The sequence below is a fragment of the Pan paniscus genome, chromosome 3 (assembly GCF_029289425.2).
Source record: "Pan paniscus chromosome 3, NHGRI_mPanPan1-v2.0_pri, whole genome shotgun sequence".
In the NCBI taxonomy this organism is placed as follows: Eukaryota; Metazoa; Chordata; class Mammalia; order Primates; family Hominidae; genus Pan; species Pan paniscus.
In genome coordinates this window covers 37,345,586-37,922,301 of record NC_073252.2, presented here as the reverse complement: position 1 = coordinate 37,922,301, position 576,716 = coordinate 37,345,586, and the positions used below count along the sequence as shown (strand labels likewise).

General features: G+C 40.0%; 3 protein-coding genes and 1 long non-coding RNA gene across 7 annotated transcripts; 2 read left to right on the top strand and 2 right to left on the bottom strand.

The window, feature by feature from the left end:
• Nucleotides 1–48,439: 48,439 nt before the first annotated feature.
• Nucleotides 48,440–122,434, top strand: RELL1 (RELT like 1). The gene is made up of 7 exons (XM_008957556.4): nt 48,440–48,677; nt 83,576–83,800; nt 85,641–85,712; nt 94,571–94,628; nt 97,959–98,195; nt 101,553–101,691; nt 119,749–122,434. The coding sequence occupies exons 1-6, from the start codon at nt 48,458–48,460 to the stop codon at nt 101,686–101,688; spliced, it is 948 nt and encodes a 315-aa protein (XP_008955804.2). The 5' UTR covers nt 48,440–48,457; the 3' UTR covers nt 101,689–101,691; nt 119,749–122,434.
• A 15,446-nt stretch (nt 122,435–137,880) lies between these two features.
• C3H4orf19 (chromosome 3 C4orf19 homolog) lies at nt 137,881–279,709 on the bottom strand. Of its 2 annotated transcripts, none has more exons than XM_034958435.3 (4): nt 279,371–279,709; nt 174,644–174,693; nt 144,100–144,153; nt 137,881–142,904 (listed from the first exon to the last, which is right to left on the bottom strand). In XM_034958435.3, exons 3-4 carry the CDS (start codon nt 144,129–144,131, stop codon nt 141,992–141,994), a joined length of 945 nt encoding a protein of 314 aa, XP_034814326.1. In that variant the 5' UTR covers nt 144,132–144,153; nt 174,644–174,693; nt 279,371–279,709; the 3' UTR covers nt 137,881–141,991. The 2 variants fall into 2 exon arrangements, with proteins under 2 accessions (XP_034814326.1, XP_008955803.1); XM_008957555.4 differs by lacking the exon at nt 279,371–279,709 and adding an exon at nt 279,167–279,343.
• LOC103783953 (uncharacterized) lies at nt 256,342–279,157 on the top strand. The gene is made up of 4 exons (XR_609528.3): nt 256,342–256,674; nt 276,415–276,572; nt 277,614–277,724; nt 278,110–279,157. It is a non-coding gene; the product is annotated as an uncharacterized LOC103783953 (long non-coding RNA).
• Nucleotides 279,710–283,735: 4,026 nt separating the features above from the next.
• Nucleotides 283,736–487,823, bottom strand: NWD2 (NACHT and WD repeat domain containing 2). 3 transcript variants are annotated; one of them, XM_003832152.5, is made up of 7 exons: nt 487,043–487,823; nt 405,871–405,959; nt 376,186–376,302; nt 302,415–302,618; nt 299,174–299,318; nt 293,808–294,397; nt 283,736–289,913 (listed from the first exon to the last, which is right to left on the bottom strand). In XM_003832152.5, the coding sequence occupies exons 1-7, from the start codon at nt 487,191–487,193 to the stop codon at nt 285,981–285,983; spliced, it is 5,229 nt and encodes a 1,742-aa protein (XP_003832200.3). In that variant the 5' UTR covers nt 487,194–487,823; the 3' UTR covers nt 283,736–285,980. The 3 variants fall into 3 exon arrangements, with proteins under 3 accessions (XP_003832200.3, XP_034814324.2, XP_034814325.2); XM_034958433.2 differs by having other exon boundaries at nt 486,579–487,185; XM_034958434.2 differs by having other exon boundaries at nt 376,200–376,302; nt 486,579–487,185.
• Nucleotides 487,824–576,716: the final 88,893 nt, after the last annotated feature.

Below are 576,716 nucleotides of genomic sequence, written 5' to 3'. Positions count from 1 at the left end.
CTGAGAGCTCTCCCTTCATGACCCAGTTACCGCTTAAATCTCCCACCTCCAAATACCATCACATCAGGATTAGAATTTCAACATATGAATATCGGGGAGACACAAATATTTAGTTTATTGCAAGAAGATAAGCATATATTGAGTTTGTACTTAAAATTAGAAATATTTTCAAATTTAAGAGAACCTCAGAAAAATGGAGGCCAAGAGAAAATAATGAATTATCAAAGTCACGCAAGTAGTTGTTGACAGATTGAGAATTCAAATTCTAAATTTTGTTTGAATTTCCTAAATCAGGAATAGACATGCTTGTTATTACTAATAGACGAATTATTAAATTGAAGCAACCAGATTTTAAACTGGAAGTGAGAAGAGTAACCCTCAGCATCCTGCCAAGTTATGGCTGGAATATCCTAGGAAAACATTGTGGTAATAAGATTTCAGTGGAGGTGGCGGGGTGCAGTGGCGCACACCTGTAATCCCAGCACTTTGGGAGGCCAAGGAGGGTGGATCACGAGGTCAGGAGATAGAGACAACTCTGGCTAACATGGTGAGACCCCGTCTCTACTAAAAATACAAAAAATTAGCCGGGCGTGGTGGCATGCGCCCGTAGTCCCAGCTACTCGGGAGGCTGAGACAGGAGAATGGCTTGAATCTGGGAGACGGAGGTTGCAGTGAGCCGAGGTGGTGCCACTGCACTCCAGCCTGGGTGACAGAGCAAGACTCTGTCAAAAAAAAAAAGAAAGAAAGAAAGAAAGAAGTTGTATATTCGTTTCTTAAAAATATCTTGAAGACACTGAAGACTCTAAAAGTAGAGTGCTATCCTTTTACATGTACATACTCACATATATTTATATATAATGGTTCTTTTAAGAAGAAATATCAGGCTGGGTGCCGTGGCTCATGCCTGTAATCCCAGCACTTTGGGAGGCTGAGGCCAAGGTGGGAGCATTGCTAGAGTCCAGGAGTTCAAGACCAGCCTGGGCAACATAGGGATTCTCTATCTCTAAAAATATAATAATAATAAAAATAAAGAAAGAAAAAGAGACTGCCATTCACCCTGTTGTTTTTCTTCTTTTTTGCAGACATCTCTTTCTTACCACTAGCTAGTTAGCTAGCTAGGGTATTTCTGCTGTGGTTTATTAAAAGATCCCATAGCTCCAAATGGTTAAGGTATTTCCCTGTCGGCCTACTGGACTCAGTGAGGGTAGAGGATAAAGGTCACGGATGTTTGACACTGCTGCCTCTGATCACCCTTGCCGCTCCTGGTTCTTTTTCAGGTGACTGTTTGTTGTTTACCCAAAGAAATCAGGAGACAGAGTAGGTCTGTGCAAATTATCATGACACTTGAGGACGAACTCAGCCCCTGCGTAACTTAGCACCATGCCGGAGAGATTAATTCAGCTGTCGGGAGCCTAGAGTTCAGTAGCAACCTTTTCCCTTAGTTTTGCTTTTTTATATTCTTTTGGCATGCATCAATTTCAGCTTGTTAAGCACCTGCCCTTTGTGCCCTGTTTTTTTATACTTTGTAATTTTTATGACAATTATAATTGAGCTTCATAAATTCTACTCCCTCAATCTTGTGGACTCCTGGACATTATCTCTCTGTTTAAGGTTGGATTGCTAGGAGCTTCTTCCACATAAATTTTTTACTTTAGGAGTTGTTTGAAATTTCTCTGGAAACCATGCACTGAGTGAGAATGAAGGCATTTAAGAACATCTGCCTAAATTGGCTATGGTAAGAGAGCTAATACATCCTAGTGGGCATGCTTGAAGAACAAAGTTGATTGCTGCTCAGCTAAGTATAGGAATTTGTTGTGTTGAGTGGACTATGCAGGCTGAGGACAAATACTGAATTGCTTGGAGATTTTTAGAAGCTGTATGTGTTGGAGTAGAAATGGAGGATTGAGAGACTCTAGTCAAAATAGAGAACAGAGACCTGCATGGGAGGACATAGAAGGGAGATACCAGAGAGAGTACAGAATGAATGTTGGAGTAGGAGTATGAGTAAGCTTAGCTGGAGGAGCTGGGAGGTTACCTTCTCTTTAACCTCCCCATAAACCCATAAAATCTATGGGCAAATTTGTAAACAAAATAACCTTTTCTTTTCAGAGCAGTTTTTGGCTTAAAGAAAAACTGTGAACATAGCACAGAGAGTTTCCATACATATCCTGTTTCCCCTATTAGCAACATCTTACAATTAGCCACAGTTAATGCACCAATATTAATACATCGTCATCAACCAAAGTCCATAGTTCATTTAGATTTCTTAGGGATGTGTGTGTGTGTGTGTATGTGTGTGTCCTTTCTCTGCTTCAGAATCCAATCCAGGGTACCACTTCACATTTATTTATCTGGAGATGGAGTCTCATTCTGTTGCCCAGGCTGGAGTGCAATGACACGATCTCGGCTCACTGCAACCTCCGCCTCCAAGGTTCAAGTGATTCCTGTGCCTCAGCCTCCCGAGTAGCTGGGATTACAGGCGCATGCCACCACACCTGGCTAACTTTTGTATTTTTAAGTAGAGACGGGGTTTCACCATGTTGGCCAGGCTGGTCTCGAGCTCCTGCCTTAAGTTGTCCACCTGCCTTGGCCTCCCAAAGTGCAGGGATTATAGGCCTGAGTCACCATGCCCAGCCTGGGATGCCACTTTACATGTAGTTGTCATGTGTCTTTGGGATCCTTTTGGCTATGACTTACCTTCTTTTTGATGACCTTGACAGTTTTAGGAGTACCTATCAAGTATCTTGTGGAATGTACCTCAGGTGGGATTTGTCTGATGTTTTTGCATGATTAGACTGGAGTTATGGGTATGGGTGAGGAAAATTACAAAGGTAAAGTGACATTCTCATCACATTATATGAAAGGTATCTACGTCAGCATGACTCGTTACTGTTGAAGTTGACCCTGATTGCTTGTTTGACAGGTTTCTCCACTGTAAAGTGATTTTTAGACCCTCTTTCCATACTGTTCTCTTTGAGAGAAAGTCATGATGTGCAGTCCACACTTAGGAATGGGGAGCTAGGTTCCACCTACTTGAGAGTGGAGTACCTGTATAAATTATTCTGATTTTACACAGGAGATTTATTTATTCTCCACCATTTTTCTATTTATTCAATCATTTATTTATTTATTCAATCATTTATTTATGTCAGTATAAACTCAGATATTTATTTCATACTTTGGGTTATAATCCAATATTACCTTATCGATCAAATTTCTCCAGCTTTGGCTCTTGGGCACTCTTTCATTTGGCTCTTGTGTCCATTTGACTGTGAACACCCCCTAATTGTGTGTGTGTGTTTAACACTTTCTTAGTCTCTGGCACTACAAGGTGCTCCAGGATCAATTTGTATATTTCCTGCCTCTGTCCTGGAATCAGCCATTTTTCCAAGGAGCCCTGAGTTCTTTGCTGGAGAGTGATATTAGAAACCACAGTCTGGTTACTAGCTGTGCTCATGGCTACTACGGTGTCATTACTTCTAGGCCCTTTCAGATGACAGATAAAGGATATATGTATATTAACCTGTATATACACACACATATATAAATATTCCTATATATAACCATCTGCTATAATTTGAATGTTTGTCCCCTCCAAAACTCACATTGAAATTTAATTGCCATTGTAACAGTATTAAGAGGTGAGATCTTTAAGAGGTGATTAGGCCACGAGGGCTCCACCATCATGGATGGGATTGGTACCATTATAAGAGGGTGAATTCTACCCTCTCTTGCCCTTATTCTTTGCCCTCTCACCTTCCTCCATGTGATGATGCAGCAAGAAGGCCCTTGCCAGATGCCAGCACCTTGATATTGGACTTCCTAGCCTCCAGAACTGTGAGTCGATAAATGTCTGTGCATTATAAATTTTCCAGACTTAGGTATTCTGTTATAGCAGCATGAAACAAACTAAGACACCATCTATATCTATATTAAGTTAAACTCAGTTTATACTTGATCTCTTGAACTCTGAACTATTAGCACATGGATGACTATAGCCTCCTCCCGTTGATTACCTGTAAATTCCCACTGTAACCATGAGAAATTATCCATTTCCTAAATTGTTTAATTTCAATTTACATGTATAGTGTATTGTTACATATATCTACGTTGTTAACCTGTACCTATGGGAAAATAACTTTTTCAACTACAGTGCTTATGTACGGTTTCCTTTGCCCTTAGTGTTACAGACTCTGCTCACATCCAAAGTTACTTGTGTCAGCACTTTTCTCCCCAACACCCTGCAGTGAAATTGTTTCACACTTTTGTAATATAGTTAGGTGGTTCTGTTGCAATCTGCATTCCAACTAAGGATCCCCCATCCTCTTAAATGATTCTTTAAAAATTTGCATGCAGAATGTTTACTCTTTGTGCTGTAAAGTTCTATGTGTTTTGACAAATGCATATTGTCATGTATCTACCATAACAGTATTATACAGAATAATTTCACTGCCCTAGAAAACCCTGTGCTTCATTTCTTCAACCCTCTACTCCCAACTCTTAGAAACCACTGCTCTTTTTTTCATAGCTATAGCTTTGCCTTTGAAGTTACACATCTGGCCAGAAGGTACAAGGAGAGATGTGTCAAAATGCTAAATGTGGCCTCAAGATGGATAGAGAGAGACACAGTAAGTGCCACTGGAAGCTCAGGGATAGATGGATCACTGCTGTAGTAATCGTGTTTGTGTGCAAAACCAGAGTTGAACCCACTTATTCTTGGATAGTAATTTTATTTCTCATTGATTCAAAAAAATTTTGTATTAAATACCTACCATGTGCTAGGTACTAAGAAGACAATGAAGAAAAAGCCAGGGTTCTTGTTATTTTAGAACCAACACTTTAATTTATAAGTGGTGAGAAGAAGATCAAGAAAAGTATTTTGTTTTTTCACCTAATTAAAAATATACCTAACATTTCCCTGAAGCTTTATGACTTATTTTATGCTTAGGACCATGAGAGAAGTTAAGAAATATCTTATAGAAATAATTATATATGAACACGAACTCAAGATTGGCATCTGTATTTAAAAAGCACTGACCTAGATACATCAGCCACTGTAAGGCTCAGCCCTGCCTTTGAAGCATCCTGACAGTTAGCCTTGGCCTACCTCTCCTGCCAGGCTATCCTGTATCCCCTTCCCATTTCCTGCTCTAATGACAACTCACCTGTCCCGAAGTCAAGCCACTACTGGGTAGAACACTTGTACAGTTCCAGAGCAATCCATGTCAGCCCTAGATCCCACCCAACAAGAGGAAAAACTCCCCTGAGATCAGCATCTCAACCTCAGAGCGCTCCTTACATTTTAGAGTCACCCTTGTGCTGTTTTCCCAGTGCTGCTTGAAGGGATACCGGGGAAGAGGAACAGAAAGAAACTCAGCCTACTTCAGGGGAAACAAAGATTTTTGCCAGCAGTCAGCTGAGGGCCATTAACCCAAGCTGGCTTTCCAGTTCTTTATCTACAAATTTCCATACCCCATTCTCCCTCTTGACCTCCTGACAGCAGAGTGTAGGTTGTGGGCCTGGCTGGGTAGCTAGAGTTTCACCACAAAGAGAAACTGTTTCACATTTCTTCACTGTGAGCATTCCATTGCCTGGAGCAAGAGGGCTCTCTCTTCAGCATTGTTTGTTCATGGATAAAGACCCCAGTGTGCAGCCCAGTCCACAGGGTCCAGTTTTTGAAAACTCTGCAATTACCGGTCCTTGCGGGGATTTGGCTGAGCTCCACAAAGGACAGCCCAGGTGGGACTAAATAATGGGTACTTTGTTCAATCATTTGCTGAACATTTCCTTAGAGGAAGAGGTAAGGCTGGTGGATGTTACAGTGAAGCAGACGGACACCTCCCCCGCCTCTGCCCCTTCCCCACCTCCCCCAGCACAGTATCTCTTCAAGGCTCATAAGACATGCATCTGGGCCAGGCGTGGAGGCTCACGCCTGTAATCCCAGCACTTTGGGAGGCCAAGGTGGGTGGATCACCTGAGGTCAGGAGTTCGAAACCAGCCTGGCCAAGATGGTGAAACCCTGTCTCTACTAAAAATACAAAAATTAGTGGTGGGTGGTGGCAGGTGCCTGTAATCCCAGCTACTTGGGAGGCTGAGGCAGGAGAATTGCTTGAAGCCAGGAGGTGGAGGTTGCAGTGAGCCAAGATCGTGCCACTCTGCTCCATCCTGGGCGACAAGAGCAAAACTCTGTTTAAAAAAAAACATGCATCCAAGTGTTGTTTTTCAAGTTGTTCCTTTCAGGTTGTTCTTTCCAGTGGAGTAGCAGTGGAGCCTAGAGGAGAAGAGCATGGATTCTGAAGTTTGGCTCTGCCTTTTAACAGCAGTGTGACCTTGACAAATTGTCACCCTTTTGTGCCTCAGTTTCGTCACCTATAAAATACAGACAATTCTAGCATCCCGTTGTAAGATTTGAGGAAGTGTTAAATAAATTTAGTCACATGAAGGCTTTAGGACACAATTACTACATGTAGTTACTGGTACCTAGTAAGCGCTAAAAAATGTTTATGGTTATTATTATTTAGAATTTACTATGTAACAGGCTAAATGCTTTCCATTCATTATGGAATTCAATGATGACACAACTTTGTGAGGTAGAGACCATTATTACTACTAATTTACAGATGGACAAAGAGAGACTTTGAGAGGTTAAGCAACTTGCCCAAGGGCACAGGAAGTGGCAGAACCAGGCAGGTGATTTTAAAATCCTTGCCCTCAACTATTTTACACAAGTAGATGTCCTTGTTTTGTGGAAACTAAAACTCTTTGATGTGGGCATTTCTATTAGAAAGTGTCATTGTGAGGCTCTCACACAACCCCAATACAACTGTCATCTGAGTTAGATACGATTTTAAGACATCACTGATGTTTTAAAGCATTCTGATCCTGGTGAGGCTCAAATGTGAAAAATAAATATGTATGCACAGTTGATAAAATTGGTAAAATAGGATAGTGTAATATAACTTTTCCAGAGTACATTCTGTGAGTCTGGTTGGAAGTTCTTTACACATTTTAATGTATTTAATCATCATAACACACTCAGGAGGTAAGAACTGTTATTATCTTTATCTTCTGTATGAGGAAACAGAGGCAAATGGAACAGAGGCAAAAGTTCAATGACTTGCTTAGGTCACAGAGCCAGCAGCAGGTTTAGAATCTGATCCTAACCTGTCTGGTTCCAAAGCCCATGCTTTTTGCCTCCATAACTTTATGGTTTGGCATCATAGACTTCAAGCATACAGAGATGCAGAGATCCTTGCAGGTGGAGAGAACATGAACAAAGTACTAGAAGCTAGAAGAGGATTCGTCCCAAAACAAGTGTTTCAGCTTGCCAAGGTGATAATAGGAGAAAAGTGAAAGAAAGATAGGGACCCAAATGGCAAATCAAGGACTCTAGATGGATCTAAGACTTGTAAAGCCTCTGGAATTTGGTTTACGTGTGTATGCGCGTGTGTGTGTGTGTGTGTGACTGTGCAATACATGTATGCACAGCAACACCAGTAACTAAAGCAATATTCTTACAGGGGACTTGGTGCATTTCTTAGAGATACAGCTAAGACAATACCATGAATATTATATTGATGCATTTAATTCAACAAAGATGCCTGTTTGACAGCCAGTGTATTATTTTGAATATTATTCTCACAGGGAGAAAAGGGGCAAGCAATCTTAAATGTTTATTAAATTTTCAGCTATCTTTGTTTGGAGATATTGTAGGCGTGAATTTCTATTTTACTTTTTTTGTCTTTTCCAAACCCAACATGTATTATTTTCACAATCATAAAAGTGAGGCTGTGCTGAATATTCAACCTTTATCTAGGCAATTACATATTCTATCTGGTTTGGAACATTTTATAAGGATCTTCAATTACATCATCATAAGTGACTTACATCTATTGATACAGCATCTTTCTTATAAGAAGCTTAGACATCATCGATTTAAACCGCATAAGAATCCTTGGAGACCATATTTTTGCCTAGCACTAAGAGCTACATAGAACAGAAGATAGAAAGGCTGGCAGATTTTCATTCTATTTGATAGACTGAAAAATGTGGCTCTGGGGATCAGCAGTGAATCATCCAGGGCTAAGTAGAAAGTACAAAAACTGGGATGAGGCCCAAGAAGCACCAACTTCTGGTTCAATAAGCAGATGTCTAGACATGGTGTGCAGAATGTCCACATCAGTGTAAAGTGATTACTCAGAGACAGCCAATCAACACATACTGACCCCATGTGCAGTATAATGTGTGAAATTTCACAGGGAAATGGTTGAAACGAATGCAAATGGAAGGAGTGGTTCAAAAATATTTTTCTGGCTTCTAGTGCATGACTACATTTATTTATTGAAAAAGATATCAATTTATTTGAGGTTACGACAGTGTAATCAAAGATCCTCATTGTGTCTAGGTTGAAATGTATTAATAAATAAGTATCTCCAACAAAGACATTTGTATTAATATTTTAAAATTCCTTATAATCTTGCCATTTTAAAAATAGATGAAACTAGATTTCCATTTATTATATAGCAAGAAAACTAAGAATTATTCATTGAATTCTTGACAATACTATTTTTTGTTTGATGATAATTATATTTGTTGTTACTCTCCAAATCCCTAGGAAATCTTTGTTTTACCAAGTTAAATAATTTATATTAGAATTTACCATGGAAAACTAGAGTATAATTGGGTAAAAATAATTTCCACATACTGTTTAATTTGAGAGAATAATATTCAAACAGATTCATCTGGTTCTGAACAAGTCTCCAATAAGCATTAACATTGTGATTTTCCTTATTTTGTAAAGCTTGGAAATGAGTCACTGCATTTCTACAATGTGAAATGTATGATGTGATCATAGTGTTTACAGATTTTTGTGGAGGCCTAGTTTTGTGCCTAAACTGAAATAATGCACATTTTTGGAGCACATAAACATATTATTATTAGTAACCTTGTAAAGTGCCCACAACCAGGCATTGTGGAGAATTCCCGAGCGCAAATTTGACTTATGTGTCCTTTTTTGACTCAGAGTACTTTCAGTGGGTCAGCATTTCCCCTTCATATTCAGTGGCATTCTCTCTATTAGTGTGACCTTGCTCCCAAAGGCCTTTCATATCAAATTCTACCAATTTTATGGTATAGTTGCAGATACTGGAACCAGGAACCACTACACCTCCAGAGGCACCAAAGGTCTCCTTGGTAACATTTGAATAGTACATTTTTAAGGAGTGTGATTTTTTGTTTGTTTGTTTGTTTGTTTGAGATGGAGTCTTGCTCTGTCACCCAGGCTGGAGTGCAGTGGCGTGATCTTGGCTCACTGCAACCTCTGCCTCTTGGGTTCAAGTAATTCTCCTGGCTCAGCCTCCTGAGTAGCTGGGATTACAGGTGCCCGGCAACACACCTGGCTAGTTTTTGTATTTTTAGTAGAGATGGGGTTTTGCCATATTGCCCAGGCTGGTCTCGAACTCCTGACCTCAGGTAATCCACCCGCCTCGGCCTCCCAAAGTGCTGGGATTACAGGTGTGAGCCACCACACCTGGCCTGTGGAGCATGCATTCTGAGAATAGGATATGAGTGAAACAAGCATCGGCACCTGGTGGGCATTGTGCCATACTCAGCATACCTACCCTGTAATAACTTTCACTGATGCAAAGGCAGAGTAACAACACTGCTAATCAGGCCTGATATAAGGATGGTGGGGCTGAACAATGATCCTAATTATGCTCTGTCACTAAAGTGGGGGAGCACAATATCTAGCATAGCCACTTTCTATTCTTATCACTTACCCAACTATGACATGTTTTGAATATTAGCTTTAGATTGATGTGGGAATGCACCCCTTCTTGCATTAGAACCATTCTTCATAATATGACTCCACATTCCACACACTGAGGCTCTATTATGACTAGAGTTTCAGATTGTTGGTGACTTAAGAATTTTGAGTCTCGAGAATGGGTGTGACCTATACTAAAAATCTCTGACCTTTAATATGAGCCTTTCTCTGAGACATAAAGCTTATTTCCCAGTGAAATGAAATGGCTTCTAACTTTTCAGAGTTGACAAGCAGAAATAACAAGAACAATCTGTCGTGGGAGCTGGAGACACCTTCACTCTGGAGGTCATGCAAGTAATCTTGTTACCAGTACATCACCACGATTTCAGATGCACTTCAAACACAAGACGCCTGCTACCTCTGAAACTGGCAGCAAAGGCCAATTTTTGATGGCAGAGTACCCAATGTATTATAATCTTAATCTATTCAAGTAATCTTTTTTTTATTTTTTGAGACGGAGTTTTGCTCTTGTTGCCCAGGCTGGAGTGCAATGGCGTGATCTCAGCTCACTGCAACCTCTGCCTCCAGGGTTCAAGCGATTCTCCTGCCTCTGCCTCCCAGGTAGCTGGGATTATACGCACCTACCACCATATTCAACTAATTTTAACCATTATAACCAACCCCTCCCTACTTCCCTTGAACTATGCTATGCTAGGGCTGTGGGAAAATATTCTTTCTTGACATAACTAGCTTAGTCTTCTCTGACTTTATATCAAGACGATTCTCTCTTCTATTCCCAGATATCAACTCTGATATAGATTCTTGGCTTTTATTTTCCCGTAGACCACTCTCCTGTTTTAGACACTAAAGGCTGCTTATTGGGTATGTTCATTGAGCATCCTGATTCTGTGATCATTGCAACAAAATGTCATTCAGTAATGAGTGCATTTATTAATTCCCAGGTAATACCCTTACCTCCCCACAATAAAACCTTTTTTTCTTTTTTCTTTTCTTTTTTTTTTTTTTTTTGAGACAGGATCTCTCTCTGTCACCCAGGCTGGAGTGCAGTGGTGCGATCCTGGCTCACTGCAGTCTCAACCTCCTGGGCTCAAGCAATCCCCTTGCCTCAGCCTCCCGAGTTGCTGCGACTACAGACATATGCCACCATGCTTGTTGTCCATGTTTACTGGAAGGTTAGGAAAACAACTCTTCCATGTTTACTGCCAGGTTAGGAAGATGGCAGCGGGTCATAAGTCCATCCAGGATAAGCCATGCGTGCCCGGATGCAGAACAGCACACGGTGTCATTAGTGGATATTTTAACTGCATGGCACTGTTTGCTTTCTAGCAGAGTCTTGTTTCTCACGGGGCACTGCTTTACTGGATGAACTGCTCCAACGTGAGTTTTGGTGTGGGCTTTTCAGAATATGGACATGGTCACTGCTTTCTGGGTCACGAGTCATGAGGTGTGTATCTTCCTCAATTCAGCCTTACCTCCAACATAGCATTGGAGAAGGCTAAGATCTGGCTCACAGTGTGAAAAAAGGAAAATCGTGATTGACTATGTGACCTTGAAATGTGATTGGGTAATGACTGCATTTATTAATTCAACAAGTATTTATTGAGCACCTTCATGTGCCAGTCACTAAGCCAGGCATCAGTGATACAATGATGAGCAAAAACCTACATCTCTGACCTCAAAGATCTTGCTGGCTCTGAGGTTGGTCATTAATCAAATAACTATACAAATAAGTGGAAACATTTAACTGTGGTAAATGCTAAGAGCCTTCTCTGGGTAAGTGACAATTAAGATGAATCCTGAAGAAAGGATGGAATTTGGCCAGGTGAAGAGAAGGGTAACAGACAATGGCAACTGCATGTTCGAAGGCCCTGTAGTAGGAGAATGCCAGGTATGACCTGAATGTGGTTGGTGGGGACCACGGTTCAAAATGACACTGGAGAGGTGGATAGGGGCCAAGTCATGCAGGGCCTTTTAGCCATGCTAAGAATTGGTATTTATCTGCAAAGCAATGGAAAATCATCAAAGTCTACTGGGGGATGGGAAGGGTGGTTAAGTGATCAGATTTGCATTTTTAATCAGATCACTCTGGTGGTAGTGTAGAGTAGAGGTAGGTGAGGGAGAAGATGTAAGTAGTCAGACCAGTCAGACCAGATCATTACAGTGAACCAGGTTAGAAATGAAGGTAGCTTGGACTATGAAGAAGGGTTCAGAGAGAAAAGGGTGGATGCCAGGCATATTTAGGACTCAGGGATGGTTTCAATATAAGAAATGGGCAAATTGAGTTTTCAAGGAAGAACGAAGAAAGACTATTTGGAGAGATCAAACTTATCTCTATGAATATTTTGTGTTCATCTTTTCAGGTCTCTTTGACACTAGAATTTTTGGTAGACTGTTTTTGTCTTGAAAACTTACAGGATAAATTTCCTGGGGAGAATGAATTTGACTAGAGTCAGGTGCAGTTGCTGATCATCGTGTTGAGGACACCAGCGCTTTGGTGAGGGTGGTTGACAGGGAAGGATAAATATATAGGTTAAACATAAACAGTCCCTACAGAAATTGGTGGTTGGCAACATGTCAATGACCCTCATCCAATTCTCACTCTAGAAACTGGTAAGCTTCCCCTGGTCCATGTGGCCATGAGTTCCTTTTAGTTGTGAAGGGGTGCTTTGCTTCTGAGCTGTGATCAAGAAACTCTTAATCAAACCAGTCCATCTGTGTTTGTGGCTTTCTCTAGTCAATTCTGTTTGGAGATTATCTGTCTAGGCATTTCCTGTAAAATGCACCATCTCAGGTAGTTTGGCTTGTTTTCTGAGGAAGGGTAACCCCGGAGAAGGCACCGGATTAACAGATAACACATTTATTATGGCCTGTTATTTTTTTTTATCACCTCAATCCCAGCCCTGGGGTGGATAAAACAGAACTCTTCCGTGTTTACTCTTCCTGGGGCCTCTAGCTAATAGTTCACTTGGGAATAAGACAGACTTGCTTGGCAGCTCTAACAAACCTGGACCTGAGAAGACAAAGTGGACAGGTTGCTTTTTCCATGTTTCTCCTTCTCCAGCTATGTAACAGCTCATAGAGGTTTTCAAACTCTCAGGAAATGCAAGGGCGATGGGTCCTTTGCTACACTTTGACACAATTGACTCCCTTTAGTTTTAATGAACAGCTGAGTTCATGATATCAAACATTTACTGCACATTTACTATATGCCAGGCACTGTGCTAAGTGATACACACGCATTGAAAACTTTTTTTTTTTTTTTGAAACAGAGTCTCGCTCTGTTGCCCAGGCTGGAGTGCAATGGTGTGATGTTGGCTCACTGCAAACTCCGCCTCCCAGGTTCAAGCAATTCTCTGCCTCAGCCTCCCAAGTAGCTGGGATTACAGGCATGCACCACCACGCCTGGCTAATTTTTGTATTTTTAGTAGAGACGGGGTTTCACCATCTTGGCCAGGCTGGTCTTGAACTCCTGACCTTGTGATTCAACCACCTTGGCCTCCCAAAGTGCTGGGATTACAGGCATGAGCCACCACACCTGGTTGAAGACATTTTATTGAGGTATAACAGGCAGTAAGGTACATAAATCTTTATAGTCCATTATAAATCTCAATAAATTTTTATATATGTATGCCCTTGGTAAACTCCACCCAGATCATGATATAGCACATTTCCAACACCCAATAAGCCTCCCTTATTCTCATTTCCCAGACAATACCCTTACCTCCCCACAGTAAAAACTTTTTTTCTTTTTTTTGAGACAGGGTCTCACTCTGTCACCTAGGCTGGAGTGCAGTGGCGCAATCATGGCTTACTGCAGTCTTGACCTCCTGGGCTCAAGCGATTTCCTTGCCTCAGCCTCCTGAATTGCTGGGACTACAGGGTTATGCCATCGTGCCTGGCTAATTTTTGCAAAAACTACAATTACTTTTGTACCAATCTGATACCTAGGGATGGAATTATATCACAGAATAGGTGTGGGTTTAGTGTACAATAGTAGATACTTCCAAGCAGTTCTCCGAAGTGGTTTTACCGGTTTAAGTATTTACTAGCAGCTTCCAAGATAATTCCAGTTGTTCCACATTATTACCAATGCTTGATATTATCAATGTTTAATTCTAGTCATTCTGGGGTATGTGTGGTTGTGTCATGTAGTTTTAATTTTCATTTCCACAATTACTAATAATGTTAAGCACTTTTTAATATACTTATTGGCCATTTGGAAATTCTTTTTTGTAGAGAGTCTTTTTGCTTATATTTTTTCTTTTTTAAACTTTTATTTTAGGTTCAGGAGTACATGTGCAGGTTTGTTGTACAGGTAAACTGCATTTCACAGGGGTTTAGCGTATAGATTATTTCATCCTTCAGGTAATAAACATAGTACCTGATATGTAGTTTCTCGATCCTCACCCTCCTCCCATTCTCCAGCCTCAAGTAGGCCCTGATATCTGCTGTTCCCTTTTTTGTGTCCACGTGTACTTAAGTAAGAACATGTCATATTTGGTTCTCTGTGTGAGTTTGCTTAGGATAATGGCCTCCAGCTCCATTCATGTTGTTGCAAAGGACATGATCTCATTCTTTTTTATGGTTGCATAGCATTCCATGATGTATATATACATTTTCTTTAGCCTACCATTGATGAGCATTTAGGTTGATTCTATGTATTTGCTATTGTGAATAGTGCTACGATGAACATAGTCATGTGTGTGTCTTTAAGGTAGAATGATTTGTATTCCTTTGGGCATATACTCTATAATGGGATTGCTGGGTCAAATGGTAATTCTGTTTTAAGTTCTCTGTTTTAGGTTTTTAAAAATGTTGTCTTTTTCTTATTTGTAGGAATGCTGGCTGCAATGCCAATAATTTATTGATGTATGATGAATCATCCCAAGATTTAGCAGCTGAAAACAACAACAATCATATTTTATTCTCTCTCATGAGTCCAAGGGTTTATTGGGCTCAGCTGGGTAGTTCTCACTTTGGGTCTCTTATTAGACTGCAGTCAGATGGTGACTGGGATTTCCTTTTTTTTTTTTTTGGTTTTGAGATGGAGTCTCGCTCTGTCGCCCAGGCTGGAGTGCAGTGGCGCAATCTCAGCTCACTGCAAGCTCCGCCTCCCGGGTTCATGCCATTCTCCTGCCTCAGCCTCCAGGGTAGCTGGGACTACAACCGCTCACCACCAAGCCCGGCTAATTTTTTTTTTTTTTAGTAGAGACGGGGTTTCACGGTGTTAGCCAGGATGGTCTTAATCTCCTGACCTCTTGATCTGCCTGCCTCGGTCTCCCAAAGTGCTGGGATTACAGGTGGGAGCCACCGTGCCCGGCCACGTTTTTTGACATCTCAATTTTTCCCAAGTCTGATACTTGGGCTCAAACAGCTGGGGACGAGAAGAGCTGGTGCTCCTAAGGAGTCTCTCTGTAACTCAATGCAGTCTTGCCCTCGTGGTGTCTCTAGCATTGAGCATCAGGGAAGCTGGGCTTCTTTCCTGGTGTCTTAGGGTTCCAAAAGGCATGTATCCTAAGAGAGTGATCCAGGTTGAATAAACTTTTATAATTTAGCCTTGGAAGTCATGTAGCATCACTTACACCATTCAATATTAGTCAAGGCAGTCACAAAGGCCCTCCCAGTTTTAAGAGAGAAAAACACAGACTTTACCTCTTGATGTAGGAGTGGAAACTATTTGGAAGACCATGTGGGACTAGACATATTGTTGTGGCCATTTTTTGAAAATATGATATACTACAGTATGCCCTCTGGGCACAACAATTTACATTCCTCTCATATGCAAGATATGCTTACCTCCTTCTCAAAGACCCCCTCAATGTCTCATCTTGTTATGACTAACTCAAGATCTCATTATCTAAATCTGGTCCAGATGTGGATAAGGCTCCTCAGCACCTCTTCTTGAATACCACTGTCCTCCATCTGAGCACCTGTGAACTAAAGTTGTCTGCCCCACACATTCCTAATGTATGAAACAGTCATAGACTGGTTGCAGTGAGAACTCCTGTTTAAAATGGGGGGAAGGTGGAGATACACAGTAGTCACTCGTCTGAAATCTAGCTGAGCACATGTAGGGCTCAGTTCTAATTCCCCGGAATGATTCTCTGTGGCTTTGGGTTCTGTCCTCTGGGCTCTTTGTTCCTTCTTCTGGATTATCATTCTAATTAATGCAGCAAGTGTTTGAGGCTGAGTAGTTTTCTCAACCTTCTTTCTGTCCATAGATGTTTGAAAGTCCCTAAACTTCTTTTCACTGTGTATTGGTCCATTTTAGTCCAAGCTGTTACAATTCCTTTAAAAAACTATGAATTTCTTACAGGTTAATTTAGAATCCACTACATTATGCCAAAAAAAAAAAAAAAAAAAACTCAAAAACTTCCAATTATTTTGAGATAAGGTCTCCTCTATTGTGGGCTTCCTGTAAGGCTGATATAATGCCTAGGCTCCCTATAAAACTGAACTCTTTATAGGGAAACTAAGATTCTGAGAATCCTTATTTCTTAATAGAGAGGATCTAAGAAACACAGTCTTAAGATCTTTAGAGGGCTATTTCTTAGTTTGAAAGGCAAAGACTACTGTGAAAAACTACTATGAGGTCTTAACAAAGGATTTTACTGGCCACCCTCAGTTTCATCTTAAGACTATTTTCATTATCATGCCCTGGATTTGATCTCTGCCTGAAGCCATTTCTTAATTTTAGCACTGTTTGCCATCTGGAGAGGCTGGAAATGAGGAGCGATTTTATTTTTGAGCCCAACAAGTCCCAGCTCCGTTATACTTAAGAGTTTATCCTTTTCTTTATATAGTTTCTTTTCTCCTCACCTGTTTTACTATATACAGTGAGAAGAAGCCACGTAGTACCTACAACACTGCCTGGAAATGTCCTTAGCTATATTACCTAGTTCATTATTTTCTATTTTCAGTGGAACCACAGGTGAGAGTGTTACTAAACTTTGCATCACTGCATAATAACAGACTCCTGTCCTCCAGCTGTCCCAAACATTTTCCTCACTTCTTACAAGCTTTTGCCAACAGCATACTCAAGACCCTTTAGACTTCTATAACAGTTCCTAGGCTCATTCAGCTTCTGCCCAACTCCACATCCCTAAGCCACTGTCACGTATTTTAGGTCTTGTTATGGCACACCCCACTTCTACATGCCAGACTTCCTGGTTCTTCATTGCTGAATAACACACTATCCCCCTCCCCATGTGGTAGTTTAGAATAATAACATTCATATATTTTGCTTATATGCATTTTGAGTAAGGCTTAACAGAGAAGGCTTTTTTCTCTCCCATATGGCATCAGCAGGGGTGACTCAACTACGGGCAGAAACAGTTGCTTCCAAGATGACTTGCTTACATGGCTGGAAAGTTGGAGCTCACTGTCAGCTGGGTAGAGCGATGGAGGTTGCCATTCCTATGCACATGGGCTTCTCCATATGGCTTATATTTCCTCACATTATTGTGGTTTGTTTCGAGGGTGAATGTCCCAAGAGAGGTAAAACTATGATCTTTTATTATCTAGCCCCAGAAGTCACACAGAATCTTGTCTGCCACACTTCATTAGTCAAAATAGTCACAGAGATCCATCTAGGTTCAAGGGAGGAACATAAACTGCACCTTTTTCTTTCTTTCTTTCTTTCTCTTTTTCTTTTTCTTTTCTTTTTTTTTTTTTGAGACGGAGTCTGGCTCTGTCGCCCAGGCTGGAGTGCAGTGGCACCATCTCGGCTCACTGCAAGCTCCGCCTCCCGGGTTCACGCCATTCTCCTGCCTCAGCCTCCTGAGTAGCTGGGACTACAGACGCCCGCCACCACAGCCGGCTAATTTTTTGTATTTTTAGTAGAGACGGGGTTTCACTGTCTTAGCCAGGGTGGTGTCGATCTCCTGACTTTGTGATCCACCCGCCTTGGCCTCCTAAAGTGCTGGGATTTCAGGCGTGAGCCACAGCACCCGGCCAAACTGCACCTTTTTCAAATCAGGCAGTGGCAAGGTTTTGAATGAGTACATGGATAGGAAATATTGTCACAACCATCTTTGGAAAATATAATACGTCAGGCTTTCTTTTCACACAGCTAATTATATTTTATAGTTAATAAAGTTCTTAATTTTAATGAAGTTCAAATTATTAATCTTTTCTTTTGCAGTTAGTTCTTTGTGTATGCTGTTTAAGAAAGCTGTGCCTACCTTAAAGTTACATTATCATACCTAATCCTCATCATCCTGTAAGGTAGGTACTCTTGGTATTATAGGTCTCAGTTTTGCTAGAAGAGGAAATTGAAGCACAGAGAAATTAAACACTTGATCAAGGCCTGACTCCAAGGTCTGTGTTTTTGCCTCTTACTGCACCCTGACTCCCTTGGTTTTTTAACCTTAGAGTGAACCCCAATTCCTGTTGGACCTATTCCTATGAGGCCTGGCATCCCTGGGACCATCTCAGAGCTGATTTTCCCTCTGAAAGCCTGTTTGTCTGTCTATATTTTCTTTCCACTCCTCTGGAAAAAATACCTGATGAAAAACAAACTCTTTCAAGTTTCTAGATGACCTTGTAAGAAGCCATAAAAGAGAAGGCAGCTTCTGAGATACAGATGACTCAAACTAGGTACAAACTCAAAGGGTTTTTGTTTTGCAATGTTGCTGTTGTTACTGTTTTTTGGTCTCCACACAGAAACATAGGGTAAGGAAAAGGGAACTCATGGTTATAGTCTAAATGGCCCTAAAAGTGGGTTCCATTTTTAGTATTGAGTATAAATAGCTACGCAGTTTTAAGCATAACCATTAACGTGACTGTAAAACTACCTGTTCCAGTACTCCACCAGGTTGTTGTGAGGATAAAATGAGCCAATGGGCAGAAGTCAACTCCAAGGGCATGACTGTAATAATGCTTCTTTCACCTTGCTAAAAACATCACAGCCCCGCCAGGAGGCAGGTCAGCAGACAGCGTGGAGAACAGAGCCATTTGCTAGCCAGGGCATAGATTAGGAAAACTTTGTGGTCCAAATAATGTCATCATCCATAAACACCTATATTTTTATCTAAATTGCATTGCCAGGCATTTGGAAACCTGACAATTTTTGCAGCTGTTCCTTTCCTCACATGAACGACTAGGTAATTTAAGTTGAATGACTCATTAGGAAAGGGAAGACGCAACTCAGGACTGTGCTGGTTCATTTCACAGTTTTTTTTGTTCATATAGATAAGAGGTGAGAAGTAGGATGGGGTTTTACAATTTGACTGCCTTTTGGCAGTTCAGAAAAATTTCAGTCCTGAATTATTTATGACATATAATGAGGCAAATAAGTTATTTTGGCTTCTTGATTTACTTAAAGTGACAACATAATACAATTATTGTATTTACTCTCTAGTTGCGAAATGGCAAACTTGAAAAGTTCCTGACATCAAAAGAAAGTATCAGCTCTAATCAAGGCCAAATTGAAAAGTGGCTCATAGTTATTGAGGGCTATGTGCCAGGCACTTTTCTAAGGGCTATACAGTATTAGCCCATTCAATTCTCATGGCAGCTCCATGTGCTAGATATGATAATTTCCCATATTCCATGGATATGGAAAATGAAGGCCACAGAGATGTGGAGATCCAGAATTTCCACCAGTGGAATTGGATGCCAGAGCCTACCGTTGGAATCTTATGTTATACCATCTCTCCAGAAAATATAGGATTAAATGCTAAAATAGGATTAAATGCTAAAACTGATATTAAAAAGTAAGCCTAGAGATGGCTTACTCATGGCTGAAAGAGTTAAATAGGAAAAAAAAACCCTCAGGTTCTAGAGCTGGGGAGGATGGATGGTTCTTAGTGTCCGAGAGGAAGGGTTGGAGAACCAATCACTTCTGCAAAGAGAGAAAAGCCAGTTCCAAATTTCTTCCAATCCAAAAGATGCTCTTTCCCCGCCCCAAATCAGGGTAGGTGTAATAAATTTCCTCCTGCTGACACTGCAAGAGCAAATCCAGTAAAGTGATTGTGGGAAAAGTGGTAGTTGTGCAAGCATTTCACAAGGATTGTTTTTCACTGGAGGATAACAATCCTCCTTAGGCATTCAGTCAGTGAAGATGTTGAGATACTTCAGATGGAGAGAAATTCTACACAATAACATTAAAAGCCGTGATACAAGGGTGTTACCACAGCAAGGCTAACAAGCTGGAACCTGAATGGCAATGGAAGCTGGAAAGGGAATAGCAAATGATATACACCAAAGCATTTGTTTAAAGGGGCATGAAGATAAACCTTCAACCACATCAGGTGAAAGATTTTTTCCATTCATTCGTGTGGAAAACTTGGAATGAACATCAGAACTGGACAGAACAGTAGTTATGGGGGATATATATGTAGTTCCATTAATATCCCCTCTGAGCACTTATTTCCTGCCAGACTTGCAACTGCCAGAATTTGCAACCCTTTTGCCTAAGCCCTAGGGCTTTCTTGGACATGCAAAGGTGCTAGAGAATTCACTGCAACCATCACTGCCCCACCACCTCTCTAATACAGCACATACCCATTGTCCAGTAGCCTCCAACCAATGGCTGGTAGGAGGTGGCAGATATGTATTCTAGCTCCCTTGCCTCTCACCAGGAAACTCAGATGTGCTCTTCACTGTCCCCCATAGGTCCCTGCAGGATTCATCTCTAGTTAGACCTAGTGGCAACTTGCTTGGAAATAGTCATTTATTGGTTTCCTATGTCACTTCCCTACTCCCCTATCGGCATTTCTTGGGATAACCTCCCCCATTAAGCCAGCTGTCTCTGTGTCTACTTAAATTAGGGCTTAGTAAATGATATGTAATTCTTATTCCATATTATGTGTTTAGTCCTAATTAGGTAGTCCAGGTGTTGTTCCTGCCAGCTAATACCTGAACTGAATGGACTGAACAAATGTCCTACCAATTCTTGCGCTTGGCATTGGGACAGGTCAGGTTGGTAAGCTGGTGTCTTCTGATACAGGCTGTTCTGTCTGGGTTGCCTCAGCTTACACAGCTAACCAAATGTTTCATAGCACTTAATTTAATTTTTCCCAATCATGAAGAAATGTTGCCAAAATTATTTAATCAGTTTGACTGTCAGCTCCAAGACAGCAAGAAACGTGTTCATCTTCTTCATAGCTATGATAGCCCAGTTACCAGAAAAGAAGGCCAGCACATATTTAAAATGTATTAATGAATGAATTTTAACAAAAGAGTAATTTTTAAATGGTACACTGGCAACCCATTTGATGTAATTTATTAAACTGAGCTTCTTAATAAAGAAGCCTGATAAAGATGTATGTTTATCAAAGACAATGTGTGTCATTAGACTAGGTAATATGTACGAAAGCTATTAGCAAGATATGAGAACCAAATATAAAATTTTAAGCCCCCCAACCAACTAATGGACTCCTCTCTTGGCAAAGGGCATTCCAAAGTAAACCTGAAAAATGAGTTGAGGTCATGGTAGGAAGGGGAGTTAGACATGCCCCATTATACTCACCTCCCTTTGGAATTCAAGCACAACTGACCACCAGAATTAACGTTGAAACAGAGATCTTAAGACTACAAAACAGACCTTTGTAGCAATAAGACACCAAATTCCAACCTGACTCTAGTAGAGCATCGCATGACAGATAGCAGGCTCTGAAAGAAATATTTTCCCCCAAAATATATTTATTTGACATATTTTGAAATGGTCCTGCAAATCTGTCTCTTATAGGGAAAATCTATAACTGTATCTTTTTTCTTTCTTTCTTTTTTTTTTTTTGAGACAGAGTCTCGCTCTGTCGCCTGGGCTGGAGTGCAGTGGCATGATCTCAGCTCACTGCAAGCTCCGCCTCCCAGGTTCATGCCATTCTCCTGCCTCAGCCTCCCGAGTAGCTGGGACTACAGGTGCACGCCACCATGCCCAGCTAATTTTTTTGTATTTTTAGTAGAGACAGGGTTTCACCGTGTTAGCGAGGCTGGTCTCGATCTCCTGACCTAGTGATCCCCCCGCCTTGGCTTCCCAAAGTGCTGGGATTACAAGGGTGAGCCACTACTCCCGGCCCTATAACTCTATCTATATCTATAGATTTAAATGTTTGAAAGATACTATTTCACACTACTTCTCTCCTGAATCAGGGAAAGGACCTGGAAAAGGAAGGGGATTCTGGCAACTTTTAGGTCTGATGAGAGCTCTGAAGCGTGCTACCTGGAGGCTTCATCTGTATGATAAAACCCTGGTCTCCACAACCCAGACACTTCTTTCTATTGAGTCCAGGTCTTTAGATAATAACTCTTTCAACCAAATGCCAATCAGAAAAATCTTTGAATCCACTTATGACCTGGATTCCCCCACCCCCCAATCTGCCACCAATTCAAGCTGTCCCACCTTTCTGGCTTGAACCAATGCACATCTTATATGTATCGATTAATTTTATGTCTCCCTAAAAAATGTATAAAACCACACTGTAGCCAGACCACCTTGGGTACATGTTTTCTGCACCTCCTGGGGCTGTGCCATGGTCCTCACCTTTGGCTCAGAAGAAATCTCTTCAAATATTTTACAGAGTTCACTCTTCATCAGCAGGTAGTCGGCAATTACTATTGTTGGAACTACAATTAATGAATATGTGCTAATTGCCATATCATGTGTGCTCTTTTGAAAGACAGCATAGGTTTTGGTGTGAGACAGACATGGGTTCAGATTTCAACCGTGCCGTTTGCTAGCTGTGTATCTTGAGCAAATTTTCTGGCATAACAGAGTCCCAGATTTCTCATCTGTAAATTGGTCAATGCTACATTTCATCAAATCAAGTACACCATTACTTATAACACAAACCATTATTTTATGCACCATGAAGAAGAAAAGGTGGCTAATTAAACTATGATAATATGCTTTCTTATCACATGCATTGTAAGAGATCCTTAATTCAGAAGTGTTAAAATATAAACAAATGTGTATCTTAGAGTCCATAGAACATAGAACAATAATTACCTTAATAGGTTATTCTTGTGTAGATTAAGATGGAAATAATGTATGTAAAGCATGTATAGAAAGTAACAAATATTACATTTCTTTTTCCTTTTATCTCCTTAGTTAAAAATTTAAATGTTTGAAAGACACTATTGTCACACTACTTAACCAAATAGATAAAAAGAAGTGTAAGAATACTATGAAAGTTGGTTGTTTGGAAAAGACAAAAGCTGTGCAAACAATTGAACCTTGAAGTGTAAGATAATTAATGAGGCAAAAACATAGGAGAAAAGAGCATTACACTCTTAAATGAGGAGAGAATCATACCTTAAACAGAATGAAAACAATGCAGATTAAAAAAGAAGAGTGCTTTTCAATTATGAAGACACTGGAAAATGAGCGAGTTGTTAAATAGAAACATCATACAGTTTAGGTTCCTGTACATTTTTCAGGAGTCTGAGCCAACTAATCGGAGCGGTGATGTAATGAAGAAAAGAAGAAAGATAAGGGAGTAAAATGTGAGAAGCATTCTCCTTAAAATCAGAATCAAAATAAAGATGCCACTGTTACTACTTTTAATCTACTCAACATTGTACTAGTGATCATAGCCAGAACAACACAGCAAAATTAGGTAAGCTATAAGGATTGGAAAAGAAAAAATAAAACTATAATTATTTGCAAGTAACATGATTAACTTTATAGAAATACAAATGACAACATAAAAATAAATTCTATTTCTATTCCAGCGACAGTTTAAAAAATAGTAAAAATACTTTTTTTTTTTTTTTTTTTTGGAGACAGAGTTTTACTCTGTCGCCCAGGCTGGAGTGCAGTGGCGCGATCTTGGCTCACTGCAACCTCTGCCTCCTGAGTTCAAGCAATTCTCCTGCCTCAGACTCTCGAGTAGCTGAAATTACAGGTATGCACCACCATGACCGGCTCATTTTTAAAATTTTTTATTTTTAGTAAAGATGGAGTTTCACCATGTTGGCCAGGCTGGTCTCGAACTCCTGGCCTCAAGTGATCTGCCTGCCTCGGCCTCCCAAAGTGCTGGGATTACAGGTATGAGCCACCCCACCTGGTGGTTAAAATACATTTTAAAAAAGAATTTACAATAGCCACAGAAAGAAAATTAAGGAACTTATGAATAAATCTAACAAAGCTGAGCAAACCCCTTAGAGATAAAAACTATAAAAACTGATTCAAAAAACCTAAAAGAAGACCTAAGTAAATGAGAGATTTATAATATTTGTGGAAAGGAACATATAATACTGTAAAGATTTCAGATTTCCCCACATTTGATCTGTATAAAACTCCAATTCCAATCAAAATTCCTATAGGCTTTTGACAAACATTGATAACCTTATCCTAAAACTTAAATGAATGAACAAATTTCCATGAATAGTTAAGATACTCTGGAAGAACAAAAAGTGTGGAAAATTTCTATCATAGATATGAAAACATATAAAGCTACAGTTATACAAGCATGTGGTGCTGGCACAAAAGAGATCAGTGGAACAGAACGGAAAGCTTGAGTACAGACAACACAAACATGGAAACTCGATATGTGGCTGTTGTAACAAGGAAGACAGATCAGTGGGCAAAAGGGTATTTCATCAATGGTACAATTGGTTTTTTAATGGGATAATTGTTTTATCATGTGGGAAAAAGTGAAAATTGAATCTCTTTCATAACAAACACAAAATCGGTTCCTGATACATTAGAGACCAAACTGTGAAAAGTAAAACTTAAAAAAAATTAGAAGAGAATATAAGAAAGTATCTTAATGATTTAGAATAGGAAAAATGTAAATAAGACACAAAATAAGATTAGTAAATAAGATACAAAAAACACACCTCAAAAACATAAGAAAAAAATCATGAATTGGTTGTAGTATAAAATTTTTCTTCAAGATACCAAGAAGCAAAAAGTAAAAAGAAAGATAGAAACTGAAAGAATATATTTGAAACACAAATGTATGTGACAAAGGATTAGCATTTAAATTAATAACAATGAACTCTTCTGAATAAACCTAAAAAGGACAAAATCTACGTATAAAATGGACAAAAGGGCCGGGTGCGGTGACTCATGCCTGTAATCCTAGCACTTTGGGAGGCTGAGATGGGCAGATCACCTGAGACCAGCAGTTCGAGACCAGCCTGGCCAACATGGCAAAACCCCATTTCTACAAAAAATACAAAAAAATTAGCTGGGCATGGTGGCATGTGCCTGTAATCCCAGGTACTTGGGAGGCTGAGGCAGGAGAATCACTTGAACCCAGGAGGCGGAGGTCTCAGTGAGCCGAGATCACACCACTGCATTCAGCCTGGCTGACAGAGTGAGACTCTGTCTCAATAAAATAATAAAATAAAATAAAATAAAATAAAATAGAATAAAATAAAATGGACAAAAGACTTGAAGAGGCATTTCAGAAGAAGAAATATATATGGCCAGTAAACATATGAAAAGATACTCAACCTCAATACTAGCCAAGGAAATACGATTTAAAACCACATTGGTGAATTGACTGTACGAATGATCCCAACTTTTCATACCTCCCTGTGCCTAAACTCTGGTAGTTCCTTCCTTCACTAACTGTAGACTTGACCAAATCCAACATGATAATAGCAAACTTATTGCAAGCAGATCTTGTACAAGCACTTTATATGTTTCTGCTCTTTCTTTTGCTCTTCTGCCTTAGAATGAGAACAAGTCTGTACTGTCTGTCCTACTGGAGAATGAGAGACCCATGGAACAGAGCTCAAACATGAGGCCATCCTAGACCAGCCAGCCCATTGCTAACCTGACAACTCTCTGTAAGTCATGAGCGGCTCAGGTGAGATCAGCAGAGCCTGGCCCAGATGAGCAGAACTGTGCATCATACCCCAGGCCAATGAGAAATATTAAATGGTTGTTTAAGCCACTAAGTTGTGGGGTAGTTAATATGTAACAGTGACTAACTGATACAGATACTATTTTACACCCACTAGACTGGCAAAATTAAGAAGTCTGACAACACCAAGAGTCAGTGAAGACATAAAACAGTGGAAACTCCTAACACACTTGTAGTACAAACTGACACAACCACTTAGGAAAATAATTTACCATTCACTACCTTATAAGATCAAAACGCCTCATGGCCTAGCAGTTTTATTCCTGTGTGTGTGTGTGGGCACATGTGTATCTTTAAAAATGCATATTCCGTAGCTCACACCTGTAATCCCAGCACTTTGGGAGGCTGAGGCGGGCAGGTCATGAGGTCAGCAGATGGAGACCATCCTGGCTAGCACGGTCAAACCCCATCTCCACTAAAAATACAAAAAAATTAGATGGGCATGGTGTGGGCACCTGTAGTCCCACCTACTCGGGAGGCTGAGGCAGGAGAATGGCGTGAACCCAGGAGGTGAAGCTCGCAGTGAGCCGATATCACGCCACTGCACTCCAGCCTGGGCGATAGACCGAGACTCCATCTCAAAATAAATAAATAAATAAATGCATATTCCACGTATATATGTATCTGTACATATATATGTATCTGTACATATACGTATCTGTACATATATAGGTGTACATATACTCATCTGTACATATATAGGTGTACATATACTCATCTGTACATATATAGGTGTACATATACTCATCTGTACATATATAGGTGTATATACGTATCTGTACATATATGGGTGTATATACATATCTGTACATATATGGGTGTATATACGTATCTGTACATATATGGGTGTATATACGTATCTGTACATATATGGGTGTATATACGTATCTGTACATATATGGGTGTATGTATCTGTACATGTGTGTATGTATTTGTACATATGTGTGTATATACGTATCTGTACATATGTGTATATACGTGTCTGTACATATATGTGTATACGTATCTGTACATATGTGTGTATGTATCTGTACATATGTGTATATGTATCTGTACACATATGTGTGCATATATGTATCTGTACACATATGTGTGCATATATGTACCTGTACACATATGTGTATATATGTATCTGTACATATGTGTGTGTATATATGTATATGTACGATGTGTGTATATATGTATATGTACTATATGTGTGTATATATGTATATGTACATATATGTGTGTATATATGTATATGTACATATAAGTGTGTATATATGTATATGTACATGTGTGTATATGTATATGTACATATGTGTGTATATGTATATGTACGTGTGTGTGTATGTATCTGTACATATATATGTGTGTGTATATATATATATGAATGCAGTGCTGCTGGACTCCTATTAACTTCAGTAGGGATGGCACCAGTTTTGAGAGGCTGAAGAAGAGACACGAAGCCAGTGAACAAGACATAAAGTTTTATGAGACTGGCAAACTGCCTACAGTGCTAATGAAGCACCTAGACATAGGGTTTTATTAGGGGGAACTTACATATAGGGATGGTCCAGTGGCATTGTGCTAGACAGAACTGCAACCACTTGTAAAAGCATGCAGTTTATAAAGTGTCTTAGCATCCTCCACGCCAGCAACCTCCACGTGGCAACCCCCACTTCTTCAGCTAAATTATCACTGTCAGGCACATCTGCCATACAGGGTATGTTTAAGTTATTGCTGTCAGGTGTACCTACCATACAACTGTTCATAACAACACTGTTTATAAAAGCAAAAAATGCACACAGTCCATGTGTCTCATATCATGAAGGATAAATAATTTGTAGTAGTTACATAAAATGGAATAGTGAAGGTGAATAAACTAAAGAAAAATGTTTCAATGCGGGTTAATCTTACAGACATAATGTTGAGTGAAAAAGCAAGTGGCAGAAGAATACAAGCAGTAGGATGCTATCTACATAAAGTTCAAAAGGTACAAAACTAAATATAGCATTTTAAAATACATGCAAATGTTGTAAAATTATAACAAAAATATTATCCACAAAATTCAGTGTGGTGAATACATTGGGAGAAGTTAGAGAGACTGCAAAAGTTTTGGTGGGCTGGACGCAGTGTCTCATGCCTGTAATCCCAGCACTTTGGGAAGCTGAATCAGGAGGAGTGCTTGAGGCCAGGAGTTTGAGACCAGCCTGGCCAACATAGTGAGACCCTGTCTCTATTTTTTTTAAAAAAAGGTTTGGAAATATTCTGCTTCTTCGGCTGGGTTAGTAGGTACACGTATATTCATTTTATTATTCTTTATCTTTTATATGCTATATATTCATACCAAAGAATCTGTTTATCTGTCTGAGGATGTATTCTTTTGAAATATTTTTTGAAAGCAAAAAGAAAGGGAGAGTTGGAAGCATACCTCTATTGCTGTGTCCTCATCATTGCTGTCAAGTATATAGGGTAGACTCCTGCGGATCTTGCTAACTCTCTATTTCTTTGATATTCTCACCAGAGAACGAGCATAGGCGCGTGCTTTTGTCCTGCTGTGGTTTTTTCCCCTCAAAATCAAGTGTCTAAAATCATTTTAAGCACATGAGCTTTTATTGTGACACTGTATGATGCTTTCTGAGCACATGAGTAGGGTGCTGTTTCCTGTACTGACACTGATGTGGAAAAATGGGTAATCACTTACTAGCTGGGAGGATGAATGTAAAGAGACAATGTGTATCACACACAGGAGAGGTACAGATCTCCCAAGTGTCCAGGTTACTTCCTGAGGTAGGGGAGTCCAGCTTTTTCAGAGGTTAAGGTTGCTTTTAACTTGCAATCTATTGATTGGTATCTATCCTAAGCCTTGGACTCTACAGGATAATTAGGGTACAAGCGCATATAAGTACATACCCAAGCTAATGGAAAACATATATCCACACAGAAACTTGTACACAAATGTTCATAGCAACATTATTCATAATAGCTAAAATATGGAAACAACATAAATGTCCATCAACTGATGAATAGACACAGAAAACATGGTATGTCCGTTCAGTCATAAAAAGAAATGAAGTACTGATACATGCTACAGCATGCAAGAACCTCGAAAACATTGTGCTGAGTGAAAGAAGCCAGATACAAAAGGCCACAAATTGATTCCATTTATATGAAGTGAATGTCCAGAATAGGAAAACTGATAGTAATAGAAAGTCGATTAGTGATTTCCAGGTGCTGAGGGGTGGGGGATGATGGGAATAAATGCTAATGAATGCAGACTTTCTTTTTGGGGTGATGAAAATGTTCTGGAATCAGATAGTAGTGATGGTTGCACAGTTTTGTGAATATGCTGAAAACCACTGAATTGTATACTTTAAAGATTTATGGTTTGTGAATTATACTTAAAAGAAAAAGCTAATATATTCAGTTAAAAGATAAGATAGTGGTTATTTATGACGGTGGAGCTGAGTGACTGGAATAGAGAAGGAAAGGACTTTGGAGTGCTAGACATGTTCTAGTTCTTGATCTGGGTGTTGGTTATACGGCTGTGTTCATTTTGAGTTTGAGCCGTGTACATAAGCTGCATTTTTGGATTTACATATTGTCACGGGTTCAACTGTGTTGCTCAAAAAGATATGTTCAAGTCCTAACCCCTAGTGCCTTAGAATGTGACCTTCTTTAGAAACGAGATCATTGCAGATATAATTAATTAAGATTAGATCACACTGGAGTAGGGTGGACCCTTAATTCAATTTGATCTGTCATCTTTATAAAAAGAGAAGAGACACTGACACACAAGGAGTACAGTCACATGAAGATGGAGGCAGAGTGGAGTTACACCACCCCAAGCCAAGGAACACCTGGGGCTGCCAGAACCTGGAAGAGGCTTGGAAGATTCTCCTAGAGAATTCAGAGGGAGCATGACCCTGCCAAGACCATGATTTTAGACTTCTATTCTCCAAAACTGTGATATAATAAATTTGTTTTAAGCTACCCAGTTTGTGGTATTTTGTTACAGCAACTCTAAGAAACTAAAACCGATTTTGGGCCAGGCATGGTGCCTCATGCCTGTAATCCCAGCACTTTGGGAGGCCGAGGCAGACAGATTACCTGAGTTCAGGAGTTCGAGACCAGCCTGGCCAACATGGTGAAACCTCATCTCTATAAAAAAATACAAAAATGAGCCGGATGTGGTGGTGGGTGCCTGTAATCCCAGCTACTCAGGAGGCTGAGGCACAAGGATCACTTGGACCCGGGAGGTGGAGGTTGCAGTGAGCCGTGATTGCGCCATTGCACTCTAGCTTGGGCAAGGGCGAAACTCCATCTCAAAAAATAAAAATAAAATAAAATAAAAGAGATTTTGGTACTGGGAAGTGGAGTGCTTCTGTAACAAATACATAAAAATGTGGAAGTAGCTTTAGAATTGGATAATTGGTAGAGGTCTCAAGAATTTTGAGATCCTTGATGCAAAGGAAATGTAGATCCCCTTGAAGAAATGGTGGGTAGAAATATGAGTGTTAAATATGCTTCTGGTAAGAACTTAGAAGGAAATGAACATGTTAGTAGATACTGGAGTAAAGGTGATCCTTCTTTTAAAATGGCAGAAAATGCATCTGAATTGGTTCTGCTATTGGGTGGACAGCAGAAGTTGTAGGGATGAATTTAGCTGAGGAGAGCTTAGGCTAAGGATATAGAGATGAATGCTCAATGCCTACCTAGAGAAGAAAAATAAGAGGGCAACTCTCATGTAATGAAAAGGGTACCGGACTTGCAGTCAAAAGAACTGGGTTCAGGCCAGGTATGGTGGCTCATGCCCGTAATCCCAGCACTTTGGGAAGCCGAAGTGGGTAAATCACTTGAGGTCAGGAGTTCAAGACCAGCCTGGCCAACATGGTGAAACCCTGTATTTACTAAAAATACAAAAATCAGCTGGGTGTGGTGGCATGAGCCTGTAATCCCAGCTACTTGGGAGGCTGAGGCAGGAGAATCGATTGAACCCAGGAGGTGGAGGTTGCAGTGAGCCGAGATTTTGCCACTGCACTACAACCTGGGTGACAGACTGAGACTCCATCTTAACATCTCAAAAAAAAAAAAAAAAAAAAAAAAAAAAAAAGAACTGGGTTCATATCCCACATCCAACTTCTTAGCTGTGAGACCCTGAACAAATATACTGTTTCTGATCATTACTTTCCTCGCCCACAATGAGGATGAAAACTTTCCTTGCCTTACTTTCCTCGCCCACGATGAGAATGAAAACTCTTTTCTCCTATGGTGATTGCAAAGATTAAATTCATTTATGCATCTATTAAATATTTATAGAACACCCGTTATGTATAGACCAGGCACTGCAGATGTAGCAAATAAGACAACACAGCCCATGGTCCTCAACCTCAAGGGATTTCTGGAAGACATATTGAATAAGAGGTGAGGAGTGTGATGAATGTTATTAAGTGAGACGTATGGAATGCAGCAGTCTGTGTGACAGAGGAGAGCATTAGTCAGGGGAAGTGACCTTTCTTCAGGGAGTTGGAAGATGGGTAAATGTCATCCTGTTGAAGACAAGGGAGGCAGGAGGCCGGGAGCGCCTTCCAAGTGGGAGAATGTAAGATGCTTCTGCAGCCTTTGCTGATGTTGGCTGACTCAGCAGTGAAGGAGTTGGTGAGGAGATCTGAACTAAATGTGAGTTAGGTAGGATCACATCTCAGAGACAGTTTTTTCCTGAAAATGTGCAACTTCTGAGTTTCTTCCCAAACATGAACCAAAACCCCATTTAACTTCTTTATAGATGTGAACTAAGAACTGCAAAGTAGGCTGCTTTTGTACTCCCCCCCACCCCGCCCCTCCTGCCCAGAATGTGGAACACTTAGGAATACTCTGGAGTAATATGTCTTTCAAATCTCTCTGGTGTTCTGAGTGCCATATTTCCATTATGTCTGAAACTACTTCACAAAATCTGAATAATATAATTAGTATTTGTCAAACATAATTTCTTAAGAGTCTTTAGATTCTTTGTGGTAATTAAAATCACTGCAATATCTGAAAAGGTATAAGATATCTAGGTTGTTGGATACTATTTGTATACTGCCATTCATCAAAGCCTATCATTAAGCTAAATAATGGGTAGGCGCTATAGCTAAAAAATTAACAAAATTAAAAAATTAAAACTGCAATTGCCATTATTAGGGAGAGTGTAGATTTTGCACTTAAATCAAAAATGCTTTTAAAAGTATTACTTGGTAAACCCCAGGTACAACCAAATATATTCTTTTTTTTTTGGCGGTGGGAGGGGTGGGGACAGGGTCTCAATCCATCACCCAGTCTGGAGTACAGTGGTGCTATCTAGGCTTACTGCAGCCTCAATTTACCAGGCTCAAGCAATCCTCCCACCTCAGCCTCCTGAGTAGATGGGACTACAGGTGCTCAACACACCTGGCCAACTTTTTGTATTTTTGGTAGAGACAGGGTTTCATCATGTTGCCCAGGTTGGTCTCGAACTCCTGGGCTCAAGTGAACTGCCTGCCTCGGCCTCCTAAAGTGTTGGGATTACAGGCGTGACCCACTGCGCCCAGCCTCAGATATATTCTGCTATTTTCCATTGTGCTGTCCCATGTGGCAGCCACTAGCCACATGTAGTTATTTACATTTAGATTTGAATTAATTAAAACTAAATAAAATGTAGCATTCAGTTCCTCATTCTCATGAGTCACATTTCAAATGTTCAATAGCCACGCATGGCTGGTGGCTACATATTAGCGCAGATAAGGAACATTTTGTCATCACAAAAAGTTCTTTAGCACAGAACTGCTTTAAAGGTCCAGCTAGTAGAAAGAGCTATGGTGCACCCTGGCTTAAGTTTTGATTGAAATGGGTTTTCCTTTATTCCAATTTCTGTCTAGGGGAGCACTAAGAGTATTTAAAACTACTTCTAGAAATATGTCTTTTAAAATGTAGGTATGCAGTTAATGAACAAGGCTGTTTCTCTTGGCATTAGTATAAGAATTAATACTGATGTCTGCTCTAAGAGAACGGTTCATGTTTTACAGTCATTAAAATCATGTTTTTGGAGACCATTTAATGACATGAGGAAGTGCTAATGCTATAATATTAGTTCAAAAAAAACCCCACAGACACAATAGGATACCAAAATATACTCAACATGGTACTTTTTTAGCAATTAACTTGTGGTGATTTTTCTATTTTTCTGTAATTTTTAAAAGAGCTTGTATTATTTAGTTAACAGAGGAAAAATATTTTTTAAAATGTAGATGTTTGAGGTTTGGAGGAGATAGATAAGTAAAATCCAAAGCACAAAACAGATCACTGGGGGGCCTCCTTTTCTGTTTTAATGGGTAACCAAAAGGTTGGTGGCATTAAAAGCACATGGGGCTGGGCGCAGTGGCGCACTCCTGTAATCCCAGCACTCTGGGAGGCCAAGGTGGGTGGATCACCTGAGGTCAGCGGTTCCAGACCAGCCTGACCAACATGGTGAAACCCTGTCTTTACTGAACACAAAAAATTAGCCGGGTGTGGTGGCGCATGGCTGTAATCCCAGCTACTTGGGAGGCTGAGGCACGAGAATCGCTTGAACCCGGGAGGTGGAGGTTGTGGTGAGCCAAGATAGTGTGCCATTGCACTCCAGCCTAGGCAACAAGAATGAAACTCCGTCTCAAAAAAAAAAAAAAAAAAAAAAAAAAAGCACTTGGTTGGCTAGCAGTTTCCATGAAGGACCTAATAAGTGTGATTCAGAAAATAAGTCTGTGGACTGGAGCTGTTGAAGAATGTGATACTAAAGCCAACCTCACTATATCAGGCCATCTGCAGACTGCAGTAAGGAACTAGGTTCAAACACAGAAAAATCAAAATGTCAGGGCATAAAAAGCAAGCTAGTTCAAAACCTCACAGCTTTATTGAATTAAAAACCAGCAAGTTATTTAAAAAGTCATTTTCTGTACTTAATTTTGATTATTTTAAAATTCACTATCTTAACTTTTTTACAGGTGATTTTGGACAATCTGATTTTTCACTTTTTCAAGCCTTTTCTTAACATTCAGACAGTACTTACCTATCATTGTGCAGATGAATCGGCCAAATTGAAATTACAGCAATTTTATAAATGAACTCTAATCTCACATACTCTGCATTTTAGATATATTTTAATGTACAGACACATATACAACTGGGTTTCTATAAAGACAAATTAAATATGTTCATGTATAAGTGCTTAAATATTAGCTTATTGTAATATATCAAACTACATAGTTCTGCTTAACCTTCTTTTCCATGACTATATTATATACATGGATGCTTTGTAGTTATCTACTGGGTCTGATAGTTCAGAATATTTTTAATTAAAGGTGGATTTAAAGGTTAAATTCCTAGTGAAAATTAGAATACTTATGAGGAAGACTGACAGTCAGTCAGTGAAGCACATTTCATCTGGCTGACAGCAGCAGTGTTGACTTTTGGGCAGCAGAGCTGGAGAAGGCACAATTTTATGCAGTGAAGGAGAAGTGTGGAAGGGTGAGGGATGGAGACACTTCTTGAGGGTAGGCAGGGAAAGGACTGGAAGAAAGTGAGTTAGACAATATGAAAAAGCACTAAAAGCAAATGTTATCCCTGTTGCAGTGTTGCCCAACACCCTGATGAATGCAAACCCCTGTCGCAATCCTAAAAATCATCTTGGCTTGGAGCATCTGTTAGACTGCATGGAAAGTGCTACAGACCAGACAAAGAGCCCTTACCATCCATTGAGAGCCTGCCAAGTCACCTTCAGGTCATCAGATGATCAAATAACTTAAAGTTTTCATTTGAATCTCCCGGTGGAGACAGTGTTTGGTGCATTTCACAATATTCTGCATTTTCCCACAATTTAGATACCAACTGCTTAAGAAAGGTCCAGGAACAGATTTCCCCAAGTGGCGTTTTCATCTACTGTTTTGTACCTTCATGGCCAGGACCAAACTCCTTATCACCTCTGACAGTCCTCAGCTACAGGAGCAAGAATTAAAACAAACTGCACTAAGTTTGCCAATGTCAATTTTGAATACACAGCTTTGCTGGGAAAATTGGAGCTTATCTTACTATTATGTTTCCAACTGAGATATTAAGTTAAGGCTCATTAGAGAAAGAGGCACCATTTGTTTGTTCTTTACTGCCCCGAGACTTGCCATAATGATCTTGGCTTAGATTGCCATTTAAATTCACATGGCTCATCGCAGGACTGTTGAACTTATTCATACCACAAAGGAAGTCGAAGACACTATGTCAACACATTTACTGAGGTTGGTCTAAAGGTAGCGAGTTATCTCAGCTGGTCACAGTTGGTTACGATTGCACTCCTTGTTCTACTCTTTCCTTACTTCTCACTACTGCACTTAACTAGTCTTACAAGAAAAAAAAAAAGGAAAGAAAAAAGAAAAAGTCCACACATTAACTGAGTGCGTAGTGAGTGCATAGCACTGTGTTCAATACCAGAAATACAGTGACAGATATAAACAGCTTCAACATTTGTAGGCTTATGATGTTTCTCCAATCAATAGGCTGACACGATACAGGGACCATCCTACTTTTTATCCCCTGGGAGAAAGAGAAGAGAGGAGAGAGGGTCTGGTCAGTGCACCTGTTCTGTATCTTGGTCCCCGCAGTAGTGATGATGACTGGACCTTTTGAAAGTTGGGGATGCTTTTCCAGGACTCCTGAGATCCCTGGCTGGTCTAGACTCTTAAGCATCACACTGGAGTTGCTCAGAGGTTATATTAATATATAGCTCTGAATTCATGCGTGTGCCCAGACTTTACTTCTAATGTAGGGCCCATGGGGCTGGATTCAAGAAGTTTGCAGTCTTATGCTGTCTTCAATAACCCTTCGAGAACTAGCTTTCTTTTACTAACCCTCCAAGAACCATTGTGTGGAGGCTGAGTTACCCTGCTGCACTGGTTCTGTATTGCTGCTGTAACAAATTACCACAACGTAGCATCTTAACACAAATGTATGATCTTACAGTTCTGTAGGATAGAAGCCTAAAACGAGTCTCCCTGGGCTAAAATCAAAGCATGACCAGGGTACTCTCCTGTCTGGAGGCTCTAGGAGAAAATCCTTTTTCTTTTTTTCTTTTTCTTTCCTTTTTTTTTTTTTTTTCTTTTTGAGACGGAGTCTCGCCCTGTCGCCCCAGGCCAGAATGCAGTGGCGTGATCTCGGCTCACTGCAAGCTCCGCCCCCTAGGTTCACGCCATTGTCCTGCCTCAGCCTCCCGAGTAGCTGGGACTACGGGCGCCTGCCACCACGCCCAGCTAATTTTTTTGTATTTTTAGTAGAGACGGGGTTTCACCGTGTTAGCCAGGCTGGTCTCGATCTCCTGACCTCGTGATCCGCCCGCCTCGGCCTCCCAAAGTGCTGGGATTATAGGCGTGAGCCACCGCACCTGGCCGAGAAAATCCAATTTCTTGTCCTTACAGTTTGCAGAGACCTTCTATCTTCCTGGACTCATGGTCCCTTCCCTCCATCTTCGATCACATCTCTGTGTCTTTCTTTCATATTCACATGCTCCTTTGACTGACTTTACTGTTCTGCCTCCCTCTTTTTTTTTTTTTTTTTTTTTTGAGACAGAGTCTCGCTCTTTCACCCAGGCTAACATATTCACAGGTTCCAGAGATTAGGACATGGGCATCTTTGGGGCCACTATGCTGCCTACCACGCCAACCCACATGCTTTCCTCCCTCAGGGTCATCTCCTCTCTGAAGCCCATTCCAGAGATTTTTTGGAGCAAAGAATGTTTCCTGTGGTGCAAGCGTGGAAGGGCTTATCTATGAGGCGGCCTGAAGGGGCAAGCAGTCCTTAGGAGAAAGAAGCTGGAGGTAGCACTGGGTGTCCACAGTCTGTAGAAGATGTGAAGAGCCAGCAGAGCAGATGTTCCTTCTCTCGTTTGTTTTGAGACGGAGTCTCACTCTGTCGCCCAGGCTGGAGGCAAGTGGCACTATCTCAGCTCACTGCAACCTCCGCCTCCTGGGTTCAAGCGATTCTTCTGCCTCAGCCCCCCGAGTAGCTGGGACTACCAGATGCATGCCGCCATGCCCAGCTAATTTTTGTATTTTTATTAGAGCTTGGGTTTCACCATATTGGCCAGGCTGGTCTCGAACTCCTGACCTTGTGATCCACCCACCTCGGCCTCCTGAAGTGTGGGATTACAGGCATAAGCCACTATGCCCAGCCTGTTCCTTCTCTTTAAAGAGAATAGAGGAAGGTAGATTTCCAGGGATAAAGGGGCAATGGGCAGGGGGAGGGCAGGGAAGATCTAGAGATGTCTCCAAAAAACCGTAAGAATTCTCAGGAGAAAAAAGTCTGCTTTTGGCTTGGTGCGATGGCTCATGCCTGTAAGCTGGGAGGCTGAGGTAGGAGGATCACTTGAGGTCAGGAGTTCGAGACCAGCATGGCCAATATGGTGAAAACCCATCTCTACTAAAAAAAGTACAAAAATCAGCCAGGTGTTGTGGCAGGCACCCGTAATCCCAGCTGCTTGGGAGGCTGAGGCATGAGAATCGCTTGAACCCGGCAGATGGAGGCTGCAGTGAGCTGAGATTGCACCATTGCACTCCAGCCTGGGTGACAGAATGAGACTCTGTCTCAAAAAAAAAAAAAAATTCTGCTTTTAACACATTCCAATACCATTTATCTCTGATGAGGGTACCAAAGTATAACTTTCTGTCTCTTTTTCTTTCTCTTTCCCCCACAACCCAAGCCTGTGAAGGTCAAACAAACAAAATCAAAACCAAAACTGGTTGGCAAGGTGGGGAATGAGGATAAGAAAAACCTGGCAGAAAAGGAGGAAAAAAGGCCGATTTCTTCAGGATAAAGACGGTGAGAAGAAGATTTATAGATTTGTTAGGGTGTGCCTGGTGGATTGACACCTGTGTGTTGGGGCGGAGGGAGTAGGATTGGGCAGAGGAGACAGTGAACTGGAATGCAGCTGTAACAGAGGCCTCAGCCTTTCCTATGAGACAGTTCTGCAACTGGGTGGCCCTTCTTAAGTTGTCTGACCTTGGAAGAGGGTGCTCAACACTTCCTCACGCCCATTAACCAGTCATTGGATGAGGGCTGTCCCTGGGGAAGAGGTATGACCTTGGCTGAGGCATTTTCTTTTACTAAGGGCAATTTCCAGAGAGCCACTCAACTGAGAACCATCAGGGCCAATCTCAGCAGCTGGGGGATGACTGGGACATCCCTGTGGGCGATGCACAATGGCATCCACTACACTGTGTGCTGGGACACAAGCAGCGGGGAGAGAGAGAGAGAGAGAGAGAGAGAGTTTTAAAGTATTGCAGGGGACTTGAGTTTCAATTAGTGTCTGGAGTAGTTTTATTACCTTAAAGATTTATTACCAGGAAAATTAAGGGACTTGCTCTAAACTTCATCCATGAGCAAGGAAGGAAATATCCCCACTGAATAAATTTATAGGTCTGTGCTATTAAATAGCTAGCTAGATAAAGTTACTTACATTCCTCAAGCCTTGGTTATAATTGCAGCAGTTTCCAGAGAAAGCAGCATCTGGGAAGGTTACCTTTGCATAGGAAAATTCCACAAGCGGTGTGATTATGCAAAGGGAGGCCTAGACAGGTAGCTCTAAATGTGTGTGTGTGTGTGTGTGTGTGTGTGTGTGTGTATGCATGTGCCTCGGATCCCTTTGGCAGTCAGTATAGCCTATGGAATCTCATCTCTGAATCATGTTTTCCTATGCATAAAATAAAATACATAGTATTACAAAGAAAACCAATTATATTTAAATAATGTCAGTTGAGTGCAGTGGCTCATGCCTCTAATCTCAGCACTTTGGGAGGCTAAGGCGGGCACACTGCTTGAGCCCAGGAGTTCAAGACCAGCCTAGGTAATAAAATGAGACCCTGTTTCTAAAAAAAAAACAAAAAAACAAAAGAAAACATAGCTGGGTGTGGTTGTGCGCACCTGTAGTCCTAGCTACATAGACATATGTCAGTGTCATAGATACTGCTAATGTTACTGAGGTTGTTGCCTACATTCATAGTTAAAGGAAATGCCAAACTTCATGTTGAAGTTATTGAAAATAAAGAGGTGATTTTTTTTTCTACTCAAGTCTACAACCCCCCTAAATTCAATTTGCAGACTCCCTGGGAGTCCACGGACTCCAGGTTAAAACTTTTGCAATCTGGAATAGGCTCAGCTGATCCTCTATATCACAATAAAGTAATAAAAATTTTCAGGGTCTTTTTTGGGGAAGGTGGGCTGATGGTGAGGCATGTTGAAGGTCTTAGAATTCTAAGAGAGAGAAAGAGAAAGAGAAAGAGGGGGGAGAGAGAGAGAGAGAGAGAAGCAGGGCTACAATAAAGAGATAAGTTAAGACCAGGGATCTATAGATGATATTGGCCAAATCATCAGGAAAAGTCTGTTACACACAGCTCCTTTTTGTCAGTATGTTGTAGCGGGGGAAGAAGGGGGCAACTGTACCTGTCTGGGGAGGGGCAACAAAGAGAAGTGCAGCCACCCATGTGAGGCCACAGTGGCTACCCCAGAACTACATCCAGAGAGCAGTTAGCAGCCAGTTGACCATGAATAAACAGCTGGCAGAGTGGGCTGAGTCATGGTGGCCAAGAGACCAACCTTCTTCAACCCAAATGTGTTAGAGGCAAGTGTCTGTTGCCTGAAAGGGAGAAGCTGGATCCTGCATGGACAGGAGCTACCCAGAGGCTAGACGCTGAGGTTACTTCTAGCTAAATAGATAAACGTGACCCTGTAGGCAACCAAGGGCTAGGGGCCAGGGAGGATGTAGCAAACGAGTGCCTACTGTAAGTAAGATCATAGGAGCATTCTGCCTTCTGCCATGGTTGTGGGATAAGAAGGGACAGTCACAGGTAGAGACATAGTATGGTAAAAAGAATGATAAATATCTCATTAGTAATTTTAATATTTTGATTACATGTTGACATGGTTTGGCTGTGCCCCCACCCAAATCTCAGCTTGAATTATATTACCCAGAATTCCCATGTGTCATGGGAGGGATCCAGGGGGAGGTAATTGAATCATGGGGACTGGTCTTTCCTGTGCTATTCTCACCATACTTAATAAGTCTCACGAGATCTGATGGGTTTATCAGGGGTTTCCACTTTTGCTTCTTCTTCATTCTCTTTTGCTGCAGCCATGTAAAAAGTGCCTTTTGCCCTCCACCATGGTTGTGAGACATTCCCCAGCCACATGGAACTGTAAGTCCAATTAAAACCTTTTCTTTTGTAAATTGCCCAGTCTTGGATATGTTTTTATCAGCAGCATGCAAATGGACTAATACACATATTGAAATGGTATTTTGGATATATAGGATTAAATGAAATCTATTATTATAACTAATTTCACCTGTTCTTATTTTTTAATGTGGCCACCAGAAAATTTGGAATCACTTACATGGTTGGCATTATATTCCTATTTGTAGAAATAACACATAGTTATTTCACCTACACGAAACTCATGCCATTAACTCATGTAACTCCTGTAGTTATAATCTGGCTTAGACTAGACAAACACTTTGTAAGCTTCTGTAGTTTTCTGAATGTTCCCTCTTTTCTTATTTTCTCTCTGGTTTTCGGGAAATCCTTTAATATAAAAGGGCCCATATGTTGTCCTCCTGGTGTCACAGTGGTGGGAACTGTGGGGATGTAATGGTCCATGCTAAACCCAGGATGGAATGAGAAGATTGTCCCCTATAAAGGGACAGATTTTGTAGTAGCAGGAACTAAGAAGCTATCCAAATAGACTAACTTGTTGGCAATGCTGAAAGGAAGAAGAGGAGAATTTGTGTTATTAACCTGCGCCTTGGCAACAGAATGGCTCATATGAGATTCTCAAGAGTTCCAAAGACATTGGCAGCAAGGACTAGGTTGAGAAAGGTTCAGCTCTCTCATACCCTCCTTCCCACTATCCCGATCTCACACCTCACAGACTACCAGACCCTCCAAATTCTCTCAGTAAATCAGTCATTTTGTGGCCTAACCAGCCTATCCTGAAGCTCAACACCTGAACCCCTTATCCTTCAAAACCACGAAATTCCTTGAAAAGCCTCTAGAATATCAGGCTCCTTCCTGGAAAAACCCTAACCATGGATCTATTTCCTAAACTGCCTTCTCCATTTCTACCTCTGAGTTTCCAGGTATGCGTACAGAGCATCACTCAATCCTGCAGATTGGCCCATGAAAAGTTCATGGGCTGCAGTCCCAGCTATACCCTCCGCGATGCACAGCAGTGCACATGCTGGACAGCCCTCCCATTCCCTTCAGTGATCATTCAAATCCTTACAACTCTCAGGGGCCCTGAGGATTGGCAAAAAGTGCCCCTTCCACCATTTAGTTTATTATGATATTGTGGCTCAATCTAGACAGCTCTGACCTTGCGGTAGGGGGAATTGGGAGGATTTCCAGGGTCCTTGTGGGAAGCTTCCTTGGCTGCACACACATTCTTACACACATTCTGTGCCCACATTGTAACAACCTGCCCCCCTCCCCAACGTTTGGTTTCCACAGTGTCAGTAGCTTGTATATACTGTGCTATCTGTACCCTCCTGCCACAGGGAAAAAGAAGCAAGGTTGGAGTCTGGTAGACATGAGTCAGACCTCTGAGTGTGGGAGCAGTAACTTCAGGGGATGCTTGGAGCATGATTCACACAGGACACATACTTTTTCCAAGTATATGCATGGCCTTATGTATATTGTGGGCTTATATTCAGGAGGAGTATATTTTCTGCTTTTCTGTGACCAGAGATTCTGGCCTTCACATTCTGGGATAAGTTAATATATGGCGCTCTTGTGCAGTACACAACCCAGACACCTTTACTGGGGGCCTTAACATAGTCACCTCAAAACCCCTGCACCATTCCCGTCTATTCCATTGTCAGAGGATGGCTGCCTTAGTCCATTTTCAGCTTCTATAACAGAATACCATAGAGTGGCTGATTTCTAAACAATAGAAATTTATTTGTCTCACAGTTCTGGAGACTGGGAAGTCCAAGAGCATGGCGCCAGCATCTGGTGAGGGCCTTCATGTTGCATTATCCCATGGCAGAAAGCAGAAGGTAAGTGAACACAGGAGACAGAGTGGAAACTGGGCAGAATTCATCCTTTTTATCTGGAACCCACTCCCTCAATAACTAACCCACTCCTGAGATAAAGGCCTTAATCTATTATTAAGGGCAGAGCCCTCACAATCTGATCACCTCTTAAAGGTCCCACTTCTTAATACCATCACAATGGCAACTAAATTTTAACATAAATTTTGGCTGGGACATTCAAATCATAGCAATGGTTTTGCCTCTATTAATGTGAACTTTCTCAACTTTCTGTTTCCCACCTACAAATCTATACCTGGGTGCCCTTCTTTTGCCTCTCCCTTCCATTTCAGAGCATCAAGTGTTTGTCTTTGTCTGAAGTCAACAACTCCTATGCTTTTGATCCTATCATTGAGTTCCTCTCAATCTTGCTACATTAGTTATTCTCCTTGTTCTGATTTCTTCACATATTTCTCTCCATGTGCTTTCCAATTGTCCCATAAAATTGACTTCAATCCATAAAAACCTTCTCTTGACTGCCAAGGTCCTCCGTATGACTTTTTCTCTGTTCTCTTTCAGCCAAGTTTCTGGAAAGAGAATTCTCTTTTCTCTTTTCTTTTCTTTTCTTTTTTTTTTTTTTTTTTTGAGACAAGGTCTCACTCTATCACCCAGGCTGGAGTGCAGTGGCATGAGCATGGCTCACTGCAGCCCCGACCTCCCTGGGCTCAGGCAATCCTCCCACCTCAGCCTCCTGAGTAGCTGGGAATACAGGTGTACACCACGATGCCCAGCTAATTTTTGTACTTTTTGTAGAGTTGGGGTTTCACCATGTTTCCCAGGCTGGTCTCAGACTCCTGGGCTCAAGTGATCCTCCCACCTTGGCCTTTCAGGTGGGCTCCATCTCTATCATGCAGCTTAATGTTCTTCCACAAGGGTCTTCAGGTAACTCCACATTGCCTGATTTGCTGGGTAACTTTTTGGTCCTTATTTTACTAAACTCCTCAATGCATCTGACATTGATGATCACTTCTTTCCCCAGAAAACTCTTGATAGATTCTACTGGCTTCCATGATACTTTTCTATATAGAACCTATCAGTCAGCAGAGGACCATGTCCGACATCCTTGTCTAGGGTGAACAGTTAAACTCAGAGTCCCTGGCTGGGCAGCCCCATATTCTCCTGAGTTGAGGGAAACCGATCTATAGCCAGTTTGTGGAAGTCATGCTGAGTGGGGTGTGGGTTGAGGCAGCCATGGGAGGTCTTGGCTTGAGGGCTTCAGGCCTGGCCTTCTTTATATCTGTGAGAGTGCTTTATCCTTATACTACATTTACTGTTAAGGTTTCTGTTGGTTGTGATCAAAAGGAGGCTTGTCTAAGACAAACACTATGCACTTAATAGTTTATCCTCTGAAATGTATACTTGTGGGTTTCACTGGTCCCAACCACACAGTTTCTTACTGTAATTCTCTCTTGCTCTTTACTGAGAACAACTGTATCAGTGTTATATGCACCTGATTTTGAGGCTGTGGTCGCAAATGGTCTGAATCACTTATTTGTAGTTTTTGGGAGACCATGTGCCCATGAAACATAACTCAATGTGGTGATCCAGGTAATTGGACAGAGATTAGGAACACCATTGCTATCGATTAGATTCCTCTGATTTTACTTTTTTGAAGCTTCTTTTTTTTTTTCAGATAGGGTCTTGCTATGTTGTCCAGGTTGGTTTCAGACTCCTGGCCTTAAGCTATCCTCCTGCCTTGGACTTCCAAAGTGCTGGGATTACAGGAGTGAGCCACTGCACCCGGCTGAGGCTTCCTAATTTATGATGGAATATATTTAATTGAACAATGGAAATTATTCTCATTATCCCTTAAAAAATCTATTTTGGCGATAAAATTATTTATTATAAAGTATGACAAATTCCTGGGCAATCGAAGCTCTCCATTCTCCTTTTGTCGACTGTTATGCTTGGCTGTGACCCACGGTTATTGCTGACCCATCCTCCTCTTTTCCTCATGCATATGTATGACTGTGCAGTCTGCAGTCTGTACCATGCAAATTCTTTTACTGTACATACATTCATACACATTTCTCATCTCTCCATCAATCCCAGTCCTTTAAGACCCAGCTCAAGATGCACCTCTTTCATGAAACCTTGCTGAAGAGCTTCCAGTACAATTCTTTTGATCTTCTTGGGATTTCTCCAGCTCAGTGGTTATCAACTGGGTGTGATTTTGTTCCCTAGAGTCATTTGGTAATATCTGGAGATATGTTTGGTTGTCACAGCTGGGGTGGGAGCTGCTGGCATGTAGTCAGTAAAGGTCAAGGATTGTAGCTAGACATCTTACAGTGCACACAACAGTCCCCCACAACAAAGAATTACTGGACCAACAATGTCCACAGTGTTGAGAAACCTTGCAGTCTAGCCTGACTTAGCACCCCTATCATTTGATTACTCATTATGGTATAGAATCTTAGGGCTGGATGGGAACCTTTAGAAATCATCCTATCATCCTTGTATTTTATAGGTTGGAAGACCAACCCAAAAGAAGCTGCAGAGAGTAGAGTGAGCGAATCTTTGGCAGGGCTGTGTCCCCTGACCCCTGGGCTGTTGGCCATTTATTTTTTATTTTTTTATTTTTTGAGATGGAGTCTTGCTCTGTTGCCCAGGCTGGAGTGCAGTGGCGTCATCTCGGCTCACTGCAAGCTCCGCCTCCCGGGTTCACGCCATTCTCCTGCCTCAGCCTCCCAAGTAGCTGGGACTACAGATGCCTGCCACCACGCCCGGCTAATTTTTTGTATTTTTAGTAGAGACGGGGTTTTACTGTGTTAGCCAGGATGGTCTCAATCTCCTGACCTCGTGATCCACCTGCCTCAGTCTCCCAAAGTGCTGGGATTACAGGCGTGAGCCACCGCACCTGGCCAGCCATTTCTGTTCACTTATGCAACAGTTCCCTTTCTCCCAGGCAGGCTTAAAACTTTAAAAGCAAAGTTAGAATCTTTTTCTTAAGCTTGTAGTGACTCTCCCCTCCAACCCCTCATGCTCAGCCCAGTACTACGAACACAGCACATATTTGTTGTCATATCAAAATAGCCCCAGATTGTGTAAAATATTTTATTCCCCTTCAGACATATTTTTTAAAAAGAAATGTAAGCTTATCTCCTGGATATAACCACTCAAAAGGAGAGATGAGTGCATCTAAATCACGAAAGAAATCCTACAGAGGCCTTCTGCGGAAGCATGTTCAACATTAATTAGAGTAAATACCAGCCAACTGAGGCTTATGCGTTTAAATGATGGTGATGAAAATCACCAGCTTAGCAGTTCAGAGGAAAACAGGAAAGGTTTCTACTAAGGGGAATGATTAACTGAATCCCTACAGAGAAACCGAAAACAATGAAAATCAGAAAGGACATCACATTGTATATGTTTGTAAATTTGATCCTATACACTCTGACTTTTAATCCACTCCCATCAATCAATAAATTATTCTCACTGAGGAAAAATATGTAAGCAATTGTTGAAACAGAGTTCAAAAAGGCTAGGTTAAACATGCAATGAAGGAATATGAGAACAATACTTTAGATTGCAAAAGAGGAGCTAGTTGACTAGAGTTCTGCATTTCAGAGGCAGAATAGTGCAAGAGGAGGTTGCAAATGTGGGCCCAAGGGAGCTGATCCTGGATTTGCATCCTGGTGGTGCCAGGGAGAGGCCATGTGACTCAGATAAATGCCCTAATCCCTCAGCTTTGAAGTGAGGAGTGTTAACAATGATTCCCTAAATATAAAATCATTGTGAGGAATTGATGAAAGAATACAAAAAGAGTTCCCACCATAGGATTGGGCTAAATCTAAGGGCAGAATGAGGATTATTGTTTTTAATTAATGACAGTTATTGTTTAGAATTATTAAAACTCTACTTTTGTTTCTGAAAAAATGGAAATACAACTTAGTTTTAAAATTTCCATTTTATGTCCTCTGAAGAAATATGACATTCCCTTCATAATAGAGAATAGAAGTTCCATTACATTGGGGTTCTTACTTTTAAAATAAAACAGTGGATTTTTAGATATACATATGTAGAAGCTATTTAAATTGTATGAATAAATCTGTAGGGTTAAGGATATGGAAAATAATTTAAGCTTGATTTTCTTTCTTTTCTCTCTCCTTCCCTTCTTCACTTTCCTCCGTCCCTCCCCCTCTCTTCCTCCTACCCTTCCTGCATTCCTTTAACAAGACATACAAATGCATGTATATGGGGTATGTGAAAGTAAGACATTTATAGAGAGTGTGTCAAGCAGGTGTTATGGAAAGTTCAGGAAGAGAAATTTCAGAGCCCTGGGTTTCAACCCTGGCTCATAGTAGATATGTCAGGCAGATCACTTAACCATCTCTCATCTGTAAAACAAAGGGCCTGGTAGATAATGGGTAAGGCTTAAGTACTAGATTTTTATATTTGAAGAGCCATAACAGATATACAATTCAAATGTGTTGTTAACAATGATCCCGTCTTTCTTTTTTTCTTTTTCTTTTTTTCTTTTGAGACGGAGTCTCGCTCTGTCGCCCAGGCTGCAGTGCAGTGGCACAATCTCGGCTCACTGCAAGTTCCGCCTCCCGGGTTCACGCCATTCTCCTGCCTCAGCCTCCCGAGTAGCTGGGACTACAGGCGCCCGCCACCACGCCTGGCTACTTTTTTGTATTTTTAGTACAGACGGGGTTTCACCGTGTTAACCAGGATGGTCTACGATCTCCTGACCTCGTGATCTGCCTGCTTTGGCCTCCCAAAGTGCTGGGATTACAGGCGTGAGCCACCGCGCCCGGCCAAAAACGATCCCGTCTTTTTAATAGTAAGTCCAATCTGTGGGAAAAGAGTGAAACATGATTCAATTTTGAAATGACATTTTACATTTTGATTAGATTTCTTGATTCAAGCATTTTGTTACATTCTAACTTACAAAACCAGAGCTGGCTTTATAAGTGTGTGACCTGTGCAACTGTGTGTTTAGGAGGGCTCCACAATCGATTTAACGTTGTGTTGTTGCCATCTTGAAATTCTTAATGATTTTTGAACAGAAGGCCCTGCCTTTTCATTTTGCATTGTGCCCTGCAAATTTTGTAGCTGGTTCTGGCTACAACTTCTAATTTATAGTTTAATTTCTAGGTCCGGGATTCTCTCCTGTTTTAGTTAGAAATCCACATGGATCGCTTTCCTCTGCACCCATTCTCAGTGTTTATGTTGATATAAAACTAGCAAAGGCTGCCTGCTAAGACTGCCAGACTGTAGGATGCGCTGCCAACTGAGCGCAGGACGCGCAGTGCCCTCCTTGGGCTTCAAAGGGCAGGGGCTCCATCCTTCAGCCTCAGCCATCTGTACTGTAGTGGCCTGAGCTTCTGTCACTGGCAATTCCCACATCAACGCAATGTTTGTAATAATAGTCCAGCAGACTGCGTGGAGGACTCGGTGAGAGAATAAATAGTCCTCTGAAAACTAGAGGTTATCAGTCACCTCAAGGATGATACCCATCCTGTGAAAACCCACGGCTCCCATGCACCCCCTCTTCTTGCTGGTGTTGAGTATTTGCTCAAGTCCTGCCCTGATTTCCTTCAAGCAAATGCTTGATGGCCCAGTAACAACAGTCTCTACAGGGCAGTAAAAAGGAACTATTCAGAGAGAGCCTCTGAGTCCTATTAATGCTTGTGAAGATGATTCAACTTCAGAAAACACTTCTGACCTCTTAGCGTGTGCTGTCTGTCCTCCATCCAGGCGCTGAGGGCACAGCAGCGAGCAAACACAATGACAATGAGATAATTACAATTCATCATGGTGGCCCAGACATCGTGGGTTTACTCCCTGGCCTCTAATAGTCACCTCGCAGAGCTGATGTGAGGATGTGAGGAGATAATAAGCGCCTGGGCATTGAAAGACCTACTTTGCGGGAGTATGCGCAAGGTGCAATACAAGCACACGATTTAAAAAAAAGGCAAGTTGTTCCTGAAAATGCATAGAGGTATTTTCCCCAATAGGAGCAGCTTAAATGCAAACAAACAGAGGAAGAAATTTAAGTTATTTATCTTTTCTGCTAATTTCCAAACAACAGAACGTGACATCCAGCACAGCGTCACTCCCTAGACCTGCAACCGAGGGGAATGCTAGTGTTTAGACATGCCAACAGCGAAAAAAGCCTGTGCTCACTCCAGTGCTGGCCGCTTCTGACTGTCCAGTGCTTCTCGGGGCGCGCTCCCTCTTTCTCTTCCCACGCCCGCCTAGTCCCAGCGACCGAGGGAGGTTGCACCCGGGCGACCCTCCCCCAGCCCCGGGCTCCCGCGTAATCCCAGCCCGGCTTGGAAAGGAAGCGGGCGTGGCAAGTAGAGGCAGGGCCGGGCCACGGTGGGCAGGGCACAAGGGCGGGGCTATAGCCTAACTGCGCCGCCAAGGCTGCTGCTGGGTTTGGAAAGGAAGCGGGAGCGGTAGGGAGAGGACGGGTCGGGCAGAGCTGTGGGAGGGGAAAAGGGCGGGGCCATGGATGGGCCACGTGCCTTCTTAGGTGGAGTCCGGGGCTCGGCAGGGAGAGGCGGGGCCAAGCTGAGGTGGGTGGAGAAAGAGGGCGTGTCCATGGCCTAGCTACGCCGCTGAGGCTGCTGCCGGGTTTGGAAAGGAAGCGGGAATGGCAGGGAGAGGCGGGATCAGGCTGAGGTGGGCGGGGAGTCGGCGGCGGAGCCACGAGTGGGCCTAGTCCCGGCTTAGATGGAGCCCGGGGCGCGCGGGGAGAGGCGGGACCTAGCCGAGGTGGGTGTGGCGTGGGGCGGGGCAATGGCGGGGCGGGGTTCGCCGCTCCCTGGGGCCCAGCCCAGCCACTCGATCAGCCCGCCGGCTCCGGAGCGGCACTGCCTTCCCGAGCGCGGGACGCGGCGCCCTGGGGGAGGAGGGCGAAGCGACGCGGCGATGGCTCCGCGGGCGCTCCCGGGGTCCGCCGTCCTAGCCGCTGCTGTCTTCGTGGGAGGCGCCGTGAGTTCGCCGCTGGTGGCTCCGGGTGAGTGTCCGGTCGGAGCCGGGGCGCCGGGTGCTGAGCCCGGTCCCGGGAGCGCGGAAGGAAGCGAGGGGTCGGGACGGCAGCCCCGCGGCGTCCCGAGGAGCCTGCTTTCTGGCACAGCCGCGGGATCCCGGCGCTGAACAACTGGCTGTCCCGCGGCGGTCCGGGCAGGGCGCGGTGCGTGGCAACGGCTCCCGTCCCTCCCCTCCCGCGGGCCCCGCTCCTGCCTTCCCTCCCTGGGGCCTCCTCCGAGGATCTGTGTTCCCCAGCCCTGGGCTGTGCGGGGCGTAGGGACCAGGCCTTCTTCGGGGGCGCTTCCTCCACGGCCGCTCGCCTCGGAACCCCGCGGACCCCTTTCCCGCCGCCCTTGTCCTCAAAGGCGCCGCGAGCGGAAGATCGTGACACAGAGCACCGGGTGCGCTGTCGGCGCCTCCTTCTCCCTTTTAAATACCTTAAAATATCCTAAAACCTGGAGGACTTTGAATCTCTTTCCACGTTTCCATTTATTTGGGTGGTTGATGGATTCTTGTAACAGGTCAAGGAGTCCACATTTCTTCCCATATATCCTGTATAAATCAGGCTCGGAAAAAGGGAAGGCGCGTTGGTAAACTTACATTTTTTTCTTCTTTTTGTTGATTCCTGTCGTCACGAAAGGAACCTTGTGTGGTCAGGGCAGGAAGCCACCAACAGAGATGCTAAAGTGTCACCAACGATGAAGCAGTTTTTAATTGAAATCAATCTTAAGAGGAGGTGTAAGTTTTATGGAAGTCCTATGTCACATCCTTGCTTTTATAATTACAGACACTAGGGATTCCTTACCACCGCTTCCCCTCTTAATTGCCACCTAACAGCTGCAGTTAAAAAAAAAAAAGCATACTTACTTGGCCATTTGGGGTTACTACAGCTGGGAATCTGACGTCAGCAAGCTCTTCCAAGCTTGATTTCAGGGGTGGTTCCTCCTCAGGCCCAAATAATAAGCAACTGGAAGCCTTTCAACAGTGACTGTCTCCTCCATAAACATCCATAAACTCTTCCTCCTGAGAACATTTCAGTCGCTTACAACTTTTACACTGACTTAGCAGTTTGGCCTTCACTTTTTCATAGAAACCAGAGCAGGTTGGAAGGGAAGGAGATGGATAATATTGTCTCCTGAGTCTTTTTAGCAGGCCCGTATTTCCGTTAGCCATCCACCTGGGGAAATGGCAGCTAGTGACATGTTTTACTGGATGGGACAATTTTTTTTTTCTTTTCCTTATTTTGATACAGGGGCTCATTCTGTCACCCAGACTGGAGTGCAGTGGCACGACCTCGGCTCACTGCAACCTCCAGCTCTCTGGTTCAAGTGATTCTCCTGCCTCAGCCTTCTGAGCAGCTGGGATTACAGGCATGTGCCACCATGCCCGGCTAATTTTTGTATTTTTAGTAGAGATGGGGTTTTGCCATATTGGCCAGGCTGGTCTCGAACTCCCGACCTCAAGTGATCCTCCTGCCTCGGCCTCCCAAAGTGCTGGTATTACAGGCATGAGCCACCATGCCCTGCTGGTTCATTTTGATTTTCATCCTGCGTTTGATTGCTGGGACACATAGGTGCATAATCAGGTTCCACTTGGATGTGAGGTTGGAGACATTCATTAGAGGGTTAGAGTCAGTTGCAACAGAATCTGGGGAAGAGTTTAATCTGGGAGTAAAATTATTAAAAATTCAGCACATGATGCATGTAATTAGCCATCATCAGCAGGAGAAATGCATCCCTAGAGTGGGTGTGTGTTTGGTTTGACCTCTGAGCAACACCCAGGTCTCAGGACTAGAATGTGACTGATGAAAGCTCTCATCTAATTGCATGACAGCCTTTGTTGTTGTTGTTGTTGTTGTTGTTTTTTGATGAAAAGAAAATTAATGCGGAAGAAGAAACAGGTGTCTAAAAAGGAAAGGATACAGAGCTCAAATTTGCCAGTATCTTGAGGCATGTGTAAAAAGAAGATGCTCTGACCAGCCAACATCTGATCCCCTTGCAACCAAAGATGGTGTTAATGTTTGTACCTTGAGCATAGGGAAGTAGAGGGAAAGGAATGGGAAATACTGTTGAGTGCCTGCTGTGTGCCAGGCTTTGGGTTGAGTACTTTATATGCATTTTTATTTTTATTTATTTTTTTCTTTTTGAGACGGAGTCTTGCTCTGTCGCCCAGGCTGGAGTGCAGTGGCGCGATCTCACTGCAAGCTCCGCCTCCCGGGTTCACGCCATTCTCCTGCCTCAGCCTCCAGAGTAGCTGGGACTACAGGCGCCCGCCACCATGCCTGGCTAATTTTTTATATTTTTAGTAGAGACGGGGTTTCACCGTGTTAGCCAGGATGGTCTCCATCTCCTGACCTCGTGATCCGCCCACCTTGGCCTCCCAAAGTGCTGGGATTACAGGCGTGAGCCACCGCGCCCGGCCGCATTTTTATTTGTTTATTTATTTTTATTTTTATTGTTTTTTGAGACAGAGTCTTGCTCTGACTCCCAGGCTGAGGTGCAGTGGTGCGATCTCGGCTCACTACAACCTCCACCTCCCGGGCTCAAGCAATTCTCCTGCCTCAGCCTCCCTAGTAGCTGGGATTATAGGCGCCCGCCACCATGCCTGGCAAATTTTTGTATTTTTTAGTAGAATCGGGGCTTCCCCATGTTGGCTATGCTGGTTTGTAACTCCTGACCTCAAGTGATCCGCCCTTCTCGACCTCCCAAAGTGCAGGGATTACAGGTGTGAGTCACCGCGCCCAGCCTTCATAGGCATTTTTAAACTCATTGCTCATAACCCTGTGAAATACTTCCAGTAAGGCAACTGAGGCAAGAGAGGTTAAACAACTGGCTGAACATCACATAGGTACTGTGCCAGTCAGCATTCAGAGAAGCAGAACCACTAGGAGGTGTCTGTGTATGTGTGTACCTTTATATGTATCTTTATCTGGGATAACCCAGCCTGCTTGATTCCAAAGTTCATTCCCTTTCCACTGTACCCCACTGCTCTGCAGAGGAAAAATAGAATATGAGTCAACCTCTGCAATCTCGCTGAGATTCTAAGATAGTTTAGAACGTCATAAAATTGTAAGCATGTGGTTATCAGAAGTTGTCAAGTAGAGAAAAGAAGGGCAGATAGCTTCACGGTGGGTAGTGACAATACCTTTTTCACTTCCTTCCTAGTAGAAGAATCTCATTAAACTTGTCTCTTAGCAGCAGCATTCGAAACTATATACCACAAGCACCCAAAGGGATGATTTTCCACATCTTGGCTTATTAATGTCCTTAAGTTCTCTGGTTACTCAACCTTCAGGTTTATTAGTTTCTCTCTCAGACAGTGGGCATAGCCCTCGAGTAAGGAGTGGGTGGAAGAGGTCCTGGGGCTGGTGAGATGAAAAATGCATTGTCCTTGGGCTGCGGGCTTCCCTCCAGCATTCTGACTCCTTTTTAGATACTAAAGATAAGCTTTATTAAATTCTGGGGTCTCTCTTAGCCAGGTAGCTGCGAAGCTGTACATCCACATAATATATAGTGTTTGGAAAGTTTTGAAAAAGCACACCTTGGAGCTTGGGAGTCCATATCTACATTTAATTTTAAAAGGAAATGAAAAATGTGAGAAGTCTCTGTCAATTCCCTGCCCCTACCCCCTCTAAAAAAGGAAATGAAATGAATCTATTTGGAAATTTGAAGAGTTGAATTTGAATGTGAGAGACCAAAGCCCCAAGTGAACAAACAACAGATTTTATTGTTTCTTTAAAAATGATTCTTTGGCCCTAATGTTGAAGTTTAATGACTTATTGAAACAATAGAGAAATGATTTAAAGCTGACAAAAAGAATAAATTAAATTGTCATTGGTATAAACTATTAGGTTGAGTGGTTCCTAATAATTTCGGACACTTAAGTGGTTGTAAAGATTTGGTGTGCTGCTGAAAGCGGGTATATTAATAATTCTGGTGTGATTTATAAAAACTAAAATCAGAATTTGGTGTTAGTACACTGTAGACACTTTACTCTTTTAGGAAAAAGGAGTTCAATTTTTATTATTACCTGGTTTGTGTGCAGGCGGTAGTCTAAGTACCTAGATCATTTCATTCTTACAATGAATTTCCTGTCAGTTATATACATAATTTTATTCCTGTGTTTGTAGATGAGGAAACTGAGCCTCAGAGAAGTTGAAAAAGTCACTCATGTGTAAGCTGGATTTTGTCATGGAGTCCATTGAGTCAGATCTGTTTGATTTTGAAGTCCATGCTAATTATTACTAAACTATTTTTTTGAGTAAGAAAATTCTTTTTATTCTAACATATTTATAAAGAATCAGTAAGTAACAAGGTCATGGGATGCTATGGTGGAAAGAGCACCAAGCCTTAAGTCAGGGCCTTGGACTTGAAGTCAAAAATCAGAAGGAAGCCGGGTGCAGTGGCTCACGCCTGTAATCCCAGCACTTTGGGAGGCCAAGGCGGGCAGATCACGAGGTCAGGAGTTCAAGACCAGCCTGGCCAATATGGTGAAACCCCGTTTCTACTAGAAATACAAAAATTAGTTAGGTGTGGTGGCACATGCCTGTAGTCCCAGCTACTGGGGAGGCTGAGGCAGGAGAATCACTCGAACCTGGGAGGCGGAGGTTGCAGTGAGCTGAGATCGTGCCACTGCACTCCAGCCTGGGTGACAGAGCGAGACTCCATCTCAAAAAAAAAAAAAAAAAAAATCAGAAGGAGACCCTGATGTCTGCAGCATATGGTTCTGTCCACCTCCATTTCCTCACCTGTAAAATGGGCATTGTGCCAACACCTGTCTATCTGTCCTACTGGCTGCTCTGTCTTACTGAGCTCTTGTCTCTGAAAGTTCTGGGTAAATGGCAAAGTGGCATATATCTTTTATCCTGTGTATCTTTAAAAAATATAGTATTTTTTCTCCAGAGTGCGCATTAGGCTTGATTTATATTACGTCATTTAAACTGTCAAATAAATGTGGACCACATATATTAAACAGTTTTTATTCTGGAGGTGGTGATAGCTTTGCAATGATAGGGATTTTTAAAAAGCCCAGAGTAACACCTCAGATTAGAGTTTGCTACTGTTGCATGGGAGTTAAGTAGCCAAGCCATCTTTTCTCATTTCCCTTTAGCTAAAATACAGTGCACTAGGTATTTTTGGAAAATTTCCCCAAAGATCTAAAGTTTGTGGGAGGAAGGAGCGAGAATCACCCTTGATTCCATTACTCCAAGGCACTAGCCATTGTTAGCATATTTCATTCTGGTCTTCTCTAATTGCATTTTTTTTTTTTTGAGATGGAATGTTGCTCTGTCATCCAGGCTGGAGTGCAGTGGCCCAATCTCAGCTCACTGCAAGCTCCGCCTCCAGGGTTCACGCCATTCTCCCGCCTCAGCCTCCCAAGTAGCTGGGACTACAGGTGCCCACCACCATGCTCGGCTAATTTTGTTTTTGTATTTTTAGTAAAGACAGTGTTTCACCGTGTTAGCCAGGATGGTCTCGATCTTCTGACCTCATGATCCGCCCGCCTCGGCCCCCCAAAGTGCTGGGATTACAGGCATGAGCCTGTAATTGCGTTCTTAACTCAGATAGGTTCTTTAATTGCATTTTTAACTCGGATAGGTTCATAATGCAATATAACTTTGTATCATGACTTTTTCAGTTTATGTTACACAGAAATGTTTCTCTATTTCCCTACACACCCAAAAAAGGGCTGCCTACTGTTCCACTATATGGATTCACTGTATTTTACTTTACTATGTACCTATTTGGGAGATTTCAGTAGCTCATTATTTTTAAGTGAGTTTTAAAACTCATTTCAGTGAATGCCTCTGTGCATGAAACTTTGCCTAAATATCAGAGGACTTCCACAGAAAATGGGTTCCTGAAAAGGCACTTTGAGGGTCAAAGATGTTCACATTTTTGAGGCAATTGATGACATCAGTGTTGATCTGAAGGTCATCCCAGGTTACATTCTCACAGCAATAGCCAAAAAGACTCAATTTCATATTCTTGTTATTTTCTCTGAAAAACATATTCGCTAATTTGTTAGGCAAAAATTGGTACCTTGATTGTTTTAATTTGTACATGGTTGGTAACTATCAGGTTGATTTTGTTTTCTTCTAGTTTTTGAGCCATTTGCAAGTGTGTAATCCTTTATGGACAATTCTGAAATGTAAAAAGCTCTGAAAACAAGTTTTTCTTTTAGGCTTTTGATACCCTCTGTAGGTTGTAAAACTTAACTTGAAGTAATGAGAGGTTTTTAATTTTTTTTTTGAGATGGAGTCTCTCTCTGTCTCCCAGGCTGGAGTGCAGTGGTGTGATCTCGGCTCACTGCAAGCTCCGCCTCCCGGGTTCAAGAGATTCTCCTGCCTCAGCCTCCCGAGTAGCTGGGATTACAGGCATGCACCACGCCCGGCTAATTTTTGTATTTTTAGTAGAGATGGGGTTTCACCATATTGGCCAGGCTGATCTGGAACTCTTGACCTCATGTGATCCACCCACCTCGGCCTCCCAAAGTGCTGGGATTATAGGGATGCACCATCACACCCAGCCTAATGTGAGGTTCTATGGTATATATTATTCTATCTTGACTATTTGCATGTTCTGCTGAATAATATTAATGAATTTGATTTGAGTGTTACAGGTTGTGCGCTAAATGCATTGCATTACCTTCCTAAAATCACAAGGTTTGAACTTTGAAGCACATCTGACTTCCAGGTTTTCAGATAATGGATTATGGTCCTGCATTTTCACTTCTGTGACTCATCTGTTAGTGTCTGTTGGGAGGCAAATATAAAACTGCTCAAAGTAGCAAAATTTCCAGTGGGGAAAATAAGTCCTCAAATGAGTGACACTTCAGAAAAAGAAGTACAACTTTGGTACTCTAGTGTGAAATCTAAGAAAATAAGGGTACCCCCCAAAAACTAAGATTTTGTTTATTCCAAGTGACTTTATGAATGGGTGCCAATTAGAATGGAAACTTGTTGGCTAGATGGAGAGTTTGGGCCAAATTTCTCCTCTGCTTTCTTTTGCCAGTTACTAACACAGTTCTCTTTGTAAGAGAAACTGAATCTACCCAAGGGACTTTCTGGAGGATGGATGGGTAGAGGGGCCAGACATCTTACCTTGAGGATCCTTTTGCCAAACCTGTTGAACTCAGAGGACCTGGTTTTCCATTCCCACCTGCAATACCCCAAGGCCCCCGGCTTCTTCTCTTTACTTGATAGCACTGTCCCAGGATCTCAAACAGAGAGAACCCCCCAGCCAGGTATCTCCCATTTCCCGTGCCAGCTGCCAGCCCTACCTGATCCTCCTCTCCCATTTTGTTTGTGCACTCTTGTGGATAACTGCATTCCAGCCACTAATAAAAGTGCCTGTTGTACAGAGAGAAAAAAAATCTTTAAATTACTTTCCTTATCTGTATTATAGAGAGAATATGGCTGAGCTGCCTCATAGCATTGTTGTGTCAGTTATGTAAGATAAAACTATTGAGTGCTTGGCACACAGTAAGTGATGAAAAAGTGTATTATTATTATTGCCTAGCCTAAACCAAATACCAACCTATCACAGCTAAAGAATGAGACAAAATTCCTAACCACTCCAGAATTTTCCTTTTTGGGCCTCTGCCATTACTTGAGGGGTTTCCTGTCACCTGTTGCTCCTGAGCCCTGGGTGCTGGTTGTGTAAAGGGCAGAGGGGGCTTTGAGGAGGGGATGTTGGGCAGTGCCCGAAGGAGTAGGGTCCGATGGGCTTGGCAGAGTTCTCTTGGGAGGCAGGGGATTTGTGGGGCAGAGCCATTAGCCACCAAAACTAAGCAAAGAAGGAAGGAAAGCATTACCTTTATAAGGTGATATAGTCTGTATATTTGTCCCTGCCCAAATTTCATGTTGAATGGTAATCCCCAGTATTAGAGGTGGGGCCTGGTGGAAGGTGATTGGATCATGGGGGTAGATTTCTCATGAATGATTTAGCATCATCATGAGAAGTGCTGCCCTCACAATAGTGAGCGAGTTCACAAGAGATCTGTTTGTTTAAAAGTGTGTGGTACCTCCCCCCAACTCTCTCTTGCTCCTGCTTCCGCCATGTGATGTGCCTGCTCCTCCGTTGCCTTCTGCCATGATTGGAAGCTTCTGAGGCCTCCCCAGAAGCAGATGCCACTATGCTTCCTATACAGCCTGCAGAACTGTGAGCCAATTAAACCTCTTTTTTTAAAAAAAAATTACTCAGTCTCAGGTATTTCTTTTTTGGGGGGACAAGGTCTTGTTCTGTTGCTCAGGCTGCTGGAGTGCAATGGTGTGATCTCGGCTCACTGCAACCTCTGCCTCCCGGGTTCAAGTGATTCTTCTGCCTCAGCCTCCTGAGTAGCTGGGATTACAGGCACCTGCCACCATGCTCGGCTAATTTTTGTATTTTTAAGTAGAGACTGGGTTTCACCATGTTGGCTAGGCTGGTCTGGAAATCCTGACCTCAGGTGATCCACCTGCCTTGGGCTCCCATAGTGTTGGGATTACAGGCGTGAGCCACCGTGCCCAGCCTCAGGTATTTCTTTATAGCAGTGCAAGAATGGCCTAATACGTAGGGTAGAACATGACATTTTCTTCTGGAAGAACTTTGGAAGATTCACCAATTGATTTATTCTTAGATAGCTGATCTATAGGTGTAGTCACAAAATTGTGACAGTTTTTCTTTAGTATTTGATGTAGATTTGATGATGACATGCTTTGTGATTATCCAGGGTTTGAGTGCTTATTGTTCATCTTCTCGTGGCTCTTTGATGAATGTTTCAATGAATGAGACTCTTAGGAGGAGGAAGCAGAGTCCTGTAGTATTAGGGCTGGAAGGGACCTTGACTGTGTCCTCCAAGCTTTTATTTAGCAGATGCAGAAACTGAGTTGGCACAGCCAGGACTTAAGTGAGTGTCTTTCCTCATTCCGGGACTCTTCCCATTCTGTTAGGCTGTCTATGGAAGTGGATCCTGCCTTGCTGCCTATGGCAGGTTTCCTTGATCTACATATGCCCTTGATCCTCATGCTCAAGGGCCTGGTTTCTCAGCTCCTTGGATGTAGGATGAGGAGGACTAGGAAGAACTTTGGCTAACTGACTCATGGGAGTAATTGTGTTATTCTTAGTCATATTTTAGATTCAGAAGGGACTTTGATGGTCATCTTGTAATTAACACCCTCTCTTTGCAGATGGGGAAACTAGCCCAGAAAGGTTCGGTGTCCTGTGGGAGTCAGGAGTGGCTGTAGCCCATAGCAGATGAGCAGACCTTTAGGTTTGGTGAGGGAGGGACTATGTGTATGTCTTGTTTGTCATTGTAGGCTCAGATCCAAGCACAGGACCCGGAATAGAGTAAATATTTAAATATTTAAATGAGGGAAGGAAGGAAGCCAGAGTTACAATTCAGGTGTTAGGACTCTTGGTCCAAAGCTTTTTCTTTATAATAAAGTGAAGAGTTACTGTTTCCAATATTCACCCACAAATCTTAGATGTAAGCCTCCCCACAGCCCTTCTCTTGCACTGGTGAGAGGCTGTCTTGTCTGCCAGCCTCTATGGGCCAAATTGCTCCAAAGGCAGAAAAATCTGGTCATGGAGGAAAAATGAATGATAATAACAAACAAGCAATACTGCCAAGAATGATAATAACAAACAATCAATACTACCTTATCAGGTGATATGGTGTGACATTGGTAGCGTTTTCAGTGCAAAGATTTTCAAAACCTAAATCTCTTCATGAAACTCTTCTCAAAGACAAACTAAACTCAGCTGTGTTTCTACAACCAGTACTTCAAATGCATCTGTTAATTGTATATGTATCATATTCCTGATTTTATAATACTTTGTACTATTCAAAACCAATTGTTTCATGGCTTCTTTGATTTACTTATTTATCCAACAGGTATTAACAAAGTACCTTACAGTGTGCAAGGCTCTGAGAATGAAGTGAGGTGAACAAAATAGACTCAGTACCTGCCTTTATGGAGCTAGTAGGTTATCAGGAAGGCAATTAAACAAGCAAAATGACATGCCCTGAGTACCTTGTCAAGGAAAGTATGACACAGGGCCAAAATACCTAACCTAGGGCTGGGGTTGGGACATGCATGGACAAACTAGACTCCAGTGCAGGTTGGGCAGGCTCTCTGGAGGAAATGAAAGTGAAATTTACAGCTGCAAAAACTGCAGGAGTTGGTCAGGTGGAAAGATCTTGTGGTCACCGAAGAGAGGAGGTAAGATCAAGCAAAGCAACAGCAGTGGTTCCCAAACTTGAGTGTTCAGAAGTCCAGCTGGAAGGCTGGTTAAAACAGATCTCTGAGCCCCACCTGAGAGTGCTGAGTCCATAGGACTGGGATGGGTCTGGAGATTTGCTTTTCAACTCTCATGTTTCCAGGTGATGCTGGCTAAGTATCAACTGTGAGCAGGGGAGTGAAAGAGATAAGAGTAGATGGAATCCCCTCTCCTCTTCTTGGGGCTGTATGTATCCTGTCCTCTGACCATCCTTCAAGTTGAGATCAAGGATAGCATTTCCAGGAAACATTTCCTAGGTATTCTCACTGCCTTTATTGCCTCCTGTGAATACACTGTCCACAAGTCTATGGATACATGTTGCATCTTTTCCATGTTATTTAGCCCTCAGTTACATGCAATTGTTTCCACCATGTTTGTTTTGTCTAACTAGAGCTTCTTGAGGCAGCTGAGCATATGAAATGTGTACAAAATATTTGATTGCCTGATCAAATTTAATTCTTGCAACTGCTGTGAGGAGCAGGTTGCATGTTATTCTCTGTTCTGTGGAGATGTGGAAACTGAGACTTACAGGGAATAACCAAGATGAAGAGAAGGGGAATTTCTTGCTCAAGTCAGAGGAGGGGAAGTCAACGTGAGGTGTGTGTTCATTGTTCTCAAATGTGCTTTGCGTTATGTGAAATTGCAGGTATTCCGTGCCCAGCACCACTAGTAGAAGGAAAGTTTTATATTTAATTTGTTTTTGAGCTTTTTCACTATAGGTTCATCTTCTTAAAGAGAATACAAAGGCATCTTATAAATTGAATGTAGATATTGTTTTTAGCAGATGATTATCTTAGGAATTCTACAGAAATTGTCCACTTGCAAAAGCAAGAGTAAATATTTGGAGGGGGTAATTCAGTTTACATGTCATTAGGCTTAGAAATGATTTTTATAAAATTTTGGCATGAGGGAGAAACAACATATCAATTTCAATTTCCTGAAAAGACACACATTGGACAATTATGCCATTACCAATCTTTGAGTGGCTAGATGGATTTTGCTGCATGGTTGAAGACTTACAAAGAGCCTGTACATAGCACATTCACAAGACAGGTAGGGTTAAAAACTAACTAAAAAGAATTCCTTTCGATACCAATAATCTGCCAAGCCTTCTTTCCCCATGCGTAGATGTAAACATTATCTGGTTTTCTCAGATTCCTGTAAGAGGTGGAAGTTTGAAGAATTCACTGGGCTTTTGTATCACAGTACAACTTGGGAACACTAATTTTCAAATGTTCTAACAGTTCTTCATAGCTGGAAGTCCCCAACACAATTATGTGAATTATCCACTTTATAAAAAACAGCAGCCTGGAATTTCCTGGCATTGGTGAAGTGGCAGATGGCTAATGAGCAGGCGTTTCTTCATTTTTCTTTGCAAGTTTGTTCTATATGCTTGTATGGCCTGAATGCTTTTACTGCTTCCTCAGTTCTTTCCATCCTCCTTCTAAAGGCAAAACACAGAACAACCACCAAAAGAAAAAGGGAAGCATTGGGTATTGTTTAAAGCTATGTGATAGAGCCAAGAAGCTGGGTTTTGAAGGTGAAACTCATTTCACAGTCGTGATTGTCAACTCAGCCCTTTTTAATAGTCATTGCAGGTAAAACTTGTAGATCATTCTTTACAGTGTGCAGTTAATTTAAAAATGAGGTTTCTCTTATTTGAGATATCGTCAGGTGCTATGTAGGTATGTAAAATGAATAACAAACTTCTTTTTTGTTCTCCACAAACTTGTGATTGAGAAGGGGGAGATAAGCTATGAATACAAATCACTGTAGTATAGTAGAGAATGTGTTTGGTGTAATCAGAGAACTACAGACAAAGTGCTGTGTGGGATCAAAGGGAGGGAGACTTTCCTTCTGATAAGGGCGATGGAAAAGACTTCATTCATAGCCTGAAACTTGGCATTTTCAGTGGACCTTAAAAGGGAGTGTATGGAATGGTGTGCTGAGCAAAGGAAACAGCGTGTGTGCAAAGGCATGGAGGTGGGAATAGAGAAGTTGATGCAGACTGGGTGTGGCAGAGACTCCTCAGTGGAAGTCATGTGAGATGAGGCTGCAGAGGGGAGACTGAGGCTAGGCGACAGAGCTCCTGAAACTGCACTTTACTGTGTAGTTGTGGAGGATAGGGGACAACAAGAGGCCCCCAGGCATTGCCATGTGATAGAAGAGCCCCAGAGGCTGAGCCGAAATCAGACAGGGCCCTGTGCTGTCAGCAGGGCAGTTCAGATTGCCATTCCCATTTCCTTATCTGCAGAAGTGTAGGTGGTAGGGAGGCAGAGGGTGAGCCATCAAACATAATACAGTCCTTTGTAAGTAACACAAATAGGATCTATGCAGCAGAATAGATTTAATGCAATCCATATGATATGCAGATAGAAACAATTTTTCAAAGTTTAAGGAGTGCTGAGAAATAAGAATCATGAAGTAAGTGCTAAATATATAGTTTTGGCCTAGTGTGGTGGCTCACGCCTGTAATCTCAGCACTTTGGGATTCTGAGGCAGGAGGATCACTTGAGGCCAGGAGTTCAGGACCAGCCCGAAAACCATAGCAAGACCCCGTCTCTACAAAAATAGGACAAAAATTAGCTGGGCATGGTGGCATGTGCCTTTCATCCCAGCTACTCAGGAGGTTGAGGCAGGAGGATCACTTAAGCCCAGAGGTGCAAGGCTGCAGTAAGCTTTGATAGTGCCACTGCACTCCAGCCTGGGCTACAGAGTGAGACCCTGTCTCAAAAAAAAAAAAAAGAAAAAAAAAGTATATAGTCTTGATGGCTTGGTGGTGTGAAAGCCAAGGAGTGTTCATTAATGGTTAAAGCTCGCTAATTATGTATTTTTCTTAAGTTAGAGTAAATACCTTGGAATTATACAAATCAGCTTGTCTATTGGATTCTTGATTACAGGCATAAGTCACCACACATGGTCCAGACTATTGAATTCTCAACCATTAAACATTTATATTTTGGAAGTATGTTGGTATATTTTCATTTTTTGGCCCTACTGTGGGTCTTGTCCTTGTTTACTTCTCCTTCCCAGTCTGGAGGACTGTCAGTGTTAAGGCAATCTCTAAATAAACCATTCATATCAGCATTGGGATGATTTGTAAATCCTGCTTGGCTAAGGGCTCCATCTCTGTCACTTCTGGTGAGTTTTCTCAGTCCCTTAATTTCTTATGATGTGATGAAATAGATTTGGGGGAAGGAAAACTAACCAGCTTCAAAGTAATTCAGTATACATCCAATGCCTACATATTATGGAAACAGTAGTTACACAAACTAAGTAGATCTGGTGGATCTTAGTTCCTGGGTGGGTGGGAGGGATAGGGATGGAGAAGACTTGAAGGAGGGAAAGAGAATTCTTTTGCATGAACCATATGGTAGTTGATCTGTTGCCGCCACAAACCTGTGATTGAGAAGGTTGATCTTTTCTACACTGGTTCAGTGCTGCATCTTGATATATTAGTGAGTAAAGACTCTTGACTTTGAGTCAATGTGGTGTAATACAAATGATATATTTGATCTTGTCCCTGATTCCTGGGACTCCTAAAAATAACCCTTGGGATTTCTTGAGTGATAGGAACATTTTTTGTTACTCATAATGAGCTCCTTTAGACCATACCTGAGTTTGTGCTAATGTGATCCTTGGACTCTTGGTGGGCCCCCAGGTAGCTTCGGGATGGGGACTAGTTGCCGGAGGAACCAACCATGTGATTACAGGGTTAGAACTTTTAGCTGCAATCCCTGATCTCTGGGAAGGGAAAGGGGCTGGAGATTGGGTTCACTCAACAACAGCCAGTGATTTTATCAGTCAAACCTGTGTGATAAAAACTTGGTTAAAACTGCAGCAAGGAGGCTAGGAGCTTCTGGGTTGGTGACATATGGATGTGTTGGGAGGACGGTGTGCCTGGAGGGGGCTTGGAAGTTCTGTTTTCGTGCCTGCTCCCCAACCATACCTTGCCCTATGAATCTCTACCATTTGGCTGTATCTGAGTTGTATGCTTCATAATAAAACTGTAATCATAAGTGTAGGGATTTTCTGAATTCTGTGAGTCATTGTTGCCCAAAAGAGTCCCGATCTAGACCCCAGAAGAGGGTTCTTGGACCTCGTGCAAGGAAGACTTCCGGGCAAGTCCGTAGAGTAAAGTGAAATCAAGGTTATTGGAAAGTAAAGGAATAAAGAATGGCTATTCCACAGGCAGAGCAGCGCCGAGGGCTGCTGGTTGGCTATTTTTATGGTTACTTCTTGATTATATGCCGAACAAGGGGTGGATTATTCATGAGTTTTCCAGGAAAAGGGTGAGCAATTCTCAGAACTGAGGCTTCCTACTTTTTTTAGACCATATAGGTAACTTCCCAACATTGCCATGGCATCTGTAAACTGTCATGGTGCTGGTGGGAGTGTTTCTTAGCATGCCAGTGTATTATAGTTAGCATATAATGAGCAGTAAGGATAACCAGAGGTCACTTTCATTGAGTCTTGATTTTGGTGGACTTTCACTGGCTTCTTTACCGCACCCTTTTATCAGCAAGGTCTTTGTGACTTGTATCTTAAGCTGATCTCCTATCTCATCCTGTGACTTAGAATGCCTAACCTCCTGGAATGCAACTCAGTAGGTCTCAGCCTCATTTTACCCAGCCCCTATTCAAGATGGAGTTACTCTGGTTCAAACGCCTCTGATAATTCTAGCAAAATGCCAAACTTATTGAGGGGGGTCATGGAAAGCCCCCAATTTGTAGTCCCTAGGCAGAAGTGCAGTTAACCTGGGGACCCCATTTGCGGCTGGCGTCTGAAGTGGGGTCAGTCTTGTGGGACTGAGCATTTAACCTGTGGAGTCTGCACTAAATGCCAGGTGGTATCAGAATTTAATTGAATTGTGGGACACCCAGTTGGTGTTGGAGAACTGGGTTTTGGAAAAATGGAACAGACAAGTCTTTCCTATTGGGAAAAACCAACTCATAATATGAAAACGTTGGGGCTGGAATAATCTCTCTGAAATTGCATAGTTTACTATTTAGAAGATAAAGGCTCAAAAGTGTTTTTAAAAGATTTAGTGGGGTGGCCGGTCGCGGTGGCTCATGCCTATTATCCCAGCACTTTGGGAGGTCGAGGCGGGCAGATCACGAGGTCAGGAGATAGAGACCATCTTGGCCAACATGGTGAAACCCTGTCTCTACTAAAAAAATACAAAAAATCAGCTGGGCATGGTGGCACGTGCCTGTAGTCCCAGCTACTTGGGAGGCTGAGACAGGAGAATCACTTGAACCTGGGAGGCAGAGGTTGCAGTGAGCAGAGATCACACCACTGCACTCCAGCCTGGGCCACAGAGTGAGACTCCATCTCAAAAAAAAAAAAAAAAAGTTTAGTGGGAAAGAAAAAAATTATCAGGCTGTTCTTTACTATTTATGTGTTTACATTGTGTTTTATAGTGTAATAAAGTAGAAGTTATACTACTATATGGTTTTCTTTGACTCTTGTTTCCTGTGGTTTTCACCAAAGATTTCATAGCACTGTCTCTGCCTCCAACCAATGGAAACATCTAAAATGTCAATATGATGGATTGTAGGTTTAGTAATCTCTTTACTAAGGGATTTCCAGTATCCTGGTTTACCGCTGTGTACACTATTAATATTACTCTGACACTACAGTGACAATTTCATATGGTTCAACCTTATAGTAATGATGGCTCCTCATTGACTGTTACTTACAGTTAAAAAAAAAAACTATCGATTATGATCAGGACATTTTAGAAACTGCAAAAAGTAGAGAAAGAGAAAAAAATGCCCCAGAGTTCCAGCAAGAAAACATAAATGTTAACTACACTTGGGAGGTATTTTTTTAAACAGGTTCCTTTTTTTCTATGCACACCTTCTCCCTTTTTTCAAAAACAGTTTGTGATTTTACTGTGAATAATTAAAATAAAAGAAAATGTGGAGAATGCTAAGACACAAAACACTAAAAAGAAAAAAAATGACATAATCTTACCACTTTGATAACATTTTGATGTCTTTTTTTCTTATAAAAACTGGGACCATTTAAGCTCTAAATACTGCTTTGTATGTGTTTTTATTTTTTTCACTTAACATTTTTCATTCACAATTGAGATCATTTTGGACAAAGTGGGTGATGACAAATCTGATCCCTTCATACAAAGTGTTTCTATTGTTTTAAGAGTCAAAAGGAAGTTTAGGATTTCTGAGAAGTAACCAACTGTTTCATCAGTGTTATATGTAGATCAGGGTAGCATTTTAATTTTGTATCTTACAAATGGCAGCAGAATTACTTTTTAACAATTAGCACTTGGTTAAAAAAAAAAGATAAATTGACTTGGAAAGAACGTAACTTTTAAATGTACCTTCTCTTCCTAATAACTGACTCACTAGGAAATGCCATTCTGTCGTTGTAGATTTATTGCTGTGTTACAGGGATAATGATTATCTGTAGGTTTTCTACCTTCTCTAACTCTACTACGTGAACCCTGTAGTATCTATAATAGAGATGAGCTATGGAGAATCCCATTCCATGGACTTTTACTGAATGTTGAAACTGTGAGCCCTCACATTTCAGCAGTAATGGAGCAGAGTGTGGAGTTCTGGAGCCAGGCTGCCTGGATTAAAGTCACCTTTGATACTTGCTACCTGTGTGACCTGGCATAGGTTACTTAACCTCTCTGTTCTGTAGTTTTACATCTTTAAATGGGGCTGGAAATAATAGAAGCTACCCCATAGAGTTATTGTAAGGATGAAATGAGTTAATATCTGAAAAATGCTTGAAATAGTAACTGTACACATTATACATCAATATGTGACTATTATTAATAGTATTTTTTTCTGTGTGTCTCACTGGTTGCTACTGGTTTTCAGAGTTCTTGTTTGGGTTTCATGCTAGTGACATTCATTTCTCCTCTTTAACATTGACTTCCCTACGTCTCGGGTTTTCCTGGTTACTTCTGTTTAATCTTTCCTTCGTTTGCCTTTTCTGAAGTGACCTTTATTTTCTTTCCTACTCCCTCCTTTACTTTGCCCTTTCTCTAACAGCAGTAGCGGGGACTTCACACCAGGGGACTTCAGCCGGGACAGATCCTTGGAGCTCAACATTTACTCACCTTCCTTTTCCAGTTCCTATGTTCTCAGAAGCCAGCCCACGTGCCTGTCTTGCAGGAACATTGCCCGACCTAACCTGTGACTAATTGGAAAACCCTCCGTTTAGGACTTTTGTAGTTCTCTGTTTAGTCATTATCTGCTTCCTGTTCCTGGAAGGAAGAGAAACACTGGCTTGCATGTGGGGATGTGGGTGCCTGCCTGGCCTTGTGGTACCACCTGAGCAGCGCTGTGTGGTCGCTGCTCACTCACCCCCAGGGCTTATCTTTTCTGCACCCCACATTTAACACTGCCCCTTCCAGCCCAGCTCATGTGATTCCTTGTCCTTTTCTGGATGTTTGATTTTATATCCCCAGCTGAGCTGTGAGCTTGGTGAGGATAGCAACTGCTTTGCTCTTATTACCACAGATAATAATAATCACAGCAATAATGGCCAGCATTTATCGAGTACTTAACTTGGATAAACCCTAGTAATCTCATATAAGGCTTAGAAACTATTATTATTTTATGGATGAGGAAACTGAGGCACAGAGATGCTAATTGACCTTGCCTGGGGCTTCACAGCTAGGAAACAAATTGAACACAGTGCAGCCAAGAAAAAAGCCAGTTTCTGCTTTTGCTTCCATGCTTCCTAGGGAGTAGTCTTGCTTCAGAGTTGGCCCTGCCTGCAACAGACCTTGGTTCAAATGTTGGCCCAGCCATTTCCCAGATGAGTGACTTCAGCTTCAATACTTTGTTCTTGATCATCTCCATTTCTAAGATGGGTTTAATATTAACACCTATCTCAGAGTTGTAGAGATAAGAAATGATAATGTAAGTAAAAATTCCAGTAAAGGTTAGTGGCTATTAGCAGTTGGTGGTAAAGTAGTTGAGCATCCTAGAGGCCCTGGATCTGGAAATCATAAACCGCCAACACTCCACAGGGGCGTCAGTCACCATCTCTCTTTCTCCCTCTGCCTGATCGGGTGCTGGGCCAGTCTTCCTTTCTGACGCCCTTGCTTCCCTTCAGCCAGCTCAGCACCACCCATTTTTTCCCCATGTGATTAGTTTATGTCCTATTCTGCAGGGTAGAAATGACTTGGCTGGACTTCCAACCCTGACAGGTGCCAGTTGTGCCCAGAAACCAGGGATCTAGCTCCCCAAGGGTTGGTTCCCTGCACCAGCTCTCTGTAAGCTTCAGGGAATTCACTGATTTCCTAAAGGAGCACCCCTTTGACCCCATTTCTTCCCGTTGCTGCTGGAGACAGGCTGAGATGGCGTGTTTCCTCCTATTTGATGGTTTTTTTCTGGCCCTTGCTACTTAGACTTCCTCCCATAGTTTAAATAATTTCTAACCTAGTTCTTGGTTGGCCTCTTGCAAGGAATATACATGAACAGTTCTGTTAGGACTCGCAGCCACGTGGAAATTGGGCAGTAGCCTTTGGTGAGGTTGTGTAAGCTCGGATTTAGTGTCCCCTTATGGATCTGGCAGTTGGGGATGAATTGGAGTCCTGTGAAAATCCAGTTGAGAGCTAGTTCCCCAAGCTGGGTTTAGGAATGTGCTGCTATTTATAGCCTTTCTTTTGGATCTTTGCAAACTGGAACCTTCTGTTGATTTTGATGAACGCAGGAGCATGCTGGTATATTTACATCCTTCAGAAAGGACTTACCCAACAAGGGGGTGAAGCAGTGGGGTGTATCAGTTGTCCAGCTCTGAAAAGAATCTACTTATTTATGTTTGTAAAAACCATTGGTATTTGGCAAATGGGGTGTAAGTACACTGGATATTCTGTTCTACCAAATAGGATCTTAACAAAACTGCTTATAAAGTTACTGTGAACTTGGGGACTTGATTGATTACCCAGGAGCCCTTCTGCAATGAGAGAATTTGCTTTCACATATAACATTGCTGCAGCAGATGTTTCAGGCACTCCTACTGTGTTGCAGGAACTGTGTTAGGGATTAGAGGTACAAACCTTCACTTCCCCACCTCCACTTAGGGAAAGAGGTGTTTGACTTCAGTCAGGGTTTTCCGGCGAGTTCTGTGTCCTGCTGGGATTCCTGCCTTTGACCGTGGTATGTCTGAGTGGTGCGCTGTTGTAGTGAGGTGGGTGGGGAAAATGTCCTCCTAAGCTTTGGTTCTTCTGCTTGGCTCATTTCTCTGCCTCGACCCAGTGATATCATGTAGGCCACTGATTTATTTACAGAATGATGATATTACCTAACTTCTTGGGATTAGGGATTTCAAATAAAAGAATGAATGTGAAAGTGCATTGAAAAGTGTGTTATTTGGGTGGGAACTTTTATATCTTGTACTGTGTGTCCCTATGTCATGTGTATGATTGAAAATTTTCTTTATTCCTCTCCTTTCTTTTTAAATATTTTTTCTGAAAGATTTTTAGATGCCATGTAATTAACATTGCTGGTACAAATTATGTTTGTGGCAACCACTGAATAATAGTTTTTGAGCAATAATGTGAACACATGCATCTGTGAATAAGGTGCTTTTCAATAGCTAGAGAAAGGTCTTTTACTTTTACCTTTATGATAGTTATAGAGGGAGATGAAGTAGATATACATGAGTGATTTTTTTTTTTTTTGAGATGGAGTCTCGCTCTGTCACAGTGATGGGATCTCAGCTCACTGCAAGCCCTGCCTCCCAGGTTCAACCCGGGTTCAAGCAATTCTCCTGCCCCAGCCTCCCAAGTAGCTGTGACTACAGGCACGTGCCACCATGCCCAGCTAATTTTTGTATTTTTAGTAGAGACGGGGTTTCACCATGTTGGCCAGGATGGTCTTGATCTCTTGACCTTGTGATCCACCTGCCTCAGCCTCCCAAAGTGCTGGGATTATAGGCATGAGCCACTGCGCCCGGTCGATCTTTTGTTTTTTGCAGTTAAAATTAATATTGGGAAATTTTGTGCTATCAAGATTTTTAAAAAATGAAGCCACTACAAATTTCATTCACCGACAGCTGACTTCAGTCTTTTTTTTATGAAGATGATTTTTACACCAGAAGAAGATATGTGCAAGTTCCAGTGTTAATCATATATCATAGGGTCGTTGGAGAGAGGCAGCTTCTTAGTGTTTAAGGGCCTTGGGTGGGTGAATGTTGACCTGTATGCAGCCCAGCTGTGTGGTTCATTGGTGACAGTTTAACAAAGCCACCTAAAGGCATGTGTCACTAGATAAAACCCAAGGCCACTGCCACTTACAGACACTGTTAAGCAACATGGCTAAGAGTGTGGGCCCCGGGATTCCATTGTCTGGGTTGGATCCTGTCCTCCTACACACCGAGGCTTGTTATTGAACCCGTGTGCCTCATTTTCCTCATCTGCGAATGGGGGTAATGAGAGATGCTTCCTTACAGATGCTGCGAGGGAAGAATGAGATTGCCCAGGAAGCATCCAGAACACTGCCTGACACCACTAACACCCCGTGTGAATGCTGCGATTGACAATTACTTCAAAGTAGCAACTCATTCTTTATGACGTACCACCTTTCAGAAATAATCTGAAGCAAATATTAGATTTCTGAAGCCCTGTTGCTTTAAGGTCACTTCAAACAAATGACTTCTTCAGAATTCCATTTCTTTCTTGAGTGGACATAATGTGTAATTTTAAAGGTTCGCAAGAGCCATTAGTCAGAGGCTCTCTCCATTCCTGTTGTGCAGCCACCCAGCCCCTTCCCAGGAGACAGACGGTGCTATCAGTAAATAAAGACTTTGGAAAAGTCCCCAAATGGACAGCACCAAAAATAGCAAAAGGAGGAGGGGCAGCGAAAGAGGGAGGGAGGGGCTGGAGAACAGGAAAAGAAGATGGGGAGAGAGTCAGCAGGGAGCCCTCCCAGTCCTTGAGCCCCACGGGTATTGCTTTTCCTCACGCCCCTCTCTGGGGACCCCACTGATGTGTGCAGCCATCAGCGAGGGTCTGTGGGAATCTCCTCAGTCTTCTGTCTTAGAGGCACAGTTGGTGGCTTCCTGGCCTGTATCCCAAAGCAAATAACTGGCAAGCTGACCTTGCTCCAGTCTGGGGTGAGGCCAGGTCAGATGAGCCTTCTGTTGTATCCTGAATGCAAACCATTGTTTGAGATACTCTGGAAGAGTCCAGAAGTTGAGGTCCTTGGCCTCTCAAGACACCGGGATCCTAGAGTTAATTTCCTCCCAAGACGGAGCTTTGGGCGAGGTGGGAGGTGGGGGAAGATGGGGGGATGGGGGTGGCTGTAGCTGTCATCTGTGTTGGAGTTCTGTGGCTTTAAGAAATAACTTCAAATGGTAAACCCGAGACAGTGTGGAGTAGGCTAGGGACTTTATCTGACTCTGCAAAGTTATTTTTCTCTCTTCAGTTCAAATTGAAGCCAGGGATGGTAATATTTAGATTTCATCTTTTTTTTTTTTTAAAGATGTTTCTTTATATTGACATCACTCAAGTTTCAGTCCTTTGTTCTGGTAGCAACCCGGGGTTCAGGAATGCTCTGAGTGCCCCAGCCTCCTGCCTGTCAAGAGTGTCCTGTTCCCTTTTTGTCCAGCCAAATTCAGTTATTCTGTTGAGGCTCAGCATAAAGTCCTTTTTCTTTCTGGATCATCTTTGTTACTTCCCTTCTTAATCTATGTGGTATTTAAGAAGAAAGCCCCAGCTTAAGGATAGGTTATGCCCCAAATACTACTTTTGAGTAAGTAGATTGTAAGTTGAAATGCATTTTCCCATTAAAAATGATAATTATCATTAGTAATGATAATTTTTCAAGGCATCTGTTAGCCAAATGCATCTGAAAATAAGGATTTATAGCTAGGCATTGCTGACGTCTGCACATTTTATTGGGGAAGTTGTCTGAGCTTCCATCTGTTCCCAGAGTGGTCTTTGCAACCCAGAATCAGACTCCAGGGCTCATGACTCATGGTAGCATTTCAGGAATTTTAACAAAATAAAGGTAATTGAGGGACTGTATGCAGCTGGGGTTGGGTGGGGTTTTGTTTCATGGGTGGGTGGACTTTGGCAGGTGGGTGCCATCTGGGTGTCCCCTCCCTGCCCAGTCACAGCTGCGTTTTCGGGGAAAGGTGGGGTTGTAGCAGCTGTTTGTCTAGGAATTGAGTGGAAGCTGGTAGCTGCCTCAAGTTTCACTACAGAGTTCAGCACTTATTTATATACTGACTTACAGTGTTCTCCAATTCTGTTTAAGCCCATTTGTTCTCTCTACAACATATTCTTGAGCTTGGGCAAATGCTGTGTCTTTATGATTGCCACTGTGGGTAGATGGTCTTAGAGACTGTGACTTTAGTTATCTCTGTAACCAAATAGGAATAATTTGGGGATGATTTTATTTTGTAGAATTTGCTTTGGTTTCTCTTCTTTTATTATTGTGGGCAATTGATTTAAACTGTATTTAAAGAATTAACTTGGCTAGGTGCGGTGGCTCACGCCTGTAATCCTAGCACTTTGAAAGGCCAAGGTGGGTGGATTGCCTGAGCTCAGGAATTCGAGACCAGCCTGGGCAACATGGTGAAACTCCGTCTCTACTAAAATACAAAAAATTAGCCAGGTGTGGCAGCGTGCGCCTATAATCCCAGATAGTCTGGAGGCTGAGGCAGGAGAATTGCTTCAACCTGGGAGGCAGAGGTTGCAGTGAGCTGAGATTGTGCTACTGCACTCCGGCTTGGGTGACAGAGTGACTCTGTCTCAAAAAACAAACAAACAAACAAACAGAATTAACTTAAAAGAGGCTGTTTTGCACTAGTAGTAAGCTGTTAGCTACTGACTAGATAATAGGTCCTAGCTCTACCAAAGTAGGACTGAGAGGCTACTAGGTGGACTAGTACACCTAGTAGGTGTAACTAGGTGGACTAGTTACAGATTCTGTCCTGAAACAAGATTTTTGTCCCAGGTTCTTACCAGTTTTTGTTTGTTTGTGGTTTTTTGTTTTTTGTTTTTTTTTGAGACAGAGTCTCACTCTGTCACCCAGGCTGGAGTGCAGTGGCACAGTCTCGGCTCACTGCAAGCTCTGCCTCCTGGGTTCACGCCGTTCTCCTGCCTCAGCCTCCCAAGTAGCTGGGACTACAGGAGCCCGCCACCATGCCTGGCTAATTTTTTATATTTTTAGTAGAGACGGGGTTTCACCGTGTTAGCTAGGATGGTCTTGATCTCCTGACCTTGTGATCTGCCCGCCTTGGCCTCCCAAAGTGCTGGGATTACAGGCGTGAGCCACCGTGCCCGGCCTCTTACCAGTTTTTAACCATGTGACCTTGAGCAAGTGCAGTACCCTGACCAATCTCCTTACTCTTAGAATTGTGACAGTCGGAAACCCTTCGGACTGGTAGTCTAAACTCTAAATAATGTGACTTCCCCCGAGCTTTGTGCTGACCAAAATCAAGATTAAGAATGGCTCTGATAGCAATTCTTCCTCTCCTTACTAGGAGAGTGTGTGTAAATAGCCACACATCAGGTCAGTGCAGGGTTTGCTACCAGATGAATTTGTCAGATTTGATGTTGCTGTCAAAGGAGTTATGAAAAAATTGGATTTGAGAGCTGTTGGGATTTGGCCTTGTGGACATGGAAGATGGGCTTGTGTCTTCATCTCCAGCAGTGTCAGCCCAGAGTGAATTGTGGATGAGGCTGCAGAAGGTTGGGGAATAGTGGAATTTTGAGAATCATGAAGAACTAGCTCCTGCTTGTAATTTTTTAGATGAGGAAACTGAGGCCCAGGGAGGTGAAGTGACTTGTTCAGTATCACACAGGTAGCTGGTGGCAATGGTGGATGAAGAAAAACCCCTTTAGAGAAATGAACATTTAGACATTTAGCCATCTTGGTAATCTAGACCAAAAAATAGACCCTTCTCAGATACTGTGATTTGAATGTTAGCTTAAAAATAAATAAATAAATATATAAATAAAAATGGGTGTGTGTGTGTGCTTAAAAACTATTTTCCAGCTAACCTTGATGTGGGTTATCCACTTATCAGCCAAGTTCCTTTCCCATCAAGAGTTTGTTGGTTCAGTTTGCCAGGAAACCCTAGCTTCTGAGAATGCGCACCCTTTCCTGGTAAGGAGAGGAGGAATTGCTATCAGAGCCATTCTTGATCTTGATCTTGGTCAGCACAAAGCTGCTTGGGAGAGATTAGGACGGCTGCCTTGTCTGGAGTCTGTGGTTGGATTTGAGAGCTGTTTGGATTTGGCCTTGTGGACATGGAGGATGGGCTCGTGTCTTCATCTCCAGCAGTGTCAGCCCAGAGTGAATGAGGCTGCAGAAGGTTGGGGAATAGTGGAATTCTGAGAACCATGAAGGACATCAGCTCCTGCTTCTAATTTTTCAGATGAGGAAACTGAGGCCCAGGGAGGTGAAGTGACTTGTTGAGTATCACAGAGGTAGCTGGTGGCAAAGGTGGATGAAGAAAAACCCCTTTTGAGAAATGAACATTTAGACATTTAGCCATCTTGGTAATCTAGACCAAAAAATGTTAGCAACCCTCAAGCCATGCCCACTGGGTGTGAGAAATGCCATTTCCCCGCCATTCTGTCTCGGCTCCTCTGACCATTGGGGTCAGTTGGAAATACAAGTATTACTTGGAAACAAGCTAGAAAATTGCTTTCGACTTTTTAGGTTGACTTCCAGCCATGCTTCATGCCTCCTCCTCAGTTCCCTGCTGTCTTTGATCTTTTTCATCTCACGTTTTCTTTTGTAATCTCAGCAGGATCTTGGCAAAACACACATACCTAGTGGGTCCTCAGAATACAGCAAATTTACCAAAGCTCACTGGGCCCAGGAAAAACCCAAAGAATTTTGACAAACACTGGCCTTTGTGTTGGACATTTTTTATTTGTGGTGCTGTGGAAGAGAATCACACTTACCAGCTAGAGCCAAGCTCTGCCTGTTTCAGTGGCTCTTGCTGTGTGCAAAAGACTCTCAAAATGAAGTGATGGGCTTGTTTTTGAAGAGCCAGCAAGGCTGTAGGGATCCCAGGTTATGACCTGCATAAGGCGAGCTGTGATTTGGGAGTTGGGAGGGAGATTGATTGGTGATAAGGGCAAATAGTAGAGTTTTTTGTTGTTTATCTGGTAAAACTGCTTTGGAGTCTGGTGGGAGCATTTTCAAAACTTATCCTACTTCTTGCTGTGCTAATTGGAATCCATGGTTTTGAAGTTTGTGGAGGCTTTATTCTAAACCAAGTTGTGAAATAGGAAAGAATAGGCCATCATTTAGCATTTTAACAGAAAAGTGGCTAAATGATGAAATATTGTTGAAAGAAAAATAATGAAAATGTACTTTAGGCATTGGTAGATGAACAGCACTCTCTCACAAGTCGTGTTTTACGTATGCAGACACTGAGAGTGAGATAAAGTGTGTTTGAGCACGCAGGATCCACACTGCCTGGTTTGAATCCAGGCACTGCCACTTGGTAGCCACGTGACCTTGACGTTGGGAATATTGCCTGACCTTTCTATGCTTCTGTTTCCCCATCTGTAATGTGAGGATAACACTGGTAACCATTTTACAGGTTTACTGTGAAGATTCAATGCTTAGCTTAGTGTTGGCTCATACATGCTCCATAGTTGTGGTGGTGGCTGTTGTTAGTATTGATAATGCTGTAATAAACTAGTGTGAATCAGATATCATCGATTCTGGAGCCATCTCACCCTAAACTGTTCTCTTTCGTACTCTAGCTCTGTCTGCTTTCCATTCTGATCCTGATTTGTTATTCTGCTTGGTTTCCAGCCTGCATGGCACGCCCTGAGTGGTCTCATACAGTTAGAGATTTGGGGTGCACATCTCAGCTGTGTCCTGAATGCCATTGTGCATTATTTTCACTGACACCTCCCTTCAGTCTCTCTGCTAAGCCTCCTGTCTGCTGAAGTCCCCTCTTCTGTCCTCACCCTCCTAGTTACCAACAGATGTCATTGCTTCCTCCCTGGCTGTTCCTTAGGCTGGCTTTGAACTCCTGGGCTCAAGTAATCCTCCTACCCAAGCTTCCCCAGTAGTTGGGACTGCAGGTGCATTTTACACTGGTTTGCCATTGCTTTTTATGTTTTGTGTGTGTGTGTGTGTGTGACAGGGTCTCACTGTGTCCCCCAGGCTGACCCACCCTCCCAGTAGAGTGGCACAATCATGGCCCACTGCAGCCTCCACCTCCTGGCCTCATTTGATCCTCCCATCTCAGCCACCCAAGTAGCTGGGACTACAGGTGTGCACAAGCACTCCTAGCTACCTTATTTTTTGGGGATTTTTTTGTAGAGATGAGGTTTCACAAAATGTGTAATCTCGCCTTGCCCTCCCAAAATCCTGGGATTTCAGGCGTAAGCCACCACACCAGGCCTTGCTTTTTATGTTAAAAGACAACAGAGGCACCTGTTCCCGCAAATTTGTTCCACCCACTATAAAGGAAGGCCTCAGGAAAAACTGTATCCTTTTCTATTCAGATATTTAACTCCCCTCCTTCATATGGAAATCATCTCAAGGCCATTGCTTCATACTCCCGCTCTGTCTCTCCCTTTTCTTCCTTCCCTTCTACATATAAATAGTTTGGTTTCATCCACTTAAAAAATAAACCCCAAACAAAAATTTCTTCCCTTCACCCTGAGGGTGAACTACCCTACCCTCCTTGCTTGCTCAGAAGGAGCTTCTGGAAGGAGCACAATGAGCTCAGTGTCTCTGTTCCTGAACCCAGAGAATCCAGCTTGCATCTTGCCATCCATTTCATTGGAAAACGGCTCCAGCAAGGCCACCAAAGAGCTTCTGTGGATTGTTTTTCTTTCTATTTTATTTTTGCCTGTTTATTTCCTTTTTTGTTTTACTTTATCTTTAGAATTTTTAAAGAACGTTTACTTCAGGAAACTACAGAGAAACAGGGAGCAAAATCCAAGAAGGGAAAGGTTAAAAAATCCCAAGCTGCTCCTAAATTAGAAACTGAAGGTTTCCCATGTGTTCTTAGGAATTTCTATGTGGCCTGATTTATCTGAGTTCTTCTCAAGCCTCTTTCTAAAGATTTCTCTTGGGTTGTGTCTTCATTTGTTTTCTGTTGCTATAACAGAATACCCAAGACTGGGTAATTTATAAAGAATAGAGGTTTATTTTGCTCACAGTTCTGGAGGATGGGAAGTCCAAGATTGGATAGCCATATCTGGTAAGGGCCTGTTGCTGCTTCATGACATCAGTGACAAAATGGAAGAAATCACATGGTGAGAGAGGAAGCAAGAAAGTGCCGAGGAAGCTGAACTCGCTTTTATAACAATCCAAACTCCCAATAACTAACCCCCTCCCATGAGAACTAACTCACTTCTGTGAGAACAACGTTAACTCCTTTATGAGCGTGGAGTCCCCAAGACCCAAGCACTTCTTAAAGGTCCCACTACAGCTCAACACTGTTACATTGGGTACCAAATTTCAACGTGTGTTTTGTAGGGGACAGATCATATTCAAACTATAGCAGGTTGTTTGTTTCTTTCTTTCTCTCTCTTTTTAAAAATTATGGTAAAAACACTTAACATGAGGTCTACTCTGTGAACAAATTTTTAAGTGCACAATACAGTATTGTCAGATCTCTAGAACTTATTAATCTCGTGTAACTGAAAATTTATATTTTGTACCTGTTGATCATCAACTATCCCTATCCCCTGCCTGCCCAGCCCCTGGCAAACACCATTCTACTCTCTGGTTTCTATGAGTTTGACTATTTTAGATACTATGGTATCTAAAATACCTAAAACAGAATTGTATAGTATTTGTCCTTTGGTGTCTGGCTTATTTCATTTAGCCGAATGTCCTCAGGGTTTACCCATGTTGTCACATTTGGCAGGATTTTCTTCTTTATAAAGCTGAATAATATTCCATTTTCATATGCCACAATTTCTTTATCCCTTTGTCTATCGATGGGAATTTTGGTGGCTTCCACATCTTGGCTGTTGTAACTAATGCTGCAGACAACATGGGAGTGCAGGTATCTCCTCAAGATCCTGATTTCAATTCTTTTTTTGGATATGTACCCAGAAGTGGGATTTCTAGATCACATGGTAGTTCTATTTTTAACCTTTTGAGAAGGCTTAATACTATCCAGCATAGCAGCGGCACCATTTTGCATTTCCTTCGTATTTTAGTTGTGCTCTCTGACAGCATCTGACCCAGCTGACCACTTACCTCTTCTGGAAACTCATTCCTTTCTGTCCTAGACTGGAGCTCTGGCTGTTCTTCCTCAGCTTCTGAGTGGAGCAGATCCAGTTGCTCAATGCCTATTTCCATCTGGATGTCACCTGCTTACCTCTATTTCTGCGTGTTCAAAACTGAACTGTGATGTTGTCCTCAAGATGCCAAGTGAATTCGTTTGCTAGAGCTGCCTCACAAAGTACCACAGACAGGGTGGCTTCAGCAACAGAGAAGTCCAAGAGGAATGTGTCAGCAAAGTTGCCTCCTTCTGAGGGCTATGAGAGAATCTATTTCATGCCTCTCTCCTGGGTTCTGGTGATTTGCTGGCAATCTTTGGTGTCCCTTAGCTTGTAGAAGAAGCATCATCCAGATCTCTGCCTTTTTCTTCACACAGTGTTTTCCCTCTGTCTTTCTCCACATTTCCCCTTTTCAGAAGGACACCAATCATATGGGACTAGGGTCCACCCTGATGACTTCATTTTAACTAGATGACCTGTATAAAGATCCTATCTCCAAATACATTCTGAGGTATTGGGGGTTAGGAGCTCAACATATAAATTTAGGAGGGGGTGACAAAATTCAAACCATAACACCAAGCAAACTTGCTTTTTTTATATATATATATTTCCCATCACAATGAATGGGTCCAATGTCCACTATGTTGCTCAAGCAGAAACTTGGATGTCATTTTTATTACATCACTTGCCCTTATATTAATTTGGGTTCAAGAAGTCACAGAACCAGGAGGCAAAATTTTGAAATAGGAATCCTAGCATCCGTCAGACCTCACAAAGGGGTTTGTGACTCTCAAATGACTGACAGTCTCTGCTCTACATACTTTTTAAAGTGTCTACCATCTTGGTACAAAAGTACCACATACTAATTTTAGAAAGTTATAGAAAAGTATAAAGATAAAATTAAATTTATTTCATTATTTTAGTACCGAGAATCACTTAGCATTTTGGTTTTGGCTTTACACCTTCATGCGTTTTTATTTTTTAAAAAAACCAGTTGGATCATATTGCATGTAAGGTTTTGAATCCAGCTTTTGAAATTCAATATTGGATCATAGTGTTTTCCCGTATCTTCACAAAAAATTTCATAGATCTTTAAATAGTGCATATTATTTCATCAAATGAAACTATGATTTAGATATGTTCTTATTATCTCATTGCAAATATGCAGGTGTTGCTATTTTTTGACTTTTATAAATAATGCAACAACCTTTGCTATTTGGACTAAGTAATTTGTTCGTGATTCAGACATGATTCAGCTAGGGGTGAAGGAGAAGAAGGGATACAGTGTTTCTCAGCAAATTATTAGTGTAAATTGAAGGAAAGCTAAACCTACTGAAGTTTATAAATGTTTTAGACTTTATGTATGAACAGTTACTTTGTTATTTAAAAGCTATTTTTCATTGAATTGTTAAGGTAGATCACAATATATTCTCCACTCTGCATCTTTCTTGTTAGCTATTCTTTATAATGCACAACAGGGCTGTCCAAAAAAACTTTCTGGGATGGTGGAAATGTTCATTATCTGGGCCATCCAGTATGGTAGCAGTTAGCCACACATGGCCACTGGGCACTTGAGATGTGGCTAATGCAACTGAGGAACTGAATTTTTAATTTTATTTAAATTCATTTGGCTTAAATTTGAATTTAAATAGCTACATGTGGCTAGTGGCTATCTTACTGAATAATGCAGGTCTTTTATGATTATGACTAAAATACAGTGCCCACCTTTTTGTAGACACTCTTCTGAATGCTTTATATATTAATATTGTTTAATCTTCACAGTGACACCATGCAGCAGGCTTCCAGTTACTATTGCTGTATGACAAATAACCCCAAAGCTTAGTGGGTGAAAACAACAATCATTTCTTTTGTTTAAGGATTTGTTATACAATTTGGGCAGGGTTCATCAGAGACAGCTCTGATGCCCCATGGAGCATCAGTTGGGACTATAGGATCTACTTTTATTATGGCTATTACTGGCTGATAAGTTGATGCCTGCTATTTTCTCTCCACAGGGAAGCTTAGGCTTCCTCACAGCATGGTGGCTGGGTTCCAAGAGCAAGTGCCCCAAGAAACAGGAAGTGGAAGTTGTCAGTTTCTTATTGCCTGAGGCTGGAAAGTGATAATGCATCATTCCCAACACATTCTGTGGGTCAGGGAGAGTAGAGTGTAAATGTAAGGGGACGAGATACAGACCTCACCTCTCAGTAGAAGCAGTATCAAATAATTTTGAAGCTGGAAACCAAAAAGTATCTGAGACGGGTCTCAGTCAATTTAGAAGTTTATTTTGCAAAGGTTAAGGACATGTCCAGAGAAAAGGATCTCAAATCCACAGGAACAATCTGTGGTTCATGCCATTTTCCTAAGATTTTGAGGGTTTCAATACTCAATACTTGTATTGAGTATTCAGTACTTGTATTGAGTATTCAATACTTGTATTGAATATTGAGTATTCAATACTTGTATTGAATATTGAGTATTCAATACTTGTATTGAATATTGAGTATTCAATACTTGTATTGAATATTGAGTATTCAATACTTGTATTGAATATTGAGTATTCAATACTTGTATTGAATATTGAGGTTTCAATACAAGGGGAAAGAGGGAGCAGATGTTCACATTACTGAATCTACCTGTTGCAAGGGAAAAGGAGCGGGCAGGGTAATAGTCAATTATGTCAGTCAGTCAGCACTTTACCTAAGATAAGGTGAGCATGGAGTAGCTACCTGTGCAGATACTTCACCTCTTATCAGTAGCTATCTGCCTAAGAACAAAAGGAAACGCAATTTCTTGAATGACTCAGCTTTCAGTTTAATTTTTTCCTTTTGGCATAGTAAATTGGGGTCTGAGATTAGATTTTTATTTCCCAGGGCCATCTTGTAAAATTATCACAGATTAGTCACACTCATTTTGATCCTTTGAACAGAGAGGAAACAGAGTACAGAACAGTTAAAATTACTCGCCTAAGGTGACATGTCTAGTATGTGGCCAATAACATGTCTGTTATTTCTGCCAGGTCTGAGCTTTTAATCTGAGTGCTATATTGCATCTCCTTGTAATTTATATGCTTCACTAATGTAGATTCATATCTTCAGTTTTTTCATGGCACGATAATTATGAAATTAAGTGAATGACACATGTTTGTAAGTCACAGAGCTCTGTAGATATTTAGTGTTTGTTAGGGGTTGCCACATGCCAAATTCACGATGAAGACACCTTCTCAATCACCTGATTCAGAGGGAGGTGTTTGACTCCAATTCTGAGCCCCTCTTTCATCCCTCTTTCCCATTGTCCCCCCAAAAAAGAATTTATTTTCACCCCCAGATTGAAACAGACAGTGATTCTGAGTAAAGCTCCTTGATCTCAGCATGCTGCCTACTTCACCTATTCTTGTTGCGTGGAATATGTGTTATATAAAGGAATTAATAAAGAAAACATTGTTTTAGGACCATAAAAGGGATTAAATAAATGTTTCTGGCTTTTACTGAAAATAAGGCATGAGGTTAAACCCTAACTTAGACGGTATATTGCATATATTTAGGGATGTATTTATTATATTGATTCTTCAGGGAGAAATCAGAAAACACAGGCTATTTCAAATTCTGGAGGTTGTCTGATAAAGTAATGAATGCAACCTCTTACAAACCTAAGAAACCAATTATTTCCTTTCATGTTCAAAGACAATGGATATTTCCATGCGAAAGAGAGGTAGCCTTTGTTCTATGGCCTCTGGTTTGCAAATAAAGCTTCTGTTTGATATTGTTTGTTTGCTGCTGTGATGAACCGTGCTCATTTCATACCAGGCATATTGTCCCCATTATAATCATTATGATGCAGGAGTTTTCTTCTGGGTCACTTTGTAAACTGGGGACCTCCTGGCTGGCGACGCTCTGCCCCAGCCTCGACGCCCTGCTTGGCCACGCTGGCGTGCTTCAGCTCGCCTGTGGTATAGCTTGTACCCACTTTCAGCAGTTCCCAAGCTCTTGTAGTGCACCCAAGAAGAATGAGGATACATGACACATTGAAGGGTGAGGAGGGCGGAGAAGAATTTTATTGAGCTATGAAAATGGCTTTCAGCAGAGAGGCAATGTGGGGCTCGGGGGAATGGTTCTACTTGAAGTTCCTCCCGTGTGGCTGGGTCTGGGGCCTTTTATGGACTCAGAATGGGGAGTGCGTGCTGATTGGTTTGTGAGGAAAGCACACCAAACAGGAAGACAAGTCCTCCATCTGGTCTGAGGATTTAACTTGTAGCTTGGCTTTCAAGCTTTAAACTTCTTCAGCATGGAGGTGGGGTTTCACCAGGGACCCAACCCTGTCTGCCTGGGCATTTGACTGCCTCCTGCCGCTCTCAATTACAATACGGATTCTTTTCTCACCAAAATTCTCTTGAGAAAGCTTATATTTAAATGTCTCTAGCTTTCCAATTTCTGGGTTTCTTGAGCAGTGTGTGTGAATCTCCCTTGATGTAGAAAACCTTATTTTATCCCTTCAGAGTCAGGATATTCCAAATACTGAAGCTTTGTTTCAGTCAAACCCCACAGTTTTCTTTGGTCCTCATCTACCTGACTCCCCTCTTCATTTCGTACTTCTCTCCTCATTTTTCCATGGCATGGTGCTCTGCTGATTCTTTTGCTACACGGTATGTTCTTCCTGAACTCCTGGCCTCAAGTGATCCGCCTGCCTTGGCCTCCCAAAGTGTTGGGATTATAGGTGTGCGCCACTGTGCCCGGCCTAAATATTAATAGTGGTAGCTAACACATTTATAGTGCTTACTGTGTGACAGGAACATATATAAGGCTAACTTTTTAATACTTTTTAATTTAATTAAAAAAAATTTTTTTTTTGAGACAGTCTTGCTCTGTCACCCAGGCTGAAGTACAGTGGTGCAATTCTTGGCTCACTGCAACCTCTGCCTCCCAGGCTCAAGTGATCCTCTCACCTCCGCCTCTCCAGTAGCTGGGACCACAGTTGTGTACCACAATGCCCAGCTAATTTTTGTATTTTTAGTGGAGGCGGGGTTTCACCATGTTGCCCAGGCTGGTCTTGAACTCCTGACCTCAAGTGATTCACCCCCTCCCCCCACCCCCTTCAGCCTGCCAAAGTATGTTCTTCCTGCGATCTCAGTTGGCCACATTGTATAATTGTGTGCTCCAGGCTCACTGCTTTCTGGAGTCCCTGTGGCACCCCTGCAGGCTAAGATATCAAACTGCCTCTCATATATATATTCATGTGATACTTTGACATGTCTAAAGGCAAAAACTTCCCCTTTTCTCCAAAAGATGCCCACTTCAAAGCTTCCCTATTCTTGAAGTCATAAAGTAGATCCCCACTGTTCTTTTCTCTTCTAGTGCCCCGTGTTTTCCTTCCACAGCATTTCTCACAATCTGGCACGATCTGCCCGTGTATACTTGTTTAATGGCTGTTTCTGATGCCATCGTGTACGAGCCTCAAGATGGCAGGGGCTACGTTACGTTGTTCATCACTCTATCCAGTTCCCACCCAGTGTGGTGCTTGTCACATAACTGGCATGCATTCAATGTTTATTGGGATTAGTGAACAAATAAACAAGTGCACTCACTTCCATTTTTATGTTTGCACCCCGGGCCAAGATCTTGATGCTATCCCTGACTTTTCCCTCTTCTTCATACTCTAGATCTGCTAATTTACTAAATCCTCATAGAATGTAAGCTGCATGAGGACAACAAATCTCCGCCTGTTTTGCTCAGTGTGATGAACCTGCATCACAAGTGCCTGGAATGGTGCCTGGCATGTGGGTGAATATTTGCTATGTTGCTTGCTAGTTTACATGTAATAATTTATTTCATCTTTATAACAATCCTAGAAGGGTGAGTAGGTAGTATTTGTATGCCCATTTCATAAGAAACCAAGGCATCAAGATGTTAAGTTCTTGTCCATTGTCACACAGCTTCTAAATGGTGGAGCTGGGAATTGAACTTGAGTGTTCTGAGGCCATGCTCTTAATCACTAAGAACTGTGCTATAATGTAATGTAGTGTTTATGTAATATTTATAATGTTACATGTAGTGTTTATGTGTTCATTCTGTGTTTGTAATGTTACATGTAATGTTTATGTGTTTACTCTGTGCTGGACACTTCATGACAACCCTGTATACTCATTCCACAATGAAGAAGAAACTGTCTTCAAAGGATGTTTTAAAAAATGACCCAGCATGGGACCCAGTTCATGAGTAGCAGAGTTAAACTCAGACTGTTTGAGCTCAAACCTGGGCTATCTTATGCCTGTGCAGCTGGACCCACCAGTCTGCATGGCCTGTGGTTTCGGGAGCAGACCCTGACTTACTGTGAACATTACCTGAGAGTCATTAGGTTTTTCTTGCCCTGGACAGATATCTAATGCAGCATGCATGTTTCTTCCTGTAGACAATGGGAGCAGCCGCACATTGCACTCCAGAACAGAGACGACCCCATCACCCAGCAACGATACTGGGAATGGACACCCAGAATATATTGCATACGCGCTTGTCCCTGTGTTCTTTATCATGGGTCTCTTTGGCGTCCTCATTTGCCACCTGCTTAAGAAGAAAGGCTATCGTTGTACAACAGAAGCAGAGCAAGATATCGAAGAGGAAAAGGTTGAAAAGATAGGTAAATAACCAGGGTTCTTTTTATTGGGGGTGAGGAGACAGTTTTTAAATATGAAACCAGTGATATATGCTTTCCATCTCTCTGAGGCAGAATGATCCATTTTAGTGGCAGGTGGTGCAGTGTAGTGTAAGTGCAGATTGTGCAGTAATCACACCTAGTTTGAAAACTTGCTTTCATTACTGAATACCTGCCAGATAGAGCACCCTTTCTTGCCCTGTGGCCTTAGACAAGTTATTGTGTGCTCTGAATCTCTGCCATGTATAATTTCACTTAAATGTATTTTTAATTAATTTAATCTTATTCATTTGACATTTTAATTTAATTTCAATGAGGAAAATAATCCTCACCTTTTGGGGTTTCTGTGAAATTTAGAGGAAAGATGCATTTGGTATTTGGAATATATGACTACTCATTAAATATTAATCCTTACTATTATTATGGAATCAGATTCGAATAAGAGTGAAGGAAAAATTAAAATAGGTCTCCCCATGTTTGTGGTGTTACTTTTGCTGGGGGAGTTCTATCTTAAATATTTGTGATTGGAATTTATGTTTATTAAGTAAACGATCGTGTGCACAGTGCAGAAAAAAGTATGACAAGAACTGGTGCCTTAGTACTAACTTCAGGCTGTCTCATCTGTTTCTCCTAATGTGGAGTCATAAGGTAGTGTTTAGAAAAACCTGGGAGATGAAATCCTGTTTTCGCCACTGATGTTTCTTTCCCATCATCTTTAGGGATGTTTCCTGACTTGGGCCTTGAGAGGTAGTAGGTGACTCCCCCTATTCCTTTCAGCCCTGCTAAGGGCAGTTTCTGCAGAAAGGTGACATTGGAGTAGGTCGCCCTTCAGGCAAAGCAGGGCTGGCTGAGGGGAGGTTCCTTGTTCCTTGCCAGCTTGCTGGACTGTTGGTTTTTCCCACCCCCACTGACCTTTGAGGCTGAGAAGGAACAGGATTGCATGATGAGTCATGTATGAGCCTGTGAGCAAACCAAAGCCAAGTGTTTGTCAACAGAAAGTGGAGCCTCCCCCTCTCCTCCTTCCCAGATGCTCTGTAGGTTGGCTTAGCAGCCAGCTTCTGAGCTGTCTAACCAAACATGCATGTTCACGTGGAGGAAAGCTGACCTTTGGATGGAGAAGGCATTGTCCAGGTAAATGAGTAGGACACTGCACACCTTGATGCATTCTCTGTGAACTAGGATGGAGCATTTCAACCCTTCCTCGTTCTTATTGAAACAAATTTTGCAGATTGGTTTCAGAGTGGTTTGCTTTTTTTCCCAAAGACCGTCATGTATGCTCCTGGTACAGAGTCCCCAAAGTAAACTGAGTTTGTGGACACATAACCAAGCCCTGAATGTAGGTAATTTGGAAGTGTATTTCAGAGGATACAGCAGTCTGATGAACATGGATGAATTATGATCTCATTTAAAAAGGAAATTAATATTGTAAATTGATATAGTAAATCTGCAATTAAAATAAAATCCAAGGAGAATCTTTTTCTTTTTTAATGAGCTTTCTTCCCATTTCTCATAAGGCTTTAAGAAAATGATGAGACAGAAATAATAATGAGGACTGGTACAAATGCATTTTCAAATTATTGTCTTGGAAAGTGAGTGAGTATTTGAACTTCAGAAGAGATAGATGGACAGCTTTGATACTTTCTCTTTATGCTTGTTATGCATTAGGAAGTTTGGGGCTGGAGGGAGAAAGCCTAGAATTGTAGCACCATGGGTGATCTCCTGAGGCTTCTGGAAACTGTTCAGTGAGGTCTTGGGTTCTAAGATTGATTGACTTGATGCTGGTGACCAATTGTAACCTGTTCTCCCCTCATCTTTTCTCTTTCAGAATTGAACGACAGTGTGAATGAAAACAGTGACACTGTTGGGCAAATCGTCCACTACATCATGAAAAATGAAGGTGTGAACATTTTAGTGTTCCAAAACAATTCAGTATTCCTATCCTTTATTAAAAACCTGCTTCGAAGAGTCAAGATTTATATAGACTCTCTTATTGACTTCACCTAAGCTTTCTAACACCTCAGCTTCCAGCATTATTCAGCTACGCAAGTTTCACATGAGTGAGTTTTCTAAGCGCGAGTTGGTCTAAGCGTTGCAGAGACCCAGCCCTGGAGTGCCGTCAGCTGGTGTTCAAATCCTGGCCTCACTGCTTACTGGTTGTGTGCAATTTGGGGAAACTACATTGCCTTGTTTCATGAGGTAGTTTCTTCCTGTAAAATGAGGATAATAATATTTACCTCAGCCTGGCACGGTGGCTCACATCTGTAATCCCAGCACTTTGGAAGGCTGAGGTGGGAGGATTACTTGAGGCCAGGAGTTCAAGACCAGCCTGGGCAAAATAGTGAGACCCCATCTCTTCAAAAAAAGTAAATAGCCAGGCATGGTGGCACATTCCTATGTTCCCAGCTACTTGGGAGGCTGACGTGGGAGGATCACTTGAGCTCAGGATTTCAAAGCTGCAGTGAGCTGTGATCACACCGCTGCACTCCAGCCTGGGTAACAGCGAGACTCTGTCAAAAAAAGAAATAATAAGAAACAATAATAATAATAATATTTACTTCACAGTGTTGTTGGGACATAGCACACATACAGTGCTCAGTATGGTAAGTACTCAAATATTGTCTGTTCCTTTTTCATGCACTTAAAAAAATTGTGGTAAAATACACATAAAATTTAGTACTGTTACCATTTTAAAGTGCACCCTTCAGTGGGATTAAGCACATTCACAGTGTTGTACATGCATCTCCACTGTCTAGTTCCAGAACTTTACATCTTCCCAAACTGAAGCTCTGGACACTTTAGGCAGCCACTCCCCATTCCCTCCTCCCCCGTCCACTGGCAGCTGCTGCTGTGCTTCTGTTTGTCTATTCTATGTCATCCTTTCTCCAGTGTTAACACTTTTACAAAGTTGAACTTTTATGAAATTTAGTATTTTTTCACCCTGAAATGTATTCTAAGTTATCATCTTAAATGGAAGATTAATTTAATCTTGAGTAAAGAAACTTTAGGGTCATTGTTCTGAGCACTGGTTATTCCCTCCATAGCACACCATGCCCTCAGTGATATTTGAGGTGTGTGGGATTCCTTGCCCACTTACTCAATAGCTGTGGATTCTCACACTTTGAATTCTCATTACAATTTAAAAGAAAATGTTTCCCCTGGGCTTTGTCTGTGCTTTAGCCAGCATGGGCTCGTGGACTGATAGAGCTCAGCCTGATAGAGCTGAGCCATTTGTCTAAAGGTTGAAATACACCACACTCATCAGTAAATACCTGCTCCTCTGCCCTCAGGCCCTGCCCTGGGCACCCCACACTCCCAGATCCTCACTACTCCACAAGAGCACCTGCCTGCCCAGCCTGTTTGTCAGTTTGACTCTCTTCAACGGTTTTTGACTTAGAGAAACAGCAGTTTCGTATGGTTGAGCATAATTTTCATTGCTGTTTTTAGAATGTGCTTTATGCTTTTGGCATAGATCTGGGTGCTTTATATACGTAATCTCATTTAATCTTCAAAACATCCCTATAAAGTTAGTTCAGTTACACCCATTTTACAGATAAAGAAAGAAGGTTCCAAATAATTAAATTCACATGGTTAGTGAGCAGCCCAGCTCTGTCTGTCTGGTTTCAAATTCAGCATCCTTTTCAACCACACGATATTGTCCCTCCTGTCTTCTAATATGCAGTTGTCAATTTCTGCAGTCTATAAAGTCAGACAACCAAACTTACTCGGATGATGTTTAAAATAACAAAAAAGACCAGAATACTTGGATTTTGATCTCTGTCTTCCAGAGATCTTCCTTCAGGGCACAGTAGTTGGTGATACTGTTCTTGAGTACTCAATCATGGATGTTTCTTTTATATGAAAAAAAAGTGCTTTTGAATTTGCCCAAGCAATGCATGACCATGTCCTTGGCCTAGAAGATGTACCCATTCTGGAAGTGTGCAGCGTAAGGCATGGATGACCCCCTCACTGCCTCTGTGCCTTTCACATTCCAGACTGCCTTTCGTGGCTGTGGGGAGCTTGCAGGCCTTTGGGACCCGGGCTTCTGAAAGCTGGAGCAGTTGCCAAATTTGTGATGATGCATGAAATGGGTTACTGGCAGTTGAATCAGTCGAAATAAGTAAACTGTGAGAACCTTGCCAGGGGCTGAAGTTCTCACGTATCGACGTCATAGCACTCATGAGGGTTTGCTATGTGCTGGGCCTGTTCTGTGGGCTTTCCAGGGATGCTGTGATCTCGACATTTTCTTCCCATGTTATAAACTGAAGCCCACCGTACTTAACTAAGTTGCCAGTGTTGCACCGCTGGAAAGTGGTGGAGCTGGGATTGGAACTCAGGTGTTCTGGTTCCATAGTCTGTTATTTTAACCACTTACTGTAGTACCTCTGTCCAGGTGGCATGAAAGAGGGATGGAAAACTTATTCCTTTCAAAGAGGGACAGTATATAGCTGGGGTAGTTTGTAGAAATCCTTAAGCATTAACTCAATAAATTCTTCAAAGTACCGGCCGGGCGTGCTGGCTCATGCCTGTAATCCCAGCACTTTGGGAGGCTGAGGTAGGAGGATCACTTGAGGTCAGGAGTTCGAGACCAGCCTGGCCAACGTGGTGAAACCCCGTCTCTACTAAAAATGTAAAAATTAGCTGGGCGTGGTGGTGCATGTCTGTAATCTACTTGGGAGGCTGAGGCAGGAGAATCACTTGAACCCGGGAGGCAGAGGCTGCAGTGAGCCAAGATTGCACTGTCACTGCACTCTAGCCTGGGCGACAGAGTGAGACTCTGTCTCAAAAATAAATAAATAAATAAAAATAAAAATAAAAGTACCAGATGACGTAGGCCCTGTTACCACCCTATTTGGAGATTAGGAAACAGCGACCCAGAGGATAAGACACTTGTTCAAAGCCACACAAGCAGGTATGGCAGGACGGTGCTGGCGGTAGGCACTTCTCTTAATTACAGCAGAGAGGGTGTTTGGGGTCCTTGGAGGAGGCGTATTATATAATTTCCTCACTTCCCACACTCATGGGCAAATAGGGCTGTTTTGTTTTTTTTTTCTTTTTCTTTTTAAATGATGTTGTTTTCCTTTTGGAAAGTAGCCTTTGTGTTTTTACTGTGCTTAGTACCAGTAGGTACCACTGAGCAGTCAATACCTGAGGTGCCATTTTTCTCCTCTCTCCTCTGCTCCCCAGTTCTCTTTGCCTCCTATCTTATTCTCAACCCCAGGTCCCCTCTTCTCCTGTCCACGCCTTCATCTGTGTACCTGCGGTTTCTCCAGGGGCCTGTGAGGACAGCTGGTGACTCCAGTCCTTTGCGCAGCCCTTGGTTCCCTGGGCCCTCAAGTAATACCTAATGTTGCTGCACACCCCTTTCCAGCTGTGGCCTCTTCAGCTTCCAGCCTGCACCAAAACCACAGCCTGGTGATAAGATGCAGCCTTGATCTCTTAGCAGTTTATAACCTAGCATGTTTGAGTTTGGCTTTGAGACTGAAATCCTCTATTTTGTGGACTAAATGCATTTTTAAAAATATTTTTGTCTCAATGATTAACATAACTTTGAAATTAGTACCAATTTGGACTTCTCTGTTGATATTTTCTGTCTTTGATAAATTGGAATTAATATTAATTTCGCTTTCTAGTTTTAAAAGTGATACGTGTACCATAACTTTTCCTTTACGTTAAAAAAGGAATAAAATTAAGCACAATCTCTCTATTACCCTTTTCCCACGTATGTTTAGGTTTTCTTTTCCTGGATTCATGCATCCGTAAACATTTGCAATCATGATATATGAATGGTTTCTGCTTCGCATTTTAAGTTTGGCAAATGGGGTGATATTTGCACTGTACTCATGGTAACATTCTTGTTTATGGTTTAAACACATTATGTCTTTAATGTTGGAAGTCAATTTTAATTTAGATAAATATCTCTTGAAGGATAGATTATCAGCTGACCTGCTGGGCAAACACACTTTGTTTGTTTGGTTGTCTCCATCCTCACACAACACTTCTGACAAAGATGTGAGTTTTTTCCATACTTTGCAGTTCTCCAAATCCCCGAACCCTGCAATTTAATACAGTTCTGACTCTGTCTACCTAGAGTTAGCGTCAGATCCCAAAAGACTGCCCCTACTTGGGATGCCAGTTGGAAGCCAGGGCTCTGGTACTTCTGACCTATAATCTTAAATGGCTGGGAGGAGGGATCCACAATCCCCTCCTCTGGTTCGATATTTTCCTAGAATGGGTTACAGGACTCAGGGAAACACTTTATTACATGTACTGGCTTGTTATAGAGGATGCAACTCACGAACAACAAAATAGAAGAGATGCATAGTATTGGGGTGGGGTGCAGAGCTTTCCTGCCCTCTCTGGGTGCACCACCCTCCCGGCACCTGCACCTGTTCAGCCACCTGGAAGCTATCAAATCTTGTTGTTCAAGAGTTTTTTTTGTCGAGTGTAATTTCCAGTCCCAGAACCCTGCCCCGTCCTCCCCTGCTCTGACTTTCCTGAGGTCCCTGGGTAGGGCTGAAAGTTCCAACCCTCTAATCGCTTGGTCTTAATGACGACTGGCTCCACCCTGAGACTGTCTAGGGGCCCCACCCCAAGTCACCGCATTAGTGTAAACTCAGGTGTGATCAAAAGGTGCTCATTATGAATAACAAAAGACACTCCTATCAGGAAATTCCAAGGCCTTTAGGAACTCTGTGACAGGAACCCAGGACAATGACCAAATCTGTTGCATATTATGCCACACCTGCACTCTGACTATTTTCCTAATCCAAAGGGTTGGATGTATGGCAGTGCTAGCTTTTAATTCATCTTTCTAAATAGAGCCGAACTGAATCGTGTCTGGGTGGTCGCTGGAGTTTTCTTGCGTTGTATGGATGTTTGGAAAGTATCTGGGAGTCTGTAGCTGAGTTCCTCTGCTAGGCCCTTGAACTGGCTGCTTAGTAAAAATTGCAGGGAGTACTACAGATAGTCCTCAAGTGCTTCTGGTTAGTGATTAGTACTTCTGATCCCTAGGCAAGAGATGCCTTTGTGAAGTTTTTGCCTTCAGGCTTTATTTATATTTTGCCAGAAAAGATTCCTTTATAAATGACTGTGAGTACTGAGTGGGTTCTGAAACTTTCTCTGTTGATTATGCAACACACCATGAACCATTATTCAACCTCTGTCCCTTTGGGTGGGGACTTGGACATTGAAGGGTAGGAAGGAGGATGTCAGGGTTAAAAGCACCCACCCTGGAGTCAGACAGACCAGGGTTTGTGTCCAAGCCTGTCACTCTCTAGCTGTGTGACTCCGGCCAGTCAGTTACGATCTTTAGGTCTTAGTCTGTATACTTGTAAAATGGGGGTGATAATTCTACCTACTGTTAAGGTCATCAGAAAAGTCCAACACGTAAGATCTGTAAAGCTTTCAGGCAGCGACTGGCACATGCCAGCCCTTACATTTTGGTGATGGCATTGTTAGTTTTTGCTTGGGAAATTTGCCTTAGGTGTGAGGAAAACTTTGAAGAGAATAGTGATGGGAGAGACAGCAGACATTTTTCTTGCCTGATTTTGGCTGTTTCATGCATATTATCAAGCAGGGATTCAGGGAGAAAAAGAGGTCTTTTCTGGAAAATGTCACCCATTGGAACATATTCCCTTTTCTTGAGGGAGTTTCCTTGCCCTGTGCCTAGCTCCTCCCATTTTGGGGAAGGCGGGGAAAGGAAGTGTAGTTGACAAAATGCCGGCAAGTGTGGAGAAAACCACCTAAGGCTTAGTGTAGCTGTGAGTAATATGCAAGGAGGAGGTACACCTTCAACAGAACTCAGAGTATTGCTCTTTTATGGTAACTTCACAACCAAATTAAGGCATGTGTTTCAGTCCTAACGGTGGTGTTATATTAGAAAGCCTTCTCGTCACTGGAAACCAAAAATGTTCCCAATAGACAGATTACTGAAGTTGACTCCCTGGAGGTTAGCTCAGAGGAGACAGGGATGCATGTGTGTACATGTGGGTATGTACCTGTACATGCATGCATGTGGGTGCGTGTGTGTGTGTCCCACATGCCACAGGGTGAGTCCTAGAGACTCACTCAGCAAACCAAGGGGATGTTTACTAATTATTCCTGAGAGATAAAGATGAGTTACAGGAATTCATGAATAACCGAGAAACACACATCTACAAAAAGCAAGCTTTAATAATGATTTTAATATATCTTATCTTCCTGGAATTATTTTGTAATTTGACCTTTCATTTTATAGGTGGTCATCATTTTACAGGTAATTGATTTTCTCAGGCAGTGATTTAAACGTTTGATTTTAAAAAGCTCACTCCTGTGTGTGCTGTTAGTGCTGTCCCTGTTTTAATACCTATTGGTGTTATTTTCCCTCTTTTTTATGTTTATAGTTTAGAAGTATGGTAAATGTTGGCAGAGTAAGTTTGGGCGGCAAATTACTTTATATAACCAGCCATCCATATCCATGAGATCTGTACCTATGGATTTAACCAATCAAGGATAAAATAAAATTAGAAAAAAAAAATGGATGGTTGCATCTTTCTGGACATCTGCAGACTTTTTTCTTGTCATTATTTCCCATATAAAACAGCATAACAACTATTTACATAGGATTTCCATTGTATTAGGTATTATAAGTAACCTAAAGATGACTTAAAGTGTATGGGGGAGGGGGAAATGTGTTTTATATCAGGAACGTGAGCATCTGTGGATTTTGGTGTCTGCACGGATCTGGGGAACATCCCCGCATGGATACTGAGGACTACTGTATTTCGTATACAATAAAATACAAAATTGTATATGGGATTGTATATCCAAACCTAGTATCTGAAACGACATTATTTTTCTGAATCCTCATTTATTAGCCAAAAGGGAAATTAACTGACATTACTGGATTATACTTGAATGTGTTTTACAGAGGGAACTGTCTTCTTTATTGTGCAGGAGAAATTACTATGGATCCGTTTTCATAATGTTTTTGTAATGACAGGAGGTCTTATTTAGATCAAAATTTGTGTTTGAAAATGCATTTGGATATCCACAGATAGTTGTGAAGGGTAAAGTATTTCTTTTGGCAAAAGATTAAGTGTTGTATTAATATTTCTTCAAAGAAAAAAGCAAAAACCCATATGTTCTCAAGGGTTGCAATGGGGCAATGTGTCCCTTAAGAAGATAAAAATTGGATCGGAGCCAAAAAAAAAAACTCACTCTCTTATATGTAAAGCACAGATATGTGTATAGTACATAACTGGATATATAATATGTCTGCCATATTGTACATTAATGGGAGAGTCATTAGGGTAAAATAGTTGAACAAGGCTCTTGGGTGGGGCAATAATGAAAGCCAGGCTGAGAAACACCACATTGTAAGCCCTTAACTGTTAACACTTACAGCAGCAGTTGGAGCTAGAATTAATATTCCTTCTCTAGAAAAGTCATTTGAATATTAAATATTAAAGGTTGGTGTTGGCTTACATGGTAAATAGTGATTTTTATTTGTTCTTTCCTCTCTAGAGAATTGTTGTGGTTAGTCATGAGAACAGTGCTTCAGAAATCAATTGAAAAGGTTACAAGCCAGTAATAACATTTGGCCTTGCCAATTAAATAGCCAAGGGAAACTTGAACATTCACTTCAGTCTTTTATCCTGGGGAGCGTGACCACTCTACAAGGAGGCAGAAAACACATGGCGTGTGGATGTGGATGTGGGTGTGGGTTGGGGGACTCAAGAAACTTAGATTAGGTTTTTTTTTTTTGCTTTTGTTGACAGCCTAGCTTCCCATCTACAAATTTAGATATTTTTTAGAAGTCTAATTTTTTAAAGTTAGCATATATTACATAACTTATATGTTGTGATCAATACTTGAATTTTTTTTTTTTTTTTTTTTGAGACAGAGTCTCGCTCCATCGCCCAGGCTGGAGTGCAGTGGCGTGATGTCTGCTCACTGTAAGCTCCGCCTCCTGGGTTCACGCCATTCTTCTGCCTTAGCCTCCCAGGTAGCTGGGACTACAGGTGCCTGCCACCACGCCCGGCTAATTTTTTGTATTTTTAGTACAGATGGGGTTTCACCGTGTTAGCCATGATGGTCTCGATCTCCTGACCTTGTGATCTGTCCACCTCAGCCTCCCGAAGTGCTGGGATTACAGGCGTGAGCCACAGCGCCTGGCCAATACTTGAAATTTTAAGATATCTGGCCAGTCAAGGGCTTATATGATCCTGAAGCTCATCTGGAAAATTAACCTTCTCTCATCCCTGAATCGATATGGGATAGAATTGATGCTACAGGAGGATTCAGAGTTTAGGGCTAATTATTTTGGCACATACAAGTTATTAGACTATAGGTCACTTATGAAATACATTTCACTATCATATTTTTCAAAGTATATTTATCAAAATTAGTTAACTGCAATGGAGCAGCGGCATATAAATGGTCCTTTAGTTTGGTGGAGTTGGTGTGGGGTGAGGGGGTGGTTTCTTCTACTTTATATTGCTATTGATGTGTAGGAAGCAATGCCTTATAGTAGATCTGCTCTCCTTGCCATAGATTCTCTGTCATTCTTACTAAGTTCCTGTGGGGTGAAGGTTATTGACAGATGGTGCCATGTTATGCAGTTATGTTGGGGGAGACCCTCCCTTCTCTAGGCCCCCAGGCCTTCATCTATGAACTGAAAGAATGGAATTAGATGTGTTTTCAACAGCTTTTCTGATGTGATTACTCATCTTATTCATTCTATTTTAATTCTCTAATTTTATTTTTATTCCTTAGCGAATGCTGATGTCTTAAAGGCGATGGTAGCAGATAACAGCCTGTATGATCCTGAAAGGTGAGTGCTCCTCCCCTCTTTCTTAGTGCGACATCTTTTCAGTTACTTGCTCAGATATGGCACCATCTGAAATGCTCTTCTGCTAGAGCAGGTTTCCCAACTTTGACACTATAGTTATTTTGGGGCCAGGTAGTTCTTTGCTGTGCGGAACTGTCCTGTGTATTGAGGATGTTTGATAGCATCCCTGGCCTTCACTCACAAGGTGTCAGAGCATCCCCTGCCCCCACCCTTCCAAGGTGTGACAACCCATAATGTCTCCACACATTGTCAATGTCCCGTAGCGGGGACAGTCACTCCTGGTTGAGAACTGCTGTGTTAGAGAATAGTGATGGGAAGAAGGAAGGCATAGAGGTTAAGGGCAAGAACATAGCCTTGGAATTGGGAGATGTGGTTGAGTCCTGCCTGTACCACAATATTAACTGTCTGCTCTTGAGGAAGTTAACTGACCACCCTGAGTTTAAGTTCCATCATCTATAAAATGGAGATCACCACAGTACCAGCTTTATAGGGTTGTTATAAGGAATACAGAGTACCTTAAGCATTGAAAGACCTCCACGAACAATGATGATTAAATGAACAAGCTGGTTTGGAGCTACCTGCTATGTTCTGTTTTTGTATTACTATTTTAGGTTATGGTTGTTGAGCAGCATATTCCTTCATAATTAATTACAGAGAACTGTATTTCCATAAAAGTATTATTTCTTCAACAAGGAGCATTTATTGGATGCCTACTGTGTGCTGGGTGCTGCTCTGGAGCTGGACATCCACAGACCCTTGCCATGGAGGAACACAGGATTGGAGATGTGTGTGTGAGGCCTCATGGTGGAGAGCCTGCGAATGCTGTAGGATGGGTGGAGACTGAAGGCTCTGGGGGACCCCGGGGGGCCAATGGGAATTCAGGAAGGTTCATGGAAGAGGTGCCATCTGAACCAGGCATGCAGGAGGTGGAGACAAGAGTCAGGGCTGGCTGTAGGAAGAAGGGCCAGAAGAAAAGTCACCACATCATGATAGCCTGGGACTCACCTGTGAAGGGTTCAGTCCAGGGTGGCCAGGCCAACTGACATGGCAAAGGGGCTGGATCTTTCTTCACTTGCTATGTGGGTTGTGCACTCAGCACACCTTAGATGTTTAACAGGTGTTTGTCAAACTGGCTACGTTAGATGTGTGTTTTAGAAAGGTAACTCAGAATGCAAGGAGTTGAGTTTAGGAGAGACGTAGAGTCATAGAGACAGAAGAGCTCTGATTTCTCCCACATTCCAGTCCTGGCCCCAGACGGCTGGTGTTCTGACCATCTTAGCTCAAGGTGTCTTTGTCTCAGTCATCTTTGGGCATCCTGTAGTGCCCATCAGTGGGTTTTGTACATAGCTGGTACTTGAGAAATGCTTGTTGAATGAATGTTGTTAAACTCTTGCATTCAGCTTTCTAATATGTGGTGCTAATTTAACATTATTTTACTCCAGGAAGGTACTGCTTTGTGTTTTTATTTTAACAGTTAGGAAGGCATCCCTAAAGAGCACCAGAAGACTTTTGGCTCAGTCATGTTTGAGGCGGTCTCCTCAACCGTAGGCTCTACTTCTTTTTTAAGTGTGTAGGTGGCCAGTTTGCATCACCGAAAAGGCTGGTTTCTGCCATCACAGCCTCCTGTGTGTCTCTGGGGCTCTTGCCACAGTCCAGGTGTCAGGCTGTGGGTGCCACGCCACCCCCAGTACTCCCACCTGCACCAGAGGGCTGATTCCTGCTCAGTTTGGCTCTGTTAGGTTAGAATTCCTCCTTTTCTGCTGGGCCAGAGCCTTCACACATGCTTTTTGAAAATAGCTCATATCTGGACTATGTATTTCTGCTTTTTTTTTTTTTTTTTGAGACAGAGTCTTGCTTTGTCACCCAGGCTGGAGTGCAGTGGCGCGATCTAGGCTCACTGCAAGCTCCGCCTCCTGGGTTCACGCCATTCTCCTGCCTCAGCCTCCCGAGTAGCTGGGACTACAGGCGCCCGCCACCACCCCCGGCTAATTTTTTGTATTTTTAGTAGAGACGGGGTTTCACTGTGTTAGCCAGGGTGGTCTCGATCTCCTGACCTCGTGATCTGCCCGCCTCGGCTTCCCAAAGTGCTGGGATTACAAGTGTGAGCCACCACGCCTGGCCATATTTCTGCTTTTTATATTTTGGATGGTCTAGCCAAATATATTCCAGATTATCAAAGTGGTCTCTGCTGTTTCTGAAGCACTATACTGTATAGCAAGGTGATTAATTGCATGGTTCCTGGAATTAAACTTTCTAGGTTTGGATCTCAGATCCAGCACTTATTTGCAGTGTGATCTTGGGCAAGTTACCTCAGTTCTCCCTGCCTCAATATCCTCATTGTTAAAAGGAAGAAATTAATAATACCTACATCATAAGATTTTATAAGGATTAATTCCATTAACATATACATATAAGATGCTTAGAATACTGTTAGCTATTTAATTATGACTGTTATCAACACCATCAACATCTGTTTTGAACATCACTTTTGATATCTTTGCCTAAAGGCTTTCCTCCTTTGATATAATGGAGATTTGATCAAATGTTTTCTCTAAGTTATCTGATAATTTGATGGAATTTGGGTTCTTCCCTTTTCCAGGGCATATATACTTAGAGAATCTCTTTGCTTAGAGTGATAGGCAGACACTCTGGTATGTGAGAAATTAGGATAATTGCATGAGAAAGGAGATCAGTGTTTTAGAAAGAAACATAATACTTTAAAGCCAGTGTATCACTATTAGAAGCAGTGGTTTATTCCCAGCTAATAAATTCCATTCTAGAAGTGATAAATCACATTTTTTTTTTCTTCTAGAGACAGGTCTCACTCTGTCATCCAGGCTGGAGTTCGGTGGTACAATCATAGCTACTGCAACCTTGAACTCCTGGGCTCAAGTGGTCCTCCCACCACTGCCTCCCAAGTAGCTGGGACTACAGGCATGCACCATCATGCCTGACTAATTTTTTCATTTTTTTTCAGAGACGAGGTCTCTCTATGTTGCTCAGGCTGGTCTCAAACTCCTGGCCACAAGCAATCCTCCCACTTTGGCCTCTCAAAATGCTGGGATTATAGGCATGAGCTGTGGTGCCTGACCGTGAATCATATTATTATTGCTTAAGATAAACTGTCATCGCATGGTCATGAGAACTGAGTACCTGCTGTCTGAGGTCTGTTCACAAAGTCCATTTGTACAATTGGAAGACGCTTTTTTTTTTCTTTCAATTTAAACTGCTTCTGTCATCACAGGGAGAGAGATCACCTTCGCTGGTATTTCCTTTAACCAGTTGCACTTTTTGTTTTCCTCCCCACCTTAGCCCCGTGACCCCCAGCACACCAGGGAGCCCGCCAGTGAGTCCTGGGCCTTTGTCACCAGGGGGGACGCCAGGGAAGCACGTCTGTGGCCATCATCTGCATACGGTGGGCGGTGTTGTCGAGAGGGATGTGTGTCATCGGTGTAGGCACAAGCGGTGGCACTTTATAAAGCCCACTAACAAGTCCAGAGAGAGCAGACCACGGCGCCAAGGCGAGGTCACGGTCCTTTCTGTTGGCAGGTAAGATCCCTTCAGATGCTTTTGGTTTGTGTGTGACATGGGTGCTCTGGTGTGTGGACTTCTGCTTACCTGTCAGATGTAGAATATGTTCTCTGTGCCTGTCTCAGGTTATATCTCTGGGCTTTTTAGATGTTTTCTGGTGTGAGTCCTAGATTTTTCCAACAACAGAAGAATCCTAAAAGGTGGCTATTGCTAGATCAGATGGTAAATGTATTAAGATAAATACCTACCTGCTCTAACAGATAAAGCCCAGATTTTCAACTGTATACAGAATAGACATTTATATTTCACTTATGGAATCCAGGGCAGGTATTGAGATATCGATGGGTGGCTCTTCAAGTACTTGTCCAGGGTTCCAGGCCCCCTTCGTTTGTGGCTCTGCCAGGTTTGCCAGCCAAAGGAGCAGGTCTGTGGAAGGTTGTTCACGAGGGGTTTTGAAAGAGCTAGGCCTGAGAGTGGCTCGTATCATTTTGACTCACACTCCACTGGCTGGAACTTGATCACCCAGCCAAGCTAACTTTCAGGGAACTGAGAAATAGCATCAAGCCATGTGCAAGGGAAGGGAGAAGACGTGGATCTGGTCCACAGCCCTCCAGTCTCTGTCTGTTAAGTTCCATGTGAATTGCTTTGACTGCTTTCTTTTAGTGGGTGGTGCTTTCCACTGTGTCTTGGCTTTCTTGGTCCTAGTACCTTTCACTTGTGACCCATATGTGAGGTGGAGATCTTGCATTTCAAGTGATGAATCCATTGGCCCTTACCTGAAGCATCTTTGCAGTGGGATGCTTTTGCAGTTCTGCTGTTAGATGCTGAGTCCCATGCAGGAACTGCATTACCAATGTTGCATTTGGAAAGACAGTGGGGAGTACTGGTAAGGAACACACATGCTGGAGTGAGACCAGGTGAGCACTGAGTGAAAGTCGACAGTGCTGCTTACATGATCCTTCTCTCTCAGTATACTGACAACTCCCCTGGGAAGAGTAGCCTGAACTCGTCACTTCTACCTCCTTCAAGTCCTGGCACCACTACTTACAAACTGTTACGTTGCTCCGTGCCTCAGTTTCCCCCTCTGTAAAGTGAGAAGGACAGTCACACTCACCTCATAGAGTTGCTGTGTGTAGACTAGGTGAGGTGACTCACATAAAGGTCTTAAACCAGCTTTGGGTACTTACGCACTCAAGAAATGTTGTCTGGTATTATTTTTATTTTAATTCAGTTGAGTTTCATCATGTGTTGCACAAGCATCATGGAGAAGACTGCAGGGCTGTTTGCCACTTACAGCAAAACAGCACAATTCATGACCACACTGTTTTATTAAGAAGCAGAGTCATGGGAATTTATGAATGCAAAGCAGTGAGAACCTGTAGCTTGTTTGGACAAAGCATGTTTTGTTGGCCTTAAAAAAAATCTGCTGAAATTTTCAACTCAGATTCAACATGCCTTTTTTTTTTTTTGAGATGGAGTCTCACTCTGTCACCCAAGCTGGAGTGCAGTGGTGTGAACTCGGCTCACTGCAGCCTCTGCCTCCTGGGCTCAAACGATTGTCGTGCCTCAGCCTCCCGAGTAGCTGGGACTACAGGTGCCCGCCACCATGCCTGGCTAATTTTTGTATTTTTAGGAGAGACGGGGTTTCACCAAGTTGGCCAGGCTGGTCTCGAACTCCTGACCTCAAGTGATCCGCCTGTCTTGGCCTCCCAAAGTGTTGGGATTACAGGTGTGAGCCACCGTGCCTGGCCAAACATGGCTTTTTAAAATGCCCCAAATCCAACTCTCTTTCTTGGATATTGGATACTAGGAGCGCTTAATGATTCCAGGCTGTTTTTCAGCATGTATTACTTAAGAGAGTCTTAGAGTTTGACAGAATAGATTTGTGTTTACAGTTTCCCTGTTCTTTCTTTCACTTCTTCAGAGCCTTCTCTTCAGGGTTGGTGATCTTATTCTGGACACAGAAGGAGAATTTATTTCAGATAATTTTTAAGGGAAATTAAGACCAGAACTAGAAAGAAACTGTTATGAAAGACTCTAGGATTTGGTGATGATATACTAGAAAAAACACTTAAAGTGAATACATTTATTTAACTCTTAATTCTTAATGAAAATCTCTTCCTTAACTTCCTTTAGTTTTTCCTTAATCTATAATGAAAATTAACCCATTTTTTTTTAAAGGCTTACTCTCAAACCCTAATGCTGATAAAATGTGTTGCTAGGGCTCTTCAGATTTTCTGCATATGTGTGAGAGCATGTGTGTGCGTGTGTGTGTGTGTGTGTGTGTGTTGAGATAGGACTGCCTGACAGTTGCATATTTTCGGAAGTTCGTCATCTTCTGGTAAACATTCTGGTTACGTCAGTCTAATTTGTAAACCAGTTGAGCGTTTAACCAGGTTTCTGTGGTTAAAAAAAACTGATGTAGGCCAGACATGGTGGCTCACGCCTATAATCCCAAAACTTTGGGAGGCTGAGGCAGGTGGATCACCTGAGGTTGGAGTTTGAGACTGGCCTGGCCAACATGGTGAAACTCCATCTCTACTAAAAATACAAAATTAGCCAGGCATGGTGGCACATGGCTGTAATCCCAGCTACTTGAGAGGCTGAGGCAGGAGAGTCGCTTAAACCCAGGAGGTGGAGGTTGCAGTGAGCCGAGATTGCACCACTGCACTCTAGTCTGGGCAGCAAGAGGGAAACTCCGTCTCAAAAACAAATAAACAAACAAAAAAACTGATCATTGTTAGAAACGACAACTCTGACGCTGTTTAATATTTGAGTCTCTGAGGTGTTTTTTTTTTTGTTTTGTTTTGTTTTCCTTATTGAGACAGGGTCTAGCTCTGTTGCCCAGGCTGGAGTACATGACGTGATCTCGGCTCACTGCAACCTCCAGCTCCTGGGCTCAAGTGATTCTCCTGCTTCAGCCTCCTGAGTAGCTGGGACTACAAGTGCACATCACCACGCCCAGCTAATTTTTGTAATTTCTGTAGAGACAGAGTTTTGCCATACACTCAGGCTGGTCTCAAATTCCTAGGTTCAAGCAATCCACCCACCTCAGCCTTCCAAAGTGCTTCTGGTATTGCAGGTATAAGCCACCATGCCTGGCCAATACCTGAGTTTTTAAATGCCTTTTGCATGCTCTGTAAAATATCCGGCTTAGTCTGTGATGTGGCTGAGTAGAAATCAGCTGGAAGGTTGGGCAGGGGCCAGGGGAATGTACTGGATAGGAATGCATGTTCGAATATGTTGTTTTTCATTTGTGTCCTAACTTTTGGCTGAGTTCATTTGAGATCCTCTGGGTGGATGATTTTTGCTTTATTCATAATTCTTGTTTATTAGAAAAGCAAACCCCATCACCTCTCCTCATTCCCCCCTCAGGTTTAGAGTTACAAAAGTGGAGCACAAGTCAAACCAGAAGGAACGGAGAAGCCTGATGTCTGTTAGTGGGGCTGAAACCGTCAATGGGGAGGTGCCGGCAACACCTGTGAAGAGAGAACGCAGTGGCACAGAGTAGCAGGTGAGCCGTGGTTTTGGTGACATTGGGGGCAGAGTGGTGCAGGGTGAGGAGAAGGTACTTGGAGTCTCCCAGGTGCTGTGGCAGCATAGGAATGGTATTTGACAGGGAAGTGGGAGAGCTTTTCTGGACCCAGGAAGACTGAAGGGGACTGAACATGATTACTTGTCTGCCTAGAGCTTCTTGTAAAGAAGTCACAAACTTAGTGCCTCCAGGGGCTTGATCTGTGTGATAATGAGGATAGAGGATTACTTGTGAGGCAATGTGGCATGGTGGGGATTGTGGCAAACTAGAATTCACATCACCCACCGTATAGGGCTTGCATTACCACGAGGCAGAAAGCACCTAGTGTTGCTGCATCTTCTTACTCAAAAAAAGACAAAATCCAGAATTCTAAAATGTAAAATCACTGATTTTCGATATTGGCAGCTTACTTTTTTTTTTTTAAACAACCATGCAGGCCAAATGACGTGTAATCTTGTCACCATTTCTAGGTAAACTGTGACTTGAAAAAGTCTGGAGCAAACAAACCAATGCTTTTTCCTTTTATTCTGTTGGAAACCAGTTTTCTTTGTGTCACAGTTCTGAAACCTCAGTACGACTGTTTCTCTTCCCACCAAATATTTTGAGGCAATTGAAAAGCCACAGTGATTTATTTCTTGATTTGGCAATTTTAATTTTGCAAGACACTGCTTAAAAAAAAAACAACACGCAGCTGGGCCTGGTGGCTCACGCCTGTAATCCCATGTAATCCCAGCACTTTGGGAGGCCGAGGCAGGCGGATCATGAGGTCAGGAGATCGAGACAATCCTGGCTAACATGGTGAAACCCCGTATCTACTAAAAAATACAAAAAAGTAGCCGGGCGTAGTGGTGGGCGCCTGTAGTCCCAGCTACTCAGGAGGCTGAGGCAGGAGAATGGCGTGAACCCGGGAGGCGGAGCTTGCAGTGAGCCGAGATCACGCCACTGCACTCCAGCCTGGGCGACAGAGCGAGACTCCGTCTCAAAAAAAAACAAAAAACAAAAAACAAAAACCACACACACACGCACCAGAACCCTGTGATAAATTGATAGTGGCTTAACTTTCATCTTAACTCCTTTATTTCTGTTCCGGCTTGAGTGGTATTTATCCTTTCCGTGTTTCTTATCCCTTGTAAAAGAGCAACGGTGACGATTTGGTAGGGATCATGCCCTAAGTGCTCCATGGAACCATCAGAGCCTGAACATGAAGGCAGAAGAGTTTACACTTACATAGGGAAGGGAGGGCGGACAATGGGGGAGAGGTCAGGCAGGGTCCTTGAAAGTACAGGGACACAGCAAAACTGACATGAACCCTGGAGTCAGACTGCCAGGTTCAAGCTCCAGTGTGCCACTCACTAACCCTGGGACCTGGGCAAGATACTTGAGCTTTCTACGCCTCACTGGAAATTGGAAGTGGTGCTCTTTGCCTCAGGGGCGGGAGTGAGATTTCCATGAAGTTGCACATGTGAAGGCAGGGCCTGGCACGTGGGAAATGCTCCGTCCATGCTACTGATTATTACCATGCGATTCATTCATTTTTGGTCGGTGTGGCTGAGTGGAGGAGAGATGTGGCTTTTGGGTGAAGCTTCTCTGATAATCTGCCGGGCTCAGAGGGTTGAAGGTGCTCTGGAAGCAATCTGGAACAACTCTGTGCGCCTAAATTTTCTGAGACATAGGGACTCTGATCATTTTCTAGTGTTAGTTAGCCCTCGCGGTTTTGCCTGTGGGGAGATCTGGCATCTCTTCCTGAGTTTAGGAGCAGAATAGGAGCCTTCTTAAAGAGAGAAACAGTACAGAAAAGTCTACCATTGGCTTCTCAGCCAGTTACTGGTGACCTTAGGGAAGGGAATCAAGAGGAATTTAAGAAGAGGATGATGAAGATGAGTAATAACAGCAGCTAACGTTAATTCAATATTCTAGTCTTCTAGGCATGGTACTGATGTGTTTCTCACATGTCATCATTATAAACCTCTCCGAATGGGGTTAGTACTATGATCATAGTTTTACAGATGAGGAAACTGATGAATGGGAAAGGTGAGTTACATGTTGAAGGTCATATAGCTGGAAAGAGGAGCATTCTGATTAAGGTCAGTGAAGGACTTGGCTATCTGGGAAGAGAAGCATCTGGCTATTCAAGTCTTAGGTGAGGAAGGCCCAGCCAGCTTAGCTGCAAAGAAAGTATGGGTCATAAGGATAGGCTGAGTATGAGTCATCAACTGGGCAGTGAGTTGAGAGATGGAGCCGATTGCACCAGAAGACCTGGCTTGCCCTCGATTAGGAACTGCAAGATGATCCTCTTATCAGACTCACCTCTCATTAGAGCTTGGCTAACTAGTGCCATGGCTGATTTTGGCCACCACTGCCCAGAGAGCGGTACTCTAGATCTGGGAAGGTTAAAGGAGTTAGGATTGCTCAGCTGGTTTTTTTGGCCCGAATCTGTCTGATTCTGATTATAGAAATTTGGTCCAAGCATCTGAAGTCCTGACCACATTTAACTGATTTACAATGAGATATTCTCTGCACAGCACACTGTTATTCAACAGGATTATATAAACAAGGATTGGATTTGATCAGAAGACATGGGTGCAAATCTGAGCTTCACAATTTGGACATTGTACTTAACTGCCCTACCCCTGGTTTCCTTGAACATGAAATAAGGTATTAAATTCATTGTTTTAATCCAAGAGCCAAGAGAAAGTCTGGAATGTAGTTGGCTCTCAGTAGAAGGTAGTCATATTGTGTTGTGCTGCTCAAATCACAGTGAGCACATGAGTGGCCTTCAAAGGGTGATGTGTTTTCCGAGCCTCCAACTGGTTGTAATTGATTTTCAAATTAAAAATTAATTTTTCGTTATGAAAAATTTTAAACTCAAAAGTAGAATAGTATCATGGGTGTCCATGATCCATGGAGTAAATTAATTATAATGCCTACAGTTTTTTGGGTATTCTGTACTTGGGCATGCTTTGAAAGGCACATTCCGTGTATTAACTAATTTCTGTAATCCTCACCACAGCAGTCTATAGGTGCTAGTTAGTACCCCATTTTGCAGATGAAGGTCTTAAGCACAGAGAGTTTAAACAACTTGTTTAGAGATACCAGCAAGAATGTGATAGAGTTAGACTTGAACCTGGGCAGCCTTGCTTCAGGTGTCACAGACTTCATTCAACTGGGTCCAGGACGAGCAGGTCCCATGAGTAGAGCCTGCTCAGATTGAGACCTGCTGGGTGGCCCTATCTGATTACCCCAATGAAGTATAGGCCCTGAAAAAGGAAGGAAGGGAATATTCATTGGTGTTTTAAAAATTATGTATTCATTAAAATTTTTCTTGCAGTTTTTTTTCTTTTCAAATCTCATCCCCCCCAAAAAAGTATGTTTGGGACATTTAACATGACTTGATTTTCCAACTAGAAAAATTCTGAAACTGTTACTTCTGGGCCAGACTCTCTGGTTCTAGACGAAGCCAGAAGATCTGCACTGGAATGCAGCTAGTGAAGCAGGAGAGGAGTGCTATGTGTCTCTTCTACAATCTGATACTGTCTTTAGAGTTGTATTTTTTCCTGAAAGAGGTTTTTGCTCAAATTTGGATTCTTAGCCAAACAATTTTACTGCAATGTTTTGTTTTATTGTAGAACAGACTCAAATATTCAAATACAAATGCCTATCCACTTATTGGTTAGGTTTCTTTTTTTATTTCTTTTGTTTAAGGTGTTTGTTACCAGAAACTAAACTTATATTCTAAATAGAATGTTATCAAGACTGTGGCAGGATTTCTCTCTCTCCCTTCTGGTTCCTTCTCCCTTTAAAACCCCAAATCTGATGTTGGGCATGGCCTCCCCGTTCTTCTCACCCTGCTTTGTTGGTCGGAGTTCTTATTTGTGGCTACATCTAACTTGCCCTCTTGCCCTCTGCCTGATTTATTTTGGCAATGCGGTTAAAATGGTGTCTTTTTTCTACAGAAAATGTGTTTTGGTTTCCCCTGAGAAGAATAAGCCTTTGTTCTTCAAAGTTAAATAAATCGAATTGCTTTCAGCCTCCAAATGCCACTGCCTTGTCTTCATTGTCACTGGTCTTTGGCTTTTTAAAAATGATCCTGTCCTAAGCATTCTGTGTCGCGTGTTTCTGAAGTCTGCCCTCTTTTGTTCCATTCGCTGATAGTGTCCTGTTGGAAACATTGATTTAGTAAGTTTACATAACCATACTTTAAAACTTTTTATTTAAAATTAATCAGATTTTAATGGACACATGAAAGTTGCATATATTTATCATGTGCAATGTAATGTTTTCAAATAAGTATACACTGCGATGGCTAAATTGAGCTAATGAACGTATGCATTGCCACACATACTTATAATTTTTTTGCGTGGTGAGAACACTCCAAATCTACTCTCTTAGCAATTTTTAAGAATATAATACATTGCTATTAACTGCAGTCACCATGTTGTACAATAGATCTCTTGAAATTATTTATCCCCTCTAAAATTGTGTCTTTTGACCAACCCCTCCCCCGCCCCTACCTCTAACCACCTTTTTTCTCTCTGCTTCTATGAGTTCAACTTTTTTAGATTCCACATGTAAGTGAGATGACATGGTATTTGTCGTTCTGTGCCTGGCTTATTTCACTCAATGTAATGTGCTCCAGGTTTATCCATTTTATCTTCAATGACAGGATTTCCTTCTTTTTTTTTGGCCGAACAGTGTTTCATTGTGTATCTATACTACATTTTATTCATTCATATGTTCAGGGACTCTTAGGAAGATTCCATATCTTGGCTATTGGGATAATGCAGCAGTGGACATGGTAGTACAGATATCTCTTTGACATACTGATTTCAGTACCTCTGGATATGTACTGAGAAGTGGGATTGTTGGATCATATGGTAGTTCTATTTTTAATTGGTTGTTTGTTTTCTGAGACAGAGTCTCACTCTCGCCCAGGTTGGAATGCAGTGGGACAATCTCGGCTCACTGCAGCCTCTGCCTCCCGGGTTCAGACGATTCTCCTGCCACAGCCTCCTGAGTAGCTGGGATTGCAGATGCAAGCCACCACACCTGGCTAACTTTTGTATTTTTAGGAGAGACAGGGTTTCATCATATTGGCCAGGCTGATCTTGAACTCCTGATCTCAAGTGATCCACCTGCCTCGGCCTCCCAAAGTGCTTGGATTACAGGTGCAAGCCACTGTGCCCGGCCTATTTTTAATTTTTTTTAGTGACCTGCATACTGTTTTCCATGATGACTGTAATAATGTATATTCCCACTAACAGTATGCAAGAATTTCTTTTTCTCCACATCCCCATCAGCACTTTTTTTTATAATTGTCATTCTAACAGGTGTGAGGTATTATCTCATTATAGTTTTAATTTATATTTCCATGATGATTAGTAATGTTGAGCCTTTTTTTCATATATCTGTTGGCCATTTGTAGGTCTTCTTTTGAGAAATTTCTATTTAGAATCTTTGCCCATTACAATTTTTTTAACATTTTATTTATTTTTATTGACAAAAATTATCTATATTTATTATGTACGACATGTTGTTTTGAAACATGCATACATTATGGAATGGCTAAATTGAGCTGATTGACATATGTATTACCTCATATATTTATCATTTTTTTGTGGTGAGGATATTTAAAATCTCTCTTAGCATTTTTCAAGAATACAATACATTGTTATTAACTGTAGCCACCATATTGTGCAATAGATTTCTGATACAGTCTTTAGAGTTGTAATTTTTCCTGAAAGAGGTTTTTGCTCAAATTTGGATTTGATGGCCTATTCCTCCTGTCTAATTGAAATTTTATGTCCTTTGACCATCATCTCCCCAACCCTCCCTTCCCATTTTGCCCCATTTTTAAATTGGGTTATTTGTTTTCTTGCTTTTGAGTTGTTTGTGTTTCTTATATATTTTGGATAGTAACCATTTATAAGATGTATGGTTTGCAAATATTTTCTCCCATTTTATAAGTTATCTCTTCACTCTGTTGATTGTTTGCTTTGCTCCGCAGAAGCTTTTTAGTTTGATGAAATCCCAATTGTCCATTTTTGTTGCCTGCGCTTTTGGGGTCTTATCAAAAAATCATTGTCCAGATCAGTGTCATGGAACTTTCCTCCTATGTGTTTTTCTAGTAGTATTGCAGTATTACAGTAGCATTTCTTTTATCAAAACAAAAATTCATAATATTAGACATCTGTTTTTATTTTTGTTTTATTCAGACTATTGTATTGATTTTTATTTTAGTAATTTATTTCAGTGATTAAAAGCTTGGTTTTAAACTCCTTATTTTTAATTGTGCCACTTAACTACCAATGGTTTTGGGCAAGTTACTTAATGTTTTCAAGCCCCGGTTATTTCATCTTTAAAATGAGATAGTTGCTGGACATACATGATACGATGTATGTGTAGTTCATAAGTCAATCCTTGGCACGGAGTATCTGCAAACATTCACTGCTGTTAACAATTGTCATGCCTGGTGGTCTTAATTATTTATTAGGTCATTTCTGAAGCATCAGCTTTTGGTACTGTGAATTCCTTTTTACATCTTAAGAACATTACAGCTTTGGACTCTCAGGACATCTCAGAAATAGATAGTATTTGTCAAGTCCCTTAGGAATTTGGGCCATTTTCTTGTTTGCATTAAGGAGGCCTTAGAAATAACCATTCCCGTCTGGGCACGGTGGCTCACGCCTGTAATCCCAGCACTGTGGGAGGCTGAGGCGGGCGGATCACGAGGTCAGGAGATCGAGACCATCCTGGCTAACACAATGAAACCCCGTCTCTACTAAAAAATACAAAAAAAAAAAAAAATTAGCCGGGCGTGGTGGCGGGCGCCTGTAGTCCCAGCTACTCTGGAGGCTGAGGCAGGAGAATGGCGTGAACCTGGGAGGTGGAGGTTGCAGTGAGCCGAGATTGCACACTGCACTCCAGCCTGGGTGACAGAGGGAGACTCTGCCTCAAAAAAAAAAAAAAAAAAAAAGAAAGAAAGAACCATTTCCTTCTTCCAAGAGGTGGAATTAAAATTACTAACAAGGAGATGGAAAAGTTTTGCTGACAAGTTCTTTTTATTATAAAGATCAGAGGGTGGGATAAATTGAAATGCTGGACAGAGACGTTTTCGGCCTAAGCGTGACTGCCGTGCCGGTGTTCTGCTTTGGAATAAAAGTCTCCTCTTTGTCAAGACTCTTTCATGGCTCAAACTCCCTCCTGAGCATCTGTGGCTGGTCACAAGGTGGCTCTTCTGACCTTCGGCCGCCTTCATGTTCTCCTCTAACAGTGAGGAAAGGCTCCTTGGCTCCTTTTTTTGGACTCTGTGACAGGAATTATAGTAGAAGCTCCTTGGGGACCCCCTTGGAAGTCGTACTGCTTGATTTGCAGTCCTCTCAATTGCTTTTCTTTTATTAACTCTCCAGGAAGCAGTTAATGATGAGAAACTGCAGGTACTACTAGTTAGTTTATTTTTTTCTCTCTAGCTGTAATTTTTTCAGGAAAAATGCATCTTTTTTAAAAAGCAAAAGGATCTCAGATTTGATGGGAGCCCTTTAACTTGATTCACTGGTCTTATGGGGCAACAGAATATAAAAAGAAACTGCACCTAAAGTAGGCATGGATTAGGCCACCTGGCTTGGTTTTCAGTTGCTAAACACATTTCTCAAAGGTAAAAGTAGTGCCGTGATGCCTGCCGTACTCCTGTGTGGGAGACTGAGCCCACTGAGTCCATCTGAAATGTGGAGGTGGAGGGAGGTGAGCATCTGCCCAGGCCCTGCTCTGTGAAGACTAGGTAGGTAGAACCGGCCAGATGAAGAGAAAAGCTGAGTGAAGGATGGGACTTTAGAAGCAATTTTAGGAGTTGTAGGTAATAATATCCTATTTTACAGATGAAGAGCCAGGCTTAGAGGGATTAATGTTCCCCATATCTCAGGGCTAGGTAGTGAGAGGGCTTGGATGGGAAGAAATTTATACTTGGGAGCTTACATGCTCAGTGGCCGTGGAGTGTGAGGGAGCTTTGCTTTTCTTGGCAAGAAAGCAAATCAACTGCCGTTTCTTCACATAGCTCAATAGCTCACGGAACTGATCATTCCAGCCTTTGGATGGCCTCCTTGGCGTCCGATGGGATCATCTGATGAGCAGCTGATGGATTTTAAGGCTCTGCCTGGATCAGGTCCAGGTGTGTGAGCCATTCAGTTTTCTTCCAGGTAGATGAAGGTCATAGACTTGCAGACTCCAGAGCAGCTGTGATTGCTAGTTCAGATCAATGGAGGTACAATTATATCTTTAAAAAGTATTTCTTGGCCGGGCGCGGTGGCTCACACCTGTAATCTCAGCACTTTGGGAGGCCAAGGTGGGCAGATCATGAGGTCAGGAGTTCGAGACCAGCCTGGACAACACGGTGAAACCCCATCTCTACTAAAAATACAAAAATTAGGTAGGCATGGTGGCGGGCACCTGTAGTCCCAGCTACTCGGGCGGCTGAGGCAGGAGAGTCACTTGAACCCGGGAGGCAGAGGTTGCTGTGAGCCGAGATCATGCCACTGCACTTCAGCTGGGGTGACAACAGCAAGACTCTGTCTCAGAAAAAAAAAAAAAAAAAAATGCATTACTTGAGACCCTACTATGTGCCAGGCAGTTTGCTGTGTTTAGGGATGTGGCAGTGTGTCAGACAGACAATGAAGACCATACTCTTACAGAGCTTCTATCCTAGTGCTTATACCAGACTTTTCTCCCCTGCACCTCCCAGTCCCCTTGTTTAGTGTGTGTTGTTACATGTGTTGTTCAAGATCATGCTGAGAGTTCATTACGGAGCCAGGACCTGGGCTTCCTTATAGCTCATTCCTTTACTGTCTCCAGTGTATTGGATATTACAAGTGTTTGAAATGGAATTTTTAAAAAAGAACTGAAATATAAGAAATGCATAGGATAAAATATTTAAACAGCCTAAAAGTCTGCAGGGTGAAAAATAAATCCCAAAAATAAATCTTTGCTCCATTTTTATCCTGCTAACCCCTTTGCGTGTATCATCTCTTAAACCTTTTCTCAAGAGGACACCACTGTGATCAGTGTTCACTATGTCCTTTCAGGATTATGCTGTGCATATACGTGCTTATGCAATATATCTGTGTATATAAAGCCCCTCCTTTTGCCCTTCTACAAATGAGAGTATAGATACTACACTTGTTCGTACCTTGCTTTTTATTGAAGTTAATGATTTTTAGGTTCTGTGGTTCCCTGACTGTTGAGATTTTGTCTTACTCACAGATGACTGAGGAAGAACCAGCTTTTACTCTCCCACATTGACTGAGCCATAAGGAGTGAAAATGGTAGACACAGTTAAAAAGCTATATGCCCTATTTGTCCTCAGTTGTTGGGAGTGGCTCCAGTACATTTATGGCCATGATCTGGGAGTTTTGAGCGGACCTAAAAACATGCTTTACTGTCATCAACTATGATGTTTTTTCTAAGTTATTCTTCCATGGCCTTGTTCTGTGCACAGGAGATACTAAAACATATTTATCAGTATTCCTAGAGTTTAGACAACATGGGGGACCAGGAATTTTTGATTTGTTTTGCTTTGAGTTGACACCAAAGCAAGCCATCTCCTCCTAACACATATCTCCCTGGGCAGGGGCCTGCCCCAGGGCCCCTTCCTATTGTTGACCAGGAGTTGACCCACTGAAGGAGAGCTTATCTGTTCTTCCTCTTTATCCCTATCACCTGTTTGACATCTGCTCTTTTCACTGCAGAAATTGAGCAGTGTTGGAGGCTAGAGACTTTGGAGGGCCTAAAGACAGACCCAAGGGGGCTTGAGGGAAGTGGAAAATGAAATGCTTTAGGAGACATTTTTACCTATAATTAGAAAGAAAATGGAATTAATGGTTATAATCAGGATTTTTATTTTTCTTTATTTTTTTCTTTATTTTATTATTATTATTATTTTTTGAGATAGAGTCTCGCTCTGTCCCCCAGGCTGGAGTGCAGTGGTGCGATCTTGGCTCACTGCAAGCTCTGCCTCCCAGGTTCACGCCATTCTCCTGTCTCAGCCTCCCGAGTAGCTAGGACTACAGGTGCCCACCACCACACCTGGCTGATTTTTTGTATTTTTAGTAGAGAAGAGGTTTTGCTACACTAGCCAGGATGGTCTTGATCTCCTGATCTTGTGATCTGCCTGCCTCGGCCTCCAAAAGTGCTGGGATTACAGGCGTAAGCCACCGTGCCTGGCCGATTTTTCTTAATTTGTGCCTTGAGACCTTGAGTTCTACTAACATTAAATAGCTTAAGTTAAAACAGTACCTATTTTCTGTAAGTAACAGGACATAGGATACCGTAGTGGTTCCACCATAGAGGTTCTGGAATCAGACTTCTTGCGCTCAAGATCTTGGCACTTTTTAGCTATCTAGCTTTGGGCAAATTACTTAGCCTCTGATGCCCCAGCTTCTCCATCTGTTAAGTGGGGATAATAATACTACTACTACTTCGTAGGGATACTGTTCCTTTGCCCTAAGTAAGTGCAAAATAGGTTAGGTGTTAAATTGCTATATCGGATCAGCCCTATTTAAACATGTAGCCAATAAAAGTGTTAAAATTAATGTTTTTGATATTTCTTGATTCTCTTGAAGCTCAGAGAGGCCAGGTTAGACATAACCTATAAAGTAATAGCAGTATTGTCCATCTGATATTCAAGTGGAGGCTTACTGAAGGCCAGTTAGCTGAGCTCTGTCTAGCTCACAAGCCAGTAGAGAGGCAATATCTAACTTGTTCCATTTTCCTTATTCGAAAGAGATGGTACTATTCAGAGTAATAAGTTATTCTGCCTGTAGCTTAGTGTAGACATTAAATCAGAAGTGTGTTGAGACTAGTAGGGAACTGCTGAATTGCATTTAAATAATTTCCAGTTGAATCCTTGCTTTTCCAGGTACAGAATAACTTTTGATGTCACTTACATTTTACTTGGAATAAGGTGCTCTGATTCTACCATCTCAAAGGCTGGTAAATCGCAAGTGTTCAGTTGCTGTCACTTGGGAAACCCATTGTTGCTAAATATATAAGTATGTTGAAATTGCTGTGAGAATATAACCTAGTAAAGAACAACCTTCAGACTTCCGATCTAAATCTAATGTCAGAAGATTCAAAACTAAGGAATGCAAAATTTCTCACTGGTATTATTCAACAAAGAAGATAATATAATTTGCAGGAATATACATTTCTGTCTATGCTAGTTAAAAAAAGTGATTTCTATTTTGAATGGAGAAAAACACCTAGAAACATTATTTTTCCTGAATTGACCCACATACATAGAAAGCTTCTCACTATTGATATTAAAAAATTAAGGTTTTAGTTATTAAGCCCCCTTCTTAAATTGGGGGTTATAATATGCAACTCATGGAAGATGTAGTAGTCAATAAACATAAAAAATGCCCAACTTTACTAATAATGAAATAAATCCAAACTGAGATCACTTTTTGCTTCTCTGATGACAAAGATGAATGTTAACACTAGCATGACCATATAACTCACATCCAAAATGAGGAGGTAGCTCACACCTGTAATCCCAGTGCTTTGGGAGGCTGAGGTGGGAGGATGGCTCGAGGCCAGGAGTTTGAGACCAGCCTGGGCAACATAGTGAGATCCTGTCTCTGCAAATTAAAAATTAAAAAATTAGCTGGGCATGTGGCATACACCTGTAGTCCCAGCTACTTGGGAGGCTGAGGTGGAAGGATTTCTTGAGCTCAGTAGTTGGAGGCTGTAGTGAGTCAGGATCATGCCACTACATTCCAGCCTGGGTGACAGAGAGAGACTCTACAGATAATAAAAGGGAACACTGTGAATGAATATTCTGGGTAAACATATATAAACCAAGACCTCCGAGGCAAACTGGTTCATGTGGTCACCTTGGTTAAAAGGGTGCAGGGGCTGGGTGCGGTGGCTCACGCCTGTAATCCCAGCACTTTGGGAGGCTGAAGCAGGTGGATCACGAGGTCAGTTCAAGACCACCCTGGCCAATATGGTGAAACCCCGACTCTATTAAAAATACAAAAATTAGCCAGGTGTGATGCCGCACGCCTGTAGTCCCAGCTGCTCGGGAGGCTAAGACAGGAGAATCGCTCGAACTTGGGAGGTGGAGGTTGCGGTGAGCCGAGATTGCGCCACTGCACTCCAGCCTGGGTGACAGAGTGAGGCTCCTTCTAAAAAAAAAAAAATGTGCCGCAGGGAGGTGGGTGCAGTGGCTCATGCCTGTGATCCCAGCACTTTGGGAGGCTGAGGCAGGCAGATCACCTGAGGTTGGGAATTCAAGACCAGCCTGACTAACATGGAGAAACCCCATCTCTATTAAAAATACAAAAATAGCTGGGGGTGGTGGCGCATGCCTGTAATCCCACCTACTCGGGATGCTGAGGCAGGAGAATCACTTGAATCCGGGAGGCGGAGGTTGCAGTGAGCCGAGATCACACCATTGCACTCCAGCCTGGGCAATGAGAGCGAAACTCCGTCTCAAAAAAAAAAAAAAAAAAAAAAGAAAATAAAATAAAAACAACCAACCAACCAAACAAAAATCAAGAGGGTGCAGGGAGATGGACATTATCCCACACCAAAGCAGGGAGGCTACAATGGTCTAGACCTTTGTGGTGACAATCTGGAACTGTAAAAACTTAAATATGTACTCTTTGACCAAATTATTCCAATTAATAAATATCATGCATAAATGCAAAGATAATGTCCAAAGTTGTTCACTTTAGCATTATTTACATAGTAGCAAGTACCTGGAAGCATCTTTAAATACATCTATCAGTGGGAGATTAAGTAAATGAATTGTGCCTTATGCATTTCATAAAGGCCTGCAAATGCCAAAGATTGAAGTAGATGCTGGGTGTGATAGCTCATACCTGTAATCCCAGCAGTTCGGGAGGCTGAGGCTGGAGGACTGCTTGAAGCCAGAAGTTTGAGATCAGCCTGGGCAACATAGTGACCCTGTCTCTACTTAAAAAAAAAAAAAAAAAAAAAAAAATTAAAAAATTAGCTAAGTATGGTGGCATGCACCTGTAGTCCCAGCTACATGGGAGGATAAAGTGGTGGCTTTAACTCCATGACTTAAGCCCAGGAGTTCCAGGTTCCAGTAAGCCATGATTGTGCCACTGTACTCCAGCCTGGGCAACAGAGTGAGACCCTGTCTCTTAAAAAAAAAGATTGAAGTAGAGTTATGTGTACAGACACAGAGCATCTACTGTATATTATTAGATGAAAAAAACAAGTTATAAAATATTCCAGTTGTGTTTAAAAATGATATGCAGCATGGCTCAGTTTTTCTTGTGTCGAAGCTGATTGTTTAAGCTTCCTCCCTGCATACACTAAGCTCCTTCAGGGCTTGGGCAGTGCCTTTGGATGGTGTCTTCTCATCCTTTGCCGAGACTTTAGGTGGCATCTTGTACATAGTTGGCCCTCAGTGATTCCTTAACAGGTGTGATAATATGGCATTCATCTCATCATTAAAAGAGCCCTCTGCAAATTAGTCGAATTCTAGTTCCCAACTACTTTGAAATACATTTAAAAACTGATTCTGTAATTTTAAAATTGAGTTACTGATTTTTTGTTTTGTTTTGTTTTGAGACGGAGTCTCACTCTGTCACACAGGCTGGAGTACAGTGGCGCAATCTCGGCTCACTGCAACCTCTGCTTCCCAGGTTCAAGCGGTTCTATTGCCTCAGCCTCCCAAGTAGCTGGGACTACAGGCATGCGCCATCATGCCCAGCTAATTTTTGTATTTTTAGTAGAGACGTGGTTTCACCACGTTGGCCAGGCTGGTCTCGAACTCCTGACCTCAAGTGATCTGCCCACCTTGGCCTCCCAAAGTGCCGGGATTATAGGCATGAGCTACCATGCCTGGCCAAGTTACTGAAGTTTTAAATTAATATCTCAGTCTTTAAATGATTTTGTCTTACTTGTTTTCGCCCCCATTTCTGAGATGTATTTTTTGACCTCCGCTGACTTTATAGTGTTGTGTTTGCAGGGTTTACCCTTTGGAAGCGGATTTAATTCTTGCTGTTTTTAATCAGTTGAAAAACATTAGTACTGGGTCTTACCTAAAAGCTTCAACCTTCATACGTGCATTAGAATCAGTGAAGCACCTTATAGGAAAGCAGAGTCCTGGACTGCAACCCCGTAGACTCTGATTTAGTAGGTCTCAGGGAGGGGCCCAAGGAATCTGAAGTTTTTGGTAATATTTAAGCCGATTCTAAAGCAGGTTCTGCTGATCATTCTGGGAAACACTGATTTTAAAAGATTGCATGGATTAGCCTAGATTAGCATGAATCTATTGGGTTTGTTAAACAAGAGCCTTTATTAAAATAAGAAGGTATCCATGTTAATTTATAAAATTTAACACACAGTTTAGACCAGAGCAAGATTTAAAGGACTATAAGCACTGAATACTCTGTGATGTGATTCCATTAATCTATATCTGCCAAGATGCCGATCTACGCAGGCAGTACCATTGCAGGACCATGGTGTCACATGCACGGCCATCATAACCTGCAAGTGTGTAACTGCAGAATGGTCAGTAGAGCCTGGAACAAGATAAATCTCTAACTAAGAAGTGTGAGCCTTAAAGGAGCACAGATTATTAGTGAATGATCACTTAAATGTAGCTCCGGGACTTCAGTGTTAATATTGCTGTCATGTAACTCTATAAACAACGTTCTCTATTTATTTTATTTAAAAGTGGTCAAGAAAATTATTAATCCGACTGTGTGGTTCCATAGCCTTGTCTTAGAATGAGATCAGAATTCAGTGTTGTGTAGGTGTACACTTTTGATCTTCCCAGGGACTGGGCCCCTTTAAAGTAGAGGTTTTTAGCATCACTTAACTGTTCATGCAACCACAGTGATTTCCCCTGAGAGAGACCCGGCAGCATTTCTAGTTTCTGCATTTCCTTTCTGTTGCCTGCCACACAGGTGGGAAGCAGAGAAGCGAGGGTACCAGAGGATTCCAGTGATGCTGTGGGTGTGTCCGGGGTGACCGGATAGCAGTGCAGCATGGAGGTAGCTTTGCGGTCTTCCAGGTCTTACTGCCTGGGATGGATTTCCTACTTTCCCGTTACTAATTGTGTGGCCTTTGGTAAATTATTGAACCTGGAAGCCTCAGTTTCCTCCTATGAAAATAGGAATCATTGACTCATGGAGTCATCGGGAAGATTGAGTTAATGACCCTAGAGTGCTTAGCATGACAGTACCTGGCACAGAGAAAGTGCTCTGCAAATGCCAGTGCTGTTATTATTAATCAGATAGACCTTTTCTTCCTTAACATCCTACACTTAGAGATTTTAGCATTTACTGTTCATTAATCCGCTTAGGTTCCTAGTTTCTTATAACATGTTTCTAATTTTTAAAGGGATCAATTTCTTTTTTTTTTCTAGAGAATCCTTTTTAACAAGGCATAGATATTTGTATGTGTATCCTAATCAGAGACATATGGCAGCTTCCGTGGACCCATAGTATAATGAGAGGATTATGGCTTTATCTTTATAAGATTATGTCATAAGCAATAAACTCTAAAGAAAAAGACAACCTCTTCCTTTGTTCCAGATAAATCTTCTGGGCGGTTCTTAATTTTTATCCATCAGTCTTGTTTTATAAGCAAAATGGTTACACTTTGGGATTTCTGAATTCTGTTTTCCATGTAATGGAACTTTGCTTAATTTTTTCCAGCTTGAGTACTCACTTGTGTAAACTGTAATCACAAAATTTCTCCCGAAGAGAGATAGGCCAGGCTTGCTCAGTGTGGTGTGGTCCCATGTGATGGCAACTGGGAACAGTGAGTGGGTGGGTGTTTCCTCTCTCACCCACTCCTGTTAGCCTTTCTGGTGTCTCTGTGCCCACCCACACATGATTTCTGACTGCTGCAGGACAATATGGAAGGCACCTTGTAACACTTTTATTATTGTTCTGGGTTAAAGAAATACCCGGAAGGTCATAGTGTTGTGCCAGTAATGTGCTACCTTCTAATAAATATGTGTTGGTAATTAGAGACCAGAACTGCAAGGGTTTTAATAAGATTAGCTTTCCCTTTTCTGCTTAGTTTCTGGTATTAGCAGTGAGGACTTTAAGCAGTGATTTGTATTTTTTACTTTCTCTCTCAAAGATATTACAGATAGTGCAGTTTTTATCAGCTGCAGAAGGCAGCTGTTGAAGAAAGCTAATGTGATTGTTGAGAGCAGAGAATTGGATGATGGTAATGACCAGAATAGTTAACCTTTCGGAGCATGCTGATTGCTTTTCCTCGTATTAAGCGTTGTGCATAGGATCATCTCATGTCAAATCCCCAGTAACCCTAGGAGAGAATGCTACAGAGACAGCCACGGTTCCATAGCTGGGCGTAGGGGTCTGGATTTGAATCCAGGCCCCTCCTTTTTAGCTTAGCCTGTATTCTTGCATGCCCAGTTCTTAAAGCCGGTCAAATCTGTGCAAAACACTCAAAATGAGGAGTGTTTCTAGGTTGCAGTGAAAACTGTTACTGTGATGAAACATTAGTTTCTAGGCCTGACATCCCCCACCTTTGACTTTGTTATTTTCCTTGATGCAAAAATGTCTAGTTCTAAGGGAGCACATAAAGAGGAGACATAAAAATAGTGGAATACCATACCTGTTTTCTAGATAATGGCCTAGTTTAAGGTTTTGCCTGGAAAATTCCCTCTCATTTTTTCCTTTTTTTTTTTTTTTTTTTTAGGGCCATTTTTATATGTCTCTACCTCTGGCCTTTCTACCTTTTTTCCCCCTCTGCTAGAATGTTTATATGAATTGACACCTACCTGAAAGTAGTTCCAGACTTGACTTTTTTCAGTTTTACAGTAAAAATCTGCAGTTCTTGTACAGTTTTGGCAATTCAGTGCAGGGTCTTACTTATTTCATTAGAATTAAAAACTTGATCCATGCTGTTTTATTGGACAATGTTTCCTTTTTAGCTAAGGGGATAAAGGTCCTTTACTTATCATCTCATTTGGGAAATAAATCTCTTTCTTTATGTCTGTCTCCCTCATTCTTCCTCTTGTGCTCTGTCTCTATTCTCTTTGAATATTATATTGAATATAATATTGAATATTATGGTTGACCAAATGAATATTATATTGAATATACCATTGAATATTATGGATGACCAAATGACAGAAGAGGATAACATAGATAATAATAAGGTACATATCTTGAAGGACAAGCTGTAAAATAAGTAAAAAGTATGTTCTTCAAAACACTTCTATCAACTTCATGCTATTTCTTCATATTTCTGCAAGCTGGGTCTATCTCTGGTTTTGTTTGGCATTTATAGGGTACACACGATTTTGGCAGATAGGAGAACGTTTCATTCCTTAACCTTGTGTGGGTTCACCTGCATGGTATGTGTATTTCAGCATACACGGGGAGCTCTATAATTTTAGTCCTGTCCTGGGTTATCCCAGTCTGTAAAACAGGAAAGTAAAAAGTCACAGAGCTGTTCATTAAATGAGATAGTTATAGAAAGTCATTTGAAAAGCAGGGAGCTGTTTTACAAGTATGGGCCTTTGTTTGTGATGTAAACGTAGACATTGACAAGGGCCAGTTGTTAGAATGACTTAAAAATACAATCCAGAACCCTGAAGGTACAATAAAGACCTAAGATGGAATATTTAATCATTGTGTTCTTACTTGAAATCCCAACCGTGCTGTCTTGGATGGTCAGTAGAGACTTCCAGTGAACTCGCTTTGGTGGGGCTTTAGAAAGACACCTATGGAAGGCACATCACATGGGAAAAGCAGGAGCAAGAGAGAGAAAGGGGGAGGGGCACATACGTTTAAACAGCCAAATCTCGAGAGAACTCTTGGAATTAATTATATTTTACTTAAATTTCTTTAGACTGAATTCTAGAAAAAAATGTACAGTGGTAGAAGGAATGGGGTGGGATGGGATGGGACAGGGTAAGAATAGATTATAATTCTTCTGTGTTTTTAAATATTCAGGCAGATTAATATGTGATATGATGTTTACCCTTGGTTAAAGATCTACGTTTTTTGTTTTCTCTTGCAGCAATGACTTGACTTGAAGAGCTCTAAGAGACTGAAAACTTATGTGAAGTTGCCTTGGGAATATTTTTATATATTTTATACAGTTTCTATCATGGAGTCAGCAGGCACGTGGAGAAAACCTAAAAGGGAATATTATTGCTGCGCCGTATACAGAATTCAGTTTGCTTTGAAACAAGTTTTGGTTGAAAGAGTCTGTTGAAAATTTTATTATACTTCCAGGGAAGGAAAGAGCTGTTTTTATCTTCTTAACCACTCCCAGCCTCTACTCTTCCCAGCCCCTAATCCCAGGCCTTGGTGTACACACTGTAGTTTTTCCATTATGATGAGTATGTGCAGTGATACTATTCATGTACAGTCTGAGCTTATGCTCAGGGGTGTGTGTGTGTATATGTGTATACATATGTGCACGTGAGTGTGTGTTTCTTTTTCCAGTTCCTGCATCCTATTTTGACACTGGTTGTAAGAAGATCTTGATACATACAGGTTAGCTGTTACAAAAGATAAAAGATGAATCTTCAGTGGTAAAAGCTCAGTGGAAATAATCTAGTTTAGCCCTGAGGAGTTGATTCCCCAAGGGACCATGGAGTCAGATGGGACCAGATGCTAGACTTTGGATTCCTTGACCACAACTTCAGCATTAACTCCTGCCACCACCATGTCACTCCACAGCACTTACACATTTTGAGAAGGTTTTTTTTTTTTTTTTTTTTTTTTGAGGCAGAGTCTTGCTGTGTCCCCTAGGCTGGAGTGCAGTGGCACAATCTCCACTCACCTCAATCTCCACCTCCCCAGGTTCAAGCGATTCTCCTGCCTCAGCCTCCCAAGTAGCTGGGATTACAGGCATGCACCACCACGCTCGACTAATTTTTGTATTTTTAGTAGAGACGGGGTATCACTATATTGGTCAGGCTGGTCTTGAACTCCTGACCTCAGGTGATCTACCCGCCTCGGCCTCCCAAAGTGCTGGGAATATAGGCGTGGGCCACTGCACCCGGGTTTTTTTTTTTTTTTTTTAACCTTTAGCTGAGCGATTCTTGGTTAATCCATTGAATAAAGGAGAAAATGGTTTAAAGTCACACACACACAAATTTGTTTGGACAACCCAAGGCCAAAACAAAAGAACCCTGCTTCTCTCTCTTTTTTTTTTTTTTTTTTGAGGCGGAGTCTCGCTCTGTCGCCCAGGCTGGAGTGCAGTGGCACGATCTCAGCTCACTGCAAGCTCCACCTTCTGAGTTCACGCCATTCTCCTGCCTCAGCCTCCTGAGTAGCTGGGACTACAGGTGCCCACCACCACGCTCAGCTTATTTTTTTTGTATTTTTAGGAGAGACGGGGTTTCACCGCATTAGCCAAGATGGTCTCGATCTCCTGACCTCGTGATCCACCCGCCTCGGCCTCCCAAAGTTCTGGGATTACAGGCGTGAGCCACTGCGCCCGGCCTAGAACCCTGCTTCTCATATAAGATGGGCCTGCACCTACCTCTGGCATGTTTTTCTTCGTGTATTTCCTGGTTTTCACCCTGTAACTAATGCTCATTATTTAAAACACTCCAGTTACTTTTTTAGGCCTGGCAAACTTTTTCTTTTTTTTTTTTTATAACTGTACATTTTACAAAACACCTGAAAGGACCCAGAGGCATAAATAGTATTACATGATTTATGGTAGCTCTGGGGTGAGCTGTGGGGGAGGCCAGTTACAAGGTCTCCAAGACCCGCCTCCATGTCAGTGTTGGGGGTGCCTTGAGCACTTCTTTTATTTCATATAGGAAAATGCACATCTTTCATTTGTCTCCCAAAAGATGATTTCCATAAAAATATACTTCAAAGTATTTACTGTACATAGACTTCAATGATTTTATTTCCAGCATCAAACTAAACATTTCTAACCTTTTAAATAAATGGGGAATTTAGTTTCATGAGAATTTTTACTGACAACTAATAAACACTGTATGTGTACACATTCATATACACTGTGGACTGGAGAAAGTCAGTATGGAAATAAATTTCACTGAGATCCAGAAAGTAGCAATATAGGACTTTTAGGGGTATGTATTAGTGTAAATAATATATGTGCAGTCTAGGCTAATCATTTTAATTAAAAACAAATAAGCATACTTTTTTGCTTTAAAAATATGCCCTCAAAATGGTGGGGGATAAAATGTAAGATATTCTTTAGCTTTAATTATTTTTCCATCTTATTCAAGTCAGAGCACTTTTTTTTAAATAGCAATACAACAGGCAAGAGAATACTCAAAAATATTTAAAACTGTATTGATACCAAGAGTATGTTTTAAATATTTTCTAATACTTGAGCGGTTTTTGTCTGGCAGGCTTCCAAATTTGCCAAAATTAAGCGTTCAGTATTTTCAACACATACGCTTTTTACTGGTTTATACTGAACTATCTGATGAGAATTCCTAAGTGTTCCCAAAGCAACTGATGTTTACAGGTCTTGTGTTTCTCCTCCTTCTTTCTAAGGATGAGGGAATCCACAACAGACTTTCTCTAGAAAACACTAATGATGGACAACTTTTTGGTGTCATCAATGAGTTGGCTACTACCTTGATGTAAAAATTTGTAAGGAAAATTTTCACCATTTCGAGTGTCAAGTGTATTTTTAACTGTCTGGTTTGTACTTTTATGACTTTTGTACTACCAAAGCGGAGTTAAAAATAAAAATGTTAAACGCAGTGTGTTGTCTTGTGAGTGATCCAATTATTGGCGCCTTGTACACTGGAAATACAGTCGTGGCAGTATAATTATTGAGCTTAATTTTTTACAGTGCTGAATTTCTTGTGTCTTGAAATATCAAGTGATCACTTGGCTGACTTTCCTCATGAGATTTCCCCTTCTGCAGTACCCCTTCCCCTAACACAGGCATACCTTGGAGATACTGTGGGTTCAGCCCCAGCCTACTGCAATAAAGCAAATATTGCAATCAAGCCAGCCACATGAGCTTTTTGGTTTCCCACTGCATATAAAAAAGTTATATTTATACTATACTATAGTCTATTAAGTATATGCAATAATATTCTGTCAAAAAACTTACATACCTTAATTTAAAATACTTTTTATTGCTAAAAAAAAATACGATAATCTGAGCCTTCAGCAAGTCATAATCTTTTTGCTGCTGCAGGATCTTGCCTCAATGTTGAAGGCTACTGACCAGGTTGGTGGTTACTGAAGGTTGGGGTGGCTGTGGCAATTTCTTAAAATAGCACAGTGATAAAGTTTGCTGCACTGATTGACCTCACCTTTCATGAAAGTTTTCTCTATAGCATGCAGTACTGTTTGATAGCATTTTATCACAGTAGAACATCTTTCAAAATTGGAGTCAATCATCTCAAAATCTGATGCTGCTTTATCAACTAAGTTTATGTATTATTATATTCTAAATCCTTTGCTGTCATTTCAACAGTGTTCACAGCATCTTCACCAGGAGTAGATGCCATCTCAGGAAACCACTTTCTTTCATCATCTGTTAAGCAATTCCTCATCTATTCAAGTTTTATCATGAGATGGCAGCAATTCAGTTCAATCTTCATGCTCACTTCTGATTCTAGTTCTGCTGCTGTTTCCACCACATCTGCAGTGACTTCCTCCACTGAAGTCTTGAACCCCTCCAAGTCATCTATGAGGGTTGGAATCAACTTCCAGACTCCTGTTAATGTCTCTATTTTTACCTCCTGTGAATCAAAAATGTTCTTAATGGCATCTAGAATGGTGAATTCCTTCCAGAAGATTTCAATTGACTTTACTGAGGTCCAATAGAGGAATCACTGTCTACGGCGGCTGTAGCCTTATGAAATGCCTTTCTTAAATAATTAGACTTGAAAGTGGGAATTAATCTATGGGCTGCAGAATGGATGTTGTGTTAGCAGGCATGAAAGCATTTCTCCCTTTGTACATCTCCATAAGAGCTCTTGGGTAACTGACCAGGTCCTTGTCAATGAGTTATTATTTTGAACGGAATCTTTTTTTCTGAGCAGTAGGTCTCAACAGTGGGCTTTAAATGTTCAGTAAACCATGCTGTCAACAGATGTGCTGTTATCTAGGCTGTTTACAGGCAGAGTCGATTTAGCATAATTCTTAAGGGCCTTATGATTTTCAAAATGGTAAATGAGCATTGGCTTCAACCTAAAGTTGACAGCTATGTTAGCCCCTAAAATGAGAGCCTGTGCTTTTGAGGTTTTGAAGCCAGGCATTGACTTCTCAACTATGAAAATCCTAGATGTCATCTCCTTCCAAATCTGTTTTTTCATTTAGCCACCTTCATCCATGATCTTAGCTAGATTTTCTGGATTATTTACTGCAGTTTCTAAATTAGCACTTGCTGCTTCACTTTGTACTTCTATATAATGGCAATGGTTTCTTTAGTTAATCCTTATGAACTGGCTGGGTGCAGTGGCTCATGCCTGTAATCCCAGCACTTTGGGAGGCTGAGGCGGGCTGATTGCTTGAGGTCAGGAGTTTGAGACCAACCTGGCCAACATGACGAAACCCTGTCTCCACTAAAAATACAAAAACTAGCCGGGCATAATGGTGCACACCTGTAATCTCAGCTACTCAGGAGGTTGCAGTAGAAGGATCACTTGAATCCGGGAGATAGAGATTGCAGTCACTGCACACCAGCCTGGGTGACAGAGCTAGACTCTGTCTCAAAAAAAAAAAAAAATTAAATTTAAAAATCTGATGAACCAACGTCTGCTGGCTTCCAACCTTTTTTCTGCAGCTTCCTCACTTCTTTCAGTCATTATAGAACTGAAGAGTTAGGACCTTGCTCTGTATTAGGCTTGGGCTTAAGGGAATGTTGTGGCTGGTTTGATTTTTTTATCCAGGCCACTGAATCTGTCTCCGTATCAGCAATAAGGCTGTTGCACTTTCTTATCATTCGTGTATTTGCTAGAGTAGCATTTTTAATTTTCTTCAAAACTTTTGCTTTGCTTTGCATTCACAACTTAACTATTTGGTACAGGAGGCCTAATTTTCTGCCTGTCTCGGCTTTTGACACGCCTTAATCATTTCTAGCTTTTTATTTAAGGTGAGATGCATGTGACCCTTCCTTTCACTTGAGCAGTGAGAAGCCATTGTAGGGTTACTAACTGGCCTAATTTTAATATTTTGTCTCAGGGAATAGGGAGGCTTGAGGAGAGGGAGAGAGACGGGAACGGCTGGTTGGTCGGGCAGTTGGAACACACATGCACAGCATGTACAGATTAAGTTCGTCATTTTATGTGGGCACAGTTCATGTCATCCCAAAACAATTACAATAGTAACATCAGAAATCACTGATCACGGATCACTATAATAGATATAATAATAATGGAAAAGTTTGAAATATTTCAAGAATTACCCATATGTGACACAGGGACATGAGTGAGCACATGCTGTTGGAAAGGTGGTGCCGATGGCTGGGCACAGTGGCTCACGCCTGTAATCCCTGCACTTTGGGAGGCCGAGGCAGGTGGATCACGAGGTCAGGAGACCGAGACCATCCTGGCCACCATGGTGAAACCTTGTCTTTACTAACATACAAAAAAAAAGAAAAAAATTAGCCGGGTGTGGTGGTGCGCGTCTATATCCCCAGCTACTTGGGAGGCTGAGGCAGGGGAATTGCTTGAACCTGGGAGGTGGAGGTTGCAGTGAGCTGAGATTGTGCCGCTGCACTCCTGCCTGGGCGACAGAGCAAGACTCCACCTCAAAAAAAAAAAAAAAAAAGAAAAGAAAAGTGCTGATGGACCTTCTCAACTTGCAGGGTTGCCACACACCTACGGTTCATTAAAAAACAAAACAAAAACAAACAAGAAAACCCTACAATATCTGCAAAGCACACTACAGCAAAGTGCAATAAAATGAGGCATGCCTGTTACTGCTTTTTAAATTTGAAGATAATTTTGGACTTGTAGAAGAGTTGCAAAAGCAGTACAGAGTTCATGTAAACCCTTCCCTCCATTTCCCCGTATGTTACCAATCTTAACTATAAAAAAGTGATCACAACTAAAAAACTAACAGTGGTACAGTACCATTCATTAAATCACAACGTTCTTTGGATTGCATCCATTGTCTCACTAATGTCCCCTTGCTGTTCCAGGATCACCCACTGCATTTAGTTGTTGGATCCTGTCCCCTCTGATCTGTGGTTGCCCTTTAGTCTTTTCTTGTGTTTCATGATCTTGACACTCGAATGTACTGATCAGTTCTTTTGTAGACTCTCCCTCAACCTAGGTGTTCCAGCTGATTCTTGTGATTTAGACGGAGGTTTTGTATAAGGGAAGGGACACCATACAGGTGATGTGCCCTTCCCATTGAATCGTGTCAGGAATGTGATGGTACGTATTACCCGTGATGTCAATCTTCATCATTGCCCAAGGTGGTGTCTGCCATGTTTCATTTTGGTAAAGTTACTATTTTCCCTTTGTAATTAATGAATATTAGATGGGAGATACTTAGAGATTAGGCCAATATCTTATTTCTGCTTAAACTTTCACACATTAATTTTACCATCTGTATGAGTTTTCTAGGGCTACCATAACAAATTACCAAAACCTGGGTGCCCCAGAACACAGAAGTGTATTCTTTCACAGTCTAAAAAGCCAGACCTTGAAGTCAACGTGTCTGCAGGGTTGATTCCTTCTGATATCTCTGGGGTATAATCTGGCCCATGCCTCCCTCCCAGCTTCTGATGGTTGCTGGCAATTCTGGCATTCTGTGTCTTCTTCCCTGTGTGAGGGAGTCCTCTGCTCTTATAAGGACACCAGGCATTGGGTTTAGGGTCCACCCTAATCCAGTATGACTTTATCTTAACTTGATTACATTTGCAGAGAACCCATTTCCCGATAAGGTCATATCCACAGGTCTCAGAAGGTAGGACTTCAACATCAACAGGTCTTGTCGGGGATATCATTCAACCCACCACACCAACCATCGGTGGATCCTGGCTGCAGCGGCTATGTCTGTGGTAGGAGCCCTTTCAGGTTGGTGCCCATGTCCCTTGATGCGGTTCCATCCTTTACTTTTCTCCTTCCTCCACCTATTACACACTCTTTCTTTCTTTCTCTTGTCTTCTTTCCTTTTTCTTTCTTTCCTTCTTTCTTTCTTTCTTCTTTCCCCTTCTTCTTTTTTCTTTTCTTTCTCTCTCTCCCTTCCTTCCTTCTCCTCCTCCTTCTCCTCCTCCTCCTTCTTGCCTTCCATCCTTCCCCTTTCTTGCATCTTTTTCCTTCCTTCCCTTTCTTCTTTTTCTTTCTTTCTCCTTCCTTCTCTTTCTCTTCCTCCTCCCTTCTTCTTCTACCCTCCCTTCCTTCTTCCCTTCCTTCCTCCCTCCCTCTCTCCTTCCCTTCCTCTTTCTCTCCTTCTCTCTCCCTCCCTCCCTTCCTTCCTCTTTCTTCCTTTCTTTCTCTTTCTTTCTTTCCTTCTTTCCTTTCTCTTTCTTTCTTTCCTTTCTCTTTCTTTTCTTTTCCTTCTTTCTTTCTCTCTCTTTCTTTCTTTCTCTTTCTTTCTCTCTCTCTCTCTTTCTTTCTTTATTCTTTTTCTTTCTTTCTTGACAAAGTCTCACTCTGTCGCCCAGGCCAGAGTGCAGTGGTACAACCTCGACTCGCTGCAACGTTTACCTCCCAGGCTCAAGTGGTTCTTCTGCCTCAGCCTCCTGAGTAGCTGGAATTACAAGCATACGCCACCACACCTGGCTACATTTTGTATTTTTAGTAGAGACAGGGTTTCACCATGTTGGCCAGGCTGGTTTTGAACTCCTGGCCTCAAGTGATCCACCTACCTCAGCCTTCCAAAGTGCTAGGATTACAGGTCCTTTCTTTTTTGAAAGCCCTTTATTACTTTCTGGCACCACAAGATGCTCCAGGTTCATCTTGTCTTGTATTTTCCTTGCCCCAGCCCTGAAATCAACCACTAACCCAAGGAGCCCTGGTTCCTTTTATTGGACAATGATGTTTAGAAATAAAGAGCACTAGGTGTCCTCATTGATGCTGGGATGTCACAGCTACTAGGCCCCCTGTACACACATATATACATACACACACACCAACCCATGCGGATACACACATCTTTATGTATTTTTTGTATCTATCTGTAAAACAAAAGCATGTGCCCACACTGCTACTTCTGACTCCAGGCTTGCTCCATAGTACTCGTTCTAAGCTTCCTGCTTTCCTTATTTGTAACTTTCTTCTCCAACAGTGAGGAAACCTGGCTCTTATTATCTATGATATTTTTACATGTTTATTCAACACTAGCATACATATTAAGTAGTTTGAAAATATATTACTGTGAGAAACACATTTTCCAACTGAAGTACTGTGTGTATGTGTGTGTCTCTGTGTGTGTGTCTGTGTGTGTGTGTCTCTGTGTGTATGTGTGTGTGTGTGTCTGTGTGTGTGTGTGTCTGTGTGTGTGTGTGGTTCTTTTTAGCCTTACAGTATTCTGTCAAAACTGTATTTGCCAAAGTTTCTTAAGTCAGCTCCTTTGTTCCCCACCCCCTTCTGCATGGTAATGTGACTCATTTGTAACACAGAATCATTTGTCACTATCTGCATTCCATCTCTCCTTCATGTCCTGGTTGAGATTTTTAAAATGTATAGACAGCAAACTTCACTCTGTGTGGTACCTCATAGGATTCTGATTTGGAGTGTGCGTGTGTGTGCGCGTGTGCATGTCCTTGAAAACAAGATGATCAATAACAGCTTATGCTGAGGAAGTGGAAAGGTTGATTTGGTCATTTGTGACCAAGTCACAACATGAGAACCAGAAACTCAGAATGTGTGCACTAGGATGGATGTTAGAATTCCTCCAATCCCCTGTTTTATAGTTGAAAGGGGTCACTTGGGGACGACGGGCTTAGTTTTTGGTTAATTGGCCTTTTTGATATCCCCTCTAGTACATGTGTAATGTAGAATGGGGCCGTTTGGTCACTAACTGGCTTTCATGTCTTTCTTGGCTCATTAGGGGAGTAGTGGGCAGCTGGCAATGTGGCACATATGACCCTTCTGTTCCCCATGGTGACGGACGCTAGCCTCACAACGCTGGCCCGGAACAATTGGTTCAGCAAGCTCCCCACCCTGGCAGTTCCAGCACTTTGGGAGGCCAAGGTGGCAGATTGCTTGAGCTCAGGAGTTTGAGACCAGCCTGGGCAACGTGAAAAAACCCTGTCTCTTTGAAAAATACAAAAGAAAGTAGCCGAGCATGATGGCCCGTGCCTGCAGTCCCAGCTACTTGGGAGGCTCAGGTGGGAGGATTGCTTAAGCCTGCGAGGTCAAGGCTCTGGCGAGCCATAATTGTGCCACTGCATTCAAGCCTAGGTGACAGAGTGAGACTCTGTCTCAAACAAACAAACAAACAAACAAACAAAAGCAACCAGCACTGCCTGTTTTCCCTCTGCACATTCCCTCCCTTTCCTCACACCAGGAAAGAAGACTACACAGCAGGAAATACAGTCTCCACCAGCCCCCTGGGTGAATTTGCCAGGGGGCCTGCCCATGGTCTTGAATGCTCCTGCACTTCTTTTTCAAATCTGTCTTCACATCCAGGCTTCCTCCACCCCAAAAGGCGGGGAACCCTTCCTTCTGTCTCACTGAGGACAGTAGAGTTGGGGGCTTGGAAATGGCGTCGCGCGATTTAGTGCATAGTATCACTGAGGGCTTGTTGTGTGGTCAAAGAGGACTATGTTTGGTATCTGAGGTTTGACTTGCCAGTTCTTAGATCCTCCGACCCTTTTGTCTGGGTGGGGCATGTTGGTTCTACCCAAGGATTCCCTCCTCTCATCTTCCCAGAACCATGCTGCAGGACTGTTCTCAGATCTCCCCAGGGTACCCTCACTGTAGCTCTAAACACCTAAAGGACAGCTGGGACTTCTTTGTCTTGGGCATTTTGTGGCGTGGCCAGGGGGTGGTGTGGCTGCCCACGCGGTTCAGCTGGTGTCCAGCTCTGCAGGTCCTCCCACAGAGCTGGCCCTTCGCTCCCTCTGCTGGCCGAATCGGAGAACTGCACGGCCGTTGGGGGTTGGTGCTGTATCTTCCTTCAAGCCCTGGTGTTGCAGAAAGTACTCGTGATTTTTTGCTGAATGAATAAATAAACAAAAGCCCACCTTTAAAAACGAAAGACTACCATTAGCTATTTTGTGAGAGTAAAGGTTCAAGTCTAGTTTTTTTCTAACCGATTTTCTGGCGCTGCCAGTTTGTCTTTATTGTTTTTCTCATCGGACGCTCCATTTTCTCACCTGGGAGCTTGTGTCACTGCAGGTGTTACCTGGATACTGGTGAGAATGATTCGGTTCCGTTTTGGAGGGAACCCCGCGCGCTGAATGCTGTCATGGAACTGGTGTGGTCTCAGAGAAGTAGGCACGACCTTTGCTGTTGCGTTTGAGCCCCACACTCACCACTGTGTGACATTGAGAAAGGTATCTTATCTTTCTGAGCCTCAATGCCATCTGTAAAATGACCTGTCTCACAGGAGTTTTAAGGATCAGAAAAATGCCTGCAAATCCTCTGTCTTCTCATCCACCCCTACCGAGGGCGCGACTGCTGTAAGCGGCATGTTTGGTAACTTGGTGAAGGGTCTACATGCGTCCATCCCCCACGGCTGATCAGAGTGGCTGTGACTGGTCCAGCACACACAACTTTGTCTGAGTCGAGTTGAGCCGGCCAGTTGCTTGCTGCGGAACTGAGCCACAGAGTTCCATAGCCTCATGGGGGGAAGCCCATGAGGGTTCCCATGGCTAAAGCTACAGCATTAGCCGCCAGAGCAATAAACCATTTTCTCCAGCAAATGGGCTGGAAAAAATGGTTTATTGCTCTGGTGGCTAAAGCTGTAGGCTAGGGGGCTGGTGAAGACCATATTTCCTGCTGTGTAGTCTTCTTTCCTGGTGTGATGAAAGGGAGGGAATGTGCAGAGGGAAGACAGGCAGTGCTGGTTGCTTTTTTTTTTTTTGGTTTGAGACAGAGTCTCACTCTGTCACCCAGGCTTGAATGCAGTGGCACAATCATGGCTCACCAGAGCCTCGACCTCCCAGGCTCAAGCAATCCTCCCACCTGAGCCTCCCAAGTAGCTGGGACTGCAGGCACAGGCCATCATGCTCAGCTACTTTATTTTGTATTTTTCAAAGAGACAGGTTTTTTTCACGTTGCCCAGGCTGGTCTCGAACTCCTGAGCTCAAACGATCTGCCCACCTCAGCCTCCCAAAGTGCTGGAACTACAGGCATGAGCCACTGTGCCCAGGCTGGTTGCTTTCAAGCCCCAGATTCAGTTGTCCCCAAGGCCTAGTTGCCCTTCTGAACTTTACGAACATTTCAAGGAAATTCTTTTGTTATCTAGTTTGGGTTTCTGTCATTTGCAACCAACCAACCAAACCAACAAAAAGAACTCATGACTAATGCAGTTATTTGCAGAAACGTAGCTATAGGAGGAGTTATAGAGCCACATGGAAAGTGAAGCTCTGGCATCCAGCCCTGCAGCTGAGACTTCCTAGAGCTGCCTTCACTCCATCGCCAGAAGGCCCGGCCATGGTGCGGTTTCTGTTGTGAAATGCTTTTGCAAACCCTTTTCCTTTTATTGCTTCAGGAGAATTTCCTTTCACCATCTTTCCTGGATTGGCACAGGGCTCATTCTTACAGCTCCCGATAAGAGCACAGATTTGGCATTCAGATGCCTTTGCTGCCTGTGACCTTAAACTCTTTGGACCCCGTCTTCTAACTACAGAATGAAGATAATATGTGCCTTTTAGGGTGGTTGTGAGGATCATATGAGCTCAGATGTGTAATGCACTTAGTACAGGCCAGGCACAGTCAGTGCTCACTCAGTGGTCTCTCAGATGAAATAGAACAATCTATTGGCCGCAGAGATGCCAAGTTCCAACCCTCTGTAGTGGAATAAATGATGGGGATTTTGCCTTTTGAGAGTTAGTTTTTGATGTTTCTGCCACAGCCATATTGTTTATAACATTCGAAGGTGGGCTGGGGGCGGAACCAGGTACAAGATGTAACTGCAAAGCCTATGGGGCCTGAGGTTCTCCTGATGGCAGGTCAACTGCCTTATTGGAAAGAATGACGTTCTTGCCTTGACTGATGTTGAATGAACCCAGATCTACCAGCTAAGGAGCATGGTCTCTTCCTCTGTTTGTTCAGGCTGAAATTTTATCTTAACCCTTTTATGACAAGATGTGCATGTAGCATAGGCATCTCAGTGAGTTTAAAAGTAACTCAATTTATTTTCATTCCTAAGTTAATCTAGCTGAGAAATCATAGACAAAATACTCTTGAAATCATAACATTATACCCAAATTGAAAAAATATAGGGGTTTACTTATTACAGATGAATATTAGTGTTGACCAAATCAAACAAAAACTACGCACGCACGCACACACACACACACACACACACAAATCCATACTAAATAAAACCCAAGCCAGACACAACCTCTCCAAAATAACCAATCAACCCTCCCAAATCTTCCATGGTTTCTGTTTTGTATTAAAAATGCATTTTATTTTATAACATCTTATTTGGGGCACGAGGAAAGATAAAAGAAAGGTCAATTTTAATGCTATAAATATTCACTTCAAATGCAATGTGACTTAAAGTTCAAAGGATAAATTCCCGTGTGTTCTACAATTGTTAAATGATGAAGATAATGAGAATAAAAATACACTAAAATTGAAGCGCCCCCAAGATGCATTTTTGCCTTTAGATGATTATTAATGATGTAGGTAGAACAGAACTTACCCAGTTTAGAAATTAGTATTATTAGAAGTGATTCATACAGCTTCGGTGGGTAGCAACAAAGATCTAGTTATTTAAAAAAGCGTTGAGTGTTACTCATAAAAGTGGGCCAGTGACCTTCGCTGGATAATAAAAGTACATCTAACTTTTTTTTTTTTTTTTTTTTTTTTGAGATGGAGTCTCGCTCTGTCACCCAGGCTGGAGTGCAGTGGCGCAATCTTGGCTCACTGCAACCTCCGCCCCCTGGATTCAAGCAATTCTCCTGCCTCAGCCTCCAGAGTAGCTGGGATTACAGGTGTGCACCACCACGCCTGGCTCATTTTTATATTTTTAGTAGAGACAGGGTTTTGCCACGTTGGCCAGGCTGGTCTTGAATTCCTGACATCAAGTGATGCGCCTGCCTCGGCCTCCCGGAGTGCTGGGTTTACAGGCGTGAGCCACTGTACTCGGACAAAATTACATCTAACATTTATTGTTTACTTTGTGCTGGGTACGTGCTAAGCACTTTTTATCTCATTTAAATCTCATTATGGCCGAGAGAGGGGCCTAGCCATCACCTCCACTATACAGATGATGAAACTGAGGAAAGGAATCTTAAGCTATGTAGGGGTGGTTCATGGGTGGGGACATATGGCCCCTGGATCTGCCTCATCCTTTGTAGGGAAAGGAAATTCATGGTCTTATGATTGCTGCAAAAATACCATTGACAGTAGACAGTCTCAGAGATTTTACAGATAAAGCTGAAGCTGTCCTCACAGGGTTAACAAGAATTCTGGATTAAGCATTAATCAGGCTGTACTTTGGCCCACTTCCTTGTCACCAAAAGTCCTGTAGTAGCACTAGATCCTGACCATCTGCATCCCCATTGTTCCTATAGATAGGATTTCTGACATTAGAATCATAAAGCTTTTGTTAGAATTGCTTAAGGTGTTTTTCCCCAAATTCCAGTGAAACAGCTGACAGCCAACCCACCCAGACAAATGGGATCAGCATGAGAATACAGTTTCTTCATCACCCTGTCCCATGACTTCACCCTGTACTCTTCGACCAATCAACTATCACCACACTTAGGCTTACTCCAAACCCTTTAAAATGGCTAGCCCCAAACTCCTCAGGGAGACAGATTTGAGGTTTCCTTCCATCTCCTCGTTCAGCGGCCCTCCCATTAAACCTCTTGCTCTGCTGCAACCCCGTGTCTCAGCTATTGACTTGCGGCACGTTGGGCAACAGACCTATTATGGTTACAAGGCCTTGACTAACTTTTCTATTCTTTATTACAATCTTCCTTAGAACCAGAACAAAACCCCCTTTTAATCCCAATTGACAATACATACAATTTTACATATACAAAATTGGGTTGTCTCACATTTTGATTCAGCCCTTATCTTTGTCTAATGGCAACATGGATGTTGCCACAGAGAGGCATATTATGTCACCTTTAAAAGCACCGGTTTGGGCCAGGCGCGGTGGCTCAGTGAGCCTGTAATCCTAGCACTTTGGGAGGGTGAGGTGGGTGGATTGCCTGAGCTCAGGAGTTCGAGACCGGCCTGGGCAACACGGTGAAACCTTGTCTCTACTAAAATACAAAAAACTAGCTGGGCATCGTGGTGCACGCTTGTAATTCCAGCTACTCAGGAGGCTGAGACAGGAGAATCGCTTGAAGCTGGGAGGCAGAGGTTATAGTGAGCTGAGATCACACCACTGTGCTCCAGCCTGGGTGACAGAGCAAGACTCCATCTCAAAAAAAAAAAAAAAAAGCACCGGTTTGTTGTTCAATCTGGGTTCAGTTGAGATTCTGCCACTGTCTGGTTGTGTGATTCTGGATGAGTTATTTAGCTGTTTGAGCCTCCATTTTCCCATGTGTGAAATGGGGACAATCATACCTACAGCTCACAGTGTCACGGTAGACTTCAGTGAGATGATTCACGTGCAGTACTTAGAACAAGGCTGACTGCATTTGGTGCTTAACACACAGCAGTACTGAAAATGTTAAGCTATAGTCATACCTATAAAAATACTAAAAACAACAACAAAATACCAAAACCCATAACTTGTTGGCTCCCAGACATTAATTACTGAATACAATTTCTACGTTAATATTTGGCAAATTATTTTGAAGTAGTGTCTTTGCAGATTTTTTCTCTATATATTTTTTTCCTATAAACTTTTTTTTTTTTTTTGAGACAGAGTTGCACTTTGTTTCCCAGAACAGAACATTCAAGGAAATTCTTTTGTTATCTAGTTTGGGTTTCTGTCATTTGCAGCCAACCAACCAAACCAACAAAAAGAACTCATGACTAATGCAGTTATTTGCAGAAAAGTAGCTATAGGAGGAGTTTTTTATATATATACATATATATATACACACACACACAATGATACATATAATATATATAACATATCATTTTATATATATGTATGTGTGTGTGTGTATATATATATATATATATATATATATACACATATATAGGCTGGAGTGCACCAGCACGATCTCGGCTCACTGCAACCTCTGCCTGCTGGGTTCAAGCAATTCTCCTGCCTCAGCCTCCCAAGTAGCTGGGATTACAGGCGAGCACCACCAGCCCTGGCTAATTTTTTAATTTTCAGTAGAGACAGGGTTTCGCCATTTTGGCCCGGCTGGTCTTGAACTCCTGACCTCAAGTGATCTGCCTGCCTCGGCCTCCCAAAGTGCTGGGATTACAGGCATGAGCCACAGCACCCGGCCCCTATAAATTTTAATTTAAAAACCACAACAGTCCTTGATGGTTTGTCACCCGGCTTATGGCTGATGCCATGAAAAACTTAGACCTTAGATCTTGTGTCTTCAGAAACTGGTAATTTAAAGCTTTTGTTTCCTTTCTAAGCATCAACATCTAAGACAGAGAGAGCAGCACGTCAGCCGATGAGTAGAGGCTATAGACCTTCTGTGGCCTGTGAACTCTTCCTGATTTATGTAAATTTTGAGGTTTACCTTTATCCATAGCTTTAGGAATATTTTGGAGAATGGAAAAGAATGAGTTGGACCTAGAAATGGATTTTTTTTTTTTGTGGGATTTTAAGTTGGTAATTTATGTCAAGAGAAATTGCATTGTTGTGCTTTCAAAGTAGCCAGATTCTGACTAAACAAGTATTCTAATTAGCCTGTTCCTCAATGGCCTCACTCATTTTAGTTTGGAATGTGTAGTTTTGATTAGGGAGATAAGTAAAATTCTTTGCCTGCCTTTTGGTCTCTAGGTCATATTTTACCTTAGTTCTGTATTAACTATTCCAAAATGCTTAAAGGCAGTAAATACAGAAGTCTCCTAGGAACAAGGCTCAGAGGGCAGCACAGGTGAGGAGGAAGAGTTGCAGGTCAGTGGTGTTGACGGTATTTGCAAGTGGGCTTGTATTATAAGTGCGTGGTTCACACTCATGTGTATGCTCTATGTGCTTTCAAAAATATTGGCCCGGGCTGGGTGCGGTGGCTCACGCCTGTAATCCCAGCACTTTGGGAGGTCAAGGTGGGCAGATCACCTGAGGTAGGGAGTTTGAGACCAGCCTGACCAACGTGGCAAAACCCTGTCTCCAGTAAAAACACAGAATTAGCTGGGCGTGGTGGCGCATGCCTGTAATCCCAGCTACTCGGGAGGCTGAGGCAGGAGAATCGCTTGAACCCAGGAGGTGGAGGTTGCAGTGAGCCAAGATCGTGCCATTGCACTCCAGCCTGGGCAACAAGAGTGAACCTCCATCTCAAAAAAAAAAAAAAAAAATTATATATATATATATATATATATATATATATGCCCAGTTTTGTCTATTTACAGAGAGCTTTTATATATACTAGTTCATTTGATCTTCTAAACCAGTGGTTTCCAAAGTAGGTTTCACATACCCCAGGGGTGTGAAAAAAAATATTAATGCTCTGATATGTTGTTACTTCATCTTAGTATTGCTAAATACTGTAAACCATATAACATATTAGAAGATAGTACGGTTGTAAAAGTGCTTATATTAAGGGTGTGTGCAGTACTTTTTACTGATAACTGGTGCAAGATAAAAAAAAGGTGTAGCAATCCCTGCTGGAGTCTTATGTGTTTCTCCAAGTGTGGAGAATTACTTACATAAACGATGTAGATGCCAGGACCCCACTCAAGACCTCCTAAGTCTGAATTCCTAGAGGTAGGTCCAGAAATCTGCCTTTTAAACAAGCACACCACATGCCTCAGGGGCACACTGAAGTTTGAGAATGTGCACTTTCAATTCTTAGAAATAGGAATGATCCCCATTTCACAGATGAGAAAAGTGAGGCTCAGAAACGTTAAGAAACTTAAAGTCAAAAGGTCACACAGCGAGCAAGAGGCACAGCCGGATTTCACCCCAGGTTTATTAGGATTAAAGAGGCACGTGTGTGGGAAGTACGAGGCACGTGTGTGGGAAGTACCAGGCACGTGTCACATGGGCAGGGCCTCTGAAGACCTGGAGGTCATGACGCATGGCTGCAGGTGTTACTGAAGAGTCAACCCTGGGCGCACCTTTTATCCCCCATCGCTAGGAGCCAAGAGAACAGTGAGATCTGGATGTCATTACACGAATATACACCCTTTTTTTCCTTCTCTTCCAGGATTTTAAAGATTGAGTTCAAAATCACTAAAAAATGAGGTCGGCCAAGCTCCCCATTGCTTGGCCCCAAACATTGGTTTTCTTAAAGTTTTTGTCTCAATTTGGGATTACTGTCCTTAGGGTAACGTGGACTCATTCTAGAGACCAAACCTTCAGCAGCTGCCCAAATTCTACTCTGTCCACTTTTCCACAGACCACCACAAGCCTCATTATTCAAATAGAGCAGGGTAGTCTGAGAGTGAAGGGCCTGAATAATAAATACAATTCCTAAACTCTCAAATTCCTATGGATTTGTGCTCCCACATCCTTTATTACACCATGTATACCTTTATTACACCATGTCACAATCCAGCACAATCCTGGCTACCTGCATGATATCTCCCCAACCAGACTGGGAAAAGATCACTAACTCCAGACTTCTTTTACGTATTCTTTCAATCAACAAATATGTATTGAGTTCCCCCCTTGTGCCGTACACTAACTTAGATCTCAGGCCAAACGCATTTGTTTAGTACAGACATTTCAGTTGAAAAAAGTTGCTAATAGTTGACTCCAAGTGACTAAATGTGCAGGTAAGCATCATCTATGATCAACACACTGACTTGCATAAAATGTTTCTTAAAGTGGCTGGGAGTGCTTCAGAAGTTAGCAGACCACTTAGGTGTGGTTTCTATAACCTGATACATACGAGAAACTTACAAATGTAGTAAATCTATAAATGAACGACTTATTGTTCTATTAGTTAACAGGGAAAGGATTTACCATGAAAAACAGATGTCAGCTTGTCTGTGTTTGTCACCAACTCCAAAATAGAGGCTTTAAAAATGCATGAGGTTTAATCTAGAGAAAAAAAATGAAACAAGACCAGAAAGCAATTAATTTCTACATTTTCATCATAAAGCCTGGTTGTGTGAAAAGCAGTGCCCTTGCTGAAGAGTTAAGTCCAAGTCCAGGAAAGGAGGCTATATCCTGTGCTGCAGTAGTGACTGTGCTCTCTCTGCTGCATGGTTGCACACAGATGACCAAACCAGGGAAGTCAGGAGATCTTTGCACTTGCATCTGGTGTCTCATTCATTCTTTCTAACGCCTCCTGCTTGGAGGTACGGATGGGAGAGGTAGGAAGAGAAGAGAATCAGAGAGACAGAGCGGGGCAGAGGGAGGAAAATGACGAATGGCCAGCACTTACTGAGCATGGACAGATGGGCATGTGCTATGTAAGAAACCTAAAATTCTCTTCGTTTTTTTGGGTATCTGGTTTTTCCAGTTATAACTATTCACTACATCTGCTTTGGCAATGAGGGGAAAAAATTTAATTTCATATTTATATGATAGTTCATTTTCCCCCAGTAAAAAGTTAAATCTAACTTCTTAGCTCAAGAAACCTATATGTAATATATACATAAAATAATCTTAATTCAAAATCAGGATTTAACATGGTAAATAGCCACGTGATGCAATTGCCTAAGGTTCATGGGGAACTGTGAAGTCTGCCCCTAATCACAGTTAGCGCCTTCCAATCAGAGTGCATTGTGCTTTCATATTGTCCACAATGTTTGAAAAGGTTGGCTATTTTCAACATCACTTTTCTGACAAGAGGTGGCACTAGGCTGCAGAAAGAAGACACTACACACATAAGCGTGCTCAGACAGCTCACTGTTAGACAACCTGGTAGATAAGGCTAAAAGCTGGAATTACTTTTCAACCTAAAGATTTTTTACTTTCATTTCCTTTGGGGGATCCTGGATACTGCAGTAAAGATGAAAGGGGCCAGAATTACTTTTAAAGAACTCTTGAAAGTATTGGCCATCTGTCGACCTTTTTGAAGCAGTTATTCATAAAAGAGAATCTTTAAAACTACAGAGCTGTCAGTTATGGTGAACTCTGCAGCTGTTCTAAGATGTAAAATTATATACATATATAAATGCGAAAGTGTGTGTCTGGGTAAGAGAAAGAGACTTGTCTGCCCTGATACCTTACCCTACCCCTTCCTTGTCTGAATTTCCTCTTTTCGTCTGGTTTGGAGTTATCAATGGGAAGTTGGAGCAGCGGTAGCTGTCCAGTCCTCCTTCCCCCGGACCAAAGGTGGAAGCCCCTTTGGTGTCACATTGAATGTACACACGATCTTCCAATCTTTTGAAACCAGCTGTATCCCAGGCTTTTGGGTTTTGAGACCTCCTGTGGCAGAGACTGTAAACTGACCACCTCGAAACTCATTGTCCATTTCCCCTTCTTAGTAACTGCATTCTGAGTTTATTTGGCAAAGCCACGCACACCACTAGCAAGACGATTTCCTAGTCTCTCTTGCAGCTAGATGTGGCCAAGTGACCAGATTTTGACCAAAGAGAGTAATGTGGAAGGGATGAATTATACTTCTGTGAGGTCCTTAATAGAGAGTGAGTGGGGTTTTTGTTCCTTTATTCTTTTTCCAACATGGAATGCAAATGTAATGACTGAAGCCACAGCAGCCATTATGGACTACAAAGTGATCTTGAGAAGGAAACCAAAATGATTGAAGCAGCATGGGTCATTCATATGCGGGTCATTGATACGTGGGTCATTGATATGTGGGTCATTGATATGTGGGTCATTGATACACGGGTCAGTGATACATTCTCTACCACCCTGGATCACTAACTCCAGACTTCTTTTACATAAGAGGTAAATAAGCCTCTATTTGTATAAAACACTCATCCCATACAACTGAACATAATCTCAACTGATACACTTAGGAAATCATTGAAGGAATAAGCATTCTGAAATATTAAGTATTTGGTGTACTAAATACAAAAGGAGACATACCTCTAATGCAATTAACCATGCCAAGACTTTATCTTTTTAAGGGCTCTGAGTGACCCTGTATATAGAGGTCACTTGCGATGGCTTGTCATCACAGTACCAAACAAACCCATAGGCTCATTAAGCATTTGTAAGGGTGCCGTCCTTAAAGGTGCTGGAAGGCTCAGAAATCATGTTTTATACTAAATAATTACCAAAATCAAATAATGACATTATACATACTTCCCAGTTTTAGAGTTTTCAGTTGTGGGGATGTAAAAATGTTTGTTAAAGGAATTGTTTTCAACTAGTAAAACATTTTTGAGTGCCTAGTGTGCCAAGCACTGTGCTAAACACTTACATCATCTCATTTAACCTTTACAAGCACATACAATTATTATTCTCACTTTACAGATGGGTAAAGGGATACATAACTTGTCCAAGGTCACATGGCAAAGCTGGAAATCAAATGAAGTTCAGTCAGATTTCAATTCTGTGTTACAAAACACCAAACTAAAGCATCTTCCATGTTTATTTTTTTTCTAGATAGTTTTGAGCATCCTTAATGCCTTTAAATTCTCCATTGAGTTATGTTAGAATGGTTGTCCTTGTTTCAATGAATGAGAAGGCTGAACTCCAGAGAGGGCTTGTTCATCTTTGAGGTAAGATCAGGACATTTAGTTATGGCATCAAGTTTGACAGAGAGAAAGCCAAAGCTATGGCTCTGCAAACCAGCTTGGTCCCTTCCTTGAGTATAATTTTGTAGTCTAGCTCTTTTTTTTTTTTTTTTCATAGAGATGGGGTCTCGCTAAATTGCCCAGGTTGGTCTTGAATTCCTGGCCTTGGCAATCCTCTCACCTCAGCCTTCCAAAGTGCTCAGATTACAGACATGAGCCACTGCGCCTAGCTTAGCTCTTTTTTTTTTTTTTTTTTTTTTTTTTTTTTGAGATGGAGTCTTGCACTGTCACCCAGGCTGGAGTGCAGTGGCACGATCTCGGCTCACTGCAACCTCCACCTCCCAGGTTCAAGCGATTCTCCTTGCCTCAGCCTCCCAAGTAGCTGGGATTACAGGCACCCGCCACCGTGCCCGGATAATTTTTTGTATTTTTAGTAGAGACAGGGTTTCACTATGTTGGCCAGGCTGATCTTGAACTCCTGACCTTGTGATCCACCCGCCTCGGCCTCCCAAAGTGCTGGGATTACAGGCATGAGCCACCACGCCCAGCCATCTAGATTAGTTCTTTACATTGAAAGTAACATCCAGGGTCACTGATATTCTGAGAAAATTAGAACCACCTTTGAGTTAAGACTTCTAGAAAGACACATACGTTGTTATATTTTAATTGGAATCAGACATTTAATGGCATAAAAACATTGCATATATGGCTTTGCTGTTCCGAATGTCATGAACTTAAAATCCAAATATGACATAAGCAGTTTTAAGACTTATTTTGGCCAGCCTCCCCAATCCCAAAGGAGATTTAAAAGTAATAATGTAAAAAAGTTAAGGTCAAGGTGTTTTAAAATCAACATCTCAGCTAATGACTAACCCTTTGTTTCCTGGGGACTTCTGCTCTACTGTGAAAACTGCTGAGCTTAACCCGCTGTTGAACAACTGGTTAGTTATTAGTTCCCTGGGTGATTGTCCCTGAAGTTAAGCCATGCTCTGGGGACACATGAGGCACTTTAATTGGGGTAGTTACTTTTTCCAGGTTGGGTACAATGTTTGGCTCTCAAAAGCAAGGTAAACAGTTTACAGTCAAAAGGAATGCTCTGTGATTGTGTGCCTTTGGGATCAAGGGTTGAGATCTTAGAGTATTCTCATAAACATCTGTACCAGGTGCTCAAAGATGTTTGAGGGTTGTCAAGCAAGATGTTCAACTTCTGCATTTTCTGTGGATATGGGCACAATGACCCACTCAGATTTTTCTCCTAGTGTCCTGAATGACAGCTCATCTACACAGAGTGAAACTCCAGATACGTGACAAGCAGCATGGGACAGATGCTGACAATCAGAACAGATGCTGGATGTAAACAACTGGTAAGGCTGCACTGGTGCATGCTGGCAGAATCACCTGCTCTGCATCCAGGGAGCAAATGCGTCTGCATGCTCAGCATGACACCAGCTTACCTCCCTGTGCAAATCCCCTCCCCTAATCAGTCTCATCCAAATCTTCTCCTGCAGTAGCAGCTTCTAAAGCCGCAAGGGCCTCCGCCACCGCTGCATCCTCATCCACAATCTCCCCATCCCCATCTCCATCGGAGCCATGGGTATCCTCCTGCCTGTTTCCTGAGTCAACCACAGGCATGGCATGAACAGGACTCTTCTCATTAAAGCAGATGCTTAGAACTTCTGTTTCCACATCCTCATTCAATGAATCCCAGCTTCTCCTCACAGAGAAGGGCGTATTCAAACCATGCTCCCCCACTGGGGGCTGAATTCCCTCTAGGGATTCATCCTCAGTATGGTTCTTGAAAACACAGTCCTTTTCATTATGATCAACGTTGTCTCCAGCTGGGCCCCAATGCTGAAGGTAATCTGGGGCTGGTATCTGGAAGACACGGTCTTGTACTTCCAAGGCAAAACTTTCTGCCTCAGAAGGAGCTCTGGAGTCTCCATTTCTCATGACTTGGGTCCCTTCTGAGGCCAGCAGCACACAGTCCTGTTTCCTGGTGCCCCCTCCTTCCAGGAAGGGTTGAGTTGGGGGAACAGTATTTGCAGTACTGGCCCAGGAGCCCCTGTCATCCTGGGCGGGGCTGGAATTCCCAGTGGGCTGTGGAGTGGCAGCAGGGCCGATGCCGTTGACACCGCAGGCATGGTGTTCCCCTCCAGCGTCCCCCTGTGGGAGCGGCCCTTGGTGAGGCCAGCAGGGCTCCCATGGATCAGCTGTCCTGCTGCTGCTCTCAGTCTTCTTTGAGCCCTGCCTCTGAGGGTCATTTTTCTGCACCAAGACTTCACTGCTCCATTTGCCTTTTAATTTATCAGTGTCATCTTCATCTAGCTTGCAGCTGTTGACTTCATTGACATAGCCAGGAGAGGGCACTTGAACTGGATCAAAGAGATAGCTTCAGGAAAGACAATGAAAACCAGTCAGGTCTGCTTCATCATTAATGCTTTTTACCACAGGCTCTGCTTCTTTCTACGATTCCTGCTAATTTAATTTCTGTGATTACTTTTCAACCTAGATAAGTATGTCTAAATCAAATAGATATAGTTGGTATAAAAATGTTTGGTGGCTCACGCCTGTAATCTCAGCAATTTGGGTGGCCAAGGCGGGAGGATCACTTGAGGTCAGGAGTTTGAGACCAGCCTGACCGACATGGTGAAACCCCATCTTTACTAAAAATACAAAAATTAGCTGGGTGTGGTGGTGGGCACCTGTAATCCCAGCCACTCGGGAGGCTGAGATAGGAGAATTGCTTGAACCTGGGAGGCGGAGGCTGCAGTGAGCTGAGATCACGCCCCGGCACTCCAGCCTGGATGACAGAGCGAGACAGTCTTGAAAAAGATAAACAAGGTTCTGCCTGAAATACTCTTAAGAAGAGAGCCAAAGGGAGGAAGGAGGGGTAAGGGGTGAAGTAAAATACAAAGTGGTTCATAGAATTTTAAAATAAAAAACAAATAAAACAAATGTCCACTAATAGTGCCATAAGGAGCATATCCTCTCAGTGGAATATTATGCAGTCACTAAAATGATAAATATGAAGTCTGTAGTCACAGGAATGATACTTACAATACATAGTTTTTGAATAGAGCCAAACATCACATTATGATTACAGTGGAATACAGCTTATTTAGATATAGGTCTAGAATAGAACTACGATTAAAAAGACAGTATATTTGTTAAGAAAGCAAGATCATCAGTTACTTTTTTTCCCTTTTTCTTAGTTAGAAGTTTATGTTCACGTTACTCACAATTTTCTGAAATGCAATGTGGACAAAATTAAAAGCACATATGTGATTGGGGTGATTTATTTTCAGCGATGCCATTTCAGGCATCCTCAGAAACCCAGACCAAATTCAGCCTCAGAAAATGATGGTGTTCCCAACATGCTTTGAGAAGTGAGCAAAAGAAGTTAAAAAAATCTGGGCACATGTTCTTTTAAATGATATTATAACAGTTCCAAACTCTTAATGTGTTGGCAATGTTGATCATGCCCCAAGCTGGATAAATGCACTGAATACACGCATGGTCTTTAAAAGTGACCCCAGGCTCATCACAAATTCCTCCATTTAGTAGTAGTATTTCTCCAGCTTTACCTTTGTATTATTTTACAGCACCTGCACCCCATCTGGATTGTTTTCTGTTACCACCTGGAAAAGAAAGCGTAGAAGGTAGAGAACACAGTGAGTGATATATTAGTAGGAATTAAGTTTGCCTTTTTTTTCCCCTAGAGACTCAAAATGTATTAAGAGAGCCACACATTTTGGCAAAAGGGTAACTACCACGTGGGTCAGAGAGGGTGCTGGTTACCAGGAATACCCCATTTCCATCACCGCTTCAGAGTTCTCAGACGTTCACTGACACTTGCCTCTGTGTCAGACCTTTCTCCCAACCCTGGGGTTATGTGTTTCATCCCCATTTTGCAGATGAGGAGAAGAAGGTGGAAGGATGCTAGACAGAGAAGGGACTTCTGCTTTTCTAATCTGTTACCTTCTACAGAGGACAGAGGAACCTCACCAGGGCACAGCCCACTGCACGCAGCAGCAGGAGGGGAAGGAGATTCTGACGGATTCCTTGCCAGGGCATTTGCTCCTCAAGAGTTAAAGGATGCCGGAATAAGCTGGCGGATCCATTGTGTCCCATGATTCAGGCCCTGAGGAGCGTGATAGCCCGAGTCATCGCACAAGCTTCAACCACACTAAATTGATTCTGTGTTGCTTTTCCTACCGCTGGGCCAATCTCAGCTATGATTTGTGGACCTGTCCTTTTGCAGCTCAAAGACATGCCCCCTTGGGCTTCCTGGCAGAAGGTGGACTCATTTCCCACCTGCCCACTGTTCCCTGACCCCTCCCCAAGCTGGGCTTTTCCCCATCATTTCCTTTGGAACAAAATCTTCTCTTCATATAAGACTGACCATGTTGGCCTCTTCCTTCCTCAGAACATCCTAAAAATGAGTATGGAAGCATCTCTTAGATATTATTCATTTCTAATATCTACAGCCTTTATTTATTATTATTTTTTTGAGACACAGTCTCACTCTGTCACCCAGGCTGGAGTGCAGTGGCACAATCTCGGCTCACTGCAACCTCTGCCTCCCAGGTTCAAGCCATTCTCCTGCCTCAGCCTCCCAAGTAGCTGGGTTTACAGGCGGGTGTCACCATGCCTGGCTAATCTTTGTATTTTTAGTAGAGACAGGGTTTTGCCACGTTGGCCATGCTGGTCTCAAACTCCTGACCTCAAGTGATCTGCCTGCCTTGGCCTCTCAAAGGTCTGGGATTACAGGCATGAGCCACTGTGCCGGGCCTACAGCCTTTAAAAAGACAAGCCAAAACAGAATCTGCATCCCCAGTCCCCCTGTCTCCATGAAGCACATGCACCAGAAAGAGAGATCATTCATTGCTGGCTGTGTCTCCGTCTCCCATGTTGTCCCTCCTTCCTTCTTTCAATCATAGATGAATTTCCAGGGATGTTGCTTCATAAGCTTTTGTCCACAGTGAACATGACTGGTGCTTTTTAAGAAGTATAGATTGGTTGCTTAGTTAAAAGGGACTAGATTTACATTAAAAAATAAAATCCACAAATAACTCCCTATGGTAGGCTGAAAAATGGCCCCCAAAGATATCCACATCCTAATCCCTGGAACCTATAAATAATACCTTATATGCCACCCCAGCCCCCAAATTAAAGGTATTTGCAGATGTGATTAAGTGTAGGATTTTCAGATGGTACAATTTGCCTAGTTTATCTGGGTGGACTCTAAATACAATTAAATAAATGCTTATGAGAGGGAGGTGGAGGGACATTTGATTATAGACAGAAGAGGAAGAGGCAATGTGACCAAAAAGGCAGAGATTGGAGCAAGGAGGTCACAAACCAAGAGCACTGGCAGCCCCCCAAGCTGGAAGAGGGAAGGAACAGATTCACCCCTGGAGCCTCTGGAAAGAATGTGGCCCCGGTGACACCTTGATCCCTGATACCCACCCCTGGATCAAGCCCACTGATACCAATTTCAGACTTCTGGTCTCTAGAACTGGGAGAGAATAAACTTCCATTGTTTTGTTTTGTTTTGTTTGTTTTTTTGAGACAGAGTCTCACTCTGTTGCCCAGGCTGGAGTGCAATGGCGCGATCTCAGCTCGCTGCAACCTCTGCCTCCCTGGTTCAAGTGATTCTCCTGCCTTAGCCTCCCCAGTAGCTGGGATTACAGGTGCCTGCCAACACGCCCAGCTAACTTTTATATTTTTAGTAGAGATGAGGTTTCACCATGCTGGCCAGGCTGGTCTTGAACTCCTGACCTCAGGTGATCCATCCACCTTGGCCTCTGAAAGTGCTGGGATTACAGGCGTGAGCCACCGTGCCCGGCTGCTTCCATTTTTTTAAACCTCTAAGTTCGTAGTAATTTGCTGCAGCAGCACAGAAAACTAGTAACATCCCCAAATCACTTCACGCTTGAGGACCAAACCCCTTGTCCTTCCAACTCTTCCTGGGAGGACTCATGGAATGTAGAAGAGTCCCTCGGGCCAGCCCTGCATCTCTTGCCACCCTTTCTTTCCTTACTGTGCTTCAGTTTTCTTCCTAGCATGTGTCACCACTGGACATTCTGTCATAGGTTTGTTTGTGACCCACCTTTTCCACCCTTCTTCAAGTCTAATCCTCAGCACTTAGGACAGCACCTGGTACAGAGCAGGCAGTCAATAAATGTGGAATGAATGAATGATTTAATGGCTATGGATTAAAAATGAGAGCACTATCAGTGAACCTGTTGTGTGTCTGCAACCAATCAAGACATTTCCAGTTTGTGCCAGCCGTGTCGCCCAGGTGTTACGAGGGTGGGCTCAGGAGACAGAAAACCCTGCTACTGTGGGACTTTGGGCCTCAGTCACTTGGTCTGTAGATGGGGATAATAATATTCCTACTATATAGTGTTGCTGGGGGTCATATGAGCAAACATTCATAATAAACATAGACCAGGGTGTCTTAACCACCCCATTTGGATACAGCATATTAAAACACACCCCCACCAAAAGAAAAAGATGGAGGTCTAGTATCCAAGAAAGATATAATCTAGTTGCCAGAACCTATGCATACAAACAAGAGTATTAACAATGTCAAGTAGGACTTGTTTCTGGAATAAGGGCTAAATGGTATATTTCTATCAACTGTGACACCAGTTGAAAGATAGAAAACCCCAAGTACAACAACAGTCCCATAGACAGAAAAATCGCTTTTGCTATGGAACTGTGTACACATGTGTAACATTGTACCTTTCAGAATACTCTTAAACTACCCCATTTCTAAAGCCCAGGGTTTTATTCCCAGCCTCTACTCCTCCTTTACTTTCCTTTTCTGCTGATAATTCATAGATGAGCTGGATAAATAGGACAGGCGAGAAGAAGCACGTGCACCTCCTCCCCTCCCTCAACACCTCTCCTCTCCCCTCCCCTTCCTCAACACCTCTCCTCTCCCCTCTCCTTCCTCAACACCTCTCCTCTCCCCTCCCCTCCCTCAACACCTCTCCTCTCCCCTCCCCTCCCTCAACACCTCTCCTCTCCCCTCCCCTCCCTCGATGTCTCTCCTCTCCCCTCCCCTCCCTCAACACCTTTCCTCTCCCCTCCCCTCCCTCAGCATCTCTCCTCTCCCCTCCCCTCCCTCAACATCTCTCCTCTCCCCTCCCCTCCCTCAACACCTTTCCTCTCCCCTCCCCTCCCTCAACATCTCTCCTCTCCCCTCCCCTCCCTCAACATCTCTCCTCTCCCCTCCCCTCCCTCAACACCTCTCCTCTCCCCTCCCCTCCCTCAACACCTCTCCTCTCCCCTCCCCTCCCTCAACACCTCTCCTCTCCCCTCCCCTCCCTCAATACCTCTCCTCTCCCCTCCCCTCCCTCAATACCTCTCCTCTACCCTCCCCTCTCCTCTCCCCTCCTCTTCCCTCCCCTCCTGACCCTCCCCCTCCACAATTCGCTCCGAAATCCTGACCCTTTTCATGCCTGCAGTACTTTGTTTATCCTGGACTCTTTAAAAGCAAACCAACCAACAAACAACAACTAGTCAGGAGGACAGGTAGTTTAAAAAAAAAAAAAAACAAGTCAAAGAAAAGGAGAAAAGAGCTTAGAAGTGTTTGAGAAACAAGGAAGGCAGACTGGATTGTAATAATGTAACTGAAGCAATCATAAAACATTACTCATTGAAACATCTCAGGTCAACTTTATGATGGTGAATTTAAGAGGTGTACAGGGGAAGGCGAAAGAAAGGAGGAAAGAAAAGAGGGAGGAAAGACGAAGGAAGGCAAGAAGGCGAGGAAAAGCAGGCAGGCACATCCAGAGTGACACCTTGCGCTCCCAGCTCCTCGGAGGCTGACCAAGATTGACCCTGGGGCACCCTCCATCCCCGCCTTCTGCTGCTATAGCCAAGACCACAGGAGCAGCCTGCACCGAATGAAGTGAGTGCTGCGATTTAACAGCCGCACTCGAAAACTGCCCCTTCCCTGCTTCTGAAGGAAATATACATCATTTGCGGCTTTTAGGCTCCCCTCCTTCCCCAGGAAAACCACAGGATCTATACTGTTCTTCTAAGCTGCGCAATTACAAAGGATGTTGTGGTGGTTTTCCTCTTTCAGAATCAGGTTTCCAGTTTGGGTCCTCCCCGGCTTGCCTCCCATTAGGGCACACCACATGGGTTTCCTATAGACCTGGTCCCATACCTGAGGGTCATGCTTCTGCGCCTCTCCGGAGCTTGGCGGGGACAGCCTCTTCCTGGTTAGAGGTTCTGTCCTCTCTCACCTCGCCCTGAGTTTTCCTTCCCCAGCAACATTCCTTCTCTAGATCAGACCGACAGGCTCTAATGTCCAAGGTTGTGTGACTGCTGACAAAAAGGGTGGGGACTAATGTACTCACACCCAACCCCTGCATGCCTGTGTCTACAATTATTCTTCCTTATATGATGTGTCATATCAAATTTAATTCATTTCTTTTTTCATATGTCACTCCCACTTCTACATCTTGCATTTAGCAAGGACTTCTCCTAAGCCCAGGGGCAACAAGGAAATGCTCCGGGTCTAGCATGTGACACACAGCAATGAAAAAAATATGCTCTTTTGATGTAAGATTGGGTTCAAAATGAGCAGTCTATCAGCTTTCTTCCTTGCCTCCCTTTTGGCAACAGCTAGCTTAAAGGTAAGAATTCAGTTGTTGGGTACCCTTTATTACTGAGCAAAATCAAAATTTGCTTCCTCTTTGGAGCATAAAAAAGCAACAGGCAACAAAGGGAAAATCCTTCACAACCACTGCTTAGTTTACACAGGGGAAAAACAAACACCATTAGGATGGCTGTGTTCACCCAATGCTGCTGCCGCCTGCTTCTGCAGCCCTGTGTTGGGGGCTGACTCTGTTTTGTGTTTAAACAAGGCCAGGCTATCATGAGGTCAGGAGATCGAGACCATCCTGGCTAATACGGTGAAACCCCGTCTCCACTAAAAATACAAAAAAATTAGCTGGGCGTGGTGGCGGGCGCCTGTAGTCCCAGCTACTCGGGAGGCTGAGGCAGGAGAATGGCGTGAACCCGGGAGGCGGAGCTTGCAGTGAGCCGAGATCACGCCACTGCACTCCAGCCTGGGCGACAGAGTGAGACTCCGTCTCAAAAAAAAAAAAAAAAAAAAAAACAACAAACAAACAATAAAGAAGGCCATGCTAATGCCATGTCAGTCATTGGTGAAGCCTCCTTGCTGGGAGGGTAGCAATGGAGGTGGGGGAAGGGCGAAGTCCAGGGAAGCCCAGGAGTTCTCCAGCCAGGCAGAGAAATTAACTGAGTATTCATTAGGAAGTCAAGGGCATATAGGAAAAGACTCAACCTTTAAATAGTGATAGCTTTGAAGAATGACAGGGACATTTTAAAAGGACACAGGAATCCACTTGTAGAAGTTTTACTGGCCAAATGTGGAACAACTGGAGTATTAAAATAATTACTAATCTACAGCATTTGTAGCCAATTGAATAAAACAAGGACTTATGAGTCCACACTAAGATACATAAAGAGAAAGGGAACACTCTACCTTACAAGTAGGAAACCAGCTAACAAACATACGAGAAATACTGGAACTAGAAAAATCATTTGATAGCCATCATAATAATAGAAAAACCATTTGATAGCCATCATAATAATAATTGATGTCAGTAAGAAGTATCAATGGATGGTAGGACTAGTGGGTGAAATTTTGAGGAGGACAGGATATTTAGTCTTAAAGTAGCTCTCCCCCATATGATTAAGGACAAAATAGTATCCTTACATTGGAGAAACCTGGCATACAGCGCCTTAACCAAGTAATCAAAGGTAATAGTGCCATAATGAGACTAATCAATGGCATGTGGCTCCTGATAGGCTGCACTGAGAACTTAGCCTCACTTCTGTGATTTCCTGACAAAAGAGCATACTCTGAGTTGAAACAACGAGGGATAGTCTGCAAAGCAACTGGCCTGTACTCTTAAAATAATGTAATGTTATGAAAAAGCAAAGAAAGACAGAAGAATGCTTCCAAATTCAAGGAGATTTAAGAGACATGACAACCGATGCACTGCATGTCCTTCTTGCTAAATGGTCGTTATTGACATAATTGGTAAAATCTGAATAAGGTCTGTAGATTAAGTAATCGTATTAAATTGATGTGAATTACCTGCTTTTGAACATTGTACTGGGGTTATGTAAGAGAATGCTCTTGGGGAAGGGCAGAACAAGATGGCCAGATAGAAGCCTCCACTGATGTTCACTTCATTGCCCCACAGGAACACCAAATTTAACAACTATCATCTACACAAACAAGCACCTTTATAAGAACCAAAAATCAGGCACACAATCAGTGTACCTGGTTTTAACTTCGTATTGCTGAAAGAGGCACTAAAGAGGGTAGTAGGAAAGACAACCTTGAACTGCCGATGCCCATTCCTTGGCAGTGGCTGCATGTCGTGGAGAGAGCATCTGTGTGTTTGGGGGAGGGAGAGTACAGTGATTTGGGGACTTTGCGTTTGAACTCAGTGCTGCCCTATCAGAGCAGAAAGCAAAACCAGGCTGAAATCAGCTAAGCCACGACCCCCCAGCCTACCCACACACAGAGGGAGCATTTGGACCAGATCTAGCCAGAGGGAAATTATATATTCCAGTTGTTGGAACTTGAGTTTTGGCAAGCCGCACCACCATGGACTAAAGTGCTCTGCAATCCTAATATACTTGAACGGTAGCCTAGGCCACAAGAACTGTGGTTCCTAGGCAAGATATCAGTGCTGTGCTGGGGCCAGAGCCAGTGGACCTGGGGGGGCACCTGATCTACTGAGACACCAGAGTGGCTAAGGGAGAACCTGTGTCACGTGTCCCAAAAACCCAGGCAGCACAGCTCACAGCAATGAAAGTGACCCCTTCCTTGTGCTTGAGGAAAAGACAGGGAAGAGTAAAGAGGACTTTGTCTTACACCATAGATACCAGTTCAGCCACATTAGGCTAGGGCACCAGGCAGAGTCATGAGGCCCCCATTCCAGGCCCCAGCTCCTAGATGACATTTATAGACACACCCTGGGCCAGAAGGGACTGCACTTCCTTGAAAGGAAGGACCAAGTCCTGGCAAGACCCATCACCTGCTGAGTGGAGAGCCCTTGGGCCCTGAATAACCAGCAGGAATACCCAGGTAGTACGCTGTGGGCCTTGGGTGAGACTCTGAGATGTGCTGGTTTCAGGTGAGACCCAGCACATTCCTAGCTGTGGTGGCTATGGGGAGAGACTACTTCTACTTGAGAAAAGCAGAGGGAAGAGTAAAGTGGACTTTGTCTTGCACTTTAGGTACCAGCTCAGCCACAGTGGGGTAGAGCACCAAGCGAGCTCTTGGAGTCCCCAATTCAAGGCCTTGGCTCTTGGATGGCATTTCTGGATTTGCACTTGACCACAGGCAAGTCCACTGCCCTTAAGGATGTGTCCTAGGCCTGGCAGAACTTACTATAAACTGTCTGAGGAGCCCTTGGGCCTTAAGTGAACATCGGCAGTAGCCTGGCAATACTCTCTGTGGGCCTGTGGTAGTAACGGTGATAGGGAGAGGATCCTTTGCCTGGGAAAAGGGGAGGGAAGAATGGAAATGGCCTTGTCTTATGGTTTGAGTGACAGCTCAGCCCCAGTAGAATAGAGCACCAGGTAGATCTCTAAGGATTTTGACTTCAGTCCCTAGTTCCCACCTAGGGCCTGGGGTATCTTGTCACCCTGAAGGGAAGGACACAAGCCTGGCTGGCTTCGCACCTGTTGATTGTAGAGCCTTAGGGCCTTGAGCAAACATTGGAGCAGCTAGATAGTGGTTACAGAGGGCCTTGGGTAAGATCCAGTGCTGTGTTGGCTTCAGGTCTGACCCAGCACAGTCCTAGTGATCATGGCCACAAGGGTGCTTGTGTTACCCTACCCCCAGCTTCAGGTGGCTCAGCACAGAGAGAGAAACTTTTGTTTGGGGAACAAGAGTCTGCCTGGTAATCCAGTGAACTCTTTCAGATCTTATCCAAGACCACCAAGGTGATACCTCTATGAGTCTGCAAGAACCATAGCATTACTGGGCTTGGGGTGCCTCTCATGTAGATATGGCTTAGATCACAACACACAAGTCCCTTCGAATACCTGAAAAGCCTTCCCAAGAACAGGTACAAACAAGCCCAAACTGGAAAGACTATGAGGAATACCTAATTGTTCAATGCCCAGACACCAATGAGCATCCACAAACATGAAGACCATCCAAAAAAAAAAAAAAATGACCTCACCGAAAGAACTAACTAAAGCTCCAGGGACCCATCCTAGAGAAACAGAGATATATGACTTTTCTGACAGAGAACTTAAAATAGCTGTATTAAGGAAACTCAAAGAAATTCAAGATACCACAGAGAAGGAATTCAAAATTCTATCAGATAAATTTAACAAAGAGATTGAAACAAAATAATCAAGCAGAAATTCTGGAGTTGAAAAATACAAGTGACATACTGAAGAATGCATCAGAGTCTCTTAACAGCAGAATTAATCAAACAGAATAAAGAATTAGTGACCTTGAAGACATGCTATTTAAAAATATATTCAGAGGATACAGAAGAAAAAAGAATAAAAAACAATGATGCACACCTACAAGATCTAGAAAATAGCCTCAAAAGGGCAAATCTAAGAGTTATTGGCCATTAGGAGAAGTAGAAAAAGAAATAGGGGTAGAAAGCTTATTCAAAGAGATAATAACAGAGAACTTCCCAAACCTAGAGAAATATATCAATATCCAAGCATAAGAAGTTTACAGAACACCAAGCAGATTTAACCCAAAGAAGACTACCTCAAGGCAATTAGTAATCAAACTCCCAAAGGTCAAGGATAAAGAAAGGATCCTGAAAGCAGCAGAGAAAAGAAACAAATAACATACAATGAAGCTCCAATACATCTGGCAGCAGACTTTTCAGTGGAAATCTTACAGTCCAGGAGAGATATGACATGTCAGTGGCATAACATATTTATAGTGCTGAAGGAAAACAACTTTTACACTGGAATAGTGTTTGTGGCAAAAATATTCTTCAAACATGAAGAAGTAAACTTTCCTAGACAAACAGAAGCTGAGAGATTTCATCAACACCAGTTCTATCTTACAAGAAATGCTAAAGGGAGTACTTCAATCAGAAAGAAAGGGATGTTAATGAGCAATGAGAAATAATCTAAAGGTACAAAACTCGTAATCATAAGCAAACAGATAAACACAGAATATTATAACATTGTAACTGTGGTATGTAAATGTCTCTTGAATAGAAAGACTAAAAGATGAACCAATCATAAATAATAACAAAAATTTTTCAAGACATAGACTGTACGATAATATGTAAATAGATACAACAAAAAGTTAAAAAGTGAGGGGATGAAGTTAGAGTCTTTGTTTTTTTGTTTTTGGTTTTTTTTCTTGTTGGTTTGTTTATGCAAGCAGTGCTAAGTTGTTATCAAATTAAAATAATGGCTATTTATTTATTTATTTTTTGAGACGGAGTTTTGCTCTGTTGCCCAGGCTGGAGTGCAATGGCGCAATCTCGGCTCACTGCAACCTCCGCCTCCCAGGTTCAAGCAATTCTCCTGCCTCAGCCTCCTGAATAGCTGGGATTATGGGTGCCTGGCTAATTTTTTTTGTATTTAGTAGAGATGGGGTTTCACCATGTTGGTCAGGCTGGTCTCAAACTCCTGACTTCAGGTGATCCACCTGCCTCTGTCTCCCAAAGAACTAGGATTACAGGCCACCACACCAGGCCAGAATAATGGGTTTTAGGATAGTATTTGCAGGCCTCATGGCAACCTCAAATTAAAAAAACATACAATGAATACACAAAAGTATTAAAATCAAGAAATTAAATTATATTACCAGAGAATATCACCTACACTAAAAGGAAGACAGAAAAGAAGAAATGAAGGAAAGGAAGACCACAAAACAACCAGAAAACAAATAAAATGGCAGGAGTAAGTCCTTACTTATTAATCATAACATCAAATGTAAATGGACTAAGCTGTCTACTCAAAAGACATAGAGTGGCTGAATAGATTTTTCAAAAGATCTAATGATCTGTTGCCTATTAGAAACACATTTCACCTATAAAGACACACATAGACTGAAAATAAAGACATAGAAAAAGATGCTCCATGCCAATGGAAACCAAAAAAGAGCAGGAATAACTATACTTATATCAGACAAAATAGATTTCAAGACAAAACCTTTAAGATGAGACAAAGAAGGTCATTACATAATGATGAAGGGTTCAATTCAGCAAGAGGATATAACAATTGTAAATATATATGCACCCAACACTGGAGCATTCAGATATATAAAGCAAATATTACTGGAGCGAAAGAGAGGGATAGACCCCAATACAACAATAGCTGGAGACTTCAACACCCCACTTTCAGCATTGGACAGATCTTCCACACAGAATATCAACAAAGAAACATTTCACTTAACTGTACTGTAGATCAAATGGACCTAATAGATATTTACACAACATTTCATCCAACTGCTGTGGAATGTACATTCTTTTCCTCAGCACATGGACTATTCTCAAGGATAGACCATATGTTAGGTCACAAAACAAGTCTTAAAACATTCAAAAAAATTGAAATGATATCAAACATCTTCTCTGACCACAATGGAGTAAAACTAGAAATCAATACCAAGAGGAATTTTGGAAACTATATGAACATATGGAAATTCAACAATAAGCTCTTAAATAAACACCGGGTCAATGAAGAGATTCAGAAGGAAACTGAAAAAAATTCTTGAAACACATGATCATGGAAACACGAGACCAAAATCTATGGGATCCAGCAAAAGCAGTACTTAGAGGGAAGTTTATCCCTATACATGCCTACATAAACAAAGAAAAACTTGGAATAAATAACCTAAAATGCACTTTAAAGAACTAGAGAAGCAACAGTAAACCAAACCCAGAATTAGTAGAAGAAAAGAAATAATAAAGATCACAGCAGAAATGAAGTTGAAATGAAGAAAACAATACAAAAGATCAACAAAAGATTGGTTTTTTTTGAAAAGATAACAAAACTGGCAAACCTTTAGCCAGACTAAGAAAAAAGAGAGAAGATCCAAATAAATAAAATCAGATGAAAAGGAAGACATTACGACTGATACTGCAGAAATTCAATAAATCATTAGTGGCTACTATGAACAATTATATGCCAATAAACTGGAAAATCTAGAAGACAGGGATAAATTCCTAGACACATACCACCTATCAAGATTGAAGATGAAGAAATCCAAAATTTGAACTGACCAATAACAAGATCAAAGTTGTAATAAAGTCTCCCAGCAAAGAAAAACTTGGGACCTGACAGCTTCACTGCTGAATTCTACCAAATATTTAAAGAAGAACTAATACCAATCCTACTCAAACTCTTCTCAAAAATAGAGGAGGAGGGAATATTTTCAAACTCATTCTATGAGGCTAGTATTACCCTGATACCAAAACCAGACAAAGACACATCAAAAAAAAGAAAACTACAGGCCAATATCCCTGATGAGTGTCAATGCAAAAATCCTAAATAAAATACTAGCAAACCAAATTCAACAACACATTAAAAAGATCATTCATTATGACCAAGTTGACCAAGTGGGATTTATCCCAGGGATGGAAGGATAGTTCAACATATGCAAATCAATGTGATATATCATATCAACAGAATGAAGAGCAAAAACCATATGATCATTTCAACTGATGCTGAAAAGGCATTTGAACATCCTTTCATGAAAACCCTAAAAACACTGGGTATAGTAGGGAACATACCTCGACATAATAAAAGCCATATATGACAGATCCATAGCTAGTATCATACTGAATGGGGAAAAACTGAAAGCCTTTTCTCTAAATCTAGAACATGATAAGGATGCCCATTTTTATCACAGTTATCCAACATAGTACTAGAAGTCCTAGCTAGAGCAATCAGAGAACATAAAGAAATAAGAAGCATGCAAATTGGAAAGGAAGAAGTCAAATTACCTTTGTCTGCTGATGATACAACCTTATATTTGGGAAAATCTAAAGACTCCACCAAAGAACTATTAGAACTGATAAGCAAATTAAGTAAAGTCACAGGATACAAAATCAACATACAAAAACCTGTAGCATTTCTATATGCCAAGAGCGAACAATCCAAAAAAGAAATCAAGAAAAAAATCACATTTCTAATAGATACAAATAAAATTAAATACCTAGGAATTAACCAAAAAAGTGAAAGATCTCTACTATGAAGACTATAAAATGTTGGTGAAAGAAATTAAAAAGGACACAAAAATTAGAAAGATATTTCATGATTATGGATTGGAAGAATCAATATCGTTAAAATGTCCATACTACCCAATACAATCTGTAGATCCCATGCAATCTCTATCAACATTTCTTCACAGAAATAGAAAAAACAATTCTAAAATGTATGTGGAACCACAAAAGACTCAGACTAGCCAAAGCCATCCTGAGCGAAAAAAACAAAATGGAAGAATCACATTACCTGACTTTAAATTACACTACAGAGATATAGTAATCAGTACAGCATGGTTTTGGCATAAAAACATAGACATATAGACCAATAGAAGACAGAACTCAGAAACAAATCAATACACTTATAGTGTTCTCATTTTCAACAAAGGAACCAAGAACATACACTGGGGAAAGGACAGTTTCCTCAGTAAATGGTGCTGGGAAAACTAGATATTCATATTGCAGAAGAATGAAACTGGATCCCTCTCTCTTGCTGTATATAAAAATCAAATCAAAATGGAATAAAGACATAAATCTAAGACCTCACACTATGAAACTACTACAAGAAGACAAGGGAAAATCTCCAGGACATTGGACTGATTAAAGATTTATTGAGTAATACCCAAGAAACAAAGGCACCCAAAGCAACAATGGACAACAAAGATCGTTAAAAAGCCTCTGCACAGCAAAGAAAACAATCAACAGAGTGAAGAGACAACCCACAGAATGGGAGAGAATATTTGCAAACTATCCATCTGACAAGAGATTAATAACCAAAATACGTAAGGAGCTTAACTCTACAGGAAAAAAAAATCTAAGAATCCAATTAAATATGGGCAAAATATCTGAATAGATACTTCTCAAAAGAAGACATACAAATAGCAAACAGTATAGGAAAAGGTGCTCAACATCAATGATCATCAGAGAAATGCAAATCAAAACTACAATGAGATATCATTTCAACCCTGTTAGAATGGCTTTTATCCAAAAGATGGGCTACAACAAATACTGGCGAGGATGTGAAGAAAAGAGAACCCTCATACACTGTTGGTGGGAATGTAAATTAGTACAACCACTATGGAGAACAGTTTTGAGGTTTCTCAGAAACTAAAAACAGAGCTACCATATGATCCAGCAATCCCATTGCTGAGTATATATCCATGAGAAAGGAAATCACTGTATTGAAGAGATACCTGCACTCCCATGTTTACTGCAGCACTATTGACAATAGCCAAGATTTGGAAGCAAGAGAAGAATGAATAAAGAAAATGTGGTATAGAGTTCTCACAATGGAGAACTATTCAGCCATGAAAAAGAATGAGCTCCTTTACTTTGCAACAACATGGACAGAACAGGAGGTTGTTATGTTAAGTGAAATAAGCCAGGCACAGAAAGACAAATTTCTCATGTTCTCACTTATCTGTGGGAGCCAAAAATTAAAACAATTGCACTTCAGGAAATAGAGAGTAGATAGATGGTTACCAGAAGCTGTTAAGGATAGTTAGGGGTGGGGGTGAAAGAGAAGTGGGGATGGCTAATGGGGGCAAAGCAAAAGTTACAAAGAAAGAATAAGGCCTGGTATTTGATAGTTTAACAGGTGACTACAGTCAATAAGTATTTAATTGTACATTTAAAAATAATTAAAGAATATCACTTGTTTGTTTATAACACAAAGGATAAATGCTTGAGGCAATGTGTATCCCATTTACCTGGATATGATTATTATGCATTGCAAGCCTGTATCAAAATATTTCACGTACCCCATAAATATATATACCATGTACCCACAAAAATTAAAAATAATTTTAAAAACTTAAAATAAAAATAAATGAAGTAAAATCTGCTTGAAAAATAAAAATTTCACTCTTAACATTGGCTTTAATGTGAAATGGGTTGGAATTATTCAAGAGACCAACTTAAAAAAAGAACCGTGTGGACCTGAACAAGTAGTATATGAAAGGGAAAGCCTTATATGTGAAAATATGTTCAACTTGATTAACAATCAAAGGTATGCTAAACAAAACATACATGTTTTTGCTTATCTAACTAGAAATGAGTTTTTTCTTTTTTTTTTTGAGATGGAGTCTTGCTCTGTCACCCAGGCTGGAGTACAGCGGCATGATCTTGGCTCACTGCTACCTCCGCCTCCTGGGTTCAAGCGATTCTCCTGTCTCAGCCTCCTGAGTAGCTGGGATTACAGGCGCGTGCCACCACACCCAGCAAATTTTTGTGTTTTTAGTAGAGATGGGGTTTCACCATCTTGGCCAGGCTGGTCTTGAACTCCTGACCTCGTGATCCACCCACCTTGGCCTCCCAAGGTGCTGGAATTATAGGCATGAGCCACTGCACCCAGACAAAAATGAGTTGTTAAAATGTATACTTGATGTCAGTGTAGGATGTAGGGAAATCTGCTAGTCATTTACTACTGGTAGGAGATGTTGAAAGCAAATTTGAGAATCTGTATTAACAGTGGAAACTATGCATAATCTCTGACTCAGCAATTCTACTTGTGACCCTAAGGATAAAATTAGTAGTATGCAAGAAGATTTGATAATAGCGAAAACTTGAAAAATAAATAACAATAAGGTAGCTCTTAAATATGGTATCTTTACTCAACAGAATACCCTGCAGCCATTAACAAGGTGCTGGAGAAAGAGGTTTGCATATGTGCAAAAAAGCCAGTTACAAAATGACTTGTATAATATAATCACAGTTTTGTGGAAATCTACACACCTGGAAAAGAATTGAGAGAGAAGGGTTAACAGTGGTTATCTCAGAGTGGGGTGGAGTAGACACAAGGCTAGCAGGATGGCATGCAGTTGAGAGTCAGGGGATGGGACAGACTTGGACGCATATCCTGACTCTGCCACTGTAGGAACTGCAGCAACTTGCTCACAGAGTCCTTATCTGTAAAATGGGGATAATGCTTCTTCTTAGGGTTTGTTAAAGGATGAATAGAGATGATGTTGATAAAATACATAGCACAATATCTGGTACAAATGAATACTAACTGACAGATTTGTAGATTTTTAAATCTGCAATTACCAATTTTCTACAATGAACACATTACTTTTGTAATGAAAGTCATTTCAAAAAATGCAAACACATACAGAATTCTGATTAATGATATACATGCTTAAGTGAAAGCAGAGAAGGGAAATACATGATGTCCACAACTTACTTTGAAATGCAGCAAAATATAAGATGGATTGGTGGTGGGTATACAGAAATTTACTACAAAATTCTTTCAACTTTGCTATATGTTTGAAAATACAATACAATGTTGGGAAGAAGGCAGAAAAAAAGAGAATGCCCTTGTTTTTAGGAAATACACAGTAAAGTAAAAGTTGAGCATCTGAAATCCAAAAATCCAAAATCCAAAATGCTCCCAAATTTGAAACTTTTGGAGCACCTACATGATACCACACTTGACCTCATGTGACAGGCCACAGTGAAAACGAAGTAAAAATTTTGTTTCATGCACAAATTATTAAAAATATAAAATTATCTTCAGGTATGTGTAAAAGGTATATATGAAACATTTGAATGTCATATTTAGACTCAGCTCCCATTCCCAAGATATTTCATGATATACATGCAAATATTCCAAAATTTAAAAAAAATCCAAACTCTAAAACATTTCTGTTCTCAAGCATTTTGGATAGAGGATAATCAACCTGATTTTAGAGCTAAAGGACCATGGTTTATATAACTGCTTAAAATGATTCAGAAAAAAGATTGTGTGTATATAAAGAGAGAGAGAACAACAAAGCAAATGTGGTAGATGTTCATGTTTAGGGACTCTGGGTAGAGGATTTATGGGGATTCTTTGCATTTTTCTTGCAACTTTTCTGTTAGTCTGAAATAATGTCAAAATAAAATGTTTTAAAAAGGTGTGAAGTTAAAAACAAACGTGTGAATCTAAGGTCAGTTCTTACTCTGCCTGTCACAACCTGGGCTGGGACTTGACACCTCCAGGAAATCAATGCTATTAAGATATTCCCTATATGGCCGTGTGTGGCGGCTCACGTCAGTAATCCCAGCACTTTGGGAGTCCGAGGTGGGAGGATCACTTGAGGTCAGAAGTTCAAGACCAGTCTGGCCAACATGGTGAAACCCTGTTTCTACTAAAAATACAAAATTTGTGAGGCTGAGGCGGGCAGATCACGAGGTCAGGAGATCGAGACCATCCTGGCTAAAACGGTGAAACCCCATCTGTACTAAAAATACAAAAAATTAGCCAGGCGTGGTGGCGGGCATCTGTAGTCCCAGCTACTTGGAAGGCTGAGGCAGGAGAATGTTGTGAACCCGGGAGGTGGAGCTTGCAGTGAGCTGAGATCACGCCATTGCACTCCAGCCTGGGCGACACAGCGAGACTCTGTCTCAAAAAATAAAAATAAAAATACAAAAATTAGCTGGGCACGGTGGCAGGCACCTGTAATCCCAGCCACTTGGGAGGGTGAGGCAGGAGAATCGTTTGAACCCGGGAGGTGGAGGTTGCAGTGAGCCAAGATTGTGCCACTGCACTCCAGCCTGGATGATAGAGTGAGATCTGTCTCAAAAAAAAAAAAAAAAAAAAGATAATAGTCTCTATAAATTAGACCATGGAGAGAGATCTTGGAAGGCAGCTCATCAAAAGTCTACCAACCTACACATCATCCTGTGTATATACTGAAGACCATATATAGTCCCAGGATGAGAACTCTAGAGGCAAATAAAGGGTATGGTTCCTGTCTTCAGGCTGTTGTTGCATCTTAGAGGGGGACTTTGGTGCTTGTCGGCTGTCTGCCTTCCCTACTACACATGAGCTCCCCACAGGCAATGCTTAATCCAACCAGCATCTAGCTTGCATGGGGCACTTCATTCTTATTATTTAAATGAAGGAATGGCTGCTGAATGACACGCGGGAATGAAGGCATGATGGGTATGAGATATGATAAACTATTCTAACAGAGGGTCTACACCCTTTTCCACAATCAAATCTCATACTACCCAGTGGTCCAAACTACAAGCCGGAGGCAGGAGCTCGGAGAAATGGGAGAGACTGTGGTTCCCCCTTCCCATCTTGGGAGACAGCAAAACCTCTATTATGCAATTCCAAGGGTCAAGGACGTCCGGCTCCAAGGGTTCTATTCAACAAACTTTTAAAGTGGCTGCTGGGAGGTGGTTTGCGTTTATAGAAGTTGGAGTATTTGGAAGGGAGGAGATACAATAGAATGGAACATGTAAATTTCCAACCATTTGCTAATGTTTAGAAAACACAGCTTGAGATTTCACATAACCTGGCCAGAAGGCGAAGCAGACAAATATTTAGTGAGCCGCTACTAGGGACTGAGGTCCTGACCCAAGAGGAATGAATAAAAATAACTACCAGGAGCTGTGCTGCCTTTATAGAAGAAACTAGAGACTGCTTGCCCAACATTATATACAGTACTGAATCTATAGTTGAAAAAGGACTAGAAGATAAACTCTTTGACAGCTCAATCTTTTTTTTTTTTTTTTTTTTTTTTTGGCAGAACCATTTCCTACTCTTTTGGGCAGTCTTTGAAAACTCACGGGACAAATTTTTCTGATGTGTTTACTTTTCTCCTACAGAGGCTAAGCTTCTGTTATTTTAGAGAACTTGAAAGATTATATGCAGACAGCCGGGCGCGGTGGCTCATGCCTGTAATCCCAGCACTTTGGGAGGCCGAGGTCGGCGGCTCACGAGGTCAGGAGATCGAGACCATCCTGGCTAACATGGTGAAACTCTGTCTCTACTAAAAATACAAAAAAAAAAAAAAAAAAAAAAATTAGCCAGGCGTGGTGGCGGGCGCCTGTAGTCCCAGCTACTCGGGAGGCTGAGGCAGGAGAATGGCGTGAACCCGGGAGACGGAGCTTGCAGTGAGTCGAGATCACGCCACTGCACGCCATCCTGGGTGACTGAGCGAGACTCCGTCTCAAAAAAAAAAAGGATTATATGCAGACTTTTGTTATCAGCACCATCAAATAGTCCATTTCATGCATTCTCAATAGCCAGTGTGCTGGGATAGAAGTGTTAGCATGGCCTAGCGCTGGCTTTGACGGGATATTTGCGTGCAGGCAAGTGCTCATGGGTTTTCTCCCTAGAAAAGGCTCCCTGGTCAAAACAGGTTTGGGAACAACAGAAATTAAAGATGAAGAAATTCATGGTTACGAGAAGGAACTGTTTCACTCTGTTTAACCCGATTATTTCCCTACATTATTGGGCTACAGAACTGTTTTTCTCATAACAAACTTATTAACAACCAACAGATCTCATGTTTTGTAGAATACTTCTGAAAAATCTGCTATCAAAATGACAGTCCTAATTATCACTGGAGTTGTACTCCTGAAACTAATTAAGCTATATGGCGTTTGGGTGAACTTAGCCAGGCAAAGTCTGTGCCCAGGTATAAGAAATCCACCTCCTCGGGGCCGGGCGTGGTGGCTCACGCCTGTAACCCCAGCGCGTTGGGAGGCCGAAGCAGGCAGATCACCTGAAGTCAGGAGTTCAAGACCAGCCTGGCTAACATGGTGAAACCCCATCTCTACCGAAAATACAAAAAATTAGCTGGGCATGGTGGCAGGTGCTTGTAATCCCAGCTACTCAAGAGGCTGAGGCAGGAGAATTGCTTGAACCTGGGAGGCGGAGGTTGCAGTGAGCCGAGATCTTGCCATTGCACTCCAGCCTGGGCAACAAGAGCAAAACTCCATCTCAAAATAAAATAAAAATAAAGAAATTCACTTCTTACCTCCTAGCCATAACGCCATCACCAATGGCATGGACATGGTGAAGTTGTTTAATCTCTCCCCCCCTTTTTTTTTGAGACAGGGTCTCACTCTGTCACCCAGGCTGGAGCACAGTGGCATCATCTCGGCTCACTGCAACCTCTGCCTCCCAGGCTCAAGCAATCCTCCCACCTCAGCCTCCTGAGTAGCTGCAACTACATGCACACGCCACCGTGTCCAGCTCTTTTTATTTATTAATTTTTTTGGTAGAGATGGGATTTTGTCTTGTTGCCCAGGCTGTAATCTCTTGAGTCCTCAGTTTCTTTATCTGCAAAACGAGTTTGTGAATCAAAGCTCTCTTTGAAATTTAACAATCTAAACGATAAAGTGGGAAAAAAGGGGAACTTCAACTCATTGACTTGATTTCCTTGTTGTTATCACATCAAATTCTGAGAATTATGCTGAAGGCATGCTTCAGTACTTCCGTGCTGCACGTGGGGCACCACGCCCAGTGGTTTGTGAACTAGCTCTTCGCAATACCGCCCTCTGGGTCCTACGTCCACACTCACCCCAGGCCATGATCTTGACTGAATGATAAAAGGCCAAGTTCTCTGTCTTATTCCCTGAACTCTGCAGCTCTTTTGGAAATGCCTCTTCAGCCTCTGCCAGGAGGAACTGTGAGATTGGGACAGAATGTGTGTAACAGCAAAGTCCCTGAGAGGGACGAGGCTCTCAGACCAGGGAGACTCCTGATGGAGAAAGTGACCCCCCTTCTCCACTGGGAATGGGCTGAGAGGTGCGTGCTGCCAGGCAGGAGGGCACAGTGGTTTTCAGAGCACTGGTGGCAACCCTGGGCCTCCTGGTGTTCCTGCATTTTAAAGAAAACTATGTAAAAAAATAAGTTCCCAGGAGCCAAAGAAATCAGCCTCTGAGGGTAGAATGTCTGGGTTGAAATTGGTGTTTCTCAGTGACAGGTGGCCCTGAACCCTCTGGAATCATACCACTAGAAGGGCTGCCTCTCTAGCCTTTACCAAGGCTGGCCTTGCCGGCCCTGTGCACCTGAGAGGTGCTTCCACTGTAGGAATGCTGAGGAACAGGCCAGGGCCTGGTCCTAGGACTTTCTTGCTGCTGGGTTCACAGGATCTTTGATATCCATGTTGAATGTGGAAACACATTCAATGTGGGTTTTTTTTGTTGTTATTACAACATAGTGATGATGTCACTCCTTTTGTCCCTCCTGTAGTCTTTGCGATAGCATATCACAGTCATTTTCATAGATTGAAAAACATTTCATGTGGCCCTTTATTCAAGATCTGATACTACTTTTTCCGCCCATCTAGTAATTAGCCTGCTATCCTTAAGACAGGTGTGTGACGAATGCTCACAGCTGCGTGCAACATCGCTGACTTCACGATGGCTCCACTGGGTCTTGGTATGCACCAGGCACTGTGCTAGGTTCTGGGGATATGATGGCACCCGGGTGCTCCCTGGGAGAGCGTATAGTCGTGTGTGTGTGTGTGTGTGAGAGAGAGAGAGAGAGATTGATTCTGGTGAAGCCAGATGGCATTTAGACGAACATTCAGAAAGATTGATCACACCACACCAGCAGTTCAGCAGAGTGGTTAAGTGAGTGACTTAGGATCAGAGTAGTCAGCAATTCCACCTCCACTGCTTACTAGCTTTGTGACTTCTAGCCAAGTTTCTTCCCCTCTGTGAGTTTCAGTGGCCTAATCTGCAACACGCGAATGATGATAGTTACAGTTTATGAGGATTGTTTTGAACACTAAGATAAGTATGCATAGCGCTTGCTATAATGTCTGGCATACAGCCAGTACTTAATCACAATAAGCAGTCAGCCACTGAGTGTTTTCTATGTGCCAAGGACTGTTTTGGGGACTTTCATCTTTCATATATTAACTCATTTCAACTTTAAAACAACCCTTTAAGGTGGGAACCAGTATATTATAGATAACTAAATGGGAGGTTATATAACTTGCTTGCCCAAGGTTGTAAAAGTTGAAAGTAGGATAGTGAAGGTATTATTAATGTTGTTATTGTTTTTATTATTATAATATTTCTAGCATCCATCCTAGTAAGTTTTTTTATTTTATTTTATTTTATTTTTTTGAGTCCGCTGGATTATGCAAGAAGCAGTTTGTGCTCCAATAGCTTTTGCAAGAGAGAACTGGATTCTCTAGATTTGGGCTGAATTTTATAGGTGCAATTGCATCAATTCACCAGCAGATGGCAGGATATAGCGGTTATTTTACTCATCTCAAGAGAAGGACTTGGTACAAGAAAGGCCTCAGGACCAGGCGCGGTGGCTCACACCTGTAATCCCAGCACTTTGGGAGGCCAAGGCGGGCGGATCACTTGAGGTCAGGAGTTCTAGAGCAGCCTGACCCAACATGGTGGAACCCTATCTCTACTAAAAATACAAATATTAGCTGGGTGTGGTGGTGCACCTGTAGTCCAACTACTTGGGAGGCTGAGGCAGGAGAATCACTTGAACCCAGGAGGCAGAGGTTGCAGTGAGCCAAGATTGTGCCATTGCACTCCAGCCTGGCCAATGGAGCAAGGCTCTGTCTCAAAAAATAAAATAAAAAGCCTCAGAAACAAAAATTATGGGCTGGGCATGGTAGCTCGTGCCTATAAGCCCAGCACTTTGGGAGGCCGATATGGGTGGGTCACTTGAGGTCGGGAGTTCGAGACCAGCCTGGCCAACATGGTGAAACCTTATCTCTTCTGAAAATGCAAAAATTAGCCAGGTGTGGTGATGTGCGCCTGTAATCCCAGCTACTCAGGAAGCTGAGGTGGGAGAATTACTTGAACCCGGGAGGTGGAGGTGGCAGTGAGCCAAGATCAGGCCACTGCACTCCAGCCTGGGTGATGGAGTAAGACTGTGTCTCAAAAAGCAAAAAAAAAAAAAAAAAGAACAAAAAAAGAAACAAAAATTATGGCCCAAGTAGTGTAGGTGATGTGCTATGCGGCAAGGTTATGAAGTAGGTGATGTGGTATTTTAGATGGTTACTGTATTAGTCAGGGTTCTCCAGAGGGACAGAACAGGATAGACATATATGTAAAGGGGAGTTAATATTAAGTGTTAACTCACACAATCACAAGGTCCCACAATAGCTCATCTGCAAGCTGAGGAGCAAGGAGAGCCAGTCCGAGTCCCAAAACTGAAGAACGTGGAGTCTGATGCTTGAGGCAGGAAGTGTCCAGCACGGGAGAAGGATGTAGGCTGGGAGGCTAGGCTAGTCTCACCTTTTGACGTTTTTTCTGCCTGCTTTATATTCGCTGGCAGCTGATTAAATGGTGCCTACCCAGATTAAGGGTGGGTCTGCCTTCCCCAGCCCACTGACTCAAATGTTAATCTCCTTTGGCAGCACCCTCACAGATACACCCAGGACCAACACTTTGCATCCTTCAATCCCATCAAGTTCACACTCAGTATTAACCATCACAGTTACTGTCACCTTTAAGCCTGATGAGACCAGGGCTTCCTCTAGCACTGGCTAGACATGGGGTTTATTCTGGTCTGGCCAAGCAATGGTGGGGTCAAACGGCTCCTGAAATTCTACAGAGGCCTCTTCACACAATCACTGCACATCAGAACTCCATCTGGGTTGGTCTCTGCCCACTGTACATTTGGACAATAACTCTGTGGAAGAGCCTGGGGGAGGAAGGTGTCTGTGGAATCAAGGGGGTCCTGTTCCTTCCCCACAGATTAGACCCAGTGCTGCTCCTCCTCCATGGCTGACCTTGCACTTCTCCCAGATCCAGAGGCTGCCCGTGTTGTGAGCCAATCTCAGAGCCCCCCCTTCTACATGAGGATACATGGCCATGAGCTGGGAGGGAAAGGTAAGCCACAAAATAAATATGGCCCCATGCGAAGGTTTTGGGGGGAGAAGCCCATTATTTGTTATATAAAATTAACTCAGAATATCATGGGTGAAAAGGCAACATTTGTGTGAATGACTAGAATGAAATGGAAGGCACACAGAGATGTCAAGTTCTGCCAGTAGCTTGTGGTCATCCTCTCCATACTCCCCAGCCTCCCAGATCCTCCTGTACCCTCGTGGGGACAGTTTAAGGAAACAGTTTGAGAAGCGATGTCCCTATTCTCTGGACTATAAATTCCTGGAAGTAGGCTCCTTTTTGGAGCAGACAAGATGTAGTTTGTTAATGAATAAAGACTATTGTGTGTGTGTGTGTGTGTGTGTGTGTGTGTGTGTGTGTGTGTGTGTGTATGGGGTGGAATCCTGTAGACAGATAGGAGCACAGGGCACTTGGTCGTGAGGAATCCACCTGGCTCTGAGTGGGGCCTGACAGCCTGTGTTTCTAACAAGCTCAGCATCAATCATTACTAAAGGATCTGCTGAAAAACGTCAGACACCGGGCTGGGCACAGTGGCTCGCACCTTTAATCCCAGCACTTTGGGAGGCCGAGGCAGGTGGATCACCTGAGGTCAGGAGTTCGAGACCAGCCTGGCCAACTTGGTGAAACCCCATCTGTACTAAAAATACAAAAATTAGCTGGTCATGGTGGCAGACACCTGTAATCTCAGCTACTTGGGAGGCTGAGGCAGGAGAATCACTTGAATCCAAGAGGCGGAGGTTACAGTGAGCCAAGATCGCGCCACTGCACTGCAGCCTGGGCAGTAAGAGTGAGACTCCATCTCAAAAAAAATAAATAAATAAAAAAGTCAGACACCCCTGGCATCAGTGCATGGTCACTTTCATTTTTATGGCTGCATTACCAGAAGTACTGGTCAGGGTCCTATGAGGATCACATGACTTAAACATGTGACAGGGCTGGCAATATGTGTCTTGCAAATAGTAGGTGCTTAGGAAATGTTGGCCATTTGCATGTTCATGGCAATTGTCTGCGAGAATATTCGTTTTTTTTCTTTCTTTTTTTTTTTTTTTTGAGACAGAGTCTCACTCTTGTCACCCAGGCTGGAGTGCAGTGGTGCCATCTTGGCTCACTGCAACCTCCGACTCCCGGGTCCAAGTGATTCTCCTGCCTCAGCCTCCTGAATAGCTGGGATTACAGGTGCCTGCCACCACGCCCAGCTAATTTTTTGTATTTTTAGTAGAGACAGGGTTTCACTATGTTGGCCAGGCGGGTCTCGACCTCCTGATCTCAGGTGATCCACCCGTCCCAGCCTCCCAAAGCGCTGGGATTACAGAGGTGAGCCACGGTCCCTGGCTGAGAATATTCTTTAACCATTGGGTGCTAGTTCCACTTAGACACTGTGTAGAAATGGGCAATGTTTTGACCAAATCTTCCCTGGAACCACATGGGACCTGGGGTGTGTCTCCATGACAGGGAATGTCTCTGATTTTGCTAAGTAGCTGTATCTGGGAGATGGCAGACATCTGGAAGAAACTTGAAGCATTTGGACAAAATTAAGTTCTAAAAATGCTGAGGAAGTTTTAGAGGTGGCCATGTGGAGAGGAGTTTATATAATATAGTCTGGTAAGGCTACAAATAGATTTTAAAGGAAGCACAGCTCAGGGCCACCTGCTTGGAATAAACTAGTTCAGGGTAATTCCCAGAATCTTACAGTACCCGCTGTGGACTGAATTGTGTCTTCCCCCAAATTCACATGTTGAAACCCTAACTCATTGTGAGTGTAATTAGAGATAGGGCTTTCTGGAGGTAATTAAGGTTAAATGAGGTCATCAGGGTGGGGTCCTAACATAAGAGGATTGGTGGCCTTATGAGAAGAGGAGAGAGAGCACTCCCTTCTGAGCAACCTCGGGAAGATTAGAAAAGGCTTGTGAGCGAAAGTGAATGGTGCTGGTGGGTCCAGAGCACACTGAGGAGAGGGCACGTGAGGACACAGTGAGAAGGCGGCATCTGCAAGCTGGAAAGAGCTCTCCCAGGAATCGAATTTGCCGACTTCTTGATCTTGGACCTCCCGGCCTCCAGGACTCTGAGAAAATAAATTTCTTTTGTTTAAGCCACCCAGTCTAGAGTATTTTGTTATGGTAGCCTTAGCAGAGTGATATAGGGCTCTGATTTGAAAGAATCTTAGAAGTTATCCCACCCAACTATTTTATTTTATAAATGTGCTTCTGGACTCAAGACTGGAAGCAAGAACTGGTCGGAAGACAAGAAAAAACCTATAATTTGTCCCCTAATTGTAGATGAACCTACGTGTGCAGAGTTGGAACCCAATATTCCTTTAAAGTACAGTAAAAATAGGTTTTGCACTTGGAAAGACTGAGCACGGTTTAGAGGCCTTAAACACCCCCCTACTAGGGGTAAGACACTCTGCTAATTGCTAAGACACTAAGAGGTAGAAGATCTCTGCTGTTTGTTAAATGACTCACCAACCATTCAGGCAACAGATATTTCCTGAGCACCTATTATGTGCCAAGTACCGAACTTGATTCCAGGGATGTAGAAAGAGTTTACTGTCCAGGAAAGGAGACAAGTATATAGATACATGACTAATATAGTGTCATAAGTACTAGATTCAAATATGTCATATAATATGCTATATAGGACAAGGAGCTCCGGAGTAACCGTAGGAAGATTAGAAAAGGCTTGTGGGCCAAGGTGGGCAGACAGTGGTTCTGGTAGATTTCCAGAGCACATTCCAGGAGAACTATGTGCACTCCCACTGCCCTGTCCTCAAACAGCATCATCTCTTTCGTACCTGGATTACTGACTGCAACATCACCTTACTATCACCTATACCTGCTAGTGTCTCTGGCTAACATATTTGCCACAAAGGAGTCACGATCTTTTTAGGCCATGAATCTGGATCATTATCACTTCCCCTGCCTAAAACTTTTCAGAGGTATCTCATGCTGTCAGGATATTTAGTAGCATGCAATAACGAAGATGATTAAAATATCAAATGTACATATTCCTTCTTATGTACCTGGTGTTCATCGACATGCTTTACATATACACTTGGTTCTCATTATTTGTGGATTCTGTATTTGTGAATTCACTGACTTACTAACGTTAATTTGTAACCCCCAAATCAATACTCATGGTGCTTGTGTGGCCATTCCCGGGCATGTGCAGAGTGGGCAAAATATTTTGAGTCATTAGATGCTTATGTTTCTAGCTGAGCTCAAACAAGATGGCACTGTGCCATGCTGTAAATGGGTATCTTCTCATGGACCCATTGTTTGCATTTTGTGCTTTTTGTTGGTGATGTCACTGTTAAAAATGGCCCCAGGCATAGTGCTGACGTGTTGTCTAGTGGTCCTAGGTGCAAGAATGCTGTGATGTGCCTTACAGAGAAAATGTGTGTGTTAGATGAGCTTTGTTCAGAAATGAGTCATAGTGCTGTTAGCCCTGAGCTCAATGTTAATGAATTAACAATACATATGCAAATAAAGTGCTTTAACAACTGAAACACACATAAAACAAGTTATATATTGATCAGTTGATGAAAATATTGTGACCAGAGGCTTGTAGGAACCTAACCCCATATTTCCCCTGAGAGCAATGGTGCAGTATTCACTAACTCCTTGTTTGAAGTGACTTTATAGAACATAACTACAGTGAATTATGATTGTCGACTGCAGTAACTCACTTAAAATTAATAAGAAACTTATACAATAATAGATGAAGTCTTTTCTATCTCATACACAGCTTTCTGGTGTATTGTCCCCCCTTTCTTTCCCTGGCCACATTGGCCTTCTTTCAAGTCTTTAAAATTTATGTTTTGCTCCTGATCTCAAGGACCTTGTCATAGACTATTTCCTTTGCCTTCTCACCCCACCCAATCTAAACCAGCCAGTTTTAAACCCTGTTATTCCACCTCATATCACCTTTCACTTTACATTCTTAGCACAACTTACAGTTTTATTTAATTCATTTTTTGACGTCTTTCCTGCCTTCTCAACTATTCAACTCATGAGGGTGGGGCCTGCGAGTTGCCTGCAAGTCTTAACTCTGCTTGTTTGCTCTTAGGCAGAGGAGGATGAGCATATGAGGAGGACTGGGAAGAATGCTCAGAGAGGAAGGAGGGAATTGGGCTTTATTATCAAGAAGCAGGAGAGGAGACAGTCTTCCATCAAAGAGTGTCAGGTGCCTCAGAGATAAGGAAAGGATGGAACAGTGCACCTGAATTTCATATCAAGGAGGTTGTTGGTGGGAAATGCAGGAAGGTTGTAGAGCAGTGGAGGTGCATGCTGGGCTGCAGCAGGTTAAGGAATGCATGGGGCATATGAAAAGGAGGAGAGAGAACTCTTAGGGAGCTTGGCTGAGATGGAAAAGATGAAGGGAACAGTCACAGTGAACAAAGATATAGGATTATAGGATGGTTTTGTAGCAGGTGAAAGATAAATACCTTTTATAAGCCAAGGAGGAAAAAGATAGTTGAAAGAAATTGAGAATAGTAGAAAGAATGGGGGAAAATCTAGGATCAAGTCAAGATCACTAGTGAAGAAATACACCTTAGAAAGATGTACAGATATACACTTTTCCCTTGGAGCCTAGAGGGAAAGAGGCAAGCGTGATTTTAAGTGGAGACAGTTCTAGATGCAGGGAGGGAAGCTGGAAGACTGTAAGCTGTGAGTTTCTTGATGTAGGGGGCAAGGTGTCTGCTGGAAGGGCTAGATGTGAAAGCTCAAAGTGACAAGGTTTGGAATGGTGTGTGGTGGAGGGGAAGAGCAACGACTGAAAGGCAGCTGAGCAGTGCTGAGGGTTGGCCTCAGCTGGCCACCAAAAATCTGAGTGATGCCAATGCATGTAGTTCTGGCATTCTTTCCCTCTCCCAGCAGCGCCCGGCAATCCAGGTAAAGGCCTATAGAATGTGGGTTACTACCCTGGTCCCAGGTTGAGGTATAAGGCAACAGGGCTTGGGTCTTGAGAGTGCTGGCAAGCATGGCTGAAGCAATGGACCTGGAGCCTGCACTAAAAGGTTAGGGCTGTGTGGCCAAGAGGTTGGCTAAGGAAGAAGAAAGAGTCCTGCAGGGTGAGGATCCTAATGAGGTTAGGGGGAACAAAAGCAAGACCGGTGACCTGGCATCCTTGAGCATGAGAATTTGGAGCCATAAGAGATGGTGGCATTGGCACATTAGTGTCTACAATGAAGGACATGGTCCAGGATGTGGCCATGGAAAGTGAAATGTAGTGGAAGTGAGGATGACTAGAGTGCAGAAAGTCAGAAAGGCTTTGGGCCTATGGTACTGAATGATCTAGAGCCACTGGGAAGTCCCCAGATAAAGGCAACAAGTAGGGAAAAGGACAGAATAGGCCAATGGCATGAACTTTAAAGGAAGATAAGGTTTGCAGATAGGAGGCAGCTTGACCATCTAGAATTTGCAAAGGGGAACAAGAATAATGCATGCACCACTTTCAGGAGACACAGAGTGAGGGGACCAGGCTGGTTCCACTGGAGTAAAAATATATAGAAGATTATAATGCAAGTTCGGACAAAGATGGAAATGGTAAAGGGCTTGGGAAGGAGACTCAGAGAGAAATAAAGAGAAGGAAGGTCTGTATTCACAGTACCTGGGTCCTAAACAGGAGAGTATACTGGAATCATCTCGAGGACTAGTCATTATCCTGGACCCTCTGATTTAGTGGGTCTGGGATGGGGCCTGAGAAACTGAATTTATTTTATCTTATTATTATTATACTTCAAGTTTTAGGGTACATGTGCACAATGTGCAGGTTAGTTACATATGTATACATGTGCCATGCTGGTGTGCTGCACCCATTAACTTGTCATTTAGCATTAGGTATATCTCCTAATGCTATCCCTTCCCCCTCCCCCCACCCCACAACAGTCCCCAGAGTGTGATGTTCCCCTTCCGGTGTCCATGTGTTCTCATTGTTCAATTCCCACCTATGAGTGAGAATATGCGGTGTTTGGTTTTTTGTTCTTGCGATAGTTTACTGAGAATGATGATTTCCAATTTCATCCATGTCCCTACAAAGGACATGAACGCATCTTTTTTATGGCTGCATAGTATTCCATGGTGTATATGTGCCACATTTTCTTAATCCAGTCTATCATTGTTGGACATTTGGGTTGGTTCCAAGTCTTTGCTATTGTGAATAGTGCCGCAATAAACATATGTGTGCATGTGTCTTTATAGCAGCATGATTTATAGTCCTTTGGGTATATACCCAGTAATGGGATGGCTGGGTCAAATGGTATTTCTAGTTCTAGATCCCTGAGGAATCGCCACACTGACTTCCACAATGGTGGAACTAGTTTACAGTCCCACCGACAGTGTAAAAGTGTTCCTATTTCTCCACATCCTCTCCAGCACCTGTTGTTTCCTGACTTTTTAATGATCACCATTCTAACTGGTGTGAGATGGTATCTCATTGTGATTTTGATTTGCATTTCTCTGATGGCCAGTGATGGTGAGCATTTTTTCATGTGTTTTTTGGCTGCATAAATGTCTTCTTTTGAGAAGTATCTGTTCATGTCCTTAGCCCACTTTTTGATGGGGTTGTTTGTTTTTTTCTTGTAAATTTGTTTGAGTTCATTGTAGATTCTGGATATTAGCCCTTTGTCAGATGAGTAGGTTTCGAAAATTTTCTCCCATTTTGTAGGTTGCCTGTTCACTCTGATGGTAGTTTCTTTTGCTGTGCAGAAGCTCTTTAGTTTAATTAGATCCCATTTGTCAATTTCATCTTTTGTTGCCATTGCTTTTGGTGTTTTAGACATGAAGTCCTTGCCCATACCTATGTCCTGAATGGTAATGCCTAGGTTTTCTTCCTGGGAGAAACTGAATTTCTAACAAGTACCCAGGTGAGGCTGATGCCGTAGGTCCCGGGACCACACGCTGAGAGCCACTGTTCTGAGGCATGGACATTACGGGAGAGGCTTGAAATTGCCTGGGGATGGGGGGATAGATTAACTGGAAATCTTTTCAGTGTGGAGACTTGGTTGAACCATGCATTATCACACTCGTTTTAGAATTGTATGTCCAAAAAACAAACGTAAAAAGGAAACAGCAATTCTACTCAAACCTGAGTGAGTCAGAAAGGAGGAGACTTTGGGGACTTCTGTGTCTACTGGCTTTAAGGTTTTAGGTAATAAAAACTGTAGTAGAAGACCAAATGATAGAAAATTTAACAGAAAGTGAAGAGAATAGATTTTCTCACCAAAGCATGGAAAGATAAAATAGCTTACCTGTTGTGGATATTGTCTGTTAGGTTTCTCTAGAAGTTTAACTTCTCTTCCTGCAACAACAAAAAAGTTGAACATTGAGATCTGTGGGTTGCCTTCTTTTCACAGTCAGGTATTATCGTGAGTGTGACTGCAGGAAGCATTTCCTAAGGGGCACTGGGCAGTAATGTGGGGAAGGAGTTCCTGGCTTGGAACAGTTTGCCCAGGAAGGCAAGGGGTTTCACATTTATCAGGCTGGGGTTTGCAGCCCAGCTCCTGACACTCAGCAATCAACACACAGTTAACCACAATTTCAGTCTGTAAAATAATATCATAGTGAGATTTAAATGGAACATCATATAAACTGTTGATCACACACTGGAAATGTTGGCGTTGTCCAATAACCAAAAGCCATCTACTATGGACTGAATTTCTGTGCCCCCTGCAAATTCATATGTTGAAACCAATCCCCAGTGTGATGGTATTAGGAGGCAGGGCCCTCTAGGGATAAAATCAGTGCCATTATTAAAGAGATCCCAGAGAGCTGCCTTGCCCCATCTGCCTTATGAAGTTATAGCGAACGATGGTTATCTATGAAGCAGGTCCTCACCAGACGCCAAATCTGCTGGCACCTTGATCTTGAACTTTCCAGCCTCCACAACTCTGAGAAATTTCTGTTGTTTATAAACCACCCACTTTCTGGTATTTTCTTATAGCAGTCTGAATGGACTAAGACATCCTAGTTGTTATTACTATTGATAAACATTACATGACAATGTGCCTCTTCTCTGATGGACAAAGTTTTGACTAAGCGAAAAATCCCACAAAAAAAACAACAACAAAAACAAGCAAAATCGAATGAATAAATGTGTGGTATTTCATAAAATACATGATTTAGAAAATATCTTTGTTTATGATGTATAGAACTTAAGAAAGTAAAACAAGTGTTCAGATTTGTATTCACTTCTCCATGATTATTAGAATAATTTACTACATATGGACACATCATTTTCAAGAAAGGCTCTTATTCCACTCCCAAGTAGACTGTATATCGAGATAATGAGCTCTGTCTTATGATATTTGAATGGTTTTACACCCTTTCAGTGATTTAATTTTATATTCTCGTCAGCGAAATCTTCTCACTTGGTTTTTTCCTTAAATTGTTCAGTAACTCCTTAAGCTCTGATACATTGCTCAAACATTGTCCCATGATTATTCTATTATTCTTATTTTTTATCACAGTATTCACAATTCATTTAAATATTACTTGATAAGGAAGCCATGAGAAACGCAAGTCCATGCCTGCAGGGAGATAACTCTCTAGCAGGGAAAAGCAAAGAGGCGAGAAGAGGTTACAATGAACTACAATACCATTCAGAGTACAAACAATGCCATCAAGGGGACACCAACAAAATCCTGAGGTGGTTCAGGTAGGGAAGAGAGTGTAACTGGGAGGCTTCCAGAAGCTGACAGTACCTGAGCCAGGCACTGAAACAGAGAGGAATCATATCGGATGAAAAACTAATAAAGGGGCTGGGCGTGGTCATGACTGTAATCCCAGCACTCAGCGGGGCTGAGACAGGTGGATCACCTGAGGTCAGGAGTTCGAGACCAGCCTGGCCAACATGGTGAAACCCCGTCTCTACTAAAAATACAAAAAATTAACCTGGTGTGGTGGCAGGTGCCTGTAATCCCAGCTACACAGGAGGCGGAGGCAGGAGAATCGCTTGAACCCCGGGGACAGAGGTTGCAGTGAGCCGAGATGGTGCCACTGCACTCCTGCCTGGGCAACAAGAGTGAAACTCTGTCTCAAAAAAACAAAAAAACAAAACAAAACAAAAAAAAAAGAAAAAGAAAATAAAAAAGAAAAACTAATAGTGACCAGGTGTGTCGGGAGGGCATTTTAGGCAAGGGGAATGTGACAGAGATGAGGCAGAAAGAATGGAGTATTATTTAGTCAACAAAGAATTCTGAATTCCTACTGTGTGACAAGCCCTATGCTATGCACAGGAAACTGCAGATTTTAGGTAACAAAAACTGTAGTGAAAGACTGTTAGAAAATTTAATGAAATGTGGAAAGAATAGGGTGGGATGCCAGGTGGTGCATCCTATAGAATAACAGCCTGATGGGAGCAGTAAATATTCTGGATTGCTTGATGTTTAAGGAGGAGACTCAGGGGGAACAAGGATTTCCATGGAGTGTTAAGAGTCACCCTAGGGAGTGAGATGTGAAGAGGGAAGAAGGCAGAACCATATGATTTGAACATCTACTTCTGTGGGGTGAAGGGTTCTGGGTGAAAGAGACAGACAAGCAGCAGTAGAAAAGTTTTGAGGTACAGGGCTCTACAGTGCCTCAGATGAAGAGAACAGCTACCAGCCCAACAGCATCAAATGCTGTGTAGAGGATCGAGACCATTTTAAAAACTGGATCTTTATCTTGACTTTGATTATACTGTATTCCCCGTAGAACAAATCCAAAATCCACCTCTTGAGCCACGCCCTTTGTCTCCTAAGCACCAGATCCATATTTTGCATGTGGATGATGCAGCATTTCTGAAGAGAAGACCTTAGCAGTCAGTTCCTCCACAGCCATTTTCGGAAAGATAAACAAACCAGAGGGCATGAATCTTAGTGACTTATCCAGGGCCATGCAAGGAATCGGTAGGGAGGAGCCAGGACTTGTTTCCTGGCCTCCTGTCTCAGAGTGTCCTCTATGAATTGATAACGTCACATAATTCTTGTTTTTGTTTTGAACAAAGTACCCAACTGTCTGTTAGAAGCTACTCTCAGATGTCTGCACACTTAGTAAGCTGTTACTGAGTGCCTAAGAAGTGCCATGTAGAGTGCTAAGCACTGAGAGTATGAAAGGGGAACAGAACGCCCTACTTGCCCTACCATGCAACTTACCAGGTGGTTGGTAGACAGATCAAAACCAGTGGTAAGTGCTTCCTAGGAAACCAACTGGATGTGGCAATTTGGAGTTATAGGTGAGAATTCACTTAGAGTGAGGGTTGGACCCTTTGAGAGGGTAGCATTTAAACTGGGATCTAAAAGATGAGATGGAGCCAGCTATGTAATGAAAAGCTCTCATTAAACCACTGCACTGTTAAAAGACCTTAAGTGGTTCTGTATTGCCTACCAAATCTTAAATATCCTCAGCTATGCATTCAAGGCCTTCTACAATACGACATCCATGGCCTTCCTAGTTTATCTGGGGAACTCCTCCAGCTACTTTCTATTTCCAGCCAAACTAGACTTTTCATTATTCTTTAATGCCAATGCTTCTATACCTTTGCACATATTATATTCCCCAATTGGCATACCTCCTTCCCAATCAATAGTTTGCAAAATTCTATTCATCCTTCAAAACTCATTTCACACACCACTTTCTCCAGGAAGACTTTGAAAAATTCCAAAATAAAGGCAATTACTCTATTTAAAATATTTCTAGGCCGGGTGTGGTGGCTCACGCCTATAATCCCAGCACTTTGGGAGGCTGAGGCGGGTGGATCACATGAGGTCAGAAGTTCGAGACTAGCCTGACCAACGTGGTGAAACCTTGTCTCTACTAAAAGTACAAAAATTAGCCAGGCGTGGTGGCACATGCCTGTAGTCCCAGCTACTCAGGAGGCTGAGGAGCAGAGTTGCTTGAACCTGGAGGTGGAGGGTGCAGTGAGCTGATGGCACCACTGCACTCCAGCTTGGGTGACAGAGCAAGACTGCCTCTAAATAAATAAATAAATAAATATTTCTAAAGGATCTTTAAGCTCTTTGTATTAGTCCATTTTCATACTGCTATGAAGAAATTCCTGAGACTGGGTAATTTATAAAGAAAAAGAGGTCTAATGGACTCACAGTTCCACGTGGCTGGCGAGGCCTCACAATCATGGCGGATGGTGAAGCAGATGCAAAGGCACATCTTACATGTCAGGAGGCAGGGCAGCATGTGCAGGGGAACTGCCCTTTATAAAACCATCAGATCTCATGAGATTTATTCAGTATCACGAGAATACCATGGGAAAAACCCGCCCCCATGATTCAATTACCTCCCACAACACGTGGGGATTATGGTAGCTACAATTCAAGATGAGATTTGGGTGGGGACACAGCCAAACTATATCACTGTATCAAGGTAGATAGCTCTGATCACTTTCCGTCTTGGATTATAGTACATAATTCATTTATACAATGTTCCCTCTATCAGACTATAAACCCTCAGTAGAGAAAGCCATGGTTTCATCAGTGTTTATCTGCACATTGTGTCCCTTGGCACAGTGACTTGCATATAGGTGGTACCTTGCATGTTTTAAAAAATTTGACTTAAAAATATCATTGGCAATGTAAAGATGCCTAATACCAATGCATAATATTATAACACAACAACGCTCACATTTTATCGATTCTAAGATGTATGTGTATTCATTTACCTTTTAACATATCTGGAATTGGAATGTATCTAGCAATCATTGGCACATCATGGTTACATTGGCAGCATTATTTTCTATCTTTGTGTTATATAAGATAATGGTACATGTTACAATCAATGGCATCTAATATTTAATGAAATGTGGCATTAATCCCATATTATAGTTTATTTCAGCAATATATTATGCAAAAATTTTACAAACAATACCCTATATCAAACAAGTGTCTACGTTGTGCACAGTTATACAAAGAAGTCCTTCTAAGATGAAACTAACAACATCCAGGGATAAAGTAAGAAGTTTATCAGCTCCAAGAACTATAAAGATCAGGTGTCAAAATAACAATAATCATGAAATAAGATGCATCAAAGAAGTTATAATTTTTCCCAGAATGACTTTTTGAAGTGATAAATCTTTTCAAAAATAAATATTTTTTGGTATACTGCTGGTGCCTGGAAAATATGTGTTTCTATACATGGATACAAGTATAAATAACTCATTTGTTGGGCAAGCTATTGCTTGTACATGGGGAAGACCTGATGCCTGGTACAGCCAGTCAGCACTAAGCGTTATGGGAGTTTGGGAGCAAATGTAATCCCACTGCAACGAAGCTGCCAGGAAAGGCTTTATGGAAAAATGAGGCCATGAGAGATAGGTAGAAATTAATTAGGCAGAGAGGACAGTTTTAGTAAAAGCAAAAAGGTAGAAAAGAACAGGACTTGTGTGAAAGACAATGGAGAGACCCATGTTGGATTTTGGGGTTACAAGATGGATATGGCCTATATGGCCAGGTTACTGAAAGTAGGTCCAGAAGACCAAATATGGCATGATAGGCAAACAAATTAGGTTCTGAAGTGGCGAATGACAAGATGGAAGCAATATATTACAAAGCATGACCTACCAGTGGTAAGCAGAGAAAATGAAAAGGGTTGAGTACAGAAAGACTTGCTAAGAGTTTACCCTTTCAATTTAATGATGAGATAAAAAAAAAGCCTGGCGTGTGGTGGCATCAAAGGGAATCCAGAGGAAGGAGCAAATTTGGAAGTGATTTTATTTCAAGACTTCTTGGATTTTTGAGTTAATTTCTACTGCCCCTGGTTTCTCTTAGCACATTGGTTTATATGTTTATTACACATAGTATTGTACAAGAGTTACATAGCCTCACTAGCTCCTTCCTTATGCATAAAATGACAATGATAATAGTACTGTAGCAGGATGAGCCACAGGCAAAACCTCTCAGACACCGAGCTGTAGAAGGAAGGGCTTTATTCAGCTGGGAGCATCGGCAAGCTACTGTCTTAAAATCTGAGCTCCCCAAGTGCACAATTTCTGTCCCTTTTAAGGGCTCACAACACTAAAGATTTTACATGAAAGGGTCATGATTGATTGAGCAATCTAGGGGATACATGATAGGGGTTTCATGCACTGGTAGTCAGAGTGAAACACAACACAACAGGCAGTTTCACAATGTTCTTCCATACAATGCCTGAAATCTATGGGTAACATTGGGTTCTAAGTCATGAGTTGATTTTTAACTACTAGGTTTAGGCCAGGCAGGCCCAAGTCTGGTTTTGGGCCTGGCCCCGGGCTGCCTGTCTTTGATTTCACTTCCTTGTTTTTTTTCTTAAGACAGGTACTGAGTATAAAACAATATAAAACAATATGAGAGGGTTTCTCTCTTCCCTCATTTCCCCCCTTTGAGACTCTCACTTTTTATTAGTGGGAGTTCTCACTCTTATTTTTGCTACTTATGTCTTTTTGTGCAATAGATTGATAGTGATTTATATAGTACACTTGTACTGAAGCATTTTGGTGAACTAAGGTAGCGATGAAGCTTTTTATCATTTGAAGAAGTACAGGTAGTAAACAAGGGAGCAGTAAGCAGGTTTCTATTACTATTATAACTCCTATTATAAGAGTTTTAAATTTTTCTAGTGCTGGGAACCACCTTCTAAACATGGCTTCAGGGTTGAATCCGTGCTACACTTTTACGGGCACATGTGCCAGTTTTGTCATATTTCTAACTATGTCTTTGAGTACTTGCCTTTGATTATCTATGTATAGACAGTAATTAGTAAGGTTAAATTTCTTATGGACCTCTCTTTCAGCTGCTAGCAAGTAGTTGAGAGCCAATCTATTTTGATAGATAGCATTTCTTATCTGAGGGTTTTTTTGCCGGGCCAGAATAGTCAAGGTTTGACTGGTTTTATTAGTGATGATTTCTAAAACAGCTTGCAACCATAAGATTCTGTTGAGCATGTAATTGGGGGTCCAGTATCCCCCCGAGCCATCTTGTGTCTAGCTGGCAGGCCTATAGTATTGTATAATTTTTTTAGGGGGCCATTTATCATCTTTTTAATTACCTATGGCTACGCTTCGTTTTTTGTGGGAAGCATAGACAGGGAAACCCAGGAATTTGCCTGCTTTTACGGGCAGTAAAAAGAAAGATGGTTTAATGGTGTCAATTACACAGCTACCTGTCCACTGATCAGGCAGCTTAGCATAGGCTCTATGTCCACATATCCAGTATAACCCACTGGGGGCAGTCCAGTCCCAGTGGACTTCTGGGTGGGCCCAGACAGTCTGCAACCTTGGAAATTTACTGAATGGATCTCTGTCTGTGTAACTGGAACTCTATCATGTAACTGTTTTTTTTTTTTATGGTACCATTATTACAGTTTTTGTCCTAGGCAACTAAATCATCCTGCAGAATGAGTGAATTTTTTCTTTTTCTAGATATGCAATATTGTCCAATAATTGAGGCCTTTAGAACCTAAAAATTGTCAGGGTGGTTCTTTTGGGCCGGTAATTCATCAGGAACTGGGTCTGTAGGAATTAATTCTCGGGATTCCCACGGCCATTGATCTCCTGTTACAGTTCCTCCACAAACATAACATGAAGTGACTTTTAGAGACTGGGCTACATGTTCGGCTAATTGCAAAAACAAATTTTTAGTCTTTCCTGGAATCTCAGGTACTGGCACATTTAGTTCATCATAGGAAGTCTGAAATACTGGTTCTGGAGAGCATCTTTGAACCTCTCCTTTTATTAAGATGTTTACACTAGGATCTAGTCCTTTTCCGTCAATGCCCAATGATACGTATTTTCCTTTATTTCATTTTGGGTCTGAGGGGTTTGTGATTACCAGTTCTAAAGGGTTGCAGCTCCCACTCATGCAGGAGGGGCTGCTTTTCCTTTCTGGAGCCAAACAGGACCTTTTTAATCCTGTTTCCAAGTAAGTCCAAATGACACAAGACCAGTATTGACACATCTCACATAAATATGATTCTTGACAGATATACTTAATTTTTTTTTTTTTTACTGTGTAACTTTTTTTTCCAGTCTAGAGAACTGCACCCTATTCCTTGCTGATTACTATTAATAGAAGCACAAGCATCAAATTTTAAGGTTACATGTTTGGGGACCCCTCTTTCTTCTGTTCTAGCTATTACTTTACTTGTGTCACCAGGAAAAGGACCAGTCCTTAGTCTTACTTCGAAGACTGTGATCATGGGAGGTTCAGAGGGGTCATAGCACACATCGGGCTGGTCACTTCCTGGATTACATACTTGGTACTGAGTGTTATTATACAAACAGGTTCCTTTTGGAGTTCCTAGGCATTCATAATAACTGTAAAACAATAGGACTGTAGCAATCTTTTGTCCTACCTCAGTGACTTGATGTATATACTGGGAACAGCCCTCAGTCTGAGGAAGGTCAGTTGAAGTCCTTACTGTACAAGTCTAAATTTTAAGGAAAATAAGTCCCACGATGAGTTTCCTCATGCTTCGGCCTGTGTGGACCAGTCAGCTTCTGGGTGTGACTGGAGCAGGGCTTGCTGTCTTCTTCAGAGTCACTTTGCAGGGGTTGGCGAAGCTGCTCCCATCCATGTACAGCCCCCAGTCTACTGATGTTTAAGGGTAGTCTCGGAGGTTGGGCCTACTAGAATAAACTGAGTCCAACACCTCTAAACAGTTATGTTTAACTGGGCTCTCTGATACCAGGAGTAAGATGGCGGGGTTAGGGTGTTGCAAACTTCAATGGTTATGCGGGGATTTTCACAGAGCAAGCTTTGGTATCTAGTTAGTCTAGCATTTATTAGCTAATGATGTCCTTTGGTATTTATTAAAGTCACCACAGCATGGGGGGACTTTATGTTTAGGTTTTGCCTAAGAGTTAGCTTATCTGCTTCTTGTGCTAACAGGGCCGTTGCTGCCAGGGACCTTAGACATGGGGGTCAGCCTTTGGAAACCCCATCTAGTTGTTTTTGAGAGATAGGCCACTGGTCTTGGCCAGGGCCCTACAGTCTGGGTTAAAACTCCAAATGCCATTTTTTTTTTCTTCTGGTTGATGAAATGCCAGGGTGAAAGGGATAGGCAATTGGACTAAAGTACAAGTGCCACTGCAGTTATTTGGCAGAGTGCCCAGTAAAGGTCCACCACAATACCACCACGCATCCGCTTGGGGATGAACAAGGGCTGACTGATTGATAAGCTCTTGAAAATTCTTAAGCTCATCGCATCACTTCAGGTCTCCAAGGAATGCTAAGTTTCCTCCCTGTGGTGAGAGACACGAAGTGAACTTAGTGTTGGGGCATGGAGGCTGGATGGCCCTCGGGGGCTGACCTGCAGGGACTTCGGGATATAGCAGAGAGAGCTTGGCATGACTTATTACTCCAGGCTGTAGAATCCTGGAAAAAAGCTACCATGCAGCCCATGCCTGGTCGACTGGAGGACCACCTTAGTGGAAGGGAGATAAACAGGGCCTCTGCCACGTGCACAAGCATCACAATTGCTTTTGTTTAACGTGCAGATGGAATATTTGATCCATTTCAACCAGACATTTGCATCTTGGTATGCTGTTTTAATTGCCAAAGTTTGTTTTAAGTCTTTAACTTTTATGATCCTCTAGTAAAATGAATGTTTCTTTTAGCACCTATTTTCATTAGTTTTTAGACCAAAGAAAGCTAAACACCATTTTATATTTAATGATGTTTCTTGTATGATTTTTATACCAGATAAACTAAATTTTACCTTTATATTAGTGTGTTATTAATGTTAAACTTAATTTTAATAAAACCTTGTAGACATATTTATCTAATTTTTCATGTTTGACCATAAGGTAAGATTTTATAGACTCTTTTTTTAACCTTTTATAATTTTTGTTAAAGAGCAGGTTGATGCTTTAAGAAAAACCTGTTGCATTTTTCCTTTAATGTCCAGTTCACAGAAAAACTGGATGATACCTTTTTAACTTTAGCTAATATGTTTATACACAGAATTTTCTTTACAATTAACATTTTAAAACTTGCTTAAACTTTTAAAACAATAACTTTTTTTAACCTTTTAATGTAGGTAAAAATCCACATTCTTATGCCTCCTTGTAATATTTTTACCAAAGATATATTTTACTTTATACACCTTGCACATAAACTGTTTCTTCAGTAGTACTCAGGAGGCCTTATTACTTTTAAATTATACAACATTTTTTGCACAAAAATTTTTTTATAACTTTTATTTCACGACTTTTGCAGACAATTTTTCAACGTGTCTCAACTTTCTGACTTATTACAAATATTTTTTTCTTTAAACAACCAGTTATTTCAGGACAAGAATTTACCATATAACACTCTTTTGATATAAATTCTGCCTCCCCCCCTTTTTTTTCTTTTTTTTTTTTTTTTTGAAGATAACCATTTTTTTTTTTTTTTAAAGAGAACTTTCTTTATGTCTTTGGACTAGACTGTGTAAGGCCACAAGATTAGAAGTTACCATAATACATGTTACACTGTTAACTTTTAGCAAACTTCACTTCTGTTGAAAACCTTGTAAGTTTGGGATTTCAATTATCCCTTGCTATTAATAAGACCTTGTTTAGTCTAAATTAACTTAGAATTGGTATAGATGGCCTCTTTTTCTCCCTGCTGGTCTTTCCTTGCCTCTGCCAGCCACTTATGCTGCTGTTCTCTTAACTACTGTTGGGTGGGGAAGGGGGTCTAAAACCAGGTGTAATTGTCTATGTACGGAAACTGGTTTGGGTGCCTTGGCTTACAGGTTACCTTGTGTCATACCTTTGAAACAAGGGACCTGTCCAGGCTTCCTTCTGGTGGCCAACCTACCTCTAATGCTGGCCAGTCTATTTCACACAAAGTTCTAAGTTTTTCTGGTGTCATGTAACACTATAATCTCCCTTAAATCCTTTCTTGAAATTTTTCAACATAGTTCCTAGTGGGGTGGGCTTATCTGTGCCTGACCTATGCTTCTTCGAGACAAACCACCACCCTCACACCACACGCACACCACAAAACAAAAAACAGTTAAAAAGGGCACACACACACTTTTGCAGTTCACACAAAACCAAAATCAGAGTATCCAGAAATCCAAGCCAGGTCAAAACCAAAACCAAAGTATCAAGCAATCTAAGTCAAGTCAAAAACAAAAACCAAATTGCCGGTACAGGCACACCGTGGGTGATCAGGCCATGCTTCCACTCGAATGGAGAAGGCAAGTTCCCAAGACCAGTCCTGTCAAGGAATTTAAACCAAGTCAAAACCAGAATCAAAGTGCCGATAAAGTCACGCCATGGGTGATCAGGCCACACTACCACTCAAATGGAGTGGGCAAGTTCCCAAGACCAGTCCTGTCAAGCAATTCAAACCAAGTCAAAACCAAAATCAACATCAAAGTGCCGATAAAGGCACGCCGTGGGTGATCAGGCCACGCTTCCACTCAAATGGAGTGGGCAAGTTCCAAAGACTGGTCTTACCTAGTTTCAGATGTCCGGACTCTAAATGTCAGTTCCTTCCTGGTGCTCAGCCACTGCAGGGGCCTGCTACATGCTGCTCTGGCGAGGCGTTCCACCGGGGCAATTGCCTACCTGGGAGCGGTCTTTGGATCGCGTCACTCAGGCTGGCTGGAGTCCCCTGCAGGGATGCTCCACAGGGCAGGCTTAGGCCGCCTAAGGGGCTGCCTTGGCCGGGCGTCTGTCAGTCACCTCGCTTCCCAGCCAGGGAACCAAGAAATGTAGCAGGATGAGCCGCAGGCAAAACCTCTCAGACACCAAGTTTTAGAAGGAAGGGCTTTATTCAGCTGGGAGCATCGGCAAGCTACTGTCTTAAAATCCGAGCTCCCTGAGTGCACAATTTCTGTCCCTTTTAAGGGCTTGCAACACTAAAGATTGTACATGAAAGGGTCGTGATTGCTTGAGCAATCTAGGGGACACGTGACAGGGGTTTCATGCACTGGTAGTCAGAGTGAAACAGAACAGAGCAGGGAGCTTCATAATGTTCTTCCATACAATGCCTGAAATCTATGGGTAACATTGGGTTCTAAGTCATGAGTTGACTTTCAACTACTAGGTTTAGGCCAGGCAGGCCCAGGCCTGGTTTTGGGCCTGGCGCCAGGCTGCCTGTCTTTGATTTCACTTCCTTGGTTTTTTTCTTAAAACAGGTACTGAGTATAAAACAATATAAAACAATATGAGAGGGTCTTTCTCTTCCCTCAGTACCTTTTTCAGACAGTAGTTAGGATTAAGTGAAAGAAGACAGTAAGGTATGGAGCACAGTTGGTACAAAGTATAATTTCAACAGTGTTGGCTGTTTCTTGATTCATCACTGTTATCGTCATCATCCCCATCCTCCTTCTCATCATCTATTAGTTTGCAGTTTTTCTCCCAGCCACTACAATGGAAGTTCCTTGAATCTAAGGATCAGATCTCATTATCTTTATTTCTTCAAAAAGAAATACAAAGTAGGACTTCTGTAAATATGTACTATATTTTAAGGGAAAAAGTTCCAGATTTCCATGGAAGAAGGAATTTGTATGATAAAAGAAGGAATTATTAGAATTATCCTTATTTTTGGAGGCTGACAGAATGGAAGAACAGTGGTTCCATAAATGAGACAGTTGGCAGGAGGACAATATACAGAGTTTCAGAGATCCTGAAGTCAGCAGTTAACCTACTGAGCTGAAACAATGAATGGGGGGATGACAACAGAAAGGTGATGGACAGGACAAATGCGTCCAACTACCTCCCTTTGAAACAAAGGCAGAAACCCAAAGTGAGAGAAATAGAGGAGGTAAAAACAGAAAGTAAAGTCACTGACCTCTTAAATCAGCACTCTGGAAAACAAAGGATTAGCCCAATTTAGAGGGTAGAATCCTTAAAGTCCCAAGGAAAGTAAGAGTGAATTATTGAGGACTAAAATAAGAATAGTTTGGTAGGTTTTTAAGAAGTCAGGTTACCAAATCTCTTCCTGCACTCCTTAGAGTGGTTTCTACTTTCCGTCTCAGCCAAAGAATGCAGGTTGAGTGTCAGGAAAGGGTGAAACAGGGTTTCTGGATTGGAAACAACAGTAGAGGACACACAGTGGAGGGCAGGGGTTTCATACCAAAAACAGGGGGATTGAGTGAACACATGCACAGGAAATGTTGGGGACTGCAGCCTGCTCCCCTCCTTGGTTCTGTGAGAATGCCTGGCAGCTACCCTCTACCAACAAAAGTCTCTACCATAAAGATAGAGATTAAAACCAAGCAACCTGGCCAGGTGCGGTGGCTCAGGCCTATAATCCCAGCACTTGGGGAGGCCAAGGTGCGTGGATCACTTGAGGTCAGGAGTTCGAGACCAGCCAGACCAACATGGAGAAACCCCATCTCTACTGAAAATACAAAAATTAGCCAGGTGTGGTGGCACATGCCTGTAATTCCAGCTACTTGGGAGGCTGAGGCAGGAGAATCACTTGAACCCGGGGGGCAGAGGTTGCGCCCCCAAGATCATACCATTGCACTCCAGCCTGGGCAACAACAGCAAAACTCCATCTCAAAAAAAACAAAAAAACAAAAAACAGAAAAAAAAAAACAAAAAATAACCAAGCAACCAACAAAAAGCACTTGGAGGAAACAAAGAATAGAAAAAAGAAAATCCAAAACAACAAACAAACAAAAAACCAACCCCCAAACCAAACCCTAAGCCACCGACAATAACATCCTCATCATGTTACTTGTTCCCCCAAACAGAAAGCTATGTTTTTTTTCAATCAGAGAACAAAAAAAAAAAGCTCCTTGAAATTAAAAGAGCAAAAATAACTATTTCAACAGAGGATCTAGAAGAAAAAGGTGAAGAAATCTCACATAAATTAGCAAAAGAGATAAAGTCATTTAAAATTGAATAAAAAAGATAAAAAAAAATTAGAAGACCAATCCAGGACATCCAGTATCCAAATAATAGGAATTGCAGGAAGAGAGAACAAACAAAAGAAGGGAAGGAATTCGTCACAAAATAATTTGAGAAAATTTTACATAATTGAAGGACATGAGTTTCTGGATTGAAAGGACTCACCAACTGCCCAGTGAAATGGTTAAAAATAGAATCAAAATCAATACACATCACTGAGATATTTCAGAAGTAGGATAAAAGTAAAGATCCAGTAGCCTCTCAGGGGAAAAAAAAACAAAAAAAAACCTCATTGATATACAAAGAGCTGGGCATCAGCATGATTTTGGACTTCTTAAACATATATACACACAAATAATTCTAAATCTGGCCAAACTACCAATTAAGTGAGAGGGTAGGATAAAGACATTTTCAGATATGAAAGGTCTCAAAACGTTTATCATCCATATATCTTTTCTCAGGCTATCAGAAGTTACTAGAAGATGTAAAAAACAAGTGAGGGAGTAAACCAAGAGGGAATGAAAAGGGATAGATAAAATAGGGCATTAAACACAGAAGAGAGGCAAAAGTATTACCAAGGATGATGGTGATGGGAGATCCCAGAATGCCTCCAGTGTATACAAGAGAGGGCACAGCTTGTTCAGACTGGAGAAGCTAAGAAGGCTCTAGCAGCCTTCTTTTTTTTTTTTTTTTTTGAGATGGAGTCTTGCTCTGTCGCCCAGGCTGGAGTGCAGTGGCGCTATCTCGGCTCACTGCAAGCTCCGCCTCCTGGGTTCATGCCATTCTCCTGCCTCAGCCTCCCAAGTAGCTGGTACTACAGGCGCCCGCCACCACGCCCGGCTAATTTTTTGTATTTTTTTTTTAGTAGAGACGGGTTTCACCGTGGTCTCAATCTCCTGACCTCGTGATCCGCCTGCCTCGGCCTCCCAAAGTGCTGGGATTACAGGCGTGAGCCACTGCGCCCAGCCAGGCAGCCTTCTTTCAAGAGATGAAATGAACAGAATAACTAAAGTGCCCCAAAGATAAAGATTTATACAACATGGAAATAATTTGAGGTTGAATCAGTGGTAGGTACACAGAACATTCAGTAAATGAGAAACAAGCCCTTTGCTACCTCCAGAAAAACGCTGTACAGAAAAGGAAATATAATGGTAATCCACTCCCTGGTTTAGCTTTCAATAGTATTTACACAGTTATAAAATTCCTCTAACCCAAATTAAAGGCAGGGGGTTCAGTGGAGAATGGTAGCATTCCTTATGTATGGTAGGGCTGAAGGTGGTAGATTCTTCCACTGTGGAAGACGATGCCTATTACGGAAAAAAACCCACCAAAGAAATAGTAATAGAAGTATGCATTTAGAGAGAAAGAGGCAAATACCAAAACACTCACTTAAAAGAGCGATTTCATTTGAGAAAAGAAAAATGTGCTTACAGGTGAGCAGACTGGGCTTGACCTGGAGATGTGGGGACCAGTCTAGTCATAAGAGAAAGTCATGAGAAAGAGTGAATTAGATGATAGCAAGCAGTAGGAATCTGGCTTCTGAATGAGCCAGTTCACATCCATTTATTTAACTTGCATTAATTGTTAAACATCTAGTGCTGCGGGCCAGACCATATGCTAGTAGGGATCACAGCCCAGATGAATAAGACATCAAGCTTATAATTTAGTGGGGTGGGTGCACCTAAGCAATTAGATGCAATGATATAATAGAGATTATAGGCAAAACACTATGAAAATGGAGTTGGGGTGGTGTCCTACAACCAATCTTTCTGAATATTCTGGAGCTGCACAGTCAAAATGGTAAATACTAACGACATACGGCTACCTAAATTACTTAAAATTAAATACATTAAAATTTCAGCTCCTTGGTTACACTAATGAGCCATACTTCAAGTGCTCAAAAGCGACATGTGGCTAGTGGCTATTGTATTGTACAGTATGGACACAGAACATGTTCCTCATTACAGAAAGTTCTATTGGATAATGCTGATCTACACGTTCTTAAATGGCGTTTTTTTACAGCATATTCAAGTACAACGTTAAACACCCGAAGGATAACATTCCGTGGTCTGTTAGCAAATAGATTCTTGCTTGATATTTATCCGTGCAATTTATCTGTACATGGAATGGAATTTTTACTTTGTAGAATGTTATTTTTCAAGTGGAGCCACCCCTGAACTAGGAGGGGGTATTTCTTCTCCTGATGCGGTTTGACCACCCACAGGTGTTGGGGACAAATGCTGCTGGTGACCAAAAGTCGGTGAGTCTTTGGGAAGACACTTTTGCATAGCGGTGCAGGGTAAATGCACCTGGTGGCAATAATTTAAGTATGCCCTTAGAATGACCCTGAATGACAGATGCACCTGAATGTGTGTTCTGAGCTAGGGAATCCAGGAGTGACCACCTCAGAGATTCCTTCCTTATCTATGATAAACATCTGAGACCCGGCCTGTCCAGTGGAAGATGCGCTGTACAGGGGATTGAGACCTGAATTTTGGGTTAAATGAAGGTTGCCAGGTGGAGGTTATTAAGGGGAGGGTAAGTGAAAATGCTGTATAGAGTGCATGCTGTTTGCAAGTTGCCTAGTCCGCTACCACTGGGCAATGTGGTTATATTGTCCAGCCTGCCGCCACTGGACTCTCTCCTCTGTGTGTAGGCCCCAAATAAGCCCCATGTCTCATTTCCTGGCTCTAGATGTCTTTTTCGGCCTCTTGAACTTGGTGCCTTCCCTATTGAGGTTAATAGGAGTTCAGCACAAGTGGAAAAGAGGGGTGAGCTCTAGAGCCAGAAACTCCTGAATTTGAATCGGCTCCACTACTTATAAGCTGTGTGGCCTCAAGAAAAATCTCAAAACCTCTCTGTTCCTTCGTTCCTTCACATGAGGTGTACACATAATGCATGAACCAGGAAAAGCTAGTGGCAGAAGCACAAAAATGGCAGCGGCCATGTGGCTAATTGTTATTAATGTGCAGCATTTGGTGAGTAGGCTGGCAGAGGGAGGCCCCTAAGAGGGGCTGGTAGAGGGCGGAGAGGGCAGACTCCCCTCCTCCTCGCTCATTTCTGCTCATCACCACCCTGTTAAAGGGTCTATCATTGTCCCAAGACTTAAGTACCTCTAATAGGAAGACTTTTTGTGCAAAGGGAAAGAGAAGAAGGCAAAAGGGCGCCAGCATTTACTGAAAGCCTGGACATGCCAGACCCACTTGTGGGTGCTTTATATTGTTCTATAAGTCCTCCCAACAAGGTTGGGGGTGGGGAGTTAAAGCAAGGGAGGAAGGGAGGGTTTGTGGGTGGTGGAAAAGGAAGCATGATGGGAGATAAATCCACTAGGATGGGCTGGGGTTAGGTGGGGAGAGGCCGTGAATACCATGCCAAATGCCTGACTCTGCGAGATTTCAGTTCATAATAATAACTGGTGGGAACATGCTGGACTCACTGGTGGGGAAAAATAGAGCTGGTCAAGGTGAACTCAGCCAGCCTGGGACTTCTCTGCAGACAGGTGTTTTTTACTTCAGAGTTTACACCACAGAGTGGACGGGCTGTTTGTGTTACCTTCTTTAACTTCCATGAAAGGAAAAAAAAAAAAAGGGTTTTTTTCCAAGTGGAGTTAAATTCTAAATATAATAAGCCTGAGTTGGCTCTAACACTGGTTGCAAGAATTAACTTTTCCTTGTAATCTGTAAATGCAGTCAGGTTTGTTTCCCATTTCTCTTTGATGGGTTCCCCCCAACTCCCACCCCCACCTCTACATGGGGCCAATATCTGAATAGAAAGCAAAGAGCTCAAGCTGGGCTCCTTTTTCTGAACAAGCTTTGCAAGCTTTGCAACATCTTCCTTGGATACGATTCAGCTGGGGGCCTTCCCTGTATCCCAAGAGGAATTCCTGTGTCCTCACACAGGGGCTCTTTGTTGTCAGAGGTTATGAGAAGTTAACCACGACTTTGCACAAGGAAATATCTTTTCATTGTGTGAAGTAATGATCAAAGAGGAATGTAATTTAAACCAAAGAAACAAAACCGTGATCTCCACAGAAAAAAGAAAAATCCTAGTTACTTCACTAAAGCACAATCATATTCGGGATAGAATGTAAGATTCACTCATTTATCGATTAATGGTAAAGCTTAGTCCTTAGTTTATGCCAAATTCTAAGTATTTTTTAAAGTACAAAAACTTTCTTTTTGCACTCGCTCTGCTCAGATCTGGTCTTTTCCAAATGCTTAAAGACATTTGTTCATTAAAAATGTTGTATATGTTTGCATATACATAATGTGATTTATACACTCTACATTAAAACATATATAATTACGCACGCATGCAGAAATACATATAAGCGCACAAAACTTGGAAAAAGAGAGGAAAAAAGGTCAACCATAATCAGTGCAGCTGAACCGTGTGTTATGTATGCAAATTTTTTCAAGGGTTTATGTCCATCTGCATACAAATTCTATACAATACACATACAACTTCGTGTCCCACTTCTTTTTCTTGTGTGGTTTTTAATTTTTATTTTTTTCACATTTAGTAACGGTAAGGTGTAGTATCTTATAAAATATTTAGGAGAGGCTTTTGAATGTTCTTATGATAAAGAAATGATAAATGCGTGCTGTTGCATATGCTAAATACCCTGTTTTGATCATTTTACAACATGTCCCATTTTTTTCACTTAGCATCACGTCTCTGGCCTTTTCCATGAAAATACATAATGTTCATAATAATTGTTTTAAATTCTTGCAAATTATTCCAAGAGTGATTGTCATGCCAATCCCCCATTAATTCCAGTGAGGATGGCAGCAGGTCCGAGGCTGAAGAAGAGACCTGGAGCCAGTGAATGCGACACAGGGTTTATGTTTATTCTTATTTTAGACGGAGTCTTGCTCTGTCGCCCAGGCTGGAGTGCAGTGGCATAATCTCAGCTCAATGCAACCTCTGCCTCCCAGGTTCAAGCCATTCTCCTGCCTCAGCCTCTGGAGTAGCTGGGATTACAGGTGTGCGCCACCACGTCTGGCTAATTTTTGTATTTTTAGTAGGGACGGGGTTTCGCCGTGTTGGCCAGGCTGGTCTCGAACTCCTGACCTCAGGTGATTCGCCCACCTTGGCCTCCCAAAGTGCTGGGATTACAGGTGTGAGCCACCGCGCCCGGCTGCCACAGGGTTTAGAGGGGAACTTACCTATCAGGACAGACCAGTGGCAGCAGGCTGAACAGGAGAACCACAGGACCAGTGGCAGCAGAACGCGATAACCACAGCCACTCAAGAGAAGCATGTCGTTTATATAACATTTTTCACGTAACATCCTCCTTTTAACAGCTTCTACTTAACCTTCATTTAACTGAAAACCAAGGGCCTTAATCCCACGTATGGTCTGTTTTTCACAGGATCGGCTGGGGGCTCAGATGTTCCTCATAGATAAGGAGTGAATCTCTGGCTTGGCCACTCCCAGATTCCTTAGCTTGGAACTCCAAACACACATTCAGGTGCGAGTGCTATGTGGGGTCATTCTTAGGGTATGCATAGATTATCATTGCGACATGCATCTACCCTACAGTGACCCCTGACAGTTAATTAACCATTCTCTCTAGAGTTTAACATTTTTGGAACTTAACATTTTTGGTAATATCACCCTCCTTGCAGCTTCCAAGTTCAGTGTCTACAGTGCTGACTATAACAGGCCATGATTTTAATGTGTGAGATGAATTTGATTTTATCTTTCCATTCTTTTCTATTTTTCTTTTGTGAAGTAAGTAACCTATGGGACCTGGCAGTTAGAAACTTAAACAGGAGATTAAGTTCCTCCATCATAAACCAGGAAATGATAATCTACAAGGCATCACTGCTATCAAATTCACACCTCCAGGGAAAGTGCAAGGAAAGTCTGTTCAGCAATTATTACCTGTCCCAGGCAGAAACCCTTCTTTTCCAAACAGTTAAAGACCCCACCTAACAGACTCCAGGGAATCAGAGCCAAATTCTTAACTCCTGTTAAGTTCATCATGTTCTCTCTCTTTGCAGCACAAGCTCTTCCCAGGTGGAGATGGCAAGGTGTGTCTCTTTTAGCATCAGGGGCCCAAGAATGATGACTGACAGTCATTCTGTGAATCTGTAGGTGCCCCAATGCCCTTTGGATTTTATCTTTTCTAGTTATAAAGTCCTTATTCTGTCTCAATTTTCTCACACATGTGGCAGAAGAGATTTGTCTGAGATGTACAAATGTCTTGCACATACATGTTTATTTACCAAGGACAGGTGAGGGTGGAATGAGGCAGAACCCAGGGCCAAGTCACTGCGGCTGTGGTGCTAACAGTTCACACATGCAGGAGGGCTCAGGGAGGTTATAACCATAAGACTCTTCACTGGATCCAGGCCCAGTTGTTACACTCAACAGATTTTCAAAACCAAGATTTGAGGCTCTGGTTCTGATGCATGGGTGTGCGTGTGTGTGTGACAGGGTTGTGGTGGTAATGATGATGGTGGTGATGGTGGTGACAGTGGAAGTGGTGGTGATGGTGATGACGGTGAAGATGGTGATGGTATCTGACACTTGAGCATTCACTATGTGTTTGATACTTTACACTCACTATCTTGTTCTTTTCCCAGCAACTCTGTGTGAAATAAGCATTCCAGTGTCCTAGCTTCGTTTTACGATAATGGAAATTGGTTTAGCAAGCCTAAATAACTTGCATAAGGTTATACAACTAATATATTTTGGAGAAAGAATTCAGAGTTTAAGCTTCTTCATTTATTATATATCATGGAGTCTTCAGTATGGTGGATGCATACAACAAAGCCTATCACTGCAGAGCTAGGCAGGGAATGTGAGACACAGGAAGTTGAATAACTTGGACTTCCTGTCAAAGAGAGAACTCAAATGTAGGCTCCTGACACTATCTCCAAATATATGCCCAGAGCCGCACTGACAGGACTGAAGAAAGGTAATGTTCTTCATGTATCTTTAAACCTCGGCCTCATTTTTTTTCTATAACAAATCACTTGCTGTTCCTTATGTTATTTCTAGACTAGGAAAATTCTACCACTTTTATGCATGTGTGTAATGTTGCAAATTTGTACATGTAAGCATTTAAAATATTCTTCAATGTTTATAATGCTGCTTTGTCATTATTTTACTACTTTAACATATTGACAGCCTCAAACACAAGCACAAAGAATCATCCAGGCCTCTTTTCAACCTCTGAGACACCTTGCTGATGTTCTAGTTGTTTTAGAAAAGCCAGATTCTAGGTACACCATACATGTAATGCAAAAGGAAATATTAGGGACAGATTTCTGTGCAATTATTTAAGGGAAATTCTGGAGGGCAGAACATACCTGTGTAGACACTGCACTCTTTGTGAGTCCTTAAGTATCTATATCTTATGAGCCTTAAGAACAATCTTATGGGTTACATATGTTACATTGGCACAGGTCAAGCAATCAATTACTGGAAAGATGTAATTATGGTGCCACTGGCCCTTCAGCTTCCGGGCCTGTCTTTTCTTATGGCAGGCAAGGGCCCTGCTGCCATGAGTCCGTCACTCTGCCCCAAAGCTGGCCAGCCATGCCACCAGTGACTAAGACTACATATATTACCAAAAAGAACCTTAACTGTCAGTTAAGTTGTCATCCCCTAAATCTTTCCCATTCTACATGAGGTTTGTAATGTATTTTGATATCCTGGTTAAGCTATCAGTTTTAGTAGAGAGCAACAGAGAGAACAAATACATGTCTACTGGAACACAACTAGGCCCATTCATTTATGCATTGTCTGTAGCTGCTTTTAAGCTACACAGCAGAGTCGAGTAGTTGCAATAGATACCATAACTGGCAAAGTCCAAAATATTTACTATCTGGTTCTCTACATAAAAAGTTTGCTGACTCCATCTCTACAGGATAAAGAAAGTACCTGATGAGAAACCTAGGCATGCTAGCAGTCACACGAGTGAGCTTGGAAGTGTACCTTTTCAGACCCGCCAAGAGACACCTGAGTGAGCTTGAAAGCAGATTCTCCATGCCCCAGTCCAGCCTGGAGATCACCGCAGCCCTGACTGACAGCTTGACTGACAGACCTTAAACCAGAGGCACCCCATTATCCTGCGCCCAGATTCCTGGCCTACAGAAACTGTCAGATAAAAAAAAATGTTGTTTTAAGCTGCTAAATATTGGGGTAATTTGTTATACAGTAATAGGTAACTAATAGAATTGCATCTCTTTAGTTGGACTTGCCCTTTCAAGGTGAGTGAAATTCTACCTTCTGGGTCAAAGTCCTAATAGGATCTTCTCTGTGAAAGCTTTTGGCCTGCTGTGCCCCTATCCCAAATAGAACCATCAAAGTGCTGTGCTAAGTGCTTACTCAGAGCCTATCCCCTGGCTATATGGCCAGTTATGTAGTTGTCTGTCTCTGTTTTGTACTCGTGTCACACCCAGTTTTGCAACCACAGAAGCTGATTCAGTGCCTATTAATGGAATAAATATTTATTGAGTGCTTACTATGTGCCAAGCACTTTATGTGCATGATCTCATTTAATCCTCACAACCACTTAGGAGGTACTATTTTGAAGCTCATTTAACAGAGGAGGAAGCAAGGTTAAACAAGTTAAGGAACTTGCTTTATATCCTCTAGCTAGCAACTGGTAGAGCCAAGATTTAAACCTATACTCTACTGCCTGGACCCAAAGGCCCAGGAAACACAGCTCCGGTCCCAGCGCTGCCATGTTGAATTGTGGACCCAGCAACATCGCTCACGCTGAGGATGTCAATTTCCTCATCCATAATGTGGTGGTGGTAATGCCCCTTTCCAAACTCTCAGGGTTACTGCGAGGAAAAGCACAGGTCATGAAATAGTGATTTTTAGTTCTTTGCAAATGTGGAATCAAAATGAGGTGATTTACTGATCTTCTCACCAGACACCTCTTGGTTGTGGGAGACCTGAATGAACAGAAATCCAGGTAGAGGTGGAGCGAGGTGGGGCTCTGGAAGCTGTCTACTTAAACCCCTTTCCCACTTCCTGCTCCTCCCTCCCTGGCTCTTAGGATCACTGTGGCCCCCCACTCCATCTGTAAATGGCCCCAAATTGTGGGCATATCCAACAAGGTGTGGATATAGAGAAAAAATATTCTGTTTTTTGAAACAGGGTCTCACTCTGTCACCCAGTTTGCAGTGCAGTGATGGGACCATAGCTCACTGTAACCCTGAACTCCTTGCTTTAAAGCAATCCTCCCACCTTGGCCTACCAAGCACTGGGATTACAGGTGTGAGCCACCATGCCCAGCCCTCGATTCTTTCAAAAACGCGTCACACTGTCACACTTTGGGAGTTTTTACTGGCCGTGTCCATGCACAGCCTTCTCTCCGGAAAGCCCTCCTTACAGCATCTGGCTGACTCTGACTTCCCACTCAGTGTTGGCCTCTTCCGGAAAGTACCCTGGATGCCTCTAGCTGGATTAGTTGTCCTAGTTCTGAACTCTCATGGCACTCTCTTGCACCTCTTAGACAAGAGTTGGAATTTGTTGCATTTGAATCCTCAGTACATAGAAGAGCACCTAGTATATGATAGGCATTCAATCAATTCTAGTTGAATAAAGGAAATAATTTTCATCCATTTCTAGGCTGTTCTATGCTAAATGTTGCTATAGCCTGAACACTAGTGTCCCTCCAAAATCCATATGTTGAAACATAAACCCACGTGTGGAAATGTTAAGAGGTGAGGCCCTTAGAAGTTGATTACATCACAAGGGCTCTGACTTCACAAATGGGATTAGTGTCCTTACAAAAGAGGTTGAAGGGAGCTGCCCTCCCCTTCTGCCCTGTAAGGACACAGTCACAAGGCACCATTTATGGGTGACAGCAAGCCCTCGCCAGACACCAAATCTGTGATGCCTTGATCTTGGACATCCCAGCATCCAGAATTATGTGAAATAAATTTCTATTATTTATAAATTGGCCAGTCTAAGGTATTTTGTTATAGCAACCCAAAAGGACTAAGACAAATGTAAATTCCATAAGGAAGCTATCATGTTTAACCCAGTAGCAAGCACATAGTGGGTACTCAATAATCAGCTAACTGACCCTAAATACATGGCCTCATACTATTAGATTCAAGACAGTCTGGTCAGATTAAAGGAAGCAGAGTCCAAGGTGTGGCTTTAAGGTTAAGAAAACGGTAACTCTAGTCAAGGCCCCAGCTGTGGCCAAGCCAGAATGGATTTACATGACTTTCCTGGACCCAGGTTCTTGTGGCTGACATTCCTGGGCTTCATGATGCTAAAATATTATGGTTCATCTTTCAGGAAAAGTATCAGCTATCTATTCTGATCAATGCCAATGACCTTGGATTTAAATTGTATCTTTCTTGGACCAGTGATTTTCAAAAAGAAAAACAAGATGATTATTTCTGTATGGATTACCTGTTTCATCTTGCTTCCTTAAATGCCACTGAAAAATCCAAACAGAAAAAAAGCATTGCTTTTCCCCCAAGCAACAGCAAAATTCCAGGAAGCCAAAAACTTTGATCGGGGTTTCCTTTCAGTGTCATTTACAATGAACTAGGTAAAATGGACATTCTAAGAAAATAAAGAACCTGGCATATTTTGAATCCCAAAACCAGAACAAAATTCTGCCTGATAATCACAAAGAAAATGTGCACTGTAAGCATTTCCCACCATTATTTGGCAATCCACTTACTTCCCTAAGGGAAACAAAGACTTTGCAAACATAGATTTGTCTTCCATTAGATGACTGTTCAAATATGAGTCAAATATAACTTGCTCAGGTATTATTTTTATCCCTCCCAGTTAGACACTCCAACTCCCACAAAAGGAAATCAGTTTTCCAGAAAATATTGGAAGGATCTTTGGTTGTTGTTTTTTTCATTCAATTTTTCTATTAACAAGTGTTAGAAATCTATAAGGGTCAGGTAGGAAGGAGGGCTGTTCTTGGAATTTTGCAGGTCAAAGAATGTTTGCTTATTTATAAGCGAAACTCAACAGAGCAGCCCCACCTTCTGCAATGTGGAATGTAATGCAGAAACATAGTTTGTGGAAACAATCCAAAACCAATTAAAGTAGACTTAAGTAACTGATCACATAAAGATATGCGTGACAATTCACAGATCACAAGAGTATTTCTAGAGAGTGGTACAGGGTAGAAGTAAAAGAACACCAGAAACTGATAAACTCTTAACCCCCCTTTAATTCACTCAACTAAATAAATATGAGACCAGCTTAAATTCCTAATTTTCAATCCTTAGTGTTTTCTTAGCTGGAAATATTAACATGTAAAGTGCATTAACTTACTGTTCTTTGGGGAAAAAAAATCCTACTGCTTAAGCCAAAGATAGTTGGAAATAGATACTATTTTTTAAAATAATTATACATATTTTATTAATGTTTTAATTTTTAAATTTCTATTTTTCCATAAGCTATTGGGTGTACAGGTGGTATCTGGTTACATACCAGATGATTTGTGAGATTTTTGGTGCACCCATCATCAAAGCAGTATACACTGCACCACATTTGTAGTCTTTTATCCCTCGCCCCCCTCCCACTGTTCCCCCCAAGTCCCCAAAGTGATGATTTGTGAGATTTTTGGTGCACCCATCATCAAAGCAGTATACATTGCACCACATTTGTAGTCTTTTATCCCTCGCCCCCCTCCCACTGTTCCCCCCAAGTCCCCAAAGTCCAGGAGATGGATTCTATAATCTTCTTTAGCAAAACATAGCACATACACACACTACAAAAATGCATGACATTTCATAGAAGCTTATCTTCAACTTGCTTTTGGGTAGTTTGAAGACTTCTTGACAGTATTCACTCCTGCTAGTGGACGAATGGGAAAAATATTGAAAGCAGTCAGCAAACTTTTTAGCTTCTCTTTTTAAACAACAGGATTAAAAGCTATGTTCCTATTCCAACTGTGTTCAAAATGGTGCCTTTGTTTTGGGGAAGGTATGATTTTACTCTGTGGTTCTGGCAGGTGCAAAGTTTGCAGACCAGTTATACCTTACAGCTAGTGGTCTGGCAAATGTTTTACAACTGGTTCTACAGGGGAAAAAAATGCTTACTGTAAATAAAGGATGTGTACCACATAGTTTACAAATAATAGTATTTTTAAAAATAATAAATTCCATTTAGATGACTGATTTCACAGAATGCTTTCAATGAGTTTTGCCAGCCTTTTCTATCCATAGTCAACCTATAGTTTCAACTGATGAGCAGGTATGGTTCCCACATGAATGTTGGTTCATATTTTTGTTTAACAATTTAGAAGAAAGTGAAACAAAGAACATATATGTTGGAATTACACTCATTTGTTAATGACATGAGCAAATTCTTTGGTGAATCAGATAATAGCTTTTGAATATTGGAAGAAAAATTTCCTTTTTCCCATGTAGCAGCTGTAGACTTAACACACTTTTAAGTTTAATTTGCATTAATAATTTCTTCATTCTTAATTGTAGACAAGCAACAAAATGATAAATCAAGCGTTGATTTATCGTATTTGCTGATTTCCATGGTGTAAATGCTCCTGCCATAGCTAATTTCAAGCTAGCAATGTTAAGTCACTGAACATAAAGTTGGAAAGGATGTATGGTAGCACCCCATTACATAGTATTTCCACAACACAGATATAATAGACGTCAATTACATCCAAAGCATGGACAATAGTAAAATATTTAGGAAGTGACGAGTGTTGAGTATTTCTTTACTTCATTCTTTTTTTTTTTTTTTTTTTTTTGAGACAGATCCTAGCTCTTTCGCCCAGGCCGGACTGCAGTGGCGATATCTTGGCTCACTGCAAGCTCTGCCTCCCGGGTTCACGTCATTCTCCTGCCTCAGCCTCCCGAGTAGCTGGGATCAGGCACCCACCACCATGCCCGGCTAATTTTTTGTATTTTTAGTAGAGATGGGGTTTCACCATGTTAGCCAGGATGGTCTCGATCTCCTGACCTCGTGATCCGCCCACCTCGGCCTCCCAAAGTGCTGGGATTACAGGCGTGAGTCACCGCGCCCGACCTACTTCATCCTTAATATGATTTATTTAATTATACTTTAATATATTTTAATTTTTAATATTATAAAAATCTCACAAAATTTCTGAAATTCCAAAATCCTGCAGCCAGTCCTGGCTGGCTCTGACAAAAGCTTTCTGGGTTCTGAGCTTGAAGGGCAAATGCATTTCCCAGACAATTTTCTCTCAGCCACATACCACTAACCTCCAATTAATAGTGACCCTAAGGCCCAAGTTCCCCTGCTATGAGTTAATCAGTCCAAAGGGTATGGGATGTCTGGTATGAAGTTTCCAGTGAGTATTAACATTTAGTAATAAGCATGTGGGAAAAAAATGTCTTTAGCATAGTCATGTGACTTTGAGGCAATCCTCAGTTTCCTTACCTGAGAAGGAAGGATGTAGAAGGGGAAGAATGTAGTTCTGAGGGATGCTATAAGGATTACAGACAATGCATATAAAGTTCCTAGGATAACGCCTCAGATAAAGTAGATGTCAATAATTCAATGTTTATCATTAAGACAGTAACAGGTCACTAAAGATTTCATTTCTGGACACATATATGTCAGTCAGGTGAGCTACTTCCTTTCCTTTAACAGAGAAACAGTTTTTTTTCCCCTTTTCTTTGCTTTTGAGACAGAGTCTCGTTCTGTCGCCCAGGCTGGAGTGCAGTGGCACTCTCTCGGCTCACTGCAACCTCTGCCTCCCAGGTTCAAACCATTCCCCTGCCTCAGCCTCCCAAGTAGCTGAGATTACAGGTGCCCACCACCACATCACACCCGGCTAATTTTTTGTATTTTTAGTGGAGACGGGGGGCTTCATAACGTTGGCCAGGCTGGTTTTGAACTCCTGACCTCAAGTGAACCACCCGCCTAGGTCTCCAAAAGTGCTGGGCTTACAGGCGTGAGCCACCGTATCTGACCTGAGAAATAATTTTCAAACGTGACTGACAGATGAGTGGGTTTGAGAAAAGCCCAGTGGCAATCATTCTTCTTTGAGTATTACCTGGCTCCCAAGCATTTTTTTTTTTTTTTTTTTTTTTTTGAGACATAGTTTCACTTTGTCATCCAGGCTGGAGTGCAGTGGCATGATCTCAGCTCACTGCAACCTCTGTCTTCTGGGTTCAAGCGATTCTTGTGCCTCAGCCTCACAAGTATCTGGAACTACAGGCATGTGCCACCATGCCTGGCTCATTTTTATATTCTTTTGGTAGAGACAGGGTTTCACCATGTTGGCCAGGCTGGTCACGAACTCCTGACCTCAAATGATTCGCCCGCCTTGGCCTCCCAAAGTCCTGAGATTACGGGTGTGAGCCACCATGCCCAACCGGCATTGCTATTTTCACCTCTTCTTGGAAAAACAACAACAACAAAAAAGTGAAGATAAATTTATAATAGAAAAGATCCAATGGGTAAATTCCAACAGTAAATGTTAGGAATCACAGGTTGTCTATTACGTGCTAGAAGTTAGGAAGACTCAGATGCCTTCTGTGTAATTAGCATGGGTAACAGATGCATCCTGTTTAGATGGAAGATAAAAAGTTTTAAAGAGTTTTTAGAACATTTATCATTACTTTTGGGATTCCAGGCCTCTTTTGATCCTTTACCTACCCCACTTATTTTTTTAAAGCAGACATTTAAAGAACAAAGCAAAACAACGCAAATACAAAAAGGCTTACATTATTTTTTAATATGTAAAATCGAGATAATAATACCTATCTCATAGGTTTGTTGTCTTAAAGGAACTAAAGGATTTAGTCCAGGAATGTGTCTAGCACACTGCCTGGGGTGAACACTGAATGACAGCATTGTAGGTAGCACGGTACTTTCTTCCATCCTTTTAAATCAACTCAAGGTTGGGGAAGGGGGCGGCTACAGACAAAAACACTGATGAAGGAGCCAGCTTCCCCCATCTTCTATGGGAGCAGGTAGCAGGCTGAACTAATTTGATATTTTCCCCTCCGGAATAGAGTATGTTCTTCCAAGAATAAAAAGAACAGCCCACCTGTGATAGTCACTAACCAGATAAAATCTTGAGGAAGAGATTCTAAGTCTCCAATTATCCTTTTATATACATTTATTCTTTATTTTGGATTCTAGGGACACCAAGGGTTAATTGATAAGTCATAGACAATTTCATCACATACTGAGTTGCAAGCACAGGTGGGATAATAGAGCCACTGGGAATTAGCCTAACCTTAAAATATAAGATATTTATAGCATCAATAGTACATAATCATATGATTGGGGAGAAAATACAAAGGAAGAAATACATATGAGTCTTAAAGCTAGAAATATTACAAGATTTACTGGCTTATAATTTGAAGTACCTAGATGTAGGATAAATATATTTATGCAATGTATTATTGAAGACAATTCAATATGTTTCCAGGGAAATTGCAGAATTTAGCCTAGAAACATTTTAAGGCATAAGGACTTTAGGTAACATATTGTTAAATTTAGCATAATTCCATTTAGAGAATTGAGTTCTAGCTGCTGTGTCATCATGCTTTATAAAACTTAAAGCTAGATTTCTGGCTGGAAAACATTCTAAATTGAAATAAAAGCACAAATATGATAAACCAAATATTGTTAAGTTGTTAAAGTTAAAATCTCTAACCATGAGTATTGAGCCAGATTACCTAAGTTGAATTTTCTGAAGTAATAGTATGGGTTTGTATATATGTACCAAGCTTAAGCTGGAAAAAAGCAGGAATTTTTCTCTGGTGGTAGAATTTACATAATGTACACTAGGAGAACTGTTCATGAGAAAAGTTCCTTAAACTATAATGTTTTTAATTTAAATACTCACTGCTATACAATTGTATGTGAATTTGGAAGGAATGCAAATTACATTTATGGGATCAGTCTTTCTACTTTAACCCTTGAACTCTTGCTACCGCAGACTATAGTTGGACGATTCCTGCCTAGGAGAACAATGCATCAATCAATATGGGTGTCCTCCTCTCTCTGGGCAATTGCAAAAGAGCTGGCTTTTTTTTTAGTTTTTAAAAAATTTTCAAGGATTTTTAAAACCCACCTAGTGCCAGGCATTTGTCCTCATCAGACTTAAACTGAAGCTCTTCTGTTAGTTCTTCTTTCTTTACCCCAAAGAGGTGCCCCAAAGGCTTGTCATCCCAAGGCTAAAATCCTAACAGTGTCTTAGAACTTCACACAGTTATGCAATCATTAAAAGCAAAACTGAAAACACAGCCCTGGGCCTTCTTGGGTGAGATGTGGCTGCAGGTTGGCTCTGTGGCTCACAGCTATTGCTTAACAAAACCAAACAGTGAGCACTAGATGTCGTGATTACATATTAAATAGTAGGAGCTGGATACCTTTCCTTGCCGAGGATGTGAATGACAACACAAAATCCCTGAGTCAAAGCTCTTCAGGGTCAAATATTACAATACTTTTCAACTATTAGTATTCAAGCAGTACTCAGAATAAAAACAAGCCCAGTGCTAACTTCCTGCTCCTGGAGTTGGTGCTCGAAATAATTAAATTCAGTGGAAATGGACAAACTCAATTTAAAAAATTTTGAAATGAAGCCAGATATCAGTATTTATGTTTGTACGGTCACACTACAAAGACACATTCTGAGAAAGGCAACATTAGGTGATTTTGTCCTGTGAACATCACAGAGTGTACTACCCAAATCTAGATGGTGTAGCCTTCCACACACCCAGACTGCCTGGTATAGCCTATTGCCCCTAGGATACACATCTGTATGGTGCGTTACTGTACTGAATACTTTAGGCAACTGTAACATAAAAGTATTTTTTTTTTTTTTTTTTTTTTGAGACGGAGTCTTGCTCTGTCGCCAGGCTGGAGTGCAGTGGTGCGATCTCGGCTCACTGCAAGCTCCGCCTCCTGGGTTCCTGCCATTCTCCTGCCTCAGCCTCCCAAGTAGCTGGGACTACAGGCGCCCACCACCACGCCCAGTTAATTTTTATTTTTTTTGTATTTTTTAGTAGAGACGGGGTTTCACCGTGTTAGCCAGGATGGTCTCAATCTCCTGACCTCATGATCTGCCCACCTCGGCCTCCCAAAGTGCTGGGATTACAGGCGTGAGCCACAACGCCTGGCTCATAAAAGTATTTATGCATCTAAACATAAATAGAGAAAAGGTAGAGTAAAAATGCGGTATAGAAGTTAAGAGATGGTTCACCTAGATAGGGCACTTACCATGAATGGAGCTTACAGGACTGAAGTTGCTCTGGGTGAGTCAGTGGGTGAGTTTGAGTGAATATGAAGCCTAGGCTATTACTGGACACTACTGGAGACTTTATAAACACTGCACACTTAGACTACATTTATTTTAAAATATTTTTCTTTCTTTGATAGCAAATTAACCTTAGCTGACTGTAACTTTTTTACTTTATAAACTTTTCAATTACTAAAACGTTTTGACTCTTTCGTAGTAACACTTAGCTTAAAACACAAATACATTGTGTGGCTGTATAAAATGATTTTCTTTCTTTATAGCCTTATTATATATACTTTTTCCTTTTTTAATTAAGATTTTTTTTAATTAAAAAAACCTTTTTGTTAAAAGGTAAGACATAAACTCACACATTAGCTTAGGCCTACGCACGGCCAGGATTGTCAGTATCACTCTCTCCCACCTCCACATCTTGTCCTATTGGAAGGTTTTCAGGTTCAATAACATGCATGGAGCTATCATCTTGTATGATAACAATGTCTTCTTCTGGAATACCTCCTGAAGGACCTGCCTGAGGCTGTTTGACAATCAACTTTTTTTTTTAAATAAGTGGAAGATGTACTCTCTCAAATAATAAAAAGTATAGCATAGTAAATACATAAACTTGTAACACAGACATTTATGATCATTGTCAAGTATGTACTACACATGATTGTATGTGCTATGCTCTTATAAGACCAGAAGTGCGGCAGGTATGTTTACAACAGCATCATCACAAACACGTGAGTAAGGTGGTGTGCTATGATGCCACTAGGCAGTAGTAATTTCTCAGCTCCAGTATAATTTTATGAGATCCCTGTCACATATACAGTCCATAGCTGACCAAAACATCGTTATGAGGTGCATGATTGTTTATTATGGTTCATACTTTATGCTTATCCCAATGAAGTTTAATAATTGTTAGAACAAAGCTGTGAATTGATAGGAGAAAAATCTACACAAAATATACCATTTCCATCACTCAAGTCAGCCAGGCAATTTCTTAAGGTTTGTAGTCCACTGAGGTACTTTAGAATCTGAAAGCAACTACAGAATCCTAAGGGCCAAGTGTTTGTAAGGTATTACTATGAATTTTAATAATTAAAAATGATTGATTCTAGACCTATATGTATCTAGCACTGTGCTAGCTATTGTAGAAGAATAAACAAGTATATAACTTTCTCTTTCCAAGAATTTCATAATCTGATTAAGAAGCCAAATCCAACACACGAAGCAATTAGATAACTAAAGCACAAAACAAGATGGTGCTGAATTCTAGTGCAATAGTAATTCAGTCTTCAGCTGAGCTCCCGCTACATCTAGTGTCTGGGCTAAGGATTTGCTTGTCTCCTTTGCTTTGACATGTATAATTTACTACATCATAAACAGTATGATACAAATGTAGATTTTTGTTTATTAAACCCTTGGGGTAGTCAGAAATATACACTTTAGGAGTGAACAGCTAGTATCTAATCAGGAAGGTCAGACATAGTACTGGTTAATAAATGCAACTCCACTGTCCATTGATTAAGATATGAATTAATGAATGGCAGAAATGAGTTTTCATTGATGAAATTAATGGCTTATTGATCAGAAAAATAAATTCTAAAAACAGACACTACTTATGAGATTCAAGGTATAAATAGGCTTCCCTGACCCTGTATGAACAGGGAATAGTCATCGAGTGAAGCCTTTGGTGTGCTGCCTGAGGCTGGATTGGTCCTGTGTCCTGCTGGTGGATTATATGATTTCTGGTGCCTGATGCTGAATTTAAGGGTAGTAGAATCCTATTGGGGAATATAGTTAAGCTGACTGCAATATATTTTCTGCAGAGTGGTGGTAGAAGAACCTAAAAGAATAAAGACTTGAGACTTCATGATGTTTACAGAACGGACTGATGAATTGCTTTGGGCCTCCTTGCTAATAAATACAGTTTAAAAGTATGTGTGCGGAGAATTTAGTCTGAAACTTGCTTTCATTATATCCTGGCAGGGACTACGTTGGAGAGTGGCTAATTCTCACCCACCTCATGCTTCCCTGTAGCTACTGTTATCTACACTTGATCCAATTTAGTTTGATTTTTAAATGGTGTAAAGACCTACTTTGAAGTTAAGTGCAATTTTGGCCCTCACACATCAGCTATGTAGCTGACCGTAAATCCTTTAGGTTCAATTTTTCCACACTAAATAAGGATAACAATACCTACTTACCGGGTTGCTATAAAAATGAAAAACAATTATGTACATAGCCCAGGTAGCCACTCCTTCATTTTTAGTTCTCCTCCTCTGCATTACTGACCCATTGATGTCCCTTTCCTATCCCAGAGGAAACATACACACGTTTGCAGGGTTGAAATAAAGAACTGCTTTCTCTCTACTTTTCAGTTTTAGTTTCTTCGGACTGCACAAGTTTTGGAATTGTCAATTCAGTGCCTAAAATAACTTCATTCTTAAATCTGGACACCCTGAATCGTCAGAGAAGCTGAAATCCTTTGGTTTTTCCCTTCCCTTCCCTTCCCTTCCCTTTTCTAGTACCCAGGGTCCTCCCAGAACCCACTGTGCGCATTACACTTCTTGAACTCTCCGTAAGTGATTACCGCTTTGGCCTTTCTCAACATCACCTCAGTTATTTGCTTTAGAGGCACTTGGGATGAGGGTGTCTATTTAACCTACACTTCATTTTAAAAGCACTGTCTTTACTAAGCAGTACACCATAAGAAACTATCACATAAGAAATTATCACCTAATAACCACTCTTGGTTATTAAGTGCCCCAAGTGGGCCCCAATAATTCCTGTCCTGTAGTATCAGATCCCTGTATAATCCCCTTCCCACAGTGAATCAGGGTTGCAGTGAGATGAATAGAATATGGCAGAGAGATGGAGTGATATTGTCAAGGCAGGTTAGGAAAGGCATTGCAGGTTCTGTTAAGGGTCTCTCCCGTTGCTCCCCCTGGGGGAAGCCAGCTGCCATGCTGTGGAGATGCATGAGGAGCCCTGTGGTGAGGCCCTGGTGGGGAGTATCCAACTTGAGTCACCTTGGAAGTATATCCTCAGCCCCAATCAAGCCTCCATGACTAAGGCCACAGTCTAATCTGACTGCAACCTTGTGAGAGTCCCCAAGCCACTAAGGCCCAACCAGGGCACTCCCAAATTCCTGATCCATACAAACTATCAATGCTGATACATGTTTACTATTGTTTTAAATCACTGAGTTTTGGGGTAACTTATTATATAGATTATACAGCAATAGATAACTAATACACTGAGAATGCAGTTCCTGTTCTTAAACGGCTTCATGATGGAGATAACATAATACAAAGTGTTTAAAAGAAAGAACCCACTTTATACTTCAATTGTTACTCTTGGACACTTTCTCTTCTTGAAATGTAAATGCCAATTTAGCTGTGAAAGAAGTGCTATGGACAGATTTGTATCTCTCCAATTCATATGATGAAGCCCTAACCCCAGTGTAATGGTATTAGGAGCTGAAGCCCTGGAGAGGTTTAGGTCATGACAGTGAAGTTCCCATGATGGATTAATGCCCTTATAGAAAGAAGAAGAGACACAAGATCATTTCTGCTCTCTCTGCTTGTATGCACCACAAAGGAAGGCCACGTGAGGACATAACTGGGAAGATGGCCCGCACTCTGATCTTGGATTTCAGCCTCCAGAACTGTGAGAAATGAATATCTGTGGTCTAAGCCACCTAGTCTATGGTAACTTGCTATAGCAGACTGAACAAACTAAGACAGGAATGTTATGTACATGTGTATATAACATACAGATGGTGTAATTTCTGATTACTTACAGAGGAAAAAACAGACAGCGTATAACCTTCCCTCTGGTTTATATGAAAACTGACTGGCAAACTGGAGGTGGAGCAAGATGGCAGAATAGGAGGCTCCACCAATCATCCCTCCCTACAGGGACACCAATTTAACAACTATTTACACAGAAAAAACACCATAAGAACCAAAAATCAGTGTGCCCTCATAGTACCTGGTTTTAACTTCCATTGCTGAAAGAGGCAATGAAGAAACAGGAAAAAAAAAAAAAGTCCTGAATCACCAACACCATCCTTCTGTCACTCCCCATAGCAATGGCAGCATGGTGCAGAGAGCGTCTCTGGGCACCTGGGGAGGGAGAACACAGCAATTGTGAGTCACTGAACTCAGTGCTGTTTTGTTAGGGCAGAAAGGAAAACAGGACCAAACTCAGCTGATAGTTTTTACCCACAGAGGGAGCATTTAAACCAGCCCTAGCCAGAGGGGAATTACTGACCCCTGTGGTCAGAACTTGAGTTCTCATAAACCTTGCCACTGAAGGCCAAAGTGCTCTGTGTCTCCCAGTCAACTTGAAAGGCAGGCTAGGCCATAAGGACTGCAACTCTTAGGCAAGTCCTAATGCTGAATTAGAGATGGAGGACTTGGGGGGCACCTGACATACTGAGACACCCGCTGGGGTGGCTAAGGGAGTGCTGGCATCACCCTTCCCCTAACTACAGGCTGCATGGCTCCTGGCTCCAAAACAGACTCTTTCCTTCTGCTTGAGGAGAGGAGAGAGAAGGGTTGAAAGGACTTAGTCTTGGATTTTGGATACCAGCTCAGCCACAGTATGATAGGGCAGCTGTCAGAGTCCTGAGGCCCCTGTTCCAGGTCCTTGCTCCCAGATGACATTTCTAGAGACATCCCAGGTCAGAAGGGAAACTGCTGACTTGAAGGAAAGGACCCACCCAGTCTTGGCAGCTTTCATCACCTGCTAACTGAAGAGCCCCTGGCCCCTGAATGATCAGTAGTGATACCCAGGTACTATGTTGAGGGCCTTGGGTGAGCCTCTGAGATTTGCTCGCTTCAGGTACTAGCATGGCCATAGAGGGTAGAGTACTCAGGAAGCTCTTGGGGTCCCAGATTCCAGGAATTGACTGTTAGATGGCATTTCTGATCCTGCCCGGGGCCATACCACAGTCCACTTTCCCGAAGGATGAGTTCCAGGACAGGTAGCATTCACCACAAGCTGACTTAAGAGCCCTTGGGTCTTAAGGAAACATGGGCGGTAGTCTGGCAGTACTCTTTGTGGTCTGAGATGGTGGTGGCTATGGGGTGAGGCTCCTCTGCCTTTGGAAAGGTGAGGGAAGAGTGGGAAGAACCACATCTTGTGGTCTAGGTGCCACCTCAGCCACAGTACAATAGAACACCAGGTAGATATCTAAGGCTTTTGACCCTAGTCCTTAACTTCCAGATGGCACCTTTGAACCCATCCAGGGCCTGAAAGACCTTGCTGCCCTGAACAAAAGGACACTGGCCTGACTGGCTTTGCCACCAGCTGATTGTAGAGCTCCAGGGCCTTGAGTGAACATATGCAGGAGCCAAGGCAATAGGCCTTGGGTGAGACCCAATGGAATCTTGGGATGAGATACCAATGGAATCCAAGAAAAGCAGGAGTCACTATACTCATACAAACAAACTAGAGTTTAAGACAAAAACTATAAGAAGAGACAAAGAAGGTCACTACATAAAGATAAGGGGGTCAATTTGATAACAGGATATAACAATTTTAAATATATATGCACCTAACACTGGGGTATCCAGATCTACAAAACAAATATTATTAGCGCTAAAGAGAAGAATAGGTCCCAATACAATAATAGCTGGAGACTTCAACATTCCGCTTTCAGCATTGGACAGATCTTTTAGACAGAAAATCAATAAAGAAATATCAGACTTATTCTGCACTCTAGACCAAATGGATCTAACAGATATTTACAGAACATTTCATCCAACAGCTTCAGAATACACATTATTTTCACCAGCACATGGATCATTCTTAAGGATAGACCATATGTTAGGTCACGAAACAAGTCTTAAAACATTTAAAAAAATAGAAATAATATCAAGCCTTCTGTGACCACAATAGAATAAAACTATAGAAATGAACAACAAGAGCAATTTTGGGAACTATACAGATACATGGAAATTAAACAATATGCTCCTGAATGACTAGTGGGTCAATGAAGTGATTCAGAAGAATATTGAAAAATTTCTTGAAACAAATGATAATGGAAGGGCAGTGAGGTCTCCCAGGCCCTGGGTGGGTTCAAAGGTGCCACCTGGGAGTTAAGGACTAGAATCAAAAGCCTTAGATGTCTACCTGGTGTTCTACTGCACTGTGGCTGAGGTGGCACCTAGACCACAAGAGACAAAAACCTATGGGATCCAGCAAAAGCAATACTAAGAGGGACGTTTATAGCTGTAAGTCCCTGCAGCAAAAAATGGAGAAACTTCAAATAAATAATCTAATGATACATCTTAAAAAGCTAGAAAAGCAAGAGCAAACCAAACCCAAAATTAGAAGAAGAAAATAAATAATAAAGATCAGAGGAGAAAAAAATGAAATTGAAATAAAAAAATACAAAATATCAATAAAACAAAAAGTTGGGTTTTTGAAAAGTTAAACAAAATTTGCAAACCTTTAGCCAGACTAACTATAAAAAAGAGAATACCCAAATAAATAAAATAAAAGAGAAAAAAGGGCTGGGCGCAGTGGCTCACGCCTGTAATCCCAGCACTTTGGGAGGCTGAGGCGGGCGGATTGCGAGGTCAGGAGATTGAGACCATCCTGGCTAATATGCTGAAATCCTGTCTCTACTAAAAATACAAAAAATTAGCCAGGCATGGTGGTGGGTGCCTGTAGTCCCAGCTACTCGGGAGGCTGAAGCAGGAGAATGGCGGGAACCCAGGATGCAGAGCTTGCAGTGAGCCGAGATCAGGCCATTGCACTCCAGCCTGGGCAACAGAGTGAGACTCCGTCTCAAAAAATAAAAAAATGAAAAAAAAATAAATGTTACAACTGATACTGTAAAAATTCAAAGGTTCATTAGTGGCTACTATGAGCAATTATATGTCAATCAATTGGAAAATTTGGAGGAAACAGATAAATTCCTAGACAAATATATGCAATCTACCAAGAGTGAACCATGAAGAAATCCAAAACCTGAACAGAACAATAACAAGTAACGAGATCAAAGTTGTAATAAAAAGTCTCCCAGCAAAGAAAAGCCAGGGACCTGATGGCTTCACTACTGTAATTCTACCAAATGTTTAAAGAAGAACTAATACCAACGCTACTCAAACTATTCCAAAAAATACAGAAGGGAATACTTCCAAACTCATCCTATGAGGCCAGTATTACCTTGATACCAAAACCAAAGACACATCAATAAAAAGAAAACTACAAGCCAATATCCGTGATAAATATTGAGGCAAAAATCCTCAACAAAATACTAGCAAACTGAATTCAACAATACCTTAGAAAGATCATTCATCATGATCACATGGCATTTATCCCTGGGATGCAAGGATGGTTCAACATATGCAAATCAACCAATGTGATACATCACATCAACAGAATGAAGGATAAAAACCATATGATCATGTCAATTGATACTGAAAAAGCATTTGATGAAATTCAACATCCTTAATGATGAAAATCCCTAAAAATACTGGAGGTAGAAGGATTATACCTCAATATAATAAAAGCCATACATGACAGACCCACAGCTAGTATCATATTGAATGGCGAAAAGTGAAAGCCTTTCTTCTAAGAACTGGAATACAACAAGGGTGCCCACTTTCACCACTTACTCAAAAAAGTACTGGAAGTCCTAGCTAGAGCCATTAAATAAGAGAAAGATATAAAGGGCATCCAAATTGGAATGTAAGAAGTCAAATTATCCTTGTTTGCAGATGTTGTGATGTTATATTTAGAAAAACCTAAGGACTCCACAAGGAAACTATCAGAACTGATAAATTCAGTAAAGTTGCAGCAGGATACAAAATCAGCATACAAAAATTAGTAACATTTTCATACGCCAACAGTGAACAATCTGAGAAAGAAATCAAAAAGTAATATTGTTTACAATAACTACAAAAACAAGTAAATGCCTAGGGATTAGCTTAACCAAAGAAGTGAAAGATCTCTCAAATGAAAGCTATAAAACATTGGTGAAAGAAATTGAAGAGTACATATAAAAAGGAAAGATATTCCATATTTGTGGATTGGAAGAATATTATTAAAATGTCCATACTACCCAAAGCAATCTACAGATTCAATGTAATCTGTATCGAAATACCAATGACATTCTTCACAGAAGCAGAAAAAAAAAATCCTAAAAATTTATATGGAACCACAAAAAGACCCAGAATAGCGAGAGCTATCCTAAGCAAAAAGAACAAACCTGGAGAAATCATATTCCCTGTCTTCAAGTTATACTACAGAGCCATAGTAACCAAAACATGACACTGGCATAAAAACAAACAGATAGACCAATGGATCAGAATCGAGAACCCAGAAACAAATCCACACACCTACAGTGAACTTATTTTTGACAAAGGTGCCAAGAACATACACTGGGGAAAAGACAGTCCCTTCAATAAATGGTCCTGGGAAGACAGGATATCCATATGCAGAAGAGTGAAACTAAATCCTTATCTCTTGCCATATACAAAAATCAATCAAAATGGATTAAGGACTTAAATCTAAGACCTCAAACTATGAAACTACTACAGGAAAACGTTGGGGAAAATTTTCAGCACATTGGTCTGGGCAAAAATGTTTTGAGCAATACTCCTAAGCACAGGCAACCAACACAAAAATGGACAAATTGGATCACATCAAGTTAAAATGCTCTGCACAGCAAAGGAAACAACGAACAAAGTGAAGACACAACCCACAGAATGGGAGAAAATATTTGCAAACTACCCATTTGACAAGGGATTCATAATCAGAATATATAAGGACCTCAAACAACTCTATAGGAAAAAATCTAATAATCTGATCAAAAATGGGCAAAAGATTTGAATAGACATTTCTCAAAAGAAGACATACATGTGGCAAATAGGCATATGAAGAGGTGCTTAACATCGCTGATCATCAGAGAAATGCAAATCAAAACTACAATGAGATACTATCTCACCCCAGTTAAAATGGCTTGTATACAAAAGACAGGCAATAAGAAATGCTGGTGTGGATGTTGAGAAAAGGGAACCTGCATACACTGTTGGTGGGAATGTAAATTAGTGCAACGACTATGGACAACGGTTTGGAGGTTCCTCAATGAACTACAAATTGAGCTACCATACGATCTAGCAATCCCACTGCTGGGTACATACCCAAAAGAAAGTAAATCAGTATATGAAGAGATATCTGCACCCCTGTTTGTTGCAGCACTGTTTACAATAACTAATATTTAGAAGCAACCTAAGTGGCCATCAATCTAAATTTCAACAGATGAATGGATAATGAAAATGTGGTACATATACACAAGGGAATACTATTCAGCCATAAAAGAATGAGATGCAGTAATCTGCAACAACTTAGATGGAACTGGAGATCGTTATGTTAAGTGAAATAAGCCAGGCACAGAAAGACAGACATCACACGTTCTCACTTATTTGTGGGATCTAAAAATCAAAACAATTGAACTCACAGACAGAGCGTAGAAGGATGGTTATCAGGGGCTGGGAAGGGTAGTTGGGGATGGAATGTGAGCGAGAGATGGGGATTGTTAATGGGTACAAAAAAATTAGAAAGTATGAATAAGACCTAATATTTGATAGCACAAGAGGGTGACTATAGTCAATAATAACTTAGTTGTACATTTTCAAATACTTTTAAAAATGTAATTGGATTGTTTGTAACTCAAAGGATAAATACTCGAGGGGATGGATATCCCATTCTCCATGATGTGCTTATTTCACATTGCATGCCTGTATCACAACATCTCATGTACCCCATAAATATCTGTACCCACAAAAAATTAAAAACAATTAAAAAAGAAAAGAAAACTGACTGGCAGACTCCAGTAACTATGTGAAGAATTGATTCAACCCATTAGGCACCCCAGGCTCAGGGCATGCCAGTGATGTCACCATTAGTGACTAATTCATTACACAAATAAAACATGGTAATTGCAGAAGAATTAGAAAACACAAATAAAACAAAAACATAATGAGAACCATTGAAACACAGTCCCCAATAATCTGTGGTTACCACTAGCATTTAGATTTCACTTAAAAATATACCGTATTTTCTGTGTCAAAAAAATATACACAGGTGCTCTCTCTCTATATATATATATTTATATATATTTATATTTATACATATTTATATATATATATTTATATATATATTTTTTGAGATGGAGTTTCACTCTTGTTGCCCATGCTGAAGTGCAGTGGCATGATCTCGGCTCACTGCAACCTCCGCCTCCCGGATTCAAGTGATTCTCCTGCCTCAGCCTCCTGAATAGCTGGGATTACAGGTGCCTGCCACCATGCCTGGCTAATTTTTTGTATTTTTAGTAGAGACAGGGTTTCATCATGTTGGCAGGCTGGTCTTGAACTCCTGACCACAGATGATCCACCTGCCTCCCAAAGTGCAGGGATTACAGGCGTGAGCCACAGCGCCTGGCCTACTGTATAATTTTTAATGGCTAGATTATAATTCTTAGAAATCTTGCATCATTTTTAAAGTGTGCTATTAAAAGTTTATGCCAGTGTATCATCTCACATGCAAACATATGTTTACTCATTTCCTGCAAGCAACACTGGGGATCAGAGTTCCTTAAAATAAGCGATTAATTTCTAAGAAGCCAAAATTTAATGATCTGTTAAGTATATCAACACATATTTGCTTTTAAAGAGGGGAAGGAATTTTAAATGCATGGAACTTTATAAATTGTTCATTTTACTGCAGCGTGTCACAAGAGTATTCATGTGTTTCTGGGCAATGTGACTTAGTCAAGAGAAAGCTATTTGAGCTCGTGGTGTGATTTAGGCCAGTGGGCTCCAAAACAGGGTGCTTGTACCTCTGGAACTTATTAAGATGAAACAGTGAGGGAGTGAGAGAGAAGGATTAGAACTCCTACTGATATCTGTTTACCTCATCTGTTAAAAATTTCTATTTGATGCATCATATTGTTTATAAAATATTATAGCAGTGTATGTGTATTATGCAAAGATACACATAGACATATACTCATGCCACATATTTTACTCATAGGTTGCACAAACTAAACACTTCGGAAAACATCGATTTCGGTCAGTACTATTCAAACCTGAATGGGTTCAGGAATCTCCTGGGGTATCTTGTTAAAATGCAGATTCTGACTTGTCAGGAGCTTTTCTACAAGCTCTCAGGTGATACCCAGACTATTGGTCCCCAGGACCCATTCAGAGGAACAAGATTTAGATCACTCTTCCTTTAGCCTTTACGGCGCCAGCCACTCGCTTGCTTAGAGATCTTGTCACAAAGATGATGACTTCAAGGAACTCTTAAATTCCATACCTAAATAGTTTGTATGAATAAGTAAAGAATGAATCAAGTTAAAGGATTGTGTTACAATCAGTTGGTTATGCACATTTTCTACAATTGACTTGAAAAAGGCATTTTATATATAAAAAAAGTATAGAGGTATCATGGTTTGCCATAATAATTAGAGGTTTTATTTTGGCCTAAGCAATGATGTATGTTAAGATTTTGACTCAGTTATAAAATGAACTCATCTGAGATTGCCAAACATTGCTCTTATAAACAGGTATTAGAAAGTAAAAGTGGCAAACTTCATTTTGCTCAGTTATTTTTACTTTAATCTTTCTGATCTATTTCAGTAATCCCTGTATTTATTTTCTTAAAGCATTCTGCCAGTGTAGAAGGGAAATTTTTTACTATTGTCTCAATTTACAATTGTACAGGACAGTGTTTTTCAAACTGAGGATGGGGAGCCACTAGATTGTTAACACAGTTCAGTGGTAATCATCAGCATAAAAAACAGTAGACTACAATATATCAGAATATACTGCTTGTCCCGTAGTATAGTACCAGTGTGGCATAGTGTAGTATGGTACAAGGTAAGCAGAGTGTGGCAAATTATATTTTCTATGAATACCCAAGATAATTTCTCCCATTCAATGTATTCTTCTTGCAATGTGATGTTGATGCTCTACCTATTGAGTGGGGGGTCTTTGTCTCTTCCCTGAAAACTTGGGTGGACCTTTGTGACTACTTCAACCAATAGAATATGGCTGACATGGGCTGCTGTAATAAAGTACCATAGATTGGGTAGCTTATAAACAACAGAAATGCATTTCTCACAATTCTGGAGGTTGGAAGTCTGAGATCAGGGTGCCAGTATGGTTGGGTTCTGAAACCCAAGGCCAGGTTTCAGACCACTGTCTTCTTATATCTTTATATGGCAGGAAGAGAGTGAGAAAGCTCTTTGGGATCCCTTTTATAAGAGCACTAGTACCATTCATGAGGGTTTTACTCTCATGACCTAATCACCTCCCTAAGGCCCTACCTCCTAAGACCATCACATTAAGGGTTAGGATTTCCACATACAAATTTTGGAGAGACATAAACATTCAGTCCATAACAATAGCAAAAGTGACATGAAGTGTTTTCTTAGGTTGGATCATAAAAAATGCCCATACTTCCACCTTCTCTTCTTAGAAGGTTTGCTTTTGAAACCAAGAAGTCCATGGAGAGGACCTTGACCCACAGCCCTGGCTTAGCTACCAAATGATAGCCAACATTAAACTGCCAGCAATGTAGATCAGCTATCTTGAGGATGGATCCTCCAGTCCCTGCTGAGCTGCCTCAGCTAATGCCAAGTGGGGTAGGAGAGATCAGATATCCTATCCCTACCACCTATAAGTCCTGCCTGAATCCCACATTTGTGAGCAATTTTTGTTTCGTTTTCAAGCAACCAAGTTTTCGGCTGGCTTAGTATGCAGCAATAGAAATCATACCATATAATTTTAAAATTTTGTTTCAGGAGTCTGTGGGGGGTGTAAGTGTGTGTACTTATAGTGTTGATATAAAATGTATTTCTTTTAATTTGTAGGTCTCAGTCAAAGTATGGGATTGGGAAAATCATGGAAAGAGAGGATTTCAGAATTGTTCTTTTATCCCTATCCAGTGAATGCTACTCTGCCACTAGATATAATCTTAAATCTTAAGATATATCATCTTAAAATAAATACCTTGAGTTAAAGTAGATATCTTTAGTTAGAAACTGCTATGGTTTGAATATTTGTCCTCACCAAAACTCATGTTGAAATGTAACTGACATTGTAACAGTATTAAGAGGTGGGCCTTTGAGAGGTGATTAGGCCAGGAGTGCTCCATCGTATGGGTAGGATTGGTGCTGTTATAAAATCTAATTTCTGTTTTACAACAAAGGTCACAGAGACTCTGAGAGATGACATTGGCATCTTATGCTCACCATTAGCTGGTCAGTGCTAGCACCTGGTTTCAAAATTAAGTCTAATTCTAAAGCCTGTTCTACTTAGCTGCTCCCAGGTGCTGAAAGAATTCAATATAAGTTTTGACTTTCCAGCCTCCTAAACCATAAGCCAATGAATTTCTGTTCATTATAAATTATGCAGTCTCAGGGTGTTCTGTTACAGCAGCACAAAATAAAGACAGAAACATTCTGTTTACTAGGATGTGTTGACTTTAGTGCTCAATATACCATTTTTCGATTATGAGGTTCTCAACTCTGAATGATCGCTAAATGGACTCTCCCATCTCCCTCCATCCTTTACTCCCTACAGATATGAATTATCACGACATTTTCCTCAAATATCACTCCTTATTTAGTCTCCACACAATTTCTGACCCTACCATTATATCAAAACTGTTTGTACAGAGTTAGTCTGTGATCTCAATCACCAAATCTAATGACTTGTTGTCTGTCCTCAACTTTTGTTATGGACTGAATGTTTATGTCCCTTCAAAGTTCATATGTTGCAGCCCTAACACCCAAGGCCTAACACCCAAATGGCTTTATTTGGAGATGGGCATTTTATGGAGATAATTAAGGTTAAATGAGGTTATAAGGGTGGGGCCCCAATCTGATAGGATTAGTGTCCTTGCAGGAAGAAACATCAGATGCACACAGCAAAGAAAGACCACATGAAGACATAGTAGAATATGCCATCTACAAGCCAGGAAGAGAATCCTCAGTAGAAACTAAACAATGTCAGAACCTGAGTCTTGGTCTTCTCACCTTCCCGAACAGTAAGAAAATTTATTCCCATTGTTTAAGCCACTCAGTCTGTGGTATTCTGTGATGGCAGCCCTAGCTGACTACATAACCTCCTTAAATTCTTTCAGCACCTAGGAGCTGCTAAGTAGAGCAGGCTTTGGAATTAGACTTAATTTTGAAATCAGTGCTAGCACTGACCGGCTAATAATAAGCATAAGGAGTTTAATCTCTTAGAGTCTCTGTGATCTTTGTTGTAAAATGGAAATGGGATTTCTTTCTTTCTTTTCTTTTTTTTTTTTTTTTTTGAGATGGCATTTCACTCTTTTTGCCCAGGCTGGAGTGCAATTGGCATGACCTTGGCTCACTGAAATCTCCGCCTCCCAGGTTCAAGTGATTCTCCTACCTCAGCCTCCTGAGTAGCTGGGATTACAGGCGTGTGCCACTACGCCCAGCTGATTTTGTATTTTTAGCAGAGATGGGGTTTTTCCATGTTGGTTAGGCTGGTCTCGAACTCCCGACCTCAGGTGATCTGCCGCTTCGGCCTCCCAAGGTGCTGGGATTACAGGCATGAGCCACCTCGTCCAGCAGGAAATGAGATTTATTTGTAATACAAAGTGCTGTGTTAGAAATCAGCACCTTTGGCCAGGTGCGGTGGCTCACGTCTGTAATCCCAGCACTTAGGAAGGCCGAGGCGGGTGGATCATGAGGTCAGGAGATTGAGACCATCCTGGCCAACATGGAGAAACCCCGTCTCTACTAAAAATATAAAAAAATTAGCTAGGCCTAGTGGCCCATGCCTGTAGTCCCAGCTATTGGGGAGGATGAGGTAGAATTGCTTGAACCCAGGAGGCGGAGGTTGCAGTGCACCAAGAACATGCTACTGCACTCCAGGCTGGCGACACCAGAGTGAGACTCAGTCTCAAAAAAAAAAAAAAAAAAAAAGAAATCAGCACTTTCTGGGTAAGGCAGCTACTGCCTCACAGGAAACATTTGGAAATGTGGGGACTTGATTTTTAGTGTCTCAGTGACAGGACACTAATGCCATTTAATGCTTATGTGCTAATCAAACTGTAATGCTTGGGGAGTGCTGGAGCAAGATGGATGAACAGAGGGTTCCCCTGGTCATCCCCTACAGGAACATCAAGTTTGACACTACCTATACAAAGGGAACACCATCATAGGAACCAAATACCAGATTAGTCCTGTGCCTGGTTTTGACTTCATGTCTCTGAAAGAGGCAGTGAAGAGGGTAGGAAAGAGTCTTGAATTGCTGACACCACCATTCCCCCATCCTTCAGCAGTGGCCACATGGTACCAAGAATCTGTGCACTTGAAAGAGGGAGGGCACAGTGATTGTGGGGCTTTGCACTGAACTCACTCCTGTCAGAGTGGAAATCAAAACCAGGCTGTACTCAGCTGATGCCCGGCTACAGAGGGAACATTTGGACTGGCCCTAGCCAGAGGGGAATTGCGCATCCCAGTGGTCAGAACTTGAGTTCCAGCAAGTCTTGCCACTGTGGCTGGGAGTGCTCTTGGGCGCTAGACTGCTTCTCTTTAGGAGCAGTAGGCCAGAACGACTGCAAGTGAAATGGGGTCCTCACGACTCTGACCAGTACCCTACCCAACTAGTGCTGAGCTGGGCTCTGAGCCAGTGGACTTGGGTGGCATGTGGCCTACTAGACACTAGCCAGGGTGGCTAAGGGAGTGCCTACATCATGCCCTCCTACCAACCCCAGGCAGCATAGCTTGCATCTTCAAAAGAGACCCTTGATTTCTGCTTGAGGAGAAGAGAGGGAAGAGTAAGGACAACTCTGTCTTGCATCTTGGATAGCAGCTCAGCCACAGTACGATAGGGTACTGGTCATAGTCATGAGGCTCCCATTCCGGGACCTAGCCCTTGGATGAAATTTCTAGACATACTCTGGGCCAGAAACGAACCTGCTACCTTGAAGGGAAGGACCCAGTTTAGGCAGGATCCATTACCTACTGACTAAAGAGCTCTTAGGCCTTGAAGAACCAGCAGTGGTACCCAGGTGGTATGCTGCAGGCCTTGGGTGAGACTCAGACATACTGGTATCAGGTGTAATGCAGCACATTCCTAGCAGTGGTGGCTTTGGGGAGAGACTCCTTCCACTTGAGAAAAGCAGAGGGAAAAGAAAAGTGGACTTTGTCACCTTAGGTACCATCTCTGTCACAGTGGGGTGGAATATCAAGTGGGCTCTTAGGGCCCCTGATTCCAGGCCTTGGCTCTTGAATGGCATTCTTGGACCTGCCCTGGGATAGAAAAAAGTCCGCTGCCCTGAAGGGTGAGTCCCAGGCTTGGCAGCACTCACCACAAGCTGACTGAAGAGCCCTTTGGCCTTAACTGAATACTGGTGGTAGTCTGGTAGTACTCCCTGTGGGTCTGTGGTGGTGGTGGCAATGGGGTGAGGCTCTTCTGCTTGTGAAAGGGGAGGGAAGAAGGGGAATGACTGTGTGACTTGGTTTGAGTGACAGCCCAGCCACAGTAGAATAGAATACCAGGTAGATCTCTAAGGTTTTTGACTCCAGTCCCAGGCTTCCAGATGGTAACTCTGGACCCACATTGTGCCTAGGGGAACTTGCCAACCTGAAAAGAAGGACATGAGCCCAACTGGTTTCATCACCTGTTGATTGTAGAGCCCTGGGGCCTTAAGCATATAGTAGCCTGGTAGTGGTTGCAGCAGGCCTTGGGTGAGAACCAGGGCTGTGCTGGCTTCAGGTCTGACCCAGTGCAGTCCTAGTGGTAGTGGCCACAGGGGGCACTGTGTCACACCATCTTCAGCTCCAGGTGGTTCAGCAGAGAGAGAAAAAGACTCCATTTGTTTGGGAGAAAGTAGGGGAGAGAACAAGAGTCTCTGCTTGGAAATGTGGAGAATTCTTCTGGATCTTATTCAGGGCCACCAAGGTGGTACCAGTACGAGTTTGGAAGAACCACAGTGATCCTGGGCTTGCAGTGCCCCTTAATGCAGATATGGATTAGGTCACGGCATCCAAATCTTTCTGAATACCTATAAAGCCTTCCCAAGGAGGATGGGTACAAAAAAGCCCCTATAGCAAAGACTATAATAAATACTTAACCCTTCCATGTCCAGACACCAATGAACTTCCATAAATATCAAGACCATCCAGGAAGACATGACCTCACCAAACTAGATAAGGAACGAGGAACCAATCCTGGAGAAATAGAGATATGTGGCCATTCACACAGAGAATTAAAAATAGCTGTTTTAAGGAAACTCAAAGAAATTCAAGATAATGCAGAGAAGGAATTCAGAATTCTATCAGATAAATTTAACAAAGAGATTAAAATAATTAAAAAGAAGCAAGTGGAAATTCTGTAGCTTAAAAATGCAACCCCTCTCCCTCTCCCTCTTCCCCTCCCCCTCCCTCTCCCCCTCCCACGGTCTCCCGCTCCCTCTCTCTCCACAGTCTCCCTCTGATGCGGAGCCGAAGCTGGACTGTACTGCCGCCATCTCGGCTCACTGCAACCTCCCTGCCTGATTCTCCTGCCTCAGCCTGCAGAGTGCCTGGGATTGCAGGTGCGTGCCGCCACGCCTGACTGGTTTTCGTATTTTTTTGGTGGAGACGGGGTTTCGCTGTGTTGGCCGGGCTGGGCTCCAGCTCCTAACCACGAGTGATCTGCCAGCCTCGGCCTCCCGAGGTGCCGGGATTGCAGACGGAGTCTCGTTCACTCAGTGCTCAATGTTGCCCAGGCTGGAGTGCAGTGGCGTGATCTCGGCTCGCTACAACCTCCACCTCCCAGCCGCCTGCTTTGGCCTCCCAAAGTGCCGAGATTGCAGCCTCTGCCCGGCCGCCACCCCGTCTGGGAAGTGAGGATCGTCTCTGCCTGGCCACCCATCATCTGGGATGTGAGGAGCCCCTCTGCCTGGCTGCCCAGTCTGGGAAGTGAGGAGCGCCTCTTCCCGGCCGCCATCCGGTCTAGGAAGTGAGGAGCGTCTCTGCCCAGCCGCCCATCATCTGAGATGTGGGGAGCGCCTCTGCCCCGCCGCCCCGTCTGGGATGTGAGGAGCGCCTCTGCCCTGGCGTGACCCCGTCTGGGAGGTGAGGAGCGTCTCTGCCCGGCCGCCCTGTCTGAGAAGTGAGGAGCCCCTCCGACCAGCAGCCGCCCTGTCCGGGAGGGAGGTGGGGGGCAGCCCCCGCCCGGCCAGCCACCCCGTCTGGGAGGTGGGGGGTGCCTCCGCCCCACCACCGCCCCGTCCGGGAGGTGGGGGGCGCCTCTGCCTGGCAGCCCCTTCTGGGAAGTGAGGAGCCCCTCTGCCTGGCCGCCACCCCGTCTGGGAGGTGTACCCAACAGCTCATTGAGAATGGGCCATGATGACGATGGCGGTTTTGTCTAATAGAAAAGGGGGAAATGTGGGGAAGAGATAGAGAAATCAGATTGTTGCTGTGTCTGTGTAGAAAGAAGTAGACATAGGAGACTCCATTTTGTTCTGTACTAAGAAAAATTCTTCTGCCTTGGGATGCTGTTAATCTATAACCTTACCCCCAACCCCCTGCTCTCTGAAACATGTGCTGTGTCCACTCAGGGTTAAATGGATTAAGGGCGGTGCAAGATGTGCTTTGTTAAACAGATGCTTGAAGGCAGCATGCTCGTTAAGAGTCATCACCACTCCCTAATCTCAAGTACCCAGGGACACAAACACTACGGAAGGCCGCAGGGTCCTCTGCCTAAGAAAACCAGAGACCCTTGTTCACTTGTTTATCTGCTGACCTTTCCACTATTGTCCTATGACCCTGCCAAATCCCCCTCTGCGAGAAACACCCAAGAATGATCAATAAATACTAAAAAAAAAAAAAAGATTCAGCAAAAAAAAAAAAAAAGAAGAGGGTGAGGAGAAAGAGATGAATGAAGCAAACACAATAATATTCACAATTGTTAAATCTAGATAATTATATGTCTGTGGATGTTTATTGTACTATTTGACATTTTTCGTAATAAAAAGTTTAAGAATAAAAAAAATGCAACCAACATACTGAAGAATGCATCATGGTCTTTTAATAGCAGAATTGGTCAAACAGATGAAAGAATTAGTGAGCTTGAAGACATGCTATTTGAAAATACACAGTCAAAGGAGACAAAAGAAAAAAGAATAAAGAATGAAGCATGCCTACGAGATCTAGAAAATAGCCTCAAAAGGGCAAATCTAAAAGTTATTGGTCTTAAAGAGGAGGTAGAGAAAGAGATAGGGGAGAAGAGTTATTCAAAGGGATAATAACTTCCTAAACCTAGAGATACTTATCAATATCCAAGTGGAAGAAGGTTATAGAATGCCAAGAAGACTTACCCCAAAGAATACTACCTCAAGGCATTTAATAACCAAACTCTCAAAGGATCTTTGGGAAGATCCTTCCCAAAGGTCAAGGATAAAAAAACAGATCCTGAAAGCAGCAAGAGAAAAGAAACAGAAACAAATAACATACAAAGGTGCTTCAATACATCTAGCAGTAGACTTTCAGAGGAAACTTCACAGGCTAGGAGAGAGGGCATGACATGTTTAAGGTGCTCAAGGAATAAAACTTTTATGCTGGAATAGTATATCCAGCAAAAATATCCTTCAAACATGAAGAAGAAATAAAATTACTTTCCCAGAAAAACAAAAGCTGAGGGATTTCATGAATACCAGACCTGTTCAACAAGAAAGGCTAAAGGGAGTATTTCAATCAGAAAGAAAAGGATGCTAATGAGCAATAATAAATCATCTGAAGGTATAAAACTAATTGGTAATCATAAGCACACAGAAAAATACAGAATATTATAAAACTGTAACTGTGGTGTATAAACTATGTTTTTTTAGACAGAAAGACTAAAAGATGAACCAATCAAAAATAGTAACTACAACAAATATTCAAGCCACAGACTGCACAATAAGATATAAGTAGAAAAAATGAAAAGTTAAAAAGTGGGGAACAAAGTTAAAGTATAGAGTTAGGGTTACTTTTCTTTTTGTTAGTTTGTTTAGGCTAGTGTTGTTATCAGCTTAAACTAATGGGTTATAAGACAGTATTTGCAAACCAGATGGTAACCTAAAGTCAAAAAACATACAATGGATACACAAAAAATAAAAATCAAGAAATAATGCCACCTGAGAAAATCAGCTTCACTAAATGGAAGACAGGAAGGAAGAAAAGAAGAAACAGCAGGCCATCAAACAACCAGAAAAGAAATAACAAAATGGCACAACTAAGTCCTTATCAATAATAACATTGGATATCAATGAACTAAACTCTCCAATCAAAAGACATTGATTGGCTAAATGGATAAAAACCAAGATCCAATTATCTGTTGCCTATAAGAAATACAATTCTTTTATAAAGACACAAATAGACTGAAAATAAAGGAATGGAAAAAGATATTTCATGTTAATGGAAACAAAAAAATAGCCAGAGTAGCTATACTCATAGCAGACAAAATAGATCTCAAGACAAAAATGATAAGAAGAGACAACAAAGGTCATTATGTAATAATAAAGGAGTTGACTCAGCAAGAGGATACAATAATTATAAATATATATGCACCTAGGACTGAAGCACCCAGATATATAAAGCAAATATTATTAGAGCTAAAGAGAGGGATAGACTCCAATACAATAATAACTGGGGACTTCAACCACCCACTTTCCACATTGGACAGATCTTCCACATAGAAAATCAATAAAGAAACATCAGGCTTTATCTGCACTATAGACCAAATGGAATCAATAGATATTTACAGAACATGTCACTGAATGGCTGCAGAATATACATTCTTTTCCTTAGCACAAGGATCATTCTCAAGGATAAACCATACGTTAGGTGACAAAATAGGTCTTAAAACATTCTAAATAATGGAAATAATATCAAGCATCTTCCCTAACCACAATTAAATAAAATTAGAAATAGGTAAAAAAAAAAAAAGGAATTTCGGAAACTATACAAACACATGGAAATTCAACAATACACTCCTGAATGACCAGTGTTTCAATGAAGTAATTCACAGAAGAAAATTGAAAACTTCTTGAAACAAATTATAATGGAAACACAACAGACCAAAAGCTATAGGATACAATGAAAGCAATACTTTGAGGAAAGTTTATAGCTATGAGTACCTACATCAACAAAAAAGAAAAACATCAAATAAATAAGCTAACAATATGTCTTAAAGAACTGGAAAAGCAAGAGCAAACCACCCCAAAATTAGAAGAAATAATAAAGATCAGACCAGAAATAAATGAAGTTGAAGTGAAAAAAATACAAAAGATAAACAAAACAAAAAGTTGATTTTTGAAAATTTAAACAAAATCGACAAACCTTTAGCCAGACTAAGAAAAGTAGGGAGAAGACCCAAATAAATAAAATTAAAGATGAAAAAGGAGACATTACAACTGTTACTGCAGAAATTCAAAGGATTATTAGTGGCTACTATTAGCAACTATATGCCAATGAATTAAAAAATCTAGAAGATATGGATAAATTCCTAGACTCATACAATCTACTAAGATTAAGCCATGAAGAAATCCAAAACCTGAACAGACCAATAACGATTAATGAGATCAAAGTTGTAATAAAAAGTATCCCAGGGCAGAAATGCCATGGACTTGATGGCTTTACTACTGTAATTGTACCAAACATTTAAAGAAGAACTAATAACAATCCTACTCAAACTATTCCAAAAAATAGTGGAGGAGGGAATACTTCTGATATGGTTTGGCTGTGTTCCCACCCAAATCTCATCTTTAATTCCCATGTGTTGTGGAAGGGACCCAGTGGGAGATAATTGAATCATGGGGGCAGGTCTTTCCCATGCTGTTCTCATGACAGTGAATAAGTCTCATGAGATCTGATGGTAATATAAGGGGGAGTTTCCCTGACCAAGCTCTCTCTTTGCCTCCCACCATCCATGTAAGACGTGACTTGCTCCTCCTTGCCTTCCACCATGATTGTGAGGCCTCCCCAGCCATGTGGAACTGTAAGCCTGATTAAACCTGTTTCTTTTGTAAATTGTCCAGTCTCAGGTATGTCTTTATCAGCAGCATGAAAATGGACTAATACAACTTCCAAATTCATTCTACAAGGCCAGTATTACTCTGATACCAAAACCAGACAAAGACACATCAAAAACAAAAAACAAAAAAAATGACAGGCCCATATCACTGATAAATATTGGTGCAAAAATCCTCAACAAAATACTAGCAAACCAAATTCAACAACACATTAAAAAGATCATTCTTCATGACCAAGTGTAATATATTCCAGGGATGCAAGGATGGTTTAAAATGTGCAAATTAACCAATGTGATACATCATATCAACAGAACGAAGGACAGATGTAATCATTTCAATTGGTGCCAAAAAAGCATTTAATAAAATTCAACATCCCTTAATGATGAAAACCCTTAAGAAACTGGGTATTGAAGGAATGTACTTCAGCATAATAAAAGCCATATACAACAGACCTACAGCTGGTATCATACTGAATGGGGAAAAACTGAAAGCCTTTCCTCTAAGATCTGGAACATGACAAGGATGCCCACTTTCACCACTATTGTTCAGCATAGTACTGCAAGTTCTAACCAGAGAAATTAGGCAAGATAAAGAAATAAAGGGCATCCAGATTTGAAAGGAAGAAGTCAAATTATCCTTATTTGAAGATAATATGATCTTATATTTGGAAAAATTTAAAGACTCCACCAAAAACTATTAGATCTGATAAACAAATTCAGTAAAGTTACAGGATACAAAATCAACATAAAAAATCAGTAGTATTTATGTGTGCCAACAGTGAACAATCTAAAAAAGAAATTAAGAAAGTAATCCTATTTACAACAGCTACACATAAAATAAAATACCTAGGAATTAGCCAAAGAAGTGAAAGAGCTCTACAATGAAAACTATAAAACATTGGTGAAAGAAATGGAAAACGACACACACAAAAAATGGAAAGGTATTCCATATTCATGGATTGAATCAATATTGATAAAATGTCCATACTACCCAATGCAATCTACAGATTCAATGCAATCCTTATCAAAATACCTATGATATTCTTCACAGAAATGGAAAAAAAAATTTTAAATTTATATGGGACCACAAAAGACCTAGAGTAGTCAAGGCTATCCTGAGCAAAAAAGAACAAAACTGGAGGAATCACATTCCCTAACTTCAAATTAAGCTATAGAGCTATAGTACAAAACAGCATGATAGTGGCATAAAATGAGACACATAGACCAGTGGATCAGAATAGAGAACCCAGAAATAAATCCATACATCTACATTGAACTCATTTTTGATAAAGTTGCCAAGAGTGTATCTTGGCAATGAATGGTACTTGGAAAACCGGATAGCCATAGGCAAAAGAATGAAACAAGACCCCTATCTCTTGCCATATACAAAAATCAAATCAAAATGGATCAAAGCCTTAAATCTAAGACCTCAAACTGTGAAACTACTATAAGAAAACATTGGGGAAACTCTCTAGGACATTGGACTGGACAAAGTAATACCTCAGAAGCACAGGCAAGCAAAGCAAAAATGGACAAATGGGATCACATTAAGTTAAAAAGCTTTTGCACAGCAAAGGAAATAATAAACAAAGGGAAGAGACAACCCACAGAATAGAATAACATATTTGCAAACTACCCCATCTGGCAAGGGATTAATAACCAGAAACTATAAGAAGCTGAAACAACTCCATAGGAAAAAAATAAATCTAAGAATTCGATTAAAAAATCGGCAAAAGATCTCAAACATTTCTCAAAAGAAGACATACAAATGAGAAACAGGTACATGAAAAGGTGCTCAACATCATTGATCATCAGAGAAATGCAAATCAAAAACACAATGAGATATCATCTCACCCCAGTTAGAATGGCTTTCATCAAAAAGAGGCAATAACAAATACTGGTGAGGATGTGGAGATCAGTATGCTGTTGGTAGGAATGTAAACTAGTACAACCACTATGAGGAACAGTTTGGAAGTTCCTCAACAAACTAAAAATAGGTGGTGTGTGTTGCTCCCAGAATCTGAGGATTCCCTGGCAGATGGTGGGGTAGCAGTGCTGGCTTGGGGTGAGATGGCTGACTTGATGCAGTCAGGTGGAACAGCTGTCACTGAGGGACTGGGATGATGGGCACACTCCTAACAGAGCTTCAGAGGGAAGGCACTGAGGGTGCCTGGAAGGAAGACACTGAAGCCAAGCTGAGGTGGGAGGAAGCTGAGAGTTCTGCCCAGGGTAACTGCTCACTGTGACTCCTTCCTGGCTTCCAGTGACTCTGGGGGAATGAGTGACTTGAACTGGCAAGGAGCAATCTGCTCTCACAATGGGCCTCTGGAATCCTGGCAGGAGGAGACCCCTTGGCCATCACAGACACTACAGTTGGCAGGGAGAGCTGCTAAGAGAAGTGGTAGGGGCAGCATACCAGCTATGCAGAGCCCAGAGTATTTGGTGTGGGAGCATCTGTAGTGGAGTATGGCCAGGGACGCCCATTCCCCAGGCTCAACTTGCTTCCATAGGAGACTTTAGCCCTAGGGAAACTGTTGGACCTGAACTCTTTAGGGTGGTCTTGCCCATCAGACAGGGCCAGTCCAACCTCAGCAACCCTTGGTCTCCTGGCCTCTCTTGGGGTCCCACCCTGGCCATAACTGCTTGCAATACAGCCCTGGGTGCCCTAGGGTGCCGCATCATAGCTCCTGTGTTGGTGGATCATACCTGACTGGTAGAGAGCTCCAGCAAGGAAGCACCCATGACTACACACCAGCCTGCCTACTCCCTCCTGCAGTTGCAGCATCTCCCTGGCCCATAGCCCCCTTACATTGCCGTGTCGGTACGTGAATATGAGGGTAGATTTTGCCTTTCTTGCCCTGCTAGCACCCATGTGCGCATGCACCCTGTGCTGCCTCTGTTGCTGGCAGAAGTGCACTCTGCCACCCCTCCCCTGCTGTATTGCCATTTCAGTTAGAGCCTTGGTGAGCACAGGGCCTGCCACCCCCACCCCCACCAGCACCCTGTGCCTGCATCAACACCACCACCAGAGTGAAACTAGACATGGAAAACACTGGAGACCTCCCAACTCTGAGTAGCCACAGAGGGCACACACAGACCTGCATCCACCAGCACCCCACCCACGTGCTAACACTACCACCAGCACAACTGTGTGCACAGTTGCCAACTGGGGGGCCTCCACCTTCCTGAGCCATGCTGCCTCTGCCACTGCTGTGAACACTTGCATGGAGGCAGGCCCCCGGCAACCGCTTGCACCTGCCATAGCGATGGGCATGCACCCCGTTGCACTGCCGCCATCCCTGATGCTGGCATGTGTGAATGAGGATGGAGCCTGCTGCCATCACCCTATGAAAGGCTTTGGCTGGCACCACCCATCAGAGTGTAGTGACTAGTGGTCCAAGCACACCTTGTCTCCCTCAGCCCAGTGGTTTCCTAATGTTGAGGAGCCAGAGAACAAAGTTGGGGTCTGATACGAGTCCCTTAGAGCATGCAGTCTAGGAGATGGGAACTGAGTGTTGGCCTCCTAAAACCTTCCAGAAATGAAACCAATTGACTAAACCTACCTTATACCACAGTCAAACCCTCAAGGTCATCAAAAACAGCAACTTCAAAGCTTGAGGGAACACCACCCCACAAAGATGAGAAAGAACCAGTGCAAGAACTCTGACAACTCAAAAAACCAGAGTGCCTTCTATCCTCCAAATGACCACATTACCTCTCCAGCAAGGATTCTGAACTGGGCTGAGATGGCTGAAATGACAGAAATAGAATTCAGGATATGGATAGGAATGAAGATCACTGAGATGCAGGAGTACATTGAAACCTTTTTCAGACAAGCAATGCTGAGGGAATTTGTTACCACCAGTCCTGCCTTACAAGAGTTCCTGAAGGAAATACTAAATATGTAAAGGAAAGACCATTACCAGCTACTACAGAAACACACTTCAGTACACAGACCAGTGACACTATAAAACCCCAACCTTTTTGGCACAAAGGACTGTTTTTGTGGAAGACAATTTTTCCACAACCAGGGGTGAGGGATGGTTTTGGGATGAAACTGTTCCACCTCACGTTATCAGGCATTAGTTAGATTCTCAAAAGGAGCACACAACCTAGATCCCTCGCATGTGTAGTTCACAATAAGGTTCACACTCTTATGAGAATCTGATGCCCCTGTTGATCTGACAGGAGGTGGAGCTCAGGTGGTAATGCTCGCTCACCTGCCCACCACTCACTTCCTGCTGTGTGGCCCGGTTCCTAACAGGCCATGGACCAGTTCTGATCCATGGCCTGTGGGTTGGGGACCCCTGCTATAAAGCAACCACACAAACAAGTCACATAATAACTGGCTGACATCATGATGACAGGATCAAATCCTCACATATGAATACTAATCTTGAATGTAAATGGGCTAAATGCGCCAATTAAAAGGCACAGAGTGGCAAGCTGGAGAAGGAAGCAAGACCCAGTGGTATACTGTCCTCAAGAGACCCATCTGACATGTAACGACACTCATAGGCTCAAAATAAAGGGATGGAGAAAAATCTACCAAGCAAATGGAAAACAGAAAAAAATTAGGGGTTGCAATCCTAATTTCAGGCCAAACAGATTTTAAAACAAGAAAGATTTAAAAAGACAAAGAAGGGCATTACATAATGGTAAAGGGTTCAATTCACCAAGAAACTATCCTAAATATATGGACACACAACATCGGAGAACCCAGATTCATAAAGCAAGTTCTTAAGGACATTCAAATAGACTTAGATTCCCACACAATAATACTGGGAGACTTCAATACCCCACTGACAGTATCAGACAGACCATCAAGGCAGAAAATTAACAAAGATAATTTGGGACCTGAACTCAGCACTGGATCAAATGGGCCTGACAAATATCTACAGAACTCTCCACCACCAAACAACAGAATATACATTCCTCTCATTGCCACATGGCACATACTCTAAAATCAATCACATAATCAGATATGAAACACCCTTCAGCAAGTGCAAAATAACTGAAGTCATAACAACTACTCTCTCAGACCATAACACAATAAAATTAGAGATCAAGACTGAGAAATTCACTCAAAATCATATAATTACATGGAAACTGAATAACCTGCTCCTGAAGGACTTTTGGGTAAGTAATGAAACTAAGGCAGAAATCAAGAAGCTCTTTGAAACTGATGAGAACAAAGATACAATGTACCAGAATCTCAGGCATACTGCTAAGGCAGTGTTAAGAGGGAAATTTACAGCACTAAACACTTACATCAAAAAGTTAGAAAGACTTGGCTGGGCATGGTGGCTCACACCTGTAATCCCAGCACTTTGGGAGGCTGAGGCGGACAGATCACGAGGTCAGCAGATCAAGACCATCCTGGCTAACACAGTGAAACCCTGTCTCTACTAAAAATGCAAAAAAAATTAGCCGGGCATGGTGGCGGGCGCCTATAGTCCCAGCTACTTGGGAGGCTGAGGCAGGAGAATGGCATGAACCCAGGAAGCGGAGCTTGCAGTGAGCCGAGATCGTGCCACTGGACTCAAGTCTGGGCGACAGAGAGAGACTCCATCTCAAAAAAAAAAAAAAAAAAAAAGGGTAGGAAGACCTCAGTTTAACAACTTAACATCACAACTGAAAGAACCAGAAAATCAAGAGCAAAGTAACCTCAAAGGTAGCAGAAGACAAGAAATAACCAAAATCAAAGCTGAACTGAAGAAGATTGAGACATGAAAAACCATTCAAAATGTCAATGAATCTAGAAGTGTGTTTTTTTGAAAAAAATAATAAAATACACAGACCAGTAGCTAGACTAAAAATGAAAAAAGAGAGAAGACACAAATATACATAAATAGAAATGACAGTGGGATATTACCACTGACCACACAGAAATAAAATAACCATCAGAGAATATTATGAACACCTCTATGTACACGAACTAGAAAATCTAAAAGAAATTGATAAATTCCTGGACACAGCCTCTCAAGACTGAACCAGGTAGAAATTGAATCCCTTAAAAGGCCAATGAGCTCCAAAACTGAATCCGAAATATATAGCCTACCAATGAGAAAAAGCCCAGGACCAGACAGATTCACAGACGAATTTTACGAGATGTACAAAGAAGAGCTGGTAGCATTCCTACTGAAACTATTCCAAAGGGACTCCTCCCTAATTCATTCTATGAGGCCAGCATCATCCTGCTACCAAAAGCTGGCAGAGGCTCAACAAAAAAAACTTCAGGCCAATATCTTTGGTAAACACTGGTGTAAAAATCCTCAACAAAATACTGGCAAACCCAATCCAGCAGCATAGCAAAAAGCTTATGCACCATGACCAAGTAGGCTTTATCCCTGGGATGCAAGGTTGGTTCAACATATGCAGTTCAATAAATGTGATTCATCACATAAACAGAACTAAAGACAAAAACCATATGATCCTCTCAATAGATGCTGAAATGGCTTTTGATAAAATTCAACGCCCCTTCATTTTAAAAACTCTCAATAAACTAGGCATTGAAGGAACATACTTCAAAATAATAAGAGCCATCTATTACAAATCCACAACCAACATTGTACCAAATGGGCAAAAGCTGGAAGCATTCCCCTTGGAAACTGGCACAAGACAAGGATGTCTTCTCTCACCACTCATATTCAACATAATATTGGAAATCCTGGCCAGAGCAATCAGGGAAGAGAGAAATAAAGAGTATCCAAATAGGAAGAAGGTCAAACTATCCCTGTTTGCAAATGGCATGCTTCTATATCTAGAAAACCCCACAGTCTCAGTCCAAAAGCTCCTTAAGCTGATAAACAACTTCAGCAAACTGTCAGGATACAAAATCAACAAACGATAGCTGCAAAAAATAAAATATTTAGGAATATACCTAACAAAGGAGTCAAAAGACATTTGTAAGGAAAACTACGAAACACTGCTGAAAGAAATCATAGACAACACAAACAAATGAAAACATATCCCGTGCTCATGGATGGATAGGATCAATATTATGGAAATGACCATACTGCCAAAAGCAATCTACAAATTCAATGCAATCCCCACCAAAATACCATCATCATTCTTCACAGAGTTAGAAAAAAACAATTCTAAAATTCATATGGAACCAAAAGAGATCCCACACAGCCAAAGCAAGACTAAGCAAAAATAACAAATCTGGAGGCATCACACTACTTGATTTGAAACTATAAGGCCATAGTCACCAAAACAGCATGGTACTGGTATAAAAATAGGCACCTAGACCAGTGGAACAGAATAGAGATCCCAGAAATAAACCCAAATACTTACAGCCAACTCATCTTTGACAAGGCAAACAAAAACATAAAATGGGGAAAGGACTCTCTTTCAACAAATGGTGCTTGGATAATTGGCTAGCCACATGTAGGAGGATGACACTGGATCCTCATCTCTAACCTTATACAAAAATCAACTCAAGATGGATGATGAAGGACTTAAACCTAAGACCTGAAACTATAAAAATTCTAGAACATAATATTGGAAAAACCCTTCTAGACATTGGCTTAGGCAAGGATTTCGTGACCAAAAACCCAAAAGCAAATGCAATAACAACAAAGATAAATAGCTGTGACCTAATTAAACTAAACAGCTTTTGCATGGCAAAAGGAACAGTCAGCAGAGTAAACAGACAACCCACAGAGTGGGAGAAAATCTTCACAATCTATATATCTGAAAAGGACTAACATCCAGAATCTACAGTGAACTCAAACAAATCAGTAAGAAAAAAACAAACAATCCCATCAAAAAGTGGGCTAAGGACATGAATAGACAATTCTCAAAAGAAGATATACAAATGGCCAACAAACACATGAAAAAATGCTCAACATCACTAATGATCAGGCAAATGCAAATCAAAGCCACAATGCGATACCACCTTACTCCTGCAAGAATGGCTACAATCAAAAAAATCAAAAACAGTAGATGTTGGCATGGATGCAGCGATCAGGGAACACCTCTACACTGCTGGTGGGAATGTAAACTAGTTTATTTGATCCAGCAATCCCACTACTGGGTATCTACCCAGTAGAAAAGAAGTCATTATTCGAAAAAGATACTTGCACACGCATGTTTATAGCAGCACAATTCACAATTGCAAAATCGTGGAACCAACCCAAATGCCCATCAATCAACGAGTGGATAAGGAAACTGTGGTATATATATATATGATGGAATAGTACCCAACCATAAAAAGGAATAAATTAACAGCATTTGTGATGACCTGGATGAGACTGGAGACTAGTATTCTAAGTGAAGTAACTCAGGAATGTAAAACCAAACATCATATGTTCTCAGTGATATGTGGGAGCTAAGCTATGAGGACCCAAAGGCATAAGAATGATACAATGGACTTTGGGGACTTGGAGGGAAGAGTGGGACAGAGTGAGGGATAAAAGATAATATTTGTGGTGCAGAGTATACTGCTCAGGTGATGGGTGCACCAGGATCTCACAAATCACCACTAAAGAACTTACTCATGTAACCAAATACCACTTGTACCCCAATAACTTATGGAAAAATAAAATAAAATAAATCACTAGTATTCCTATACACCAACAACCATCAAACCAAGAGCCAAATCAGAAATGAACTCCCATTCACAATGGCCACAAAAAGAATAAAATACCTAGGAATACAGATGATCAGGGAGGTGAAAGATCTCTACAATGAAAACTATAAAAAACTACTCAGAGAAATCAGAGATTACACAAACAAATGGAAAAACATTCCATGCTCATGGATAGGAAGAACCAATAAAATGGCCATACTGTCCAAAGCAATTTATAGATTCAATGCTATTCCTGTCAAACTACCAATGACATTCTTCACAGAACTAGAAAAAACTATTTTAAAATTCGTGTGGAACCCAAAAAGAGCCCAAATGGCCAAGGCAATCCTATGCAAAAAGAACAAACCTGGAGGAATCATGCTACCCAAAGTCAAACTCTACTAAAGGGCTACAATAACCAAAACAGCATGGTACTGGTACAAAAGCAGACACACAGACCAATGGAACAGAATACATAGCCCAGAAATAAGGCCATCCACCTACAACCATATGATCTTTGATAAAGCTGACAAAAACATGCAATGGGGAAAGGATTCCCTAGTCAATAAATGGTGATGGGAAAACTGGCTTGCCATATGCAGAAAATTCCTTATGCCACATACAAAAATCAACTCAAATGGGATTGAAGACTTAAATGTAAAACTCAAGACTATAAAAACCCTAAAGACAACCTAGGCAATATCATTTTGGACATAGGAACAGGAAAAGATTTTATAAGGAAGATGCCAAAAGTAATCGCAACAAAAGCAAAGGTTGACAAATGAAGTCTAATTAAACAAAAGAGCTTTTGCACAGCTAAAGAAACTATCAGCAGAGTAAGCAGACAATCTATAGAATGGTTGTCTATAGGTTATGGATTGTCTATAGAACACCAGGTAAAAAAAATTTTTTTGCCAACTATGCATCTGACAATGCATCTGACAAAGGTCTAACATTCAGCATCTATAAGGAACTTAAATCTACAAGAAAAAAAGAAAAATAAACAACCCCATTAAAAAGTTGGCAAAGGACATGAACAGACACTTTTTTTTTTCTTAAATTATACTTTAAGTTCTGGGATACATGTGCAGAATGTGCAGGTTTGTTACATAGGTATACACTTGCCATGGTGGTTTGCTGCACCCATCAACCCATCATCTACTTTAGATATTTCTCCTAATGCTATCCCTCCCCTTGCCCCCAACCCCGATAGGCCCGGTGTGTGATGTTCCCCTCCCTGTGTCCGTGTGTTCTAACTGTTGAACTCCCACTTATGAGTGAGAACATGTGGTGTTTGGTTTTCTGTTTCTGTGTTAGTTTGCTGAGAATGATGGTTTCCAGCTTCATCCATGTCCCTGCAAAGGACATGAACTCATCTTTTTTAGGGCTGCATAGTATTCCATGGTGTATATGTGCTATATTTTTTATCCAGTCTATCACTGATGGACATTTGGGTTGGTCCCAAGTCAGTGCAATAAACATATATGTGCATGTGTATTTATAGAATGATTTATAATCCTTTGGGTATATATATACCCAGTAACGGGATTGCTGGGTCAAATGCTATTTCTGGTTCTAGATCCTTGAGGAATCTCCATACTGTCTTCTACAATGGCTGAACTAATTTACACTCCCACCAACAGTGTAAAAGTGTTCCTATTTCTCCACATCCTCTCCAGCTTCTGTTATTTCCTGACTTTTTAAGAATGATCGCCATTCTAACTGGCGTGAGATGGTATCTCATTGTGATTTTGATTTGCATTTCTCTAATGACCAGTGACGATGAGCTTTTTTTCATATGTTTCTTGGCCGCGTGAATGTTCTCTTTTGAGAAGTGTCTGTTCATATCCTTTGCCCACTTTTTGATGGGGTTTTTTTTTCTTGTAAATTTGTTTAAGCTCTCTGTAGATTCTGGATATTAGCCCTTTGTCAGATCGATAGATTGCAAAAATTTTCTCCCATTCTGTAGGTTGCTGAACAGACACTTTTCAAAGAAGACATATGTTCACCCAACAAACATATGAAAAAAAGCCCAATATTACTGATCATTAAAGAAATGCAAATCAAAACCATAATGAGATACCATCTTGCACCAGTCAGAATGGCTATTATTAAAAGTCAAAAAAATGACAGGTGCTGGTGAGGTTGCGGAGAAAAGGGAAGGCTTATACACTGTTGATAGGAGTGTAAATTAGTTCAGCCATTGTGGAAAACAGTGTGGCAATTCCTCAAAGACCTAAAAACAGAACTACCAATCGACCCAGCAGTCCCATTACTGGGTATATACCCAAAGGAATATAAATCGTTCTATCATAAAGACATAGGCACACATATGTTCACTGCAGCACTGTTCATAATAGCAAAGACATGGAATCAACCTAAATGTCCATCAGTGGCAGACTGGATAAAGAAAATTGGTACATATACACTATGGAATATTATGCAAGTGTAAAAAGGAACAATATCATGTCCTTTGCAGGATCATGGAGCTGGAGGGCATCACCCTTAGCAAACTAACACAGGAACAGAAAACCAAATATTGCATGTTATCACTTATAAGTGGGAGCTAAATGATGAGAATGCATGGATACATAGAGAGCAAAAACAGACATGGAGGACTACTGGAAGGTGCAGGGTAGAAGGGAGGATCAGGAAAAATAACTAATGGGTACCAGGCTTAATATCTGGGTGACAAAATAATCTGTACAACAAACCCCCATGACACCACTTTACCTGCATATAACAAACCTCTACATGTACTTAAAATAAAAGTTAAACAAACAAACCTAAAAATAGAGCTACCGTGCAATCCAGCAATCCCACTGCTAGTTATATACCCCAAAGAAAGGAAATTAGGATATCAAAGAGATACCTAATTTCCCATGTTTATTGCAGCACTATTCACAACAGCTATGATTTGGAAGCGACCTAAGTTTCCATCAACAGATGAATGGATAAAGAAAATGTGGTACATAAACATAACAAAATACTATTCAGCCATAAAAGAATGAGATCCTGTCATTTGCAACAACAGGGATGGAACTGGAGATCATTATTTTAAGTGAAATAAGCCAGGCACAGAAAGACAAACTTCACATGTCGTCACCTATTTGTGGGAGCTAAAAATCTAAACTACTCATGGACACAGAGAGTAGAAGGATGGTTACCACAGGCTGAGAAGGGTAGTGGGGCCATGGAGGATGGGGAGGTGGGGGTGAGAATGGTTAATGGGTATGAAAAAATCATTAAAAAGAACAAATAAGACCTAGTATTCACTTTCCTGATATTATTGGCAGTTTCAAGAACAGTTTCTTTCATCTGTAAAAGTTCCTAAGCCATTTTATAAATGAAATATAGTCTCCTATTTAATCATTCATGCCATGATATCTGCTTCTCAGTAGAGTGGCAGGGAAAGGGGAGAGGGTTACAAATCCTCTATCACCTGCTGTGACTCCATGGATAAAGCAGATACCAATAAATGTTTGTGGAGTAAGCCTAACGTGATCATAAAACTAATACGTCATGAAGTGGGAATTAAGAAAAATTTGTGTTCACAAATGAATTAGCTTTTTATGATAATTTTTAAAAATATTATTAAATACTGTAATTCACCATGAATTAGAACAGATAATTACATGTTGTTGGACCTCTGTGTAGATATGTTGGTAAATACTGTCTTTATTTAAATGTGTCTTGGTGAAACACCAGGTAAAGACAGTGGATTGAACAGACTCAGCAAGTTTGGCCTCTTCCTGAATCTTATTAAAAGCAGAATAATTACAGATTTAAGGTATATACATACATACATATACATATATACACATAAATACATATATACATATATAGACGCATATACATATATATCTATACACATATACATACATACACACATACACACACACATATCAATAACTAGGAGAGATGACAGTAACAGCATTTTGGAAGCTAGGAAGTAGGCAGATGAGTGGTCACTCAGTGGACCTGAGAAAGCTGAACCAGGGCTGGCAGTGGCACCAATTTACAGCAGAGGGTCTTCAAAAGGCACTAGGATCGGTGGCAGCAGCAGGTACCTCAGGCAGAGTAGGAGGCTGAGGCCAAAATGAGGAGTGGCTGAACTGTGATTAAGAAGCAGCTGACATGCTTAGTCTTCCCTTACTGCAGTCACCTGGGGAAGTACACTTGCTCTACCTCAGCAGAAGTCTGGAAGTTTATCCTTTGGTGAGGGCCAAATCAGAAGGTTTCTGAATTGGGAGATGTACCAGGCATATCCAACGTGGGATACTATGTAAGATAGGAGGATTAAGTAAATATGCCCGAAGCATAGGGAGATTACCCGAGTCTCCTTTTCACCTTCATCCTTCACCTCCTGGCAGCAAGGTCCATACCTTCCAGGCAAGTGTTTGGAAGAGCTTTGTTACAGGATCCAACCAACTATGCAGAAGTACCTGAAGACACTGACATTGGAAGCTCCCTAACAACTGGCTCAGCCAGCTCATTCCAGTGAGAATCACCATCAGTGAGGCTGAGCACCTCCTCAGACCAGATGCCATGCTCCTGTCTCAGAAGATGTTCAGAATTTCAGTTTTAGTCCCTTGCTCTTATATATGAGCAGAACGCCAATGACTATCAGGTAGCCGGGGAAAGCCAAAAACAATCTGGAGGGACCAGAAACTATGGAGGTAAAAGAAAAATTTAAAGATGATTGTTAAAAAATTCAGTGGTGGCGCACACCTGTAATCCCAGCTACTTGGGAGGCTGAGGTAGGAGAATCACTTGAACCTGGGAGGCGGAGGTTGCAGTGAACCAAGATCACGCCACTGCACTCCAGCCTGGTAGAAAGAGCAAGACTCCACCTAAAGAAAAAAAAAAAAAGAAAAAATAATTCACAAAGATAAAAATATAGACCTCTGTCCATATTTGCTTAATGAAGCAAGAAAATAATGCTTCTACAAAAAGGCCATTCAGAGAATAAAAAAGGACCTCTTAGAAAGGAAAAACATGATAGCATTATATAAAAACCTCCATCAAAGGAATGTAAATTAAAATAAAGAAATTAGAGTGAAAAAACAAATAAATGGATAAGAGGACAGATAAAGGCAGATAATCCAATAATTCTAGAAGATCTAGAAAGTGAAATAAAACAAAATAAAAACCCACAGAAGAAAACATCAACAAAATAATTCAAGAAAATTCCCCCAAACTGGAGGGTAGATTTTCTAGATTCGAAGGACCACGGAATGCCCAGTAGATGGAAATAAACTCACACCAAGGGATATCATTGTGAAATTTTACAACATAGGATAAGATACCTGATAAGAATTGATAAGGTACCTGGTAGGAAACTGCTGGACTCACTGAACATCTTGAAAGAATATTAACAATTGGCAAATATTATTAATGAAAGCTAAATACATTAAAAAAATGCACAAGAAAAACAGATAAAACCATACAAACAAGTAAAAAAACTAACTCCAGGGATATTGTGTTCCCACAAAAATATAGTTGAGCATATGCCCCATTTCTGAATATCACATATAGTCATAATAATGTGAATAATGTAAATTGAATATTTTTCTAATTGAAATCGAGATATAATTATATCATGAGGATGGGAATTAACTGCCTGTGGTGTGGACAGAGAGAATAAAGAGCTAAGCCATCATCTTCCATAGCGGAAAGTCAATGTACAATATCCCAAGTAAAAAAATCAGGAGGAACACTTGACATTAAGGTGTCAGGAAGTAAATACCAGGCAAAGAGTGGAAAGTGGTTTGAGGAAGGTGGATTGGAAGTAGGCTGGCTGGCTGAGGACTGCTCTTTTCCTTAAGAAACCTTATGAAATCTGCAGGCTCTTTATATTCTAGTATATAACTTTGATAAAATTTAAAAAATGATTTAAAGTGTAATAGTATAAATAGAGCTAAAAAGTAAAGACTTTATCAAAATAGAATCTATGTGATTTTGGTAAACAATTTTGGGGGTACTCCCTTTCCCTTTTGATAAATAGAATTGTACTAATTTCTAATGTCCCTTGAACTCACATTTGTTTCTTGTATTTCTTTGTACATGTGTCTGTACTTTTGAACACAAACACACAGAAATCTGGTAACTGGGAGTAGAGTCCCCTGATTATTTTGATCATTAAAATTTGGTATGTATTATACACACACATGCAAAAACACAATCTGATCCCATCAAATGAAGGTGGCAAAGCCATCTCCTGATTTTTAGAGAAACAAAGGAGGCTGCATTTCTATCTTCCTCTGTCCAGGTGAGAGGAGAAGCCGGGAGAGACCAAAGTACCCTTCTGTTTAGACTCTTGTCTGTGACGTATGGTGATGCTGACCTAAAAGTTAATATTTACCCATCTCCATGAGTTAAGCTCTGCTTGAGAACCTGGCAGGGGACAAAGAAAGGAAACTACTACAAACGCGGGTAGACATTTGCATTAAAGTCAACGCTCTTCTTGGTAGCATTGGCCAAGTCACTCCTACACGTTTCTAGTACATGAAAAGGAAGAACATGAGTCTAGTCTTTTAAAAATACCAATATGAAAGTAGGGGAAGGGGTCTCTACATTTAAGAGAAAAATGCCGGGTTGATTAAGAATGCCGGGTTCAAACCTCCTGTTACTAACTTTACGACTTTGTGTAAGTCAGTTAATCTATTCCTATGGTTCCTCACCCATAAATTGGGGGATATTAATACCTATTCCATATGGTTGTTATGAGAATTATGCATTAACATACAGGAGAGCAATGAAAACTGAGTATACAGTGCTGAAAATTGAGTTTCAATTACCTTCTCTAAAAATAGATACAAAGAATATAATTTGATTCACAAGAATCTTAGATTGATTCATGACACTCTTTTTTTCTATCCTCTTTCTTTTCTTTTTTTTTTAAGTTATGTAATCTAGTGTTAAGAATGATAGGAGATCTAAGAGGAGACAATTTCTCATGACAAATTTGGTTCAGTCAATCTCAGAAGGTCAAAGAACATATTATGCGTTGGCTACAGCAATCCCATTTAGGACAATCTCAGGTTACACTCATTTGCACTAACATTTTGGATCTGACACTAAAGCTTTCCTTTGCTTGCCAGATTTATCCGTGCTGGAAAAACCCTGCTAGTGTCAAGTCAAGTAGTCTAATCGTTGGTTTAGGGAAACTTATTTATTTTTTGTCATCCCAGGTCTTCAACAACAACTGGCACACAGAGAAGGTGCTCAATAAATACTTTTTGCATTAAAGACAGAAAAATACATTGGTGTGCTCCTTACATAAGTTGCAGAACCATACCTCAGAGTCACCCACAATTCTCTCACCCAAAAATGTAACCTTATTTTTCTAATTTTTGTGTTTATGCTAAAACTTTTATAATTAAATGACTATATGAAGTGGAATGTTATATTATTGTACATGTAATTCACATTTGAAAAATTAATTAAGAAGACTATCATCCTAGGAATGTGCTATTTTAGGGTGGTGAGCTATCTATGGCTAAAATCTCCCCAAAAGCTAGGACAAAAAAACAGAGACATAACAATGATATAGAGCAAATCTTTCTCTCCTTCCCCCAAAATGAGACCATAGCATACATAAGAATTTAGTGTATGAAAAATTATAGAATTTCTTATACATGACTTTTATTTCCTTGTAGTAAGAGCACTTAACAGGAGATCTACATTCTTAAATTTTAAGTGCACAATACAGTATTGTTAACTACAGACATCATATTATACAGCAGATTTCTAGAACTTATTCATCTTGCATAATTGAAACTTTATACCCATTGAACAGCAATCCCCATTTCCTTCTTCCCCTAAGCCCCGGCAATCTTCCAGGACCTCTGCGTATACCAAAATCCATGCATACTCAATTATCACAGGTGGCCTGAGGAACCACTTAGGAAACCGCTTAGGAGAAGCTGGCCTTTGGTATATACGTGGGTTTCACATCCCAGTGACACTGTGTTTTTTAAATGGGTTTGGTTGAAAAAAACCCACTTATAAGTGGACCCATGCATTTGAACCTGTGTTGTTCAAGGGTCAACTGTAGGACTAAGGGAGGTTTACACTGGAAGAGTCAAGTTGTTAGGTTATGTTGATAGGAGATGGAAGAAAAGGTAGAGGTTAAAGACCGAGGAAAGCGGGGAGATAATCACTTGAAGAAGGTCTATCAGCAGGCCAGAGGTGATGGAACAGGATTTGTGAGCGTGGGAGGGGAGATAGGTGAGGAATAAGGTAGACTGATGCTGGTATCTTCATCCAGATTTCCCAGGTGCTCTGGCAGGAGAGTTCCCACACTGACTTAGATTCAGACAGTAGAATGCAAGAAGAGAAAGGTAGAAGGAAGTAAGGCAGAGGTTATACTCTGGCTACTTCTGCTGCTTCTGTTGGCAAGCCTATGTAGACCCACAGGTTTTTGTTAGCAGTGTTCCAATATCCAAGTGCTTTGTGGATGTCAAGAGGCAGAATGCAGGCCGTTTGGGTTTTTTTGTTGTTGTTGCCTACATGGATTTATCACATGGCATGACTATGGGGCCACCAGCTATCATGTGACAAGCTCGAGTTGCCTACAATGTTCCAAATCTTGATTCTCCCACTAATCCATATGCCAATGTGTCTTAATACACTGGTTTGAAACTAGTCTTTTAGGAAATACACTGCCTTTAAGCATATGGAAAATAAATACATTTTGGACCTAAAAATTAACTATTATTGTCTTGTTTTACTATTGCTGTGTGAAAAAAATATTCTGGACTTGAAAGGATTTAGAAATTGCTCTTCCATGAAAATTTAAGCCCAACAGGCCTGGATGTGAAGGCTATGGAACAACTCTATGACCTAGCAATTTTCCACTCCTAGATATTTACACAAAAGTGCACATAAAGACTGGTACAGGAGTCTTGATATTAGCTTTATTCATAAAAGCCCCAAACTGAAATAATCCAAATGTCCAACAATAGTAAAAAACACTGTGGTGTAGTCATACAATGAAATACTACTAAGCAATGAAAAAGAATGAGCAATAAAATATTATACTACTGAGCAATAAAAAAGAAAAAGAAGCATGCAACATCAACAAAACACAAAACCAGGCTGAGTAAAAGAAGCCTTACACAAAGGAGGACATATGTATATATGTAATCATAAAAATGTGTGATATAAATGTATGATTCATGAATATGAAGTTTTGAACAGGCTAAATTAATCTGTGGTGATTTTTAAAAATTAGAACAGTAATTGACTCCATGGGGCTGGGGACAAGGATTGATTGGAAACAGCAAGAGGGTTTTCCTGGGTAATGATAATGTTTTCTATATATCTTGATGGAAATTTGGGTTATACAGTTAAAACTCCCAAATAATACACTTAAATTTGTATATTTCACTGTATGTAAATTATACCAGGGTAGGATGAAGAAGGGAAAGAAGATAACCATAAAAAAAACTTATAGTTAATGCAATGCATATTGAAGTGCTGGGGTGAAATGAACTGATGTTTGCAACTTGCTCTGAAATACAGTTGAATAAAAAGATACATTACTTGATAGAGGGATGGTTAGATGGTTACATATGTGATCAGGCAAATATGAAAAATTTTAGTTGTAGATTTCAGGTGGTGAGTGTAGTTCATGTACAATTCTTTCAACTTTTCTGTAGCTTGAAAATGTTCATACAGAAAATAAGAGAGTGTGTGGGGGTCAATCTCTTTTTGCCTTTTTGAAGTATTTCCTTAACCTTTGGGCAAAGAAACCTACTTCAAAACAAGCAAAGCATTTCATGTGGTTCTTGGCCCATTTTAATAAATGGATCTTAAGATGTCACTCGTACCATCTCCACCCCAGTAATAACCACCATCAATCACTCCCAGTGTAGACATCACCATTTCTGGATCACGGTGGTGATTACTTTATACATGATATCTCTGTGTAGAGAAATTAGTAGCTTTCCTTATGGTTTAACAAAAAGCTCTAGGCTGAGTCACGTTTTCAGAACTTCCAGGCAGCCAGGAACTAGACCAAACAGGTGTCCAAGATGAAGATAATGTCTGTGACAGTAATTTTAGCAGACTGTATCATTCAAATATATTATGAAGGTATGGGACAATGTGCATGTGTGTGCATGTGTATGTTTTGGGGATGGTGAGCTGAAGCAAGAAGAAGGAAAATATATTCCAGAAAGAGGATAAACACTGAAAGTCCCAAAAAGGAACAGTAACTTCAATCTGATTTATATATGGAAAGAAATCTTATTCCTTCCTCCTTTTTTCTCTTTCTTAAGCTCATGTCTGATGCCATATGATACTATCACTTGGAAAGGGTTGACAATGGCTGCCCGAGTTTGGCAACGCTGGTTCTTTTGTGCTTTTCTTTTCTCAATAAACCTTTGACAAAGGCTCGGTGCTTGAAAGGCTGGGCTGTTTCTTGTTTGGTCTAAGTGTTTCTTGCTCGGCAGAATGATTAACTGTCTCTGAATGTCAATAAATAAGTGGTTTCAGTGAAGCTTTTTGAAATATATTTCCCTAAAGGCTGCTTGGTGGCAGGCCCAGGATTGACTTGGTTTTGTGTGAAACTAGGAAGTAAACAATGTAATTACCAGGCTGCCTAGTCCCCATGGCTCCTGATACCCACAAAGTCTCACATGTGAGAAGAGATCAGGGAAAAAAAATCTTCACCTAAAAGTAGGAGTTAGAGGCTTTGAATTTCAGCTTAGATGGATAAAATGACAAGGTGCTAAAGTGGCAGAAGTTGGATTTGAACTAAGATTTCAGGAGCAATGGTATAGACGTGGCAGCACTAGAAAGAACATATGAGTTTAATAAATATCTACTAGGAAAAAATAAGGCAATAAGTCTACCTTGAACAAAGACATATCCGTCTGAAATTAACTTATTCTGTGCTATGAATAGAGGCGATAATTCAAACCTGATTCATGATACGGTGCTTAACTACTGGCTATGTACAGGGGGAACCTGCCAGAGCTAGACTAGCTGTAATAACCCATGCCTAACAAGTTCAGGGAAATCTGCTCAGTTCCTTCTATTTTCATGGATCCCTGTCCTGCTATTAGGACAGGACAGTGAGCTTGTAGACAAGCCAGGTCAAACAATATCTTCTTGGGAAGTAGCTGACTGACATGCAAACTAAACATCTTTTGACCATTATGTTAGAATAAGACAGTGGACACATTTCATAAAATGACTCAATTGGTGGTATTCAGGTTCCAAAAAGCAGTATGCAGATTCTGAGGCTTAATAGGATTTAAGAGGAAAAAAAAAAATTCTGGCTCTTCCTGTCTTTGTTTGTGCTGCTACAACAGAATACCTGAGACTGGGTCATTTATAAAGACCAGAGATTTATTTCTTAAAGTTCTGGAGGCTGGGAAGTCAAGGTCAAGGGGCCCCCATCTGATGAGGGCCTTCTTGCTGTGTCATTCCATGGGGGAAGGTGGAAGGGCAAGAGAGCACCTGTGACAGAGAAGGGAAGGGAGCCAAACTCATCCCTTTATCAGAAATCCCAAGATAACAAACCCACTCCCAAGATAATGGCATTAATTCATTCATGAGGGCAGAGCTTTCATGACCTAATGACTTCCTAAAGGCCCCACCTCTCAACACTGTGGCTCTGGGGATTAAGTGTCTAACTCATGAACTTTGGGGGACACATGCAAACCATAGCACCTTCCTTAACATAAACAATACCTGATCAGAAAACAAGCAGGAAGTTTTCATTGGTTTGTTATTCATTTGGGACTTAACTCCAATAAAGATCATGTGATGATATTTAAAAGACTAGCTGAAACTAGAAACATAGGAAACCTGAAGTCAAAGTTCCAATCACTTTGGGGCTCGTGGAGAATACAGAATATAAAATAGCATGCAACATAATAAATAAAATATTCACTTCTTAGATTGAATTTATGAGTTGTGGATATAACACATCCATACTGTTTTGACTCTCTAACCACTTTTCTTAATCTGTTCAGGCTACTTTAACAAAATACCATAAACTGGGTGGCTGATGAACAAGACAAATTTATTCCTCACAGTTATGGAGGTTGGGAAGTCCAAGATCAAAGTATCAGCAGATCTGATGTCTGGTGAGCTCTTAATCTCTGGTTTACAGATGGTGCCTTCTCATTGTGTCCTCACATGGTGGAAGGGGCTAGCTAACTCTCTGAGGTCTCTTTTATGAGGTCATTTTTGCATTGCTATAAAGAAATACTGGAGTCTTGGTAATTTATACAGAAAAGAGATGTAATTAGCTCACAGTTCTGCAGGCTGTTAGAAGCATGGTTCCAGCATCTGCTTCTGGGGAGGGCCTCAGGAAGCTGATAATCATAAGGGAAGGCAAAGGGGAGCTGGCATATCATGATATGCTCCCCACAAAGGCCCTATCTCCTTGATATGGTTTGGCTGTGTCCTCACCCAAATCTCATCTTGAATTGTAGCTCCCATAATTCCCATGTGTTGTGGGAGGAACCCCGTGGGAGGTAATTGAATCATGGGGATGGTTTCCCCAATACTGTTCTCGTGGTAGTGAATAAGTCTCATGAGATCTGATGGTTTTATAAGGGGTTTCCCTTTTTGCTTGGTTCTCATTCTCTCTCTTTTCTGCCGTGTAAGATGTGCCTTTCACCTTCTGTCGTGATTGTGGAACCACAGCCATGTGGAACAGTGAGTCCATTAAACCTCTTTTTCTTTATAAATTACCCAGTCTCAAGTATATCTTTATCAGCAGCATGTAAATGAACTAATATACTCCCAATACCATCATCTTGTGGGTTAGGATTTCAACATATAAATTTCGGGCAGACACAGACATTCAGACCATACCATTACTTTACTAGTCAGCTGGTAATGGGATGAGTGAAGATCTTACTTTTATGTGAGAAGAGTGTTTCATTTTTGTTTTTAAAAGCAGAATGATCCATGAACATAATCCTCTCAGCCATCCTCCCAGGAAAAGAAACAGAGAAAAGTCAAATGACTTACATTCTGAGTGGAGGGTGGTGTAAGAATTTGAACTTTAGTTCCCATGCATCTCACAAACTGCTCACCTCCCAGCCCACATAGATGAGACCTGGCTCTGTGGATGCTGGACTTCTGGACTGCTGGCACAGGGAAGCAGAGCAGAGTGGTGTTCACCTGGACTTAGGTGCTCTTCTGCTTCAAGGTGAAATGCTGGTTTCATATCATTAGGAAAAAAAATCCAGAAGCACTACCTCTCTTCCACTAACACCTCCATCTTTGATATCTGGGTATAGGGGTGATCAGGAATACTGTTGGCTCCTTTTTCCTTATCCTTGTTGGTATGTTACAGGTTTACTAATAGTGAATCTAAGTAATAGAAATCTTGCTGTAGCATGTATTGGGACTCACCATGAAGAGTGCTGAGGATGGAGACATAAGATGACTCTTCATGACACTGGACCACCAGACCTTGCCTGTGGTGTAGGGTGTGGAGGAACAAAGATGGCACCGGCTCTAGAAAAGAGGTTTATGCCTCTAGGGTGGTGATGGGCTAAATGATGTCCCCAAAAAATTCATATGTTGCAGCCTTTATTAGTCCATTGTCACGCTGCTAATAAAGACATACCCGAGACTGGGTAATTTATAAAGAAAAGAGGTTTAATTGACTCACAGTTCAGCCTGTCTGGGAAGGCCTTGGGAAACTTACAATCATGAAAGAAGGGGAAGCAAACTTGTCCTTCTTCACATGGTGTCAGGAAGAAGAATGAGAGCCAAGTGAAGGGGGAAGCCCTTTATAAAACCAACAGATCTCATGAGAACTTACTCACTATCACAAGAATAGCATGGGGAAACTGCCCCCATGATTCAATTATCTCCCACTGGGCCCCTCCCATGACACATGGGGATTATGGGAACTACAATTCGAGATGAGATTTGGGTGGGGACACAGCCAAACCATATCATTCTTCCCCTGGCCCCTCCCAAATCTCATGTCCTCACATTTCAAAACACAATCATGCCTTTCCAATAGTCCCTCAAAGTCTTAACTCATTCCAGCTGAAGCAACAGTCTAAGCTGTATGTTGGCCCCTTTTAGCCGTGGCTGGAACTAAGCAGCTGAGATACAGGGCACCATGTCCTGAGGCTGCACAGAGCAGGTGAGCCTGGGCCCAGGTCTGGCCCATAAAAATAATTTTCCCTCCTACACCTTCAGGCCTATGATGGGAGGGGCTGCCATTAAGGTCTCTGACATGGCCTGCAGACATTGTCCTCATTGTCTTGGTGATTAACATTTGGCTCCTTATTATTTATGCAAATTTCTGCAGCTGGCTTGAATTTCTCCCCAGAAAAAGGGTTTTCTTTTCTATTGCATCACCAGGCTGCAAATTTTCCAAACTTTTATGCTCTGCTTTCTCTTGAATGCTTTCCTGCTTAGAATTTTCTTCTGCCAGATACTCTAAATTATCTCTTTCAAGTTCAAAGTTCCACAGGTCTCCAGGGCAGGGGCAAAATGCAACCAGTCTCTTTGCATAGCAAGAGTGACCTTTACTCCAGTTCCCAACAAGTTCTTCATCTCCATTGGAAACCACCTCGGCCTGGACTTTATTATCCATATCATTAACAGCATTTTGACCAAAGCCATTCAATAAATCTCTAGGAAGTTCCCAACTTTCCCACATTTTTCTATCTTCTCCTGAGCCCTCCAAACTGTTCCAACGTCTGTCTGTTACCCAGTTCCAAAGTTGCTTCCACATTTTTTAGTATCTTTACAGCAGTACCTCACTACCCCGTATCAATTTGCTGTATTAGTTTATTCTAACACTGCTAATAAAGACATACCAAAGACGGGTAATTTATAAAGAGAAAGAGATTTAATGGACTCACAGTTCAGCTTGGCTGGGGAAGCCTCCAGAAACGTACAATCATGGCAGAAAGGAAAGTAAACATTTCCTTCCTCACATGGCAGAAGGAAGGAGAATGAGAGCCAAGCAAAGGGGGAAACCCCTTATAAAACCATCAGATCTCATGAGAACTTACTCACTATCATGAGAATAGCATAAGGGAAACTGCCCCCATGATTAAATTACCTGCCACCGGGTCCTTTCCATGACACGTGGGGATTATGGGAACTACAATTCAAGATGACATTTGGGTGGCGACACAGCCAAACCATATCACAGCCCTAATCTGTAGCTCCTTAGAAAGTAACTGTATTTGAGGACAGAGCCTTCAAAGAGGAAATGAAAGTAAAACAAAGCCATTAGGATAGGTCTTAAACCAACCTGATATCTTTATAAAAAGAGGAGATTAGAACATGCAGACAACACACAGTATGAGGGATAACCATGTGAAGAGTCGGCAAAAGGGTGGCCATCTGCAAGCCAAGGAGAGAGGCCTCAGGAGAATCCAAACCTGCTGATACCTTGATCTTGGACTTCTTTTTTTTTTTTTTTTTTTTGGAGACAGGTCTTGCTCTGTTGCCTAGGCTGGAGTGCAGTGGTGAGATCTCGGCTCACTGCAGCCTTCACCTCCTGGGTTCAAGCGATTCTCCTGCGTCAGCCTCCCAAGTAGCTGGGACTACAGGTGCACGCCATCATGTCCAGCTAAGGTTTGTATTTTTTTTTTTTAGTAGAGACAGGGTTTCACAATGTTGGCCAGGATAGTCTTGATCTCTTGACCTCGTGATCCACCCGACCCTAGCCGACTAACACAGGGTTTCAAACAAAAATGTGAAAAAATTTGAAATTGTTTTAAATAAAAAAGCCCATCTTAGGCTAACTCAGTTGTCTCATGTATATTTTGAGGAAGTTAGTAATTGTTGCCAGAAAAAGAAAAGGGTAATCTAGGTTCAAATAATTTGGGGAAATGCTGGATTAGATAGCTAGCCAGGTTACTTTGCTGTAGGACTCCTCAGAGCCTTTAATGTGCTGACGTGCACATTATTAGCATGATTTATATGACCCGGTGTCATCCTTGACACCTCTGACAGAGCAGGAGCATCATCATCTTGGATAAGCCTCTTATTCTAAAGTTCACCTTAATAAAAAACTGCCTAAATCCAAAAGCCATCAGCCTAATGGCTAAGGTCAGCATGACCGTAAACCACAAATAACATTTCCAACCAGAAACATTCCGAACTCCTCCCTTCCCAGAGACATTCTAGCCCCGAGATAAAGCCCCCTTGGGGCGGGAAGATGCTAGCCTAAGATAACCCACCTCTGGGCTGGAAAGATGTCTGCCCCAAAATAATCCTCCCCACAGAGAGATTCCAACCCTGCCATGAACTTCTCCACACACAGAAACATTCCAAGCTTGTGACAAGCCCCCTCACCCTAAAACAAATATATACTCTTAGTCTGTAAGAGAAAGTGCTCCTGACCGCATTGGCTAGGAGCCCCTCTCAGTTTTTTTTGTTTGTTTGTTTTTTGTTTTTAATGGAGTCTCGCTTCTCTGCTCAGGCTGGAGTGCAGCGGAGCGATCTCAGCTGACTGCAATCTCCGCCTCCCTGGTTCAAGCAATTCTCCTGCTTCAGTCTCCCAGGTAACTGGGATCACAGGCACGTGCCAGCACACCCGGCTAATTTTTGCATTTTTAGTAGAGACGAGGTTTCACTATGTTGGTCAGGCTGGTCTCGAACTCCTGATCTCAAGTGATCCACCCGCCTTGGCCTCCCAAAGTGCTGGGATTACAGGCGTGAGCCATGGCACCTGGCCTCCTCTCAGGTTTTAACTAAAGAAAACCTGTCTTTAATTGCCAGCTGTGTTTCGTGTTTCTTTCCTCTTTAACTCTTACGACCTCCCTTTCCTCTTACTTTTCATTTCTAATGCACTGCCAATTTCTGATGACTTTCTCTTTTAAAGATTCCTTGAATCATTCAATTCTATCTGAATCCCCACTGAAACTTGAACTATAACATTGCCTAACACTTTTATTTTATAAATACTTCATGAATTAATTCACTTCTTTCTACCAAAATGACCAAATTGCCTATGTCTCTTGCTTAGTCTACTGCAAAACCTTTCTGACTGATCTGCCCATTGGATGCCTTCCAGTGAGTTCTCCACAGCACAAATGAAGTAATCTTGTTTAAGTTTAGGTCTGATTATATCAGCTTCTTGTTTTTAAAGATCTTTCAGTAGATTCCCTTTGCTTCCAGGATGAGAAGAAAAAATTTCTACCCGTTCCTTCAGGCTCTCATCTTGAACTATCTTCCTCTTTGGGCTCCAAATTCATAGGTCTTCTTGTAATCAACCTCACACTGTGTTGCTGCTGCCTGCCACCGAGCCTTTGCACATGCTGTGCCTCCTGCCTGGTTAGCGCCCACTGCCTCCCTCAGATAAATCTTCCTTTACTTTCCTTATTGGATCAAATCTTTCTACTATTGATTCATATTATACTTGTTACTACTGAAAATTTGCATTTGTGTGATTATTTCATTAATTCTTGAATCTAACTCTTCTAGACTAAAAACTCCACGTCTGTGGAATACTCATTAACTTATGAAAGTTTGGGGAGGGCCTATCTGAAACACAATGTGAAAAAATTTTACAAAAAAAAATAAAATGAGCAAGAGTAAAGAAAAAAGTTTTGGGTCCTTAGGAACATGTAGTTATTTGCTATAAATTAGCATCCTTTGAAATAAAGAACGCATCTGAAAAGCTGAATATAGAAGAGATATTAATATTGCATCTAAGTTCTGGAGATGAAATTAGATGTTTAATTTCTTAAAAATCTTTTGATTTTGAAAACTTTCAAACCCAGAAAAGACTTGAAAGACTAGTACCATGAACAGGCATATCCCATTAGTCAGCCTGTTAAATGTTTTGATGGTGCTCTGAAAATGCTGCTCTGTAGATATGACCTTTTCTGCTTTGCTGTAGACAGCGTAATTCTGATTTTAACTTGAGAAAGCCATAAGACTAAGTAATTAGACTACTAATGCCAATACTGAAGGAAGAAAGGCTACCTATGCCTATTGGCAAATAATTAATCAAGATATATTTAAGACTTGACTTAAGGTACTGTGGGGGATGACAAGATGTTTACGGGACATACTTAAAAATTTATAGCCATTTGAGAAAAGAAGACACCTTCCCATGAAAAAATAACCAGTGATAAAAGAAGTAACAAATATTGAGAGGGGGGAGGCAGAAAGTGGCCACAGAGTTAATGGGATGAGATTGCTTCTAGTTATTTGTCTTTGTAGAAATGGATTCCCTATGGACAACAGCACGTCTTGTTATCAATTTAATTTCCTTGACCAAAAGACCAACTCAGGAAAATAATTTTAAAAGGCATATTGTAAATAAGCATTTCCCCTGTGAACAAACAGAAGCGTAAAGAGTCTCTTTATCTGAGTTATATTTACATTATTTTAGTTCCTTGCTTGAAGGACGATCTAAAACAACGGGAAGTATTTGTTCCTTTAAGGGCCAACCTCTGTTTGGCGGACTTCAGCCAAATAATTAATCCATTTTTTTTTCTAACAAAGAATAGGCTACTATATTCACTTGTCACATCAAGTCAGACCTACATTAAGAGCCTTGGGAGAGTATGATTCCCAGTGAACTGGCTCCGGGCCTAGAGATCCGGGCAGCATTTCCCTTATCAGCCATTATTTTCAGAGGGCTGTGTCTAGGCTAGGGAAATTGGAACTAGATAAATAATAAAGAAGACCATAACCTGGTCCAAAGGTAACATAGGAAGAAAAACATTGTGTAAATTTTGGGGCAGCGTAGGGGAGATCACTAATGGCAGCACAAAGTAAGTGGCGGGGGGGGGGGGTGTTTTTAAAATAAAAATAAAAAAATTAGTACATTTGGGCATTCTCCAATCCATACAAGACTGGAAATCGCCTTTGGAAAGATGAGCTCTTCAGGTCCAAGTGATCATTTTAGAGACGATTTTGTGAAGATGCAGTTTTTGCATGTACTTGGTGTTAAGAACTCGGTTCTCTAAAACCTAAGTTCTAAAATCAGATTTTCCAACCTGAAAAGGAGCCAGGGAGGGATACTGCTCGCAGATCACAGGATAATTTATGTCTTTAATTTATGCTTTGAACTCATATTTTTTCTGGGTTTTTCCCAATCTGTACATATTTTAGAATTAGAAAAAAACCTAACTATTAAACAAAGACCAGGGTTGAAGTTTCTTGTTTTTACCCACAGGAAGACTGCTACTGTAGGCAAGGTAAATTCCCAAACAAAAGCTACTGGGAAGTCAAAGCCTAGGGATTGGTTGGCATATCTGTGATGGGGTAATTAACAGATGTCTATTGATCTCTTGTCTAAAAACTTTTAAGTTTAGAAGGTTACCGAAATTCCTTAGAAGTCTGCCACTTATTATTTTTAACAGCTATATTGAGATACAATTCATATGCCTTATAATTCACCCATTTAAATAAAGTATTTCAATTTTTTTTGCATATTCAGAGTTGTGCCACCGTTACCACAATAAATTTTAGCACATTTTTATCACTGCCAAAAGATATCCCATAGCCATCAACTTTAGCCATCTTGCCCAATCTCCTTGCTCTCCCCAGCCTTAGGCAATCACCAATCTACTTTCCGTCTCTGTATGACTAATCTTGACCTTGCATATAAATGGAATCATACAATATGCAGCCTTTTGTGTCTGGTTTCTTTCCCTTAGAATGATGTTTCCAAGGTTCATTCATGTTGTAGCATGTTATCAGTACTCTGTTCCTTTTTACGGCTGAACAATAGTCTACTCTATGGATGTATCACGTATTATTATCTACTCATCAGTCAGTGAACTTTAGGTTGTTTCTACTTTTGGGATATTATGAATAATGCTGCTGTAAACATTTGTGTACAAGTCTTTCTGTGACATAAACGTATGTTTTTTTCCTTGGATATTTACCTAGGAGAATTGATGAATACTGTAATTCTGTGTTTAAACTTTTAAGGAATTGCAAGACTGTTTCCCAACATGGATGCACCATATTACATTCCCACTAGCAGTGTATTAAGGTTGCATTTTCTCCACTTCCTTGCCAGCACTTGTTATTGTCCATCTGTCTGATTACAGCTATACCAGTGGGTGGCCGTCATGAAGTGGTACACCTGCTGTGGTACCTGCTGTAGGCAAGGTAATTTTCAAAAATTCATTATTTTTAACATGTTTTATTAAAAATTATTTTTAATACAGAACTCATAGAGGTTAACATACAAAATTTCTTCACATGTATATACTGATTTGATTCCTAGCTTCTAAACCAACAACGATCCCATCTATGTTTTAGCACAATGATTATTCCTGTTTTACAGACAAAGAAATGGAGGCTCACAGAGGTTAAGAAGTTGTAGGGCTGGGATTTGAACGCAGGGGTTCTAAAAGCACATGCTTTTAGCCACAGTGTTATCCTGTTTCAACAGCTACTAGGTGCCTGCATAAACATGAGCAGATAAGATGGGAGAATGAAGGTATTTGAAATATGTGGATTTAAAGCATCTAGTAATGATTATGAAGATGCTGAAGGGATATGGCTTTGGATTACAGCAATAGGCAAGATGTTATCTGTTAATAGACTAAAGAACAGAGAAGTGATTTCTGTGACTATAGAGCAATTTAAAGGAAGAGCTGAGATTAAACAGTCCCACATCTGCTTCACTGCTTTGGGTAAGTTATCATTTTTATCCTACCATTTGGAAAATGAGAACATTAGTGATGATAAATAGAACCAAACCATGTGCTAAATATATTTACCTTTTGGTCCTTACACTTGCAAGAACGAGACCAGTTTCTCTTGAATGATTGATCATATTATCCTAATACAGCTAGATACATTATTTTAGTTTTTGTGATTTTAGCAAAATCAAAATAGAGCCAGATACATTATTTTAGTTTTTGTGATTAAAATAATGCATTTTAAAATAAAATAATAATTATTTTAAATAATATATTTTAAAATAATTATTATTTTAAATAATATATTTTAAAATAATAATTTTAAATAATATATTTTAAAATAATTATTATTTTAAATAATATATTTTAAAATAATAATTATTTTAAATAATATATTTTAAAATAATAATTATTTTAAATAATATATTTTAAAATAATAATTATTTTAAATAATATATTTTAAAATAATAATTATTTTAAATAATATATTTTAAAATAATAATTATTTTAAATAATATATTTTAAAATAATAATTATTTTAAATAATATATTTTAAAATAATGTATTGTAAAATAAAATAATTATTTTAAATAATGTATTTTAAAATAAAATACATATTTTAGTTTTTTTCCTTTCTCTTCCTTGTAGTTGAAGAAAAATTATTTCACAAAAATAAAAATTATTTTGAATTTTGGCCACAGTAAAAAGCAGTTCTGGGAATTCAAATTCCTTATGCCCTAGTTAAACATTATTAGTCAAAAGCTACTGCTCACTAGAACCCCTTTCTAGAAATCTATCCTGTAATACTGCATATATAATTCTTACATCTTTATCTAGGATATTTCCAATTTTCAAATTTGTATATGTGACCTAATTAAACAAAATAGCTCAAGAGGACTGATATTCTAAATAACTAATTCATAAATGTTGCTAAAAGTGGTATAATTTTATAATTTCCTGAAGAGAAACTAGACAAAATTTCCTGTAACATTACAAATCTTAAAAGAAACAGGGTAGTTTTAAGTGTGACAGAGTTAATTCATAAATGAGATATATAGACTAGAATACTCATTTTAAAAAAATGTTTATTTTGAAGCAAAGGATCATTATCTCAATCTTTAGCTTGTACCCGGCAGCCTGTATTTAAAGGGTTTATTCTTCACGGTGATGGGGTGGGGTGGATGTAGCTAAGATAGCAGTTCCAGTTTTACCACTCTTATTAATTTTGTGCTGGGGTTGAAGTGCTCCACAGGAAAAAAAAGGAGCATTGTTTCTATGAACTGTATAAAGGGGAGGGAAGGAGGAAATGTTAGAAGGATGATTTCTCAATTTTATTTCTTAAAAGGCACTCTTGTGGTTGCATTTCCTCCAAACCCAACCTTTTGTGTTCAGTTTGATTAAAATGCATCCTTCTTGGTCTAACAGTATCTGGAAAACTCGAGAAGGCTTTTTCCTAAACCATCAGTAGGTCAAGCAAGAAAGTTAGCAGAGCTGATTCTGCTGATGTACCTTCCATAACTGACAGTATTCATCTTTGAAATGATTAAGCCCTGGTATTTTGACTGAAAATGTGAAGTCTTTTATAAGGAAATGAAAAAAATATAATTTTTTATAAACACCCTAAATTCTGAGTTTTTGCATACATGCCACTTGATCTTCATAATTATATCAGTAATACCACTGCATAAAAACATCAGTCAGAGGAAATCTAATTTAATGTGAAAATAGCTATTCTGAGGAGAGGTGGGAACACTGAAGAGGTTCTGGAGTTACACAGACCTTCGCTAAGTACCATCTCTGTCACTTACTAGCTTCAGCATCCTGAATGACTTAACTTCTCTGAGCCCAACCCTTTCAGTTAATGTGCACAAATCACCTAAAGTACCTAGTACATAGTAGGTGCTCAATGAATGTTAGCTATTCCTACCCTTTTGACAAAGAAACCATTAGCTAGTACCAAAATGATAATGGAGTCTTCCCTTTCCACTCATCCTAAAGCAGGTATTCGTGTCATTCCCTCTTTTATTTGGGCTTCATATTTATCAACTGAGTTTTTGAGTAGCTACAGTTGCCAGGTAGTAGGCACTGAGGGGGTCAAAGAGAGGCAACGTTGACAAGTGTCTTAGCCTGCTTTGTGCTGCTATAGCAAAATACCTGAGACTGAGTAATTTATAAATAACAGAGATTTATTACAGTCCTGAGGGTTGGGAAGTTCGAGGTCAGGGGGACTTTTATTTTATATGAGGTCCTTCCTGCTGCAACATCCCATGGCAGAAGGTAGAAAGGCAAGAGAGAAACCCGTGAGAAAGAAAGAAGGGAAGAGGGCCAGAACTCTTCCTTTTATCAGGAACCCACTCCCAAGGTAATGGCATTAATCCATTCATGATGGCAGGGCACTTGTGACCTAATCACCTCTTTAGGATCCCACCTCTCAAAACTGTTGCATTGAGGATTAAATTTCAAACACATGAAATTTGGGGGACACATTCAAACCATAGCAATGTCCAAGCCAGTCTTTGCCCTAGAAAGGAAAGAGCATTTGATGATGTCATCAGCTGAGATAATAGCAGAAAGGAGAGCACATCAGTGGGCTTGAAGGTGGAGCACCGATAGACTGCATTTCAGGTGAGTTGAGTTGGATGGGGTCTGGGGATATGCAAGCAGATATGCCCTACAGGAAGTAGTTTTTAATGGATCTGTAGCTGTGTAGGGGGGCAGGGCTGGAGAAAGGCATTTGGGTATCATGTATGTTTGAGCTATGAGTGGTGCATATATTCTGACACTGCCAGAGGTTGGTCAGGGAGCCTAGAAGACTGGGAAGAACTGTGGGGTGAGAAGAAAGACCAGGGACACACTACTGCTTGGGAATGGGAGATAGTAAGGAGATTTTCTGGGTGTCCCCTACAACCCTCAAAAACATTATCTGCAGGTACTTCGGTTTTTAAAATTAATATTAAAATAACAGATCCAAAAATGTATTTTTCTTGAATTGAGATCAACTATAAATCTTATATTCTATTTAACATTCTCTAAACTCTGTCAATCTTCTGAAGAGTGATCTTTTAACTTGGTTAAAGTAGTAGATATTAAACATTTCAATATAGCATTAAATACAGCAAAATTATCTTAACATTTTTAACTTAAAAATACAAAGTCTAAATCAATCATCCAATGACATATTTTAGATTAGAAATCACAAGGCTAATCATATTAACACATTATCTTAAACATAATGAATATCTAAAATATTAAAGACTTTTCCCCAAACTTATCTAAAAGTATAAATATTTTGATTTTATTTAGTCCATCATATTTACACTTAAATTTTAAGTTTTCCCATGGTTAGAACACTATATTATAAGGAAATAATTTTGCTTTCCCCCCAAATTTGGGGTTACCTTCTTAGTGCATTTTCACTAGCAAGTTAGCCTGGGATTTAGGATCTAATTTTCCCTATGTATACTTGCTTTAACGGAGACTCTATACTTTACGAAGGGTTCAGTCTTCTCATCTAAGTCCCCAAGATTTAAACTACTTGTTATCTAATTCTCAAGTCATCTTTGATTCTGTAACCTTCCACAGATTACCTTGCCAGTTGACCTGAATCAATGAATATGGCTACCATTTAATCCTACTCAGAATTCTTTGCACACTCTTCCTTGCAGACATAACTCATACATAGTATAGAACATACAACTGGATTCTGCATCATGAAAACCTCAGGGTCAAACTTGATAATAGATGATAGAAAAATAGGGACTGGTCATAGAAGTAGGAGAAGAATCAGGAATAAGAAATGTAATAGCATAAAAGCATCAAAGGAAAGGGAGAATTTCAAAAAGGAAGATATCCTCAAGATCAATAGCTTGAAATGTAGCAAGGAGGTTTTTAAATTAAAGGGGTGAAATATGACCATTAGAATTGATCAGTGATGTTTTCATGTCACGATGTGGACTAAAACCAAATAGCAATATGTTGAGTGAACTGGAATGGGAATTGCAGTTAAAGGCAGCAATTACTCAAGAACTCTTTAGGACATTTTATTTTATATTATTTTATTTTTAAATAAGGGAAACAGAGATGGGGCAGTAGCCAAAAGGCTCAAAGGAAGACATATTTATCTTGTAAGAAATAAATTTTTTCAACACCCCTTACCCCCACTTTTATTTGGTTAGAGTTGATAGATTCAGGACAAAGACAGAATTAATTGGTGAAGCAATATCCCAGAGGATGGAACATAAAAGTTAAGTCCACATGAAAAAGTTGGCCTTGAACAGGAAAAGGAACACCTTATCCTCTGAGAATGAAGAGAATGAGGAAAGGACTGATGCAGATGTAGATAAATTTGTGGACATGGGTGGGGCAGGAGGCTGAAGTCGCTCAAGCCTAACTGCATGACTGTCGCAAGTCCTAGCCAATGCCTTCCAGGGGCACACGCAGTATGCAGCTTCCCCATTTCCAAGAACTGAAAGAATGTGGACTAAGATGATGATAGCTCCAGGAACCAGCCCAGACGGAGCCACTGGAGAGCTTCCCCATAAGGTAGCCATACATATTAATCACAGATCAAATAAGAGAAGAAATCCTAGATCCTTCTATCCAACTCAGATTTCTCACTTAAAGAAAATGAGGCCAGAGGTTAAGACAGGCTCAAGGGCAGTTGCTAGCATCTCTTAAGCTAGAAACCAGGTTTCTTGCCCCCAGAATGAAGTCTCCCTTTATTTTTTAAAATTGTATATAGCCAATTTTCTCCACCTTTTCCCCTGGCCAACTTTTCTTCATTCTTCTACTTTTAGCACTTCACTTTCTCTGAAAAGCCTTCCTTGCCTTCTCCCTTCCCTCCCCTCTCCCATTTAAATCATTTAAACAGGATCCCATTTAAGGATATTATATACCTCTTTGATCTTTCCTTTGTTGTTCCACAATTTAAATTCTATTTTTATTTAAGGGTTATTTAATGTTCCTCTTTTCCAGTAGATATTATAGGGATTCTGTTCACTTCTGTATCCTGACCATCCCAGAGTATAATGCTTAGCTTGTAGTTAGTGCTCAATAAAATTACGTTTATATATGAAATTATATTCATTCTAGAATACATTTACATACTGTTAAAGCAAAATAAGCAGGGGGTCAAAAGACTGAGCTGTCTCTGTGCTTTGAATTCCTGTATAACAAACTGTAAGCTAATTTAGTATATAAACAAATGAAAACTTAACTTAGGAGAATATTTTTTGTAACAAATAGCTGGGTTTCAGCCAATCAGATGCAGCCAACTGACCAGACCATACTCAACTATGGCAAATACCTAGCCATAACCAATCAAGTTATTTCTGTATTTTACTTCCAAGTTTAGCCAATGTAAGCTCACTGCTCACTGTGGAGCAGAACTTGGAATCTCTTTTGGTTCTGAGTGCTACCCAATTCATGAATGGTTCTTTGCTCAAATAAACTGCAAAATTTAGTTAATGTTTTTCTTTTAGAAACATCAGGTACATGGTGTGGGAGTATAGAATTCAATAATTTTATTTGCAAATTAAAGTTCTCTGTGAAAAATATGCTGTGGGCTTTCAGGAAGGCTGACATACTTTCTTCCTAGTATATGGGAGATGTTCAATACATATTTGTTGAGTGAATAATAATTTCTGAACTATCGAAGTTTTAATTTATGGAAGAAAACCACACATAGCCACTCAAAATAATTTAAAGATCTTTTCTACATCTCAAAAAAAACTTCGTAGGTAAGCAAAATAAGATTCTTCAAACAATGTAATTTAGAATAAATATTAGGGTTCACCAAACTTTGAAAATAACTGGCTTACAATGAAAATATTAAGCATATAACTAAGGTAGCTCTTATGATAATTTATAACTAGAGAACCCAATGTTTAATTCCTAAAGTTTCACACTTTTGAAGCTTCTGAGACATCTTCTCTTAAACCCGACTTTCAGATATAAAATGAACTCACCAACTTTTGGTGCAGAAAATTCATGCATTTGCAAGTATTTAATAAGAAAAGCCATCACCAATGAAATGCCTACACCCTTTTCACAGGGAAGGTAATTTGCAAACACATGCATGAAGATTAGTACCATACAGTAGGCAAATATTTTTCCATGTCCCACCCAAAGCAAACAAATGAAAATAGAAACTTCAAGGACAATTATAAAATATCTTTAAATTTAAAGACACAGCACCCTCTTATCCTTTGGCTCCACCTGTACCTTTATCAGAAACACACATTTCTTAATCAGTCCCAACTGGGAATTTCTAGCAGGAAAACAGTCTCAGTTGATTGTGAGGTAATTGATTTTTTTCTTACATTTCTTTACTCTCAAAACTTTATGAATCAAAAAACAAATGGCTAGAAAGTACTAATTTGTTGGTTGTAGATATTAAGAAACATAAACAAGTTCCCTGGTAGTAGCTCTTAATTATATCTACAGATGCTACGTTCTAACTCTTTCATGGCAGTTTTAATTTGGGAGATGTTCAATACATATTTGTTGAGTGAATAATAATTTATCACTGAATCAGTGAATATCAAAATGTCCCAATGTTTATGCATACAAACTGTATCTCCCAAAGTGTCATAGTATTGGCATAAAAATGCTTTGCCTTACCCATTTGGAAGAGAATATGATCAGCGTTCTTGTGGCAAAGCAGATAATGGGTCTGTGTGCAGATATGGAAGGGTCAAGTTATGGAGAACATCAACCTTTGAGTTTCAGAGCAGACTGACTCAAATAGCTCATCCTGTTGTCCATCCAACATATTTTGCATTTCACTAGAAAATTCAGTAACTATATGTCATACCAAGAATAATATAAGTCCGATAGATTATTGCTTGGTCTGGGCATAGCTGAACGAAATGAGAAACATAAAATTTTCCAGGTACTTCTGAGGGTGCACATATACAGTCCAGGTCTGGGTTATATAGAGATAATACCAACTCTTTTAATAACCCTCCAGGGCACAACAGTCTTGTCATCTTGGAATTTTCTACGTGTCGTCTTGTAATTTTCTGATTCTAAGATCCACTGGGGTGTGGTTCAGTCACATTCCTCCCTGTTCTACTTGCAATGAGGGTCTACTGGCTGCTCTTCCACGCTTTCTATCCTTGACTACTACACAGTCTCTATGTGAAGTTGGTATTCAAGAAGCTTATTGAGAAATAAATTTCTGCATTTGCGAAAAGAACAATGTAAGCTTACTGAAAGGCAGACTTACAGCTGACTGAGGAGAAAATAATTAGTGCTTTAAATTTCTCCCTATATCACTTAGTCATTCATCGCTTAATAATGGGAATATGTTCCAAGAAATGTGTCGCTAGGTGATTTTGTTTTTGTGCAAACATCAGAGTGTACTTATACAAACCTAGATGGTAGAGCCTACTACACAGCTAGGCTAGATGGTACAACCTGCTGCTCCTAGGCTACAAATCTGTACCGCATGTGACTATACTACTGAATACTGTAGGCAATTGTAAACATATCTAAACATAGTAAATGTACAGTAAAAATACGGTATTATAATCTTAAGGGACCAACATTGTATAAGAGGTATATGACCCAAACGTTGTTATGAGGTACATGACTGTATATCAAAATCCTAGTTTAATACAATTTAAAGGAATATCACAGTTATGAGGCTTAACGTTTTTTCCGAATTTTAAGATAAAAAATATAAATGCATTACATGGATACTTAAATATTTAAGGCATTGTGAACCCGCACAGAATTAACTATTGGAAAAGAAAACTGGTTTGAAAGACTTTAGAACTGAATCTTACACAAACATATGTGTGTGTGTGGGTATACAGAGTCTAAAACATCAAGCAGATGGTAACGTAAATAATGGCAATGTTTAGGATATGGAAAATGTTCAGTTGAAATAAATTAATAAAACACTGGAAACAAACACACCAAATTTGCAAAATGGGAGGCAGAGAGCAGAATAGTTTCCTAGAGATAGCAGCTCATTTAGACGATGAACACCAGATGCCAAGTGGAGCTCAGTAGAGACAAAAGTGTCATGATTAGCTTCAGGGGAGGAGAAGAAAAGGACGAGGCACCAGAGGTGAGATCCTAACACAGCCCTTTGCAGGCTGGGGCAACTCCCTAATTGCCCCTGGGGAGCTACAAGGCAAGGGACAAAGTAGCCATCATTTCTCATTTCGGTCAAAGGAGGAGGTTTATATCACTGAACAGTGATTCAAAAGCCTCCATCTGGCTGAACCCCACAACATGAGGGGTTGACAATGTGAAACACTGCTCCACGTCCATAGTCAGGCCAGGGTTGGCTGTGTCACTGTGAGCTATGAAACAGTCCCTGAGACACACTCTGTGAAAGGACCTATGAGAATTGTAGGATGAGAAAGTGTTGAATATAGTTGTGGGAAATTACTGACATTATCAACAGATTAAAGTTGAACGGCCATGCCATTTCCTTCCGGAAGTTTAGGATATTGGTATTTTGTTGCAAGTAGGAAGGTACCTACTGACACGCCCTGAACCCAAAGTCCATTTCCCCAGCATAACCAATTAGGCAACTAACTTATTCCTACTGTATGTGTGAAAGACAGAGAGAGAACATGAGCGAGCTCCTGAGAGTGCTGTGTAAGTACAAACCACAAATGGGAGTCTTTCTTTTCCCCGAATTTTAGTGTTGCCTCAGATCTGAAATCTAACTGAAGCCTGTCAATTGTTGTACTGCATGCTTCACAATGCATGAACGTGATACTGGACACTGACTCTGAGTTCAAGCACAAATTTACTGGAGGAGAAAGACATATTTATTTATGAGGCCTTCCAAGTAAAGCCAAATTATTCACAGATACAGTGAGTGCTAGAGGAGACTTTGCTTGTAGGAGAAAGAATTCTAGACCACAAGCCAGTATATCCCTTGGTTCTAGTCTTGGTCTTGCTCTTAATTTAGGGTTATGTGACTTTGGCCACCCCATTAGTCCTTCTAGACCTCAGTTTCCTCATGTGTGAAATGAAGACGTAGAACTAAATGATCCCTAAAGCCCTTTTTGGCTCTAACAATCTAGAAGATATTCGGAAGAGGGAGCAATCATTTTAGGACAGAGGATCAGAAGATTCCATGATAGAAGAAGGGCAGTTTGCTCTTCTGCAATGTCTGCTTTCCCTGACTACAAAAGTAAACATGAGAGTTGCAAAAACTCGAGTACAGAAATGTCAAATATAGTTTGTAAATGCCCCTATAATCTTCACTGTTATTTGTTTAAAATTTATTCTTCCAGCTATTTTCTGTTAAGAGCTAATTATAATCATTCCTATTTTATTAAAATGAAACACTAAGTGCATTTTTCTTCAACAAGTTTTTAAAAACTTAAGACTATATCCTGAATATTTCTGTCATGTCATTACACATATATCTCATTTTTAAATCAGTGCAAAGTACTGCACTGTATCTACATATTGTACTTTTTTTGAGATGGAGTCTCACTGTGTCACCCAGGCTGGAGTGCAATGGCGTGATCTTGGCTCACTGCAACCTCCGCCTCCTGGGTTCAAGTGATTCTCCTGCCTCAGCCTCCCAAGTAGCTGGGATTACAGGTGCCCACCACCATGCCTAGCTAATTTTTGTATTTTTAGTAGAGATGGGGTTTCACCATGTTGATCAGGCTGGTCTTGAACTTCTGAACTCAGGTGATCTGCCCACTTTGGCCTCCCAAGTGCTGGGATTACAGGTATAAGCCAGCGTGCTCCACCTACATATTGTATATGTTAATGATATAGGGATTTTTTTCATCACAAACAATACTGCAAGAAAACTTGTATACCCAAGTCCTAATATTCAATCTTGACACCTCTTCCCTCACTTCCCATTTCCTATCCATTACCAGGTACTGGTGATCTTATTGACTATCCTAGGAACCCATCCACTTCTCACTCTATAATTGCCTCTACTTTATTCAAGAGGAGAATCAACATCTTCTTCTGCAATAGTCCCTTAATTGATCTCTTCTCTCCCAGTCTTGCCTTCTTCCTACACAGCAGCCAGGGATGCAAATCTTATTACTCCTCAGTTTAAAACCTTCAATAGCTTCTCACTGTTCTTAAAATAAAGACCACCAACTATAAGGTTGTATTGTCTGCAATTTGCTAATTTATGGTATGTCAGCGTAGACAGTTTGGAATTTATGTGTGCTTTTAATCTGTGCTTTAGGATGTAGATTAAATGAGTTGCCCCAACAGGAATATATATTCAGAAATGAAATATATTTCAGATATTATATTTCATTTATATTATATTTCATTAATATTTCAGATATATTTCAAAATATAAATATAATATTTCAGAAATGAAATATAATCAGAAGGCAGAGATGGCTTGTACAGGTATGCTAGCCTCATTATTTCCACTCAACACAAAGGACTTTATGAGTTTGCAAAATGGATGTTAGAAGTTATTTTTCCTTGGTGAAATCAGTTTTGTATGAGTGTGGACTGGCTAGAAATAGTGTAGTGAGAGGCACTCCCACTCTTGCATCAACAATGTAGATTACAGCAATCCAGTATCTTTTACCCTTCCTAATGTTCCTAGTGCTTGTTTCTGAGAAATGGCTCATTCAGTGGCTGGTTCAAAGCATTCTTGCTGCTTAAATTAAGCTCTTAGGTGACCTCAACTCTTCTTCTAGAAGAGTGTCACATTTGTCTTTCATGAACTTTCCATGAAGATACAGTTGGAGAAACCAAAAGAATAGAAGGAGGGGCTTCACCAAGCTTACAGGACAGGATGTATGATTGTTTTTATTCCTGCTTACTAATCAAACTTGGATTGTGAGGGTGAATCGAACCCGAGACCAAGTGTTGAGGCTGTGAGGATGGTTTCTTTATCCTCACCCACCTCCAAATTCTGGAGGTTTTAACATCCACTGAGAGGGACCTGGTAGATATGAAGGACCAGGTTAGCTGAGGTTGGTTTTTAGCATGTGGCCTGCAAGGCCTGCAGGGTGAAGCTACTGTCTACCTCTCTTGGTACTCCTCGTGCTCAAGACATTTCTCAGAACACCATCCCCCCAAGCCATATCAGCATGCCCTTCGCCCTCCCCTCTCTGGGGCTCCCTTTGCCGGGTAAGAGTCCACTCATCCTGTGGATCCCAGCTGGACATCCCTTCCTCAGGGAAGCCATCCACACCAGTATGGTTATTGCATCAATACCTGTCTCCCACCAAGATTGTGTCCAGGTCCATTTTGTTCACCTTTGTATCCTCACCACCTGGCACAGTGCTTGACCTCCGCAGATGCTTGTTCAATAAAAGGGTATTTAGGTTTTATTCTACACATTGATAGAAAAAAAAAAAGCTTTTTGTGGCACTAGGTTCACTAATTGGAATGGGCCCTCCAGTATAAGAACACTTTACAGTAATATTTTTTCAAAACTCCAATTCACAAAATGAAGAATGAAGAATGGAGAATATACTAAATATGAAAAGTGAGGCCACGGCCCTCTCTTTTAAATGCTATAAATGCCACCTTTGTTATTTTGAAAACTCTTCATGGAACTGAGAATCAAGAAAAGGTCACGTTCTTGAGCTTTAATTTCTCCATATTTTACAGTTTTCTTTAGTCTCCCTACTTATACTGTGATCATTTCAGCATGTAAATAAGTTCTGCTTTCTCTGTGAACTCCACTGTTGCTTCCTTTCCTCAAATTCAGTCCTTGGCATCCTCTCTGCCTCACACTAATACAAACATGGAATCAATTATAGGTTTTACCCTAACGAGTTCTTTACATGCTTGGGGTATATTTAGAAACATTTAAAACTATCCCTGGACAGATATTTAAGTAGACAATTTCATAATCTGGAAATTTACATCTCTAGTTAGAAATTCAGGGGAAATCCCAAGAGTTTAAGCTTGAAAGTTTCCTGCTATTTCGTGTGGCTTTTATATAAGGTCAAGACGAGGGGAGCTGGGAGAAGGTGTGTGTAGTTTGAGCCCCTCCCCCATTCTTTCTTTCCATCCTGTACCTCCCATTCTGCTCTAGTCCAGATGTATTTTACATTTGAGAAAATGGGAGGCCATAGAGGCTGAGACTCAGATTATTTAAACATTTACTAAGGGCGGGCTGTGCTAGGTAGACACACATTAGAGGAAGTAGTTAGCGTCCCAGTTTTACAGATGAGGAAACTGAAATCCAGGAATTTTAAGTATTCCTGAGGTCCCACAACAAATGGCAGAGCCAAAATTCAAACCCGATGAGAGTCCAGCCCTCATTACCGTCTCTTCTGGGGCAGCCAGGCCTGACTCCAAGTGGGCCATAGCTTCTCCTCTTTTGAGACTTACACAAGAAGTACAGTGGAACAAATGGCTTAGTGATGGAAGAAAATACAACCCCCAAACCCAGTTTCTTTCCAAAGGGCTCACTTAAACTGAATAGAGGGTAAGCACCTGCAGAGGTGAGTACTGATTTAATGCAAACAGATGTGCATATGATGCTGTCATCTGTGTTTGGGAGGATGAATCTCATAATTTCTGACTTATGGGCGCGGGTGTACTTGTGCCTCGCCTAGTCATACCTGCCATTAGGGGACCTGCGATGTGCTCCAGCCGTGGATTCTTGAGTTTGTGTTTATTAGCTTGTTTTGCTTGTTTGTCTAGTTAACTCTTAAAGGGCAATTGCCTGTCAAGGTTTGCAGTTTCAGTAATTTTATTCTCTAAAGCTATTTTAGTTTTTTTTTTTTTTGGTTATATAAAAGTAACACTTTTGCCCCATTAAATCTTTGAATCTAGGCAGATTCAAAGGCAGAGGGTATTAAGAAAACAACTCTCTAGCTCCCTCACCAGTGAGCTGTGACTTCTCTATCTGCCTTTGTTTTCAGGCTCACCTCCCCAGCGCCACAATTTAGCCCTGTGCTGCAGCACCAGGAAATACTTGTGTTTTATCTTCCAACAGAGAATGCATGGCATCAACAGTAGTGCCTGAACTCATTTTACAGCAGGGGGATCAGGCTTGGTGGGGCCTCTGCCTGGGCTGCAGTGGATCTCTTCCATTTTTACTATGTCCACCCCTAGAACACTTGGCTTCCTTTGCCAAAACCAAATCCTGGTGAGCATCATAAAACTTGTCTTGTCAAGTTTAAAAGAGAATGCAGATAAATTGTAACTCCAATCTTGACGGTCTAGCCAATTAACTCTGTTTTATGATTCTCTTTGGAAATGACTATAGCATTAAAGGCGTTTGTCACATGCCAGGTAGCCAGCAAACCAGGATTCAAACCCAGGTAATGGCGGCTTTAAAATGTGAACTCTTTCAGCTTCCCTACACTGCTCACCAGTGGCTGGGAGACGCTGCCACAGGGAAAGGAACAGCTCTGAAGTGGTTGAGTGAAAAAGCACAGGACAGGAAGGTTATAGACATGGGTCCCAGCCCTACAACAACCTCCAACTTATGGGAGATCCTTTACGAGGTCCCATTCTCTCTTTAGGCCTCAGTTTTCTTATCCATAAAATGAGGGGTTTGGACCACTGAAGACCCCTTCCAGGTCATGATTCTGTCATCTACGGACTTTTTTTTTTTTTTTTTTTTTTTTTGATACTGAGTCTCGCTCTGTCGCCTAGGCTGGAGTGCAGTCCAGGTTCATGCCATACCCCTGCCTCAGCCTCCCGAGTAGCTGGGACTACAGGCACCTGCCACCAAGCCCAGCTAATTTTTTGTATTTTTTTAGTAGAGATGGGGTTTCACTGTGTTAGCCAGGATGGTCTCGATCTCCTGACCTCATCTATGGACATTTTTAAAGCCTCAGCTTAGTTGCTTAAGAAATAGGCTTAAACATTGAGTTGAAAAAAAATCAAAATCTTTTCATCATTCAAAGAAACAAAGGAATGGACGGCAAAATTGCTCACATCATTTGAAATTTGAAGTGTGGTTTGTTGCCATTGGGATCAACATATGGATTCAATGAAATAAGAAAATCAGGCAGGGGAGGAAATCAGTTTTTAATGAGGCATTTTCAATTTTCCATGAAATAATTACTTCAAACCACCAATATAAACTTTGAAGCATCGTTCTGAATTTGGCACAGTGTATATGAAAAAAGTCAAACCAAAGTAAACCAAAGACTGATCAGTTTGATAATCTCCTCCAAAGACCAAATAGAAAACCTGCAAATTGCTTTAGTTGGACAGATAGTGAATTGTGCTTGGAGCCAGCAGGCCTGGGTTCAAGTTTTGGCTGAATCACATCTCCAAGTCTGTGTCCTTAACTATGAAATGATCATCATAATCCTACCTACATATATATCACAGGGTAGTTGGGAAGGCCTAATAAACAGAACTACATAAAGAACTATTTCATTACAAATAATTGCCTGCCAAAAAAATTTCCCCACTATTTACATGGACATACAGATTTGGAATTTAAATGTTTGAATTACCTCTTAGCAAAAGCTGAAAAACTGCTATAATGAAAAGGAATGGGGGAAGCTGCCTTTAAACAAACAACAAAACCACAATCACCAAAAAGTATCCTTCTTTTACAGTAGCAAAGAATTGCAAAGATAACATCCCAGCCTGAAGGTTGGGAAGCACAGTTCAGAACTTGACAGTCCAGAATCATGTTCACATTCTCTCTTTATTCCCTTAGAAGATCTGGCATCGAGTCCCATGGAAGGTGCTTTGAAATGCCTCCCAGATCGCATCCTTCTCCTCTATTTCCTCCATCTTTTCCTTGGTCTGAGTTCTCTTCACAGGACAGCTAAATGACAGCAAAGCCTAAGCAACAACCAGGGTCACTGCTGCCAGGCCAGCCTCAGTACTGCCCGATTAACCTTTCTAACAAGCAGACTTCATCAGGCTCCACAGCGATTCCATCAGCCTCACATGACTTCCTTTTACTGCCAAAAACGCACCCCTACTCTAGTCCAGCAATCCCTCCACTTGCTTTCATACCTGTGGCATTGATTCCAGCCCAGCGTCCAAGCTTTCACTGTTCTCCCTGCCTAGAAAGCTCCTCCACCCTCATGTAAAGGACCTCTTCAAGAAGAACTACAAACCACTGCTGAAGGAAATAAGAGAGGACACAAACAAACAGAAAAACATTCCATCCTCATGGATAGGAAGGATCAATATCTTGAAAATAGCCATACTGCCCAAAGTAATTTATAGATTCAATGCTATTCCCATCAAACCACCATTGACATTATTCACAAAATTAGAAAAAAAGCTAATTTAAAATTAATATGGAACAAAAAGAGAGTCCATACAGCCAAGACAATCCTCAGCAGGAAGAACAAAGGTGGAGGCATCACGCTACCTGACTTCAAATTATATTACAAGGCTACAGTAATCAACACAGCATGGTACTGGTACCAACACAGATATAGAGACCTCAGAAATAAGACCACACATCTACAACCATCTGATCTTCAACAAACCTGACAAAAACAAGCAATGGGGAAAGAATTCCCTATTTAATATGTGGTGCTGGGAAAACTGGCTAGCCATATGCAGAAAACTGAAACTGCACCCCTTCCTTAAACCACATAGAAAAATTAACTCAAGATGGATTAAAGACTTAAATGTAAAACCCAAAACCATAAAAACCCCAGAAGAGAATCTAGGCAATACCACTCAGGACATAGGCATGGGCAAAGATTTTATGATGAAATCGTCAAAAATAATTGCAACAAAAACCAAAATTGACAAATGGGATCTAATTAAACTAAAGAGCTTCTGCACAGCAAAAGAAACTATCATCAGAGTGAACAGGCAACCTATAGAATGGAGGAAAATTTTTGCAATCTACCCACCTGACAAAGGTCTAATTTCCAGAATTTATAAGGAACTTAAACAAATTTACAAGAAAAAGACCAAACAACTCCATCAAAAAGTGGGTAAAGGACATGAACAGACACTTCTCAAAAGAGGAGATTTATGTGACCAAAAAACATATAAAAAAAGCTCATCACTGATCATTAGACAAATGCAAATCAAAACCACAATGAGATTCCACATCATACCAGTCAGAATGGTGATTATTAAAAAGTCAAGGAACAGTAGATGCTGGCAAGGCTGTGGAGAAATAGGAACACTTTAACACTGGTGGTGGGAATGTAAATTAGTTCCACCATTGTGGAAGACAGTGTGGCAATTCCTCAAGGATCTAGAACCAGAAATACCATTCAACCCAGCAATCTCATTATTGGGTATATACCCAAAGGAATATAAATAATTCTATTATAAAGATACATGCACATGTATATTTATTGCGGCACTATTCACAATAGCAAAGACGTGGAATCAACCCAAATGTCCATCAGTGACAGTCTGGATAAAGAAAATGTGGCACATATACACCACAGAATACTATACAGCCATAAAAAGAAGCATGATCATGTCTTCTGTAGGGACATGGATAATGCTGGAAACCATCATCCTCAGCAAACTAACACGGGAGCAGAAAACCAAACACCACATGTTCTCACTCATAAGTGGGAGTTGAACAATGAGAACACATGAACACAGGGAGGGGAACAACACACACCGGGGCCGCAGGGAGGGCAGGGGGAGGAGAGTATCAGGATAAATAGCTAATGCATGCAGGACTTAATATCTAGGTGATGGGTTGACAGATGCAGCAAACCACCATGGCACATGTTTACCTATGTAACAAACCTGCGCGTTCTGCACATGTATCCTGGAACTTAAAAGAAAATAAAATTAAAAAAAAAAAACAAGCTAAAAAAAAAAAAAGAAAGAAAGCTCTTCCACCCTCCTTCACCTATCTTAATACAAGTCATTTCTCCAAGCTCCCTTTAGTGCAGGGCTCTGCATTTACTGTGGTTATGCAATCATCTGGGAGATCCTGTTAAAATGCAGGTTCTGATTCAGCAGACTGGAGGTGAAGTCAGGACTCTGCATTTCCAACAAGCTCCCAGATGGTTATGATGCTGCTGGTCCATGGACCTCACTTCGAGGACCAAAGCTTACTGGCTTATTGGAAAAAAATGGAAAAGGAATAGTTTTTTGAGATACATGGACATGGGTTTAAATGTCATCTTGATTAGGTTTTAGCTGTGTGACTAAGGGCAAATAACTTCCCTTGTATAATGGGAATATTACTTATTTTATGTAAATGACGTGAGGATCTTTTGAGATATTAACAGATACTATTCTAAATAGGGCTTTCTCTTGGCTCCCCTGAACTCATCACTTCATCCTCTATTAAGCTTCTCTGATTATCCAGTCTTACTTCTCTTTGCTTGGAATTTTATTGCTTAAATAACATGTGTGCACACTGCAACCATATATAAATGAGACCATATGTTCTTTGAGGGCATAATCATGTTTGATATTTCTCTTAACATATAAATCATGAAAAAGTTTTACTAAAGTTTGTTTTTTTTTTTCACACAAAACTCTGAGCCGTATAATACTTAGTAATACCACCACCCTTCACTGCAGCATTATGTAGGGAGGCAGAGCTCCGTCGTGGTACTGAGCACAGGCTTTGGAGTCAGACACACCCAAGTCCCAGTGTTGGATTCATCACTCACCATCTGTCCTGCCTAATCCAGACTAACATGTCTGGTTCTCAGTTTCTTCACCTGTAAAACAGGAATTTTGCCTTAACCTTCAGTGCTATTGTGAGAATTAAGTTAGACAAGTTACATAAGGTACAAGGTGTATATTATAAATTGTGAAAAAGGCCATGATTCTCCATCCCTCCCTGAATCCATGCCATTTTCTAATGTAACGTTGCAGTTCCTCCCATTAAAAAGTGGGGTCTATTTCTCCACCCCTTGAATCTGAGCTGGCTTCTCGAGTTGCTTTTGAAATAGACTGGAGTAGAAGTGAGTTGTGTCAGCTTGAATTTAGGCCTCAAGGGGCGTTGCTTCCATTCTCTCTTGCAACCAAGTTGAGCCAACATGTGATGAACCCAGGCTAGGCTGCTAAATCATGAAAGACGTGAGGCTCAGCTGCTCCCCACGTGACATGGCCGATGGTCCACCAATACTCAGAGGCAGAGCTGCCTTGGTGACCACAGATGCATGGAGGAAACTGGAAAAGACAGTAATTTGCCCACCCAAGCCCACCCAAACTGCTTATCTACAGAAGCACAAGCTCAATAAATGGTGGTTATTTTAAGCCATTAGTTTGGGGTGATTTGTTACACAGCAATAGATAACTGATACTGAATATATAAGTAATTTCTCAATAAACAGTGGCTATGTTTTGGACAATATTATACTTAATATAGAATGAGTTTTTCATAGTACTAACATTTGTGCTTTTTAGTCAGAAGTAGGAAGATGACTAAACCAGGAATTGGGACTCTGAGATTCCAGTCCCAGCAGTTTTTCCAATGGGCAGCTGTATGACTTTGGACAAATCATTTAACCTCTTTGAGACTCAGTTTCCTCATTTGTAAATTAAGGTGGTTAGACCAAGTAACTTTTAAGGTTCTTTTCCAGCTCTAAAAAGGATCAAGGGTCCTTTTTACCAAAAGGCAGTACTTCTTCCTTTCTAACAGATAGTTTTGAACACAATTTAATGTTTTTCTTGTAGACTTAGGGTTTAATCACAGACCACCTTCACTGTATTGTCTTTGCTGCCTAGCATTTGGCTGTAACCACATTTCATACTTATCACAAGAGCTGTACATTGAAACTATAAAGTAGATCTTGCTGTGGACCAGGAACCCAGGTAGCCAAGCTCATTAGGAATCAGAAATGAAATAATGCCAAATAAGTTCTAGTGGGAATCTTAAGTATGTGACTCTTAACAACAATTTGAAGGTGCAGGTGGACTTCTTTTATGCATTTCTAGGTTACAATACATATTCTGGAGGACTAAGGTTGTTGACAATCTGACCAAATAAAAGCAATACTATTTCACAGCTATACAGAATCAAATCTTTGTATTTATTGCATGTTAATAACCAAGATATATGATACTCAGTTATCAAATGAGGGAAAACAACACCAAAATCAAATTTCAAAACTCCTGTGTGTAGACATCTACTCTACAACTAGTGATCAAGTGAGTAAATTTAAAATATATCCAAATACACATTGTATTAAAAAGCTATGCATGTGGCAATGAGTCAATAACCAAGGTGACTTTTGTTTGTTCACAGGCATTATGTATAGCCTCTCACACGTCACTAATACTCTTACAAATATAATACAGTCCTCTCTGTGACATATAGCAGGCCATGTTGTGGTCAACTGAAAACAATAAAAAAGAAAGGCTGTTCTACTGTCCATTTCCACTAGTGTTAAACAATCAAATGTCAGGGTGTTTTTACTCCCAGAAGGAGTTAAGCTAAATCAGAGAATGTGTATATAATATGAGGGCAACAGTTTACTTCAGCTTTGCCTTCAGATGTAGATATTTAAGTCTGTAGAAAGAAACACTAGGTTGTTGAAAATGTGAAATATAATTGGCTATTTCTCAGAAACTTTTTTCTGTGATTAAAAACCATGAGGAGCTGTAGAGGAACTAGAATCCACATGAAGAACATTGCAATGAAACGTGGCTTACATTTATCTACCTGGAGAACATGTATTTTGAAATGACATGTAAATTGACGTCAGAGATTCAAGTCAATTAATGGGTTCTTACAGTTAAAATCTTAAATACCAGTACTTCTTTAACTATCTTTCGAATCAGTTCACTTCTCTCTCTCCTCTAATTTAAATTTTTGCCGCAGCTGCCTTTGGTCTTGGTTGTATCTTTCCTGTTTCATTCTCATTGCAGCCTGCATGAACTCTCTAAAATAGAGATCTGCTGTGCTTAAGATCCTTCAGTGGTTTCTCCCAAGATATTGGGATCTCTGAAGACAAGGACTGTGTCCCCAGAAACTCATCGACTATCTGGTGTCTCTGGGTCTACGCACATGATGTCTCCAAGGCCAGGTCAAGGTTTTATTAAATTTTGTAGAACCACTTGTACACTGAACAGAACAGAGTTCAGCACTTCTGATAAAGTTTGAGATACAATATTCCTTTTGTCATTTGTTAATATTCATTGCAGCTCAGGAACATCTTTTCTACAATGCCTGACAACACTGAGTCAGAGTTTTAATTTTCTGTTTCAGGACACATATTCATTGGCTTGGTGTTTTACGTATGTTTTAGGAAAGGATTATTTGATAATCTACAGTCCTGAAGATTTTAACTAACCTCTGTGGGATTATGATATTCTCGGGTGAAAAGGGTACAAGTAGATGAACGATTTCATTTTCAGTTTATTCTCTTAAATTGCAGTCAGAGTAAGAAAGGCTACAACTAGAGACGCAGGATGGCTCAATGGTTAAGAGCAGGCACTCGAGAAAGGCTACATCTGACCTGCACATAGGTGAAGACTCCAAGTCGGCTTCCCCTAGGATGACCCCTTTAACTCAACTCTTTTCTACACACCTACAAAGTCTCTCTGTAAGCATGTAATCTAATGACCAAAAAGAATGACCAAAAAGAAAATCTGCCTAATGACCAAGAAAGAAAAGCAGGACATAGGTACTAGTTACTATTTAACCAAGACTGTAAAAGATCCCAAGATTCAGGGTTATCAGAAAAATTGTGTAACTAGGGGAATGTGAAACACAGTCTAGGGAGAGGAAACCTAGCTACTGGGAGGCTGGTATTCAATTATTTGGAAACTGGTGTCTATTCCAAGAAGCACAGTGAATGGGCTTCCGGGCACCAAGAGCGGGCTGTTCTAGGAGGAAAGGGGCCGGCCCTACCTGTGCTCTGCCCTTGGGCTGCAAATGGATTCTGGCCGGAGCTTAGCCAGGTTGTATTTCCGGCTCAGAGAGGGTCTGGGTGGGACGTCAAGGGAATCATTCCATGTTTAGGATAATGGAACATGTTGAGTTGGTATGCAAGTTTTTGTCTTCAATCCCAGATATCCAAAAAGCTCTTTGAAACACAGGAAAGATTGGCCCTATTTCTCTTTAGGTATCATTATTTATCTAAATCTCCGGAGCCATTGAGGACCAAGATCATACTTGCTGAATAAATGCACGGAACAGGATCAGAGGATAGACACAGAATGGGCCAAGAAGAGAAGTAAGCCACACCTTCCCTTCCTGTCTCAGCATCTGTTCCATTTCTGCTCAGTGACCCAGGCAGCTTGCTGTTAGCTGACTCTTCACACTTTAGGGAAATACAAATAACTCCAGAACTTAACTTTACCTTTGAGCTTCAAATTGTTTCAATTATGTACCTTGTTTCAATTATCTGCCTCCTGACAGTGTTTCACAGCTGGGACCAGTAAGGTGGTCTATGATCTTTAACATCTGTCTTATCCTTCCTAAAATAGTATCAACTGAAGGATTAAATGGGGAAGGGGGAGGGGTAGGCAGCAAATATAGACTCTATTATGTTTAAAAGCAGTAACCCCTTTCCATTTCTTTCTCATTCAACTCTCAAATGCTTCTCTTCTTTTCTCCAGATATTATTCCTCATAAGAGCTTGCTTGATTGCAACCACCAAGGACATCCGCAAACCAGGGCAAGAAGGACCATCAGTAATTCTTTCCCATAAATAGTGACAGGAAGAAAATAAACGCCCTATTCTTCAATGATTTGAACCACCTCTGGAGCACGAACTTCCTCTAAATTCACAGGGCAAATATCCATCATGGGGCAGGTATCTATGCTGCCATGGAAAGTAACATAAAATGTACTAAGTCATCACAGGGAGTTTTAATTTTGTTTTTAAGGTCAATTGCCATGCTGGGGTAAAAAGCATTGATCCTTGCCTTTTATCACCGGAAAAATTCTTCACCAGTACTTTGTGAAAATCTCGCCTCATCAGGGCTGCCAAGGTCAATGCAACCTAAGTAACCAAGCTGGGAGATGCTTGCCTAATTATTAAATATTTAGCAAACAGTTTGTGACTATTTAACTGTTTGCACCTGGCACCCTCTTTTCACTACGTGAGGCCTCCTGGCACCCTGACCTCTTCCCCCACCCCTACCCACTGCCCAGGCCGCCAGCACCCCTGGGGGGCAAATACCGGGACCCAAGGGCATTTCAAAGAAACAGCAGAGGTCACATTCCATTTCCTTTTTATTAAAAAACATACTTAAAATGGGGGAGGAGGGCACAGATCTAAGGTAAAATCTCTTGCAGTTTTTTCAAGTTCGCATGCACCGTTGAAAGTTCATTAGTTAGGGATTTAAAAGCAAAAATGTTTCACACAACCAATTAAACGCCAAGCTTTACAAACGCCTTGGTCTTTGGTTTTGGGAATCTGTAAAAGTCCGCCTCCCCCCACCCGAGTTTTGCCTCTTTTAGAGCCCCTTTGTTGAATTACGTGACTTTTCCCGAAGTCATCAAACTTTGAATTGCGTCTCTAATTTTCTTTTTTTTCAGGGCAAAAGCAAATCAAGAAATTAAACTTAAAAGTAGGCGACTCGCAGAGAAGTGGGGGAAAGCTCGCCCCAAAGCCAAGTTCCGCAGGACTAAAGCCCTCTTTGCGCGCGCGGGGCGGGGGATTGTCCCTACCTGGGGCCAGACGGCGGCGGCGGCGGCGGGGTCCCGGCGCCCATGGCTTCGCCGGCCTCGGGCAGCCGCGCCGGGAAACGCTAGCGGCTCCGCGCTGCCCTGAGCCCGCCGAGCTCGCAGCGGCCGCCCCAGCGCTGTCATTGGGCCCGCGCGTCACGTGGCCCGGGCTGCGGGTGAGCCTTCCCGACACGCGTAACCCTTTACCTGCACGCCCCGAGGATGTGGCGGGGCTAGGGCTCGAAACCCTGGAGTACGATGTCCGACATCCCCGGGGCCGGGGTGGCAGTCCCGGGCGCACTGAAGCAGAAAATCCACGCGCTTGTTGGCCTCTGAGCACAAACGACCGCGCCAACCGCCTGCCATCACGGGAAACTCCGTGGTGCTTACTCCAATGTTGCGCTGGAGAGAAGGGAGCTTCCTATGATCAAGGGACTGGAGTACGGGGATACACAAAACAAATGCACCCGCTGGCAAATAGTTGTGTACTCCCAAACCCCGAGAACTTGGCATTTTTCAGTTTCCTCCTTATTTCTGGCATTCGCCGCCTAGACCTGCTGTGAGTTCCATGGCCAGCCCTGTATGAGCTACATGGACCTAGAAACAGCGGGGGCGCCACCACCACGATAAAAACCAGGGAAGTTGCACACACTCGCCTGCACCCTAAAGGCCCCAGTGGGAGTTCAATGAACTCCTGGTTCCCTGTCCCCTCCTCACCCACACCCCCACCATCCCTTTCTTTTCCTGAGGTCTTAGGACATTGGCCACAAGACTGCATCCAATCTACTGAGTTCCACATTCGTAGCTGTTACAATCCATATACCTAAGGCGGGTGGAGAACTGACTCTGCTTAAGGACTGGACATTCTTTTCACCTGTGCTCCAAAGCGAATGCTGGGCTTGCCAAAAAAAAGTGTTAAGCAACTGCGCCACCTAGCTTACCCTCTTCTCTCTTCTCTCTTCTTTTCAACTCATCCAGCAAGAGAATAAAATAGGATATTGGAGAGGCATCTGGACAGAGTATTATCTAAGGATGGACATAGTGTCCTTGGGTTTTCAATGTATCTACTTTAATGATTCCAGCCCCATTCACATGATATTTGCCAGGCTTTTGAAAATTCGAAGACTCCATTTTTTGAATTCTTCTAATTTTGCAGTGCTGGGATTGCACGCTGTAAAGTGGTAGATTTTTGCAGGAAGTTATATGTGGTTTTACATCCTTTGTCACAATGAACGGCACTCATGTCCAACTTATAGTCGACACTTAATTGTCTACAGGATATTGATACATTTATCAAGTAGGTTATCTGTCCAAAAAGGAGTTGGTATTTGTATTGGGTTTCATTTTATTTATTTATTTATTATTATTTGAGACAGGGTCTGGCTGTTGCACACAGGCTGGAGTGTGATGCGATCTCAGCTTACTGCAACCTCCTCCTCTGGGGATCAAGGGATCCTCCCACCTCAGCCTCTGTAGTGCCTGGGACTACAGGCTCATGCTACCATGCTCGGCTAATTTTTGTATTATTATTATTATTATTATTATTATTATTTTGTGGAGACTAGGGTGAGGGTGGGCTCTCCTTAACTTGCCCAGGCTGGTCTTGAACTCCTGAGGTTAAGCAATCCGCTCGCCTCGGCCTCCCAAAGTGTGGGATTGCAAGCTGAGCCACCGCGCGCCCCAGCCTGCCTTAGATTTTAAAGTGCAGTTCCTAGACTAATAGCATCGGCATAATCTGAGAGAATGTAGTAAAAATGCAAATTCTTGGGACCCACCCCAGACATATTGATTCAGAAATAGTTGGGGAGGGAGGGTGAAGAAATCTGTGTTTTAGCAAGTGGTACCTACTCCAGTTTGCGAACCGTTGCTCTGAATATGCACAAGTAGCTGGCGAAGTTCCCCTCATCTATTAAATAATAAGGGCTGGCATTCTATAAAACTAGAGGTGCTGCTTTTATTTGTATCCCTAGATTACCAGTTTTATGTAATCTGTCATGTTGATACACTGAAACTGAACCCTCCATGTGTCCATACAACGTGTAATCTGTACTTCTTGCAGATCTCTTGGAATGCCAAATTGAGATCTGAGGGGCCCTTGTAAAACATATGGAAGAAAAACCTATGGTTTCTTGATGCACACCACGGTGAAAACACCATGATTCACTTCATTTTTTAGGTGTGCCCATGTTTTCACTGACATGTAAATTGTTCCCAGCCAATGAGTCATGAAAGACAGGAAAGCTAATTTTTTTGAGTGGATTTATCAACATGGTTCCAAATTTGTGAAAGAGTTCTAAAAAACAAACAACATTAAAAACATTATGGTATCCGTTTATGTTATAGCCCAAAAAACTCCCCACACCATATTAGGCATTGCAGTAAGGGCTCCTTGCAATCCATTGCAATCTCCTTACTGAGAAAGAAAGAACTGAGTGGGTTTTTATTTGAGTTTTCTCCATGGGATAGATAGACTATTTCTAATGGGCTAGATGGATGTCTTACTTTTAAACTCTCTAGGTCCAAGTTTGTTTTGTGATTTTCCCCCGCTTTCATCCCCTGTTCACTTTACATTTGTAATTCTATCTACTCAATTCCAATTGGAACTGGAATTATTTGAGTTTTCCCTCCCCTTCATCAAACACCTCTATCCATTAAGCCCTGAAATAAATCTTGAATTGCCCCTACTCTAAGCAGGTTCTAAGATCAGGTTCTAACACTTTCTAACTGAGATCATGGCCATGGTCTTTACTGGTCTCCCAGCTTCTGATCTCTTCCATCTGAAAGCCATCTGACAAAGTAACTGCCCTTCCCCAAAACTTTTTTTCCCAGCTCCCTGTTGAAACCAGCGCAATTTTCCAACAAGCCAAATGCCCATAGCACTGAAGCTTGAGAAACTTACACCTGCTGCCTGTTGACCAATTCCTCTTCCTTAACCCTCCCTAATTCCTGTTTTCCTATAGGAGGTTACAGTGAGATGCTAGACACCTGCTGCCTATTGAGCAACTCCTCTTCCTTGCCCTGCCTGTTTTCTCCCCCCATATAAACCCCAACTTTAGCCAGGGGAGATTCAGATTTGAGTCTTGTCTCCTGTCTCTGGCTGATATCACCCATAATAAAGCCTTGTTCCCTGACAATACGCATTGCCTTAGTGATTGGCTTTCTGTGTAGTGAGCAACAGGACCTAGGCTGGGCCCCTGGCTTTCAGTGACTATTGACTACTGAATAAAGTCTAAAATCCCAACAGCATTTGAAGTCACCTGAAATATGCTTCAATGCCCATTTTTGCTCATGCAGCTTCCTTTACCTGAAATGTCTCTCTGACATTGACAGCTAAGTCCTAATTATTCTTCTAGCCTCAGCTCTATCTCCTCTGGGCCAACCTTTTCGATATTCAGGTAGCGTTAATTGCTCCTCTGTAGTGTATCCTCAGCACCTGGCTCTCACTCTTACTAACTTTGAAATCAGTCTCATCTGGTTTAGCTGTGTCTCTTCTAGACTGTAGGGTTCTGGATGGCAGGAGTCATGCGTGACTTTTCAAATCATTCCAGGATCTAGCATAATGCCTTGGGCATAGCAAGCATACAGTGTTGACTGTTGTGTTCTTGACTCTAGGAAAGAAGATATTTAAACAAACTCTATTTATTTGAAATGCTTTTTTGCAAATATTTATTAACTTCCTTACATTTTCTTTGAGAACTAAAAGGAGAGGGGTTTAGCCTTTTCAACCTAAAGATATTACCCTTTGTAAGTAATGGAATTGTTTTCAGTGGTGGTAAATTTTGAACACGTTAGTCTCAGCCATGTGATGCAGGCAATAAACCAGAATAATTTATTTTCGTAACACATTAAAGTTTCTCTGAGAACAATTATTTCATGACAACTAGATACTAGCTTTCAGATTATTTCCTATGTATCATCACTTAAGCTCACCAATACTCCTCTGTTTCTGTTTTTTAAAAATATTTTTTGGTGCGTGTGTGGATTCTCAGATCCAAGAGGCAAGAGATGGAAGAAAGGGCATGTGGGAAGGCTCCCCTTGGTCCTGCTCGTTCACGCAAAGGGAATTTATGAGAGAGACAACTCCTCAGTCATCATCCTTCTTCTCTTTCCTCCCCATCCTTCTATTAATGAATTCATCAACTATTTCTGTATACCTGAAAAACCTGAGAGTTTGCAGCAAATTTCAGTGATCTTCAGAGCTAGCCCAGTCTCCCACCTGCAAGTTAGAAAACACCTTGCAGGTCATTATTGATCTCTAAGTGCCTACTAGATACTAAATGCTCTGTTTTGATGTACTTTGAGAAAGTTAAGGAAAAAGACACTGAGAGTGCACTGAAATCTTGTTCAGCTATTCTCCCTGGACCCCTGTTTCTAGGTTTCTTTACCTATACATTTGGAATGCTAACAGTACCTACTTCACAGGGCTGTTGTGAAGTTTAAATGGCTTAGTACATGCAAAGCTCCAAGTACAGTGCCTGGTGCAACATAAGCAGTAAGCATGAACAGTTATTATTATTACTGAAGGTCTCTAATCACATCTGCCAAAAATGAGGGAGAAAAACAGCACACCAATCTAAGTAGTTTATCTTTTATTCATACAAATAATACATACACAAGACTGTATATTGTTTGAAGACTGAAATAATTTTCTAGTGTAACAACTCTGTAACAAAATTTAACTAAATGTAACATTTATGAAAATATAAATCTCTGATTGGGTAATTCTTCCCAACGATACAAAGTTTACATAAAAACATTCAATATGAGCTATCAGTTGCAAACAAGTTAGGAAAAATCATTCAAGTCACTTGTATACTCTATTGGCTTTTACATAGAACATTCACATACTACATTTAATCCATCTAGGCATTTAATTCTTAGAAATGTGTGGCATGGAGGTTCAACTGATAATGACAGGAATGAGAATGTGTTGCCTAAAGAGCTCAAAAGCATAGACTCATAATCAACTCCAGGTGATCTGTATGTGGTTTGCCGTCTCTGGGCTACCACCTCCCTGGCTAGTAGCTAAACCATAAGTAACATACTGAAAAACATCTTTCACTATGGACCTGGGTATTTTTATCTGAATCACATCTTTGAACGCTTACATGTTAAACTGCTTTCCAAGGGGAAATACAATTGACCTGGATTCTCTATGGGTTACATGAATTTATTTTTCCTATTAGCATCAATAATCATGATGTTGCTGAAGTTTTTCTTATACTGCTTCCCAATGTCCCTATGAGGGCTACAGCAGAAACTATCACTATCTTTATTTTGCACTTCACAAAAACAACACACTGATGAAGTTAAAGACCTGTCTAGGAATACACAATGAGTTTATGGCAGAGCTGGGCCTAGAGCAAATCAATTCCTTGTGCATTATTCTAGTAAAGTGTTACTTCTCTACTTTCTAAGAAAACTAAACTCAACCAAAAGTGTGGATACCTTTTGAAAAGTTATCCAAGGACATGCCGTAAGGAGGATATGGAAGAAAGAACAATCATCTTCACCTTTTGAGATGCAATGTTTTCTTTTAAACAGGTGAATTAATTTTAAAAAATATTTAATACCATTCCACAGCTTCTGCTTTGAAATGGATAGGACTATAAAAGGCTCAGAAGAGTCCTCAATCAGGAAGAGTAACAGATAAAGAAGCATACAGATGGTGTGTAGAAGTAAGAAAGTGATTACAAACAAGGACAATAAAGAACTTCTGGACACCCTTAAGATTTATGGAATATTTTAGCACAAAGACAGGCATATTCAGTTTATCCCAGAGTATTTGGTCATCTATCTGCATTTTACACAGGAAAGAGAAGGAATGTGAGTAAGGCAAACGTCATCAGTATCTCAGAGATGGCATGTTGAGAAAGCTTGCTTTCTATGAAGACTAACTGCAGGAATTTAGGGAATATTTATGCTTCCATACAACTGACCAAATAGTACAGATTTCTGTTAGTACAATGATGGAAATGGACAGGTGTTTTGACCAGATTTGTAATGCCCTTCCTGTAATCTTCTTTACACCCAGCACAAATATGCATTTCAAAAAGATGCGAAAAGATTGTTGTTTCTTATTAAATGTGTTCTTTTGCAACCCAGGAAATAGTTTAAAAATCATATATTCTGTTATACAGAAACCCTCGCATGCAATTGTTGCAACTGTCTTTTAATAAAGACTGACTCTCCATGTTCAGTAGCCCTATGATAGTGGTAGTTAGTTCTTGTCCCAGTCCAGTCCACAGTCTCATGTTTCAGGTCATATCTCTCGGGAAACTGGGAATACACTTGGGTATTTTTGTTACATATTTTGCACCTTTAGACCGTTCACTGCAGACTAGGTGTACACAGTTGTCAGGACTGTAAAATGTAAAGAGAGATTAAGGCTGTGTTTACTTATCACACAATCATTTGAAGTCAAGCAGCTCTTTGTCTTCATGATTTCAGCTGATTTTTGTAGAACTAATTCCCATCCAAATGATCTGTATATAACTCTAGCGTCTCTCTTCTTAACCAGTGGGATGTATTATGCTGCCTCACCACACAGCTAATTTAAAAACTTTTAGCCTCTGCCTTTCAGATGAAGTAACCATTTAAATACTACTACTAGAAATTCTGACATTCTGGATACACTTTGACAAAAAGACCACACCCAAGACTAACCTATTTGTCCATTTCATGAACATCTTAATAAAACACTGGAATTCCAGCATCGCTCCTGCCTTTTAATAAATGAATAGTTTATCATTTGGGGCACATCTTTTTCCCTTCTGTACGTGGATCACATATTTCTGCTTAGCTGGAAAACATTTTGTCAGTTATCAGGGGCATAGCTGTGGCCCCTGGCTTCTAGGGCCGAGCATACCCGCTCATAACAAGAGTTGTGTTTCTTGGAGGGTGTTGCTTCATTGGACTCAGTAGAGTCACTAACTGTGATGGGGCTGTCTCTTGCAAAGACCTCAGTGGACTCTCTCCATAAGCAATCCACAGATATTTTAAAACAATAACTGTTACACTTTGGCCTGGAGGTGTGTGTTGCATTGTTGAAAATTTGTCTGCTATTTGAAGTGGCAATTTTGATTTTCAGTGCAGCATCTACACGGTCTACTACCGTGTAGATCCCTATACTCCCATCATCAAAGCCCACAATGATGTTCAGGTGCCTCTGGGAGAGTGCAAGGAAAGTTGGTGTTTTGTAAAGGGAACAAGCACCGATATTTTTGCCATCTGCCAGTCTCATTACAATTAAACTGAATATTGCACCATTTTCATCCTCCTCCTCCCCATTTCGGAAACAAATGTATACCAGGTAGCGACCATCCCGAGACAACCTCTGCCGCCAGATGATCCCAGAGGCGTGAACCACCCGCAATTTACCACTGTATAAATCTAGCACATTGATGTTTTCATCTCCCCTGGATATAATGCCTAGCTTTCCATTGGGAGAAATTTCAAAGTCCTCCAGATTTTTCAAGAAGTTGTTTGGAAGTTGCACGCGCCGACAGATCACTTCATCTGTCAGACTCCAGATGTTCACAGTCTCGGCCGATGTGATAAACACGATGATATCAGGACAGTCAGGGATTAATTTAAAATTCACGATGGTGGTCCCATCTTCACAGCAAAATTTCTTGGTGATACTTCCTGTCCAAAGACTGACTGCTAACACTTTGCTTTTAGTCATTCCCACCACGAAGGTATTTGCGGAGGTAATAAAGGCATTCTGCAAAGTGGTCAGAATGTTGCAGACCCTGTGGCCTGTGGCGAGCCTCCAAACCCTGGAGGCATTTTCCTCACAGAGCGAGACCACAAACTGGTCATTGTGTGTAATCAGCAGCTGAGATATTCTCTGCCCGTTAATTCGAAAAAGGTTTTCACCACTGCTGGTGTGCCAGACATACTGGCTGCTTTTGTCATCTGATGTCACCATTATATCTCCAGTGGATGTTAACACACAGTGTTCAACTATTCCTTCATGCTTGAATACTGCTTCGATGAAGCCACTGCTGAAGTTCCACTTATGAACACAATCGGATCCATCCAGGGAGTAAATGATTTCCCCTCTAGAAGGCAACAACAGACTTTGGATGGGTTTTCCAGTCTTATCTATGTTGGACATAGCTGTGATTATATCTATGTCCCAAATGGAAAGAACACCACTGGTTGATAAAGACAGTAGCATATTGTGGTGACTGGATTTCACTAACTTAACAATGGAACCTGAGATTTCCTGCAAGCTTGCCATACACTGTCCTGTGTCCCGCCTCCAAAAAAACACAGCTGAGGTATTTTCCATGGTGGCGATGATACAATCTCCATTTTTAGACAGCACGGCAGATATAAAGCGTTCGTTGTGCTTGGCTCTGAACTTTTCAGCCACCTTCCACAGACCAGTATCTAAGAGCTCAATGCTGAGGGCTTTACAGATCAGAACTGCACTTTGGTCTTCTGAAAGCTCAATGCTGACCACCTCACTGTCTTCTCTTCGGCAATCAAAGTCATCAGTCAGCTGGGGGCTGGAAATGTCCTCAGTATTCCAAACAGAAAGACTTCCTTCACTGTCTACCATGACCATTTCCTGAGCTGTGTCCAAGATAAGAAGAAACTTCACAAATCCACCTGAAAATTCTGATGTCACTGTACATAACTTTTCTCCACTCCCTAAATGAAATATGGTGGTTGTGTTCAGGTATTGGCCGCAGAAAGCATACAGACCATCCAGGGAGCACTGGACGCACGTCACTTCATACCAGCAGTGGAACTGGTAAAGCGGCCATCCGTACAGCAGATCGATGACAGTGACATCTTTGCTGGCTTCGAGCCATGCAAGGGCGTGGTTGGCGGACAGTGTAAATCCATTGATGTAGGTGGCGCTGCTTCCATGCTTGGTCCCCTTGATTTCTACTTCAGACAGGAGACAAGAATTGACATTGTCATAAATCAACAAGGTGTTATTTGTTGTAGCCACCACAAGGTACTTTTCATCACTGGTGAGTTTCATGCCCAGGATGACAGACTGGGCTGTGGTGATTTGCCTGAGTAGCTGTCGAGTCTCTACATCCCAGGTGCTGATGGAACCATTTTCTAAAGCTGTGAGGACAGTGCTGGGGTTACAGGTAGGCAGGATCTCTGTGACATGCAGGTGACTGGATGATAAGGGAAGACGCTCTGGGCTATATGTCACATCCATGGATGAATGCAGTGGTACAATGGAGCAATATTTGGGCCCATCTTTATCACACTCTAAAAGAAGATGTCTAAGTTTGGGCAGGGAGCTTACAACAGGCAGCAGTCTTTGCTGAAGCTCTGCTGAAAGGGAGCCGGGAAATGCAATGACCTTGTTTTTGATGCTGCGGAGGGTGTTGGCCAGGAACTTCAGCTCCTTCTCTTGCGAGTAGTTGTAAGCCAGCTCAATGTCTGAAAGCACTTTGTCAAACTGGCCAATTTTGATCATGGTATAAAGCCAGCTGAAGTTCATGATGATGCCGTAAAGCAGGTCATCGGTTTTTCCACACCTCGTCAAGTGGTACAACAGCTCAGACATTTTCCGATGATTGACGAAAAAGATGTCAGGTTCCAGGGGATTACACTGGAAAACCCAGGGCTGGTCTGGAGCCTGCCTGTCAAAGGAAGCCTGTTCCATGAAGTGCTTTTCTTCCTCCAGCAAACTTCTGTTCTCCAAGTCAAGGCAGCCATTCAAGTAGGGGTCCTCGAGGCAGAAGGCTTTCCTCCTGCCCCCTGACCAAACCCCCAGAAAATAATCTGCTAGGATGGTGTGCATTTCACGCAGGTCATTGTCATCCTGCAGATATAGCTTCTGGGCTATGAGCTGCAGGTGTCTGTTGGCCCAGACTAGGAGTGTGACATTTTTCACATGTCTTTCTATTAGGTATCCACTGAGACCCTCCTTGAGCCTTGCAATGTACAAGTAAGGTACTCTCAGGGGATTGCTGGGTCTGGTGTTTTCTTTGAGCTCACTCATTACACTGTTGTCTAGGGCTAACACATCCTCCAGTTCCATTTCACTCAGGCCCATTTTGGCCATGGTGATGTAACCAAGAGCCCTAGAGACCAGTTTCTGACCACACTTCTTCTCCAAGGACCAGAATAACTGCTCTATACTTTCATGAACGGTGACAGAGAGGGAGGATTCATCGACGTCTTTGTGAGATCTCCAGTGTCTCACCTCCCTGAAGGTCAGGTTCACAAACATTGGCAGTGTGCACTTGGATAATGCGTTGTTCACATAAATCTGCTGGCCTGATGTGACCTTCCTTTTGACGCGCAGCAGCTGGTGTTTGAGGACCTGGCTGCACATCTTCCTGTCTCGGGGAATCAGCTCGATGTAGTTGTCTTCTTCATGGATAAGGCACCTTAGTTTCTGCAAGATCCCATGTTTGTTGGGCAGCGTGGAAAGGACTATCCGGACAAAGCGGGGCAGGTGAGCTGGGAGCCACCAAAGCTTCCTGGCATCATCATTCTCTGAGAGCTGCTCTAGTGCATCGAATATTATGACTAGAGGTCTCTGCAGTGAAGACTCATTCAAAAGATTTATAAATAAGTCACAGAGGTCATGGATCTTCTTAGGGTAGCTTTGAACCAGACACCGGTAGTTAACTGCCAATTGTTCACAAACACTTAGAAGGAGAGTCCTAAGGTCAGAGCTCATGTCTGTCATTCCTAGAAATCTCACGATGACTACTGGGTCAGATTCTGGTCCTGTGTCCTCATGTAGCCAGCCATAAGCCTGAAACACAAAAGTGGAGTTTAGAATGGTAATATGTGTTCACATGGTCATATGTGATAACATTGCCTCTCTCCAGAGCTCAGACTTCTGGTCACCTCTGCTGTGCAGGAAATAGCTTAGGACCAAAAATTGGAAAAACCCTCTGAGAAGGCCAAAGAACGGCCATGAAGCTTCTGTACCAAAATCTACAGGTGAGACCCTCAGGATTACCCTTACTGAGTGTACTAAAGTAGCAATAATAGTATTTTTCACTCATTCGGCAATATTTAGCTTGTATTCCAGAAGATACAAGGTGTTTCATGAATTATAAATATAGATATCTAGTATGGTCAGCTTTGTATCACTGAATGAATACCCATTTCCTGGTGCAGTTGTTGGCACACAGTAGGTCCTTTGTAAGTGTTTAATGAATGGATAAGTAATGATTTACATATTATATTAAGTTAAATATATGTATTAATTGAGAGCATATAATGTCATATATGGCTGACCAAATTTCCAATTAATTAGAAAGCAATAAAAATATTCAGTACTGAAATTACTTTGAATATAATCTTTTATGATTTAGAGATAATTTTATGGTGTTATAGGGTCATAATTTTGATTATTATTTATCTGTTATAAAATCCACAGAATGGTGGTTAAAAGAGCTTTGTTAAACGTTGTGCTTTGTAACAGATAGTTGATTTTATATACATGCAGCCATCAGTCCTCACATTATCTCTCTGAAGGGTAGATGAGATTACAGTGTCATTTAATAGGAGAGGAAACTGAGGCCCAAGCTGGATAAATGACTGCTCAGAGTTAAATGGTCACCAAGAGACAAAGCTGGAGTAGAAGTCATACCTGACTTTTCATTCTTTCATTTTTTAAATACTCTGTGGTGTTAAAGGATAAAATATGTGAGGAGCCCACTAAGTTTAGTCTTTCTGTTTTGAAAGGTCAGTATAAGAAGAAATATGCCCAAGGCATAAAATACTCCAATGAGTATTTTTAGGAAAATAAAGTCTTTCAGTTATCCTTGGAATTTACCAAGGATATGCCTGAGATAAGGAAGAGTGATTTTACACATTAGGAGGTAAGTTTGTGAACTTTGCTTCCTCAGAAGAGATAGTTCAGGTTAAGGCATGAATAAAATTAGAAAGATTTATGGAGGTCAGTTTTATAAGGAGCTGTTGAGGAAAATAAACATTTTGTTGCTGTTGTTTAGCCTCAACCTTTGAAGCTGATTTCAAGGAAGATAATCTTGTCATTCAACAACTATCCTTTGGTGGTAAATCTGAAAACACCGGTTTGTTTCTACATTGATTGCTTATGATAACTATAGGCATCCTCCTCCGTCCTCCCAGTCACATGTTGCTGAACATGTGATGTCTGTAGAGAGCAGCCCTACCATCACGAGCTCATGGTCATGGAAATGCTGGGTGACACGTGAGATAAAAATGAGATATCTATCTGCATCCTCAAAGGGACATGAGGTCACAGGACAGAACAGGTTGTTGTTGACGGTGAGTCAGACATTCCCCAGGAGAAAGGTAAGTGAAGCGCAGGCAGAGGACCTAAAAAGAGGCACAGTTTCTTGGAGGACCCGACTCCTGGATAGTCAATAGACAGACTCAGGCTATTGGACAAAATATCCAGAAGAGCAAGAGCTCAGAAAGCTATTCCTTAAACTGACCAACTCTGAACAGTTGCCACACTCTGCCTCACTGGGACTGCTTATCTGTGCAGGGAATCAGCACATCCCACATAAGTCTTGACCTCTTGTGCTAGAGCATGTGGAGGTGCATCACATGAACCTCTGACTTAGTCAAATTGAACGATATTTGTTTCCTCCAGCAGCCTGTATGCTCCTTTCCTCCACAAGGAAAAGGGCCCTAGGGTGATTACAAAATGGCATATGTGAATGTTTACTCATTTGGTTTCAGTTCTCAGGTGCCCCTCATGGTGTTACTATCTTGCTTACTTGGAATAATTCTAAAGTTTGAAGATACACATACAAATTCCTGTTCAAAGGCACATAAACATATGCATACACAATTTATGCAATGCAATGTGGACCCTAAATATAAACCTGCTACTTCATCTGGTGCTTAATTAAAGAAAAAGCTATATCTTCTAACACAAGCAGAAAACCCAGCTGGGCTTGATAGATTAAGAAAAAGCAAATTAGACTTCCTATGGACTTTTCAAAGGTAAATGGAATATACCTGATTTCACCTATGGGCTTACTTTGGAACCTAATCCTCACATACAGTGCAATGCAACTGTCTCTGTTCTTGTCTTCAAGAGGACCAATTTGAGATTATGTAGCACATGACAGGTTATGAGAATATTCGTGAACTTAAAGAAAGTTCTGTTCTTAAGAGAGTCACCATGGGAACAATAACACAGAGCTTCAGAATTAACACCATAATAAAATAAACCACCACACTTTGACACTAAGGGAAGAGGAGGTTAAAAATAATGGAACTAGTTTCATCCTGTTTAGGCTGAAGAGCCAACTCAGCAGATACCACATTCCAAAGTGAGGTTCCAGACCATCATGCAGGACTTGAAAGGGAGGTTCTGAAAACCAGTTTTGCTACTGTTAATAGATTACCCACTGCTAGTCTGAAAAAGAAGACTGGAGAGGCAGGGAAAAATGGTGGGGATCAGGGTGCTGCGGGTTGTTTCTCTCACCTCCCCCTCCCTAGAAGGAGGTCAGAGAGATGCCTGTCCTTGACTTCCAGCCAAGAGGAAGGGACTTTAGTGGACCACCTATAGAATGCCCCCTACAGCCTGGGGATACAGGCATCTGGTACCTAGTGACATCTGGAAACCATGAAGGCTGAGTGACTGAGGCTGCCTAGCTGCTGTGATGGAGAAGTGAGACAGAGCTACAGGGCTGGGACTGGCCCAGAGGTCTAGAGTTCCTCAGGGCAAAACAATACCTGAGTGTTTCCCATGTGCTACATGTGGACGGCAGGCTACAGTGAGCTGACGAGGGTTTCTGTTTGCTTTTCGCAGGTCCTGTCTAAGGAGTGTGCTGGGATGTAGACAGGATCTTAGCAGAAAGGTACTGGAAGCACATTGCTGGATGTCTAGGCGCTGAGGAAGTAACCAGCTAGAAAAAAGATGCATTCCCCTGTGTCTAGGCAACTGTAGGTAAGAGATGCTCAGGGAAGATAGGGCAGAGGTACAGGAGGGGAAGGACCTCCAGGAAGCCATGAAAAGGCCTCCAAAGAGATGGGAGGCAGCTTTAAACATGTGCTAAGAACAGAGAGTTCACAGTCCAGTTCAGAACAGCACTGGTTATGTAATAACTTTCTGGCCACCTTACCTTTCCCATATCCCCTAAACTGTGACTTTATAGGAATCATAAATGTCATTGGGATTAGGAAAGGAGAGAAAGAAGTGCCACGTGGAAAAAGAAAGAAGATCCCCATTTCCCACTGTAGGTGCCTTGTTTATGAGAGGCCCCAGATGGGGAAGAAAGGTGTAGACTGATATTTTCATTTTTACCTTAGCCTGGACATACTCATTACTGAACTGAGACTGATTTAGCAGACAGGAGTGACCAGAGGGCTTGTCCTTGTCTGAAAGGGATGAGAACAGTTATTGAGATTGGCCTGGGTTTTCTTCCAAATGGGGGGAGGGATGGGAACTAGCCCACAACATGAGTCTGAACAGTGAAAGAAAAAAATAAACTTGCTTTCCAGTTGTACCCCATGAATTTTGCTCTCTCAATATAACTGTTATACCAGCAAAAAAGAAGCACTGAAGTATTCACTCCTAAAAGACCAACTATAATTCACATAGTAAACTCAGAAAGTAGAAATGAATTTGATTAATTTACCATTTTCCAAAAGTACAAGTTTTTACAAATATACATGGGAAAGAATAGGCTTTTACCTTCTTTGCTACTTCAGCTAGCAGAAGGGTCTTCCCAGTGCATGGCCCACCATATATAATAAGAGGGTTGATGTGTCCAGCTTTGCTTGGAAGAATGTAGTTATGCACTATGTTTAGAGATTCACATTTGTACTCATAGAAGGAGGCGTATGTTTTACATAATGATGAATGTTGAAGGATTTCGTCATAGAGTGTATCAGTTTCAGTGTCAAAATTCTGTTGTATCGTTGCCTGAATTATATCAATCATGTCCTCATAAAATTGTTTACCAAGTCCTTCGATGTAATGATTTTCTATGTCTTGGGAGTAGCCTAGTTTCATGTCACAATGAGTAACAGATGTGTACACTCTCAGATTAGATGATGCAACAATAGTAGGAATAAATTCATCCCTGAGTTTTATCAGCTTCTCTTGGGCTTCTGGGTCCCGAATAATCCTCGGTTCTGTTCCAGTTATATCCATGTATTTTCCCATCTCTGGGATTTTCACAAAGCGCTCAATGTTAGCAATTTTCCTAATGTAGCAAACACACTTCTTTAGAAATGCCGGAGTTTGTTTTCCCAGAGCAAAGTCAAACTCATCCTCTATAGCTGAAAGAAAATATAAGAAGGAGTTTATTGCTTAGAACAAAGGAGCAACACACCCACATTCCCAATAGTCAACACTTAGTCATTAGTGGTAAATTATTTTGCTTATGGTTTGTAGCGAAGTAATCTTTAGAATAATTTCTTGATTTCCTATTTGTCTTTTCCTAATAAGCCAGCAACCCGGGAGAACAGGTTTTACATAAAATTATCTAATTTTCTCCCCAAGTTTAGGAAGAGGTTGGACATAAGCATAATAAAGAAAGCATATCAAAGTTATAGTGGATATTTCTAATATCCACTATTTCTAATTGCTGCTCAGTTTTCCTCTCAGACTTCAGAGGTTCTAAGAGGGAACAGCAGGGACCCATCTGGGCCAGGAAAGAAAGAGGAGGAGGCTGAAGGATGTAACTAGTTAACCGTTTCTTGTCAGTCTTTCCTTAACAAAGTGACCTCACCATTTTGTTTGAGGTATATTGAGTCCTAGTCAGATATGATCAAATATCAATACAAAAGCAAAATTTTATTTTATTTTTTTTGTTTAGACGGAGTCTCGCTCTGTCGCCTAGGCTGGAGTGCAGTGGCGCAATCTCGGCTCACTGCAAGCTCCGCCTCCTGGGTTCACACCATTCTCCTGCCTCAGCCTCCGAAGTAGCTGGGACTACAGGCACCCGCCACCATGCCCGGCTAATTTTTTGTATTTTTAGTAGAGATGGGGTTTCACCGTGTTAGCCAGGATGGTCTCTTTCTCCTGACCTTGTGATCCACCTGCCTCAGCCTCCCAAAGTGCTGGGATTACAGGTGTGAGCCACCACGCCCAGCCCAAAAGCACATTTTAAGGCAAAATATAATTATATTCTGATGACTGATCAATCTGGGTGATCTATGTCACTGTTATAATATCCATCAGAACAAGTACAGAAAAAGTGACTTAGTATATAACTTCATTTCTTCTAACATATACCGTATTATGGCTTACAATACATATGCTTGCACACAAGTACATATATATTATAAATAATTTGTGTCCCCATAAGAAAATTTTAAACTGGGTCAGTAGTAATGAAAACATCATTGTGCAGGGAAAAATTAAAAATATGTAAAATAAGCTAATGGAAATGAATGACAAAGCAAGTATTCTTAAAATTGGCTGCTCTTCCTTTCTTCCTCCTTCCCCATCCCTTTCCTTCATGTAATTGCTCTTCATTGAACACCTTTTATATTCCAGGCATGATGACAGCCGCTTAGGATACAATGGTGAGAGAAAACAGAACATTGAGAAAAATAATCCATTATGGAGCCCTATAAAAACTGAATGTTTGTGTCTCCCAGAAATTTATATGTTGAAACCTGATTAGGTTTCAGTGTGATAGTGTTAGGAGGTGGGGCGTTTGGGTGATTAGTTCATGAGGGCAGAGCCTTTATGAATGAAAGTCGTGTTCATATAAAAGAGATCTCAGAGAGTTCCCTTGCCCTCCTGCCCTGTGAGGACACAGCAAGAAGACCGCCATCTGTGAGCGGGAAGTTGGCCCTCATCAGGCACAGAATCTGCAGGTGCTTTAATCTCAGATTGTGAATTTCTGTCAGGGAGGCTCTGAATACACAGGGCTGGTCTGGCTATAAATTGAAAAAAATTATATGCTGGTCATAACTCCAATGTCAAGCAAAATCTAGAATATATATACATATATTCTGTAATGTAACTATTAAGAAGGGTGAGAATTTTATTTAAAAATGGTTCCTTTCGGTGGAACTCTTGTGATAATATTTTTTCAGTAATGAGAGCCTTTCAATGGAAATTTTCAACCCAAATGAAAAAGATATTTTCATAGCTACCAGTGTCTAGTAAGCTGTGTCATGAGCATCAGTACATTTTACAAAGGGTTTTAATTGAGCAAGCTGGTTAAGGAAGCCAGTTAAAGGAGCTTATAAACATATGTCTACTATTCTTTTTAAGGAAGAGTAAGAACTTGTTATAATGTAGATAAGGGAAGATGCCAGAAATCTGGACATCATGAGCTACTACAGAAAGCAGCCTTGGACCCATCTCTTTTCTAGTCATCTGTGTAAAATGCTAGCAGGTTGGATTAACAGCTTGCTACATTCTGAGAGCATCATGAAGAGAAAGGAAGCGGTCAAACTGTAGTATCTATATATAATGCATTATAATCAGAGATATGCTCTGCCACCTTTGACTCCCAGAAAGCAATTCAACTATAACTTGACATTGTTATCACATTTATGAAAAGAGTGTATCAAGCAGAAGTGTTGATCACAAATGGAGCAAAAAACGAAATACAGATAAACTAATTTGGCAGAGCCCATCTAAGCTTGGCTCAGGGGGGATAAATGCTGTACACAGAATGCCTGGTATGGTATAGACTTAAATATACCTAAATAAATGAGAGCTATGATACAAAGGCAACTCTACAGAGTTATTTTTAGAGGCGAAGTGCATGCTTATGATTTTATGGGAATTTTATTCACAGTTTCTGATGCCTATCTATAAATATTATAAATTTTAGAATTTTAGGGCATTATTAGAATATTATATTTATTTTCTGTTTTTGCATGTTCCTTAATGTCCTGAAATTTAACCAGTGAGAGCATCCACTGAAGGTAATGGTGGAAATAGGTTTCCAGTCCTGGTAACTATTATCCTTGAGGAATTAATTTCTTTACGATTCCCAAGGCCACTGAGTTTTGATGTTCTCAGAAGGGCACCATTTTAGAGTCTAATTTATTTCTTGTCCTCTCCTGTTGTTTAAAAAGGTGAAACTAGAAGTGTGAAAAATTACATTCAAACATAAACAATACACCTTTAACAGGTTCTATCCAGTATTCTTATTTCAAGATTTCTAAAAATATAATATATACTATATCCGTTTGAAAGAGTTGGCACGTCAGCAATTTTGATTGTGCAGACATGATCTTAAAAGGAGTTTGAACGTAAAATAAGTAAAATTGTCATGAGCATGTATATCTTCAGGAGATATAACCCCAAGCAGAAAACACTCCACTTGTAGTGGCTCACATGAAATTTCTCATCTTCACATGGCTATCTATGTGGACACAGTTCTTCACTGTGTGGGGAAAGCTAGGACAAGTGTTTGCCAGTGAAATAACCAAACACTGGAGCTGTGCGATTGTAAATAAGAGGATGACTTCCCCAGACTGGTGTTTTTTACATAAATAATAGGAAAGCTTCACTCTAGGTACTTTTTTCTAAGACAGCTCTTGAAGGAACAGGGTTGTTCTGTCTTTGATAAAGGTGAAGAGCCTGAGCCTCAAAGGTGGATCTAAAGGTTCCAAAGGAACAAGGATATACCCTGATCTATATATTTAAATATAGTACTTATTCCTGACGATTGTGGTATTTTCAGGAAGACTTTAAATAAGACCTAATTTTTAAAAGCAGCTTCCTTCTGGAATTTGTCAAAATGGTTTGTAACTTCTCTGAGCTTCACCCACATGGATCCAGTGAGAATGATTACCAAGTGCCTTTTAGGTTTTCACGAATGCTTTGCCGCACCATTTCAAAACCAATCTGAAAACGCAGCTATTATAGTTTTTCCCTTTATAAATTTTTACTATCAACTTTCAAAATAAATGCTACACATCTGACTACTTTTACTAGTTGTGTTTGTTCCCTGGAAACTATGACTGACATATTCCTTCAGTTCTGTAATTTCCTGAGCAACTTCTAATGATAAAGCTTCCTTTCCATGGCTGAGAAAGGCCAACAGGTGAGCCTCTGTACGCAGAATGCTTGGTATGGTATAGACTGAAGTATACCTGAATAACTGGGTGGGTTTTTACTTTAATGTTAAATTTGAGCCTACCAAATAGCTGGAGAGGTTTTTATTTTAATGCTAAATTAGATCCTACCAAATCCCTTGTGCCACACCCTCTGATGGCTTCCCATCTCGCCCAGAATAAAACACAAGGTTCCTATTACGGCCTGTGCCCAACTTCTGTCCTCATCTCTCCCTCTCTGTAAAAGTTAAAAAAAAAAAGAAAAAAAAAAGTAAAGCTATCTTTTATTTTTCCTGCTCCTGGAATTAGCTAAGCACGTTCCTGTCTCAGAAATCTTAAATCTGTTGCTCCCTCTGCTGGGAATTCTCTACCTTAGATGCATATGGCACTGTCAGTTCTGATTTTCTTCCGTAATTCAGGTCCAAAGTCATCTCCTTTTTGCCCACCTCATCTAAATCTGGATCCCCACATCCTTTATCAGTCACTATTATCCTATGACTGTGCTTTATTTTACTCCTAATACTTACCAATCACTTTTGATACGATCTTGTTCATTTATTTGATTACTTGGCTATCATTTATGAATATATATTTTATGAATATTTTTCCTCCCTCTAAAAAAATAAGTTGCAGGAGGCCTGAGACCTTGTGTTTTTACTCAGTGTTGTCTCCCCAGTGCTTGGCATGTAGGAACTCAATAGATCCATTAATATTTGCTGGATAAGCAGGTGAGTGATGAATGAACAGCTCAACTGAGAAATCATGGCAGAATATGGTCAATTATATCCGGGGCCACCTCTGGCTTCTTTTAAAATCACATTTTCTAGAGAAGCCTTAGAGTTAAGGGAAGGCTTTTCTATAATTAAAACAAAAGAACATTTGCTTCTCCAGAACATGGGAACATTTAGAAAAATTAAATTTCACCAGGCAGTAAATGAGATTAAATTTGCAGGGCATTAAAGGGAAGCAGTAGATGTACCTATTAATGATACATTTCTTATTTTACTGAAGGTATGGGAAAATTACCTGAGAACAGGTACCTCTTAGCCTGGCTGTGTTTCATTTTACCCTTTTCGTGTAACAGCTTTACAGCAGCCTTAAATATCTTCTTGATCTCATCTGATATCTCTTGCCATGTCTTCTCATTTTCAGCATTGGTAGAAGGCTGCATCTATAGAAATGTAAAAGGGAGAAATTAGTCTTATAATCATCAAAGAAAAATAATATTTAAGAACAAGAAAATTTCTATTATTTGAAGGCCTACTATGTGCCAATACTATGATAGGTGCTTTACAGACAGTGTCTAATTTAATCTCAATAACCCTGAAAGTTAGAAATTATTTCTGTGTTGCATGTGAACTTGACCAAGTTACACAAGGGTGTGATCCAAATACAATGTGTTTGTCGGACTTTCTTATATACCATGCTTTTCCCTTTTGAGTTTTGATACAAATGCCATAAGAAAATAATCTCTGGTGTCCTCCAAAGGGGAGAGAAAGTTAAAGGGGAGGTGCTCTTATGTTATATCTAATTGTCTTTATTTGTTTTAACTTCATTTGTTTTGATGGTCCACTGGGAGATAAAATGGGAGGACTGCCTACCAATAAAGTAACATTTATATAGTCTTGATAATCTTATTCACACATTCATTTATTCAGTAATAATTTATGCAGAAATATCATGTGGGGTTTTAGGAATAATCTCAATTTCCCTAGTGGATCATAAAGATAAATGAAGAAACAATTAAAGCAAATTAAATAGTAACATATGAGAAAATCCCCCAGATCATGGTAGAAACTGGTTTCTTGGGGTATCAGGTTCTTTGCTATCTATATTTACTCCTGGCATCTTTAACTGGGAAATGGTTTGGGTTTACCCCAATATTCTCACCCAGAGAAGCAATATTGTTACAGATAATTACTTTGAATAATATATGTGAGGGAGAAGAAGAAAAATCAAGGATTCTGATATGATTTCCCATTGCACAGAGAAAATGTGTTATGTTGGATACCAGAATGACAAATACACAGATCCCGAAGTGGAGAACTGCGGATAACCCACAGCTGTCCTCTTGGAACTGCCTGGGTGCTGACTGAATCAAGGACATTCTCTTTGGCAGAGGGTTGGATATCCATGCCTTCTTTGCAATCTCCCTAAATATTCTACTCAATGAACAGGTCCACCTTTCCCCTCTTCCTTTTTCATTTGCTTTTAAAGGACCTATCATAAACTTGGGAGCCAAGTTGGAAAGTAGATAATAACGTTTCCATCATGCTCAAGCATGAATCAGTCTCATTCCATCACTCTCTATAAGATGCGTGAATATAAATGAACTGTTTAAGATGTTAAAGAAAAAATATTAAGTTAAAATTTAAAAAGAGACTATAAATAATAGCTAGGTAGATTTTACAAAGGCCTTCCTCCCACAGAAAACAAATGCACACATGAACCTTTCACAAAATAAAAACTGTAACTGTCAAACTTGAAAACTCAATGTATAGACAGAGTGAATACAGCTGAAGAAAAAAATTGGTGAACTGGAAAAATAATCTGAAGCTATCTTCTGGAAAGCAGCACAGAGATAAGAGAATTGATCATGTGAAACTGATCATGATTATGATGATGATATGATTATGATCAGTTTCACGTGATCAATTTTCTTGATTTTTTTTTTCTTCTTCACCCTCACATGTATTATTCAAAGTAATTATCTGTATGAATATTGTTTCTCTGGGTGGGAATATTGGGGTAAACCTAACTGATCATGTGGAATGATCTATTTTCATTGATTATGTGAAAGAGAATTAGAAGCTGTAGAGGACAGATTGAGATGGCTGAAGGCAAATGTAATTAAGGAGCACAAGGAAAGAACAGAGGGAACAGAGGAGAGGCATTGTTTGATGAGATGATGACTGAGAATTTTCTAGAATTAAGAGACTATATGAATTCACAGATACAGTAAGCATGACATATACCAATCAGAACAAATAGACACAGTATAGAAAACTGGGCAAAACAATAATTTTTCAGAGAAGCAAACAAAGGGAGCTTCATTAATGGAACTTTAACCAATTAATATTAAGAATTAATAATAAATTATTTCATTAAATTATTGTTTAATAATACCAATATTAATAAGTAAAAATCAGTATCACTAGTAAACCTTCATTGATGGAACTTATAAAGGGTATACTTCAGGAGGAAGGAAAATTAGCCTAGAAGGAAAGTCAGAGATGCTAAATGGAAAGGTGAGTGACAATTTATAGTTTCTTAGCTTTGGATTTAGTTTTTTTCATTAAATTTTAAAGGTGCACAATGTGATGTTTTGATCTATGTATATACTGTGAAATGGTGACCACAATCAAGCTAACTAACAAATCCACTACCTCACATAATTTCCTTTGTTTTGGTGGGTGGTAAGAACACTGGAGATCTGCTCTCTCAGCCAATTTCAGGTTTATAATTAACTATAGACACCATGAAAGTTTGTGCCCTTTGACCAACATCTCTCTATTTCCTCTAAATCCCAGACCTTTGTAAATACACTTCTACTCTCTGTTACCATGAACTCAACGTTTTTAGATTCCACATGTAAGTGATATCATATGGTATTTGTCTTTCTGGGCCTGGCTTAATTCACTTAGCATAATGTCCTCCAGATTCATCCATGTTGCTGTAAATGGTAGGATTGCTTTCTTTTAAAAAGACTGAATAATATCACAGTATGTGTGTATATAAATGTTCCTTAATTTCCTTCTACATTTTCTTTATCTTTTCATTTGCTGACAGACACTTAGACTGTTTCCATATCTTGGCTATTGTGAACAATTCTGCAATGAACCTGGGAGTGTGGATATCTCTTCAAGACAGTGATTTTATTGCCTTTGGATATATACCCAGAAGTGGGTAGTTCTATTTTTAATTTTTTGAGGAACTGCTATACTGTTTCCCAGAGAGGCTGCCCGAATGTACAGTCCCACCAACAGTGTAACAGGGTTCCTTTTTCTTCGCATCCTCTCCAACTCCTATTATCTTTTGACTTTTTGATGGCCATCCTAACGGGTGTAAAGTGATATGGCATTGTGGTTTCATTTGTGTTTGCCTAAGGATCAGTGTGGATTTAGTTGTTAAAAGGAAAACCTGGGGCCTAGGGCAGAGTAACTTTCTGTCTACTCTGCCTTTTCTGTGCAGCACCACCCCGGATGACGTAAATGGTAACAAATGTAGTAATGGACAGATCCATAGGCTGGAGGGAAAGGCAGCTTACTGCATTTCTATTGCTTCTCAGCATTTCTGACTTGGGTCTGAGGTAATAGGCTGCTGGCACCGAGTTCTCATCTCGACAGTACCACTCCTCCAGCAACTTGGTCTCCAGCTTTGCCTCTATGGCGGCATCCAAAATCATTTCAAACTCTGAGGCTTCAACTTCTCCAGGGATTCGGATATTCCCATATTTTTCACCTAATAGTCCCTGTGTATCAACAAGAAAGTTCAATTTAGTGTATCACCAAGAAAGTTCATTTTAGTATTCACATCACATGGTCACTGAATAAATATTAATCAATAGATAACAAGATACATTGCTCCATCAGTTTTCTCTTTTGGTCACAGTGGATAGTTGATTTCCTAAGTAAAATTAGATCAACTATATTACAACAAATTATTTAGAGGCTGAGAAATGAGACTGCATATCACATCAGATGAATTCAAAATAAAGAGTTTTTGCAGCCAATTTACTTTCTCAAAGTTTACATAATACAACAAAAGCTGATCTACTCTGAGATTTGTTTGTTCATATCAAAGAAAAACGATGTGCTAGACCTTAAAAATGTCAAACATGTAAAGCCTCAAACCAAAGAACTGCTCTGTCAAGAACTGATAGCATAATTCTAAGCTTCAGATTCACACTGCTACAATAAAAAGAAGTATGACATCACTGAATGTGATACTACTAGTAACCCCACTGGCAACTGAAAAAAAAATTCAAAATTAAACAAGAGAGCATTTTCTCTCTATTAAATTGGCAAAAGAAACCTCTCACAGAAAAACAATGAACAAATATGTACTCAGCCTTATGTCAAGGTGTGAGAAAATAACCATAGAGTGCTGATGGGCGTGTAAAATGATCTAGCATTTGAAGCCTAATCAGGCAATATGTATTCAGAGCCCTAAAAATCTATATAACTTTTTACTTGGCATTTTTTTCTTCTGGGAATTTGTCTTTAGAAAATAATTAAGGATGCAAATCAGGACTTACAAGAATATTTATGCTGAATTAGTTTCTTTGAAAGAATTGTGTAATAACCTAAATGTTCATTCAAAGGATGTACTAAATTGTATCATACAACTATATTGACTTAGAAAGATGTATACAAGTATATGTTAAGTGAAAAGGGTAAGTTATAAAATGGTATACATAAGATGATTCCAGGCTGAGTGCGATGGCTCTTGCCTGTAATCCCAGCACTTTGGGAGGCTGAGGCGGGTGGATCACTTGAGGCCAGGAGCTCGAGACCAGCCTGTCCAACATGATGAAACCCCGTCTCTACCGAAAAGTATAAAAATTAGCCAGGCATGGTGGCATGTGACTGTAATCTCAGCTACTTGGGAGGCTGAGGGACAAGAATTGCTTGAACCCAGAAGAGGGAGGTTTCAGTGAGCCAAGATTGCGCCACTGCACTCCAGCCTGGTCAACAGAATGAGACTCTGTCTCAAAAAAATAAAAGATGATTCCAGTGATTTTGATATTTATATATAGAGAGAAGAGAGAGAATATTACGTACATATGTTAGAAAGAATATCATGCATATATGTATACACAAACATACCTAAGAAACATTTTATAAAAATACAAAGCAAGGTTATTAAGGGCTATCTTTGGGTGGTTTTAAATTTACATAGGTCATTTAATAAGTTTATTATTTTTTATTAAAAACCTTTTTTTGGTATACATATGTATTATTTTGTAGTGAGAAAACCAGCAGGTATTTAAACATTTTAAATTTGGTGGTGTAGGCTGGGCCTGGTGGCTCACACTTGTGATCCCAGCACTTTGGGAGGCCAAGGTGGGCAGATCACCTCAGGTCAGGAGTTTGAGATCAGCCTGGCCAACATGGTTAAACCCCGTCTCTACTAAAAATACAAAAACTAGCCGGGCATGGTGGTGTGTGCCTGTAATCCCAGGTACTGGGGAGGCTGAGGCAGGAGAATCGCTTTAACCTGGAAGGCAGAAGTTGCAGTGAGCCAAGATCATGCCATTGCACTCCAGCCTGGGCAACATAGTGAGACTCCATCTTAAAAAAAATTAGTGGTACTGCCTATTTGCTTTGTGGAGCAACACTTTCAAGGTTGCTGAGAGTGTCTGCTTATGCCAGTGGTTCTCACAATGTGGACCTGGAACCAGCAGCATCTGCAACACCTGGGAACATGTAAATTCTCAAGCCTCATCCCAGAGCTACTAAAAAATAAACTCTGGTTACAGAGCTGAGCAATTTATGCTTTAGCAAGTCCTCCAGGTGGCTGAACTTCTGGTTTAAGCTAGTAAAACTATTAGCTTATATAGCACTTGGTATTTCAATTAATCTTCATCTTATCTAGCAGAAATAAGGAGGGAACACAAAGGACCTCTTACATAAGCCTACAGTAACCAAAGCAATTTGTCTGCTTTATTGTATCCATGAGACACTTTCTGTTCAATCTGGGGGCATTTTTCTTCTTTCCTCTTGTTGATTAGCATTTTAGCATAAACATCAAGCTGTGTTTATCCACTGGAAGGTGAATTTCAGGTTTGGTTTCCCTAGGGGGCATTTCTGACTACTTCTACTGCCTATCCAGTATTCACAGTATTCTTTTCATCTGATACAGGCAGCTGAAAGAGTAAGAGAAGTCCTTGGTAGATCTGTGTCCACGTAAATTCATGACCTAAATTCTACAACACAATGGTAAGCTCTCTGAGGGAGAGACCAGAGCTGTTTATTCCTAGCTCACAGAAATGATTAAAACACATGTTTGTTGACTAAATGAATGAACCAAGACAGAGAAAGAAATCATTAAAGTTTGTTCTGCTCTTCTCTGAAGCTTCTTTCTGTAGTCAAATAAAATAGTTCAGCTCTCAATAGGTAGAGTAACAATTTGGGAAGGTACCAGTTTTGTCAGCAATACTCATTTCAGCTGTATTCCTTAAGCAGGTACTGTATAAACATATCCCTGGTTGGACCATGTCCTCTCTCTCTCCTTAGCACATAAGCCATCTCATATAACTGGTTTACTGAAGGTGACTGTGGGTAACTGAATTCACTTCCTCAAAGCTCAAGCCTCCTCAGTACTGGCCTCAATGACCAGAAAGGAAGTAGATCTAACCTAGCTGTTCTTTTTGGCTGCAAAAGTCCCTTTGGAAGGGGCTAGAATGGAGGGATGCCACATTATTGGTATCTATTATTTCAGCGTGGTATATGAGGGTTCTACAGAGGGTGTGCTAATCCCAACCCACTGTATTAGCCTGAAGGCCAATTAAGAGCACTTCTATTTTAATCTACATTGGGCCAATCTTGATAACAGGTTTATGTAACACAAATGATGTATCTCAAGTTGTTTCCCAACTTCTAATGGTTCCCTCTTCCAAAATCTCTTTTGCTAAACAAATAGGCATAACCTTTTATTTTATCACACACACAGAGGAACATTATCTCTTTTAGGGTAACCAACCTGGTGATTATCCCATTATCTTGCCTAATTCTGGACACTCAGCACTCTTAGTCAGGGTTGTGTGCCACTAAGAATGAGGTTTTAATGCTCGGATGTGCCATCGAACAGACCCACATGGGCAAAACAGGGAATAAGAGAATGTCTAAGCAGTAGGCATTGGTAGAATTCAAGAAAGTATACAGATGGAGTTTGGTCATTGGTGGAGGACCAGGTAGACAGGCAGCACATTAAATATGGGATTTAGTAATTGACACCACTCCATCTAGTAGCCAATTAGGTCTTGGAATATCATGGACTAGCTACTACAATCCAAGGCAAGACCAGCTGGGTTTTGGGCATGAAGCAGGGAAGAGGACAAAATAGAGAGAACAGAAACAAGATCTTGTCCCTGGACAGCACCATCATGATTGCACAGCAACGTACTGTTGGTTCTTCAACTTCTTTCTGCTCTAAACAAGGCTGGTCTTAGAGACTAGGATTCAGTCAAATCTATGGATTGGTTTCTAAAATATGCTCCACAGATCATCTACTGGATGATATGCTCCCTGGATCTCCCAGGGTACTTGCTAAAATGTAGGTTGCTAGGTCCATTCTCAGATGGAAAGAACATTGTGAGCGAAGATCCAAGGAAACTGCATTTTAAAATGAGGTTCCAAAGGAATTCAGAATTTGAGAGCCATTGCTATGGGCAATGCATATGTGGTCTCATGAGGAATGGTTAGCAAGTACTGAAGGGGCAGAGCCTGGACCACAGAGGATCATTTCAAAAATCAAGAGCTATTTAAAAATAATAATTTCTTTCAGTTGAGCACCTGGCACCAAATACTGTAATTATTTAATCGATATAGTAAGGCAGAATGTTCCTTAAAGATTACTAAAGAAGAAAAAATATCCTCATCCCATTCAAATAACAAATACATATTGAGTGCCTACTATATATAAAGTGGTAATACAGAACTTCAGAAAAGTAATAATATGCTATAGGCTTAAAGTTACTTATTGGATTGTTCTCCCTTACTCTCTTCCTTCTCTCTATTGATTCTTCCTTTAGGTGGAATGCTCATAAATCATGAATCAGTTAATTTTTAGGAGTCTAAGACAGGATTCTACCTCAGTCTTATCTTGCTATTTGAGAAACAGCAAAAGTGAATTTTGCTTCCACATTTTTCAGTAAGATATTTTTGGTTTGTGTATGTGTGTGTAGTTACAGTTCTAAGATAACACACAAATATTTACAAATAAGGCAATGCACAAATATTTTACCAGGACCAGAGTCAATTTAGAGAAGGGGGCAGTCCAACTCAGTTGCAAAGTCCAGCTCATACGGTCAATGGACCAGAGCAGGGGTGGAGATGGAAGACCAAGTTCAAGAGGCTAGCAGCTAAACTCTAGGCAGCAAGATGGATTCCACTGTTTTGTTTCCTAATTAGACTATTCCTTAGCTCTGCAGCCATGGGGAGTATCCATGAATGACTTTAGGGCAGCCACAGCAGCTATGAGCAAGAAGGCATCCTTTGCTGTTCACTGGCAATAGAGTATTCATTCCAGCCACTGAAAGAGAAACAGATTTTCCACATCCTTCTGACCCCAATTCTCAAAGAGCTTGCTTTTTGCTTAGTTAAACCAACTTTGCCAGTTTGTAGGGAAACACTTGGTGCAGAGATGAGAGACTACATTGAATTTTGCATTGAAGTCCACTTTTATGAGTTACACTGTTGATCCATCTGCCTATGACCCTAGACAGAAGAAATTGCATATGACTGAAAGAATTTTCTTTTTATTGAATAGTTTAAACATTCTGTCAATACATAGGTGAAAATAAACACATGGGATTTTGCCTGTCTGTAGAAATCTATAGTCACCTCTCTCCCATCCACCTTACCAAATGTGGAAACACATTTAAATTGGCCTATTCTTAAACACTGAAGACACATAATATCAGCTAGGCAGAAAGCAACAATACAACACTCAAATATAATCTGGGGAGTTAAGTCCAAAAGGCTGAAAAATCTAAGAAAAATTTATCAGACTTTTATGTAGTTTCTGCATGTATAATTCTAGAATAACAAACACTTCCTGATGTTTTGGAATTGGATACAGGTGGTGTTTGTACAACACTGTAAATGTAGTAAATGTCACTGAATTGTTCACTTTAAAATGGTTAATTTTATGTTGTATGAACTTCACCACAATTAAAAAATACTTTCCAAACTATTGAGCTCTTTAGAACTAGGAACTTAAATGTAAAAAGACTCTCTACTTTTTAAAATCTCATTTTCCTTCTTTATATGCTGATATAGCAACATCTTTGAAAGCCACTGCTTTCAAAGGCTTAGAGATAACATTTTACCTCCTCTCAATTGATTTTTTTTCTTTTCCATTGGGCAAATATTGATTTCTCTCCACTCTGCTCTTCATGTGCAGTTAGCTCTGCTGCAACTGAGAATCTTTGGGGTCTGAGTCTATGGCATGCAGTTTGTATTGTACCAAATAGAACAGAGGAATAAGTATTCTTGAAGGTGTTGATGAGCTCAGTGTGTCTTTGACTTTACTCTGTGATGGGATGTCAGGAAAGACAGGTGAGGATAGAGTATTTGGGGTTATGGATGCCATGCTTTGCTGGGCGTGAGGCAGCTGCTCCCTGGACTGCTGTTTATGAGCCATTGCTCATGGGAGAGCTGTAAAGGAAAAGAGATCTCCACTCATCCTCCTCCACAAACTGGTGCTGGAACAAGCTGAAGCACATACTCTTTAAATGCCCTATTCTCCCAACCTAATCACTGGAGCAAGGCAGGTGGGTCTGTTTTTCTCTTTCTATAAGCTTCTATTTATTAAAATAAAATTTTATGATTTTATGCATAATTTTCCTTCATATATGATTCATTTGACACTCAAGAATCTGTGAAGTAGGGAGAGACACTAAGGCTCCCAGACCTCAGCAGGCTTGCCCAAGGCCATGTTTCCCAGAAGACAGGGTAGTACCAGCAACTGAATATGGGGCTTTAAATTCAATAACCCCATTCTTTCTACTTCATCAAGTTATTGTGCTACTTCCTCTTCTGAGAGTATCTTAGAGTAGCTCATTTGATTGTGATAGCTCTTGTAGGCAGTACCCTTGGCAGGGCTACCATGTATGAATGTGCACGCTGTGTACTGCACAACTCCATGGGGCACTGTTCACAATGACTATGGCATGTTCAATGTTATAGCCTTGGGTATTGGTATTCTTTCTACCTGATTTATTCTTTTGGGTGGGAGGACAATGGTGGTTGTGATGTATTCCCTGGAGCTCATGGCCAATGTTAAGAACTCTACTGTGGAGTGAGACCACCCGAACCCCGCCAAAGAGCCAGCAACACCTTATTCACAACTTAACATTATTTTCTCAATGATTTGGAAGTCAAGAAGCACCTATACATCTATTTGAATTTGTAATACAAACATAAGATACTTTATTTAGAAGTAAATTACAACTCAATTACTCAAACTTTAAGTTTCTTGTGTCACAAGTAGAAATGGGAAATGGAGAAATGGGGATGTGATGGTTAATTCTATGTGTCAACATGACTGGACCACAGGATGCCCAGATATTTGACTTAACATTATTTCTGGTTAGGTATGCGATGTTGTTTCTGGATGATATTAGCACTTGAATTGGTAGACTGAGTAAAGCAGATGGCCCTTCCCAACTGGGTGTGCACCATGCAATCCATTGAGGGCCTGAATAGAACAAAAAGACAGAGTAAAGGAGAATTTGTTCTCTCTGCCTGACTGTTGAGCTGAGATATTGATCTTCTGCTCTTGGACCGGGACTTATTCCATTGGCACTCCTGTTTCTTTGGCCTTTGCACTTGGACTGGAATTTATACCACCAGCTTCCCTAGGCCTCCAGCCTGCAGATGGCAGATCATGGGGCTTGTCAGACTCCATAGTTGCACGGCCAATGCCTTATAATAAGTCATCTATATATATTTGATTGATTTTGTTTCTCTGGAGAACTCTAATACAGGGGGAGATGGGAAAATGATAATAAATTGCAAAATAATAATGACAAGGGACTAAAACATTCCCTGTTAAAATAATGTCCACATTAAAGATAATCTAGATAAGGTCTTTAAGAAAGGTCATATTTTTGGCACCAACAGACATGAAGGTAATATTTTTGGAAAACTGTTAATTTCTTAGTTATTACAGATACACGCTTGTATGCAGGGTTGCCAAGAAGGAATGTTAGCAGATATATCTAGCACATTAAGTATTTTCATTCCAAAACATTCAATTATCCAGATATCCATGATGGTTCTGATGGCTGATAATAATTTGATATTTACTGGCATCTCTCTATGGGCAAAAAAAAAAAAAATCAATTTCCTACAATGTGTACACAGTGAGCCTGTGTTTCACATATTACGAATATGAGTCTCTGAAATAGGATATATTGACAAAGGGATACATTCATGGGTACAAATACTTAATCTAATCTGCAGATAAAGAAAGAATATTTCGAGGTTAGTAGAAGGCAAGGCATTAGGAGTGACGTAAGCAGATTGTTTTGTCTCTCTGAGTTTCAGCTTTCATATTTGTTAACAGAGATAAAACTGTTCCCTTGTATATTTATCTGGCCACATATCTCCTCTGGTGCATCATGAGAATCAAACAGGTGAGAGTGAAAGCACTCTGAAATGTAAAGCACTTGGCAATACATAAAGTATCACTATATAAACATAGTTTATAGAGAAACACATATATATGGCATACTAATACATATATACACAGAATAGAAACAAATGCTGAGAGGCACAGCTGGACAGATAGAATAATGAAGTATTTCTGACTGGAAAGACAAATAGAGGCTAGAAGGGAGGAAAAAAATGCAGAAGTAGTTGTTTACAGGTGGTATGAAGGTAAAAAAATGTGTGGTCAGATAAGTACAAACTTATCAATGTTCCAGGGGTGGAGAAAAAGAGCTTTAAAATAATTATGCTGGGTTAACTGCACTAGCTAGCTGGAACCACGGCAACAGATGTACAGAGTCACCTTTATAGAGAACAGGCAGTACTTTAAGGGCAGGCGGCAACCCACATGTAAAACAGAAGTTTCAGAAATGAAGCTGTTTGTATTATAATCAGTGTGTTCATAGCTATGTTTGCAGGAATTGAGTTACTTAAATTCAGTTTCTCTATAAAGAAAGGCCAGTATTGCTATGGACTAACTTGTGTCTCCTCAAAATTCGTATGTTGAAGCCCTAACTACCCATGTGACTGCATTGAAAATGGGGCTTTCAAGGAGATGATTAAGGTTAAATAAACTCATAAGAATGGAACCCTGAACTAATAGAACTGGTGCCCTTATTGGAAGAGAGACACCAGAGCTCTGTCTGTCTAGTAAGGACACAGTGAGAAGATGGCCCTTATTCTAGTCTGAAAGACAGCTCTCACTGGAACCTGACCATGCTGGCACCCTAATCTTAAACTTCCAGTTCCCAGACTGTGAAAAAAAAAATTCTGTTGTTTAATCTACACGTCTACAGTATTTGTCCTTGTGGCCTGAACTGATTAATACAAGCATACAGATGAACAAAATGAATGTGATTTTGTCAACATAAGGTCTGCTGTGTTTGGCAGTGATCGTAAAATGAGGCGGTCAAGTCATAGATTAGATAATTTAACAATTTCATCTAACATATAGCAGAATAACTAAACTGATGCTTCAATCACATTTCTTTGAGAGCTAACAATTCTCAGCTTTCTCAAAATCACATTATAGTTTTACCTTTCTTGAAACCGACATTTGTGGTTTAATTATAGTTATTAAATTTACACACATAAACTCACTGCTGAACTCCTTATATTAATAATAATTCTGCTTTTTACTTATTGCAAGATGCTTTTGCCTGTAAGGAAGTTTCATTACTTGGAAAACACTGAACACAACCACTATTCTTTAGAAATATCAGAACAAAGGGAACAGCCATAAGGGTGAAAGAGCTGCATAACAGAGTCACATGGAATGGAGCCATTCTGGAGTTTGCTGTTAACTTACATTACTTCCAAAGTACAGATTACAACCCTAATCCTGGCAGTTGTCTTACAAAATTGAGAACTGTGAAATGTGTAAGGATTACTGGAATTCTAAAATGCTAGAGAAAGAATTCATTGGGAAAACGAATACAAAAGGAGCCGAGTTTTCAGAGGGGTAGTGGAGACACAGTTTTGGACATATTAAAAGTGAGATGTCAAATTAGCCGGGCGTGGTGGTGGGCACCTGTAATTCCAGCTACTCCAGAGGCTGAGGCAGGAGAATGGCGTGAACTCGGGAGGCAGAACTTGCAGTGAGCCGAAAAAAAGTGAGATGTCTGTGTTATTCAAGTGGCGCTGTCCATGAAGAATTAGATATGTGGATCTGTGGGCCGAAAGATTAAGCTGGCTGGAATAGTAGTCCTGGCGGTTATCAAGGATTCATTCAATAAATTCTTATTGAGTACTTAACCTTTTAGGGTGATCAACTCTTTCTGTGTGCTCAGGACTGTCCTAGTTTGAACACTCAAACCGCCCAGGAACCGCCCCTGCCCCAGTCCCAAATAAGCCAGGACAGTTGGTCATGCTAAGACAGTCATGCTCCCTGCTCCTTTTGTGCCTTTTTTCTTCCTTTTTATTTTTTTGTTTTTGAGACAGAGTCTAATTCTATCGCCAGGCTGGACTGGCAGTGGTGCGATCTCAGCTCACTGCAACCTCCACCTTCTGGGTTCAAGCGATTCTCCTGTCTCAGCCTCCTGAGTAGCTGGGACTACAGGTGCACACCACCACACCAGCTAATATCTGACTGCTAGGAGAGCAGTCAGATACCTGTATGGATTAGATAGTTTGAGGGGCAATTACAGAGTGGAAAGAGGGTGGAGCTGAGGATCACCAACCTTTAGCTAGGCTACAGAAGCAGAGGGAGGAAGAATGGAAAAGTGTCACTGAAGTCAACAGAGAAGAGAATAATACTCAAGACATTTATACAGAGCTGTTATAGAGCAATAGAACAATGGACAAAGGACATGAACAGGTAATTCATATATGCAAAAAGATAAATGTAAGTATGAAAAATAATAACGCTCACCCTATTAACAATCATAGAACTGCAAATGAAAGCACAAATGTGATAAGATCTTTTTGCTTATCAAACTGATAGAGGAAAATAATGAGCATACCCATGGTTTCTAGGCAACTAGGAAACAGGCACTCTCAGACAGAGTGCCAATAAAAATGAGTATAACATTTTGAAGATGTAGTTTGGCAGTAGATATAAAATTTCGCTTTTAGAAATTCATCCTATTTGCAGAAAGATTTGTGTGCAAAGGAGTTCAACAATTTTTAGCTTATATCTTGGCCTTATTCTATAAGAGATGTTTGATTTACCAGTGTTAATATAAACAAGAAAACTGAGAGTAAAATTTCCCAAGATGATGAATTCCTATAATGTGTGGTACATAAGTCTGCTCTAAGTTTTCATTTTTCTAATTCTGAGAAACTAAAAAACAGAGAAATAAAGAATAAACAACCCAGTTTGACAGCTCAACATTTTGTCATATTTTCAAGTGGTTTTTAAAAAATTAGTAGACTATTGAGAAGTGTCTGTTTATATCCTTTGCCCACTTTTTCATGGGGTTGTTTATTTCTTGTACATTTGTTTAAGTTCCTTGTAGATTCTGGATATTAGCCCTTTGTCAGACGGATAGATTGCAAAAATTTTCTCCCATCCTGTAGGTTGTCTGTTTACTTTGATGATAGTTTCTTTTGCTGTGCAGAAGCTCTTTAGTTTAATTAGATTCCATTTGTCAATTTTGGCTTTTGTTGCCATTGCTCTTGGTTCTTTAGACATGAGGTCTTTGCCCATGCCTATGTCCTGAATGGTATTGCCCAGGTTTTATTCCAGGACTTTTATGGTCCTAGGTCTTATGTTTAAGTCTTTAATCCATCTTGAGTTAAATTTTGTATAAGGTGTAAGGAAGGGGTCCAGTTTCAGTTTTCTGCATATGGCTAGCCAGTTTTCCCAACACCATTTATTAAATAGGGAATATTTTATCCACTGCTTGTTTTTATCAGATTTGTCACAGATCAGATGGTTGTAGATGTGTGATGTTATTTCTGAGGCCTCTGTTCTGTTCTATTGGTCTATATATCTGTTTTGGTACAAGTACCATGCTGTTTTGATTACTGTAGCCTTGTAGTACAGTTTGAAGTCAGGTAGCATGATGCCTCCAGCTTTGTTCTTATGCAGCCAATGAAAAAAAAAGCTCATCATCACTGGCCATTAGAGAAATGCAAATCAAAACGACAATGAGATACCATCTTACACCAGTTAGAATAGTGATCATGGTGATCATTAAAAAGTCAGAAAACAACAGATGTTGGAGAGGATGTGGAGAAATAGGAACGCTTTTACACTGTTGGTGAGAATGTAAATTAATTCAACCGTTATGGAAGACAGTGTGGCAATTCCTCAAGGATCTAGAACCAGAAATACCATTTGACCCAGCAATCCCATTATGGGATTTATAACCCAAAGGGTTATAAATATATATATATATTTTTTTTTTTGGGAGAAAGATCACAGAATTTAAGTGCCATTTTCATGATATCAAGGATATTTACCATCAACATAGTTTATGAGTGTTGACACTGACCTTGAGCACCTGGCTAACACAGTGTTGGCTTTCTCCACTTTCAAGTTATTCCTCTCCCCTCATTTTCATACTGTACTCGTTAGAAGGAAATCATTATGTGTAGCCCACATTTAAAGGGTGAGAGTTATGCCCCCCTCTTTTAGAGGAGAGTAACTACATCATTACATAATCTATATAATTTGAAATTATTCTGCATAGAAGACTTGTCTCTTCTTCCCTATTTATTAATTTATTAAACAGTTTATTTATATTAGTATGGACTCATTGATATATATTCAGATTTTGGGTTATAATCCAATACTACTTTATTTTGTTGCTCAAGTTTTTCCAGCTTTGGCCATTGGGAGCTCTTTCGTTGGCTTCCTGGGCCCTTTGACTTACCACCCTTCCATCCTTTTTTTAAAGAACTCCTTACTTCCTGGTACTACAAGATACTCCAGTCCCAGAATAATCCATTTCTCTAAGGAGCCCTTATTCCTTTTATTAGAGAATATTATTAGAAATCAAGATCTGGGTGCTAGATGTTGTTGTTGCTACTTTGCTGTCATTTCTTTTAGGTCCCCTCTATTGACGGAGCAAATAATTATATGTGCATATACTAACCTCTGTATATACATATATCCATAAATATTTCTATCTCTGCTGTATATTAAATTATTAATCTTAATCTATATTAAGTTAAGCATGAGTTCTCCATAAGCAAATATCTCCAACTTTGACTCATTACCATGGATCATTCTAGCCTCCTCCTGTTGCTGATCTGTACATTCAACCCCAGTTGTGAGAAACCTGAATCCTGCCCTCTGCCAATTACTTAATTGTTCAATTCCAGGATACATGTATAGCTGTATGAGAATTGTTAGTCTCCTCCTTGTGGGAAATGATTTAATCAACAAAAGCACTGTATTTATTTACAGTTCCTTTTGGCTTCAGGCCTCCAGGCTCCCTTATTTCCAATAGATCTTTTTAAAGTAAAGGAAATATAACATAACATAAAGTTGAATTCCCTTTTGACCTGCAAATCCAGGCTGATTCTCCTCCTCCTTCCCAAGGTGCAACTATTTTTATACATTTGTTATATACCCCATTAGTCTATTAGCAAATTCCATATATATAAATATACCTCTATATGTTTTTTATTTTAAAATTTACATACATTATATGAGACATATTTTGTACTTTTAAAATTCATTTTTTTTGCAATGGCTCTATGTCAGTAAGTTTAAATCCAATCTATTCTTTTGTATAACTGTGATATTCCATCCCAAGAATGTGCCACATTTTCACCATCAATTTCTTTCCTGATGAATATTTAGATTCTCCCAATGTCTTTTTTGCTTTTATAAATATTACCATACTAATGATCCCATCATTAAGCCAGCAATTTTCTTTTTAAAAAAATTTTTAAGAGAAATATATTCTAAATTTTATTTATTTTTTAATTCGATAGGTTTTTGGGGAACAGGTGGTATTGGTTAAGTTCTGGTATTGGCATTGAATAAGTTCTTCAGTGGTGATTTCTGAGATTCCTGAACTCATCACCTGAGCAGTATACACTGTACCCAACATGTGGACTTTTATCCTTCATCCCCCTCCCACCCTTTCCCCCCAGTTCCCAAAGTCCATTGTATCATTCTTATGCCTTTGCAACCTCATAACTTAGCTCCCACTTATGAGAACATATGATGTTTGGTTTTCCATTTCTGAGTTACTTCACTTATGATAATGGTCTCCAATTCCACCCGGGTTGCTGCAAATACCATTATTTCATTCCTTTTTATAGCTGAGTAGTATTCTATTATATGTACATCTCACATTTTTATCCACTTGTTGATTGATGGGCATCTGGTCTGGTTCTATATTTTTGCAATTGCAAATTGTGCTGCTATAAATATGTGTGTGCAAGTATCTTTTTCATAGAATGTCTTCTTTCCCTCGGGTAGATACCCAAGAGTGGCATTGCTGGATCAAATGGTGGATCTACTTTTAGTTCCTTAGGGAATCTCCACACTGTTTTCCACAATGGTTGTACTAGTTTACATTCCCACCAGCAGTGTAAAAGTGTTCCCTTTTCACCACATCCACACCAACATCTATTATTTTTTGAGTTTTTGATTATGGCCATTCTTAAAGCCAGCAAATATTAAGGGCTTTATATCAGTGGAAATGATACCAATGTATATTTATATATTTTATGTACATATATAAAGGTATATAAATATATTTATTTAAAAAATATAACAAATATAAGTTCCATGCTCAGACCGATTTCTCACTCCACACTTAAAAGCCTGGACTCCAGTCCTGTTTTGGCACCTGTGGATCCTAGTTCTCACAGCTGCTGTCCAGCTGGCTCGGTCCCTACCCCGGCCTGGATACACTGCACAATGCCTGGCCCACAACAGGCTCTCACTTCTCCTGCTGCCTTGTGGGGGGCCAGCCCTAGTCAGTGCGTCTAAGGGTTCTTTCAAGGCTGCCTGTGTGTGTGCAGATCCTGCTGAGGCCTTTCAGCCATGCTTGGAATGCCTTACAAAACAGCTGAGTTGCCCATACATCCTGCTGATCCACTGCTCCAAGGGAAGTTTCTTCTTTTTAACTGAGGAATCAGCAGACAGGCCTGGGAGGAAGGTTGGCCTGTGCATCATGGGCCTGAGAACTTGACGGAGGGAAAGCTGGCTCAGTAAGTGTTAATTGTTTAAATGGTGACACCAGCGTCATTAATGGGTATCCATTATGAAGGCCTGGGCTTATGAAGTGTTCTCTTCAGTATGTGCCTAATCCTTAATTGGACTTTCGCATTTTTAGGTTTTGGATATTGAGTGTCTTTTGCCTATTTTTTTTTTTTTTTTAGACGGAGTCTTGCACTGTTGCCCAGGCTGGAGTGCAGTGGTGCGATCTCGGCTCACTGCAAGTTCCGCCTCGCAGGTTCACGCCATTTTCCTGCCTCAGCCTCCCGAGGAGCTGGGACTACAGGCACCTGCCACCACGCCCGGCTAATTTTTTGTATTTTTAGTAAAGGCAGGGTGTCACCGTGTTAGCCAGGATGGTTTTGATTTCCTGACCTGGTGATCCACCTGCCTCGGCCTCCCAAAGTGCTGGGATTACAGGCGTAAGCCACCGTGCCTGGCCTCTTTTGCCTATTTTAAAGTAATGATTTATCTACTTGGCATCACCAGCTTCTCCACATGAGAAGGGGGAATATGAACGAATTCTAGACCATTCACTCATTTGATCTTTAGAACCACATTGTGATGCACTACCTCCACTTTAAAGCCAAGAGATCTGAGAGTGAGAGAGGTCAAGTAACTTGCCGAGGAATCTGATCCCAGGTCTCCTCTAACTTCAAAGTCTATGCTATTTCTCCCATACATGCGTTCTTCAGGGAGATTTCCAAATAGCCCGTTTATCCCTTCAGATATCTTAAAAACTCTTTAAAACAAATTTCAATAGAAAACAAATGCCTAAATTGCCTTTTATACTTTCATTTCATCCCAATATATGTCTTAAATAAAGGACATTGAATGTAGTTTAACTTTTATTAATATGGATGCACCGACAGTGGTTCAGAGCAGAAGCTCTCTGCTCTGTGACCTCAGCCAAGTTACTTAACCCCTCTGTGCTCCAGTGTGCTCCCTTATCTGTAAAATATAGAATCCAACGATGTCAATTCCAGTGGATTTCCCTGTGGATTAACGGCATTAATATAAGTAAAGAAATTGGAAGGGTAACTGACACATAAATGCTCTATAAAGGCTTACAGTGTTATTACTGATGAATTAATCAATAATCCACCATTGTATAATGTGTTGATCCAATTCTTTTATACTTTTTTGGTTCTCCAAATGTCAGGCTATAAGATGTGATTTTTCCTGCTGTCACTGTACCCACTTCCAGCAGTCTTCCTTTACTAGATAAAATCTGGAATGAGAAACTAGGCAAGCCAGCTTTTATAGAAGTGTACATTAAATAAGTCTGAATGATATTAAACAAGGTAAGATTCATGGCTTTAGCAGAGTCTTGTTACAGCGACTTCTGGAGCATAAAGGTAATTTATCTTTGTTTATTTCTAGGTGTTGAGTTTTTTTTTTTCAGGGCTGGCTGAGGCCACTTAAAGCTGATCTCTAGATGAAGAGGGTGTACTTCTCTATAAGGTGAAGAAGTCTAGTGTAGGCAGTAGTAATTTTTAAAAAGAGCTTATTGTGAAAAATTTCATATATGCTCAAAAGTACAGATAATAGCATAACAAGCCCCCAGATACCTATTACCAGTTTTACCAACTATCAACATTTTGATAATCCTATTTCAGAATCCTATCGTTTGATCACAAAAATTCCTTCATCATGAATTTTTTAAATAAAAGTTTTAATGTAATCCTAACGATACTATTACATTCAGTAGAATTAAGGATAATTTCTTTTTTTCTTTTTTTTTATTATACTTTAAGTTCTAAGATACACGTGGAGAACGTGCAGTTTTGTTGCATAGGTATACACGTGCCATGGTGGTTTGCTGCACCTATCAACCCGTCACCTACATTAGGTATTTCTCCTAATGCTATCCCTCTCCTTGCCCCCCACCCCCTGACAGGCCCTGGTGTGTGATGTTCCCTTCTCTGTGTCCATGTGTTCTCATTGTTCAACTCCCACTTATAAGTGAGAACATGCGGTGTTTGGTTTTCTGTTCTTGTGATAGTATGCTGAGAATGATGGTTTCCAGCTTCATCCATGTCTCTGCAAAGGACATGGACTCATCCTTTTTTATGGCTGCATAGTATTCCATGGTGTATATGTACCACGTTTTCTTTATCCAGTCTATCATTGATGAACATTTGGGTTGATTCCAAGTCTTTGCTATTGCGAACCACACCGCAGTAAACATATGTGTGCATGTGTCTTTATAGTAGAATGATTTATAATCCTTTGGGTATATACCCAGTAATGGGATTGCTGGGTCAAATGGTATTTCTAGTTCTAGATCCTTGAGGAATTGCCACACTGTCTTCTACAATGATTGAACTAATTTACACTCTCACCAATAGTGTAAAAGCATTCCTATTTCTCCACATCCTCTCCAGCATCTGTTGTTTTCTGACTTTTTAATGATCACCATTCTAACTGGTGTGAGACAGTATCTCACTGTGGTTTTAATTTGCATTTCTCTAATGACCAGTGATGATGAGCATTTTTTCATATGTCTGTTGGCTGCATAAATGTCTTCTTTTGAGAAGTGTCTGTTCATATCCTTTGCCACTTTTTGATGGGGTTGTTTGCTTCTTTCTTGTACATTTGTTTAAGTTCTTTGTAGATTCTGGATGTCAGCCCTTTGTCAGATGGATAGATTGCAAAAATTTTCTCCCATTCCGTAGGCTGCCTGTTCACTCTGATAATAGTTTCTTTTGCTGTGCAGAAGCTCTTTAGTTTCATTAGATCCCATTTGTCAATTTTGGCTTTTCTTGCCATTGCTTTTGGTGTTTTAGACATGAAGTGTTTGCCCATGCCTGTGTCCTGAATGGTATTGCTCGGGTTTTCTTCTAGAATTTTTATGGTCCTAGGTCTTACGTTTAAGTCTTTGATCCATTTTTTGTATAAGGTGTAAGGAAGGGGTCCAGTTTCAGTTTTCTGCATATGGCTAGCCAGTTTTCCCAACACCATTCATTAAATAGGGAATGTTTTCCCCATTGCTTGTTTGTGTCAGGTTTGTCAAAGATCAGATGGTTGTAGATGTGTGGTGTTATTTCTGAGGCCTGTGTTCTGTTCTATTGGTCTATATATCTGTTTTGGTACCAGTAACATGCTGTTTTGGTTACTGTAGCCTTGTAGTATATTTTGAAGTCAGGTAGCATGATGTCTCCAGCTTTATTCTTCTTGCCCAGGATTGTGTTGGCTATTTGGGCTATTTTTTGGTTCCACATGAAGTTTAAAGTAGTTTTTTGTAATGCTGTGAAGAAAGTCCGTGGTAGCTTGACGGGGATAGCATTGTATCTATAAATTACTTTGGGTAGTATGGCCATTTTCACGATAATGATTCTTCCTATTCATGAGCATGGAATGTTTTTCCATTTGTTTGTGTCCTCTCTTATTTCCTTGAGCAGTGGTTTGTAGTTCTTCTTGAAGAGGTCCTTCACATCCCTTGTAAGTTGTATTCCTAGGTATTTTATTGTCTTAGTAGCAATTGTGAATGGGAGTTCACTCATGATTTGGCTGTTTGTCTGTTACTGGTGTATAGGAATGCTTGTGATTTTTGCACATTGATTTTATATCCTGAGACTTTGCTGAAGTTGCTTATCAGTTTAAGGAGATTTTGGGCTGAGATGATGGGGTTTTCTAAATATACAATCATGCCATCTGCAAACAGAGACAATTTGACTTCCTCTGTTCCTATTCGAATTCCCTTTATTTCTTTCTCTTGACTCATTGCCCTGGCCAGAACTTCCAATACTATGTTGAATAGGAGGGGTGAGAGAGGGCATCCTTGTCTTGTGCCCATTTTCAAAGGGAATGCTTCCAGTTTTTGCCCATTCAGTATGATATTGGCTGTGGGTTTGTCATAAATAGCTCTTATTATTTTGATATACGTTTCATTGATACCTAGTTTATTGAGAGTTGTTAGCATGAATGGGTGTTGAATTTTGTCAAAGGCCTTTTTTGCAACTATTGAGATAATCATGTGGTTTTTGTCATTTGTTCTGTTTATGTGATAGATTATGTTTATTGATTCACATATGTTGAACCAGCCTTGCATCCCAGGTATGAAGCTGACTTGATTGTGGTGGATAAGCTTTTTGATGTGCTGCTGGATTTGGTTTGCCAGTATTTTATTGAGGATTTTTGCATCGATGTTCATCAGAGATACTGGCCCTAAATTTTCTTTTTTTGTTGTGTCTCTGCCAGGTTTTGGTAAAAGGGTGATGCTGGCCTCATAAAATGAGTTAGGGAGGATTCCCTCTTTTTTGTTTGGAATAGTTTCAGAAGGAATGGTACCAGCTCCTCTTTGTATCTCTGGTAGAATTTGGCTGTGAATCTGTCTGGTCCTGGACTTTTTTTGGTTGGTAGGCTATTAATTACTGCCTCAATTTCAGAACTTGTTATTGGTTTATTCAGAGATTTGACTTCTTCTTGGCTTAGACTTGGGAGGGTATATGTGTCCAGGAATTTATCTATTTCTTCTAGATTTTCTAGTTTATTTGCATAGAGGTGTTTATAGTATTCTCTGACAGTAGTTTGTATTTCTGTGGGATCAGTGGTGATATCCCCTGTATCACTTTTTATTGTCTATTTGATTCTTTTCTCTTTCCTGCTTTATTAGTCTGGCTAGTGGTCTATTTTGTTGATCTTTTCAAAAAGCCAGCTCCTGGATTCATTAATTTTTTGAAAGTTTTTTTGTGTCTCTGTCTCCTTCAGTTCTGCTCTGATCTTAGTTATTTGTTGTCTTCTGCTAGCTTTTGAATTTGTTTGCTGTTGCTTCTCTAATTCTTTTAATTTTGATGTTAGGGTGTCAGTTTTAGATCTTTCCTGCTTTCTCTTGTGGGCATTTAGTGCTGTAAATTTCCCTCTACACACTGCTTTAAATGTGTCCCAGAGATTCTGGTATGTTGTGTCTTCATTCTCATTGATTTTAAAGAACACCTTTATTTCTGCCTTCTTTCATTATTTACCCAGTACTCATTCAGGAGCAGTTTGTTCAGTTTCCATGTAGTTGTGTGGTTTTGAGTGAGTTTTGTAATCCTGAGTTCTAATTTGATTACACTGTGGTCTGAGAGACAGTTTGTTGTGATTTCTGTTCTTTTGCATTTGCTGAGGAGTGTTTTACTTCCAATTATGTGGTCAGTTTTAGAATAAGTGTGATACGTGCTGAGAAGAATGTACATTCTGTTGATTTGGGGTGGAGAGTTCAGTAGATGTCTATTAGTTCCGCTTGGTCCAGAGCTGAGTTCAAGTCCTGAATATCCTTGTTAATTTTCTGTCTTGTTGATCTAATACTGACAGTGGGGTGTCAAAATCTCCCACTATTATTGTGTGGGAGTCTAAGTCTCTTTGTAGGTGTCTAAGAACTTGCTTTATGAATCTGGTGCTCCTGTGTTGGGTGCATATATATTTAGGATAGTTAGCTCTCCTTGCTGCATTGATCCTTTTACCATTATGTAATGGCTTTTTCTCTTTCATTCTTTGTTGGTTTAAAGTGTGTTTTATCACAGATTAGGATTGCAACTCCTGCTTTTTTTTTGCTTTCCATTTGCTTGGTAAATATTCCTCCATCTCTTTATTTTGAGCCTATGTGTGTCTTTGCATGTGAGATGGGTCTCCTGAACACAACACACTGATGGGTCTTGACTCTTTATCCAATTTGCCAGTCTGTGTCTTCTAACTGGGGCATTTAGCTGGTTTACCTTTAAGGGTAATATTATGTGTGAATTTGATCCCGTCACTATGATGCTAGCTGGTTGTTTTGCCCATTAGTTGATGCAGTTTCTTCACAGTGTCGATGTTCTTTACAATTTGGTGTGTTTTTGCAGTGGCTGGTACCAGTTGTTCCTTTCCATGTTTAGTGCTTCCTTCAGGAGCTCTTGTAAGGCAGGCCTGGTGGTGACAAAATATCTCAGCATTTGCTTGTGTGTAAAGGATTTTATTTCTCCTTTTCTTATGAAGCTTAGTTTGGCTGGATATGAAACTCTGGGTTGAAAATTCTTTTCTTTAAGAATGTTGAATATTGGCCCCTACTCTCTTCTGGCTTGTAGGGTTTCTGCAGAGAGATCTGCTGTTAGTCTGATGGGCTTCCCTTTGTGGCTAACCCGACCTTTCTCTCTGGCTGCCCTTAACATTTTTTCCTTCATTTCAACCTTGGTGAATCTGATGATTATGTGTCTTGGGGTTGCTCTTCTCGAGGAGTATCTTAGTGGTGTTCTCTGTATTTCCTGAATTTGAACGTTGGCCTGCCTTGCTACTTTGGGGAAGTTCTCCTGGATAATATCCTGAAAAGTGTTTTCCAACTTGGTTCCCTTCTCGTCACTTTCAGTTACACCAATCACACGTAGATTTGGTCTTTCCACATAGTCCCATATTTCTTGGAGTCTTTGTTCATTCCTTTTTATTTTTTTTCCATAATCTTGTCTTCATGCTTTATTTCATTAAGTTGATCTTCAATCTCTGATATCCTTTCTTCTGCTTGATTGATTCAGCTATTGATACTTGTGTATGCTTCACGAAGTTCTTGTGCTGTGTTTTTCAGATCCATCCGGTCATTTATGTTCTTCTCTAAACTGGTTATTCTAGTTAGCCATTCCTCTAACCTTTTTTCAAGGTTTTTAGCTTCCTTGTGATGGGTTAGAACATGCTCCTTTAGCTTGGTGGAGTTTGTTATTACCCACCTTCTGAATCCTACTTCTGTCAACTTGTCAAACTCATTCTCCATCCAGTTTTGCTCCCTTGCTGGCAAGGAGTTGTGATCCTTTGGAGGAGAAGAGGCATTCTGGTTTTTGGAATTTTCAGACTTTCTGCCCTGGTTTCTCCCCATCTTTGTGGATTTACCTACCTTTGGTCTTTGATGTTGGTGACCTTTGGATGGGGTCTTTGAGTGGACATGCTATTCCTGTTTGTTAGTTTTCCTTCTGACAGTCAGGCCCCTCTGCTGCCAGTATACTGGTGTTTGCTGGAGGTCCACTCCTGACCCCATTTGTCTGGGTATCACTAGTGGAGGCTGCAGAACAGCAAAGATTGCTGCCTCTTGTTTCCTCTGGAAGCTTTGTCCCAGAGGGGCACCTGCCAGATGCCAGCCAGAGCTCTCCTGTAGGAGGTGTCTGTCAGCCTCTACTGGGAGATGTCTCCCAGTCAGGATACACAGGGGTCAGGGACCCACTTGAGGAGGCAGTCTGACCCTTAGCAGAGCTCCAACGCTGTGCTGGGAGGTCTGCTGCTCTCTTCAGAGCCATCAGTTAGGGACGTTTAAGTCTGTTGAAGCTGCGCCCACAGCCCTGCCTTTCCCCTCATGCTCTGTCCCAGTGAGATGGGGGTTTTATCTGTAAGTCCCTGACTGGGTCTGCTGCCTTTTTTCAGAGATGCCCTGCCCAGAGAAGAAAAATCTGGCAGTCTGGCCATAGCAGCCTTGCTGAGCTGCAGTGGGCTCCACCCAGTTTGAACTTTCCAGCAGCTTTGTTTACACTGTGAGCATAAAACCACCTACTCAAGCCTCAGCAATGGCGGACGCCCCTCCCCCAAGCAAGCTTGAGTGTCCCAGGTCAATCTCAGACTGCTGCTGTGCTGGCAGCGAGAATTTCAAGCCAGTGGATCTTAGTTTGCTGGGCTCCGTGGGGGTGGGACCTGCCGAGCCAGACCACTTGGCTCCCTGGCTTCAGCACCCTTTTCCAGGGAGGTTATTGGTTTTGTCTTGCTGTGGTTCCAGGCACCACTGGGGTATGGAAAAAAAGAACTCCTGCAGCTAGTTCAGTGTCTGCCCAAATGGCTGCCCAGTTTTGTGCTTGAAACCCAGGGCCCTGATGGAGTAGACACTGGAGGGAATCTCCCGGTTTGCAGGTTGTGAAGACCATGGGACAAGTGCAGTATCTGTGCTGGAGTTCCTCAGGCTCAGTTCCTCATGGCTTCCCTTGGGTAGGGGAGAAAATTCCCTGACCCCTTGCACTTCCCGGGTGAGGCGACACCCCATCCTGCTTCTGCTCGCCCTCCATGGGCTGCACCCACTGTTCAACCAGTCCCAATGAGATCAACCAGGTACCTCAGTTGGAAATGCAGAAATCACCTGCCTTCTGTGTCGATCTCACTGGGAGCTGCAGACTGGAGCTGATCCTATTCCACCATCTTGCCCTATCAAGGATAATTTCTTAATTTAACTCCACACTTTGTCTACATTTAGATTTTCCCAGTTGCTTCAAAATTTCTTTTTGCAGCTGCCTTGAATTGAGATCCAGGTGAAGTCTATATATTGTCTTAAGTTTGTAGGCTGTTAGAAGGCATTTTATTCTATAATATCCCCACTCCCTCTCATATCACTGATTGGTTGGATAAGCAGGTTGTTTATCCTATCGACCAGTGGTTTTCAAAGTGTGGCCCCTGGATCAGTGGCATCAGTATCTCCTGGGAACTTGCCAGAAATGCAAATATTGTCCCATAGAATCACAAACTTTGGGAGTAGGGCCCAAGACATTTCTGTTTAACAAGCCCTCCAAGATCTCCTCCTTGGGTACTAACGTTGTTGAATATCTCACAGTGTAGATTTAGCTGGGTGCCACTCCTCCTGTTGTCATTTGCCTTCTTCAATTAGCTTCCCTATAAGTTGGTAGTTATATTTAGAGCCTTAGTTACGTTCAGGTTCATTTTTTTCTTTAAGTTCTGGGATACATGTGCAGAATGTGCAGGTTACATAGGTATACATGTGCCATGGTGGTTTGCTGCACCTATCAACCTGTCATCTAGGTTTTAAGTCCTGCATGCATTAGGTATTTGTTCTAATGCCCTCCTTCCCCTAGCCCCCCACCCTGCTGACAGGCCCCTCCCTGTGTCCATGTGTTCTCATTGTTCAACTCCGACTTATGAATGAGAACATGCAGTGTTTGGTTTTCTGTTCCTGTGTTAATTTGCTGAGAATGATGGCTTCCAGCCTCATCCACATCCCTGCAAAGGACATGAACTCATTTTTTCTTTTTTTCTTTGAGATGGAGTTTTGCTCTTGTTGCTCAGGCTGGAGTGCAATGGCATGATCTTGGCTCACTGCAACCCCTGCCTCCTGGGTTCAAGCAATTCTCCTGCCTCAGCCTCCCAAGCAGCTGGGATTATAGGTATGCGCCACCACGCCTGGCTACTTTTGTATTTTTAGTAGAGACGGGTTTTCCCATGTTGGTCAGGCTGGTCTCAAACTCATGACCTCAGGTAATCCACTCACCTCGGCCTCCCAAAGTGCTGGGATTACAGGTATGAGCCACCACACTCATTTTTTATGGCTGCATAGTATTCCATAGTGTACATGTGCCACATTTTCTTCATCCATTCTATCATTCATGGGCATTTGGGTTGGTTTCAAGTCTTTGCTATGGTAAATAATGCTGCAATAAACATACATGTGCATGTGTCTTTATAGTACAGTAGAATGATTTATAATCCTTTGGGTGTATACCTAGTAATGGGATTGCTGGGTCAAATGGCATTTCTGGTTCTAGATCCTTTTTTTAAGGCAAGAATTCTTGACAGATGGTGCTGTCCTTCCCACTGTATCAATTATGAAGCACAAAAGATCTGTGTGACTCACTGTTAGAAATTCTGAGACAGGCCAATGCTTGGGATGTGTTGGTCTGTTTCACTGGCTGTCTAGATCCATTCTTTCCTTTGGGATTGCAAGACAATGATTTTCTAATATCACTTACTCTGCATTTATTCATCATTTTCTACCGTTTTGTTTTGCAGTTGCTGCTGTTGCTTATTTTGGGACTATGACAACCTCCATGTTCAGAGTTAAAAGTGGCATGACTAACGTGACTTCTTGTTTATAAATTTTAAAAAATCTTCAGAGAATTTTTTCCTAACTCTTATGATAAACCCTGAACAGTTTAGAAACCACTTATTTAATTAGTGAAGAAATTACAATTTAACAGTTTCAATTCTGGGTTCTGGTTCTAAATCAATTGCTGTCTACCTGGGTGGCTATGCTAAGCCAAATTGCCTGATCAACAAAGATCTGTTAAGTACATCTAAATCCCCTGGTCCCCCTTTCTCTAAAATGACTGTAATATCACATATTTACCTGGCAAAGATGTTAAAATGTTCCAAGATAACCTATGTCAGAGCACTCTGGGTGAAATTATAAAAATGCGTCCCTTAGACCTGACTCTTTAATCTATGAAGTAGAGCAATGTTTTTCTTAAACATTTTTTGACTGAGACCTACAGCAAGGAAAACATTTTATATTAAGACTCTGTTCAAACAAACTCATGTTAGAAATGGAAAGTCTCAGTTGTCACCCCAGACCTATAGAATCAGAAATTCTGGGAGTGGATTCAGTAATTTGTTTCACCAAATAATTGTTAACTTTATTACATGCAATTTGCCCTGATGTTTTCTATTCTGTTCTATTCTATTCTATTCTATTCTATTCTATTCTATTCTATTCTATTCTATTCTATTCTATTCTATTACATTCAACTAAAAAATTGCTGATGGCAACCTACTAGACAGAATGATTTATTGATCTACTATTAGACTGCTACCCACATTTCAAAAATGTATAATCCTCCCAAGAAAACCTCTTCCCTTACATGGTTTTAGAGTCGCTCTCCACAAGATTGCTTCATTCTTATAATTTGTCTCCCTGCAGGCAAGTGCCCTGATCTCACACACAATTACCTACAAAGTCAAGATGATGCTGTCATAAAGATATAAAATGGGTTCCCAGAGGTGGGTGACATTGATTTGAACTACAGGAAAATCTTTACACTGAGGATATTCATTTATTTGTTCATTGTTTCATCATTTCAGTGAAGAGGAAGGTACGATGAATAGAAGACAAGATTATTGCCTGATATGGTTTGGATCTGTGTCCCTACACAAATCTCACGTTCAGTTTTAATCCTCAGTATTGGTGATGGGGCCTGGTGGGAGGTGATTGGATCAGAAAGGCGCTCTCTCATGAATGGTTTTACACCATCCCCTTTGGTGCTGCTGTCATGATAGTGAGTGAGTTCTCACCAGATCTGGTTGTTTATAAGTGTGTAGCACCTTCCCCTCTCTCTATTGCTACCGTTCCACCTTGTAAGACGTCTTGCTCCTCCTTCGCCTTCTGCCACAATTGTAAGTTCCCTGAGGCCTCTCCAGAAGCTGAGCGGATGTCACCATGCTTCCTGTACAGCCTGTGGAACCACGAGGCAGTTAACCTCTTTTCTTCATAAATTATCCAGTCTCAGGTACTTCTTTATAGCTGTGTGAGAACTGACTAATACATTGCCCTTCCTGAGGTTATAGGCTGGATCAGAAAGAGGGATATGGGGCAGGCAAGCAGTGGTGAAAGAACAAAAAGCATGGTATTGTCTGTAAGGGCTCACAGACTTCAGAGAAGATGGAACTAATCGGAAGGTTGACTGTGGATGGAGAAGAAAGCAAAACTCGAACTGGCCTCCACTGGATAAAAAGGATTTCACTGGGCATATTGGGATGAGGGTGGGAAAGGACCTTCTAGATGGGGTATGCAGCTAGGCAAATGCTCATAGTTATTAACAGGGAGGAGTGCTTTTCAGAGGCAATTAGAAGCCCGGCAATAATAACAACAGAGCTTTCATTTTTTATCAATAATCATATCACTTACTGAGTACTTCCTATGACATTGTAAGTTAGATACTGTTATTCCCAAGGTTGAGAAAGTCTAATTGGTCACACAGCAAGTATATGGCAAAATGGAGATGTAAACTCAGGTTTGCATAACTTTGAAGTTCAAAATCCTGTCTATTATTCTCTATAGCATGACTGGGATGAAGCTCACCCTAAGAGCCAGCATGTAATGGTATGTAATGATATTTAAGGGATGAGTGGTTCAAGTGGGGACTGGCTGAGGAATGTGGACCTAATTCTATAGGTCTCTCACTCCTATAATCTTGATGAACTACAAGATGCTAATTGTTTTGAAAAGGAAGTACTAAAGTTTGTCAGTGACAATTTAATTAGGGCTACTATCAGTATCATTCTTATGAGCTTTCATTTTGATGTACATTCCTGAATTGGACCTAAAAGTGGTTCAATTCCCACAAACTGCACATGACTTGAAGCCTATCTCTTTTATGCCATAGACTATAAAAATAGCTAAGTCTGCCCACAGAAATGTTTCACAAATGTGAACCCCATGTTTGCAGTGTATGTAATGCAGAAACAAGTAGAGTCACTTTTTTCTGCTATCAAAGATGATCTATGCATTATAGCTTTGTCCTAGAGAGGATCTGAGCTTTAAATCAGGTCTAATGATGCTTCATGCAAGTGAGAATGAGAGAAAGAAAAACGCAGGCAAAACTCATCTTTTTGTCAGGAACCCACTCCTCAGAAATCGTCTCCACTGGGGAAACTGGATCTGACTCCTAGGAGTTTGTTTCCCCCTGTACTAGGAGCACGAATGTTCTTATAGTTGGGTAGTTTCCCTGGGGCCCATAGATCTTTGCACATGTGGCTGCTTTAATTATTCTGGACCCTTCATGTTCACCTGAGCTAAATTAGGTATTCAAAAACCTATTACAACACTCTCTCTTATTGTTCCCTTGATCCATATCACTAGGTAAAAATGACCTTTTTAAAATTTGTTTTCTTGTTTATCATGTTTCTTTTCTTTTCCACTATAAACTACCAGAATGAAGGGTCCTTGTCTGTCTCACTCATCACTGTATTCTCATGCCTAGAACAGTGCCTGGTACATAATAAGGGCACAATAAATATTTGTTGGAAAAGAGAGGGTAGTTCCTGAGAGTGGCATGCTGTGGGCTTAGAAATCTTCTCCACACCCTTTCTTCTAGCAGACTTTGTTCTTGGTGACTCCACAAAAAGATTAGGAAGAAGTGAGCTGCCTAACTCTCTCTCTCTCTCAGGGAATTAATTATTAGGGTTGGTACCTCTTAGTAATCAGGAAATCCTTGAAGCATTCAAAGTACAGTCGTCTATGCTGTGAAAAACAGTGCATCAAACATAAAAACTAGTAGATTTTATATAACAAAAGCTGACAAAAGACAATAGTGATGGTTAAAATAACAAAATCTTAGACTTGGTAGAAAGTTTAGGGAGAATGTAGTTTCCTCATTTCAGAGATGAGGAAATTGAGTCTTCCCAAAGTTTTAAATGACATTACAGAACTCATGCAGCTGGGTTTGTGAACAGCCAGGGCTAGAACGTATTAGCATTTCTAATCTCAGCCTGATCTTTCTACTTTACACACATAAATGCCTTCTTCATATGAGAACTTCAAAATAATAATTCAATTCACCAATAGATAAAAATTCTAGATATGGGGGAAGTACATTACATTTAAATAATATTACAGAAGACAATGTCTGATGAAAGTGAATCCACATTGTCTTCTTCCCTATAATACCTCTGTGATTATCCATTTGGCTAACAGCACACAATGTAATTCAGTGCTTCAACATCTAATTTTCATAAATCACCATGTTTGTTGCTGGGAAAGATAAAAAGAAAAGGAAAAAGACGCTATTCCTGATCTCAGACACATAGAACTAACTACAATGGAAGGCAGTGCTATAATGAAAGCATAAAATAGGTGCTATTCTAGTGGGTTTTGTGCTGCTATAAAAGAATATCTGAGACTGAGACATTTATAAAGAAAATAAATTTATTTCTCACAGTTCTGGAGGCTGAGAAGTCCAAGGACGTGACAGCAACATCTCCTCAGCACCTGGTGTGGCCCTTCTTGCTGTGTCATAACATGGCATAAGGGTAAGTTAGCACACAGAACAGAGAGAGAAACTGAGGCTGAAGTCATCCTTTTTATTGGGAATCTACTCCTGAAATAACGAATCCACTCCTAAGGTAATGGTGCTAATCAATTTATGATTAATGAGTTAATCACCTCTTAAAAGTCCCAGCTCTTAATATCATCACAATGACAATTAAATTTCAGCATGAATTTGGGAGGGTCCACTCAAACCATAGCAGGTACACGGAAGTGGGTATCATTGATCTGCACTGGAACACAGAGGAAGGTTTTTCACTGAGGACGATTTCAACAAGAGGAGAAAAGACACTGCAGATGGGAAAATAACAAGGGCAGAAGTTCAGAGGTCTGAAAACGGGCATGGATGTTCAAAGAACCAGAAAGGTGTGCAGAAGATACTTGTTCTAGAAAAGAAAGTAGAAGGCCTCAAGGTGGATAGTAGAAGACCTTCAGGCTTATATTAAAGTTTTTTTCTAATTCTTTTTGGAGATCTCTGAGTTTTTGGGTAGGGGACTAACATAATCACACATGTATTTTAATGAAATAATTCTGGCATAAAATTCTGGGAAGAAAGCAGCTGCAGGTGGAGGGATCAATGAGGAGCCCAGGTGAGAGAAGATGAGGTTCTGAACCTGGGAAGTACCCAAAGCAATGGAATAGAGTCACAGATGGAAGACAATGTGTGAGTCTGTAAACCACACAGGGACAGAGAGGAATCAAAAGTACAAGAGACAAAGAGTTAACTGTCAGAGAAGATCCTGGGGCAGTGAAGATCAAGGTGGTATCTCTGGAGAGCAGTTTTTCTTGTTAAGCCAGTTGGCAAACTGGGCCAAATGGAGGTAGGAGATCTTCTCAGGTGGAGATGGGTAGGCACACCCAGGGGGCTCATGGAGGCTGTCCTCTGTTTCTCAATAAGAGGGAAATAAGATCTCTGGCCAAGGAGGAAAGAGAGCACAGATAAGTTTAGGGACTGGATAAGTGAAAAATGGCTATACAAAATTGACATTACAAGCTGTTCTAGGAGACATGGCCCTTAATTTAATCAGTAGTTTATTGACACTTACATTACCTATGTCTGCTTTTTAAAAACAAGTGTTATGATCACTTGTTCTGTTTGTGCCTTGTACAAAATGACTATACAACTTCAATAAATAGCACAGGTCACTGAAGAATGCTTAATAATCCTGCTTTCCAAGTGCTATGGTTTGGATATGGTTTGTTTGGCCCTGCCATGTCTTGCGTTGAAAGGTATTCCTTTATTGTAACACACATGGATTAAGATATCAAGTAAAGTCTGTTTCAGTTGACGTTTAAGCATAACGTAAGAACCACAACAAAACAATATAACTATTGTTCTTTAAGGAAAGACCATCTGGCTTTTCCAATCCTCATTTCAAGAAATGCAAATTGATTGACATGAAACCCACACACTTTCCATTTTGTTTGTAATGCATTAATGGTCACAGTAAAAGCAAAATACTCCATCATAGCTTCCATAAAATGTCTAGTTGTCAGTTACTCATCAAGAGCAGGCATATAGGGAAATTAGTCACAAAGCTGAACTGAAATGAAATGTTTGAGAATTCTTAGCTGGCTTTCTGAACATGGGCAAGAATCAGGTACATTTTTCTATTGAAAATGGTCCTTCTAAGTGAATTGATGATGAGAGGGAACTCTGTGTCACTCAAGGGAGGAAATACATGTCACCACTCCAATTTTCTGACTACAGATGGGCACTTCCTCTTCACTGCAGGCTGGTTAACAGCCACAGGCAAATGGAAAAATCCATGCTGAATGAGCCAGATGCCCTAAAACACAACTCACAAAGGTAATTTCTCTTTATTTTCCCACTGAAAGGATTGCTGGGGAAATTGACCTGTTAGCTCTGAGCTTCTTCATTACTTAAGATACACAGGACAGATAGCAACACACTTGGAGACTAATACTAGGAATATTAGAATGGGTGGGAAGGCAAACTAATGGTAAGGGATTTTAAAAGGGGCAATTTACCCATGTGTATCTGGTTTAGATTCTGTTGATTTCCAAAGTTGCTGAAGCTTCCAGTTTTGAGATGGTTGGGGATACAGAGTCTACAATCTTAACTCCAGTTACCTGCTACTTACTGATTTAGAAAATATGTGAGACAGAAAGGAAGTGTCTAAAAGTTTCAGAAAGGAAAACCTGGTCTAGTGATACTCGAACCTGAGCATGCATCAGAATCATGCATCTGGTGAGCTTGTTAGAACACCGGGCCTCTCCCTAGAATTTTTGATTCTTTAGTTCTGGGATGAGAACAGGCAATCTGCATTTCTAAGCAATTCCTAGGTGATATAGATGCCACTGGTATGGGACTGTACCTGAAGAAACAGCATAAAATTACAATCCCAAGTAAAAGCATAGAGTTTAGGCCTTAAAGAAACTTACAGAAATTAAGTTTGTTCTGGAGAAAGAGGATAAAAAAGAAAACCATGTTACCACCCCAAAAGATTGAGTCAGAGGTCACTTCACATCAACAATAGGCAGAATTGGAGAAAGAGGTCTTAAGTGGGAACGAGAGCTATTTTAAAACTAGGAATAAGGGAAATATTGGGCCGCCAGGTTAAATGAGGGATTTTTCAACTGAGTGATCTCAAAGAGAAATCCTTCATCATTTTAATTCAAAAGTAGTAACTTTAAGATATGTAGCTAATAAAACAAGGGCATTGGAAAGAAGCCAAAAAATTCTTTTAAAAATACTTATCTTAACCAAGGTGTCTGGAATTAAAAATAATATAAACTGGGGTTAAGCTGAATCCAGGCCTGTTCCTACTATATTCTTGGAGCCAGAAGATGGCCAGAGAGGCTTAAAAAGTGAGGTCCACTGCCTCAGTCACCCATGAAATGAAAATGTGATTGGCTCTGCTGGTGTGACAAACTCCTTATCTAGATTTTTCTTGAGGGACTTGGGTGGGAAAATTACAAAGCCATAAGCATTGACCTTCATATGTGGACCTCATCTGCAATGTCTCTAAATGCACAACTAAAGACACAAGCCGCCATTTAAAAAGAACATTAAATATGTTGCTTTCAAAATTCAGTATTATAAAATGTGTACCTTTCTTGATGAACTGTCATGCTTCGTTTTTATCATGTGATGAAAAATGTGAAATTTACTATGTTCCACTTTTTGTCATGGCAGCCAAGAAATCCCATGTTATGTCTTCTGTTCACATCTGGCGTTTTCCCTTGAAGGCATTTCTGATATAGTTGTTTCTCCCTAGCTCCTTATTTCTTAGCCAGCATTCATTTTTGTCTCTTTTAATGTGGAAAAAAAAAAGCAAAGGCAAAACTAAAAACTTACTGTTTCTTTTAATATAAGTTTCTGTTAAATTCTTTTTGGTATAGATATGATTATATATAGTGAGTTAAAAAAATATAACCCTGTTTAGTCACGAATACTTGCAAAGCACATGAGTCTGTTTATAAAGATAAGGCTGACCCTAAAGCAGGATATCCTTTTTAGGGGCCAAAGGTTGTGGCAAAGACCATAGGCTTTGAATGCAGACTTCTGGGATTTGAAACCTGTCCCTGCCATATTGGTTGGGTGACATGGTTTGCTGCACCTATCAACCCGGCATGTAGGTTTTAAACTCTGCATGCATTAGGTATTTGTCTTAATGCTCTCCCTCCCCTTTCTCCCCACTCCTCCGACAGGCCCCAGTGTGTGACGTTCCCCTCCCTGTGTCCATGTGCTCTCATTGTTTAGCTCCCACTTATGACTGAGAACATGCAGTGTTTGGTTTTCTATTCCTGTGTTGTTTTGCTGAGGATGATGGTTTCCAGCTTCATCCATGTCCGTGAAAAGGACATGAACTCATTCTTTTTTATGGCTGCATAGTATTCCACGGTGTATATGTGCCACATTTTGTTTATGACCCTGGATAAGTTATTTAACCCCTCTAGGCCTTGGGCCTTAGTAAAATGGCCTTAACTGAAGTACCAGCCTCCAAAGAATCTGGTGATGATTAACTGATGTTTGAATAGAGTGCTTTGAACAATGCCTGCCCATGGTAAGTATTTGGTAAATGTTATCTATTTTAATTCAAAGTAGTGGTGATGAAACTGTGCAACTCACTCAGTTGTGGAGTTAAATGGTGCTGCTTCAATGCATGTTTCTGGACAATGACAGATCTTTTTTCAATTTAGAGTTGATTTGGAAGATAGGCTTCCACCAAATGAGTGCTCACAATGAGACCCTTCTACAGCCATAGCATGGCCAATGCAGAACCCAGAGGCAGTGGACAGAGAGAATAACAGAAAGATGCAGTAGAGGAGGGAGGGAGAAAGAGAGAGAGAGAGAGGCTATTCCCAGGGTAACAAGTTGCTAGGGACAAACATTTGGCAAGGGGTGCTGGCGAGAAATTTCCTTCGTCAAGCAATTTCCTTCAACAATGTCTAATGAAAGTGATCTGTACTTACAATGAACCTGAGAACGTTGGGGAATTGGTAATAAGGGCTCTGAAGTCACCTTCACTCCAGAACGAGCTACTTTATGGGGGCTGGCAAGTCCGACTCTGCAGGGCAGGCTGGCGGCTGGAGAACCAAGGTGAGAGCTGGGGTTGCAGCTCAAGCCTGAAGGTAATATGCAGGCAGAATTCCTTCTTCCTGAGGGACCTCAGTCTTTATCTCTCAAGCCCTCTTCAACTGATTGGATGAGGCCCATCCACATGATGGAGGGTAATCTGCTTTACTCAAAGTCTACTGATTAAAATGTTAATCTCATCTAAAAAAGTACTTTCACAGAAAAATACAGACTGGTATTTGACCAAATACCTGGGTACTCTGGCCCGGTGAATTTGACACATAAAACTAACCCTCACAAGGACTTTCCCTAAACCTCAGGATTTTCATTAAAACCTGAAGGAAGGGCAATAGGCTATTGCAACACTGTAATGAGAAGCTCCTAGACACACCTGCTGGGCTGACTAAAAAGGGGCCACCCTATTCCTGAGACGCTCATCCCTATCACCAACTCCCAGGCTATCTCACTGAAGACTGGAGACTGGAAAGGGATTCATTCCAGGAAACCAGAGGAGTTGCTTTGCTTTTTTTTTTTTGCAACGGAGTTTCACTCTTGTCGCCCAGGCTGGAGTGCTATGGCACGATCTTGGCTCACTGCAACCTCCGCCTCCTGGGTTCAAGCAATTCTCCCACTTCAGCCTCCCGAGTAGCTGGGATTACAGGCATCCACCACCACACCCAGCTAATTTTTGTATTTTTAGTAGAGATGGGGTTTCACCATGTTGGCTAGGCTGGTCTCAAACTCCTGACCTCAGTTGATCCACCCGCCTCGGCCTCCCAAAGTGCTGGGATTACAGGGGTGAGCCACCGTGCCCAGCCTCGCTTTGCTTTTTACTTTCCTCAGATTGAGTTCCACTTCTCTCATCAAGGGAGGGAAGTTCCATCTGTAGAGACTGGGCAGATCACATTTGATTCCCTGACTGAGACCTGTTGAGCTGAAGAAGCTTACAGAATCCTCTCCAGTGAACACAGCAGGTGGAACACACTTAGAGATTTCTTGAGAGAACCTGAGATGTGGCTCCGGGAGCTTTGGAGGATTTGAAAATATGGAGACTGGTTCCTGCTTCCCTTGTAAAGAATAGTGACGGCAACCAACTATGGAGAGCTGCCCATGAAGTCAGGATAAGGTAGCCTGTGCTTCTAGAGATGGGCATGGTCAGGGGTAAGGAGGTGTGAGTTTCCTGAATTAGAAGGCATGACAGAGTCAGGTTCCAACCATCTTAAAGGGACTTCATCCAACAGGGCCACATGCCAGGGCGAGGATTCCACCAGTAAGAAGAAATAAGGTGGATTGCTGGGGTAGGAGTGGAACTGGGGTGGTAGCCCCAAGAAGACAATCAGATAATATCATTTGTGTCAGGATGGAGAGTTCCACTAAAAGCCTCCTCACAAATGAGCTCCATGAAAGAGCTCCCAGTATTTGTGCACCAGTCATGATGGCATGCAAGACGGCAGGCAGGGTTGGCCACATTTCTCTTAGTTTTTGCTCCTTGTCTTCTATTTCCCCTTCCCTTATATTGACCTGAAAAACTGAGAAATAGTACTTTGAGGTCCAGAAGGCTGGGAGTGGGATGAAGGAAGAAGAACAAAGAGGGCTGATCTGAGAATTGACAAGACCCCTTCCCCATAATGGATCTGAGAAATTGAACCAAGGAGAGGCAGATTCTTTTTTTTTTTTTTTTTTTTTTGAGACAGAGTTTCGCTCTTGTTGCCCAGGCTGGAGTGCAATGGCATGATCTCGGCTCACTGCAACCTCTGGGAGAGGCAGACCCTTTAAACTGGATGTGGGACTGACATTTTGATTTGGACTGGCTTGGACTTACTACTTGAAAGTGAGTCTTGATAGCATCTGTCTGAGATGTATTGCTTCCCCAGTGGGAAGGAATTCAGCAAAGCACATTTATAGGCAGTGATGCAAAAAACAAAACAAACCCTAAGTTCTCTGTTCCTTCTCCTATGTGTCCTCAATTGAGCTCAGCCCCTTCAGTATGCTGGTTGTACAAATTTAAGAAGACTTAGCCCTATCTGAGTTTAGCATGTGTCACCATTGTTCTGATTTATCATACACTTTGGAAGGCTGTGTGGCCCTCCACATGTCAGGGCACTATCTGTCTGTCAACTGAGGGCTAGGAGGAGGGTGAGGTCTCAGTTAAGAATTAACATAAAGGGGCCAGGCACACTGGCTCACGCTTGTAAGCCCAGGATTGGGGGGCGGGTGGGTCACTTGAGGTCAGGAGTTTGAGACCAGTCTGGCCAACATGGTGAAACCCTATCTCTACTAGAAAAAAAAAAATTAGCCGAGCATGGTGGTGTGCACCTGTAATCCCAGCTACTCGGGAGGCTGAGGCAGGGGAATCACTGGAACCCAGGAGGTGGAGGTTGCAGTGAGCCGAGATTGCACCACTGCACACTCCAGCCTGGGCAGTGGAGGGAGGCTCTGCCTCAAAAAACAAAACAAAACAAAACAAAACAAAAACCATAAAAGTTCACTATAGAGGAAAATAGGCCAATTTGTATTATATTCTGAGTAAATGAGACAGTCAGGGAGAAACAAATTTCCTATATACATGGATACGTCTCTACTGCAAACACTAGTTAGTAAGTTTCCTGTTCCTCTAGGGTTAGACTAGCTTTCAGGTAAGATAAATAAAAAATAAATTAGTGATGCTGCAGAGCACATATAACACTAGTGCCATGGCTTACACATAGCCCTTCTTTTAATTAACTGTTGGAGTGGGCAATCTACTCCTCTCACTTTATTATTGTGATTTGTGAGTCTTATCAGTAAGTACTTAAATGCCTATTTCTGGGGATCACTATCATTTACTGTGCTAGATACTATACAAAGCAATATAATTGATTTTTCAGTTTGTATTAATCAATAACTGTTATTTATGTCTAGCATCTGCTCTGAGCCATCCTGGCATGAACTAATTTCATTATCTCCCTTGCAAAACCTTGGTCTCACTCTATGGAGACTTCTAGACTAATCACGTGAAAACAACAAAGATGAATATATAAAGAAAATATGGCAAAGAAGAATCTTACGTTGAAAACAGATGCTAGACAAATAACAATGAGGTGAGATTATACATTTACTTAAGTGCTCAGTGTGGTTAAGGGATGGAAAATATTAGGCAGATGAGAGCCACAAAGATTTCCACATTCCCACTGCAGGTTTCTCTTCCCCAATTAATTTTCCATCTTTCTTAGAGGCTGTCTGAAAGAAACAACACTCATGTTTGCAGGTCCATCTTTGCCATTGGGGAACCGTTCTTTTCACAACTCTATGCCAAAGTCAAGAATTACCTTTCCAAAGATAGCCTTGTACTCCCAGCCTAGGGAGTAAAGGAATCAGACCAATTCAAGTGGCCCAGTGGAGCTGAGCCTTAAGAAGCAGAAAGTTCTGAGAGGAGAGAGGGATGTTAAGTTAACAGGAAATCTGCAGAAGTCCGTGTTACATCAGGAGCTGTGAAGAATATATATAGCAGAAGGGAAGTTAGGAAGCCAGTAACCCCAAGTTCAAGCCAACAGAGTGCTCACTGCTGCAGAGAATTCAGCTTTTCAATGTATTTGGAAAGAAAGATTAAAATAGTGGTCCCTACTAAGAGACGCAACGGCCCGTTAAGGAGTCTGTGGTAGTAGTTGCATCCATTTTGCATTTCCTAGTATGTCTGGACCATCTTCTTTGGAAACTTTCCAGTTGTACTTATATTGAGTAATTATGGATTTTCTCCACTCTTTATCACATGTTTTGACATTTCTTCTCATGACAACACATAGCCTAGGAAATAACAAAAGGTCTTGATTAAGAAAATGAAAACTACTAAAATTTCTTGAGAACCCCTTCCAAAAACTTAAGGGTCAATCATTTCTGTTGTAAAATTTCTGACAGAGAAAATATATAAAAGGCCCAACAAAATGATGATTATTCATAGCATGAAAGACAGTTTTCTCTGAATCCCATCTTTTATTTGATTCTGATCAAGGTCAGAGTTTCCCCCCCAACCCCCGGATGTTTCCTCCTAGCCTAAAGTGAACCCTTTGTTTTCTAAGAAAAGGGCCCAACATTCATGGCTTGGCCTCACTGCCTGCTCCCTTTCACTTCCTGAGGCGCCGTGGATCAGAGCCAATGCATTCAGAGAAGGGAACCAAATGACAGCCTGCTCCCAGGCACTGTTCACTTGAGTGTGGCTGGAAATGATTTTATGTCAGACCGAGATTTGGGTCAAGAGAATTTCTGAAGCGTCCACAACATTCACAGACATCCTAGGGTGAATAAGAGACTGCCATGGTCCTTGGAAATTCTCCAAAAGAGAGATCAGCTCCTCTAGTTTTAAGATGACTCTAGAAGGGTCAGAAAACTGGGACTGGTGGAGACAACGTTAAGGTGAATAAATTGCCAACTGCTGAGTCAGTCTTCACTCAGAGGCATTTATTGAGTGCCCTGCAGTGTGCAGAGCTCTGTAGGAGCAATTAGCAAGGGCCAAGCTCAAGCTAGCAAAATGAGTAACACAGTTCAGTGAGGTCCACTGCTGGTGACTCCCTGCCCACTCGCACTCATTTGATCCTAGTTTCGCTGACTGTACTCCAAAACATTCTTACATCATCTACACCAGTGATTCTCAATAGAGGTTGGAGGAGAATTTTGCTCCCCAGGAGACATTTTGGGCTGTCACAATCTGGGGTGGGGGCAGAGGGGCTGGTATTGGCATCTAGTGGGTAGACACCATGAGATGCTACTAAATATCCTACAATGTGCACAGCAGCCCCCGCCGCAGAGAATTATCTGGTCTAAGGTGTCAGTATAGCTGAGGCTGGGAAACCCGGATCTAAATGGTCTGCTTTAAGCTATTCAATGATCATGTTTTATCATCCACGTTCTAGTCTTCAGTTTTGATGGGAGCTTATCAGGCTCAAGCCTCTGTAATACACTCTCAGGTGTACGGATTTAAGAGTTTGCTTTTACCTTTATTCATGTTTTAATTAATTATTTTTTTTGAGATAGGGTCTCATTCTGTTGCCCAGGCTGGAGTGCAGTGGTGCAATCTCGGCTTACTACAACCTCTGCCTCCCAGGTTCAAGCAATCCTCCCACCTCAGCCTCCCAAGTAGCTGGGATTACAGGTGCTCCACCACGCCCAGCTAATTTTTTTGTATTTTTAGTAGAGACAGGGTTTCACCATGTTGGCCAGGCTGGTCTCGAACTCCTGATCTCAAGTAATCGACCCTCAGCCTCCCAAAGTGCTGGGATGACAGGCATGAGCCACTGTGCCCGGCCCATGTTTTAATTTATTAAACGACCATACTTAAGCTGATGAAGATATGTGCAGAATATAGTGATTCTTCATTATCTCTTAAATTTGGTAACAGCCTTTTATAGCTGGGGGAAGACAGTGGGGCAGGAGGGCACAGGACTTGTGGGGGCCGATGGGGTCACCCAGCGAGGTCTCCATGTCTCAGCTTCCTCATCTGGATGATGATGAGGATGGCTTTACCTGGAAGGTCTTTTGGGACTCTGACATTGTATCATTAAAAACTCCTAGTAAGAGAAACCCACATACCCATTTCACCCATGCATACATCTTGACCAAATATTTCTCTCTCTTTCCCCACATACCAGCATATCTTCTCAAAGATTCTCATTTTCCATGACAAAAGGTTTTTATTCTAATTTAAACAAGACAATTATTAACCTTATACCTTCAAGCCTTTACTTATCTCTAAATCCCTCCCTTTCTCCTCACTCAAAAAGCATCTTTTGGAAGCTTCCGCTGACCAAAATACACCCGCTGCTTCCTCCAGTTCATGCATGAGCGTTATCTGACCAGCTAGCTGCCTGCAGGCATGTCTACATGTAACACATATGATTATATTCTGGCTGATCTGTTTATGTCCTTTCTATCCTAAAAATCTATATGTGTCTTCTTTCTCAGCAGATAATAGAGTTCTTGAGTATGATATGTCATTTAATTCATCATACTTTACAAGCTGTGGAGTTTTTGATGAACAGCCGCAAGTGATTTCCTAGTTATTAGCAAGAGACAAGGAATCACCAACCCACAAACACATTTTCTGAGTGGAAAATAAACAGGTAAAATAATCGAACTGTACTCTGAGATGTAGGTGGTAAATGCACCCAAACTGGATGTTGGTGAAAAACAAAAAAATCAGTGAGGTAGATTGTGTTGAGACACAGAATCTAATTTTAATGAACTCTAAATGAACATTTAGCAGATAAATTCTGCAACTTTATTGAAATATAAAAAGCAAATTATAACTTGATTTGGTAAACAGACTAGACAGACATTAGATATTCTCCATTTTGTCTCCCTTTCCCTTTCTAAAAGTCTTCCAAAAATGAAATAAAATATTTGCCGAACGTCTTCCAGGCTCCAAAATATCTGTCAAGGTCCTTCATGAAGCTTCTCTGCTAATTACAGTATGACTTTTGGCAAGTCATTTAAACTCTCTGGATCTCAGTTCTCTCATGCACAAAACTAAGAGAGTCGATCATCTCACAGGTCTTTCCTGGCTCTAATTTTTGATGGATTTAAGGCAGTAAGTCTCAACTTCAGCTGCACAGATAATCGCCTGAGTAGGTTTTAAACATCATGATGCCCAGGTGACACTAGAGACCAAATAAATCAGAACCTCTGGAGGTGGGACAAAGCAATCGTATTTTCAAAGCTCCCCAGGTAATTCCAGTATTCACCCCTGATTTACTATAAACCAAATTTCTTAGACCAGTGACTTTCTGAATATTTTAAAAATAACTCACTGTCAAAAAAAAATTTCAGATTATGCCCAAGCTCACACGTGAATATAGTTTAATATTTCAGTAAAATCATTTCATGAAATGTAGCCGTCAAATTTTATAAAACATTTTATATGCACTCTGATATTTTCTACTGCATTTTATTCATATGTATGTACATATACTTAAATTTCAGTATAAAAACACTGCCGTAGCCAATTTGCCCACTAGATGGAACTGTTGCATTTAAAGAATGAAAGTGCAACTTCAGCTCTACAGAGCAAAACTAAAACAAAATGCATATGATTTGGCTGGGTGTGGTGGCTCACGCCTGTAATCCCAGCACCTTGGGAGGCTGAGGCGGGCGGATCACCTGAGGTCCAGAGTTCGAGACCAGCCTGGCCAACCATGACCAACATGGTGAAACCCCATCTCTACCAGAAATACAAAAATTAGCCAGGCATGGTGGTGGGGACTGTAATCCCAGCTACTCGCGAGGCTGAAGCAGGAGAATCTCTTGAACCCGGGAGGTAGAGGTTGCAGTGAGCCGAGATTGTGCCACTGCACTCCAGCCTGGGTGACAGGGCAAGACTCCATTGTGTAAAAAAAAATGCATATGATTTAATATTAATTTTACATCCAAAGTTATTTTATAAGAAAAGGAGCATAGCTGTTAGAAAAAATGTAAGTTATATTCACAGCAGCTGATGCTGATGAAGGGTGAGACCCCCATCTGCATTGGGTATTCACTCTGACACCTTCACCACCGCCACTACCACCTGTGAGGCAGGCATTAGATTCCTTTTCCAGCTGAGGAAACTGAGCGCCAGAGCGACTAACATGAAAAGCTCTCAGTCAACTGCAGCCATTGTCACTGTAGAGCCAGCAGAGGAGAAGAATGGATTCGAAAAGTGACAAAGAGGCAGAGGCAGAATTTAAGTCCAAAGGTGTTGGGCTCTTGCTTCTCGCTATGATAAACTGTAAAAGATTGAAAGTTTGTAATATTAATACACTGATTTTTTAAAATATTAATACACATTAAACCTGGACAAAAGAGGAGAAGATTGGATTTTCTTTTTCCCCATGAATCCAGGCTTCAAAGTGGGTACATTCAAAGGAAAGGAGAATTATCAGCACTGTGGGGAGAAACAGAGTGGCCTGAGGCAGGGGCTCTGACGAGAGGCCCCTGGGGCCAAGGAATGAGCTTTGGTTTTATTCAAAGGGTTCCCAGCATGAATAGCACATGGCAGGGCTTTCGCATTGCTAACTCCTTTGCTTCATTCCTCCCTTTGGGCAAATGTCTTCTCAGAGGGGTGTTTCTTGATCATCTGTCATTGCAGCCCCAGCCTCCATCCCTTCTCGTGGTTTTATTTTTTTCACCACCTTTTAGTATTAGCAGACATTATGTTAAATTCCTTTTTATTTATCAACTCTCCATGTTTCTGGAACTAGGCATAGACACCATCATAGAGGTTAAAAAGTCAGTAACCCATATCAGGAGCTGGAGGAGGGGCACTTGGGAGAGTTATTGCTTAACATGTACAGAGTGTCTGGGGTAATGGAAACGTTTTTGAAGCAACTGTTTTTGTGGTGATGGTTATGCAACATTGTGAATGTAATTAATGCCACTGACTTGTACTATGGTTAAAAATGGCAAATTTTATGATATATATATGATATATATTTATATATCATATATATTTATATATGATATATACGATATATATATTTCTATATGATATATATGATATATATATTTATATGATATATATGATATCTAACATAAATATATATTTTCCACAATAGAAATATATATTTCCCACAATATAAAAATATATATTTTCCACAATAGAAGTAAAACTCACTTAAAGAAGTCAGTATCCAAAATTCAAACCAGCAGAGCAACTTAAAAACTATAGCTGTCGGCTAGGCGCGGTGGCTCACGCCTGTAATCCCAGCACTTTGGGATGCTGAGGTGGGCAGATCATCTGAGGTCAGGAGTTTGAGACCAGCCTGGCCAACATGGTGAAACCCCATCTCTACTAAAAATACAAAAATTAGCCAGGCGTGGTGGCTTATGCCTGTAGTCCTGGCTACTTGGGAGGCTGAGGCAGGAGGGTAGCTTGAACCTGGGAGGCGGAGGTTGCAGGGACCTGAGGTTGCACTATTGCACTCCAGTCTGGGCAACAGAGACTCTGTCTTAAAAAAACAAAACAAAACACTATGCTGACTCCTTACTATGTAGCAAGCACTTTACATCTATTAACTAAGTGAATCCTCATCGCAAGCCCATATGGTACGATTATTAATAATATCAATCAGATACTATTATTGCTCCCATTTTACAGATGAGGAAACTAAAGCACAGATTGGTTCAGCAAGTTGCCCAAGGTCATTCAGCTCATAAGTACCAGAGGTAGGATTTGAACCTGGCACATAATCATTTAATAAATAGTTGTTATAAGAATAAATATTTCAAGGCCAAGGCAGGTGGATCACCTAGGGTCAGGAGCTCAAGACCAGCTTGGCCAACATGGTGAAACCCTATCTGTACAAAAATACAAAAATTAGCCAGGCATGATGGTGGGTGCCTGTAATCCCATCTACTCAGTAGGCTGAGGCGGGAGAATCGCTTGAACCTGGAAGACAGAGGTTGCAGTGAGCCAAGATCGCGCCATTGCACTCCAGCCTGGGTGACAGAGCGAGACTCCGTCTCAAAAAAAAAAAAAAAAGAATATTTCAAAGTGGTTACTCTGGCTGCTGGGTGGAGAACAGGCTGCGGGGATGAGAGGAGCTACGAGGAATCTCTAGGGGAGGCTACAGTAGAGGGTGAAAGATGGTGAAGATACAGGACATACAGACAAGCAGATGGCTCATATATATTTAAGAGAGGCTGACAACATGATATGTTGATGGAGTTGATTGCAGGAATGAACCAGGAAGCTTAGATCTAAGATTGCCACGTCCAATATGGTAGTCATTAGCCCCGAATGGCTACTAAGCATTTAAAATGTGGCTGGTTAAGAAATGAGATTATACTGTTGAGTATAAAATAATTCTGGATTTCAAAGACATTGCATGCAAAAGACTTAAAATATATCTTTAAAAAAATTGGTGTAGAAATGGCAATATTTTGGCTATGTTGGGTTAAATACATTATTAAATTAATTCCATTTGTTTTTAATTTTTTCTAGTAGTTTTCTAGTAGTCATATTTCAGGATGATATATGTGGCTCATCTTAATTTCCACTGGATGATGATGACCTAGGATAATGGCCTGGTTTATTGCTTGAATAATGTAGTTAACAGTGATTCATTTACTGAACTGATTGGGTAGGTTTGTTGGTCCATTCTGCATTGCTATCAAGGAATATCCGAAGCTGAGTAATTTATAAAGAGGTTTACTTGGCTCATAATTCTGCAGGTTGTACAAGAAGCATGGCACCAGCATCTGCTTCTGGTGAGGCCTCAGGGAGCTTTCAATTCTAGCAGAAGCCAAAGAGGAAACAGACATGACACACGGAAAGAGAGGGACCGAGAGAGAGGAGGGAGGTTCCAATCTCTTTCATGACCAGATCTTGTGTGAATCCATTACTGTGGGAATGGTACCAACTCATTCATGAGAGACCCACCCCATGAACACCTCCCACTAGGTCCCACCTTCAATATTGGTGATCACATTTCACCATGAGATTTGGAGGGGACAAATATGCAAACTGTATAAGTAGGGAAAAAGCAGGTTTACAAACAAATATAATACAAAAAATTCTGCTCTGGACATACAGACTTTGAGATGCTTGTGAGACATCCAAGCAGATATAGGGAGCCCAGAGCTCACAGCACAGGTCAGAGCTGGGACTGCATGTTCAGGGTGTGCAGTTGATCCTGAGTGCTAAGTTAGGATACAGGAGATCTTCTGGAAAGCCTGTATTTGCAGAGAGTACAGTAAGCACCCAGGACCTACCCTGGGACACTCCAACATTTAGGGCTTGGGTAGAAAAAGGATGCCAGAAAGTTCAGAAACCACACTACACTTCTATGTTCAATTTTCAAGCTAGGAAAAGACCTATAAATTCATGATGGTTTCATGTCAATTTAATTTTGTTTGGAATTTATGTGTGTGTGTGTGTGTACTGTAGTTTATTTCAATACACACTTAGGATTGCTTTTTTTATTCTTCTAGACAACATTAGCAGAGTTTAGCTGTAGAAATCCCTGGAAATCTTTCTTTATAGAGAAATAACAAAACTCAGTATGATGAACAAGTACCACAGATAAATCTCACAAAATCCCTAAATGTCCAAAATCAAGGGAATAAAGCCTCTTGAGCCCTCACATGACAACAGCTCTGTGGCAACCACCTTGGTAGTGTGGTGTGCTGAGGAAAGAACACATTTTCAGAGATTTAAAAAACTTTAATCTCCAAATTAAGTATTTCTTTATAGAACTCTGTTTTAGACAACAAAGAATGGTAACATAGTTAAGAGCTCAAACTCTGTGGTCAGGTACATCTGAGCTAATGAATATACTTAGAATTCCTGGCATGTGGTGAGCACTTGGTAGACATTATTATTGTTATTAATAATACCCCAAATCCATCCTTCCTCCCAGTTAATTTCTATCATACTAATAGGGATGTTTATATCATTAATAACATCTTGTCCAACCAGTTTCTGTGTTTCCCATCCTTGTTCTCATGAGGTAGCTTATGCTTTCCTGGTGGACATGGCCCCTCAGCCTGGTGTTAAGGTGGAACTTTTGTTGTGCTCCTGATGTTTCTATGTGAGGGGACCCTCACTGTAGTAACACTTTCCGGTTTTTCACCCCTCTTCAATCAGTCCTCACACAGTTGGCGAATGATTCTTTGGAGGCTCTGGGAGATGAAATTAGGCATCTCTTTTTGGTATCTACCTGTGGGCAGAGAGAACGCTGCTCTGTTCCTCTTGTGCAGCAAGTTTCACAGGATCAGGACCCTTTGTGGGAGTCCAGTTATAGGAGGGTATGTCAGGGTGGTGAAATTTTAGCAAACCCACTTGCCTGATGATTTCCAACAGCTAGATTCACAGAAAAGATGAATTTTTAAGTTGTCACCTGTCCAACTCCTATGCTTCTCAATTGGTTCAGAATTTAAGCAGGGGAAAGAAAGACGTAATATTTACTGATCCCTTAAATTCCCAATATCTGTTATTGGGAATTTGGAAAACCAAGAGTAGAGAGGCTTTTCCTGCAGTCAAGGCAGTTGGGGCTCTAGGGTCAGCTGGGATTGGTCATGTGTTTTAATCTTGGTAGCTGGCAGGTGTCTACATCATTCCATGAAGCTGGGTTCTACCACTGGCTTTTTAAGTTTTATTTTAAATTGACATAATAATTGTACATGGTTATGGGGTACAATATGATGTCTTGATACATATATACATTGTGTAATGATCAAATCAGGGTAATCAGCAACGTGTGCTAATTACCATTGGCTTTTAACTGGTGTGGCTGAGCAGAAGACTTCAGGCTTTAGCAAGTATGGGCCCTTTAGGATTCCAACCCTGACTTAGGGTGGCTCTATCCACAGATGAATGGCTATTTTTATGCATGCAAGAAGATATTTGTATGTAGGTAGGGCTGTAGTTGCTAGCGTTGGAAAGCAGTCAGAATGGAGGCCAAAACATGGAAAGTTCTTTGGGGTAAAAGTCTTTTAGATGTATCTGGAGGCTGAATGACTTTGTGCTGCTGTTTCTCAGCTCTGCCTGTTGGCCAGAACTTGCAAGAGAAGACATAGCTGAGCTCCATGTGCACTGTGAACACCAGCAGTTCTAGCATTAAATGACTAGTACCAGGCCCAAGGAGGCAGCATTATTTTGGCTGTCTCAGAATCCATGAACTACCTTCAGGGACAAAAGAGAGAATATGGCTTTTTGTCATTATGTGGCTTGCCAAAGGCTCTGAAGAGTCACCTAGAAAAAGTATTATATATTCAAAATAAACAGAATATGCCATCTTCTTGGGTTGAGGTAGAGAACAACTCAATAAAATTATTACAAACCCAAGGGCTTATCCCTAGGAAGCAGGGAATGAAGGAAGAACGCAAACGCTTTGAAGAATGTGCTGCAGTTTGACAATGGTATCAGGAGCAGTGGAAGATTGGAAACAAAATAAAGAAGGCAAACTGATTAAAAGCTAAAGAAAAGAAAGATTTTCCCTGAGGGAAAGGCTGACATCTTAGAAGACAGGCTAGATAGACATAAACTCTTTAAAAGCCAGAAGATGTGCCTAAGTCTGTCTGCTCCTAAAAAGGGAATCAGACGTGGGGAGGGAGAGCATCAGGATAAACAGCTAATGCATGTGAGGCTTAATACCTAGGTGATGGGTTGGTAGATGCAGCAAACCACCATGAGACATGTTTACCTATGTAACAAACCGGCACGTCCTGCAGGCTTTTATTTAACTATAAAAAATTAAATAAAAAAATAAAAAGGGGTGAATAAGAAAAGTGGAGAGATCTTTAATCTGTTACTAGATCAGAAAGGGTGACCTGAGCCCAGTGAAAACCAAAGACAGAGGGCAGGATCTCAGAAAACAACTTGGAATTACTCCTCTAGAGGGCGCAAAAACCCAGAAAACTTTTGCAAACTTACTAAAAACGTTCAGAGTCCAAAGTAAGAGCCATGGGGCACTCTCATCCTGATGACTGGGTTAGTGTACAAAGTAGTTACCTATGTGGGCAGGTGTGATATGAAAAGGCTGCGGAAAGCAGCATATAACACTCAAAGAATTCCTAGGTGAGTTTTCAGGTGATAGAGCCAGCGTAGGGGGCATGAAGGTGTTTTCTATGCCCTGAGGGACTTGCTTGAGAAACCTACGAGATCAGAACTCAAAGAGAAGACACAGACAAGATGAGACATATTCTATGTGAACAGACAGGCCAATAATAGAGCAGTTCAGGTTTAGGTTCTCTGCTAATCTGATGGGAGAATATTACCCAGGTGGGATTCTCCAATCTAGAGAAAGGCACAATTTATTTGAAAAGTAGGTGTCTCTGGCAAATCAAGAACATAATTTCATTATTTTTCACCACAGGAAAGCCCACATGATGAAATCTAAAGAGATATCTTAGAAAATCAAATTATTTTGGCTGTAAATCAAAGGGGGAGAGGGAGAAGGCCCTCAAATTTAGTAAACAGGGCTAGTCCCATATGTGTTAGATAAGGGAAGAAACCAAGTTAAGGTTAAATTGTCAGAAATTCTCGGGTCTTCCTAAAAGACTGCTACTGCAGAGAAAGATTACACAGAGAAATGCACCTTAGGCTTCAAATAATCAAAGTCTGAGGGAAGATAAGTGTTTTAAGGAGAATACAGCAGAAGAAATGGTTGTCAGCAGGCTCTTGAGACAACAACAGCACTTTCAGCTCAGGAGTTTTTTTCAGGCGGCCGGGTGCGGTGGCTCACATCAGTAACCCCACCACTTTGGGAGGTCGAGGTGGGTGGATTGCCTGAGCTTAGAAGTTCAAGACCAGCCTTGGCAACATGGTGAAACCCCATCTCCACTAAAAAAAGTCCAAAAATTAGCCAGGCCTGGTGGTGTGCGCCTGTAATCCCAGCTACTCGGGAGGCTGAGGCACAAGAATTGCTTGATCCTGGTGAGTGGAGGCTGCAGTGAGCCGTGATCACGCCATTGCACTCCAGCCTGGGTGACAGAGCCAGAGCCTGCCTCAATACATAAATAAATAAATATATAAAAAATAAAAATAAAATTTCAGGCAATTCTCCAGCTGGAACAAATTTGTTGATTCAGTGAAAATCATTCCTCACTGCAGCATTGGGAGGCTAGAAACCTGGGCTCACAGGGGAAAAGGGGAGAGAGAAGTGTGGAACATTACCACTGAGGAAACTCTCAAATAAAATTTGATGCTGAGGTTGCCACCATTCCAAATGTCGAAATTTGCAAGGCAGGAATGTGTCAATGTCATGTCTTGTGATGGAAGACAGTACACCTAGGGAAAAACATCCTCCTTAATATGGTAAACAGAGGGCCAAAATCAATCTCTTGATGGCAGCATTCTCTTAAATAAATCTAGGTTCACTGGAGTGCAGGTGTAGTGAACCTAAATAATCTAGGTTCACTGGTATGCAGGCGCAGACCCACTGACATCCTGGCAAGGTGGAAACCGGGACTTTCCTGATCTCTGTCTTTCACTTGCTACCACTGAAATCTCTGCTATGGTTTTTGGCAACACAAAGTGTGGATTTGCGAAATACAAGGATACCTGGACTAACTTGTTTAGGGCCTTGGGCTAACTTGTTCTCTACATTTCATGGGTGTTTGCTGTGTTTTTTTCTCTCTTGAGAAATGTAAAATTTTATTTGTGAGATGCTGGAGCAGTGACACGCATCCAGGAGAGGACAGTCCAAGCTTGCCCACAGTGTCACGAATGTCTCTGAATTAGACTGAACAGATAAAATATTCAGATCAATTTTGAAATTTAAAAAAATGTTATCCCACAAAAGCAAGAGAATTTTCTCTTCAACATCAATTATTTTGAAATGTGACTTAACTACTTCGTAGTTTAATTCTTTGGAACATTGATTTTTAAACTTTAATTTCTCCCTTTGTAATGAGATTTATATTCAAATATAGAACTGTTTATAGTATTTTCATTTCACTTCTGCAACAGATGGGCTGTCATTTCAGCTTGTTACAGAACCTCTGAAGTTTGAAATGTGGTTACAGGTAAATGGGGATGGGAAATAGAGTACAGATTGACTTTAGATGCAGAGTAGCTTTGGTATTAATTTCATAATTGTGTATTTCTGTCCTGTTTGGAGCTTTCAGAGGATAAAATAAACACAGCCAAGGGAGGATGCCCAAAGCAGCGGTAGTGGGCTCTGAGGGAGCGGCCTCATGGAGTTGGAGGCAGTCCTGCCCTGACAGATGTTAATCTCCTCGCACTCCAGGTGGCAGCCATACAGAGGGATAACCCAGAGTCTCAGTGGCTGATCCCAGTGACGCTGAGAGAAGACAAACCTGGGGATGTTAAATGGGATTCGATATCCCACTCCAGGTGTTTCTATTTGGAGGAGCTCCATTAGATTAACACCCGGGGCTCTTCTCCACCTTCACTCACTCCACCCAGGAGAGCAGGAGTCACTGATGGTGACGTGGGAAGAGGAAGTGGGATATGAGTGACTCGGCCCTCTCTACCTCACTCTGGGCTCTGTCTGCTCAAATCCATGCTAGCTGTGCTGGAGTTCAGCTCAAATCCTCCACAGGGCACATTTCAGGCTTCTTGGGGTGAGGCTAGGGCTTGGGGGGAGGGTTGAAGTGTTAGGATCACCAGTGGGTGGTTCATTCTGTCTCTTGAAAGATTATTTTGCTCGACATTAGGATCTAAGTCATTTCCTTCAATAGCTTTATCATAAAAAAGGTGAGATTTTAATCTCCATCTACCTGATTCCTGCAACCACCTTTCAACTGGTTCTGAATTTAAGCAGGAGAAAGAAGAGCATTTCCTGATTGGCTAAGTCCCTAACTCTTGGGCTCCATCAAGACTGGGGGGAACGTTTATCTTAAATAGTTTGTCAGAATCAATACAGAATGTGGACGAAGCCTCCGAATTCCACCTGCCTGCTCACATTCTAGCTTCATCACTTGCTAGCTGTGAGTACTTAAGAAATTAAAAAAACCTCTCAAAATAGCATTTGTAATATGAAAATAATGTAGTACTTACTTCACAGAAGTTTTGGTGAAACAAAATGAGATAATGTAGACTATTCATGAAATCCACTTTTTTTTTGGCTTGTGATTGCTTAGCATATAGTTCCTAATAATAACCATAGCTAGCATTTATTTAAGGCATACTATGGGTAAGACCCTGTGCTAAGTAACATAAACACAATATCCTATTTGATCTTCATAAAAATTGTATAGTAAGTTTTAATATTATTCAAACTTTATAAATGAAGGAATTAAAGCCTAGAGGGAGAAAAACATTTGTCCAAGGTCACACATTATATGATAGAACAGATATGTAAATACTGATGGTCTGATTTCAGAGTCCGTACTCTTAAACAGTCTCCCCCAAAATAACATCTGCCATTTATTGACTGTCTACTGCAGCACACATTAGGAGCTGTATCTCATGTAATTTCCCCAATCCTAGGTAGGTTAAGAGTCTGGACTTTATCGTCAAACAGATGTGGTTTTGAATTCCAACTACAATTTTCTAGCCTAGTAGCCCTGGAGAAGTTAATCTGAACGTTTATTTTTCATCTGTAAATTGGTATAACAATACCTGCAACTCACAGGGTTGCTGTAAGGATTACGTGAGAAAATGCTTAGTGCTTGACTCACTAGAAGCAATCGATGAAATGCATTAATTCTTATTCTCATTTTAGAGATGAACGTAGAACAAGTGGCGAAGCCAAGTTTAAATGCTTCTTGCCTTTACTTTTCGGTTTTTCCAGTAATTTCTGCTCTTTCCAGTGCTAATATATGTATATATATATATATATATATATCTGAAAGATAACACGGGGTAAAGCAGTGGGCTTCCAGTTGTATTCTATGGAGCCATTTAGGGCCTCTGGGGGTAGGATGGAAATAGGTACAGGTAGGAGAGAAGTCCAAGTGCCCATCCGTCCCCTACTAAGAACAGTTACACCTTCATTTGTAATAGAGTTTGATGCAGTTTTTATTTAATGAAAGTGTTCTTTGGCAAAACAAAAACAAAACCTCCCTGAGAGCCACAGGCTTTCAGTCAGGAGGCCTCGGGTTGGGACTACTTCATCATCTACTCATGTACGGTCTGGGTCAGTTCTGCTCCACAATTCCGTGTCTCAGTGAACCCACACCAACAAAAAGCATTATAAAATCTGAATACCTCCTGGAGGTATTTAGAGGATTAAATAATAAAACATATGTCATGTGCTTTTTGAAATACAATAGCATGACACAAAAGGGAATGTACCCTGAAACTAGACTATTAGGGTTTGAATTCCAGCTCCCCACTTACTGTGTGACTCTGGGAAAGTTACTCAACCTCTCTGTGTCCCTGTTTGTTCTGTGAAGTGCAGACAACAGTACCATCCTCATCATTCTGTTGGACGGACTAAATGGCTTAAGTCCTTCCAACAGAATTATGTTGGATGTGTTTGCTACATTTATTCTTAGTCTTAGATTTGACCGACTACATTGGCTCTGACCATCACAATTCTTCCTGTGAAAAGCCTGCAAAACAGACCAGAAAGTGTTATCCTTAGGTATAAAAACCACTGGATAAAGTTATGAACCCTGTCATGTGGTTTTCCACTGAATTACTAGACCACTAGAATGAAAGATTTTTGGGGGAGTTGAGTGGGGTAAGTGAGGAGTCCAGATTATCAAGGATTTGGCAAGTTTCAGATTTCCTTTCCACAATTAGCTTGAAAGTTGAGTTACAAAATGTGAACTGCAATTGTAAGTAGCTTTATAACCTCAACACAAATGAATTTGAGCAATTCCATTAGTTTTATAGTTTCTACTTGTAAAACTATCAAAACAAATGTTTGTTCCCAAAGCAGCTTTAAAACAACAAATAAATCCTTGTGAATTTCAGCAAAAAGCCTAATTCTTTAAACTTCTCCATTTTTAAAGAAATCCGTTGTTGAGCCCAGCATTACAGAAAAAGCCTAATTTTTTATTTTTATGATTTACAAAATTACATTTAGAGAGGACACATGGAGTGTATACAAAGAAACACTTTCACAAGAGTCACCAAATGACAAGTCCTTCTGGCTCAAAGGTCACTCAAATTAAGAAAAAAAATAAAAAACAAACCATTCAGGGAAACAAGGCAAAACACAAGTGCCAGCAGAATGGTGATTGTGTAACAAGTTGGGGAATTGTCCTAAGATCCTGGCAAAATTAGGTTAGAATTTGGCTGGCATTTGCCATTGTTACATGGGAAAATGGACTTCCTTCCGTTCTTGAAATTGTGGTCCATCATCCAAAATGGACAACAACTGACACCCTGTCACAATGTTCACTTTCTTAACCAAAAGTCTCTAATACTATGATTTTGGGGGGACTGTTTTTCATTTTCTCTTCGAGGAAGCTTAGATAATAAAATTGAACTTAAACTCGTCCATAAAGATGACTGTCATATTTCTTTTATTTCAATTCAGACATCAATATAGGAGAGCAGAATAAGGTTTTCCAAATCAAAGTCAGTTAATATTTTGTGAAGTGGTTGTTGGCAGGGACGTGGAGCAGACACAGGAACATAAGTTTGGGAGGGTGGGATATAGGTGGATGAAGGGCATAGAGAACCACAGAATATTTTCTTAATCATAATCAAAGTTAGGCTTAGAAATCTATTTTTTAATTATAAGAAGTTCTAACCTAAAATGTTTAATGATTAATTTTTAATTGACAAATAATAATTGTATACAATTACAGGGTACAACGTACTGTTTTGCTATATGTTTACAATGTAGAATGATTAAATGAGGCTAATTTAAAAAATCCATCACTTCACGTACTATTTTTTTTGTGGTGAAACATTTAAAAAATGTTTTAAAGTTATTTTAAGTTATTTAAACTTATAATACATTTAAATTAAACTTATATACTTTTAAGTTATTCACACTTATTTTAAATTATTAACTATTTTAAATTATTTTATTTTGAAGATGTCTTTCCTCCTGAACTTTTTTTTGAGATGGAGTTTCATTCTTGTTGCCCAGGCTGGAGTGCAATGGCGTGATCTCGGCTCACCGCAACCTCCGCCTCCTGGGTTCAAGCGATTCTCCTGCCTCAGCCTCCTGAGTAGCTAGGATTACAGGCATGTGCCACCACGCCCGGCTAATATTTTTTGTATTTTTAGTAGAGACGGGGTTTCTCCATGTTGGTCAGGCTGGTCTCAAACTCCCAACCTCAGGTGATCCACCAACCTTGGCCTCCCAAAGTGCTGGGATTACAGGTGTGAGCCACCACGCCCAGTCTCCTGAACTTTTATAACAACTTTGGTCTGACAGTGAAAATAATAAGAAAAAAATTACGTGGACATTTGCAGGTCTTCATAAAACCTTATGAGTGAATTTAATTTTTTGTTTTACTAAGCTAAACATTGAGTTATATTTTCAAAAAAAATTATCTTCTCTTTCATTGGAAAGAGAAGGAAGGAAGTGAGCACTTAATTTGCTGAGGCAATGCTGTGGGGTTGCTACATTTTTGCTCATCAAATCACATGGTGATTGGAGTGGTCCCTACTCTTGCATCTGCCATTGAGTTTGGCCTATATGTCACTGGCCTATAATTGAGTCTGTCCTAAAGAAAGTGGCCAGCAAACAGTTAAATCTCTAAAAGCTGCCTTTGAGAACCCAAATTTGAGTATTTCTAAGAATTCTGCAATAGGAAAATGATCAAATGTTTCAGAGGCTAGATGGAATCATGACATCTCATATCACAAAATGTTCTTTGAATTTGAGTAATTTTACACTCAGCCCAATACAGTAGATATGTATTCCTGATACATGAGGCTTTATGCTAGGTACTTGGGACAAAGGACAAAGATAAAAATTCCTCCTGAGAATTCACAATATATTGTGGGAGGATGACAAGCTCATGCAAAACTCTAATATAAGCATAAATAGAGGTCCATGTGACTGACATGAAAGCGTGGACCAATATTTTTAAAAGTCACCATGTTTTAGGCTATTTGTACACTAAACACTTTGCATATATTAATACCGACAATAAACATGAAGTATTAATATCAAGTAGTATTATCAATAAAGATGAGGAAATGGAGATTCAATGAGATTAAGGTTTGTAGGATCAGGATTAACCTAGATTTCTAGGAATGGCTGAAACTTTCCATGTCAGCCTTTGAGAACAATATGTCTAATATAACCATGTTCCACCTCCTACAAGCTGGAAGCATTCATCTTGCTCTAGAGCCTCTGACAAAAAAAGAGAGTCTGTGTTCTTAACCATTAGCTCTGTTGCTTTCTCTGAGGCAGGAATTAATAAAAAATTCCAATGGCTGATACATATATAAAAATATTTTTAAGTGTTATTGGTAGCCAAACAATGTGAAATAAATATGATATCCCTTCTTTCACCTATCTAATTTAATTTACAAGTGTTTTAAGTAGTGACACTATTCAGAGCTGATAATGTTGCTATGAGATGGACATTCTCATTTTCTCTGGGTAGAAACACATATTGCAAAATCCTTCCAGAAAACAAGTAGAGAATCAAGATGGTTCACAAGTATTCATAACTTTGACCTAGTAATTCTGCATCTTAGAGTTTACCTTCACAGAAAATATTAGGCAGTTTGATTTATATGAAAATGTTAAATTCACCAATATTTGTAATAAACACTTGATAATGACCTTCATGTCTAAAAAAAGGGAATGTTTAAATACATAACAGTTCATTCATTTGCTAGAATATCATACACTTATTAAAATCACGATTTCAAACCATATTATCATTGGAAAATACTTTATGATAAAATACTGGAAACAAGTTCTCTAAAGCCACAGTATAATGCAATGGTTTAAAAGTGAATTCCAGAGGCCAGGCGCGGTGGCTCACGCCTGTAATCCCAGCACTTTGGGAGGCCGAGGCGGGTGGATCACAAGGTCAGGAGATCGAGACCATCCTGGTTAACACGGTGAAACCCCGTCTCTACTAAAAATACATAAATTAGCCGGGCATGGTGGCAGGCACCTGTAGTCCTAACTACTTGGGAGGCTGAGGCAGGAGAATGGTGTGAACCCGGGAGGCGGAGCTTGCAGTGAGCCGAGATCGCGCCACTGCACTCCAGCCTGGGTGACAGAGCCAGACTCTGTCTCGGAAAAAAAAAAAAAAAGTGAATTCCAGAATAAGACCTCCTAAGTTTATACCTCACCTGTAACTGCTTGCTTGGCAACCTTGGGCAAGTTAATCTTTCTATGTGTCAGTCTCTTCATCAGGAAAAAAGAGGTTACAACAATAATGCCTATGGCAGAAGATTCTTAATGAAATTAAATAAAAACATACAGATAAGCACTTAGCACGGGGCCTGGCATATTTAAAATATTAGTGAAAATATTAATGGTGATAATTTTTGAATGATGAGATTATAGGCAATTGTTATATATTCTTTATAATCACTTGCACATCCAAATTCCTTTCAATAAACATTAATTTGACACTAGGCATGACTATAAAGATTACAAAGTTGGTTATATCAGGTTTGGGAGTCAGGGTCATGCTAGTTTAAAAAATGAGTAAGAGAACTTTTACACCTTTGCCTATCTTCACAATGGAACAATTTATTTGGCCATGGGAATACATTCTTTGAAAGCACAGAAGATTACACAGGTAGAACCACCTTGCCCATGTTTTGGAAGCAAAAGGAAGCTCATTTTCAGAAGTTATGCTGTGATCAATTTTGTTTGATGAATTTGGTTACAACTTTGTTACCAATTTATCCAGATTTTCTTGAAGCTACTTTGGTAATTAACATATCTCAGAAAAGCATTCATATCATTCAGTTGAGAAACTCTCAGCACAGAGTTTTACAGAGTATTTTCTCATAATTTAAAAAGTTTTCTTACTTGTAATGTTTATAAAATACTATATATGTAGCTTAGATGCATGCAGTCAGTGCTAAGTATTAGTATTGTTGCTGTTATTATTTCTATATCTGTGGCTAAATAACCTTATTCCTAATTTGCTTGTATATATTTCCATTAGATTCATCAAAACTTTGTTTTTGCTAGTAACAATCATTTGTCCAGACTTTTCTTCCAATTATTTTTGCTTTTGACCTTGATGTTTTCCTGTCTTCCCTGAAAATACCTGTAATTCTAGGATTAGATTTCCATTCTCTGTTGTCTCATTCCTTTTTCCATATCTTTCTGCATACCAAGAAACCATCTTATGTATATTTGTGTATTATCTGTATCACTGACCTGATTTTTATCGTGTTAGTTCTATTCTTTGTCTTCCCTGCAATCCACCTGTATTAGTCTGTTTTGCATTGCTATAAATGAATACCCGAGGCTAAGTAATTTGTAAAGAGGGCTTTTTTTGGCTCCTTGTTCTGCAGGCTGTACAACAAGCATGGCATCAGCATCTGCTTCTGGTCAGGACCTCAGGAAGCTTTTACTCATGGTGGAAGACAAAAGGGGAGCAGGTGTGTCATCACATGGAGACAGAGGGAGCAACAGAGGAGGAGGAGGTGCCAGGCTCTTTAAATCAGCTCTCACATGAACCAATAGGGCAAGAACTCACTGATTACTATGGGGAAAGCCCCAAGCCATTCATGAGGGATCTGCTCCCCTGACCCAAACACTTCCCACTGGGCCCCATCTCCAATACTGGGGATCACATTTCAACAGGATTCAGAGGGGACAAACATCCAAACTATATCACCACCCATCCCTACCATCTAGCTGTCTTTGTATATTGGTCTATTCTCTATGCACGGTTTTCAGTCTCGAGTCCTCTGCATGCTACTGAGATACCAACATGTTTTCTAAAGTGTTTTGTTTCTGATGGCAAACCATTTTCAGATACACTACCTTCTTAGTGCACCTTTCTTTATCTGTAAAACATTTTCTAAAAGTTTTCAAAATCCAAACTTGATGTTTGTAATATACAGGACGTCTGGCTTGCCCTTTTGTCCTGATCTCTGACCATTTAGTTGTTGGTCAGCTCTTCTTCTCCATCTGTTGCTGGAGAACAATATTTCATGTCCTTTCACCTAATTCAGAAAGCAGCATCTAATAGATATTTAGTAGATTGAATTGGGTCTTCTACTCATCACTGTTGCTAATTTTCTAAACATTTCCAGTGATGAGGCATATGAATATTTAGAATTCCCATAATGCAGTGCTATTAAGGTATTACAAACCAGTAATGGGTTATCAGTAATACCCAAGCCAAGTTACAATAAGCTACCAAACCTCTATTACATTCCTTGTTTATGGTGATCCGCAGCCCTTGAATTTGTACTGATTGAGCTTTGACAACCCTTTTAGAAAGCTGTACATATACAGCAATGAACAGCTGCCTGGTGTCCTTCTTGATACTGGTCTGGATATTTAGGCAAAGGGTGGATAATGGTAATGAGGTTAGAATGAAGCATCTCTTATCAAGTGGCAAGGAAAATATTAGAGAGAGAGTAGTTACGACCATGAACCTCACAGTCAGTGTGCCTGGCTTGAAATCCTAGCTGAGTGCCTGTTTCCTTATCTGCGAAATGGGACTAATATTAGCACCTACCTTATTAGTGCTGTTGTGAGGTTACATGAATTACTATATGCAAAATGCAGAATAGCACCTGGCACATGCATAATGCAAAGTAAATGTTTGCTATTATTGTGCACAGTTTGTGAATCTTATTTTAACTCCATATATCTTAAAAATAGCTGAATTTCCTCCTTGATTTAGTCTTGATTTTAGCATTGTGAATTTTCTTTGCGTTGTATCTTCACAGTTCAATACGAAGCTGGGAGAAGCAATACTGCATAGGACAGTCAGAGGGCACTCAAAATATGTCTGTATCCTTTAATTTACTTTCTCCCCAAGGATTAGAGAGATAATAGCTTTTATAGGAGACTAAGAAAAATGAACTAATAATTCCTACAAATGAACAGAGCTTTCTATGCTGCACAGCACACTGACACGTAGGTGTGACTTAAGATACGCGGCAGTAGATCTGGGAACCAAAGGGAAAGAATGACAAACATGGATTGGAACTGGGGTAAGGATGGAAGTCAAGAATGCTATCCTTTGACCTTGATATATATGAAAACAAATCATATTAAAACGTTGAGTTACTAGTAGCGGCCAATATTCCAAATGGAATTTGAGACCCGTTGGTCCAGATAACTTGTAGTTTGAAATGAACACATCTGCATTCAGGGAAAACAAAAGCTGAGTGAAGACAAATTGAAAAGCAACAGTATAGAGTAATTAATATGTAAATTCTAGCCCCAGACTACCTGAGTTCATGCCTTACATCGCTCCTTACTATACTAGCTGTGTGTCCTGGCAAGAATCAGAAATCTTTTATTCTTTTTCAGTTATTACCTCATTTGTACCATGGTTATAACAGTAGTAACTTTCTCATAAATTACTAGGAAGAATAAATGAATGAATCCACATAAAGTACTCGGAATACAGCTTAATTATTCCGTTTATGTTTTATATATTTATATAGATCCTTAACTCACCAAGTGTAAGAAGTCAGCCATTCAAAAAATAAGTGTGTTTAGTTTTAATATAGTGTTGAGGTAGAGACAAGTAAAATGAAATACAAATAAAAAGGTACTTAAATGTACAATAATTATTCAAAAAATTGATTTTATCTAACAATGATTTAAAGATTCCATTATAGCATATTTTCAACACACTATATAAAAATGATACTAATTGCCTTATTTAAATACACCATATTTCAAGAAACAGAAATGACTTCTTGATCTCCTAAAATTTATTTGCATTCCCTTTTTCACACTTTAGGAGTGTTTATACCATGAATACAGCTCTGCTTCACTCTAGAAAAAAATGTTAAAATATAAAAAGTTTGCCATTGTAAAGTTCATTTCTTGCATTAGAAAACTTTTAGGGAAAAGCGTTCTGCATTGCAGGGCAAAATTAGATAGAGCCTGAATACATATTTTAACATTTTCTCCAGGGGAATAAAAAAAGTAGAAGACATTAAGTTCAGTCCATTGGTCTGTGATATCAAAAAAGAGAATTGGGTGAAACACTTGGTTCCCTCAGGTAAATAAAAGCCAATTGTGTCAACAATAATTATTGATTACACATGATGAAGTAAGAACAAGGAAGCCTCTTGCCTCAATTTCCTAAGAAACTTCAACATATTTAATTCAAATAAGAGCAAAGTCATTTTCATATCACTGCTAAAAATTAGCAGGCACAGCTTTGTTTTCTGAACTTTACTAAAGAAACTGTTTAATAGATTTAGCCATCTAGTAAAAGCAAATTAGAAAACTGGTTATGATTAATAAGAAAGATGTACTTATTGCTTAACATATTGAACTTCTGGCTGGGTGTGGTGGCTCATGCCTGTAATCCCAGCACTTTGGGAGGCCAAGGAGGGTGGATCACCTGAGGTCAGGAGTTCGAGACCAGCCTGGCCAACATGGTGAACCCTGTCTCTACTAAAAATACAAAATTAGCTGGGCGTGGTGGTGCACACCTGTAGTCCCAGGTACTTGGGAGGCGGAGGCAGGGGAATTGCTTGAACACAGGAGGCAGAGATGGCAGTGAGCCGAGATTGCACCACTGCCCTCCAGCCTGGGCGACAGACTGAGACTCTGTCTCAAAAAAAAAAAAAAAAAAAAGAAAAAAAAAATTGAACTTCTTTGGCAAATAATTTGCCTTCTGTAAGTTTAACCTCCTGGTTTACTCCAGATTGGTTTAACGTGTGGGTGTATGTAAGCAGGTGTGGCGATCTGTGTGGGGGTACCAAGTCCCTAGATGTGCTTATACTGTATAAGCTCCCACATTAAAGACAGACTAAAAAGCCAACAACAACCAAATTTAGTCTGTAGGCTTGTTCTTTTCAGATAAGCAACAAAATGAGGCAAAATTAAGGCTAGCATTAATATTTTATAATCAACCTTTAGCCTCATCATTCCTCCTGTCTTGAAGAAATGAGGTACAGAGATAGATATGACAACTAATCTAGATTCTTTAAAAGCGTATCTCATCTGATACATTTTGGAGAAAGTTGAGTCCAGTACTTCACTGAGACTGCTATAGGCAATAAAGATACAATTTATTCCCTGCTGTTGGTTAATCAGGGTCACCTCCATATTTATAACTGATTCAAGCCGGAGACCAATTAACATCCATTTTCACAGGAACATCATTCAAACCCTCTTCCAAATGCTTACTCAGCTCCTTATTCCAAGGCTCAGTAAAAATCCACAAACATGCTCCCATTTTGGGGCAAGAAAATAATTTTACTCTTAAGGGAATGTACAGCGGTCAATCCATTTGTGTAAAGGGATAAATTTTAAGTTATATATAATATTGCTGGTGGCATATAAATATTCTAGTCCAGAAATATTAATCTTAAGTATAGGTTTGGAAATCCTTAAATACTCATTACTAAAAATACATATTTTTGTATAACAATAGGCAAGTGTAAATGCTGAACTAAGCAGAAATAAGCAGAAATTCCCTATTCTCCAGTCAAAATTAAACAGTTAAAACTATTATTTCTTCCATAATCAGAGATATCATGCATAAACAAGATAAAAATAATATATTTAAGTTGTCTCAAATTATTTGGTTCAGATCTGCAGAATAGTTGTGCAGGTAGTTTCCCAACTGTGGCAAAACTGGAAAGGAGTGAGGAGCAGTAATAATCCTACAATTCCATCTGCACATCCCGCACAGATGCTAAAGAACAGAACAGAAAGGAGTGAGGAACCTCTTGGTGCTTTGGGGGCTGCCATGTACAGCTGAGAATACAGAAAGGGCCATACAATGGAGAAGTCCCACAAGGCCATCCCATATCTGTGCATATTTCCAAACTGGGAAGAGAAGACCTGCTTTGACTGCCCACGTTCAGCACATTCTGTGCATATTTCCAAGCAGGGAAGAGAATATTTGACCTCCACTTTCAGTATTTCCTGTGCGCATTTGCAAGTTGGGAAGAAAATACCTACTTTGACCACCCCCCTACCTTTTGCATTTTCTTTGCATTTGACCTATTACATCACATATTTAGAAAATTACTCCTTCCTTGATTGTTTAAAGGACGAGAGTGAAAACCAATACAGGGAATGTTCATCGAATTTTGATGGTCCACACTGATTTTATGATTCAACTTGTTCTTTATTCACTCTTGGTTACCAATTTTACTCTCCTCTCATACCACCTAAGATGGAAAAGAATTATACAAAACCCTCATGTAAGTCAAATACCACATGTTCTCACTTATAAATGAGAGCTAAGTAATGTTTATCCACGGACATAGAGACAGGGAAGTGGGGGAGAAGGGTGAGGGATGAGGAATTATTTAATGAGTACACTATTCAGGTGATGGTCACATTAAAATCCCAGACTTCACCATTAGGCAGTATATCCATGTAACAAAACTGCACTTATATACCTTAAATTCATTAAAAGAAACCTCACACAGATTGTAAGAAACAGAAAATATTATTCATTCTGTCTGATTAATACATATTTTATTTCACCAAATAATTACCTTTCATAAATTTTGGATCATAAGTTTCTCCATAACATGTGTTTCAGTGTGTATATTTAAGTATCTATAATGGTGTGATGGAAGGAAGAGCTAATAGTCTGGGCATCAGCAGGTGACTAAGGTGACTTAGACTCATCCTTCTCCCTCAGCCCTCAAACAGTCAACAACTTCTTACCAATTCTGTCTCTGAAGTATCTCTAATCTATGCCCACCTTTCTATTTCACCCCCTTAGCTCATCAGGGTATCTTTCATCTGGATCATGACATTAGCTAGGTTGCTAGTTAGGTCTCTTGTTTCTAGCCTCTTGAACTCACTGCCTTTAGTTACAAATCTCAACAGGATGTCCTCCTCACTGCTAACAAGCTCAAGCGGAAATTTAACTTAGAAGGTCTGGCCTCAAATTACATTTTTTGCCTCATGTTCCACAATGCCCTGTCACTAACCCTATATTCTACCTTCATCCAGGAACTGCTGGTCTCTGGACAATCAAAGTACCCTCACCTCTCCTGCCCTAGATTTAGAGATGGAAAGCTCTTAGTCCTTCCAGCTCTTAGTGATTCCTTTTGTGACACACAGAATCAGAACAAACCAGTTTCCCCATTTTGCTTCCATAGCAGCTAATATTATATTATCTCACTTATCAAACAGTATCATATTTAACCGCACGCACACCTCTTTCTGTTTAAGTGGGTGCTTAAGAGGTCAAGGGTAGGATATGACTTACCATTAGCTCACAGAACTTAGCACAGTTTTACATATGATAGGCACTATAGAAACTTGCTTGTTGTGTTTTATTGGACAACAATGTAAAATACACATTCCTAGAAGCATTTTGAGACTTTAGGTTCATTGGATATAGCAGATCTGGACCTTGCATTGTAATTAGATGCTAGGTAAGTGCAAGGGGAGAAAAATTAAGAAATCTTTGTTTTTACAATTTGCACTTATGGCATTTTCAAGTGCAGGTTTTGGCAGCTTAGAGTTTCTCAGTCCAGGGAAATTAGATGAAAAAGTCCAAGTTTTGGCTGAAGCAATCTTACTAAAGCCTGCGGCAACACAGCTTCCTTCCCTACCAGAGAGAAGTATATCACACACTAGGCTAGCGATTATGTTATCTGAGTCATTCAACTGTATGTGAGAAAATGCCACCAAGAAAACTGGAACAGGACTTTATAGTTCAATCCCTCTACTTTGGTAGATAAAGAACAGACAGGGAGAAAAGGACTTGGGTTCTAGACTTCATTATAGCTTCCAGTTAAACCATTTAGGGTCTGCTGGTAGGAAGAATGTTGGCTTTGGAATTAAAGAGACTTAGACTGAAATCCTGGCTCTTATCCCTTACTAGTTAGACATCAGGCAAATTGCAGAAATCACCTAAGTCTCAGCATCCTCACTGATAGAGACGGAGAAATAACAGCCCCATGGGTTGGTATGAGAAAAAGAGGAAACGTGTTCAACACAATATCTACTGTATTTTACACATTCAGAAAATAAAAATTCCCTTCACTTCTTCGGGTTTCAATTTTACCTGTGTGTAATCAGGATTTTTAACTATTTAGTTACTAGATTATCTTAAGGCTCTTTCCAGCTCTGAAATCCTATCATCCGTTTATCCTTAGAGGAACAAATAGCACTGATAATTTGTAGAAGTGTTTTAAAAGCTGTTATACTCTGATGAATATTGCCCTTTTCTTCCAATTGCCTTGGGTCTAATTCTCCTTTTTTTTCTATCCTCTTGACAGATGGACACTTAAATCATTAATTTTCAAATTCTCATCTTTTCTAATTATATGAATTTCAAATTAAGGATTTCTATTTTTTCTAAGCATTGAAAAAATAGAAATCCATAATTTGAAATTTGTATCATTAGCTGAATCCACAAGTTTTGACATAGTTTTCATGTTAGTGCAGTTCAAAATATTTTTAGATTTCCCTTGTGATTTTTCTACTTTGACCCATAGTTTATTTAGAACGGTGTTAACTTTCACATATTTAGACATGTTTAGTCATCTTTCAGTTGTTTTTTAGTTTTTAATTCCACCGAGGTCAGAGCACAAGTTTAGTATGATTTCAACCCTTTGAAATTTGTTGAGATTTGTGTTGTTACCCATCATATGGATGGATCATCCTTTGCACTTTAGCAAATGTTCTGTGAATTGAAAAAAGGTATATTCTGCAGTTATTGAATGTGGCATTCTATAAATGTTAATTAGGTCATGTTATAAATCATGTTATTCAAATCTACATACTTACGGATTTGTTTTCTACTTCTCTTAGATACTGAAAGATGTTTGTAAATATCTCCAATTATGACTGTAGATTTGTCTATTTCTCCTTTTAGTCAAGATTTTTATATTTTGAAGCCATGTTATTAGGTGCATACAAATATAGAAATATTACATTTTTCTGTTGAATTGAACCTTTTATCATTATGAAACATCCTACTTTATCTTAACTTAAAACCTACTATATGATATTGATGTAATTTTCTTTTGGTTAGTCTTTCCATGGCATATATATCTATATCTAGATATATATACTTTTATCATTTTATTCTCAGCCAATTTATGCCCTTTCCTTTAGAGGGAACTCTTGAAAACCACATACAGTTGAACCTGTATTTAATAGGAAGATTTAGATTATTTACAGTGAATAAAATAGTTGTGTTATCTTTCTACTTGTTTCATCTATTCTTTAGTCTTCCTTTTAAAATTAGTCATATTTTCTTGATTCCTTGCATGTCTTGTAATTTTCATTGTATTCTGAACTTCATTTTTAAAATAATGGTTATTTAGGGGTTCCTTTCCTATGTTAGACTGATAAGGCAATGAGAGGCTTATCACATTCCCATTAGTAACTGAACTGGGCCGGGGCTCGGTTGCAGTTTTAGATTCTGCTTACTTTGAATTAAAATGCCTCAAAGGCAACACCAGTTAGATGTTTGTGCTACATTCTAGTGGACTTTGTCTCCTGTACACCAAGATATTATTGGAGACTTTATTCTGCCTTTCCATCCCAGCTTCCTAACCTCCCATGTTGCTCAATGTTCAGCATTGAGCATTCATGGAGAAAACTCCCAGTGATTTGGGGGTTCCTCTATCTGTAAAGCCAGCGTACCAAGAAACGACTCATTTCCTTCTGGAAATTGAGTGTGTCTAATCACATTTGTCTCCACAGCCCTACTGTCTTTTTAAAAACATGATGTTTACATTTTACCTTTTTAAAAAGTTGTTGCTGGCCTACTTAGAAGTCCTCTGGACTACAGCTATAAAAGTGAACATTTTTCTTTACCAATTAAATTATAAAGAGACTGAGTACTCTCCCGTCCACTTTTTCTCCGTAATTCTTTTTATCATAAAAAAATGCTTTCTTACACCAACTAAGCTTAAGCTATAGAAATAGCTTATATGTTAGTAAAAGTTTACTGTGGAAATACTTAATATATTAGCAATAATTATTTCAACGGCCCTCTTGGCTTTCACCAGACAACTAAATACTGTTGAGAAGAAAGCTAATTTTCCATGTTTGTCCATTCTAAAACTCTTTTGGTGATATCAAGTCACTAATTATTGAAACCTATTTCAGAGCTATGATAACTAGTTGATTTCAACTGGACAAACATTTTTATAAGTAAAGAAATATTTGTTTCTCTGGACTATATGAGCAAAATACCTGGAAAATCTGAGGCTTTAGATGTTTATTTAAATAAAATTTGTAAGAAAGATCTTTTTAAGCTAGACTGTTTAATTTAGATGACTTTCCAGTTCAAATCAATGACTGTTTTCTCATTTTAAAATACATTTTGGTTGGTAGAACTGTACTTATAAAGGTTAGAACTAAATAATACAAACCCCCCTGCACTTTAACATATGAATGAAAATTAAGTACTTATTTTAATTTTTCATGTGTGTATTTTGTTTTGTATACCTAAAATGATAAAGCAAACATACTGGAATATGGATAAATGTGAAACATTTTCCAAAGCTAACTGATTTAAAAAATACTGTAATTATTTCAAATGATTTAAGAAATCTCATCATATAGTTTTCTTTTACTAAAAATTACTTAAAGAAACTAAACTGTAAGGAGACATAATTTAACCTGAAGGAGAGTGGTGAGAAGGTGAGAAGGAACTGACCTATATGCTATAAGTTTGAGAGTAACTCAGTGATATACAAAAATAGAATGTTAGTCTTTGTCAGTCACAGCTACACACTTTGTCTTGTCTTTACTCTTCTGCCTAGTGAAAAAACAAACTTGCTGAATAACAACAGATTTCACAGTTCAATCCCTTAAGTTGTCATATTTTTGGTTTAAAATATGGCCCCGTTCAAAATGTAGCTCTCTGGGCTTCTTTCTTCTTACTTTGTGCATACTGGGCTTAGGGTCCACTGCCAGGAGCTGCCTGTGGTGGGTATGAGCATGACCCGTTCTCTGTTCCCTGCTAGCTGTGCCACTGATGGCAGTGTGTGTGTGTGTGTCTGTGTGTGTGTGTGTGTGTGTAAGTGGAGGTAGAAGTCTGCTCTGACATCTGCTTATACTCAAGCAACAATGGTGATATGCCCATTCTTTTGGTCTCTGCTGCTTCTTTACTCAATGCTGACAGATTGTGTTTGTTTATATATGTGTGTAATCTCACAGCCCCGATGAGGATGCTACATGGGTGTTGGTTCACTGAGAGCTCAGGGAGTTGACAAGGCATACTACTGCAGGCAAGATTCCTTTTGCCTGCTGTATGGGAACACCCCTCTAAATGCGAAGTCACAGAAGAACCTCTTACCTGCCTCCATCGGTGGTAATGGTGCTCCTCTCATCGCATGCGTGGTATCAGGCTTGGCTCTTCTAGGGTCACCTGCCAATGCTTCTCCTACAGCAAATTTCCACCTCATCCACACTACGGATTGAGGAACTGTAGTGAGATGCTATGAGCATCCTCCAGGGATGCCACACACATGGTGGAGTGGGGATGGATTCTCCAATACTGTAACTAAGCTTTTCAAACTCTAGTTGCTCAAGACAGCAGAGTGTAAGTTGTCTACTTTTGTTTGTTTGTTTTTGAGACAGAGTCTCGCTCTGTAGCCCAGGCTGGAATGCAGTGGTGTGATCTTGGCTCACTGCAACCTCCGCCTCCTGGATCCTGGTTCAAGCCATTCTCTTGCCTCAGCCTCCCGAGTAGCTGGGATTACAGGCATGCACCACCATTCCCAGATAATTTTTTTTTTTTTGTATTTTTAGTAGAAAAGGGGGTCTCATCATGTTGGCCAGGCTGGTCTTGAACTCCTGACCTCATGATCCACCCGCCTTGGCCTCCCAAAGTGCTGGGATTACAGGCCAGAGCCACTGCACCTGGCCGTCTGCTTTTTTATATGTAATTTCAACTTTTATTTTAGATTCAGGGCATACATGCGCAGGTTTGTTACCTGGCTGTATTGCATGATACTGAGGTTTGGGTTACGACTGATCCCATCACCCAGGTGCTCAGCATAGTACCCAATAGTTTTTCAACCCTTGCCCCCTCTCTCATTCTCTGTGCCACTGATGGCAGCATGTGTGTGTGGCTGAGTAGTCCCCAGTTTCTATTGTTGCCATCTTTATGTCCATGAGTACCCAATTTTTGGTTCCCACTTGTAAGTGAGAACATGTGGTATTTGGTTTTCTGTTCCTGAGTTAATCCACTTAGGAAAATGGCATCCAGCTTCATCCATGTTGCTACAAAGAACATAATTTCTTGCTTTTCTATGGCTGTGTAGTATTCCATGGTGTTTATGTACCATATTTTCTTTATCCAATCCACTAGACATGGACACCTAGATTCTTTGCTATTGTGCTGTGATGAACATGTGAGTACATGTGTCTTTTTGGTAGAAAGACTTATTTTCTTCTGGATATATACCCAGTCATGATATTGCTGAGTTGAATGGTAGTTCTAAGTTCTTTCAGAAATCTCCAAACTGCTTTTGACACAGTGGCTGAACTAATTTACATTTCCACCAACAATGTATAATCATTCCCTTTTCCCTACAGCCTCACCAGCATCTGTTGTTTTTTGAGTTTTCAATAATAGTCATCCCTACTAGTGTGAGATGATATCTCATTGTGGTTTTGATTTGCATTCCTCTGATGATTAGTGTTGATAAGCGTTTTTTCACACGTGTGTGGGACACCTGTATGTCTTCTTTTGAGAAGTGTCTGTTCATATCTTTTGCCCATTTTTAATGGTCTTTTTTGCTCCTTCCATTGTTTAAGTTCCTTACAGATTCTAGATATTAGACATTGGTCAGATGCATAGTTTTTGAACATCTTCTCCCATTCTGTACATTGTCTGTTCACTCTGCTGATAGTTTCTTTTGCTTCGCAGAAGCTGTTTAGTTTTATTAGGTACCACTTGTCAATTTTTGTTTTTGCTGCAGTTGTTTTTGAGGACTTACTAATAAATTATTTCCCAAGGCTGATGTCCAGAATGATATTTCCTAGGTTTTCTTCTGGGATTACTACAGTTTGAGGTCTTACATTTAAACCTTTAATCCATCTTAATTTTTGTGTATGGTGAAGGATAGGGGTCCAATTTCATTCTCCTCCATATGGCTAGACAGCTATCCCAATATAATTTATTAAACAGAAAATCTTTCCCCATTGCTTATTTGTGTCAACTTTGTCAAAGGTCAGATGGCTGTAGGTGTGCAGCTTTATTTCTGGGTTCTCCATTTTGTTCCATTTGTCTATGTGTCTGTTTTTGTACCAGCACCATGCTGTTTGGGTTACTGTAGCCTTATAGCATAGTTTGAAGTTGTGTAATGTGGTGATGCCTCCAGCTTTGTTCTTTTTGGTTAGCTTTGTTTTGGCTATTCACACTCTTTTTTGGTTCCATATAAATTTTAGAATAGTTTTTTCTAGTTCTGTGAAAAATGACGTTGGTAGTTTGATAGAAATAGCATTAAATATATAGATTGCTTTGGGCAGAATGAACACTTCAATGAATTGATTCTTCCAATCCAGAGCATGGAATGTTTTTCCATTTGTTTGCATCATCTGTGATTTCTTTTGGCAGTGTTTTGTAGTTCTCCTTGTAGATATCTTTCACTTCCTTGGTTAGATGTGGTCCTAGGTATTTTAATTTTTTTGTGGTTATTGTAAATAGAATTGCTTTCTTGATTTGGCTTTCAACTTGAATGTTATGGGCATATAGAAATGTTACTTATTTTTGTACATAGATTTTGTATCCTGAAACTGAAGTTGTTTATCAGTTATGGGAGCCCTTAGGAAGAGTCTTTATGATTTCCTAGGTATAGAATCACATCATACATGGAGAGAGACAGTTTCACTTCTTCTCTTATTTGGATGCCTTTTATTTCTTTCTCTTGCCTGATTTCTCTAGCTAGCACTTCCAGTACTGTGTTGAATAGGAGTGGTGAGAGTGGGTATTCTTATGTTCTTCCAGTCCTCAAGGGGAATGCTTCCAGTTCTTGCCCCTTCAGCATGATGTTGGTTGTGGGTTTGTCATAGATGGCTCTTATTATTTTGAGGTATATTCCTTTGATGCCTTATTTACTGAGGGTTATCAAGAAGGAATGTTTATCAAAAGCTTTTTCCATGTCTATGGAGATGATCATATGGTTTTTAACTCTGTTTATGTGGGTGTGTCACATTTATTGGTTTGCATATGTTGAACCAACCTTGCGTCCCAGAAATCAAATCTACTTGATTATGGTGACTTAACTTTTTGATGTGCTGTTGGATCTGGTTTGCTAGCATTTTGTTGAGGTTTTTTTGCATCTATGTTCACCAGGAATATTTGCCTGTAGTTTTCTTCTTTCATTGTGTTTTTGCCAGGTTTTGTCTTTTGCCAGGTATCAGGGTGATGCTGGTTTTTAAGAATGAGTTGGGGAGCAGTCCCTTCTCCTTAAGTTTTTGGAATAGTTTCACTATAAGAGGTATCAGCTCTGCTTTGCATATCTGGTGGAATTTGTCTGTGAATGAATCTGGTTCTGGGCTTTTTTTGGTTGGTAGGTTTATTACTGATTCAGTTTTGGACCTCAATACTGGTTGCTTAGGGTTTCAGTTTCTTCCTTGTTCAATATTGGGAGGTTGTGTTTCCAGGAATTTTTCCATTTCCTCTAGATTTTCTAGTTTGTGTGCATAGATGTGTTTATAATAGTCCCTGAGGATCTTTTGTATAGTCCCTGAGGATCTTTTGTATTTCTGTGGGATCAGTTATAACGTCACCTTTGTTGTTTCTGATTGAAGTCACCTACTTCTATCAACTCTGCCAAGAGGCAGGCCTGTATTCAGGGTCCAGGATCAATGCTCAAACTCTGTAAGCAATTCTTTTGGGTACTCCACATTTGGAGGGATGACAAGAAGAAAACCCCCTCTTCCCTATAAATATGCAGCATGGAGAAGGATGGGGATGAGATAATGAGAGAATTAGCATCACATGACCTCTGTTCTCTCCAAAAGGCCATATTCCTCTCCCTCTACAAAAGGATTTTCTATGGACTAGGGAATGCGACAAGTAGGTGGGGGAGATTTTGTTGACCTTTCCACACTTTGCAAAGCCTGCAGCAATTTTTTACACCTAAAAGGTGATGAAGATGATTTTGTTACTCAGCTGTGATTTGTCTCCCTGCTAGGGGCTGCCTTGGTCAGAATCCCTCCTTGGGGATAGGTAAAGCTTTTAGTCAGTAAATGTCAGCAAATTCATATCTAGAAAAACAAAATATATATGTACCATATGCATTTTACAAATATTACATTTTATTAATATACACATAAGAATGAATTAAAATCCTTTAACATTTGACTGAATGAAGCCTTGATACTTTTTACATTTAGATTATCAGCATTTTTAAAGGGAAAAATTATAATAGCACATAAATGCCTAATATAAATGAAAACTTTTTATTCTTATTTGAAAATAAATCACATTTTAAGTTATTTGGTCTAAAATTACTGGTTGTTAGCCTTTTATGGGTTTACAAAGAACTCATACATATATTATCACATTTGGTCCCCACAACAATCCTTTGAAATTGATTCAAAATTTACTTTTAGTTTATTGTTATTATTTTCCCATATTTATAGATGTGATCACTAAAGTACAATTAAGTTAGTGACTTGTTCCCTGAGAACCAGGGCTCTCGCTTGATTGTAAAATGAAAATTCTGGGCTCTTCCCACTGTACTTGCCTCTCTCTACACATGTATTCAAATGTTGTTCTCAGTAAGATGATGTATGCTTTACAATGTTTCCCAAGCTAGTCCTCTGAGAGCAGGACCAGACACATGTCCAGGCTCCCTCACTCTAGCACCTTCATCTCTTCATGGCCAAAAACGTGTGTAAAACAGCTGTCCAGAATTACAGCACAGCTTGCATGTCAGTGGAACCTCGGGCCATTATCTAAATGACAACTTATAGGAAATGAAGTCGAAAAAGGCCAAGCACGAACAATACTGAAGACTAAGTTCCCTTTGGGCCTCAATTCCCTGGGTGTTTAAAAGGAAAGCTTCATCTGGTCCTTAATTTATTTGGACCTAACATAAAGGCTAAAGACTGTGAAGGCTTTGAAGATATAAAAACTTTTTTTTTTTTTCTTTCAGCAGTGGTGAATTTCCTTGCCAAAGACTTCAGCATTAGGGGAAGTTTTATGCTAAGCTCTGCATCCCACAGGGGTCATCATGACTTCTAGAAATATCCACAAGGGAGCACCGGGCGAGGAAACTGGAGCTTAAAAGTAACACACACATGCCAGTTGTCACCATAGTTACAACAGGAAAGGCCCTAAGAGGAGTACTTTTTTTTTCTTTTTCTATAAGCTGTGAGATACAAGCCTTGTGTGATTTAGGATCGCTGGGGTGAATAATCCTAGCTCTATCTGCAGGGTTTTATCGTGGTTCCCCTGAGTTTAAACATGTAACAGGGGAGCAGAAGGAGGGATAAATGATTTGTTTATGCTCAATAAAGATGTTGCTGCTGTTCTATCAGCTAACCTTTGCTCTCATAACCTGCATAAACTTGCAAAGTCTTTATTTATTCTCCTACCAGCAAATTATTGGAATTCAGAGTCATGTCTAATTTTAGTTAGCTTAGGGATGGCACTCAACAGGGTTATAAAAGGGGGAGAACATCTCTCTCATTCCTGAATTTCCGAGGCTGGATTACAGTAAAGCTGTGGAGATCACAGTAATTGAGGTTTCCCAGGACACTCCCATAGTGGGTTATGCTTCCCAAATCTGGCTTTCTAAGCATAACGGAATCTGGCCTAACCTGTCTTCCAATATTTGAGTCTCTTCTATAGCACCCCTGTCAGAGTGGTTTGTGTTCTTCACTTTGATAAAAACTTTTTTGGTGATGCATCATTACAGTTTGAGCCAGGTGATTTCATCTTCAGACAGCTGTGATAGATAATAATATACAATAAGAAACAACGAACACTTTTTAATGGATTACTATGTGTGAAATACTATAAAACTGCCTGTAATTTCATTTGATTCTCAGAATGACCCGATGAGGTAGGTAACTATTATTATCACTTCCATTTTACAGACAAAAAACTAAGGCTTAGAATAGTGGAGCAACTCCTGCAGTGCCACACAGCTATGAAATATCAGGTCAGAACCCAGGGATACTGGATCCAAAAACCTGAGAGGAAGCTATATATCCTTTAACTTCTTCACCCAAAGCTGAAATCTGCTTCCTAGTTTTATCCTCCAATGACCCACAGAAAAGAATCTCTTCCGCTACTTGCTCTTCAGATATTTAACACAACTTTCAGGCCTTCTTTTGCATTCTTTTCAGGCCACAGGACACTGTTTTTCGGTGTTCGTTCCCCCAACCCCCCCAAACCACGTATTTTTCTCATTTGGCTTATTGCAGTAGCTCTCTAAAGGTCTTCCTGCTCTGTTCCCTATTCTTCACCCAGCAGCCAAGGCCATGCTTAAAATACAAGTCAAATCACTTTATTCCTCTGCTCAGAACACTTTGGCAGTTTTTCCTGTCACTCAAGGTAAAACCTTAAGTCAACTTGAAGATTACATAATTGAATTGTCTTACTGAAATTACCTTTCCAAAATCGATGGTTCCCAATTATGCTGAGCCATAACAATAGTCTTCTTACTCTTAAAAATAAAAATATTCTCTTAATCATAAAAGACGAAAAGGCCCCATGATGTGTTCCCCATATCCCATGCCCTCCTCCCTATTCATACTTGTTCTAGGCACAGAGGCCTGCTTGCTGTTTCCTGAACATGCCAACCCCTCTTCCTGGAATACCTGACTTGGAATATCCACACCTGGTTCTTTCCTGCCCCTCTTTCCATCTCCCCTTCAGAGTCACCTTATCAATGAGGCCTTCTCTGACTGTTTTATCTTAAGTAGCAAATCTCTCCCCTCGCTGGTATTCTCTCTTTTCTTTCATTTCTCTATTTTTCTCCATAGCACTTATCACCAACTGACTTACTGTTTATCTTACTTATTTGGGTTTTGCCTGCCCTCTCCCCCTTCCACCCACATTAGAATGTAAGCTCCGGGAAAGCAAAAAATTTTATCTTCTTAGTTCAATTCTAAGGTTGAATCCTAAGGAACTGGCCCACAAAATAACAATTTCGTATGGGTCAACCTACCACACCCCCAGCACTTAGGAGCAGCCCTTGGCACATGGTAGCACTCAAGTAGGTAGTGAGTAAACAACTTATCTATATATGGAATACTACAAATACTATATGATACAGACTTTATACACTTTACTAGCCTGGGTAAGAAATTTACCATCAGCTGGTCAGATTTGTGATATCATCTCTGTAGGTCTTCCTAATCCTATGCGGAGCCAAATATAGACGGATATGCAAATAAATATTAAGAACACTTTTGCTGATATATTGAATCTAGTTTTTAACAGTACGGTGTGATTTTTTTTCATAGCACTCACTGGTAATTTTAACACTCGTCTGTCAGTCTTAGAGCAACCTATGTTCAAAGGGGCAACTTCCCTTATCGATTGGTAGGATCTGTTTGAATTCAAGGTAAGTCTTTCTTAAGCTAAATTAAGGCAGTGATTTTTGCACAACCACCTGCCATAGAATGACCTATTTATCTTACTGCCACCGTGCTAACACAGAGGAGTGAGTATTCTTTAGACAATAATGATGAATTAATAATAATGTTCCACTTGGAATATCTCTGTCGATCTTTAGCTTATAATGAACATGTAGCTGAAAATCACTGTAGAAACAAACATTTTCACAGGGCACCATTTGCTGCTGGCAGATGAGACATAGTATATTTGATTTACTTTAACAATGTTTCAGCCATTTTGTTAAAAAATGCCAGAAATTCTAGTGTTAAGAACTAGAAGCACTATGATGGAATATATTATACAATAAGATAAGAAAACCTAGGATAATTATTGTAGGCCTGAGAGGGTAATCCTTATTGTTGATCACAAGGTATTGTAGAAATTGTTGTCAAACCCAAGTCAATCCCTTTGATTACCATTTCAAATTATTCACCGTTAATTTGCAGCACTTCTTATGGAAAGTTGAAGCTTTTTGTACTCATACATTGAGAGCCAGGAGACAGCTTAAAATGTTTAAATAGACATAAAAAAGTCTTTTTCCCCCTCATTTAAAAAACCCCTTATGAATCACAAATCAGCAATAATTCTCACATTCATCTAAAAGTTAATATAAAGCATTAGTTTTTTTATACCCACAACAAAACATGGACCTGCAGAAGTTTTCAAGCAATCCTCCAGCAGCTTCATGCGGGTCTTCTGGAGCTCTGGGCTGTCCCACTCATCTTCTTCCACTCCCCAGTACAGATCTATGACCTGGGGACAGATGGATGAAGAGCATTAGTTTACATGTGGGCTTTGTTCTTATTTACAATGTCAAGCTAATGTGACTTTTAACTTTTCTCTTTGCAGCATGTTTTCTCTTACAGAGGGGAAGTGATTTTTAAGATCCATTTAGAGAGATTTTTCATTCCATGATGGGTTGGGAATGAACCTTATAATTTCTTATTTTGTTTCTGATTATACTGCTGACATGGGCCCAGAGAAAATGAAATGCTAACTGTTGAAGGTTTTGGAGCATGGGCTTTTGTTGTCTTGAAATGGAAACAGAATTTTAAGGTTTGAAGCAGCTGGGATGATGTTACCATAATACTTGAGACAATTAAATCACCAAATGTATATAATGTTACCATAAGTATTAATTTGAGAAAAGAAACCATAATGAATATTACTATACACTGATTTCAAGTCAAACACCTACATTTCTTTTAAAAAAAAAGCCCTGTCATTATCACACTTTATCATATGAGGAGAGATATTTTGCTTATGTCTGTTTTATCTGTAAGCAGTTTGGCTTTCATCAATATATATCTGAAAAACATGTACTGGCAAAAAATGAAAGGTATGCCTTACAGAAAAGTGAGGATAATAGGATCCTCTATCTCCCTACTTCAAAGACTACTAAGGAAGATTCTGGCAGTCTATAACAAACTTTCAAAAGTTCACTCTTTGAAAAGTGCTATGGAGAGCATCATGGATTTCATTACCTTCACTCAGCTGCTGTCTGCATAAAGTAAATGTTCCCAGTTGTAGCTTTGAAAATTTCTTCTTTTCCTTTCCTTGCTTCCCACAAGCGGAAACAAGACCCTCCCTACTCTTTTCCTCCTGCTTGCACGGCATTTGGTGAGATGGAAGCTCACAGTATGAGTTTCCCCTTGTGGCCCCAGCAGATTCTGGAGACTTTGTGTGATTCCCATTTCTTGGCTATGGGCCCCGACAGATCTAGCTTGTTCCAGGTCTTTGTCTAAGTGCATTTGAGTGTTTTAGAAGGCTGATAAATAAATGACAGCTCTTTAAAAAATATTCTCATGGCCCATACCATGGGTTTTGTCATATATGAAAATATCAGCATTTTGATTTTGGGGGCTCTATGCTTTAATCTATCTTACAAAGTTTAATCACACAAGACGAAGAAAGACAACATCAAAGAAGGTAACTTCATTGTCCAATTTGAGAGCCTCTAGCTGGGGCTACTTAAAAGTAAATATAAATTAGTAAAAATTAAAAAATTCAGTTCCTCAAGTGCTCAGTAGCCCCATACTGGCTCTCATGTTGGACAGAGGAGATACAGAGTATTTCACATCATAATAAGTTCCATTGATCAGAGTTGTAAATTACTGAGCTTCAGAAGAGCACAGAAATCATCTAGTAATAAATGAATAAATAGGGCTATAAAATAGTCTAATTTGTTAAATAATGGACAGGCCATAATTTGCAAAGGGTCATGCTTCCAGAAAATGAAAAAGTAAAGAAAACATTTATGGCTTATCTGTTGTTAATCTTTCCAGGTGTTTTACATGCCACAGAGTACCTTTTGGTAAATTAATATCCTGCCACACTAGGATTTGTTTCTAATGTTTTAGAATACAAAAGATGAACTTTTCCATCTCACCACCCTTGGGAAGGATGTTCCCAGAGCTGCTGCAAATGCTGAGGAAGTGTCTCCCTCAGTGGAAGCAGAATCCCCTTCACATGCTACTCTGGCCTCCTGTCCTGAGAAGGACAATAATAGCCTTGGTTGAACAATGAGTTAAGAAAAGCTGGCAAGTAGACTGCCTCTCTAGGTTCCTCCTCTCTGGGCAGGGCATCTCTGAAAGACAGGCAGCAGCCCAGTCAGGGGCTTATAGATAAAACTCCCACCTCCCTGGGACAGAGTGCCTGGGGGAAGAGGCGGCAGTGGGCACAGCTTCGGCAGACTTAAACATTCCTGCCTATCGGCTCTGAAGACAGCAGTGGATCTCCCAGCACAGCTCTCAAGCTCTGCTAAGGGACAGACTGCCTCCTCAAGTGGGTCCCTGATCCCCCATGCCTCCTGATTGGGAGACAGCTCCCAGCATGGGTTGACAGACATCTCATACAGGAGAGCTCTGGCTGTCATCTGGTGGGTGCCCCCCTGGGATGAAGCTTCCAGAGGAAGGAACAGGCAGCAATCTTTGCTGTTCTGCAGCCTCCGCTGGTGACACCCAGGCAAACAGGGTCTGGAGTGGACCTCCAGCAAACTCCAGGAGACCTGCAGCAGAGGGTCCTGAGTGTTGGAAGGAAAACTAAGAAACAGAAAGGAATAGCATCAACATCAACAAAAAGGATGTCCACACACCCCATCCTAAGGTCACCAGCATCAAAGAACAAAAGTAGATAAAGCCACAAAGATGAGAAAAAACCAGCGCAAAAAGGCTGAAAATTCCAAAAACCGAATGCCTCTTCTCCTCCAAAGGATCACAACTTCTTGCCAGCAAGGGAACAAAACTGGGCGGAGAATGAGTTTGATGAATTGACAGAAGTAGGCTTCGGAAGATGGGTAATAACAAACTCCACCAAGCTAAAGGAGCATGTTCCAACCCAATGCAAAAAAGCTAAGAACCTTGATAAAAAGTTACAGGAACTGCTAACTAGAATAACCACTTTAGAGAAGAACATAAATGACCTGATGGAGCTGAAAAACATAGCATGAGAACTTCGTGAAGCATACACAAGTATCAATAGCTGAATCGATCAAGCAGAAGAAAGGATATCAGAGATTGAAGATCAACTTAATGAAATAAAGCATGAAGACAAGATTAGAGAAAAAAAAAATGAAAAGAAACAAACAAAGCTTCCAAGAAATATGGCACTATGTGAAAAGACCAAACCTAAGTTTGATTGGTGTATCTGAAAAGTGACAGGGAGAATAGAACAAAGTTGGAAAACACCCTTTAGGATATTATCCAGGAGAACTTCCCCAACCTAGTAAGACCGGCCAACATTCAAATTCAGGAAATCAGAGAATTGAGAAGAGAAACCCAAAGATACATAATCATCAGATTCACCAAGGTTGAAATGAAGGAAAAAATGTTAGGGGCAGCCATAGAGAAAGGTTGGGAAAGGGAAGCCCATTAGACAAACAGTAAATCTCTCTGTAGAAACACTACAAGCCAGAAGAGAGTGGCGGCCAATATTCAACATTCTTAAAGAAAGAATTTTCAACCCAGAATTTCATATCCAGCCAAACTAACCTTCAAAAGAAAGGAGAAATAAAATCCTTTACAAACAAGCAAATGCTGAGAGATTTTGTCACCATCAGGCCTGCCTTACAAGAGCCCCTGTAGGAAGCATTAAATATGGAAAGGAAAAACCAGTACAAGCCACTGTAAAAACATACCAAATTGTAAAGACGATTGACACTATGAAGAAACTACATCAACTAATGGGCAAAATAACCAGCTAGCATCATAATGATAGGATGAAATTCACACATAACAATATTAACCTTAAATACAAATGGGCTAAATGCCCCAATTAAAAGACACAGGCTGGCAAATTGGATAAGGAGTCAAGACCCATCAGTGTGCTGTATTCAGGAGACCCATCTCATGTGCAAAGATATAGATAGGCTCAAAATAAAGGGATGGAGGAATATTTACCAAGCAAATGGAAAGCAAAAAGTAAAACCAATCCTAGTCTCTGATAAAACAGAGTTTAAACCAACAAAGATCAAAATAGACAAAGAAGGGCATTACATAATGGTAAAGGGATCAATGCAACAAGAGCTAACTATCCTAAATATATATGCACCCAATACGGGAGCACCCAGATTCATAAAGCAAGTTCTCAGAGGCCTACAAAAGACTCAGACTCCCACATAATAATAGCAGGAGACTTCAACACCCCTCTGTCAATATTAGACAGATGAATGAGACAGAAAATTAGCAAGAATATTCAGGACTTGAACTCAGCTCTGGACCAGGGGATATGCACCCAATACAAGAGCACCAAGATTCATAAAGCAAGTTCTTAGAGGCCTACAAAGAGACTTAGACTCCCATATAATAATAGCGGGAGTCTTTAATATCCCTCTGTCAATATTAGACAGATGAACAAGACAGAAAATTAACAAGGATATTCAGGACTTGAACTCAGCTCTGGACCAGGGGACTTAATAGACACCTACAGAACCCTCCACCCCAAATCAACAGAATATACATTCTTCTCAGCACATCATCACACTTATTCTAAAATTGACCCCATAATTGGAAGTGAAACACTCCTCAGCAAATGCAAAAGAATGGAAATCATAACAAATAGTCTCTCAGACCACAGTGCAATCAAATTAGAACTCAGGATTATGAAACTCACTCAAAACCGCACAACTACATGGAAACTGAACAAACTGCTCCTGAATGACTACTAGGTAAATAATGAAATGAAGGCAGAAATAAAGATGTTCTTTGAAACCAATGAGAATGAAGACACAACATACCAGAATCTCTGGGACATAGCTAAAGCAGTGTTTAGAGGGAAATTTATAGCACTAAAATGCCCACAGGAGAAAGCAGGAAAGATCTAAAATCGACACCCTAACATCACAAGTAAAAGAACTAGAGAAGGAAGAGCAAACGAATTCTAAAGCTAGCAGAAGACAAGAAATAACTAAGATCAGAGCAGAACGGAAAGAGATAGAGACACGAATAACTCTTTAAAAAACCAATGAATCCAGGAGCTGTTTTTTTGAAAAGATTAACAAAATTGATAGACTGCTAGCCAGATTAATAAAGAAGAAAAGACAGAACCAAATAGATACAATAAAAAATGATAAAGGGGATATCACCATTGATCCCACAGAAATACAAACTACCATCAGAGAATACTATAAACACCTCTTTGCAAATAAATTAGAAAATCTAGAAGAAATGGATAAATTCCTGGACACATACAGCCTCCCAAGTCTAAACCAGGAAGAAGTTGAATCCCTCAATAGACCAATAACAAGTTCTGAAATTGAGGCAGTAATTAATAGCCTACGAGCCAAAAAAAGTCCAGGACCAGATGGATTCACAGCTGGATTCTACTGAGGGTACAAAGAGGAGCTGGCACCACTCCTTCTGAAACTATTCCAACAATAGAAAAAGAGGGAATCCTCCCTAACTTATTTTATAAGGCCAGCATCATTCTGATACCAAAACCTGGCAGAGACACAACAAAAAAAAGAAAATTTCATGCCAATATCCCTGACAAACATTGATGCAAAAATCCTCAATAAAATACTGGCAAACTGAATCCGGCAGCACATCAAAAAGCTTATCCACCAAGATCAAGTCAGCTTCATCCCTGGGATGCAAGGCTGGTTCAACATACACAAATCAATTTAATCTATCACCTAAACAGAACCAATGTCAAAAACCACATGATTATCTCAATACATGCAGAAAAGGCCTTCAATAAAATTCAACACCCCTTTATGCTAAAAACACTCAATAAACTAGATATTGATGGAATGTATCTCAAAATAATAACAGCTATTTATGACAAACCCACATTCAATATCATACTCAATGGGCAAAAACTGGAAACATTCTCTTTGAAAACTGGCGCAAGACGAGGTTGCTCTTTTTCATCACTCCTATTCAACATAGCATTTGAAGTTCTGGCCAGGGCAATCAGGCAAAAGAAAGCAATAAAGGGTATTCAGATAAGAAGAGAGGAGGTCCAATTGTCTCTCTTTGCAGATGACATGATTGTATATTTAGAAAACTCCACCGTCTCAGCCCAAAAACTCCTTAAGCTGATAAGCAACTTCAGCAAAGTCTCAGGATACAAAATCAATGTGCAAAAATCACAAGCATTCCTATACACCAATAACAGAGAAACAGAGAGCCAAATCATGAGTGAACTCCCATTCACAACAGCTACTAAGAGAATAAAATACCTAGAAATACAACTTACAAGAGATGTGAAGGGCCTCTTCAAGGAGAACTACAAAATACTGCTCAAGGAAGTAAGAGAGGGCACAAACAAATGGAAAACATCCCATGCTCATGGATAGGAAGAATCAATATCGTGAAAATAGCCATACTGTCCAAAGTAATTTATAGATTCAATGCTATCCCCATCAAGCTATCATTGACTTTCTTCACAGAATTAGGAAAAACTACTTTAAATTTCATATGCAACCAAAAAAAGAGCCCATATAGCCAAGACAATCCTAAGTAAAAATAACAAAGCTGGAGGCATTGCACTACCTGACTTCAAACTATACTACAAGGCTACAGTAATGAAAACAGCATGATACTGGTACCAAAACAGATATATAGACCAATGGAACAGGAAAGAGGCCTCAGAAATAATGCCACACATCTACAATCATCTGATCTTTGACAAACATGACAAAAACAAGCAATGGGGAAAGGATTCCCTATTTAATAAATGGTGTTGGGAAAACTGGCTAGCCATATGCAGAAAACTGAAACTGGATCCCTTCCTTATAACTTATATAAAAATTAACTCAAGATGTATTAAAGACTTAAATGTAAGACCTAAAACCATAAGAACTCTAGAATAAAACCTAGCCAATACCATTCAGGTCATAGGCAAGGGCAAGGACTTCATGACTAAAACACCAAAAGCAATGGCAACAAAAGCCAAAATTGACAAATGGGATCTAATTAAACTGAAGAGCTTCTGCACAGCAAAAGAAACTATCATCAGAGTGAACAGGCAACCTACAGAATAGGAGAAAGTTTTTGCAATCTATCCATCTGACAAAGGGCTAATATCCAGCATCCATAAGGAACTTAAACAAATTTACAAGAAAAAAAACAAACAACCCAATCAAAAAGTGGGCAAAGGATATGAACAGACAGTTTTCAAAAAAGAAGACATTTATGCAGCCCACAAACATGAAAAAACAGCTCATGATCACTGGTCATTAGAGAAGTGCAAATCAGAACCACAATGAGATACCATCTCATGCCAGTTAGAATGGTGATCATCAAAAACTCAGGAAACAACAGATGCTGGAGAGGATGTGGAGAAATCAGAACGCTTTTTCACTGTTGGTGGGAGTGTAAATTAGCTCGACCACTGTGGAAGACAGTGTGGCGATTCCTCAAGGATCTAGAAACAGAAATACCATTTGACCCAGCAATCCCATTACTGGGTATATAATCAAAGGATTATAAATCATTCTACTGTAAAAACACATGCACACATATGTTTATTGTGGTAGTATTCACAATAGCAAAGACTTGGAACCAACCCAGATGCCCATCAGTGATAGACTGGATAAAGAAAATGTGGCACATATACACCATGGAATACTATTCAGCCATAAAAAAGGATGAGTTCATGTCCTCTGCAGGGACATGGATGAAGCTGGAAACCATCATTCTCAGCAAACTTACACAGGAACAGAAAACCAAACACGACATGACTCACTCATAAGTGGGAGTTGAACAATGAGAACACATGCACACAGGGAGGGGAACATCACACACAGGGGCCTGTTGTGGGGTGGGGTACTAGGGGAGGGATAGCATTAGGAGAAATACCTAATGTAGATGACGGGTCGATGGGTGCAGCAAACCACCATGGCACATGTATACCTATGTAACAAACCTGCATGTTCTGCACATGGCACATGTATCTCAGAACTTAAAGTATATGTATGTGTGTGTGTGTGTGTGTGTGTGGATATATATATGAATTAACCACAGGCAAGGATCTTAAAATTCAACAAAAAAAAAAAAAAAAAAAAAAGAAAGAAAAAGGAAAAAGAAAAGTTGGCAAGTGTGAGAACGGATGGCTTCACTGGTTGGTCATGGCCTGGAATTCACTGGGCTTTACCCATGGGTGTGGTCACCATGTCAAGGTCAGTCCCCAAGGGTGGTAGGACCTCATGTCTTCTCTGCCAGTTTTTTGATCCATGCCTCTGGGACAGAAGGAGAGCAAGAATCAGGGCAGGTTCTTCTCTGTGATGTTTGTGTGGCTTGTCCGTGGAGGAGGTGATTTATGTGGGAAAACTAAATGGCTGAGGCCATTAGTATGTTAAAGAACTTGTTAAATGTTGAATGTTAATGAACTTGTTAACAGTTGAATATTAAAGAACTAGGCTTGTTTAGAGTTAGCCAACTGGAATCCAACTTACTCTTATTTTCTGGTTCTCTTCGGACTGGGTTGAGACCAGAGCACCACACAGCTTCTTAGTTCGAGATCCTTATGGGACTGCCACTAGGGATCATACTCCATTTTTGTATGATTTTAAAAAGCACTTGTTCCTCTAGTCACTTTACTTCTAGCTACCAGAAAATTGTGATAACATACTGAAATCATAATTGTTACAACATACTGAAATCATTAAATCATTGTAAGACCATATGCCAATAACTCATCAAAATAAATATACAAATCCACTGCAATGTGTATGGCACCCTTTAGTTGTGCCATGCACAAACCAAGAACTATACACATAATCTCGCCTTGATTCTTTCGGCTGACACCATTTGGATGCGGTTGAGGAAGGTCTTATTTAGAGCAAATAAAAAATGGTAAATATGAAGGTTAATTTAAGAAAAGCTATAAATATATACTTGCTCTTCTCTGATCTTCTTTAAATGTCATACAATTATATAAAGTAATAATTATAACAGTATGCCATTGAATTTGTAACATACCTAGCTGTAGCAGGGATAACAATAATAGCACAAAAGGGAGGAAAAGGAAATAGAGCAATATAGGAATAATCTTTCTACAGTTCACTAGAATTAAATTGGTATAAATTGTAAACAGATCAGATGGTTGTAGATGTGTGGCATTATTAAATTAAATTGGTATAAACTGTATAATTTTAATAAATTAAATTGGTATAAATTGTATAATTTAATTGGTATAAATTAAATTGGTATAAATTGTATAATTTAATTGGTATAAATTAAATTGGTATAAACTGTAAACAGATCAGATGGTTGTAGATGTGTGGAGACTTAAATATCCTACATTCAATAAAGGGAGGAACAACTGGTAAGAAGATATAAAATTAGAAGACTTGACAATACTATAAACAAATTAGAACATATGTCTATGAAATAATCTACCCAGAAACAGCAGAATTTATTTTTCTCAGGCACACATAGGACCTTCTCCAGGATGGAATACATATTAGTTCATAAAACAAGCCTCAATAAATCTAAATAAATTCATATCATACAAAGTATGTTCTCTGAATATGGTGGAATGAAATTATAAATCAATCATACAAAAAAATTTAGGAAATTTACAAATTTGTGGAAACTAATATACTCCTAAATAGTCAATGAGAAAGAAGTCAAAAGGGAAATAAAAGGGATACTTTGAGACGAATGAAAATAAAGGTACAACATACTAAAATTTATAGGATGCAGCTAAAGTAGTACTGAGAGGAAAATTTGTAGCTATAAACTATAAATGAACTAATCAATGAATTGGGTAAGGTTGTAGGATGCAAGATCAATATACAAAAACCTATTTCTATACACTAGCAATGAAAAAATCTGATGAAATTAAATAACAATTCAATTTAAAACAGCATCAGAAAGAAACAATTCAATTTAAAAGAGCACCAGAAAGAAACAATTTCATTCATAAGATCACTAAGAAAACTTAGGAATAAATTTAACAAAAGAAATGCAAGATTTATACTTTGAAAACTACAGAAAAATTGTTGAAAGAAATTAAAGAAGATGTAAATAAATGAAAGACATTCCATGTTCATAGATTAGGAGACTTAATATTGTTAGGATGGCAATACTCCCCAAATTAACCTACAGATTCAATCCAATCACTATAAATCCCCTAGTTGGTTTATTTGCAGAAATTGACAAGCTAATCCTAAAGTTCATATGGAAATTCAAAAAACCCAAGATGACCAAAACAATCTTACAAAAGAAGAATAAAGTTGAAGAACTCACACTTCTGGATTTCAAACTTACTACAAAACCACAATAATTAAGACAGTATAGTGCTGGCATAAGGATAGACATAGTAATCAATGGAATAAAATAGAGAATCCAGAAATAAATCTTCACACATAAGGTCAACTGATTTTCAATAAGGGTACTAAAACAATTCAATGTCACATCCATAACCTTTTCGACAAATGGTGTTGGGGCAACTGGATATTCACATGCGAAAGAATGAAGCTTAGCCCCTACCTCACACCATGTAAAATTAATTAACTCAACAGAGATCATAGGCATAAATTTGAGAGTCAAAACTATTAAACTCCTAAGGGAAAAACATAGAAGTAGTAGGTTTCTTTTTTTTGAGACAGAGTATCCCTCTGCTGCCCAGGCTGGAGTGCAGTGGCATGATTTCAGCTCACTACAACCTCTGCCTCCCAGGTTCAAGCGATTCTCCCTGCCTCAGCCTCCTGAGTAGCTAGGATTACAGGTGCCCGCCACCATGCCTGGCTAATTTATGTATTTTTAGTAGAGACGGGATTTTGCCATGTTGGCCATGCTGGCCTCTAACTCCTAACCTCAGGTGATCCACCTGCCTCGGCTTCTCAAAGTGCTGGGATTACAGGCATGAGCCACTGCACCAGGCCAGGAGTAAATCTTTGTGAGCTTGGATTCAACAATAGTTTATTGGATATGATGCTAAAAATACAAGCAACCAAATAAAAAATAAATTGAACCTACTTAAAATTTTTTTAAAATTATGATTTAAATGACAGTATCAAGAAGGTTAAAATAGTAAACACAAAATGAAAGAAAACATTTGCAGATCATAGTTGTATGGATTTTTTTGTCTAGAATATATAAAGAACTCCTACAACTCAGTAATAAAAGGACAAATAACTCACTTAAAAATGGGCAAACGATCTGAGTAGACATTTCTTCACAGAATATATACAAATTTCCAACATAAAAAGATGCTTAATATTATTAGTTATCAGTAAGTACAAATCAAAAGTATAATAACACTTCACAAGGTGGCTATAATAAAAAAAGACTGATAATTACAAGTGTTGGCAAGAATGTGGAGACACTGGAACCCTCATACATTGCTGATGGGAATACAAAATGGCTCAGCCACTTTGGAAACAGTCTGGCAGTTTCACAAATGGTTAAACAGAGACTTACCACATGACCTGATAATTCTACTACTAGGCATATACTTAACAGAAATGAAAACATATGTCCACATAAAAACTTGTACACGAGTGTTCATAGCAGCAGTATTCATAACAGCCCAAATACAGAAATATTGCAAATGTCCATCAAGTGATCAACAGATAAATAAATAAGACATAATCCATAGAATGGCATACTATTGAGGAATAATAAGTAATGCAGTGAAATACATTGCATGCTACCACATGGATGAACCTTGAAAGCATTAAGTAAAAGAATCCAGTCACAAAAGACCACATATTGTATGATTCCATTTACATGAAATGTGCAGAATAGGCAAATCCATAGAGACAAAAAGCAGATTAGCGGTTGCTTAGGGCTAGTGAGGAGGAGAATGGGGTGCTTGGGGAGTCATAGCTAGAGGGCACAGGGTTTCTTCTTGGAGTTATGAAAATGTTCTAAAATTGATTTTCCTAACTATTACACAATTGTGAATGTACTAAAAACCACTGAATCATACACTTCAAGTGGGTGAATTTTACATGTGAATTATATCTCAATAAAGCTATTTAAAAAATAATACCATACACACCTATTTGCATTGCAAATACAAAGAACTAACTACATGTGAACCAAATGATCAGGGTAAAAAATGTCATAACAGTGCTTTCATTATTTATTTTCCTTTATTTCAAAAGCCAAAGTATCACATCATTTATTTGCCACTGATGGAAGTCTTTTGTAATAGTTTTGCATCTGTTATTTCCTTATAGTTTGGCTACCAGTATTGCCCTCATCCAGGCCTTCATAGCTCCATGTCTTCTTACTTCAGTAACTTTGTTAAAAAATATTCTCCTGCCTCCAGCTTTTCTCCCTTAAATTGTTCTTTCCCATATGTCTTTATGGGAAAAAAATGATGAAAAAGATAAAAATCAAGCAACCGGGAAGACACTGAGGAAATAAATAAATGAAACAACCAACTCACGCAATACAAAACACCATTTTGGGCAGACAGCTATGCCATATATCTGCATGATCAATAACTGGCAAAAAACACTTGGAACATAAAGTGCTCAACAAGACAAGATTTATTACATACTTTAAAACATTAAGTTTAGCTTTTAGCCTAATGTCCAGGCACTGCAGTGTCTAGAATCTAATTTACTATTTATTGGAATACTAACTTGTTGACAGCACATTTTATGTGTCTTTACTTATTTCATCATTTCAGCATAAAACCTTAGGAAAGTAATTTGATATTACTTTTTTACTTAAAACCATCTCACTTGTTTTAAAAACTTCTTAGGGAAGCTAATTTATCATGCTTTTTATAATGTGCTAAATTGGTCTAAAAACAAAAAGCCAGCAAATAAAGCCCTAACAAATCTTACCCGTTGAAATCAAACACTGTTATTTAAATATCAAGATTACCTAACAATAAAGCAATCTGTAAAAAACAAATAATCCTAAATTTTTTCTAAAAAGAGAGAGTCAAATTTGAATTCATAATGGCCTCACACTATCATTTCTTCAGATAGGCTTAGATAATAACTTAAATGTCTTCCAAAATATTTTCTTTCCCAATTTTCCCACACCATAGAATAATATCTCAATGCAAAATGGAAATAAACTATAGAGATAATATGACTGATTTTTGAAAACAAATTCAGCACTGAAACGAAGGCTATTCTTCAAAGGTATTACAATGGAAGGCTACACATTTATTCCAATTATTGTACACAAAATAATCTTGTCGCTTTGTACTTGAATTTTGTTTTGATTAAAAATGGTATTTCTCCAGCCTTACTGGCCTTTACATATATAACACATAGCTTTTAAAAGACCTGTAGCTCTTTCAAGAAAATAAAATCTTTTCTAATTAATAAAAGGATTAACATCTGCTACCACTAAAAATATTCAAGAGTACAGAGCTGATTCAGAAAGCGTTGAACAGCAGGAAGATTGTTGTACTAAGGACATAGCTTTCTAAGGTCAATACAGTGGTGAAGATAGGACTCATTATAATTTGTTTTAGTATTTATGTCCCATTTCTAGAATGCTTATCTCACAGAAGGTAGTAAGCAGAGAAGTCTTAAAACTCAGATTAGCGTTGTCAGATACTATATACCAATGGTAAGTTATGGTTTATACATGTGGTATAAGCCATCCTCTGGGTAGAACGACTTGCCCCAGATGCAAATATCTCAAGGAAAATCCCAGGTCCTCATCTTCAATGGCTACATTTTACTAGAACTATTGTGAATACTGAGTTCAGGTCACTTGCAATTATTCTCTTGATTATGAGACATATGACGGATATATAGGAGGGCATGATTAAAACAGGCAACAAACAGGTCCTCAGTTAAGCCCAGAAAGGACTGACTGGACTGGTGTCATACACGATCACTAGAAAGAAGGAGACCAACAATATGAGGCTGGATGATGCTTCATCGAAAGCCTTCTGTAGACAACTAACTGCCTAGACCTGATGCCCCTGTGTCTTGAAAGATTTAGCCTCTGGACATTCCTAATATAACATGATAGTAAGGAAGAACTGAACCCTTGACCACGAACCAAGGAAGGACCTCTATCTATGAAGGCTTAATGAACATGGAGAAAGAGAGAAGGGACCAGGAGTTTTGAGGGGCAGAGAAGTAGTGGCAAGATGGAAGTTGTTGTGTGTCTGTGATAAGTTGGAAAAATTCACTGCATAAAGGAACTTGAACCAGGCTGCCAGTGGGGACCAGCTTCCTTCAGTGGCAGGACACCTGACCACAAACCATACACCTTTGTCAGTCTGTTCTGTGTTGCTATAAAGGAATACCTGAGACTGGGAAGTTTATAAAGAAAAGAGGCTTATTTGGCTCATGATTCCACAAGGCTGCACAAGCATGGCACCAGCATCTGCCTGGCTTCTGGTGGGGCATCAGGAAGCTTTTACTCATGGTGGAAGGCAAGAGGGAGCAAGTGAGTCACATAATGAGAGAGGGAGCAAGAGAGAGAAAGGAGGAGCTGCCAGACTCTTTAAATAACCAGATCTCCTGGTAACTGATAGAATGAAAACTCACTCATTATCATGGGGAGGGGCCGTTCAAGAAGGATTCGCCTCTGTGACCCAAACACCTCCCACCAGGCCCCATCCCCAATGTTGAGGATAACATTTCAACATGAGATTTGGAGGGGATAAACATCCAAACCATATCAGTGCCTGAGTGAAAAACCCAGAGTTTGTTCTATTCCTGTCACTGGGATTTTGGCAATCACTGTATCTGAGTGTCCTCTGAGTAGACACGTACCTGTATTATGACTTCAGCTCCCTAAAGTATCTCCCTGCTTAAATTCTTGCTCCCTCTCACCCATTAGCCACACTGCAGGCAGATGGATCCTTTTAAATATTCAAATCTGATTACCATAGCTAAGATTTCCTGTTACATAGTCAGAAGCTACATAGAGCCACTTATTTACTTCTTAAACTTATGAAATAGGTAAAACTATTAATAATATTCTGTTTTACGGATGAAAATCTGAGGAACGGAGAAGTTAAGTAACTTGTCCAAAGTCATACAGGAAACAAGTAGTAGGGGTGGAATTTGAACCTGGGCTCTTAATGCTATTTTACACCTTCCCTGCTTAAGCTTCGTATCATCCCAAAGATAGTGTCTAGAATCCATGACCTGATTTATGAGCTCCTCTGTGATCAGGTCCCCGCCTAACACTTCAATCTCATTTCATGTCATGTTTGCCTTCATTGTTCGTGCTCTGGCTATACATATATGCTCTCACACACGTGTACATGTACAACATGTATAATTATATAGCTTATATATTTACACATGCACATATATTTACATCTCTATGCAAATATAGATTCTTCTCTACTTACAGTGAGGTTACATCCTGATAAACCTGTTGTCAGTTGAAAGTATGATAAGTTGAAAATTCATTTAATACACTTAACCTACTGAACATCATAGCTTAGCCTAGTCTACCTTAAAGGTGCTCAGAACACTTATGTTAGACTACAGCTGGGAAAAAGCATTTAACACAAAGCCAATTTTATAACAAAGTGTTGAGTATCTCATGTAATTCAAAGAATACTGTATTGAAAGTGAAAAACAGAATGGTTGTACAGGTACTTGAAGTGCAGTTTCTACTGAATGTGTATCACTTTGAACCATTACAAAGTCAAGAAATCGTAAGTCAAACCATCGTCTGGTTGAGGACTGTCTGTATAAATTTCCACCAATGTGAGAACAAACGAGGCTGTATGGTATAGCGAGTAGGAGTATGGACATTCAGGCCAAACTACCTTGGTTCAAATTCTGATCCTGCCACTTATTTGCTTCAGGGTCAGAAGCAATTTACTTCCGTATTTCTAAGTTTCCTTACCTAATAAAATGAAGAAGGTAAGATTGATCTCCTAGACTCATGGCAAGGATTGAACAAGTTAATGTATACACAGCACTTAGAATAAGTGCCTGGCAGGTAGTAATTTCTATATACTGTTAGAATTTTCTCTCAGATTTGCCTGTGAAAGTATGTTCTCTCTGCCTAGAATATTCTTTTAACCTAGCCATCTCCCACTGCCTAACCTTGAGGATTCAGCTTAGACATCAATTCCTCCCCAGGCCTTCTTGATGCCTCCAGATGGGCTGAGCTTCTCCCCAGCCTTTACACATGCCCAGTGCACCCTGTATTTCCTGGGCTGCAAGCACCACCCTGGTCACTGTTGTTTACAACTGCGAGACTGTAAACTCCATGAGGGCAGGTACTCTGTTTTCAATATTATGGTATCATTGCACTCACAACTCTGCCTGGTACAGAGCAGAGGCTCAATAAATGTCTGAATAATAAATCAGGCTCAGGGGAGAAACTACCTTACTCTGCCCCTGGGGCTCTGGGGTAGATGTCAATGAGGAGGTAACACATGTATCTGGACTTGAAGGACAGGTACACGGGACACTGTCCTTCAGAGAGGTTAGGTGGGCCTGTTGATACACAGAACAGCTCTGCAAAGACAGAAATGTGACATGGTCTGCCCATGTAGAATTGGTAAGGTCACAGTATCATAAATGTGGAGACTTAAAACTTAAAGATCTGGTAGAAGGAATACTTATAGATAAGAAAACTGAGGTATGTTAATTTTTCAAGGGACTATATCTAATTATTGACAAAGGGGACCTCTTAAATGAGTGCTCTTTTTATTATATGAAGACTTATCAAAAGGTTTCCCTCTCTCCTATAATAAAATATGAGGATGGAAAGAAATTGGCCATTATCTTCAGTGAAAAAATAAAACAACCAGAAACAGAAATTCAAATACCACTTGTTCTAACTTACCAGTGGGAGCTAAATAATATGTACACATGGATATGGACTGTGGAATAATAGACACTGGAGACAGAATGGTGGGAGGATGGGAGGGTGAGAGGGAGTGAGAAATGAGAAATTACTTAATGGGTACAATATATACTATTTGGGTGATGGCTATGCTAAAAGCTCAGACTTTTTACAACTATTCAATATATCCATGCACTAAAACCATACTTGTACCCCTAGTTATACCAAGAAAGAAAAAGAAATAGCTGCCACGTGCTCAGAATTTGAGAAAGGCCTCATGGTGACTGTACTCAATGGGGACACGTAGTCCCCTGCAAATGGGCAACCCTCTCTTAATTCTGTTTATTGCAAGATCAATCCTCTTGGGTAATTTTCAGTGTTGGTGTAATCAGACAGCCACCATGTAGCAGAAATACATGCTCAGCAAAGTTTAGCTGCTCCAGTAAATTCTAGAGCCTCCCACAATGTCACTGCTGTATATTTAGGAGAAGCAATAGGTAGAAGATTGCCTATGAGTACAAAGTAAAGGAAGAACAATAATACTGCCTTGAGAAGTCTGGCATGAGAATTCCAGAAGAGCCATTCCAGGCAGCAGAAATGGTGAGCTGATATTTACAATTAAATTGGAGCAATGAAAGTCACTCATGACATAATGCTTTCCTTCCCTTTTGCCTCTTTGTCTCCCTTCCCCCTTTTTATAAGCTGCCTCACTCACATGGATGGGAGAAGGATGATGTAACATGCTTATAATACTTCTGGGAATGTCAACTTGGTAAGGTCGGTCCAGGCTTTGATGGACATGACTGAAATGTGAAGAGACCTAAACAGGTTGGAGCACTGGCCCTGTGAAATGATGTGTGACTCAACAAAGAGACATGCATTTCACTATTTCACTGCCAAAAGCAGCATCCATTTGATAAATAGAAAATGGAAAAGGGATGATCAGTTACTTGACAATGTGGAGAAAAGACCAAGGGTAGCACAACAAATCCTGTCAACTATAAAAGCCAGTTACGTATTTTGGTAACTTGTGGAGCAAGATGCATTTTGAGATTCTCAGGCAGGAAGACAGTTAAGAGACAGAGGAGAAAAAAACAAAAACACATGTCCAGAGAAGGAGATTGGGCTCAACAGAATAGTCGAGCTGTGGTGAGAGAAGAAACGGTGGAAGAAAGGTGTTACAACTGACAACAGACTTGCAGTGTGACAGTAAGTGATTGCCCAATTCAGAAATTATTAGTAAGGCCACGCTAATATAAGATCCACAAAATTTAACATACAATTTTGATGTGTTGGTTAAGTTAAAGATTTCTAGTTTCTTTATTTGCCTAAAACTAGTTGGCGATTCGTGCCCAATTCTTCATCCTCTGGTTAGCAGGATAAAGTGAACTTTTAGTTCTATTCCATTTAAACCAGAGTTCAAACTGTTGTTTTCAAGGAACTTTAGTTTTCAAGGAACTTTATTTTGTGCTCATCTGCTCTTGGATCAAGATGCCGAGCCTCTCAAAAAGGCTTGGTTTCCTCATTGCTTTGCTTCTTTTCCCTAAGAAGACATCTGAGCAACTTCATATCCTGAAGGGGAAAAATGGAGCTCTTGGGCCTAGTCCCCAGTGATGCCTACTGGCAATCACGGCTGGGTTTGGAGCACTGCCAATGACATGATCACACACAATTTATTTGTAAGGTAAAAATCCTGACTCTGACATTTAAAAAATGTGAAAATCCATGCATCTTAGACTCAATGAAATCTGGTAAATACTGTTCAAGGAATATTGTGTGAACAGCTGTGTATAGTTTGGACCAGAGCACATAAACACCACAGGTAGGGAAAGATCAGAAAAAGATTTCCATAGACATTCAGCTGTTAAGAAACAAAAGCTTGTGCAAAGACAGAGATTTTCAAAATGGAAAGAAAAGGCAAGCTTCGAAGAAACACTGTGGCAGATGAGTCAACCGGAACAGTGGCAGCTTGGATCTGGTTTTAAAGGATGAAAGAATGGACTAAGCCAAGAGTTGAAAGTCTTGAAGACAGGGAAGTAGTAGCACTTGAGAATTCAGAAAGGGAAAAGGAGGATGAGTTCTGTTTTAAACATATTAACATTCAAAAAAAAAGTCAGAGAATTGTCCTCACACAACTATGGAGGAGAGAGAGCTGGAGATGTTGATGCAAAGATTACTCATGTACAGAAGGCAGCTTAAGGAGAAGGTTATACTCTCATTGGGGGTTTAGGGAAGAAGAAAACCAGGTGGACGGGCATGGGCCTGTGCTGCCCAAGGAGACAAGGAGAGATGGAACCTTAGCAACGAAGAGCTGACATTTCCCAGACCAAAGGGGCTGCAGGAGACACCTCTGCCCAGGATAAGCATGCACCCCTTTGGTGCCTTCAGGTGGCATCCAATTGTTATCCTGAGACAGAAAGTAGGTGCGGGCAAGATCTTCCTGCTAGGGTGAGCTGTGAGTTTCTCTCACTTCCTTACACACCTAGGAAGCTGACACTTGCCTCTTAGAGGGAAGGAAAAGGGCTGGAACCAGCACATGGAGGAGTACCCACTCTGAGACCATGTTGTCACGCTTAGTTGCAAAGGCGTGTTTGGGCAATTTCTTTTGAAAGCTACACTTTACAAAATGTAACATATGACACCCACTAAGATGAGGACTGTTAATTTAAGATTCCGAAATAAAAGGGGTTAGAGTTTCCATCATGTGCCTCTCTTGATTTCAAATCAAGTCTCAAGATTAATACAGCAGGCAAATGCATCACTGACCATACGTTTTAGTCTGTTGCCTCATGTATAACAGTCACTTAGTCCTGGTTCTACAGCAGTTTTGAAAGTTGCATTAAGTATTTATTTCAGGTTATATACCCCCTATTAACACAATGCCCAAAAGCAGTCAGACAGTCAGATAGAAGAAAAAGTTACTCATTTGACAGGTGGACAATTTCTTGTTTTTTTTTTTTGTTTTTTTCTGTTTTTGAGATGGAGTTTCACTCTTTCGCCCAGGCTGGAGCGCAGTGGTGCGATCTCGATCTCGGCCCACTGCAACCTCTGCCTTCCAGTTTCAAGCGATTCTCCTGCCTCAGCCTCCCGAGTAGCTGGGATTACAGGTGCCCACCAGCACGCTTGGCTAATTTTTGTATTTTTAGTAGAGACGGGGTTTCACCATGTTGGCCAGGCTGGTCTCAAACTTCTGACCTCGTGATCCACCCGCCTTGGCCTCCCAGAGTGTTAGGATTACAGGCGTGAGCCATGGTGCCCAGCCAAACTTATTTTCTTTATAATCATTTTCTGGATTTTTAATTTTTATATATATTTTTACACATACAAATGAATTTCCATTCCCACTGGGGCTCCTCTAGTTAAGGCCCCCATGGCTCTCAGCTGGACTTCTGGCACCAGGCAGTCAGGCCACTATCCCATCAGGATGATCCCACCCAGACAGACCCCACTACTATCTAGAGCTTTGCTGTCCAGCCTGGGAGCTACTGGCCACATGCAGCTGGTCAAGCACCTGAAATTTGGCCAGTCCAAATTGCAATGTGCTCTGAGCGTAAAATACACTGAATTTTAAAAACTCAGGATAAAAACAAGAATGTAAAATGCCTCATTAATAATTTTCATATTGACCATGTATTAAAATGATGTTTTAGATATTATCTTAAAATATTAAAACTTTAAAAACCATGTCAGAGAAAGAATAACAAAGAATATCTAAGAAAAACCAGAAAGAATGAAAATATGAAATATTTGGAAATGACCTTCACAAAATATGCTCATTTGAAAAAAGATGACTATACTCTTCTTAAAGCTAAAAAGACTTGAGCATAAGCAGAAAAAAAAAATAGAAACATTTTTGGCAAACAAATTTTATGCTATTTTATGTTTCCTTTTACTTTTTAGAACATGGCTAGTTGGAAAATCTAACATTACTTATGTGGTTTGCATCTGTGACTCACACTATAGTTCTTTTACACAGTGATGGTATAGACTCTCAGCTTCTGGGTCTTAGTCATTTAATCAATACATTGAAATTGATCAACCACCATTTACTATGGATCTAGTATGAGCCACGTACTATATCAAAGCAGTCCCCAAAACTTTTTGGCACCAGGGACCAGTTTTGTGGAAGACAACTTTTCCACAGAGGTAGGGGCATGGTTTGGGGATGAAACTTTCACCTCAGATCATCAGGCATTTGATTCTCATAAGGAGTCCACAACCTAGATCCCTCGCAAGCACAGTTCACAATAGGGTTCATGTTCCTATGAGAATCTAATGCCACCGCTGATCTGACAGGAGGAACTCAGGTGGTAATGCTGCCTCACTGCTCACCTCCTGCCATGTGGCCCAGTTTCTAGCAGGCCACGGTCCAGGAGTTGGGGACCTCTGCTGTAACAGATTCTGGTAATATGAAGATATAAATAATGTGATTGCTAACTTCTAAGAGCTCCCAGTTAGTGGGGGAGGGACATTTAAAAATTAATTAAAACAAATAAGACATGCTAGTAAAGATTAGAAATAAAGTACTCTGGAATCTCATAGAAGGACTTCACTATATTTTAATGAATGAGGAGGAATTTTTCTACTCATTTGCCTGGGAGGCAATTTAAGCCCCCGCCCCCCACCCCCCAGTCAGAGGGCACAGTGGGTGAGAAAATGCAGGGCGGGAAAGGAAACACATGTGGTGAACCAAATGTAGTTCACAAAGGCTAGAACAGGCTGCCTGTGGGAGAGTCACAGATAAGACCTCGAGAGTAGGCAGGGGTAAAAAAGAACTTGCACATTGTGCCAAGAAGCATAGACTGTATCTTGTGGACAAGGGTCAGCTTGGTGTTTAAAAATACCACTGTAGCAACATTGTGGAGGATGAACCAGCTGGGTAAAGTAGATTAAGAGTTTGGTATTAGGGAGGAAAAGGCAGAGATGAAGGAAATGGGAACAGTCAGGGTACCCATGGCAACAGTCAAGGTAATGGTAATACAGATACGAACAAAAGGAACAGATTGGAGAAGTATTTAGGGAGCTAGAATTGGCAGATCTTTGGAATTTAATGGATGTCAGAGGTAAAGAAAAAGGAGGTTTATGAACTTTGTGACTAAGACCAATGTAAATACCAGGTGCCCACTAATGAAGTTGGCTATGAGAAGGTATTCTTAAAGAGTGATATAAAGCTCAGGGGCTGGACTCGGATGGAGATTTCTTTTGAAATGGAAGTGTCCTAAGTATTGAGATTAGCTAAACACCCCCTTTAGAGGTCCCTGTCCTAACTGGATTCAATCTTGGCTCAGTGTACCAGCGGCCCAGGTGGGACAGATTTATGAGTTCAGAGAGTAGAGGGGGAGATTATTTAGAAATCGGAAAAGATGTCTTGGGAAAACTAGGCCTTCAGCTAGATTGTGAAGGACAGGGTGTGGGGTGGCTAGGGGTGAAGAAAGGGTATGTCTGATAGGAAGCAAGCATTGAAATAGATATAGTGACTAGAATGTGAGAGTTAGGAATGAGCAATCAGGAAGATGTGCTCCAAGCACAGGCTGAGGATGGACTGGCATGGATTATTTACATGGGGAAGAGTTGAAAACGAAGCTGGAATTACATTAAAGAGAGATCCTATTGGCAGCAGAAAGCCATTAAAAACTTTTAAGAGAAGAAACTGCTAATATGGCATTTGTTGAATGTCTTGAGGTGGTCTTACTTGGGTTAAATCTGTTTGGTGTTCTATAATCTTGTACTTGAATACTGATCTTTCTATAGGTTTGGGAAGTTCTGTTATTATCCCTTTGAATACACTTTCTACCCCACTCTATCTCCTCTTTAACGCCAATAATTCTTAAAGTGGCCCTTTTGAGGCTATTTTCTAGATCTCGTAGGCATGCTTCATTCTTTATTCTTTTTTCTCCTCTGTGTATTTTCAAATAGCCTGTCTTCAAGTTCACTAATTCTTTCTTCTGCTTGATCAATTCTGCTGGTAAGAGACTCTGATACATTCCTCAGTATGTCAACTGCACTTTTCAACTCCAGAATTTCTGCTTTTTTCAAATTATACCAATTTATTTGTTAAGTTTATCTGATAGGATTCCATATTCCTTCTCTGTGTTATCTTGAACTTCTTTGAGTTTCCCCAAAATGGCTATTTTTAATTCACTGTTTGAAAGTTCACAATATCCCTGTCAGGATTGGTCCTTGGTGCCTTCCTGAACTCATTTGGGGAGATCATGTTTTCCTGGATGGTCTTGATATTTGTTGGTGTCTGGGTATTTAAGAGTTAGGTATTTATCGTAGTCTTCACAGTCTGAGCTTGTTAGTACCTGTCATTCTTGGGAAGGTTTTTTCAGGTATTCAAAGGGACTTGGGTTTGTGATCTAGGTTTTTGGTCACTGTAGCTGTAACTGTATTAGGGAATATTCCAAGCCCAGTAACATGTGGCTCTTCTGCCTTGGTGGTCTTGGATAAGCTCTAGAAGAATTCTCTGGATTACCAGGCAGAGATCTTGTTATCTTCCCTTACTTTCTCTCAAACAGAGTCCCTCTCTCTGTGCTGAGCTTCCTGGAGCTGGGGGAGGGGTGACACAAGCATCCTTATGACCACCACTGGGACTATGCTAGGTTAGACAGGAAGCCATCACAGCAGTGAGTCCCATCAAGGCCCTTGATAACCACTGCCTAGCTACTGCCTACTTTCACTCAAGGACTAAGGGCTTTACAGTCAGCAGGTGGTGATGCCAGCCAGGTTTGTGTCCTTCCCTTTAGGGCAGCAAGTTGTCCTCAGCCCTGGCAGGTTCAGAGACGCCCTTCATGAGCCAAGGCCTGGAGTTGGAAACCTCAGAAATCTACCTGATCTTCTATTCTACTGTGGCTGAGCTGATCCCTAAGCTACATGACAAAGTCCTTCCCACTCTTCCCTCCCTTTTCCACGAGCAGAGGAATCTTTTCCCATGGCCACCACTACCCCAAGCTCACAGCAAGTACTGCCTGGCTACTGCCAACATTCACTTGAGGTCCAAGGGCTCCTCGGTCAGCTTGTAGTGAATGCTGCCAGGTCTGAGATTCTCCCTTCAGGGCAATGGGCTCCCTGCTATCCAAGGGCAGGTCCAGAAATACCATCTGAGAACCAAGGCCTGGAACTGGGAACCCCAAGAGCCCGCTTGGTGCTCTACCCTACTGTAGCCGAGCTGGTACCTAAACCGCCAGATAAATTTCCCTTTATTCTTCCCTCTCCTTTTCTAAAGCAGGAATCTCTCCCTATAGCCACCACAGCTGGGAATGTGCTGGGTCATGCCCATAACCAGCACTTCTCTGAATGTCACCCAAGGCCCATGGCGAGTAATGCCTGGGTATTATTGCTGATTATTCAGAGCCCAGGATTGGTCCTTGGTGCCTTACTGAACTCATCTGGGGAGATCATGGCTCTTTAGTTAGCAAGTGATGAGTCCTGCTAGGACTGGGTCCTTTTTTTTTTTTTTTTTTTTTCAAGGCAGCAGGTTACCTTCTGGCCTAAGATATGTATAAAAATGTCATCTGGGAGCTAGGGCCTGGAATGGGGAACTCAGGACTCTGCCCAGTGCATTATCCTACTGTGGCTGAGCTGGTGTCCAAGTTGCCAAAGTCCTCTCTACTCTGTCCTTTCCATCACTCAAGTGGAAGGAAGGAGTGTCTCTCCCAGAGCCGCGAGCTGCACTGCCTGGGGTTGGGGGAGGGGTAGTGCAAACACTCCCTTGGCCATCCCAGCTGGTATCTTGCTAGTTCACATGCACCCCAAGTCCACTGGTGCCAAGCCCAGCCCAGCACCAGGACTTGCCTAGGAGTTGGAATCCCTGTGGCCTAGACTGCCTTTCAAGTTCATTCAGAACTCAAGAACACTTTAGCCCATGGTGGCACGGCTTGCTGAAACTCAGTTTCTGATCACTGGAAGGGGTGATTCCCTTCTGACTAGGCCTGGTCTAAATGGGCCTCAGTGGGCACTGGCTGATTTCTGCCCAATGTTGCTTTCTGCTGTGACAGGGGCAGTAAATTCTAATGCAAACTCCCACAATCACTGTACTCTCCCTTCACCAAGCACACAGATTCTTTCTCTGCACCATGTGGCTGCTGCTGGGAGTTGGGGGAGGGACGGCACTGGAAATTCAAGACTGTCTTTCCTACCCTCTTCAGTGCCTTTTCCAGTGATATGAAGTTAAAACCAGGTACTGGGATCACTCACCTGATTTTTGGTTCTTATGCTATTTTGTGTGGATAATTGTTTAGTTTGGTGTTCCTTCAGGAGGACAATCAGTGGAAGCTTCTATTTGGTCATCTTGCTCTATGTCCCTTCATTGACACAATATGACATTTACACAGGATGATTCTGGTGGTATTGTATAGAAATACTCAAGTAGGGTGATGGCGTAAGGCAGTTCTGCTGAACACACTTACTAAAACCCCACTAAATGCCAAACTCTGTTCCAGGCCTGGGGACTTAAAAACAAACAAGAACCAGTCTCTTCCTCAAGGACTTGCAATCTACTAGGGGTAAGCAGGAAAATAAATCAATTAGGATGTTTTTGTTCATCCCATTTTTGAAGCAGTGAGGGTTAGACCAGGACCTCGGCAATGGGGATGGAGAAGAGTTCCAAAAGCAAGAGTGGATGGTATCTCTGAGTATAATCAGAAGCTCTTTATTTATTTTATCTGTTTTGCACCACCTGCTTTCTCCCCAGTCTGTCTTTACTTTTTTCCAATTGATTCTCCTTGTTCTTATTTTCTATCCCCTTCTCTGTAGCTGGAGGCCCTTAGTAAATACCTGCAAATCAAATAACATATTATTTAAATACCATGTCTTTTCTTGATGCCCTGGGTGTTCTTTGCTAAGTGGGCTTGATGTTCTTTCCACTGAACTGTTTCCATCTCTGAGTAATCAACCTATATATGTACCCATCACGTATAGAATTAATTGAAGTTTACATAATCGGAGTCTAGTGTATTTTCATCAAATATCTTAGTTTAAATGAAAAACAAATAAGGAAAACACTACAAAATAGCCTGCCAAACAGGCACATAGATAAAAGGTATATGGACCTGCTTAAAATGCATATTAATTTAATTGATATTCTATTAATTTCTATTCTATTCATATTCTATTAATTTAATTGAATAAAGACTGAACTAAATGGATTACTATGTGCAGCTATTTGACTGGCCATTGGGATAAGTTGAATAAGACAATTCCAGGCCTGAGAACATTTGGCACTTATAGGCAGGTGATGAAAAGTTTACTTAACCAGATGACGTTTCATTATCTACACTGCTTACTTTAGTTCTTCCTGTTTGCACTATTTTCCTGCTTTGACCATTCCTTTGCATTGTATTCTACTCATAGAACCTGAGAAAACCTCTTAATGGTAAGTCATATCACCTCACTCTTTCCCTTCCAACTCAATAAAATTCTAAGTCCTTAATCTTGGCCCATGAGGTCTCATATAATCTTACTTTGATGGAATCTGTAATTATTTCCTTCACTCACACTTGGCTTCTTTACTGTTCTAATTTTTTTTTTTGAGACAGGGTCTCACTCTGTTGTCCAGACTGGAGTGTAGTAGTGTGATTGTTCCTAGAATATTCTAAACACACTTCTACCTCAGACCCTTTTCCTTGTTCCCTATGCCTGGATTCCTCCCCACAACTCCAGACATCCGCATGACTTGCTCCATCACTTTCTGCAGATCTCTGCTCAAATATTGCCTTATCACCGAGTCTTTCTCTGACTACCTGGCATGCCCTAACCCTACTTTCTGTGATTTTTAAAACCGAAGCATTTATTCAATAAAATGCATTTATTATCCCTGGAATCTACATTGTCTGCCTCTCCTAACAATGTTAGAAGCTCCTCAGAAGAGGGTCTGGTTGGTTTGCTCCTTTATTCCCAGCACTTAGAATGTTGGTTGCCATGTGGTCAGCACTCAAAAAATACTTCTTGAATGAACTGGATGGATTATTGGGAGTTATGCATTGAATTTCAGAGAAGCAAAGAGGAGGGTACATGGCCTATCTTGGGAGGTGTGGGAGGGATCAGAGAAGGCTTTCTTTTGCAAGTTATATCTGGGCTGGGTCTTCATTCATTCATTTTTTTTTTCATGTAACCATTCATTCAACAAATTCTCATAGCATTTTCCAATGTGCCAGGGACTATAGGACAAGGAATGCAGCTGTCTTGAAATTCCGTAAAAACAGACAAGCCTCTGCTTTTATGGAACTTATAATCTAGTGGGAGAAAGACAATAAGCAGGCCAATACATAAACAAACAAGAAAAAATATCTGATACTGGCACACACTATGCAAAGAACTAAAACAGTATGATGCAAAAGAGAGGTGGTTACTTTAGGATGGGTCACAAGAACAGCATCTCTAGAGGAGAAGAGGCATTCTGGTTTCTGGAATTTTCAGCCATAAAGACACATGCACATGTATGTTTGTTGCAGCACTATTCACAATAGCAAAGACTTGGAACCAACCCAAATGCCCATCAATGACAGACTGGATAAAGAAAACATGGCACATCTACACCATGGAATACTATGCAGCCATAAAAAAGATGGAGTTCATGTCCTCTGCAGGGACATGAATGAAGCTGGAAACCATCATTCTCAGCAAACTAACACAGGAACAGAAAACCAAACACCGTATGTTCTCACTCATAAGTGGGCGTTGAACAATGAGAACACATGGACACAGGGAGGGGAACATCACACACTGGGGCCTGCTGGGGGTGGGGGACTAGGGGAGTGATAGCATTAGGAGAAATAGCTAATGTAGATGATGGGTTGATGGGTGCAGCAAAACCACCATGGTACATGTATACCTATGTAACAAACCTGCATATTCTGCACACGTATACCAGAACTTAAGGTGTAATAATAATAATAAAAAGAAAAGCATCTCTAGGGGTGACATTTCAGTGGAGACCCGAGGGACAATAAGAAAGCAGCTGTGTGAAGATAAAGGCAGTGAGTATTCTGCAAGACAGAACAGCCAGAGTAAAATTCTCAAGTATGAATGGGCTTAAGGTGTTCAGGGATCCAAAAGAGGCCCACAGGACTGTGGGCCATTGAGCAAGGGGGCACAACATGAGGTTAGATAGGAAGAGTCTTAAGAATGAGTAGAATCCAGGAGGTGAAGCAGGGGAAGAACCAGACTGAAAAGCATTGTAGTTGAAGAGAATGGCATGAGCAAAGGCAAGCAAGCATGAAGTAGATTGGTATGTTTGAGTAAGTCTAGGAAACCATATGTTCTGGGTTCAGTGCACAACCAAAGATGGAGTCGGGGATACTGTGGGGGTAAACTGGCTGTTCATGAAGCTTCTGGCATCATACTTTTTGTTGAGTTGAGAGAAGAGAACTGCCTCTCTAAAAAATATATCCTTAGGGAGTGATATAATTAACCTACTATAAAAGACTACACTTAAAAGGTATATTCTTAGAAGATTCAGATATTATGGATGTGAACTCCTGCTAAGCCTAGAGCTTGGAAGCAAATGTAACCTTGCATATTTAATTTTATTCTAAACACAACCTCAGACATGTAAGCTGTTGCCATTCCTATTTTAGACACTGAACTGAAGGATAGGCAGGTTCAGTCACTCCCAGTACCCGTAGAGAACTGGGGGTCAATTTTACATCTTCCCTGCCCACTGCGGTGTACTCTGTGGTCCAACATCTCCTCAGCTGATTCAGTGCACCTGCCTAGAATAATCCTGTCAATTTATTCTATGGGCCTCACCTAGTACAGTTTTCCTTTGCCTGTATCTATCTTCTGTGCCTACCTCTAGTTCAGAAAGTATACTTTTTTTCTCTTTCTCCCTCAGCTAATCCTAGTCAATACCATGGTTTATAGAAGCTGTTCTATAGCTCACTGACTTCCTCTGTTGACAAAAATGATGCAAAAACAAACTTAAAGATGGGATTATATGCTTGGACACATTTCTTCCTCTATGGTAACTGAGTCCCCAAGGAGTGTCTAAGTCTTTGGGATTCTTGACAGATTGGAAATTATATAACAATTGGGACCCTATTATCAGTAAAACCAGATTCCTCAGAGAAGGTAGTGCTGAATTCATGACAAGGAATTTAATTTAGGTTCACAATTTGTCAAGTAAATGGTGACTTATGAGTGACGATTCAATGTGTGTGTCATCATGGCCTGGTGGCAACAGACATTATGCATTGAGATTGAAGCCATTTCGAGACTGTTACTTTATACAACATATTAGAAGGCATCAGGAGTATATCAAGATAAAATATTTATCTGGGAGGAAACAAAGGGTGAAATGTTCTTCCACTAACAATGGTGCATTTTGCACTTCTGCACCACAAACCTCTATTACATATTCATCACTTGACAATGTAAATGTGTAGTTTAGATAGCACTGGAGAGTTAGGATTTCCATCGTCAATGAGGCTAAAAAATTCTGACTAAATAATATTATCTGTTGCAGGAGCCATTTATTTTTTTCAACATTTGGATGCCCAAGATACATCCAATGTTTTCAAGCACTTTACCGTTAGATGGCACATTCAGTGGTGCATTAAAATGCAAGGATGTTCATGAACTTTAGCAATGATGTGTGCCATCGCTGTCTCTTGAAAGGCTGATATAATGTTTTGGGGGGAGTAAATGATGTAGCTCTGAAATGAATAGGAAAAACGATGTTCTACAATGTGAATAAAAAGTTAAAGGCAAGATAGAAGGCAAGGCCAGGCCTGGCTGATGAAAGGAAATAAGTTTGAAAAAAGTTGGTCCTCATTTTTAAGTGCAAAATATTTCTAGAAACCATAGCTTAAACTCAGGTGCTCAGCAACCTTCATCTCTTTGGTAATAGTGGAGACTGTCAAAAAAGCAAATAAATATGGTTCAAAGAAAAAGATGAGCCCATACCAGGAAGGGTCCAAGAAGCACAGCATAAAAGAACTAAACATAAAAAATGATGAAATACTTTATTTCCATTTGTCAGTGTTTCTTTTTACCCATGCTTGAAGAAATAAAATTTTTCAGGGCCTAAAACTTGTCTTTTACAACACTCAAGTTGTGACAAGAAACAAACACTAGTTATTTAACTGGACATAACTGTGAATGAAATTAACACTAGAATTACCTGAAATTCCAATCCATAGTTTTCTCTGCAGAATTCTCTCAGTTTAGGATATACATTTTCTCTTAGTGCCTGTCTTTCTGCTCCCGTATCTGTAGTAGAAAGACAAACACACAGGAAGTAAGTATGTCCACATATATGTTTCTGGCAAAAAAATGAAAACCTAAAAATAAATACTAACAGTAATACAATCAAGTTGAGGTGCTGGATTGTGAAATAACAGGATATTTGGCTGTTGGTGTAGACCTGCCCCCTAATTCCACAGAGATCCATCCATCAGGCACTCATGAGCAGCCCACAGGATGGACCACTTCTTGGTTCTGTGTATGCTGGCAGGACTGAGAATTTGCAGTTGATTCTTGATGCCCACATAGACCTTCACACTAAGCTCTTAAATAGTTATGACCACAATGTCTTTCGAAGAGGCAGAAGGACACTGGGTTATCAGGGTTTTAGCTCCACAAAATACAAGTTTTAGAACACACATACATATACACACGTTGATAAATTTAATTATTGATTTCCAAAAACATCCCAGACTACACCATTGCTACCTAAAGTATTCAGATATATTGTGACATTTTACAAAATTTGGCACAGTATGGAAACAAGCATGAAAACCTATCATAGCAGATCCACCCACTGTAGATTCAATTGGCCAGTGGTTTAATAAAGTAATGCCTCCCCACCCCAGGCTTAGGGACATTATATCAGAGATAGAAACTATTTTACATATGTCATACCATGTAAACCTTCTGAAATAAAAAATATTTTATTATCTCTTGTCATTAAGAAAATACAAGAAGAAACACAGAACCTGAAGCTCGAAGAATCACAAAACATGTATGCATTTAATGTCGAATGTTTTGCACAGAAAGGGATTCCAAAGTCACCTGTGCTGAACAATTCTGCATCGATGATGGCACTGTAAGATTCTAAGAGCAAACAGGCTGTTCCTTGCCCAGCTACCTTCAGTGAAACATGAATATAGTTTTCAAAAATTAGGTTAATGTGTAATCTTATGAAAAGTACCATTTGCTAAAAGTACCTCTATCCCAGCCATAACTATGAAACATCTGCATACCACATTTATAACAAAGATAACCGTTTAAAAGAATTTCCTTATTATTCTCAAACACATCTGTCCATGAAAATTTAACCATATGCTGTGTTGACCTACTCTATTTTCCTACTGTTCTCAAGCCTATTTTGAGAAGCAAATAACCAATCATGAAAGCCTGAAATGCAGCTGCAACCTGGCAGAGTGACAGGAACCAGTGTTTACACAGAAATCAAAGATTCAGAGAAATACAAGGTCTTCTGGATTGTCTGTGATCTAAACAAATAGGGTATTTTCCAGCCTTAGATTCAATATAGTTCTAAGTCCAAAGAGAAAAAGCGGGACACCCATCGGAGGAGCTGTACATGAAAGCGGGGCCCATGCGGTGTTATGGCACTGATGGAGGCAGTTATATTAAGCTTTCACATAATTTCTATAATCTTGAGATCAGAACACCCATCCTCCCTTGCTCCATTTTAAGAGCTGAAAATGCTAACTTCACAATAAAGCCGATAATATTCAATAAATCTCTCTAAAAGCCCTTAGATTTTCAAAACCCAAATAACAAAAAAGCCACTTTAAAAAGAAACAAATACTGGCAGATATAGAAGATAAAAATATATTCAAAAGGGTTAAGAAATTCTGAAAAAAATGGTATCTAAATCGTACATAAAATAATTATGTAATGATACAAGAAACATAAATTTATTGTTTCTTAAAAACATGTTAACTCATTTCTAGGTGCTGAGACTTGAATGCACCTAGGATAAGGTGCATAAGACTTGAATGCACTTATCCTCCTAGGAAGGAGGATAAGAGAAATTTAGTACCTAATTTTTTAAAATTTCAACTCTTATTTTAGACACAGGGGGTACATGTGCAGGTTTGTTACCTGGGTATACTGCATCCAGGTAGTGAGCATAGTACTTGATGGTTTTTAAACTCACACCCCTCTCCCTTCCTCTCGCCACTAGCTGTCCACAGTGTCTATTGTTCTCATGTTTATGTCCATGTGTGCTCAGTGTTTAGCTCCCATTTTCAAGTGAGAACATGCAGTATTTGGTTTTCTGTTCCTGCATTAATTAGTTTAGGACTATGGCCTCTAGCTGCATCCATGTTGCTGCAAAGGACATTGCATTTTTTTTTTTTTTGGCTGTGTAGTATTCCATGGTGTATATGTGCCACATTTTCATTATTTGATTCACCACTGATGGGCACCTAGGTTGATTCCATGTCTTTGCTATTGTGAACAGTGCAGCAATGAGCATACAAGTGCATGTGTCTTTTTGGTATAATGATCTATTTCTCTTTGGGTATACATCTAGTAATGGGATTGCTGGGTCGAATGGTAGCTCTATTTCAAGTTCTTTGAGAAATCTCTGAACTTTTCCACAGTGGCTGAGCTAATTTACAATTCCACCAACAGTGTATAAGCATTCCCTACTCTCTGCAGCCTTGCCAGCGCCTGCTGTTTTTGGACTTTTTAGTAGTAGCCATTCTGACTGGTATGAGAATGTATCTCATTGTGGTTTTGGTTTGCTTTTCTCTGATGATCAGTGATGATGAGTATTTTTTCATGTGTCTTGGCCACTTGCATGTCTTCTTTTAAGAAGTATCTGCTCATGTCTTTGTCTGTTTGTAATGGGGTTATTTGGTTTTTGCTTGATTTAAGTTTCTTATAGATTCTGGATATTAAATCCTTGTAGGATGCATAGTTTGTGAATATTTTCTTCCATTCTGTAGGTTGTCTGTTTACTCTGTTAATAGATTCTTTTGCTATAGCACCTAATTTCTAACATTTAATGACTGCTTCCTGCAGGCCAGTAGTGTGCTAAATACTTCTATTTGCATTTCCTTAGTCACTGCTGACCACAACCCTATGAAATAGGTAACATTATTACCATGTTTTTTAGGCAAAGAAACCAAAGGGCAGAGGGGTTAGAAAACTCGCTCAAGAGCATACAGCCACTAAATTAGAAAACCCAGAATTGAATCCAGAAACTCATACACCATAGTTTGCTCTAACCAAGGAAATACACAACTGTGAAAAGAATCAACCTTTGCAATGACCGATGGAATAAATGCATGAAATGACTAAGCTTTAGGACTTTACCTAAAGCTTATGAAATAAAAAAAATTGAATTATCTGTGATGGATTCTTTTCTTTCTATAATACACCCTCCAAGAGCCAACACATCAATAAGTTCTCTCATTCTACCACTAAACAAATCCTGAGTTAATCTACTTCTGTCCCTTCTGCTACCAGATGCAAGCCATACTCACCTCTCATCCAGATTCCATCTCCCTGTTTTCATACTTGCCCCTTGGTTCATTCTCCATGGAGCAACCAGACTGATTTTTCCAAAATGTAAATCAGATCACATCACTACTTTGTTTAAAACCCCTACCAGCTCTTCACGGACCTTTAAATGAAATGTACACTCCTTACGATGAGTGTTCTCTCTCTCCCCAAGCTCATCTCTTACCACTTTCCTGTTTATGTCCCTCCAGAAGCACTGGCTTTCACTTGATTCTTAGATTATATTCCCACTTGCAGACCTTTGCTTTAGCTATGAAGTCATCCTGGAATGCTTAGTCCTGTGATCATCTCATGGCACTTCTTGTTATTCAACTGGCAGCTTTAATGCCACCTCCTCAGAGAGGCCTTCTCTGAGCACTCCATCTACAGAAGTCACTGAATCACCTTCTACTACCTTAATTCCTTGAGGATTACTCATCATTGTTTATTTGTTTATTGTGTGCCTCCCTCACTAAAATTTAAGCTCAAAGGGAGTTGAAAGCTTCTTTTGTCTCACTCACGGCTGCATCTCTAATGATTGGAGTCTTGCTCAATTAATAAATGAGTGAATGAAAAAAGCCACACATGCGCCAGTGACAAAAATGAACTGACAGGCATGGTTTCCCTGCAATTGCCTCCAGAAACAGAAAGGCCTCCTCTATTGTAATTCATCATTCGATGGGTTTAATAAAAGCAAGATTCTGAAATCTTGGGAAACGGTGGTATTTAGATAGTTGGTGTCATGAGGTAAATGAATGAACTGAAATATTTCTTCTCTGGTTTCTGTGTTTGTGGCAGAATATGAACTCAGTTATTTTGAGCCTTTCTAAATATGTGAAGGAAGCATATACACATATCCAATGGGTTTTCTGTGCTCTTATTTATATTAAAAATTGACTTAGATTTTCCCGTATTTGTATTAATATATGATTGGCTCTGAAAATGAAAAAGTAATTAAGATAGGAATGGATTAATTATGATGAGTGACAGATAAGCTGGCTTAATTAAATAAAAAACTTGATTCATACCAACAGCAAATCTGGATGGTTCACAATTTAAAAAATTAGAATGTCATGGACAGGAAATATTAGTTCACAGAATCTCACACTTAAAAAGGGCCCTCTTTAAACCGTGTAAATCAAAGATGAGGTATGTCTTAATTTATGTTTTATACATAGTCATCGCAACTATTTGTATCTGCCCAGTTCCTTAATGCTTTGAAAAGGTGCATTAACACTTTGGCAGCACTAACTATTAGGTATTTAAGGAGCTGCTTTCTGAATGATTCCTTTGTGATTTCAGAGTTAATGAAGGTCTCTGTACAGTGTCTGAGTCACCTACAGGAAGTACATTAGTTGGGGGAGAATTAATAATCAATACCATTATCCTTATAATATCTTGATTTCACTTCAGCAAGGGTTTAGATTAATTCCAATTTTTTTATTGAAGATAAAAGAGTGCTGAAAGGATCGTGCTAGATTGGAGCTTCATACAGCTCTATCTTCAACAAACTAAAGGCATGGACTTTAGTCATTTTTTTCTTTCTCTTTTTTTTTGAGACACAGTTTCACTGTTTCCCAGGCTGAAAGTGCAGTGGCATGATCTCGGCTCACTGCAACCTCTACCTCCCAGGTTCAAGCAATTTTCATGCCTCAGCCTCCCTAGTAGCTGGGATTACAGGTGTGTGCCACCACACCTGGTTAACTTTTATATTATTAGTAGAGATGGGGTTTCACCATGTTGGCCAGCTGGTCTTGAACTGCTGACCTCATGTGATCCGCCCACCTTGGCCTCCCAAAATGCTGGGATTACATGCGTAAGCCAGTGCACCCAACCTAAACTCATTTTTCCCATGTTCTTTGCAGCTCAGAAAATCTGCTTAGAATCCACTATAGATCCTCTGCTAAAATTGTCCTGTTAGCATGGTTTCCAAGGTCTCTGTACATTTGCTTTTGCCTGGATTCTTTCTCTTTTCCTAGCCTCTTAGTTAATGATTCATATGGACAGCCTGTTCGACTTCTGGGGTTGTGTTTAGGCTAATTTCTTGTTTGGCAGCTCCCCAAGAGGCTGTCTCCTCTCTATGGCCCTCAGATAATTCCTCTGTACTCATCTAGCCTCCCACACTCTTCCTTATATCAATGTGAGCAAATCTTGTCAATTTTATGTCATAAACACTTTTTAAATTTGGCCACTATTTTCACTCACCTTCTCTCAACCCAAGAAGCAAAAAGTCTATTTGCTTGACCTGTTATCTGTCCCCGTCTCACAGAGCTGCCAGCAATAAATGCCAAGACAAAATGAAAACAAAAACTAATTTGATTATTAAAGACCTTGCTGGCATCTGGTGGTCCAGAGGATAAAGGCTAGAATGCTTAGCAAGTGTAAATATATCTTCTAGCTAAGTTCTATCTTCTACTGCTGATCACTATGTATCCTCTAAAATCTGAGTTTTCAGCCATTACTTGCTCCTGAACTTTGCCCTCACACAAACTGCTTTCCATGCTCAGAAGGTCCTATCAGATGAAAGATCTCTACAAGAAGAACTATAGAACACTGCTGAAGGAAATCACAGATGACACAAACAAATGGAAAAAACATCCCATGCTCATGGATTACAAGACACAATATCATTAAAATGACCATGCTGCCTAAAGCAATCTACAGATTCAATGCTATTCCTATCAAACTACCAATGTCATTTGTCACAGAACTATAAAAAACTATTCTAAAATTCATACAGAATCAGAAAAGGGACTGAATGGCCAAAGCAATCCTAAGCAAAAAACAACAAATTTGGAGGGATCACATTACCTGACTTCAAACTATACTATAAGGCTACAGTAACCCAAACAGCATGGTACTGATACAAAAACAGGCACATAGACCAACGTAACATAATAGAGAATGCAGAAATAAAGCTGCACAACTACAGCTATCTGATCTTCAACAAAGTTGACAAAAATAAGCAATGTGGGAAAGGACCCCCTATTCAATAAATGGTACCGGGATAGCTATCTAGCCATATGCAGAAGAATGAAACTGTACTCCTATCTTTCACTATATATAAAAATTGACTCATGATAGATTAAAGATTTAAATGTAAGATCGTTACCTGTAAGAACCCCAAAAGAAAACCTAAGAAAAACCATTCTGAACATTTGCATTGGGCAAGAATTTATTTAAGTCCTCAAAAGCAACTGCAACAAAAACAAAAATTGACAAGTGGGACCAATTAAATAAAAAAGCTTCTGCACAACAAAAGAAACTACCAGCAGTAATAAAGAGACAACCTGCAGAATGGGAGAAAATATTCACAAACTATGCATCTGACAAATGTCTAATATCCAGAATCTCTAAGAAGCTTAAACAAATCAACAAGCAAAAACCAAATGAACCTAGTAAAAAATGGGCAAAAGACATGAAGAGGTACTTCTCAAAAGACACACAAATGGCCAAACATGAAAAAATGTTCCATACATCACTGGTCACCAAGAAATGCAAATTAAAACCACAAAGATGCCATCTCATACCAGTCACGGTGGCTATTATTTAAAAGTCAAAAAACAACAGATGCTGGTAAAGCTGCAGTGAAAAGAGAATGCTTACCTACTGTTGGTGCGAATGTAAATTAGTTTATTCACTGTGGAAAGCAGTTTGGAGATTTCTCAAAAAATGTAAAACAGAGCTACCATTTGACCCAGCAATCCCATGACTGGGTACATATCCAAAAGAACATAAATCATTCTACCAAAAATACAGATGCATTTGCATTTTCATCACTGCACTATTCACAATAGCAAAGACATGGAATCAGCCTAGGTGCCCATCAATGGTGGGTTGGATAGAGAAAATGTGGTACATATACACCATGGAATACTATGCAGTTATAAAATATAATGAAATCATGTCCTTTGCAGCAACATGGATACAGCTGGATGCCATCATTCTAAGTGAATTAACATAGGAACATAATAAAAATATTATAATATTATTATAATTTTACATAATAAAAACCAAATAGCATATATTCTCACTTATAAGTGAGAGCTAAACACTGGTTACTAATGGATATAAAGATGGCAACAACAGAAATTGAGGACTTCTGTGGGGGAGGTAGGGAGGGTAGTAAGGGTTGCAAAACTAACTGTTGGGTACTGTGATCAGTACTAGGGTGATGGCATAAATAGTACCACAAACCTCAGCATCATGAAATATACCCAGGTAACAAACCTGCACATGTGTCCCCTGAATCTAAAATGAAAGCCGAAATTATTTTAAAAAATACCTTTTTTGTATACCTTGTTTGTATCCACTGTAGACTATGAATTCATGGAAGGCAAGACCTTCTCATACATCCTTACATCTTAGAAATTAGAGCAGATTGGCCAGGCGCAGTGGCTCATGCCTGTAATCCCAGCACTTTGGGAGGCCAAGGTCAGTGGATCGCCTGAGTCAGGAGTTCAAGACCAGCCTGGCCAACATGGTGAAACCCCATCTCTACTAAAAAAATACAAAAATTAGCCAGGTGTGGTGACAGGTGCCTGTAATCCCAGCTATTTGGAGGCTGAGGCAGGAGAATCACTTGAACTTGGGAGGTGGAGGTTGCAGTGAGCCAAGATCATGCCATTGCACTACAGGTTGGGTGACAGACAAGAGCGAGAGTTCGTCTCAAAAAAAAAGAAAAAAAAAAAAAAAGAAAGAAAAAAAAAGAAATTAGAGCAGCTCCCAGAACGTAATTAGTACTCAATAAATGAATGAGCAAATAGTTTGTATCATAATGAAAACATTAACTAAACCAAACTTAAAAAATTAACATGTCCTCCTAAAGCCAACATGAATCAAAATCCAATGTCACTTTCAAGTAATAGTTGACTATGTTGACAGCATTAACTATCATATGTGAGTCTTGAGGTGATGTTAAAAAATACTTGATGGAGTATGGCATTGTCAAGTGCTTAGTGGATTCTCTTCCCAATAAGCAATAATCAAACTTGACCAAATTGTCAAAATAACCATTTTAAAGATCTGTCAAACAGCCAAAGATCAAAGGCATGAAACAAATTGAGAAGTCATTATTCATGAATAATCACTGAACTTTGGGTAAGAGGAGTCTGTGGGGATTCTTGCCTTCTCCTATCCCTACTTAACTGAGACTTCACACCTTCACACCCCAGCTCAAAGAAAGTCAATCAACATCACTGCCAGAGAAGTTTAACTTGATTAGGAGCTGAACTTGTAAAAACTCCATGTCTACCAGTATTGTTAGTAGCAGTAGCGGTCTCAGAGGTAGACAAAAGGGTAAGTTCAGTGCCTCAGCTAGCATATGGCTTCATCGAAATGTAACAAGGAGATCAAGAAAATAAACAGTCATTGAGGGCCTGAATAAGCTCTCCACAAATTCCTGTGGTGGGAAGGCTACACACAAACTTAAGAAAGATTGAAAGCTGTTTACACATTCCTGGCTGACTTTGAAGCTGTTTACATGGGCAGCAGAAACAAGAAAAGGCCTGGTGGAGAAGCTATAATAGCTTTAAATACTGCCTACACTTTGAACATGTTCCCCAAATACAGATCCACAGTCGAATAAAAGCCTTACTGGTTTGAGGTATTTGAGAAGAAATTCTGAAAAATCATTGACAAATACTAAACTACACAGACAAATGGGTGACCCATAAGAAGTCAGGCTTAAAAACAGAAATGAAAAATTATAGTAATTAAATAACTGTGAAGAGACATCAACAGCACATATTGTGGGGAATAGATTTCACAGATTTAGTCCAGGTAAGTTACTAAACAAAAATAATTCAAAGAAACAAACTAAAAAACATCACTCAGAGGTGAAAAATCAGGACCTAGAATTGTTATATTACCTAAAATATCCAATTTTTAAGAAAGATTTATGAGAGGGATAAATAAACAGAAAAATGTGACACAGAAAAAATGTCAACGGAAATTGAGTGGGTTCAGATTTTAGATTTGGCTGATGAAAACCTGAAAGCAGCTATTATAATCAAGAAAATTAAGTTAACAATGTTTAAAGAATAAGGAAAATGAACCAAGCCCCAAGACACCTGTGGAAAACCATCATCCAAACTAATATCTATGTAAAGTGAGTCCCAGAAGGAGAAGATAAAGGGAAAGGAAGAAAATTTAAATAAATAATCATGAAAATGTTCCAAATATAAAGGAAGACATAAATCTACACATCCAAAGAAGTTCAAGAACCCAACTAGGATAAACACAAAGGATCTGCATTTAGACACATATAGTCAAACTGTTAAAACAAAAGATAAAGAGAAAATCTTGACACCAAGAGAAAAAAAATTATCACATACAAGGGAACAGCATTACAATTAATAGCTGACTTCTCATCAGAAGGAGTGGAAGCCAGAAGGCAATAGAACAACATAGTCTGAAAAAAGGTACTGAAAAAATGAGTCAACCAATAATTCTATATTCAACAAAACTATTTTTAAAAAAGCAAAATACTTACATTACCAAATTTGAAAAGGCTGAGAAAAGCTGATACTAGCAGATCTGCATTATAGACTATACTAAAGAAATTATTCTAAGCTTAAAGGAAATGACATTAGACATAAAGTATACTGGAAAAGGTAAATATGTAAGTATGTATAAAAGACTATATAAGTAGATCTTCTTCTTTCTACATTTAGTGATAAGACATAAGACTGTACCTTTGGATTTTAACATACACATAATACATATATGACAATAATAAAACAAAGGACAGAGAAGAAAAATAGAGCTGTACCAGTGCAAAGTATTTTTGCTTTAACAAAATTAAGTTAGTATTCATCTAAAGTGTGATAAATTAAGAATATTTTGTAATCCCCAGAGCACCAAGTAAGAATATAACCTGACAAATAAAGAAAACATAATTAAAATGATATACTAAAATATCTATTTAGCAAAGAAGAGAGTCAAGTGGGAACAAACGAAGAAAACCAACATGAGATATGTAGAAAATAGTAAAATGGCAGAAATGAATCCAAGCTATCAATAAATACTTCAAATAAAAATGGAATAAATATTCAAATGGAAAGAAGGAATTGCCAGGCTAGATAACAAAACAATATCCAACTAAATATAAAAGACACACTTTAGATCCAAAACCACAAATAGGTTGAAAGTAAAAGGATAGAAGATATGCAGTAAACCAAAATCAGATCAGACAAAATAGGTTTTAAGAAATACTACTAGAGGAAAAAAAACTATAACAATTATGAATGTGTACACACTCATAAACAGTACCCTAAAATATATAACGGAGAAGCTGGCAAAATTAAAAGAAGAAATAGATATTCCAAGAGCTGGTGACTCCAATCTTATTCTCAATAATTGATGAAATAACTAAATAGAAAATCAAAAGGAGGCAGAAGACTTGAACACCACTATCAAGCAGTTTAACCTGACATTTATAGAACAATCCACCCCCAAGAGAGCAGAATGCAATTCTTTACTGGTGCTCATGGAACATTTCCCATGATAGGTCATATGCTAGACTAGAAGCAAGTCTCATAAGTTTAATTGTAATGATAACATATATGATCTCCAACTACAACAAAATTAAGTTAGAAATCAACAACCTGCATTTTGGGAAGCTTCCAGATTTTTGGAAATTGAATAAGATACTTCTAATACACTAATATTCTAATATATTTCTAAATATTTGACATTATTACTCATGCATCAAAAATGCACAAAGGAAAACAAAATGTGTTGAAATAGATAAAATAAAAGCACACGTTAAAAGCTATCAAATGGAGCTAAAGCAGTGGTTAGAATGAAATTTATATCTTTGAACACCTGTAAAAGTAAAGGTTAAAATCAGTGAATCAAAATTCCACCTTAAGAAACTAGAAAATTTAAACAAACTGAACCCAAAACAAACTCAAGGAAGAAAATAAGGATTATAGTACAAATCAATGAAACAATAAAAGAAAACTGAGAGAAAAATTGCTAAAGTAAAAAGTTGGTTCCTTGAAAGATCAGTACAATTATCAACTGTCAGCTAGGTTGACCAAGACAGAAATGAAGGAAAACCACCAAAATCAGGAATGAAACAGGAGCCATCACTACTGATGCTACAGAAGTTAAAAAATTTAAGCGTATACTATACCTTATAGTGAACAACAACTTTATTTCTAATACATTAAAGAAATTAGATAAACAAATTTCTAGGAACACACATATTACTAAAACTGACTCAGGAAGAAAGATAATCTGAATATATCTGTAACAAGTAAAATCATTTAGTTATTAAAATCTTTCCATAAATAAAATCTCAGGCCCAGAGTATATAACTGGTAAATTATATAAAGACAAAATTAATCCTTTGCAAATCTTCCAGAAAATAGGGAATACTCAACTCATTCTGTAAGTCTATATTATCCTACACCCAAAACCAGACAGACATCAAAAGAAAAAAACACAAAACAAAAACTACCGACCAATATATCCATCATGAATATAGATGCAAAGTCCTTAACAAAATATTAGTAAACTAAGTCTAGCTGCATACACATTATAATCAAGTGGGATTTATTGCAGAAATGCAATGTTACTTTAATGTTTGTAAATCAATTAATAGAATATACCATATTAATAAAGAACATAACCACATGACTGCTCAATAGACGCAGAAAAAGCATTTGACAAAATCAAATACATATTCAGGATAAAAACTCAGCAATGGCCAGGCGCAGTGGCTCACGCCTGTAATCTCAGTACTTTGGGAGGCCGACGTGTGCAGATAATGAGGTCAGGAGATCGAGACCAGCCTGGCCAACATGGTGAAACCCTGTCTCTACTAAAATACAACAATTAGGAGGGCGTGTGGGCAGGTGCCTGTAATCCCAGCTACTCAGGAGGCTGAGGCAGCAGAATCACTTGAACCCGGGAGGCAGAGGTTGCAGTGAGCTGAGATCGCATCACTGCACTCCAGCCTGGGTGACAGAGTAAGTCTCCATCTCAGAAACAAACAAACAACAAACAAACAAACAAAAAACTCATCAACAAGGAATAGAAACGAACTTCCTCAACTTGATAAATAGCATCTTCAAAAATCCCTACAGCACTTTGGGAGGCCGAGGCGGGCGGATCACGAGGTCAGGAGATCGAGACCATCCTGGCTAACACAGTGAAACCCCGTCTCTACTAAAAATACAAAAAATTAGCCGGGCGTGGTAGCCGGCGCCTGTAGTCCCAGCTACTCGGGAGGCTGAGGCAGGAGAATGGCGTGAACCCGGGAGGCGGAGCTTGCAGTGAGCCAAGATCGCGCCACTGCACTCCAGCCTGGGCGACAGAGCGAGACTCCGTCTCAAAAAAAAAAAAAAATCCCTACAGCTAAAAACCCTTCAAAAAATTAATGAATCCAAGAGCTGGTTTTTTGAAAGGATCAACAAAATTGATAGACTGCTAGCAAGACTAATAAAGAAAAAAAGAGAGAAGAATCAAATAGACACAATAAAAAATGATAAAGGGGATATCACCACCGATCCCACAGAAATACAAACTACCATCAGAGAATACTACCAATAACTCCACGCAAATAAACTAGAAAATCTAGAAGAAATGGATAAATTCCTCGACACATACACCCTCCCAAGACCAAACCAGGAAGAAGTTGAATCTCTGAATAGACCAATAACAGGATCTGAAATTGTGGCAATAATCAACAGCTCACCAACCAAAAAGAGTCCAGGACCAGATGGATTCACAGCCGAATTCTACCAGAGGTACAAGGAGGAACTGGTACCATTCCTTCTGAAACTATTCAAATCAACAGAAAAAGAGGGAATCCTCCCTAACTCATTTTATGAGGCCAGCATCATCCTGATACCAAAGCCAGGCAGAGACAAAACCAAAAAAGAGAATTTTAGACCAATATCCTTGATGAACATTGATGCAAAAATCCTCAATAAAATATTGGCAAACCGAATCCAGCAGCACATCAAAAAGCTTATCCACCATGATCAAGTGGGCTTCATCCCTGGGATGCAAGGCTGGTTCAATATACACAAATTAATAAATGTAATCCAGCATATAAACAGAACCAAAGACAAAAACCACATGATTATCTCAATAGATGCGAAAAGGCCTTTGACAAAATTCAACAACCCTTCATGCTAAAAACTCTCAATAAGTTAGGTATTGATGGAACATATCTCAAAATAATAAGAGCTATCTATGACAAACCCATAGCCAATATCATACTGAATGGGCAAAAACTGGAAGCATTCCCTTTGAAAACTGGCACAAGACAGGGATGCCCTCTCTCACCACTCCTATTCAACATAGTGTTGGAAGTTCTGGCCAGGGCAATTAGGCAGAAGAAGGAAATAAAGGGTATTCAATTAGGAAAAGAGGAAGTCAAATTGTCCCTGTTTGCAGATGACATGATTGTATATCTAGAGAACCCCACTGTCTCAGCCCAAAATCTCCTTAAGCTGATAAGCAACTTCAGCAAAGTCTCACGATACAAAATCGATGTATAAAAATCACAAGCATTCTTATACACCAATAACAGACAAACAGAGAGCCAGATCATGAGTGAACTCCCATTCACAATTGCTTCAAAGAGAATAAAATACCTAGGAATCCAACTTACAAAGGATGTGAAGGACCTCTTCAAGGAGAACTACAAACCACTGCTCAATGAAATAAAAGAGGATACAAACAAATGGAAGAACATTCCATGCTCATGGGTAGGAAGAATCAATATCGTGAAAATGGCCATACTGCCCAAGGTAATTTATAAATTCAATGCCATCCTCATCAAGCTATCAATGACTTTCTTCACAGAATTGGAAAAAACTACTTTAAAGTTCATATGGAACCAAAAAAGAGCCCACATCGCCAAGTCAATCCTAAGCCAAAAGAACAAAGCTGGAGGCATCACGCTACCTGACTTCAAACTATACTACAAGGCTACGGTAACCAAAACAGCACGGTACTGGTACCAAAACAGAGATATAGATCAATGGAACAGAGCAGAGCCCTCAGAAATAACGCCGCATATCTACAACTATCTGATCTTTGACAAACCTGACAAAAACAAGCAATAGGGAAAGGATTCCCTATATAATAAATGGTGCTGGGAAAACTGGCTAGCCATATGTAGAATGCTGAAACTGGATCCCTTCCTTACACCTTATACAAAAATTAATTCAAGATGGATTAAAGACTTAAATGTTAGACCCAAAACCATAAAAACCCTAGAAGAAAACCTAGGCATTACCATTCAGGACATAGGCATGGGCAAGGACTTCATGTTTAAAACACCAAAAGCAATGGCAACAAAAGCCAAAATTGACAAATGGGATCTAATTAAACTAAAGAGCTTCTGCACAGCAAAAGAAACTACCATCAGAGTGAACAGGCAACCTACAAAATGGGAGAAAATTTTTGCAACCTACTCATCTGACAAAGGGCTAATATCCAGAATCTACAATGAACTCAAACAAATTTACAAGAAAAAAACAAACAACCCCATCAAAAAGTGGGCAAAGGATGTGAACAGACACTTCTCAAAAGAAGACATTTATGCAGCCAAAAGACACATGAAAAAATGCTCATCATCACTGGCCATCAGAGAAATGCAAATCAAAACCACAATGAGAAACCATCTCACACCAGTTAGAATGGCAATCATTAAAAAGTCAGGAAACAACAGGTGCTGGAGAGGATGTAGAGAAATAGGAACACTTTTACACTGTTGGTGGGACTGTAAACTACTAGTTCAACCATTATGGAAGTCAGTGTGGCGATTCCTCAGGGATCTAGAACTGGAAATACCATTTGACCCAGCCATCCCATTACTGGGTATATACCCAAAGGACTATAAATCACGCTACTATAAAGACACATGCACACGTATGTTTATTGCGGCACTATTCACAATAGCAAAGACTTGGAACCAACCCAAATGTCCAACAACGATAGACTGGATCAAGAAAATGTGGCACATATACACCATGGAATACTATGCAGCCATAAAAAATGATGAGTTCATGTCCTTTGTAGGGACATGGATGAAATTGGAAATCATCATTCTCAGTAAACTATAGCAAGGACAAAAAACCAAACACCGCAGGTTCTCACTCATAGGTGGGAATTGAACAATGAGAACACATGGACACAGGAAGGGGAACATCACACTCTGGGGACTGTTGTGGGGTGGGGGGAGGGGGGAGGGATAGCATTAGGAGATATACCTAATGCTAAATGACGAGTTAATGGGTGCAGCACACCAGCATGGCACATGTATACATATGTAACTAACCTGCACATTGTGCACTTGTACCCTAAAACTTAAAGTATAATAATAATTAAAAAAAAATCCCTACAGCTAGCACCATGCTTCAAGATATTAGGCAATGTTTTCCACCTACAACTAAGAACACCTCCTCAAAACTTCTATTCAATATTTTACAAGAGGTTCTGGTCAGTGCAATAAAGAAAACAAATTATTTTTTTTCTATCAATTTATCCAAATCTTAGAAGTTTCCAGTAAAAATTCACTGTGTTATTTCTACACCTGAATACATTTTAGGGAAAGAGGGGTAAGTTAGAAAAGATAATGGTGGATTTCTGTTTCTGGTACTACCAAGGTAAATAAATTTGCAAACATCACACTAAAAACAACGGAAATTTTGCATCAAATATTTAAAAATCTATCTTTTTAAATGTGTTGCATGGCTAGAATAAAACTAAATAACACACAGACAGGCCAAAGGCACAGTGAAAGCAGAAATCTTGGAAAATAAGAGATCTGAGGACAGCTTTAGATTATATTCTATTAAATCTTGGTGACTTTTAAGTATCATTTTGTCATTTGTGGGTACATGGTAGATTGGAGACAAAGTATAGGGCCCTACTCAATGTGATAATGGTATGGGATTTTTTTTCTAACAGGAAAAACATGCAAAACGTCATCACTCCAAAGAGGTGTATCTTCAGTGTGGCAGTGAACTAGAAATAAATCTTCACCAGCTAGAAAACTTGAAAGATGTTATCAAGATAGCTGAGTAGAAGGGCCTGCTTCCTTCACACAAAAAGGCTAAAGTGATAAGCAGATAACTACATGGTGAATTGCATGCCTAGGGAGAACAACAGAATACATGGGAGAATATGTGACAGAGGCATCCCTGAGGCATTGGAACTTGGGAAGGTAGCATAGAGAAGGAAGAGCCCTGGGATTGACTCAAAGCCAAGAGGCACTCTGCACTGTGAGAAAAGGCAGGAGATCCCTAGCAGTCCACATTCCCACCACAGACACCTGCAATTCTAGCTGCAAGGGAGCCCTACAGTATTCACAGGCTTTGAGACTAGTGTAGGGAGGGAACTCATGCTGAGTTCCCACCTCCTCCCAGCCATTCTCTGGAACCCAGACTACTGCATTATGGTGCCATTTTGAGAACAGAGCCACTGCTAAAATGTACCCTGTACAGGAGCCCCAAAGGGCCTGCTTCTCTGCATTTCTGAGCCCTTATCATTATCCAATCCAGAAGGCTACAGGGCTGTGATTCCAGTTGGACCCCGTGGTGTAGCTGTGAACTCAGCACCTGAGGCAATGCAGTGGCCTGTACCCAAGGGAACAGGTGATCTAGTATATCAGGGAGGCCATCTTCAAGACAGAGGGAGCCAAAGCATGTGCTCCCCAGAATTTGAGAGCTGACGGCCTAATGACCAGCAGAACTGCCACATGCTCATGTGCACTCCCCAAAGGCCCTAGGACTGGCCTGCCTGGGGCCTGCTGCCAGTGTCACTGGCAACACTGACTCCTGTAGTGGTGGAGCTGCTGCATTGCCTGCAGGGCCTTCTCCATCAGGAACTCAAGGACTGGCTACCCCAGGATGGGGGCCCAGGACTGGCCCACCAAGGGCCTGCCAATGCTGACAACTCTGCCCGCTTCAGCAGCAGAGCTCCTGTGCTCTCTCATGCAATCCCCCATCTGAGGGCCTGAGGACTGTCTTATCTGGTGTCTGCTGCCACTGATGGCCCTTCCCACTACAGAAGTGGAGCTGCCATGTGCCCCCATCAGGGGCCTAAGGACTGGCACATTTAGGGCCCAATACCATCAGTGAAACTACCTGTCTAGTGGGGAAGCCACAGTGTGCTTGCATTCCCCTTAGAAGCCTGAGTACCAGCTTGCTGGGGCCTTCCATTGCCTTTGACTTTGCCTACTCCAGTGTCAAGGCTACTGAGTGCCTGTACCCTCAACCAGGGGCCTGAGGACTGGCTCACCTGAGAATTGCTGCCACTGGTGACCTACCAATCTAGTAGTGAAACCACTGCATGTCCCCTCCCAAGGGGCCTAAGAACTACCCTGCTGCCCTGGGACTGCCACTGCCAGCAACCACACTCTCCAGCTGGGAAATAGAGCTATGTGCCTGTGCATGCTCCCCAGGGACCCAAGGTCTGGTTTACCTGGGGCCTGCTCCTGCCACTAATGGCTGCTGCCACTAATGACTGCCGCCCTGACCAGCATACCCCTCCAAGTGCTCCCAAACCAGGCTCTTGGGTAGCTCCAGGCCTCTCAGCAAAGCTGCCTCCACAAACACTCACAATCTAGGCTACTAAAGCACTCATAGGCACCACTGACACTGATTACAGCTGAAGAAACACATGGACACTACACTACTGTGCCCACCCAGAACCAAAGTCAAAGCACTCTATTCAATTAACACATCTGCCGGAAAAAGTCTTTCCCCATGAAAGCTATGCCATAAAATTAGAAGACATGACTGTTCTACCAGATGTGCAGATATTAACATAGGGATGTAAAAAACATGAAAAAGCAAGGAAAATTAACACCTCAAAAGGATCCAAATAATTTATTCATAATACATCCCAAGGCAAAGGAAATTGATGCAATACTTTTAAAGAAATTTAAAATAATGACCTTAGGGAACTCAGAAAGATATAAGAGAATACAGACAGATGATTCATCAAAATCAGAAAAACAATTCATAATCTGAATGAGAAATTTAATACATAGATATCACAAAAAAGGACCAAATTGGAAACTAAAAAAATCAATGAATACATTTTTTTAAAAAATCAAGAGCTTCAACAATAGACTAGATCATAAGAAGAAAAAATGTCTGAACTTGAAGACAGGTCTTTTGACAAAATCCAGTCAGACAAAAAGAAAATGAATAAAGAAAGCCTACGAGACTTACAGGATATAATTAAGTAAACAAATATTTGTATTATGGAATTTCCAGAAGAGGAAGAGATGGGAAAAGGAATAGAAAACCCATTTAATAAAGTAATTGCTAAAAACTTCCAAGTTTTGGGAAGAAATATGGATATTCAGATACAGGAAACTAAAAAGTCCCCAAATAGATTCAACCTCAAAGATTCTCTCTGAGAAACATTATAGTCAAAAGTCAAAGAGAAAATGAGAATTGTAAAAACTGCAAGAGAAAAGCATCAAGTCACATATAATGAAATCCCCTTCAGACTAATAGCATATTTCTCAGCAAAAACCTTACAGGCATGGAGAGAATGGGATGATATATTTAAAGTGCTGAAAGAAAAAAAACCCTGGCAGCCAAGATACATTACCTAACAAACTTATCCTTCAGAAATCAAGGAGAAACAATGTCTTTCCCAGACAAGCAAAACTGTGGGAATTTACCACTAGACCTACACTACAAGAAATACATGAGAGTCCTGTATCTGGAAGCAAAAGAATGATAACTACCATCATAAAAACATGTGAGAGAATAAAACTCACTGGTAGAGCAGATACATAAATAAAAAAGAAATAATTAAACTTTATCACTACAGAAAATCACCAAACTGCAGCCAACATTGGAGTTAAACTATACCCTAGACCAAATGGACCTAACAGACATTTACAGAACATTTCATCCTAAAGCTACAGAATACATATTCCTCTCATCAGTACATAGAACATTCTTTTTTTTTTTTTTTGATGGAGTCTCGCTCTGTCGCCTAGGCTGGAGTGCAGTGGCGCGATCTCGGCTCACTATAACCTCCACCTCCCAGGTTCAAGTGATTCTCCTGCCTCAGCCTTCCGAGTAGCTGTGAATACAGGCGTGTGCCACCACGCCTGGCTAATTTTTTGTATTTTTTTAGTAGAGACAGGGTTTCCCCATGTGAGCTAGGATGGTCTCACTCTCCTGACCGTGTGATCCGCCTGCTTTGGCCTCCAAATGTGCTGGGATTACAGGCATCAGCCACCACACCCGGCCCAGAACATTCTTTAGGATAGATCACATGGTAGGCTGCAAAACAAGTCTTAACAAATTTTAAAAAACTAAAATCATATCAAGTATCTTTTCATACTACAACAACATATAACTAGAAATCAACAACAAGAGAAACTGGAAATTGTACAAATACATGGAAATTAAACAACATGCTCCTGAATGGGTAAAGGAAGAAATTAGGAAAAAAATAAGAAAGTTTCTTCAAACAAATGAAAAATATCCTAACCTATGGGATAGAGAAAGGCAGTATTAAGTGAAGTTCATAGCAATAAATGCCTACATCAAAAAAGTAGAAATATTTCAAATAAACAACCTCATGTTGTGCCTCAAGCTATCAGAAAAGCAAGAACAAACAAAACCCCACATTAGAATAAGGGAAATAATAAAGATCAGAACTAAATGAAACAAAGACTTAAAGTACTAAAGATCAGTAAAAGAAAAAGTTGGTTTTTGGAAAAGATAAACGATACTGAGAAACCATTAGCTGTACTAAGAATAAAAAGAGAAGACTCAAAATCAGAAACAAAAAAGGAACCATTACAACTGATACCACAGACACAAAAAGGATCTTTACAGACTATTATGCATAATGCTACACAAACAAAATGGAAAATCTACAAAAAATGAATAAATTTCCAGACACATATAATTTACCAAAACTGAACCAAAAATAAACAGAAAACCTGAACTGACTAACAAATGATGAGGTTGAATCAGGAATAAGAAGTCTTTCAACAAAGAAAATCCTGGAACCAAATGGCTTCACTGATGAATTCTACTGAACCTTTAAAGGACTAACAACAATTCTTCTCAAACTTTTCCAAAAAACTGAAGAGAAAAAAATTCCTCCACATTAATTCTATTAATTAATTATTCTATTAATTCTATAAGAGTAGCATTACTCTGATATCAAAACAGCACAAAGACAGCCAAAAAAGAAAACTACAGACCAATAACCCTGATGAACACAGATGCAAAATCCCCAACAAAATACTAGCAAACGAAATCAAACAGCACATCAAAAAGATTCTATACCACAGTCAACTAGGATTTATCCCAAGGATGCAAGGATGTTTCAACACATGCATATCAATAAATGTGATACATTACATCAACAGATGAAAGACTAAAACCACAGGCCAAAGAAACATTTGCTAAAATTCAACATCTTGTATGATAAAACTCTCAATAAATTAGGTACAGAAAGAACGTACTTCAACGAAGAGATTTTCTGAAACTGGAAGTTATATTTAAAAGGGAAACAGAGAATAAAAGTTTGGAAAATTTGCAGCCCGACCATGTAGTAGAAAAGAAAGACCTATTTTCTGGAGAGGAATTCAAGGCTGCAGAAATCTGCATAAGTAAAAAGGAGCTGAATGTTAATAGCAAGACAATGGCAAAAATGCCTCCAGGGAATTTCAGGGACCTTGGCAGCAACCCTTCCCATCACAGGCCTGGAGACCTAGAAGGGAAAAATAGTTTCATGGCCTGAAACAGGTTCCCTGTGCTGTGTGCAGCTTAGGTACTTGGTGCCATGTGTCCCAACCATTGCAGCCATGGCTGAAAGGGGCCAACATAGAGCTCAGGCTGTGGCTTCACAGGGTGCAAACCCCAAGCATTGGCAACTTCCACATAGTGTTGAGCCTGTGAGTGCCCAGAAGTCAAGAACTGGGGTTTGAGAACCTCCACCTAGATTTCAGAGGATGTATGGAAATGCCTGGATATCCAGGAAGAAGTTTGCTGCAGGAGTGGGGCCCTCATGGAGAACCTCTACTAGGGCAGTGAGGAAGGGAAGTGTGGTATTGAAGCCCCCACACACTGTCCGTGCTGGGGCACTGCCTAGTGGAGCTGTGAGAAGAGAGCCACCATCCTCCAGCCCCCAGAATTGTAGACCCACCAACAGCTTATACTGGGCACCTGGAAATGCCACAGACACTCAACAGTAGCCCTTGAGAGCAGCCATGCAGAGCCACAGCGGTGGAACTGCCCAAGGCCTTGGGAGTCCACCCCTTGCATCGGTGTGGCCTGGGGTCAAAGAAGATTATTTTGGGGCTTTAAGATTTAATGACTGCCCTGCTGGGTTTCAGACTTGCATGAGGCCTGTAGCCCCTTTGTTTTGGCCAATTTCTCCCTTTTGGAATGGGAACATTTACCCAATGCCTGTACCCCCACTGTATCCCAGAAGCGACTAACTTGTTTTTTATTTTACAGGCTTATAGGTGGAAGAGACTTGCCTTGTCTCAGAATTTGTACTCAGACATTTGAATTAATGCTGAAATGAATAAAGACTTGGGGGCCTGCTGAGAAAGTATGATTGTATTTTGCAATGTGAGAAGGACATGAGATTTGGGAAGGACCGGGGTAGAATAATATGGTTTGGCTCTGTGTCTCCACCCAAATCTCATATCAAATTGTAATTGCTAGTATTGGAGGAGGGGCCTTGTGGAAGGTGATTGAATAATGGGGGCAAACTTCCCCCTTGCTGTTCTCATGATAGAGTTCTCATGAGATTTGGTTGTTTGAAAGTGTGTAGCACTTCTCTCTCTCTTCTTCCTTTTCCAGCCATGTATGAAGTGCCTGCTTTCCCTTCACCTTCCACCATGACTGTAAGTTTTCTGAGTCCTCCAAGCCATGCCTCCTGTACAGCCTACAGAACTGTGAACCACTTAAAACTTTTTCCTTTATAAATTACCCAGTCTCAGGTAGTTCTTTACAGCAATGCAAGAACAGACTAATACAGATGCCTACTTTCAGAACTCTTATTCAGCACAGAACTAAAAGTCCTAGTCAGAGGCATTAGACAAGATAAAAAATAAAAGGCATGCACATTGGAAAGTAAGAAATGAAACTGTCCCTGTTTACAGATGACATAGTCTTATATATAGAAAAACTAAAAGACAAAAAACTCTATTAAATAACTCTTAAAATTGATAAACCAATTTGGTAACATTGTAGGATACAAAATCAACATATAAAAATCAGTAGTGTTTCTACACACCAAAATGAACTAGCTGAAAAAGAAATCAATCGCATTTGTAATTGTAACAAAAAATAATAGAACACCTAGGAATTTAACCAAAAATGTGCAAGATCTCTACAATGAAAACTAGAAAACAATGATGAAAGAAATTGAAGAGGACATACAAAAATGAAAAAAAATCACGTTTTTGAATTGGAAGACTGTCAAAATTACTATACTACCTAATCTACAGATTCAATGTAATCTCTATCAAAATATCAATGACATTCTTCACAGAAATAAAAGAAATAACCCTAAAATTTATATGGAACCGTAACAAAAATCTCAAATAGCCAAAGCAACCCTGAACAAAAAGAGGAAAGCTGGACGCATCACACTACCTGAATTCAAATTATATACCACGAAGCTGTCGTAACCGAAACAGCATGATACTGGTATAAAAACAGAGAGATACACCGATGTAACAGAATTTCTGCTCCCAGAAATAAATCCATGTATTTACAGACAACTGTTTCTCAACAAAGGTGAACAGAACATACAATGGGGAAAGAACAGCCTCCTTCAAATAAATGGTATTGGGAAAAATGGATGTCCATATGCAGAAGACCAAACATTACACCCACATCTCTCACTATATACAAAAATCAACTCAAGATAGATTAAAATGTAAGACCTGAAACTATAAAACTACTAGAAGAAAACAAAAGGGAAATACTTAAGGACACTGATCTAAGCAAAGACTTTGTGGATATGACTTCTAAAGCACAGGTAACAAAGCAAAAATGACAAATGGATTAATATCAAACTATAAAGTGTCTTCACAGCACAAGAATAAATCAACAGAGTAAAGAGACTACCTGAAGAATCAGTGAAAATGTTTGTAAACTATTCATCCGACAAGAGATTAATATTTAGAATATACAAGGAACTCAACAGCCAAAACAACAAATAATCCAATTAAACAGTGGGCAAATGAGCTGAACAGACATTTCTCAAAAGAAGATATATAAATGGTCAACAGGTATATAAAAGATGTTTAACATCACTAATCATCAGGGAAATACAAATCAAAACCACAGTGAGACATTTATCTCACCCCAGTTAAAATGGCTATTATCAAAAAATACAAAAAATAAAAAAAATGCTGGTGAGAATGCAGAGAAAAAGAACTCTTGTACATTGTTTATGGGAATGTAAATTAGTGTAATCATTATGGAAAACAGTGTGGAGGTTTCTCAAAAAAACTGAAAATAGAACTAACATATAATCCAGCAATCCCACTACTGGGATTTATCCAAAGAAAAGGAAATCAGAATATCAGAGAGGTATCTGCACTTCCATGTTCACTGAAACATTATTCACAATACTCAAGATAAGGAATCAACTCAAGAGTCCATCAACAGATTAATGGATAAAGAAATTATGGTAAATATACTCAATAGAATACTATTTGGCCATCAAAATGAATAAAATTCTGTCATTCGTGGCAACATGAGTGAGCCTGGAGGACATTATAATAGGTGAGATAGGTCAGGCACAGAAGGATAAAGAATGCATGTTCACACTCACATGTTGGAGCTACAAAAGTTGAGCTCATACAAATAGAGAGTAGAATTGTGGATACTAGATTCTGGGAAGAGTCGATAGTAAGGGAATAAAGAGAGGCTGGTTAACAAACACGGAATTACAGCTAGATAGGATAATTTCTAGCATTTTATAGTACTTTAGGGAGACTATAGTTAACAATAATTTATTGTGTATTTTCAAGCAAGTTAGGAGAGGATTTTGATTATTCCCAACACAAAGAATTGTATTGGGATATGCTAATTACCTTGATTCAGTCATTACACTTTCTAACAATGTACTTTCTAACAATGCCTTGATCTATTCCAGCAAACGAAGTTCTTAAACTATACGCACACACATAAAAATCAAGACAACATATGTGAGATCCAGCTCAAACAAAAGAACCAGCTGAATCACATACAAAATTATCTGAAATACAAAATTATCTTAAATATAAAATAAGTACTTAATCTGTTTAAAGGAATAAAAGTAAGCATTGAATAAAAGAATACAAATAAGAAACCACAAAAGCCAATAATGCAGATTTGAAAAAGAAATTATTAAAACCTCTAGAAATAAAAAAAAACATTAAAATTAAAATTGAATGGAATGCTTAAATCACTGAAAAAAAGGGTAAAGAGCAAGACAGATTTGAATAAATTATACAGAATTCATCACACCAAGAGAAAGAAATGAAAAATATGAGTATATGAGATAGGCATAATATATGGAGACAATCTAATATACATCTTTTGAATTCCAGAAAAAAAATGGACAAAAGAGATAAGGTAGAGGCAGTATTTGAAGAAATGATGGCTAAATATTTCCCAGATTTGTTGAAAGATTCCAGTCTTCAGATTCAGGAAAGTCAACAAATTCCAGGCACAATGAATATAAAGCACTCCATATAAATACTGAAATTCCATTTCATAGCGAAAATGAAGAATACTAAAAACAACAGATCTTAGAAACAGCCAGAGAAAAAATACAGATTACCTACAACATGACAATTACATTTTCAGCTGACTTTGCAACAGCATTAGAAGCCAGAAAGACTATAGATTATCTTCATAACGCTGAGAGAAAAATCCGCTGTCTGGAATAACCAACAAAATTATGTGTCAAAAAAAGGTCAAAAGAGGACATTTTTAGAAAAACAAAAAGTGAGTTTACTGCACTCTTCCTTTAGAAGGTAGAAGAAAAATTGTCTCAAGTGCAATGTGTGAAATGCAAAAACTGGTAGTGTGCAAACCAACTGGTAAATACATAGCTAAGCCTAAGTATTAGCTGCATAAAATAATAATTTATGTCTTAAATAATATGTCCAATTTGTGGAGTTAAAAAGGACAGAAGTAAAATTCTAAATTCAGCATGTAAATCAGGAGTGATGAGAATTAAAACCTCCTAAATTCCTTATGTTTTTCAGAAAATAATATTTTGAGTATTTTTATTCTTTGTTGGGTGTGCTTATTAAAATTTCTAGGGTAGTCATTCAACTAGATATTAATGTTACAACCATGCATGCTATTGAAGAAACTTATATACTTTTTGTGCTTTATTATGACAAAACAAGATGTTTCTCTTTCTGAAATAGGTCATATTTTGTACAAAATAATATATAAGTAAATAAAGTTACTGCAAAATTGGTGACTTCAGAGTTTTCAGCTTCTTTTTTAATTTTGGGAAGAAAAAAGCCCCTTCAAAGTAGCATAATTCATCTGTAATTCTTTTTCATGTTAAAGTCTATTTAAAGAAAACCCCGTATGATCTATATGAGGCCTTTCAGATCTACTAATTCGAATCATATATAATTGGAACTTTACACTCCACTAGCATGAGTTCACTTACACAGTTCTTACAAGGGCTTGCCACGTTAAAATTTATTGATTGCTACAGCGTTGCTTCCAAAACAAAAGTGACACAAGGCACAGCCCTGCCCTCAGTCTCATGATATAATCGGGCAAGATGGCACTATTTCCAATAATGCATAGCAAGGTCTGAAACAGAGTATAAGCAAAGTGCTACTGAAGCACAGAGAGAGGAACAATTAGTTTTGTCTGATGATCAGGAAGAGTTTCTCAGAGAAGACTACAATTAAGCTGGAACTTGACATATAAATAAAACTTTCCCAGGTATGAAGGAGGAGATATCTTCTAGAAGACATAGCAGCATGAACAAAGCGGGAAGGCTTGAAAAGGACACGATGTATTTGAGGAAGTAGCACAGTTTGTTACAGTATAGTGTATGGGGGTTAAATTATAATTAGGCTATCAGTTTCACAAGTCTTTTGAGGTTTCTCTGTGTGCTGAAAATTTGGGGGTTTAACAGCAATTGTTTCTCATAATCAAATGGAAAAGAAAGCATATATACAGAAGAACATACAGAACAAAAGCAATTCATCATACATTTCAGTTTACAAGAAAAACATCTTTCATCAAGTGTCCAAAATGCAGCTGTCCTTTCATTGAGAGGGGATTACTTGTACCTGGTTCACCTGCCCACATTAGAGTAATTCACCAATCAGCAAGTCCTTCACTTACAGAGGCTCCACCCTGCACCCAACACTCTGCTAGGTGTTAAAGAATCAAAGGAAAGATTGCTGGGTCCCCATTGCAAAGGAACTTGCATTTTCGACAGGGTCAAAACTGAGATACCTGTAGAAAACAGAAAATTATTCAATATTAGACAGGATGGAGTACATTCTAGATACAAGACTGATTTTGAGATCCAAACTGGGGAAGATTTTAGGGAAGTTATTACTTGAAAATGAGTAGAATTCAGATATAGAGTACAGCAGAAGAGCTTTCTCAATGCAGAAAAAGACGTGGAGTTTATTACAGAAGGGGGTTGGGGACAGTGAGCGAAACTTCCTTGGAAAAGAGAAAAGTAAAGGGATGAAATTACTGATGGTCTTGAAAATGAGAAGTCTGAATTTGCCGAGGTGGGGCAGGGTGATGTCATGCTACAAGGGATCTTACAGAAAGGCACAGAGGGAAATGTTTTGTATTACAGATTTGAAAAAGAAGAAACTGGAATAGGGGGATTGCTTTGAACTAGCTGCAGTAATCCATATATGAGGTGAGGAGAACTTTACTGCAGTAGGAAAAGGAGGAATGCAAATGAGAGATTTGAAGAGAAATTGAGTGATAAATTAGATACACAGGAAAGAGACTCTGTAAGATGGCTGGTAATAGGAATTGAGTCTGAAGATTGTCTTGGTTAAATACAAAGTGTATGCCCTATGACTAGTTCACAAGCCATTATAAACCTCAGACAATGTCCATACAATCTATATCACCAAGATTAAATTAATATAAAGTACTTCACCCATAACTTTCCAGTAAAGCTTGGCTGTACTACCACTCTCATCATCATCATAACAGGGTGATTAACATTTTCTAATTTATAAAATAACTGTTTCCCTTGCAACTAATAGGTATTTTGTGAGGAAATAGTTTAAGGCTATATAGGCTGTTGCTCCTCGAACTTTCATTGATGATCCTTGTCTGAATAAATTATTATGGTTGTCAAATAATGATTTTCTGTTTCCATAGTTTCTTTTACATCTATCACTTAGCAAATAATGAAGAGCTCTCTTTTTTCCTATCCATCTGCCCATCCACTCACCTCTCTACCCTACCCATCTACCTACCTATCTACCAACTTCAGTAGAGATGCCTACATTAATTACAAAGGAAAAAATAGCAATTAATAAGCAAAAAGAAGTCTCTGACTGCTATCACATGGAAGCTGGCCTGGCTCTCGCACCTAGGTGACCGTGTTTAGCTGAATATAAATAATTGTATACCAGAACAAATATTAGACAAAGTCATTTTGTGATACTGATGAAATCAAATATAAGCAAGGCCACTCCATAATCAAACAGACATGGCAAAGACTTAGAATACTGCCCAAATCACAAACAAGGATCAAGCATGTGCCCTCTCATGGCACGAGTGATTGCTGCTGCCTTATCAGATATGGGCTCAGCTTTGCTCCATTCCTCTGACCCTCTTAGATAAAAATTATTAATATAACCAATCATGAAATTGTCCCTGTTTTCTGATAGCACCCAATCTAGAATGAAACCACACTTCCTTGAAACTTCCCCCAAATAATCACACATAAGTCTAAACCCAACAATAAGTACCTCCTTTCTGAGCATCTCTTACTGAGACGCCCACCAGTTCCCTGTGGCGTGTTGCAGTGGCCAAGAAACATCTTTGTTCAACCTAGGGGTGTTCCTGGGGGTCTCTAGCTGGAACATCAATGATTTTGTGGTAGAGAATCTTGGAAAAAACCCTCTCAGCTAAGTGTTCAGTTAGCATTACTAGAAATGGAACAAACCAACATCATGTTCCTCCTGATATGATGTACTCAGAACGCAGCACCACTCTTGTAATGTTCCTGCCAAAAACAGCATAATATAAACCTAATCATAAACAAACATCAAAGCACACTGAAGACATTCTACAAAATAACTGATGTATAGTCCTTAAAAACATCAATGTCAAGAAAGAAAAAGACAGACTGAGGAACTGTATTAAATTTACAATGGCTAGAGGAACATGACAGCTGAATGCAATACATGATCCAGTATTATTGGGACAACTGGTAGTTCCTAATAAATGTATAGATGGTAATACTGAATTCCTGTTCACTTCCTGATTTTGATATTTGTATTTTACTTATGTAAGAACATATACTTATTTTTAGAAAATATACATTGAAGCATTTAGCTGCAAAGGATATGAAGATATGTTAGAATTACATATAGTCAGTCTTCCATATCTGCAGGTTCCTTATTTACAGATTCAACCAATCACAGATAGAAAATATTTGGGAAAAAATACAATAAAAATAATACAAATAATACAGTATAACTATTTACACAGCATTTACATTGTATTAGGTAGTATAAGAAACCTAGAGATGATTTAAATTATATGGAAGAAGATGTGTAGGTTATATTCAAATATTATGCCATCTCATATAAGGGGGACTTGAGCATGTGCAAATTTTGGTGTCTGTGAGGGATCCCGGAACCAATCCCCCATGGATACAGAGGGACAACTGTATTCATAGATACTGTGTGTGATATACACACACACAGAGGAGTGGGGGATAAAGCAAATGTGGTAAAATGGGAACCTGGGTTAAGAGTGTACAGGAATTCTTTTTACTGTTCTGGAAACTTTTCTGTGAATCCCAAATTATAGTTGATTTTCATTATTTGCAGAACTTAAGTTCTATGAAGTTGCTGTGAACACTGGATTGTGAATACTGAACCATTACTCCTGGGAGAAATACAGGGCTAGGTTCCTGTGAGCCTTTGATCACATTTTCTTTGTTAATTTTTTATTTTAATAGCTTTTAGGGTACAAGTGGTTTTTTGTTACATGGGTGAATTATATACTGATGAAGTCTGAGACTTTTGGTGCATGAGTCACCCAAGTAGTATACATTGTACCTAATAGGTAGGCTTTTTTATCCCTAGGTCCCCATCCACTCTGGCTCCTGAGTCTGTAAGGTCTATTATATCACTCTGTATGCCTACATACTCATAGCTTAGTTCCCACCTATAAGTGGGAACATACGATCTTTGGGTTTCTACTCCTGTGTTACTTCACTTAGAATACTGGCCTCCAGCTCCAACCAAGTTGCTGCAAAAGACATTATTTCATTATTTTCTATGGGTGAGTGGTATTCTGTGGTGTATATATGCCACGTTTTCTTTATCCACTCATCAGCTGATGGGCACTTGGATTGGTTCCACATCTTCACAATTGTGAACTGTGCTGCCATCAATGTACATGATCACAATATTTGTATCGAGCAATCAATAACATAACCTTGTTTATGTGTGTTTCTGTTTAAAGGCACCTTATTTAATACATATTGTTGATTCATTAACATTGGCCAACGGCACTATAACTCATGCCTGAATGCAGCTTATCTAGCACGTGTATTTTCTCCCGAAGGCACCCCACAGCCTTAGGAACACTAGCACTTCAGCACTAAGCTTGGGGGCCATGTGAAATGGTGAAATCTATTTTTAAAAACAGAAAAGGAAGAACAATGTGGCATGAAATAGACTTAGGAAAGGGCACCTGTTTGTGGTATGAGAGCTGAAACAAGAAGCAGAGCATTGCCTTGTTCCACTCAGTTGGGAATGTGTGCATGTCAGGGGACTCAAATTTTACATTGCTCAGTGCATGTCTGTGAACAACCCTGAAGGCACCATGAGTATTGATTTTGGCTACAAATAAATTTTAGTAAGTGGACAAACGTACAAATGTTGAATCTGTGAATAATGGGGATTGACTGTACATCCAAATAAAACATTAAGGAAATATACTTTCAGCGTGAAGACTAGAAAAATGGTGGTACAGTAATGAATTATAGTCATTGGATAAGGGACTTGTCCTGAAAGGGAAAATGCTATTTAAGATATTATAGGTTGGGAAGCTTGTCACAGAAATGCCTTAGACACATTTGGAAACCCAGGAATTGATGAAGGCCAAGTCAGGGTAGGAGACGAAGTTATGGGAATCACTGGTAACCTAGTAGATAGATGATTCCACAAGGACAAACGAATAGCCAGATTCTGTGCCTAACCTATAAGACAAATGATGATTAAATACTTATAGGGAAGACAGACAGAATCAAGGCTAATGAATCAAGAATGGGCCAGAGTGAAACTTGCTTTGGTTTTGGCAAAGATTATTAAGATACACACATGCTGAGCTAAGGCGCAGCATGAGATAGGTGTCAATGAGATGATTTCAACTACAAATGAAGAAAAGTTAACTCTGTAAGATATTTCCACATAGAATGAGCTCCTTTAAAGAGATAGATTCACAACTATTGGAGGTGTTCAAACACAAAGTACACGATCATTTACTGAGATTGAAACATCTAAGGAATACTTTGATTGGATAATCTTCAAAAACTTTTCTGATTCTTGTGAAAAAATAAAAATAAAAACTTGGGACACCAACACACTCTGACAAAAAAAAAAAACTAAGCTGAAAGCTGAGTCATGCAAGAAGCTGCCTTACCTTTTCCTCTTAAGCAGAGAGCTATAGAGAAAAGGTCAATTATCTCCACAAGTAGCTGTTCTGTGTTCACCTTATTTTGTGCTCAGCACCAGATGAATACATAATCGACAATTCCCCTGCCTGCTCCTTTTCTCCTGCAACATGTGGATTCAGTAATGTGACCATACCCTCCCTCCTTTCCCTCTAGCCCACTATTCCACTTTAAATATTGAAGCCCTCAAACATCGAAGTCATCTTTGGAGAAGGGTGCAGACCACAGACTGTTTCTGTGGTTCTGTGTTTCTTTCAGACGTGATCTTTATTTTGGCAAAATAAACTCCTAATTGATTGAGATTCGTCTCAGATACATTTGGTTTAAACTCTAATATTCTATGACTAATTTTTGCTTACTCTTTGATGTCTTAATAAATGATTTCTGTGTATTTCATCAATCATGAAGCAAGTCTGACCTTATCCTTAAAAATAGTCAAATCTATCGAATTAAGGTTTTTTGTTTTCCAAAAAATTTTTGTTACAGACAAAACCATAGTCCATTTCACTGGAATATCTACAACATAGAGAAGGCGGAAGCTACATCTTCTTTGTCAATGTTTTCCACCTTTTCCCTTAGTTTGCTGCTGCTATCTTATTAATAAGCAGGAGGTGAGATGGACATTTGGGGTCTGCAATGTATCCTTCTTAGCTGCTCCTATGGCCTCTGGCAAGTCAGCATGTAGTCCTACAGGGGCGGGAAATGAGAACATGGGTGGGGCTTGAGGGTGTGGGGCATATAAAAGCAGACATTCCTGAGAATTCCACACTCACTTGTGGCCTTTGGTACTAAGGATTTCTCTGAAATAACCTACAATCAACTGCCAATTAGTGGCACATTAAAGATAAAAATGTCCAGACAGTAACCCTAATTCTCAAACGATGTGTACGTACTGTTTCAATGGTGTAGGGAAGGCCTGGGAACATTAGAGGCTGTTACAACAAGATTGGAAGCTCTCACATTTGTCTTATTGCATCAACTCTGTGGTTCCCTCCCATTATATTCCCTCATCTGACAACAAAGAAAGTCTTCCTTTCCAGAAAGGAGTAGAGGGGTGGGGACTTCCTGTGATTTGTGGAACACCTCTTGTCTGTCTTCTTACTATAGCCTATAGTGAGCCTTACCTATAACGCTTTAATTATGCTTTTTACTAGTTTAGAATAGAGAAGAATGTTCAGTGATAGGTCTCCTCTGAATTTTAAAGTCCAAATCTTTTTTTTTTTTTTTAAATGCAGTGTGTCCTGGGCTTAACATTTGTTAAGTACTACCCAGTACTACATAGCTTGCAATAGCTGGTAGGAATAACAATAGCTGAAGGCTTACTCCACATTATTAAGAAAACACTTTAAATCCTTAACGTCATTAGTAAACACATATATTCCTTCTTCGTATAACTTCCTTTCATTATACTGTCAACACAATCCTCTAAATACAAATGCCATCCACCATCTGGTTTCATAAAAACCAAAATGTATGAACCAATTATAAGGGAAAATTAATATACTGTATGTGGCTAGGGAAAAAGTTAATTAAACTATTTTGGCAACATATAAAATATCAAAGTGGCAAATATTAATATGTTATAGTTGATATTTATCAATGGATTCTGAAGACACAAAATAGGTATAAAATAATTTCCATAATAACTGCTTTTGGAAACAAGCATGGTTTTGATTTGCTTTATACCACTAATGAATTAAATTACTAGCAAATATGTTTGCAACTTGCCATGTACAAAGTACTGTCCTAGGAGATATGGAGGATATGAGTAATCTGCCCACCCCTGCAGCTAGGCAGGTTAACATCTAACTGGCAAATAGACAATGACACAAATACCTATAAATCAGGAGAGCACGTGATGCTAAAAGTTAAGTCTTAATGGAGAAAGAGAAAGTTGAAGAGGTTGAGATTGATTTTGACTAATTGATTCCATGTGGAAATTAAGGGTGAAAAAACAACAAATATTGGCTTATTTAAATAAAACATTTTGTTGAAAAAGAAAGTGGTAACATTAGTCCCAGTACCAGCCCGTTTACAATTGACTGGACATTGTCCAGTGGATGACACTTTCAAAAAATAGATTTAATCAGTTTAATAGGTATAGACATTTTACAGCAGAGGCCCCCAACCCCCAGGTCATGAACTGGTACTGGTCTGTGGCCTGTTAGGAACCAGGCTGCACAGCAGGAGGTGAGCAGTGGGCAAGCAGGCATTACAGCCTGAGCTCTACCTCCTATCAAATCAGTGGTGGCATTAGATTCTCAAAGAAGTGCGAACCCTATGGTGAACTGGGCATGTGCGGGATCCGGGATGCACACTCTTTAAGAGAACCTAATGCCTGATGATCTGAGGTGGAACAGTTCCATCCCAAATCCAACCCCCTGCACTCCCTGGTCCATGGAAAAGTTGTTGTCCATGAAACCAGTGGGGACCAATGCTTTAGAGAATGCAATTTTGATCTCCACATATGTCAGGATTCCACAATATCTTGATACCTGTTTGAATGGGATCCTGGGGCAGGAGGTGAGCTGGGTAAAATTCTTAGCCCATTCAGGCCGCTATAACACAATATCTTACGGTGGGGATATTTATAAGTAATAGAAACTTATTTCTCACAGTTCTGGAAACGGGGAAGTCCAAGATCAAGGCACTGAAGATTTGGTATCTGATGAGGTCACTCTCCACTTCATAGATGGTGCCTCCTGCTGCGTCCTCACATGAAGGGGCCCAAGGGGCTAGAGCAGTCCCTTCAACCTTTTTTTATAAGGTCACTAATCCCATTCATGAAGCCTCTGTTCTCATGACTTAATCACCCCCTCAAGGCCTCAGTTCTTAATACTATCACATTTTCAACATACAAATTTTGGGAGGTTGCATTCAGATCATAGCAAACTCATTGGTCCCAGTTTCCTGCATGGATCTTTGGAGCGCCTAGGAATTTGCCCTGACAACGGATCGCCTAAGGGAATGCACCTCACAAGTGGGGCCAAGGGGAGAAATGTACTGAGGCAAGGCCCTTGAAAATATGTGAGGATCATTAAGTCAGTTTTATTAACTTCCTAAAAAAACTTAATGATGTGTGGCCCTGTTCAGATAATTAACCCACTCAAAGTGATCTTCACTTCAGGAGCTTCCATATCTGAGTCAGCTTACATTCAGACAATATTTCTTATATTTTCAAAAAAATGACAGATTGCAGAGAAGAGTTTAAGGCATGGCCCATACCAAGGGTATATAATGGATGGTGCCTTAATTTTAATGTTTTGGGGTAAGTTTAAATATTTTGATTATCATACATTTATGGATGTATATAACTGGTCTTATTGAAAAGGTGAGTTATCTTAGTTATATATCATATGAAAAACACTGATACAGTTTTACACAGAAATAGCAAAACAAAAATTTTAGTAATGTTATCCTCTCTAATGCATTTATAAATAATATATTAATATTATTATCAGTGTGAACTTCTAAATACTACTGACAGTAAAGGCTACGAAGGTTTCCTTTTAATCCATTAAAATATATTTTCACTTTACTCTTTCCCAAAGTATCAATATTGAATGTTATAAAAATACTTTTAGCATTTGCTTTCAAATAAAATATTCAATACTCAATGCTTTCATGGAATATTTTCCCTTAAAAATCCATTATACTAAAAGTAAATATCTGTATGGAACCTACTAGACTGATGTAATTAAAATTAAATTTACAAAAAGGTAATGGAGATTATATCAGCAATAGCACGCAATTCAATGCAGCAGCTGAATCGCTGTAGATTTTTTTCCCTACATAATTTTATCTCGGATGAACAAAAAGGTTAAGTCCCACAGCAATCCTTAGATTAGGCTATTATTTTTGTTATGGCTACTTAGTCGTTTTATTACAAACTATTAAATAACGCAAGAAAATCAAACAGGTACAAAGGTAAGAAGTTGGCTACATTTATTTTTATACTGTTGATCTAACTACTCAGAGATGACCTGTTAGTGAGTGTGGTTATCACTGAATGTCCCGGGCTGATTTTAGACTTCTGAAGGAAAAGGTTGACTTCAGACCTTTGGTCAAAGGATTCCCATGATTCCTTTTAGGTTTGCTCTCAGGGGTTTAAGACTACATAGAGCTGCATACTTTAAGAAGTCCCATTAAACCAAAACCTTGTCATATCATTCCTTAATTCTAGGACTCCTTAACTCTACACCTCTCAGAACTGCTTCTTGCTGAAACAACTGTACAGCCAACTTCCAGTCAAACTCAGAAACTAATTTAAAAAGTCAGTAATTCATCTGCGGAGTGAAGAGCAAAAATGATGATGGCTCACCCTGCCAAATGCCCTTAGCCTCTCATGAGAAATGTCATAGGAACCTATCTGACTGAGCCCATTCCTTTCTGCAGCCTTCACCTTTTATTGCATCCCTCTTTGTTCTCTACATTCCATTTCCATTTTTCCAACATGCCATCTTTCTTCTTAGGTGGTTTCCACACGTCTGTGGTCTAACTACTGTATGTGCCTTTTACCAGTGCGTGCTCCTACTTGTCCTTTATAATTTGCTTAAAGGCAGTTTCTCTTGGAAGCCTTTCCTGACTGCCTATAACTTCCCAGAAGGACTAAGTTCTATCTGCTCAAATATACTCCCATAACACTCTGCACTTCTGTGATATCGTCACACTTACAATCAGTAAGGATTGCCCTCACCTCTAGACTGAAGTTCTTGAGGGCAGGAACCATGTCTATCTTGTTCAGGGCCATATCCCCACTGCCTGGCACACGGCTATCCACATAGTAGTGGCCCAATACATTTTTTAAAATATAATTAATGGTTAATAGTTATTGGTTTATGTGTCAGTCTCCCTTACTGATGCTTCTGCATGTTTTATCTATCTTGGTATTGTCTATGTTTATCCTAGAGCCTGGTACAGAGTAAGCCCTTTAATAAATGTTGGCTAAATTTATCTCTGAAATGGTGTGCACATCTAATTTCTTAAGGACAGTGCTGTGCGAAGACCCTTGAGGCCCTCCTTTCCCTTTTGCTTACTTTCAACTATGAGAAAGGGCTTAGAAGATGGCTGGATTGTTAGGCAAAAGGGCAAATAAGCCACCAGAAGAGAAGCGAAATAGCCTCAGAAAGTTAGACGGATGTGAAAATGAAAAATAGATTGTTCATTCGACCTTCCAGCAGGGTACCTAGGCATACAGTCAAATCTAACCAACAACTCTGGAAAAAAAAAAGCCTTTGCTGATAACTGGTTGCCTGAAACTAATCTGTTGGAAGAAAATCATAAGAGTAGTTGCCTCTAGGGGTGAGGAGTGGGACTCACTAGGAGGGGATATGAAGGAAATTTGGGGGATGAGAAAAATGTTCTATATTTAGCTAAAGGTTTGGGTTATATTGACATAGGCATTTGACAAAAATCATCTCATAGTACACTTAGGATTTGTACATTTCACTGTGTAAATTTTACCTCAAAAGACAAATGAAGAGAACCGTAAACAAATATTGAAGTGTATTTAATGATATGCATGCTAAAGTGTTAAGAGCAGAATACACTGATAATTGCCATTTACTGTGAAATACATATAATAAAAATAAAATATGAATGTAGAGATAAACACATGATATGGCAAGTATGTAAAATGTTAATTGTAGAATCTTGGGGGTAAGTATATAAGTGTTTACTGTACAATTCTTTCAACTTTCCTGTAATTTTGAAAGTTTTTATCATAAAATGTTGCCAAAAAATGGTTGGTTGGCCTCATGTGGTTGTGGGCACATTAGTATCCAAAAGCTAAGTACTGACTTGTCCCAAGGGAGTGCTTCAGCTATGAAAAGTCAGAAATTATATGAAAATTTCCAATTTATATCATCCCAAACTAGATTATCATTTGGGGTAGTAAAATTTGAATACTACAACCATGTTGGTGGTATTTGTTAAAAAATCCAACAATATTTAGGCACTAGCTTGAATTAGAGGTTAGGAGATTCATTATGAGAAGTCACTGACAATCTCAGGGATTAAAGAGAAACTGAGACAAAACTAAAACACTAGATGTAAACCATATGTGCAATTAACACAAATATAATATTTAAAATGTAAATAAAATATTTAAAATGTAAATATTAAAAATATTTTAAAAGTCAATTACTAGTATTTTATAGTTATAGTCAGTTATAGGCAATTTATAACTGTTGTTTCCCTAGAGCTCAGTTTTATTTAAATAATAACCGATTCATCCAGTATAATCATGTCCATTCCATTATGTTCCTAAAAGGATTTGGGTTCAGTTGATCTGGTTTTAAAAAAACAAAAACCAAAAAACAATGAACTACCCCCAAACTCAGATCTATTGTTTACCATTGTTTAATATATGCAAATGGGTAATTCACAACAACAATTTCTACTTTTCTACAAATTCTGCCACTGTGCATATGGACCCTGACAGAGGAGGCAGAAGAGATTCTGAAGCCTGAATTCTATCCCAGAAATGTAACCACTAGACTTCCATGGAAACAATAGTTTGCTGATTAGATTTCTGCACATGCTGTCCTGAGATATTAATACATAAATTAGGTTGACAATTAGAAGCACTATGAATAACATGTTCATTTTGACAGCTTGGCTGTTGTAATAAATTTAACAACTGTTTCTCCCTCTTGCTATATTCATTTTCACCTTGGGGTTAAGTGATACTGGCTAAAGGAATCCTGGAACAAGAGGCATTTGCAGAAGGCTAACGTGTGAAATTAATTTTCCTTGCCTTGGCTTTATCTTTGTTGACATAAAGGATCCACATAAAATATTTCGCACTAGAAAATACTCTATCTTCTTTGTACTGATTTTAAGTTTTACTTTTAAGTTCTGAGATACACGTGCAAAACGTGGAGGGTTGTTACATAGGTATATGTGTGCCATGGTGGTTTGCTGCACCTATTGACCCATCCTCTAAGTTCCCTCCCTTCAACCCCTAAGAGGCCCTGGTGTGTGTTGTTTCCCTCCCTGTGTCCATGTGTTCTCAATGTTCAACTCTCACTTATGAGTGAGAACATGTGGTGTTTCATTTTCTGTTCCTGTGCTTGTTTGCTGAGGATGATAGCTTCCAGTTTCATCCACGTCCCTGCAAAGGACATGATCTCATTCCTTTTTATGGCTGTGTAATATTCCATGGTCTATATGTACCACATTTTCTTTATCCAGTCTATCATTGATGGGCATTTGGGTTGGTTCCATGACTTTGCTATTGTAAACAGTGCTGCAATAAACATATGTGTGCATGTATCTTCATAGAATGACTTATATTCCTTTGGGAACAGGACCCATTAATGAAGCACTTTCACTGTCCCTTGGTGGAAGGGGTGTGCTTCACTAGGGGGAAATCCACTTGTCTGGGCTGCCCAGATTCCTCAGAACCATCAGGAGGAAAGGCTAACTCTGCTTGACTGCAAAGACTGCGGCCACCCCTCCCCCTAGGGGCTCATGCCCAGGGAGATTTGGTTTCTGTCCCTGAGTCTCTGGCTAGAGTTGTTGGCGTTCTTGGCAGGGAAGCCCTACCCAGTGTGGAAGGATGTGTCAGGGTCAGGTCTGAAGAGGTGCTCTGGCCACCGTATGCCACAGCTGTGTTGGGCTGTGGGGAACACTTCTTGGGGACCAAGCCATCCAGTCTCCCTGGCTCCAGCAGGGTAAAAGTGCAGCCTGGAGCTATAGAGATGGATGCCACCCTTCCCCAACCCAGGTTGCTTAGTATGTTAGGCAGTTATGAGTCCCAGTGCTGGCTGCTGCCCCCCGTCGCAAAAAGCTCAAAAGGCTTAGGCAGCAGGCAGCTACAGCTGTGGTGCTGGTTGCCCCTTTCCCTGGGAGCTCTGCAGGCTTAGGCAGATTCCAGCTGAGAGGCTGTTGAGAATCTGAGCAGCTCCAGGGTTGGGACCCTAGGCCCCGGTAGAGTGGGTTTGAGTGGGATCTTCGGATCCGTGTTGCACAGTTCCATGGAAAAAGCACAGTTTCCCTGGCTGGGTAGCACACTCACTCTGTGCCTCCCTTGGCTGGGGGTTGGGGCTCCCCTGCCCCATGTGGCTCTCAGGTGGGCCACAGCACCACATTGCTCTTCCTTCCTCTCCATGGATCACGTCAGTCACCTCGTCAGTTCTGATGAGAGAACCTGGATACCCTGATGACCGGTGAAGGATTCACACGCTAGTTATGGTTCTTTTAGATGGGAACCTCTGATTGCCACTGTTTCTAGTCGACCATCTTGGCCCCGCACCCCATGATTTTTTTTTCAATGTGATTAAACTAAGTTAAGATTTGTGAGAATACAAGCAGTAAAAATTCATATTCAACATTTATTAAGACCCTCCTTAGGAACTGCTCCAGGTACCTTCCCACACACTGGTTCACCAAACCTCATGAAAGCCCTGTGAAGAAGGTATCATGATCTCTATTTTACACATGAGGAAACTCACAGTTGCTAAGTAACTTGCTCAAGTGCACACAAGTTGGCTACTGGTCAGTTCATGGCTTAATCCAGGCTACACACTACAGGGCTTGTGTTCTTTCTACTGACCCCAACACTGATTTTTAACTTTTTGCTTTCTCTTCCCCATGCAATCATCTTTGCACATGCATATTTCAATGCAAATTGGACCTCCATTTGATTAACATATAAGTGAGTATCTTGTGAAGATACTTTCCAATTCAGGGTTCCAAGGGTCCTGTTCCCTGGAATGTAGCATGCATGGCAAGAAAGAGTTAATATATTTCTCCAAGCTAACTCAAGCATTAAGGAAAACTTGACCCAATAAGCACAAGTGTAATTTGGATGATATTTCAACTCTAGGATATTTTGGGAATTTCAGCGTCATTACTGTTACTGTTAACAGAAGTGCTAAGAAAGTAAGGATGAGTCTCTAAAGCTGATCCTAGTTAAAACACCGAAAATGATTAACTTACCCAATTATATTAGAAGTTATTTTTAAAGGTAGCAATAAAAGTCTATTTGAAAATAAACATTATGCCTCTTTAAGTGATACTCTGTGATGTTACATCCTACTTGTTCAGTCAACTAAACACAGAAAATTGTTCTCCTTGGATCTGCATTGGCAAGACGTTTAAATGCCTCAGGTGCACACGTATGGCCTAATGTCAGTTGATGTCATGATTCTAACACCAAGTTGCTTCAAAATTTTCACACATATCTGATGAGTCTTCAAAAATCAGACTGAAATTCTTTTCAGTATAAGTGACACTAAAGTAACTTTTCAAAATTCAATCATTTGAATGGAATAGTGATACTCCCTATTTAATGAGCACCACAGAATTTTCTACATATATACTTTTGATTTAAAAAATCAAGTTACTATAAACTTTTGCATAAAATGTTCAATGGAAGGAAGCTAAAATATATAGACATGTATTAGAACCCTAAATAAAGTAAAAATATATTAACCAAACCTAATTTAGAAAGTATTACCCAGCTCAAATGAAACCAAAAAGTGTATATGCTTTTCCAAAGAAATTAATTAAATGTTAAGGAATAGCATCCTTCATTTGGACAGCAGTTAATAAAATAAAATTTGTGAGAACAATCCCCAATCATTTTTCAGTTGATTCCTAGGTACTTATAAAAATTATCAACCAGGACTGCCCTATTGTCTTTTTCTATATTACTATAAATACATTATTATATTGTGTATTATTAGAAGGCCTTAGAGATCAGCCAACTTTAATATACGGGAGAAAATTTTAGAATAATTATTTACAAATATATTTTGGCAGCTGTAGTGTTTTCTCTAACAATTCCAAAGCTATGTAAAAATAACCAAATGTTACTGAATTACAGGGAACACATGTTAGAGATAATTTAGGAAAAAAATGAAAGAAAAGGACTATTCCTATAAAAGTTACATAGTGTGTTGGAAAGTTCACAGGAGTCGTATGAACTAAATTTGAGTTCTGCCAATAATTACTGTGACTTGACGTAGGCTTCAGTTCCTCACAGGTAAAATGAGGATGTGGGGAGTGAAAGGGGCTGGGTGTAGAAACGAGTGTTAACATTGTATGGTACTGACGGTCATTTACAGTTTCAAGATTAAAAAAAAACTCATCCCTACCTGTACTTACACATAGAAGTAAATATCTAGTTGTGAAGTGGGGCTGGAAGAAGCAATTCATGGGTAAAACAAATACCGAGGGTGTCATCCCTGAAGGCAGGTAGGCCAAGTACCCTACGGAGGCATCCCATCATTTCTGCCATCAGCCTTCTTTGACATCCCTCACCAGAGGACTCTAGCCATTGAAGGGACACAAGGAGAGTGCACAGCTGAAGAGGCACAAATGTGAAGCCTGGTTCTGGAGGAAAGTCAACTACAAGGGCTATCACAGCATCCCGAGAACTAGATACTCACTGTGTTTGGGCAGAGAGAACTACATGCACCTCATCTGTTCCACTCTTCCAAATTGAACAATGTCTTCTTTTCACTTCCTACTTTTAAGCAATTCATGCTAAAAAGGAAGTCTCCTGCAAATGGGCCATAGAAGAGCCACTAGATACATGGGGTCACCCTAGGCTGAAGGAGACACTGGAGATCCAGGGCTCTGTGGGGGACTCCAACAGGTACTGGAGGAGCCAAGGAATGAGGGTCCCTCAAGATGGGCTGTGGGGTCCTGAGGCTCATCGAATATTCTGGACTCTGGATGGGACAGTTCTATGGTCTGAATGTTTGTGCCCTTCCAAAATTCATATGTTCAAATCCTATCATTCATATGTTCAATTACTCTCACCTCAAGGTAATAGAGGGAGAGGCTTTTGGGAAGTAATTAAGTCATGAAAGTAGAGTTATCCTGGATTGGATTAGTGACCTTATAAAAGAGAGAGTTCTGTTGCTCCTCCTACCATGTGAGGATGCAACTACCATGTGCCACCTACGAACCAGAAAGCGAGCTCTCACCAGACCCCAAATCTGCTGGCACCTTGATATTTGATTTCCCAGTCTCGGCAACTGTGAGAAATACAATTTTGTAGCTTATGAGCCACCCAATATATGGTATTTTGTTATAACAGTCCAAACAGACTAAGATAAATGGTCTACACTGATTTATAACAATTCAGTACTAATGACCTTCCAGAGGATATTGTCAAATATTTTTAAAAAGGAATTTACATAAAATGTTTTCAGTATTTCAACTGCATAGAATGTATACAGTAAACAGATCAAGGGCCACCTCCTTAAGTGATGAGAAAACTGAAGCCCCAAGAGCTTAGGAAGCATTCCTCAGAATCCAGATTTCCTGACCTCACTCAAGAGCACGTACTACTACAGCACACAGAATGGCCCTAAATATACTCCCCAGAGATACTGGTTTTCTTAATTATCTTATACTCCTCAGATACTACTGAGATATCAAGAAAAATCTTGGTCAAATTATCTGAGCTCCCACTACTACATATAAATTTCTATGTGATCCTCATTAATAAAAGGTAAGTCCCATTTTTTTCAGAAATATAAGACTTACACACTGTGGGGTCTTACCCTGTTAAGAGTTAAATCACTGATACTAATGGTACAAGGCTTTTAGAAAGATGTAAAACTCCTAAGTTCAGGAGGTTCAGAATTTTAATAAACTGTAGTAATAAGTGTACATTTATAATTTATTGAAACATTGACCCCTATAATTATCATAAGACAGAACTAAAATCTCCCAGTGTCATTAAGAAGGCTTAGGTAACATATACAGACATACTGAATTTAAAAAATTAAAACAACATTAAAGAGAACGTAAGTGCTATCTTTCAGAAATTATTGTGTCTGTCAAAAAAGCTGGATGGTCCTCAGGGTAATTTTTTCCTAAAGCCATAATATATTGATTCTTATATCCCTCCATAGTTGGATAAAACAGATTGCTTTGTATTAAAATATTACCAATATGAATTCTGATAATTTACACATTTTTACTGGGAGAAGGCTTTTCTTTGGTTACAGAAGACTGGATTTAAGGTGAGTTCAGTAGAAATCATGGTGAGTTCAGTAGAAATGACAGCAATGTGCCACAGCTAATGGCTCAGAGCCTCATGTCAGACGGGACAGGGTGTGAGTCCCTGGTGCGACAACACACCAGCTTTATGACCTTGAGGACATACTAAAGTTTAAGCTTCAGTGTCCCCAGTAAGACAATAATTGTACTTTCCCAATAATCTGTAAATTACATAGTAATCATGCAAGGTCCTGGGTGTTATAAACAGTACCTGTTATAATTACATTATTTCCATCTATCAGTTGATTTGTTTCACACAACAATGCTAAAAATAAAAAAAAACTAAATACAACTTTGATGATTGTGGAAATGGGAGCATTGAGAGGTTAAATAACTTCTCCAAGGATACTCATGGTGTAGCTTTACTCACTATCTTCGGTAAATGTGTGTAACCAGAACCCAGCAAAGAGACACTAATGCCCCAAAACATAAGATAGAGGTAGGTTCTCGGAGCATGCCTAGCATAATAGCTGGAGCTAAATACCCATCAAATAAATACTGAATATGAGTGATGGAACTGTGGTTGACTATTTTTACAACTCAAATTGTGCAAGGATTCAGACTGACTGGAAGGTCAATGGATCTGATTTACTGAATTACTGTTTATTTAACAGGGAGACAGTTTACTATTTTTATACCTACAAACTCTATTTACTGTGCAAAAATAGTATCAGAGCAGACTAATAGTCTCAACATGCTTTTCTAAGCACTTAAATTACTTCAAGGCTGGGAAGTAAAGCAGGCTCAGGGGAAAAAAAACCCATTGTTATTCTGCATTTTTTTTTCCTACCTCAAGAATAAAATATAGCTATAATGCTATCAATTTATAAGCAGTTTCTTTTTCAATATAAATAGTGGAATGCACACCCTATTCTTAAGGTCTTGGGGTGTTTGATTTTTGTAGTGTTTTTCATTTTTAATAGCCTTTCATAGAAAGAGCTGTTGCTTTTTACATGAAATATGCTAGTGATTTAAAGTTGAGAGTCTATTGAGTTATATTACTGAACACTAAAGGTCTATGCATAATTGCTCTAAAATATTGGTTGATATAAGCAAAATTATACTGACTATAAAGAAGAGAAATCCTGAAGATTGTATATGTACAGAAGAGATGGACCTTTCTGTTTCTTCCTAGGGAATCATAAATATCATGAAGACTTTATGAAGCTATGTTTAGCCATACTTTCTAAATTTAGATACTAGAGTGTTACTGTTTGTGTACTGAATACAGATTAAATTATTTATAACTGTTATGTCCACAAATTTGTTTAAAATAATTTGATTGTAACCATGATTATCGAAATGTTAGATAAAAATATATAAGAAAATGAAATTTCTTTATATTGATCTCACCATTATCTTAATAACGTTAAGTTCCACACTACCTAGCTCAAATACCATCTCCATGACTTACTTATGGTGTGACCTTGAGCATGCTACTTAAAATTTACTGGACTTGGTTTTCTCATATATGAAATGGGGACGCGAACAGGACGAATCTCATAGGGTTAGTAAGAGAAAGAACGATTTAACACATATATAGTACTTAAGCGGAGAGATGGGTCCCAGTTCTCCTCCTCCTCCCCGTTGTCTGTCTTCTCTAGTTTTCCTTAATAGGTTCATAGAGACATGGCTTAAGGATCTCTTTCCTTTCATCCCATGAGGACTATGAGGGTTGGAATTGAGTCTTTATCTTACCTTTATATTACCTATTTTTAACAAAATATCTGATACATAGCAGCTTTTCAAAAAAAAATGTAGATTCTACTAAACTCCCCAACTGGCCCCAGGAACACTTTGTGTGGTTCAAAAGAGAGGGGACCACAAACTGTCACACGAGGACACCCACTGGGTGTTTACCAGAGAGGGGATGAGATCCTTCCTAGGAAAATCTGAACTGGAGTCCTGCAATTGACATGTATGCTTTCCTCTTTTGTGATCACATTTGATTTTGTTGTGGTTGTTTTTAACCATGTCCCCCTCTTGGACTGTCCCTCAGAAGCAGCATTCCAAACTAGCAACAAAGGTTAGCTTTCTTCCCTTTGCCCCTCCAGACCCACTCCCCACCCTCTCCACCTACTCTCTCCCACAGCCAGGAGGCTAATCTGTACAAAGGACACCAATGGGTTTCCTACTCCTCCAGCTTCCTGTGATGTATGCACCCTGTGAGCCACAGCACCAGGCCACAGGGAGAAAGGAGAGAGGTTATGGTCTTTATTCCCCAGGGTCTTAACCTGTAGGGACATCTCATATTTGCTATGCTATGTCCCCTTAGGGTGCTTTCTCTAATTCTGTAAATGCACTTTCTTCTGGGTCCTTTGGACCTGGGGCGGTAAAAATTCTATTATTGTTAGCCCCGGGGTGCTGTACTATCCCTTGCAATTTCTTTCTATTCCTCTCAGGGCTTTGCTGACAGTCCCCTTTCTTAAACCCTCTAGAGTTAACCTAGCTTGAGTGTACCATCTGCTTCCTGCAGGAACCTTGACTGACACAGTACAGAGGTCCTTAAATAATGTTGTTTCAATCAATGTCGCTTCCTTATAACATTGATGAGAAAAAAAATATTGATTCCCAGCAGGAGTCTGCACGTTCTCCCTATGTCTGTGTGGTTTTTCTCCCGGACATCCTGTGTCCCAAAGCTCTGCCCATTAGGTGAACTGGCATGTCCATGTGGTTCCAGTCTGAATGAGTGTGGGTGTGAGTCATCCTGCCATGGGATGACCTCCAGCAGGGCTGGTTCCCACCTTGTAACCTGAGCTGCCAGGATAGGTTCTGGCCACCCAAGATCCTGAACTAGAGTAAGTGAGTAAATAATGATCTTATTAGTCTTTCTTAAATATATGTATATCTCACATTTATTTCAATGTTTAATATTAGAAGTGTTTTGGTTTTTATTTAGAAGTTTGGTGATGTTTTTGTGGCCAGAAATATGTCATAGGAACTTAACTCTTACTTATATCAATTCGCCTATGGTAAAACAGTCTCATTATGTGTTCTCTCACTGAAGTTTCAGTTTCTGCGAATCTATTGATGACATTAGGGGAGGACTTTCTGTACTCTGGATATATAAAGGGAAAACTCTAAAAACAAGTGTCATGCTTTCTCTGGCTCTGCAGCCATTTAGCAACCACTTGTTCTCTTTTATGCCAGGTTGGGAATCAAAGGCTTTCCCCTCACTCTTGTCAATCTCTCTATGAATTACGAAATGATAAAGGAAGGCTTCTCTATTCATTCTTCTTCTCCTCTAGGGAATTCTCTTATGAGAAAAGATCTCTACCATAACTTAGGAATAATTTCCTACTTCTTGTTTTTATTTTTTATTTTTGGTTTAGTTTTATACTTTCCAGACGCATTTCATTTGATTATATTCTAGAGTTAATGTTTAGGCTTAGCTATAGGTGATAATATAATCTGCATGTAAAGTGATATCTTTTTCAAAAGGAATTTTGCTCTGCAATACCATAACTGATTTTTGCCAGGGAAGAATAAACTTAAAAACATGTCACTAAAAAGATATATAAAGTAAAATATTATTTTCAAGATAATGCAGATATAATGGAGATGCTTCTACTTTTGAGTACTTTTCACTGCATATTTCTTGCAATTCATTCTAGATGTTATAGTAATTTCAGAACACATTTGGAAAAATCAACTGATATTCACTTACAATGAACTTCGGTCTCTACATATGATTTTTGGAGATTTCACTATGGAATTATGGCAATGAACAGTAAATTACTATGTTAACTTTTTACTCTCCTACAGATCTAGTGTTACTGTTACGTAATACTTTTTTGTTGTTCCAAAACCAACCCTTCCATTTGGTGAGTAGGATGTTCCATTGAAGGCTCTATTCCTTCATTATCTGTTTATTTTGGCTTCCAAATGGACTAACATTTAAAATAAAAGCAAACAATTGAAATATGGAGCTAGAAATCTATAAAGCAAGGTGAATAAATAAAGGAACTTGCCACAGATAGACCTAAAACCAAAAAACTTCACAGCAAATTGTCTTTTCCATTTAAAAGTATGTGTTTTTTTTAATCAACCTTGTGTATTTCTCTATCTTATTTTATTCTTTCTTTGCATTCTGTCTTCCTTCTGTGGACATTATTCTTGATGTTGTACTAAAGAATCAAGTATAACAGAGGTGAATGCTTATATAATACTAAGTCAGTTTTGCACTGTCTTCTACAGGGGGTTGAGTATGCTGCACTTGGCAAAACTGTGTACCCTTCTCTTTTAAGGAAGGAGGTTTAAAAGGGTGAAGATTGAAATATGTTGAATCTTTGGTAGGAAAGTCAGAAATCGGGTTAAATATTTACCTTTTAGGTGTATGTGTTTTGGGAAACGGCCCATTTCTCTTTGGCTATGGCCTGGTCCAGTTCATCACACTGATAAATGGCCCAAGAAAATGGTGCTGGTTTCTATGAAGGTTCAGGGGCTGGTGGATTGATCAAAACCCTCACAAATGCAGCAATGCATTTCAAGATTGATTCAAGTACTGCTTTCCTGATATACCACTTTTCATTGATTTCTAGCTACATATCTCCTCACATTTGAAGAAAATGTGAAGAAAACTTACAATTAACGGTGTCTCACAATTGCTGTTGTCCAGTATGGTTGATATGAAGGTTCCACCAGGTTAGGGTAAGCCACGAGGCTGGCATTTTATCTGCGTAAATAAAGGGGCTCACCTGACTTGCAGTGGTGGATGATGTCCATTCCCAGTGACATGTTTCGTGAACATAATAATCTCAACAGTGGACAAGTAGTAAGTGCCAATTGTTCTTCTCACCCAAGGTTGTAGTCATGGTTGGAGAAATCATAATTATGTCTGAGAGCACATGCAGAGAGCACCAGAATACCAACTCAAGCTATTCAGACACTCCTAACTAAACCTAAGGTTATGTAAATGGACCTTAAAGGGCACAGATAAAAGTTAGAGCAAGATTTAAAACAGTCTGAGCCTTAAATACATTACCCACCCCATACACACAGTCATTGACAGAGGACTTACTCACAAGGTGGTTGAATATGACCTCTCACCACCAAACTACACAGACATATGAGATGACCCCTAGGAAAACTGACCTAAAAATTAAAGAAAATACTTACATCTTTGTCTCTGTCTATACATAAACTGAGCAAAGATATCAGTGGAATCATACTGCAGGGCAGACAGATTTCAAAGAAGTAGCTTAGGCAAGTTACTACACAATAAACAACAAAAGCAGAAAAAAAACAATAATCTTCAGGGAAAAATATAAAAATACAGAACTATTACAATATGTTAACTAGAATGACCAGTTTTCACAAAAAATTGTGAGATATGCAAAGAAACAGGAAAGTGTGACATATACTCAAGGAAAAAAGTAGTCAGTAGAAACTGTCTCTAATATCCTTGATATTAAAGACTTGAAAGAAGTTGTTATTAATGTAAAAAAAAGGAAACCATTTTTTAGAATGGCAAAGTATGTCAACAATAAATAGAGATAATCAAGAGGCAGCTGAGTTTTTTTTTTAATTTAGAGTTGAAAATTACAATAACTGAAATAAAAATTCCCCAGAAATCACAATAGCATACTTGAGATGACAGAATAAAAATAATCAGTGAAATTAAAGAAAATATTCAATCTGAAGAGCCAAGATTAAAGACAAATGAACCCAAGCATCAGGGACCTGTGGGACATCAAACATAGCAAACTATGTGGGAGTCCCAGAAGAAGAGAAAAAAAGGCAGGGATAGAAAATATTTTGAAGAAATAACAGCTAAAACGTTCCAAATTTGATGAAAAATTAATTTGTGTATTAAAGAAGCTCAATGAGACACAAATACAAAGAGATTCATACCGGGACATGTCATAGTAAAACTCTGGAAAGCCAAAGACAGAAAACTCTAAACACAAAGAAAAGCAAGACATCTCATACTGCAGAGGATCGGTACAATTAATGGCTGACTTTTTTTTTATTATTATTATACTTTAAGTTTTAGGGTACATGTGCACAATGTGCAGGTTTGTTACATATGTGCATGTGCCATGTTGGTGTGCTGCACCCATTAACTCGTCATTCAACACTAGGTATATCTTCTAATACTATCCCTCCCCCATCCCCCAACCCCACAACAGGCCCCGGTGTGTGATGTTCCCCTTCCTGTGTCCATGTGTTCTCATTGTTCAATTCCCACCTATGAGTGAGAACATGTGGTGTTTGGTTTTTTGTCCTTGAGATAGTTTGCTGAGAATGATGGTTTCCAGCTTCATCCATATCCCTACAAAGGACATGAACTCATCATTTTCTATGGCTGCATAGTATTCCATGGTGTATGTGCCACATTTTCTTAATCCAATCTATCATTGTTGGACATTTGGGTTGGTTCCAAGTCTTTGCTATTGTAAATAGTGCCGCGATAAACATACGTGTGCATGTGTCTTTATAGCAGCATGATTTATAATCCTCTGGTTATAAAGGATATAAAGGATTTATAATCCTTTATAGCAGCATGATTTATAACCCACTATTAGGATGGCTGGGTCAAATGGTATTTCTAGTTCTAGATCTCTGAGGAATCACCACACTGACTTCCACAATGGTTGAACTAGTTTATGTTCCCACCAACAGTGTAAAAGTGTTCCTATTTCTCCACATCCTCTCCAGCACCTGTTGTTTCCTGACTTTTTAATGATCGCCATTCTAACTGGTGTGAGAGGGTATCTCATTGTGGTTTTCATTTGCATTTCTCTGATGGCCAGTGATGATGAGCATTTTTTCACGTGTCTGTTGGCTGCATAAATGTCTTCTTTTGAGAAGTGTATCCTTTGCCCACTTTTTGATGGGGTTGTTTGTTTTTTTCTTGTAAAGTTGTTGGAGTTCATTGTAGATTCTGGATATTAGCCCTCTGTCAGATGAGTAGATTGCAAAAATTTTCTCCCATTCTGTAGGTTGCCTGTTCACTCCAATGGTAGTTTTTTTTTGCTATGCAGAAGCTCTTTAGTTTAATTAGATCCCATTTGTCAATGTTGGCTTTTGTTGCCATTGCTTTTGGTGTTTTAGACATGAAGTCCTTGCCCATGCCTATGTCCTGAATGGTATTGCCTAGGTTTTCTTCTAGGGTTTTTATGGTTTTAGGTCTAACATTTAAGTCTTTAATTCTCTAGAATTAATTTTTGTATAGGGTGTAAGGAAGGGATCCAGTTTCAGCTTTCTCCATACGGCTAGCCAGTTTTACCAGCACCATTTATTAAATAGGGAATCCTTTCCCCATTGCTTGTTTTTGTCAGGTTTGTCAAAGATCAGATAGTTGTAGATACGTGGCCTTACTTCTGAGGGCTCTGTTCTGTTCCATTGGTCTATATCTCTGTTTTGGTACCAGTACCATGCTGTTTTGGTACCAGGACCATGCTGTTTTGGTTACTGTAGCCTTGTAGTATAGTTTGAAGTCAGGTAGTGTGATGCCTCCAGCTTTGTTCTTTGGCTTAGGATTGACTTGGCGATGCGGGCTCTTTTTTGGTTCCACATGAACTTTAAAGTAGTTTTTTCCAATTCTGTGAAGAAAGTCATTGGTAGATTGATGGGGATGGCATTGAATCTATAAATTACCTTGGGCAGTATGGCCATTTTCACGATATTGATTCTTCCTACCCATGAGCATGGAGTGTTCTTCTATTTCTTTGTATCCTCTTTTATTTCATTGAGCAGTGGTTTGTAGTTCTCCTTGAAGAGGTCCTTCACATCCCTTGTAAGTTGGATTCCTAGGTATTTTATTCTCTTTGAAGCAATTGTGAATGGGAGTTCACTCATGATTTGGCTGTTTGTCTGTTATTGGTGTATAAGAATGCTTGTGATTTTTGCACATTGATTTTGTATCCTGAGACTTTGCTGAAGTTGCTTATCAGCTTAAGGAGATTTTGGGCTAAGACGATGGGGTTTTCTAGATATACAATCATGCCATTTACAAACAGGGACAATTTGACTTCCTCTTTTCCTAATTGAATACCCTTTATTTCCTTCTCCTGCCTGGTTGCCCTGGCCAGAACTTCCAACACTGTGTTGAATAGGAGTGGTGAGAGAGGGCATCCCTGTCTTGTGCCAGTTTTCAAAGGGAATGCTTCCAGTTTTTGTCCATTCAGTATGATATTGGCTGTGCGTTTGTCATAGATAGCTCTTATTATTTTGAGATATGTCCCATCAATACCTAATTTATTGAGAGTTTTTAGCATGAAGGGTTGTTGAATTTTGTCAAAGGCCTTTTCTGCATCTATTGAGATAATCATGTGGTTTTTGTCTTTGGTTCTGTTTATATGCTGGATTACGTTTATTGATTTGTGTATGTTGAACCAGCCTTGCATCCCAGGGATGAAGCCCACTTGATCATGGTGGATAAGCTTTTTGATGTGCTGCTGGATTCGGTTTGCCAGTATTTTATTGAGGATTTTTGCATCGATGTTCATCAGGGATATTGGTCTAAAATTCTCTTTTTTTGTTGTGTCTCTGCCAGTCTTTGGTATCAGGATGATGCTGGCCTCATAAAATGAATTAGGGAGGATTCTCTCTTTTTCTATTGATTGGAATAGTTTCAGAAGGAATGGTACCAGCTCCTTCTTGTACCTCTGGTAGAATTCGGCTGTGAATCTGTCTGGTCCTGGACTTTTTTTGGTTGGTAAGCTATTAATTATTGCCTCAATTTCAGAGCCTGTTATTGGTCTATTCAGAGATTCAACTTCTTCCTGGTTTGGTCTCGGGAGGGTGTATGTGTTGAGGAATTTATCCATTTCTTCTAAATTTTCTAGTTTATTTGCGCAGAGGTGTTTATAGTATTCTCTGATGGTAGTTTGTATTTCTGTGGGATGGGTGGTGATATCTCCTTTATCATTTTTTATTGCATCTATTTGATTCTTCTCTCTTTTCTTCTTTATTAGTCTTGCTAGCGGTCTATCAATTTTGTTGATCTTTTAAAAAAAACAGCTCCTAGATTCATTGATTTTTTGAAGGGTTTTTTGTGTCTCTATCTCCTTCAGTTCTGCTCTGATTTTAGTTATTTCTTGCCTTCTGCTAGCTTTTGAATGTGTTTGCTCTTGCTTCTCTAGTTCTTTTAATTGGGATGTTAGGGTGTCAATTTTAGATCTTTCCTGCTTTCTCTTGTGGGCATTTAGTGCTATAAATTTCCCTCTACACACTGCTTTAAATGTGTCCCAGAGATTCTGGTATGTTGTGTCTTTGTTCTCGTCAGTTTCAAAGAACGTCTTTATTTCTGCCTTCATTTCGTTATGTACCCAGTAGTCATTCAGGAGCAGGTTGTTCAGTTTCCATGTAGTTGAGCGGTTTTGAGTGAGTTTCTTAATCCTGAGTTTAGTTTGATTGCACTGTGGTCTAAGAGACAGTTTGTAATAATTTTTGTCCTTTTACGTTTGCTGAGGAGTGCTTTACTTCCAACTATGTGGTCGATTTTCGAATAGGTGTGGTGTAGTGCTAAGAAGAATGTATATTCTGTTGATTTTGGGTGGAGAGTTCTGTAGATGTCTATTAGGTCTGCTTGGTGCAGAGCTGAGTTTAATTCCTGGATATCCTTGTTAACTTTCTGTCTCATTGCTCTGTCTAATGTTAACAGTGGGGTGTTAAAGTCTCCCATTATTATTGTGTGGGAGTCTAAATCTCTTTGTAGGTCTCTAAGGACTTGCTTTATGAACCTGGGTGCTCCTGTATTGGGTGCACATATATTTAGGATAGTTAGCTCTTCTTGTTGAATTGATCCCTTTACCATTATGTAATGGCCTTCTTTGTCTCTTTTGATCTTTGTTGGTTTAAAATCTGTTTTATCAGAGCCTAGGATTGCAACCCCTGAAGGGCTGACTTCTTATCAGAAGCAATGAGGGCTAGAAGGCTGTGGAATGACATAATGAAAATGCAGAGGGCAATAAAAAAATCTGTTAAACTAGGAAAATTTATATCCAGCAAAAGTATCCCACAAAACAATGACAGCAAAATTCTACAGATAAATACTGAGAGAATTTGCTGCTAGTAGACCAGCCTTAAAACAAACACTACAGAGAGGCCTTCAGGATAAAATGAACTGACATGACAGTAACTTGAATCTATTGGGTGAACTGAAATACATGATCAACCAACTCAACCTAACTGACATTTAGAGAGCACATCACCTAATGTGTGGAGAATATACCTTCTCTTCAAACATGGAGCATTCTCTAGGAGATAACATATGCTCTGCCATAAATGCTTACATTAGAAAGGTGGTTTACACTCAATAATCTAAGTTCTTGCTGTAAGAAACAGAAAAAGAAGGGCAAATTAAACCCAGCACGAGTAGAATGCAGGAAACAAGAACAGAAAACAATGAAATAAAAGGCAAATAATAGAGAAAATATAAAAAATGGTTGTTTTAAAATAAGATTAATAAATAATATTTATATCATTTGAAAACCGATTAAGACAAAAGGAGAGAAAAATCAGTACCTGTATCAGTAATAGAGGGCATGCCACTAGGCATCCTATATATACCAATAAAATAAAAAACGAATATGCACAATTTTATGCTAACAATATCAACAATTTCAATGAAACAGACAATTTCCCTAAAAATATGAATATAACAGAACTGTTGCAAGATAAAACAGATAATCTGACTTGTACTATATCAAAGAAACTGAATTATAAATTCTCAAAGAAAACTGCAGCCCAGGTGGCTTCGATGGTATATTTTGTCAACTATTAATGAACAAATAATATTCATCTTACACAAACTATTTTTTTAAATAGAGGTGGTAGGAACACTTCTCAACTCATTGTATGAGGCTCTGGTACCAAATGCAGACAAACACATTATGAGAAAACTACAGAACAATATCCTTCCTGAGAAAACAAACAAAAAGATCCTTAAAATATTAGAAAATTAAACACAGCAATATATAAAAAGGTAATATTAATACATCATGACCAAGTTAGGTTATCTGAAGAAGAACAGGTTGCTTTAACATTTGAAAATCAACAATGTACTTCACTGCAGTAACAGAATCAAGGAATAAAAAACATATAATCATTTCCAATCACACAGAAAAGACCTGCAATACAATTCAAACCGATTCATAATCAAAGTCCTCAAAAAATTAGGAATATATGGGAACATTCTCAATCTGATAAATGGGCACTACAAAAAACCTACAGTTAACATGATTCCTTAGAGTAAAATACTGAACTGGGTAATTTGCTACTAGTAGACTTGCCTTACAACAAACACTATAGAGAATCCTTCAAGATGAAAGGAACTGACATGTCAGTGACTTGAATCTATCCGGTGAACTGAATAGCATGATAAACTCAACCAGAGATTGGAAACAGGAAAAAATGTCTGCCCATCACTTTTGTTTAACAACTTATTTTGGAGTAAAATAAGTGGATGTAATAAGGCAAGAAACAGAAATAAAATGTGTAAAGACCTAAAAGGCAAAAGTGAAACTCATTCTAGATGATATGGTTTTGTTTCTAGAAATACTGAGAAACTTACAAAAGAATTATTTGAACTCATAAGTGAATTTAGGAAAATCACAAGGTCTGTAAGGTCAATATAAACATCAACTCTATTTTTATATACTAGAAGTAAAAATTGATACAAGATAATTCCACTTGAAATAACATAAAAATTTTAAATACTTAGCAAATAATTTAACAAAAGATGTGCAAGATCTCTTTTCTGAAATCTACAATACACTGTTCAGATATCCACATTCATGTATTAAAAGGCTCAATATTATTTGGATATCAACTATTCCTAAATTCAACTTCAGATTTAATGGAATCCCAATCAAACTCCCAGCAGGCTGTTTTATAGAACTTGACAGATTTTAATATTTACATGGAAAATTAGAAGATCTTGGATAGCCAGAAGAATCCAGTGGGAAAAAATAGAGTGGATGGACTTACACTATCTAATCTCAAGACTTACTATAAAGCTACAGTAATCAAGGCAGTATGGTAATGGAGTAAGGATAGACCAATTGACCAATGGAACAAGACTGAGTCTAGAAATAGATTTCACACATATACAGTGAACTGATTTTCAACAAAGCTGTCAAAGCAATTCAATAGGGGAAAAGAAAGTCTTTTTAACAGATGGCACAAGGACAACCAGATAAATGTATAGAAAATGAATCTCAACCTTTTGTCTTATACCACATGCAAAAATCCACTCAAACTGGATTAAACCTAACAGCTGAAGTTATATAGTTTCTAGAAGAAAACATAAGAAAATAATTGCTACTTTGAAATAGGAAAAGATTTCTTTGCACTAAAAACCACTACATTTTGAAAAAATGATAAATTTGTCACCAAAATTAAAAACAACTTCTCAAAAAAGACATCATTTAGGAAATAAAAGGGATATGTACCAGACTGTGAGAAAATATTAGTATGTATATATGACAAATGACTCACACCCAGAATATATAACCAATCCTACCAATCAATAAAAAAAGACAAATGACCCAATTAAAAATGAGTCATGATTATTCCTAATGTGAATATCTGGATGTTTCAGTTGAAGGTGCTGTATTTGCTTGCTCCTCTCATTCCTCTCCGTGGGAGCCATGCACCCTAGCTGCTTGTCGTAGGCCATCTTCGGATATGAGAAGATATTGACTTGACTCTGGACAGGGAAGCTAACCAGACTGAACTGTTATCCTTTGGGAATACAGTATAAATGCTTTTTTCGAATAGAGAATAGCCTCACCACTTTGCAAACACATTATTACTGTTTGAATTTTAAATAGGATATAGTTATTCATTCAAAAATTAATTTTTAAATACCTCTGTGCCTGGATATACTATTTGATTTGGTGTACCTTGACTTATGCTAATAACTATTCCTGATATGATCATGGTTAACTTTATTCAAGTTGTATAGAATAACTTCTATTATTTTATAATATAGAATGGTTATTTTTTAAAAATGAGTCAAAGATTTGAACATACACCTCACAAGAAGATATATAAACAGCAAATAAGAACAAAAAGATGCCCAATTTCAGTACTCTTCAGAGAGAAGCAAATTAAAGCCTCAATGAGACATCACTTCATACTCACTAGAAGACCAACAACACCAAATAATATAAAATATCTGAATCTCACATATATTGCTGATGGGAGTGTAAAATGGTACAACCAGTTTCAGAAATTGACAGTTTATAAAATTAAACATCTAGCTACCCTTGGAGCTAGAAATTCCACTCATAGGTATTTAATTAACAAGTGAAAAAATATAGAGACTCTCTAAAAATGTTCATAACAGCTTAATTCATGAGAGCAAATACTGGAAACAACCTAAATGTCCATCAAAAAGATAACGTGTAAACAATGTGTGGTGTGTTCATAAAACAGAACAGCACAGTATTCACCAATAAAAACAAACAAATTATGGATAAGAATGAACTACTGATACACACCACAATAAATCTTCAAAACCTTATGCTGAGTGGCAGGACCCAATGTAAAAGGTACCTATGATTCCATTTCAATGAAGTTCTAAACCAAACAACTATCAATGGTGAGAGAAATCAGGAGTGGTGCTTTTATAGGTTGGAGAATGACAGGTGAAGAGCACATGGGTAGATCTCTGGCTTTATTAGGGTGTGGTTACACAAATGAATACATTGTCAAAACTCAAGTTGTACACTTAAGATGCATTTCATTGTATATAAATCTTATCTCATAAAAAGATTATAAGACTGTAAACTAAGCTTCCATTTTTTTACTTTAATATTTTAGACATCAGTTTTGCATTGCTCCCTAATTAAAAGTACAACCAACCATTTGGCAGCATGAGAGGAGACAAGCATCTGGATGTCCTGAATCAAGCCAAATGGTGACCGGCGTTATTTTCCATATGTTCCATTTTTATTTTAAAAACACTTATTTGTGATCATCGCATGATTATGTGTTCTTTAATGTAAACAAAACAGGCTATCATATTTAAGTCCTACAAAACCAGTGAGATAAGCAATAGCAATAAAAATAAATCTCGTAATGACAAAGAGATTCCTCAAGGACTAGGCTTAAAAATCACTGCTGTGGGAAATCTGAAGTTCCCTCTAACTGACCTTACTTGGCTAAAGATGGACTTTGATCAATTACTGGAAATAAGGCCTGGGAATTTATTTCCATTTGTCAAATAACCTTTGGCAATATTTAAATAATTTCAGATGCCTCTGGGCTATGCAGAGTGTTTGGGAGAATCCTGGCCCACTTACTTGCCTCTTATGCTTGATTTAATACATCTGCCTCGTAGCTTGTCCACCTGCTTCCAGTCCCACCCTATCAACTCATTATATATACAGCTGCCAGAATAATTTTCTTAAAACACTGATTTCCTCATGCCAACAGCCTGCTTTTTTTCTCTAATTATCACAAAATAGCTTTTTCAAGGCTCTTAGCAATTGCAAAATACATCATGAATGCCAATGAATGATCTTTCTACATAAAAGTACTATATTTCAGTTTACATTTATAATTGTCTTATCAACATTCAAAGTAGGTACTGTGATAACCGCATATTAACTAGATGCTTCCTGGCAAGGCACTGTCCATGGTGCTCAGAATCCATAGATGAATACAACAGAGTCCTGGTTCTTTCTTTATTAGTTAACAATGAATTTGGGAAACAAGATAAAGACATTAGACACAGAGAAGGAATAACGTAAAAGATCTATGATTAAAGGTTAATAGTCAAGCAGTAATTTCCCTAGAAGTTCATTCAGAATGGCTTCCAGTAGGAGGTAGATTTTAAACCAAAACCTTAAAAGTTCACAGGTTTTGATGAGCTGTGGACAAAGAGAATAACTCTCCAGGAGAGAGAATATAATACGGGCTTCATTTGGGGGAATGTGTAAAAACAGGATACAAGGAAGAAATCAATGGGCTAGTAGGATGACCCCAAATTTGTAGGTAGGTTTCTGGCAAATCAGGCCCTTGAGTTCAGACTTTATCCCACAGGTGGTGAGAGTAGTTTGATGTTTCTGGGCTGAGAAGAAAGCATGAAAATTGTCTTCCAAATACAAATCTATTTTCTTTGTACAGAGGATTGCTATAGGAAGCAAGACAAGCCACAGGAGCAGGTAAGAGTAATACCAGCATGAGAAAAGTGGGTAATGTATGAGGAATCAGTCAGTACTGGAGGCAGAACACAATGGTTTCATAACACTGGGGTCAAATGGCTTTCAGAGTTATAATCGCATATCTCTTAAATGTTCCATTTCTGTGTTTTTTACCCATCAACAGACATGAAGTCCTTGGAGGCAGAGCCCACTTATTATTAATTGTTGTAATTGTATCAATTATTGTTTAATTATGTTGTAATAATATTAATTCCTGGCATATAGTAAGTACTCACATTTTGTTTTGTCTTAAAGAACACATTAAGACCAAGAGGTACTTCAAAAACACCGGTCAAAGGATTTCTATTATTTCAAATTTACAGCCCATGACTTTCAGTAGATCTACATAGATTGTGACTAGATGCATCCGTGGGTGAGGTCCTCAATTCAAAGTCCACAGCTTTGTTATCAAAAATGTTACATTTGCTAAAGAGGCACATTTTAAAATGTAGGCATCCCTTTGCAGTAGGTACTAGGGTTCTTAGAAATTCTTAAAAACCATGGGCTCTGATGGGGTTGCTATGATCAGGGCTGGCCCTGTTTTCCTCTAATTCCTCCTCAGCACTCTCTTCTCTCATCTTGCTACCTCCCTCTTTGAAGCAGTAACATCTTATTATGAGTCACAGGCCTTAATATGCATAAATAATCATAGTAAACCACCAATAAGTAATTAAATGAATAAATGACAATGAATCTTTGCAAGATATGGAAAACTGCTATTCTGCAATGATAATTTTTAATTAGCATGAACATTAAATATTTATTATTTCTAGCCGTACAGTCATAGAAGAGGTTCCAGCACCAAAAGACCATTTGTACCTAGACTAGTTTTCTGTTTCTCCTTCTTCCCTTTATGACCACATGAGTTTTGTAATATGCTATTCTCTTTGCTATATGTCCTTTTTCTACGTAAATTCGACTCATCTTTCAAATCCCAATTTAAGCTGTAATATTTTCTCAAGTCATTAAACTCCATAGTGCACTTAATTTCTCTGAATTTTTAGCACCTATTTTAATTAAATTTGAGCTGCCTCGAGATATCTTTTGTGTTAAAGTATTTTCACCCCAATTCAACGCTTTTACTGTACTTTTACTATGAGTATTGCACAGAATAAGGTGCTGAGTGGGAGGGGTAGGGTGAAAATGAGAAAGACATAATCACTTGCTTTAAGAACTCAGTATGTCAGCAAGAAAAACAGGACAAAATAAAGGTGGTATAATTAATGATATAAATTAAGAAAAATAGAAACAAAGTATAATGGGGTTTGAGAAGTCACACTAAGTTGGTAGCGACAGTAAATAATTGCTTCCTGTTAAAAGATTATTTTCCACATTTCCTATCTCTAGCTTCAATACATGACCATCTCACCACAGTGATTGGTCTAAGGGTTGGACATGTGACCTCAGCCAAGCCAATCAGAGTCCTTTTCTCAGAATTTCTTTCAAACTCTAGCTGAAGGAGACGGTCTCTTTCTTTCTGGCTAAAAGTTGTAAAACTGTAAGCTTGAAGTAACCTGTAGCTACATCGACTACTGCCAAAGTTAGAAGAGCTGATCTGACAGAACTTGGTATGTATGCAGGGAGAAGTAAAAATAGTCCAGATCATGTTCAAGTTCCTGATCATAGCTGTTTCAAAGGCCAATTCCACCCCTGCTCTGTGTTTAAACAATTCAATTACTTGAGTTAACAGTGGCTCCAGATCTTGCTTAAATGTGTTTGTTGGGCTTCTGTCACCTGCAACCAAAATGTCTAGGCTAATTTGGGAAAATCAGAAATATTAAATGGAGAACACAGCATTTGAGATTGGCTTTGAAGGATGGATAAGAATCTGAAAAGTGAAGAGGTTACAAAAGAACTCACCAACGAAGACAGAGGGGAGGGAAAGGGCAGGACGGTAGCCAGAAGGAATGAATTTAGACATCTGGTAGGGAATGAAACTAAAGAGGAAGACTGTAGTGTTCTTAAAGAATCTTGAAATTTAGCCTGCAAATATTTTTCTTTTTTGTTTAAGGTAAGCTAAATAATGTGGTAAGCTAAGTAATGGCCCCCTGAAAGACGTGCACAGCCCATCTCTGGAAGCTGTGAATGTTACCTTATATGGCAAAGGGGACTGACTGCAGATGTGATTGAGCTAAGGATCTTGAAATGGGGAGACTATTTTGGATTATCTGGGAGGATCCAATATAATCACAAGGGTCCTTATAAGAGGGAGGCATAAGGATCAGCATAAGAGGAGGAAATATAACCACAAAAGCAGAATCAGAGAAGGAAATGTGGCAGTGGAAGCAGAGGTCACAGAGAGAGAGAGAGATGAGAGGGATGTCATGCTACTGGCACTGAAGATGGAGGAAGGGGCCATTAGCCAAGAAATGCACCTAGAGTCTAGAAGATGCAAAAGGCAAGGAGACAGGTTCTCTTCTAATACCTCCAGAGAGAATGCAGACTTGTCAATACTTTGACTTTAGACCAGTGAAACTGAATTCGGACTTCTGACCTCCAGAACTCAAGACAATAACTTTGTGCTAGCTTGTTATAGAAGCAATAGAAAACGAATACGAATGATTTTGTTCATTAATTTGCTTTTTAACTTTTCAGATGTCAATGTTAGTAACTATATTGTAAGCTCCTGAATGTCAATCCCATGTCTCATACTTCTGTGTGTCTTTACACAGAGACTGTGCAGTTAGATCCATTAAATCTTGTCTAATATACTGCAGTAAATATTAGAACTATATCATTTTATATCTGGATCTTGAGTTCCTTTTTTTCTTAAAGAATGATTCAGTATTATCATTAATATCACAAAGTATTCCTTTATTTTCTTTCACCTCCCTCACTTTTTGGGGAGTTTTTTACAATCAAGTCACAGTACAGGCTGGAGTTCAGCTTTAGATACATTTTTTATCTGATTTTAATATTGTTTCAATTTATGTCAATTTACACACTACATGGCTGGGACATTAGTTTCCTGGCTCATTCTACCCTATAGATTCTGCAGTAAACACCCTCTAGCATATGCTAATAGTGTAAATGTTATGGAAGAAAAGTTATGCCAGAAGCAGACTCTACATTTTACTTTTTATCTTGTACATGTCATTTTGATTAGACAATGGTATTATGTTGTGAAAATATTTTAAAAACACATATCCTTTATATAATCAGTTTTTTTACAACTAAAATGGAAAATTAAATGTTTACATAAACTATAACTGCATTAATAAAAAAGGGCTAGATTCTGTTTTGCTTCTGATTTTCTTACAGAATAAAGACTCATTTTTACATTTTACTTTTGAACTTTTGAAAATGTCTGGTTATATGTTAAGAACGTTTATTTTTCTTTGATTTTATGAAGCAGGGAATTTTATAGCGCTATTGCCTTAACAGCTTTCAAATACAGATTGAAATATCTGTTGGACATATGAGCACATCCAGATATAAATATATTCAACCTCCTTGGGCAAAAAATCTCCAGAACACCGAGTTTACTGGCTGCAAAACAAAATGACCTATTTAGGAAAAAGGTCAGCTGGTTACGAAAAAATTAAAAAGATAAGCAAAACAACTTCAGGAGGGAGGTAGAGGAACATCATTTTACTTACAGGAGAGAAATTACCAAAATCACCAAACGGAAAGTAAGCTCTTCTGAAATGTTAGGGATATATGAGTTTTATTCCAGTTATTTAACCTTCAGAAAAGCCACTCAAATTCTTCTTCCTATTATGTCAGAGAGGACTGATTAAAAAGAAAACCATTACATCTGAATTCAGCCAGGCACTAAATTAAGCTGACAGTTATCTGTTCAAATTGGGATTGGATAGACAGACTGAAGGATTCTGGGTCCAAAACTCTCCTTTGATTGAATGGGTTGGTCAGTCCAATCTGAAATGAATGGAGCAGCTACTGACTACCTTGTTGTCCCTCTCAGAAATCTCTATCTTAACAGGCATCACATACTATCCCAGTGCTCTCTTTAATTACCATCTTATTTAAGAGATGCCCAGAAAGTATTATTTAATCTCACTGTTCACAGGCATTGAATAAATGGTCTGAAATAAAGGCAATAGTCAACTGCTTCCAATGACCATCTAAAATTCTATTCCTAAAAAATCATTTCATTTCTTTTTTTAAAAAATAACTCAGGGCCAGTTCTAGTCTATCAGTAACTCTTGTATTTCAATAATTTCTGTTAAAATTTATAAGGACTGAATATTCTTCTCCTCCCCTCCCTCTTCTCTTTCTGGCACATGCTCACTTTACTAAATAATTCTACTTCTACTCTAAATCATCAAAACAACAATTAGCATTAATCTATCTGCTATGTGCCAGGCACAGTGCTAAATGCCTTCAATACATCATCTCACTAGACCTCATAAAACCTTAGAAGTCTAACACTATTATAAGCCCCATTTCAAAGATGAGGAAACCAAGGCTTAAAGAGGTTAAAGAAGAAGTCACCCTGCTACAAAGTGGCAGAGCCCTGATACTGGACCTAGCACTTTCTGATCCAGAGCCAAGACCCAAGCAATCTTTGCTCTACTGTTGACATACTGAAAGCTTGTATAACCCATGTTCCCTCAGCTGCCAAGCCAGACTGAGCAAGGGAAAGTGATGGACAGTTCTGGCCATACATTAATGTTCCTGGAATGAATAAAAAAATAGTCACTATGATTCTTGATCATCTTCGGTACCTGCTATGAAAATGAGGCTTTTGTGTCTTCCTTGTGGGCCATTACACTTTCCTGCTGCAATTACAGGTTCTAATAATATAAAATACCCTGGGATCTCAGCAGCTGTGAAAGCTGGACCATGCAGCTCCTGTTGTCCCTGGTGGGAGTGACATCACAGCGGCTGCAAAATGCCACAGGTGACATTCACCTAGGACTCTGCTGAGACTATAGCTACCATGAGACAGATACAGTAGCACTGGTGATCTCGGCTCCATGAACTTCATGATGGGCTCCCAAATGGTTGTTGCCTTCATTTCCCCTCTCAAATAATTTTTAGCAGGTTTTCTAGGAGCTTTGGTAGGAGGATGTGGCAGTGAATCCACCTGGGGCTATATCAAGAAGCACCCTGTGCCATCATGTTCTAGCATCCAGAGACCAAGCTAGACTCTACCCTCTGCAACCTCAGAGAGGATTTTCTGTCTTCCCAGGCCACATATGAACAGAAAACCTTTCCCTCTTATTATGAATCTTATTCTCAAGGGTTGGACCACTTTGCCACGTGCTCCTCTATAGATCCAGTACAATGTCTCTCATCCATTTCCATTTTAGTTCCGAGGTACCTGGGTAGTTGGGAAGATCAGCTTAGGTTCCACATTTCACTATCCTCCCAGAACACTGAATGAATTGCTGAATTTCTGGAGTGGGTAGGGAAACCCAGATCAGATTTAACACAGCTACTAGAAAAGGTACATCCCAGTGAATGCTGTCTTACTTTTTTTCCCAAGAATACCGGCCAATCATCACGGAAATGCAAATCAAAACTACAAGGAGATATCACCTCACAACTCTTAGGATGGCTATTATCAAAAAGACAAAAGGTAGTGTTGATGAAGGTGTGGAGAAAACAGAAGCTGTATACTGTTGGTGGGAATGTAAATTGACACAGCCACCATGGAATCTTCTCTTAGAATCATTTTCTAAAATGAATTGAATCAATGAGTGAATATGCTCCTTAAATGAATAGCGAAAATCCTTATGCTTTGTGGGTAAAGTTGACTTCTATGAGTTACAATGAGATAACATGCTGGCTCCACATGATCCAGCTTCCACGAGTTCCTTGATCTTATTTCTTATCATAGCTGATGCTCCATAGGCACACACAGGTACAGCTTCCTGGATGTTTGTAGATGGCATTTATTCGGGTTGGATGGTGTCTGCCACACAGGGGCATCACATTTTTTTGAAAATCACCCTTGTCTCCATCTACTTTCCAGTACAATGACCTTGCTCTTCCTTGAACACCCCAGTCATGCTCTGCCACAGGGCCTTTGCACTTGATGTTTCTTTGGGTGGAAATGTTTGTCCTCCATATATCTGATTGGTTCTGCCCTTTACTGTTACCATCTCTGTTCAAACAATATCTCATCAGACAGACCTTTTATGACCACCCGTTAACTGGGAGACAGAAACTGCCCATTATTCTTTCTCTTTATCTTGCTTTGTTTTTCTTCACAGTGGCTATCACCACCTTCCTCAAACTTTACAAATATTTTAATTGATTTTGTATATTTACATTATGGTCCCTCCATCAGAATGTGAGCACCATGAAAGTAGGGGCTATGTGTATGTTTATTTGATAATGTAATTATTTAAACATAGTTATTTAACATAGTTAAATTCTACATCTTCACGGCTTAGAAGAGTGTCTTGCATGTAGAAGTCCCTCAGTAAATACTTGTATGATTCTTGCGAATTTCATGGAAAATGGGTGTCTGTGAAGTAAGAAGTAATGCCTACCTTTATGGCTTGCAACTTACTTGTAATAGTAATTCTTCAAAAACACTTTTTAAAATGTTTATGATAAATACGGCCTCCTAAGATGTCAACCTTGACAGACAGCTGGAAATAAACATTCTGGTTTAACATAAACAGAATATAAATGTTTCCTAACTGTATCATCATGTTACATGTCCTTCCCTCTTCTATTGCGTGGGCAACAAAGATACCGCCAGCAGATGAGCCTTGGTTTAATGCACGCCAGCTGGTTGAGCCATGCCTGATGTGTCCTTCTTAACTAGCTGAGTCCTCAGCATCTCCTAGATAAGGAGAAAATGGAGCTACTAATTATAATGGTAATTAGTCCTAGTTAATGTTTAATGAAAGCTCATTGTGCCAAGCATGTGTTAAACACTCTACAAGCTTTACCCTCAGATGAATCCCAGGATATTTCCAATTTTAGAAATAAGGAAATTGATGACTGGATAAATTAAGTAACTTGTTTAAGGTCACTGAGTCAGAAAATGGCACACAGCAAGGTCTCAAACCCACTGCTTCCAACTCTACAGTCTGAATTTTCAACCTCTACTATTCAGAAGTCCCTGTATCATGTGTTGTATGTGGCTACATAATGGATTCTATTACACAATTCAGGATGAAGATCAGATCCCTTCTATCCAAGGGTTCACATTCTGTCTGCCTTATCCCAAACTCAATGATGTTTTTTAAAAATATCAATCTAATAGTCTCATCTGTAGGCCTAAGGAAGATGTCTTTTATGCCTATTTTACCCTACTCATACCTTCCAGTTTGAATAAGGAACAGTGGGGAAGGTATTTCTAAATCCTGGAGCTATTCCTCACAAACTTTGTTGTATTCCTTGTTCTACTATCCACATAATAAATAGTTTACATGTATGAATACACTGTAGTTTCAAAGCTGCTTTCCCCTCCATTATCATGATAAACTCTGTTACAGGAAGGACAGGTGGTATTTTTACTATTCTTCAGGCAATCGAGTAGATGCACTCACAAAGTTAGGAAGAAAGAGCTAGAGCCCACATTTTCCCTCCATAAAATAAACTGCCCAAATAACACTGTTGGGGAGTTTCAGAGAAGTGGAATAATGCAATACTGCAGCTCAAAGAGGCCCCAGAGAACCTGTTTGTCAACCACCTCATTCTACAGATGAGAAAAATGAGAGTCCCAGAGAGAATGCCCATGGTCACAGAGCTACTGTATAAACCAGAAGTAGAAGCCAAGATGTTTCAGTCCATTTCATGCCCTCTTCCCCTCATGTTATCTCAAGGACAAGAACGTCACACCTCATGCACACATGACACTATTGGAAAACAAGAACGCTCTCTAGTGAAAATGCTCCAATTGCTCCCTTCTAAATGGCTGCGACACAAGCCTGATGGTACATGATTTAAATGGAACACAAAATGAAACTGCCCATAAAAATAATGTTATAGAGAGTGGCAAGGTTCCTAACTTGTCCCCAAAGTCATAATGCAGCCAGACCATAGTACAAACAGTATTCGATTTCTCATTGCTCCTGCCAGAAAGGCATGGGAATTTAAAACTTCACTGCTGTTCTCTAGTTTCACGGAAATCTCATCTCTCTTCTTCCCTCAGTGGCTCCTTCCCTGGAGGGGAGGAAGACATCCTTCTCCTCCCACTCTCTGCCTTTTCTCCTGGCACTACGGTAGAACTTGGGGAGCAACATCCATGGATTGCGGCTGGTTGGGAGCTCTGGTCTCCAGGGGTGGGAACTCTAGGGCTGCATCTCTATAACCATCCCCGTGGGGATCCTGCTGTCCTCTAGGTGAGGCCCTGTCAAGCTGGGGTAAAGTCACAGGGTAGCGTCAGGCATAAAGTGGTTGGTATATTGACAGATGGTTACATCTACTGGCAGCAACAGGGACAGGGACATGAGAGGGATGAGATGTGTAACCTAAAGTGGGCCCTGCTGTCCCAGGTCCTGCAGGGATGTCCAGGACTCAGGTCACGAGGAAGACACTTCATGCCATGACCTCCTCTTCACTGTTTCTTAGGTATGTAAAAATTCAGCAAGTATTTACTGAGCACCTATTTTGTGTATTAAATGCTAATTATACTGTACCACAATATTGGCTTATAAGGCAGTTTAAGTCTTACATATTTGAAAAGTTTTAAGCAAACAGCAATGCTTTGCTTTTATATAGGGTTCACTGTATGTTTACTTCAGCAGAATTGAATCCACATAACTGCATAAGATATAAAACATAGAGTTGCATTTCTTTTCAACAGATGAGAAAACGGAGACTCAGGGTTCTAGAACCTGCCCCAGGTTACACAGCTCATAAACACTGGGCAGTGCATAATCTAGATTATGGTGCTAGGATTCTAACATGCTCTGGTATCAAATGAAACTCATGTCCTTGAAATCTGCACTGCCATCCCCCTTGCAGGTGCAGGTGCTAGCAGAGAGAAAATTTACACACCCATTTTGACGTCCGTGGAGTGTTAAGAGGGGACTCCCTGTGCTTACCCACCCACTGGAGCAGTCTCCACAGCATGGGTCTGCCTTGATCCTACTTGCGATATCAGCAAAAGTGAAATCCATCTTTTCCCTTGACATAGTTAAGACTAATTTTCCAAAAGAAAAATGGTAAGGGAAAACAAAACAATTATACAGTAAGCACAAGGGACAGAGAATGAGTTTCAAATATTTTTTAAAATCTCAGCAAAAGAACCAAAGCATTTGGCTGAGCCCCATATTTCCTCTTCTTCAGATAAGCACACTGGCTACATTCAGGAAACCAGGCTCCTTGCCTTCCTCCACCTGCTGACACTCAGGACTGTCTCACTGTCCTGGAGAGGCTGGACTGCCTCAGTTTCTAGCCCTTTTCAAATTCCAAACTTAATCACAAAACTCATTTCTGTTTCAAAACTCCTGGATGCCTGGGCCTTCTCCCTCATTCCATTTTACTCTGAGATCTGCAAGCTTGAATTAACAAATAAATGATTAACACTTTCTAGATTCAAGTCATCATCCACCTATGCCCAGCCCCGTTCACTGACTCACTCAAAAGACCCATCTCCTGCAACCACCTCCAACTCCAAACATCTGCACCTCTAGGAGCACAAATGCTCTTTAGTCACTATAATGTGAGCTTTCAATAACCATTACAAGAACACAATAAGAATGATCAAATTACAGTGAAAGTTGGTTGGGTCATTCAACAATAGTTAACTACTTGGAATTCAATAGTCTTTTAATCATGCAAGAGATTTGTACCAAAATCCTTCCTAGAGAATAGTGGCTGCTCATTTTTATCCAGTGTGGTATTTCCCACATAGATGTGGGAACCACAGGCTCTTTGGAACTATGAGCAAAACTATGCAAATCTGAACTTAAGCAAACTATTCATTATGGTCTAAAAGATTAACAGGATCAGAAAAATGATATATGAACTTTTATGCAGGTTTAAAGCAACATTAAAGGAATTCTTTGAGTGAAAGAAATAATTTTTTACTATAAGAATTTAGCACATCTGACATTAAATGGTGAAAGTGCAAACTTTTTATTATTTGAATGTCATTTTATTGAACTCTGTTGGCTACCTGTGGTTTCAAAAGAGTTGTCCTTTTTGGTAGGTAGCTTTTTGAAAAATCAGCTAGTTTCTGCTCTATTATTTAGAGATGTAACTTATTAACTTAATATTTTATAGTTTGGGCTGAATTCATGTAATTAAATCATCATTTTAAAAATCTGGTAAACAGCAGATCCCTTCTAGCTAAAAGCATATATGATCATATAGGTGGCATGATTTGAGAATAATGACCCATTTTGTGCTATAGTTTTTTTAAGAAGGAAGTTATTCAAGGAATTCTCATTTCCATAAAACTGTTATAACTCCATATTCTAGAGCTTTTAACAAATTCTGACCTATAATTTTTAAGTCCTTAGTATCTTTCAGGCATTGTTTTAGATGCCTAGGTGTAGCATTTCATTTCTTTCTCACCACTGCCTTGTGAGATAGGTATTATTGCTCCAATTTTTCAGTTGAGAAATGAGCCTAAGAAGACTAAGTGTCTTACCCAAGTCTGGGAAAATCTTGGGATTCAAACCTGAATCTAACTTTCAACTTCTTCATTCTTAGGACACATTATAATGTTTGTTTTCTTTTATTAATTTATGTATTGCTGCTTAACAAACCCAAATCAGTGGCTTAAAACAACAGTCATTCCTTTTAACCCTTGCACCTGCACCTTGGGCAGGTTTAGGTGAGAAGGCTGGTCTCCACACCACACGGCCACAGTCAGCTGGGGAAGCTCAACGGGGGTGAAGATCTACCTCCAAGATGGCTCATTCTCCTTGTTGGCCAGGTGGTGCTGGCTGTGGCCTCCTTTCCACAGGGTCCGTCCATGGGGCAGTGAGGTTCTAAAAATCAGTGTTTCAAAAGACAGAAAGTGGAAGTGGCCAATCTCTGAGTTCCTGGGCCCCAAATCTGGTACAGTGACACTTCTCCTATATTCTATTGGCCAAATCAGAGCCCAGATTCAAGGGGAGAAGTCATAGATCCCACCTCTTAATAAGAGAGCCCCAAATTTCTAGGGCCAGATTGCAAAACCCTAAATTTCCAGCATGTCAGTGATTTCACTAAATTGTGAAATCTCCCAATTTATGAATGCTCTTATCCTTTTTTGGGTAAAACCTCCAAATGGTAGCTTCTTAGAGGAGAGAGAGAGCTTTGGATCTTTCTTTTCCCTACATATTCTTATTGTTACTGAAATTGCTTCTGTAAATAGATTTAGACTTCTGAATTTTAAAACAAATGGGCTCGTAAAGGAATTTGTTATTTTCAAGTCTTCTTTTCAGTGTCGGTAGCAGATTATCTTTTTTTAAGCATTTGATAACTGTGGTTAACTTTCCTTATCACACAGTGACTTCAGTAGTTTCTGAATTCCATTTTAATTAGAGTCTTCTAGAACATCATCAATCGAGTGTGATCTCTTCTGAAGCTACTCTTTGCTTAGCAACAAACTCACATGCAGGTTCCACCTCATGTAAGTAGATTTTTCAGTCTATTTAACAGTTTCAACACATTCTTCTCCCTTTAGAAAGCTGTGATTTTACCAGTTCTGTCATCTGGGCAAGGGAATTTCTCACCAGTTATTTCTTGGGAAAAATTTTCTTATTTTCCTCTGACTTGTCTTCTCTGCTTTGCCCAAATAAAACAAAACAAAAGCCTTCTCTTGGTTGTTTACACTGCTCCATTCCTCTACCCCAAGTGTCCACAGTCACATATATACTGCACACATAAGGATACAGACCAGCCCTCATTCCACAGCAGACATTACTAATCACTGCTGTTTTCCACTGAGCCTGAATATGGCCCCACAGCTTTCTCTCTAATGTATTCCAAAAGCACTGCTACTGATTCAGAAATTAGACCTACCCGACTTCCAGGATATGTCCTATTCTTTTGGGAACATTTCTTTTCCAACTATGACAATTAAGTATTTCTCATCTTTCAAATATTTTTCAAAATCCCTTGTTCTAACTGAATAACCCTTCCTGGCTTCTGCATCCATCCTCTGACACACTGGGAACCACAGCTCGTGCCACCTGTAGTGGTGGCTGGTCCCACTCTCTGGGCTCAATAGTAACCTTAACCAGGAAATGTTTAGTATTATTTCTGTCCCAACCCTCTGGGACTCAGGGTCATATCACTCAGGCTGCAGTTCTGGCCTTGGGTTCTAATCCCAAGAGCAGATTTGTACATTGTCCCAGGGCCTCAGTCCTCCCTTATGATTAGGGGCTGGGATCCTATTGTTTTTGCCAGACACTTTCTGCTACCCTATTCTCCTTCACAAGTCCCCACTTCAGAAAGGGAACTTTGTGCCCAAGATATTCAGACTCTGTACCTGCCAAAACTCCTTCCATTTTTATCTAAATAAACCCTACTCTTCTGACACTCAGATAAATTAAACACATTTCAGCCCAGGCTTTGCTCACTCACTGGGTAACCCTTCAGATTCTATCAGGCTCCTTGGTATCAGATGCTTTCCCTTTCAAAAGCTGTGCCCTCCCTTGGATCTGGACTCACTCTTCTTACATATGGCAGGAGCAGTTCCCCACTGGCCACCCCTCTACAGTAGAAGGGTGATTTTTAGGTCTGATCCTTCTCAGTCTTTCCCTTTTGGCTAAATTTGAACAGCTCATGCCACACCGGGATATCAGATACAAGCTGATTCCAATTATTCCAATCAGCCTTTGAATGTAAACATCCCTTTCACAACGGCAGTGTCTGTAGTTTTTATAGTTGTTTGTCCTGCCTCTTAGATGTGTGAGTCTGAAGAATAAAGACAGCAGCACATACTGTCATTTTTACTCCCTTTCTAACTTTCCACACCAACCAATTAGGTGTTTGCTAGTGCACAGTGGGTATCTAATAAATACTGCAGTTGATGCTAAGAATAAAACCTGAAGGAGACATTCTGCGGCAAGAAACTCTTTGAATGACACTGTATGTAATAGATCAGATTAAATATTATGAAGGATACGCTTTCAATTTTGTGGTTTCATCCGAGTGAAATTCTGTAATACTCTAGGAATAAGACACCTGACATCTGTACTCTGCTCTTTGTTTTGAGTGTGCCATTTCACAGTCTTTGAAATATTTTGGATTGAAAATGAGATTTCAAGGAAGTATTTCATTAGAAGGGCGGTATTATTCTCTTTGAATTGCATCCAAGCTGCAGTTTTTCATCTTTTTTTATTAACTTTCTATCACATTACTCTTTTTTCTAATTATACATTAACCAACACACTTTAATGTGCAGAATGAATCCTGTTTGGTTTCAACAAAAATTGCAATGGAAGCTAAAGCTTTGAAGAAGTGATGCAAGAGTGTCTTTAAGTTAATATCACATTTCCTTCTATGCTGATTGCATATCTCAGTACCTACATATGCTTTTAAGCCACTGCTACAAGTTTTACATTTATTTAAATAACATGACCATTATGAGTAAAACTTAAAAAAAATTGAGTGGAACTTTAAGCTGCCTGGTTTATTATAGTTGCTTTATGTTTATAAACAGATTATTTTTAATGTCTGAATGCTGGTATTACAGATCTTCTGCAGCTGTTTTGGATAGGAATTCATCAATGCTTAGAGCTCAAAGGTGGTTGCTTTTTGACATTTTCCTACTGTATCAGTGAAATACATATTGCCAGGGATTTCTCAACAAAATGGAACTTTTAGTATTTCAACAAATGTCGATATGCCCAGCCTGATTTTTTTAAACTTTTAAGTTCAGGATACAAGTGCAGGTTTGTTACACAGGTAAACATGTGTCATGGGCGGTTGGTTGTACAGATTATTTCATTACCCAGCTATGAAGCATACTACCCATTAGTTATTTTTCCTGATCCTCTTCCTCCTCCCAGTCTCCACCCTCCAAAACGCCCCAGTGTGTGTTGTTGCCCTCTATGTGTCCACTTGTTCTTATCATTTAGCTCCCACTTATAAGTTAGAACATGTGGTATTTGGTTTTCTGTTACTGTGTTAGTTTGCTAAGGATGGATAAAAAAAAGAAGAACCTTAGGCTTACTTTATCAAAGCTAATTACTTCCTGTTACTCTGTAGAATCATCATTTGCCATTTTAAAAAGTGCTTGTGAGTTTTTACTTTTTTAATTTGCCCATTATCTATTGCTGCATATCAATCTACTTCAAAACTTAGTGGCTTTAAACAACTTATTTATAGAGAACTATGTGACTTTTTCCAAGGCCGTGCTAAGAACTTACCTTACGGATGTATTCTGATACTGAATATCTGAAACATGTGTACAGATACATGTATATCATTCCTGCTATTATCTTTAGTAGCTTGTACCTCATTGTCTTCTTTATATGAGATAATGGGCTGTGATGTAACGAGGACCTCCTGGACTCTCTTTACCTCATTTAACCTTCCCAGAATTGGAAAGCACAGGAAGAAGAAACCAGACAATCTCTGCCCATCTGCTCACTTCTATCCCTTGGGACCTGACCTGTTCCGGGGAGCATGGCTTCATTCTCTCCTCCAGGCTCCTTGTTTCTGGAGCAGGCCACAGGATGGAGGGTCTCTGGAGGTCTACCACCTCCAGTGAGTGGCTAGAAGAATATCTAATTCTGCTATTTAGTATTAGGATGCATGAAGGCATTCTCCATTATCTTTATCAGGAAAAATGGTGATATTTTGATCTTCTATCTGCAAACTCTTTAGTCTTTTTATCAGAAACTGATTTTCAGTTAGTTTAGAACTTGAGAGGGGAAGAAGGGTGCTATTTACTGAGTTATTCTCAGTCTTCAATAACACATAGTAATGATGACAATAATTATTAACACTTGTTGAGGACTTACTATCATACTTGCAATGCCACTGGATTATGCTCTTGTTATCTCACATAATCTAATTATAACAAAGGGAGGTCAAAGAAACTGCAAAACATAAGGGGGGGGTTGTGGTAATTTTTAAAGTCAGCTACTATTAATTCCTCCCTTCCCTGTATGCACATACCTCTTCTCACATTAATAAATGGGGTCTAATTCTCCCCACCTTGAATCTAGACTAGACTGATAACTTGCACTGATGACAGAATGCAGCAAAATAAACATTCTGGGACTTCCAAGCCCAGGCCTTAAGAGGATGGGCAGCTTCCATTTCCTTTCTCTGAGGAAGCCAATCCCCTATAAGGAATCTTGGGCTGGACTCCTGAAAGATGAGCGAAAAGCTGGAGACGGAGAGAATACCCTCATGGAGGAGAACTGGGTGCCAGACATGTAAATGAAGCCTGCTGGGACCTTCCAGCCCAGCCAAGTCTAGGCTTAGCTGAAAGCAGCTGAATGAGTAACTCAATTCAACACCCCATGGAACAGAAGAGCCACCCAGCCAAGCCTTGCCCAAAATACCAACCACAGAACTGTGAGAAAGAAATCATTGTTGTTTTAAGCCACTCAGGTTTGGGATGAGTAGATACATAGCAATAGATAACTGAAAGAGAAATAAAATAGAAACCTTCACACACCTTTTCAAATAGCAAATGGTATCATTGCTCTGATATACACTGCTTACAGAAGAATTTTAAAAGATCTATAAGCTGATTTTTTTAAACTGCAAAGTCATGTATATAGTTTACCTTTATAGTCCAAGTCATCCTTTCTTCCAAATGTCATTTTAAATGAGCCACCTTCAAGGGCAAACAATAACATCACCTCAAGACATCAGTTCCACTTCTATTCAAAATGATAAAAGCTTTCTGCTGAATGATAAAGACTATTTCTTTCTATTCCCTGTGGAGATCTCATCATCACTCTGCCTCATATTTGATTATCATGCAGAATAGTTTCCATACCCTGGCTCCATTCATTATCGGGAAAGCCAAACTAACCCCTCATTCTGACCCCCTCCACACCTCGAGTTGGTTTACATAACCCTCCTTGGTGCTCCTTTAATGCTCCGTTCATATCATTAGCACAGTGCTCGTCACATATGTATTATTTATGTAAATACCCTAAGAGCAGAGACCTAGTCTGTTTTGTTCACTTTTCTGTATGCTAAGCACCAGAACAGCACTCCATATAGAGTAGTTGCTTCGTGAATATTTACTACTTGAGTGAGTGAATGCATCTGCTTCCCCCTGGCTAGATACTACCTCTTGGTGTTGATTATTCATTATCTCTTCCCTCCATTATCTATCTCCTTAGTACTGTAGGGGCTGAAAGCCTGAAGTTCCTAGACTTGCTTGTTGCTAGGGTCCAAATGCAATTCTGGTTCTACCAAAGGGATGCACCTGCATAAGATATGGAGAACAAAGTTCCTTCACTAGCAGTCATAGTGGCTAACATGCAGGTTTCAACAAATGTGTTTCTGCAGAGGCTGAGCAGCTACCCAGTACTCAGGGGCAGCTGTGATACTGGCAATGGCTTCTACAGTTTTCTGCCCTCTGGGTGGCAGCTTTGACAATATGAACTAAACACCCAGTGGTACCCCTGACTTTTGCTCCTCCAACCCCTATAATGATTTTTGGAAGCACCTAATTCCATGAAAGATCTGGGGTAGTTTGTATTTTACTACAGTCATGTGCCACATAATGACATACCAGTTAAGAATAAACCACGTATATAACAGTGGTCCCATAAGATTATAATACTGTATTTTTACAGTACCTTTATTATGTTTATTTATTGAGATGGAGTCTCTGTCACCTAGGCTGGAGTGCAGTGGTGTGATCTCAGCTCACTGCTGCCTCTGCCTCCCAGGCTCAAGCATTTCTCCTGCCTCAGCCTCCCAAGTAGCTGGGATTACAGATGCCCACCACCATGCTCAGCTAATTTTTGTATTTTTAGTAGATACGGGGTTTCACCATGCTGGCCAGGCTGGTCTCGAATTCCTGACCTCAAGTGATCCGCCCACCCACCTTGGTATCCCAAAGTTCTGGGATTATAGGCGTGAGCCACTGCATCCAGCCAACAGTACCTTTACTATGTTTAGGTATGTCTAGATACACAAATACTTACCCTTCTGTTACAATTGCCTATTCAGTATTCAGTACAATAACATGCTATACAGGTTTGTAGACTAGGAGCAGTAGGCTTTACCATATGACCTACGTGTATAGTAAACGGTATCATCTAGGTTGGTGTGAGTACACTACGATGTTCATACAATGACAAAATTGACTACGGACACATTTCCCAGAACATATCCCTGTCATTAAGCAATGCATGACTGTAGTGAGTTCTAATTTATATGCCTCTATAGACTGCATTCCTTGAGGGCAGGATATATTTATATTTGCTTAAACATGCCTGCACAGTGTCTGGATCATGGTAGAATGTAATAAAGATAATAATGACAAAAATAGCAAACATGTATTTAATATTTACTACATGCCCAGAACTGTCCTAAGTGCCTACATCTATTAGCTTATGTAATCTACTCAATAACTCTGTGAGACAGGTGATATCATTGACTTCTTTTACAAATTGGGAAACTGAAAACAAGTTAAGCAACTTGCTCCCAAGAAATCACAGCATTAAATAGTGGATTGAGGATTTAAATGCAGGAAACCTGGCTCCCAAGTCTAGCTAAAAATATCTGTATCTAATAATTTCTCCACTTGAATAACGTCTGCTTCAGGACTTAGAAGATACAACCACTAAAATTTTAGAACTCATTTACTCTAAATGTCCTATGTGCATTTATCATAATATAGCAACTCAGTATATTCCCCTTGACAACTTAGGTTTTAAAGATGTTCTTGTATCAAAATGGCTGTGTGTGTGTGTGTGTATACACACACATATATGCTTTTTGCTGTATTTTTTCCACTACTCATAAAGACAATAAAAAGGGAGCCACAGAAATAATCAGGATAGTAGGAAAAGTAAGAAGAATAATGGTGAAGAATACTGATAGGTTTCATGTGAATTTCTTAATGCAGATATGTCTGCCTTTTGTGTGGGGAAGCAAGCTCAAACAATTGAGCACTAGTTGTAGCAAATGAACCCATGTACACATATAAAGGGAAAGCATGTCTCTTGCTGTTACTTCCACTGTAACGGAGAACAAACTTTGCTATGGAGACCCCAAAGGCACGAAGAGTCTGGGAAGATGCAAAGCCATGCAGACAAAAGAAAACCAAGTAGTAATGGTATGAACACCTGATCAACACTGTGGACAAGAGTTCATGACTCTCAATAATGACCAGCACAGAAATCTGAGTGGACAGAAAAATGCATTAAATGTTAAAATATATTTTTCTCCACTTCAGATATCTTTTTGCATGCAGGGGGCAATGCACTAGTGTAGGATGCTGTCAGTTACTCCTTAGGGGAGAAGTATCTTAATCTTATGGCTGCAGTTGGAAGGAAAATCTGACCACAATAGCCCAGCCTCTGCTTTCTTTCTCGTAAAATTGCCATTCTCCTCCACTCCTCCATGTGTTAAGGTTTAAAGGGATCTGCTCTGTCCACGAGCCAGGGAGAGTGGTCTGTGCTCTGCCCACTGCTGACAATGACTGGGAGTAAAGCCTGTCTAATTCTTGGGTTCAATATTGGGAAACTCCCTTGCCCAGAGTTAAAACCATATTCTCCAACAAAAGTCTGTATCTTTTACTTGCAATTCCAAAAATCTCCAAAGCCTTGAAAATAAAAGGTTTTCCCGGATCCATCTGGTAGCAAAACTTGAAGTAACCTGAGTCCTTGATGGCCAAACCTGACCTTGACTGACATGAAGCTACTTAAAATCTGTGTCACTCCACTTGGAGCTTTGCTATCTGATACAATAGCCACATGTGTCTATTTAAATTCAAATCCATTAAAATTGTATAAAATTAAAAATTCATATTCTTAGTCATACTAGCCACATTTCAAATGCTCAATAGCCCTATGTGGCTAGTGTTACCATATCAGATAGACATTTCCAGCATCACAGAAAGTTCTGTATAACACTGACTTAGAGTGAACTCATGTTTCCTTACACACCTATTCATATCCGACATGGGTTGTTACCCCAGAACTCACATATTAGAGAGTATATAAGTATTTTTCCTCAAAATCTGAAAAAAGAGATTCCAAAATCACATCTGGCCCAGATGATCACAGATAATGGATTGTGGACCTGCACTGTTTTCATCAGTAATAAAAGTGATATTTTGGTCTTCCTTCTGTGTTAAGACTGTACCTTCCTATAAATTGATAAAGAATCAAGGCAGAGAAGAGGAGGGCCTTTACACTCTAATAACAGGGAGAGAATCTTGCAGGTTCCTTTCATCTCCATATGCATGGGCTATTTAGGCTAATCACAGTAAAGGATTTTATGTGGGTTTTAAAATCATCTTTCCAAGGAGCTAAAAGTGCTGTTCTGGCAGAAGTACAGTAGCTAAATGACTAGAAAACTTCCAAGGATTGATGAAGATGTCACAGATGGAATTTCTATGTTGGGTGGGAGGTGGAACTAGATGAAGTCCAAGGCCCATCCACTTAAGAAAATCTGGGATAATGCTATCACCTCCCCCACATGGGTCCTTCTCCAGCATCTTCCATGAGGTGGGGACTAGTCAGAGGCAGATACACTTCTGGACAAGAATGTGTCAATTAGAGTCCAGCACATTTTGAAATTTCCTTGAATGCCTCGGACTACCTCTTGGTGGGAGCAAAGTGGGTCAGCATAGCCATGTTCCCTGCCAGCTGTTCATACTCTTTAAGTCTGACAGCCAGAAGATGCTGGACAGCGCTTATTCCCCCTATCTGGATTGTCTTGCCCACGTGGTGTGAGATATTTCACAGAGATCTGTCAAGAGCCTAGGCTGGACAAGAGAATATCAAGTGTTGTCAGGGTCCTATAGGCTCTACTCTTTCACTCTGCTATATGAATTCTGGCAAGTGGTATAATTTGATACAGCCTCAGTAATCTCATCCGTAGAATAGATGGAACACCCCTGGTCCACTACCCTCAGAGGGTTGTTTGAGGATAGAAATCAAAATGAAAATATTGAATGAACTAATATATGGGAAAGCAATTTTTTCATTCTAAAGAAATTCTACGGTTAGGTGCGGTGGCTCACACCTGTAATCCCAGCACTTTGGGAGGCTGAGGCAGGTGGATCACCTGAGGTCAGGAGTTTGAGACCAGCCTGGCTAACATGATGAAACCTCGTTGCTACTAAAAGTACAAAAATTAGCTGGGCGTAGTGGTGGGCACCTGTAATCCCAGCTACTCTGGAGGCTGAGGCAGGAGAAGAGCTTGGAGCCGGGAGGCGGAGGTTGCAGTGAGCCGAGATTGCGCCACTGCACTCCAGCCTGGGTGACAAGAGCGAGACTCTGTCTCAAAAAAAAAAAAAATTCTATTCATTCTATTATCTATTTCATTCTATTATCTTCGTTACCGATGGGGAAATTCCATGCAAGCCTTGCAAAGCACTACCTATTAAAACAATACTCCAAGCAAAATCCTTGCTGGGTTCTGAGTATTGCTGTGAGTTCAACACAAAGCAGCTTTTATTTAGAACATAAATTGGATTTCCGCTTGTAAAGGAAAGCATGAGATAATGTTCTTTGTCTTAATTTGACAGTAGAGAGGCTCTTCAGTATTGGCCAAGAATCTAATATTGGATCATACCAAAACACAGGCATTTGCTTTCTAAATTGCATCCATAAAGATCCCACGGTCAAGTGCTGCCTCTGACAGAGCATTTACTAAGATTTTAAGGCTTCACGTTCAGATCATTAAAAATGCCCATCTGTCTTTTTTATTTAATATGCCATCCGCTCTCCAATTTGGATAAAATCTGAGATCCTGCCCCTATTGAAACTTCCCAGGTAAGCTTCACATTTCTGTTTTGTTTGTTAAGATCCTTGTGGAAGCTGTCCAGCTCAAACCGTAGCCAAGGGGCATGACTGGCTCCTCCCTCCTGTTTGCTTTCCTAGGGTTAATCTGTGCTAAAGCTTTTATTTGAAGAAACTAGGAAATTTGAAGAATCATATGGACAGGCTTAAAAAAATGACATTAACCTTGAGTACTAACTCAATATTAAGCTGATAGTATAAATTCAGTAACGTTTTTATCTTAGAAATTGCAAATCTAGACAGCAAGAAAAAAATTACACATATTAGCAGAATTCTTCTTGTATTTTAGAAGCCGCAAGTTTAAAGAAAAAGAGTGATTTAGCTAGCTTCACATCAGCAGATTGAAACACATTTCACATGACTTTTTTAAAAGCTCAGAACTAAAAATGTCTAACATTTAAACATTTTCTAACATAATTCTCTCACTTAAAAATGTTCTAGCAATATTTTAAAGAAGTAACCCTCAACCCTTAAGTCGCGGATTGCCTTAAATAGGCTGAATATCTCCATTTTTTTTCCTTTAAATCCAGATATAGGTACAAATCCTAGACGACATCTTTGAGATAGAATGATTTTTTGAGTGTACCATATCATCCTAAAAGCCTCCTTAAGTTCTTTGAAAGTGAACTGTAAACTGATAAGAGGACAGTCGTGCCGTGCCCCAAGAGTATATCGTCTTTCTAATACTAATTAGTGCACGTTATCTTTTTGATTCTCTCCCCAACTCCTTCTCATAATGTAAGCTTTACCTCAGACTTCTGCTAGTGCTATTTTTTCCGAAACGGTAATTTTCTAGAAAGTTACTTTTGTTGGTCTTCTCCGAAAGCTTTTTCAAGAAACCAGAAGCTTGGGTTTTCAAATGAGAATTATATCCAATGATCGTTTGAATGTGGACTTTTCTCCTCGACTCTTTTCGACCCAAGGCTTGTTAGAGTGCAGAAAACGTTAATTCTCAAATCTTTCACCTCTGTCCGTCTCCTACAGACTCATAGCCAAACATTTTTTTTTCCTAGAAAAGAGCAATTCCTGCAGTTTTATCCTGCCCCAGTCAAATACATCTTACCTTCCCCAACCCCCCAATTACTGGGAATGAAATCTAACGTTGAGGACTAAGGACTGGAAGGTAGTGATGAGCCAGGATTTGACCGCCCAGCGTTCAACCTCTGTGGTTGTGAATGCAACAAGAAATCAACAAGTTTTCATGGAGTGCCTACCAGGTGCCTTAAGCAGGAACATGACTGAGTAGGCCAAGTTTTAGATACAGGAGACCAAGCCCTGTGACCCAACTGAGATGAGCCCATCCTGCGCGCCCCACCGCGAAGCCTGTTCCGGGACCCACAGAGGGTGTCCCCCTCGACCTCCGATTCACAGAAGTCTGCTTGGCCTCTGCAAAGGGCACCATCGCACCTGCAGGAGGAGAGTCTCAAGGAACTCACCTCGCCTCAGCTGGAAAAAGTGGCCAAGGAGGTAGCCCCGCACTCAGGAACCCGCCTCGGGGAGGAGAGCTACTGTTGTGTTTGCGGTCATCTCGGAGAAGAAACCGCTTAAAAAAAAAAAAAAAAAAAAAAAGGGCGGGGGAAAGGAGGTGGTGGCGGCGGCGGCGGCAGAATGGAGCTTCCAGAAGGGCCGGCTAATGCCTTGGATGTTTCTTGGATTGACCCAGGGGAATAACCCGGGGTGGAGAATGGGTGTCCTAATAGAAGTGTGCAGGCAAAACCGACCAGCGAGGGGAGAAAAAAAGTGATTCAAATTAAATTCCCACGCGCTCAGGGCGGCCACGGCTTTAGCTGGAGGAAGGGAGCGCAGGGCGCACCGGGCTGTGGGGCGGACACACACTCTCCGGCTCCCGCAGCGCTGACGGACAGAAGGACGGACGGGCAAACCCGAGCGAGGGACGTACCTTCAGGGTTGGCGCTGATGAAGACCCGGACGCTGCGGCCGGCGGGCACGAGGTGAGAGGGCAGGGCCGTGAGGTTCCCAGAGAAAGCCGCCCGCCGGAGCGCAGAGTCTCGGGGACAGGGCAGCTTGGTGCCCGCGCCGGCCGGCCACATCGCCCTCTGGGAGGAACAGCCACTGCCGCCGCCGCCACCTCCTGCTCCTCGGGTTCCTGCCCGCGGCTCCACGGAACGGCTCAGCAGGCGGTCGATCTCAGCAGGCGGCGCGGCTCAGAGCCGCTCCGAGCCCGAAGCGCCTTTGGCGAGCTCCGTGGCGCACAGCACCCGCCGGCGAGGAGAAGCCATACGGACCCTCGGGCTCCTGTCGCGGCGGTCTCCTGCCCTTCTGGGCCTCCGCCTTCGCCCGCTGCTAGGGCTCCGAGCAGCAGCCAGCTGGAGCGGGAGGTCAGTGTGGCGGCGGCTACGCGCGCAGCGCCCGTTTGCGCCGGGAAGCGCCGGCGGCCATCTCCCCGCCCGCGCCCGCCGTGGGAGGAGGGGGCCGCCAGGCGGCAGGGACCGTACGAGTGAGGAGAGCAGATGAAACTTTATGTACGAGAAGGCGTCCCGACTTTATCCGAGCCCGCCTCTCTCGGGCGCAGAAATAACTTGCGGCTTAGAGGACGGCCGGGGCTTGGGCGCGGGGACCTCGGGGGTGCGCAGGAGCCTCCCGGACTCTTCTGTGGACAGCCGAGGGCTCCTGTCTGCCTCCGTGGTGGAGGACAAGAAATCAATTAGCCTGAGATTTCTACTACGCCCCCTCCAACTCTCCTAAAGGTCACACAAGCCCTGAGAATTTTCGGGAATCCACACGTTCGGGCGTCAGTGCGTCTCTGCCCAAGTACAGGGAATCCAGCCTCAAAGTTCGACGCACACAACCCCAAGCCAGACCCGGAGAGTTTAAAGCATCAAGTCTCCAGATTGTCTCTGGCGTCCTGGAGGGACGATCGCTTCATCCCTATCTCTCCTGGCGCAGGTGGCAGCGTCCTGCCGCTCCGCTTGCTCCCCACGCGCGCTTGAGCGGGGTTTTTATAGCCAAGCTGCGCCGTTCACGTGCTCCTCGCCGCGTGGTCCCGGAACCTTTCTGGGAGCGGATCTCCGCGGGTAGTTCCTCCGAGGCCTCCAAGGTTCCTAGGGGCCTTTCTGCTCCCATCAAGGCGCACTCACCGGCTGTTCTGCTCGCCTGGCAGCTCCCGGGCCCGTCGGCCGCCAGGTTGCTAGAGCCCCGCGCGGCCGGGTGCGCACCTGGGCCGGGCGGGAGGGTGTGGGTTCTCTGGAGCGCCCCCCAGCACAACGTTACGCAAAGTGCAGGTGGCCGTGGATTGGGACCGGGGTGCGAGAAATCGGAGCTGGCTGTGGGCAGCAGCTTCTTGTGTGCGCTTCAGCCGCTCTTCAAAGTCAGTGCAACGCGTAGGTCAGCTCCACCTGAAGCTGATCCAGGGCGGCCACAGAGGACGCGGGGCCGTCCTCGGGTTCCGGGCTCAAGGTGGACGGCTCAGGGGTCCAGTCCACGTCCTAGGTGACATGAGACGCAGAGGGACCCAGATGTAAAATCGCCCTCTCCCTTCCACTCCACTGCACCCATGGAAATACTGCATAAGCCAGGACAGGAACGAAGACCTCGCAAAATAAAGTGTAATTGTGTTGGGGGCCAACGGCGCAGGGAGAAGGGAGTGTTTGTAGCCTTAATTGCAGTTTAGTCAATAAATCACTTATTCTGGGCTTCTGGGCAGGAACACCTGTCTTTTAGGGAAGAAGAACAGTTTTTCCAAATCTCTGAGATTGGGGAAGGGGTGGGCGGGCACAGGGTGAGGCAGTTCAGACGCAAGTGTTCTCTTCTTGCCTGGATGGTCCTAACCTAAGCAGCCCGGCCTCCTCTGGGCCTGCACTTCCTCTGGGGCCTGCTGGTGGCAGTGAAGTCCTATGCACTGCTGTTCATTTTTTTTACCCCACCCCAGCCCCAACACACACGTTCTGGGGTAACCTCTTTGGAAGAATTGGGTCTCTAGGTTTGTAAGGCTGCCTCTCCACTCCTGAGAACCAGGGGGCAGACAGCAGCAGTTCTTACTTTGTGATAATTTGATGCAACCCGTAAAGAAGGCTTGAACATACCCAGTTATTTAATTGATTCAATTTCTTCACTCCAGAGTCATTCTCGGGTGGAAATGTTCTCAGCAGGAAGGGGGTCCCTGAAAGAACCTCTATTGTCTCAAGAGGTATGGACTGAGAGCTGTGGAAAGGTCATGAATATGCGGTATTTATTGCATATCATCGTGTATGAATATACAGTATCTATTACTGGAGAAAAGAGCTAGGATCACTTTATGCCTGATCTCAATATTGTTTATAAAAGAGTGATTAGAAGTTGCCAGATTGTCAGGGACCTGCCTTCCTGCCTTTCTTTTTTCTCTTACTTCTTTGTTTGTTTCTCTCTTCTCAGAAATAGGATTAGTATTTGTGTCTTCTGACCTTTGCTTCAGATCTCAAAGTGTTGCATTTTCTTTGGATGACTTTGGGATTTTTGGCAGCCTCTATAACCTAATTAACTGTTCTAGACAGGCCGAAGTTTAGCATTTGCCAGTGTCACTGCAGACCAAGGCTGCAGAGGAGAGAGAATTTCACATTGTCTGTGGGCCATGCTGTAAAAGGCTCTTTGCACAACCAGCCTTGCCTCAGCTAGAGAGGCTGCTGTCTTTGGAGTATTCTACCTAAGAAGGATACCAATTACTCACCTCCCTCAAAACACACACACACACACACACACACACACACACACACACACACACGCATGTACATGCAAAAACAATCTTCTTCCACATTCTTCAGCTTGCAAGCATCTGACATCCTGACACCAGATATTGATTTCTTAGCACACAAATACCAATAAAGGAGGTGTCACCTATGGTGATAACACTTTATTATAAATTATTTAGATTTATTTCTTAACCTGAGGAACCAGAAAGAAAGAATGAGAGAGAGAGACAAATGAGAGGGAGAGGGCATAATTTTGGAAGGCTGACCCTGATTTTCAAGACAACTTTGTTTTTTTATATCCGATTAAAATATTTTCTAAATGTTTTCTTCTTGTCCATAAATACTGGGAGTTTTTGAACCATGACAGGAGCCGTGATACCTGGATCCTGGCTCTACCATTAACGAGTTATGTGACCTTGAACAAGTCATTTAACTTTTTTGAGGCTTGGTTTTCTTATGTGTAAAATGTAATAACATTTCTTATGTGTAAAACACTTTACACAAGAAAACCAAGGCTCAAAAAATGAAATGACTCAAACCAAGTCAAATGACTCAAAACCAAGACTCAAAACAAGTGAAATGACTTGTTAAAGGTCACATAACGAGTTAGTGGCAGAGCCAGGATCCAGGTATCACGGCTTCTGTTCCAGTGCTTGTTGCAACATACCACCTCTATTTTCTAATTTTGCTCAGGTCTGGCCCTTGAGGACATCTTTGTTAACCTGAACAATGGGTACTCAGGCCTGTGTTCACAGGTGTGGAAGGCTGGATATCATTTCTGCTTTCTAGATAGGAAAGAAGATCATTGTCTGCATGATCACACAGGACTAGACTCTTCCAGCTTCTAGGTTGTTGATCTGATGACAAACACTTCCAGATTCTGTGTTTCTTTTGGGTCCTGCTCTTTCTTCCTGAGACCACAGGTAAATCTGTACCATCCCAGACATGGGCTGGAGAATTTAAAGCATCTAGAAATGGGAAGGTGAAAGTACATGAGGAATGAGCCTGGGACCAAGACTGTGATCAAAAACAAGCATTCCCCTCTCCATCCTCTCACCCTACCACCAATTAGTAGGCTAGAGAGGTGCCTTATCCTTATAAAACAATGGGAGCTAGCTCTTTATAAAACAAGGGTGCCAAAGGTAAAATTACCACTAGCTTCATTCTACTCACTGAGCTAGAAGGAGCCTTGTGATCATGAAATGAAACCCCCTTTAATATGTAGATGATGCCCAAATTGTAATTTTATTAAATGAGTGGAAAGAAAATTACTTCCTAATAATACTGATATATGAGGATTTCCCATATTCTTGACCTGGTGTTAGGCTTTTAATAGGCATCTCATTTAATCACACTACATCCAGGGTCTGGGCCCAGCACCTCCTATCTCCAAGTCTGACATCCCTTCTTGGACACTACTGTTCCTGTATATCTTTTGTTATGTGCATTCATTACCTTTTGTAATGTATGTGCACTTTGCTTGCTCCGAAGTCTATGGTATGCACATGTACCTCACCTACTTCCCTTCACTGTGACGGCTGATGATTTTTTTCCCCCAGCTTCGTGGCTTTGTCACATGTCCAGTTCATTCCTCGTAGGTGCTGGAGGTAGTGATCAAAAGGCACAAAACTAGAGTCCCTGTGACTGACTGTGACCCAGCAGAAAGAGTGCCCATCACCCAACCTGTATTTGCCTGCAGGTGCATTCCCATGTGTGTACGTCAAATATCCTGGTCAGGAAACCTGTGGATCATTCTTCCATGAAATAAATTTGTTCTGTTATGGATAGAAGTGAAATAGAGCCCCTAGTGTCATGAAGAAGACCACATTAGCACATCATGCCACTCTTACTATTTTAGGGACTCCACCCAGTGAAGTCAGTGATGTGCTGTTCTTGCTTCCCTAGCTTGAAGAAGAGTATCAGACTTAATATTACATTCATACAGTGGCTCTGTGATTTGGGTGATAAATAATTGAATCTGCTTTGCTAATGTGAGAAATAGATTATTCAGGGTCACTCAAGCCAGGGTTCCACTTTTCAAAGTTCCAGGTGGTAAGCTAGATCATTAGGAACCCACTTATTTGTTTACAATATGGAAATTTTCAGTCTTTGTGAGAATTTGTCAGCATAACAATTTGCCAACAGAGATTGTTGATTCAGAGGTGTCTGTGGCATGATAGAATTCACAGCAGCACAGTTTTAAATAAAGTTACACCTTTCAGAAAGCGCTCTGATGTTTTCATGACTCAGAAATTCTAACTTTACCTCCACCCCCTTCCAAATCTGCGTAATGTATTTTTTGAGCAGCCTTCCTCTTACAACCTTCTAAACACATTGCTATGAGAGCACTATGCATGCCACACAAAGTAGAAGAAAGTTAAAGAAGTTTGAAGTAAAAGTTTGTAGATTATTTTGTATTTCTAAATTAAATATTTTATTTTCATTTTGTAATTGCCAAGGTTGTTTTTTTTTTTTCTCCTTCATGACAATCTCAAATACAGTACCTTACAAAACCCTCCTCTTGCTTGTTTCATCATCTGATACTTATTTGGAGAGTTGCTTTTTACAAAGCACTTTCATACATGTTAGCTCATTTACTTTTATTCTAACCTTCTAAAATAGGTTCTGCATTAACATTATTTCCCTCTCCTCTCCAATTTTTAATGTGAAGCTCAAGTGATTTTAGTGGCATGTTTAGGTTCACTCAGTTGCTGGATAGCAGAGCCAATGTCAAAACTAGATCTCTGAACGTGAAGCCGTAGATCATTTATAATATACCACGTGGCTGCCAACGTATAACAAGATCCATTTAGCCAAATTGATTAAACATCATTTGCACTTCTCTATAAAATTTATACTGGTGGGTAGGCAAACCAAATAATATAGTGTATAAAACACTCTACTTGGATGGCAATGTTAGCTACATTGCCTATTTACATTGACTCATATTTTTATTGAGCAGAAGCTAACTTCCACATCTTTTAATTCTGCTAACAACTCAGTTTTGTAGATAAGTATAAGAGGCTGAGACTTTAAATGACTTGTCCAAATTCAGATAGCTAATAAGTTGGCAAAGCTAGAATGTGAACCAGATTTATCTCACCCTTATGCTAGATGGAGTCTTTTCATCATGTAACACTAAATCCACATGAATAAGAAGGAAATCTTCCCTTTACACTACTCTATATTGACATGGCCCAAATATCTTAAATATATTGTCCAGGTCAATCATTGTTTTCTTATTTTTTAAGTGCTTGTACTTAGCTAGAATAGTATGAGGCTTGAATGTATTTTGAATCTGCTTTTCTTTTCAAAATACCTTAATGGGATAAAGTGTTTTTATTTGCATATTTTTGCAATTTGCATATTTTCTGCAAAAATTCAATATAGATGATGATTCTATAACAGTCTCTCTAAATATATTTATTTGGATTCTACTTTCTGAAAAACTACTATGAGTTTGCCATCTTCCTTTTCTCACCATTCTTATAGTTATGCTTTATGTTTATTATTTAATAAGATTTATTTCTCCACCAAATAAGAGTCTCCATCACAATCCTTTAGCCTGAATTAGTTATAGAGTTGCACTATGCATCTCCTTGGGTTACCCCTTGTAAATGTAAATTATCTTATCGCCTAAATTTAGAAAGCCATATGCAGAAATTGACAGGTCATTTACATTCAGTTCAAAGAAGAGGATAGGCAGCCAATTATATTGTGTTGAAGCCTTGAGAAACATTTTACAAATCAAATGATTCAAAAACAGGTTTTAAATTCCTAACTCCTGTCACTTCTTGATAAGTATGGGAAGATCATTCCGCTATCATTTGAAAGATTTAGAACAAACTTAAAATTTAGGGGACTGGCTTTATTCCTCTCCAAATAAATATAGTGTAGCTTTTTTATTATAAAAATGTATATTAATGTATCTTTTTATTTGCATATTTTATCATATATTTTTATTATAAAATATAATTGTATGTAACATTTTAAGAGATGCTGACCTATTTGATCTATAGATCCTGATCTATTCCTGCATTAGTCAAGATTTTTTAGTGGCAAATAACCAAAATCAACAAGTTTCTTTTCAGAACACAGGAGTTTATGCAGAACACATGGCCAGAAAGGAATTGAGTCTCAAGACAAATTGGAACCAGGAATAAGAAATGTCCTTGAGATAAATGGACATTATTTTACTGATTTTCCAGATCTCATCTCTGGTTCTTTCTAAGCAACAAGAACATCTCTTTCCCTTGCATCTCTCTTTTTCTCTTGTGTGAGCACAGGCATGCACACACACATACCCCCACATAACTTTCTTTGATAGTTAATACTCATGAGCCACATGGAAAGACTGATTCTTTTTTGAAATCCTTTTCAGGAACTAGGGAACAGCAAAGTAATTGAGTAAACATATTTGTGTTCATTTTAAGTTGATGCTTTCCTGTGGCTCTTTCCACTCTTCCAGGAAGTTAGCATACCCCAACACAAATACTAACGTAAAACTGTACTCACAGTTTACCTTTTGTTTTTCTCTGCTGTCAAAAAATAATTACTATGTACTTCATATTAGCAAGGACATCACTGGGTTTGTTCCTCCAAACGAATCTTTCTCTGGAAAGAATTTTGTAATTCTTTCTTTTTATTTAAATAAGTGATTTTTGGAAAATGATTTAAACACTACTTGCTCAGTTGTAAGATGCTCAGGGGAGTAAACTAAGTAGGAAGGAGTGAGTCAAATTAGAATTTTGCCACCTGTTATGGTTTGGCTGTGTCCCCTACCCAAATCTCATCTTGAATTGTAGCTCCCTTAATTCCCACATGTGGTGAGAGGGACGTGGTAGAAGGTAATTGAGTCATGGGGGAGGGTCTTTCCTGTGCTGTTCTTATGATAATGAATAAGTCTCATGAGATCAGATGGTTTTATAAGGGGGAGTTCCCCTGCACACATCCTTTTGACTGCTGCCATGTAAGACATGACTTTGCTCCTCCTTTGCCTTCCACCATGATTGTGAGGTCTCCCCAACTACCTAGAACTGTGAGTTCATTAAACCTTTTTTTCCTTATAAATTACCCAGTCTCAAGTATGTCTTCATTAGCAGTGTAAGGACAGACTAATACACAGTCTCCTCTGAATAATAGTGTTAATGAAGATATGACAATAAAATTTACTGAATATAATCTAATGTATGGCTCAACCATCCTTTGAAATCAAGTACTTCTTATATATACGATTTAGATAGAAAAATAAGGAATCACCCATGTGTCCTACACAAGGTTCTTAGCTGAAAACAACAGAACTGGTGCTGATTAACTTAAGCATATAAGCAATTTACTGGAAAATTATTAGATAGTAATGGTACTGTTGAGAGCTAGAGAACCAGGCTTGGAAAATGAGAGGAGACTGGAAGAGGTCAGCAGATTGGATCCACAGTCAAAATAAGCATCACAGAGACAGACATTTAGGGCAGCCTTGCTGTTGCTGCTGTCAAATCCTGAACACTGCACTGCACCCGTTACCACCAGTACCACCACTGGCATTATTGCCACTGAGTCCTAGACATTGCCATGCCTATTGCCCCACACAGTTCTTCACTCTGGCTTCTGGGGCCAGAGAACCTGGGAGAGTGAGTATCTGTCCTGGACAAAGATTCAGACTATGCAGGATGTATGAACACTGGAAGGGTTTTGGAGGTTAGATTGTCAAAATCCTCACACACCTTTCTCCAGAAAATGTATCGTACACTTCCTCTGGTCTTATTAATATATGGCTCAGAACATTTCAATGCCATGAACAAAAAATGAGTTGAATGCCTTTTGTATTCCTAGTAATGAAAGTAGAATAATAATGCCCGACCACTCCAAGACTCAGATGCCTGGCAAAGCTTACCTCTTCTGGACAACAACCAAGAGCAAGAAAGTGAGCTAAAAGGAATCGTCTAAGCAGCCAGACTCTATGTTACAATGTTCACATGATGACTCTCACTGTCTTGACTCATGGGAGATTCCCAGAGGCTCTCTGTCAGACTCTCTTTACACTTACTGTACACACAATTCAAACAAACTGGGTTTTCCCAGTTGGCAGAACCACAGCAGATTACAGACATCACATCAGAAGAAGAAGGGCTGCTATGAACAAACACACTGCTGGAAATGAGAAATCATTGCTCACAGCAAAGAGTCAGGAAGCAAATGACAGCAGAAGTGATGTGTATTCACACACACACACACACACACACATGCACACACACCGCATTCAGTGATCTAGAGATGACTTAATATTGGAATGATGCTACTCTATAAATCTCAAAATGGGAAAGATCAGGGATAAATAGACCCTGAAGTTGAGATAGGTAAATTTCAGCATATTGCAAGTACTTGGGGGCAATTTTCTGCAGCAAACAACCCAGATAGTTGAGACAGATGGACAAATGACACTTGTGCTATCCAGTAGTAAACACCTACTAAGTAGGTAGAAACCAACAGTAGGCAGAGATTCAAGTAGAGTCCTACCTCCAAGAAGAACATTGTAGAAGTATTTTGCTTAAGTGCCTAAAGTAGTGTTGGTGGTAGTACTGGCAGTAGTAGTAGTGCTAGCAGTAGTAACAATAAAGTAAACATTCACTGAGTGCCTTTCTGAGGCTAAATATGGTTCTGTGTGCTTTAGAGACATTAAGTCATTTGATTATAAACTTCCATCCCATGAAGGAAGCTACTATAATCATCCCTATGTTACAGATGAGGAGGAGGCTGAGGCTAGGTGCCATCAAAGTACTTTGCCGAGGTCATACAGTTACAATGTGGTGGGGCCTGGACTTTAATGCAGGCACTTTGTTTCCAGAATCTGGGTTTCAACCTTTAGGATATGCTCCATCTCTAGATGCTAGGTAGGATACCAATACAATTACCCAGGCAAAGGAGAGCTAGTTCAAGACAAGGAAACTAGAAGAAAACTCAGGTTGCAACATTTGTCTTAAAGAGATGTAAAGTGATATTCAATGAATGTTCAATTTGAGTCACGTTCATGATCTTATATGATCTTCCATATGCCAGAGTAAATTATTACTCACTGTACATATGAACAACCTGAGGTATACAGTAGTTAAATAATGTGTCCATACTCACAGACTTTGGAAGCAGTGAGGCTGGGATTCTACTTCCATGCCTGAGTGTATGCTTTAAATTCTGCTACAGGATACATTGCCTTGGAACAGTGCAAATGACAATTGCAGGAATGACCTATTAGAAAACTTGTCTATTCATATATTCTTCAATTTTATTTATTTGTTCATTTATTCATCAAAGATTAGTTGAACACTTCTTTGTTCCCAGCAAAAAACCATTTCCCAGGAGGTCCAGTCTAGTATGGGACTCCAAAAAGATAGTGCTTATGTGGGGCAAGACTACTAAAATGACCATCAATCAATTTAGAGGCTTCTTAAACACAAGTAATACCAACAAGATAAATACACAATAGAAAGGTCATTAGTTGACACTCTAGAAAAAAGGGCTGCATGGAAGTATAAGGTCACTGTGACATACCTTATAAGGACTGGGGAATAAAAGGGGTTTGGTGAACTTCACTCACTCATGGCAGGATGGGGGTTTTGGAGAAAATCAATAAATGTGATTTCTATACTGGCTCCAATACTTAATAATTATGGCCTTAGCCTAGTAAATCTCTTTCCCTTAGTCTCATTTTCCTCCTCTGTGAGATGGACACCAGGATGCCTACTTTGCTCTGGTGAATGGTAAGCATATTAGCAAAGTGCCTAGCACAGTGCCTAGTACCCAGCAAGTGTTACTACTGTTAGAAGGAACTAGATTCACAGTTACTCATTCAATAGGGGACGCTCGCAGCAAAACTATGTTAGATTTTTAAAACTTTATGTAGTGTGATTATCTTGTTTATATCCTTAAAGTCTAATAACAAACAAAATCAAACAGACCAGTCAATCCAAAGAAACTTCTTCTGAGGAATTTTGGAGCCTTGTGTCTTGTTTTTGTGTGGTTGTGTGCAAGGATTGCAAGATTATCAGCAGAAGCTGTGGTCATTGGGTTCCACTCCATAGTTGGTATAATTGATGTGAAAATCTAGGTAAGAAATAAGCTAGAGCCACATGAACAAGGCAGGAGAAGCATATTGAGTCCCTGGGACTCTGGCAAAGAAGAAAAGAAGATCACAGACCCCGGAAGGCAATCTTAAAATTTGAACGTGGAAAAATCATATTGTTCTTCATGTTGGGTTCCAAGGTGAAAATGGAGCCAGGAGCAAGGCTCATCATTAGATTTGTGCTTAACAGCTTGTCAGTATTATCTGGCTTAGAGTGAAAGCCTGGAGAAGTCTGGATAGGTAAGTTGTAGGTACTGTTGAGGCTTTAAATGTGAACACTGGAATGATCTGGGGATAGGAAGCACTAACTACTTTTTAGCTGTCATACCTGCTATTCCTCTCTAGGATTTTGCAAGACCTCCTATCTCTATCTCTATTTTCAATTTCCCCAGTACAGCTTTTACAAATATTCTGTTCCTAACTTGTATTTCCTGTCTTCTCTTCCACTCTTTATTTAAGAGTTTACTCTAAGTCAGGGTATAGAAATTCATATCCATACTGAATGACTTATCTTCCATTCTTCAAGGCTTATCCTCTCCAGGTCACTTTTCCAAAAGCCTTCTCTGATTTTCCCAATGAAATGGAATCCATCTCTATTTTTTTCCTAATATTTGCATTATTGATACATAGGCAAGGTTATGCTGCAATAACATCTAACTTCAAAATCTCTACAGCATTATACTTTAGGTTTTTTTGTTTTGTTTTGTTTGTTTGTTTTGTTTTGTTTTGTGACAGAGTTTCACTCTTGTTGCCCAGGCTGGAGTGCAATGGTGCCATCTCGGCTCACCGCAACCTCCGCCTCCCGAGTTCAAGCGATTATGCTGCCTGTGCCTCCCGAATAGCTGGGATTACAGGCATGCGCCACCACGCCTGGCTAATTTCCCTGTATTTTTTTTTAGTAGAGATGGGGTTTCACCATGTTGGCCAGGCTGATCTCGAACTCCTGACCTCCAGTGATATGCCCACCTTGGCCTCCCAAATTGTCAACATGACCTTTTATGTAGAAAATTCAAAGGACTCCACTAAAAAACTACTAGAGCTAGTAAATGAGTTTAGCAAGGTTGCAGGATACATGCTCAATATATGAAAATTAATTGCATTTCTATATACTAACAATGAAGAGTACACAAAATAAAATTTTATTTACAATACCATCCAAAAAATTAAAATACTTAGGAATAATCTTGGTAAAAGAAGTGAAAGACTTGTACACCAAAATCTACAAAACATTGTAGGAAAAAAATTAAAGCTTTAAATAAATGAAAAAAATAGCCTATGTTCGTGGGTTGGAAGACTCAATATGTTGTTACCGTGGCAATACTCACCAAATTGATTTACAGATTTAATGCAACCGCCATTGAAATTCCAGCTGGGCTTTTTTTTTTTTTCCAGAAATTAACAATCAGACTGTATAATTCATATGGAAATGCAAAAATCTAGAATGGCCAAATCAATCCTGAAAACAGAATGATAATGCTGGGAGAACTTCCACAACCAGGTTTCAAAATGTATTACAAATCTTCAATAATTAGTACAGTGTAGTATGGGCATAGGGACAGACATCTGGAGAATAGAATTGAAAAAATAAAATTGAAAGTTCAGAAGTAAAAGTCTTATGTTTATGGTCAATTGATTTTTACCAAAGCTGCCAAGATAATTCAATGAAAGAAAGAATAATCTTTTCAACAGATTGTTCTGGGACAACTGATATCAGCATGCAAAAGAATGAATTTGGACTCTACCTCATACCATACATAAACATATACTGGAAATGAGTCAGAGATCTAAATGTAAGAGCAAATACTATAAAACTATTACAAGAAGTCATAAGAGTAAATCTTTGTGACATTGAGTTAGGCAATGATTTCTTAGCTATACATCCCAAGCACAAGTGATGAAACATTGGAGAACAAGAGTGAAACATTGGAGTTCACCAAAATTAGAAACCTTTGTCTTGTCAACTTGTCATCAAGAAAGTGAAATGAAAAACCGAAGTCTTGACAAGGGACTTGCATCTAGAATATGTAACAAACTATTGAATATGTAACGAACTATTTCAATTCAATAGTAAGAAGACAAATAACCCAATTATAAAATGATCAAAGAATTTTAATAGACATTTCTCCAAAAAAGATTTACAAATTGTGAATAAGTACATGAAAGGATGCTCAACATGATTACTCATTAGGGAAATGCAAATTAAAACCACAGTAAGATGCCATTGCATCCTGCTTGAATGACTAGAATAAAAAAGTTGCACAATAACAATTGTTAAAATTTGTTGCTGATAATGTGAAGAAATTGGAAATTTCATACATTGTGACATTTATACATTGGGAATGTGAAATGGTACAGTCACTTTGGAAAACAGTTTGGTGGTTCCTCAAATTGTTAAACACAGCTACCATGTGATCCAGAAATTCTACTCATAGAGAAATTCTAAGAAAAATGAAAATTTACATTCACACAAAAGGTGTATACAAATGTTTACAACAGCATTGTTAACCAATGCCAAAAAGAGAAAATAATGCAAATATCCATCAAATGATAGATGGATTTCTAAAATGACATATACTGCAATGTAACAGTACTTAGCAATAAAGTATGATATATTACTGAGAGATGCTACAACATGGTGACCTCAAAAACATTATATTTCATGATAGAAGACAGTCACAAAGACCACATATTGAATAAGGTAATTTTTGTGAAATGTCCACAGTAGGTAAATTTATAGAGATGGAAATTAAATTAGTGATTTCCCACGACTGGAAGGATGAGAGAGAAATGAGGAACGGCCGCTGATGGATACAAGATTTCTTGTTGATGGAACCTCCTAAATAATGTTCCTCTGATGAAAATATTTTAAACTTAGATTTTGCTGATGGCTATAGAAGTTTGTAACATACTGAAACCACTGAACTGTACACTTCAGACAGGAAAAGTGTATTTTTTGTTGAGAATTTATGTTCATAAAAATCACAGTGATTCAATAAAGCAAAAATTTATTTTGTACTCATGATATGTATTCAATGAAGGTTTGGAGAGAGGCTTTGCTTATAGTGGACACTTTAAGACCATGGCTGATGGAAAGTCTACTTTATCATGTAATTCTATGATCACTAAGATAAAACAAAAGGAATGTGGCAAATTGCCTACTGACCCTTACGACTTAGACATAGAAGCCATACACATCACTTCAAGTCACGTTTCATTGGCCAAAATAAGTCACATGGTGACATACTTCAGAGAGAGCAGACAATTTCAATTCCACTGTATACCTGGGGAAGGGAAAGAACTGAATTATTTGTAGAGAGTCCTAATGAACCCTACAATGTCCTATCTTATTTCCTATATTTTAATTCCTGAGAACAATGACTCCATATTTCCTCACTGCAACATAAAACCACGTTTCCTTTCATTCTATTTATTTTCCTTTTTTTGTCATTTTGAAAAGATGGAGGTATTTAAAAGAGTAAGACTTAAAATAAAAAAATTACAAACATGCATGTCAGTCTACAATAGTGCTCTCCTTGCAGTAAATGTTTCATGCTTGTCAGCAAGTGAAACAAATGAACAAGAGAAATGGTCAAACAACAGTGCCCAGTAGTGAATGACTGAGAGCCCAATGTGTGAATCAAGGGTGAGTATTGCAGGAGTTCAGAAAAGAGGAGACCAAGGTGAGCTGGAGTGGCAGTGGCTGAGTAATCAGTGTTCCCACTCCATACCTCTTGTGTCAGTACAGATGGATCACTAAGAACTGCTGCAGTGACCCAGATGGATGGTGTTATCTGTGTCACGGTTTGTTTTCTTCCCAGATATGACTTGGGCAGAGCAAGCTTAATGAGGACGGAAAAGAATAAGATCCGGAATCACTCCACTTTTCTGAACCTTCGTTTGCAAATCAAGATTGTAAAGTGTAGCTGTATAACACCTTAAAGATCTGTGATAAAACATGCTATTAGTATTGTGGGCAGAATCCATTAGAGAGCAAAACAGGAGTTTATGGTTAGGAAGTTACTGAATATATCAAAGATTTAATAGCCAGTCTGGAGGTAAATCCTGTTTCTGCTGAATTCAGAGATTTCACAGAATGTTTCAAAGAAGACCCCCTTCTTTCCAACAATCTATCAGGCGGTAGAGTTATACATACACTTGAGTCTTTTTTTTTTTTTTTTTTTTTTTTTGAGACGGAGTCTCGCTCTGTCGCCCAGGCTGGAGTGCAGTGGCGCGATCTCAGCTCACTGCAAGCTCCGCCTCCTGGGTTCACGCCATTCTCCTTCCTCAGCCTCCCGAGTAGCTGGGACTACAGGGGCCTGCCACCACGCCCGGCTAATTTTTTGTATTTTTAGTAGGGACGGGGTTTCACCATGTTAGCCAGCATGGTCTCAATCTCCTGACCTCGTGATCCGCCAGCCTCGGCCTCCCAAAGTGCTGGGATTACAGGCGTGAGCCACCGTGCCCGGCCTTGAGTCATTTTTAAATTATGCAGAGGTTGTTAAACTGAAAGGAGGGTTGAGAGTGCTTTAAAGTTATGGCTAATTCTTTCATTGTATATGGGATTTCAAGCAAAAGTTTACTGCTGGCAGAAATCAAAATCTCTGTGTCCTTCATCTTCCTATTAGACATCTCTCCACTAATTTCAGTTCTTTCAGAAAATATATTTTCTTTCAAGAAGGCTTTTTATGAGTCCATTATCAGTTCTGGTTGTTACAATGATCAAATTAACTGGATAATGGCCACATCTCCACTACCTGGTTTGCAGACAACTGTAAACATGGAGAGAATGGTTAACCAATTCAAATAAAAGTATTACTAATTTTTTTATTCTTCAGTTTAAAAAAAATCTCAGTTAAAAGTATTTCTTTTCTTCTCCCACCAGAAGGGAACAGTAAGAATTTCAATTAAAAAGTCAGGAAAGAAAAAAAACACACACACACAACACTTACCACTAGTACATGTAAATCTTAGTTTAAGCTATTTTAAAATGAGAAAAAAATAACTAAGAGCTATGGGAGCAGATTTCATTTTTGAAAACTACTCTTATGATTATGGAGAGAATAGGGGAATAGAAGTGAGTTTGAAACAGGAATAGCAAACAAATCATAAATTAGAATTTATATTCCTATTTTAATAGTTACGGTATTTGGAAAAATATAGAATGTCTTCCAGGGGTGAAAAACAAGACCATTTCCTTATCAGAACCATTTGTTAGCTTTTTATTTACTGAAATTACACACTACTTGGCACAGAGGAGGTGCTTAATAAATGCTTCCCCAATGAATTGCCCACACTATGGCAAATGATCTCAAAATACATTCAGAATAGCAGATAGGCTGTTGCATCTAGCAATGACACATGTACCTGCAGTAACACCAAGAAAGCCATATGTGGAGCAGAACATTTTTAGTACTTCCCTAAGGGAACCACACCTACTGCTAATTCTGAAAAAGGAAAATAGCTTACAGCCTAAAGTTGCAAAGACAATAACGAATAATACTCCAGAAATATCCATATAGGACTTCCGATACATATTGATGTATGCTTAGACATTGATCTGTTCCCTATTTACTTGTTCTGTCAGAGGGGAAATGACAAAAGCAGCCCTGTGACACTTTGTACCTTTTGGATATACTGTTTATTTCAGCAAGAATTCCTTGAGCATCTTCTACCTTCTTTGTACTGTGAAGTGCACATGTCATCACAGGATAAAGAATATTGAAGTAGGACACTGAGGAAAAACAGAGAGAGGAAAAAAATGACATTAAAATTTTAGTCCTTAAAAAAATCAGGAGCAACATTGATATTTACTTCATACATCCTTATTTTTTAATTCTCTTACTCCCATCTGGCTCAATGACATGAAAATTATAGTAAGTGAAGTGAGCTCCCCATCTGTTAAAAATGTAGAATAAAACACTTAATCTGTGGGCAAGCACACAGAGTACCAAGAAATGTCTCAAACTGAAATGATAAGAGCAGGATCCTATAATTAGTTAAGTATAGCTGATATAGATCTCTGTAAGATCTCTGTTTTATGGATAGATAGGTTTGCAACTATTTCTATGGATCTAGTGCTATTTTCTGATCTCAAGTGAGATGAAACCCACTAGGCAACTTGTATGATGCTCACCAATTAGGGAGATAATTTGCCATGAATTGTAAGTAAATTATACAATAGATATCAGCTACGTATATGATATGGTTTGGCTGCGTCCCCACCAAAATCTCAACTTGAATTGTATCTCCCAGAATTCCCACATGTTGTGGGAGGGACCCAGGGGGAGGTAATTGAATCATGGGGGCCTGTCTTTCACATGCTGTTTTCGTGACAGTGAATAAGTCTCACGAGGTCTGATGGGTTTATCAGGAGTTTCTGCTTTCTCTTCTTCCTCATTTTCTCTTGATGCTGCCATGAAAGAAGTGCCTTTCACCTTCTGCTATGATTCTGAGGCCTCCCCAGCCATGTGGAACTATAAGTCCAATTAAACCTCTTTTCTTCCCGGTCTAGGGTATGTCTTTATCAGCAGCGTGAGTATATATGTTGCTCACCTTTCATTCCCTGCTGTCCCACTCCATGACTTCCATTCTCATGGTTGCAGGACTGGCTTCAGTTGCTATGTTCATAGAATATTAATCCACCACCTCTCCCATTGATAGTTCGAGTGGACTTTTCCAAGTCCTTTCCCTGGGAATTTGGGTGGCTGGACCTGTGACAGATAAATCCAGGAGGCATCAGTGGTCGTTTCTGACAAGTAGACCACAGAAGTAGAGGAAGCTGGTCTAGACAAAGAGTCAGAGTGGGGTTAAGAGCTACAGTATGCAGCAGAAGGAAAGAAAGAACTAGAAGGCAGGAAAGAAGAATGAGTGTGAGACAGGGAAAGAGATGTGACAGACACAAAAGAGTTGCAGCAGAAAAGGATCCAGAGAGAGCTCAAACCCCTAGGTCAACTGTTCTAACCTTTTCGTTCCATGGGAAACTCTTTTCCTCTGCAATGAAGTCTCCCATATTTGTCTAAGTACCTCAAATAGTTTCTGTTATTTGTAACCATGTCAATATTATATCTCCAAGCAGTCATTTTGTTATTTCTGGGTATTTATCTCCCTCTCTTCTCTCTTACTTGATCCAGGAGGGGATTTTTCCCTCCATCAGTCACACCAAGTAGAAACAATAATTCAAAGAGGTCTTGTACCTAACTTACAGATGAGAAGCATGCCTGAAGTTCCATTTCTCCTTTCCCTACAGTGGAGTGATTAGATAATGCTGCCCCTGGGGGAGGGGAGAGAAAAGGCAGAAAAGTCTAACAATCTCATAAGAGAGGAAGAATGGATTGGAAGGACAAAGGGGAGAACTTTCAGTCACAGAGCAGGGATTGCAGAGTGGAAGGATTGAGAGGTTGAGCACCTCCCTGCACACTCATTCATTACCTGCCATTCAATAGTCCTTGGCCCTGGTAAGTCCTCTGTTTAGATGGTAGGAGATTTGGACCTCTGTATGGGGTTAGGGGCATTAAGAGATATTTTGCTCCTCATCACATCACAAACTAAACAAGACCAGTGGGGTAGTTTCCCTATGAGTGGGCAGCGGAGGATCCACCATGACTGTTAACACAACTGCAAAGGCTTATAACTAATACAGATATCAAAACTCTATGTCCATTAGCAGAATGAAATGCAAGTGATTATCTAGATATTTCACATAATTAAATGGAAAGTAGATAGGACTGAAAACTAACACCACACTTATCATAACATTCAGGTCAAGGTCTATGATTAGAGATTCTCAGGGGATGCCTGTTTTCTGTTTGAGGACATGCTCACTGGAAGGTATACTTGAAGTAGAGTCAGTTTAGCTAAATGTCAAGAGGAAAGTCAATTAAAATAGGATTTTACTTGAGGGGAAAATGATGCCATCCTCTTTCAAACCTGTGGCTGAGGAAGCAAAGATAACTCAGACATCCCTGGGTTAATTGAAGCCCAAATGTGCCCCTCTTCCATTTGGATTAGCCTGGCTCTTGGGACTCTGTATTAACCAGAAGTATTAACAAGCATATGGATGTTAATCCTGCTGTCTTTGTGTCTCTAAGAAATAGATCTTTGATGAGACATGCCTGGCCCTGTCTGCTTTTCTCTGCTGTACTCATCCAGAAAGAAATGACAGCTGAGGTTAGGCCCTAGACAGACAGCAAGTCCACCAGCTTTTGCTATCAACCAATGGCCACCTTTGTCACCCCTTTGCTCACTTGACTGCTGGCCTATCTGATATCCCCAACCTTTCTTATCATTCTCCCTCTCTATTTCTTTCAAACTCCACAGACCTGCAGACTCTGATCACATGCTCAACTCCCAGGCTACTGATACTCAGCCTACACTAGCCATGGAGGATGTCATCTGTTTCAGGGGAAGTGGGAGGTCCCATCTGCTCAAACACATGACAGGGAACTCAATTAGGTCATGAGGAAGTGGGGCAAAGGGAAGCCTGGAATTAGGCAGAGGGTGGAAGGAATTGAGTCAGAAGTTCAAGAGTTTGGCACACGATATAAAAAGCTTGTTAATTGTCCAGGCACAATTCTAGGCACTAGAGATACAGAGATGAACATGAACCTCATGTTTTTAGTGAAGCAGACAAAAAATAAACAGCTTCAATAAATAGATGATTAAGATAATTTAGATATTAATAAGAACTATAATTTTAACAAGAGGGATGGTAGAAGGAGTTTTTCTCTTTTTTTGGGGGGAGAGTGTCCAATTTAGGGAGGGTGGTCAGGAAAGTCTCTCTGAGAAAGTGACAGTTGAGCTGAGACCTCAGTGATGAAAAGGGTTCAGTCATGCTGTGATTTGAGGGAAGAATATTTCAGGCAGAGAAAAGACCAAGTGAAGGAGCCCTGAATTTGGGACAAGCTTGCCCATGTTGCAGGTTCTGTAGGACTAAGAATCAACTAATGTGGGAAAGGGTGGTCTTAGATGCCTTGAAGGGAATCAAGGTAGGGACCGATTCTTGTAATTTCCTGCAGGCTCTGGTAGGGTGTTTAGGCAGTGATCAGAGAGATTTACGCCCAGAAACTGCGTTATCAACTTTATGTTATAAAAAGCAGGGTCCGGCTTGTGTGCAGCAATGAACTGTTGGCAGGCAATAGTGGAATCAGAGAGACTCCAGGCAGATTGATGGCTTAGACTAGAGCTGTTGAGTAATTTGCTCAAAGACAGTCAGCTAATAAATCAAGAACAAGTGGCAGAGGGTCAGTAAGAGTAGAGGAGCTAAAGAGAAATGCACTATTCCCTTTTGACCCTGTTATTCTCCCTGACCTAGATTGTCAGCCAATATTCTGAATCAGCCAGTATTCCAGCACTCCGGCCCTGCTGAGAAATCAAGGGAGTAGACATTTACCATTTTTTTCAGCAGTCTGGGACCTTTGAACATGCCTACTTTGGGAGTTCCCTATTTTAAATGTCTGTATATCCCAATGAACGATATTAGAATCTAATTTTTATAACCTTTTTGCCATATTAGCATAAGCACGTGATCTAGGTACTTTCAACCAGAGATGCTAACAAGTAATTCATAGATTTAGAAGGGAATGATGGGAAGAAGCAAGTGCAGAGAGAAACCCATTGTGGCAAGGACAGCTATAGAGATATGTGGCTTCCAGAAGCAGTGGAGGAGGTGGCTTTGCAGGTATGTCCAGGGCTCGGTATTGCCAATGCCAGATACAATGTGGGGCTTCTGTTGGAGACATGTTCCTGGGTACAGCGAACATTGTATTTGGCCACAAAACCTCCAAGCCTGGTTCTCCATCCTTCCAGAGATGATAAAATCTATCTAGTGTCCTCAATACATTTATTTTCTGCTTAAACCGATTGGTTCTTTTTGTTGACTTCTTCAGAACCATGGCTGATACCTCCATTTTCTGATGGAATGCAATTGCAGGGTTGAAGTCAGAGATGAGAGAATCCTAAGTAAATTTAAAGGCTATGGTTTCAGAAGACTCTCCCTTGCCCAGGCTTGCCTGCAGGTTCTACAAAATTTCCTTCTTTTCATTATAAACTAGAACCTGAGAGCTTATTAACATGCCTAATGTGCTTCTTATAGGAAAAGGCAAAGTGAAATTTGTCAGTGGGCTACAACTGGGCTGACATACCCTGCCTGTTACTAAAAGTGATTTTTCTTCAGGTGGATAAGGCAAAGTGAAACCCAAGAGCCATTGTTTGCAAAGCACCGAGTGAATTCAGAAGCCAAGTACTGAGTGAACGCAACCATTTGCAAAATAATTTCTTTCACAGAAATAATTCATTTCACAGAAATTATTTTGCAAATGGTTGTGTTCACTCAGAACTTGGCTTCTAACTGATGTTACCAGAGAATGTGAAGTTTCTGACTCATCAGCAATATTTGTAGGCACTTGTCCCACTACAATTGGAAATCACAAAAATGACTGAAAAAAAACACCCTTCCAACTAACTCTTATGAGGACTTCCTGCAAATAATAAGAATTTAAAATATGACACATGCTCCCAGTTCCCAGGGTTCAGAATAGCTGCCCACTTATAAATTATAAGGAAGAGAGAAGAAAATTGAGAAAAACTTTCAACAGGATTTAAGAATATGTCTTGTAATGTTAATTTTAATTGTTCATTTTTCCAAAATACATGTCTCTCAAGTTAAAACTGAAAATGTACCATAAATCTGAATCTCAAATGCAGTTCTCTGTTTTTAGGGGGTTGTTTTCTTCTTGGAGTCTAAGTTCATTCATGATGATGAGCTAAGGGCTCAGGACACAGATTCCCTCAGGCCACAAAAAGAGAAAGGAAATGCATTTCACTGACCACCATTAGCCAAAATCTTCCTCTCTGGTGCTATGTCTTTTTTTAATTAAAAATGTTTTTTTCTGGTGCTATTTCTAAGAAGTAGTATATACTGTAGTAAAAATGACCTGCTTAAAGTCTTTCAGAAATTGATGTCTATTTATTGCTGACAAGTATTTAGTTATATGTCTGACTCTATAATTATATTGTGAACAAGACTGAAGTCTCATCATTTTGTCTTCACTTTTCTAGTTCTTCTACCTCAGTTGTCTGCAGTGCTGTGCTGTGGGCACTGGCTTTGGTGACTCAACTGTCACTAGGATCAAACTTGTGATACCATCTTCCTAGGAGGAAAGGGCAAGGAGAAGGAAGATGCTTTGTATGCATGTGAACACCTCAATGTTGGATCCTCCATATATTTTCAAAGTGTACGTTTTCTCCATTTATGATATTCTTCCCAATGGATTCACTTATTTATTAATTGATTATTAATTAATTGATTCTAGAGAGGCTGTCAAAATGCTCTGGAGGCTTGCTTCATGGATTAGTAAAGGCTTTGCAAAGGCAATGCCTTTGAGAAAAGCCTTGAAGGGCAAGAAAAACTTCAAGGGAAGGAGATGGCCATTCTTGGATGAGCAAAGGTAAGGAAGTAGAAACATCAGTGGATTGTTGTGAACTTTAGATGTATGAGGTTTGTATTAGATATACGGCAAAATGTAGGAAAGGTGGATGGGACCAATCACAGCTGCCATGTGTTCGCTAAGGCCTCCCACAGACTAGGTATTCCATGAATCATGCTTTGCATAGGGGTTTGGACTTCGTTGCGAGGACAAGGAGGAGTCATTGAAAGTTACATTAAAAACATTTTTGGTGCTTCATTTAACATGGACAATATTCTAGGTATTTTTTTCCCTCTTTACAAACTCTATTTTCACCTTCACTACCTTTCTTACCCCACCTTTTCAAACACTGTCATTACATCTGAATCTGTAATCTGCCTTTTAGTGAAGTTTGGCTTTGCATCTATAATTCCCTTAGAGCTGTGTGCTGCCATTTACTTTTGTTGATATGTTGCTATTCCAAGATATTCTTGATCAAAAGATCATTTGCATGCAACCTCAGCATCATGCAATATACTTATGTAACAAACCTGCACATGTACCCCCTGAATCTAAAATACACGTTGACATTATAAAAGAAAAGAAAAAGATGGCGAGCTCCTTGAAGATGAGTTCAGGAGAAATTCTTCAGGTTACCTCTACGCAGTGAATATACTCTAATGTTTTTGACAAATGTCTTGGCTTACTTATCTGGACCCTTTTAGCTCAGAAAGATAGGACAGCAGGAAGTAGAACATAATTTCACTATCTGCTCTATGGCCAATCAGATAAGACATGCAAAGATAAGAATACTCAATGTGGCTTGGAGTGCTGATCACATGGTATAACTTAGAGTGCTATAAATTTTAGTTGAAATTTAGATAGGGTTTGATGGCAGATAAACTTCACGAACACAATTTATTCTTGGACCCATTTCCCCACTAATCCTCACTTCTATTCCACAAGCAGATCTTTCCAAACTAACAGCAGCTCAGTGTGGAACTGATCAGCATAGGTGTGGACTGAGTTACCTATTGCAGGGATTTATGTTATTAACATTGCTTCAGGTGTCAAATACTAAAATCATTTCTCAAGCTACTTTGGTCAGAATTTCTTATCCCAAGTTAAATTGGTGCACAGAATTTGAATATACAATTCTTAAGAGTTACAAAATAGAGGCATGATCATCGACTTTATCTTGTCATTTGAAACAAGATTGAAACTGATAAAAATCAGGTCATTAAAAATAATAATATTTATATGGAACTTTCCAATTTACTAAGAACTTTTATATATAGTTTTATTTTGTATTTTGTAATTACTCTGGTTGATTACATCAATTTCACAGCACAGGTGAAGAAATAGGCTCAGAGAGGTTAAGTGCCTTACCTGAGGTGAGCCAGCTTATTCTTATTTTGGGCACAACTAGGACTCAATCCCAGGTCTATGTATTCTGTATCTCTGTGTTTGTCAACCTGTAGTTTGTTTCATCAGTGTTAAGTTATTCATTTAGGCAACATGATAGGCTAATTTACATTATAAATAGATTTTGGTTTTTCTGCTTTGTGAAAGTTAGTACTATGTACAGGAAAAGAAAAGTCATGAAAGATAAAATATGGAAGGAAGGATGGATGAAAGAAGGAAGAAAGGGAACAACTTACAAAACAGATGGTGCCTTTTAAAGAGGAAGTGATTGTCTAGTCCCTCCCATTTGACTTCACAGTGTGACAGCGACCACTCCCAAGCCATTCTCACTTCACATAGATCAACTAAATAGAGAAGCTGATGCATTTCATCCACAGGCCAATATATTGAAAACCATCAGTGTTGTTTGCTTTGATTGTGTTGTTTTGTAGAGATGAGAGATGGTGATCGGTGAAATGAGAAGTTAATTGAAGTGGTTCTAGTACTATCCTTCTATTAAGCATAGATCCCAGAAGGACTCTCAGAGACCTCCCATGAGATAGCTGGCAGGGTGTCTGGGGGAGTATTCCACGTGGTGTGTACAGACCTATGAGTCTCCTGTTCCCTTTTAGCATTTATTGTATACCTGTGTGAAAACAAATCTAGTCATTTTTACAGATACACCAAAAAAAAAAAAAAACCACCTTTTTTTTTTTCTGAATGAAAGAAAAGATATGGAGCTAAATATGAGGCACTTAGTACCAATATACTGCCCGCTTTGGGATGTTAGAGGTCAGGCAGCCTGGGCACCGATCCCTGCTCTGCCTCTAACTAGCTTGGTGATCTGAATAACCGACTTAACTTCTAATTTTGCTTCCACAACTGAAAAATGAGAGTGACACTCTTTCATTAAACTAAGTACAGTAAATCAGGATTTGAAAGGATGATCAGAGAGTGCTACATATCTTTGCTCTGACCTCACATGAAGCCAAAATAGAAATGTGGATGAACTGGCACAAAGGAATAAGAAATGGAAATAACTCACACTGGGAATGTGGGTCAGAAAGAACCTCTGGCCTCTTAGATAATAATTTTCTGAGCTTCAGCTTCCTCATTTATGTAATGAAGACATGGGACTAGATAGCCTTTAACAGTGATTCCAGTTTTTCTTTTCAAAGTTAGACTTTATGGCATTAGCATTCCACTGGATTTGTGTACAATGGCAATCTCCTAGAAACCCTACAAAGCTGTGATCTAACATGATAGGTTTTGGAAACATATACAGGGAGATAAATTTTTTCCTGTGTGCCTATATATATATATATATACACACACATGAATGGGTTTATTTGCCTTTTAGCCTTTTTCATGTATATAAGTGATAAAAACACAAATTTTAGTCTTCACATAAAATGTTTGCCAGACATTTATTGTTTGGATAATTTAGTGCCCCATGACCCTGAGGTTATTAGCATAACTGAGAATTTGTGTTTGATTGCATTTTTTACAAGCACTTTAGGTTAGTATCTAGTTACATCTTCACTATTGTATGCCTATGATGTATAGATAAACTGCACTGATATTATATGCTTTTTCTCAAGACAATTTCAAAAGAAATTGCCCATGACAAGATAACATGTTTATTACAGAGTTTTATCCTATTTATCAGAGAGAGAAGGCATTCTATTTTTGGTAGTGAGCATCCCTCCCTTCCTCCGCTGCCAGAGACAAGAAAATGATTAATGAGTGAGTTCCACATTCCTGTCAGCAGGAATCCAGTCCATGTGTGGGGGAAGCCTAAATAATTGAAGGGAAGAGGTAACGGTGATAACATTAGTTATAACTAGTCAGAGAAGCTTTATTTCTGGGCATTCTGCCCAATTTAAAGGATCGTTTACACATTTCAGAGTGTGGTTTGCTTTGCTAATTGGTAAGCAAATCTTACCAGTCACAATCACAGCTCAGGGCTCCCAGAAAGGTTAAAGAGGGAGGCTGGAAAGAATTGCACATTCTCCTTATTCCTAAAAACTTCTGGGATAACAGTTGCAATAGAGGTTTTACCTAATGGGAGACCAACTACCACCACGTCCCAGATGGACACTCTATCTCATTTATCGGTTCTGGAGTGGAGAGTCACTTTAATCACAATAAAAACTATTGAATAGTTCCATATTTTGTGTTTATGTGGGATTCATTCACATCCTTTTTCCCTCTTTTTATAACAGATAAGAATATATTGAGTGGTTAGTGGAATTGGGGCAGTGGAGAAGACATATCTGAGAAAAAAAAAGCACTTCACTAACTGACTAAAGCACTTTAACAGAGCCTATTTATGCAATTGTATGAAACTGAAAACAGATTGACCTACAGCCTCAAAAGGAAAGGGGGCAAATTAATCTGTGCAAAGGCAGCATGAGAGGGAGAGGCAGAGTTATAACATCTAACAATTGGGAGATGGGCATTGGACAACTTGAGATGAAGGATCTGCCTTACAACAGCCTGAATGTGGTCCTGTCTCCAGGTTTTGGGTCTTGTCACCTACTTGGACATGTAGATAATAACCTTGCCTTTAACAGTAACTTGACATATGAAAGAGATAACTTGTACCCATTAACACACATACATACATTAACAACAACATAAGGAGATGTTGTGAGGATGTAAAAGTGGTTGGTGCCGGATTAAAGAAAGATGAAACCAAATGATACTATGTAAAGCAAAACCAACACCACCCAGGACACAACAATACATTACTGGCTGAATATCAAGGGAGTATGATACCATAAAAATCAGCAAAATAATGGTGGCTTCTTTGGAAAAACATCTTTGAATAGTAGCCCTCAGTCTCATACCATCTTTTAAGGAGGAATTATTTAGAGGATTTTGTAATTTTTGTAATCTAAAATTTACATGCTGGGTGTAACAATTTTAGTGAAAAATAGTCACCCTCTTTATAATAGATACCTAAAAATAGAAACTTTGCAAGAGGTTAATAATTCTAGAATATTTCATTAAAATCAAATTCGAATATAACATTGAATTGCACTGAAGATTAAAACATAAAATAAATAAATTCAGTGAATTAACAAAATGTAAAAAGTTGCTTTAAGATTGAGAATATTAACAAGGAGTCTGGCTTTTCAGTTTGAAAACCTAGAACTCATTTTAAGGTGCAAGAATCAATGTATTTGAGAAGGGAATACATTTTAGGTTTATTTCTTTATGTTTTATATCCTGTGTTACAATATTTTAAAAAACTCAAACCAACACAAAAGAAGCAGCTTGTAAAATGTTACACATACTGAGTGGTTTGGAAAGAACTCGCTTTTATTTTTGTTCCATTGTGTGAAGCAGGTATACTAATAACCAGTCCCAAGGGAGGACTCCCACTGTGTAAAGGATAGCAAAGATCATCACTATGCCAACTACCAGGAATAGGAGTTTGAACACATCCACCCACTGCATCCTGGCTACAGTTTTACCGATTGCCTTAGTCTGGTGAGACAGAATACACTCACATGTGACAAGTTACATGAAGCAGATTTATTACTTACAGAGAGGCAGCAAGGGACAAAAGAAACCTAGGGTCCATTATAAGCCAGTCTTTCAAGCTTCATGAAAGCTGCCAGAGGTGGATGGCATCTTGCCTTTATGTGCCCCATCTGTAGGACACCTGAGGGCCTCCAAAAGACAGCCCGCCCCAGGTTACATGCCTCAGGGGCAACAGGACTCAATGGATAAACTCTGCAGGACACACCATTCCCAAGGAAGGAAGGAACAAAGCTTGGGCTGTTTCTGGCTGTTTGTTCCTCCCTAACTCAAGATGTTACATTCTCCAGGAGGCACAGGAACAAGGCTTGGGCTGTTGCAGGCAGCTACTCTGTATCTCAGGATGTTTCATTTCCAGCACCTTCTACAGTTGTTCTGAGAACTAGAGGCAAGATGAAGAAAGGGGAGAAACTGGGTTGGCCAAAGCTATCTAGAGACCACTCAGTACAATGTAGAAGGAGATTTTAAAGTCCTGATTCAGCTTAAATACACAGAAGTTAATATTTATAAATGTAAGATTTAAATGAAAAAAATTAATTTAGCCCATGACCTCCCATTTTTGTCTGTTACTAGTATATTTCAAGTCAAAATATTTTTAGGTGTTCTCACTTTAGTTACTTGTTGCAGACCTAGCTGAAAACCATAATTAATATATCTAAAACTATGTGGTCCATCTCTAGGACCAAGCCAACCAGTATATCCCCAAATGGAGGGCAACTCTCTGCCCAGCCAATGGATCAGAGATGTCCTCCTAGAACAGAACTTTGGAAACATGCTTTACCTTTCCTGTTTGAGGACTATTTAACTTTAACCTACCCATAAAATTCTGAAGCAAGAAAATCTCCTTTGATTTGAAGCAAACAGTCTTCAAGGTGGAAACTGGTAGTTAAGGTACAAAGCAAGCATATAATTTGTTCTCTGTAGTTGGGTTCCTTCAACTTTAACTGGATATCCAGGTCAAGGTTTTCCTCAAATCCTGAGTTCCTGTTCTTTTTGTGATAAGCTTCAGAGGTCAACCCTCAAGTTTGATCAACATTGCTCTGTATATTGTCATTAGAACTTAACTTAGGGTCCTATTATATCCTGAAGTCAACCTAACACCTCTTTTCGCAATTATTTTTCCTTAGGCCTTACAAGCTAATTGTGTATCTTCTCTGCTCTTAAAGTAGTTGTGAACAAAGCAGGCTCTTAAAGGGATATACCTGTATCCAAGTCTGTCTCCATCACTTACAGTTGTAGGACTTTGGGAAAATTTATTTGTGTTTGAGATTCCTCATTGCTAGGGTAACTTACTAGCAATAACTTCCTTATTGCTAGTGTAACTTACAATGAGATTCCTCATTGTAAGTGTGAAGTAATACAACCACTTTGAAAAACAATTTGATATTGTCTTGTAAAGCTGTTGAATATTTGCATTCTCTATAACCCATCAGTTGCTTACCTATGTATACAGAGAGACACACATGAGAATCTTTATAAGTTTCACTTATGTGTGGATAACATGCTTTGGGATTTAAGATGGGCAAATATTTAGTATGTCTTCTAGCATCTCCTCTCCTAATCCTAAATACCCATGGCAGACATCACTAATAAATTCTAGTAGTCTTTCCTGCTGGGTCCAGGCTTAGCCTCACAATTTTTTTCAGCTTAGTCCTGCAGGCAGACACCACCAATCAACTGGAATCTTGAAAAGATACTTTTCTGCCTTCTTGGCCTCAGGACAGTTGGGTGAATTGGTATGAAGTGTATTTGGCAGTTTACTTAAGATGGTTTTGAATGTAGGTAATAATAAACATAATTTCAAAGGCTTATTTCCTCCTTCTTTTTGTATTATTTTATCCTCAAAGACAGGATAATTTCACTAGCACTACTTGCTAGTGGTATTTTTCTCTAGCCTTTTGGAGCTAAGTTATATAATGATTTTAGAATGACAAGTTGTGTTCCCATCTCTTAATATTTTTAACTTCTTGTCAATGTGCTCAGATTTATTTTGCTTTTATAATTCATATTGATTCATTACATAATGCTGCTAATTTTTAGCTGTCATTCAATTATTTTATGACATTTTCTTTTTAGATTATCAATACTACTTTCCTACAAATTGCTTTTTGCCTCCTTTGTATATAGCAACCAATGAAAAACAAAAGTCTCATAGGATACAGGAGATCTATACATCCTATAGATCTACTCATGATTTCCAAAATGAGACGAGAAATTGCCAAATCCATAAATTTCTTCTCCCCAAATCTTGATACATTATCCTGAACCAAAGCATATATTGCAGTTCTTTCCCATAAGTAAGTTTAGAAGGAGAAGCACTGAGTCACCAAGCAATAATTTTAAATGGTTAGGGCAAGGGGACAAGAAAAAAATATGGTTTCACATATAAAATGAGAATTCTTAATGTTTCCTGTGGCTGATGGGCTAGGCTTTTTATTTTGGGGGTTTAAGAGACCCTGGTTAATAAGAGATTACTATAGAAACAGTGTAGGTGGCAGAGTGTCAATTTAGTTGAAAGATCCTTTCCTGAAGAAGGAAAGAAAATCCCCAAATCTTTAGACTGACTTTGTCACCGAAGCAAAGTTTCTCAACAGATTTTCTTTCAATTAGAAGCAAGTTTAATACTTGGGAGACCAAGTGGGTTAAACTGATGCTCTTGGAGGCAGAGGCCGTCTACATTTCATCTCCAGAATAATTCACAGGCTGTGTTTGTTTCCAGGATGGTCTGGATCCAAGCTCTGACTGAACTGGATGAACTAAGGCAGCAGGTGAAGATGCCAATTAGAAGACCCTTCCTTGGAGATGCCTGCCCTTGCTTTTAGGAATCTGCTCTAGACTCCTCAATGCTGTTTCTTTTTAAAGTTGTATAGAGTATTTGACAATGAGATTCACACACTTTGAGAAGTTCTCTAGTACTTCTAGAAGCTGGGGGAAGAAGGAAAGCAGACTTAATTCCAGGGGACATTGCACAAGATTCTCAGAACTGTAGAGCTCAAGGGTTCTGGAAAACAAACTTCTTCTGGAATTAAAAAATTTGGAACAACATTTGAAATATTTGTAAAGATGGCAAGTTTTTCTTATCTTTTGATACTCATGCTAGTAGATCTGATCACACTTAATTTTAATAATGCTATGCTATTATAAATGTATAAAGGAATTTAAGGCATATGCTGGTGAGAAACTATAAGAGGAAGTAGCAATAACTTCATTTTACAAATGCTGAAATTGAAGTAAGTAAATTTTAATCATTATTCCAAAGTTAACACAACAGTGTAGGATCATAACCCAGGATTCCTGACTGTCAGATTCCTGGCTTACCTAACTGGATACCTGGTGTCATATCTCTCATAATCTTCTCTTTCTCTCTCTTAGTCTCTCTTTCTTCACACCTTTTTTCCCCCAACTCCTGTAAGAGGCAGGTTTGCATCATGGCTAACAGCGTGGACCTTGGGATGAGAAATACTGGCTCTTCCACTCTCTAGCAGTGTGCCTAAAGGTACCGTTTTTGATATTCTCTTGTTTCATGTTCCTCATCTATAAGAAGGGGCTGCTAATGGTACCTATTTTATATGGCTATTGTTGAAAACTAAATAGGCCATTACAGGTAAACTGTCTTGCCCAGAAGAAGGCCCTCAATACATGTTACATATTATCTATTCCCATAGCCTTTTCTATGAAGACTTCCTTGCTTTTCTTTCTCCTGCCCTCTTTTTATCCACAGTTACTATCAACTCTCTAATCTGTGTTTGTTCCCATTAGGTACCCCTCTTTCTGGATCTCCCCTGCAGAATTTTACCATAACCCGTGGTCTGTACTTGTTTGCCAATGAGCAGACAACTTCAGACAGAGAAGCTACAGGACAGATTGTGATGATAAGGAGATCCCCTAGAGCTCGAAGAGGAAGTGTTGGAAAGGACAGGATTGGAGGCAAGAAGGTTAGTAAAGAGGCAATGACAGCTGTGTGACAAGGGCCAGCTCTGGGAGAATGGCAGTGGGGATGGAGAACAGGACAACAGGAAAGGAGAAAAATGAGGAGGCAGAATCTACAGAATCTGGTTATCAAGGGTAGGAGAGAGGAAGAAGTTGAGGATGATGTCTGGGTTTCTGACTTAGTTGGGCCTGGACATAGAGATCTGAAGGTCAAAACTGTAGTGGGAACAATTGCAGGTAAGGGAATAGGGGAGACTGCCCAGGGGCAGTGGTGTGCAGAGGAATAAGATAAGAGGACCAAGGCAGATTTCTGAGAAGTTTCAACACTTAAGAGTTGGGCAGAGCAAGAACAGCATAAAGAAACTTGGAGGAGGAAAAGACTAAAGCAGAGAACGTGAGGTGAGATAGAGTAAGACCTGAGAGAGACCGCACTACAGAACTATAAGTTGTACTTTATTAAGGAGTTAGGTTTTACAAAGGTGTTAAGAAAACAAGAAATAAATATTCATTAAACATTTGCCGAGGCCCTAAATTTCTAAGCTTAGAAGTTCCCCCACCCCACCAATCACATTAGAATAGACAGCTTCATAGAAACATAAAGCTAAACATTTAAATATCAAATAAAGCAATCAAAACAAAAAGGCTAATATCAGATTGAGGATAAATGTTTGCGAATGTTTATGGTCAGGAAAATATCATCTTTAGAAAAAGAGCTTGTGCAAATTGTTAAGGAAAAATCGCTAAGAATGGGACAGATCAATAAGTAAAAAACTTGGGATAATTCACAAAGGGGCAAATATAACAAATAAGTACATGGGGAAAAGTTTACTGTCGCTAATAGCAAAGGCATCTATTTTAGAACAAAGAGGCACTACTTTCCTTTTAGTAGTTAGCAAAGAAATTCTTAAATAATAATACAACAATTCTAGCAAGTATTTGGTTGAACTAGTATTCCTAAGGATTGTTGGCACTCTATACTGGTATATACTTTTGGGAAAAATATTTGTTAGAATGAATCCGGAACCACAAATTGTTCTTGTACACAGTTTTGCTAATGTCTCCTGAAAATTCAAATGATAGCACGTGTATAAATATTTTTGTTAAATCACAGAATTATAAAAATTAGAATTTACCAACAAGACTGTTGCTAAATAACATACAGTGTGGCCTATTATAAGGCTACTATTTAAAAAAAGGTTACAAAGATTATATAAAAACCTCTTAAAATGGTGATATAGTATTTGTGAATTAAAAACAGGATATATAACTATATGTATGCTGAATATAACTACATAGACTATTAATATTACAAAACTAGAAAGAGTTATACTAACATGTTGACAATGGTTGTCTTCTTGTGGTTGGGCTGAGCATAATATTTCTTCTGTTTTCTATTATTCTGGCTCTCTTGTTAGATTGCCTATATAATTAAAATAAATATAATCACTGAATAGTTATTGGGCCTTTATTTATTTTTCTCATTTTCAGGCCAAATAAGACCAGTTTTTTTTTCCATTTTTGATGAGATATGTTTTCCTATCATTAAAACTGTCTTGGTGATCATTATCTGAAGGTTAAATACAATCAATTTGATGTTACTATTTATTATCAAATGACAGATTTCTTTAAAAGGTAACCCACTGATGATGATGACAATGATGGTGATGTTGATGATACTTATGATTATAATGATGATACAACAAACTTAGGTGAAAGTTTTAAAGTTTCAAAGCTTTTTTTTGCTTATCTAATTTGATCCTTGATATAATTTTATGAGATTCACCAAACTGCTGTCATTATGTATAGTGATGTGTTATTATTTATTCACTGTGTGCCTTTGGGCAAGCTAACCTCTGGATATAACACTATCTTCATCTAAAAATTAAAATAATAGTACATGCTTCAGTGATAAAATTAAGGTAAAGCACTAGGCATTGAGCCTGCAGATAGTAGGCACTCAGCATACATCAACTCCAATTCTCTGAATCAAAATACGGCCCTAATCAGGCAGTATCAGTCAGCCATGATGGATATAAACTGTGCTATTACAGCCTCAGATGGGAATGAGTGTTCAAATCTGGAGGCTTATTTTCAGAGTTCCTGGCCTGCCACCTTGTGTGTTCTCAGGGCTGCTCTTAGGAGTTTCGTGAAGTAGGTAAAGATGATCCACTATTGGGGAAAAAACTTTTCAAAGTTTGCAGAAATGTCAACCAAAAGCATTGGCAGATCCATTCTCTAAGTTAAGTTTTCCATCCTTTATTTTCCTTAAACCTTTGGCATTGGCTGTCTCTTGTCTATGCTGACATAATATGATATCCAATTTAGCACACCATTTTGTTTTTGGTATTTTGGATTTATGAAACAATATTTGACAGTCTTCCTCAAAGAGGTCTCTGGCTCCTGGGTGCTCTGCCTCCTAACCATGTGTGAAAACTATAGGTTTAGGTCAGTGTATTTGGAATGTGCAATATGTCTTAAGAAAGATTAAAGTTTTACAGCTGTGAAGATTACTTTCAAATACAAAATGTTGGACAGAGACATGGAAATACCTCTCGTTTAAAAATATATATACATCGGCAGCTTTTTGATGATTAGAAAAATCAACATTGCATCCTGAAAACTATAAAGTACTGTGTATATATGTGTGTGTATGTGTATGTGTGTGTGTGTATGTTTATGTGTGTGTGTGTGTGTGTGTGAGAGAGAGAGAGAGAGAGAGAAGAGAGAGAGAGAGAGAGAGAGAGAGAGAGAGTTTGGATATTTGTCCCTGCCCAAATCTCATGTTGAATTGCAATCCCCAAGGCTGGAGGTGAGGCCTGGTAGGAGGTGTTTTGATTATGTGGTCAGATTCCCCATGGCTTGGTGCTGTCTTCCTAATAGTAAGTTCTTTCCAGATTAGGTCATTTAAAAGTGTGTGGCACCTCCACTGCCACCCCCTCTGTCTCCCTCTTGATCCTATTTTCATCAAGTGACATGCCTGCTCCCACTTCAACTTTGGCCAGAATAAAAGCTTCCTGAGGCCTCCCCAGAAACAGATGCTGGCACTATGCTTGCTTCCTGTGCACTTGCAGAACCATGAGCTAATTAAACCTCTTTTCTTATAAATTCCCAGTCCGAAGTATTTCTTGATAGCAATGCAAGAACAGCCTAATACTGTATATATATGTGCATGTGTGTGTATGTGTGTGTGTGTGTGTGTGTATGGCTTAGTTACACTTTTTTGCTGATGTATCTATTATCTTTTTTTAGCTTCTGCATGTATGTGTTCCATCTCTTTAACTGAATTATAAATCCACCAAACATAGGGATTATAGCTGCCACCCACTGGGGGAACCTAGATGGTGCTCAGCAGTTTCCTGCACAAGTGTAAGCACCTGGAGAGGTAAAATTTGGTTTATGTATTAGTCTGTCCTCACATTGCTATAAATATACTACCAGAGACTGGATAATTTATAAAGGAAGGAGGTTTATTTGACTCACAGTTCTACATGGCTGAACTCACAGTTCTGCATGGCTCAGGAAACTTACAATCATGATGGGAGACAAGGGGGAAGCAAGGCACATCTTACATGGCAAGAAGGGAGAGAGTGAGCAGGGGAAACTGCCAGCTATAAAACCATCACATCTCGTGAGAACTCACTCACTATCATAAGAACAGCATAAGGGAAACTGCTGTATGATCCAATCACCTCCCACCAGGTCCCTCTCTTGACAGATGGGGATTACAATTCTAGATGAGATTTGGGTAGGGACACAGAGCCAAACCATATCAGTTTACTCTCTTGGCTTTACCACCTTTTGACTGTGAGAACAAGGAAAAGTTACTCAAGTTATTTTGCCTGAGTCTCAGTTTCTTTATGTACAAAATAGATCTAATAATACTAAACAGAGTTTCTGTAAAATTAAATGAGAGAAGGGTACCTGTCAGAAGGGAGTCACTCAGTACATTGATTTCTTTTCTTTCTTACTTTATAGACATTTGATGGGAAAAATATCTAATAATGGATTTATTGTACCTGAATAAAATGTACCATGTATTCATTCTATTACAATGGCAATAACTTCTTAGCAAATGTTGCACTACTGAATTGCTGCTGATACACTGAGCCTATATTTAATGAATCACAGTAGAGTTTACCCTTTGGCTTCACCAAAATTAAAGGCCTTTTTATCTCAGAGGTCTAAAATCAGGTACATATGTGCCTTGTGATTAATAACACATGCTCATTAGCAAACTCAAAGCCCAACTTGAGGGCTTGCTGTAGGTATTATAGGTGAAAGCTCTTGAGTGCATTACAAATGCCATGAGTCATTTAGTTAATCCTTTCATTGATAATGCTAAATTATTCTACACAATGAGGCATCTGTTCAGAATAAGAATATGATTCTGACATGGTCTGGACAATTGACCAGCTCTTCATGTCTAGACAGGGGCTGTTAGAGGGCACTAACAGACAGTGAGCCAAAACTTCCCTGACATCTAATTTATCAAAAGTTATTTTTACATGACATAATTCAGTATTCAGTTTTCCTTTATTGGGTGACGTATTTCCACTGGGATATCAGACTTCATCTTTTTCTCCTTTAAACACTTTAAGTCTGACTATTGACTTTGCATTATTTTATACCTGGTTCTTGGGTTGGCATAGTGTTGACTGAAAGGCCCCCTGTTCCCCAATTTTCCCTTCAGGTAAGTTTGAAATTACTGATATTCAAGGCAGGCCTTCAGATCAGTGTTTATGAAGTTGCTGATGTATGCCTGTTTTCATTCTCTTAAACTACCGTCATGGTAGTGTGGAGGTGGGGGGAGGGAGGAGAGTCCTGTTTATGACATTTTGAGACTGAGAATTCACATTTGACTATTTAAATTTGACTTTCCAAAAGCCCTAATAAAGCCTTCCAGTATTATTATTTCTCCAGCCAGTTTTCTCTAATAGTTCTAGAATATGAAGTCCACTAGAACACAGGTCTCACAAAGGCAGACATTTTTGTGTGTCTTTTGTTCACATGTGCAGAATAGTACCTGCCACATATTAGGTACTTGATGGATAATTGCTGAAGGAAAAGGGTCTAAAAATGAGAGAGAGGGGGGAGGATTCTTTAACAGGCTGTTTATTCCATTCTTATTTATCACTGCCCCCTTGCACTTCCCTTTACCCAGGGAATAGAGTTTTTAAAGGTGCCAGAGAGGGCACAAGACGATTTCTTCTTGTTTGTGGCTTGAAGGATGGATCTCCCTCTGCAGACAGTATGGTGATGTTACGGTTTGGCTGTGTCCCCACCCAAATCTCATCTTGAATTCTCACATGTTGTGGGAGGGATCTAGTGGGAGGTAATTGAATCATGAGGTGGGTCTTTCGCATGCTGTTCTCATGATAGTGAATAAGTCTCACAAGAGCTGATGGTTTTAAAAGGGGGAGTTTCCCTGCACAAGCTCTCTTCTCTTGTCTGCTGCCATGTGAGATGTGCCTTTACCTTCTGCCATGATTGTGAGGCCTTCCCAGCCACGTGGAACTGTAAATCCAATAAGCCTCTTTCTTTTTGTAAAGCATCCAGTGTCAGGTATGTCTTTATCAGCAGCGTGAAAATGGACTAATACAGATAAGTTGCAATAGCACAGAGATATTCACAGTCAGGCTTGTTTTTCATGTAATACTGAGAGGAAGGCTGTGAAGTCCTTCATTCTGAGGTGACCTTCAGAAGGGTCTTATCTCCTCCTCTGGATATCGCCTCATGTAAGAACTGATTATGAATACCCAGTTGTGGTGGTTTTCTTCTCTTCATCTGTCTGGGGCCTCTCCACACTTTTCTCACCTCTGGACCTCATTACCTTGATAGACAGCTTTTACATAGGACTGCAAATAATTTTTTCTCCAAAGATTTTCTCAGCCCTCATAGTTTAACATATATTTAACATAACTAAAAAAAGTCTCCCACATAAGATTCAATAGTGTACAAAAATGAAGGGTTCTTTATTCTGTTTCATTGGTCTACGCATCTGTTTTTATGGTATGGGATCTAAAAATCAATTGTACTCATGGAGATAGTGATTAGAAGGATCGTTACCAGAGAGAGGCTGCGAAGGGTAGTGGTGGGCTTTTTGGGGAGATGGAGATGGATAATGGGTACAAAAAAATAGAAAGAATCAATAAGACATACTATTTGATCACACAATAGGTTGACTATAGTCAATAATAACTTATTTGTACATTTTAAAAAGCTAAAAAAGTGTAATTGTGCATAACCCAAAGGATAAATGCTTGAGACTATGGATACCCCATTCTCCATAATGTGCTTATTTCACATTGCATGCATGTATCAAAACATCTCATCTACCCCACAAATATATACACCTACTGTGTACCCACAAAAATTAAAAAAAATTTTAAAAATAAAGGGAACATGATTTTCACTTTCAAGGGATTTATAAGATACTAGCCTTATTAAGTTTTTACTTGCCTAAATTTACCTAAATTTTTATAAATAATGATCTTATATCTGTAAACATAATCTCTCAAATACCTCCAAGCTGAAATTGGAGTCATTTTAAAGAACTGCATGGAGGAAAGATGAGGCTTCCAGTAAACTGAAAAATTTCTCCCCAAAGCCTTACTGCCATGTAGGGTAATCTTACCAAGAAATGTCTTTGAGGCATAGTTTCCTCATCCATGTAAAGAATACAATAATCTTGCTCAATAAAATTAGTTGAATGAATGAAGTATTTATTGTTCAAATGAGAATGAACATTAATGTATTAGTGACTCATCATATACTGTATGCTTTTATTCTGGGAAGAGGGTTGCAGAGTGAAGTGAGAGCTTATTCTGAGACAGAAGAGGTGGGTTCAGTCCTGATGAAGTTATTAATTCTGCAAGTGTGATGGGCACCTTTTGGCTTCTACCCAACCATCTATTACTCAGGACCATAACTTCCCTTTGGAAATTTAAAGTTCTCTTGTTTTAAAATAGGTGGTTTGGGTCAACCAATCTTAGTCCAGCATCAAAGATACTCCCATGGGGTTGTTGGGAAAACTAAACAAGTTACTATATACAAAGCAGTTAGAACAATGTCTGCCTGGCATTTAATAAGTATTGTTGTTAAACCTATATTTTATTTGTTTTAAAATAATTTCTATAAGACATTACAATAATACAAATCATTGGAATAAATGACATTATGGCATTTTATCATAAACTCTACAGCCTCTCTTCTCATTTATGAACTCATTCAACTAATTAGCCAATCAGTTTTTATGATGCAGCTGGTACATGCATTACTTTAGTTACAGCAGCATACAAAGGCAACAGCAGCATGGTTTATATCTCATGAATCTTAAAAGACACTTGTCTTATTCAGGATTTTCACTCACCTAAAGGGTTAGAAGTCAAGACTACCATATTTGCTGCAAATGAATTAAATGTATATTTTCATAGTGGGGAAATTGCCCATTTTTTAGCCTTTCATGATTTAATTGAGTACAACTAGATGATTTGATACCTGTATATTTTATGGGTTTTCTTCCTCTCTATTCCAGTGGCTATTATAGAGAGAGAAAGGAGGGAGTGAAATGGAGGTCTCATATATGGATTAAGTTGTTCAAAGGATCTTTTTAAGTTGAAGCACACAAGCAACACTGAATCCTACTGTTTTCAATTACATCACATGTTCTCACAAAAGCATTCCTTTGCTCCTGTGGAAAAAAATGTGTGTTTTTCATTTTATTTTATAGGAGCACATGTAAAAGCAATAGGGCATTTGGCTTTCCTAATCATAGCTGCACATTTGAAAGGGCCAGATTTTTGAAAGTGAAGGCTGTATCTATTTTCACACCTGAGTTATATCTCTTTTTTCATTGCTCTGTGTAATTTATTGGGGGAAATTCTAGTGATAACAGGCATATATAATTGCCCCATAATAGTGCTGAAATATGTTTTAAATGTATAACATGGGAGTTAGGAAACATACAAAGTTTGGAAAATCATGTTCTGTTGTTCTGGGAACCAGTATGTTGATATATGTTTCCTCTGCTTGGGAGGATCTCTCCCTCATTTCTTTTTCCTGGCTAGCTCCTACTCAATCCTTCAACATTCAGCTTGAACATCATGTTCCCTAATCTTTTCCCATTCTCTCTGCACTTCCTACTTTGAGGATACCATCCTCAGAGCTATACCTGTACTTTTTATGTACCGTTAAACATCATTTAACAAAGGGAATGCATTCTGGGAAATGCATTGGTAGGTTATGTTGTCATTGTGTGAAAATTGTAGAGTGTACTTACACAAACTTAGATAGAGCCTACTACACACCTAAGCTATATGGTAGAGCTTATTGCTCCTAAGCTACAAACCTATACAGGAAGCGACTGTACTGAATACTGTAGGCAAGTATAACACAATGGTTAAGTATGTATGTATATAAACCTATATGTTTTGGCTGTGTCCCCACCCAAATCTCATCTTGAATTCCCATGTGTTGTGGGAGGGACCTAGTGGGAGGTAATTGAATCATGGGGGCAAGTCTTTCTACACTGTTCTCATGAGGATGAATGAATCTCATGAGATCTTATGGTTTTAGAAACAGGACTTTCCCTGCATAAGCTCTCTTTTTGCCTGCTGCCATCCATGTAAGATGTGACTTGCTCCTCCTTGCCTTCCACCGTGATTGTGAGTCCTCCCCAGCCATGAGGAACTGTAAGTCCACTAAATCTCTTTCTTTTTTAAATTGCCCAGTCTCAGGTATGTCTTTATCAGCAGTCTGAGAGCCAACTAATACAGTAAATTGGTACCAGGAGTGGGGTGCTGCTGAAAAGATACCCAAAAATGTGGAAGCAACTTTGGAACTGGGTAACCGGCAGAGGTTGGAATAGTTTGTAGGGCTCAGAAGAAGACTGGAAGATGTGGGAAAGTTTGGAACTCCCCAGAGACTTGTTGAATGGCATTTCTCAAAATGCTGGTAGCAATATGGACAATGAAGTTCTGACTGAGGTAGTCTCAGATGGAGATGAGGCACTTGTTGGGAACTGGAGCAAAGGTAATTCTTGTTATGTTTTAGCAAAGAGACTTGTGGCATATTGCCCCTGCCCTAGAAATCTGTGGAAATTTGAACTTGAGAGAGATCATTTAGGGTGTCTGGCAGAATAAATTTCTAAGCAGCAAACCATTCAAAAAGTGACTTGAGTTCTGTTAAAGGCATTGAGTTTTATAAGCGAACCAGAGCACTGAAGTTTGGAAAATTTGCAGATTGACAATGTGATAGAAAAGAAAATCCCATTTTCTGAGGAGAAATTCAAGCCAACTGCAGAAATTTGCATAAGTAACGAGGAGCCAAATGTTAATCCCCAAGACAGTGGGGAAAATGTCTCCAGGGCATGTTAGAGGTCTTCGCGGCAGCCCCTCCCATCACAGCCCCAGAAGTCTAGGAGGAAATGGTGGTTTTGTGGGCCAGGCCCAGGGTCTCCATGCTTTGTGCAGTCTAGGGACTTGGTGCCCTGCATCCCAGCTGCTCCAGCCAGGACTAAAAGGGGCCAAGGTACAGCTCTGGCCATGGCTTCGGAGGGTGCAAGCCCCAAGCCTTGGCAGCTTCCATGTGGTATTGAGCCTGCAAGTGCACAGAAGTCAAGAATTGAGGTTTGGGAACTTATGCCTAGATTTCAGAGGATGTATGGAAACACATGGATGTCCAGGCAGAAGTTTGTTGCAGGGGTGGGGCTTTCATGGAGAGCCTCTACTAGGGCAGTGCAGAAGGGAAATGTGGGATTGGAGCCCCCACACAGAGTCCCTACTGGGGCACTGCCTAGTGGAGCTATGAGAAGAGGACCCCCATCTTCCAGATCCCAGAATAGTAGATCCACCTACATCTTGCATTGTGTGCCTGAAAAAGTCACAGACACTCAACACCAGCCTGTGAAAGCAGCCAGGAGGGAGGCTGTACCCTGCAAAGTCACAGGGGTGGAGCAGCACAATATGATGGGAACCCACTTCTTGTGTCAGTATAACCTGGATGTGAGACATGAAGTCAAAGGAGATCATTCTGGAGCTTTAAGATTTGACTGCCCTGCTGGATTTCAGACTTGCATGGGTCCTGTAGCCCCTTTGTTTTGGTCAATTTCTCCCATTCAGAATGGCTGTAGTTACCAAATACGTGTACCTCCATTGCATCTAGGAAGTACCTAGTTTGCTTTTGATTTCACAGGCTCATAGGTGGAAGGGATTTTCCTTGTATCAGATGAGACCTTGGACTGCGGACTTTCAAGTTAATGCTGAAACGAGTTAAGACTTTGGGGGACTGTTGGGAAAGCATGATTGGTTTTGAAATGTGAAGGCATGAGATTTGGGAGGGGAGGGGCCAGGGCAAAATGATATGGTTTGGCTGTGTTCCCACACAAATCTCATCTTGAATTCCCATGTGTTGTATGAGGGACCAGGTGGAAGATAAATGTGGGTGGTTTCCTCCATATTGTTCTTGTGGTAGTGAATAAGTCTCACGAGATCTGATGGTTTGATATGGGGAAGCTCATTTTGCTTGGCTCTCATTTTCTCTCTTTGCCTTCTGCCATCCATGTAAGATGAGACTTGCTCCTCCTTGCCTTCCACCATGATTGTGAGGCCTCCTCAGCCATGTGGAACTGTAAGTCCATTCAACCTCTTTCTTTTGTAAGTTGTCCAGTCTTGGGCATGTCTTTATCAACAGTGTGAGAACAGACCAATACAGTAAATATATCTAAACATAGAAAATGTACAGTAAAAATACAATATTATAATCTTATAGGACCACCATTGTATATGCAATCTGTTGTTGATGGAAATGTTATGATGTGGTGCATGACTGTATCACTATTATTGCTCTTGTCTCATTGCACTGTAGTTACTTGTTAATCAGTCTAAATTTGTTTCCAAGTTGCGTTCTAGAAGATGGAGTTGGTATCTCACTTATCATAATTGTAGATACTGTGCATAGTAAGTTGCCTCTTCCTAGATAAGTATTTGTGGAATGAATAAATAGTATCACCCTTCCATGACCTCATCAGGCTTTGAACTTACATGGAAATTAGACAGTATGTGTCAGGAGGGTCAGGGATGTTCATTTAGTTGTTTGGTGGATGGGCTGAATCCTTCTAATCTTTTTTGGGAAATCCATGATTCTGTGACACTGTCCCTAAGTCCAGAGCGGTGGATACATAATAAGCATTACAAAAGCAGAAGATATGTACTTTTTTTATAACATAAAGTTTTTATTATATAAACTATCTTTCTTAATGCTGTATTTGAAATTAGGTTTTGTGAATTATCAGCTCTTTAAAAACAATTTGCATTTAGGCACTGCTTGAAATGGTCCAATTTTCTTTATAATTACATAGTGACAGAAACTGTGGATGGTCTATCTCCAAACCTCCTTTTGTTACTGAAGGAATGTATCCATGTTACTGGTGGCAAATCCATACAAATCTGCAGTAATCTCACTACTTGTCTCCTCAGAAGAAAGAATTTGACTGAGGGGCATAAGGCAGAAGGAGAGACTGAGGCAAGTTTCAGAGCAGGAGTGAAAGTTTATTAAGAAAGCTTTAGCACAGTAAGGAAAGGAAGGAGAGAAAAGAAAAGAAAGGAAAGAAAAGAAAGAAAGTACAACTTGGAAGAGGGCCAAGTGAGCAACTTGAGAAACCAAGTGTACAGCTTGACTTCTTGACTTAGGTTTTACACATTGGCATACTTCCGGGATCTTGTGTTACTTCTCCTCACTCCTGAGATCTTACTGGGAAGCCGCTGATCAGTTTCAGGTATTTTCTATTAGGAGACTGCCTTTCTCTGGCACCAGCTGTGACCAATTATTACTTTAGAGAAACAGTTGACAACTGCCTGACCATCATCTGATGGTCACCAAACACTCCAAGTGTGTGTGTGTGTGTGTGCGTGTCTTTGTGTGTGTGTGTATGTGTATTTGTGTGTGGTGGGGGAAACCCTTTCCTGCCCTGCTTATACCTAACTAGCTACCCACTGTAACATTTTCCCATATCTTTCTCTGCCTTAGAGAGTAGGAAGCTGAAACATCTTCCTAGATTCCTCTGCACCTTGTGTTGACCACAGCACAGGTTTCTAGCTAATGAGATGAAGGCAAATTTTTCCAAAAAGGCCTTTGTTATGGACTGGATATTTTTGCATCCTCAAAATTCATATGTTGAAATCCTAACCTCCACTATTATAGTATTAGAAGGTGATGTTTTTGGGGAGGTAATGAGGGTGGAGCTCTCATGAATGGGATTGATGCCTTTATAAGAAGAAACACGAGAAAGATGATTTCTGTCTTGGCTATGTGAGGCTATGAGAAGACAGATGGCCATCTACTAACTAGGAAGAGTGTCCTCACTGGACACCAAATCTGCCAGCATCTTGATCTTGGACTTCCCAACCTCCGGAACTGTGAGAAATAAATGTTTGTTGTTTAAGCAACCCAGTCTATGGTATTCTTTTACAGTAGCATAAAAAACTGACAACTTTCTTTCCTAAAGTAAGGGACAAAGACTTGCCTCTTCTTCCTGCTTGGAACATGAATGCAATGCCTATAGGAGCAGAAGCCATTTGACACCACAAGGACTAAAACCATAGCCAGAAATGACAGAATAAGAAGATGGAAGGATTATGGAAGATACCACTGAGCCATCCAATTCTGGGTTGCCTTCATTAGGTCTTCTTATTATGCAAGCCTAATAGGCCTCTTACATGTATATGCCATTACAGTTGAGTTTTCTATTCCTATCAGCCAAATACAACTGAAACACCATGTACAATAAGATAGGCTGGTTCATACTGCAATATATGAATAACCTGGAAGTCTCAGCAGTTACACATAAAAAGAGTTTATTTCTTGTGGTAGGCCTGATGGGGTGTTAGGTCATTCTCTAAAATATACATGTGTTAGCTCAGCCTTCCAGGCTGCTGAGCTCTTATGGCAATTTTGTGTTAACACATGCTCCCATGATTGTCAAAGGAGAGGAAGGAAGCAGAGACAAAGATTAAAACAAGTGCAATTAAATACTCGGCCAGAAGTGACACACATCATTGGCCAAACCAAATCACCTGGCCAGGACTAACATCAAGAGTATAGAGAAGAACAATATCCCTGAACACCTGAAAGAGGAGCCTGAAAACATTGGTCAGCAACACTGATGTCTACTGAAGATATCAAACATCTTCATTGTCAGTTGAAAAGTAAAGGAATGATGTTACTGAAAAAATGCCATTCCTATCAAACTATTTGATACCAGTGACATTTCTCACAGAGTTAAAAAAGCTATTCTAAAATTCATATGGAACCAAAAAAGATCCCGAATAGTCAAAACAATCTTAAGCAAAAAGAACAAAGCTAGAAACATCACATTACCCAACTTCAAATTATGCTACAAGACTACAGTAACCCAAACAGCATGGTACTGATAGAAAAACAGACACATAGACCAATGGAACAGAATAAAGACCCCAGAACTGAACACCTACACTCATCTGATTTCGACAAAGTCAACAAAAACAAGCAGTAAGGCAAGGACTTCCTATTCAATAAATGGTACTAGGATAACTGGCTAGCCATATGCAGAAGATTGAAGCTGGATCTCTTCCTTTTACCATATACAAAAAGTATATGGATTAAAGACTTAAATGTAAAACTTAAAGCTATAAAAATCCTAGAAGAAAGCCTAGGAAGTACCATTCTGGACATAGACCCTGCAAAGATTTCATAATGAAGATGTCAGAAACAATTGCAACAAAAACAAAAATGGACAAATGGGGCCTAATTAAACTAGAGAGCTTCTGCACAGCAAAAGAAACTATCAACAGAGTAAACATACCACCTACAGAATGAGAGAAAATATTTGCTAACTATGCATCCAACAAAGACCTAATATTCCGAATCTATAAGGAACTTAAATAAATTAACAGGCAAAACATAACCCCATTAAAAAAGGGGCAAAGAACGGGAACAGACACTTCTCACAAGAAATACATGTGGCCAAAAAGCATATTAAAATACTCAACATTACTAATCATTAGAGAAATGCAAATCAAAAGTACAGTGAGATGCCATCTCACATCAGTCAGAATGGGTATAATTAAAAAGTCAAAGAATAACACATGCTGGCGAGGCTGCAGAGAAAAGGGAATACATGTACACTGCTGGTGGGAATTTAAATTTAGTTTAGCCACTGTGGAAAGCAGTTTTGTGATTTCTCAAAGAACTTGAAACAGAGCTACCATTCAACCCAACAATCCCATTATTGGATATATAACCCCCAAATTAGAAATCGTTCTATCATTTCTATCATGGCCAGGCGCAGTGGCTCACGCCTGTAATCCCAGCACTTTGGGAGGCCGAGGCGGGTGGATCACAAGGTCAGGAGATTGAGACCATCCTGGCTAACACGGCGAAACCCTGTCTCTACCAAAAATACCAAAAATTAGCCGGGCGTGGTGGCAGGCGCCTGTAGTCCCAGCTACTCGGGGAGAATGGCGTGAACCTGGGAGGCGGAGTTTGCACTGAGCAGAGATCGCACCACTGCACTCCAGCCTGGGCGACAGAGCCAGACTCCGTCTCAAAAAAAAAAAAAAAAATTGGTCTATCATTTAGACACATGCACACATATGTTCACTGCAGCACTATTCACAATAGCAAAGACATGGAATCAACCTAGACGCTCATCAATGGTAGACTGGATAAAGAAAATGTTGTACATATATACCATGGAATAACATTCAGCCATAAAAAGAATGAGATCATGTCCTTTGTGGCAACTCCAATGTAGCTGGAGGCCATTATCCTAAGCAAACTAACATGGTAAATACACAAAACCAAATACTGTGTGTTCTCCCTTATAAGTGGGAGCTAAACATTGAGCACACACGGGCTCAAAGAACATAGACATTGGGGCCCACTGGAGGTTGGAGGGTAGAAGGGTGAGAATTGAAAAACTACCTTTGGGGTATTATGCTTATTACCTGGGTGATGAAATAATCTGTATAACAAACCCCTGCAACATGCAATTTATCTATATAACAAACCTGCACATGTACCCCTGAACCTAAAATAAACGTGAAAAAAAATGATCAGGCAAAGATGTTAGGATAGTTTGATAAAATAATTGTGCAAAAAAAACCAAATTCCTAGTCCTAGTCTAGTCCTAGTCCAAATTCCTGTCCTAGTCTAGTCAATAATACAATCCCCTTATGTTTCCTACATGGTAATGGTTCAGAGAAGAGCTTTTGTCAGTAACTTTCATGGAAGCAAGTGGAATGGATGGAAAAGGGGCATGACACAGAGGAACTTGGAGACATTCTCATTCACCCACTGGTTATTTTCCATGGGTGCTCTGATTTTTCTCCTCCCAACTTAAAATCTGCTGTGATTTTAAAGATCAAATAGAAAGGAACGCCGCTGATCTGTAATTGCTCAGGACACTTCGCAGCTGCCCTCTCAGCAGGTCCTTCTGTGTAACTTGTTTTCTCATGATTGTAACTCCAGTAAAGTGATTTTTAAGACTGGGAGTTTGGTAAATAGAATTGAGTTGAATCGTGATTCAGAACACCAGGCTATCATGTGGACTCAATGCAGAAGTTGTCACATGCTACAGGGGAAATGACTCCAACTGTGGAAATATCAGCCAATAAAATGTGCTTTTCTATATATATAGTGCTCTTCTGGGTTATTATGGATATTCAATGAGAGTAATAAGGAAGTGAGGAGAAGTGTGGGGAAAAAGCAACTCTATCAGAGGGTTAGAGCTGCCGCTGAGTTTTGTATTGTAATGATTTTCACAGCTGGGGCTTCTGTTACAGCCCTGGTATTTTCTAGTTGGGTGGTCTTGTCACTTCCCCTTCCTAAGCCTCAGTTTCCTTATCTGTGCAGTGGGGTTGGGAGGGGATGACACCATCAATCTCACAAGATTTCTGCGATGGACAATTGCAAGAGATTCAGAATTTATCAGTGCTCACTCCTGTTCCTTTAGGTTTCTTCTTTCACAGCAGGGAGAATAATTGTGCGTAAGATGGTTTAGATTTTTCAGGATGAGAATAATTATTTTAAAATTCTTTTCTAAAAGTTCTTCTTTTAAGCTTTTATATTTCTTTAAATTATTTCAGACTTAAAGAGAAAACCCCACTTTCTTTCTTCTTAGATGTCTTTAGAAAACCATGTGATAAATATTAATATTTGAATTCATTTTTCTTCTGGGAGGATTTTGAATACCAGGTTAGAGTAAAGGGAGAAGGCATTCTGATTAAATTTCAGACTTGCTTCATCTATTGGAAGCATGGCTCAGTGGTGTCCAGAAACAGTCATGAGTTCAGCAGAAGGAAACACCAAAGAGATGCAGGTGAAAACTTTTGGCTAGGCTGGATGGATACCAGCAGTGATGATTCCCTGAAGACTTCAGATGAGGCTGTGATGGGTTATGACCACATCTGAATGCAGTAGCTTGTATCAAGCCATGCAGATTAGGTTCAGAAAATGTCCTTAAAGAAGGCAAGGGTGCAGAGAGAAAGAAGAGTTGGAGGATGATACAGGATGACAATAACAAAAATAATTACAGCTAAGAAATATTGACCTACAACAATGTGCTAATGATAATATGCTAATGGCTAACATTTATTTAGAACTTAGTATGGGTTGAGTGTCATTCTAAGGGGAGCTGATCATGTCCCAAAAAAGACAATCCCAAATATTGAAATCCCAAGAGATTAAAATCCTGAAAATGTAATTCTGAAAAAAATTACACATTATTTAGAAGATACTTATTTCTATTTTAAAAGGGCATTTATTTGAGCAACATATGAAAACATGAGAGAACATTTCATAGTCCATTTTACACAACAAAATAGTCAATAATAAATACATATTTTTAGAAGCATAAACAATCAGGTATATCAAGAAGAGTTACATAAGTATAACAGTTATGAGCAGATGAACCATATTCATAAAGAAATAGGTCAAAAAGGGAGATGTATAAATACATCTCACTATGGCTGGTGATTGTTTGCACCCATCTTTAGAAATGTGGTCATCTGAAATAGTAACACACAACCTAAATCTTTCGACAAGATTGATCAAAAACTGCGATAGGTCACCAACACATATGCAGTTGCCCAAACAGCCAAAATCTTGAGAAATTTTGTCTTTTGCAAATGCAGATGTACAAAAAAGACATCTCTTCACTTATTGAGGAAGTTTCAACATTTTTACATGCATGCACTATGCTTACACACAAAGGCAACATTGTGGTAATGCACTTTTGTGGAGTGAAATTTGCAAAAAATGCATGAAACAATTAGAACTCTCTTAAAATCTCTGCACAATTTATACCTCCAGTATTGGAAATGATGCAAAGACAAAATACATAGCCACTCCTAGCTCCTTAAAGCACAATTAATTTCCAGATAACAACCGTAACAAGGTAATAGTTCCTCCTGATCCCGGTTTTTGGGATATTAGACATTAGGGATTTTGATCTTTTAGGATTTCAACATTTGGGATTATGGTATTCAGGATTGCGTCTTTGGGGATTAAGATCCACACTCCATGCTAAGTGCTTTATCACTGCTGTCTCATACAGTCTTCAAAATAACCCATGTGACAGTTTTCTATCATTATCCTCACCTTACAGAAAGGAAGACTGCAGTTTCTAAAGTTTAAGTAACCTCTGCAAGAAAGTAAATAGTCAAGTCACAATTTGAACCCAGCTCTGCTTGATTATGAATTCTGTTTCTCCCCTTCTCCCCCAACTTTGCTGTAGCATCCCTATGTTAATGAGGTTGCAAAAGTCTTTTGACTCCTCAAAGAGAGATCAGACATGAGACAGCAAAGGAATAAAGCTGGAGCAGTTAAGGGAGGGGCATAGATATGGGAGAATTTAGATTATGTAAAATCAACTTGCTCTGAGGCTGCCTCTGGTTTAACCCATAAACATGGAGGCTTCTCTGGCCCTTTCTTGGTCCTAATTTCTTTGCCTCCTATTTGGCCATTCTGGTTGACCATGAATCTCACTCCCAGATACAACAGAACCAACTGAGACTCCATTCTGTTAGTTGACCAGAATGTGATTTAAAAAGTGATGAATACTGAGATCAGGAGTTCACCCTATTCAAGAAATATATTGTCAAAGTTGGCCCCTTCCATTCCTCTTGAAAGATAGGGTGCTAAGGGAAAACAGTTATAATGCCTTTAAGCTAGTACCCACTTCATTCAATGCCAGAGAAATCTCATAGACAGACAAAATTTCAGCAACCAAAAGTAGTTTCAAAGCAATCCAAGTCATTTATACATATTCTTATATTTCCTAAGCATCATGATTCTTAGAATCCCCACACAATTCTAAGTATCTCCAATTTCCTGTCGCAAGTACTGCTTTCATATCCTGCAGCTGTTCCTATGCCTCTTATTTTAAAACTCCTTTGAAAATTTCTCTTCTAGCCCAAGTCTACATGCTCTTGTCCTTTCTCTCTTAACCCTTGTTCTGTACCCTTTGACGGTGGAGAACCCAAAAAGAGTAAGAGAGTCAAGGCTGAATCTTGATTAGCAGTCTACATGAGGAAGAAGCCTGGGAAAACTCTTAACATTAATAACTTTTGTCCCATCACCACCGTAAAAGCATTTGTTGACCACCAGCACGTGAAGAGTTTGGAAGGGAGGGCTCAAAGTGGGTAGAGCCACTGCTTTCACATATGGTGTAGAAAGCATTGTGGTGGCACTAGGAGACCAGTTTGCCCTCTTTGAAATGCAAGTTCTCAGTTTCTGATTATCCAGAAAGTCATGAAAGGCTACTAGTTTAAATTTAATTTTGCACTGGAGAATGCTTTTAATGTAGGCAGTCTCATCAAGTCAGCCCTCAATCATGCTTAAATGCTTACTGAGGGACATGTTTGGCCTCTAGAAGGAATTCATACTCAGTAGTTTAGGAGAACCCCCAGTAAGATAAATGAAAGCATTTTTCTCTCACACAAAAAAATCAGATGTATTATTGCTTCAAGTCAAACACCTACAGTGTTTGTCTCATTTATCTCTGTAATTGTATCTCATTATGGTTCTTTTAACCCTAGCTCCACTGCAGTCTTGTTCAGTGCAGAAAGCAAATGTTTATTAATTTGAGGCCAGATGGAAAGCTTGATAAATTTTAGTATTATGCCCAAGAGAGTACTGTTTGAGAAATCTACCTGATGCTTAGCAAAATGAATGCACATTTTGATTGCAATATTTTTCTGGTCAGGTTTTGTGCATCATTTTTTGAACAGTAGTCAAGTTGCAAAAGTTGTAAGTCATCTAAACATTTTATGGTAGAAACTTGTAGATCATTTTAGAGCTATGCACACAATTTTAAAAAGGAGTATGATAACCGTATTTTAGAAAGAGAGACTTATTTATAGGAAGCCAGGTTTGTACTGCTGGAGTGGAAAATAAAGAAAATAAAGTTGACCTAGTTTACTCTTTCATCCATATAAAAAAGGGAGACACACAAGCTGACCCAGAGTTTAATGGTCCCATAAAATAATAAGATTTATATGTTGGCTGAGATACTGCGATCATAGATATGTCTGATTTTATAGAATAAGCTGCAGCAGCACTATTGGTAATAAAGGAAACCATAAATGACTAAAATACCAAAGTAACCAGAAACATCACTGTGACGAACATTCCAACAGTTTCCTAATAAAATCTTTTATCTTTGTGCATAACATGCCAGTAAAAAGGAGAAATTTGCATTTCGTGTTGGAAGCACCAACTGATCATTTATGTTCGGTGTCCATTTCTCTCCTTTTTCCTTTAGTAACAGCACCTTTCAGGGTTTGACTCGGCACATTGCTGACCTGTGCAGATGGAATTTCTGAGCCTCTTTTATGATTAGATAGGGCCATCTCACTGAATTCTGGGCAATGAGATGTGAACAGATGTGATATGTGCAACTGGCAAACAATGCCCTGTAAATGAAGATGCCTGCTTGCACTTTTCTTTGACTGTCTCTTGTTTGCTATATGCAGACATGATGACCAGAGTGACCATACACCTTAGAAGCAAAGATGTAGGCGGCATGTTGAGAATGGTGGAGCTTCCCTTCTACACCTTGACCATTCATTCCTGGGTTGTTGCATGAGAAAGAAAGAAATTTCTATCTTGTTAGGCCTATGTATTTTGTAACCCGTTTGTTATAATAGCTTGATTGTGCCATTTTTAATACAGAATTCGAATTGTTCTTGCTGATTCTTTTGGAGAAGGGTGTCAATGAGCAATAAAATCCCCTCTACAAAGGCAGGTGGATGAAAAAGGAATCTTCAAGTTAGTGTACTGTCCCTTCTAAGTCATAGTATTTAAAAAGTGCTGCAGAAGAGAAGAAAAAGTGCCGTGAATTCTATGTGAAATGTTGAGGAAAGCTTCAGAGAAAAAGTGGCATTTGCACTGAGGTTTCAGTGTCATGTTTATATTTGCCAGCTGGAGAAAATCTAAACAAAGACATGGAAACCTGTAGCTAAAAGTATAGAGTTTTTGGTGAGATTGTAAAAGGAATTTTATGATGCCATATTTGCAAGATTGCTGTACGCTTTGTTAAGGAGTTTGGATTTATTCCATACACAATGAAGAAGTGTCTAACAATTTAAATTGTGGAATTGAAAAGACCAAATCTGTGTTTAGAAAAAAATACTCTGGCAGCACGGGAGGAGACATTTGAAAAGAAGAGAAAGTGGAGGCAGGGAACCATGGCTTTCAAATTCCTGTCATTCATTTAATTTTTGTCAAGGCATCTATCTATCTATCTATCTATCTATCTATCTATCTATCTATCTATCTATCTTCTATCTATCTATCTATCTGTCTATCTATCTATCTTCTATCTATCTATCTATCTATCTACTTTACATTAAGTATATTTTTAAATTTGGACTCACTGTGTTATATTTTTAACACAGTAAAATACATATTTATTTTTAAAGAGTTTATCTATGTCCCTCTTTAAACTATCCAGTGTGTCTCCATGGTATGCATACCACGTTCAGGACAAATACTCAGCTGGTGCACACTACGATGGCTTCCCAGTTGTTCCAATATTGAGATACTACCCTACCAGTTGTTATATAGCTGCTGCCCTGAGCTCCTGAGTGTCACCCACTGCCACAGCTCTGGCTACCTGATGCACCCCTAGGAACCCAGGACCACCTCTTGATTTAGCATTTAGAAATCTCAGGGCTCTGACCTGCCCTACAGCTGGCTTCTGCTCTGATTGGTTAGCCTAGTCATAATTAGTTTTTATAGATTTTATATACTAATCTTGGAAGTACATTACAGATCATAGATTATTTTGGCTATAGCAGTAGTAGGAGGAAAGAAAAAGAGGGAACAAATTTTAGATACATTTTGAACATAAAATGTAGGGGATTGATAATTGATTGAATGTGGGAATGAAGAAGAGAGTTAAAAATTCTGGGATTTTAGTTTGTATAAGTAGATGGTTGGTGATATCATTAACTAGAAACGAGATATAGGGTACATATACTTGGAGAAGGAAGATAATATGCTTAGACATACTGAGATTGAGATGCCATTGCAACATCCACTTGGAGATGGTTCAAAATAGGTTGGATATGGTGGTGTGCTGGTAGATATTTAATCACTTATTCTCAAACAATAAAGAAGAAAGCTCTTTTTTTTCTGTAGCATTTGCTGATTTCCATGGAGCAGATACTCCCACCGTGTCCAAGTTTAATACCAATGTGATGTCAACAATGCAGAGTTGGGAAGAGATGGGCACAGTCTGCTCTTACAAGACCATTCCAGCACACTGTTGGTTGGATACACAGGTCTGGATCTCAGCATGAGGTCCGAAGATGATAGATCGATTTGGCAGGCAACAAGCTGTGTATTTTAAAACCGCTAAACTGTGTTGAGTTTTGCTTTTTGCTCCAGAACTTGGTCAACTAAAAAAAATATATATTCCATTTTGCTGCTAAAAGGCATATATATTGTGCAGATGTTGTATGCAGTGTCTATTTGATCAGGTTTTTTCATTCTGTACAAGTTTTCCACGTCCCTATTGAATTCTTTGTCTGCTCGTCTTATTAATTACTGAGAGATGCATATTAAAACTTCCTTTCGTTGTGGGTTTGTTTTAGTTGTATACATATTTGTGACCATGCTATTTTAAGTGAATAAAAAGTGAAGTATCTTTCAAGCAAATTGAAATTTCGATGATTGTAACATGCCCCTTTTTGTCTCTAGAAATGCATTTGTGTTAAAGTCCAATTTATATGATACTGACATGACTACTCCAGCTTTCTTTTACATGATATATTTTAACTTTTCTGTATTCTTAAGCTTTAGATATTTATGTTAAAAATAGCATATGTTATGTTTAAATAATTAAGCCTGGTAATTTTTGTATCTTAATTAGAGTGTTTACTTCATTTGCTTTTGAATAAGCCAGGGTCCAATCTAGAGACAGAAAGTGTGCAGTAAATTGAATAGTGAAGATTAAATATCAAGCATAAACTATTTATAGAGGATTAGCTACTAGGAGAGAATAAAAGAGAGTTCTAAAGCTTACCCTAGGGTCGAGGGAGAGAATCCAAGGAAGAACACATTTGGTAGACTGCATCCCTCTGCCCTTTGCCCCACCCAGACTAGAATTTAGTCTTGAAAAGCATATTGCTGCAGCCTACTGGCTGGTCATGAAAGTCTTTGGATCACCTTGGGTCTAAGCTGGTCCACAGTTGGTTAGTGGGCAGGATACCATGGACTGGGACTTCTAATAAGAAAAGATTAGCAAATACAAATAAACTCATTCATATTACAAGCAAAGGGAAAATATGAAAAACTACTATGTAGCAGTATTCTTTTATCTGCTGTTTTGCTTTCTGTGGTTTCAGTTAACTGTAATCAATTGTGGTTCAAAATACTAATGGAAAAAATCCAGAAATACACAATGTATAAGTTTCAAATTGTACACTCTTTGACTAGCATGATTAAATTTCATGCCTTTCTGCTCCATCTTGGCCTAAAAGTGAATCATCCCTTTGTCCAGTGTATCTATACTGTCTATACTATCTGCCTGTTAGTCACTTAGTAGCTGTCTTTGTTATCAGATTGACTGTCATGGTATCGCAGTGCTTCTGTTCAAGTAATCCTTGTTTTACCTAATAGTGGCTCCAAAGCGCAAAAGTACTGATGCATGCAATTTGGATATGCCAAAGAGAAGTCTTAAAGTGCTTACTTTAAGTGAAAATATGAAGGTTGTTGACTTAATAAGGAAAGAAAAAAATTGTATGCTAAGGTTGCTAAGATCAACAGTAAGAACAAATCTGTGAAATCGTGAAGAAGGAAATTCATCCTAGTTTTGCTGTTGCACCTTGATAGGGTTTGGCTGTGTCCCCACCCAAATGTCATCTTGAATTCCCACGTGTTGTGGGAGGGACCTGGTGGGAGGTAATTGAATCATGGGGGCAGGTCTTTTCTATGCTGTTCTCATGTTAATAAATAAGTCTCATGAGATCTGATGGTTCTGCAAGGGGGAGTTCCCCTGCATAAACTCTCTCTCTTTGCCTGCTGACACCCATGTAAGACGTGACTTGCTCCTCCTTGCCTTCTGCCATGATCATGAGGCCTCCCCAACCATGTGGATCTGTAAGTCCATTAAACCTCTTTCTTTTGTAAATTGCCCAGTCTCAGGTATGTTTTTATCAGCAGCATGAAAACAGACTAATGCACTGCAAAAATTCTAGCCATAGTGAGTGATAAGTGCTTAGTTAATAAGGAAAAGGAATTAAATTTGTGAGTGGAAGACATGAACAGAGACATATTCCAACCAGTGGCAATTGGATTTTCTACTATCTGTGGTTTTAGGCGTCCACTGGGGGTCTTGGCACATATCCCCGATGCATAAGGGGGACTACAGGAGTCTTCATTTCTGTAATTGCTCATGAGGCTGTAGTTAATATCTCTGGCTTCTTTCTTCTACTACCCACTACCTATTTCCCTTCCTCTTAGCCAGAACTTCAGCTGGCCAGGGTTCTTGGTCTCTAGTAGAGTGACCCAAATCTTCATTTTTGAAGGGTCTGAATGATCAATTGTCCGCCCTTTTTTATTTTATTTTATTTTTTTTAGCTTACTGTAGTTTTCCATTAACTTTCACTACTGGATGTAGAACTACTAAAAGGTGTCCTAGCAATGCCTGGGTTCTAGGTGTAGTCCACATTTTTTTTTGTTGTGTAGAAACAACAACCTGATTTCTGCTTGGAAATTAGAATCAATCACTCTAGGAGTAGAGTTAACTTTCCTGCCTATTTTGTCAGTAGCATAAAGAGTCCCAACAGCTAGGTAGTGGTCTCATCTAATTCATTCTGTAATTCCCTCGGTGGTAGTTCTGGTAGAAGCCTTACTGTCAGGAAAGGCAAATCTATTGCCACAATGTGTGTCTATTTCAGTGAGAATGAATCTGTGCCCCCTCCATGATGGAAGCAGTCCAATGTAATCAATCTGCTACTAGGTTGCTGGCTAGTCCTCCCCATCCCTGGCAATGCTACCATATTGGGGATTCAGTGTTGGTCACCAGTTTTGGCAGATTAGACAAGCATCAGTAGCATTAGCCAGGTCAGCCTTGCTTAACACAGGCATAACCTTCATCCCTGCCACCATGGCCACTTTGTTCCCGGGCCCATTGAGAAGGCACTGTGTCTTGGGAAAAAGGCTTACTCACACCCACTAAACACATCATTTCATCCACCTAATTAAGAGCCTACACTGCAGTAGGAACTCATTTGTGGACATTCACAAGGGGCACAAATATCCTCACAGTTTGTGTCCATTTTAACATTTCCATTCATATAGCTATTTCTCAGAATTCTTTGGCACCAGTTTTCCAATCTTATTCCTTCCAAATCTCTAAGCAGAAAAACTATCGTCAACTTTCCATGAATGATTTGTGGATCTGTATTTCTGGCCATCTCTCACTTCAGACAAAGTGGAATAATAACGTACTGCTTGAAGTTCTGCCCAAGGAGAGGATTTCCCTTCTCGCACTGCCTTTCAGGGTCACCCCTGAGGGGAAATACAGTGCTGTAGTTGTCCACTTTGTGGTGGTACCTAAATATTATATAGACAGATGCATTTGTAAAGCAGGCTCAACTTTTTTTTTTTTCTTTTTTTTTGAGACAGAATGTTGCTCTTGTTGCCCAGGCTGGAGTGTAATGGCACAATCTCGGCTCACTGCAACCTCCACCTCCCCGGTTCAAGTGCTTCTCCTGCCTCAGCCTCGCGAGTAGCTGGGATTACAGGTGCCCACCACCATGCCCAGCTAAGTTTTGTATTTTTAGTAGAGATGGGGTTTCGCCATGTTGAACCAGGCTGCTCTTGAACTTCTGAACTCAGGTGATCAGCCCGCCTCGGCCTCCCAAAGTGCTGGAATTACAGGCTTGAGCCATCACGCCCCGCCAGGCTCAACGTCTTCTTCAGTCGCGTAGTCATTAGTAGCTCCCCCTGGAGGCCAAAGGCATGAATTGAAGGAGAAGAGGCAAGAAAGGGACCAACTTGGAACGGGGGGCTATCCCTAATAATGAGGTTCAGTTGTGTTTAATGCGCTGTTTGTCTCATTCTTAATTGTAATTATTGTATTTTTAAGTTTTAGAATTCCTACATGATTCTTTTTCAAATTTCTGTCCATTTTCAGCATTACCTGTTCTCTGAGTTTTTATTTTCAATCTTCTCTTTATCTTAATGACTATTTTAAGCATGTCTATGTTTAAAGCCTATGCCTGATAGTTCCCAATAGCTGGAGTGTTTGTGGATCTGCCTCTGTTGGCTAATATTTCTGTTGTTTCTTATTTATATTGTTTTATTTCCTCATTCGTATGATTACCATGGACTGTGTGCTTAACATTATATTCAAAGACCAGTTTATATAAATAAGTTGAAACCTAGTAAAATGTGATCTTACATGAGAGGAATTTACATTTTCTTCTCTCAGTGCCTAGAAAACTGTCAGTCTGGAACTTAATCCAGTTTCAGTGATTTAGGTTTTCTAGGCCACCCAGCTGACACAAAGCTGGCATGCAGGCCAGGCAAGAAATGGCTTACTTCTGTTTCACCTTTGTTTCTAAATGCAACCATTAAGAGTCCAACCCAAAACCATATGGAAGTTATCAGATTCTTCCCAGAAACTTTTGTCCCTCTAGCCCTTGAGGCCACCTAAAAACTTGTTCAAGCTCTTTCAGATCTACCGTGCTGGCTATTCTGTATTTGCTCTTCCAGAGCCAGTTCCCACTTCTTTCCACTCTACCTTTTGTCCTGAAAAGTGGAAGCATCAGTGAGCTTCCTTTTCCTCTGGATTCTGGTTGGATTTGGCCAATGGGGGCACCATCAGCCAACAGAAGGATGGAGGGAATGTGAGAGCAGGGTTTATTCCATCAGCCCCTCTCAGCTGGCTCCTAAATTAGTAGTGGCTACATTTGACTAAAGCCCCAAACTCCTCCTAGGCAGCCCTTTCCCACAGCTCTCTCTCAGCTCTGTAACTCCTTCCTTTCCTTGCCCCTTTAGTGTTAAGGCTGGGAATGGCAACCAAACAACCTGTTGTTAGTTCTGAGGCATTTCCTCATCTCTCACTGTTTCTCTTAATCCTATCCACACACTTATGAATTGTACCTTCACTGATTGTTCCTCAATTATGTCACTTGAATGTGCCAGGTCTTTCTTGTCAGATCCTTTATTGATATAAGCCCCAAGTTTTGCACTCCTCTGTCTGGATTTCCATCTTCTTACAGTAATACTTGTTTAAATTGCTAGTGTGCCAATGTTCTCCAGCTGAAAATTTACATACCATTTTCCAGTTTTTCTAAGTACCTTATCAGTGGGATAACTAACATGTCATTACTTAATATACCATTATTGGAAGTAAAATTTCCCTCACTCTTGCTTTCCTTTATGCCTCAGCATATATGATTTTGTTTCTAAACAATCAATGCTAAATATTGTATATTTTACACAAATGAATGGAAGCATGCTGCATATAGGCTTCTGTGAATGTTCTTTTCTCATTCGATGTTGTTTTGGGGTCCTTCCATTCTGCTTTGCGCAGCTATAGTTAATTCATTGCTCTGTTTGACTATTCCAAATAACACCTACCTATCCACCTGTGGTTTATCATTCTTCATGTTCACTTTTCCTGGTTTCTCAGTTTAAATGCTCATGTTGGCTCTATGTTTTATCTTCTATCCTTTACCTAGCTCTGTTGTTTGACATGTTTGATAGTTGATTTGGTATAGTTTCCACAGCTATGCCTTTCATACCCCTTTGGGACTTGATGTATTTATTTCATGCATTACTTGGGTAAAATATTCCATCCCATCCCTCATCTCCTTATAACTTCCCTAAAGACCTTCTTATCTGGATTCTTTTTCTTTCATGTATTTAAATCAATAGTCACTTTCTCCCCGTTTTGATAGTCAAAAACTTCTTTAACCAAAACAAACAAACAAAAACAAAAAACAAACAAACAAACAAAAAAACGAAAAGACTTGATGTAATATAATTGTTTCTTGCTTTTATTTAGGGGAATTACTATGCTTTTCATTGGTAAAATGTAACATATTATAAAAGAGGAAGGACACATTGGTTTAGAACTAAGTGACCTTAATATTTGAAAGTTCATATGTATAGAACATGTGAAAAAAGGATTAATAATCCTTTTATAAAAGGATTAATCATGTGATGAATTTAAATTAACAAGCTTCCTTAGTGCATTTAACATTTAACTTGATTTATACAAATTCAATTTATACTGCTGGTCAGGAATAAATCTATTAAGTAAAGCAAGGTGCACCTGAAATTATATTTGGAAATACAGTCACTCTTTCCATAGCTTGCCCTTTATGTAATAACAAATAATACCAAACTCTTTCCGCCAGAAGGAAGTAATAAATTATTATGACTTTTAGATTGCAAGGATCTTTTGTGGAGAGGCAAAGATATACAGAGCTAAGAGAATTCAGAAAAAGCACAATGAAAACATAACTTTAATTTCTAAAAACTGCAGGTGTTAAATCTTAAGAAAGGATTATGTGGTATGGGTGTTGAGAGCCTCAAACTCCTGAATGGAAATACAGATCATGTCCTGACTGTTCATGTGTTGCTCTTGAGCATTTGCGCTTTATATCTCGTGTTTGGGTGGCACAAAGACTGTATTATAAACCATCAGTAGCCTAGCATCCCAGCTAAGCTTGGTTGCCAGCTGGGGTTTGTGAAGCAATGAGATAAAACTGATAAAAGATTTAAAAAAGAATATGTATTCAGTCTGAACTTTTAAAAGTATCAGTACAAACGTTTTAAAAAACTGATACTTTAAAAATATAAAATAATATCTAATCAAACAAATTTCTCCCTAATCAGTGTAATTTCTTGTCATAATTATTCTGTGAATTGTTCATATTATAGATAAATTTGCAAAACTGAATATAAATATAATTCTTGAAACAAAAGTTATATATAAGAATATCAACCCCAATTTGTTTTAAGGTATACTGAAAATTAAGATTGGATGGAGAGGGAATTTAAAGTAGGCAAAAGTCTCTAGGATATATGGTGGGTTGGGGAAAAAAAAAGCTATTTCATTTTCAGTGATATTGATCTTTGAATATCGACGAAAGAAAGTTTGGGAATAGTTTAATGGTAAAAATCTATAAGAAAAAACAACAACAACAGGATTTGAAACTTTTGAATGATTGGAGAGTAAAAAATCCTTTAGGAACTCCCCCAAATAGCAAAAAAGCCCAGAAAGTGAAAGCATAAAACGAGGTATCATAAGACCAAATAGTTCAATTATGACAATAATGCTAATGTGTTAAAATCTTGTTAAATGAAAAAACTACTGAGCCTCACTAGTTCAAAGAATGTGAGTAAAAATGTTATTATATTTTTACTTCCTGTTTTTAAAATCTGATTCAAAATAGGAAAAAGTTTTCCATTTATAACATATCTGAGGCCGGGTGTGGTGGCTCATGCCTGTAATCCCAGAACTTTGGGAGGCCGAGGCAGGTGGATCACTTGAGGTCAGGAGTTTGGGACCAGTCTGTCCAACATGGTGAAACCCTGTCTCTACTAAAAATACAAAAAATTAACGAGGTGTGGTGATGGGAGCCTGTAATCCCAGCTATTCGGGAGGCTGAGGCAGGAGAATCATTTGAACCCAGGAGGCAGAGGTTGCAAAGAGCCAAGATCGTGCCATTTCACTCCAGCCTGGGTGACAAGCACAAGGCTCCATCTCAAAAAAAATAGAAAAAGAAAAAGAAAAAGAAAATATCTGAAAAGTCAACTTAAAAACATGAACATATTTGATTATTTATATAAAATTATTCTATATTTCACCTTTCATTACAATAAAAATTTGACAAATTAAAAACTGAAATATCTATAATAAATATGAATGTTATAATTCCTAATATACAAAATTCTTGCAAATCAAGATTAAAATAAAAAGACCCTAAAAATTGGCAAAACGACATATCTGAAATACCAGTGGTGAATAACTGTAACAAAATGTATAATTCACTAATAATCACAGCAATGCATATGTAAATGAGTTATAAATTCTCATTTATCAAATTGGCAAAGATTCACCACGGTGCTGTTCAATGCTAATAAGGGTATGCACAGACTGATACTGTTCTCTGCTGATTGAAGCATTAACTGGTACACGCTTTTTAAAGCAGTTTGTCCATATGTATCAAGAAGAGTAAATTTTTCCATTTTTTACTCAGTAATTTCCCTTTTAGGAATCTATCACAAAGAAATAAGGAGAGGTACAGACAAAGGTAAATAAATAAGGGCATTTACTTTGGCACAAATTATTATAGCAAATATTGGACCTGGCCCTAATTTTTAAAAATCATGAGAGTGTGACACATAGATTACAGAATGTTATTAAAGGACTATAAGTCATTAAAATTATATTTCCAAATAATGATGTTCTGTAATGAAAAAAACAAGACACTGATCTTTCTGCAGTTTCCTTAGTATCTCTGGATATTTGTTTTTTCCTTTATTCTTTTATACATTTTCCCAAATTTCTTCAATGATCATATATTACTTCCACAATTACCAAAATTCTTATTTAAATAATGCTCAGTAGCTTCTGTGAGGGCTTTTGTCTCTGTTTACTGAAGTGATAACCCCAGAAAGTTAATGGAAATGTGGATATCACCATTATGCACAACCTTCCCATTCAACCTTGTCAAGTGGAGGATGTTAACTGGGTAATTGTATGGCTGACTTTCCTACTGTTCTGCTCACTGAGGTCAGGAGATGTAACTGAGGCAGTGGCATATAATCAAGGATGTTTAAACGCCAAACCAATCCAATTCTTTTCAATCTCATCTTATTACATTCCCCTTCCCACCAGTGTAAATATCAAAGTTTTGATATGCTATGCTAAGCTGCTTATGTAAGACTGATTCTGGTTGTCAGAAGTACTTGATCATAAAGTACTTGGGTTCTGAGTCTTTAAGGTATTCTTGAAGTTACAAATATAATCAAACTTGAATTATTTTGATGCTATGAGTCAGAGGAGACATCAGGGGTGAAAGGCAGAGCCTCCAGGGGTAGGGAGAGCAGCTCCAGTACATCATCTTCTCATTCACTTTGCTCAGCCCACTTGTCTTTTGAGAGTGTTGGGATACCTTGCAAGATCATCCTGTGAGGGAAGCTTTATCAAAATCTGTCGAACATCAGGTTGATTGTGTTTCGTTGAAATAAAAGTAGGCTTTGTTTAAATACTGTTTTCTCCAAAAATATTTTCTGTTGATTAGGTGATGCCTAATGATCAGTTTGACATGTTTTTCATATTCCAATCATGTGATTTTCGTAGGGAAAATCAGCCTTCAATGAGTAGTTCAATGAGTAGACAACTTGGATGAAATAAAAATTCTTTCTTCTACCTCCCTTCTTCCATTCCTACCTCGCTTCATTTACTCCTTCTTAACATTTTTCTTTTTGAGTCTGTGTTTGAGAAGCACTGTCCCCCTGCTTGGCAAAATTATACTCATTCTCCAAAGCAAAGACACTTCACTACTGGTTTTCTTGCCTCTCAGCCCCCTGGGAAGAATAAGAGCTTCTCCTTTTGTGCTCCGACAGGAATTTGGAAATGATACTGGGACATGCCTCACGTTTTATCAGAGCTGAGTTGGGTCTTTTCCACTAGACCGTGAGCAAGGATCACGTGTACTAAGTTTTATGTCCCGAAAGCTCAACCCAGTGACTGGCACAAAGCTGGTCCTTTATAAGTAGTGAGGGAGCTCTGTTTTTCTGGAGATGTTGTGCTTTTGAAAAAAATTGAGTCCTTTCTGTTATTTCACTTGTGGGAAAACTTCTGAGAAATGGAAGAACAAAAATATCCAAGAGTTCTGTAGTCTATTCCTTCTAGATATTTAAACAAGGACTAGAAATAACCAACGTCCCTAATAGAAAAAAAGACAGTAATAATTAGTTAAACAAAAACAAGTAATAAGGTTTAAAACTATGCATGGATTTCTTTGTTAGGTTTACTTTCCATTTTTATGAAAAAGATTTTAAAAATAATGTTAACTCTTTGGTAAGCCTTAAATTATAGCTGAGCTTCTTATGTAGAATCTCTCTTCTTGGAGAAAATATTTTTTCCTTACTTGGGCATCACATTTCCCTTAGGGAGAGTAAAGCGCATCCATGCAGTTATATCTTCTCTCCATGAATAGAAATAGAGAGGTACAAAAATATTTTGACAGGTATTCATTACTAGCCTGTAAAGGACGTGCACTGTTGGGAAATAATGTAAATAAAATTGGCTATGATTTTTAAAAGCTCTGTTTTTGCATATTTCCATAAATTTTATAACAAAAATAAAGTAGTAGGCTTTTGGAAAAATCTAGATATATTATTTATCAATTGAAAAAATCTTGTGGTAGGGCCAGATTATGAGGGAAAGCAACAGAGGTTAGTGACTAAGCCTGCAAAATTTATCTTAGCCAGGCAGCCTGCTGTAAGCCTGCCAATTGGTTAACACAGACATTTAAAGAAATTTGCTCTTGGTAAAAGACAGCAAAAGAATCTGCAGTGAATTTAACAATGCAAGGCATGGTGACCCCTTCTCTCCCAAGGAGCTGCTGAATGGAGAATGCTGTTTTTATGGAGGAACTAAGAAAGCATTGGCTAAAAGACAATTCTTGAAAAGTGAGGTTATTTTATCCATCCATTGATTGTGTTTTAAAACATACCTGTTATTTGATTAGGTGTGTTTAGTGCTGCATAAGAATCATATACTGTTACTATAGGACTCAAAGAACAGAAACAGGAAATAGAGACAATAACAATATTCCTTGGATATCAGGGTAGAGGTCATATCCCTTCTATAGCAATGATGAAGAAAAGATCAATTGTAGAAGCTGCAGAGACAGTCAGGTGGCTTGAAGACAGACAGTTATTACTTGTGTGGGAGGGGGTAATGCAGAGAAGAAAGGGACCCTGAATGGGAGCAAATCTCCAGCCTGAGCTCTTCCATACAAAGGGCAGAGTAATGATAGACTAATCAATTTTAGAGATAGTAAAAAACCTTTTATATAGAACATCACTCAATTGAATTTCCAGATAATTACTTCATGCCCCACCTTGTAGTGTACGTGCATGTAATTTTTCCTTCTTCATATAATATTTATCATAACTACAGCAAGATGATAATTTCGGTGGTTGGAGGCTCACCATCTCTCTCGAAAACTTAATTGGTTAAGGATTTGGCAGACTGTTCATTCCAAATATCCTGGGTTGCTGTAATTTTGTGGGCTTCCAGAGCATATTTGTCTCCCTTATTAAGAGATCTAGAAACTTGATGACCAATTTTTCCAGAGTTGAATTTACCCAAGGGATATTTATAGCGTTATTCTCAATCAAATGACAATGTATTTAAATTATTAAACAAACATTTGTAAAGTCCACTGGTCTAGTTGCTGAGATATAGCAAGGAATACAACACACAAAATCTCTGTCTTCATGGGTCTCATCTTTATTCCCTCATTGATACACTATTAATCACCATCTACCTATGAGAAACACCAAGACATAAGTTACTTAAGATCTCGAGTTAGAGTATTTTTGAACTGATCTGTTTCCTATAATATGGATTATTTTGTTTGTTTTTTGAAGAGTGAGTCAAGACAGAATATTAGTCCAGTAGCATGGTCTCAGGCTTCAGACTACTAGCATTCAAATCTCAATTCACTTCTTACTAGCTGTGTGATTTTGTGCAGCTTACTTAACTTTTCTGCACCTAAGTTCCTAACTGTAGAATGGGATGATGATAAATTTGTGTGACTAAATGGCTAATAAATGTTAGCCGGTATTATGATGACTGATCTTCTTATATATGAAGTTGTAAGAATTAAATGAGATTGAATATGAATCTCCAAAGAAACAGCAGAGTACTAGACATGTTATTTATATTACTCCTTCATTTAAAGATATTTAGTAAGTGCCATGAGCTAAGAGCAAGGTGGTGCTTGCATTCAATTAGCTCATGCTCTAATGGAGGATAAAAGGCACATAATAAGAAAATGTAAAGTATTGTGGTTCAAGAAATGTTACTATTGAGGCCAGGCGCGGTGTCTCATGCCTGAAATCCCAGCACTTTGGGAAGCCAAGGCAGGCTGATCACCTGAGGTCAGGAGGTCGAGACCAGCCAGACCAACATGGAGAAATCCCATCTCTACTTAAAATACAAAACTAGCCGGGCGCGGTGGTGCATGCCTGTAATCCCAGCTACTCGGGAGGCTGAGGCAGGAGAATCACTTGAACCCAGGAGACAGAGGTTATGATGAGCCAAGATCACACCATTGCACTCCAGCCTGGACAACAAATGCAAAACTCTGCCTCAAAAAAAAAAATGTTATTCAAATAACAGGATGAGAAAATTTTGAATAATACAAATAAAATAGATATTTAGACCTTTACAGCTCAGTAAAGGAGTGACAGGGCATTCTTAGATCATTTTATGCTGCTTATAGCAGAATACCAGAAACTGGATAATTTATAAAGAAGCAGAATTCAGTTTTTGCTGTTCTGAAGGCCAAGAAATCAAAGGTCAAGGGACCACTTCTGGTGAGGGCCTTCTTGCTGGTAGGGACTCTCTGCAGAGTTCTGAGGCAGTACAGAGCATCGCATAGCACAAGAGCTGAACATGCTCATGTCCTAGCTCAGATTTCTTGTTCTTTTTCTTATAAGGCTACCAGTAACACCTTTATGATAATGCATTAACCCATTAATTCATTAATCCATGAATGCATTAATTCATTCGTGAGAGCAGGGCCCTCATGACTCAATTACCTCTTAAAGGCCTTACCTCCCAATATTGCCACATTGGATTAAATTTCAACATGAGTTTTGGAAAGGACCAATATTCAAACCATAACAGGTACCCATAGCAATTATGTGAGAGAAAAGATTTGCAGACAAAGTGCTGGTGGCATTCAGGAAGCTGTTCCTTACAGCTAAGGGGACCAGGAAGGTTGTTGTTAGAAAACAGACATTTAAGTCCTGAAGGCTGCATAGTATTTTTAAAGTTTATTTTTTATTTAATTTTCTGTGTGCTCATATTTGAGAGAGAGGCTTAAAAAGCTGTTTGGACACTCTGGATGCATGGCCACAGCTTGTTGCCTGGTGAAATTCATTATAGGGTGATTGGGTGGGGAGTGATGAGTTCACTGGAGAGATTTCAAATAGCTGCAGGTTTTTTCTATTGTGCCAGTTAGTTTCACTAGAGAGAAATCCTCCAGTCACTACTTGCTTGGGGTATGAAAGCCTGACTTCCAGTGTTCTGGGAGCTGAGTGAACAGAGGTAGCTGGGACCATTCAGGAGAAGGTTTTCTCTGTCCCCCCGTTTTCAGTCTATGCCTTCTCCCTGCCCTCTGTTGTGCTTGGTTATTGCGTCTCTCTGGTTCAATGTGGAGAATAACCATGGGAGGCAGAAGTGGAGAAATGGTCCCCAAAGATTCCCATCCTCTGGTTATTCCATGAACAATAATCTAGGTACTCCTGTGCGGGGACTTTGCAGGTGGAATTAAAGATAGTAATCAGTTGGTTTTGAGAAAAAGAGATTATTCTGGATTATCTTGGTGGGCACAATGTAATCATATAAACCCTTAAGAACAGAAGAGAAATGAACAAGAGCACAAGAGGAAAGCAGAAGAGACAGAAGATACGCAGTGAAAGGGAAGTCAGAGAGATTTGAAGTGTAAGAAGTACTTGATGCTGTTGCTGGCTTGAAGATGAAGGCACCACTAAGGGCAGCTTTCAGGAGACAGTCAGCAAGAAAATGGGAACTCAGTCCTACAACTTGAGTGAGCTTAGAAGTGGGTTTTTCCCAGAGCCTCCTGATAAGAGTCTTGCCAGTAGACACTTTGATTTCAGCTTTATATAACCCAGAACAGAGAAAACAGTTGAGCAAACCTGGATTTATAACCAACAGAACTGTGAGGTAAAAACTAGGTGTTTTTTTTGGGGGGGCTAAATTTGTGGTATTTTGTCATGGCATCAATAGAAAATAAAACAGTAAGAAATTGCTCATGTCCTGCTAAACTAGGAAAAGGGTTGTATTAGTCTGTTCTCACGCTGCTAATAAAGACATACCTGAGACTGGGTAATTTATAAAGGAAAGAAGTTTAATGAAATAGAAGTTCCACATGGCTGTGGAGGCCTCACAATCATGGTGGAAGGTGAATGAGGAGGAAAGTCACGTCTTACATGGTGGCAGGCAAGAGAGCTTGTGTGAAGGAACTCCCATTTATAAAACCATCAGATCTTATGAGATTTATCCACTATCATGAGAACAGTATGAGAAAAACTGTCCCCATGATTCAGTTATCTCCTTTACACATCAGTTATGCCCTTTACACATAGGAGTTATTACAATTCAAGGTGAGATTTGGGTGGGGACACAGCCAAACCATATCAGGGGTATAATTTCCTGAGAAGTGGATGGTGAGGGGTGAAAGGATGGAATCTGATATTTATGTTCTTATTATACAGACTTTCAACTAATCCCCAAGGCTACAGTCCCACCTCTTACCCAGTCTTCAGAGGTACCCAGTATCTCCAATTTTCAAGCTTTTCTGGGGCTCTGCAGAGCAAACTGGCTTAGTTATAGTTGGCCTCCCTTTGGCAGACACATATTTTTTTCTTTCGAAAATCAGTCATCACTCACATCCCATTCCCACTTGCTATAAACTGAATATTTCTGTCCCAAATTCATATGTTGACATATAATCCCCAGGGTGATGATGTCAGGAGATGGATCTTCGGGAGGTGATTAGGTCATAAGAGTGGAGCCCTCATGAATAGGACTAGTGCTCTTATAAAAAAAGCCCCAGATAACTTCCTTCCCCTTCCACCATGAGGACACAGCATGAAGATTGGCCCTCTGTGAACCAGCAAGCAGGTCCTTATTAAACACCAAATTTTTGGGCACCTCGATCTTGGACTTCCTAGCCTCTAGAACTGTGAGAATACATTTCTGTTGCTTATAAGCCACTTTATGGTAGTTTTGTTACAGCAGTCCAAAAGGATTAAGACACCTCCTTTCCAATTTTGTTGGCTTTTCTCATCTGTCATTTCTTCTTTTCCAGTTCTCCCTGTACTTAAGAATTTATTTCTTTAAAAAAATTTCTATATTGTCATCTCAGTGACATTTTGGGAGATGAAGTTATGGTGGGGGTAAGTGCATGTCATCTTTATATGGAATTATAATAGTCTGTATAAATTATATGTAAGAAATTATTGTAATAGAATTATAAAAGGAAATGTTATAATAGAAAGATGTAGAAGAGAACAAAGTTATATAATATATAAGAAAGTTATAAAAGAGAACAAATATAAGCAGACATGAGGAAGGGAAATCTTGGATGCAAGCAGAAAGATTAAGTAGTTGATTTTGATTAGAGATGCCCTGAGAGTAGAAGAAAATAAGTTTGGAAAGGCTGTTGAAGATAAATCATTGAAGACTATGAAGGCCAGAAGTTAAGAAGCTTGGAATTGATTTTTGGTGCTGGGAAGCTTTCAAAATCTTTGAACAGAAATAATAAAAAAATTGCTTTAGAATTATTAATTTACCAGCCATATATAAAAGGATTAAAGTAGGAAGGACTTGGAGAGGGAGAGTAATGAATCAGAAGGCTCTGACAATTATCTGAGAGGGTGATGAGTTTGAACCTGTGCTGTCCCATATGGTAGCCACTTGCCACATTTGACTGTTGAGCATCTGAAACATGGCTGGAACAACTGAGGCACTGAATTTTAAATTTAGTTAAACTTAAATTTAAAAACTGCTATTCAGTTATTAGAATTTTTTTCGTATATAAGTGGAACAACGTGTATGTGAATCTTTTTTTAACTATAAATCTTATGAAATCTCAATGCAATGAATTTCCAGTGAAATTCATCTGAAGTCAAATATGTGGTAGGTGTAAAAATACACACCAAGTATTTATAATACATAGTTAAAAGTGTAAAGCACCTCATTAATACTATTTATATGATTATATTTTGTAATATTTTAGACATATTAGGTTAAATATTTATATTATTAAAATTAGTTTCAATTGGTTTTCAGAAACTTTTTATAATGTGGCTATTGGAAAGTTTAGAATTATATATGTGGTTTATATGATATTCCTGTTGGGCATGTCTGGTCTGAATAGTTTGTGGTAGTTTTCAAAAGAGAGAGTAAGCCTCATTATTAAGCACTATGGATGTAGAATAGAATAGATTGTTAGAACTTGGGTAAATTCAAGCAAAAGTAGTGGATGGGGCTCTGGCAACGTAGAAGGTGAAGAAACATGGTTGGGGCAGAAACATACTCTCCCATGAGGGAACTCAAGCTGCGGGAGGGGAGACTCATGCAGATGCCCTGGAGAGAGCTGTTGGCTGTTTGAGGCTTGTAGCCTTAGGGAAAACAATAGTATTACAACTGATATTAGAAATTGTGGCTATTGTTAGAGTATCCAAGCATAGGGACTGAGCCTAATAATGTGGAATCTAGATATGACAAGGGCAACGGTGGGTTCTGGCAGATATATCAATATGCAATAAAGGAACAGGGAAATAATGAGTCCCATGGAAGGAGCTGAGAAGACCCAAGCAATGTTATCAGAACCCATTTCACTGGGACTAAGGTATAGGACAGGTGTCAGTTCCACAAGGTAGGAGTATTAGAAAGAGGATAAGCGCTTTGACTTGACTAGTAGGTCACATGTATACTCAGGGATCAGCATTGCATAACTGAGTCCTAGGTCTAGTTGGCAAGAAAGAAATCTGAACACTTAGCAGTTATACCTGGATACTGACCCTGGGTGTAAAAAGAGTATGAATTTTGGCCGGGCGTGGTGGCTCGGGCCTATAATCCCAGCATTTTGGGAGGCTGAGGCGGGTGGATTACCTGAGGTCAGGAGTTTGAGACCAGCCTGGCCAACATGATGAAACCCCATCTCTACTAAAAATACAAAAATTAGCTGGGCATGGTGGCAGGCACCTGTAATTCCAGCTACTCAGGAGGCTGAGGCAGCAGAATCACTTGAACCTGGGAAGGCAGAGGTTGCAGTGAGCCAAGATCACACCATCGTACTCCAGCCTGGGCGATAACAATGAAACTGTCTCAAAAAAAAAAAGTATGAATTTTAAGACCCCACGTATTACAGAAGAAGAGTTAGCTGGAGACTTAACACACTTCTAAACTTTTGAGATTAACTACAAAATTGGCGAGGACATCTGTGGGTTCAGCAGTAAAAATATAGGCAGGACTAAAGAAGGCAGTAGAAAGTGGGGAAAGAAGCAATCACCATTTTGGATAAGAGGGAGCAGGGAGGAGAGAGGAGAAGATAATTATTATCTGGTTCATGCCAAAGCAGAAAATAATAACAAAGGGGTAGGATTGGTTTTGCCTGGGAAAACAAATGATTTTTATTTACCTTATATGGAATTTGCTTATATACATTTGAAATGTTGATGAGACATCAACCAGAACTAGAGTATGGAAAGGTTGTCAGGATTGGAGACTCAAATTTGAAAGTTTCCTCATCTGATAAATTATTTGCAATGAGATGGCCAAGTCTGGAGATAATGAAAGTATAGAAGCCAAGGACGAATTTCTTTGGGAACCCACCAGTCAGCAGGTGGGAGGATGCAAAATATGTGAAGTGTTTTACTATTTTTAAGAGCCTTTGCCTCCATTATGATCAGAATGCTAATCATTAATAAGTAATGAGATGTGACTGCCAAGTGATCAAAATGTTCATATTGGCACATCAATGAATTCTCTCTCTAATAATCAACAGAAAGCATTGACATTGATTTGGAATGTATAACTGGAAATATATGATGAGAGGAAAAAGAGTAAGATGGTTTTCAAGGTTGTTTTCACCAGGATTATGGGAGCCCAGTGAATTATAGTTTTCCAATGTATGGAAAAACTTTTAAAGCATTGGCATATGTTCTTTATGAGCTAGATATAGAAACTTCTTCCCAAGTCATGTTTTTGGAAGAACTAACAACATCTCCATCCAACTTGACTCTTTCTAGGTTCCAGAAGTGTTTCTCCTTTTTGTTTGTAATGACTTGCAACATCAGCTATCATTTCAACAGACTTTCATGGCATGTTATAAATTTATTTTACATTGATTATCTCTTTAGTTGGCATAAAGGAACTTCTTAACTTCACCAAAGCAAGTCATATTATGTGATGGTTACTGTTGGGAAGATTTCCTGTAAACATCTCATTTCGTTCTTGTTGTGGGGTAGGATTGGTGTTTATCAACTTCATTACAGAGGTATGTTGATTTGGCCAGGAGAGGTTATGTTATGCAGTGACATCAAAAGACAACATCAACAGACAACATCAAAATATCTATGGCTTACAAGAACAATGGCCCTCAAGGACAACATCCACCATGACACTGTTCCATATCACCTTCACTCTGGGACTCAGGCTGATGAATCATCCTATGCCCGGAACATTGTCAACTGTGGCAGAAGGAAAAGTGCATAGAGAAGCCCACACTGACTCTTGAAGTTTTCAGTGGAAAAATCATAACTCAAATGGTTTCATCTAGTTTCACTAGAGTGAGAATCTTTATATGGAGGAGGGCAGCAAATATTCATGAGTCTATCACAGATGTCCCTTTGGGATATCCTCACCCCTTTCTGTCTACTGAATCAGTTTGCTACTGTCCAAGACATTAGAGCCCAAGTACGATGTTTTGATTACACTTTTCAGTCAACAAAAGGATACTTTGATCCATTATATTGGACCAATATGATGTTTTGCCTAGGATTGAGATGATGGAGTTCCCTTCAGACCATAATTTGATGGAGAGGAGGAACATAGTTGAGGCAACAGAATGTCAACTGCCATGGACCTATGCTGATGCAAACTTTTCATCCTCCTTCCTGATGGTGTTGAAAATAATGCATTCACCAGATCAACTGGGACATAGTCAGACATCACATCCGGCACAGCTGATGTAATTAGGGCTACCATTTGGTTAAGTTTATGGTAATCACCAGCTATCCACTATGATCTCATGGGATTTTGCAGGGGCTATGCTGTGCATCCTTTAAAATTTTTGAGGGTGGTGCTACTCTCTGCTATCCTACCTGGTATCTGTGATTCCTTCTGATTTATAATCTTCACAGAGGAAAAAGGACTGTTTCAAAAGTTTGGCTATTCCTATCATAATGAATCTTACTACACAGATCAGGTATCTATTGGGAGAGTTGCTACATGTATCCACTCCGATATACTCAGGGACTAGAAAAATGGTAACAAAATAGATCCTTGGATTTATTAGACCTACTGTGATGTGGACCTGAGCTAGGACTCCATTTATACTCTGCCTCTATTTGCTTATTTTTTAACAGATGGGGCATAGTGATATTTTAGCTTGGTTGATGTCAATAACCACTCAGCTCCTGTATCCAGCAGTCTTCAAAAAAAAAAAAAAAAAAGGTTTTTCTTTCCCCTGTTTGGTTCATCTAGTTATCAACTATATAATAAACTGAGAGAAACTCTCTAAAAGAAAAAGGTACTTATTTGGGAATAGGATATTGCAATAGGAATACATGTGCCATAGTAAATTACATGTGTGCTCAGGGAAGTAAAGGATGACAAAGATCTTAAAGGAAAAATGAGGAGGATTATATACTTGTCTTGAAATTATTATTGTTGGCTACAGGATCAGGGATCAATAATGGCTGATGCCAGTCTGAGGTTAGACCGGCAGTTGCTGGGCAGATGTCCTTGCGGAAGAATTTTTGTGTGTGAGGTTGCAGTGACCTTCGTGCAAAGTTGTGTGTTTTGCAGTCTTTTGTGTTAGTTTTGTTATCAGGCATACAAACATATAAGCGTGAGAACCCTCTCTTTACTGCCTTTCCTCATCTCTATTTGTCGGAGTTTTTGTTGGTGTAGTTGTTTGTTTGTTTGTTTTAACACAAGTGCCTCCATTTGATTCTGACAACTTTAACATAGTAAATGTCTGTAGATTGCTTTGGGGAATGATTTTGAGAATCTTAATCATGTATACTTTCTATAGCATTGCGGAGTCTTTATTTAATGGGTTCCAGCTTCCCCTTTAGTTGATGGGTTTTGGAACTGAAAACTATCTCGTGTATGGTAGGTCTAAGAGAGATCATGGTTTTCCAGTGCAGCAGCTGCTCATCAGCTCTTGACCAATTTGTTCATGTAAGAAAGGCTATGCCCTTGTGGGCTGCCCAAGTCATCTTGCTCTTAGGAACAAAATGGTCTATTAGCCCCTTGTTGCCATCCTAGTTTCTGCCTGCTATAATAATTATTTCTATCTTTCATCTGATGATTAAAGATGATATCTGACCTCTGGAATTTTAGAGTATTATCATCCCCATTGCCTCATTGACGGTAGGAAGTGCCGTTTCATGGCAACATATCCTGCAATCCACCTTGGCTGAAGAGGACAGACATTACTGAGATTCTCAATAATGTCAGTGTTTGCCTCATTAAGGCATTCCTTATTGATTCAGCGAAGCAACTTTTTTTTTTTTTTTTTTTTACTTCTCCCTCAGGATCATACAGCTGATAAGTTCTCTGGTCTTACATAATAATACGTTCTTGTTTGCCCACTGCTCTGAACTCACTGACTCCTTCTTCAATATTCTGCCAATACAACTCTGGCACCTTCATGTCTAACAATCTGTAGGTAGCCATCCAAGCAACCAGTGCAGACTATCTTCAAGTGTTACCACCCCACAATTTATATGCTGAAGTAGTGGTTATCAGAACTGGGACTGTATCAGATTTCCCTGGAGGGCTTGTTAGAACACAAATGTCTGGGCACTACACCACAGTTTATGATTTAGTAGTTCTTAAATGAGGCCTGAAATTTAGCATTTCTAACAAGTACCCAGGTAATACTGCTGCTGCTTTTGGTCTAGGCACAATACCCTGAGGACCATTTGGCTAGACTGTGAGGTCATCATCCAGCCTTGTAATCTCTCTGTTGCCCAACGCGTTGTTAAATTTTGTCTTCTTCACATGTTTTGCAATGTTGGTGACACAGATGGGCAATGTTTTATAAAGCTCAGATGAACATATAAGCATGTTTTGGAATATATTTTTGTTTGCTCACTTACAACAGCACTACATTGATTCATAATATAGTAGTCCCCCCTTATCTGCAGTTTCACTTTCCATGGTTTTTAGTTACCTGATGTCAACCATGGTCTGAAAATAAGTGAGGACAGTGCAACAAGATATTTTTAGATAGATAGATAGATAGATAGATAGATACATAGATACATAGATAGATAGATGATAGACAGAAAGATAGATAGAGACCACATTCACATAACTTTTATTATAGTATATTATAGCTGTTCTGTTTTATTATAGTTATTGTTATTAATCTCTTTCCATGCCTAATTTATAAATTAATCTTTATCATAGGTACAGATATATATGCAAAAAATATAATATATATTTATTTCAGTACTATCAGTGGTTTGGGTAACTACTGAGCATTTTGGAACGCATCTCCCATGGGTAAGTGAGGACTGCTGTACTTACTTTAGGGTAAGTTATGATTCTTGTAATGACCCCCAAAATTTCTCAGTTCTTTTTTTCCTCAGGGTAGATGAATGATTGTGGCAAATGTTGTCCATTTCAATGAGGCCCAAGGTCTACTCTGATTGGACTCCAACTGGCTTCCACATTTAAGAGAGACTAGATCCTCAATAGATATTCTAGAAATTCATATTTTAAAAAGAATAAACCAGATAACATCTTACCATATCCTAAATTAATGTTTAGCTCTATATTGAATTTTAAATATAATATTTTAGTCACTGAATGAATTCCAAGATAATAAAATGAGCCAGAATAGTCTTAGAAGAAGACTGACAGTGAGCAATTTTCTGTCCAATGAATATTCAGATTAGGCTCCTCAACCCAGCTTAAATCTCTCTCGTCATAAGTCAGCTTGTCTAGGTACAGGCTACCAAAGATTAATCGTGAATTTTAGATGTTCAGCAAGCCATCAGATGGTGCTTAGATGTTTCCAAGGAAACAGCTTTGCTTATCAGCAGTTGTCTCCACAGAAAGACCAGCTTTAAATACACCATGTCCCGGATATAGAAGCAATCAGCTATCGTACTTGTACCACTTACAAGCCCACAAACCATATTTAAACTATACTATAGGCAAAAATAAAAGCATCTCGTGATCTTCTTCCTCAGAAATATAGGTACCATGAAATCTTATATAATTGAGATTCCTTCATTTTTAGTACAAATAAAGGACTTTTGCTTAAAATATTGAATAATGTGGCTTAGGCACAATAATTGAATTTTATTGATTTCTCCTGTGTTTTGGCATTATTTTAAGTAAGATTATTTTAAAATTTTATGCTTAGAACTTTAAGACATAATGTTTTAATCTGTATAGCTGATTCCACAAGTAAATTAATTGCAATTCTATAGCAAACTTGGGAGCACAGTGTAAATTTGGAGCATGATTCATAGAATATGAAATTTTAGTAAAATTTGAGAACCTGTGTGCCTATACAATGTTTAAAATTGCCCATGTGGAAGAATATTACATGTATTCAGAGGAGTGCTAACTGAATTAAATGCATACCTCTGACAGTGTGGAAATACTGTCATCATAGTCCCTCAAGTCTGCAGTAAGCATATTTACATGGCTTCAAGTCTACTAGCAGCCCCCTGCAAAGTTCCATGGGTGATCTGATTCTCTCTAAATCCACGTGGGCCTATATACATATCATTCCCACAGAGAAAATAGACTTGTAGAAAACGCACTTTAGCATTATTGATTACTTAATCTTTAAAATAGCCCCTTGTCTTAAGATTTTAAAACTTCACTTTTTCTTTGCCAAGGAATGTACTAATAAGCAAGATAAAAGGGCAGAGAAGCAAGCAGTGCCAGTTTGGGAAGGTGATTTTAGACTTAATTCATTTGCTTTCCAATTGGGCCTAATGTTGAACTAATGTACTTAATCTGCCTGGGTTGTAACAAGGAAAAATATGTATGAATTTATATTTATAATTTTGAGGAGTTTGCAAAATCATTTGAAAGTTAAACTTGTTGATATATGAGACACAGAACAATGAATGAGTATATAAACAAAAGCTACACTGCTTCCTTTATAATCAGAGAAGGCTTCGTGAAAGGACAGAGACCAGGTTGGGCCTTGAAAAAATATAGGATATTTTTAGTATGTATGTCTACTAATAGGAGTTATCAAAAATGCAAGACTTACAAGAGTGATCCTAATACCTCTTTAATAATAGATGTTTCTTCAAGACATTTATCAAGAAGAAATAACTGGAAAGGTGAGCAAAGATGCGTGTATATGTTTGTTCATAATACCTTTGTTTATACCCACTTAAATGAGGCTCATTAGGGAATTTATAATTAAATTATAATATCAGCATTCAATTGGAATATTGAAGGATGAGGTAGACCTTTATTTTTATGTATTGAGTGTAAATAGCAAGTTACAGAGGAGTAAGATGCCTTCACTAGTGTTTTTACGCTCTTTCAAAGCTGTACTTTGATATTGTGAATACTTTTTCTTTATAGTAATAATAACTACTACTGCCATTACTACCCCTACGACTCTTCCAGGCTTCCTATATTGCAAGCATTGTATATCAAATGTCACACATGCTAATTTGATAAACCTTATAAACACTCTGAGCTGAATATTATTTGATAGATGAGTAAGTTGAGAAGTTAAGCAACTTGCCTAGGTTTGCACTGTCAGTTGCTTGCAGAGGTGGGACTCAAACTCACCTTTCTTTCTCAAATATGTTTTACTTTCATCCTGTCATTTAATTATCACAGCAATCCTGTGAGAGCAATGAGCAATTATCGTTTATCCATTTGTGGATTAATATAATTCATTTTTACATTTTCACATCTTCTATCAAGAGTGACATCAATTTTTTGTAACACTCTAGTGTTTTTTTTTTTTTTTTTTCCTTAACTACTTACTTGTTTCTGTGAAGCTGGAGCAAGACTCCTGATTGTTAAGTTTGGGACAGGACCTAGGTAGGAATGGTATCACTCAATCTTCCCTCTTCCTTTAGGAACTCAGATGCCTGTAAGAGGGATGCATTCAACTCTCCTTCTCCACGCTGTAAGGTGTTTTATTTTCTTTAAAATTTAATTTTATTTTGTCTTACATTCTAGGATACATGTGCAGGATGTGCAGGTTTCTTATGTAAGTAAATGTGTGTCATGGTGGTTTGCTGCGCCTATCAACCCCTCACCTAGGTATTAAGCCCAGCATACATTAGCTATTTATCCTGATGCTCCCCATCCCCCTGCCCCTCCAACAGGTCCCAGCATGTGTTGTTCCCCTCCCTGTGTCCATGTGTTCTCACTGTTCAGCTCCCACTTACAAGTGAGAACATGCAGTGTTTGATTTTCTGTTCCTGTGTTAGTTTGCTGAGGATAATGGCTTCCAGCTCCATCCATGTTCCTGCAAAGGACATGATCTCCTTCCTTTTTATGAGTGCATAGTATTGCACGGAGTATATGCTGTAAGTTTTAAAGGGGCAGACTTCTTTGCAGGGAGGCTACTCATTGTCTAATGCTGCCTATAATGGGTCAGATAAGTCTGTGTCATTCTGGGGTTCATTATCAGAATGTATATCCTAATAATGTTGTTTTATAAGTAAGCCACATCTGCAATGTATTATCAGAAATAAAAGTGATATTTAAATTTCCCATTGTGTGAATTTTTAATTCTAATTCCATGGTGGTTGAATCAGAACCAGGAAAGAGTAAAAAGGGTGCATGGATTGGGTCCGCTTTAACGTGGAATCAAAATGAACTTGATAATTTGGTAGCAGGCAAAAGCAAGGCAAGAAAATTTAACAGTTCTCATTACAAACTTGTTCTTAGAGGTTAAATTTATAATTAGATAAGTACAGGAGGGTGAGACCAAGTTTGGCAATAATTCACATGGAAAAAACTTAGCGGCTTAATGTGATCACAAATACCATGATTGGAGACTACTACATGATTGTGAGGGTGTGTAAACCAGGATGGTGAGTGATTTGAAAGCAACATTACTTCATTCAGCCATTCAGAAAATACTTCTTGAGTGTCTTTCATATGTCATAATTAGCTTAGTGTTCATGAGTTTGGTCTTTGGAGCAACATTTACATTCTGTCACTTAATTCTCTATATGAGTTGACTTGAGTCAATTCACTCAATCTTTCTGATCTTCCTATTTCTCATTTGTACAATGGGGATAAGAGTCACACTCATCATATAAGGTTTTGTGAGAATCTAATGAATTAATAACTGCTAAACATTAAGAAAGTGATAAGCATGTAGTAAAATCTTGATAAGTATTAGCTATTGTTACTCATTTTATTGTTATTTATTTTATAATAATAAAAATATTGCACCTATGAATTTAATTACCACCCATATGATGACTCCTAATTGAATGTCTTTAACTTTGACATTACCATTTTTGCCCTCCAGGTTTGCTCACTTAATATCATATCTGAGCTTAACATATTAGAAACTGCTTTCATGTCTGTCCCTGAAACTTGCTCCTCTTACAGTCTTCCTTATATGAATAAATACCGTAATTGTCTATTGGTTTGTACAAGCTGGAAACATAGGTGTCACTCTTAATATTCTTTCCTTTTAACGGCCATATAAGTCGTTCATCAAGTCCTATTAGCTTTACCTTCCAAATGACATTTGTACTTTTTTGCTTTCTAACTGCAACATCAATAAGCCCTCCATTACACCTTGCCTGAACTACAGATGCTCTTTGATGTGCAGTGATGTTACATCCTGATAAACCCATTGTAAGTTGAAAATATCATGAGTTGAAAATGCATTTAATACACTTAACCTGCCAAATATCATAGCTTAGCCTAGCCTACCTTAAATTGCCCAGCCCACAGTTGGGCAAAATCATTTAACACAAACCCTACTTTATAATAAAGTGTTGAATATCTCATGCAACTTATCAAATACTGTACTGAAAATGAAAAACAGAATGGTTGTATGGATAGTTGAAGTATGGTTTCTACTGAACGTGTATCACTTTCACACTATCGTAAAGTTGAAAAATAGTAAGTTGAACCATCATGAGTCAGGGACCATCTGTATCGCACAAATTTCCTGAAAGCTCTCACTGCATCTCATCTCCTACTCAGCCCATCCACTCTGTGAACAAAAGTCACAGTGATACAAAATCATATCAAATCATGTCGCTTGCTCATTTAAAGCCTGTTGGGGGCTACTTGATGTTCTTAGTATAAGACTTAAATCATTGACAATATTCTAATATCTCAGTATAACCTGACCCTTTCCTATGTCTCTGGGCTCAACTGGCATCATGCTATATCTTGTACTTTGAGCCACAGCTACACTCGCCCTCTTTTAGGTTCTCCAATACGACATGAGTGTTTTTGCCTCAAGACCTCTGTGCAGTGCACATGCTCTTCCCTTTACCTTGAATCCCTTCTCTCCTTCACCCAGAAATATCCATAAATCTTTCAAGTCTCAGCTTAAATAAAATTTCCACAGGAAAGCCTTCCTTGTATCATAATCTAGATCAGGACCATATTCATATTCTCAATATGCCTTATGTTTACTCCTAAAATAACTTATTGTAGTTTTAATAAAACGCTTATGTAGTTATTGGCTTAATGTTATTGATATCAATGCTTTTCCAGCTAGAAGGTAAATTCCAGGAGGGCAGAGATCATGTCTGTGTTACTCATTCTATGTCTTCAGGACCTGCATGATGTCTAGCAAAGAGATTGCACCTAACAAATATTTATTAAATGAATGAATAAAGGAATGGACAATGTGATATCTGAGCTGAGTTTTGAAGAATATGTAGGAGTTTGCTATGTGAGTGGGGATGAGGAGAGCCATAGGGAGTACTGGGAGTAAGGACAGCAGATGGAGGCATACAAAAGGCAGGAATATGAGAGTGGCAAGAGATGAGCTGAACACTCAGGCAGAAGCAATGAAGGGCATTGCATATTATCCTAAAAGGTATGGATTTTACCCTCAAAATCCTTGGAAACTATAAAGGGAATAGTTAAGTGTCTGGATCTGAATTGGGCTTTAAATAGTTAAGTGTCTGGATCAGATTTTGACTTTGGCATAAAACATGTAGCAGAAATTTAAAGAATAGATTGGAGAGGAACAATTTTTGAGACAGTGAGACCAATTAGAAATCTGTTAAACTAATTGACTGGAGAAATGATGTCACCTTGAAATAAGGCAGTTGCAAGGATGAAAAGAGGATGAATTCCGAAGATGTTAAAGGGGTCAAATTGAGAAGACTTCATCCGCTCAGATATGGACAGTAAGAGTGGGAGACACGGATTAGTCCTTGGTTGATATTTGGAAAACTAGATGAGTAGTGGTGGAATTCACAAAGACAGAAGACAGCAGATACTGTATGAGAGACAAATTTAATGGTGGTGATAAAATACTGATTTGCTTTTGTGTTGTATTTGAGGCACTTGAGAGGCATCAGTAGAGCTGCCTTGTGATGGTGTTCAGAAGGTAGCTGATATCATAGGACTGGATGAGATTATCCCAGGAGCAATGTAGAGCTTCATTTCATAGTTCAAGAAGACTTTGAGTATTCAGTAAATATTCTTAGTCTTACGAATATGCACATTTACATACAAAATTTTGAAGACAATTTAAGGGGGTTCACAGACATCGTGAAGTCTTTTTGTCCCCTTAGACCTGAGAGGAAAATGGAGGAGAAAAACTTGGATAAGTATCAAGGAGTGAACAAGCAAGATAAGTGCAAGAGGATTATAATGGGTTGACCAGAGAGACGGCTGAGAATCAGTAAAGAATGAGTCCAAGGAAACAGGAGAAAAGGAGTCTTAAAAAGGAAAGTGTGATCAGGAGTGTTTAGATGTTTCAGAAAAGTGGCGCGATACAACTGACAATAGTAGTTTTATTGGTGTTGCAGGGATGAGAGCCCAATCATCTCCAGAGTTAATGGAAAGTGGGGAAGTAGAAATAAACATATAATACACATTTCCAGAAACATGATGTTATTTAAGAAGAGAACTAAGACAATAGCTGGAGAAAGCATAGTTTCAAGGAAAGAAATAGTTTTGATTTTTCTTATTCTAATTTTTAGATGGCTGCATAATAAATGTTTCTTTATTGAGACTAAAGAGGCATTAAAAAGTTATTTGAGGACTTTTTGGGGATTTTTTTTTATTCAGAAGAAAATAAGATATAAGATGTTCTGAAAGTGGAATTCAAATATTTGCTTTTTAATTTGTGCACAAGTCAGCAACTTAGCGAAGTTCTAGAGTGCAGAATAGGACCAATGAGATCCTGCCAAGAAAACAAGTGCATTGTTGTAGGAAGTATGCAAGCAAAGTCTCGTGATAGCTTGTTAGGGATAGTGTAGAGAGAAGTCCCATGTAAGTAGAAAATGGAGCTACATGAACAACCATATCCCTTTCACCTCTGGGATGATGCAGTTCTTTTTCAGGAATTCCTAGGGAGAATCAGAAAGCCTTTTATCCTTCTTGTTTGAGGAAAATTGCTGCTCTAAATTCAGAAAGGCAAGTTGCATTGCACAGAGCATTTGAATAGTTTTGGGTTGATATGCCGTGGGAACTATCTGTCACATCCAGTTACAAAAAACATGTAATCCATTACATTTAATTGAAGGTGATATGTTAGCTTCTGCCTGGGAGTTTGCTAATGATGATATGTTATTTTTCTCTTTGAAGCCATCTGACAAATTTTGAGATCCTACAGTAATATTTACCGCTTGTAACTTAATTTTTAAAAATAAATTATTATTTTCACACTTGCCCTCCTTCATGTATAAAATATGGATATGAATGGCAGAAAGATTAAGAGTGATTCTAAATCTTTCATGCAGGATTCAAGAGATGTTCACGGCTGGGCACGGTGGCTCACGCCTGTAATTCCAGCACTTTGGGAGGCCGAGGCAGGTGGATCACCTGTGGTCAGGAGTTCGAGATAAACCTGGCCGACATAGGGAAACCCCATCTCTACTGAAAATACAAAAATTAGCTGGGTGTGGTGGTGTGCACCTGTAGTCCCAGCTGCTCAAGAGGTTGAGGCAGGAGAATCGCTTGAACCTGGGATGCAGAGGTTGCAGTGAGCAGAGATCACACCACTGCATCAGTCTGGGTAACAGAGTGAGACTCCATCTCAAAAAAAAAAAAAAAAGATATGTTCACAACAAAAATCTTTAAGAATATACTGGAAAACTTCAAGAATATAGTTTTATCACAAACAGTTTCAGAATGTGAGATTTCTGATAGAATACTATTTATAAGCTTAAAGTATTGTTTCCTTTAAGAAAAGCACCCAGATGCTCAAGTTGGACACATTTCAATGAATTTGGCAAAGTAGAATTATAAAACACCCTCAAATTAGTGTTTAATAATTGGGTGACCTAAAATAGCACACATCGTTATATCAAAAAAGAGAGAATATATTACATTCCCACATTTATTTTATGTATTTGTGTGTATGGGTATAGATGGGTCTGTAAACCATTACTCAATACTATGAGTTGTAAAACAGCTCATAACGTCTAACATTGCAGAAGGAAGGATGCGGAAGAGAGAGGCTCTCTTTCACCCACATTTTGTAATGGAGCTGATTTACCTGACCTGCTGAATTTGGGCACCAAGATGATTACATCAAACATCTATTATGTCTGCCCAGGCAGGTATCTCCAAGTAATGTATTTAACTCTAGACTTCATAAGAATAGCAAACAGATTAGTTAATAAACACTAAAATCACATATTTGTGAGCATTTTTTCATATAACTACTGAATGAATTTGATAGCTACCATTCCCAGCTGACTAACTCACTAGATGAATCCTGTATCCAGAAGTAATTAGTGTGTGGGTACTTGCCTTTCAACAAATTGGTTCTGTTTTTCTTTCCCATCTTATGTTTATTAATTTATGTAACAAATAATTATTAGATACTATTATAAGCTAAATTATGTTCCTCCAAAATTCAAATGCTGAAGTCCCAATCCCTAGTACCTCAGAATGTGACTGGAGCTAGAATCTTTAAAGAGGTAATTAAGGTTAAATGAGGTCATTTGGATGGGCCCTAGTCCAAAATGACTGAAGAAGAAGACATTAGGATACAGACACACAGAGGAAAGACCACATTCAGACAAAGGGAGAAGAGCACCACTTATAAGCCAAGGAAAGATCTCAGAATGAAAGGAACCCTACTGACACCTTGCTTATGGAATTCTGGCCTCCAGAACTGCGAGACAATACATTTCTGTTGTTTAAGCCACCCAGTCTGGGCACTTTGTTATGGTACCCCTAGCAACTTTGTTATGGTAGCCCCAGCAACTAATACAGACACCAACTATATGTTAGATATTGTGAAATCCTTCAGTAAAGAGCTCAAACTGTAGCATGCACGAGAATAACTTGGATGCACTTTGAAATAGAGATTTCTGAGCCCCATTGCCAGAGATTTTGATTCAGTAGGTTTAGAGTGGGGCCCAAGAAGTTACATTTCCAATCAGCTTTCAGGTAATGGGATGCTCCCAGTGGGACCATACTTTAAGTAGCATTGGCTTTGTAAATACAAATGCCTTTCAGAAAGGGCGATAAATTAAACTTCACCAGTGATTTGACTGAATCTTTCATGCTAGCATTCAAGATATGTTCAGTGATTTGACTGATAAAGTTTAGTTTATTGCCCTTTTTGATTTGATTTTAAGGATGGCTGTCTTTAACAATCAGTCACTGATGGTTAATTATGCAGGATTTTTGTAATCTCATTGTTAAAGACAGTCATCCTTAAAATTGGCAATGGTGGGAGTGTTAACATCACAGAAATTGGCAAATGCTACAGAGCAGGACTTTTATTGCTGGAAAGTCAGTTTCAAAACATTTTCCAGTACCCCAGTGCCTGAAAATAAATAGGCTTATTAGATTGCTCTGAGCAGGGCCAGGCGTGGTGGCTCATGCCTGTAATCTCAGCACTTTGGGAGGCTGAGGCAGGTGGATCATTTGAGGTCAGGAGTTCAAGACCAGCCTGGCCAACATTGTGAAACCCCATCTCTACTAAAAATACAAAAATTAGCCGGGCGTGGTGGTACACGCCTTTGGTCCCAGCTACTCCGGAGGCTGAAAGAGGAGAATTGCTTGAACCCAGGAGGCTGAGATTTCAGTGAGCCGAGATCACACCACTGCACTCCAGCCTGGGCGACAGAGCGATACTCTCTCTCTCTGTATATATATATGGAGAAGAGTGAAAAGCTAAGTGCGTGGGACTGTAGGGAATCCCCTAACGTGAGAAAGATACGGAGAGTGAAGGCACAAAATAGCTCATTCCTTAGATCAATGACTTCAAAGAACTTCAGTTTAGCAATTTTATTATTATATTAATATTCAAATGGACCCCTTTTAAGCAGACAGGTTGAAAGAAAATAGGCCATTGGAACTTGAATCATTGCCCCGGTGTTTGCTGGCTGTTTGGGTTTGTTATTTAGCCTTTAAAGCAAAAATTTTTTTTAATGTAAAATGTAGGTGGACAGGATAATTTGAGCTGCCTCTTGTATCTTTGAGATTGTACATTTCTAAGTGCAGTAGCCTAATGAAGTGCCCAGTGCCATGGCTCAAATTCCCACTCACTTCAAGTGATGTGATTTGTTTTTTTCTTTTAAACTACAAAATCTCTGAGGCCATGATTGTGTAAACATCTGAGCTGATGGGATCATGGGCTTGTCCTAATTACATCTCAGGTAGTTGTGAATATTAAATGGCACCATGTACTAACAGATGTTTACAAACTCTACTGAGATATAGAAGTGCAAGTTCAAATAAATACCAGTCTTTAATTTGAGAGTTTGGCTGGAGGGCTGGTAGGAAAAATTTAGGAGCAGAGATTTCTATAGTACTCTAGTGGTTAATGTGACTGTTCTTGACATACCTTCCATTGCCTGCAAGAAATGGAGAAGTGAGCCGTAGGGACTTACTTTAGCAGAAGAATTCCACAGAAATGTTTTTCCTACAGACTTAAAATATGCCCATGTTCGTATGTCATATTATTTGCATTAAGTTCTTCATTATTCATTATTTCAACAAATATTTATTGAGCTTCTACCATGTGACAGTCTAGAGTTAGGTGCTAAAAATGGAGAATGAATAAGGTAGATATAGTTTCTATTCACAGAGTGTTTACAAGTCTAGAGAAAAAGAAGGTTAGATGACATTTGAAAAAAATTATAGAATTTCATTGGAAAAACACTGTGTTGTCTCTTGTCTCTTAGGATTTTCTATACTTGTATGTGTGTGTATATATATATATATACACATATGTTTTTTCTCCCCATATATATACATATTCTAAGAGACCATATACATATATATGGGGAGAAAAAATATGCATCTCTTAGAATGTGTATATATATATATAAAATAACAGCATCTTTAAAAACATACGTATATTTTTATATATACCATATATATTTATATATATATACCATATATGTATATATAAATATAAATATGCCATTTATGTGTATATATATAAATATATATATTTTTAAAAAGAAGGTTAGATGACATTTGAAAAAAATTATAGAATTTCATTGGAAAAGCACTGTGTTATCTCTTGTCTCTTAGGATTTTCTATACATACGTATATATATACACATATATATATATAGACATATATATATATGTACACACACACACATATGTTTTTTCTCCCCATATGTACACATATTCTAAGAGACCATATACATATACATATATATGGGGAGAAAAAATATGTATCTCTTAGAATGTATATATATATATATATATAAACAGCATCTTTAAAAATATATGTATATTTTTATATATACCATATATATTTTTATATATATACCATGTATGTATATATAAATATAAATATACCATGTATGTGTATATATAAAAATATATGTATTTTTACAAGACATTATTTTGAGTGAGATGGTAAGATGATCAGTATTTGGGTGTGGAGTATGATACAGAATAATTTTATGTATTGTTCTAGTTGTAGTAACTGTGTAGGCACTATAGTTATTCTTGCTTAAATGTAAACTGTGGAATATCTCGTTATTCAAAGTCTTAACTGATGAAGCATCCGTTTTCTCATGTCTGGGAGAGTGAAAAATGACAGCAGGTACCTGGAAAATAAAGATTCCCAAAGAGTCTAGCCAAAACAATCTGAACATTTGAATACTTTTATTTTGAATAACATGTGCTTTTAACAATGTATAATCTGTGTTTTTTTGTGTAAGATTATTAAAACTGGACATTCACATAGCACAGAAGAAAATTTAAAATCGACATAGTTGAAATACCATGAACCAAGAAACAATAAACCAGGGCCCAAAGCTGTATTAGTTATGTTTTTCATTTTCTATATTTTAGGATGCTTTGACATGTTGAAGCCTCACTGACCTCAGAGCTAACTAGTTCCCACAGATAGTAAAAGGATTTACCTGTGAACAAACTTTTGATATGCAAACCAACCAATCCAGAGCCCACACTCCATACTACCTTCTCTATCTGGCTTTTCTACTCCAGGCGACAATATTCCTCTGCCTTAATCATCCCAGGGCCAGGTACCAGGCAACTAGGGACGACCCCTATGGAGCTCTCCAAAATGGCTCAAACTGCTAAGCCTAAACTGCTTACTCTGCCTCACTCATCCCTGCCCAGGAAAACCACCATCATGGCTTTCCCCTTGCTCCTTCTGCCTCATGACTGAGCCTGGCGCTTCCCTGTGTGGCTCTGCATGGTGTGGTGCATCAGTTAGGGTTCTCTGGAGAAACAGAACTGTTACCCGTTGAGGGTATCCAGGTTCTTGGTTTTCTGAACAAAGAATTGGACAAAACACACAAACAAAGCAAGGAAAGAATGGAGCAACAAAAAAAGAGATTTATTGAAAATGAAAGGACACTCCACAGGGCGGGAAGGGGCCCTAGCAAGCGGCTCAAGGGCCCCGGTTACAGAATTTTCTGGGGCTTAAATACCCTCTAGAGGTTTCCATTGGTTACTTGGTGTATGCCCTATATAAATGAAGAGGCTAAAGTGAAAGTCATTTATTCAGTATACACCCTATGTAAATGAAGAGAATGAAGTAAAGTTACAAAGTCATTTACTCAGTGTAAGCCCTATGTAAACAAAGAGGATATTTCTTGTCATAGCTGAAGTGTTTGAATGATTTAGTAATGAGAAATTCTTAAGTTCCCTGCCTCCAGCCCCTATTCTTCTGCCTTGGAACCAATATTAGCTCACACATTTATAGAGGCTGAGGAGTTCCACAATCTGCTGTCTGCAAGCTTGGCACAAAGAAAAGCTGATGATGTAATGTGGAGGTCTCAGGGCCAGAGGCCAACAGTCTAGATTCCAGTTTGAGTCTGAAGGCCTGAGAACCAGGAGCTCTGAGGGCAGGAGATGATTGATGTCCCAGCTCAAGTAGTCAGCAGAGGGAGCACAAATTCTACCTTCTCCTCCTTTTTGTTCTATTCAGGCACACAACAGATTGGATGAGGCCCACCCACACTGGAGAGGGCCATCTGCTTTACTGAGTTCACCAATTCAAATGTTCATCTCTTCCAGAAACACCCTCACGGACACACCAGAAAGAAGGTTTAATCGGCTATCTGAGCATACTGTGGCCCAGTCAAGCTGACACATGAAATTAATCTTTGCACATGGGATCCCTCTCCTCTTGGGAGCTGTAGCAAACTATTCTTCTCAATGCAATTGTCTCCTCCACTGTTGGCCTCATCATACCTGAATAAAAACAAAATCTCGGGTACATTCAGAAACAAAGTCACATGGGTGGAGCTGTCTTAGGGGGAAGTCAGAAGTCTTAGTGGGTTAGGAACACTTTTGGTCAAGTAGAGAAAATAACTGAATAGGGAGTGATTGATCCAACAGAAACTGTCTGGTAACAGAATGGTGGTGACAGAGAGGAAAAGTACATGCATTGATAAACAGTCATATAAATGAAAACCAGGTCTATTCAGGCATCCATCTATGGGCTATATGTGATGACTGCACAAACTTCAACCTGCATATTACTCGATCAAGTCCTGAGGAAAGGACTTAAAAAAATTAGCTCTGCTTAATCCTAAATGAATTAATAGATAATGCAGATCCATCTAGAAAAATCTGATAACAAACAGCCAGTAAGCACAATGTTCAGCTGCCATTGGGAGTGTAACTATGAGGAAGCAGCTGAATCTCCTGTACTCCCATTCACACCTGCCGTATGAGGTGTCCAGCATTGTTTCAGTAATAGCTTTACTAGTGATCACTTTTTACATTTACAACTATGCTATAAAGTAGGTACAATAACTACTCCACTACTGATGAGAAAACAGGTAGAGAGAAATTAAACTTGCCCCCATGTGCACAGTGTAGGTTTCTATATTGCAGAAACTCAATATGGGTGCAAACATATTGATTCTAGTTCCCATCAACCTTTAAACTCTGCTGTCTCCTCCTTCCTTCCACCTAAAGGATGTTCAAATTTTAAATGCCAGTGTCTCTTGTGAAACTTTCTCTCTGCTCCTTCTCTTTGTGCTTTGTAGGAAATGAAGCATCCTTATATCACAGCCAGTATCAGTTAGTAATGGCGTAAACAGATTGCAGTTTATTTGTCTTTTGCAATAAAAATTCTGTAGGGGCCATGCTGGGTTACTGATTGATATTATTAAGAACTCTATCTTTTTCCATAGTTTTACTCTACTGTCCTTAGATTTAGGATTTTTTTCCTCATGCATTGTGCCTTTCAGTTGCACAATGGCTGCTGCACTTCTTGACTCTTATCCATATTCTTAGGAAGATGGGAGAAGGGCAAAGGGGCAAGGAGCTAAGCAATATATCCTAGATTTTGCCTCTGTTCAGAAGGCAATGCTCTTCTGCCTTAATCTCATTTATCTGTTGCATACACCTGTAGGCACAGGAGTCTGGGAAATCAAGCATTTTTAGCTAGTTGCATTGCTACGTTAATTAAAATTGAGAGTCTACCAGCAAGAAAGAAAAATCATATTAAAAATAGTTAGGCACCTGGCAGGGTCTACACATAATGCTTAACAGAGTGTATTTTGATTATTTAAACCTGTTTATCTCTCCTGGTAGACTGGCTCTGTGTTACATCTGTGCATTTCTCCTCGATATACTCTACGCCTAGCATATTGCAGAAACAGTAACATTTTATTGAATGGATGACAGTGATCCTTAAGACCACAGGCATTTGTTGTTGTTGTTGTTTTTTTACCTAAATCTACGTTTTGAAATTCTCAACTCAAATTTTATTGTGAAACTTCATAAAGCACTGAATGTCCTTTCAGAGAGTAAAAAAAATACACAATGCCTGAAAAAAAAAAAAAAGATTACTGAATTAGAACTGCCGGAAGCACAACTCAGACGTTGTTCCAAAATGAATACACTCTAAATTGGTCTTTTAGAAAAAAAAAAAAGGACACACACACACACACACACACGCAATGAAACAAATGGTGTACATGCAGAGACAGCTGGGAGACCATGGAAAGAAGTATAGCAGCCATCAAGCAGCTTCTTTGGTTGATGCTTTTGTGATCCATGAGTAGACTATGATTGTCAGGGTAAATGATGGGAATGGTCCATGCTTTCCTTGGAGTTAGGTTTGCATAGACATTACCTAAAAAAAAGAATAATTATATTTCCCATTATTTTTAAACTGTTAGGGGAAAAGTTTCCCTCTTTTAGAAAACATCGGTTGGGGTTTTCTAAAAGGTGAATCACCTGAAGAGGAAGATTTCAAGTGTTGACAAAATATTGGCAGAAGTCTAGTTTTTAGCCAAACACTTCTGGGGCGGTAAAATGACAATGTGGAATCCAAGCCTTAG

Bases quoted from the DNA above. Each gene is read 5' to 3' on its own strand.
- RELL1 (XM_008957556.4), top strand. From the start codon at position 48,458: ATGGCGGGGCGGGGTTCGCCGCTCCCTGGGGCCCAGCCCAGCCACTCG. The intron at 48,678-83,575 runs GTGAGTGTCCGG...TTCTTCCTGTAG, and splicing joins TTCGCCGCTGGTGGCTCCGG to ACAATGGGAGCAGCCGCACA. The intron at 98,196-101,552 runs GTAAGATCCCTT...TTCCCCCCTCAG, and splicing joins ACGGTCCTTTCTGTTGGCAG to GTTTAGAGTTACAAAAGTGG.
- C3H4orf19 (XM_034958435.3), bottom strand. From the start codon at position 144,131: ATGGGGTGCAGGTGCTGTAAAATAATACAAAG. The intron at 142,905-144,099 runs GTAAAGCTGGAG...TCTTTCCTGAAG, and splicing joins TGCTGTAAAATAATACAAAG to CTATCTCTTTGATCCAGTTC.
- NWD2 (XM_003832152.5), bottom strand. From the start codon at position 487,193: ATGTGGCCGGCCGGCGCGGGCACCAAGCTGCCCTGTCCCCGAGACTCT. The intron at 376,303-405,870 runs GTAATTCTAGTG...ATCTGTCCCCAG, and splicing joins ACTATGGATTGGAATTTCAG to GTCATAGATCTGTACTGGGG. The intron at 289,914-293,807 runs GTAAAAGCCTAT...TTTGTGTTTCAG, and splicing joins TAGCTGAAGTAGCAAAGAAG to GCTTATGGCTGGCTACATGA.